At 48.0% G+C, this 476,171-nt stretch overlaps 2 protein-coding genes, 1 non-coding gene and 1 pseudogene across 22 annotated transcripts; 2 read left to right on the top strand and 2 right to left on the bottom strand.

Moving 5' to 3' along the window:
- Positions 1 to 40,469: 40,469 nt before the first annotated feature.
- Positions 40,470 to 372,889, top strand: Megf11 (multiple EGF like domains 11). Of its 20 annotated transcripts, XM_075965510.1 has the most exons (26): positions 40,470 to 40,670; positions 156,108 to 156,211; positions 161,398 to 161,499; positions 164,025 to 164,125; positions 209,392 to 209,484; positions 298,631 to 298,877; positions 300,435 to 300,555; positions 308,155 to 308,291; positions 314,339 to 314,551; positions 322,981 to 323,155; positions 343,515 to 343,635; positions 344,489 to 344,652; positions 345,581 to 345,683; positions 348,350 to 348,496; positions 348,953 to 349,087; positions 353,179 to 353,307; positions 354,407 to 354,535; positions 354,993 to 355,121; positions 355,599 to 355,727; positions 356,967 to 357,203; positions 358,470 to 358,588; positions 360,478 to 360,544; positions 360,982 to 361,083; positions 363,408 to 363,464; positions 369,378 to 369,584; positions 370,191 to 371,469. In XM_075965510.1, exons 2-26 carry the CDS (start codon positions 156,114 to 156,116, stop codon positions 370,346 to 370,348), a joined length of 3,420 nt encoding a protein of 1,139 aa, XP_075821625.1. In that variant the 5' UTR covers positions 40,470 to 40,670; positions 156,108 to 156,113; the 3' UTR covers positions 370,349 to 371,469. The 20 variants fall into 20 exon arrangements, 18 of the variants coding, with proteins under 18 accessions (XP_075821625.1, XP_075821630.1, XP_075821627.1 ...); XR_012909999.1 differs by lacking the exon at positions 370,191 to 371,469 and having other exon boundaries at positions 40,473 to 40,670; positions 360,996 to 361,083; positions 369,378 to 369,434; XR_012909998.1 differs by lacking the exons at positions 369,378 to 369,584; positions 370,191 to 371,469 and adding an exon at positions 363,796 to 364,247 and having other exon boundaries at positions 40,473 to 40,670; positions 360,996 to 361,083.
- Positions 309,148 to 309,692, bottom strand: LOC142845929 (large ribosomal subunit protein uL23m pseudogene; annotated as a pseudogene).
- Positions 372,890 to 378,657: 5,768 nt separating the features above from the next.
- Rab11a (RAB11A, member RAS oncogene family) lies at positions 378,658 to 401,050 on the bottom strand. Its single transcript, XM_075965530.1, has 5 exons — positions 400,880 to 401,050; positions 391,938 to 392,133; positions 390,572 to 390,765; positions 389,919 to 389,999; positions 378,658 to 380,363 (listed from the first exon to the last, which is right to left on the bottom strand). Exons 1-5 carry the CDS (start codon positions 400,917 to 400,919, stop codon positions 380,224 to 380,226), a joined length of 651 nt encoding a protein of 216 aa, XP_075821645.1. The 5' UTR covers positions 400,920 to 401,050; the 3' UTR covers positions 378,658 to 380,223.
- Positions 401,051 to 401,350: 300 nt separating this feature from the next.
- Trnaq-cug (transfer RNA glutamine (anticodon CUG)) lies at positions 401,351 to 401,422 on the top strand. The gene has a single exon. It is a non-coding gene; the product is annotated as a tRNA-Gln (tRNA).
- The last annotated feature ends 74,749 nt before the right edge of the window (positions 401,423 to 476,171 follow it).

Raw genomic sequence — 476,171 nt, 5'->3', positions numbered from 1 at the left:
ATTCCCTCCTCGTACCTCTGTGTCAGGTCACCCAGTGAAACGCAAGGTGGACTTGCACAAGTGGGAAAACACCATAGAACTGGTGCACGGTTAGGGTTCCTAGTGCTCTCCACAATGATTATATGAATATTCCTCTCAGCGTCAGTGCAGAGAGCCCTGCAGACAGTGAGAAGCCAAAATCGTCCTCTACAGTAAAAATGCTTTTGACAACTGTCCACGAGTCCCTCCCTAGTTCCCTTCCTATCTTTTTAAAACCTCTGCTTCTGCCGGGCGATGGTGGCGCACGCCTTTAATCCCAGCACTCGGGAGGCAGAGGTAGGCGGATCTCTGTGAGTTCGAGACCAGCCTGGTCTACAGAGCTAGTTCCAGGACAGGCTCCAAAGCCACAGAGAAACCCTGTCTCGAAAAACCAAAAAAAAAAAACAAAAAACCTCTGCTTCTGTGGGATTGGAGGAACAATTTTGATTAGGCCTTAATCTGCCCTTATCGAAAAAAAAAAAGAAGCCAGGCGATGGTGGCGCACGCCTTTAATCCCAGCACTTGGGAGGCAGAGGCAGGCGGATCTCTGTGAGTTCGAGACCAGCCTGGTCTACAGAGCTAATTCCAGGACAGGCTCCAAAGCCACAGAGAAACCCTGTCTCGAAAAAAAAAATCTGCCCTTAATATCTCTCTTCAGCACTTTGTGGCTTGAATTGTCTGCAAAGGAGCGACCCTTTAAGGAACAGAGCATATCTAGGGTCTATTGAGAGTTGATTTCTATCAGCATTTAGAATAAGAGTGGGCTGCAGCTTAGTTGGTAGAGTTCTTGCCTAGCATGCACTAAGTCCTGTCCTATGCACCAAAAATCTAGGTGGGAATGCGCACAAACCTATAATCCCATCACTTTGGAGGCACAAACAATATGATCAAATATTCAAGGCCCCGCTGGAGAGATGGTTCAGTGATGAAGAGCACTGGCTGCTCTTCCAGAGGACCCTGGTTCATTCCCAGCACCCACATGGCAGCTCACAACTGTAACTCCAGTTCCAGGGGTACCTGACATCCTCATGCAGGCAAAACACCAATGCACATAAATTAAAAAATAAAAATCAGGCTGGAGAGATGGCTCAGTGGTTAAGAGCATTGCCTGCCCTTCCAAAGGTCCTGAGTTCAATTCCCGGTAACCACATAGTGGCTCACAACCATCTGTAATGAGGTCTGGTGCCCTCTTCTGGCCTTCAGACATACACACAGACAGAATATTGTATACATAATAGATAAATAAATATTTAAAAAAAATAAAAATCAAGGTCATTCTTGGCTATACAGTAGTTGGAAGCATGAGATGCTATCTCAAAAAACAAGGTAATTATAATAAGTCAATGCCCATTGCACATCTCCTTTTCTTATATTGGGGCAAAGAGGTAAAATTTATGAGATAATCTCAGGTGTCCAGGTTAGCTTTAAATTTGCATGTAGCTGAGCCTCTGATCATCCTGCCTGTAGCTATTTTTAACTTTTGGTATTACAGGTACCTGGGGATGGAATTGAGGGCTTTGTGCATTCCAGGTAAGCTCTGAGCTTCCCCCCTCTTTTGGAGACAGAGTTGTGATGAACTTGCACTTACTCCTCTCTCTGTCTCTCAAGTGCTGGAATTCTCACGCATCCATGCCTGGCTTTACACATTATGTTGAGGAACAGGACTCCTTAGTTCCTAGGACTGAGGATTTATAGTAGATCTTTTGGTTGGTTGTTCGGGGCGGGCGGGGGGGGGGAGGGCGGTTATCTGGGCAATCCGAGACTTCTGGACTGAAAAAACTACCTGATGCCGCAGTGAGACGGCTCAGCAGGTGAAGGTGTCCGCTGCACAACACACATTAAATAAACTGTAATACGGTCATTTGACAAAGTCTCTGTGTCTCAGGACAAGAGGCTGCACAGGTGCGGAACATCACTAGTCTGTCTGTCTGCAGGACCCAGGCTAATGAAAAGGGATCTCTCTGGAAACTGTTGGTCATTGGAAAAGGGGAGAGAGTCCTCTAGGTAGCCTCACACCAACAACTCAGTCTAGAAGGAATGCTGTCCTTCTTGCCATTGGCCAGAACCAGTCACATGACTATAGAGCAGCAGGAAGTGTGTACTTCAAGGTCTGAAGGCAGGCATCAAGAACATTTAAAAACTACACAAGCAATTTACCAGAATGCCCCGCCCCAAATGCTTAGCCCTAAATGAGTCAACCCATCCCATCTGCTGCTCCACCCTCTTTATTTGGACCAGTTGTAGCCCAGCTCACTGTCTATCCTTGGCTTGGGCATTCTACCTTTTTTGGCATAAGCCCCTCCATAAGCCATTAAGCATCATTACACACTTGGAATCCTTACTTCACATGATTCATTATGTGGGATCCCTTATGGCAGATAGGATGAACTCTCTTTACCAACTTCTTGACCACATTTTCTTTAGGCACAACTGATGACCAATGTTGTCATGCCTACTTTACAGATAGACGGTGGTGGCCATGTGTCTGGGTTCTCTTTGGCAGAATATAATGGCACTATTTCCTGCAATGACTCATAATACCCCCCTCCCCACCTACATGATTTTTCTAATAGTGCACCAGCTGGATGCCAAAGCTCAGGGCGTCATTGGCAAGCCAGCTTTAAAGATGGTAGAGCCCATTTCTACTTTGATTCCTGAGAGACTAGAGCAGAGCTTGGCCTTTCCCTTCCCAGTGGACCTTGGTACAAGAGAAATAAATTGGGGATCTAGGCAATGAGAATACCTGCACTTGGCAGGCAAGGGAAGGAAAAGCAAGCTCAAGGGTTCAAGATAAACTATCATTACCAACATATACACCCATTTAACAAGAGAGACTAAGGTGGCTGGAGATGTGGCTTAGTTGGTAGGGCACACTAAGAAACTTGTCTAATAGTTGCAAGATGGTGTTTAAAATAGACCATAAGCAAATACCCCTCACCAGATGCTAAACACTATGAGGCAGTTTGGTGATTTCTACAGTTGCACAATCCTCTAGCTGGTGGGAACCAGCATGTTCTGCTGTGTTCTGGCTTTGTGGGGGCAGCAGAGCCACACTGGACAGGACGTCTGATGGCTTGCTTCTCTCTTTAGCTACTGCTTTCCTTGCCAACCTAAAGGCAGATGGTCAGCATGCTGCCCGGGTAGCAGAACACTGTGGCAGCTTCCAGCACTCTGGTCAATGGAGATCTCTCGCCACATCTCCATTTCCGTAGTACATGGCTTCCCTCTTCCTCTGTCTGAGCACCAGTGTGCTTACACTTTGAACCAGCTACAGCACCAACAACCCTTCCTACAGATGCACCCTGGGAATGCACTCTACCGAGGACTGAGAGACCTGGGATGGTAGATATACAAAAGAAATTTCAGAAGATAAGCTCTAAGAACTAGAGTGCATTGCAGAAGCAAGCTTTGAAATATTCTGTGTCTATTTACTTCTTATTGATTTATTTATTTTGACTATAGTACAACACATGCTTACTGCAACACAGTCAAACAATGCAGCAGGGTGCCAAGTAAGAATGCATAAATTCTGTTCTCATCTGCAGTCTACTCTCAAGCAATAGGCTACTGTTGATTGCCTCTCAGCCATTTGGCTTACATCAGGCATGTACTGTTGATATCTTGTCTGGATCCCAAGAGTTAAAGATAACTCAAAGTTGGCAATCCTGAAGGGCTAGGGAATCCATGTCATACCAGTTCATCACAGCGGATGCTTCTTGGCTTGTAACTGGAGGCCACGGGATGTTCTAAGCACTATCATCTCCTCTCTTCCTTTTTCTGTCTTCTTTCTTCCCTTTCTGTTGCTGTGATAAAATACTGAGGGGGCTGGTGACATAGCTTAGTGGCAAAGGAACCCACTGCCAAACCTGCGGACCTGAGTTTGATCCCCAGTACCCACAAGCAAAGAGCAGACCCTTGTAAGTTATGCTCTGACCTCACCTGCATGCTGTGCCATATACACCGTGGCATGTGCATGCACACAAAAGAATGAAAATGTAATAAAATACCCCAACAAAAGCATCTTAATAGAGAAAGGGGTTGTCTTGATCCACAGAGCCAGGAAGCAGTCCATCCTGGCAGGGCGGCAGGAGAGTGAGGCAGCTGGGCACCTTGTGCACAGTCAGGAATCCGAGAGGATGAATGCTCGTACTCTGTTCATGGTCTCCTTTTTATCCAGTCCAGGATCCCATCCTAGGTAGGGTGCTGCCCACAGCAAGGGAGTCTTCATCTTAGCCAGTCTAACCAAGGTAACCCCTCACAGATGTCCCCACAGGCCCCTTTCCCCAGGTGATTCTAGAGCTCCGCAAGGTGACAACTGGCATGACCACCGTAGTTCACCTTTGAGGCTTTTCCCTTCCTTCCTTCCTTCCTTCCTTCCTTCCTTCCTTCCTTCCTTCCTTCCTTCCTTCCTCCTTTCTCTTTCCTCCTTCCTCCTTCCTTCCTTTCTTTTTTTGAGAGAAAGGCTCTCTCTGTAGCCCAGGACCTCCATTGTTCAATTTCCCTGCCTCAGCTTCAAGGTGTGGACCCTTATGCCCAGTTTTTTCCTTGCTGTAGTTCTAAAAGCACAGCCTTGACTACACTACCTTTCACAAATATATTTTCCAGGGAAAGAAATGGGTTAGGAAGGACTGAATCAACTGCCCAGGCCACACGCCGAATGAGGCCTTGAACCTAAACAGGCTGACAGCAGAGTTCTCACGGCAATGGCCCTGCTGTACACCCTTCTACTTAAAAAACACGGAGAGCTGTAGGGTGGGGGCACATTCTATGGTGGGCCACAAGGAGCTTAGTAACAGATTTACAGAACTGGAGACAGTGACACTCAGATATTGATATAACTTCTGGAGCCTTAGCAATCTCAATTATAGAAATATGCCCAATTGCACAGATGGTACTGCGTCCTGATACTAATGAATCAATGGCTCTAATAGGTCATGTGGATGTCTGCAATTACCCCATTACCTAAAGAGTCAATGGCTTTCACTTGTACCCTATGGCAGTGGGGTGCAAATGGCTCCTATAACCATTTTACTTGTTTTTTGGGTTGTTCTTTCCTTTTTTGTTTTTTGCTTTTTGAGACAGGGTGTCTCTGTGCAACAGCCTGGTGAATTTTATTTGGGAAAATTTCATTTCCCATATGTTGAAGGTTAATATGATCTTTGCTTTAGCATTCAAAAAATTTAAGGAACCCCAATAACTTGATTTGCTCTGAGATGTTCTGCTAACTCACTCTAATTATTTTACACTTATTTACATTGTCTCAGCTCGATTTTTACTGTACTGTTAACCTACTGATAATTCTAGAGTTCTACCACTAGGAGGTGCCGTTTCATTGATTTTTTTACTTTTTTTTTCTTTTTCCAAATTAATGCCTCGCCTAGTCCCTTCCATGGGAATATCTGCTAGTGAAAACCCTGGCCTTTCACATACCACTGTTAACATGTATCCAATTACTGGAGACAAAAAGAAACACACCAAACAGGTTAGTATTCTAACAATACTTTTATTCAAGGAGCTTAAAGGTCCAGATACTTGAACATTAATTAGTAGCTAAGCTTCATTGATTAACACAGAAAAAGAAAATAAAATCTTGAGTCTTGAGGCAGAGTACAAGAAAATTCAGTCACCTGGCTTGCCAATTATAATTCAAAAATAGAAACATTGCTCTTGTAGTTTAATTTTTTTGATTGATTTTCTTTGATGAGATTAAGTTTTCACCCATTTTGTAGGAATGTTTCAGCAGATCACAATAAATAATTATTTCACTGGGTAAATTTATCACACAGAGTTTCCCTATTCTATTTTGTTCTGTTTTGTTACTGCATATGTCTGAGCTGGAGTGAACAAATTCGATTTTACATCTGTGTCAATAGCCTAAGAGTTCTGAAATCAATATAAATACAACAGAAGGTTTATAGAGAAATGGAAAAGAAGACAATGAGTGCTTGGCCATGATCCTGAACCTGAGCAAATTAAAGATAGAAACTTCTACTTATTTTCATTGTTTAGTAAGTAAACTAAAAGACACACTAAAGGATACTTGACAGGGTTTCTCTGTAGCTTTGGTGCCTGTCCCGGAACTCTGTAGATCAGGCTGGCCTTGAATTCACAGAGATCTGCCTGCCTGACTCCCAAGTGCCACCATTGCCCAGTTAAAGGATGCTTTTATATCTGGTTATAAAGCAAGAGAATACAGAGTGATTTTTTTGTTTTGTTTTTGTTTTTTCGAGACAGGGTTTCTCTGTGGTTTTGGAGCCTGTCCTGGAACTAGCTCTTGTAGACCAGGCTGGCCTCGAACTCACAAAGATCCGCCTGTCTCTGCCTCCCGAGTTCTGGGATTAAAGGTGTGCGCCACCACCGCCTGACACAGTTTTTCTTTGTTGGCTCTTTGCTCTTTTGGGGACCTGACACCCAGTTACTAAATACATGCAAGGAGTCTTGTTCTTTCTTATGAATGCCCAGCCTTTGCTTGGCTTATTTCTAGCCAGCTTTTCTTAAATTATCACATCTATCTTTGGCTTCTGGGCTTTTACCTTTCTCTATTTCTGTATACTTTTCTTTTCCTTCTTATTCCGTGTCTGGCTGAGTAGCTGGGAGTCTGAATGGCTGGGTGACTGGTCCCTAACATCCTCCTCTTCTTTTTTTTTTTTTTTTTGTTTTTTTGTTTTTTTGAGACAGGGTTTCTCTGTAGCTTTGGTGCCCGTCCCGGAACTAGCTCTTGTAGACCAGGCTGGCCTCGAACTCCCAGAGATCCGCCTGCCTCTGCCTGCCAGCGCTGGGATTAAAGGCGTGGCCACCACCGCCCGGCCCCTCCTCTTCTTGTTATCTTGTTTCTCCTTCTCTCTTTCTTCCCTTTTCTCCTTCTATTTATTCTCTCTGCCTGCCAGCATTGCCTGTCTGTCTTTTCTTCTGCCTTACTATTGACCTTTCAGCTCTTTATTAGACCAATCAGGTGTTTTAGGCAGGCAGAGTAACACAGCTTCACAAGGTTAAAAAATGTAACATAAAAGGATGCAACACATCTTTGCATCATTAAAGAAATGTTCCATAGCATAAACAAATGTAACACATCTTAAAGTAATATTCTACAACCCTTCTTAACTTTTTGTTTGCTTTTTTTTTTGAGACAAGATTTCTCTATATAGTCCAGGATGGCCTTAAACTCCCAGAGATCCACCTACATCAGCCTCCTGACCACTGGGATTAAGGTATATGCCACTATACACTTGGAATCTAAATTTTGTTTAAAAGGCCCTTCACACCAGCACCAGGATTCTCACTTGAACAAGTAACTGGCATAAAATGTGTCTACACCAAAGGGCCAGGAATCTTGGATTATCTTAGAATTCTGTCTATTAAAATGATTTAAACAAATCTCTTCCTAGTGAGATAACTCAGTGAACAAAGATCGCCCGTCTTCGGAGCTGAGTCACCTGGGCCCAGACTTCCCTCTGGAGCCTTGCACAGAATTACACCGCACCCCTCCCCCAACTTGGGGAGGGTAACAAGGCTACACTTAGGGTTTGCCCAACAGTTCCTCACAGAGCAGAGGGACCTGTGTGCCAGATTATGATCCTCTCTTAGAATCCCTGTCACAGGTGAAGGACACCTGGCCTCTCTTGAAGATCTGACTGGTAAATTTAAGATGGCAACATCCCCTGAGTCCTGCTTCATCTGGCTTTGGTGATGGAGCCCGACAGAGCCGGTACTGGGCAAGTCTGACCCACCTTCCACGTGGGGCTGCGCTGGACAAACACATAAAGGGCCCATCTCTGACTGCAGCGTTTGAGTGGAAGGAAGTAGGGTCGGTTCCTGTTCCTGTCCCGTCCGCGTCCCCCAGCCCCACACCTCAAGAGATATCATTTAAAACCTACTCTTTTGCCCATGAGAGAAATGTCTTAGATCTTAGACACCACAAGCATCTTGTCCAGTTTACCATTTAGCCTTCAAGGTCCTTCCAGTACTACACTAATAGTTCTTTAATTAGCTTGAGGCCCTACAGTTAGCACAGAACAGCACTTTCCCTTCTCTGAAGCTCCTACCAATCCCTGACCCAGAAGCCCGAGGAAAGGGGTAGTCTTCAGCTTTGGGAGCGCTGTTATTTCAATGTATATGAAACTGTAGACAATAACCCGATGCCAGCTTCTTCATTAGTGGATGCAGACTTAACAGCAACACACACCCTACTTATTAGCTCACACTGGCATGAGGTTTATGATCCTGAAAGCATGGAGTTTTCTGTCCATAGCCCATTATATCCACCATCTGGGCGAAATGTAAAAAGGAAAACCAACTAAGTAGGATATAGTTGATTAGCACCAAACAGGCCACAGCTAACCACTCACCATACTTAGGTTTCCTTCTCATAGTTTTTTTAATTTGTTAGCATTTTTATGGATATAACTCATGGACCACACTGTGTTCCCTTCAGAGGTGCAGTTCCAGGCTGGGGTGTAGCTCAGTGGTAGAGCACTTGATTAGTATGTCCAAGGTCCTGGGTTCAATCCCAAAACTAAAACGGAATGAAATAAAAATGCATATAACTATAAATATCTTCAACTAAATATAAATACAAATAGCTACATTTATTATATAAATTATATATATATAATTTATGAGTTATTTTATTAACAGGTGTGCTCAATTCTTCATAAATAAGTTTAGCTACAGGCAAATTTAACACATTTTAAAAATAAATTCATGCCGGTGGTGGTGGTGCACGTCTTTAATCCCAGCACTTTGGAGGCAGAGGCCAGAGGATCTCTGTGAGTTCAAGGCCAGCCTGGTTTACAGAGCTAGTTCCAGGACAGGCTCCAAAGCTTCACACAAAAAACCTAAATAAATAAGTAAAATAAAAATAAAATAAAAAAATCTCATTCTCTTAAAAATTATTTTATTTATGTGTATGTGTCTACTTATCTGTATGTGCACTGTGTATGTGCAGTGCTTGAGGAGGCGGGGCGTGGATGTCAGATGCCCTGTCAGTTTGTCACTAACTGCCCAGTGTGGGTGATGGCAGCTGGCCTGGTCCTCTGGTAGAGCAGCAAGTGCTTGGAACTGCTGAGCCATCCCTCCAGCCCGATTCTTTGAGCTGCCACCCCTCACTCCCCTTTCTACCCAAGCAACCCATAATCTTATTTTGTGTCTTTATAACTGGCATATTCTGGACATTTTAGAAAACCAGAAGTATACATTTCTGTGTGACTGCCCTTTTTCACTTAGTATAATATTTTCCTTCAGAGCTGGCTATTAACCGCCTTGTGAATTCTAGACAAGAGCTCTGAGACTAAGCCACACACTGAAATCCTAGCATAATGTTTTAAAGGTCTACCCATGTCATAGGGTGTCTCATCAATTTTATTTTTAAAAGTTGTTCAATAGCATTTCATTTTATTGATATACCATGCTTTGTTCATTTATCAGCTGATGGGTGTTTGGAAAAATCCCACATTTTCACTATTACTCATAATCCTAGTATAAGCATTTTTGTGACTATTTGGGGGTGGACCTACTTTGGATTGTATTTGATATAAAAATATTTTGTTTGTGAGAAAATCCTTTGCTGTATCACCCTGGCTGGCTGGCCTAGCACCTGCTACATAGCCCAAGCTGGCCTTGGACCCCGTCCCTGCCTCCAGAGTGCTGAGGTTATGGGCGTGTGTCCCCGTGCTGTTTGCTATTGGAAGTATGTATGAGTGGAACGGCTTTGGAAAATGGTAATTCTCCTATTTAAGAAAAAAGACCAGGTGTATGTGAAATGTGTATTACATGTTATAATTCATTATGGTCGTCCAGGATGGGCTACAGTAACAAAACTCCCTCAGATTATTGTGGATTCAACATCACACATCGATTCCTCAGTCAAATGATGTGTCCTTTAGCCGCCCGTCACACTCACCAGGAGAGCAGGCAGGTGGAAGTCCTTCTGTATTTCGGGGGGAAGGAGTGAAACTGTCCTGGAACTCACTTTGTAGACCAGGTTGGCCTCAAACTCACAGAGATTCACTTGTTTATGCCTCCTGAGAGCTGGGATTAAAGGTGTGTGCCACTGCTGCCCAGCTCAATATATATATATACATACACACACACACACACACACACACACACACATATATAATTAAAAGGGGCCATGCTTTGAGGGAATGGATCTATCTGTGATAGTTAATCTTGTCAACTTGCTAGGCTCTAGAATCACCTAGGAACAGGCCTTTGGTGTACCTGTGAGAGACTGTCGTGTAGATTGGGGTAACTGTGGTGAGATGGCCTACCTTACGTCTGGACACACTGTTTTGTGGAGTGGAGTCCTGGACTGAGCGTCATCATTATTGCCCTCTGCTTCCAGACTGCAAATGCAGTGCAGGAGCAGCCTCCTCCCGGCCCTGAGGGACCACACCCTCGAGCTGTGAGCACAAACCCTCTCTCTTGTAGGTTGCTTTTGTCTGCCTATTTGATCACAGCCACAGAAGAGTGAGTTCTCTTCCCAGTCTGTTTCCTCACTCCAGGCGGTGTTCTGCTTCACCTCAGAAACACGGAAACACGGGCTCAGCCAATCATGGACTGAAATCCTGAGCCCGAATCCCTCTTCACTACCTGAGTCATTTCTCTGGGATTTGGCAGAGATGAAAAGCTGACTGTCACAGATCTATGTGGGTACTCAGATTTGATTCTAGGATTGCTGTGCCAGATGACCATAAGCCTGGGAAACAGAGATTTGTTCTGTCATGGTCTGGAGGCCATGGTCCTTACCTCAGCACGGCAGGCACTTCTGACTGAACCTCTCCTCGAGGCCAACCATGGACTGCAGGGAAATTACACTGAAGCTTTCAAAGGACAGGCGTGGACAGTGTACTGAAAAGGTGGAGCTTTCCGTGGGGCTCAAAGGAAGACCAAGTGCTCCAAACACATCTCTTAACATAATCCAGAATTCTGCTGCTGAGGGCTGAGGAGACGGCTTAGTTGAGAAAGAGCTTGCCTTGCTAACACAAGGACTTGAGTTAGGTCCCTAGACCCTATGGGGGCTATGCAGTGTTCCCATTTTGCTGTCTGCCCCTCCCTGGGTATGCAGTGTTCCCTGCTGTGGGATGATTGTCTGTATTCTGTCAATCATGTTTTAAATAAATGCTGATTGGCCAGGCAGGAAGTATAGGTGGGAAAACCAGACAGGAAGTAGAAGTGGAGCAAAGAAAACAGGAGTATTCTCAGAAGCAGAAAGCTCCCTCTGCCAGTCCTTCCCAGATCACGGAAGAAGCAGGATATGACCTGCCCCGTGGAAAAATGTATCAAGCCTTGTGGCTAACAGATAAGAATAATGGGCTAATGTAAGTTATAAGAGCTAATATGAAGCCTGAGCTAATGGACCAATCAGTTTATAATCTTATGGAGACCTCTGTGTAATTTTCTTTGGGGCTAAACAGCTGCGGGAACTGGGCAGGATAGAAACCCCAACAGGCAGCAGGCCCCTCATATTATAGTTCCCATTTTACTGTTTCCCCCTCCCTGGATATGCAGTGTTCCCATTTTACTGTTCCCCCTCCTTGGATATGCAGTGTTCCCATTTTACTGTTCCCACTCCCTGGGTATGCAGTGTTCCCATTTTACTGTTCCCCCTCCCTGGATATGCAGTGTTCCCATTTTACTGTTTCCCCTCCTTGGATATGCAGTGTTCCCATTTTACTGTTCCCACTCCCTGGGTATGCAGTGTTCCCATTTTACTGTTCCCCCTCCCTGGATATGCAGTGTTCCCATTTTACTGTTTCCCCTCCCTGGGTATGCAGTGTTCCCATTTTGCTGTTCCCCCTCCTTGGGTATGCAGTGTTCCCATTTTGCTCTCTCCTCCTCCCTTAGTGCTAGGTTCACAGGCATTTGTCCATACTCAGCTTTTTTATGGGTGCTTGGAATCTGAACTTGGGTCTTCATGCTTGCGCTGCATGTGTTCCTTACTTACCGAGCCATCTTCCCAGCTCATATGTGTCCTCTGTAAAGACATTCCATTAGCAATTGAACCTGTTAGGAAAACCCAGCATAATCGCCTCATCTCGACATTGTTAAGTGTATCTGCCAAGACCTTTTCTTAAATTAGGACATGTCTACAGACTCCAGCGATAAGGACTGGGACACCTGTGCATGAGGGATCATTTAATCTACTGTGCTTGTAGAATGTAAAAAAAATAATAAATTAGTCTGATGGTGGTGACACATTCCTTTCATCCCAGCACTTGGGAGGCAGCGGCAAGTGGATCTCTGTGAGTTCAAGGCCAGCCTGGTCTACGGAGTGAATTCCAGGACAGCCAGGGCTACACAGAGAAACCTTGCCTTGGAAAAGCAAAACAGGAACAACAATTGAAAAAGAAGCCATTGCTGGGCAGTGGTGACACACACCTTTAATCCCAGCACTTGGGAGGCAGACGGATCTTTCTTTGTGAGTTCGAGGCCAGCCTGGTCTACAAGAGCTAGTAGTTCCAGGATAGGCTCCAAAGCTACAGAGAAACCCTGTCTCAAAAAAAGCCAAAAAAAAAAAAAAAAAAAAAGAAAGAGAAGTCATTAACAGTGATTACTTTTGGAGGAATTCTAAATTTGCTATAGTGAACCCACATCACACTTATAATCAGGTAAAACAGAGCTGGGCATGGTGGCACATGCCTGTGATTCTGGCATTCAGAAGGCAGAGGCAGGAAGATTAAGTTTAGGATAGCCTGGGCTGCATAGCAAGATCAGTGTCAGCTTTGGCAGCATAGTAGACCCCGTTTGAAAAAACCATTACCAATAACAAGTCAGAAACCACAGAACAACAACAGCAAAGCAAGAATAAAAACCAACACTAAACAAAAGCAAAATATAAGCTTCTACAAACCCTATAAACACCTGACTGTGACACATCAGAAAGTGGTGGAGGGGACTTCAGAGGTGCTCAACTGGTAAGGTGTCTGCCACACGAACATGAAGGTTTGAGTTCAGATCCCCAGCACACCTGAGATCTTACAGGAAAGGCAGAGGCAGAATCCCTGGGGATTGCCGGCCATCTGTTCTAGCAAAATTAGTGAGCTCCAGGTCCAGTGAGAGACCTTGTCTCGAAAGCTGAAGTGTAAGTGTGGCAGGGTGGGCCGGAGAGATGGCACAGCAGTTAAGAGCACTTGCTGCTCTTGCCAAGGACCTGGGTTTGGTTCCCAGTGCCCACCCGGTGGCCCACAATCACCTGTACCTCCAGTTCCAGGAAATCTGATGCTCTCTTCTGACCTCCTCAGGCACCAGGCTGCACATGGTGCACATGCAGGCAAGATACTCATACTCGTAAACACAAATACTATAAAGATCATTTCAAAAAATAAGACAGGAACTGGGTGGTGGTGGCGCACACCTTTAATCCCAGCACTCGGGAGGCAGAAGCAGGCAGAGCTCTGTGAGTTCGAGACCAGACTGGTCTACAAGAACTAGTTCCAGGACAGCTAGGGCTGTTACACAGAGAAACCTGTCTTGATAAAACAAAACAAGACAACACCCCTCCCCCGCAAAAAAAGATGGGAAGAGACAGAGGAAGACACTTAACTTTAACCTCTCACCTCCATATATTTGAGATTATATCCTCAGTGTTAGTTTTGGAGCCAGAAGGGGATAGCGTCAGAGTTGGGTGCCCTTTGTCGGTCTTGGACAATGCTGTAATTGTCAGCCACAGACACGTGAGACTTCTCTGTACAAAGAAGAAGAGCTTTGTCCTGGGATGGGTGCCCACGATGAGCCACCTACTTGCCCAGAAGTGAAGAAACACTTCTCTGGTGTTAACTTGTTGAAATAAAAATACTTTTCTTTCCCAACCAGGAACATCCTTGAGCATGGGTGATGTGTCTTGTTTCATGACCACTGTGTTGGAAAATTTTTGCAATTAGTCAGCGACTCTTTTCACTTACAGGTTTGGGTTTTGGTTTGCCCTGAGTGGTCCGGTAGGGCCTGTTGTCTCCTGTGGCAGTCATCTATTCGACGCTGCAGGGCGGCTGTCCTTAGGAAGGGATGTGTGCATGCTACACAGTGCCTGTTCGTCCCGGCCTTTGTGCAAAGCCCGACAACCCACATGAAGTAAATGAAGATTGCTTCTTTGCATTAACCTACGGCACTTTGTGAGTTAAGCAGACTCCTATTGGGAGACCTAAATACTCTTGGTTCCAGGGAAAAACACATTCAAAGTTTCAAATAGCTCACAAACGAACCTGAAACCTGCAACCTGTTCATAAATCGGTGGCTCCTCTAACAGTAATGTTTTATAGTCTGCCTAAACAAGTAATGGAAAACTCATATCCACGTATGCACTTAGAGCAGAAATTCAATTCCACGGGCTATTGGGGAGAGAAGTTTCAAAATCCCGCCAGGGCTTATTAAGTTGTTTCTGTCTGTGTGCAGGGATGTGTGTGTGTCCTTGTGGGGCTGTGGACATGCTTCTACTTCATTAGGGCTGGGAACTGTCATAGCCCCAGTGGCAGGGATTCGTGTCATGAGCCAGAGTTTCCCTCAACCTCATTGAGTTAGAAGCTGGCGACTTTGCAAAAATTTCTTTGCTCGGGTGACCTGTGGCAGGTGTTTCTGGTGAAGCTCTTGAATTTTTAATCTGAGTTGAGTGGTGGAGGTTAGAGGGCGCAGAACACTTGCTTGCCTTGGGTTTAGAGAGTGCTGTCTTAACTGGGTCTGGAGGCTTCTCAGAAGTCAGCAAAGGATGTTTTTAGCCTGGCCTAGTGATACCTTCTTCTAATCCCAGCTCTTGAGAGGTGAAGACAGGAGGACAGAAATTGGCTACATAGTCCCTTAAGACTTGGGGTTAAGAGACCCTGTCTTAAAAAAAAAAAACAAAATAAGTGTGAGCTAGAGATACGGTTTAGCAGGTAAAGACTGTCGTGACCAAGTTCAATTCACTGAGAACCACGTGGTGAGGAGAGAACAGACTCCTGCAAGTTGTCTTCTGACCTCTACGTATGTGCCATGGTGTAGTCTGTACCCCAAAAATAAATGTATAGAAAATTTAAAAAGTACATATTTTTTTCTTCAGACTCTCCCCTAACTGGAAAACTGTTGAGGACTCTAGGATAGGACACATTCAAAAATTATCAAGTGTGGATAGAGGAAAGGATCTATCAGCTAAGTGCTTGTCATGTGTAGCAGCTTGAATGTAATTGGCCCCCATAAGTTCATAGGGAGGGGCACTCCTAAGAGGTGTGGCTTTGTTGGAATGGGTATGGCTTTGCTGGAGGAAGTGTGTCATTGTGGGTGTGGGCTTTGAGGATTCCTATGCCCAAGATACCGTACAGCGTCTGCGACCTTTTCCTGTAGCTAGCACCATGTCTGTCTGCATGCTGCCGTGCTCCCCGTTATGATGATAATGAACTGAATCTCTGCATTGCAGTGAGCCACCCTAATTAAATGTTTTCCTTTGTAAGAGTTGTCATGGTCATGGTGTCTCTTCACAGCACTAGAAACTCTAAGACACCATGCAAATTTAAGAATCTGAGTTAGGGGAGCTGGGGAGATGGCTCAGAGGTTAAAAGCACTAACTGTTGTTCCAGAGGTCCTGAGTTAAATTCCCAGCAACCACATAGTGGCTCACAACCATCTGTAGTGAGATCTGGTGTCCCCTCTGACATGAAGTATACATAATAAATAAATAATTAAAAAAAAGAATCTGAGTTAGGATCCCAGGAACACAAATAAAAGTCAAGTGTAGTGGCACACACCTGTCACCCAGCACTGGTTGGGGGACATGGAGCCAAGTAAATCCTAAGGTTCTGCTGTCTGGGCAGTCTTTGAAACAGCAGGCTCAGGTGCAATGAGAGACCCTGTCTCAAAGAATAGGAAGGAGAGCAGTAAGAAGGAAGATTCTTGAACTCTGGTTTCTGAAAGCATACACACATGCCCACACTCATGCATTACTGCACATATGCCTGCGAATTAAAGAGCTTTCAGTGTAATGAACACTTGGATGCACAGAGAAAAGATGTTCAGCGGTGGCAGCTCGCTATGAAAGGTAGACAAGGGGGTCCATGTAGAGAAAGGTAACTGCCAGTTTATGGCAGGAACTCAGAGTCTATCTGTACACTTACGTGAGAAATAGACCGTTAGGTGCCTGATAAACAGCAGAGGTCGTGGCTGTCGTCAGTCTAGGCAGAGAAGAGAAGAAATGCTAGCAGTCACGTGGCAGTGGGAATTTGGAGCATGGCTTGGGCTGTGACAGAAAGCAGGTCAGGAAGTTCTAGCAGGACTGGGGATCTCTGTTGTCAGTACACCAAGGGAAGTGGAGAACCCTAGGAAGAATATTTCTCATTTATAACGGAGAAAAAGATTTATATTGGCTTATGGTTTGGGGAGTACCAGCTAGATCATGACAGCCAGGAAGCAAAGAAAAGGGAAATATGGGAAGGGGCCAAGGCAAGAAAAAACTCTTAAGACAGCCGGGTGTGGTGGTGCACACCTTTAATCCCAGCACTCGGGGAGGCAGAGGCAGGCAGATCTCTGAGTTCGAGGCCAGCCTGGTCTACAAGAGCTAGTTTCAGGAAAGATAGGACTGTTACACAGAGAAAACCTGTCTTGATAAACAACAACAACAAAACCAAACAAAACTCTAAGACACCAGGCAAACTCTCTGAGTCCTGTAAAATAAAAAAAAAAAAGCAATTTACAGGGCCTGGGGATGTAGCAATTGAACTCAGCACCTCTGCAAGAGCAGCCAGTGCTCTTAACCTCTGAGCCATCTCTCCAGCCCTAGAAGTCTTAACAGACTTCCAGTTCTCATATGACTCCTCCAACCTCTAGTCCTCTGCTCTCTCCAAGACCACCCACGTCACACTCTGGCCTAGTTGAGTAGGTGCTTTGTGTCCTGATGCTTTGAAAGATGCATAGAGACATCCCTTCATGATAAAGGTCTTGGAGAGAGCAGGGAATACAAGGAACATACCTAAACATAATAAAAGCAATATACAGCAAGCCAACAGCCAACATCAAACAAAATAGAGAGAAACTCCCAGAGATTCCACTGAAATCAGGAACAAGACAAAGTTGTCCACTCTCTCCTTATCTATTCAATATAGTTCTTGAGGTCCTAGCTAGAGCAATAAGACAATAAAAGGAGATCAAGGGATACAGATCGGAAAAGAAGAAGTCAAACTCTCACTGTTTGTGGATGATATGATACTTTACATAAGCAACCCCAAAAATTCTACCAAGGAACTTCTACAACTCATAGAGGCTATTCTAGCCCTTGTTTCCACCCTTGGGTGACTCGGCTTTCTGGGCTCAACCTAATATTTTATTTTGGGGTGTGGAACACATACATACAGGTGTAGCTATCGGGACCATTTTTTGAGAGTTGGATATCTCCTTCCACCATGTGGGTTCTGGTGATTGAACTCAGGACCTCAGGCTTGGCTGCAGGCACCCTTAGGTACTGAGTCAGCTCAGCGGATCCTCAACCTGTTCTGACCCCTGTGTTCACACCCTCCACTTCCTGAAGTCCCTCCTTAGTCTTGGTTTACGTTGCTCTGTGGACCTTTGACCTTCACAGTGGAGTTCCTTAGTGTGTCTCTTTTCTGTGGAGCATCTTAGCAAGTTGGAGCTCATGGGCATGTGATATGATTAACAGTCTTAAGGGAAGCACCGGCACTGAAACGATTTTGTTTCTGTTGAGAACAAATTAAATTATTGCAATTCGTTCACTAGGATGAAGGGAAAAGAAACTGGTGCCCCAGGCCTCCAGGGTTGTGGATGAGTCCATCCTATGAAACTCATCTTAAAAAAAGTTTGCTCTGTAGTCAAGGCTGGAAAACAATTAGATTTTTTTCTTCTATTTTATGTTACTGGTGCATATATGTTTGCATGAGGGTGTCAGAAGCCCTGCAACTAGAGTTACAGACAGGTATGGACTGCCATGTGGGTGCCGGGAATTGAAACTTGGTCCTCTGGAAGTATGATCAGTATTCTTAACTACTGAGTCATCTCTCCAGTCCCATGAATTTGAGTTGAATGCATAAACTCGCCCAGACAAAGGCAGACACCAATTGTGGCTTGAACCCACAACACCAGGATTGAGCTCTATGGATCGAGCTAGCGAGGCAGCTGAGCAACGCTTTTAGGTCCAATGAGGGACAGTCAGTTTGACAGCATTCCTGGGAAATGGTTCTGGCTCCATTTTATTCCTACTCTTTTGTCCTCTTCAATTTTCCCTCCTGGCGCTCAAAGCCCCTTTCCTCTGCCCTTTATCTGCCCTTCACTTCAATCCGCATCTCCTTTCTTTACCCTTCAACCAGACTGTATTTGATATTCATTGCAAAAGAATTAGCCAGCTCAATTTGCAGTATCCAGCTGAACCTGGTGACCAGTGCAAATGCTGGAATGTGTAACCCGGACTCTTTTCCAGGTAGCATCTAAGACGCAGTCTTAGCAGCCTCATTTAAAAAACTATTTATATTCACAAAAGTCCATAATAGCATTTTTATTGTGTCTGCCTCTGATTTGGGTGCATTGCCCCTCCCGTGTGCCAGTTTCTTATTATTGTTCAACACTGACTACAGCCTTAAATGATAATAAAAACAGAAGCGCTCTTTGGAAGCGAGGACTGTTTCTGTCCTTACTATATGCACGCTCTTCTGCCTGAAGGGGGTGGTTGAGTGTTTAAGTGGGGGCTCTCCCCGCTCCGAGAACACAAGTTCACATCCACGCAAGCATTACTTGGTTCTTGTATTCTTCAGCAGAGAATAAATTGAATACCAGGCTGTTTGGTGCGTGGGTGTCTTTCAGATGAGACCTTAAGACCCAAACGCTCTCCATAGCCAGTGGGATGCTAGAGTTGCATTACCGTCTACGCCCTGGATTCCAGAACCCCACCTGGACCCGGATGGCTTGGTGCCTGCTGTTTCTTTACTCCCATGGTGTGGTTGCTGCATTTAACCCTTTAGCTTTCTGGTGCATAATAAATAAATAAATCCAACAGCAAACCATTTTCCCTCTGAGTCTGCAAATATAAGTTTGTATCTACAGAACTTTCCTAGTCTGGTGCCACATGAATGATTGACTTGCAAAAGAAAGGGTTGTGTTTATAGCAGTTATCAATGACGTCCCTCCAGGCTCTTCCTAAACTCAGCTGGGATTTCTGGGTCTCACTAGAAAGGGTGGATTCTAATGGGCCCCATCCTGCTCTTATCGCTCCTCCCCTCGCCTAGATGCTGGGTCTGTAATTGCGGACACAATAATGATATCTTTCATCTGATATGCTATATGCCTTTTCAAGAATGTGTTTGCTTTTTTGGTGATCGAGTTGCACAAACATGTTTGGCACAGGCAGTCAACTTATTATGGGCTGCCTTCACAGAAAAAGTCACAGACATAGTGAGGGGAAATGACTTGGCTAAGCCATTTCAACCAGTTTCATACTGGGCGATGTCTGGACAGACATTTCAGGACTGCAAAGTGGGTGCTTCTCCCACAGCTGTGGGCGTGGGTAATGAGCTCCAGACAGCTGTTGCTACGTCACGGTTCTGCTTAGACCTTACAAGATGGAGCAAGCTGGTCTCATTGATCTCATTTTCTAGGTCAGGAAACAAGCCCAGAGGGGCTGAACTTAAAAAGAATGCAGATTGAAGACAGAGTTGGTCAACCAGGCTCCAAGTCTCCTGTTCCTGTTGGCACTTGGATGCCTGAGTTGTTCAGTGGCCTTGATCAAAACTTCAGAGTCATCCTTAACACCTTTCTTGTTCTCTTAGTCCACATCTGATCCTTCAGCAGGTATCACTGATCTTGCAGTCAAAATAGATTTCAGGTGGACCACACCCATTGCCCAAACTCCACTCTCCAGGTCCGAGAACTGTTATTTCTCCCTGGACTGCTGTAATGGTCTCTTGTATGGCTAGTGGTCAAAGGAGATCTGTAAAGGACCAGCCCTCTCTGGAGTCAGGTCTTTAAGCACTTACTTCACTGAATTCTATGGCCCATGGCTATTATAGGATGAAGTACTGAACTTTCTCACCACCTGTCAAGAAGATTTTGAAGTTCTGGCAGCTGGAGGTTATTCGGGTGAAGTCTGGATACTTTGCTAGAGAGTCTGGGTGAAAAAGTCACGTGACAGCACACACTTTTTAATCCAGCACTTGAGAAGCAGAGGTGCAGTGTTCTAGAATCTGCCTTGGTTTCCCTCCTCCTCCTTTTCTTACAGAGCTGCCCTAACGCGTAGCACACCTTCCTCCACTCCTGTGTGTACTCGGTGCGGAGAAATCACTCTGGAAACTGAGGCTGACTCACTGTTTAACCAACAGCTCCCTTTAGAAGTGGTCCCGAGGAGCTCCGGTCCATGAGCAGCTGGCAGCCGCAGCTCAACATCCGCCCCCTCCTGGTTCAGATATACTTTGGAGAATCTTTCTAGCTACCCCTTCTATCATCAAGATGCAGGTCGGATGGAAGAGGCCAGTGTCTATTGAAGAGTGGCGTCAAAGCGTCGAAAGCTACCCTGGTGGCCCTAAAGCCTTAATGCAGCCTTTTAAAATAGCTAATTTATACACGGGGCCGTTCTGGCTCCCCCTGGTACACTGGCTCGCATTATACAGAGCAGTGGATGGAGCACACGTATACGGGGTGCTGGCTGGGCTTGGTGGTGACCTTACACTCACTGATGGAGACTACATCTCATTATTCACGAGTGGCAATGCTAGTCTTTTATCTTCTCCTCAGGACTCAAGAGAATAAGAGTCACATCCACTGAGCCTGCTCTGTTACGACAGGGAAGCTCAGACAGCCAATCACCTCAAAGGTGATTCACTCATTTGCATCCAGACAGTCTGTTGGTTCAAAAGCAACAAAAGTGCCCCCTCCCCAAATCTCCCGTCTATAAAAAGTTACTTACTCTGGTGAAATCTACGCCTTTATTCATCTTGAAGAGCTGGAGTAGAAAATGCCTATTTGGTCGTGGGAAGTGGGCTTTGGCTGGAGAGCTGCAGTTTGTGTCTAATGCTTGTGCATGTCTTAGGTGTCTGTGGCCACCTGCCAGTGCTTTCGCCTTCCAGAGTCGGGCATGGATAAAGCTGACTGTGATGTGGCTCTCAGTTCCCTCTGTCCTTCCCTATCACTCTCCATCCTTCCTTTGACAAGAGTCATGTAGACCAATCTTGAACTCACACCGTCATCAAGGATGAATCTGAACTTGCCCTCCTGCCTCTACCTCCTGGATGTTGGCTTTTTGTGTGTGTGCTCAGAATTGAACCCAGGGCCTTGCGGATGATAGGCAAACACTTTCATAAAGTGAGCTACATCCTCAGCTCCCAGTGTGTGTGCGCATGCGCGTGCACACGTGGGTGGGTGGTGAGTGCGCATCCGAGGGCATGTGTACGAAAGCCAAAAGTAGGCAGCAGGTGTCTTCCTCAACCACTCTCCACTTTATTGATTTGTTGATTGACGCTGCCCTGGAATTTGCTCTGTAGACCATACCAGCCTTGAACCCACCGAGATCCGCCTGCCTCTGCTCCCTAAGTGCTGGGATTAAAGGCGTGTGTCTCTCATTGAGCCCGAGCTCGCCAATTTGACTAGACTGGCTAGGGAGCTCCAGGGACCCCCGTCTCCCCGTCTCCAGTGCTGGGATTATACTGTGCCCTTTGTGCATGTGTGGGCGCTGGGCTGGAGCTCAGGTCCTTCTGCATGCGTGACAAGCCCTTCACTGACTGATCACCTCCTCAGCATGGGAGGATTTGCAAAGTGCAGAATGGGGACATATGACAGACAAACGGCTCAGGGTAGCAGAGGGGTGAGGAGGAGGTGAAGTGGTTAAGATAACACCAGTCATGAAAAGCCATATGGAAACCCTTGGCTTGCTCTGCTGCCACCGTGGATAATGGCCATTCATGTCTGCTTTTATCTTCTTCAGCCTTTTTCCCTGAGTCCTGACTAGGGCCACAGAGGCGAGAACCCCAGGAAGAGAGTAGAGTTCAGAAGATCTGAAGTTGTCAGGAGAAAGGAGGATGCAGCATGAGCAGATTGGGGACAGGTATGGCCACCTGCTCCGGCATAAGTCACGAGGGGGGACCTGGTGTCTCTCTCCAGAACTGAGTCCAGCTGGCTCTGGATACTTGGTTTTTATTTATTTATTTATTAAGGATTTCTGCCTCCTCCCCGCCACCGCCTCCCATTTCCCTCCCCCTCCCCCGATCAAGTCACCCTCCCTCATCTGCTCAAAGAGCAATCAGGGTTTCCTGACCTGTGGGAAGCCCAAGGACCGCCCACCTCTATCCAGGTCTCATAAGGTGAGCATCCAAACTGCCTAGGCTCCCCCAAAGCCAGTACATGCAGTAGGATCAAAAACCCACTGCGATTGTTCTTGAGTTCCCATTCTTCCTCATTGTCCGCTATAGGCAACAATAATCATGGGGTGAGTACCCCTCCCTTTGGTGTGCCAAGGGGTTTAAAAGGTTTGAGGTGTCTTGTGACAAGTGTTAATGTACACTGGAGTGATTCCTTGTCCAGCAGACTGGACTGTGGCATTTTCTGTGTTCTCTCTTCTGCTTGGGAAAGCTGCAGGAAGGCAAACAGAGGGACCTGGAGGATCCTAGTGACTAGGGCTTCCCAAGCCTTCGTCTTCCACCCTGCACTCAGGTGAGTGAGCTGCCCTAAGGGCCTTAGTCACTAAGCAGACTCTTTCATTTAATAAGGACTTTAAAGAAGCGGTATTGACACCTCTGCTTTTTAAATTAAAAAAGATTGTGTGTATAGGTGTGCATACGTATGAAGGAGGATGAGGCATGTGTGTGTGTGTGTGTGTGTGTGTCTGTGTGTGTGTGCGCGTGCGTGCGTGCAGGTCAGAGGGCAGCTTTGTAGCATTGGTTCTCTCCTTCCACCTTTACATGGGATGGGTCTGGGGCTTTAACGCGGGTCTCCTGCTTGTGCAGTAAAGTATGCTTATCCGCTGAGTCAGCCATCTCACTGGGCCTACACCTTTGTTTTAATTAGCCTTCCTTCCCTCCTCCACTCCCTCCCTCCCTCCCTTCCTTTCTTCCTTCTTCCCTCCCTCTTTTCCCTTATCCCTTCCCCTCCTTACCCCACTTTAGAACTGTGGCTTGTCAATATCTCACACCAATTTTGTTTCTTTTTTTTTTAAATTCATCTTGCCCATAATTAAGTACAGTAGGGGGTACTCTTTGGTTTTATTTCTTCTTATTATTTTAATTACATTGATTTTGGCTTAAATAGGATACACTTAAGTACTAAGGAAATTTGGTTTCCTGGTCTGCTGGGGGTGGGGTTCCCCACCTTGGAAGAAGACATAGTAGAGATATAGCCCATCTCTGAGCACCTACTTCTGTGAGCTAGTCTTGACCTGGATGAAGGACATGGAGCCCCAGTGGAGACTCCAGATGCTGCAGGACAGAGCCCTGCATCCTCAGCAGGACTGGCTGTTTGCTCTAAGGAGTAGCCATCAAGCAGAAGTTAGACCTGGGATGTCAGCAGGGAAGTGTCCCTGTGAACCAGTGTGGTTCCTGCTGCTGCTTTACCATGACAGCTAATGGCACTACCCTTCCCCCCTCCTGCTTTGCCTTCTAGATCTGGGTCTGGTATGCCTTTCTTGGTACCTCCCCTGTCTGCTTCCAAGTCCACATGAGTCTGTGAGAATGCCAGGTTGGCCAATGATTTGAAGATAGCTGCTTGGATGACTGATTCATCCTTTGAGCTCTGGGGTCCTTTTCTGTGGGAGAGGCATTATATGCCTACTGGGCAGAGTGACTGAGGAGGGTGCTGTGGTAACGGATGCTGAATGCAGGGTTAGGTAGCCACCATAGCTGTCTAGTCTCTCTTTATAAAGGGGGTATCTGAGAAAAAGCAGGTAATTGGGAGGATGGATAATAAAGAAAGTAATTCCTCAGTGAGTGTGTTGGCTCACATCTATGATCCCAGCACTTGAGAAGCAGAGGCAAGAGGATTGTGTTAAATTCAAGTGGCCAGCCTGGGCTACAGGTGTGAGACCTTGTCAAAAAAAAAAAAAAAGAAAAGAAAAGAAAAGAAAGAAAAAGGAAAGGTGGCAGCTGGGGAGATGGTCCTTGCCTTGCAAGTGTGAGGACCTGAATTTGTTCCCCAGAACACATAAAGCAAAGTATCTTGGTGCATGCTTACAGCAGCAATACGGAGGAGGCAGGGACTAAAGGATCCCCGGGTTTGCCAGCCAGCAAGTGTCTGAGGAACAACAATCAAGGTTGTTTCTGGGCTACACACACACGCCACACCACACACCACACCCACACACCACACATATCACACACATCACACACCACAGACTCACATCATCCACACACCACACACACACCACATCACACACCACACACATACTACATACACTTCACACACCACACACACATGCACACGCTACACACACACACACCACACATACATACCACATACACACTTAGATCACACCCACCCACCACAAACACACCACATCACACACCACACACATACTACATACACTTCACACACCACACACACATGCACACGCTACACACACACACCACACATACATACCACATACACACTTAGATCACACACACCCACCACAAACACACCACACACACATTACACACACACACATGCACACGCATAGATAGCACCTCCTAGCACACATACACACACCCACATGCAGGCAGCTCAGCTTGGCCCCATCTGTCTCCACCCATTCTTTTCTCACAGTGCTTTTTATGGCTTACCACAATCACTTCCCACCTGCATTGATCCTTCCCAACCCTTTACACTTGCTGCTTCCGCCAGGCATCCTAACACTCACGTGACCCAGTCTGGTCAGTGTATCAAGATGTGGAATGAGGTAAGCTCCCGGGAAGGGACTGGGTGTGGTTCTCTTTCTGTGTTCTTTGCGTCATCGGGCACAGTGCCAGGCATGCAGTAAGTGTTCAATAATTGATTTAGAAGCACAGGGCCATCACTGGTCCTTCCTGAAGCCAAAGGCAGTATTGTTTAAGGTTTCTTTGTGTCCCCACGACAGTCCCCAGGTATGAAAATATCTGAAAACTGAGAGTGACCTGTGTTTCTCAGGGCTGGGCTCCAAGATGTGGTCAGATGAAAGGCCTTGAGACAGGATGAGTTGTACGGGCTTTGATATGTCTGGGTTCATAGAAGGCTCATTTCCTAGGAATCTGTGTGTGCGTTGCCTGGTTAGGAATCAGATGACCTCTCAGTTTCTGTTTTTTTTTTTTATTTAATTTTTTTTAGACAGGGTTTTTCTGTGTAGCTTTGGAGCCTGTTCTGGAACTCACTCTGTAGACCAGGTTGGCCTTGAACTCACAGAGATCCACTTGCTGGGATTAAAGGTGTGTGCCACCACCGCCCAGCTCAGCTTCTAGTTTTAAGAGGCCACTCTTAAAAGTCAAGAGGTTTCTTGACTCAGGAGCTTTTTTGAAATTTGTCACCTCTTGGTGATCCTGTTGACAGGCCCTTATTTTTCTAGGGGGTTGGTATTGGCTTATAGGCCTTAAATAGACAGACGTTTCAAGTGAACTGATCTCCATTGCATTGAAAGTCAATCAGCTGCAGCAGGAATATGAACGTGGACCTCAACGTTCAATGTTCAATGTTCAAGGTCGAGGCAGTGGGGACTGCTCCTCACTGTGGGAGTCACCTGAGATGCTGCCTCTGCATCAGGAAATCCAACTGGACAGCCCAGACTGCTTCTGTCCACTCCTTTGTCCCATCCTAAGGTTCTTGGTTCCCCTACAGAGCTCTTGGTTCTGGCCTCATGCCTTTCCGTGCTCTTTAGTGAGGAGCCCCATAACTGGGGGCCAGCATGCCTCTGTGCCTGCAAGTATCCCCTAAACTCAGCGAACGTAAAAATGGATTCTAGATCAGCAAAGGCCAGCTCCTAACGCTCTCCTGGCGGCAGCACGTTTAGACGGCCTTACACACACAGAGCCAACGGTCGAGAATTAGGTGAGTCCCGCTTCGCTGCTGTTGTTACATGCAGCCTTGTTTCTCTTGCACAAAGCCTGATTTCTTTCTTTTTCTTTCCTTTTCTTTTCTCCCTAGCTGCCTTGATCTCTGTTGAGGTAGGATCTCACGTAGTTCAGGCTATGCAGCTGAGGATAACCCTGACACCCCCCTTGCACGGGAGTACTGGGATAGGAGGTCTGTGCCACAATGCTTGGTTTATGCATTGCTGGGGATTGAACCCACAGCCCCAGCCTTATGCATGCTAGGCGGACACCGTCAACTGATCCAATCTCCAGCCCCAGAACCTGCTTTCTTTCTGCCTTCTGTTGCGCCATCTCAGCGGCACGAGGAAGAAATCCTTCCCCACCAAGCTTGATGCGAGTTCCAGGGACAGCAACGCCTGCTGTCCTAGAGGGGCTCCCTGTGTGTGCAGCCTGCAAGCTTTCATTAATTCAGCAAGTACTGTCTGCCAGTGAGCCAGACAAGCGGTGTTATTATGATCATCCATCACTGACTGAGAAGAAACTGAGGCAGCTGTGGGGAGGAGGCTGCAGAGGAGGCATAGATGGGGGCCTGGCTCCCCCTGCCAGCCCTGAGGACCCAGCCCTGAGGTGAAGAGGTGGAGCTATGACGTTGTTGCCAGCGCTGCGGGCAGACACCCCACTCTGCCACAGTCCTTTTCTTTTCAAGCCCCTAAACCGAATACATTCTGATTCAATTTGAATGCTCTGGATTAGTGGAAGGGAACGAGGTTTAAAAGAGGTCAGCTCCATTACTCAGGGTTATTAATGATGTTGTTGGCCTGTTAAAATCTCAAAAAACTAGGAAAATAATAAATTTTACATATTGAAAAATCACGGGTGGATCAGGCAAATGGATAAATTCTTAAAAGTATTTAATATCTGTTAAGAGGACAGAATGATAAATTCAATATTGAAAACCAATATCAGATTCACAATTACAGGCCATTTATCATAACCAGTCACACGGACAGCAGCCTATTGCGGGAGTCCGGCGTGATTCACAAGCAGAGACCCGGAACAGGTCCACGTGAAACGAGAAATAAATCTGCTTTACATATTGGAAACTTATTTCTACTTCCTATCTTTATTGCCAACAATAATGTTAGCTTTCAAGAACAAATTGTTACACATTAAACCCATGCATAATGAACCCAACTGAGTCAAAAAACTTCCCTAAAAAGAGCTTTAAATTATCCCAAATTGGGTTATTAGCTTAACTCTAATTCCTCGGAGAGGGCCCGGCCATCAGATAGTATGTTTCAGCTTTTAACCAGATAGCAGGTCTCCCAAGTTCTAGAATGGCCTTGTCTTCTCCTTCCCTTCCATTTCCCCTGAAGAATTAACCATGGTGGGTTAAAGAGCAACCCTGGCTGATGCTTAACAAATGTGCTCAGACATCTGGAGGCTGTGTGTGTTTGCGTGTGTATGAGGGGCAGAGATGAGAAGATGAGCTTGGAAGTCCCCTCCTGTCACTCCCTGCCTTAGTCCCTCCACACAGGCTTTCCCACTGAGCCTCAAGTTTGGCATTTCAGCAAGGCTAAGAGGCTGTGACTTCCTGGGATCCACTTGTCCTTGCTATACAACACTAGGGTTACAGACACCCATAGTTATACTTGGCTTACGAGAGACAGTTTCGATTTTAAGATTAATTAGTTACAACCACAATCCCAGAGAATTTAGACAACAATGCAGACACTAAGAGAGACTTATATAGATATAATCTACATGGGAAGTAGAAAGTAGAAAAAGACAAGATCTCCTGAGTAAATTGGGAGCATGGCGACCTTGGGGGAGGATTGAAGCGGGGGAGGGGAGAGGCAGGGAGGAGAGCAGAGAAAAATGTAGAGCTCAATAAATATCAATAAAAAATGTAAAAAAAAAGTCAAGCATTGTGAAAAAAAGAGATTAATTAGTTACCTTTGGTCTCAGCACTCGGGAGGAAGAGGCAGGTGAATCTCTGTGAATTTGAGGCCAACCTGGTCTACAGAGTGAGTTCCAAACCAGCTAGGGCTACACAGTGAGATGCTGTTGCAAAATCAAAACCAAAAAAAACCAAAAGAGATTAATTAGTAGTCTGCTTTATTTGGGTCTATGGGTGACGGTAACTAAACGGAATGATTTGAATACAGACCCTTGCGTCTTTGCCAGAGCGCCACGCTAGTTAACACATTGATCTTCAGGTATCCTAGGGACAAGTGGCTGGAAAGTGATTGCCTGATACACATGTCACTGCCCAGGCTGACCCAGCTGACACAACTGTAATCACTTCAAAGGATGGATTTAATTCATGTACTTTTTTTTTCTTTTTTGAGACAGGGTTTCTCTGTGTAACAGCTCTGGCTGTCCTGGAACTCACTTTGTAGACCAGGCTGGCCTCAGAAAAACAATCAGTGATCCGCTGGCTTTGGCCTCCCAAGTGCTGAGATTAAAGGTGTGCACTACCATGCCCAGGCATTCATATATTTAATTTTTGAATACTAATTTATTTAGTGGTGTATGTTCATGTGTGTATGTGGTGGTGTGTGTGCGCCACAGTGCATGTATGGAGGACAGCTTACCTCTGCTTCCACCATGCAGATGGTTCTGGGGATTGAACTCAGGTCGTCAAGTTTGGTGGCAAGCACTTCTGTCCACTGACTTCTCTGGACCATAAGATTTTTGTATTTTCATCAAGAAAGAGATGGTCAAATATAGAAAAATTAGAAGGTGTACAAAGGAAACAACATCTTTAATACCCTCATCACAGAGGGTATTACGATTGCCAATTACATTTTTATATATTTCTTTTTACTTTAGCTTTGTTTTTTGTCATATATTTTTGTTGAAGTTGGTATTATATAGACAGTTTTCTATTCTATACAATGATCATCTTTAAGTTTTTAAAAATTTTAATTTTATACAAATGGGTGTTTTGCCTGCATGTCTGTGCAGCCAGTGAATTCAGTGTCCTCAGAGGCCACATGAGGGTGCTGGATTTCTTGGAACTGGAGTTACAGACCGTTGTGAGCAGCCCTGCAGGTGCTGGGAATTGAACCTAAGCCCTCTGGAAGGGCAGCCAGTGAGTCATCTTAACCACTGAGCCATCTCTCCCTCCTATAATGATCATCTTAGCTTGCCTCTATCTCCTGAGTGCTAGGATTACAGGCAGTGCCACCATGTCTGGCTTAATGGTGCTGGGGATGAAACCCAGGGTTTTGTGCACGCTAGGCAAGCATGCTCCCAGCTGAACTGCACCCTAGGCCTACAATGCCATCTTAATGGCTACATTAAATGTCATTCCTTTATAAGGAATCTTCTCCTAATGGGGATTTTTTTTTTGGCTGCTTTTAACTTTCCTTTGTTCTAAATCACAAATAACCATGACCCTCTACATGCATCTCTGAGTAGATTGCTGACTTGATATTTGTTTTTAAAAATCTCATATTGTGTTAAAAAATATGAATCGTTTGCTATTTAAATCTATACTGTCTAAAAACTACTTTAAAATTTTTTTATTTTTAATTATGTGTATGCTTGTGGATTGGTGCAGGTGAGTGCAGGTACCCCAGGAGGCCAGGAGAGGGCGTCAGAGTCCCTGGAGCTGAAATTACAGGCTGTCGTGAGCCACCTACCATGGGTGCTGGAAGCTGAACCCAGGTTCTCTGCAGCACATTATGAGCTCTTAACTGCTGAGCCATCCTTCCACACCTTGGTGTGAGCTCTGACTCGTGAAGGTGCTCCTTGTGTGTAGAATCTGCAGCAATAGCATCGAGGTTAAGTTCATGGGCTCTGGGGTCAGGCTTGTCTACATTCAGGTCTGATGTAGACTCCCGGAGAGGCTTTAGCCGTGCTGGGCCTCTCATGGCTCATCTGCAAAATGGGCATCAGGATATCTCCCTCCGACAGTTGTGTGAAGATAAAATGCCCCATTGCCTGGGAGATGCCTGCACCCAGCCTGCCTAACTAGGGTAAACACTCCATAAAGGTAGGTAATATTAGCCTTTATCCACTTTGACAGGGTATTATAATGTATGTCCTTATGTATAATATATACATAAGGGCATCATAAATTTTAAAACCTTTAAGCTTTAATAACATTCTCCATTATCTCCAAGATAAAATCCTACCTTGTTATCATTCAATATCCTTCACTGTCAGTGCCCAGCTCACCTTTGCAGGCTTGCTGCTCTTTCCTTCGCAGTTACAGCCTGCTCCAGCTGCACCCCCTCCCTGTGCTACCTCCATTCACCGCGTGTGAGGTGCAGTCTGCTCCAGCTGCCTCCCCAATGCTACCTCCTTCCACCGCGTGTGAGGCGCAGTCTGCTCCAGCTGCCTCCCCAATGCTACCTCCTTCCACCACGTGTGAGGCACAGTCTGCTCCAGCTGCCCCCCCAATGCTACCTCCTTCCACCGCGTGTGAGGTGCAGTCTGCTCCAGCTGTACCCCCAATGCTACCTCCTTCCACCGCGAGTGAGGCGCAGTCTGCTCCAGCTGTACCCCCAATGCTACCTCCTTCCACCGCGTGTGAGGCAGTCTGCTCCAGCTGTACCCCCAATGCTACCTCCTTCCACCGCGAGTGAGGCGCAGTCTGCTCCAGCTGTACCCCCAATGCTACCTCCTTCCACCGCGTGTGAGGCGCTTGCCTCTCTCTTGTCCCAGCTTTGCACTGTTGGCCAAACTCACTGACTCAAGCTCTGCCCAGGTATTATCCCTTGCCAATCCTTTCTTAATACCTCTGCAGGCAAAATGAGTATGGCGGCCTTGGTGCTCCTGCAGTACCTGGTGTACGGGTACCTCGCTTGTAGGTGCGACAATAGGCCAGCTGTGTTGCGGTCTCTCATACTACCCTGGGAGCTCTTTGAAGGTCAAGATCACATCTTATTAATCTTTGTTTTCTGCGCCGACCGTTAAAGTGTGTTCAATGTAACGCTGGGGGTGGGGTAGGGGAGAGGGATGATCAGAGAAGTCCATAAATGGCATTTAAATGAAACTCAATTGAATTTCAACCGAATTGAAAGTTGATTGGACTTCAATTTTTTTTATTTATCTTGGGATCTTAAATACAAATGCATTTGGTGCAATTGTGAAGGATTTTTCTAAGCCCTGAAATACTTAATGCTGTTTGCAGAGCACTTCTAGGCAAATTATTGAGATTTTAAAATGCTCAGGGAATTTCAGACGACCCTGCATAAATATATCCGACATATCCCTCAGGAGACTACAGTACGTATCTATTATGTACTTGATGCAGAGAGACCAGTGAGCTGGGACCCTGCATTACCTGCCTAAATTTAAATAATAGTTATAGTTAAAATTGAGGTTTACTTTTGTGTATGTATGTACATGTGTGTATGTGTGTGTGTGCGCGTGCTTGTGAGGTCAAAGTATCTTTCCCAGTTGCTCCATTATCTTGTCTTTTGAGGCAGATCTCTCACCTTTATCCATACCTTGCCGTTGACCAGTGAGTCCCCGGGATCTGCCTGTGTCTGTTTTCCCAGTCTTGGGATCACAAGTGGCCCTGCTTTTTGTCTATTTTTTTTTTAATGTGGATGCTGGGGATTGAACTCTGGTCCTTGAGTTTGCATGGCAAACATTTTACTAACTGAGCCTACCCCAGCCCAAATCAGAGATTTAAATAATGTTCATATGGGTTCTTCCCACCATGTAACTAGCCTAGTGAAAGATCTGAGTTGTGAGGTGGGCAGTGGTGGTGCATGCCTTTAATCCCAGCAGTCAGGAGGCAGAGACAGGGAGGTCTCTGTGAGTTCAAGGCCAGCCTGGTGTACAAAGTGAGTTCCAGAACAGGCTCCAAAGCTACAGAGAAACCCTGTCTCCAAAAATCAAAAAAAAAAAAAAAAAAGGAAAAAAACCTGGGTTGTGTAACTGTCACATGCTCACTTCATCTTCGTTTATGCCTGCGTGGCTCAGCAGTGGATCCAGCACCCAGGACAGGGCTTGGCACCGCTTAGGTCCTCCATCAATGTTTGCCAAGTGACCAATGAATCAGCAATCAGGCTCCACGTGACCCAATCTGCATCTACTCTGGGTTTGTTTAGTTCAACTTGACAGATCTTTATAGAGAGCCTTTTCTGCTCCAGACTTCTTGCCAAGGAGCTGGGAGTATGAAGATGAATAGCGTAGTCTCTGTCTTCAAGATGCTCAAAGCGAGGGACAAGGAGCAGACACATACCAGAGAAATACAGAATGTGTGGCCACTGGGAACCCAGGTCTGTGCACGGGAGCCAGGAAGCTTAAAGGGAAAATGTTCAGTCTGACCCAGGGGCTTCAAGGCAGATCTCCCTGGCCAACATCTCTGAGCTCAGTCTGCTTGGATGAGTAAGTGCCAGGCCAAAGAAAGGTGGAAAGCATTCTGAACAGGAGGCATCACTCACTGGTAGAGACCAAGTGGGACCTGACACACAGCCAGTTCACCAACAGCATCCTCCTGTAGCCTCTTTTTCCCAGGAGCTTTGAAAACTGATAAATACTGGTGGACAGAGCACAGCCCCACCCTGTGGAGCTTCTGTCGAGGCACACGGGGTGCAGAGGAGGCTGAAGAAGAGGAGGGCAGATTGTCCCATGCAGGAGAACTGAGCTGATACCCCACGTACTTACCCTAAGGACTTGAGGCTTTGAGAAATCAAGCTGTCTGTGAATCTCCTGGATCTCTTCCTGAGGAGACTGCTTTCCTCAGAGGCTCCGGGTGGCTGCAGGGAGACTGCTGGCTGTTCTGGAGAAGCCACTGCTTCCAGAAGCCTCTGCGCTGACTCAGGTTTGGCTTCTGAGTCTCGGCAGTGAGCAGAGAAGCTAGAACACAGACGGAATTTCTTAAGCGTTTGTCAGATGGGAACGTGAAATGGGACAATCTGAGAAACAAAGGCATGGCAATTGTTCTGACATCGACTTGAGGCTGAGGATGTAACTCAGTCGGCAGAATGTTTGTTTAGCATGCACGAAGCCCTGTATATACCAGGCATGGTGGCACACACGTACAACCTCAGCACCCAGGAGGTGGAGGCAGGGATCAGAAGTTCAAGGAGAGTTTGAAGCCAGCGTGGGCTACATAAGAGCCTCTCTTAAAAACAAAAGCAAAAGCACCAAGAATGAAAGGCATTATAAGACTCTAAGAAAATAAAATGACCTTACCTCCAATATTTCTTTAACCCCTGCCAAAATATAAGAAGTCAGACATAAACCGGGCAGTGGTGTTGAATGCCTTTACCCAGATTTTGGGAGGCAGAGGCAGTACAAGGCCAGCCTGGTCTAAAGAGTGAGTTCCAGGAAGCCAGGAAGCAGAGAAACCCTACCTCAAAAACAAAAACAAAAAAAAACAAAAAAATCCAAAAAAACAAAACAAAAAAAAGCCCCAAACTGAAACAAAACAAAAACAACCAAGAAATTAGAAGTAAAACCCATGTGCCTTTACTCACACACATTCCATTTATACATCCATCTACGCATGCGTTCACCCTTCATGCACGCAGCCACTCACGTATCCACCCATCCGCTCATCCATTCACGTATTCATGCATGAATCCATCCATTTTAGGTGTGGCATTGTGCGAGGGACTGGAGATATCGAAATGACTTCATAGTGCAATGGGGTCAGTTAGACCCATAAGCGAACAAATGCCTGTGAGAAACTCTAGTCAAGGAAATCAACTGCGGGCTAGAGAGATGATCCAGCAGTTAAGAGCTCTTGCTGCTCAATCAGGCCTGGAATTCAGCTCAGAAATGCCTTTAACTCTGGCTCCAAGGGATCTGATACCCTCTTTTGGCCTCTTTAGACACCCCACCCCACTCATTGCACATATACTAATGCAGATACGTGCACATGTACACACAAATAATAAAATAAAATAAATTGGGAAGGTTATAAACTGGGGCTGGATAGGTGACTCAGTGGTTAAGAGCACTGGCTGTTGGTCTAGGGGACCTGGGTTTGATTTCCAACACCCACATGACAGCTCATAACCTTGTGTCTCCAGTTCCAGAGGATTTGGCACTCTCCTCTATGGGCATCAGGCACACATACAGCATGGCTGCAAGACACACCTGAAGGTATGGCAGCCATACTCACAAAATAAAATAGTTTTAAAAACAGACAAGTCAAGTGGTTGGTTAGGAGCCAAGGAAAACGTATTGATGATCAGAATTTTAAAGGACGAGACTGGCGTTTCCAAAGCGTGAAGGAGAATAGGAAATCCTCATGTCTCTGAGAAGAACACAGGTAAAAGCAGGGGACCCAGAACATGGGAGGACTGAGGCAGGCACACCTTGCTGCGGATATCTGGCACGATTTACTGACGACAGGTTACTGAAGATGGGGAGGATCCTAGGATCCTGGGAAAGTGTTCAGAGGTATAATGTTCCAGTTTTCTGTTGCAAAGAAGAGGAAAACAGTAGCCAGGAGCGGGAGTGCTCTGGCTTCAGTTAGAGGCCACTCTCTGCCCACTGTTTCTTGATCACCACTATTCTTTAGACAAGTGTTCATTTACATTGGCTCCAGACCTCAAATCAAAGCAAATCGGAGTGTGACAGAGGTGTGTCAGCGAGAAGAGTAATTTGATGGAGAGTGCATTTGCTCTCTTTTGTGAGTAAGCAGTTTGCATCCTGCTGGGTTGCAGCCTGCTGTGGCATAAGGACCATTTCCAGTGATTTCACTTGGCCTTTAACAAAGCATGTTGTATAATTACTTATTAGCCAAAGAGTTCCATTAATACAGCCCCCGGCACACCAGAGAACTGTGAAATCCCCACATTTGGGTCTGCTAAGTTCCTTTATCGATGTCCAGAATCCCACCTCCTCCCATCAACTTATGAGAATCCCTGAATTGCCTCTCAAATCTGCGTCCCACGTCTGATTCTCATTTCTATAAAAATGGCTCAAGGTTGAGCCAGGTGTGGCAGCACTGGAGAGACAGAGACAGGCGGATCTCTGTGAGTTTGAGACCAACCTGAGAGCTTCAGGCTGTCTCAACATACAAACAAAAAACCAAAAATCCCTCAGAAATCATGGTTGTGCTTTTGGGAAAACGGGTCTCAGCTCCATCAGCTGTTTCACCTGTGAGTTTGGGAAAACTGAGGTCTGAAAACTGTGTTTCACAGGGGAAGGGACGGCTCTTTTTCTGATAGACGTGGGGAAGGCAAGGTAGAGATTCAGTCCAAATTTGGCTGTAAACAAATTCATTATTTAGATTATTTCTCTTGTTCTCTCTCTCTCTCTCTCTCTCTCTCTCTCTCTCTCTCTCTCTCTCTCTCTCTCTTTTCCTCCATCCCTTCTACCTCTCTCTGTAGCCGTGGCTGTCCTGGAACTCCATATGTAGATCAGGGTGGCCTCAAACTCACGGAGATCCCCCTGCCTCTGCCTCCTGAGTGTTGGGATTACAGGCGTGCGCCCTTATGCTTGGGCACTTATTTATTTACATATAGATTTCGTTTTTCTTTGCTCGTTGGAGATGGGGTCTTGCTTTGTAGTCAGGGATGACCTGACCTCACTGTACAGACAGGTTGTCCGTCCTTAAACCTCAGCAAGGCTTCTCAATAACCTATAATTAGAGAAACTTAGGACAACGTGGAGCAGCGATAGCCACGGCTGGCTTCTGAGAGAGTCACAATTCAGAATGACTGGCACAAATACTCTCCACCAATCTGATTAGATATTCAATCCATATTCAAAGTTATTAAATATTGAACGTCATTTAATAAAAACAAGCAAGTTAATCAAGCCTTCGATTGGTGGTGGGTTCATAAAAGCTTATAGAGCAGTGGTTCTCAGCCTTCCTAATGCGGTGACTCTTTAATACATACAGTTCAGTTCCTCATGTGGTGATGACCCCCAACCATAAAATTAGTTGCATTGCTACTTCATAACGCATAACTGTCATTTTTATACTTTTATGAATCATAATGTAAACGTCTATGTTTTCTGATGGACTTAGGTGACCCCTACGAAAGGGTCTTTTGCTCCCCAAAGGGGTCAAGGCCCATAGGTTGAGAACCACGGTTATAGAGCCACTCCCTCTGGATTTCATCCTCATCTTTCACCTCTTTGTTTCCTTTTCTGAAGAGAAATACATACGTACATACATACATACATACATGTGTGTGTGTGCTCAGAGGGCATTGTCATCGTACCTGTGTGGAAGACAATTTGTAGATATTGGTTCTCTTCTTCCACCATGGGTCCCAGAGATTGAACTCAGGTTGTCGGTGATGGCCACAAACACCTTTAGCTATTGAGTTATTTCATTGCCCTCTCTTACTATTTCTTAGTGGGTATGCAAATCATGTGACATGTGTGAGCATTTTGGGTCATTGTGGGTTGTTAGGTGGTTACTGCTTGGTACATGTCTGCCATGCATGTGACCCTGTGTGTTGGTTTTTTTCTCTGTACCTCACAATTGGCTTGGACACTAGAGGTCCTGTGGTCCCCTGTAACTCAGGGTGGCTTCCACAGGTGACTGTTTCTCAGGGTTCTGTGCACGCAGTCAGTTCCCAGAGCCAAACACCTCCTTAGGTTCAACCTTTGTCTCTCTGTTCACCCTGGTCCCCTCTTGAAGTGCAAGAAGACACTGTAGCGTTAAGAGCTTGAGCTCCGTTTCAGGCCTGCTACTGGTTTTGTGACTTTGAGTAACTTATGTTCTTGTAGCCTCTGATTCCCTTAAAAAAAAGGGGGGGGGAGGGGGAATGATAATGCTTGCTCTATAGGATTGTCGTGATAGTCTGTGTGTATTTTATTAATGCTATAAGCATCTTAAACTTTAAAAAATTACATTTTTCTCTGTAGTGTATATACCACAGCACACATGGAGAGGCCAAAGTACAAATGTTAGGGCTTGGTTCCCTCCTTCCCCCTTGTGGAAACCAGAGATAGAACTTGGGTTGTCAGGCCTGACATCAAGCGTCTTTACCCACTGGGCCATTTCACTGGTTCAAGAAATTGTAAATATCTTATTCTTTTGCTGAGGCAAGACAGACCCTATGCTAGGCTTTGTGATAGATCTGAGGAGGGCAAGATGTGGATAGCAGACATCCTTCTCTCATGTCTTGTGGTATCACGCTCTGTCTGAAGAGTTCAAAAGACCCAAAAGTTCTGAAGTCTTTATTTTACCCAACCAGTCCCTCATATCTCTGAGTATAGTTTTTTTTTAAACTCTTTGGGGGCCCACAATCCAGCTCCCAAATAAATGCACAGAGATTTATTCTTACTTATGAGTGTCCAGCCAGCCTTAGCTTGGCTTGTTTCTAGCCAGCTTTTCTAACTTAAACTATTCTGTTTCTCTTCAACTACACTTTGCCTCTGGATTTTTTTTTTTACCTTTCTTTATTCTATATATCTTTCTTTCCTTCTTACTCCATGGTTGGCAGTGTGGCTGGGTGGCTGGATAGTTGGCCCTGGCATCTTCTTTTCTTGCTCCTCCTCTTCTTTCAAGCCTAGATTTCTCCTATTTATTCTCTCTGCCTGCCAGCCCTGCCTATCCCTCTCCTGCCTAGCGATTGACCATTCATCTCTTCATTAGACCAATCAGGTGTTTTAGACAGGCAAAGCAACGCAGATTTACAGTTAAACAAATGCATCATTAAGCAAATGTTCCACAGCATAAACAAAGGTAACACATCTTAAACGAATATTCTGCAACATCTGGAAGTCCTTGATGGGTTCCCCCTTGGGGTTTTTGAGAGCGTCTCTTTAGGAAAGGAGAGGAGACATGGAAGAGAGAAGGTGTGAGGGACAACCTCAGTTAGGAAAAAGAACAGGTACCTCTGAGCCCTGGGCACCTCTGCCTCCTGGAATTTATTTTCAAGAAGGAGGACTCATCCCAGTTTGACCATAACAGTTCTGGCCTCTCCTTGTGGTCCCATAGAGGACAAACGACAGCACCAAGACTTGAGTTGGGTGGCTGGCTCCTGATCTCTCAGTCAGCTCCAAGAACGCCTTTTCCTCCTTCCCCAGGTGGAATATAAACTTCTAAGTTGGTACTTAGCTACTGTGTGTATGCATCTACTAGGGGTGGTTGTCTACTAGCTCAGTTGGTAGAGTGCTTGCCTAACACGGATTGAGTTCTGGCTTTGATCCCCAGCACTGTGTAAAACCTGGCATGGCGTCATACACCTGTAATCCTAGTACTTGGGAGATGGAGGCAAAAGGATCAGAAGTTCAAGGTCATCCTCATTTACATGAGAGGTTCAAGGGCATCCTGAGAGTGTGAGCTTTTGGGTAGCGGGTGGAATTTTGTTCCAAACTTTACCCTTTGGTGAGTAGCATGGTTTTAAATACTACAACTTCCCTAATAAACTTACAGAAGTTGGAACAGGCCAAGCCCTGCAATGCTTCTAGCAGGGCCTCCTGCAAGCAGGCTCTCCTGGCAAGTGAATGATGGATTGTGGGTTCCGGCCGACCCCGAGCTGACTCCCAGAGATGTTTGCTAAAAGTGCTTCTGGCTCTGTTGTGACATGTGTTCTTGGAAGCTTGCCATCTGGGCAGGGAAGGCCCAGCTTTATAGATCCATGCAGCTTTTTAGAGTGTGGCAGAAAACCAGGCACTCCCTTCCCCTTAGCAATCCTTGGACACACAATTCCTGCCTGGCAGTGTGTGTGTCTGTGTGGGAGAGAGATGAGAGGGCAGGGAGACCTGCTTTGTGTAGCTTTTGAGTACAATGGTTATCCGGAAAGACCCATCGACGTCCATGAACCCATGAAGTCACTTAGAAATGGGGAGCTACCATACAGAAGGGGAGGTGAGAGGCAGGGGAGAGGTGGGGCTCAGAACCCAAGAGTGAATGTGAAGAGGAGCATATGCAAAGCCTAGGTTAAATTTAATTAAATTAATATTAACTGCTGACAGTGGCCAAATGCCACCACTCACAGTGCCAGGAACTGAGCTTTGGGCTATCTTCACAGGGTTCATGGTACTGCTAGTGTTCCCATTTTACAGGGAAACGGAGGCTAGAGGGATTAAGTGATTTTTTCCCCCAGTGTCATAGTGAGAGGTCATAGTGGCCTCCAAGTGTCAGACCCACACCCTGCAGGGCTCTGGTGTTGGGGACTCTTTCATTGTCTAATTCAGGTCCTTCATTGTCGATGGGGAACCGAATTTATCAGCCGGATAGTTGGCCCTGCATAGGAGGGCCAGCACTAGAGGCGGGGCAGGAAGTCCCCGGGGGGGGGGCAGGATTTAAGGAGGGACTCACTCTGGGGGGTGGTGCAAGTGCAGAGGCTAAGTGCCTCACCCCAGTCTCAGGCACCCCAGCAGCTCTGCTCCCACGTCCTGAATAGCAAGCCCAGGCATCAGCTGTCTATTTGATTGGATATTCCAAGGCATGGAACTGCTGGGGTGTTGATGGGGAGTTTTGTGGGGCCTGAAACCCAAGGTAGAAGGATCTCTTCTCATAACAGTGCCGGGATGGGGGTGGGCTCAGCAGTTATGGGTGAAATGAGGCTTGGAAGCCTGATCAGGTCCTGCCGGAGGAGGATTGTCTATTGTGGGCCAATGGGAAAGGGGTCTTCTGTCTCTTCTCTGAACCCCACTGGGCTGAAATGGCAGATATCAGCTGATACTCCCAGGGTAAGAGCTGGCTCCTCAGACTGCATAGGAGCTACAAGGAGAGGCTCGCCCAAAGCCACAGACATTATGCCTTCTTTATTGGCAAATTCTTTCTCCAGGTGCAGGCCACCGTTCCCCAAGTGTGGGACTCTCCACGTGGGTTTAAGTTCAAGGGAAGAAAGAGACAACTCATCACTCACTCCCTTTCTGGCAAGCCGGGAAGTAAGAATTAGCCCCTGACATCTTGGAGAGGGGTAGGGAGTAACACTCTCGATGGCAGGTGGGACATCGCCTGGCCAAGACCCACTAGGAGTGCTGTAGTTTCATCAGACTGAAGTCTTCCCGGTGGCTAGGCACTGTACCCTGTCATTAACACTCACCCCGCCTCCCCAACTCCGGTTTGAAGCCCTGTCCCAGGTCGCAGGAAGCAGAGCTGCTCTAAGCTCAGCCTCTGGAGTTGACCACAGCATGGCAAGTTCTTGCTCTGGGGCGTCAAAGTCTGCACTTCACCAGCGCGTGGCTCAGAGCAGCTGGTTCTTCTGCACACTGAGTTCTTCGCTTTTCTTGCCTTTTCTGGGTCTCTGTCCTCAGCAGTTTGGAGATATTCCTGGTTCCCTTCGATTCTGGCTGGCTCCCCGATCCGGAGCTTCTAGAAAGAATAGATGCGGAGGCCACCCTGATCCAGGAGGAAAAAAGGGGAGAAGGGAATCGATGCGAGTGATTACAAGGAAGGGAAATACAGAAAAGAGGGAGAGGGTAAAAAACCGGTAAAAGAGCGAGAAGGGTGGATACAAAATAGGAAAGTGAGAAAGAACTGAGTGAATAAAAGAAGGCAACCGGCAGAGAGAAAGCCAGAAAAAGGAGCGAGCAAACGCACGCGATCGCTGGGTCTGAAGGACCAAAGAGGGAAGAAGGAGGTGGGAGGAGGGAGAGCGCAGGGGGGGAGGGAAGAGGGAGGGGCCGAGGGACGCAGGAGGTGGGGGCTGCCGAGGCAGCAGTCGCAGCGGCTCCAGCCTCCAGCTCGCTCACTCGCTCTCAGTGCCCGGAGCCGGTTGCCCGGCTCAGGGCGGTTCGCAGCTCGCGCTCCTGCCGGGGAACCTGAAGCCTCTCCGGCTCCGGGGCACAGGACCGTGGGACTGGCTGGCCCGAGCCCTGGGCACGCCGCGGAAGCAGGTAGATGGCTGGGTGGGGTCCGCGGGGACCAGGAGCCTCGGAGCACTGTGGGTGCATTGGGCCGGGGTGTGGGTTCCAGTCCAGGAGAGGAGGCTTTGCAGCTTCAAGACTAACTTTCCACCAGCTCGGTGGATCTCCAGGCTGCTCTGGCCGGGTCCGGGCTCTGGGAGGCGGGTTTGGCGAGAGGCAGGTGATGGCTGGGCTTGCTGGAGCGCCCTGGGGTCCGTGCGAGATGAGGAGAGCTCCGGAGTGGGCCAGGCGCGCGTCCTCTGACCGCAGTCTGTACGCAGCGGCCGCCGCCTCCACGTGCGGGGAAAGACCCTAGAGTCACGGCGCGGGTGTCCGGGAGCAGGAACCTGCCAGCTCTGCATGTATCTGGGAACTCCCGACAGGGAGCCACCCCAGATGTGCGGAACTTGCGCCCAGCACCGCGTCTTTCCCACCCGGGAACCGACGCAGAGCTTCGGGGCGGCGCACAGGTCCCCGCGGAGCCCAAGCCTAGCTTGTGCCCTGCTCAACCTGGACTCACTCTACTTTTTCTTATCCCGACCCCACACTCTCTCTGAGGGAATCCGGATGCTTTGCAGTCCTGTGGGTTGCCCCCGGTGACATCCCTCCAACCCTCAGCGGCGGCCTCAACACCCAAAGTTAAAAGAGAAGCGAGTCACTCCTCTTGCACTCGTGGGTGACTGTCCCGAAGTTCCTAACTTCTCTCCCAATCGCGGACAGTAGTGTTGTAGGTGGGAACACGGGTGGTCCTCGTGGCTGCCCTGCGCGGCCACCTTCCTCATAGACTTGATTTATTCTTTTAATTTTTAGGGAAGAAAAAAAGACTTAAAAATAGGTAAGAATCGTTCCTTGCGAGGATCAAGGTCGCTAATGGGATGGAGCCACATCCGTTTGCAGTCCGGGAGCGCCGGATTTCGGCGTAGCGGGTCGCAGAGCCCCTGAGTCCCAGCTGCTTTTTCCTGGAACTGACTCCCACGCTCCATCCCACTGTTGCCGCATCTCGGGATCTGTCCCCGCGAGCCCCTGCCGTGAGGCCAGTCGGCCTCCTTTCAGACTTGTGATGCTCCAAGTGACTAGGATCAGGCTCTCCCACTCCTCGCCCCTCCGGAAGCCAATAGAGCAGGGCCTCCCGAGGGTTTGGAGGATGCTTATCTGGAGGTTAGGGCTCCCGGCCATCCCAGCTCTCTGTGGCTAGATTACTTGTGCTGGGCGCCTTCGCGCCCATCACTCAGCTGGGGAAACTGGGGTTAATGTCCTGACCAGGTGGTGGCGCGCGGCAGGCGGCCGGGACTGCCTGAGCCTGTCCCGGGTGGCAGTTTTGGATCTTGGAGTCCAGAGGCTGGATTCGCCGACCCTCACCGCTTCCCTGCCTTTCTCCCGTCTTTGTTGGACTGCAATCCGAAATGGTCTCTTGTGAGGCTTAGCGCAGATTTAGAGGTGGCAAAACAAGTTGAAGGTCTTTGCGTGGAGGATCGCCTACCAGCGGTTGCTCCCGATCAGTAGGTTGGGTTCAGTGCTCCAGGACATTGACATTAACCCCCAGCCTAGGTTGCGGCTCCTTCGGCGGATTTCCCTGCGGTGTATATCAAGCACCGGGCTCTCCATGTTGCTCATATACTGTTTAAACGGGTAGAAAATCGAAGCTTATAACCGCAGTCCTTCCCTTTTCCTCCCATTCTACAGATCAGCCGACTGAAGCCCAGAGAAGCAAAGGGACTCGCTTAGAGCTGGCTAAGGGGAAAGGGGGAAGTAATCCTGTCTTCCTGCCAAAGGGCTCGGAACCTTTTCTAGCTTTCCTTACTGACTTCATCACTTTCTTAGCGCGAGGCAGGTGTACCCTGTTAGGCCACTGCACTGCAGAATGAATAGGCTGGAGGGCCAAGAGGTTGGCAGGTTAGAGGCAGGACACCCGATATCCAGCATCTCCCAAGAGTAGCCATGTCTATGGTCTGCAGTTTGTGCCCGCACTGTGTCCGCTTTTAAGTGCCACCGACCTGGCTCTAGGGTGGTCTGTGAAGCAGCCGCAGGCAGGCATTCTGAGGGGAAACCATTCCTGCAGGATATCGAGTGAGCCTCCTGAACGTAGCCACTGGAGGAGAAGGGCTTTACTGCTAACCCCAGGCAGTAGAGTCTCACGGGCCAAGGACTTGAGAGCCAGGGCCAAGGAGAACTCAAGTTCAGCCTCTGGCCCACAGCTCCTCTACCTCTATGGAAGTGAAAGGTGAGCCTTCACTCTGAAGGCAGAACTCGGTGACCCTAGGGCCAGGGACACAGCTGAGGAAGCTGTGATTACCTCCTTTCCTCCTGCTCACTGCCCCCCTCCCAGGTTTCAGGCATTCCTCGGCTCCTTCCCAGCTTCACTTTTAGACTCTAGGAGCTGGCAGAGGAGATGGCTCAGCCAGGGAAGGGTGCTTGCCGCCAAGCCTGATAACCTGAGTTCGAGGCTGGAAAATCAAATGGTGGAAGGAGAGCTGATTTGTCCTCTGACCTTTCCAGTCTTGCCATGGCCTGCACCCTTGCTCCCAGAACATACATACACACATGTGATAGAATCTAGGTGCTTGGCTGTTCTGGGCTTTGTATGAGTTGGGCATTTCTCCTCATAAGAACATTTGGTCAGCAAGTTAGTTCTGCAGCTCAGCCTTGGGCCCAGGGACCCAGCCCTGATCAGACAGGGACCATCCCCAGCTCATTATGCTGATTGCCTTGGTCCTACCCTCCTATGCTTACAGTCTAGTTGCAAGGAGGAGGCATGTATATAGAGGACATCTGTAGAATGGTTGGCAGTATAACAAATGACCCCAACCTCCCCTCAAGTGGCTCAGGGCTCCGTGGTGACGAGGTTTGAAACAGTCGGTTATGTGGCTTGGAAAGTCTGCTGGTTGCCAGGGGTGACCCAGGAGGGCTGTATTGCTGACCTTAAACGTGGCCCTGGAGAGCTGCCCTGTAGAGTTTCTGCTGGTCAGAGCATGGTAGGAGGCAGTTGGTGACTATCGACAAGAGATCTTGCTAGGTCTCCATAGAGACCGCTGCCAGGTGACTACGTACTTCTGAAACTCCAGCACCCACAGCTGCGTGGCAAGCTCTGGAGCCCCACTGGACAGATGGGTAAGCAGACCTTGAGTCCGAAGACGGCTGTGTAGTCAGAGGGACTCAGTTGCTATAGAATCCAGCATGCCTATGTCCCATTCAGGTTAAAATGCTCTTCTGAGCTTGAGAGGTGGCTCGGTCAGGAAAGTGCCTACTATGGAAGCCTGAGGAGTGTGATTTCCAGAGCCCACATGAGAAGCTGAGTACGGCAGTATGTGCTTTGTAACCCCACTGCTGAGGAGGTAGAGACAGGAGGCTCCCTGGAACTCACTGGACAGCCAGTCTAGCCTCATGGGTGAGTCCCAGGTCCCAGAGAGAGACCCAGTCTCAACAACAAGGTGGCTAACTCCTGAGGATGACACCTAAGGTTGGCCCCCAGCCTCTGTGTGCACACTTCCACATGTGTGCACGTATCTCCATACACATGTGCACACGTATCTCCATACACATGTGCACACGTATCTCCATACACATGTGCACACGTATCTCCATACACATGTGCACACGTATCTCCATACACATGTGCACACGTATCTCCATACACATGTGCACACGTATCTCCATACACATGTGCACACGTATCTCCATACACATGTGCACACGTATCTCCATACACATGTGTACACATATCTCCATACACATGTGCACACGTATCTCCATACACATGTGCACACGTATCTCCATACACATGTGCACACGTATCTCCATACACATGTGCACACGTATCTCCATACACATGTGCACAAGTATCTCCATACACATGTGCACACGTATCTCCATACACATGTGCACACGTATCTCCATACACATGTGCACACGTATCTCCATACACATATGCACGCATGCACACACATAAGTAAACAAACATAAAAATGGAAACCTCGCTCAGAAAAAAAACAAAACAAAATAGGACGGTGGGGGTGCATGCCTTTAATGTTAGCACTCAGGAGGTGGAGACAGGCAGATCTCTGAGTTCCAAGCCAGCCTGGAGTACACAGAGAAACCCTGTCTTGAAAAATACCAAACAAAACAACCAAAACCAACCAAACAAAGAAACAAAGCAAATCTCACAAAAGACTGAAGCCCTTCTTTCTGTCTGGGATTCAGTAGGGGTCATGCTTCCATTGGGAAAGGTCTTATAGCAACACAGCTCCTAAGCCGCAGCCTTGGCTTCTGATTCAGTGGGCCTAGAGTGGCCTTGCTAATTGCCATTTCCATCCTGCTTCCAGCCATGCGGATGCTCTCACTGTGGGAACCACACTTCAGGTGTGGAGAACTGAGGAAAGAGACTGATTTTCCTGAAGACACTACTGGAGTGGGGGCTGGGACAAGGCTGTGATTTAGCACCAGGGACTCCCAGGACAAGCTTATATGCGGTCCCATCCCCCCTCACCCCCCAGGTGGCCGTAGAATTAAAGGAATATTTTATCTTCATCAGCACACACACAGAGAATATATTGTCATGTAATTAGGGAATAAATAGGTGTCGCACTGGCTGCAGACTTCTGTGCCCCATGGCTCTGTAGGGGTTTATTAGAGTGGCATTATAATTGAGAAGGTGTCATCCACTCTCTGAGCCCCTCATAAAACTTTCACGGCCAGGGTGGTCATTGTCCAGAAAGGTGTGTCTTCGTTAAAAAGAAAGGAAGCGGGTTGGGAGGTGGGCGGTTCAGCTAGTAGAGTGCTTGCACCTGGGTTTGAGACTCAGCATCCAACAAACCAGGTGTGGTGGCCCAGGCCTGTAATTTCAGCATTCAGGAGGTGGAGGCAGGGGGGTCAGAAGTTCAAGGTCATCCTCCACTAAGCTGCAAGTTCAAGGAGAGCTTGAACTACGTGAGACCCTGTTTTAACAGCAAGGAGGGGAGGGAGGAAGAAAGGAAGGGAGGGAGAAAAGAATAGAAGGAAAAAGGAAGGAAAGAAGAAAGGGAGGAAAAAAGAAGGGACAAGCAAGATGGTTCTCCTGATACTGGGTGAGCTGTGCTTCATCTTACAGTTTGCACAAAAGGTATTCTGAAGGAACAAAGGGGAAAAAAGAGAAAAAGGAAAACAAAAAATAGAGCTGGGCATGGTGGCACATGCCTTTAATCCCAGTACTCTGGAGGCAGAGGCAGGAGGACCTCTGTGAGTTTGAGGCCAGCCTGGTCTACAATAGTGAGTTTCAGGACAGCTAGAACTGTTTGTTACCCTGACTCAAAAAATAAAACAAAACAAACAACAACAAAAAAAAAAGAAAAGAAAAAAGAAACAGCGGTTGGAGCAGAGCAAGGCTTCCAGGAGTCTGCAGCACACATTCTGTTTGTTGACACCGTCTGTCTGTCTGTTTTGGATTTCTGTTTCAGACTTGGAGCCTCTTCCACTCTGTGCTGGGGTCCATCTACCATGTGTGTTAATTAGGCTCCGAAGAAAAGAATCATAACAGAGTTGTTCTCCCTAAATGCTGGTATTTTTCATCTGGATTCTATTTATTGATTATTTTACAGTAGAGAAGGAACAACAATCCATGTTTTTATTTCTTTCTTATTTTTTTTTTTATAACAAAGCTAGCTGCAGGAATTATGCAGACGCAACGTGTCTGTTCTGGAGCAGGAAGTTGGAATTCATTCAACCTGACTCAAACATTTGGGTGAGAACTAACTGAGAAAGACATTTCAAAGCACAAATATTTAGGAATTTGAACTTGTGTTGGTGTCCTCTTGGGCCAGTGTGAGTACCTTGCGTGTATCTTGATTCTTGGAAGGTGGAGGAAGAGGATAGAGGACCAGTAGTCAATATGTTAAGACCACTGTTAGAATGTGAGGTAGGAACTTAGCGGGGATCAGCCAGACTCAGAAAAGGGAAAAATGATATCTTCAGAGACAGCAAAAAAGGGGAGATTCAAAATCAAACATAGATGGAGTCTTTACTGAATGCCCAACCTTGGGGTAGGCTCAGTGATGTGGGGACTAGGACTTTTATATGTCATTTATCTTTCATAACAGCTATAGAGACAAGAGCCCTTGACTGGAGAGGGTGTCTCAGCTGCAAGCAACAGAAGACCTGAACCCTCCCAGCTGGAACAATAGGGACTCGGTATCTCCTATAACAAGAGGTCTAGGCTATTTCTGCTCCAAGGTTGTTTCTTTCAGTGGCTTTGCAGCTGCATCGAAGATCCAGATAGTTTTTCATCCTCTTTTTTCTCAAGGTCACAAAATGGCTGCAGTGGCTGCAAGTGTTGCATCCTCAAAATCTTCTACAGAGGCAGAAAAGGCAACGAGGGGAGTCTTTCCCAGCCTCGGATCAAACTTTGCCTCTTGTCTTCTTGGCTGAACTTGTGATCCAGTGCCATGCCTAAACTAAGCGGAGGCAAGGGGTAGAGATATTCACAATTGGTCTAGAGCAATCCTGGTTGGCTGCTGAATCTCAAAAAGGAAAAAAGTGGAAAGGAGAAAAAAGCATCAAACATCTATCAGCTATAGAGATCAAGACCTGGGTTTGAATCCTCTCTCTACTCTCTTTAAACCTCATGACTCTGGGCAAAGTATTTTAACCTTTTATGCCTCCGTTTACTCACCTATATAATGGGGTTGATTGGGAAGATATATCTGAGTTAACCCAATAACTATATTTGACCAGTGCAAGACAAGTAGAGGATTTGAAGGTTTGACCTGGACTATCAGGGAATGTATAACCCAGTTTGGGGAGATGTGTGTTGATTCTATCACACTCATCAACAGACAGAAGGCAGAGCTAGAGGAGGCTGTATGGCCAGAAAACAACCATGACAGGAGACCATGCCATTAGTGGGAGCCATAGCAGTCGTGGCAGGCTTCCTGGAGGGGCTAGTTTAGGACATAGCCCAAGACTCTAGCACTGAAGTCAAGAAAGTTTAAAGCTCTTGTCTGCCTGGTTTAATTTTCCTTTCCTTTCTCGGTGGTGGCATAGAACGAATCAGGCTAAAATACGGTCTTCCTGTGCAACTACAGGAGCTGCTTTGAGACAGGGTCTTACACATCCCAGATTCGCTAGGTAGCTGAGGATGACCTTGAACTTTGAGTCCTCCAGTCTCTACCTCCAAAGTGCTGGGATTACGAGCATGTATCACCATGTTGGTGTGATGTGGTTTGGAGGCTCAAACCCAGGTCTTCTGCTTGCATGTTGGGCAAGTGTTCTACCACAAACTCAGGCCGGTGGTTGATGGTGCTTGTAGGGGAGATACCACCACCGTGACTTAGAGGCAGCTCCCAGCTGCTCTCTTACAGTGCTGGACTCCTGCCTTACAGTCTTGACCTCTTAGACCATGTCTCAGCATTAACTGCATTATATCATTGTCATCATCATAGTCGTTGTCGTCGTCATCATCATGACCATCATTGTCATCATCATTGTCATCATCACCATCACCGTCATCATCATTGTCATCATTGTCATCATCACCATCACCGTCGTCGTCATCATCGTCGTCATCATCATCGTCGTCATCGTCATTATCATTGTCGTCATCATTGTCATCGTCATCATCATCATCATCATAATCATTGTTGTCATCACTGTGGGATTTTTGGTGTGTATTTTTGACATGGAGTCTCATGTAGCCCAGGTTGGCCTCAAACTCACTGTGCAGATGAGGATGACATTGAACTTCTGATCCTCTTGCCTCTACCTTCTAAGTCCTGGTATGACAGGTATGTATCACCTTGTCTGGCTTTATGAGATCTTTTTGAAATAAATCTTGCTATGTAGCTTGAGCTGGATTTGAACTGTCAATCCTCTTGTTTCTGTGTCCTAAGTGATGAGACACAGGTGTACACATGGCCCCAGTTTGGGTGATATTAGTAGTATTTGATGCCTGACTACCATCATGAAATCAAATGTTCTCCATTCTTTAGGCATCTTCCATTCTGGACTCTGTTTTTACCGGCAGAACCATATCCTCAGTGCTTGGGCTCAGCTTTAGCAACACCTTTTACTATCCCGTGACTCCTACACTCTCTTCCCAGTGTCTAAGCACAACCTCTGTCTTTACTGCTTTTCCAGGATCCATCTTTCTGGCCTGAGGGATCCTCTTTGGCATACTGGGTCATCCTGTGGCACAGGGCTAGATGAGGAGGACATGCTTTCTGGAACAGTCTGCGGGGCTCTATGAAGGAGACAGTGTAGATGCCAGTGCAGAGGTGGCTGTGAGTTCTGAACCTGTGCTGGGAGCCCATTGTGCAGCTCTGAGGCCAAAGTTTCTGTCTTTTCTTCCTTCACGATATCTCCCAAGCAGGTTTACAAGAACCTTTCACGTTACGTGTCCTCCTCCGAGAACTCATAGGATGAGGCCAAAGTTCCTCAAGTAAATGCTTGGGATCTTCACAGTCTGCCTAGGTCTTATCTTTTCTCTTTCCCCTCCTTACCTCTAGGCCTCTTCCCCCTCACCTCTACTCTTCTCTCCTCCACTGCTAGGCCTCTCCCTGCCTCACCTCAAGACCTCTCTCCACCTCCCCTGCTAGGCCCATCTCCCCACCTCGCCTCTACTAGGCCTCTTTGCCAAGGCAGCAAGTCTTGCCTTTCTCCTCTCCCTTTAAATCCTGCTTTGAGCTGTTTCCTCATTAGAGCTTTCGTAGCACTGGGGCCCACAGCGATCTTGAAGTATTGACTTCTCCTTCCCAGAACTTCTGTAGCAATTACTGCCCACACCACAAATTCCGTGTTTAATAGGATGTTGTGGTCTTGTTATTCGGCGTCATTTCAGGGCGTTCCTTATCTCTCCCAGTTGGATCCTAAACCCCTTGAGATCTGAGATGGGGTGGGCTGGGTCCTTCTCCATGGCCAATAATGTGGCCAGTAGGTGGGGTCGAACCAGGGCCTTGTGTGTATTTACTTGCTGATTTATTGAGACTGGGTCTCACACAGCACGGATTGGCCTTGAACTCAAGTATAGCCACAATGACCTTGAATTCTTGCTCCTCTGAGTGCTGGGATTACAGGCGTGCACCACCAGGCCTGGCTCTCAGCAGGCATTTATTGAATTCATAAACCACAGAAATAGATTGTTTTCCTGAACAAAAATCACTGTTTTTTTTTCACTCAACCTCAATTGAAGGGACTAATTTTAATAAGTGCTTCCCATATGTGGAACATTACTTTAGGCAGTTTATAGTCACCTTGTAACTATCTTGCAAGGGTTCTGGAGCAGAAGTGGCCAGCAGGGGGTGCCGAGGAGGAGAAGCAGCGCTGGCCCTTCATCTATTTCTGCTTTAACGTCTTGTGGACATTCTCGCCACCCCTGGTCTGGGTCTGTTGGTTTCTCTTCTCGTTCTGATCTGCTACTTTAGTGGGTCCCCAGAACTTTAAACTGCTTACTTCAGACTACCAGCTTTCTGGTGAACACTTTATATGAGGCAGTAAAGGGGGGCGGGGTGAGGCCAGTGGACCAGGAGGGGAAGACTGACTCCCTGATGGCTTCAGGCGACAGTGGGCAGATGGAAGCTTTCCTGAGGTGCCAGGAGTGGAGGGCATGTAGCCCAGGAGGGAAGGGTCTAGAGCCTCACTGGGGTGCTATGGTTTAGCGAGCACTTGACTGCAAGTGGGCTCTGACTTGTGCTTCCTCCTCAAACGGGTCTTGGAGTGGAGAGCGCACCTAACCAGCGCCTAACCTTCCGATGCATGCAAACACAAACGCATTTGAATAAAAGAAGCAGGGTCTTAAAAAGTTCAAGTGACAGGCTCAAACAGGATGCCTACCTCGAATGGCAACCTTTTAGGGTCTTTGGAGGGAGGGTCTTCTTGGGATGCCTTCCAAAGACTGCTTTGGAGTTGGTTTTGTGGGTCCTATCTCTAGGATCTACTTTTCTGCTCTGGGAAGCTGCCCTTCCTGAGCCTGACCTGCCTGCTTTATCACTCAAGCTTAAAATAAATACAATAAATATAAACACCCCCAAACTTTTTCTTTCCTGCAGAGGATGAGCAATAATCTACATATGCAAATAAATGGCATGCCAGCCCCATGAATATTAATTGGGAAAGGGAGTTTGAGGCTCCGAACTACACTCAGAGCCAGCGAGCTGGCATTTTGCAGCCCCTCGGGTGCATGCACGCTGCTGACAATGAGCCCTCATGTTTTAAGGCTGCCCCACTCCCCATTGACCCCCTTCTCACTCAGGCACTCACCAGGCAGATGGAAAGGGTGTTAGGTGGATGGACCTGGGGCTCGGGTGGGGGGTGAACTTAACTCTGGGTCTTTTTCTGAACTTGTCTTGGTCCCTTGACTTGGAGTCCGGGCCTCAGCTGCACCAAGGACAGGGCACAATTCTGGGGAACACTGTGAATGTCAAGATGGCTATAAGGTGTGAGAGGGACAAAGCCTCCAGAGCTGGCTTGTTCTGCCTCTTATAGGTAACTAGGGACACAGAGACCTGGAGGGGTGTGGACTTCCCAGAATGACTCCATGCGCTGTGGCAGGAAGCAAGAAGGCTTATTCATTCTCTGCTCTGAAAAGCGCATTTCTTTTTGTGTGTGGAGGAGCGAGTGGGCAGGGTGGCATTTCAAGTTTGTATACTTTTGGGGAAAGAGTCATTCTCTTCTGTGAACAGTCACCCAGGGACAGGTGGCTTCTGAAAACCCTGTCTTGTATCCCATTTGGAAATCATTTCTTTCCTCCCTCAGATTTCCAAATTAGATTACCCGCAGACCAGAATTAACGAGTACTCTCAGCCGGGATGACGGAGGGATGGGAAAAAGGACCGAGAGCCTTCAAGGACCAGGCTGGGGTGGAAACCCACTGGCCAGGCGGCCAGGTGGGAAGGCAGGAACCTGGCAGGCATTTCTCCATCCCACGGGGACTGGGAGGGCTCTGGGGCAAATGGACAGAGAGGAACGATTCGGGATGTGGCATCATCAGAGATAGGGATAAAGGTGGGGGCTTGAGCGGAGGGTGAGTGCTTGCCTAGCATGTATGAAGCCCTAAATTCAATAATTCAATCTCTAGACCTGCATAAGACCGGGGGTTAAGGGGCACATTTGTAATCTCGACACTTGGGAAGTGGAGGCAGAACAATTGGGAGTTTAAGATTATCCTGCCTTACAAGCGAGTTGGAAGCTGGCATGGGCTGCATGAGACCCTGCCTAAAAAACAGAAACAAAAATAAAACTACTTTGCCTTGGGTTGGATACAGTGGTACCTGTCTGTAATCACAACACTCAGGAGACTGAGGCAGGAGGATCTCAAGTATGAGGTCAGCCTTGGGGGAGACCCATCTCTCTCAAAAAAATATTAGTGTTTTGGGCTGTCATGAGCACTGAGTGGGGGGCTTCACTAGCACGTGCAAGGCCTGGACTCGCCACTGCTGCAAAAAAAAAGTTAATTCTTTCTCTTGTTCTTTGCTGTTGCTTTTGGTGATCAGATCATCATCTTTGGCTTTATTTATTTATTTATTTATTTACTTTTTTAATTTTTTTTTTTTTTTGGTTTTTCGAGACAGTGTTTCTCTGTGGTTTTGGAGCCTGTTTTTGAACTAGCTCTTGTAGACAAGGTTGGTCTCGAACTCACAGAGATCCGCCTGCCTCTGCCTCCCAAGTGCTGGGATTAAAGGCGTGCACCACCACCGCCCGGCACTTTTTTAAATTTTTGACCAGAGTCCTGTAGAGCCCAGGTGGGCTTCAGACTCGTATGGAGACTGGCTTTGATCCTCCTGCCTCCTCCTCTCAAGTTCTGGGATTAGACATACACCATTATGCCTGACTCAACTCACCTCTGGGGCTCCTCCTTCTCCTTATCCATGAATATTCAATAATCAGCCCTACTTCTTATGGCTGCTCTGTGGGTTCAAGTTCCCATGCCATATCCAGCCAAGCTGGTGTCTCAGTCATTTGGATCTTTCTTTTCCAGACAGCTCTGCTTGACTGCCTTGTATCTGTATACAAGGGTATTTGTGTCTCCTCATGGGTCTTTGTAGGTGCCCATGTGTCTTGGTGTGTTGTGTGTTTTCTGTGAATACATATCTATTGTCTGTTTCTAAGAGTAGTGTCACGGGAAGGGACAAGAGCCAGTCCCTGCGTGTCTTTGTGGTGTGACTTGGTGTGTTTTTGTCTTGCAAGTAGTTGTCTGAGTGTCAGCACCCTCATGCCTGAACGTGTCTTTGCACACACTGAAGATCCAGTATGGCCAGATCTTGCCAGGCTTGGAAAGCTTACTGGTGCACAGAACACCCTGGGTCCTGGGTCCTCGCTAAGGTCTTCAGATTGTCCCTTTCCTCTTCCCCTCACCCCTAGACAAGCCTCTCATAGTCCCCAGAACCCTTGCTGATTGCCCTCTGCCCCTTTTCTCTACCTCCCTCTAGAGTCTAGAGGTACCCCAGGCTTGGGAAAGCTGCGGCCACTGCAGCTAGGACAGCCCTAGGCCATTTGCATGTGTGTTTGCATCTCATTTGCATGGTCCATACAGACTCTCAGTTCTGCTGTTCTCAAGGTAAAACGTGGTTGGCTTTTCTTGAAGGTCATTATAGCAAGCCTTTTTGGCCTTTTATTTTATTCTTCCTGATTCAGACTTCTCTCTCAGAGCTGGGGGAAAGGGGCAGCAGAAAGAAGCCCCCCAAACCATTGCTTTTCTCTCAGCTCCTCCAGCTGCCAGGTAAAGGCCCTGGCTCTGTGTAGGGGATGGGGGAGGTCCTGGGCTTTGGGAGAACAGTGATAGGGGTGATGTCCTTATTCCTTGAGGCAGGTATGGGCAGGAATCAGCCCAGCTTGGGTCTGTCACCTTTTTCTCCAGTTCCTGGAGTTAGGTCAGCAGGGAAGTATCACTCCTCACCCTGTTCCTATCTAGATACCAGAGAGGCCATGAACCTGGGCTAGCCTTGGGAAACAAAGGATGAAGTGTGTCGTTTCCTTTCCTTTCAAACCCTTAACACCTAATCGGCCATCTAATGTCACCGAAGGTGTTCCAGGCTGCACCCAAGTAGCACTATTCCCACAGCCCAGCTCCAGGCACCATGTTCCCTCCATGGATGCGGATTGCAGTCCTGGTCTGCTTCTCAGCAGCTGTGTGTGTGTGGTCGATATCGAACACCATTCTTCATCCCTCTTTGCTGTATTCATTGATTTTTGAGACAGAGTTTCTCCCTGAACTTGGAGCTCACAGATTTGGCTAGGCTAGCTGGCCAGTGAGCTCTAGGGAACTGCCTGTCTTTGCCTGCCCTGCTGGCTTTTTGCATGGATGCTGGGGAGTCTCAACTCAGGGCCTCATGCGTGTGTAGCAGAGACTGAGCCAGTTATCAAAGATGGACAGGGGTTGAAGAATGACGCTTGAGGTTAACCTCTGGCCTACAGACTCACACATATACACATGAACATGTACACACATAACACCAAAAAAAAAAAAAGAAGTAGAAGAAGGTGTTCACTGGGGACAGGACTGCTGTCTGAGAGCAAAGAGGGGGGGAGCAAAAGGGGTACAAGACAAGGAAGCAAGAGCAACAAAGGCAAGCTAGGCCCAGCTCAGGAGCACCACGGGATGCCCCGATGAGTGAGTGACGCTTCCTGACTCCATAGCTCTTTGGTTCAAGTACCAGGATGGAATGTTGGCTTCTATTGCCTGGACCTCTGAGATTCTGGCTCCCTCCTTTGGGGGGTATTGCCTCTGGGTGTGAAGACCATTTGACTCTCTTTGGGTTCAGAGAAGGAGCTTGTGCTGGGGCACTGCTGCCCCTGAGTGTGATGGAGGCTGTACCAATGCTGGCTCACCAGGGGATTCTGGGATAGGAGCAGTGTTAGCCGAGACTATGACCCTCATGCAGATGGTGGCTGATGACCTGGGAGGTGGGTGGAGCTCAGTAAATTCAGGCACACAACTCCAGAGTCTCATCTGGCCCCTAGTAGGCTGTAGATGGGGCCGGGTGCTGGAGCTAGGTTTTGTGGGCAGGAGCCACCAGCAGCTCTTGACCAAGTGAGGTGTCTGGAAAGGACTCATTCTTAGGTCTGCATGACTTTGCTCGCAGAGTCAGATGGAAGCCATTTCCATAAGTACTGCCTTTATTCCTAGCTCGGCTGGGAGTAGGAGACTAGAAAGGCTCCCGGCTTGCTGTTGCCAAGGGAGTCTCACTCACTGTGGGGGGAGCTGGTACCCCACGGCGCTCACACATTTCAATCAGAGAGAAGGCTGTCTTTCTTGGTCAGCTCTGTTGTGGAGGATGCTGAGTCAGAGACCACGGTGTCTAGATTTGAATCCAGTTCTGCCTTCGAAAGCTGGGTCATCTTAGATGAGTGACTCAAGAGAGTCCCCCCACGGAGTCTTTCCTAAGGGCCTGTTGTGGGCTGTGGGGGTGAAATAGTGAGAACACCAGAGAGACAGACACCCCCCCCCACACACACACGCACACACTCCTTGTCCCTGTGGGTGTGCTAGGGTATAAATAAGTTAGCGGATGACAAGGTGACAAAGGATAGAGGGGACAGCAGAAGGAGGGGGCGTGGTAGGCTGAGGAGGGACGTAAATGAGGAGGTCAGGGAAGATTTCAGCCAAAGCATTCTAATGCCGATGTCTTGGGAATGTTGCTCTGTGCCTCAGTTTCCCCATCTGTACGTGGATTTATTTATTTATTAATGTGTATATGTCTGTACATTGTCCATATGTACATGAAGGCCAGACATGAGCACTGAGGGGCCTCCTCAATCACTCTTCACTCTATCTTTTGGGACAGGGTCTCTCACTGAACCTGGAGCTCACCGACTGTCCAACAGGCCCCAGGTCTCCACCTATCCAATGCTGGGATTACAGGCACACTTCCTACTTGGGTTTTTACTTGACCACTGGGGATTTGAACCCAGATCCTCGTGGCCATCATTTTATACATTGTGCTGTCCTCCCTACCCTTGCATAGGGCTTATGGTATCACTTGGCACACAGGATTGCTGGAGGGTAGGGCCAGTTAACCCATACATTGGGTGTGGACCTGGCCTGGCACACAGCAAAGACTGTCATTATTGTCACAGCTTCTCAGGTGGAAGCCTAGCCTTCCTGCCCCTGGGAGGCACAGCATGGGTTCCAGACTGCGGGATTTTGGCAGCCTTCATCTCCCCAGGAGTGGGAGCGGCCCTGCTCCAGGCCTCCCCAGGTTCTCATTAAAAGGGGACACACAGTTGCTTCAGTTGAAGAAGCAACATTCACATCTTTTTACTCAAGCCTCCGACTCCCAGAGGGAGTCATGACTGAGCTGATAGCAGATTTCAGGTTTAGGAAGTGGCCCCGTGTCTGTCTGTTGTGCTTCTGCAGATGCAGTGAGCTCAGGCCTGGTGGGGCTGGGGGCTGGGAGTTGGGGGCTGGGTTCCCAGTAGTGAGGCCCTGCTGGCTTCCAGCTCTTGGCCAGGTGACTATGGTCTCTCATTCGTAGGCACTGAGACTCCTTTCAGCAATTCAGATGCCACAATTTACCATGGCTGAGATTTTTGTGGCTGTTATTTACGGCCACTGCAGAGCTAGGGAACCCGAATCCCAGTAGCCCACAGTATAGATATTGCATCTAATCAATCCTCTATTACTATGCAAACACATCCTATAGGCTACTGATGTCTTTTCCTTCAAACACTTAATGTATAATTAATGCCACTTTGAATGCCAAAGAAGACACCAGCCCCAAAGCTCCCGCTATGATTTATACCTGCCCAGACAGGAGAGTGGCTTATCTGTCCCCGTATCATTCTGCAGTGGGTCTCGTCCCACCTTTCCAGTGGGTGAAGCCATGGAGGAGAAAGAGAGGGCAGGCAGCCTGCCCTCTAGAAAGCACAGAGCCCAAGTGAGATGGTGGTCATTTTTAACATTTTAAAAACTATTTTGAGCTGAGGTCTGATGTAGCCTCGGCTGGACTTGAATGCACTGTGAACTTCAGATCCTCTCACCCCTGCCTCCCAAGTACTGGGATTGCAGGTGTGCGCCACCATCCCTGGCTTATGAGATGCAGGGAATTACACCCAAGTCATTTGAGCATTGCCAGGCAAACACTACCAACTGAGATACCCAGCCCTTTGCTGTCAGCTTCTTTGATGCCTCACCACCACCACCTGCCCTCCAGCTCTCTCACACTGTCTGTGAGGAAGGCCTCTTTTAAGTTGCTCGTTCTGCAGCTGAAGACATAGGCTTTCATGAGTCCATGATCCTCTCTGAGGGCAGGAAGATCCGGAAGGAGTGCCTGGTGTTTCCTACCCGGTGGGAGAACAGCTTAGACCCTGTTCTGCAGAAGTGTGTGAGAATTCAAGATCGTACCCAGGTTAGGCCTGGAAACCATGCTTCCTTATGGCAGTGAGATGGGGAGGCAGTGGCTCAGTTGGAAGAGTGCTGGCCTAGCATGCACACAGCCATAGATTCTATCCCAGCCTGGATAAATGTGCGGTGATTCGTGCCCAAGCCCTGGGGAGGTAGAGACAGAATGATTAGAAGTTCAAGGCTGTTCTCAGTCGTTTAGGGAGCTAGACACCAGCTGGGGGCACATTGAGACCCTGCCTCAAGAGAACAGGAAAGAGGCCGGGCGGTGGTGGCGCACGCCTTTAATCCCAGCACTGGGGAGGCAGAGGCAGGCGGATTTCTGGGAGTTCGAGGCCAGCCTGGTCTACAAGAGCTAGTTCCGGGACGGGCACCAAAGCTACAGAGAAACCCTGTCTCGAAAAACCAAAAAAAAAAAAAAAAGAGAGAGAGAACAGGAAAGAGAAAGAAAGGAAGAGGAGTGTAGGAGATTCCTTTGGAGAGAAGTTATTTGGGAGGAGACTAGGTATTGGACCCCACTGGACCTTGCGTATTCTGGAAAGACTGGGTTCCATGAGAAGCCCCAACCCATAAGTTGATCTTGGAACTCTCTGTAGCTCCCGTGTTAGGAATGAAGACAATGAGGGCCTGTCCTAGAGGGACTGTTTGTGGGGATGAAGAGGCACTCTGTCCAGTGTGACTCAGCCTAGGAGGGCGGCACACAGGACCGTGGAGAAGGGAAGTGGTTATGTAAGTCCCATGGGGGCCCCTGAGAACGAGTGTGACAGAGATAGACAGCCATTGTCTCAGGTGGGCACACGCTCACAGGGACCTCTCTCGAGTTGGAGGGTTTGGGTTCAAGCTCCCTCTCTTCAGTGTGGCCTGTCCTATATAAGACCTACTTTCTGACTTGGTGTCATTCAGGCCTCCGCTGAGGTCTTGGTGGGTGAAGGGCAGCCTTGCCCCTTGCCCAGGAGGCTTCACAGGGACACAGTCCCTCTTCCCCACTCCCTCAGTCCGTCTTAGTCCATACTGTCTGAGGCTGGGCAAAGGATCTTTTTGATTGCAAAGTGGACCAGGCTACTGCACTGTTGGAAACCCTTTAATGCTTCCCCATTGCCCTCAGGATAAAGTCAGAACTCATTAGCCTGGCAGTCAAGGCCCAGTTAGCTGCCTCTCTTCATAATCCTCCTCCCCCTCACGAAGTTGTGTGGTCCCCAGGCTTCAGTATGTCTCCAGCTCCACTGGCCCATGGCCCACCTCTCTGCTGGCTCTGGTGTGGGCTCCTGTGATACCCTTCAGGTTCCCTTTGTCGGGCTGACCCTTTCTTCTTTTCCAGAGGTCAGCCAGACACTGCTTCCTCCAGGAAGCCTTTCCCCTGCCAGGGGACACAGCTTTCTGTTCCCTGCAATGCTTTATCCCTAAAACTGCAGAGAGTCTCGATGTGTCAGCAATCTAGACAAGCGTGGCCCCAATTGCCAGTGCTTCTCTGAAGATCAGCTGCTACACTAAACTGGGGTAGCCTGGTCTTGAAACTGGAAGGATCCAGCATCAGTTAGACTTTAAGAAGCATCAGGGTGCTGAATAGCTAGGAAGCTTGAGGTCCTGGGATGAGGTATTGTTCCCAGGTTGAGAAATGACAGTGGTCTCGGGCATCTGAGCCCCTTGATAGGCAATTATCTTTTAAAAAGCTTCAGTGTTCCCTCTGGTCCTGTCTCTGGATTTCATACATGGTTTTACTTTTACTTTTTTTTTTTTGTCAAGAGAACGGGTGGAGGCGATACCTTGTATATCTCAGCTGATCTCAAACTTGCTGCATAGCTGAAGATGACCGTGAACTTGGTATCCTCTGGCATCTACCTCCAGAGTGCTGGGATTACAGGTGTGCGACGCCATGCCTGCTAGATGCATTATTGGGGATGGAACCTAGGATCTTGTGAACACCAGGCAAGCACTCTACCAACTGAGCTACATCCTCAGTCCCCGTATTTTGACATTTGAATAGCCTAAATTTTTATCCTCCAACCTGAGTTTTCTACCCCTGTGTAGCAAAAGGGACTTAGAAAGAGAAGATCTTCAAAGAGTAGGTTTGGGGAAAACCCATTTGGGTGATGCCTCGTGTCCCGCTGTGCAGAATGGGACCTAGCCAGGAGTGTGGGTGGGAAGCAAGCAAGATTGCTTCAGAGTGGAGGTACAAAGACAGGGGGATGACATCACTGTTCCTGAGCTTCGAAGAAGGTAGGAAGGGCAGAGAGGACCTGGTTCCGGGCCAAGAGCTGCCAGGGGCTCCCCACTGGAGGCTTGCATCCTTCTGGGTAATTTCCATCTTTAATTTCTTGGTGTTTTATGAACAGGGAGTAAATCAGGATCCCACACCGACTGCTTCATGTAAAGGATTAATAAACTGGAGATTTATGGGGCAGTCGCAGAGGAAGGTGATGGAAATGAGAGGAGCCCGGTTTCCCATGGGGCAGGGGCTGAGCTCAGCACCTTCCTGGAGTGGCATCTGTAGGGAGAACTCTGCGGGGATGTTTGCCCTTTGGGGCTTGAAGGCAGGGGCGGGTGGTCAGGTTGGGTAAGGTGCCTGATCTTTATTGTTTTTTGTTTGTTTGTTTTTAATCTGTACAAGGTCAAGGGGGTTAAGCGTCCCCTAGTGTGTCTGGGTGGAGTAGCATAGAGATGCAAGCTCTGGGCTCGGTGGTGGCAGAGAATCCAATTTTGAGTTTAGGGCAGGAGAGACTAATCTTTCCTTTCTTTGTGGCTGTATTAGTTAAATTTCAGGTAATGGAAAATCAGAGGCTTAGGCAGTAAGAACCCAGGCCCTTGCCACCCCTCCGGATGCTTTCTGCAGTGTATTGGCACAGGGTCATGGCAGTAAGATCGTGATGGTAAGATGGCTACTGAGTCCCCATTAACATACCCAGACAGGACAGTGTCCTGTGGAATGGCTGTCTCCTATTGGGCATCTTTATAGGAGCAAGGAAAGTCTCCTAGAGGTTGTTCAGAGCACTTTCTCCCTGTCTTCCCAGCCAGAACAACCTCATGCTCCTTCCTAAGCCAAGGCTAGTCCGAGCGACGTTCCTGTTGCTGTGACCTGCAAAAGCAATTTATGCGAGAAAGGGTTTACTCTGGCTCACAGTTCAATGTCATCGTGGTGGGGAAATCAAGGCAGCAGGAGCTTGAATCAGCAGCTGGTCACATGGTACCCACACTCAGGAACAGAGAGTGGAATGCAGCTCCCTTTCCTCTTACACAATCTGTGATCCCAGCTAGAAAATGGCGCCTCCCATAGTGTGAGGGTCCTTCCCACCTCAGGTAGCTCAACCAAGACAATGCCCTACTTGTACCTCTAATCCCGGTCCTCAGGAGGCAGGGGCAGGTGGATCGCTGTGAGTTCCCTCCCTACTTATAAGTCCCGAAGCTCATCTCCTAGGTAATTCTAGGGTCTGTCAAATTGACAGCACTAACCATGGTATCTTATCTCAAAATATACAAATTAGTAACAACACACACACACACACACACACTATGCATGATGATAATGCATCTTTCTTCACTTGCATTCTTGAGTGTTTTTTTTTTCCTTTCATCTTTTTGAACTCTTTATGATGGTAATTCTCAAGTCGACTCCAAGCAGAGAGTTTAGCACTGTGCCTGTCTGTAGCTGTCAGCATTTTGCCTACTTGGTTTCAGGCCCCTCCCCCCTTTCATAGGAAGAATTTTTAAGATGATATGAGGTGAAGTCTGCCAAAGTGTCTGGCTGATTGGTTCTAAAGTGCAGAACCAATGTGAGGTGTCCCTTATTATGCAGATGGCATGTTATTGCTGTCCCTAGCTACATCACCAAGGATGCTCACTGTCTTAATTGTTTCCTGTTGTAGTCACAAAATACCCTGCCAGATGCAACATAAGAATCAAAAGGTTTATTTTCGCCCAGTTTGAGGTTATAGTCCATCATGGTGGGAAAGCCAGGCATCAGAAGCTTGAATCAGCTGCTTGCATTATATCCACAGGCTGAAGGAGAGAGCAATGGATGCAGGAGCTCTTCTCAGAAAGCAAGCTCAGCTCACTTACCATACTCTGAAATAGTACAGTCTTCTGCCTAGGGAATGGTGTCGCCCACAGTGGCAGAGTAATTCAAGCAAAATAATTCACTACAGATATGCCCAGAAGCCCATTGCCCAGGTGGTAGGTTCTGTCAAGTTGGTAACAGTAATCATCATATGCAGTTCTGGGGGTATCCATGGGCTTCCACTTGTACAAGGTGGGCCGAGGTCTGGGCTGTATAGCATTTGTAACCTAGCCCTGCTGCTAGTGGGGATGAGACCAAAGGTAATCCCAAAGGTGTGAGGCAATGTTTGTCTGGAATCTTCTCCATTGGAGAGACATGGGCTCTCTTCCTTAGCCACCTTTCCTGAGCAGTTTTCTGAAGATGGTCCTGCTGCATTCTGATTCCTGAAGGTTCCTCACCATAGGTTTGCCTGCCGTGGACATCAGCATTCCTTTCTTTTTCCACTTTAGAGAATATTCCTGCTCTAAGGCCCTGACAAACTCCCCTCTTGGCAGAGAGTTCACTGAGACCCACAGATAGAAAGTCACTGCCCCAAGGCCATGTGGTGACCTGGTATAGTTTCTGGAATCTACTGATAATGCTGGGATCTGAGCAGTGGTTGGCTGAGCCTGGGGTGTCACAGAAGACATGATTAGACATGTGAATGGATTGGCCGCCTACACAGGACAGGGTTGGCCCATCCCTAGGGTCCTTACACAGGAATGGGTGGAGATATGAGAACAGATATTTCAGGACCCATCCCCCACCCCAGCTTCCTGACACTGAGTCGCTCTGGCGAGGGAAGACACTGTCTGCTGCTTCTTTCCTTTCTCTCCTCTTTCCTGCTTTGAGGGCATGCCAAGTCACTTAAAGCAGAGCTTAGGGAGAAGGAGAGGTGAGGTAGGTGGTAGTCACTAAGGGCAGGAAGTCCTGGAGTTAAAAGGCAGGTCTGGCCAAATGCCTGTGTGATCTTGGGCACAAGTCATCTAGAACACGGGACTCTGTTTTATTTATATGAAACAGGAACAATTCTTCCCATAGTCACCACGGGGCTTACTGTTAGTACCCAGTATCAGATTCAGTGCCAAGGACCACATTGATCAGTTCCTCCAGGTTTGTAGGACTCAGATGCCAGGCTTGGCCATGTCCACATGGGCTGATCTTCAGTCCCACACAATTCTGGGAGGAAACTGAGGCCCGAAGTGACTACCAGAAAAACCAGAACAGCCGAGCTTCAGTGTCATGTAGGAAAATGGGTGCCAAAAACTGCAGAACCTCTCCGATTTTTTTCTTCTGCATGTGTCAGTGTACCTACATGTGCATGTATGCATGCATGCGTAGGTATATGCATGTGTGTGCGTGGGTATGTGTGTCTCTAGAGGTCAGCTTTGTGTGTCATTCCTCAGGATCCCTCCCCCCTTTTTAAAGACAAGGTTTCTCTGTGTAGCTATGCCTGCCATGGAACTCACTCCATAGACCAGGCTGGTCTTGAACTCACAGAGATATGCTTGCCTCTGCCTTCTGAGTGCTGGAGTAAATGTTGTGCACCACCATTGCCTGGCTCTCTTTGTTTTTTTGAGACAGGCTCTCTCCCTGGGTCTTGGGGCTCACTGAGTAGGCTAGGCTGACTGGCCAGAGTCTCAGGGATCTGCCTGTCTCAGTCTCTCTAGTGCTGGGATTACACATGCACACCACAGCCCAGCCTTTATGTTGTGCTACAGCTTGAACTCAGGTCTAATGTCTGTAGAGTGCGCGCTTTACAGATAGGGCCATTTCCCCTGATGGTGGTTGCTCTCTCTCTCTCCTCTCTCTCTCTCTCTCTCTCTCTCTCTCTCTCTCTCTCTCTCTCTCTCTCTCTCTCTCTCTCTCTCTGTCTATTCTGCTGGAGATTGAATTTAGGACCTTTTGCATACCAGGTAAGTACTCTAACTCAGCTACTTCCTTAGCATTTCTTCATCTTTAACTTTAACACAAGGACTTGCTAAGTTACCAAGGCTAGCCTTGGGCGTTGATCCTCTGCCTCGGCCTCCTGAGGACTTGGGACTGCAGATGTGTGCTACTATGCCTGGCCATGACCCATGTTTTCTGTTGGCTAATAAAACTTATCCCCACCACTAAAAACACGACTTCCCTGTCTTCTGTGGGCCCTGAGCTTCCAGGGCCACTTCCTCTAGGGCAGGAGTTATCAGCAGTCTGCACTCATGGGAAGTCTCCCCAACGACATGCCTTAGAGGCAAAGAGGCTGGAGGCTGGGCAAATTATGATCCCACCCACTTACTGGCCAGCTGTCTGTGTTTGTATGCTTTTGCTTGTGCTACCTGTGTTAGTGTGTGCTCAAAATTGTGTGTCTATATGTGAATTTGTATGTGAGTGTGCATGGGAATGTGTGTGTAAGTTGTTCACCCGTGCGTGTGACCTTTGTGTGCGTCTGCAAACATCTATATGAACGTCTGTCAGACCAGATGAGATAAGCCTGCTGGGTCCCTGCATTCTAAGGGTGTCATTGGGAAGCGTTTGAGTGATCCTGACCTCATCAAGGCACCTAATGGGCAGAGAGTGACCTCACTCACTGCAGCTCATAAAAGCCGCTAGCTCCCTGGCCATCAGCTTCCTGGAGAGAGACTGTTATTGTATCACCGTTGGTGGCTGGGGCTGCCAAGGAGCCTCTCTCTCAGGCAGAGTGGGATGCTCCTTTTCCAGACGGTAGGTAGGAACTGGCTCCTGCACTTGGCTTTGGCACCACCACCCAGGAAGCTCTTGGAAGGCAGGGGGCTCTGCCCATGTGTGAACCCACACCAGGAGACTCACCTTAGCCTACAGAGCAGATGGCAGGGCTGAGCCCTTCTGGTTGGTGGCTGTTCCTAAGCTCTCAGCCTTCTTGTCGCAGGGTCCTGAAGTTGGCCAGGCTACATGCCGTACCCTTCCTGGACACCTGCTACCTGGCACTCTAGACACAGGTTCTTATGCTTGTACAACCAGCACATCACAGAGAGACATCTCCCCAGACCTGCCTGCCGCAGCGAGGCTAAGTTTCTTCACATCCTCTTCGACGTGATTGACTGTCCAGTTGTGCCTTCCTAGTGCCACGGAAGCGCCATCTCAGAGTTGTTCTGTGTTTCCTTGGTGTTGAATGCTGGTGAGCACCTTCTCATGGTTATTAGCATGTCTTTTTTGGGGCGCGTCTATTCAGAGCTTTCCCTCTACCTTTTTGTCTCCCCCTCCCCCTCTGCCCCTCCCTTTCCTTTCTCTTCCAGTCCTTCCTTTCTTTTTTTTTTGAGGGGGGGAGGGGTGCAGTATTGAAGATTGAACCTGGGACCCCCATACTATCCAAGTGCTCACCACTGGTCCACGTCCCTCTATTCAGATCTTCGCCTGTTTTTCAAGATTAGGTCCCAACAAATTTGTCAAATGAACGCATGAGTGACTGAACACATGCCAAATACTGGCACTGCCACATTGAGTGAGACCCAGTCCCTGTCCTCAGGGAGCGCACAGACCAGTGCAGGAGACAGCTGTTGACAGGTGCGGTGGGCACTCAGACAGCATGAGTGAAGGACACTATGTCAGGTGTTTTGTTGCCTGACAAAGTGTAAGAAAAGTGAGTAACACAGAGGGCTTCCTGGAGGAGGAGGTGTTTGAGCTGGCCTTCAGAGGGGATATGGAGAGTAGGGAGGAGAGGCCGTTTGACAGAATAGGCTGTGGAAGGAGACACAGGCCTCCCGGAGGCAGCCTGGAAAGGACAAATGGGAGAGGGACGGGAGGAGTGGGAAAGGCCAGCCGTAGGGTTCAGTGCAGGCTTGTGAGGTCCAGGAGAAAGAGCCAAGGATGCTGCTCCTCAGAGTCAAGGGACTGCAACGGGAAGAAGCTGGGAGTGGCTTTAAATTTTCTGTCAGATCCCTGCTTGTCCTGGAGGGCTCCTAACGGACTTGCTGAGGCTGCGTGGGGTTCCGGGAGGATCCTTTTATGTTTTAGTAATTATCCTGTCACCCACCAAAAAATAATTTTATCCTGGGAAGAAGGAAGGTTTGGTGTGTTGGGAACTGCCACTGCGGAAGTGCAGGCGGCCTAATTGGGATCCATAAATCTGCTTTTTAACAAGCACAATTAGGAATACTTATTGCAGGCCAGCCTGAGGCACTCAGGCGAGGGCCGTTAGCAGGCAGCCCGTGTGTGGCTTTATTTAATGGTTCTGGAGCCTTGGTCTGATCCTGATATCACAATTAGCCACAAGGGGGGAAGCGGGGAGCAGGGAAAACTGGGGGGGCGGAGTTGGGAGGAAGCGGGGCTCCACTTAAAAGTGGAATCAGACCCTAAAGTTTCATTTTGAGGAGGTCGTTAGACAAGCGTATGGTTTACTCGATTGTTCTTTGGGGCAATGTGGCAGATTGGCAAAGTGGTGGACAGAGGGGCCGACTGTGGGGAGGACAGACTCTCTCTCAGTGCCCAGCTGCAGGGCACTCAGTTCTTGGGGAAGTGAGGAAGGAACAGCAGGTTAGGAAGACGGGGCTGAGGTTGGGGTTCCCGTGGGCTGGCAACTGAGATCCTGGAGGGATGATCCAGACGGGAGGGTCTGGGAATCTGTTTATGGAAGGAAAGAGCCATGTGGGCAGGAATCTAGAAAGCTTCTGGAAGTTGATCTGGGCTGCAAAGATGGGCAGAATTAGGTACATGAGGAGATAAAGGCGTCTGAGCTCTGCTTGCCCCTGACTCAGGCGGCACACTTCCAGGGAGAGCTGCCAGGAGGTGGCCCGTGAAGGGATCTGTTTATGTGGAGGGGCTGAGGGCTGGGCGCTGACAGGGAACCTGGGTGGTCTTGTCTTCAGGTGGAGCTTTCACCTGAAGATGGAGACTGGGACCTTGGCCCCATCTCACTGCCGCCTTGACATCGTGGGGTGTGGGCAGGAGTCCAGCTCTATATGGGGAACTGGAGGAGGACTGAAGGTTGGGAAACCACAGTGCCCTGTGCCTCATGTTGGCCCCAGGGAATAGCAACAGTGACAGAGCCAGGAAGGGTGAACCTGTTGGGGATGGAGGAGGTGAGCATGCAGCACCCCACATGGGCAGGGTCATTGCACTTGTGGGTCCTGCCACTTCAGGAAGACTCCATAGAGAGGGAAGGGATTCCAGCTGCTTCTTTAAAACATTAAAAAAATGATATTTAAGTCTTATTACATTTACTACTATTTTTGAATGTATATGTGAAGGTGTGTGTGTGTGTGTGTGTGTGTGTGTGTGTGTGTGTGTGTGTGTGTGTGTAACGCGAGGGCCAGCTGGTTGGGGTTTCCATCCCGCCCGGTGCCCCACAGCCAGCAAGCCCCAAAGAAAATCTCACAGAGAGTCTGCATTAATTATAAACTGATTGGCCCACTAGCTCAGTCTTCTTATTAGCTCTTGTTGCTTATATTAACCCATTATTCTTATCTATGCTAGCCACACAGCTCAGTACCTTTCACAGCCGGGTAGGTTTCATCTTGCTTCTCGGTGGTCTGGGCAGGAATGAGAGCAATGGGCTTCCTCCTTTCCAGCATTCTCCTGTTCTCATTGTCCCGCTTCTACTTCCTGTCTGGTTGGTCCCGCTTATACTTCCTACCTGGCCAATCAGTGTTTTATTAAAATACATGATTGTCAGTATACAGATAATTCTCCCACACCGTGTGTGTTTGTGTGTGTGTGTGTGTGTGTATGCCATGGGGTGTGTGTGTGTGTGTGTGTGTGTGTATGCCATGGGGTGTGTGTGTGTGTGTGTGTGTGTGTGTGTGTGTGTGTGTGTGTGTAGAGGTCAGAGGACAACTTGTAGGAGGGAGTTAGTTCTCTCCTTCTACCTTGTGGCTCCTAGAGATTGGACTCATGTGGTCCAGCTTAGTGGCAAGTACATATTTATCCACTGAGTCACCTCTGTCAGCCCCTCCAGCTGCCTCTTGATAAAATAAGTATCCCTGGATGAGGTAGCAAAGGCCTTTAATCCCAGCAAGGGCAGGTAGAACTCTGTGAGATCAAAATCAGCTTGGTCTGCCTTGCTGATTCCAGACCAGCCAGGGATGCATAGTGAGACCCAGAATAGAGTAGACTAGTTAGTGAGAAAATGAGAACATGAATGAACACATGAATAAGTGAATGAATGGATGTGTGGGTAAGGAAATGAATGAATGAGTGGATGAATGGACGAAGGAGTGAGTGGTTGAATAAATACGTGAATGAATGAATTAGTAAGTGGGTGGATAAATGCAAGAGAGCTAGGTTTGGGGGGCTGGAGATACCGTGTAGTGCTTAAGACCAGTTGCTGCTTTTGCAGACAACCTGAATTAGATTCTCATTACCCACATGGCAGCTCACAACGGTCCAGTTCCAGGGATCCAACTCCTCCTTCTACTCCTGGCAAGTGCCAGGCATGCACGTGGTGCACAGACACACACATAGACAAAACATTCATTCACAGAGAGTAGAGATAAATCTTTTTAAAAAGTGCTGGGCTTTGTGCCTGGCATAAAGGATAGAGCCTCTGGTACCAAGGAAGCTTGGGTTTCACTGAATGCTGTCATTGTGTCACACTACATGTCTTTGGTATTGTTTCTTGACCATTCTAATGTGAAAAACAGAAATTTAAGCTGGGAGGTTGTGGTGCATGTTTTTAATCCCAGCACTTGGGAGGTCTCTGTGAGAATCTCTGTGAGTTTGAGGCCAGCCTGGTCTACAGAGTAAATTCCGGCACAGTCAGAGCTGTTACACAGAGAAACCCTGCTATGGGACAATGGTCTGTACCCTGTCACTTGTATTTTAATAAAATGCTGATTGGCCAGTAGCCAGGCAGGGCGACCAGTCAGGAAGTAGAGGTGGGACAATGAAACAGGAGAATTCTGGGAAGAGGAAAGGTCAGTCTACAGTCGTCACCCAGCCAGAGAGGAAGCCAGACACAGAGCAAGCAAGATGTGACTGCCTTGCCAAAAAAGATACCAAGCCACATGGCTAACACAGACAAGAATTATGGGCTAATATAAGTTATAAGAGTTAATAAGAAGCCTGAGATACTAGGCCAATCAGTTTATAATTAATGTAGACCTCTGTGTGATTTCTTTGGGATTTAACGACTGCAGGACTTGGTGGGACAGAAACCTCTGTCAATAAACCCTGTCTTGAAAAACAAAAGCAAAACAAAACAAAACAAAACAAAAAACAAAAAGAAAATCCAGCCAAATAGAAACAAGGACAAAAAAGAAATTTAATGATATTTTTGTCACAGTCATTTTGTGAGGGTCAAGTGAAAGAAAGGGGGTCTGGTGCACAGTAGGTGCCAGATCCCCTTCAGTTCCTTCCTCCAATTTTTTCAGGGTGTATTCTTCCATTTTGAAAATGGGTTTCCACACACTTGGGAGTTGTTGAGACGCCAAGGTGTCATAGCACCTTGTGCGACAGGTACTTGGTGAGCGGAACTCTGCAAGGACGAAAGAGGAACTCTGTGTGTGTGAAGCCCCTTGATGTGACCGGGGCCATGCTGGAGGGTAGAAAGGAGGGGTGACAAGCAGGGAGGGTTATCACTGCCCCCCATGGTGCTGAGGACTCAACAGTATAAAGCTCACAGGGACTAGTGGAGAGAGGAGCCATCTGTGGTTCCTGGATTCTAGTTGGAACTTGGAATTTTCTAGATTGTTTGACTTTGAGGTGGAATGAGGTTCAGAGGCTCTGTCCAGTGAGTTACACGCTGAGGGTCTGTGCCCCTTCAGCAACTCGAAATGCTCAGGGAGCCAGGGTCTAGCCATTGCTTCAGGTTAAACCTGTGAAGGTCAGGTGCTTTATGTATGGTGGCTCATGTATAATTTCTGTATGTGGTCATTCCCCATGAGAATTGGCTGAGGCCCAAGGAAGAGAGAAGGGGAGTTCCCTCTCTACCCTGGGCCTCAGCCAGGGACACCAGCCATACTCATTCCTTACTCACCCCAGAACTCCCTGGGAGCCAGCTTCCAAGAGTAGAATTTCCCTAACACTTGAACCACCCCACCCTCCCTACACTTTTTTTATGTAAATGCCTAATTTAAGGTGCACTCAGCTCCCCTTGCTTGTGGGTTCTGAATCCACAGATCTAGCCAATTAGTTGGAAAATACTGGGAGAAAATGTATCTAGAATCTTTCCCTCCCGTGTTGTCATTCCCCAGACAATCTTGTGCAGCCATCGGGATTAGTGTGACTGACATGGAGGGGACTGGCAACAGGAGGGAGGATGGACACTGGGTATGTGCAAGAACCAGGCCATTTTATATTTGAGACCCTGCATCTTCTGGGATTCTGGAATCAGTCTCCTGTGGATACGTGATGGGGCAGGGGCAGCTGTAATTTCAGAATCTCTGCGATCTCTCAGAGGATTCTCAGGGACTGTCTGCCCCACTAGTATTTTGCATGCTAGCGTCATGCTGATGGAAGCATGAACTAAACTATTGACCATACGTGGACTTTGTGTACATATCTATAAGCATTGTAGTATATATATTTTTAATCAGAACCACTTGAGTTCACTCTTTATTTATTTTATTATTTTATATGTATTTTTGTCTGACTGTACATCTGTGTTTTGCATGACTGTCTTGTGCCCAAGAGGTCAAAAGAGACTGTCAGATGCCCTGGCACTGGGCTTATATATGTTAGCTGCCATGTGGATGCTGGGAATCAAAGCTGGTTCCTCTGCAAGAGCAACAAATGCTCTTACCCACTAAGTCAATTCCCAAGCCCCTTAAAAACATTTTTGTAGTCACACACTTTTCCTACACCTACCTCGGCACCTACTGATCCCTTGTTCTCCTTCACTTGTCTTTTTAACAGGTGTCACATAAATGGGACGGCCTGATGTATCTTTGAGACCGATCCTTCTCATTCTGTGTTGTTCTCTAGCAAACCAGCCAGGCTCTTGTGTGTCTAGCCCTGTATTCTTTTATATCGCTGAATATTCCATGGTTTCCTGGCGCTACCATACCAAGCACGACAATGAGGTAGCTTCAAGTCATACAAACTTATTTTTCCATGATTCCAGGGGCTGACTTGGAAGTCAAGGTTAAGAGTCTGGCTGGGCTCTGAGCAGGTCCTGGAAAGGACCCTTTCTTGGCTCTCCCTATCTTACAATTTCTGCCAACCACTCGTCCCTGTATGACCTTATCATGTCTGCAAAGAAGGCCACACCCTGAGGTTTCAGGTGAACTTGAATTTTGGGATGGCATTATCCAGTCCAGCAGACCAGTGTGGATGCATTAGAGTGTTTCCCATCCTCCCATGGGAGGAAGTCAGGGCTCTTTCCAGGTTTTAGCCATTACAAGAAAGGATGCTGTAAATATCCTAACAGAGATTTCACTGGGCAAAAGTTGTCTTTAGGAGGAATGCCCCAGAGTGCAGTTCCTGGGTCATAGCTCAAGCATGTTTAGGTTTTAAAGAAACTGCTAAGCTGTTTTTCACAGTGGCTGAGTCATTTCAAATGCCCATCAGCACTGTTCTCCACACCCTTGCCAGGGCTTGGTGGTGTCGCTGTGTTTGTTTTGTCCATCTGGTGTGAGAGTCTGTGTGTGTCCTTGGGTTCTAGGGTCACCATGAGCCCTGGGCTGACAATGCTGCATGTTTTCTCATGTGCTTGTGCTCCATCGGCAGGTCTGCTGGCAGAGGCACTTCAAGCATTTTCTCCACCTAAATTCTAAAAGTTGAATTTATTGATTTGTCATTATTAACACCACTGCTCCTGTTATTAACTTTTGTGTGTGTGAGAGAGTCATCATCAGAGGACAACTTGCGCTAATCTGTTCTTGTCTACCTGGGGGTCTGGGGGATCAAACTTGGGCCACCAGGATAGCCTTACTGGTTGAGCCTTCTTGCTGGCCCCTTTCTCCACTTTTAATTTTAATTGTTTTGTTTGAGTCAGGGTCTCACTATGTAACCCTATGTAGGCCTTGAACTCACAGAGATCCACTTGCCTCTGTTTCCTGAGAGCTGGAGTTAGAGGTGTGTGCCATTATGTCTCATTCCTCTCTCTCTCTTTCTCTTTCTCTCTCTCTCTCTCTCTCTCTCTCTCTCTCTCTCTCTCTGTCTCTCTGTTGTGGTAGTTTGAATATAATTGGCTCCCAAATCTCATAGGGAGGGGCAGTATTAGGAGGTGTGGCTTTGCTGGAGTGGATATGGCCTGGTTGGAGGAAGTGTTCCACTTTGGGGGCGGGCTTTGAGGTTTCCTATGCTCAAAATACTTCCCAGTGAGTCAGTCAACTTCCTGTTGGCTGCAAGATGTAGGAGTCTCAGTTATTCCTCCAGCACCACATCTGCCTGCATGCCACCATGCTTTCTGTCCTGATGATAATAGACCAAACCTCTGAGACTGTAAGGGAGTCACCCCATTTAAATATTTCCTTTATAAGAGTTGTTGTGGTTTTGGTGTCTCTTCACAGCAATAGAAAACCCTAACTAAGATATCTGTGTAACATCCCTGGCTGTCCTGGAACTTTCTTTGTAGACCAAGCTGGCCTCAAACTCACAGAGATCTACCTGCCTCAGCCTTCCTAGTTCTGGGATTAAAGGTGTGTACCACCACTGCCTGGTTTTTTCTCTACTTTTCAACTGATGATTTCTTTTTATTTATTTTTATTGAGCTAAACCTTTTTCTCCACTCCCCTTCCTTCCTGGGTTATGCTTAGGAAGTGGTCTCCTGTGCCCATGTGTTCAAAGTTACTTCTCACTTTCTCTTCTCTGAGGTTCTGACTGATTCTTTCTTACCATTGAACTCAGGAGCCTGCTGCACAGAGCTCTCAGTTGGATGTGTGATTCACAAATACTTTTCTTCCTCCCCTTCAGAGGGTCTATCACGGACACAGCTCTTCTTTTTCATGAAGTCTGATTTTTTTTTTTGACTCGTTCCTTAAGGGCTGGGCTCTCAGCGTCAAGTCTCTCTTTAGGGTTTCCTCTACCAACTGAGCTGTGTCCTCTTTGTATCTCTCTCTCCACAGTTCCTATCTCTTGTGTTCATAAACTTAGTTCCATTTCTTTTCTTTTGCCTGTGGATATAGGTGTTGAGAGATTCACTTTCTCTCCCCACACCATTCCAGGCCTTCATAGGCCAGTGGTGACCGGGCTTCTATGTTGGGAGCTGACCCCAGGGAAGCACAGGCGTGGGCTTGAATGTCACATTTCAAGTTATCTGCTAAACGGAATTAACATCCGGGCGCTCGTGGTCTGAGAGCACTCCAGTTAGAGATGAAGAAACCGAGGCCGAAGGGTTCATGCTTTCCCTGTCCAGGGCTACATTTCATGAAGCAGGCAGATGGGAAAACGATGAAAACACCAAGTCGCTTATTTGGGTGTTAGGACCCCTGACCACCTACCCTCCCACAAGCCCTACACAGAGGAAGGAGTGGCTGTCAAGTCTGGGTGTATGGTATCTGCTCTCAGCGGAAAACAGGGCTCATGTAGGCCTGGGTTGGCAGGCACAGCCTTCCTTGACTTCCAGAGTCTAATGGCCTGCCGTGTCTGTGCTGTGATGGCCACCTCTGTGACTGTCACCAGGGTGGAGCACAGCAGGCTCCTGGCTCAATTAAACTAAGCATCTGAGCATGGGACCGAGCCGGCTTTCATTTCTCTCCTTCCTTGTAAGGGATTTTTACTCTAGGGATTAACCACAGCACTGTAAATGCTGGCTAATCTCTCCCTGTTAAATCTTTTTACCTTTATCTTTCTTGTTTGTTTATTTATGTGTATGTGTTTATGTATGAGTACATGTGAATGTGTGTGTGCGTGTATGCGTGTGTGTGTGTATGCAAGTGACAGGGACACATGTAGCAGTCAGAGGACATTCTATAGGAATCTGTTTTCTCTTTCTACAGTGTGGCTCCCAGGAATAGAGCTCAGGTTGTCAGGTTTGGGTACCTTTACCCATTCAACTATCTGGCTGGCTCCCCCTCCATTTTTAGAGGATGGAGACTCAACCTAACTGAGACTCAACCTAGCGGAGAAGTCACACAGGCATCTCTTCCCATCCTTCCCGGAAAGAGGCCCCTGTAAGTCTATTTAGAGTTCAGTTCTCACCATGAGAAAGGTTCTGGTGACACTCGCTGAGAGCACAAGGACACTGGCTTTCCCACAAGGTAAAAAAATGAGAGCTGGGGTGAGTGGAGAGAAGGATGTGACCTTCTCAGTGCTACGCCTGGGGCTCATTGCCCTAGACAGTTTCTGGAGATCTTCAGGGGAAAGTGTGGTAGAGTCAAAGTCCTGAGTCCACGAGCCAGAGGCAAGTACTTCCCCTGTCTGAGTCTCCCTGGGGCTGACACAAAGGGCTGTACTGGGCATGGGGTCCTAGACTGCACTGAATTTTAACACTTGTCAGAATAAGCCTTGTCCCTCTGGTGGTATGCTGGCTTCCTCTACCACAAAAGTTCTAGGTTTGGGGTAGAGCATATAGTCCTCTAGCCCCTGGCCTCAGCTACAAAATAGATGCCGACCAATCCCTCCAGAGGCTGGGGGATGGCTCAGTGAGGAAGGTCACTTAAGCATGAGGACCTGAGGTAGGGTCTTAAGCACCCCATAAAAAATAAAGCCTGATACAGCAGTGTGTACCCATGATCCCAGTGCTGGGGCATGGAGACAGGAGGATCTCATCCTCAAAATTAGGGTGAAACATGATAGAGGAAGATACCTAACAGACCTCTGGTAGCTACATGCTTGCACATGTAGTGTACACACACACACACACACACACACACACACACACACACACACACACACCACAACTCCCCTCCTGCTCAGTCTTGTCTGTGAGAGGGACTTGGAGGCACCTCTATGTCTCTGCACACAGGCTGGGCTCCCCTGAGCTAAAGCATGCCTCCTCTCAGGGCCCTGGTCTCCAGTTCAGGGATCATCTGCAGTGAAGAGTTTCAGAGAGTCTGTCTGCGTCCCTACACATAGGCCCCTTGACTTAGCTCAGGGTTCCTGGAAGGAGACTGAGCAGGAAGCCCCACCGAGGGAAACTTCTGAAGGAATGCGTGTCACAGGAAGCCTGCAGTGATGCAGCTGCCGAAGGCAGAGGGGTCAGAAGTGTAGACCTAGCCAGAGCCTTAGCAGACAGAACTCAGGTGCTCTGCAGCACAGGGGAAGGAATGGGGGTTCTGAACAAGCTTGATGAGGGCCATGTTTTGAGAAGGATCCTTCCTTTCTTCATCTGTTCAGGTACTGGATGTGGTTGTCCCAGGTTTGGGTCATGACCTTGAGCTAAATGCTCTCTCTGACTGAAGACACTGGCAGAGAATGACTTGGGAAGGAGCTCCTTGGTTCTGAAGGGATATTTAGAAGGTCCTCTTTAGGCTTCAACACTCTTCCCTTTTTGCCTTCTTCTTCCAGTACCCTAGCCTGCGATACATCAGTTTCTGGGCTAGAACATACAGTCCAAGGGCAGGGATATAGTTCAGTTAGTTAGTAAAAGGCACAAAGTTCTGGATTCCATCTTCAGCACCCCACAAACCACAGGTCTGGTGGTCACATCTGTAGTCCCAGCACCGGGAGGTGGAGGCAGGTGTCTAAGTTAGGGTTTCTATCGCTGCGAAGAGACACCATGATTATGGCAGCTCCTATAAAGAAAATCATTTCATTTGTGTGGCTTACAGTTTCAGAGGTTTAGTCTGGTATTATCATGGTGAAAATCATGGCAGCATGCAGGCAGACATGGTGGAGAAGGAGCTGAGAGTTCTTGATCTGCAGGCAACAGGAGACAGTCACACTGGGCATGGCTTGAGCATATAAGAGACCTCACAGCTTGTCTCCATGGTGACATACTTCCTCTATCAAAGCCACACCTACTCCAACGAGGCTAGTGCCACCCACTAAAGGGCCAAGCACTCAAACACATGAGTCTATGGGTGGCATACTTAATTCACACCACACAAAGGGATCATAAATTCAATGTCATCTTCAGGTTTCATAGTGTGTTTGGGATCATCCTGGCTTACCTAAGACTCTATCTCAAACTAACCAACCAGCCATCCAACCAACCAAACAACCTAGCCCAGGTTTTTGTGCTTGATAATTGGTGGCCTCTGATTGGCACAAATGTGAATATAACTGGGGCTTTCCTTTGGTTTCTGCACAATCTGAGATGTGTCATTGACAAGGTGAGGTGCTCAGCAGGCCCTGTCTCCTTATCTACAAACACCACTGAACCAGCCATGTGTGGGTCCTGGACTTGAAGCTGCTGTGGGACCTGGTGGTTCTTCAGTTCTCTGTTGTCTTCTGGGAGTGATAGAGTGTCCTTTAGAGCAACGCTATCCTCCCAGATGTAGAGTCTGCATTCTGGGGATCCCAGTGCTGATCCCAGTTCCTCCCCGCTGCTTCAGTAATACATTGGGTTTTTTTTCATTTGTTTGTTTATTGTGTGTGTGCCTGAGTGTGTGTGTGCGCGTGTGCACATGCACATGTGTGCAGGTGGGAGCTAGAGGGAGGTGAGTGGCATTCGCGTCCTGGTGCTCATGTGAAGGTCAGAGGACAATTTGCGAGAATCTCTTCTTTCCTTCCATCACGTGGGTTCTAAGGATCAAACTCAGGTTGCTAGGCTTCGCAGCAAGTGCCTTTACTTACTGAGCTGTCTTGACAGCCAGTAGCATTGAACTTCTGCCTCCTCCTGCTTCTATTGCCTGACCCCTAGGATCAGCTGAGTCACCCAGTTTATATGGTGCTGGAGACTCGACCCAGGGCTTTGTGTAGGCTAGGCAAGGACTTCACCGACTGAGCTCCATCCCCAGTCCTGGGTTGTTCTACCTGGGGACCTAGAGTTCTTGCAGAGATTCCTCTGGGCCATGACTGCTATTGAGCTTCCACCCCTGACTTTAACATTGGGAGTTCCAATTACAGATGGTCGTTTCGGAGAGGCTTGGTGACAGAAGCCATCCATCTCTGCATTTCAAATTTATTTTATTTTATATTTTCAGCCTGAATGCCTGTTCAGCTGTGAGCTCATCTGTCTAATCAGCTTGCCGGCAGTTGAAGGAGAGTGGGTGTCCCCTTGATCTGTGCACTGTTCCTTTGATTCAGCTCAGGCAGGGATGGAGAGCCTGGGCTGAGAATGAGTTTCTGAGCTGCTTTCTGGAGTTCAGAGATGCATCTCTCCAGCTGGACCAGTAAACTGCATGAGCAATTTGCCAGGAATTTCCAGCACAGAACCCAGCTGTTCCCAGGTCCTTTTGGGGTGGCCGCCAGCCCTCCCTCAGCCCTCAGGTGGATGGTGTGACTCTGGCCTGCTATCTGGCCCTGAGCATCTTTTCTCCGTGCTGCTGGACCATTTCCACTCAGAGCTGCCGGCCTGAGCTGGCTCTGATCCATCTCACCTTGAACCTGTGCTCATGTCTCCTGTGTGGAGGACTTGGGTGGGGAGGTGCACCAAGTGCTGAGAAAACCTTGATCCCCAGCATGTCTTCATGCTTTATTTGCTTGTGTGATGAATGTGGTTTCTACCTTGAGACTATCCGTCATTTTCTGATGTGATCTACACATCTCTGTCTGAATTGAGTTAGCACCTGTATTGTTGTGGCAGTTTATTTGGTAAGAAAATGAAATACGATGTGCACATTAAGGAAGGGGTGTGTTCATGGAGGGTCCATGGGCTAAGGTATCCCTTGGTGGCATCCCCCCAACCCTGCCCCACCACATGCTAGTCTTCTAGCCCCATTGCTATTTCAGCTCAGGGGTGGGATCAGTGTGAAGACACAAAGTGATGGATGGTGGGAGGAAGGATCCTGGAAAGTAAGGTATGGGAGGGGAGAATACTGGGAATAAAATGATGTTAGGAGGAAGGATGCTAGGGGAAAGGATGTTGGGAGGAAGGATGCTAGGGGGAAGGATGTTGGGAGGAAGGATGCTAGGGGGAAGGATGTTAGGAGGAAGGATGCTAGGGGAAAGGATGTTAGAAAGAAGGATGCTAAGGGAAAGGAATGTTAGGAGGAAGGATGCTAGGGGGAAGGATGTTGGGAGGAAGGATGCTAGGGGAAAGGGTACTTGGAGGAAGGATGCTAGGAGAAAGGATGCTTGGAGGAAGGATGCTAGGGGAAAAGATGTTGGAAGGAAGGGTACAGTGGTAGTGTCAAGAGACAGGCAGATAAAAAGTCAGAAAGTGCTGGGGTTAGACGACAAGTTAAGCTTTTGGGTCTTAATGCCAAGTCCTGTAAGCGTGTGTATGTATGAGGAGGTGATAATAAAGAGGGCTTTAGTTACCTCTTCCTGTGAATTCTATGGTGTGTGTGTGTGTGTGTGTGTGTGTGTGTATGTGTGTGTGTGTGTGTGTGTGTACATGCATGTGCATCCCACAGGCATGGGGAAGCCAGAGTTCAACCTCAGGTGTTGCTTCTCAGGAGCTCTTTGGTTTTCTTTAAAGACGAATTTCTCATGAGGATCAGGGGCTTGCCAATTCAGCTAAGCTGATGACCGACAAGCCCCAGGCATCCTCCCCAGTGCATTACAAACATTTCTGGGATCAGAAGCATGATTCACTATGCTGACAATTTATGTGGGTGCTGGGGAATCAAACTCATGACTTTGTGGTATGTAGCAAGCATGTTTTTGACTGAGCCACCTTCCAGTACCTGGATTACATGTGTCTGCCTCTGCTCACTCCTGAGCCTTCTACAGGCGGGATCAAGCTGACTAAGGGGCAATCTTTTTTCCCCTTCTTCCCACCCCTTTCACACATTTCCCATCTTCTTTCCATATACAAGCTTTTCTCTGCCTCTGCCCTGAGCTGAGTTCTGAGCCTGGCTTTATTGCAGGAGGAAGGGAGCCTCTACAGGTGCCCAGTGTGGTGAGGAGGGCCTGTCACCTCAGGAGTGCTTTGAAGGGACAACAGCTCTTGAAGTTTGAACCTAGTGCCCTCCACAGGCTTGTATGTGGGAGTTCAGTCCCAGTTGATGGCTTTGGGATGTGATTGGATCCTGAGAGCTCTGACTTGATCAATAGATCTCTTCTGCAATGCATCATAACGGGGTGGATCAGAGGTGGTAAAAAGCAGAAGCGGAGGTCATGGGAAGAAGCAGGCCACTGGAAATGTGTTCTTGGGGGCTCGGCTCCTGCCCTTGCTGCTTCCTGTGTCTGCCTTGTCTCTGCTTCCCGTCCACCATGAGCTGGCAGCCTCTGTCATGCGCCATGATGTTCTGCCATCAGGCCCAGAATCAACAGTCCTGAAGTCCTTCTTAAGTTTATGACAGATACTTAGTAACTTCTATATCAGCTTGGGAGGAGGTGATAGATGAACCAGCACAGTGTAGCCATAGGAGGGTGAGTGGGAGATCATAGTGCCCAAGTGTGGTGATACATTGTTTGTGCTCTAATAAATAAAGCCTGCCTGAAGATCGGAGGGCAGAGCTAGGTACTAGCTAACCATAGAGGCCAGGCAGTGGTGGCACACACCTTTAATTTCAGTGCTTGGGAGGTGAAAGCAGGAAGATTTGGATTACATGAGATTTAACCAGTCTAAAAGAGAAACAGAGCTCATGCCTTTGATTCCAGCACTTGGGATCTCATGCCTTTAATCCCGGCACTAGGGAGGTGGAGACAGGAAGTGATGTGGCTGGGTGGAGAGAGGAATATAAGGCAAGAGGAGACAGGAGCTCACCCCCTTTAATCTGAGGATTCGGTAGAAGTAAGAAGTCTGTCTAGGGGCTGAATCCTTTCAGCTTTCACCCTTTAGTATCTGTCTCTGGGTTCTTCTTATTAAGATCAAAATTAGAATTTGTGCTACACCTGAGTGTCCTTGGCTGGAGCAGACTCCACTCGGCCCCTCTTCTGTATGAGATCTCAGTTGACCAGGTCCTGCTTCTCCCTTCCTGGGCCCCATTTCCTCCAGCTGTGCCCTTTTCAGCCTTGGTCATCTGGGGAAAAGGCCCAGCCCTGCCTCATCCCTGCCCGTGACCCCGTAGGAGGTGTCAGGCTGGGGTTGGAGGATGGTGCTCTTGAGTGAGGGCAGAGATGAAGCCTTGTTCCCTGGGAAACACAGAGACCATTTGGCTCCCAGTCTCCTCTGTTCCCTGGACATATGTTTCTAAGGTCTCAGGACAGAAGGGTGCTCAGGCCATTTCCTCCATCTTGGATAGTGAAGGAGTGAAAGTCCCATGGGGGCAGTGTTGTAGTTTAGATGTGTCCTCCAAAGGTCCGTGGTATCTTACATGGCACTACTGGGTGATGGTGGAGCCTGTAAGAGGCGGAGCCTTGTGGGAGGTCCTTGGGACATTTGGGGTGTGCCCTTGAGGAGGACTGTGGGACTCTTGCCTGTCTTCCAGCTATGAGAAATGCAATTTTTGCATAAAAATACAGACATGCTTAATAGTTAAGAGCACTAGCTGTCCTTGCAGAGGACCTGGGTTTGCTTCCCTGATGCCCCCTCTTCTGGCCTCCGTGGGCACCAGGCATATTGATGTGCATCCATCCATCTAGGCAAACACTCATACACATAAAATAAAAAGAAAATAAACGAATATAAAGAATGTAATTTCTGTTATGATGTATTTGGCTCTGCCTGACCAGAATCAGCCCGTGCTATGGTGGCAGTTTTTTTGGTAAGAGGGCAGTTTGTTCTGGCACAGGCTCCCTGCACACTATGGTGTGCTGTCCTCACCAATGGCCGAAAGCAGCGAAGCTGTAGAATTTGATTTGGGATCTCCATAATTGAGCTAAGCAACTTTTTCTTTTCTCTTTATAAGTACATTGCATCAGGGATGTTATTGTAGCGCTGGAAAGCTGACTAAGACGAACATTCCCTGGTAGTGCTTCCCAGAGAGGAAGAGCTGCCTGCTCAGCGCTTGGCAGCTGTGAAACACAGCTCGCCAACCCGATATCTTGTACCGACACTGTCCAACCTTACAGCTACCAGTCACTCACGGTTATATAGGTTAAAATTAATAAAAAAAGAAATAAAATGAAAATTTCAGGTCTGTGGCAGAAAAGGATTATTATGCAAACATTGCTTAGCAGCAGGAAGGAATAGATTGACTGCCACTAGTGGCAGGGGCAGGAGGCAGCTGGTCACACTGCACCTGCCGTCAGGAAGAAGAGAGAAAATGATGCTGGTGCTTCGCTCAATTTCTCATTCTATTTGTGTGTGTGTGTGTGTGTGTGTGTGTGTGTGTGTGTGTGTGTGTGTAGGTGTTTTGCATGTGTATCTATGCACCTGTGTGGAGTACCTGTGGAGGCCAGAAGAGGGTATTGGATCCTCTGGGATTAGATTACAGATGGTTGTGAGCTGCCTTGTGGGTGCTGGGAGTCTAACCTGGCTCCTCTGGAAGAACAGACAGTGCTCTTAACTGCTGAACCATCTCTCCAGCCTCTTGATTTCTCCTTTTAACTTGGCCCAGGACCCCAGTCTATGGAATGGTGATGGCTACATTTAGGGTGGGTCTTGCCACCTCTGTTAACCTAATCTAGATAACCCCTCACAAACACGCCCAGAGCTTTATCTCTACAGTGAATCTAGATTCCTCAAGTTGATGGTCCGTATGAACTACCATAGGCTTGATGCAGTAATTCAGTCACTTGGTCACACTGGCGGTATTTGGAATACTCAAAAGTCACACATGGTTCATGGCGACTGTAAGGGACAGCCACACATGGAGCATTTCCACCATTGCAGGAAGTCCTGGCTCTAGAACGCCAACTCAGTCAGTGCAGGAGCTCGTCAGTTTGTTCCCTCTGTGTCCTCACAATCGCCACACATAGTAGGTGGTGAGTATTCAGAGATCTGAGAAGTTAAATCATGGGTACAGCCTCTCTGTATGACCTTGGACGCTTTGCTTCCTCTCTCTCTTTACTCATAAATTAAAGGGTTGGCCTCCTCTCTGGGATACCTCTCAGCTTTAATGAGCCATGGTCTTAAGTATCTAGTTGGCTGCTTTCATTTATTTAATTTTAAAAGCATGTTTAAATTCTTTTTTGTATGCATGCATGTGTATGCCGTGGGGCCCTGAGAAGTCAAGAGGACAGCTATGGAAGCTGGCTGTCCACTCCCACCGGGTGGGTCCCAGGAGTCAAACTCAGGGTGTCAAGCTTGGGGGCAGATGTCACCTACTGAGCCCTCTCACTGGCCCAAGTTTGGAGAGCTTTATTTTGCTTAATCTACAAGGAGGAATCAGAGGAGTAGGGCGGGGTGTGATAGTAAGTTCGAGTTTTCATTTTGCTTCTGATCTGGCAGCAGCTCACAGGGCTCTCTCCACGCAGGTTTACAGGGTTGCTTCCCACAGCCTTCCTTCATTTGGCTGCAATTTCTCTAGAGCACTCAACCTCCCTAGTGGATCTGCAAGATCAGGAAAGTGGGCCAAAGCAAGAGGCTCCCTGGAGCATGTGCATTCCACCACTGCCCGGAGCCTGTAGCGCCTCTTCCTTTTGGGTCTCCTCTGTGTTCCTAGACTTGGGTCTGCTGTATCTGTGGCCTGAGGGAAGTCCCTGGCAGTGGGGAGTCTGCTGGCTACTGTGTTGGTACATCTGCCAGCAAGCCTCTGGAGACAGGCCCTGCCTGTTGGATCTGGGCTTGCAGCAAAGGCCAGACAGGGGCTAGTGGGAGTGAGGGATGGAAGTAAGTTTGTCCCTGTATTGTTGGGGGTTCTCTTCGAAGAAGAGGAAAGGAGATGGAATTGCCTTCAGTGCAGTACTCTTGGCAGAAGAAAGGGCTTCTAGCCTGGCCCAAGGCTCTGCAGGCTGAGGGCTTGGCAGTGCTGGTTTAGGGGCAGTTTCCTTATCTTCCCCCTTTCCAGAAAGCATAGAGAATACTGGCTTCCCTTTTGCAACCAGTCTTTGGGGGACACACCACGCCTGTGCTGGTGGCCCAGTTCCATGCAGGACACAGTGATGAATTATACACAGACACTGAGCCCTGCCTTGGTACTGGGTCTGTGGTGGCTGTGGTTGTGCATGACAGGTGTCCTCGGTCCTTTGATTCTTGGTGCACCATACCCATCCTTTCTTTACCCTTCTTCAACCTAGAGAAGTGTAGACTGAAGTTTCTGGCCTCTCAGTCCCACAGTCATGCAGTCCCAAAGAAACACACAGAGGCTTATATTAATTATAAAGTGTTTTCCCTCTTAGCTCAGGCTTATTATTAACTAGCTCTTACAACTGAAATTAACCCAAATTTCTCATCTATGTTTAACCACGTAGCTTGGTATCTTTCTTCAGTAAGGCTTCTTCTGTGTCCGGCTGAGCACTGCATCTCTGCCTTCATTTTCCCAGAATTCTCCTTGTCTGGTTGCCCTGCCTTTACTTCCTGCCTGGCTACTGGCCAATCAGCATTTTATTAAACCAATATGAGTGACAAATCTTTACAATGTACAAGAGCGTCATCCCACAGCAGAAAAGCTCAGTTTTGTGTGGGCCCCTGGTTTCTGTCTCTGGTTGGGTTCTGTCCCTGACCCCTTCCTGTAAGGTTCTACCTCCTGGAGTTTCCATAGCTTCCCAAAGTAGCACCACCTGCTACTTTGTGCCTATGGGGAGCATCTCACATTTCGTCACAAGTGTCAGCTGAGGATGTAGCTCACTTCCCTCCCATGCACAAAGTCCTGGGGTTGATTCCTAGAACTTCATAAACCAAGACTGATGACACACACCTGTAATCTTAGTACAGGGAGGTAGAGGCACGAGGATCAAAAGTTCAAAGTCATTCTTAGCTACATAGCACGTTTGAAGCTAGCCTTGGCTACTTTTGAGACCCTGTTTTAGAACAAATGAACAAGGGACTGGAGAGGTGGCTCAGTGGGTAAGAGCACTGGCTGCTCTTCCAGAGGACCCAGGTTTAATGCCCAGCACCCACATGGTGGTTCGCAACTGTCTGTAACTCCAGTTCCATGAAACCCAACAATCTCACACAGACACATGTGCAGGCAAAACACCAATGTACGTGAAATAGAAATAATAAATAAAAAACAACAAACAAATGAACAAACTCACTCCAATCACAAGTGTTTCACTCAGGGACATAGTCAAAATATTTGAGATTTGCATCGTAGCATGAGGCTCTGAGTGAACGGGGTTCTCACCGAGTCCACGTCAGACTCTGACCATAGCGCATGGAGGAGGCACCGCATACTGTTTGGATCTCAGTTCTGCTAAGTAACAGATACAACGCAGACACAGCTCCTGCAGTCGCTCACGTGTGAGAAGAAGTGGGAGGGTCATTCGAAGAGATATGGGCACAAGGATGATCACAAAAGTTGCCCACCAGCTCTACAGCCAGCCTGAGTTCTAGATCGTGGGGCTAGGCTGTGCAGAGAGAAAGCCTGAGATGTCTTGGGTCTCAGAGGACAGCAGGCAGGCTGATGGTTCTTGTCTTCTGTGATAGGGGATCTTTACTGTCAGCTTGGGGAAATTTAGACTCATCTAGGAGACCCACGTCTGGTCGTGTCTGTGAGGGTTTTTCCAGAGAGGGTTAACTGAGGAAAGATGATGCACCCTGGATGTGGGAGCCCATCCTACTGGTGAGGGAATTGGACTGGGACAGAGAGAGAGAGAGAGAGAGAGAGAGAGAGAGAGAGAGAGAGAGAGAGAGAGAGAGAGAGAGAGAGGCGCTAACATTCATTTCTCTGTCCCTGACTACAGACACTGTGTGACTGACCATCTGACACTCCAGCCACTATAACAGACTGTATCTCTGCTCAGTCCTCGAGCCAAACAAACCTTTCTCCCTTAGCTTGCCTTTGTCAGATGTTTTGCTACAGTGAAGAGAAAAAGTAAGTCTCCCCTGTGACCACTGCGCCTACCCAGCCAGGGCTCCTAACCAACCAGGGCTCCTAGCCTGGTCTTCTGGCATCCTGTCTTCTTCAAGTCGGATGCTCTTGGGGTCAGATAACCAAATGTGAGGCAGCTGTAGAAATCTGATAACAATAAGATGTGCTGAATGTGCAATGATCAAATTAGCTCAGAATCAAATATCTTATAACTGCGAAGTGTTCCTGGCATTGCTGACCTCCGTTACACTGTGACTTCACTGCAGTTGTGGTTCTGAGTGTGTAACACGTGCACTGTGCACATGCATGCTGTCATGCTACCCAGCACCAGTGAATGCTGCCTGAACCCCGGCCTCACATTCAAGGCTACTGTAGGCTATGGATTGCAGTGCCATTATTATATATGCCAATTTTTCTGCTCTTATGGAAACATAATGGTTTAATTATGGAAAACAATGGCTTTTTATTATTTTTCTACTATTATTCTTCAGCCTGTAAGTAACAAATTGGTCTATCTTTGGACTGCATTGTGTTGGAATGTTTGATTTGAAAAATTGCTGTTTGAATTGCTGACTTGACTTTCATTAAAAAAAAAATCGTTAAATGAATCTTGGCCTGAGATTAGGACAGAATCTCCAACAACTTCTAAAATGGCCCTAAACGTACTTCTGCCATTTTATACTATGTATTTATGTGAAGCAGCATTCTCAGCATTGACAATTATAATATCAAAATATCGATCAACTCTGGAAAAATTGAAGAAGCTGTTTCAGGAGCATCAAATAGCCAGCAAGACTTCATTCTTTATGCAAAAACAAACAAACACATCCATCTCGTTAGCATGCAGATTTGCTTTGCATTTGATAAATGGTAAAAGATGTGTACCAAAGAATTGTTTGAAGATTAAGCCATGATTTATTATCAGTGAAATTTGATTTTTATGTCTATTCTATATACCTGAGGTCATATGAAATTTTCTTGAGAGAAAAGGCATCTTGAGGGAATAATTTAAGAAGCCCTGCCCTGAGAACAGGATCTGAGGGGCTAGGAGTGTAGCTTAGTGGATAGAATGCTTGCTTAGCATGCATGAGGCCCTGGGTTTGATCCCCATACCTCATAAATGGGGCATGGTGGCCTATGCCTATAATTCTAGCTATCAGGAGGTGTAAGCAAGGGTATTAGAAATTCAAGTTTATCCTTGGTTTATATAACAAGTTCAAGGTCAGCCTGGATACATGGGAACTTTTTTATTTTTTATTTTATTTATTTATTTACAAAACAAATGAAGTGAAGGAAAAGTGTTTGAGATGTTATTGAGGAGTGCAGTGTAGTCCTGGGCAGCCGACTGAGGAGCAGGTAGACTCCGGAGGCAGAGAGGCTTGATCTGGGTGAGGTGTGTCTGCATCAGCCTGTTGCTCTGACGCTTAGGTGCAGCTCCTTCCAGATAGGCTGTCTGCGTGCTTGCATTTGGAGGAAGCAAAGAGAAGACTAACCACATTCCTGTCCTCTCTGTGTTTTTTTTTTGTTGTTGTTTGTTTATTTTTTTAGCTTCAAAGGATAGTTTTGATGGCTATAGAATGCTAGGTTAGTCGGGTGGTGGTAGTGCACACCTTTAATCCCAGCACTTGGGAGGCAGGGATAAGGGGATCTCTGTGAGTCTGAGGCCAGCCTCATCTACAGAGCGAATTCCAGGACAGGCTCCAAAGCCACACAGAAAAGCCTTGTCTCAAAACACAAAACCAAAATTAAAAAAAAAATGCTAAGTTGATAGTCTTTTTCTTTTAGATTTTGAATGTTATCCCCTGCCTTCTGGCTTTCATGGTTTCAGCTGTTAATTTTGGTGAGATTCCTTCCTGTGTGACAAGTCATTTTCTGCCTTCAGAAATGTCTCTTGGTAGTTGCCTTTCCACTATTCTGTCATGGTATGTCTAGGTGTGGGTCTGTTTGAGGTTATTATACTAGGTATTGGTTGAGCTTTTTAGTATATGGTATTTTTCATTAAATTTGAGAACTTCTCAGCTATTATTTCTCTCTCATTTGTTTCTTCTTTTCCTCAGCTCTTCTCCATGCTTACTGGCATGTTTCATGTTGTGGAAATTTTTCAACATTGTTTTTTGGTCACCCTTTCCATCAGAGCAGATAATCTGAACTGAACTTACACTATTTTTATATTTATTTTACTTCTAAAGACATTTTTGAATTGGTGTATATGTAATGTATCTGTGGGTGTGTACCACTGTAGGTTGTGTATATGTGATGTATCTGTGTGTGTGTACCACTGTAGGTTGTGTATGTGATGTATCTGTGGGTGTGTACCACTGTAGGTTGTGTATATGTGATGTATCTGTGTGTGTGTACCACTGTAGGTTGTGTATATGTGATGTATCTGTGTGTGTGTACCACTGTAGATTGTGTATGTGATGTATCTGTGGGTGTGTACCACTGTAGGTTGTGTATGTGATGTATCTGTGGGTGTGTACCACTGTAGGTTGTGTATATGTGATGTATCTGTGTGTGTGTACCACTGTAGGTTGTGTATGTGATGTATCTGTGTGTGTGTGCCACTATAGGTGTGTATATGTGATGTATCTGTGTGTGTGTGCCGCCATAGGTGTGTATATGTGATGTATCTGTGTGTGTGTGCCGCCATAGGTGTGTATATGTGATGTATCTGTGGGTGTGTACCACTGTAGGTTGTGTATATGTGATGTATCTGTGTGTGTGTGCCACTATAGGTGTGTATATGTGATGTATCTGTGGGTGTGTACCACTGTAGGTTGTGTATATGTGATGTATCTGTGTGTGTGTACCACTGTAGGTTGTGTATATGTGATGTATCTGTGTGTGTACCACTGTAGGTTGTGTATATGTGATGTATCTGTGGGTGTGTACCACTGTAGGTTGTGTATATGTGATGTATCTGTGTGTGTGTACCACTGTAGGTTGTGTATATGTGATGTATCTGTGTGTGTGTGCCACTATAGGTGTGTATATGTGATGTATCTGTGTGTGTGTGCCGCCATAGGTGTGTATATGTGATGTACCTGTGTGTGTGCCACTATAGGTGTGTATATGTGATGTGTCTCTCTGTGTGTGTGTACCACTGTAGGTTGTGTATATGTGATGTATCTGTGTGTGTGTACCACTATAGGTGTGTATATGTGATGTGTCTCTCTGTGTGTGCCGCCATAGGTTGTAGAGCTCAGAGGACAGCTTGTGGGAATGGGTTCTCTCTTTCTACTATGTTTTAGGGATGGAATCAGGTTCTTAGGGTTGATGCAAGTGCATTTACCTGCTGGGTCATCTTGCAGGACCACTGCCTCTTTTGTTGTCTGCTCAGTTTCTTGTTGATTAACTGTTGTAGTTTTTTTCTATTTATTGTACTGTTTTTGGGTGGGGTGTGGAGGCTGAACCTATAACTTAATGTAATCTACCACTAAGCTCCACTCTGAACCTTAATGTCCACATCTCTGTGTAGGTCTTAAAGATAGGATTCCTGGATGCATCTAAGACTTTCCTTCTGTCTTTAGTTTTAGATGTTTAATGTCTTAGAGTAGATTTTGAATGTATCTTATTTAATGGGCTCTTGAATCTGTAGGCAATATTGTTCATGATTTCCCCAAGTTCTTTATGAAAATAATTTTTTAAATTATGTACATTTGTGTTTTGCCTGATGTATGTCTGTGCACCATGTGTATGCCCTGGAACTGGAGTTACAGACAGTTGTGAGCCGCCATGTGGACTCTGGGAATTGAACTAAGATCCTCTGGAAGAGCAGCAAGTGCTCTTAACTACTGAGCCTTCTCTCAGCACCATTCTTTTCAACTCTCTGTCTCCTTTCCTCTTTCCCCAATTCTGGTGGCACAGATATTACATCTTTTGTTATTGCTCCACATGCCCAAATGTTCTGTTTATTGAACCCATTTCTCTCTGATGTTTAGGTTGAGAAACTTCTACTCCCCACTCTCCATTGCTTTAGTTTTTGGCAGTTTTATGTATTGTTTGATCTTTGAGTCTGCTCAGTTCTCTTCCACGCCTTCATTCTGTCATCAAACCTCTGGTGGAAACATTAAATAAGAACGTTTCTCAAAGGCTCATATATTTGGGGTCTCTAGTTTGTGGAACTGTTTGGAAAGGATTTGAAGGTGTGGCTTTGGAGGAGGTGTGTCCCCGGGGATGGCCTTTTTCCCCCATGCCATTTCTAGTTCTCTATTGCTCTTCATCTTGCTCGTGGATCCCAGCTACTGTGACAGTGCCCCACCTGCCTGCTGCCGTGCTGCCCACCATGATGGTCATGGGCACACCCTCTAGAATGGTCAACCCCAAATAAACTCTTTCTTCTATGGGTTTCATTGGCCATGGTGTCTTCACAGTGAAGGCAGCTAAGACAGAACTATGCACTGAACGTTATTGTACTTTCCAGTTATAGGCTTCCATTCATTCTTCATTCTCTTCATTTGCTGAGACTTTCTTCATTCTCTTCATTTGCTGAGACTTTCTGGTTTTTTTTTTCGCTTGTTAGAAACATGCTTATAATTTCTCAGAGAAGCATTTTATAATGGTGTCTTGGAAACCTTTGTCAGATAATTCTAAAGCCTCTGTCATTTTGGAGTTGGTATTTACTGATTACTCCTGTGCCCATTCAGTTTGGGATCTGTCTGTTTCCTGGCTTGGTGTTTTGGTCACTGTTTTATTGCTGTGACCATGGAAACTCTTATTAAAAAGCACTTAATTGGGGCTGGCTTACAGTTTCAGAGGTTTAGTCCATTATTGTCATGGTGGGGAGCATGGCGGCACTCAGGCAGAAGTAGTTAAGAGTTCTACATCTGGATCTGCAGGCAGCAGAAAGAGCAAGACACTGGGACTGGCTTGAGCATCTGAAACCCTAAAGCTTACTCCCACTGACACACCTTCTCTAAGGCCACACCCCCCAATCCCTCTCAAGTAATGCCACTCCCTGATGTCCAAGTATTCAAACAGGAGCCTGTGAAGGTCACTCTTATTCAGACCACCACACTTGGTAAATGATTTTCAGTCAAAACCTTGGGCATTTTCATGTAATGCTAAGAGATTATTGTTCCTAATTAAATGTCTTTGCTGCAGAAGAGAGAGGCTACCTTGTTACTAGTGTCTTCTATGGTCTTCCCCTAACTTCTCCTTCTTCTCCTTCTCCTCCTCCTCCTCCTCCTCCTCCTCCTCCTCCTCCTCCTCCTCCTCCTCCTTCTTGAGACAGGGTCTCTATATAGCTCTGGCTATGCTGGAACTCACTTTGTAGACCAGGTTGGCCTCGAACTCATAGAGATCTTCATGCCTCTCCCACCCAAGTGCTGGGATTAAAGGCATGTGCCACCACTGCCTGACTCCTCCCTTGTCTTTCTAGAGTAAGGGTGGTCACTATGTTTGCTGCACATTTGTGCTGGCTTATTTTATATCAACTTGATACAAGCTAGAGTCATTTGGGACGAGGGAACTGTAACTGGGGAAACTGGTTTGTGTGCAAACCTGTGGTGCATTTTATTGATTGATGATTGATTTGCTGGTGGGCAGGGCAGTTCAACGTGTAGTGCCACACTTGGGCTGGTGGTCCTGAGTGCTGTAAGAAGGCAGGTTGAGCAAGCCATGAGATGCAAGCTCGTAAACAGCACTCTCCCTGGTTTCTGCATCAGGTCCTCTTTGCAGATTCCTGACTGTTGTGAGTTCTGCCCGACAGCCCTCAGTGGCAGATCATGCTGTGGAACTGTACACTGAAACAAACCCTTTCCTTCTCAAGTTGCTTTCCGTCACAGTGTTGTGCTGGCTCCAGGGATGCTATGGAGGTGGTGTGCTAGTGGTTAGGGTCAAGGTCCCAACTCTTCTCTCTGATGCAGCCGTGTGGGAGCTGTGGAGGGGTGTTAGCGCACATTGTGAGCTGCAGGAGGACAGAAGTCTTGTCTTCTCACTGACTTCCACTGGTGGGGTGTGTTTGGTATTCACTGGCTACTTTCCAGCCTTTGGGTAGAGAGAATGAGCTTGTTCTGGGACCCTTTGGGTAGACACCCACTGGAACATCTGAGCTTTAAGATGATAGCTTTAAGTCTGAGACACACAAAACCAAAGGAAAAACCAAGAAACTTAACAGAGTTGCTCCTTAGGGTCCAAGGATCCCAGGGGCCTGCTCCCTTCCTTCTGCTCTTCCTCATATTTGATTTATGTAAACATCTGGGAGTGTGTTGTTGTTTGAAGCAGGATCAAACTGACTCCGTAGTTGATGATGACCTTGGACTTCTGATCTTCCTGCCTCTGCCTCAAATGCTAGGATTCCAGGCGTGTATTTACACACTGGGTTTATGTGGGATTGAGGATCAAACCCAAGGCTTTATGTATGCCAGGCTGGCACCCTACCAACTGAGTCACCCCGCCCCCAGTCCTGCTTACTTTACCTTTCTGGAAGGAGACATCCTTCCTTGATGCTTGAGATTCACCCTCTCTAGGGAAACCCTCCCCTTTCCCCGGTAGGGAAGACAAGGGAGGGACAGGAATGAGTGTTCTTCACAGGCTGCCTGGGTTCCACACCCTTCTCCATGTTAGAGTTCATTCAGTTCTTAAGACTAGGTGAGGGTGGTTTTTACCCCTCCTTTAGAGATAGGAATACTTGAGGCTCTGGCTGGGTGTTTGGCATATGTTTGGCATTAAGGAGGCTGCAGAAGGAGGGTGGAGAGTTCAAGGCCAGCCTGGGCTATAGAGTGAACCTTGCCTCAAAATAGAAATGAAAAGGGCTGTGGGGGTAGCTCAGTGGTAGAATGCTTGCCTAGTAAGTGACTCCCTGGGGTCCTACAAGGTGTATGTGTGTGGAGGGGCCAGGGAGACCTGTAACAATACTCATGGCTCTGAGGAAGTAAGCAGGCAGGACAGGCGGGGTTGGTTAGAAGTCACTCTGGCACCAGGAGGCCTGAAAACATTTTGTAATTTTCTTACCCCTTCTTATAGGCATTTGTGTTTTAGCTTTAATTTTAATAATAATTATTATTATGTATGTGTGGGTCCATGTGCCATGATGTGAGTGTAGAGAATGACTTGGTGAATAGAATCAGTTCTCTTTTTCCTCCTTTATGTGGGCTCTGGGCCTCAGACTCAGGTGGTTGGGGATGGTAAGGGCTTTTATCGGCTGAGCTATCTCACTGGTCTTGTTTCTGTTGAGACAGGGTCTCACTGTGTAGCCCTGGCTGTCCTGGAACTCACTGTGTAGACCAGGCAGGCATCGTGCCCACAGAAGTCCACTGCCCCTGCTTCCTGAGTCATGTGTACCACATCCAGCTTTTGTTTCAACTTTTTCTTACCAAATCTTCAAAGACTAGAACAGTGGAAGGGGTAGTCCAATACTAAGTTCTCACCTGTCTCCTGCTTTCTCCTGCGGCTGGGGCCTTGTCGCGTGCTTCCTCCACTTCTGCTATTGTCTTTGTAGAACCACTGGAAAGTAAACTAGCATGATATTCATGTGCACGTCTCTGAAAATTGAACACATAATCACAACTAGCAAAATTAATAATTTCCTAATGTCTTCCAATGTGTAGTCTATATTAAAGTTTTCTCTATGGTCCCCCAATGTCTCTTTAGCTGAGCTTATTCCCCAAATCACATTCCAATTAAGATCCACATATTTTATTTTCACTGTCTGTTTGATCTCTTTGTATTAGTTAATCTGGGCTTACGCCCTCCTTCCTTCCTTTCTCCTTCCTTTCTTCTTTTTTCCTTTTTTCCTTCCTTCCTTCCTTCCTTCCTCCCTTCCTCCCTCCTTCCCTCCCTCCCTCCTTCCCTTCCTTCCTCCCTTCTTTTCTCCTTCCCTCCCTCCCTCCTTCCCTTCCCCTTCCTTCCTTCCTTCCTTCCTTCCTTCCTTCCTTCCTTCCTTCCTTCCTTCTGTGGACAGATGCTAGCATGTGCCACAGTGCTCATGTAGAGATCAGAGGACAACTTGTAGAAGTTGGTTCTCCCCTACCTTGTGGGTTTAGGAGCTAGAACCCAGGTTGTTAGTGGCAAGCACCTTTACCTGCTGAGCCATTTTCCTGGCTCCTGGTCTGATTATTTTCCCTCCCTCCTTCCCTCCCTCCCTCCCTCCCTCCCTCCCTCCCTCCCTCCCTCCCTCCCTCCCTCCCTCCCTCCTTCCCTCTCTCTCTCCCTCCCTTCCTTCCTTTCTGGTTTTTGGAGACAGGGTTTCTCTGTGTAGCCCTGGCTATCTTGGAACTCTCTCTGTAGACCAGGCTGACTTCAGACTCACAGAGATCCACCTGCCTCTGCCTCCTAAGTGCTGGGACTAAAGGTGTGTGCCACCACACCCAGCAGGGGTGATTGTAACTGTTAAAAACTGTTTTATTTTTTTTTCCCTTAAGCAGGGCCTCGTGTTACTGCAGCTAACTTCAAACTTGCTGTGTAGCCGAGGATGGCCTTGAACTTCCAGAATTCTTGCCTCTGGCTCCTGGGTGCTAGGATTATGGGATGACACCCCCCCTGCCCCTGGTATTTTGTGGTGCTGGGGATTAAATGCAGGGCCTTGTGCATGTTAGGCAACTACTACTAAGTTGTATCCCCAGACCAGAATCTTGTTTTGGTTAATTTGCATAGGGTGAAAAAAGAAAGCACAGAGGTACTTGGGGTTAGAGCTAGGACTGTGACTCAGTTTCCCTCTTAGTGTTCAGGTCCTAGTTCTCATTTAGGTTGTATCCTTCTTCTAAACAGACAAGTTGTGGTGAGAGGCTGGGCATCACCCCTGGGGTGCTGACTTTTCTGGTCCAGGACATCCCTGACCTGCTGCAGGGCATAGTTCTTGGTCCCAGAGTCTATGGAAGTCTCTCAGCCAGAGTGCCAAATGAAAGAACCAAAGCTGGCTCATGCCCCGTATTGAGAAACCAGAGGGAATGGTAGGCCTGGGCAGCTCAGACTAGCTCCCCTCTCACTGTGGGGGATTTAGCATAGCCTGTTAGGACTGCATGAGAGGTAGCGTCCATGTCTGGGGACTAGTGTGCTCTGGTCTCCATAGAGGCTTCAGAGCTTCGTGGCTGACCCAGGAAGGTGAGACCACAGAGGGTGCCTTAGGTTTGCATTGCACAGAAGGAGAAAGTGAGCTGGGAACACAGCTCGGTCAGTGGAGCACTTGCCACACTGACATGAAAAATTTAACTTGGTCCCCAGGAGTCATATAAAAAAGCCATGCTTGGTGGTGCTGCGTCCCCAGCTCTGGGAGACAGACAAGCGGATCTTTGTGGCGTGGTGGTCATCTAGACTAGATAAATCTGTGAGTTCTAGACCATTGAGAGGCTATCTCCAAAAATATGGTGGATGGCTTCTGAGGACCAGTACTCAAGGTTGACTCCTGACCATTCAGACAGACAGACAAACAGACAGACAGACAGACAGACAGACAGACACACACACACACACACACACACACACACACACACACAGTAAGCTGGTATGGGGACTCAGGGCTGACATGGCAGTAAGCCTTTCAAAGTTCCCAGCTGAGGACAGCAGTCAGGCAGCCCCTCTGCTTTCTCTGATAGCAGCATTGTGTGGTCGGGAGTGGGGGAGACAGCAGCAGCTCTCGCACCAGGTACGGTCCCTTCAGGCCCTTGGGGGCGGAACTCTCAGGCTATCAAGGCTAAGAAGAAGTTGTGTCTTTCTCTGCCACCCTCCACACATGCTTACGTGTCCCCTTTGGTGCTTACTGGGCCCAGCCATCTCCCTGTGACAGGACACTCCTTGGAGTCAGAGCTCTAGGGGAGGGAGCATATCTATCTGGTCCTGAGTCTAAAGGAAAGCCAACCATAGGCATGAAGGAAGCTTCAGGAAGCAGAAAAGACTCCTTAACAAAACTCTTGGGAGAATGGTTGGGGCCTGGGGGTGTCACTGCCTAGAGACACTGAGGGGGAGAGAGGTGGGAAGCACAGGTTGCTGGGGAGGCAGAAGCAGGTGCCGGGCTAGCTATAGCTGCTCTCCTTCGGCTGTGGCCAGTGCACTCCATCACATTTGCTGAATAGCTACAGCTGAGGAGAATGGAACTTGACCTTGGCAAGGAGGGCTGGTGCAGTCACCACAGGTGTGATCGCTCTCCTGTCATTAAAATGCCACTGTAGGAACACAGGTGCCCAGAAGGGCTGCGCAGCAGGCCCTTGGTTCTGCTGATGTCTGGTGGGTAGGTACTGTGTGTGCCCATATGTGTTCTCTATAATGGGTAAAGGACATGTATGGCATCTGTGCATGGTTGTGTGGTAAGTTTAAATGTTCATTCTATGGTATGTGTGTATTTTGTATGCACACGCATGTACACATGTGATAAGCATGCATATGTGCAATATCTGTGTATGTACACTATATACATAAGTTGTAGTGTGTGCATGCACATGTGTCTCAAGGCACACACGTATGGTGCTCATGCTTACGTGTGTGTGTGTGAATGTTTGGGTATGTGTATGTGCATGTTTGGGTATGTGTGTTGTGTGTGTGTATGTGGTTTGTGATCAGGTCCTCCATTTGTCTTTTCAGATACTTACAAAAGCCCGCTCCCACTGGGGTATCAGTGAGGTCTGGGTGCAGGGTTTCCTTTTGGGTATTGGAAACAGGGTCTCACATAGTCCAGGGTGGCCTCAAGCTCTCTAAGTAGCCAAGGATGACCTTGAACTTCTGATCCTCCTGTCTTCCTCTCCCAAGTGCTGGGATTACAGATGTGTGCCATCACACCCCATTTTGGGTGCAGGTTTTCAGTCTTGTGGATTTTAGGGTGTTAGGGCGTTAACATAGAGGTCATTGATCCTTTGTGCTGCACAGAGGGACGGCATGGCCTTCCCTCATAGAGCCCTCTCAGTGGTGCCCTATGTCAATCCCCGCCCCCGCCAAAGCCTTCATGTTTGATCTCAGCCCCTGTGTGCCCTGCCATTTCACTTTCTGTGTCTGTTCTCCATTCCCTCTCCCTTTTGAGAGCAACCTGAGGTTGGGCTCCATCCCAAGTACAGGACCGAGGAAGAGGAGGGCTGTGAGGTTGGTGGAACCGGGGTTTGTAACTAGGCTGAGGCCTGAAGGATGAAGTACATGGGGCAGCGTGGTAGTTTGAATGTAGTTGGCCCCATAATCTCATAGGGATTGGCACCGTTAGGAGGTGTGGCCTTGTTGGAGTGGGTATGGCCTTATTGGAGAAAGTGTGTCATTGTGGGGGTGTGCTTTAAGGTTTCCTATGCTTAAAACACTGCCTAGTGTGTCAGTCAACTTCCTGTTGCCTGCAAGGCGTAGCGCGCTCAGCTCCAGCACCATGGCCTGCATGCCGCCATGCTCCTGTCATAATGATAATGAACCAAACTTCTGAAACTGGAAGCGAGCCAGCCAATGAAATACTTTCTTTATAAGCATTGCCATGGTCACAGTGTCTCTTCACAGCCATAGAAACCAAACTAAGACAGGATGTAACAGATGGACAGAGGATAGAGTCCCTGGGACTGTGGCTGTGAGGGGTGTGTTCTAGGCTATCCTTGTGCTTCCGAGGCTCGTCCCCTGTGACCCCAAGTGGCATGGAGGCTGCTTAGTCCTGACCTCACCCTTCCTGGATGAGGTGTATTGCCAGCTGGAGGGACCCAGACTTGCGTTTGAAACTTTCACTGGTATTCCAATAGCAGTTCCTGTCGAGGCACCGAATGTCATCTGAAGTTCCAGGGGTCTTTGAGTGGGAAGGAGCATCCCCTGCCCCCTAGGGAGTGTGCTTTTCTGCTCAGCTACTTCTGAGCACATGGAAGATGGGGTCTCTCCACTGTGGGCTTAACCACCATACTCAAAGCTCTCTCTTAAGTCTGATCCCACCCCTTCCTCTTGAAATTCTAACCCTTTCACACCTGGATGCAGTAGAGATGGGGCGAGCTGCCACTCCACAGACAGTTGCTGGCCAACCCAGAGCTTGTCACTCATATCTTCGGAGCCTAGGACCAAGTGTGGCTAGAGGTGACTCATGCTAAGAGTGAGATCCTTAGATTCCTAGGGAAAGTGAGGACCTAGGATGTGCCCCCTCCTTCTCTCAGTAAAAGAGTCCCTGATTACCCCCTGCAGACTTTGCAGGGAGGAAAGTCAGGCCAGGAGCCAGCAGGAGCCCATGCACACAATTCAGATTTCAGAATAGTCTTTGGGTTCACAGAATGGGCTTTATTAAAAAACAATGCTGACTTTATTGCATTTTTGTAAGTATAAAATGTGTTCTTCGTAGAAAGTAGAAAAATTCAGACATGTAAAACAAAATCAGTTGTGGTTCATTAAGTTGAATTTAGCTTAAGGCCAGCAAAGGACACCAGTGATTGCTGGCCGCACTCACATGCGGTGGAGGAGGCACAGATCTCAGGAATCAGCTTTCCTTCCAGGCTCATTTTTCATACATATTTACATATTCATAGTTGAGAGTACATTGAATATGGATTTTGTGGTCTGTGTTTACACTTGAGTCTATAGTTTGAAAATTTCCCTAATGTTCATAGAACTTTCTTGAGGATATAATTTTTAATAGCTGTATAATAGGCCATCTTGTATATATCTCTCCATCAATGTATCTGGGCTTTTTTTTTGTCCACCTCCCATTGGTAGATATTAAGTTTAGTTTAGACTCCCCTATAGAACACTTTACGACTCTTTCTTTAGGAGCTGTGTCTGGAGCTCAGTCAGTAGGGTGCCTCCCTGGCATTCAGAAGGCTCTGGGCTCAATTCCCATCATTATATTAACAGGATGTGTTGGTGCACACCCATAATCCTAGCACTTAGGAAGTGGAGGCAGGAGAATAAGGACTTCAAAATCATCCTTAGCCACATAGTGAGTTGAAGGCTAGCCTGGACTAAGTGAGACCCTATCTTAATAAGAGGGCATTTTAAAAAATGTGCTGCTACATCTTGAGTATTGGTTTTTGTGGAGGGGAAACAGTTTGAAGGAGGGAAGGTTTACCTGGCTCCCAGTCTCAGAGTCTGTCCAGGGTCTGCTGACTCTGCTCTTTTCGCTTGTGGGGTGAGGTAGGACCAGCATAGTGGAAGCTGGGGGTGGGCAGAGCTCCCCTCATGGCGGCTGGGAGACAGAGGGAGAGGTAGCTTGCGCTGGGCACTCCCTCCTTCTTCCTCTTTGGCTCCATTTGGGCACCCAGCCCGTTAGAGGGTGCCACTCCCAATCCTGAAGGTCTTTCTCCTTAGTTAAATCTTTTCTGGGAATGTCACAGACGCACTCAGAAATGTGCTTTCTAGTCCCCTAGACGGTTCTCATTTCAGTCGAGGTGACACCAAGCAAACACAAGGACCTGAGTTCAATCCCCTGAACCCATGTCAAAATTAGGTGGGCTGGTATGTGCTTGTAATCCCAGCCTTGGAGAGATGGAGACAGGAGGATGCCTGGGACTCACAGGCTAAGCGGCCTTACCAAATTAGTGAGCTCACACTCACAACTGAGGAGTGACACTTGAGGTTAACCTTTGACCTCCACAAGCACATGCACACTCGTACACCTACACATATGTGTACCCATGAAAACACGTGCTCTCCCCCACAAATAAAGATTACCCATAGTACTTACATATGCAGGGGCCTAGGGTTTCAGCCTTGGCAAAAACCAGATCCAGGCCTGGTGTTAGATCTTTGGGGCAGGGTTCAGCCCAGCTGAGGGTCATGCTGCATCCAAGGGGCCTCTGGAACCCGGGGGAGAATGATCCAAAGGCCTGAAGTGAGGTCCCCCAAGTGAGGCAGGGTCTGGAAACATAGTTAAGGTGAAGGGTGGGGGCCAGGGCAGAGAGGTCGGGGCTGGGGGACAGGGAGAATATTTTCAGTGTTGGCATCTACTTATTTTTCTCTCCTGTTCCTGAAAAAGTTCTGCAATTCACCCCAATGTATGTAAATTTATTAATAACGAATATCCATGCGCCACTTGTCAGTGCACACTAAATATTTAATAAAATGACTTTTCTCCTGTTAGATCAAATCGTACACTGAGGAGATTTAATTTTTCCCCACATGCTCTGGAGCCCTCTGCTAACGCCCTTCTGGAGAGCGTCTGCTATAGGGTGGGAGCTCAGTCCGGCCTTAGGAGGGATGCTGGGTCACAGCTACCAGAAGGACGTTCAGGTAGAGGGGAAGGGCCTTAGGAGGATTCAGAATGACTCCCTTGAATCCATCCATACATGATTATTTAGTATTTTAGTATATAGTTTGAAAGTCAGTATTCAGGGCCGGCACAAGGGCTCAGTGGGTAAAGGTGCTTGCTGCCAAGTCTGATGGCCTCGGGTGGGGTCCTCTAATTCCACACGTACCTGCACACCTACACACATAAAGTAAATGAACACATGTGGAAAAAGAAGTCAGTATTCGGTGACTTTCATGAACGAAGCTTGGGCTTGCTGATGACATTAGACCATGTGTGCAGTGAAAATTCCAAAGGAGAACCTATGGACAAACCACAGGTGAGACTCGCAGCCTATGAATTAAGTCCCTGCGTCTAAGGGGACCTGTGTACCGGGGATTCCAGCCTCAGCTCTCTTTACGATGCACACACCAAATCTCCCAAAGAAGCCCGCACCCCCACTGTTGAGCATTTTATCTGTTTTAAGAGACCATTTTTCTCTGCTTTTATCCAGAACGCTGTCAAGTTCAAATGGTGGGTAGTTTTCACGCCCGTCAGAAGTCGTGGTTGGGTTTGATTAATCTGCCGCTGGAAAAAGTATTTTCATTATTTCTTGGTAAATGTGACTTGTTCTCCAGGCGGGGTTTCTTGGAACCCAGAGGCTTTGTTGCAGTGGGGATCAGGGAGAATAAATCCAGAGGGGCCTTATTAGAGGTTATGTAGAGTCCCGCTAGGATGTGAGACCCTGGACTGCTTACCAGGGCACAGCCAAGGACAAAGAATATCTGTTGGAAGCTTAAAAAAAGTCAGCCTTATGAGAGGCAATGGCTCAAGAGATAGAGAAATTTACATTCAATGGTCCTGGTGGTGGCATCTCTTACTGAGATGTCACAAAGCCTGGGGTCCCCGACTCTCAGGAGTCAGAGCCCTCACCTACCCTGGCATTTACTGATATTGTCAAGAATCTAAGTACTCAACTGGGCCTGGTGTCACAAGCCTATGACCTCCCCCTATCTGGAAAGCTGAGGCAGCAGGGTCTCGAGTTCAAGGGTGGTCTTACAGTTATAGTCTGAAGCCCCATCTCAAGTTCAAAAGTCAGAGGGTGCCGGGGGTGCAGCTTAGGGCACTTGAGTGCTTGCCTAGCATGGTTGATGCTCTACCTCAGTACCACAAAACAACACACACACACAAACACACACCTCACAAAACACAAAATCTCCTTAAGCAATCAGGAAGTACAAGGGAAATGTGCAGAAGTCTGGGATAGCTAATTATTTTATTTATTTTTAACATACCAGGACACCTTCCCTCTGTGGGGTCTTTGAGAATCATCTATGGTCACACATCTTGTACACAAGGGGCAGGTTGGTTCCGAAATGGCTGTAGTTTTTACTTAGTTACATAGCTTATGTAACAAAGCAACAGATTCATATCCATAAATTAATAATTTCCATATTTATTTCCTACAAGCAAGCTTAGATACCTTGTGAATCAGAACATCTGCCAAAAGCCTCCCACGGGTGAGGACTGACCACACCTCACTGTAGCTCGTATGTCTCTTTCTGTCCCAAGGCTAAGAGCTAAAAGACCCTTGGGGATCCACCCACAAGTGTAGCAGGGGAATCAGTGCTAGTGAGGCTGTCCGTCACCGAGGTCAACAGTGATGGATAGACGCTCCCTTGTGTCATTTCTTGGGTAGACACTCAAAGGACCCCCTTAGGCTCTCAGAATAACCAAATCCAGTTGCCTGCACCCAACCCAACGATGTGTCCTTACATTGGTTGCCCCTCCTCTGGTTTGCCTCTTCTCATCCCATTTGGGTCTCCAGCCACCCAAGTAAACTGTGTGTGTGCACACCCAGCCCTTTGCCTCAGATGCTGCTCTGGACAGGTCCAGGGCTAAGACACACCCCACTATCCCTAACTTAGTGAAGCTTAATCTAAGATGTCCAGGCCCCATTATCTGCCCTTTCATTGTGGTTTCTTGGTGGAATATGACCACAGACCAGACTGGACTCCTACCATGTTCATACTTTGAAGTACTAAGTCCCCAAGCACGTCAGACTCAGGGCCTTAAAGAGGTGGGCGACGTGAGCTTCTGTGGGTGGTGTGCTGGATTTTGTCAACTTGACACAAACCTAGTCACACCTGGGAAGAGGGACTTTTAACTGAGAAAATGTTCCCACGTGACTGGTCTATAGGCAAGTCTGTAGGGCATTTTCTTGATTAATGATTGATGTGGAAGGGCTTCCTGTGGGCAGTGTCATCCCTGGGCAGGTGATCCTGAATGGTATAAGAAAGCAGGCTGAGGCCGGAGAGATGGCTCAGAGGTTAAGAGAACTGACTGCTGTTCCAGAGGTCCTGAGTTCAATTCCCAGCAACTACATGATGGCTCACACCCACCTATAATGAGATCTGGTGCCCAGAGAACACTATATATATAAAATAAATAAATTAAAAAAAAAAAAGCAGGCTGAGCGCGCCACGAGGAAGTCAGTAAGCAGCTCCCCTTTATCGCTCTCCGGGTTCCTGCCAGAGCTTCTGCCCTGACTTCCTTCAGTGATGGACTACGTAGTAGAAAAATGAGTGAAACAAACCCTTCCCTCCTCACATTGCTTTGGGGTGATGGTGTTTAGTCACAGCAATAGAAACTCTTACTAAGACAGGTAGCCCAGTGTGCCCGTAGCCAGTGTGACCAATGTGCTTCTACCAGATGAGGGCAGGTAGCCATCCGCAGGGCAAGGAGAGAGGCTTCGGAAGAAAGCACCTTAGTTTTTGATTCTCAGCCTCCAGATATGAGGGGAAATACATTTCTGAGATTTAAAACACTCAGTCTGTGAGTTTGTTCCAATAGCCCTGGGAGATGAATATAAAAGCGGTACCGCCAGTGCTCCCCCAGTTAAGTAATTATCCCAGCGATGTTGACTCTGCCTGGCCTGGGGCTCCAGGCGGTGGAGCTCTGCACCTGCCTGCGCCGCATTTCTTGTTCTTTCTGTTGCTGGCTTTGAGAGTGGCTGACCTCCGCCTCCACAGACAGCAGAAGATGACCTTGGACTTTTGCTTCTCCTGCCTTGACCTTGTGGGTGGTGGGTGGGGTTAGAGAATGAGCTGTCCTGGATCGTGTGAAGCCCTACTCACTGAGCTACATCCCTGTCTCTACTTGTTCTCAACAGTTTCTGCTGCTTCATGTAATTTTGTTGCAGGAATCAATGACTGAATGAAAGAAATGAAAGGGTTTTGTTGTTGTTGTTGTTTTATTTTTAAGTTTTGTTTTGTTTTTGAGACAGCGTCTCATTATGCAGCTCTTGCTGCCCTGGAACTTACTCTGTAGACCAGGCTGGCCTCAAACTCACAGAGATCCACCTGCCTCTGCCTCCTGAGCACTGGATCAAAGGTGCATACTAATCTGCTTGGCTAGTGTGGAAACTCTTGAGAGGACTGGTGTCATCTCTGGGCACAGAGTAGGGACAGCTGCATAACACAAATGAGTTGGTCCGGGCCTAGGAGTGACAGGTAAGGGACAGGAGCACACTGGAGGGCCGAGGTGGATCTAGGACTAAAGGACACACACCATGCCCTAACTGAAGCACCCAACATGGTCCTTGCATTTCCATCTCTGGCTCCCTAGAGTGTGTTAATGCATGGTCCTAGCAAATGGCGCCAATCTGAACAGGGCTTGAGAGGGCCAGGCATTGTTTCATCGATTCCGGCAGTTCTTCCTCAGTTTAGGGAAGATTAGGATGTTTGGGGATATCCTTGGTGTTGTCTCGGTGTTCATCCATGGGAGAGTCCCCCTGCTGGAGGGCAGTTCCTTGGCCCTTAGCAGGAGGGGTATGGTGGATGGGTTTCTGTGCCTTCCTTTCTGTAGTAATATGAGCGGCGGGGCTGTGTCCCCGGCACCCCGGCCGCCTGGCTAGCTTATGCCCGAAATAACAACACACAAATTGTATTCTTTTAAACACTGCTTGGCCCATTATATCTAGCCTCTTCTCGGCTAACTCTTGCACCTGGACTAGCCCATTTCTAATAATTTGTAGCACCAAGGTGAGCTTACCGGAAAGATTCTAGCCTATGTCCATCCTGGGTCGGAGCTTCATCACGTGTGTCTGCCCGGGAGCGGGGAGCATGGTGTCTCTGAGCTCACTTCCTCTTCCTCCCAGCATTCTGTTCTGTTTACTCCATCCACCTATGTTCTTGCCTAGGGCCAAGGCAGTTTATTTAACCAATGACCTTCCTCCATCACCTTTCCGCAGCTGATGCTATCCCTCTTGTGTTGGCGGCAGCACATTACAGGGCTTTCAGCAAGTAACATTTACTTTTTAAAAACTTTAAATTAAAAGATTAGCATACAAGGTATTAGATACCATCATAGTATATTTTGGAACAAAGTGTGTTCTTCTCTAAAACATACTTTTACCGTCATTATTTTTATTTGACTCTCTCATGTTGCACTGTGAGCATCTTTAAAGACAGGAAGCTGAGGCCTAGGGAGTTTGAGGGACCTGTCTTGTGTGACATAACCGGCACATTAGGAGGGTGGGGTTTGCACCCAAGTGTTCTGAATCCATGCTTTATTTCCTCACCCTCTAGCGAGGTCCTTCAAGGCTGAAACCAGGTGAGGGATCTGGTCAGATTCTTGGGCACACTCATGGGTCTCTGGCAGCCCTACAGTAGAGGAGTCTCAGAGGAAGACGAATGGGTGCCTCTGTCCTGAGCAGTCACTGGCTACACTGATCAGGCTGGAGTGAGCTTCTGGGACCTTCCCTAAAGTCAAAACCTGTCATAGAGGTTTGTCCTCAGAGCAGCATTGCAGGGATGGATACACTATAGGGGAAGAGAACCCAGGGCATCTGGGAAGGAGCACAGTGGGCAGGTGAGGTCCTCAGGGAGCACAGGTTTGATTTACAGGGGATGCTTGGAACGCTCTGCGTCCCTGCTGCAGGCACACCCGCTCAGCTGTGCACTTTGTCAAAGCATTTGCATGCTCGTCATCCATTGGGGGCCAGTGGCCAGGAAATGTCCCATGGTGGTGATGACAGCAATACCTGTCTTCTAATGCTTGGGAAGAGACAGGGCTGCTAGCAGAACACAGCTCCTTGTACCCAAGTCCTGCCCTCCATGCTCCCCCACTTTGCTACCTGCAGAACCATTCTGCCATGTGACAAAGGTGAGTGCCAGAGCTTGGAACCCCTAAGTGCTGAGGGAGGCAGGAGAGTGCAGTATAAGCGCCCCTACACAGGGACCTGAGGAGTTTATCTGCTGGCTGATGGTTTTAGGGGAGTCCCTCATCTCTGACTATTGCTCTTCCTGGCTTCAGGGCAGTTGAGAAGTTTACCCAGTATGGGGTACAGTATGAACTCCCAGAATAGAGGCAATCACAGCCCTGTTGCCGTCTAGCCTATGACTTTAGGCAAAGGGCACAAATCCTATCTGAACCTAGTTCATTTTGTCTGTGTATGGACATGATTGTATGTCTTGGGATCATGATGAAGAATTTCATACTTTGGTCAGATTAAGCCCCCAGCACCAGCTCAGCTGCCCCCAACAGGTCTTCCTGCTAAGGTAAAAAGGTATACAGCTCAGAGGACTTTTACCGGAGTAAAAGTGGATGTGGCATAGTTGATAGAGTTTTTGCCTGCTGTGTTTGAGACCCATGGTTTGATTCCCAGTGCCTCAAGAAACAGATGTTATAGTGTATCACCCGAGTTGGGCAGAAGGGCATAGAGAAAGCCATCTTGACACCTGGGACTCTTGGTCACTCCAGCTCCGCACTCCCAGATCTCATCCACATTGTTGTTCCCTGTGGCCTTGGGCGGGTGATGCCCCGTGGCTGCTCATCCTAAACACCACAGGTCCTCAGGGGCCAGGTCCCCTACGTGGTTCCCTAGGGCCTTTTCCTCTCTGCGTACAGTTCTCTTCCAGTGACCCTGTCTCCCTTCAGGGTGACATAAAGCTTGCATGGAGACCCTCAGTGAGAGCTTGGAGTTAGGGGCGACCTTCAGAGCCAGGGAGCCTTGAAAGTTTGTCTAGAATCAGCAATGTGCCCATTCTGAACAGTGGGCCGTCTTTAGGATGGTCTGAAGGGCAGCATTCTCCTTGGCTTCAGGGGGCACAGTGGACACAATAAACCTCCTGAGTCTCCTTCTGGGTACCCCGTATCTTTCCGTGCCTGGATTTTGGGGAGGAACCTGTTGTTCCTTGTCTATGAAAGTCAGCCAGGCAGAGGCCTCATCCCCAGCAGGTCCTCTGAGGCTAGAGCTAAAGCCCGGTGTTAGGGTGGAATCCAATTGCAGCAGCAGGGACAATAAAAAATGCCAATTTATTTTATCTCAGCTGCTTGGAGTTGAAGGTCTTTTTTCAATTGAAAATGCAAATGTATGCAAATGACATGAAAATCAGACTCTTTCCTGGATGAATAGAAAGGAGACCAAAGCTCTAGGTAGTGCCCAGGGCCTGGCACGGTGCTGGAGTTGGGTGTGCGGGATTTCCAGCATGGTGCCCTATGCACCAGAGTGGGCTGGGTTGTGGGGTCATCTGGAGTGCTCCTCTGGAGGTCTTGATGGGCAGAATCTGTGACAGGTCAGACATTCATAGGGGTGCTGACTAAGTTACGCAGAACCCCTCTTCCCCTACTATGTCCTTCCTACCTTCTAGGGACCTCTGTTGGTCTGGTTTCTGAAACACTGGGCAAGGGTTACTAGAATCCCCTGACCCTATGTCCTCTTTCTGGGTCACAGAGGGCTCAGTTCTGCTCTCCTCGGTCCTCGTAGACCATCTTTTCTTGAGCGCGTCCTTTAGAGCCCTTTACAAAAGCCACACACAGTGTGTACCCTAAATATTTCCTGTGCCAGAACAACGGGTATCGCTGTGTTGAATCCTCAGTGGACATGCGAGCAGGGGCCTGTGGCTGGGCTTACTGCCTAGTGTCTCCTAGAGAGCCTCAGACCTCTGGGGACCCGTTCTAGGAGCCTGTGGGGCTTCAACAGCTTCCAGAAGAGCACCGTGAGGAACTACTAACCTGGCAGGTCATGGGACTAAATGCCTTGTCCTTCTCCCGGGCTCTTTGGAGCTATAAAGCCCTGTTTGTTGAGCACCTGCTATTTGAGACACTTTCCCTCTGTTCCTCCATCCTCTCAACATCCCTGTGAGGAAGAGCCATCTCCTCCCTTCCCACAGGAAACCAAGGTCCGGAGACATGCTGTTTCTTGTTTGTGATCACTCAGCAGCTGAGGCAGGGTTTGAATAGCTGCTTGCCTGACACTGGAGACTTTGGCTCCTGCTGCCCCTCCCTGTGTTCCTCCTGTAGGCTGGTGCGATAAACCCTGGCGAGGGGAGCACTGCGGGCCTGGACCTACTTGCTTATTCTGTTTATCAGCTTTGGCTCCAGCCGTCCTGGACCTCAGCTTTGCACAGCGGGGCTAATGGTGGTGCAGTCCCTTCCAAAGTGAGTCAGGTGCTGTCCATGTCAGTGAAAGTGGCTGGCCATCTTCCTGTTCATATTGTGCCCGCCCTCTTTCTAGTCCCCAGCTCTTAGTCCCATCCCCCATTCCAGCACTCAGGTTTTTTTTTGAAATATGGGCGTTCCCGGTTCTTGTCTGAGTTGCTCCAGGATTCAGTTTAATACTCTGCACCCCACGGAATACAAGTGGGGTCTCCCTAGGAGAGCAAGGCAGCAATTAGGCTAAATAATTAAAATAACTTTTAATTTTTAAATAATTCTAATTTGCATTTGTGCAATTTACCTCTTTCCCCTCTTCCCGCTCCCCACTGCCTTCCTCCTCCCGTCCTTTGCTTATTTAGTTAAAACTCGAGTTTTCTTTCCCCTGCTGGATAACCCATTTGCTCTGAATGGCTGCAGGCCAGCTCCACCCACAATAGCCACAGATTGTAGGGCAGAATCTGCTGACTGGGGACGTGTGAAAGGCAGCCTCCTTGCAGAAGGCAGATAAAGGAAACATGTGATTCTGGTCTGATGGTCCATAAGGGGGTCCACCTGGGGCTGGTTGGAGCCCCGAGAAGTCCCAGGTGGAGCCTGCTGTCTGGGTACATGGAGACCTGCTGTGCTGTGCTGTGCAGTGCAAGGAGGGAAGAGCCTGCAACTGTGTCTGGCAGCCCATCCCTGCTCCCCGGGAGGGGCCTCCTTCATGGAGTTCTCTTCTGGCCCCAGATGCCTTTACTCTCACTTTACCAGCCTGGCCCTTTGGCTCTTACAGCACAGGGGTCAGCGAGGCTAGCATGAAGGTGACTCTGAGATGTCACTCTGTAGGCGTGGAGCCCAAGATGAAGAGGGACCAATCCTAGAACTCTGCCCGGGCCCAGCTACTGAGCTACCGAGAGCAGGGTGGTGTGTGTGTGTGTGTGTGTGTGTGTGTGTGTAGGTAACCCGGCCCTGGAGGGCTGGTCATGGAGATAAAGGGAAGAGAAATGGAACCAGGGCTGCTGAAGACAAGAGCTTGGCCAGCTGTGTCCCTAGATACCCAATTGCTCTCTAGAAATGTATCTTTTCCCACGGCAAAGTCCTTCGTAACCTCTGTGTTGGAATGGTCCCAAAGCAATATGTTTTAGGATTTGAAATTGGAAGGGGAAAAACCAAACATTTATTAACTGCTTTCTATGTACTATTGCTTTCATATAGTTCATCTTACTTCAGTCTCCGTTGTACCTCATCAGAGAGCTAGAAATTAATGCGTTTGTTTGGCAGGGAAATAGGCTCAGAGAGGTTAAGAGACTCAGCTCAGGGTTCACAGCTGATAGGTGCCAGAGCTGGGATTAAGATGTAGATAGAGTGGGGGTGGAGATGTAGCTCAGTCTGCAGAGTGCTCTCCCACCATGCACAGAAGTCTTGGGTTCCATCCCCAGCACTGCATAAACCAGGCACGATGGAGAAGGCCTGTAATCCTAGCACTCTGGAGGCTGAGGCAGGAAGATTACAAGTTCAAGGCTTTTGTGAGCTACAGAATGAGTTCAAGGCCAACACACACACACACACACACACACACACACACACCATGGCATTCATTACAAAGCAGGTGCTGTGTCCTATTTAAACCCTGATTCAGCTATTATTATAGGCTCTGTGACCTTGGTCAGGTTTCTTAGCCTCTCTGAGTTCCAGTTTTCTTTTCTGTATGAGGGTGACAGTCATGCCTAGCATAGTTGCCAACTGAGAGAGAGAAAGAGTTGTAAGCTGCGTGGGTTAGCATTGTAATCAGCACTGGAGACTGAGATTCCACAGGAAAGTGGGTGCAGTCTCAGCATGGGTCGAGGTCTAGCGTGGTGGGGATCACGGTGACTGGCTCAATGGGTGTTCTGGCAGGGAAGCAGGAATCTAACAATAGCTATGTTTATATTTATGTGTCATGGGCCAGGCCCTCACCTGGGGGCTGTTTTCCACAGCATATGTGGCTGGCCTAGCCCCTGCCTCTGACCCGCTTTCTGGGAACCACCATGGTGACTTCAAAACCCTTGGAGAAAAGGGCCAACCACTTCAGCGCGAGACTTCAGCGCGAGACCGGTGCTGAGGGCTGTGGCAGCAGACAGAGGACGCCCTCCTCCTCTCAGGGCAGGGCTGCTGTCGTCCAGCACAGAGGTGCAGAAGCAGGTGGGCTGCTCAGGTGCTGACTTTTCCTCTGCAAGTTCCAGGGTCCCTCTGTGTCCCTTCCAGAAGTCTGGAATTGCCCTGCCCTGTGACTTCAGGAGCCTTGGTGAAGACTGAGATGCATTGAGTCCCCAGGGCAGTCCTTGTCCCAGGCAGCTGCTGAGGAGTCCCTGCCATGCCAGCGGTTGTTATTGGTGGTGGTGGGGTCTAGGTCAAGAAACGATGACGTGCTAGGAAGGCATGCGTGGGGGGCACAGAGGAGATTGCATGGAGGCCACAGCCATCCAGTCTGCATGGGACTTTCTGGGCCCTCTGACCTGTTGGTCCCTTGCTGGATTGGATGCTCACACTTTTGGGCCTTGAAGCCCTGTTACTGTAATTCCTGAGACTCTTTGGCACTGGGACCTGACAAGGACAGAGACCTCTTGCCAGCTGCCAGCAGCTGCTGCTAATGGGGAATCCGACCCGTAGCTATCTGTGCTGCTTGACAGCCCACTGCTCTCATCCTTCTTCAGTGAGTGCTCCTCCTGCCTTCGTAAGCCTTGATGTGCTGGGAGTGGTCCCCAGGCTTGGCTGCTGAAGGGGTCCTGACACCTGTGGCGATCTCAGGCCGCATATGCCTCCCACGACAGGAGTTTGGGTTACATCAAACTGTCCTGTGGCATCTTTCCACTCTCACAGAGTTTGGGATGGAAGCCCAGAAAGGAAATGATTTGGTCCAAGCAAACACAGTGGTATCACTGTGGGAAGAAAAAGCCCTACCCCGTACTGTTTACTTTGTGTTGGCAATGCCTTGGAAGGAAGGTGGAAACTCAGCTTCGGGACACAAGCGAACTTCCCCAGCAGCCGAAAGTCCTGCTGGAGAGAGGTTCAGGCTTCTTTTCAGAGCTGTGGGTTGCAGGGGAAGGTTGGAAATGAGCCACTGTTCCCAAATCTTAGAGGCTGTAGGGGTGATCAAATCCCCCTTGGGAGGTTCTCTAAACCTCCTGTCGTATTCCTGGAGCAACTCCTGGGTCCTGGGAACTGTGGGAGGCAGGCTGCCACAGAGGACAAAGAGGCCTCTGGTCCCATGACGGAGTGCTTGGGCAGAAGTCTGCTGGTGAATGTATGGTGCCCGGCTGCAGGTTAGGTTGGGGGAAGGGGAGGGAACTTGAGTCCCAGAGAGTATGGGTGGTCTGGGGGTCTGTTAGGGGGACTCTCAGGAAGGGACACCAGGGCTGGAGGATGTGAAGGAGATTACTAGTCAAGAGTGGGGGCCACAGACAGATCCTCTGTATGTGTGTGTGTGTGTGTGTGTGTGTGTGTGTGAGAGAGAGAGAGAGAGAGAGAGAGAGAGAGAGAGAGAGAGAGAGAGAGAGAGATTACTTTGAAGTTCATGAGATCAGGAGGAGATGAGAGACTAAGGGGTTAGGATAAGGGGAGGCCCTAAGGTGTGTCTGATTTGTGCTCTCTGTACCCTTCTATGGAGGGTTTACAGGGCTATGAGAGAGGTCATTTGGAGCAGTGAGGAGAGTCAGGGTGGGAAGTGATAGGTACCTGTCCAGATCTAGTTTTATGAGATCACCTTGATTTGTGGGGTGGGTCAGGTGGGGAGTTCTGGTGGGAACCTAGGTCAGGCCTGGGCGAGGCTGTGGCGGAGAGGATATGGACCAGCTGAAGAGGAAATGGACATCCGTGGTGGGGACAGGTGGGGAGTTAGCCCACAGAGAATCTTTTCTGATGAGGAGTAATTGATGCACGATAGTGTACACACAGATGAGGTGTAAAGCTTGGTGAAGAACAATGTATGTAGACACCAGGACAACCATGCTGTAACCAAGGTACCACTGCCTCCTGACTTTCCCTCACCAACCCTCCTGTTGGCCACCTCCATGTCCAGACTGCCATTGTTCTGCTTTCTGTCAGTATAGATTAGGATGCCCGGCAGAAGGGGAAGCATATGTGATTAATGTATACTCTCTGCTCCCTGCCTGTCTTCTTTCATGCAGCACAATTATTTTGAGATCTGCCCATAGAGGACATGCAGATTCTTACTTGGATTTAGTTAAGTCTGTAAAGTCTGAGGAGGTCAAAGCTGGGTCCATAGACAGCAGCTTCTCCACCGTCTGCACAGAGGGAGCTTGTTACACATGCAGACTGGGAATGTAGCTTGGCGGGTAGAGTGCTTGCCTTACGGGCCTAAGTACTGGGTTTGATTCCCCAGCACCACACAATGGTCACGGCAGCACACACCTGTAATCTCAGTACTTGAGAGGCAGATGCAAAAGGATCAGAATTCCAGGTTTGTCTAAGCTACCAACAAGAGTTTCGGGTGATCTGTAAGCACTGGGAGAGTTAAACCACACAGGCTGGTGAGCTCTCTGAGACCACAGTTTGTAGGTTAGGTCTTCTCTTTCGTCACCAGTGAGAGTGAGGGGTGGGGACAGGTGCTGAGTGGATTCCATGCCACAGTTGATGCCATGACAGCTTCGCCTGCCTCTCACATTTCCCCGTGTGCGTTTCTCAGTCCCCCGTCTCGGTCTCACAGGTGCTCAGTTGCTCTGATGGGTTTGGAATCTATTGTAAAAATACATAATGTCATTCTCTGTGCTTCTGTCTTTTAAATGCACACACACTTTATTGTGCTTCAAATCTCCAACTCCCAACTTTTCCCAACACCATCTTGCTCTGCCCACATCTTCCTGAGGCCCAGTGGTCCACGGCAACTGAGTCCCACATCTTCCTGAGGCTGAGTGGCTCAAGGCGACTGAGTTCCACATCTTCCTGAGGCCCAGTGGTCCATGGTGACTGAGTCCCACATCTTCCTGAGACTGAGTGGTCCACAGCAACTGAGTCCCACATCTTCCCGAGGCCCAGTGGTCCACGGCAACTGAGTCCCACATCTTCCTGAGGCTGAGTGGTTCAAGGCGACTGAGTCCCACACCTTCCTGAGACTGAGTGGTCCACAGCAACTGAGTCCCACATCTTCCCGAGGCCCAGTGGTCCATAGCAACAGAGTCCTACCACTGGCTGTCCATCTCATTCTGACAGGCGAGGGCCACCAACAAGACCCCCAGCATGCCTCCACTACAAACAGCTTTCTCCCTGAAGACAAGCTTGAGTCTCCATTATGGTCCCAGACTAAATGACCCTAGCCCCCTTCAGCTGTGACAGCTTCTTTTGCAAATGAAAGCCCATGGTGAGCTGCGAAGCCCCTGTGCTGTCAGACAGGAGATCTGAACAGTTATGTTTTCCTCTGAGTTAAGTTTGTGGCTGACACCGCAAAGGGGCTTCGATCCTTTGATCGGCAGAGTCCCTGAGCCCTTGGTGCCCTCCCTGAGCGCTTGAAAGTTTCTACCTTGTGAATAATACAGCGAATGCTCCAAGGAGCTGAAGGTTGCGCTGGTCTGCAGGTCCGTTTTAAAATCCCAATTCTGCCAACTCCTCAGATGGGAGTGACGGTTCCTGCTCCCGTGTAATCATTTATAGATCAGGCAATGATTTCCCCGTTGGTGTAATGACAGCGCTATTCTTGGGGGAGCTGGTCAGCTTGTCAAATACTGCTGATGTTCCCTTTGGTGTGGGCTGGAGGATCAAGTGCTGGGGCTCTCTCTGCTGTCTCTCCTCACTTCTGGTGGCAAAAGTCACTTCTTTCCGAGGACTCTTGACTTGTGGTGGGGACATGAGGACTGGCAGATTCTATCTCTTATTGGTTCCGAGGTCACTGGAAAAGTAGCCTGCCTCCCTCCAGTTCCACATGCCGGAAGTCCTGAGAATAGCTGTCTTAACATGGAAGAGGCTGAGCAAACAGAGTTCCTCGGCCATCAGGAGGCTTCCCAGTGACCTTCTATGGAGCTCAATGGCTGTTAAGACTGCGTGTGTGTGTGTGTGTGTGTGTGTGTGTGTGTGTGTGTGTGTGGCTGGTTGCCTACAAGGGTATTGCTCTAGAACTTTCTCCAGTGGAACTCTTCCTTATTAGGGGCAAGCAGGTCAGTGCTGGTAGAACCAAAAAGACTCTATACAGAATTACCCAGCCCTTGAGATGGGCTCTGCTCTCTATCACCTGGGCTGGACCAGCAGAGATCTCACTTGTCTCTGGCAGCATCCTTAAGAAGCATGTGTCGTGGTACACACCTGCAGTCCCAGCACTTTGGGAGGTGGAGGCAGGAGGCTCAGGAATCAAAGGACATCCTCAGCTACATAGTAAGTTTGAGGCTAGCCTAGGATATGTGAGACCTTGTCTCAAAAGAACCAAAAAGAAAGTCAGGCCTGGTAGTGGCTTAGGGATGTAGTCAAACTTGAGAGATGGAAGTCGAGAGGAACACAAGTTCAAGGTCAGCCTGGAGTACATAGCAAGACCCTATCTTTTTTTTTATTTTTATTGAGTTCTACAGTTTTCTGTGCTCCCCTTCCTGCCTCTCTCCTTCCCTTCAACCCTCTCCCAAGGTCCCCAGTTTACTCCCATGCTCCCAGTTTACTCAGGAGATCTTGTCTTTTTCTACTTCCCATGTAGATTAGATCCATGTATGTCTCTCTTAGGGTCCTCATTGTTGTCTAGGTTCTCTGGGATTGTGATTTATGGGCTGGTTTTCTTTGCTTTATATTTAAAAACCACCTATGAGTGAGTACATGTGATAATTCTCTTTCTGGGTCTGGGTTACCTCACTCAAAATGATGTTTTCTAGCTCCATTCATTTGCCTGCAAAATTCAAGATGTCATTAATTTTTTTTGCTGTGTAGTACTCCATTGTGTAAATGTACCACATTTTCTTTATCCATTCTTCGGTCGAGGGGCAATTAGGTTGTTTCCAGGTTCTATGACAAACAAAGTTGCTATGAACATAGTTGAGCACATGTCCTTGTGGCACGATTGAGCATCCTTTGGTTATATACCCAAAAGTGGTATTACTGGGGCGAGACCCTACACAGGAAAATTGTGTATTTCTTTAAATGAGAGCTGAGTGGTAGGACCTGTAATCCTAGGCCTTGGAAAGTGGCAGTAGGAAGGTCAAGCATTCAAGGTCAAATTCAGCTACTTATTACTTAGTGAGATTGAGGCTGGTCTGGGCTGCATGAGATTGCCTTTAAAGAAAAAGAAAATCAGAGTTGGTGGATAGACAGTCTGTGCCTGTGGTTGCCAGTGTCTGTCTGTGGACCGTTACAAACTGTAGCCATCTTTTCATGGACAAGCTCATGGAAAGGAGAATGCTCTGGCTAGGGCTTCCTGGAGCTGCTCGTCCACGGCTAAGCACTGTTCTTTATTCTGAGGCCGTTATCCTACATCCTTGGGGATCATGAAGTTGGGCTGGTCATAGACGATAATGGAAGACGATGGGAAAGACCTTGCGTGTCTAAATAGAAAGTTGGCAGGTTTCTGCTGGGCCCCGTGTGTATGTGCATAGATTTTTTCCCTGCCCCCAGTAGCCGCGTTTTAGAAGGGCTCAATTCTTAGCTCCTCCCCCAGATGAGTATCTAACACACGGGATCCAATTTGTGCCTAAGTAATAGCTTACTTTGTTTCTAATAATGATTTTTGCTAAGATAAAAATCTTTCCTTTGGAAAGGGAACAAATTCACAAATTGGGTTAATTTAGCAAACATTTACATCTTAATGAATAGATTCTGTCAAAATCGCATAAGTTAACATGTAAATATGCAAGCAGCCCAGAGGAGTGAAGAGTGGTAGGCGGAGGGTGACTGCCAGGGTGCTTCTGCAGTAGCCCTGGGACCACAGCCAGGGCCACGCGATAGGAAGCATCTAAAGTGGCCCTCGGTTCATCTGCCGTGTTTAAGGACAGGCTCAGAGTGAGAACGTAATGCAATTGTGGCCGTCGAGCTCGACAACTTAACTAGTGCCCCTCATGCTCCACGCACCAGAATTTAATTTTCCAAATAAACTCCGTGCGGCTTTGCTGCCTGGGGAGGATCAATAGAATGGAAATTGCTTGCAGTTTCCCCTAAAGTGCTACAATGCATCGCTGATCTCCATTGCCCCTCCAAGCTCCCCTTCCCCGCCCCATTGCGGGGAGAGAGCCTGGTATTCATTCCAGGCACATGCGGTTGGAGGAAACAGCAAGGAGTAAATGGGTAGGAAAGGACCAGAGCCCCCAGAGAAGGGAGGACAGGAGAAAACAGCCCCATCCTCTCCCAGGTCTGTGGGGTGGTCACCACACAGGGCACAGAGCCACCTTCCCGGAGATACCACCTAGGAGAAGGTGAACCAAAGCTCAGGTTTCAAGGATGCTGTCGCCCAGAATATCACTCCTATTTATCTGTTTGGATGGGGAGTGTTCTAACTCCTTCAGATTCTGGCACACTATGGTGTCAGGGAAGGGTCCCTGCAAACACTGGCTGGTTTGTGTTTTTGGAGCTCAGCTTGCTGAAGGTGACTGTAAACCACAGATTATCTAGAGGGTTTTTGTTTTTTGTTTTCATTGCGCTGTGTATTTATCTGTAGGGAGGGCAGGTTTGGGAGGGTGTGTGGCAGAGACTCTGTGGAGGTCATAGCCAGTTTCCCTTTATCCTGTGGGCCCCAGGGATGGAACTCAGGTCCTCAGGCTTGGTGGGTCAGCTCCTTTACCCTGGAGCCATCTCACTGATCCTATCCTGACTTTTAATGTGAACTCTTCAATTGTGGGGCCAACTTTAAAGGGTCGACTCTCAGGTCCTTTCTTGTTTCTTGGGAAGATACCAAGGAACTCTACAGATGGCAGGGACATGGTACTCTTGGCAGGGAGTTTCCCTGCCATCAATGGGGGCTTAGAAAACCCTTCCAAGATCCCAGGGATGGCAGGTAGGCTGGGCCCAGGAGAGTAGGAGCACTGTGATCCCACATACTTCCAGCAGGAACAATTTGGGTGTGAAAAGATGTTAACACTATTTTCTGTGTGGCATAGGGATGAATAAGACTCAATCCTTATTCGCAGGGCAGTTATAGAACACACACACACACACAAACACACACAGGCAAAATTGATGCTCAGCAGGGTGACATGGGGTGTCAGGCATCTTGTGTTTGTCAGCCTTTGTCATCTGTCATATCTGGGACAAATATCGGAGGCAAACATCTCAAAGGAGGAAAGATCTTTTTGGCCCATGGGCTTGGAGGTTTCAGTTCACTATCATTGCTGTGGAGGCAATGGATCCAGGCCTGTGGGAGGCAGCACACCATGGCAGAAGTGGGTAGCAGAAAGCTGCTTCTTTACTGGTTGAGATGGAGGGAGGGTAAAGGAGGGAGGGGGACAGAGAGAGGAAGGGTATGTCCTTCTTTTTTCTGAAGAGAAACATACCCTTTAAACACCTACCCCATAACACACTTCCTCAACCCAAGTCCATCGCCTAACTGCCACCCTGTCCAAATAGTGCCATGATTCCATGGATGGATTAATTTGCTGATGACATCAGCTCCGGTGACTTCCTGGAGCCCCCGCCCCCCAGGCCTGGTGACTTCCTGGAGGCCCCCCCCCCAGGCCTGGTGACTTCCTGGAGGCCCCCCCGCCCCACAGGCCTGGTTGACAGCTGAGGCTTTAACACAGGAGTCTTTGACGTGGGGTCTGATTGCGGATTCAGAGCACATGAAATCTGAAATGAGTTAGAGCGGGGAGGGGCCTTTCGTCTGCAGCATGCAGAGTTCTGCCTTGGAGGGTGCCATTCCTCCTGGCAAGAGCTGTTGAAGCAGGGTAGAGATTCCAAATGGGTGCCCCTCGCTGATTCCCAGCTCCTCTGCTCCTGCTCTTCCTTGGAGAAGAAGCTCCACTTACAGCATCCCTACCACAGGGGCTGTGACACTTCCTGGGGCTGACAGATTGACCCTGTTTCCAGATATCCGGAGAAATTAATTAGTGGTGGTTACATGTTGACTGCCCAGAGGCTGCAGGAATTTATGGGGATTTTGTTTCCTTTTTGTCCTGGAATAAGTTAACAGCATGTGTGTTGATTGATTTCCTGCGAAATTCCTTTCTGTCTTGGAAAAAAAAAAAAAAGAAAGAAAAAGGAATATTCTCAGAGTTTGGAGTCTCTCCATGCATTTTAATGGCCTGCCCTCTGCAAGTCACTTGTTTTCAGTGTCCTCTGCCCTCTCCCCATTCCCTTCTGCTGCTGCCAACTCCAGATCCTGGGCTACCACCCTGGATGACCAGAGGTGAGCCAGGTGCTTCTAGCTGAGACATTCAAGCAGGCGTGGCTGTTGGGATTTACAAGAACAGGGTATACATTTGAAAGGGTGAAGATACCGTTCAACTATCGTGCCCCAGCCCCTGTTTGCCCCACCCAGGTCCTGAACATCTTCTTCTGGATGTGCTGTTCACATTCAGAGGTAGAGCCAAGGTCCAGCTGGAGATTCGGACAGAGCCTCATGGGTAGGAACAGTGTTGATGACAGTGTCTAAACAGCCCAGGAGCACATGACGTTAGGAAGCCCGACTCACCTGGAGGCCTCAGGTTCCACATTGGCTCCGATGCACCTTTGCCTGTTCCCTGACTCACGGCAGGCTGAGCACCTGCGTTGCTTTGGGGAGCTGGTGATATTTCCTAGGGCTTCAGTAGAGGTGAACCTGGGGGTTAGGGGGACTCAAATCACAGCTGTTACTAATTTGAAATATGACACTCCTCTCACCCCACCCCTTGGAAGCCCAGGAGAGGAATTATTGAGTATGTGACATAGGCAGAGAGAGATGACTGCACAGACGAAACGGAGAAGAGTGATTGCCCAATGCGTGATGTAAGAGGAGCCGGTCATCGCGAAATTAAACACGCACAAAAAAATTCAGCGCAAAATAATTGTCCATACATTATAGACATGACATATGGGAAGCTCCCAGCTCTTATGAGCCTCACGGGAGTTCTCAGCAACCCACTTCACTGCCTGGCCCCCACTGCCTTCTGCACCAGAGCTGAGCTGGGGTCATCACACAACTGCTTGTCTTTTAACCCCTTGTGGGCATCTTCTAGTCTCAAATCAGAAGGACCCCTGAGGTGACCTCTGGGTCCATGCAAGCGTGACTCCCTCTGGTGTCATTCCTCCTCGGGAGTCAGGAATCATACACTTTGTTTTACGAGGCAGGATCTGACTGGCTGGCCAGTGAGCTCTGGGAAGCTACCCATCTCTGCTTCTCCATCTTGTATGCCGTCATGCCCTGCTACCTATGTTAGTTCTGGGGATTGAACTCAGGTCCTCCTGCTTTTGTGGCAAGCACATTACCGACTGAGCTATCTCCATAGCCTGATTGTGCTCCAGGGTTTCCGAGCTCTCTTCGGTCATGTGAACAAAGGTCTTTCAAATCTGGGGACTGTGACATGTTTTCTGTCTCTTTCTGTTCCTCCTTACACTCCAGGTATAGCTTGACTGGCAGGCTGGTCATGGGTAGTCAGTTGGACAGGGAGGATTGGCTGGCTCAGGGATGCTTAGTGAGCCTCTCAGCACTTGTCCTTCTCCCAGTTCTGGATGAAGGTGAGCCTATTGTGTCCTTCCTACTAGGTTCTGGGGAACACTGGAGTGTTCAGAACCATTTCTTAGGGACGTTTAATCCATGGTCACTTGTGTCCAGATCACTTTGGTGTTCTCTGTGAACCTATTCTGATGCAGGAAGACATTGGGGAAGCCAGAGAAAGCACTTTCCAGCCACAAAGCCAGTTTCTAGGCCAGTACTGTTGGGAAGGGCTTTCTATGGTTGGAATTCTGAGCCCGTATCATCTAGGACAGCGCTGCTAGTCCCAAGCAGGAACCAATACCTCAGGATGTGGCTAGTGTGACCAAGGATCTTTAAATTCAATTTGCCTTAACCAGTTAGTTTTACAGAGCCATCTATGACTGCCTTGTGAAAAAGCATGGTAGTAACCTTTTTAGGATTCTGGCCTCACCCTTCCCTTTGGGAAGACATGTCAGGCAATTGCTAGCTCCATTGCAAGGTATCTACAGAAAAAAAAATAGTTCATGATTTCTGGACTCAGGTGCCATATGTCTGAATAACTGAGGCCAACCTGCACTAAGGGCCCAAGAACAGGCCACAAAACCCTGGGTAGATGACCCATGACCAGAGGCTACAAAGCCTGAGATAGGGTCCTGTGGCATGGAAAGATAGTGCCATAGGAATAGGTACCCAGGGCCTTGGAGGTGGGCATGGCTAGTCCCTCAGAGGTCTATGCTGAAGCAGAGGCCCTGGGCCTTCTGAGGGAGTGCAGAAATGGACAGCAACGGACTGTTGGCTTGTGAGAAAGTACCTCTGGGAGATCTCCGCAGGGAGCAGGGAGACAGGGTCCCCCAAGGAGAAGCCAGTATAGCACACACCTAACCTTACTCCCCTCGCCCTCTTCTCTCTGCTGGGAAGGCCTGCTGTTGACTGAAACAGACAGAAGCACAGGGCAAAGCCACCCTAGGTCATGGGGCAGAGAGACAGCGACCATAAAAGGCAGTGGGGGTTAACATATAGCTCACAAAACCGTGCATCAAGTGCCTTTGCGACTTTTGGGTGGACCATCTGAAGGGTGGGTTTCCTGGGCCTCTACTCTTGCAAGACAGCACCTCCCCTGCCTGCCTCATTGGAGGTGGCGGTCATTCTCTCATTGCGCCGTGCACACTTCCGGCTCCAGCCGGCCTCGGTGGAGGCAGAGGGCCATCTCTCTCACCGCACCATCCACTGCCGCCATCCGTCACTCTGCCAGCCCAGGGAAGTCATGATAGATTAGTACACATTAGGCCTCCAATCCTGCAGGCCTAAAAGCCAGGGCTTTGCCAATCAGTGTGGGACACAGCTGGGCGAAGGGAGTGGGGCTGTGTGCAGGGGAGCTGGAGGCGCCGGGAATTAATAAGGGCTGGGAGACAGCAGGGATATTGAGCTCAGTCCTTAAATCAATCAAGAACCTTAACCAAGAAGGATGAGGGAATGAAATTTTGGACAATTAGTGGGTAAAGACAACCTTGCAAAGGGAAATATCGATGGAGGGGTAACAGGGTCTGTGGAGGAAGTGGAAGGAACTCAAATGGGGTTGACTTCTCAGGGCTAGGCTTCTCAGAGAGAGATGGTTTCTCTCAGGATGGGGCTGGGAGACAGTGGGGCTAGGAGAGCTTCTAGGTGGTCTTTTTACCGGGTTAGGAAAGGAAATTGGGTCAAGAGAGTATCCAGAAACTGGGCCAGGGTGGCTCAGAACCCAGTGCTGTTGTTACCTTCCTTCCACCTCTCTGCAGCCTTCTCCAGAGACCCCACCCCCAGCCCCACCCCCAGCCCCACCCTCAGCCCCACCCCCAGCCCCAGTACTAGTTTGGGTAAGGGCCCTGCAGCCTCCTCCAACCTTGGAGTCTCAAAGTACGTGTGGCAAGGGCCTCATTGTCCCTCCCTAACTCAGCACGTTGTCTCAGAGGTGAGGGCCTCTACTACACAGAGAGAGCCAGCTCTCCCAGCCCTGCTCTGCCAGTTCCTGCCCTTCTGTAACTTCCTCTTGGGCCAAGTCTGAGCTAGGACCTGCTTGGCAGAGAGGGAAACCTTTCTCCAGCCTTTATCAGCAGCCTGCTTGGGTGCTGTGGTCATCTACCCTGTGGAGCCTCGGCAGCCACATAGTCCACGGGGCTGTAGGAACCATCGTCAGCACTGCCTCAAGAAGAGCTTGAAAAGGGGCTTTAAGACCTGTTCCTTATTCTCAGATGTGCTTCAGAAAGAAACTGGGAGTGGGGAGGGAGGAAGCAGGCCAGGAGAATGGGGGAGGAAGATGAGGGAGGGCTAGGTCTCATGTCTAGTACTGTCGTGTCCTGGTCCACAATAGAGAGTTAAAGCTAGAATGGACCTCAGAGGGATGCTTAGGTGAGGAATGGGCTATGACTTGAGTCAGTCAGTCAGTCAGTCAGTCAGTCAGTCAGTCAGTCAGTCAGTCAGTCAGTCAGTCAGTCAGTCAGACAGTCCAGTCAGTCAGCCAACCTGTAAGCCTGGTCGGTCAGTCAGCAGTTGGCTGCTAGTCAGGCAGCCATCCAGCCAACAAACTGTTAGAGGGGTAGGCTGCCTCTGCACAGGGGACTCTATCCAGCTGAAGGCAGTGCTGGAGAGGCAATCGCTGATGGGAGGCGTGATAGTCAACAGCCCACCTCTGGGAAGTGGGGAAGGGCTAACACATGTCCTCTGCCAAGGGACCTCGGACTCCATGTCCACTGCTCTCACAGGGGATGATTGTGAAGAGCCCATCCATGTAGAGTTTACCAGTTATGTGCTTCAGAACACGGACTTTTATCCTCACAACTGTGGCTTCTCACGCTCAGCTGGAGAACTGCAAGCCTTCTCTGTAGAACTGTTCTCTTAGCAGGAAATGGCCCCAGGCTGGGTGGCGGGCATTCCCACACATTTGCATGCACTTTGGCATGCTCACTGCTGGCTTAGCCAGTCTCCTGGAAAATGCTGGGTCTCCAGAGGCGGTTTCCTTACCGAACCAGCCCCTCACAGGCCTCCTCCCCAGGTGTTTCCTATGCCCCACCTGGTTCATCACCCACTGTAGTTCTTGACTTAGGCCTCATTTTGGCTGTTATTGTAACTATAGGGAACAACCCATCATATCCTTAATGAGGTCTTTGAATTTAATTTTGTATTGCATTTATTTATTTTGTGTTATGTGTGCATGGATGTGTGTAGTAGGCAGAGGATAACTTGAGGGAGTCGGTTTTCTTTTTCTACTATGTGGGTCCTGGGGATTGAACTCAGGTCATTTGTCATGGCACCAAGTGCTTTTACCTCTGAACCCCTTTTAGGTATAAATATGAATGATCAGAGCCCCACTTAATTTTAAAGGACATCTTCAATTTCTCTCTTAAAAAGTTCTATTTAATTAATTAATTTATTTATTTATCTTTGTGGTGTGTATGGGGGCTAGGGGCAGATGATCTCTCAGTAAATTATGCTTGACAGTCTAAGGGGAACCGCGCTGAAGACTTCTGCTTTCAGGAGGCTTTGGAGCCTAGATTCTGGGGTGGTGGGGGGAAGGGAGCCTTGAAGACAGGCGACAGCTACTGTGGCGATGGTCCTGCCCTGTCTGTGACAGGAAGACTCTGGCCAGTGCAGGCAGAGTTCTGTCTGAAGATTCAGGGTCAGGATAGTGCTGTTCTGGATAGGATGCTTCCGTAAGGATTAGCTACAAAAAGTAAAAGAAAACCTAGCCAGGGAGGGAAGTTTTGCTAAGGAACCAAGGACACGACATCTTTGAACATTTTCCCCGAGGGAGATGTCAGTGTTGGCTGAGGCAGCCAGAATTTTCGTTAGCTATTACTATGGATGAATAATTCTGGGCAAGCCAGCGAGAACTGTGGGTTCATGGCAGGTTAATTGGGAATAATGGGTTTCATTCCAAACTGTGAGAAATGATGCTTCAGAGAAGGAGAGACTGACTCTTCTGTCTGCCGGAACGCCAAGGCTGCCCTTCCTCATGTGCTTGCCTGGTGTCACTGGTGGGGGCCAGGCCTCTGTTAGGGTTTTGTCAAGCAAGCGGGGGCGGGGGGGGGGCGGGGGGGCGGGGGGGCGGGGTGCTGAAGCTGGAGAGAGCCTGGAGTCGCTTTCCCTGATCAGGATGGGTGCCGAGGTTAATCCTCAGGGAGGATTTCCTGACTGTCTATGCTGGACCATGATGGGTGGGAGCTGCACAGAGCCCGGAAATTGAGCACCCCCGAAAGGTGTAAGGTGACCAGCTTGGTTTTGTCCTTCAGAGAGTCGGTGTCAGGGATGGGGAGATGGCCCAGTCATAAAGTGCTTGCCTTGCAGGCTTGAGGACCTGAGTTGGGTCCCCAGCATCCATAGAAAACAAACAAAAAACTTACTGCATTCTTGTAATCCCAGAATTGGGGAGGTGGAGACGAAGGGATCCCTGGGGATTGCCTCTTGGCAAGTTCCAGACCAGAGAAGGAGACCCTAAAACAAGTGGGTGGCACCCGCAGACTAATGACCAACGCTGTCCTCTCACCTCCAAACACATGCACATACGAGTGAAGCTGCAGGTACTGGCACATACATGCACACATGTATGCATGTGCACACAAAGAGATGCAATGCCAGTCACATGTACAAGTCACTTAGGAGATTTAAATTTTTCTACTATTGGGGAATGGTAAGATGGCTCAGTGGGTAAAGGCATTTGATGCCTGGTGACCTGAGTTTGATCCCTAGGACGTGGTGGAAGGAGAGAACCCACTTCTACAAGTTGTGCTCTGACTTCATAGGCACACTGTGGCAAGTGCACCTCCCTCTAAGTAAATAAAAGTGATATCATTTCTTCTTGTGGTTACGTTAAGAAAGGTAGATGGGAAAATGACATTAATTTTGATATACTTAACTCAGTATCCAAAATATCATATTATCATGTCGTGAAATTGGTACAGAAGCTCCGTGGGAGATTGTTTCACGCTCCAGTCCATTCCAGTGCGGTTGGCCCCGTTTCAAGTGCTCGTTAGGCATGGTGGCCAGTGGCTTCTTTCTTGTTCTCAGGGAGCAGACTGCCACAGATTTCACATTCACACACCACATTTGGGGGGCACCTACCAGAAAGGCCTGGCTGGTAGAAGAAGCTGCCCCTGTCCACAGGCCCACAGGAGATGCAACAAACTGGTTTCCATTTTATGAGGAAAAAAATAAGGCTCAGCGAAGTCCTTATCCAGAGCCCCTAGCAATTCAGAGGTACAGCTCCTGTGCTCTCAGACTCTGGTTCAATGTTCTCCTCATTATCTGGTCTTCAAGAAGAAAGAGCTCTGATGCAGAACCAGCAGAGTCACCCTGAACAGCCATCCAGTCACATTCACATCTGCTGGTCATGTGACAGGTACCGCCAGAGATGTGTCCTGCAAACACTTTGAGTGCAGGGCAGTCTAGCCTGCCTCTGTCTGTCACAGGCCTCTATCAGGCACTATGATAGAAGGCACAGGAACGAATCCAGCTCACTGTGATGGTCCCATCCGCTTTAGCATCATTTGTGCTGCCCAGTTTTGCAGCCAGCTCTGAGATGGACAGTCTTTGCATATGTACTCATGCAATGGAACTGGAGGGCAGGGCTTGTGGGGTTGGTAAGGGGTACGTTGAGCTAGAAGACCACATTTCTAAGTGGCTCCTCCTTGTTCTTCTAAACCCTGCTGATATGCTGGAATTCAAATGGTGACCAGATCCCTTCCAGAAGGTACCATATCTGCACCTCCAGTGCAGATGGGAGAATTCATAGGTGAGCGTGGTCCCCAATCCTCATTCTGCCCCTGTGGTCTGATTGGACGCCTGCTCTGCTCAGCTGCAGGGTGCCCATAACTCGGAAGAGAGGCAGTAAATCCTGAGGGGGATATTAGGACAGCCACCTGGGCTCCTGGCAGGTTTCTCCTGGGCTCCATAGTTCACGGTCCAGGCAGCTGGGAGCAGAGGGGACCAACCCAGGACAGGGAGCCAGGAGGACTGGCTAGCTCAAAACTTCCAGCCTGGGAAGGCCACCTGATCTGACGAGCATGAAGCTTCTGCATCCCTCTGCCTGTGAGCTCAGCCCAGCTTTGGAGAGTTTCTCACCACTGGTTTCCAAACTCTCCCTTCTGCCAGTGTGGAACCTACCTTGCATTTTTGTCTTAGTTCCTTCCTTGGAGACAGACAGAGGAGCTTGAAGGTAGAGCAATGGCTTTGTTTGATTTCTCTGCTAGCTTCAGAACCCCACTCTTTTAATCCTCCACACAACAAGTAAATCAAGTGTACATATTAAAGCATGTTATAATGGCTCCCAAGGTGCAGGCCTTGAGCCCCCAGGCTCCTGTTTGCCCCTTGCACAGCACAGGTGAGGGGGTTGCTATGTGTCCCAGCCACTGAGCTGACATTGCTTTTTTCCAGTCTCTTGGTCTTAGACTTGAGTGCATACGAGCTTTTATGTACAGTTTACATCTACCCAGACGTTAGATGCTCTGCAGGTGACCTGGGACATTTGTGAGGCTCTTTTTGATTATACACAGTGTTTATTTGCCAGGCTATTTGATTTGGATGTAGCCTCTGCCTGAGAAGTCATTCAGTCATTTCCCTTCCTCCCTCTTCCTTCCTTCCTTCCTTCCTTCTTTTCTTTTCTAAGACAGGGTCTTACTATGTAGCCCTAACTGTCCTAGAACTCACTCTGTAGACCAGGTTGGCCTTGAACTCACAGAGATCCATCTGCCTCTGCCTCTGCCTCTTTAGTGTTGGGATTAAAGCCATGGTTCACTATGCCTGGCTCTGTTTCTTAAAATAAAGAAACAAGGGCTTGAGAATTTACCTCAGCAGTAGAGTGCTTGTCTAGTGAGCAGAAGGTCCTGGGTTTAATCTTTAGTTCTGAAAAGTGAAATAAAACAAGAGTTAACCAACTAACCAACCAACACAACCATCCAAACAAATAACCAAATAACCAACCCAATCAACCAAATCAACTAACCAACCAGCCAGCCAAACCAATAACCAAACAACCAAATAGCCAGCCAAATCAACCAACCAACCAACCAAACAAACTGCTGCTACCACCACCACCACCACCGACAGCAACCATAAAACCCAACGGCGCTGAACTGGCAAAATGATCCCACAAGTAAAGGCACTCACCACTGCTGAACCTGACAACCCCAGTTTGATCCTGGTTCTCACATGGTAGAAGGAGAGAACTGGCTCTTGCAGGTTGTTCTCTGAATTTCATGCACACAAGCACACACATAGGTACACACATGAGTAAATGCAATTAGCACATCATTGAAAACTCACTGTCCCCATAGAGGCGTGACATGACTTACTTCTCGAGGTGACTGCCTATGATCCCAGTGCTTGTCATTTCTGTTCCCCCGTGTCACAGCTTCAAGTTCTCCACATTGTCGATGGCAAGTCCTAAGTGCATCAGGGTGTTCATTCAGTGGCTTTCAACCCATCTTAGAGCAGCTGAGAGCAAGCAGGACAAGGGCTGGGAGATAGCTCAGTGGATAAGAGAGATAAGAGAGTTTGCTGCACAACCATTAGGATCTGAGTTCAAATCCCTAGCACCTACATGAACATGGGGGTATGCCTGTAACCTCAGAACTGTGGAAGGGGCAGAAATAGGAAGGTTCCTGGGGCTTCCTGGCCTCCAGCTCAGCTCTGGGTTCAGAGAGAGAAGAAGACCAAGAGAATAGAGGGGGATAGAGCAGGGCGCCTGGTTACCTCTTTTAGATTCTGTGCATGCGCACGTAGGAACACACACCCTCACATGCAGGAGCACATGCATGCACGCACACACACAGTGCTGCACACATGTAATCCAGTAGGCTGAAACGAGGTTCGATAGTTCAAAGCCAGACCTGGTAACATAATAGGATGATGTCCCTCAATAACAAAGCAGAAGAGTAGACACTATTAGGCCAGTAATTCAGTAATCCAGGTTAAAGTAGCTAAGGTTAGCAGGTAGAGCTGCTGCTCCTGCTGCAAGCCCCTGGAGGCCCGGGGAACCTGACTAATAATGTCTGTCTTCTGTGTGACCAGAACCATCTCAGGTGCTCACTGTGGGTCTGAGGGAAAGGGAATGAGGCTTAGCATTATTTCCTCAGAGAGGTCAACTCAGGATACCCTCAGAAAGAATATCCAGGTGGCCCGTGTCTCCAGTGAATGCCAGTTTGCCGGAATCCCTTTGACTTGGATTCTGGCATCCCCTGGTGGTCTGGTCTAGTACCCTGCTGCCTCCTGTGGAGAGCCGTCTTCTTCACTTTGCCTGGGGCTTCAGAGATCCTCATCCAGCCTGTCTTACTTCCTGTGATTAAGGACCCTGTGAGTTACTCTCTGAGTGTCCCATGAGCCTTTGAGAAGGAGACTGATGCCCCTTGGCTGAGGATGAGCTAGGGGTCTTAGGCCACAAGACTCATTTCCCACCTATTGTGGCTCTCCCAGCTCCTGCAGCTCCACCTGTCTCCTCTGCTCAGATCCCCTCCCTCATCCCAGTGAAGCTTCCAGAATCACTGCTTCATGCTGCAGACTTTTCCTCCTTCAGATCTTCACTCCCCCCTTATTGCCTTTCTTAAACATTTAAGCATATGTAATGATAAATCAATCAACATTTCCTCCCTCCCTCGCTCCCTCCTTCCCTCTCTCTCTCCCTCCCTTCTTTCTTCTCTACTTTCTTTCTTTCCCTACTTCATGCTTGAAGACAGGATCTCATGTAGTCCAGGCTTGCCCCCAACTCCCTATGTAGCTGAGGATGACCTTGAACTTCTGATCTTCCTGTTTCCACACACCCCAATGATGGGATTACATGCATACACCTCTATGCCTAGTTTCTCCTGAGCTGAGGGTGGAACCCTGAACTTCTTGCTAGGCAAGCACTCTACTGACGGAGTTACACCCTCAGGCCCTACCCACATATTTTCTTGATTGTCTCCTCCACCCCACTAGACTGTGTCTCTAGGGTACAAGTGTGTATGTGTGTATGTGGCCTTAGTGTCTAGCAGATGCCTCCCAAATGTTTACTAAATAAAGTCCGTTTCAAAATACCCACGTGCATGTTAGCGGAAAGCTAAGGGAAAGTATCCACTAGTTTAAACAAACAGGGTTCTTGCTTCTCCTGTGGGAAGCTTCCCAGAGACCAAGTGTCTGATGCTGGTACAGTGGTTCTGTAGCCGCACTGAAGACCTGGCCTTTTCTCCGCTGGTCCTGTTATTGTTACTTGCATGTTTATTTATTGCTACACAAACACTGTACCACGGAGCTGCTGACCAGCCCTGGGATGTTTGATGTTGCCGCATGGTTACCAAGTGGCTACTGCCACTTGTATGTCACGTCCATGTTTCCAGGGAGGAGGAGGTGGGAGGGGTTTCCTCAAATGGCTCTCCTAAATAAAGAGAGAATACCCTTCCTAATCAACATTTCCCTTCACTGCCAGAACAGGGACATGTCTACCCCATAGCAGTCACGATCCACAGGGGACAAGGACACCTGTCTTATCTCACCCTTTGGGCCTCCTCCTGTCATGTGATTAAGGAGGAGTTCTATTAGCATAAAGGCAGTGTAGAGAGGTAGTGACTTTGTCACAGGTGATGTCTCAGATGGCATCTGAGCTGCCCCGTGTGTGCTCATCTGGAAGAGTTGTGCTGTCTGAGCCACCCCTCTCCAAGGAGATCCTAGTCAGATCCAGGACCCACGGCACACACCATCTCTCAGGCCCTCCCCAGCTATTCTAACTGACTCTCTAGACTCCAGCCTCTCGGGGAGGTCCTGTAGTCCTTCTGGCCTCCATGTCCTAAGCAGATCCTAAGAGGTTCTAAGAGAGTTCCTTAGCATTTCCTAAGGGATCCCCAGAGCGTTCTATTGCACCCAGATCTTGTCCTAAGATGGATCCCAGTGTCTACACTGCAAACCACCTTGGCCCCTCTGATCTCCATGTCCTTCCATGAACCTCCAGGTCACCGAGTGCCTGGTGCTAGAGGCACAGTGACCATATATGCAGAGAACATTTGCGGTGCCCTGCCAGGTCCAGCCAGCCCTCAGGATCAGGGAGGGCCTTTCCTTATCAGGGATTTGGTTTCTCCCTGGACTCCAGGGCTTCTGAGGAAAACTGGAAAGACAATGGATCAGGATGGACACCTTGGCTAACTGCACCACTAGACGTGGTCCATGATGGGGAAGACAGGACTTTGAGGCTCACACCTTGCCAGAGTTTGTGAATTCTAGATTCCTAGATCCAGGCCCCTGGCCCTGTTCTGGAAGAGACTGTGCCCAGGGCTGGAGCACTATAAGGCAGCTTTGTGCACTGGGACATGGAGCCTTGTCATTGTAGGAGGAACATGGGGCCTGAGGTCTCCCAGCCCCAGATCTGTGTCTGTAGACGTAGAGCAGATCTCAGCCATGTGAGTCTCATCTTGCTCATCTAGACCATGGAGGTGGCAGCCACTTGCGAAGGCTCAGGGAACCTCAAATGAGATCACTTCCACCCCCTGACTTTATCACTGTTGCTCTGGCTTTGCCCAAACATGTAGGAGAGCGACTCAGCCTGAATTGGAATCCCGCTCAAGGCTGGGTGGTGGTGGTGGTTTCAGGTTGTCCTTGAAAGTCTTCTCAGAGAGCTCAAAGCAGACTTTTCCAAAAATCAGAGAGCAAAGCACCCAGAGACATTCAGAAACGGTTCAGTTGGTTGGGACTGGGAGCTAGTTGTTTGGTTTGTTTAAAGATGTGTGTTCACGTGGGAAGATGTGGGTGTGATGGAAACGGGCCCCTGTGTGTGGAATTCAGACACCAAAGGTGAAGTGAACAGTCGGGAGTTGATTTTTCTGAGGAGTTCCTGGTCAGAATGGAGGAGCCTGTGCTTCCCCCATACCTGGCCCCGAGTCTTGGCTTGCATCCCTATGAATTGCCATCAGTTGGGCGGGGTACATACAGGCCTGTCTCCCCATGAGGCTTTGGGTGATCAGAGGGCCATCCGGGCTTATCAGGAACAACTACTGTGGACTCCAGCTACCCCAGCTCCATTTCCAGCCTGGAAAGGCTCTGCACTGAGGTCAAATCTAGATTATTTCCATTTGATGAGGCAAGGGGGCTAGCTACCCTTTGGAAAAGAAAAATTTCTAAATGGCTGACTCTTGTTCTCTACCAAAATCATTTGTATTTTATATTTACTGTGTAGCTGGGGATGACCTTCAGCTTCTTTCTCTTACTTCTCAGTCCCTGGTGTCATAGATGCACTTGTATGTGTTGCTGGGGATCCAACCCAGCGGGTTGTATATGCTAGCTAGGCAAACACCCCAACTGAGCTGGAGCTCCTCCACCCACCAAACAGAGCTTCTGACCTGACCACTGACTGCATATTTGTGGTGGTACCCACTCAGGACAGCATAGGTCCCTGGTTCTTTTGCTTTGTTTTTGGTGTTCTGGTCTGGGGGATAAAGATAAAGTGGCTTCTTAAACATCTACTGCTTTCCTGAAAATGAATTTGTGGAAAGGGCATCTTTGGAATCTGCAGCCACAGGCATTTTCAGCCCCGTTGCAAGCCATCCTATGCAAGCCGGCATCTCAACAGACCCACAGCGAATGCTGACTTACCCTGGGAACAAAACACTACAAAGGGGGCATGGGAAGGTGCATCTGTTTGTTAATTGAAAATACAATCCCATTGTCACCTTGGTAGGTGGCATGTAGGTACAACTCCATAACCATCTTTCATTTCGAGTTAAAAAAATTCTTACTTTACATTAAAACTTTAACCTTCGCTTTAGAAATGGGCCCAAAAGGTCAGAGCTGTGCGCCTGTTAGATTTCCTGGGCTCAGCTGGGAACTGATTAGAGCTGCTGGCCCTGGCTTGTCAGCTTTGTCACGGAAAGCTCTATAAACTCTTTGTTATTCACTTTGCTGTGTATGATAAATATATTTATCTTCCCCCGTCAGGCATCTGCAGGACAGGTGCCAGGGGGCTGGGAGTCCTGCTTTGGTGCCTCCAACAATGTCTTTTCTTAGTGACAGTGAAGGAGATGGGGACAAAGGTGGCATACCGTTCGAGGCCCAGGACTGCTAGAGGTGGCAGATGGGGAAGCTAATGTTCTTCCCTTCTCCCCTGCCAGGGGCTGACTTCCTGTGTGCCCGGTGTTGGGGAGTGAGGGGGTCTTGAAAACCCTCTGATGGGTCTGTGGGTGATGTTGGTGGAGCAGGGCTTTGCAGTTGAAATCAAGCATAATTCTTCCTCCCCTTACAGGACGAATGACATCCTGAGGGTTGTGGTATTTGTGCTGTATTTGTCTGTGGAATGTGGCTGTATGTGACCCAAGTGCCATCAGCTCTGTGAGTGACAAGTGCCGTAAGTCAGGAGCCAGAAGCTGCTCACACACCACTAGGCTTATGTGCTCCCCAAGTAAACCTATGCACAAAGTATTACTGTCATTTGCATAGATGGGGTCATAAGATGGGGTTAGGGAGCCATCCGACTTCCCAGCAGTGAACTGGGAAGGAGAGTCACAAGCCACACAGGCCACAGGCCCCCAACTCCTGGCTTCTCAGGCCCTGTAGTCAGTAATGGGCTTGAACTGGGATTTTGGTTACTTGCTCTGCTGAGCTACGATGGCAAATCACGGATGCGGGGAGAAGGGTGACAACAGAGAATTCTAGGAGCTGGCAGTGCCAGTGGGCAGGGGATGGCTGGGAGCTGGGAGAGCAGTCGCTGCACAGAAAGAGCTGAGCTCTGGTACTTGTTTTCAATTCAGAGCCAGCAGAGATGGCTGAGAAGTGGGGTGGGCAACGAGGGAAAAAAATCAAGACCATTTCTCAGTCAATTTGGGGAGTGGGGAAGAGGGACCGGTGGGCAGAGAGGGAGTCAGGCTTGAGGTGCGTTAAACTGAGGTTTCGTTTAGGTGTGTCTCAGGGATAAAGAGCAAAGTGGATAGCTGACCCCGGTTTAGGGACACAGCCCAGGCTGAGTTACATCGGGGAGAGGGTTCGCTGGGGTAGCCTCCCTCCATCTGACCACTGCATAGCATGGTGATCCTTGGGCTGACCCTGCTGACATTAAGGCCCTGCTTGTAGGTTCCAATGTCCTAATCTGTCTTTTAAGAGTTGGCTGAGATCACTGAGTGAGCCTCCTCCCTGCCCCCAGCTTGCAGCATCCTGGCTCTGGGACTGTAATTGGGCCCTGGGTTTCCCCTGAAGGGAATCTTGCTGGCTGTCTACGCTCTATGGCTCCCTGAGGGAAAAGACCTTGGCAGGGAGTTCCTGTTGGAGTAGCCAGGAGGCTAGCGTAAGTGTGTGTGTGTGTGTGTGTGTGTGTGTGTGTGTGTGTGTGTGTGAGAGAGAGAGAGAGAGAGAGAGAGAGAGAGAGAGAGAGAGAGAGAGATGCTGTTAAACTAATGAAAAACTTCCATGCTGGTTGTCATTGCACTGCCTCTCTGGGACCCCAATCCATCTTGGGGGACCCCCCCAAGCCAACAGAGAAAGCATTAGCCTGGAGGCCACTTCCTGAACCAACAGGAGGGCAACTGGGCTATTCCCTGTCTGTCTCACCAACCCAGTTGTTAAAGACTGTCACCCCAGGTGGCATGCATTTCTCTGGCAGGGCTCCAACACTCATTTTGGAGGCGCCGCTCTGTGGAGAATGTTCCTCTAGTGCTTTGCTTCTCATTCTAGGCAAATAAACACGATCCCAGTAAATAAAAACTAATAACCACATCTAGATGACAGTTAAGTCAGAGGCACGTGGTGTTGGAACTGCTGGTAAATCCTTGGTTATTTATAACGAAGATGTTGACAGATGCAAGCAGAGCTTTGAAACATGTGGGTTTTTTCTTCCCTTTCTTCTCCAGAGAAGCATCTCTGTTGATGAGTTCTGAAAGTCCATGGCTCTTGGGGACAGGTTTTCAGTAATGCCAAGAGAGGTGGCCGGGAGGGGGAACTTGAGCGCTGCGGATGGAGAGAGAGGACAGGGCTCAGCTCAGGCGCTAAACTGCTGGGGTGGGAAACTCCTGTGACAGTTAGTGATGCTGTCACGGAGGGCGGCAAGGGTGGTGCTGTCATTTACTCCCACCATGCTGACAGGTGGCTGCTGACTGCCGGATGAAGTGACTGGGGCCCTAGGAGAAGCCACAGGGCACCCAGGGAGCACGTGGGCAAGCGGAACCAAAGTTGAACCTTGATTCGAAGACTCCAGACCCCACATCCTCACTCTCCCCTTGAGAAGGGGCCTCTCTGTTTCTAGGTGCATGGATGTCAGACGTGTCGGCTTAGAGGGGGCAGGTATTGGGTAAGCTGGGGTGAACTGGCCTCATTCTGTACATGGGCGCATCCTCTCACCAAGTTTTCCCAGCATGCTGTGAGTGCTGCAGGAATATGGGAGCCACAAATACCAGGGCTCTGGCTGGAAGTGTAGAGCCTTCCATACAAGCGAGATCAAGGGTGGGATTTTTGAAGTTAATGCCATTACAATTGGAGGGGCCCCCTTACAGGTTCTCAGGTTCCTCATAAAAAATATTAATTATTCTCCAGGGAAGTCTTGATCTGGAGTCATTCCCCTTCCCTGGTAATTAACATTACATGTCATTAACAGTCAGAGAACACTGTGTGATCAAAGACAGGGTAATTCCTAGCAAGATTCTAAGGAATGGCGCAATATTTGTTAATTATGTTATTGATTTTGATGGTCTGGAATGCCCTAATTATTCCTCATCCCAAATGGACCCACCATGCCCGCCAGGCTAGCTTTGAACTGCTGGCCTCCCACGGGTGGCCAGGGCCCCAGCTCAGGGACTGGAGGGACTGCATCTTGCCAAGGGATCGGAGGAGCTAGGTCTCACCAGAGCTACATGAAAGACTAGGGGCCCCTTTCCCAGGCCCAGACTCCCCACAGCTCCGCCCTGAGTCAAGGAGCAGTATAAAGGGGGCCCGGTAATTAGCCAGTGCTGTTAATTAGCTTCCTAGGGGCCACAGCAGGTCCTGCTTCCAGGCAGCAGGGGAGGGGCCTTGCATGCTCTGTGGTGGGTGGGTGATTAAACTCCTGGGGGTGATGGGGGCACCATGGTGTGGGGGGACAGCAAGCGTCCTGTGTGACCCTCCTCCCCAGCTCTAAACTGCTCTGGGGGACGGTGCGTTTCCTGGGATGGTATGTTTCCATTGGTGGCACCATTACAAACCATCGCTTATTTTATAATAGGGCTCTGGTTCTGAGTAGGTCCGTTCCTGCCCTCATTGTTGAATCCTTCAATTAACCTTTGTAATTTCTTGACAGCTTCCCACTTTGTAAGTTCCTTCTAGACCCCAGCAGGCTGGGTTTTGAATGATGCCAATAGAGATAGGCGGGATGGGGTCTGGCTGGCTCAGGAAGGCAGTTGGTGGTAGATCACACAGGAGTGGGAAGTCAGGCTGGGTCTGGAGATCCACAGGCACCTGCCATGGTGGCAGTTAGGCGACTCTCCCCAGCTGGCTCATTCTGCCTTCATGACAACTCTGAAGCAGCTGCTGTCTGTGTCCCCAATTTACAGACAGGGACAGTGGAGATGGTGGGGCTGATTGTCAAGGTCACCTGTCAAGGCACAATCAGAAATCAAGCTCATTTACATTGTGTGTCATGGAGGAATTTTCTTTAAAGTCACGTGTGTGTGTGTGTGTGTGTGTGTGTGTGTGTGTGTGTGTGTGCATGCACGCACAAATGCACACAGTCTACCAGAGGAGGACATCGGGCACCTTGCTCTATCGCCCTTGGCCTTGAGACAGTCTCCCTGACCATGGAGCTAGGCTGGCCCTTTGATCTTCTTCTTCTGCTTCCAGCGCCAGGGTCACAGGCACATATGCTGCCAAGCTAGGACTTTTGTGTTAGCTCAGGGATTTGAACTCAGGTCCTCGTGACATATTCACTGAGACATCTCCCCCTCTCCCATGAGGGTTCTTCCAAGTGGCTTTGGGGACATTTCTGGAGAGTTCACAATGCCACTGAGCAAAGGTGTCTTGCCAGGAAGTGCCTGCTCCTATGGCCCAGGGGCTGCTCCAGGTGGGTACAGACTCTGGACTCCACGCTGCCCGAGGCATCATCTTCTCTGGTCTGGTTGTCTCAACATCTGCCTACAGTGCTGGACACTGAGTCTGAACCCTCCACCTGAGGAGACATGACCATGATATTGCCACTCTTTGGTGGCAGAGTATGTCCAAGAATCAGGTGTTCTTGGAGTGTTGTAGGGAGCTAAAGGGGTTAAAGAGATGTCTCTGCCTTCAGCAGCCTTTGCGCGCTCTGCAGTGACTTAGGACTCCAGCATGGAGTCTAGACCTGGCACCAGATCTGCCTGCTCCTCCTTATCCTCAGCCCCACCCCATCAATCCTTAGAACCTGGTCTCTGTGGAGACTGCCCCGGGTGAGGTCAGGGGGACATGATGGTGGGATGCTTGCCAGACCCAGATGCTGCTCCACCTCTGGGGTGGATGTGGGGTCAGCTGCTGTGGTTTGAGAGAAGAGATCACTTGGCTCCCTTTTTCCTAATTTCTTTGGCTTTCTGCGGCCTGGCCAAAAAGTCTTAGAGGAGACTCTGCCCGGAAGGAGGATGGGTGAACCGAGGCTCCAGGTTCTCCCAATGAGGGATTGCACGTGTAGACATCATATCCTATTTGGCTTTCAGTTGTGCTTTTGAGATCTGTTTTCTTTTGGTTTGTTTCATAACCTCTTCTTGCTTTCCATGGTACCCCTAGCGCTGCCCTCTCGGAATCGCTGCCAGTACCTTCCAGATCATAGAGCTCTAGGCCTGTACAGTCACACATACATCCATGGCAATAGCGTCCTCTATAGAACGGGCATGCTCTATTGTGGTCTCTCAACATCCCATAGATACAGGAGCCTGTGAGTAATCCAGTCCCTCTATGTAATAGGTTTTTTTTAAAAATAGCATCCTTCTGCCTTCCCTCCCTCCCTCCCTCCCTCCCTCCCTCCCTCCCTCCCTCCCTCCCTCCCTTCCTCCCTCTGTCTCTTCCTTCCTTCCTCCTCCCTTCCTTCTTCCCTGCTTCTTCTTTTTCTTCCTTTTCCTTTTTTCCTCTTTTTCTTTCTTGCCTCCATTCCCCTTCCCCTCATTTCCTCCTCTTCCATCTTTCCCTCTAGTTTTGAGACAGACTATTACTCTATAAACATGGCCATCCTTCAACTCCTAACAATTCCCCTGCCTCAGCTGCCAGAGTGTTGGGATTACAGGCATGTGCCAGTGTACCTAGCTTTCCTATAAGCAATAAACCACCATTAGGTTACCTAAGATACCTAACACAATCCCAGGATATGTAAACAACCAACATACTATATTATTCCATAGTTATGACAAGAAGACAGCCTTCGCGTGCTTGGAGCTGATGCAGTGGTCTCCCACAATATTCTCAATTCACCAAATAGTTCATGAGTATCCATCATCAAAAAAAAATGACAAAAACGAACAAACAAGACCCTTCCTCTCTCAGGGTACCCTTGTACCTCAAGATCCCCACACTGTTTCAGAGCCTGTGTCTGCATACCTGGACAACACTTCTGTCTCCCTCTGGTCACATCCCTTGCCCTGGTTGGAATCTTTTTGGCTCCCTTTTGATGGCCTTGGAACCTAGGTCTCCTCCCTGATGTGGTCTTCTCTGCTGGGCTGTGACTTGCTCTGCTCTATACCCGCACCCTGTTCTATATCTGGTGGCATAGATGACTGGGTGGAGGGGAAGAGCCTGGCAGGGACCCTGGGCCGGGCCACTGTTAGTTACTTTTCTCATTACTGTGACCAAAATACCTGACAGAAAGCAGTTTAAGGAAGGAAGGGTTTGTTCGGGCTCACCGTCTGAGGGTACCATCCATCATGGTGGGAAGGCATGGTGGCAGGTGCTTGAGGCGGCTGGTCACGTCGCATCTGCACTCAGAAAGCAGAGGGAGATGGATGCTGGCGCTCAGCTGCCTTCTTGTTCTTTACTCAGTCCAAGACCTGAATGGGACTGCCCACATTCAGGATGACTCTCCCAGCTCAATTAACTAGTCACGCTCTCTCACAGGCAGGCCCAGAGGTATGTCCGAGGGGATCCTAGACCCTGTCACGTTGACAGTCATATTAACCATCACGATCACTGTGGAGATGCTGGTGGGGAGGAGTCATCAGTCAGGGTGGGGGGCACATACGGACTGGGTTTCTATGGAAGGCAGGTGTCTTAGTTAGGGTTTCTATTGCTGTGAAGAGACACCATGACCACGGCAACTCTTATAAAGGAAAAACATTTAACCGGGGCAGCTCGCTTACAGTTTTAGAGGTTTGGTCTATTATCATCATGTCAGGGAGCATGGCGACCTGCAGACAGATCTGGTTCTGGCTACATTTTGATCAGAAGGCAACAGGAAGTGGACTGTGACACTGGATGGTATCCTGAACATAGGAGACCTCAAAGCCTGCTCCCACAGTGACACACTTCCTCCAACAGGGCCACACCTACTTCGACAAGCCATACCTCCTAATAGTGCCACTCCCTATGAGATTATGGAGGCCAACTACAAGCAAACTACTATACCCGGTCTTTGGAGCATATGAGAGTGAGGGGTAGGATGTGTCAGTGAGCAGGTTCCCTCTTGTAAAGAGCACAGGGCTGAGGCCCACCTCCAGGCCCTTGTACCCTTTGCCAAGGGCTGAGAACCCACCTCCTCTACTCCACCTGCCTACCAGCTGCGGAGTGTACTCCCGAACCAGTGCCAGCCACAGACTGCTATATCTGCAGAAAATTAAATACAGAGGCGGAGAGGCAGCAATCCGAGAACAGTTGACACACTACAACGCTGAAACATGAGGCAATGGATTCCTCTCAGCGATGTTAGCTCCAACAGCAAGATGCACATGGCAGAGTCAGGGAAGTCATGCCCAGAAGGACCAAATACCAGCTAGGGCCTTCCTGGATGCGAAAAACTATCCCATCCAAATGGTGACCTCTGGCTTCCTTCCGAGGGGCAGAGCCAGAAGACAGCAGGAGGTACTCAAGTTAGACATCATCAGCGATGAGAGATTGCCATTTGTAGGCTCTGCCATCTGGAAGAACTGTGGACTCCTTCCTGGGAAGCTGAGACTATTCCATGTGGCCTGGGAAGGAAAGGGCACAAGTCAAAGCTTCCAGAACAGCCTGGCAAGGGGAGTGGAAGGAGGAGAGTTCTGTCAACACAGTTTCCTGTCTCTTTCAAAGTGCTTTCACTTACGTTTTCTTTTGATCTTTACAAGCACCCTGAAGGTAGGTCTGAGGAAATGACTGACTGCTCTTTGTAGAAAGCAGTTCTGAGTCGGAGGAGTGGGACTGGGATGCTGCTCAGTTGGTAGGTGCTTCCCTGGTAGGCACAGGCCTTGGGTTTGCTCTCCAGCATTGCCCCAACCGCTCATGGCAGCACACCCCTGCAGTCTTAGCATGCAGGAGATGGAGGCAGCACACCCCTGCAGTCTTAGCATGCAGGAGATGGAGGCAGCACACCCCTGCAGTCTTAGCATGCAGGAGATGGAGGCATCACACCCCTGTAGTCTTAGCATGCAGGAGATGGAGGCATCACACCCCTGCAGTCTTAGCATGCAGGAGATGGAGGCAGGAGGCTCAGAAACCCAAAGTCATCCTCAGCTATGAAGTGAGTTGGAGGCCAGCCTGGGCTACAAGAGTCTGTCTTTAAGAATAAAAACAAACAAATAATAATAATAAAAAGAATCTGAGAAGTTACATCAACTTCCCAAAATCCCAGCAAGTTGAAAACTGGGAAGAATATGAGAGAACACCCTGGGGTTTTTGTTGGTGGCTGGGATGAGGGTGTGAAGAAGCCTGGGGACAGAAGCATAAACTGGAACTGCTGCCCTGTGCTCAGTAAGTGGCAGCAACAGCATTTGATGAGTTCTTAATGTGTCATGATGTCATCAGTCCTCACAGCAGGCCTCATTGCCCTCTCTGTCTTCAGGTGAGGGCAGAGCCCCCATTCTGTGCCAAGCTCCCCAATCGGTCATCTGCAGAGCTGGTTCTCACTTCAGACCCGGAGCCACATGGCTCTGCCCAGGCCTCTTTCTGGCACCCAGGAAGGCACCGCCCTCTTCTTATTTTACACACAGACATTGGGGCCGATCACACCAGGGGACTTGTCCCCAGAGTGCATTCACAGAGGTGTATTCTGAAGCCCCTCAGAGACAAATCCACCCCTGGCTCCCCAGGCAGTCAAGGGGTGTGGATGGGGCGCTACCCCACAGGGGGCGGATGAGTCTGCACACACTTGGGATCTCCATGGAACAGGCTCTGAGAGGCAGCGCCTGACAGCCGCTAATCACTGATGTCCGAGCTGCTGGCAGCGCCTCGTTATAGCAAGTCCAGGGCAGGATTTATAGCCACTTTGAAACTTTGAAAGTGGCTTTGAAATGAGATAGAACTCAATATTGATTTTTTTTTTTTGCTTCCTTTCTGTTGGGATTTCAGAGCCTGTGAGATCTGCTTCCGCCTCATTAGCATATTCTAATGAGTGCTTATTAAGGTGAATTTCACTGTAGTGCTCTGAGGACTGGTTAGAAGGGAAAGCCAGAAGGAAGACCCTGTGTGGGAGCCCTGGGCACTCAGGCCTGGGGCTGCTTCTCGCTTTACCTCTGCAGCGAGCCACGCTCCTGCCCACATTGCTTCCTGTTGTGGAGCCTGAGGAACATACAACAGTGGGATCTGCCACAGACATTGCTCAGGACAGCCAGTGATGGAGCGGTGGGGCTTGACAAGCCCACTGGTCATCTCTGTGGGAGGGATGGTGACTAATCTGTGCGTGTCAGGGTCCCCAGTGCCTGTTTTATCACAGGAGCTCAGCTATAAGAGTGAGTGGTCAAATGGGTGGATGGAAGAATGTGCATGGATCATAGGATGCCTGCCGTGGGTGCTAGGGTGCCTGCCGCGGGCGCTGGAGTGCCTGCCGTGGGCTCTGGGGTGTCTGCTATGGATGCTGGGGTGCCTACTGTGGGTGCTGGGGCACCTGCCGGGGGCACCTGCCGGGGGCACCTGCCGGGGGCACCTGCCGTGGGTACTGAGGCACCTGCCGTGGGTGCTGAGGCACCTGCTGTGGGTGCTGGGGTGCCTGCCGTGGGCTCTGGGGTGCCTACTGTGGGTGCTGGGGCACCTGCCGGGGGCACCTGCCGTGGGTACTGAGGCACCTGCCGTGGGTGCTGAGGCACCTGCTGTGGGCGCTGGTGCACCTCCCATGGGTGCTGGGGTGCCTACTGTGGGTGCTAGGGCACCTGCCGGGGGCACCTGCTGTGGGTACTGAGGCACCTGCCGTGGGTGCTGGGGCACCTGCTGTGGTGCTGGGGTGCCTGCTGTGGGTGCTGGGGCACCTGCTATGGATGTGGGGGCACTTTCTGTGGGTGCTGAGGTATTTGTCGAGGGTGTTGGGGCACCTGCCATGGGTACTGAGGCACCCACCTGCCGTGGGTGCTGGGGTGCCTACTGTGGGTGCTGGGGCACCTGCCGTGGGTGCTGGGGTGCCTACTGTGGGTGCTGGGGCATTTGCCGTGGGTACTGGGGCACCTGTTGTGGGTACTGGTGAGGGTTGGCCTTATGGTGTCTATAGTTGTAGCTTAGATGACATTGGTGCCCGGGCACTTGTCCCAGCCCAGGGGTGAATGAAGCTATGAGCTTCTGGTCCCTGAGTCTGCTGCTGTCTAGAGGTACTTTGAGGAAGGGTCTATGAGAGTTCATCTTCATTGTTCACTTGGTTGGATTTGGAATCATCATGGAGACACGCCTTTGTGTGTCTTTAAGAGTGTCTCTAGAAAAGCTGAACAAAGCATGAGAGACCCATTCCCTGAGCACGGAAAACAGCACGAACTGAGCCCGGCTTTCACCTCCCTCTGCTTCCTGACTGTAGATGCATGGTGCCCAGGTGCCTCATGCCCCACTGCCATGTTTCTCCTCCACGACAGACTGTACCTTTGAACTGTGAGCCACAGAAACCATCCCCTCCAAAGTCTTTGATCAGGAATTGTGCCACGGCAACAGGAAAAGTAACCAGTTAGCCTTGGGAGATGCAGGCTTGCTGTTCCTGCTTCCTCCTCACTTGGCTCTGGCTGGCTTCTAAGAAGACAACAACCTCACTAATGTCTTTGATGGACCCCATCTCTGCCACAAGTTGTCACTTTGGCAGGGCAGAAGAACCTGCGACTCCAAAACAGAAGCAAAGAGTTGGCAGGCAAGGGGAGCCCATGGGTCCCTGTACTTGGTGGCAAGAAAGGAGGACAGAAAAAGGGCCAAATGACCCTGTTGGCTTTCCTCAGTGATCCTAGTGGGTGGCTCTCAGCCCTGGCTGCTCCACAGAATTCCCCTGTGGAGCTTTAGCTACCCATGCCTACATGCTATGCTATTCATATTCATTTGGTTCTTATTGATCTGGACCAAGGCTGTTAGCGCTAATAGCTTAAGGTAGGCCCCTGGCTTCAGATGACTCTGAAATTGGGCCAGGGTGAGTCCTGTGGATTGGTATGTGCACATGCTGGTGGGAGCAGGTACTCCATCCCATAAACAAGTATCCCTGTATCCCCACAGAGAGTCTATAGAAGAGCCCCCACGTTTGCTTGCACAGCTTCCTGGGGCCAGACAAGGTACTAGAAGAAAGACCAAGGGACCTTTAATGGCCTCTGTCCCTGAAACCTCTTGTCTTATGAGTTCACTTCAGCGTTCTTGCCTGTGACAGGTAGGCTCTTCTGGGGTCAAGGAGCGATGGATGAGTTACGGTCATCTGCAGAGGAAGATGGAGATAGGTTACAGACAAGAGACAGGAAAAGGGTGCCCGCGGGCTGGGCTATAGGGCAGGCTGCAATCTGAAGTGACTGCCCAGCTCTGGGAAATAGTTTCTTCTAAAAGCTTGAGATACAGGGCTCTGTTTCAGGAGTCACTTATGAGGAGAACGAGAATAAATTTTTGCTGGAAAGATGTGGGGAAGATGGAGGCAGAACTTGGCAACCACTGGATAGCCCTTCTCTCTGCCCTAGAAAGGAAGGACCCACTGGAGCAAGGCTGTGATGAGCTGGTGAGGCAGTCGCCTTGTGGGGCAGGGAGGGTTCTGGTAGCAGACTCCACAGTGTCTCTGAGGACCTCACTGTTCGGAGTCCTTGGGCTGCCCTGGCCTCATATAACCCAAGGAGGGACTGCTTGAGAGCCTCCCCTCCATTTTCCAGTTGCATGATGGGAGGGGGGGTCCAGAACTGGACTAGGGGATCCAAAGACCTCGGTTCAAGACCAGTTCCACCTGTTATCCACTGTTTGATCTCTGGCTGGCCTCTATTTCTCAGCTCCAGTTCTCTGATGCAAGCATAGGATCTTGTCCATGAGCTTGTGGACCAGCACTGGCTGGTAGTCAGTTGGGTCTAGGTAGCTGGTACAATGTCAGATTGATAATGAACCTGTCTGCCCCTGTCTGCTTCCGCTGATGTCACTCGTCAAGCATTTTGGAGAGCCACAAGGACCTTCACTGGGGTCTAGCGTGGCTCTCACATGTAGCACTATCAGACAACTTCCTCTGGAAAAACTTTAAGACGTTTATTTACCGGGGGAGGGATGGTGTGATAGGGTGTGTACAGAAGTCAGCTTGCAGGAGTCGGTGCTCCTCTTCAACTATGCATCCAGGGGATTGAACTCAGACCACTAGACTTGGCAGCAAGCACCTTTACCTCCCGAGCCATCTCACTGGCCCACAACTTCCTTTTATAAATGGGGAAACTGAGGCCCAGAGGATCTGTTAGGAATCTTCCCATGGTGCTGTGGCTGGTGGAAATCTTCTATCCAGGCCTTATGACCAGGCACTTGAGAAGGGATTCAAGTTTCTGCTACTCAAGAAGCAGCCAGAAAGGTACAGTAATTTGAGGCTCACACAGCTGGCGAGAGAGATCTGATTCTGGCATCTCTGCCTCTGGCTTGCTTCTCCCCGTCCCTGGCTGGGTGCTCAGCTCTGGACCTCCTTGGAGGCCATCGAACAACCCCGTCAGCAGATTCTGTCCCCTCACAGTCCCTCCCCCAGCAGCTGCACCAGGTTGGCAGTCGCCTGCGCTCCCTCCTCTCCTCTCTCCTCGTGTTGACACGCCACAACACATACGCACACAGCTCTACCATTTGGCGTTAGTGATTGCTCCACAGTGGGTGAAATTGGCTTGAAATAAATGTCTCCTCTGCCTTCCCCTTGGGGTGATTTTATCCTCATCTACACTTTGTGGAGAGATCCAAAGGCTGCCAGGAGCCTGTGCTGTCTAGATGTGTCCTTTCGGATGCAGAGATGCTTCCGGAAAGCCTGCAGAGGGGACTGCGGCGTTGCACACCCCAGCATCTTAGAGGCTCCATATGGCAGAGTTGAAAGTGATGAAGGGGACTGAGGAGGGCTCAGTACAGTAAAGTGCTTGCTGTCCAAGCATAAGGACAATTCCAGGACACATGTTAAAAAGTAGTGGTCTCCGTTTATAATGCTCATGCCGGGGAGGTGAAGACAGGAGGATCCTGGGGCTCACTGGTCAGTCGGGCTAGCTGAACTGGTCAGGTCTAGGTCTCAGTGAGAGACCCTGTCTCAAAAACAGGGCGGAGCACGTCTGAAGAATAACACAGTGGCACATATGTATAGACACATACACTCACATATACATGCTAAAATTAGGAAGGGCTGGGATCTAGGAAGGGACAAGATCCTACTTATTCCTGGGGCAGAAATGCAGGTTTTACCTTTGGGGGTGGGAACTGGCCCTTTCTACAATAAACCTCACATCCTCTGACAGCAGGGAAGATGATAAGGACTGCGGGCTTTGATATTGAACCCTATATTCACCTTTCATGGTCAGACCACTGGCCAGCAATTAGCTGCCAGCCCTAGGGCTGGGGGTCAGGTACCAGCTCACCCTCCTTGGAGACCTGCCATAGGACTACCCTGTATTTCCTTCTGTGGTTCCACAGAGCACCGCTGATACAGGGCTGGGCTGTCAAAGAAAGTCTTTAGGCCAGGGACGACACAAGCAAAGAATTCACACAGGACACTGTAAGCTTAGCCCTGCAGGGCCAGCACGTTGGGTGTCCTCATCTACTGAGGGTCGTTTGCCAGGCTCTCTTACTCTCACAGTCCTCCCTGTTTTCAAATCAGAGCTAAAGGGACTTTGAAATCTCAGCCGGGTTCAGAGTGTATCCATCCCTTGTACTCCAAGATGTGCACTATAACCGATAACACCCGTTCCCCTGTGTGTCAAACCTCACCATGAGATAGCAGCCAGCAGGAAGCTGTGGGCACTGTGATTCAAACGCGAGCCTGGCTGACAGGGGTCTCCTCTCAGCTAACGGGACAATGAAGCCCTGATGGGACCGTGTGGCTGGCCTGACCCTGTCCTCTGAGGTCTGACCTGGGATTTTTCTCACAGTCATGTAGTAGCTCCCCTTCTCTGTTCACATCTTGTGAGTGTGAAGGAGGCTTGAATCCACAGAGATGGTCCCATTCCTCTTCTCTCTCCCCGACCTTCCCTTCTCTCTCTCTCTCTCTCTCTCTCTCTCTCTCTCTCTCTCTCTCTCTCTCACACACACACACACACACACACACACACACACACACACGCTCAAGGCTAAAATATGAAGACCTAAGCTGAGCTGAGTATATATGAACTCTGGGTTCAGCTCCCAGCACCACATCAACCAGAAGTGGAGGTGCACACTTGTAGCCCAGCCCATGGGAGGCTCAGGGTCATTAACTGACCATGGTAAGTCTGAAGCCAGCCTAGGCTATGTGAGAATAGCTCAAAACCAAACCAAAACCAAAAGGTGGAGGCCTGTCTGGGAGCAGAATGATGGTCACGCAGGATGGGAGTCCCCAGCTCCTAACTCACCCACATCTCCCTGAAACCTTCATCCTGTCATCTGGAAGTAGAGATTATAATACCCTATAGCCTTTTCTCTTCATCCACTAAGCAGAGTTGTGGGGAAGACCATGTTCCAGCCCAGTGCCTTGCCTGGGGTGGGCTTTCGGGAGACATCCATCCCTCCTTAGTCCTGGTATTTGGTAGGGACACAGTGGCTGGGGTATATAGCTGGGATGTTTTTTGGCTCCATGGATATCTCGGAGCTGGGACTGACCAGTGTCCACTTGAATTTGAACTTCCAGCTCTAGTTTTCTAGCTGGCTAACAGGGTTCCCACCCTCCTGCTCCCCACCACTATCCCTGCCCTTGTCTTTTTCTTCCCCATCTCAGCGCAGCTGAGGGGACCTGTGTCAGAGGCCTACCAGGGTTTAGCAAGCCTACCTCCTATCCTTCCCACCCCTCTGAGTCCCCATATGCCTTATGGCAGATTTAGAAATTCGTGGACATACCTTGGAATTAGACCACAGGGGAAGCAAGGGTTAGTCTTGGCGTGCGCTCCCCGTTTTCTACCTACTGGTGACTCAGCATTTTAAGGTTAATCCACGGATGTCTGGGGAAGGAGCAGAAAGCAACAGAGCAAAGCTGACGTTGGGTAGGTCCCTGCATTAGCTTTGCCTTGAAGAGCTGCATGAATCTCTGCCTTTTTTGTGGAGCTGGAAGTTAAGCAGTTTTCTGTGGTTCTGGGACCAGCTTCCAAAAGTCTTTTTTGTATGTAATCCCTTCTTTCCAGCATGAGTAAAATCCCTCTGGACTTGGGACATTTTGTATGATTTCAGGGCGAGACCTCCAGAGTGGGTACGAGAAGAGGGAAGTGAAGTGGAGTAAATGGAGGATCAACACGTTCTGGAAACTGCTCCCCCCCCCCCCCCCTTGACCTCTTAGTGCAGTGAAAGATGGCTTTCGACTTTTGATCCTCCTCTTCCCAAGTGTTGAGACGCGGGCTTGCGCCAGTGCACGTGGTTTTATATGGCGCTGGGACTCAAACCCACAACCAACTACACCCCCAGCCCCTGGGCACTTCTTTTCAGAGAGGAAAAGAACTGTTCTGGACGATTCTGGGATGGTGCATTATCTGGTGGGTCCTTGTGGACATGGCCACCTTCCATTTAATGGAAGGTTCCAGTTAATTGGGGTAGGGTTTCAATTTTCTCTCCATCCTGATGCTCAGGGTGACCTGAGTCCTGCTCAGCCTGACTAGTGACCCAGCAGCTCAGCTCTCCCAACCTCCTGCTCATAACTCATCGTACCTCTTTGTGGGCCTAAACGCCTCCATTAGCATCATTCCATGGACCCCTCGGAAGGAACCACCTGACGTGTTGGGCTTTTTAATTTAGCACACAGCACACGTATATGCCCCTAGACAAAACACAATTGATTTATAATTCTCTTAATGGAAGCCAGGCTCTAGTCGCTCCAGAAATAGATCGTTACCTCTGCCACCTTCTGTAATTTTTTTCCTCCTATTTTTTTTTAACCCCGCCGTGGTCTGGAGATACATTTAATTTCAGCCTTTTCTCATCATCCGCTAAGCGTCAGATATTTCTTTTCAGACCTTTAATTTATAATATGTTTGGTGGCTTTCCCTTCATTAATTAATGTCCTTCCCGGGCCTTTGTATGATGCCCCTCTTACTGTAAGCAGGTGCTTTTAGCCTTAATGAACCATTTCCTGGAAAATACTGAAACAAACATGGAGTAATCAGGCCAGGAACACAATGACTCTGGGGCTTGTGTGCCATTCAGCAAATTAAACCTGGGGCAACAGGGACAGAGTGTGTGCCCCATGGAGCACTCAAGTTCTAGAAGATGAGAGAGCAGTTTACCCTCTAGGGAACTAGAGCTCAGGGCCATTGTTCAGTCACAAATACCTCCAACAAGAGAGTAGCCTGAACACAGGCCCACGTCAGACATAGCCAAGCTGGCCTCTGGTCTAGCCTTGGAATCATCTCTAGCTTCCACCGTGTGTCAGTGAGGCCTGTTGGACTTCTTCCTAGTCCTTTCTGTCCTTTCTAGAAGACCTGGTGCAGCCCAGGGAGGCAGCTCTTCACCGGGCCCAGAGTCTCAGCTAACGCCTAGGATTGTCGGTGCTGGGGTCCTGCCCCCACTCCCCGTCTGGAGAGCTGTGCCAGTGAGCAGCCCGAGCACGTGCTGGGGCCTGGAGCCACCTGTTTGCAGGCCCCACTTCTACTCTTGTTTCCTTGACTTCTTGTCCTATGAACCAGTTTTTTAAATTAATTAATTTGAAAGATTTGTATATAAATATACAAATATATTTGATATATTAAATATACCCCCTCTATAGTCTCGTTGCTCTCTTTTCTTGACCCTCCCCTCTGCTAATCCCTTTTGTCTCCCTAGACAATTTTACTTCTACTGTGTATGAGCATATGCATGCATGTGTATGTGTGTGTGCATGCATGAGTACGTGTGTGTGTGCATGTGTGTGTGTGTGTGTGTGTGTGTGCGTGTGTGCGTGTGTGTGTGTGTGTGTGTGTAGACCAGAAGGCACTCTTGGTTGCCACTCACCATGTTTATTGGCGTCCATGGCAGGAGGCCATCCCTGCCTTTCCAGTGCTGGGAGTAAAAGTCTATGCCAGCATAGTTTGTTGGGGTTATTTATTTATTTATTTTTAAACGTGCTTCTGGATATTGAACTCAGGACCCTGTGCTTGCAGTCAAGTACATCACCGACTGAGTTCTTTCCTGGCCCTGTGTTTTCTGTGCAGGGTGGGGGAGGTATGTGTATGTGTACAAGGGTGCATGGAGGCCTGAGAAGGTGCCCGTCGCCCCCTGCTCTCCACACTATTTCTTAGAGAAGGTCTTTCTCTGAGCCCTGAGTTAGGCTGGTAGCCAGCCAGCTTCTGTCTCTATGTCCCCTACTTGAAGGCGTATGAAAGAGTTCCACGATAGCCCAGAATGGAGTATAACAAAGGTTTATTTATTTGGGGATAAACTCACAGTAAGGGTAGAGATCTGCAGTCGTCTGTGTGCGCTGAAAGCTGGGAACCGAATCCAGCAGACATCTCTCCCCACCCACTCTTTTTGTGTATATACCTCACAATAAAAGACTATTGGCTGAAGGAGTTCCCACAACACCCACTCCTCATGGCAGTGGGTTACAAGTACATACAACCTTCCATCCCTGGCATTTTATATGGGCTCTGGGGATTTGAACTCAGGCCCTCGTGCTTATACAGCAAGCTTTCTTACTTGCTGAGCCATTTCTCCAGCCCTTCACTCTACTCTCCTGTTATACATACATATGATCTTATATACCTATTTAAAATCTCTCCTCAGGGAGCAACCAATGGATGAGACCTCATGAAATTAAAGCTTCCTTACCACAAAGGAAGTGGTTAATCAGTGAAGAGACAGCCGGTAGGATGGAGGAAAGTCTTCACAAGTTATATGTCCGACAGCAAAGAACTCAAGAAACAAACACACAGATACCAGGGCCAGTGAGATGGCTCATGGCTCACGGGTAGAAACATGGTTGCTGTGTAAGCATTATGTCCTGAGTTCAACCCCTGGAATCCACAGTACAAGGGAAGAACCAGCTCCCCAAAGTTGACCTCTGACCTTTCCATGTGTGCTGTGGCACATATGTGTCTACTCTGACTCTCGTCTCTGTCCCCCTATCTTTCTCTCTTACACTATTAATAATAGTAAATAAAATAAAAATGTAAACAAATTAAACAAGCAATCAATAAAAAGATTGACAAAGTGAGCTGTTTTGCTACCCCTCCCCAGATGAAGAAGTTTGGGTTCTAGGTGTTAGGAGACCCACCCAAGGCCACCCAGCTAGTGAGATGCAGAACTGGGATTGGGGACCCAGGAGCCACCTGAGATTCTGGGCCTTATGGAGCTGGCTGTTGCCTTGGTGATGGTGAAGTGCCCAGCAGGGCTGACCTGGCCAGGCTCTGAGCCAGAAATCCTCAGTATCGGGAACAAAGGGCTGCAATATATTTCTTTTAAAATCCGAATACCTGATCCACGGGTTATCCTGAATAGAGCCGACAAAAATCTACATTAACCATCCATTTTTCCATTCATCTGATCATTTGGGGTCTTTGAAATAGCATAATGTTCTTAATCATGGCCCAGATGTGCACACTGAGAAGACTTGGGCCATCCATTGGAGGTGGTGTGCTCCCCCAGCAAACGGCCTCAAGGCCTCCTGGGGAGCTCCATAAAGGGGCCAGTGTCCTCAGGGGCTGCAGTCCCTCAGGACTGCTGAGTGGGGTATCTCCTCCAGCCAGTTCACATGCCAGGGGCACTCTGCAGGAATGTGGTGCTGCCGTTTGTGCTCTTTTGTCCCCGTGTTCCCCACATCACAATCGTCAGGGTCATCTTCCAGCTGCGTCAGTCAGTGGACGGTGAGTTATTTTACATATTTTTTGCTACCCCAGTGCCTGTGATGATCATGCTAAATGTCGGACACCACCATAACAACAATGCTTAGGAAGCACAAGCCTCATCTTCCTGCTCCCTCCTCCATGTGACGACCCTACAAAGCACTGCCTGCTGCTTCTAGATCTTTCTGCTTCTCTCCACAGATGTGCAAGTTTTCTTCTTTTCTTTTTTGTTTTTGAGTACTATGCCTCCCAGATTGATCCCAGATCTCTGGGCTCATGTGATCCTCCTGCCTCAGCCACCCCTCCTACCAAATGCTAGAACCACAGGTGTGTACCATCACACACATTTTTCACCCTTGGGTCCAATACTCGTGCTGTGTGAGTGGGCATGCTGGAGGTAACTTACGGAGGCCCCTGTGGGTACCGCAATTTACGTTGCTCCAGGGCTACACCTCTTTAAGACTGGTTTTTGGCCTGCCTTTGGCCTTGATCAGTAGGGATGCCAGGCTATGGGACACTGATCAGAGCAAAGGGTCCAATTTCCCACTGTCCTTGCTCCAGGCTTCTTGCCGGGAAACACATTGGTGCTTTGAGCCAGCCTCTTCCAGAGGGCCCTGCCTTTGCCAGTGTTCCCATGTACCTGCAGCAGGTGTTTGGGCTCTGGAGCTGGGCCGGGCCAGAGTCACCCCAGGGTTCACTGTGTCTCAGTGGACGGATGAAGGATGGAGCTCACCTTGTAGCTGTTGTTAGGATCAACCGTAACCAGCCCCACCTTTGCCCAGCTGAGCACAGGTGCTCCAGCAAGAGATTTTCCCATCCACAATTTTTCTTCTTCTGGCTTCTTAGAAACCCTGGAAGCCAAAATTACAGAGCTGCAAGGGTCTCAGAGGTGGAGGCTATGTGTTGTGAGCAAATGAATATTTCATTGAACATCTCTGGGCAGAACCTGCTCTCACTGTGTGGCTTTCGGAGCAATGTGATGTTAGTCCATGGAAAACATGAACCCTGGCCTGGGATGTGGTTCAGTTGTTTGGATGCTTGCCCAGCATGCACAAAGAGCTGCGTTCCATCCCAAGAGCCACAGAAACCAGGTGTGGTGGCTCATACTCGTAATCACAGAACTGAAGGGAAAGGGAATGGAAATTGAAAGTTGTGAGGTCAGCCTGGGTTACCTGATGCCCTATCTAAAAAAAAGGAGGAGAGGATGGTAATGTTGGGGGGTTGCAGGCAGTGGTTTTCCCTGGGTTATGTAGTCCTATGACTGTTAGGTTTTGAACTCATCCCTGCTGACTCCTGTTCTTTACGTGAACCCTGCAGTCTCCCTGCCTCCCATCCTGAGGAAATCACCTCCCCTCCTGGGGCATAAAGTGTTGGGTAGCAGATGCTGCTTGGTGTCCTTGGGCCAGTTTTGACACCCTATGGCTGTCCAGATGATATAGTCACATCTTGGAGACACATGGATGACTCTCGAGGACCCAATGCCTCAGTCCATTGGTTACATCTTGTGATTTGAGAAGTTTTTCTGAGAAGTTTGAGAAGTGAACAGGAATGGAATCTGACCCACCAAGGTTGACCCCATTCCCTGGATGTTTATAGCATGGCTGGGAGGTTTTGAGGATGGAGCTACGATTTGGTACCTGGGCACGAGGGACTCCTATGGTTTTTAGAACCTGGCAGCTGGAAAGCAGCAGACACAGTGGGCAGGCGCGCAGGGAATGAGGGGAGTAGCTGGACTGGTTGAGTGTGCCCTGATTTGCAAAGAAATGGAAAGATGGAGATAATTGCTTTGTGAGAAATAGGATGGTCTGAGAACACAGATAAGTTTCTGCCTTCATCTTCGCAGGGCTGGAGGCCATGGGTAGATATGAGGCTGCCTGCTCGGGAGCGGGGAGCACGGAGTTGGGGGCGGGCGGAACCCAGAGCTGTTGGAATGGGGCAGGAGGCCAGCACTTGATTAGTTTGGAGATGTCTCCTCAGTCCCATGGGTGTGCTACGCTCTCTTTCTAGCCTGGCTGATGTCAGGGCTACTTGCATTCGGCAGGGCAGGGGATAAAGGGGACAGGGCAGTCTTCCGATCCTGATGAATGGTCCTTGGCAGCCTCCCTAGTGTCATTCTTGAGATTTGCAGTGTGAGGCTTCCTAGGCAAGGGGAAAACAGGATTTATCAGGGTGGTGGAGCCCAGCTTCGGAGGAAGACATTTAACATGTCTGGGGAGGGGACTGCAAGGCCCTCTGATTTATCCTGAGGGGCAGGCACCTATCAGGGCTGCCGCATTGGCAAGGGGACTCTGCACTCCTGTGGTCAAGGGGACACTCTCACTCTTTTGGAGATTAGGAGATGTGGATTTATTTTTAAAGGTTTGGTTTCATTGATTTGTTTTTGTATAGGGATATTAGAAAGCTGTCAACATAGTCGGCCCCTGGTGGGATTACTAGGGGCAGGAGGCTTCCTCGGGGCAAAGACAGAGCCTCTTAGTGTTGGACTGCGGAGGCTAACGGTGGCCCCTCCTTTCCTCTCTAGTCTCCTGCTGATCAGACCCCAGTGAGTCTGGAAAAGAGAGCAAGGTCTGGGGATGGTGAAGCAACTGAGAACAGGGCCAGGGAAAGGGAGAGGGGTGGCCAGACTGGACAGTCACCTCGGCGTTGGCCTCCTGTGTACAAACTTGGCTTTTCTGCTTTATTCAGAAGACAGCAGAAGTGTGTGTATGCCCTATAAATAGAAGCTAGAGTCTCTCCGCACCCACATGCTGCGAGGGATGTGAGGTGCGTGCACAATCAGCCCCAGCTTCTGCCGCCCTTGGTCCTGAAAGTGCCTTTTCATGGGGCGCCCAGGAGGTCCTCATTTGCAGTGGGAGCTATTGACCAGCCTTCAATGCATGCCTTGTGTCGCCTCCCCCGGCAGGCAAGTGCCGGTGCTGATGGGGAGGCCCAGACAGAGGGCTCTGAATCACACTCAGGATGTCACGGGTGCCCACGATAACCGATGCCAACAGACTGGTGTTCCTGTGTTGCTCCTCATAGAATGACATGGGATGAGTGGTATCTTCTGTCAGATGAGACAGGTGCATGTTTTTAAGGCTTGGGGTGAGTGAAGGAGGAGGCTGACTGTAGACTGAGTTAAGTTGTTGATGACCTGAGATGACCTGAGAATCCCTCTCAATGCAAGCAGTGCCCTGTGGCCTGGAAACACAGATGTGAAGGCAGCAGACGGAAACGCCTGCCCCGGATGTTCTGCTGGTATGGGGCAAGGGCAAGGGTTTGTGAAAAGATAAATAAGACTGGTTTTTAGGGCTAGAGATAATGAGGAGGCTTGTGTTGGAGGAGTGACTTCTGTAGGGAACCCAAATGCATGGGTCCGTGCTGTCCCTGTCCTATCCAGGACCCAGGACAAGCACTGTGAGCCTTCGTACACCATGTTCTAGTTAACATCAATTGTCAACTTGATAAAGCCTAGAATTACTTTCTAAAAAGGATTCTCAGTTGAGTAATTGTGTTTATCAGGTTCATCTCCTGGGGACTTTTTTGGCTATTAGTAGATAGGAGACTCAGTCCACTGTGGGAGGCGCCATTCCCTGAGTCTGTATAAGGAAGCTAGCTGAGCACGAACCTGAGTAAGTTAGCAAGCAACGTTCCTTCAGGAATATATCCTCCTTTTGTTTGTGCCCTCACTTCCCTCAATGAGATGTAAGTGAAATAAACCCTTTTCTCTAAGGTGCTTTTGGCCCAGAGTGATTTTTCAAGTAACAGAAAACGAACTAGGGCACATGCTTTTCCCAGTGTCTCTGCATGCATGCAGTCATTATACTCCAACCCCTTTGATGCAGTAGAAGAAGTCTTTCAAGGTCCATAAACTAGTGCTGGTGAGTAGCTCAGTTGGTAGGGTGTCTGCCTAGCATACCAGAGGCCCTGGGTTCAATCCCAGTCACTACCTAAACCAAGTAGTCCCAGTCACTGAGGAAGTAGAAGCAGGAGGATCATGAGTTTGGGGGGTCCATAAAATGGGGTCTGACTGCTGCCACCCCTGATGCCAATGCAAATTGGTTAAGAAAGCAGAACTCATTGGAAGGGACACAGAGAGGAGGAGGGTCTAGGGACATGGCTCTGGCTTCTGTGTATGAGATTTTAGCACCTTCAGAATAAGGCAGGTAGGAGAGATGAAGCAGGCTGTAGGAGTTTTGCACGGATGAATTTGTAGCAACAGGTCCCTGGGCCATCTGTCTATCTCCTCTCTGTCCCAGTTTCTGCACATTGGCTAAGAGAGCCCCTGGTGCCTGGCCAGGTGTGGGACAGTCTGGACTCCACAGGTGCTGGCCTGAGTCAAACTAAAGGTAGAACAGAGGCGTCCTGAGGATGCCAACATGGCCAAAATTGGCTCAATCTGCATGGGCAACCTAGGCCAGACCTCCTTGGGTAGGGATGAGGGGTTCCTTTGCTACATGGTCCATGTTTTGGTCCTGTTCTCTGTGTATTTCTATCTGTTTCTCTCTAAGAGCTTCATATATTTTTGGCTGACCTTGAACTTAATATGTTGTTGAAGATGACCTTGAACCTCTGATCCTCTGCCTTTACTTCCTGAATGATGGCATTAGCACCACCGTGTTCAATCTGTGTGGTGCTGGGGAGTGAGTCTAGTTCTTGAGACACGATAAGCAGACACTCCACAGACCGAGGCACATCCCTTGCCCAAGATCAGTGTCTCTTAAGATACCCAGTGCAACCTAGAAGGTCCTGAAGTGTCGGAGCAAACCATGAACTGGCATGATTCAGGCCTCCTGGTCAACTTGACCTTGAATAAGAGAAGCGAAGTCTCTCACACTGGGGTCATAAGGCGCTCTGCTCACCCAGCTGACTGCCACTAGGAAGGCCTCTCCCTCCTTAGGTCCTTTCAGAGCCTAATTTGTGCTGATCCACCCTGCACCGTGGCTCCTGCAGGTAAAGACTCAGCAGGTGGCTGAGATTATCCACTTACCTGAGACATTTCTGTCACGCTCTCACAGGACTCTACTATGCCCGTAAACTGTAAAACATTCCCCAACACTTCCATTCGCCCACTGTGCAAGCTCCTCCCTCCTGGCTCTTCCAATGCAACTTGCTGCATCTGCCTCCACACCCCAGTGTGTGCGCCTGCCTCCACTTTTCAGTGCTCTACCCGTTCCAAGTCTGGTTAACTCCACCCAGGCTTTCCCAGGTCCTCTACTTGCTGCTCTCCATCTTGTTCAATGGGCCTCAGCCAACTCGTGAGGTTTCTTTGGGTTTTCAGGCATAGGCAGGTGCTATAGGGGCCTTCTTTAATTTAAGCCATGGCAGGGACATGAACTGATTAGACCCCACTGGCAGGTGTGAGTCACACCACCTGGCTACCTCCCTGTCTTTCCATTCATCAGAGACAATGCTTCCCACACTCCGAAGCAGGAGGGGTTCCCTAACTCTGGAACCCAGCTCCTCTCTCTGCCTCTTAGCATGCAGGGAGAAGGGACAGAGGGAAGAAGCCAGCTGACTTATTTACAGACTCTCCCTCGGAAATGATCCTGGGGCATTTTCTTATTTAATTATTAATGTTCTCATGGTGCCTGATATGTTACCCTCTGTCACTCCAAATGGAGTCATCTAATAACCACGGTGGCAGGATTGATTATCCCTTGGTCATCTCATAAGCATATGTCTTTGGTTCAGGTGCTCCCCGAGAGCTCCTGGGAAGAAGTCCCACTAAAGTGACTGGGCAGGAGTTGTTCTCACACTGTGACAGGTTTTTTCCTGGCTGCTTTTCTGTCTTCTCAACTGAGGTGTCAGAGATAAGGTGATATTGTTTGAGAGTCAGTGCTTGAAGTGGAGGTAGGGCTCTCTCTCCCACCACTGATTGCTTACAACACATCAGAAAGATAAAGGACACTTGCTAGGATGATAGCAGGGAAGGCAGGTGACCACACTGGAGCGTGGGGCCTCTGCTGTCACTGTCCGGGGGCTAATAGGGACGTTATCAATGGTCCTGACCTTTGTCAAGCCCTGCTGGGTAGTAGATGGTGCTGAAGATGAAGAGCAGGCTGAGGGAGAGGAGGAACAGGAGTGAGGAAGCCTCGCCTGACAAAAAGAGAAGAGAGAGACAGTCTTTCTCTCCTGTGTACAGGATCGCATACCCATATGTTCAGAGAGGCCAGAAGAGGACATCAGACATCCTGTTCTGACTCTCCACCTTATCCCCTTGATTCAGAGTCTCTCGGCGAATCCAGAACTAGACTTGCAACCATCAAGCCTCAGTGATTCCCCCTGTCTCCACCCCTCCTGGTGCAGGGTCCTTAGTGCTCTAGTCGCACCTGGTGCTGGGATCCAAACGTAGGACCTCACACTTATGCAGCAAGCAGTCTCACTAAGCTATCTCTGTAGGGTCTTGATTGACTGACTGGCTGACTGGCTGGTCGGTTTTAGTGCCAGAAATGGAACGCAGGGTCTTGCACACACGACGCAATTGATGCACTATTGAGCCATACCCACCGCCCAAGATACATCTCAGGCTTGGCCAGGTTCCAGGAAGAGTCTGAGTGTTAGGGGGGTCTGAGATGCATCATCATTGTACTCCTAATGTCGGACATCCTTCTCTCTCTACTCCTACCAGAACTGGACATGGCCCTGGATAGAGACTTGACATTTCAGGCCTTAGACTTTCAGTCTGAGAACCATTTTCCCACACCATCCATCTCTTCTTCCAGTGTGCCCATCCAGACAACCATCACCTTCTCTGCCATGGTCAGTCTCCAGTGACTCCTGCCAGTTAAGAGTCCCCTACACTGAGCCATTCAGACCCAACAAGGCATGAAAAGCTCTAATGAAGACTTTGTTGTTACTGTGTTTTTCAAGACAGAGTTTCTCTGTGTAGCCCCAGCTGTCTAGAAATTAGCTCTGTAGACCAAGCTGGCCTAAAACTCAGAGATCCACCTGCCTCTGCCTCCCAAGTGCTGTGATTAAAGGTATGTGTCACCACTCCCAGCTTAGCGAAGACTTCTTAAGAACTTTCTTATGGTGGCTATGATCCAAGTAACCCTTCCATTCACTGTGGGTCCCCAGGAGCCAGAGGATCCATCTCCTCTTGTCTTGGGCCCACTCCTTTGATAGCCAAAGCCTTCTAAATTTAAAGGTGCCATCTCAGGTCCTTTGGAGGAGGATGCTGAAGCTAACAGGACCTGTCCAAGCATATAGTAGGGCCACATGAGATACAGGGACAAGATACTCTATAGTGGTCATTCAAGACTCACTCACCTTCCTGAGTTCTGTGTGTGTCATTCATTCCTCCCAGAGATGTCCAGCCCAGACCTTCATGGAAAAAGATGTTCCTGTCCCTCCTGACTCTCCAACTCTCCCCAGCCCTAGGTGTCCCATTCTGAATCTACTTGAATCTCCTAGTGGAGAACAGTGGTAGGATGTCTGGCTGACACTGGCCGTCACCCTCAAGCCATGCTGTGTGGACTCTAGGCTGTGTGTGGTGGTTGCTGAGTCTCGGCTGCTAAACCAGGGAGGGCAGAGGATGGGACTAGGAGAGTAGCTGCACTTCTTGGACTCTGCCAATTTAGAGGAAGCAGCAGGGTCACCCTTCCTGCCCCCAAGGGGTCTGCAGATGCCCTTGATCTCTGGCTAAATCTGCACTCAGCTGTGTGATTATCAGAATGTATGGAGACAGTACAACCTCATTAGTTATTAATTTAGAAACCATGGTTACACAGAATTTGTGATGATTTGCTTGTAGTTGGGGGGGGGGTTCCAAAGAAAGGATTTAACTAGGAATGCCTGAGGTGGGAGCAGAACAGTTAAGCGTCTTGGAGAAGAGGTCGCATGGAGTACCGTGTCTGGAGATGTGTGTAAATACAATACCATTCTTGTTTGTCTTCCAAGGAGGATAAATGGCCCTCATCTAAGAACGTAGGGCCTGTGGGCTAGCTACCCAACCATTTCAAATCTGGGGACTGATTTCCAATGTCAAAATGTTTTCCAGAACACCCTCAGCCCTGCTTAATGGAAATTGTATTTCTCTTAGTGTCAATGGTTGAAAAGAAAAGCTGCCCTGGATTCATTAAAACCTTTAAATAAATCATAATAGCACCTCTGCCATGAGTCACGGTGTTGGGTCAGCTCACAGCGGACACTGGGGCTCATGGGGTCCAGCCCCTTTGACGTGTCCTCACTGCCCTGTGTCTCCAAGGTCAGTGGCCTATCAGGTGGGAACATTTAGACTAGAAGGCATTCTCTAGATCTGTAGTGTAGGAGTATAAGGTCTTGGAGAGGAAGAAGCTGTAGTGTAAGGGGCATAAGGTCTTGGAGAGTAAGGACAGGGGCCACTCATCCCTGACCCCACCCCCACATGGCTCACCCAAGGAGCCTCCTTAAGCAGCTCTGTATTGGGGATCTCTCACTTAGGAGACAAGGGAGTTGGAACTGTGTAGCCGCATTAAGTACTTACCGTCCAGTGATACTTCAGGGGCCATGATACCTGGCCCATCACTTCCTTAAAGCCCTGTTATCCAACTGTCCCAGCCCCTTTTCCCACAGTGGGAGTGCTATTTGGTGACACCAAGGAACTAGTATCCTGGAGGAGGAAAGAGAAGCAGAGGCCTAGTGTTCCGGTGGCTGGTGCCCAGCATGCTCAGAAGTGCTGTCTCAGTCCAGTGCCCCCATGGGCCACGCAGTTATGTTACTTCTCTTTCTTAGCATAGGAGGAGCAGGAGGTAATGGGATTACCCAGCCTTACCAGATGAGGAGGAGGAGGGAGAGGGAAGAGCCTTGACTCTACAATGGCCAGATCTGCGTTTCTGTATCAAGGATAGACTTGGGGCTGGGGGACAGGGGGGTGCTCTGAACATGGAGAAACTTTAGCCTATGTATTGCATGTGGGCCTCTTCCTGGGGAGATCTTGGACCCGTGACTCAAGCCTTCTCCTCTTCAGTTACTCAGAGCTGTCTCCATGTTAGTCAATGATGTGAAATCCCACGCTCATTACCGTGTGGCCACTGTGGGAATCCCGGCCTGTTTAGTGTCTCTTCATCCGCTTTGAGGGAGGACGGGTCTTAGCACCAAACAGAGGCTGCAACACTAAGTCTGAGTAAGCCGCTTTCTTCTCTGTTCTCCCACACAGGGCCTGATGGCACCATCCACGGTGGGCCTCCTTGTCATTTCCCTTCTGCAAGCCGCCCTCTCTCTGAACCCTGAGGACCCCAATGTGTGTAGCCACTGGGAGAGGTAAGCTGGCGTTCCCTGGAGGGCTCCGTCTGGGTGTGGCACTATGGAGAAATATTAGAGGCAGGAGAGCAGCTGGCTGTGGAAGGCCTGACGTCCAACAAGGAGGTGAGACAGGTCAGGGCAGCTCAGACTAAAGGACAGGGTAAAGCAAGGTGTATTTCTGAAACCCATGGGAGGACAAGGTGGTGGCATGTGGACAGCAGGTGACCACACCCGGTTGGGCTGTCCTGCCCTTTCCTCCTTTGCATCCCCATCCTGTACTAGAGACTGTTCTCATGCTATGACGAAACATCTGACAAATACGGCTGAGAAAAGGCAGGGTTATCTTGACTCACAGTTTGAGGGTACAGAGCATCATGCAGGGAAAGCACAGTGGCAGGAGTGTGAGGTGGCTGTTCACACGCGGCAGCGGCTCACACGCGGCAGCGGCTCACACGCGGCAGCGGCTCACACGCGGCAGCGGCTCACACAGGAAGCAGAGAGATAAACACGTGTTCTCACTTCTCTCTCTCTCCTTTCTATTCAGCTCAGAACCCCAGCCCATGGAATGCAGTTGCCCCCCTTTAGGTAGAGTCTTCCAACCTCAGTTAACCCAGTCTAGAAACCCCCCACAGATGGAGGTTTTCCTTCTAGATGAGTAGTTTGCCTTCTAGGTTTGCCTCTAGTTCTGGCTAAGTTGGCAATCAATCAGTATCAGCTACCACACACCCATTTATAGATGAGAGAGTAGAGGCCTGGGGAGTCCTGTCTCTGTCTACCGCCAGAGTGGTGGCAAGAGGAGGTATGGATTGTGGTTCTACATGTCTTATCTTGGTCGTCTGTCATAGTCTCCCAGGACTGGCAGCAATGGCAGAATGGAGGAATAGCCAGGTTCTGCCAGGTGGTGATGGGGAGGCCTCTTCTGGTTTTGGTTTGATCGGGGCAGGAGTGGCAGGGCCAGATGAGGCTAGCTCAGGCAGGGTGACAGGACCACAGCGGGGGAGCCTGCTGCACATAGGCTGCAGCAGTGAGTACTAGTGTCTAGGCTGGGTCCCTGCAGATGGGTCTGACTTTGAAGCCCAAGGTTAAAGTATTGATTTTGGTGAGCAGAAAGACAGTGACCAGAGACCCAATCAGGAAAAACTGAATTAAACCCTGGAATTGATTGGCCATGCTGACCAGGATGACTCTGCCACTTAGACACTAATAAATCAAATGAGTAAAATTAAGATGGAGACCCGATGGGGGAAATGGATGGTGGAGGAGGGAAAGCAAGATAGGCCCATGAGGATGGATGGCCAGTCTCTGGGCAGAGAGAAACATCTCGTTGAGGCAAGACAGGGCACTGGGGTAGCCTAGATACCCATAGGCCAAGAAGACTCGGGGGGAAGAAGAGGGACAGCGCCTGCTCCCGTGTGTTGTCTGGTGGCTGGATGTCCTATGCAGAGTTGTGATGACATCAAGGCTAAAGCAAAGAGTATTTCTGTGGTGCCCTGAAAAGAATGTAAAAAATCTGTAAAGTCTTCAGGGTAGATTTTTCTACCTGCCAGCTGTGCTCCTTGGGGGAGCCTCTGAACAACTGTGATCCCACAACCAGGTCTATCTAGCAAGGCAAGTAAACATTCTCACCTCACAGGCTCATGTGAGGAGCAAGGGAGCCAGGTTCATGACAGTGCTTGGCAGTCATTGTCTTCACATTGACAACATTGGCTCAGGACGGGGTCGTTATCAACTCGGGCACAGAGACTTACTAGGGGTGCGTGAGCGCAGGCCAGGGACTCAGATTCAGTGTTCACAATCCATCTTTCTCACTTTCCCCTTTCCTCCTGGTTGGTGAATCTAAGCCTTTGCTTCCCAGTGTTCAGGGAGCCTCACTGATAGAAAGAACTCCTCCTCAGCCTATGGTTGGGGCCTTCTTTCCCAGAGAAGCTGTCTATCATCCAGCCAGGCAAGACTGATGCAGTAGCCAGGTTCTAGGATTCCTGCTGCCTCTTTGGTCATCTGTGTCTTCTTCCAAGACCAAGAAAGAGTCTTGATCTCTTTCTCTCTCTCTTACAGAGAGCCATCCCTTATAACAGGACCCATAATGAATCTATTCAAACTTGAAGTGAAACTCTACTTGTCTCTCTGCCCAGAGTGAACAAGGTTGGAACGTGAAAACATTGGGAGTGAGCTGACTCTTGGGTGGCTGCAGCTCTCAGCTCAGGCCATGGCCTACCTGAGAGAACAGGGAGCCAACCAGGAGTGAAACCCACGTTTCTCCCCTCTACCCCTGGAAAGGAGGCTTCTTAGATCTTCCAGCCAAGATCCCCTGATGCTGTGTTTAGATGGATGTAGCCTGTTCCATTCCATAAACACACCCCGGTCCTCAGAGTACCTGGGGATACTTTCTCAGCTGGATTAGCCCCTCTGGAAGACTCCTTGTTAATTATGTCCCTCTACCACACAACCCAGGTAGTGCACCGCCCTTCTCCCCTGCTCCCCCGTGTGCAGCTGGTAAATCCTGGTGCTATGTGATGGATTAGCCCCTCATTAGCATGTTGGCAAGTGAGCAGTGTTAAACTACCCGGCTGTGAAAGCAGGGCACACACTGCAGGTTGGAGACTTGGCACTGGTACAAGGCGCTCTTGCTGGACTTGCTCAGTCCTGGGGATCCTACAAAGCTAAGTCCACCCCCATGACATCAACAGGCCCCCCACCTGCCACCTTGGGGACTGGCTCCTTTGCCTCAGTCAGCACTGGAATAGCAAGCTGAACCCCCAAGTGAACAAAGGTGGGGTGCCCATTCTGTAGCAGGACTTGCTCCCTGCCCCCAACATGGTAAGAAGGAGTCATTCCATGCCTACCACAGGGGAAAAATCATTGTGTGTCACACTGATGAAGGCTAGCATCTATTAAGCACTTCCTATGTATCCAGGAAGCATTTTTACTGCTTTTTTCCATCAAGAGGTACAGATTACTGTCCCTGTCCTTTAATTCTCACTGTAATCCACCAAGTCCCTCGTATTTGTCACAGATTTTCAAATGAGGACATGGAGGCTTACGGGAGTTCAATGACATATTTAAGGACATGCTAGTGAGTGATAGGCCCCACACAGGCCTCCAGGCCCAGGCTCTGGCTCATTCATTTGCCTTCTAAGAGACAGCCTTGCAAAATGTAGCTCAGTGCAGTGGGATTTTAGAAAATCTATGCTGACCTGCCTGTTTCCTAAGGCCTAGCAGTGAGCAGGGGTGTGGGCCATGCCTGCCTAGACTTATATGTCTGGACCACATCCCCCAGGTACCCACCCCCAGAGACATCGTTACCATCCTGATTGTCGGATGTCGCCACTTGCCTGGGTCTGAGCACTGCTGACCATTCCTGGCCTGCTTGCAGAGCTCCAGACCTCTAGCCTCACAGGCATGAGGGAGCAGACTGTGGTCCCACTGCATCCAGCCCTCTTGTAAATGAAACAACAGTTTCCTCAGGCGAAGCAGATGGGCTTTTACAGCCTGAGCCTGGCCATCTGGCCCAGGTCAGTGAGCCTTCTGGGGAAAACATGGAATACCAGTCTACGTGACAATTAATTCCTGACACGCTCTCCAGCCTGCCCAGGAGGTGTGTGCCGCACATCGGCAGACATGCGTCAGTAGTACCACTTCATGTCACCTCGCCAGGGTGGCAGAGGAAAAGCCTGCTTCGGTGAAGCCCAGAACAGACTTCATGTGGCTTCCGCCTGCTGGTCCAGGTTTCAGCTAGAAGGCAGGATGACAATGACTGCTTCCCTCGGAAGATCTGGAGACACGCACTCTATGTAGCCCCAGCCATGCAAGAGATGCAGTAGACAAGAAGGTCGCTGGGAGAACTAGGGGAAGTTGCTTAGACTGTGATGCTGTGTCCTTATCTTTCAAAGTCAGATTAATTCTTCTACCTGCTTTATAAGAGAGTCAGGAAGAGGCTATTGGTTAAGTGTTGGCCTAGAAAGCACAGGGACCCAAGTTTGAGCTCCCAGAACCCACATTAAACAAACAAGCTAGACATGGTGATGAGTTCTTGGAATCCCAGTGCTGGGGAGACAGAGATAGGTGGACCCCTGGGTCTCACTGTGGCCACCTTAGTCTATTCTGCAAGTTCCCAGTCAGTAAGAGTCCCTGTCTCATAACGCAGAATGGCAGGCATCTGACAGACAACAGCCACGGTTGTTTGTTCTCAGGCCACCCCACACATACACACATACAAGCACGCCTGTACACTCATGTACTCCTCTACACAAACACATAGAAAAGAATGGAATTGAAGGGATTATCATGGGGACATTCAATACTGGTACAGCTGAGCAAGCTGCCTCTCCTAGCTTCAGTTTCTTCATGTATGCAGTGGGGCCATTTATACAATTGTTTTAAGAGCATCTCCCATACACACTCGTTAAAGACAATGAGAATGCGAACAAACACACCATCATTATTAATTTAGAGAGATGATCTTTGTATGTTGCCCAGGCTGTCTCCTGATTCAGCAAATTCTCTAGCTTCTATGTTTGAGACTGTATGGCGCATACCAACATACCTGGATATTTTTGATCTGTGGAATCTGCCTTCTGGAACCATACAGAATAAACCTAAACCTTCCTCTGCTTACTATCTGATAAGGGAAGCAGAATTTTAAAAAATTTGCTTGGGTCAAAAGTTAGTAAGGTTATGGTTTAGTTTCTTTTCCTAGTAAAGTAATAAAATATCCAGACAAAAGCAACTTATGAGAGAAAAGATTTGTGTTGGCTCACAGTCCGCATGGTGGCGAAGTCACAGTAGGAGTTGACCATATCCTATCCACAGTCAGGAAGCCAAGGGCAATGGCCACATGCTGCTAATCAACACACTCTTTCCTTTTTATACACTTAGTTCAGGATTCCAACCCAGGGAATGGTTCCCCCACAGTGGGCAGGCCTTCTCCCCCATTCACTGGGATACCGTGTGCCCTGCATGTGTGCTCAGAGGCACAGCCTCCTGCTAATTTCTAGCTTCTGTCGAGTTGACAGTTAAAGCTAGCCAGCACAGATATGACCTAGGGTCATGGCTGAGATCCAGGGCAGGAGTCCGGGAGCTGGGAGGGGAGGTCAGAGCTGGATCCTGGTCTTGGGACTGTGGGCTGGGCAAGTCTGAGAGGGGAGGTTGTCCTGGCATGGTCTTGGCCTTCACTGACTATGGCTTCCATCTTGTCTGGCCCTCAGCTATGCCGTGACTGTGCAGGAGTCTTACGCACACCCCTTTGATCAGATCTACTACACACGATGCGCAGATATACTCAACTGGTTCAAGTGCACCCGGCATCGGTAAGCTCTCCCCAGGGGACAGGATGGGGGGGGTAGATACCTGGCTCTCTAGCTTGTTACTGAGAGACCATGGGGCAGGCGTGTGCACAGTCCATACTGTGTTCCTGGAATTCTCTAATGCTGGTGGTCTGAGACGCTGTGAGCTGTGTTCTTTCTGACTAGAAGCGATGAGCTTCATAACCTGCGAGAAGGGAATCCTCAACCAGCAACAGGGAAAGTTGGTGGATGAACACCCCAACTTCCCCACCAAGAGGGGAGGGTAAACTGTGAGGCATTTCTGGTCTGTACCCCATCAATTCCAGGATAGAGCGCCTTGTGTACAGTAGTCACCCGCTTAGTAACACATCCTTAGCCTGCTGCTTGATGCTCCCTTCTGACCTCTCTGGGGAATCCCCTGCCTGTGACCCTTGCCAGAGGCAGGGGTGGAAGTTGGCACTGGTCTTGCCCTGAACCCTGGGATTCAATACCGAGTTTGTTCCAAAGTGTGGCTCCATTGTCTCAGGGGACTATACAGTTTTCCATTGCCCCGGGGCTGGGTGAGTGAGCGGCTGCTTATTAAAATAGGCTGTGTTCCTGGAACGTGAATGATTTTGCTAAATTATTAAGCCCTGTGGAGCTTTTCCGATGACCTGGAGTGGGCATGCTGACAGCGGCATCATCAGTCTGTGGGGTGTAGTAGCTTGGTTCAGCATCTTCCCCGGAGCAGCCTGGCTCCAGGCTGCACCTGCCCTGCTTCCTACACTGGGAGCATACAAGGCTGGGGGAGCCAGAAGCAGTGGTGGCCTTTCTCCTGGGAGGTGTCAGTGGTGCAGGGTTTAACTCCCAATGGGAGACTTGGGAATCATCTCATGTGGCAGGGAGACTGGCCAGTGACTTCTGTGTCAACCCAGAATTCTCTCTCTCTCTCTCTCTCTCTCTCTCTCTCTCTCTCTCTCTTCCTCCCTCCCTCTCTCCCTCCCTCTCTCTCTCCCTCCCTCCCCCCTCTTACACACACACACACACACACACCCCTTCCAGGCCAGGCCAGGAACTGCCTCCTGTGTGGGGGGGGAAGTAGCTTCCTGAGAGGCCAGCTTACCCATTATGGGTTTTTGACAAAGTAGAATGACCTTAGCTTAATGCATTCCCAAATATCACAGATTTCCCATGAGGCCCTCATTGTCGTTTGTCATGAGGTGAGAATTTTAAAGATTTGGGAGGGTTGTCCGGGCTGCGGCTGAAGGAATAGCCTTCCAACCTGGCCCAGAACGCTGTGTGAAGCAGGCTGAAGGGACCTCAGCACCGCTGTTCTTCACAGAGGAGGAAGTGAGGGCACCCCCTGGGTATGATGGGGAAGGGGAAAGAGCTGTGCCTTCAAGGCCCTGGGCATTTCCTCTCTGCCTTTAATAGGCATTTCAAATCTACCGCACTGAACGTGGCAGGGGCTTTCCTCGCCAGTGCCCCCTGTGACTCCTATGGTCTTACCGCAGCCGAAACACTCTGAAAGGCCAGAAAGCCACCAGAGAGAACTGGTACCAAGCATTATGCAGGGCCCTGTGGCTTGGCAGTTAGAGAGAACTGAGTTTGAATCCTGCTTCTAGCAGTTTTGTTCTCAGGATAATGTATTTTTTATTAGCCTATATGAATTGTAGAAAATAACAGATCTTATTATGACATTTTCGTATAGGAGTATAATATACCTTAATCATGGTCCCCCCACCTCTCATTTCCCTTTCTTGTCTGACCCTGACATTTATTAGCTGTGTGACCGCAAGCAAGTCATTAACCTCTCTGAGTATCAATTTCTCATCCGGAAAGCAATGGGTAGTGGGATGGGGGAAACATAAAGTAAGAACGAAAGCTCTAAAAGACAAATGAGAGAAATGGAATTAATGGGGCATGATGATGGGGTGTGGCAATCGTCCCTGACCCAGGAGGCTGCTGGGAGAACCTTGCCTATAAATCTCTGGGCCAGAACCAAGTTTCAAAAAAATTGTGTCTCTGTAAAGACTAGAATCCCATGCTAGCTTCTTCCTGGGCAGCCTGGGGGCAGGGTTAGAGCTTCCTGGGGAACAGCACGCCCTCTGCAGGAGGCCTGAGGAAGCTCATGTGGGATGCCACAATCAGACAGCCTCTCCTACTCGACTGACGGCAGTGGGCACCAAAGCTCTAGGATTCCATTCCCATCCAGGTCCCTAGGGTTTCTCTGAATCCAGAACCCAGTGTTTTTAAGGGCCCTAGGGGAAGCCCCATCCCCGTGACCCTCCACAATGTCACCCCAGCAGCCTTCTTGGCAGCCCTTGTATCTGGAAGAGATTGGGAAGTCAGCAGGTTCCTCCAGCACCACGTGGGTAATACATTCTGCACCACAGCAGCCCATATCCCACCATCGATTTTGCTTTATTGCGTTCTTTCATATTCGAAGCCGCCATGCATTTTAAAGTAATTATTGAATGGCATCCTCGATAGAGCTTAACACAAATATCATTCTAAACGGGATAGATTGATTTTCAATCCTTTCAAGTGGCTCTCTCCCTCGTGCCTAGGATCAGCTATAAGACGGCGTACAGGCGTGGCCTCCGGACCATGTACCGGCGAAGGTCCCAATGCTGCCCTGGCTATTATGAGAATGGAGACTTCTGCATTCGTAAGTAGGGGCCTTTGTGGAGGTGGGAGGGAGCCTCGGTAGACACCCTAGGGCTTTGTAAGTCCATGCATGATATCAGTGCTGAGAGGAGATTCTGGGCTTGATGCAAGTGGCGTTTGGCCTGAGATCAACCAACCTCCCACTGCCACCAGGGCAGGTGTAGGCAAACAGTTCTAGGTCCTGTTGGAGATCGAGGAGAAGTGGCTCCTTCTGGAATGGACCCTGTGAAGGAGCAAGAAGAAGGAATTCCAAGTGCCTGGCACAGGGCAAAGCTGTCTAGACGCTTGAGAGAACTTTGCTGGAGGGCTGGAGATGATGGGTGAGAAGGTGGAAGGCTGGACGGATGGGAGCAGAAGAGGGAGGAAGGCAAGGGGACTCCGTGGCTGGATGGCTGAATCCCAGCTCCTGTGCAGGGGATGGCCTGGGTAGGTCAGAACACAAGGAGCGCCTACCAAAGAGGAATTCATGAAAGATGAGCGTCGCTTTTTCCTTGTTTGATTATAGCTGCTCAGAGAATGGGTGGGATAATGCACACCAGGAGAACGAGTCGAGATGCCGTAGGCCATCGGTTCCTAGGTAGGGGACGCCCAGGAGGGAAGACTCTGGCCCCAGCTTGCTGGCCATGTGACTCGGGGCAAGCTTCTTCAGCTTTCTGTGCTGATGACTCTGGGGGTCTCTCAGGGTCAATCTGACCAGTGGGATGGTACACAAAGGATCTCCAGGAGGATGTTCGAATGTCCCCCTAACTGCAGGGTGTCACGAAAGCTTGGAAGTCCCCTTAACATGGCTAGTAGGGAACCCACTCATAAAGTTCCTGCCTCCACTCAGAGAGTGACGAACCTTGCTAGTATTCTCCTGGGCCGGAATGAACGCGGACAGGTGCGTGTGCTGGAGCTGGGAATGATGTGATGGTTCCTCTCCTGGGCTTACATTGCCTCTCGCACTAGAGAAACTCAATTCTAATCGCCCTCGAGGATGAGTGCAGGATGCTCCAGGTCAGCCCAGTAGTGATGGTACTTCAGGAAAAGTACAAAGAAAGGCACACTGGCCAGATCACTGAGGCTTTTCCAGTTGCTGGACTGAGTACCAAGCTAGGGTGAGCCCTGGGCCGGCACCTCTCTGTGGATGGAGGTTGTTCTGGGGTACGCTGGTAGAGTGAGATCATTACTGAAGACCACTGCTCTGACCACACAGAGGAGAGCCAGCCAGGCTTGACTAGGGATCAGCAAGCCCAGACAGGGCGACATATCAGCAGTGCTGTAGAGCAGGCCTGCCCCTGCTGGCCTCTTGGTTGACATGGAGTCAAGTAGTCAAAATGTGCTGGGCACAATTCTAACTGTGTCTCATTCATTGTCAAACAACAGTCCTGTGGGGACAGGTATCATTGTTTCATTTTGCAGATAGGGAAACTGAGTCACAGGTAACATAAGTAATTTGGTCAAGATCATATAACCAGGAAGTGGCAGCACTTGTGCCGGAGTCTAGGCTGTCTGGGCTCCAGGGACTGTGCTCTCCAACAGGTTAGACAGACCAGCTCCTGCTTCACGAGCCCACGTGAGATATTACTTCTCTTGACTTCAGTTTGCAAACCTGTAAAATGGGGCCAGCATCAGCTGCATTGCTAGACACAGAGGAGGGCCTTTGCAAATGTCGGTTCCCTTCTCTGTGGCCTTGGCTTTGACTTCAGCTGTTCAAGGGGTTCATAAATATTTCCCTGGGAACCCACACTGCACATAGTCAGGGTTCTCAAGACTGAGTTGCACAGTACAGACCTAGCAATCCGACAATGGCCATTGCCCACCAGAGAGATTGAGAACCCAGAAGTTGCTCAGCCCAGGAGGCTGGTTATCTTGGCAGTCCCAATCCGGGGCTGTAGGTCTGGAGGATTCCTGAAGGGCTGCTGCTCTCTAGCCCGTGTTAGAAGCCCAGGGAAGCCGGTTCTATCAGCAAAGGAATCAGCAGTAGCCATAACAGGGGAGGTGAACTCACCAGGAAGAGTGAGGGCTAGCCGTGTGTGTGTGTGTGTTCAGATTTCCTCTTTCTATAAGAACCTAAGTTATACTTCATTAGGCCCTCCCTAAATGACCTCATTGCCTCTATAAGACCCTGTCTCCTTAAAAGGTCATGTCTGAGGGAATGAGAGGGTCAAGACACCAATGTTGAAGGGACAGCACAAAGCTCATGGCACTGCCAGTAGCCCTGTCTTCCTGCTCATGGGGATGAATGACTGGGGTGGTGGCCAGCCCTGCACAGGCTTCATTCCATCTAAGAGGGAGTGCAGACTCCAGGCTGGGGGAAGCTGTGATGGGGACACCTGGCCATGGGAAGGTAGAGAACAGCATCCCAATCTGACGTGTGCTCCAGGCAGGGAAGGGAATATCACCCTCCCTCAGCAAACCTTCCTAAAGTCTTGATTCTCACAGGCAGAAGAATGGTGGTCCAGCAGAGAAAGATTTAGTGGATTCTGCCACTAACTTCGCTGTGCAATCTTGGTCGAATCCATTGGCCCCTCTGAGCCCTCCTGTGCATGGAATAAGGAGACATAGTGGCTGAGTGTGCAGGAGAGCAGAAAGCTCAACACAGATCTAGGGGGAACGCTTTCTCTGCCTTTATTCCCGCTCCTCTGCCCAGAGCAGCCATCCTTGTCTGGAGTATTGCACCAGAGCTACTCACAACGACTTTCCTAGGTAACACCATGTCCTTTCTCGTGGTTTGCAGACACAGCTGAGTGCCCCCTTGATTGCCAAGTATCAAAGATTTTCCAGAGATCACAGGACACAAGAGTCTTTCTTCCTCTACTTGAAACAGTCTTGGTGTCGCTGCCTGTGTGAAGCTGCTTTTTATGTCTCTTCAGAGCAGGCTGTTACCTACATGGGGGTTTGAGGCATTGAGGGGAGGCTCCGCTCTTTAAAAATACGAGCTGCGTGTCAGACTGGATGGACTGGGTTATGCTGCAGTAACATAAAGTCCCAGAGGCTTCCAACAGCAATGTTTGGTTTCTTGTTCATGGCTAATGTCTACCTGGGTTCTCTGAGGCTGGCTCCTTGCCAGCATCAAGCCAGAGCCTTGGCTGGTGGTCCCTCACTGGAATGCTTAGGGACTCCAGGGCACAGGGAAGTAGACTCTGGCTGGTCTTGAAGGTGGAGAGCCGCAGAAATTCAATGAGCATCGTTGAAGCTTCTCAGCGTCCCATAGGATGCCCCAGAACTCACAGTTCAGTTCATCTGACAGTATTGTTGCAGCACCTGCTAAGTTAAAACAGCCTCTGCGTGCGCTGCCTCCAAGGTGGGTGAGGTGGGCAGCTTGCTGGTAACTCGTCAGTGCTACCTGGAGACCTTGTTTCCTAGCTGACTGTATACCTGAACCTCTGACAAGTTCCTTGATGCGGCTGCTGCAGCTGCTCCTGGACCCCCCTCCCCATTGAGAATCCCTGGGCCTTATTCTGAGAAGGGGTGGGTTCTGCATGCTCCTGTCCCAGCACCTACACCTTCAGTGTGGGTTGCCAAGAGGCCCAGCAGGTGTCTCCCTGATTCCTCTCTTTGGCAGCAGGGCCTTTTCCCGAAAAGCAGGAGGGAAAAAGCTGGGGCCACAGGAGTGGCCCACTTGGTCACTGTTAGCCCATTCTCCTGGTTTTCTATTTCCTTGGTCTCAATTTTCTTTCAATTTTTTTCTAACTCCCTTAAACATCCAGGCAGTGTCTTCTGTCATTCCTGGAGGCCTCAAGGACTAGCAATCCACTTTCAGTTTTGTTGGGACCATTTGGAGTCCTGGCCTCCAGCTGCTCTTCCCTGCTAGAGATCTTTACTTTCCTTTTGATTTGAGTTACTGAAGGCTGTGTCAAAGTTGTTTACCAGCTCTGCTTCACGAGCACGTGTTGCCTTGGCCTTGAGGATCAGAGGATAAGGTTTTCACCTGACTGTTGGCCCGCCTGACTGTTGGGTATATAAGCCTCCACGGTGCTATTGAATAAAGGGCTTCTTACCAGTGACTAGAGGTCCATGTTTAGGTCTCTCTGTCTGTGTGTCTTTGCGTGTTTCAACCTCCAGCTCCTTGCCCGAAGCTCAGGAATTGTATGGTAGCGCATAGAGTGCAGATAGGCGTGGTGTGCTGCAGGTTTTGTGCTTTTTCGTGGCGATTCACCAGTGGAAGCAGAGCTTCAGGTGTATACAGCTGACAGTAGTCAGGGCTGAATAGAATTGGAGGTGGGCCCTTCAAGAGGGTCTCGCTGCTAAGGGGAAACAGCAGTAGGAGGCTTGGGAGACAGCATGCACAGAGGGACTGTGTATTAGGGAGACTCAGATTGTGATTCGGTGGACTTTTTGTCCTAGAATTGTGACCTGGGTACTGCTGTTTCATTACCATGCTGCTGGCTTTGTTTTTGGTGCTAAGGATTGAACTCAGGGCATGTCAGGCAAGGGCTCTACCACTGAGCCTGTTGTGGACATGTCATGCAACCAATTCTCACGTCCACGGAGCACATCATGTTCTCAAAGCATCCTGCCTGTCATCTGATGTCTCATCTTTCCTTCCAGGTAAGGATCTGGCTCCACCATGCTCATCCATGCGGTGCAGGAGGGAACCCAGGTCCAGTGTGGTACATTCTCAGACTTCTCCATGGATCTTCACTAGTTCTTTCTGGGGGTGGGAGATGTCTTAGTTTTTGTTTTTGTTTTAAATCTGGAAACCTGAGTCTGACCTCGCTTGGCTGTGACCCTTGAGTTTCAGTCCTTCCAAGGGAGTATGGTTCACTGCCTTCTGGGTTTGTTGTTGCAATGCTCTGAAATGAGGACGTGTCTGTGTTTGGGGCTATTTTTTAAAATAATTATATCATTTTGTCATTGTGAGTAAGTGCACGTGCCCTTGGGGGCCAGGAGAGGGCGTCAAATCACCTGGAACTAGAGAGACAGGTGGGGTGATCTACCCAGCAGGGTGACGGGAACGGAACCCATGTTCTTTGGAAAAGTGGCATGTTCTGAGCCATCTCTCCAGCCCTGGAGTTATTTTTGTTTGTATCCTTTACTTTGCAGAGGCACACATCTTCAAGGTAAAGCCTGCCCTTCAGCAGTCTGGGGTGTGCTCAGCCATGGCTCCTCAATCTCCTTCCTCTGCTCCCTCGTCCCCTCCCCTCGGAGTGCCAGTGTCAAGCCCTCTCACCCCATCCACTTGGTCTTGTAAATCTTCATTTTTCACCCCTTCTCTAGTGTCTTGTTTCGAGTGAGCTCCTCAGATCCATTGTTTAGATCCTGCAGCTCTGCTAATCAGCCTGTCTCCTGAGGGCTGGATTCAGTTGCTCCTGGCTCATTTCTAGGGGTTTATTGGAGCTATTTCAGAAACACGTGTTCGTTTTTCTTCAGTGTCTCATCTCATGACCCGTTCTGTTCCTGCTTTCATTATTTTAAACATAGTTCGTTTATAGCTTTTTCTAGATACTTCTTTCTTGAGCTTTTGGCTACATTAACTAAAATCTGTGGAATAACCATTCTCCTGTTTGTGATACCTGCAGAGTGGTCAAGATAGTAGAAAGTTTTCCCTTCCCCTTCCCCCTCCCCCTCCCTCTCCCCCTCCCCTCCCCCCTCTCCCTCTCCCCCTCCCCCTCCCTCTCCCCCTTCTTCTTCTTCTTCTTCTTCTTCTTCTTCTTCTTCTTCTTCTTCTTCTTCTTCTTCTTCTTCTTCTTCTTCTTCTTCTTCTTCTTCGTTTTTCAAGACGAGGTTTCTCAGTAGCTGTAGTAATAAGGGGAGCGGCAGCAGGGTTGCGTCCCCAAACACCCCAGCCGCCTGCCTGGCTCCGGCTAGCTTATGCCCCGAAATAATTACACAGACACTGTATTCTTTTAAACACTGCTTGACCCATCTCTATCTAGCCTCTTCTAGGCTAACTCCCGCACCTGGACTAGCCCATTTCTTATCATCTGTGTAGCACCGGTCTTACCGGGAAGATTCTAGCCTAAGTCCATCTTGGGTCGGAGCTTCAGAGCTTCATCGGGTGTGTCTGCCCAGGAGCCGGGAGCATGGCGGACGTCTGCTCCCGAGAAGAGCACTGTGGAGTCTGACCTCACTTCCTCTTCCTCCCAGCGTTCTATTCTGTTTACTCCACCCACCTAAGGGTGGGCCTATCCAATGGGCCTAGCAGTTTCTTTATTGCTTACAATGAAATCAACAGATTGATATATGACACTCCCACATCACTTCCCCTTTTTCTGTTTAAACAAAAAAAAGGAAGGCTTTAACCTTAACATAGCAAAATTACATATAACAAAACAGTTATCAAGTAAAAGTTACATCAGAAACATTTATACATATAACAAAATTGACCTTAAATCTCTATAAATAAAGCAAAATCTATACTAATGCAAATTATTCATACCTATATCATATCCCCCTTTAAATGTAAAAGAACGTTTATAAACCATATTTGGGAACATGGGCGCAGTTTTTTCTCTCCAAACTGCTTCCTGCTGAATGGGGGCGTCGTTAATTAGGTCTTTCATGGTATAACCTGTGTGCTAGTTTCATCTCAGTTGGCAGTTGAGCGAAGCAATTTTCTGAAGGTGTTCACAGCAACCCTTCAGGAGGACGTGGTCCATCATACCAAATCGGAATAGAAGAAATCCATAGAGTCTCATCCTCTGTGAAAACAAAAGAAGACTCTCTCCAAAGCATCATATCCTTAGACCCAAATTCTGAAATCGTAATACCCTTATATCCATTCTGGTTTAGCTTGGCAGCCCATGTAATGAAATGTCTCTCTGTACTTAGCTCCTTCACAGTCAAAAATTTTAAAGAAAACACAATGTACATAATCCAGACTCTCTGTGAATTTTCCATCTTTACGCGGCTTATTTTTATTTATATCTATAACTATCTGTACTCTGTCTCTTTAAAGACTTTACTTTTTTTTTAACCATTAACTTTATTCTCTATATTCCTTTTCTTCTCTCTCTCAAGCCTACGTACATTCATCCAACAGTGTGACTCGTTTAGTGGTCTGAATCTGTCCTATTGTGAATCTGCAATTTTTTACTATCCAGGAGCACTTTTGATTTGCGCCTTTAAATCACTAGGCGCTTAAGAATCTAAGCTGTGACATTCCTAGGTTAACTTTTTGCTTTTTGAGCGTATATCTGTAGACCAGGCTGTCTTTGAACTCTCGGAGATCCGCCTGTCTCTGCCTTCCAGGCATTGGGATTAAAGGCGTACACTACTATACCTTGAGCTCACAGAGATCTGTTTGTCTCTGCCTTCTAGGCACTGGGATTAAAGGCGTGTGCTACCACACCTTAAGTCACAGAGGTTTACTTTAAGAATTTTAACTTTTAGTCTGCATATATTTTTAACACACTTTAAACCATTCAGAAATTTTCTGTCTTTGAATCTCTCTTTACTGTATATCTCTCTTTTTCTGACCACAAGAGCCTTTAAATTACTGAGCAATATCAGTAGGACTAAAGGCGTGGCTTTGCCGGCTGGATCCAGCCCATTCCTTAGCTTTCCAGCCTCATGGCTGACGTACAGGCTGCAGCCATGTTTATAGCCACACCTGGCATTTCAAGGTCCCTGCCAGCCAGCAAGCTACAGCAGACAACACTCAAGTCCTCTCTCAGTAGCCGGCCCTCCTGCCTCCAACAGTCAGAAGTTTGCCCTGGCAGGATGGCCCAGAAAGCCGGCATTTTTAAACGGCACAGCTTTTTTCCTGCTACGGCTGAAAACCGAAAAGCATGCGTTCAGCTTTTCGTCACCACCGTTTAAGTGTTTCGTGGCAGGACCTCTTAATGAGCTGTAAGGATTTGCAGCTGAAGCTGAGTCAGGAAAATTTCAAAATGGAGGACGTACCATTTTGTGCTAGCTCTGGGGCCGCCAGGTAGGAGCGGCACTCAGCACTTTAATTCTGAGACTGAGCATGCAGCACAGAAATTCTTTTCATCCAAGTTACATCCAAATCTGACACTCAGAGCACTAAGCAGTCTGAAAACACATCTCTGTATGGCAGCAGGAATCCGCCATGCTCTTCCGCCTGCCTAAGCCTGATTCTGCCTTCTGCCCAGGAGCAGGCGGGGAGCTCAGAGACATTGTCACGGTCTCAGAGCACTCTCCTTCCGATCCCAAGCGGGAACACAAACATAAAGCCAGAGTTTGCACTGGCGGCAAAGCCTCAGGAAGCCACACTTTAAAATAACGCAGCTTTTTTTCTGCTGCTCTTGCCGAATCAGGAAATCTCTCTACAGCACGCCACCAACAAACAGCAAAAATCTGTGTTAAACTCTCTCTCCATTATTTTTAAGCCTTCTCAGGTTTTTTTAAGTGGGTTTAGTCCATCACGTGGGGCGCCATCTGTAGTAATAAGGGGAGCGGCAGCAGGGTTGCGTCCCCAAACACCCCAGCCGCCTGCCTGGCTCCGGCTAGCTTATGCCCCGAAATAATTACACAGACACTGTATTCTTTTAAACACTGCTTGACCCATCTCTATCTAGCCTCTTCTAGGCTAACTCCCGCACCTGGACTGAAAGACCCCCAAGGTGGGCTGCCTTTCAGTCTGGGGAGACCCTCCCAAGGAACAGCGAGGCCACTCATACGGCTGCAACAGCAAGAGGTTTATTGAGTTAACACAGGTACCTGCGGGCAACAAGTCTTTCGGAGGACTTGCGCACCTTCAGGTTGGAACAGTGGGTTTTTTATAGGGTAGGGAAGCAGAAGCGTGGGAACAGAAGCGAGATGCATAGTTACAGGGTTCTGATTGGGCAATTCAAATAAGGCTCGGGTTCAAACTGAGTACAATTTCGTGGTTTCCAAGAAATCAGATATACATGCTATTCTGGCCTATCTAGGGTGCCATTCTTCCTTTGGACCCCGAGTCCCCTGCTGACAGTCCGGATGGTTGACCAGAGATATCTTGCCTTGCTCAGCGCCCCTGCCCCTAAGCTGACCACAGCCCTTATCTCTAAGTTAAACTCCCCTGTCTTAGCTTTTAGTTATACTACTCAAACTTTAAGCCTTGTAAAATAGCGTTATTGCTGCTGTTAACTTAATGCTGCTAGGTAGGGGTCTTTCATCCCCCCATTTCTTTTTGTGAATTTGAATAAAATCATTTATTCAACTAGCGGGCATTCTTAACATGTTCTGGATCATATTGTTTAAGCTGATGATATTGCTGAGTGAGGACCAAGGTTTGGATAGCTGAAAGTCTGTCTTTTATAAATTGTACCAGGCGGTTTATAAACCATCCTTTAAACTATCCTTGTTGAGAAGATAGTAGAACACCTCTAGGGTGTGCAGAATAGCTCTTGGCAAAATTGTCTGAATGAGGCTTGAAAGTAACTATATGGTAGACATTGTGAACCACTGTAGACCCGAGAATAGCACCCAACACTGTGGCAATAATAGTCTATTGACTACAAAGAGCTTACCTCAGCCCTAAGAAACACATGCCTTTTCATAAGAGACAAGTTCAGTATTATGAAGACAAATCTCTTTTACTGTAGACACCGGGAGTGTTGATCCTCAACTCCAGAGAATGTGCCGGAGAGGTCAGTTTTGGTCCAGCTGGCACCACATGGCATTTACGGGTTTCCATTGTATCCTGTAGCATCAGCTTTATCCAAATGTACAGGGTTGTGTCCATTGTGAGAACTTTAACAAACAATGAGAGAAAATGCAATACAGGATGACAAATGTTTAAAACAAAACAAAAAGCCCTAAAGCCAGAGGACAGCCAATGAGGACATAAATACCCAGGCTTTAGAAAAACAAAACCTGTCAAGAGGTAAGGAGGCTTTAGGTGTGTTTGCTTATCTCTGCAGTTATCTGCACAAAACGGTCTGATCTGGAAAAGTCTTAAACAGTACAAAATAATTCCTGTCAATCTGTCCCAGACACACAGAGGAGGAAGAGAACAGAATTGCCTTTTGCTTCTGCTGTGTGATATTGTGCTTTAAAAGACATTAAAAAATGAGCAGAGCCCTGTGGGTTTCTGACTTTAGGAAAGAAGAGCCTTAAAGGTGATGTAAGCCCATCTTATAGCAGATGTGCCTGCCCTGTGCAAGCCTTGAGCTCAGGATTTCATCATCAAGGTCAGCCATTCTCAGCAAATACATGAGCGGCAGCTAACTAGCCAGGCAGCAGAACTAGTGGCAACGATGCCGGGGTGTTTTGAACCCAGAACAGGACAGGAGGGAGGGAGGTCTGTCCAGTCATTTTTGCTGGTCTCCAGGGCCAATTATGTCAATTTGTTTTTTTAGAATTTTATTTATCTTATCTATCTGACCTGAGCTTTGGGGTTGGTAAGCTTAATTTTCAATTGATCCCCAATATCTTGGCCACACCCTAACTTACCTGGGCAACAAAGGCAGGTCTATTATGGGACATGATTATCTTGGGCATCCCCAACCTCAGGATGATTTTTTTTTATGATCTTCTTAGCCATCATATTGGGTGTCTCAATCTTGGTCAATGTATGATGGCTATCTTCTTTGGCAAATGTGTGGCCTCCTGGAGGCTCAAAATTTCTGCAAATATATATTGCTTTGTGTATACAGGTGAGGGTAAAAGCATACCTGCTGTTAGTATAGACGTTTTCTCTGCCATCTGTAGAGCTTGTATCAAAGCCATAAGTTCAGCTTTCTGGTCGGGCCGCCATCTCTGAAGGGAGGCTACTGGCCTAGATCATTTGCTTCCTGTCCACCAATGCTGCCCCCGCCTTCCGCTTACCTTCAGTCTTGTGTACCTGCTTAGCTCGGACCGCCAGCCTTGTGCCCCTGGCAAGCTTCGCCCTCATTTTCGGCTCTGCCTGGCACAGCTTAGCCTGCCATTTTGCCATTCGCCTGTCCTTTATGCAGATGCTGGTAGGATCCTTAGTCCATCGACGTCAGCCCAGCACAGGAGCAGTAGTCTGGCACAGGAGGGCATCTGTGGTAGCATTGTGACTGCTGTATCGCTGTCTGACATGGGTGAGGGGAGCAAGACTGTAAAGTGAGCAGTTAGGGCTCATGCAGGCTTTAGAGCAAGCACAGCATCAAGGCAGTTGCTAGGAGGTGAGGATTTCTTCAGCGGTGACGGCAGGGAGAGGTGGTCATCCTGGTGAGGAGGGCGTGGTAGAGGCAGAGGCAGACAAGCAGCCTGTATCTCCTGCAGAACTGAAAACAGCATCGAAAGCAAAAGTCCCTCGTTTGGTCAACAAAAGGCGTTGGTCATACATTCAGAAGTGACCAGGGAGGAACGAGTCATTTATTTGTCTTTTTCCCAAATTTATAGTTCGTAAGGTGTCCAGTTCGTATTCTTTACTCAGTTCCAGTGTCCCTCTTCATTTGTCTTTGATCTTCTGTTGCCCAGGCTCGCTCCTTATCTGTCTGAGTCCTGTCTCTTTTTTTTTTTTTTCGCCTCTTTCTCTCTCTTGTTTAACATTTTTTTTTTCCAAATTTTTACTAAGTATAATCTTTTAACCCATCTATTTGCTGTATCTTTTTTATATCTGATGTTGCCTGTCCTATGTAGGCCATGACTACTGCTGTCTGCTGACCTTCAGAGGTTGGGTAAAAATGCTTGTAAACTTCTATTAATCATTTAAGGAACACAGATTTTAACTGGCCCCTGGAGAACCTCTCTTATCTTGGCCGAATTAGTGGGGTGCCTTGCAGCCCCCCCCCTGAGATTTGCCATGAGCCCAACATTTTGACTGTCAGTTTCTCCCTTTAAGAATTAATTAGACATTATCATGTAGAAGAATGAAAATAGATCCATATTTATCTCTATGCACAAAACTGAAATCCAAACAAATTAAAGACCTTAACATAAGGGCAACAATATAAATGAAATTTTGAACATAGCCTCAGTAGCGTAGACATTAAAGGAAACAATCAGTAATTGAAATCTCCAGAACTGAGAAGCTTTTTGTATAACAAAGGATATAATTAACAGAACATAATATCAGCCTGTAGAATAGGAAAGGTGTCTTTATCAATTATGTTAAAACCATATAAGGAATTTAGAAGCTTAATCCTCATAAAAATAAATATTTCAGTTCAATTACGTCATAGACCAAAACTGTAAATTCTCAAAAAATGAACTTGAAATGACTGAAAGATATTTAAAATTTGCTTAAATATAACATCCTTAATCATCAGGGAAATGCAAATTAAACAATTCTGAGATTTTATCTTATTCCTGTAAAACTGACCAGGATTAAAAATATCATTTGACAATTTATGCTTACAGCTGCTTTGAACATTAGCATGGTGGATTTTCAGAATTAGATAACATATTACCTTAAAAACTTAGCGACATCCTTTTTATTATTATAGACAGAATCTGAAAACAACCTAAAATGCACCTTTTTATATTAATAATGAATGAGAATCTTTGCCATGTTTTTTTTTAAATATCCATAAACATTATAAAGAGTCAAAAGGGCCATTTTATCTCTACCTCATCATTTAGTAACACTCCCTTGCAATTGTGGTGGGGTGAGAGGCTTTAGCAGATCTTTGCCATGTGGCCATGTGGCCGGGGTCCCCTCCTTATCACAAGCATTGTGAGCAGACAAGTGTTAAATTTAGATCTAAACATGGGCTGGCTTAGAAGCTCAGCTGGGCTGTTCATATGGCCCTGGCCCTGTGCCAGGCCTGAATTTATTTTCATCTGGACACACTGCATAGTAAGAAATATAAAAACCAACAATCTGTAGTTTTTTATAAGCATATTATTTTAAAGTGACTTAATTTAATTTTTCCAATTTTTAAACCAGAGGCTTTTACCTGGATGCAGCACATGATGACTGGTATAGAGTATCCCCAGAAGACAGATGTTATCAGGGCTGGTAGGCCCTTTTAATGTCAGCTTACTCCATTACCTGCCACTCCTGACATTCATCATTTACCAACAGCCACAGGGATATTTACTTGCAATCTCTTGCCCCACTGCCAAAACGGAGAGGTCCAGGCTCTTTAGGGGACCTTTTGCTTTTTAATAGGGTATCCAATCCCAGAGAAATAGCCTACTGCAGGTTCCCAGGCTTACTGGGTCCTGTGGGGAGGAATTAGCACCAGCTTGGACCCAACTGGCTGGCATGTGTCTCCACAGGAGGCCTTAGTTCCGTGACCCTGGCGTTAGCACCAGCTATTTCCCCTGGGCAAGGGCCATAGATCTTTGGCACAAGGTTTTACATGGCATTTGCAGATGGGGGCTGCCATTCAGTCTCTAGCATCTTATTTTCCAAGGAAAACAAGCCTTCTCCACAGGGAACCCCACTGGGGATCCTCCCAGGACCTGGCTTCAGCCTCAGCTCCGTCCACAGTGAGCTCCTAGTTGTATAGCACAAGCTTCCCATACCCCACCTCAGTACTCACAGCAATCTAACAGCTTTTCTCTGAATGGGATTCCAGAGGCCCCAGGAGGCATTCCCTCAGGTCAGGTTTGGTGGGCCACCTGGAAGCCTCAACTCAGTTCAAGTGTCTCTGCATTGGCGCCCTTGGTAACAGCTAAGGCGGCTGCTGCTGGGCCAGGGAGGGGACTCACCTGCAGATGTGGGGGCCACAGCTGCCCCCTTCCCTGACTCGGGCCAGGGTTGCTGCCATGCCCCGCCCTGCATCCTGCTGAGAAGTTTGCTCAGAGCTGGAGCTGGTTGCCCCGCCTAGGCCTGGCTCCAGGCTGTGCTGCAGGAGATAACAGACCTGCTCCCTCCCCCCTCGCAACAGCAAGCAGGGCAGTTCAGCAGCACAGCCTAGGGAAGTGAAGGAGGGGCAGGCTGTCAGCGTTCCTTTTGGATTTTCATAGAGTTAGGGTCAAAGAGATGGTTACTTACTGCCCCATGGTACCAGATTTAGACTCGAGTACAAACAGATATACAAAACAAAGAACATATTAAGCACAAAAATACACCGACAATACAGGTGCGCTGGCGCGGTTTTGGCGTGATGCCAAAAGCAAAATTTCAGATGGAGACAGCGAGAGTCCGGATCTCTCGTCTCCCAGAAGAATCACATACCCTTCAGACAGCGGGGGTGCCCCGAACAGTCCTATTTTGGTAGGATTCACAGAATACGGACGGGCCACAAATTTGGCCCCAGACACTCTGGGACGTCTCCCAGAGCTGCAGCCGGGAGTACAAGCTCGTCAGCTTCTCCGCAAATCTGCCAGATACTGATTCTAGCTAGCTAACTAGTACAGATACAGATTCAGATACGGTCGCATGCGCATACACAGAAACACAGAAGCACAGATATTCACAGAGAACAATCGCTGGCCAGCTTACCTCCCGATGTGGTGGGTCGGTGATCCCTGGGCAGGGGTCTCCACTTCCCGGCCAATGCACCAAAATGAAAGACCCCCAAGGTGGGCTGCCTTTCAGTCTGGGGAGACCCTCCCAAGGAACAGCGAGGCCACTCATACGGCTGCAACAGCAAGAGGTTTATTGAGTTAACACAGGTACCTGCGGGCAACAAGTCTTTCGGAGGACTTGCGCACCTTCAGGTTGGAACAGTGGGTTTTTTATAGGGTAGGGAAGCAGAAGCGTGGGAACAGAAGCGAGATGCATAGTTACAGGGTTCTGATTGGGCAATTCAAATAAGGCTCGGGTTCAAACTGAGTACAATTTCGTGGTTTCCAAGAAATCAGATATACATGCTATTCTGGCCTATCTAGGGTGCCATTCTTCCTTTGGACCCCGAGTCCCCTGCTGACAGTCCGGATGGTTGACCAGAGATATCTTGCCTTGCTCAGCGCCCCTGCCCCTAAGCTGACCACAGCCCTTATCTCTAAGTTAAACTCCCCTGTCTTAGCTTTTAGTTATACTACTCAAACTTTAAGCCTTGTAAAATAGCGTTATTGCTGCTGTTAACTTAATGCTGCTAGGTAGGGGTCTTTCAGGACTAGCCCATTTCTTATCATCTGTGTAGCACCGGTCTTACCGGGAAGATTCTAGCCTAAGTCCATCTTGGGTCGGAGCTTCAGAGCTTCATCGGGTGTGTCTGCCCAGGAGCCGGGAGCATGGCGGACGTCTGCTCCCGAGAAGAGCACTGTGGAGTCTGACCTCACTTCCTCTTCCTCCCAGCGTTCTATTCTGTTTACTCCACCCACCTAAGGGTGGGCCTATCCAATGGGCCTAGCAGTTTCTTTATTGCTTACAATGAAATCAACAGATTGATATATGACACTCCCACATCAAGTAGCTATGGGAGCCTGTCCTGGAACTTGCTTTGTAGACCAGGCTGACCTCGAACTCACAGAGATCTGCCTGCCTCTGCCTCCCGAGTGCTGGAATTAAAGGTGTGTGCCACCGCTGCCTGTCTAGAAAGTTTTCTCTTAATGGGTGTCTCCTTTTAATTATCAAATGTGTGTGCACACATGTGCGTACATAACATTTGTGGATGTGAGTGGAGGTCAGAGGTCAATGTTGGGTGTCTCTTTCAATTACCTTCCACCTTATTTTTGGAGACAGGGTCTCTCATTGAGCCTGGAGCTCATCCATTTGGCTAGATTGGCCATGGCCAGTGGGCTGCTCCTGTCCACCTCTCCAGGGGAAGACTGGGGGTGTGCCATGTGCCTTGACTTTTACATGGAGGATGCTGGAGACCTGAATTCAAGTCCTCATGCGTGTGCAGCAAGCACCTACCAACTGAGCATCTCCTCAGCCTTGGCTATCTGTTCTCCAGCATTCTTCTCCCCCATGTTCTGGGTCACGCAGGGATCCTACCCATTGCTTTTGTATCGCCTTAAAAACACACTAAACGGTTCTATTGCCCTAAGCTCACCAGCTGGTTCGTGGCTTGGCCTGGGATTCCTGTATGTAGTTGAAGGTGTAGTTGCTGGTTTTCTTTCCTTTTCTTTTTTTTTCTTTCTTTCATTTTTTTTTGTTCCTCCTCTATTTAATTGGTGTGAAATTCATGTAACAGGAAATCTATTATTTCAAAGCACACAGTTTGGTGGTGTTTAACACAGTATGGTACAGATGCCATCCCTGGCTAGTCCCAGTACATTGTTAGTTCCCTTGAAAGAGACTATACCCCAGGAAGCAGTCGCTCCCAGCCCCTCCCCTGGCTCTTTTGCATGGAAGATCCCACCCCCTTCAACCCTAGGCCAGATTGCCTTGTTTTAGCCCCAGGTTGGTAGGCAGTGTGTCCAAGTTTCCCTGAGTGGAGCTGGCAGCTCCTGATGCCAGTTCTGCCTCATGTGGGCGTTAAATCCTTGGCTCCCAGCATCAGCTGGAGACTAGGAGGTGGGCTGATGGCTGAGTCTGCCGGTCCCTGGACTGACTGACTTGGTGCCAGTTCCTGACCTTCCGTTTTCTCCATAAAGTCCTCCTTGCTCTCACACCTGGAATGTCCCTTTCTCTCAGAGCTCAGCCGCGTGTGAATATTGTTGTACTGTATGTTGGGGGGACTTTAGTCGCAGGATGGGCCTCTATCAGCGCTTGCTCCCTGCCACTTGGGACTGTGTCTGTTTTATTATGAGTGGTGAAATAGAGACCATCCGACACTTTATTCAGTCACTAATGTCCAGCAGTCATAATGACCAGTAAGGTCCCGTTTGCCTGCTATGCTCACTTGCAGTGTAGTGTGTGGTTTGCTTGACCAGACTGCGGAAACAAGGGATATCACTGTCCTACAGAAGATGAGCTGGACGTTCACAGAGACCACGTGGCATGCGTAAGAGGCCACATAGGAGATCAGGTAGCTGCAGAATTAAATTCTGTATTTTCCCACTTTGCTGAGTTTTCTCTGGTCAGAAAGGATGGATGGATGGATAGGCGAGAGAAGCGGGGTTCACTGTGGGCAGGGAAGGAGGTAACGAAAAGGGGTGATCTTTAAAAAATGTGTCTAAGTGAGGGCTGGGCAGATGGCTCAGGGTAAGAGGGGCTTGCTGTGCAATCATGAGGACCTGAGTTCAAATCCACAGCACCCACCTAAAAAGCCAGGGATTGTTGTACCTGGCTGTGCCCCCAGTGCTGGGGAGATGGGGAAGACAAAAGAGTTGTTGAGGTTTGCTGGCCTAGCTCCAGATTCTGAGAGACTGAATGTATTTAAGAAAATAAGGAACAAGGTGGAGAGCCATAGAGCTGGACCCTGATCGCCTCCTCTGGCCTCTGGATGCACACACCTGCACACATATACACCTGCACACATACACATCACATATATGCATCACTACACCTGCAAAATAAGTGCATATAAGTAAAACTTATTTTTTTTTTCAGGATGGGTCTCAGTAGATACCAGCGTAGGGTAGCAGAGCTGGAGGAGTCAGGTGTGTGCATAAGCAGAGCCCAAGGGGCCTGCATGAAACTCAGTCCTGCCACGCAGCTGCTGGGTGAAACACTCCCTGCTGGCTCTGGTTCCTGGTTCCCTGAGGAATCGTGCCGGCTGCTGGCACCAGGAGCACGCTGATATCACCCTCTTTGGTCACCAGCACGTGGTGCTGAGCTTTGCTGACGAGAGCCATATCCATCCATCTCCCTGTGTGCCCATCCATCTCGTCACATCCTTGCAGGCACTGCTGGGTCCTGGGGACATGGGATAGTGGGAGAGATGCCGTCACAGTGTGGACTGGCCAGGGTGTCACAAGGCTGACGGTGGGGAAGAAGGAGGCTTCCTGGCTGCCCCATTAGGTCTCTGCTGAGTGATCGGAGGTGGTGAACCAACCGTAAAGGTTCTCAGGCTGTGAGCTGTGTAAGTCGGAACAGACAGCTGAGTGGCCGAGTCCCCGTGGTGTTTCACATGGATCAGACTCCTAGGAACTAATGCGTAAACCTTGAAGTCAACTCATTCCAAAGCTGCGTCAAAACTACCAAAGGTGTATTCTTGAACCCTTGTTAGTGCTTGGCAGGTTTTAGTAAATTGTTGAGTAAACTCAGGTGCAGTGATCCCTCTCAGACTCTGTAAGGATGGGAGGCTTGATCTGGCACAGCTAATACTCCTACCCCTAACACGGGCCTGTCAGGAGGAGATGGCCAACACACTGTGAGTGAGTGAATGGCTGTAAGCTTTCTGTGGGCAGGCGTTGGCAGAGGCTGCTAGTTCATTTCCCAACTGCCTTGACTTGAAATAATCGCACAGAAACTATATTATCTGCAATACTGGGTGACCAATAGCTTACACATATTTTCAGCTAGTTCTTAATATCCTAAACTAACCCATCTCCATTAATATGTGTATGGCCTACTGGCAAAGTTTCAGCAGGCTCCATTGAAGGCATCTGTCTCCTGCAGGTGGCTACATGGCGCCTCCCTGACTCTGCCTACTCTATCTATCTATCTATCTATCTATCTATCTATCTATCTATCTATCTACCTACCTACCTACCTACCTACCTACCTACCTACCTATCTAATATTCCAGCCTGGCTATATTCTATTAAGCCATTGACCAAAAGCAGCTTCTTTATTAACCAATAAAAACAACACATATACACAAGGACTTCCCACACCAGACAGGGACATGCTTTCAAATATGGCCTTGGGGCTAGTGGTATAGTGTAGTTGGTGGAGTGCCTAGTCTGCATGAAGCCCTGAGTTTGAATCTAAGAAACAGATAATCTGGGTGTGGTGCCACAGGCCTGTGGTGCCAGCACTTCTGGAGGTAGAGGCAGGAGGAGGAGAAGCTTGGGGTCATCTTCAGCTACAACAGGTGTGAGGCTAGCCTGGGGTACATGAGAGCCTGTCACAGAAAGAAACAATGAAATCCCAAACTTAACATAAGTCTCGTAGTCTACAGAGGCTGGCACAGTGCCAGACACGAGCAGCTTCCAACAGCCTGAGTATCCAGGCACTGCCCACTCATTTTTGCCTGGCACCCTCCTTTGGTTTCCTACATCCCTCTACAAACCCCTAGGACTGCCCGCCAAATGCAGACGGAGTCCTCTACTCGGAAGCCTGTGCCTGCATCTCACTTCCTCAGGGTCCCACTGTCCACTACAGTCCCCTTATCCCACCCAGGTGTTCCCTGCTTCCCTGTGCTGGCTTGCCCAGTGCTTCCTGCCCTCTGGAGCTCAGGAGAGTGGCCATTACCAGAGTTTTAGAGTGGATGGACACATTGGTCCCTAAATCTCCTCTAATGCTTGCTCTTTGATTAAGGGAAACTGAGTGGCTTCAGGGAGGGTTGACAATGACAGCTCAGATCCTCCCTCTGCCTCCTGATGGCCACTTCAGTGTCTTTGAAGACCTGCCTTGATCAGCTGCCTGATGGGAATGTAAGGGGACTGGCTGGAGAAGCCAGACGCCCCTCCTCCCATGCTAGCCCTCTGACACCCGAAGAGAGCCTGAGAGGGAGATCCCTTGTTGTAGCACGCATGCCACTGTGCCCACCTTGTCTGCACTTGGGAGTAAGTGTCCGTGTATTTAACTTGGCAGTCTGACAAATAAGTCAGACTTATTAGAGGGAAGAGAGTCTAGCAAGTGCCCTGAAGTACAGGGTGGGTAACCCCATAATTGCTAGATTATGAGGAGAAGGCAAGGGAAGCAACTGCTTTTGACCAGACTGAAGATTTTATTTTACGTGTATGGGTGTTTGCCTGCATGTATGTCTATGCAGCATATGTGTGCCTGGTGCCTGTGGTACCAGGAGAAGAAATCAGGTCACCAGGGAATGAAGTTATAGGCTGTTGTGAGTTGCCATGTAGGTGCCGGGAACTGAACCAGGATCCTCTGAAAGTGCAGCAAATTCTCTTAACTGCTGACCAATCTCTCTAGCCTCCCACCCCCCAAAACAGGAGAGTTTTAATATTATAACAACAACACCTTTTTCTACATTGCAAGCCTCAGCCTGAACCTGAGCCTATGGGATGCTCTGATCTTTGGGGATGTCTGGACTTCTGAGGATAGACAGCCTCACTCCAGGTCTAGCTATGTGTGCCTATGTGTGTGGGTAGAAATGAGTCCACTTAGCTACAGGGGTGTCTGCAGGCAAGCTGAGCCAGGCTGCTTCCTACTGCCTGTGTGACTTTGGGCAAGTTAATTAGTGGGTCTCCACTTGTTCAGCTGTAAAACTGCATACCGTTGGTTCTTTCCTGGGGGTGGCGGTGTGCGAGGCTTGAAGAGGGCTCATGGAATGCGCTAAAGCTGGGGTATGTGGTAAGTGGTACCCAGAGTTAGTCTTCAATGTCACAGACACACGTATGTCCATGGGTGCTGGGCTTCGTAGGACACAGGTGTGGGCGTGTTCTGTGCATTGCTCGCTGTATGTGTGTGCTGTGTGTCAGCCCCTGGGGAAACCCACCATATCTCATGTTGACATGCTACCTGCACAGTTATGTGGTTTGAGCCCGTGTTTACTGCTCCCTCAATTGCTGAGAGTCACCTTCCCCATTGTCCTTTCCCACTCTGCTTCTTCCTTCCCTTTTGCAAGCAGTGACTGGCACTTCTGAATCACCACCGAGGGAGCTGGAATGACTCCTTTACTCCTGCTGGAGGGGGTGGAGAAGCAAAGACCCCATCCATCTCATTCTCCAGGATTGAGGTGGCCCTGGTACCAAGGGCAAAAGTCTCCTCCCTTAGACAGACCAAGAACTCTCCCTCTGGCCACCTGGACTCTCCAGTTGGACTCTCCCTATGTCCAGCTGGAAAGAGGGGGGGAGGCACCTAGATGTGGGAGCAATGTGGCCGCAATGTCTGGTCGGCTTTGGAGCTGACGACTCAGTTGGTAAAGTGATTTCCATGTAAGCTGTGAACCTGAGCTCAGACCCCCAGCACTCAAGTCTAAAACAAAAAAAAACCAGACTGTGGCCAAGAGCACCTGAAATTACAGCAATGAGAAGGATCCTGAGAGCTTGAGGCTAGTCCATCTAGATGAATCGGTAAGCTCCAAGTTCAACAAGAAGAGACCCTGTCTCAAAACATAAGGCAGAAGGGCGCTAAGATGCTCTGCAGATAAAGGTGTCCGTGGCCAAGCTTGATGACCTAAGTTCTATCCCTGGGACCTACCTAGCGGAGGGAGTGAGCTGGCAAGTTGTCCTCTGACCTCTACCCATGTACTGTGGCATTCTTCTCCATACCCCACAACACATACACACCAAAAAAATGTAATTAATAATAATAATAATAAGTGGAAAGCAATTGGGGAAGATGCCCAGTGTCAGCTTCTGGGCTCCACATGTTTATATACACAGATGCATGTGTGCAGGGACACTGACAGACAGACAGACAGACACACACCTCTCATTGGCATGGCCAGGTGGAGAGAGCTAGGCCTTGGTCTCTGTTTATCCACAAACTCCGATCCACCAAACAAACTGCGAGGCCTGATAGTAAATCAGGAGTCCCGTGATTTACAGGGTTCGGTTTGTTTGCTCAGCTAAGCTTTTGGCAAGGTAAATGCAGAAGCTGCAGAAATCTCTTTGAAGCAGCCGCAGGGCTCAAACGCCCTTCAGTCCTCCATAAAGGATTCACAAAATTATATGGACTTGATTAGTATCTCTTACATAAAACCACTTCAGTGCCTGCTCTGGGCATGAGAATAAAGTCACTGGTGAAGCCTTTTGTTGCTCCGGCCCACAGGCACCTGGTAATTGAAGATTTCCCTTTAAAAGTGTGTCAGACGGAAAGAGCTTCTAATTTACTAAGTGGAGAAGCCTTTGTTAGGGCGGCAAGTGCTTTGTTCTGCCCGTCCCTTTTAATCTTGTTTCTGCACAATGGACTTCCAGAGAGCACTTCGAGTGGATGGAGGATGGATGTGGATGGGATGGATGGATGCTGGGGAGCGAGCTCTAAGGCAGGGCCAGGGCTGGGCAGAGGAAGCAGTGGACCTTGATTTCTCTCCCATCTGCCTTTTCTTCATCTGTTGGCAGCTCCCTTTTCTGCCCCGGCACTCTTTTCTCTGGACTAAAAAACTGTGTGGCAGGTGTAAGCCCTGGGGCAAACTCCATTAATTTTGTGCAAGAGCCCCTCCACCTCCGATTTAGTTCTAATCAGAGCATCGCTCCTCCTTTAAAACCACATCGCATCTGTGCATGGAAGCCCAGAAGCCAGGCCTGGTCCAGGCTACATTCCCTACTGCTTCTCAGGTTCAAAATCTTCAGTTCTAACACAAATGCCATCTGATGCTTGGCCAAAGGGACACCCACTGACCTCAGCGAGTGGCATTTGTCACAGGGTTCTCCTCTTAGCTGACTTTAGACTCTTAAGAGGAGGGTGTTGTATTCTTCCAAGCTGTCCCTCTTGCATTGGAGGAAGCATCAACTGTGAGCCTGCCCTGACTGATGGGTCGAGCCCTCAATAAAGCCTCACCATCCTCCTGAGGAGCAGATTCAGGATTCTGTCTCTCTGAGGCTTCACCTTCTCATCTATAATATCAAAAAACCTGTTGATTCACAAGGTCTGTTACATGTGAGGCCAAAGCATGTTGGAACAGAGGGTTTTTTCATGTTGGAGTCAGTGGGCAAAGTTAACAGGGGAATCGAGGCCATTGGACAGTTCAGAATGGAAAGTGTGCTTGCTGTGCTTGAGGGGCTGAATCAGAGCAGGGCCTAAGGGACACCAAGTGGTGAAGAAAACTAGGAAATAGGTGTGGAAGAGCCATGGGCTTGTTTGCCTATGGACGGTGTGCATAGCCAGCGTCTGTGGCCACAGCATCAGGGGCCTCCCCAGGGCCAGTCACTGCGTCCTGCATCTGGAACATCTGCCACAGGCCTTCATGGACTCATAGAAGCCTGCTCCATTTCTGGAGGGGTAGGTGGAGAGGCTGGCGGTGATGTGGACCTGCTCAGCTGCATCCGAGGTGGGGAAGAAGTTCGGCTGTGTCACTAACTGGAGGGACAGGGCCCAGGTGATGACCCTGTGGGACGTTTATCTCCACAAACACTGGAGAAAGGAGGGACCTCCCAAGCTTGTTGCAGGCTTTCCACACATTCTGTTTATCCTGAATATTAGCACACATGGCTGGGAATGCAGCTAGGAGGACAGTGTCTACCTAGCATACTCAAGGCCCTGAGGTCAATCTCTAGCATTGCATAAACCAAACACGGTAACTCATGCCTGTAATCTTAACACTTAGGAGGCAGAGGCAAGAAGATCTGAAGTTCAAAGTCATCTCCACCTGCACAGTGAGTTTGGGGCTAGCCTGGGCTATGTGAGACCTTGTCCCAAACAATAACAAAAGGCATATAGCAACCTATTTACATCTACACACAAGATGTCTAAAACCTCCTCAGAGGAGCCAATGATTTGTCCGAGAGCTCACAGCTAGAAGTGCCAAGTGCGTTAGTGTCAATACCTGAAAGCCAGGGCTGGACTGTGAGTGTAAAGGGGTGTCCTGCTCCCCTTGCCTCTAGTCTTCTTGTCTGTAGTGCTCGTGTTCCCGGGGGCACGGTACCATGTCATCTCATGTCTCATTGCTGCTAGGTGGAAGCCTGGTCTTGGAACCCTGCTTTGTAGCTGCTCCGTGCCTCAGTTTCCTCATCTGTGAGGAGCTGGGAGTACTCCATCTATTCAGGCTTGCAAATAAGGTTAGGGAAAATGTTGGCAATGCTTTGGACAGGGCTGGGATTCTGTACTCTGTCACCCACAATGACTGTGTCCCTGTTAGGCAGTGGCAAATGGAATGACAGGCAGTTCAGATATGGGGAGACACAGGGTTGCAAGGTGGGGTCACGGGCCCCCTGCTTGATTTTCTAAAGGAATTGTTTAAAAGGGTTGCTCATTGTCTCAGAAGTATGTGAGCAGCCCAGGCTGCGAACAACAAAGCCTGCTCCCAACTTTGGGGTCTTGTCAGGGTCTTGGGGTTCATCTAGCAGGTATCGTGAAGAGAAATGATGATCCTACTCCCAGAGTGTGGATCCGAGGACCTCACCTACCTGGGAAAGGTCTCCTGACTCTCCTGAGGAGGAGTCTGAGAGCCTGGGGAGCAACTGGTCTTGACTGTTACCGTTTTGACTGAAATAATTTTTACAATTCAAAGAATGAAAAGGTGATAGTAAGGTTTTTGCATCTCATCTGGAAAGAAAGATGCCCATCATAAATGTCAAGTGATCTTAAGGGAATTCTGGGGTGTGTCTGAGCCTCTGAGACAGTGGAAGAAAGCTAAGCTGGGTCCCTCACCACTGTGGGGACATTGATGGGGATTTAAAGAGTAGTTTCTATGGTGTGGACAGCCGCGCAGGGCGCAGCAACTCCACTGGAGGTCTTAATTACCTGCTCAGAAGGAAAGATGGATCTGAGACATGCAGAGTTGCCTGCACAGAGTGTTTCATTTCCCGGGGTGGGCTGCGGAGCAAGGAGAGCCATATGGCCCAGTGGTTGAACAGCTGTCTCTGGAGAAGGAGTAATCGGGAGCTCCCACCATCTGGGCAAATTACCAGACTTGGCGATTTTTCCCTGTGTGTGTTGCAGGAACTTAGCATGCAGCAGTCAAAGGGAGCCATGATGGAGAGAGATGGAATTCCCCGCACGCTCTCACCTGGCCAGCTACAAAGCCACCCTGCCCTGGACACCCTGGGCCACCTCCTGGGCCTGTCAGAGCTGATCTCTGAGGTCACCTGCAGCAAATACCCTTCCAACTTCAGAAAACATAAATGTCATTCCTTTAACCCAGCCCCCTCTGCCTCTTTGGCAGGCTGCGGAGTCTACTTGAAGAGTGCTTAGTGGTTTGGGGCTGTTATATTTTCTCTGCTCTATGATCCGTGTTAGGTTAAAAGGGCCAGGGCGGCTTTTCCTTCCCATGGAAGATAACTCAAGCTGGACAGGCTCCCTCTGGGAGAATTAAAGGTGATGAGGGACTTCTGCTTGGCTGTGACTGTTAATATCTTGCTCCCCAAAGTGGCTCTCTCAGTCTCCACCTCCCCAGCTGGCTGCAGGGAGGAATTTATTCCAGTGTGTTCTCATTCCAGTACCTGTCTCTTTTCCGTGAGTCTTTGGTGGCTTTGCAGAGCAAGGGCTGCCCATCCACGGAAGCAGGAGGAAAGCCGCATAGAGGGGTGCCGCGTGCCGCTGCTGTTGGCTTTTCTCATTTCTTATAGAGGTGCTCGGGGCTACGGATGTAGCTCAGTTGGTAGCGTGCTCGCCTGCCATGCACTAAGTCTCCAGTAACACATAGACCCGGGCATGGTGGCACACACCGATAAGCTCAGCACTGAAGACGTGGGGGCAGGAGGATCAGAAGTTCAAGGTCATCCCTGGCTATGTAGTGAGTTCAAGGCCAGCTGGGCTAGACTCTGTTTCAGGAAAAGGAAACAAATATAGGAGGGCTGTTAACCATTTTAGCATCTGCCAGAGGGGGGCTTTAAGGAAACCTAGCTGCCTGCCGCTGTACAGCTTGTCCCTAAGTAGGTGGTGGGTGTATGGGGTTCATCTACTCAGTCATAGGAGCAGCAAGACCAATTCCACCTCTGGTGGGCCTGCAGGGTGGTTCAAGGTATAGGGCAGCCATTGTAGCCCCTGACCCTTTTGCGCTGATGACAAGGAGGCGTGGCCTCTGAGCAGTACCCCTACCCTCACTTTCCCTTCATAGACTTTGCTTTTCCTTCTATGGTGGCCGTTTGAAAGCTGTCCCTCCCTCATCATACCCACCAAAAGGGAGGATGGGAAAGGAAGCCAAATCCGTCGATGTTATTTCGAAGTTCAGGAAAGCTGGTTCTGTTTTCCAGGATGGCCACCTCCCTGTTCCCTAGTGTAAGTAGATGGAGCCGCACCATCAAGTTCCATGCCATTCTGTACCTTCGTCTTCTGTGCAAAGGCTCCTGCATGCCGGGAGAGGACACAGGAGAGATGGCTCTTGAGGAGGTGACAGTCTAGTACTCCAGGCTGAACTGTAGACTTGTTTGAAGCTGTGCTCAGCTGATGGAGGAAGGGCGAACCCAAGAGGACAGCAGGTAGCAGGGAAACCACCTTGGAGGTGAAGGTGTGGTCTTCTGACTTCTGGCAACATTGTATCAGCAGAACAAAGACCAAAGCTGGATGGAATAGCTGAGGCACAGAGCTGAGTTGAGGTCTCTGGTCCAGGTCTCCAGGTCCCTATGCTCATGCAGCAAATCAGACAGACAAGAACTGGGTCCTGGTCCTTCTGCACCCCAGTCAAGGAATCCCACGTCCTCAGGGTGAGGAAGAGCTCCGGGCATTTGTCTCTAGATGATACATTTCCCAGAGGCCTCTGGGCCATCAGTCACACTCCTGATAGGCAAACTTGGCCACACAGAGGGCTTCACGTCTAGTTTGATCCAGGTGGGAAATAGCAGCCTTGCTTTGGTTTCCATACTTGTGTTGATATCTAATATTTGACCAATACTGAGGAAATCACTTGGCATCCCTGGAAGTCCACAAGAGTGGGGAGGGGAATGGGGAGCTCACAGCTTCAGAGATGACTATCCAGGCCCAGCTTGATTCCACTGGTTGTTTGTAATGTATGTATGTGATGTGCACCTGTGTGTACATGTGTGTATGTGTGTGTGTAATATAAGTATTGTGATGTGCACCTGTGTATGTGTGTGTAATGTATGTATATGTGATGTGCACCTGTGTGTACATGTATGTGTGTGTTTGTAGGCCTGAGGTTGACTTCAGGTGTCGTCCTTGTTGACTCTCCACCTTATTTACTGAGTCAGAGTCTCTCACTGATTTTCTGAGTCTAGCTAGCCAGAGGGCCCCAGAGATCCCCAGAGGAGATCCCCGTCTGTGTCTCATGTGCTGGTATCACAGATGGGCCAGCTGCCTAGCTGCATGTGTGTTCTGGGGACCTGAACATTGGTCCTTGTGGTTGGATGGCAAGCATTGCCAAGCTCAACTCTTCAGATATTTAAAGAATTCCCTCTTTTTCCTGCCCCCCCAAATTCTTAAGACAAAAGTATGATTTATTGACTTAACAATTGGTTTTTCAAGGACTTCTTATGTACCAGGCTCTGGGCTGAGTGCTAGAAACACAGACATTCACAGAAGCAGACATATGCTTTTACCCAGGGAGTTTGTAATCCAGCGTGACATTAGTCTCAGGCCCTCCCCTTGAATAGAGGAAGGGCTGCAGGTCTCATTGATAATGGCAGAAAATGGCAGCTCTACTTTGATTTCTACACTTTTGCTGATGTCTGTGTGATGCTGTAAAAACCATTTAACCTCCTTGGATGTCCTCTTGGGGATGATTCTTTCCTAATCACTTCTCAGAGGTAACATATGATGTACAAGGAAGTTTCTGTCCTGCCTGGTCCTGCAGCCATTCAGTCCCAACAAAACACACAGAGGATTAAATTAATTGTAGACTGGTTGGCCTATCAGCTCGGACATATTTCTAGCTAGCTCTTACATCTAGAATTAATCCATTTCTATTAGTCTATGTATTACGAAGTGGCCATAACGTTATCTTGTTTTCTGCATGTCTTGTTTCCTCAGCGGCTGGCTGGCATCTGCCGCCTGAAACTTTCCTCTTCCCAGAATTCTCCTGGTCTGGTTACCCCACTTATACTTCCTGCCTGGCTACTGGCCAATCAGCCTTTTTTAAAACCAATACAAGTGACATATCTTTACAGGGTACAAGAGCATTCATTATCCCACAGCAATATGGGGTCCAGCCTGGTTTGAATTTTCCTATTTGTGAGCTGTTGTATTCAATTCTGTAAAAACAGAGGGCAGGAAAGAAAGATGTCTATTGACTGGTGTTTTGGCACGAATTATTATTACCTTTTCATCAACTCAGAAAATATACTTAAATGTCAGATAACTTTCTGTCTGTCTTGTCTGTCCTGACTGTGGAGGTACAGGAGAATCAAACCCAGGCAATCACTATCACAAAGTTGCACCCTACCCCTTACTTAGTTTTATTCTGATAGCCTATACTAAGTGACTGCCTGTGCCCTGGTTTGAGGTGGGCCATAGGTATTAGGAATGCACAGGGAGCTGGAATTTATACCCTATGGATCTGGCAGCTCATTGAGAAGCTTCCAGCAGTTGACTCCAAATAAATCACAAATAATGTTTTTAATCAGTTTCACAAAGGAAAAGAACCTGGGTTTTTTTTCATAGGATTCTCCCACAGATATAAAGATGAAGATGGGAGAAGATTCTGAGGTGGCCAGCGCTTCTGTCTACTAAGAAACTAGAAGGTGGGACCTGGGGAGCAGCTGGCCCCGCAAGCTGAGTTTGACCCTCAGAACCTGCATTGGTTTGAGTAAGAATGGCTCCCATAGGCTCATATGTTTGAATGCTGAGTCACCATGGAATGGAACTCTTTGATAGGGTTAGAAGGATTAGGGGGTGTGGCCTTGTTGTAGTAGTTGTGGCCCCGTTGGAGGAAATGTGTCACTGGGGGTGGGCTCTGAGTTTTCAAAAGCCCTTGCCAGGTCCAGTGTCTCTTTCTTGGCCTGCAGATCAGGATGTAGCTCTCAGCTACGATTGCAGTGCCTGCTGCCATGATGCTAATGGACTGACCCTCTTTTTAAAAGTGTGAGCAAGTCCCCAATTAAAATGCTTTCTTCTATGAGTTGTCACGGTCGTGCTGTCTCTTCATAGCAATAGAACAGTAACCAAGACCAAACCCACGAGCAAAGAATAAGAAAAAGCCCAGTGTGTTGGCACACACTTGTCATCTCAGTGCTGGGGAGAAAGAGACAGGTAGATGTCTGGGGCTCACTTATTAATCAACCTAGCTTGGTGAGCTTCAGGACAATGAAACCCTATCCCCCCTCCCCCCCATAAAAGGATTAAGCAATGGAGCAATACCTGGGGTTATCTTCTGAGTACACATGCACATTCGTACATACAAAACCCTGGGAGATCCTGGGGACCAGAGTGAGTGGGTTGGATAAGGTGAAGGGGGGCAGATCCCTAGGAGTTTCTGCTATAATATGACCATGTGTTCCTGACGCTCTCAGCTAAACCAGTCCAAGCACAGACAGAGCCTAGGAAGAGGTTAGGGTGTGGAAGTGGCACCGGCACAGGCAGTGGTGTTAGCCCCGAGATGCCAGGGGCAGGGACCCATCAGCACCTCGGATCTCCTCTTCCCTGTATGGGACTAGGACTCATAGTGTAGATAATACTGCTGACGTCAACTCCCTCTGCAGATAAGGGGTCTCCAAGGTGGACTGGCTTCCTGCTATGATACTGCCAGGATCTCCCCTTCCTCTGCTGAGATGGGATACCCACCTGACTACTTCTACAGGATCTTGTCTGTGAGCTGCAAGTCAAGAGGGGGCAAAGAAGAGATGGGAAACCAGGGACACTCATGGTTGAGAGGGGCCTTTGCAGACCTGTGTGTTAAGAAGGAGATACGCAGCTGGGCAGTGGTGGTGCACGCCTTTAATCCCAGCACTCAGGGGGCAGAGGCAGGTGATCTCTGTGAGTTCGAGGCCAGCCTGATCAACCAAGTAAATTCCAGGACAGGCTCCAAAGCTATAGAGAAACCCTGTCTTGGAAAAAAAAAAAAAGCTACAATGATGAGTGAGACCCGTGCTCTTTCCTCCTCCTCCCTCTGCACTCTTCCCTCCCCCCCTGTGATCAATGCAGTCTTTCTCTGCAAGGCATTGCCAGCTGCTAGTTCTTACGCACGTTGGGAAAAGCACCCACAGCAAATGAGTCATTCTAGGAATTAGCAAATTTCCAAGTTCCTAAGTGGTGAAAACAAAATTTGAGCACAGCCGCCCCACCCTCCCACAGTACTTATGATTTATTGTCGTGTGTGCGTGCCTGTTCACATGTGTTGGGTGCACATGCGTGGACTCCACATATACATGCAGAGGTCCAAAGTTGATGTTGCAGATCTTTCTTGATTACTCTCTACTTTATTTATTGAGGCAGGGGCTCTCACTGAACACAGAAGTGGTCAATTTCAGACAGCCTAGCTAGCTAGCTTGTTGTAGGGATCCCGTTTCTGCCTCCCAAGTGCTGAGATTATAGGAAGCTGACAAGCCTGCCTAGTTTTTATGTTGGTCCTGTGAATCCGAATTCCAGTCTTCATGCTATCACAGCAACTGACTTACCCGCTGGACCATCTCCCCAGCTCCTATGCATTACGGTTCCTACAGAAACACCCGCCTATCTGGTAGACTGTGTGTGTGCCAGTGGCAAGACATGAGTCACCACTCTCACCCTGGCTTCTGGGAAACCGGTGTATCCAAGGCCACTCAGGCGGATCCCTGCTCTGGTCCTGGAGAATCAGGGCGGGGCTCTGGGCACTGGATATCTCCTAAAGTGTGAAAGGACTTGGCTCAGGGCTGAGGCCCTGACTTCTGACTCCCAGGATGCTTGGGCTCCATGGTAACCCTGAGATGCACTCTGGGCATCAACCGGTTTCTGTTGCTCTGGTGACTTATCCTGTTGAGTGCTTATATGTGAGCCCTTGGGGGCACAGGGTGGCAGAGGCAACATTATTTATGTGTTTAAAGGGTTGCGTTACTCGTCACCTTTCCTTCGTTGTTTGTTCCCCCGGGGGGAAACACATGCTGCTCTCTTCAGGCTTCTGGCTCGTGGCAGCCGTGCTCCCCATTGCCAGAGGCACTCTCAGCGCACGCAGCCAGCAAGGCCAGGCTTCAGTCCTCATTCCATCACACGCCTGTCAAGGCCCGTGTCACCTTCCTCAGCAGCCAGCCACATCCACCTAGATTGACTCTGTCCCGCCTGTGGGTTAGAAGGGGCAGTAGATAGGGATCATTGTTCTCTGGTGGCAGAAGACTGTCCAGGTTGCTGGATGAGCCCCCTCCCCCATATACAAGGGGACAGCTGGCATTGCTGTGAATGATGCCTGCGAGGACACTGCAGGTGTTGTGTGCCACAGAGAGAAGTTGCCGACAGGGTCCCCTGTTGACTCTGAGTCCTTATCTGTAAAGTGGGGATACCATGTCTGTATTGCCTGTTTAAGGGAGCTGAGAAAACAAAAAAGGAGACAAACATGCACCTGAGAAATCAGGAAGTGGGCGGGGATGTAGCAGTACCTAAAATCCGGGAAGCTCTGGGTTCAGTGCCCATCATACATAAACAGAGCTCGGTGGCTCAGGCTTGCAATCCTGGCACTTGATGTAGAGGTGGAGGGTCGGAATTCAAGGTCATCCTCAACTATGTAGCAAATTCATGATAAACATCAGAGAGAGGTGACTCTCTCTCTCTCTCTCTCTCTCTCTCTCTCTCTCTCTCTCTCTCTCACACACACACACACACACAAAGAAGAAAAACAAAAGAAACAAAAACAAAACCTGCTCCAGATCAGTTTAGACTACAGAGTCACTTTAAGGCCTTAAGGCCAATCTGCACTACACTGTGCTCTGTCTCAGACAAGCAAACAAGCAAACAAACAAACCCAAAACTTAGATATTAGAAAGGGTTCCAGGTGACTAGTATCTAAATACTCCAAAAAAAAAAAAAAATAGAAACGGGAATCTCCTTGCTTTTTGTCTCAGTTAGGGTTTTATTGCTGTAAAGAGACACCATGACCATGGCAACTCTCATAAAAGAAAACATTTAATTGGGGCTGGCTTATAGCTCAGAGGTTTGGTCCATTATTGTCATAGCAGGAAGCACGGTGGTACACACACAGGCAGATGTGGTGCTGGAGAAGAAGCTGAGAGTCTACATCTGGATCTGCAGGCAGCAGGAAGAGATGAGGAGCCTCTAAGCCTGGCTTGAGCTTTGGAGACCTCAGAGCCCACCCCCAGTGACTCACTTCCTCCATCAAAGCCACACCTCCTAATCATACCACTCCCTTTGGGCTCATGGGGGCTGTTTTATTCAAACCACCATACATTTCTTCAGTCTCTCCCTCCTTTGCCCTTCCTTCTACCTTCTTTTTGTTCGTTTCTTTCTTTCTGCACACACCTTCAGGATTTCTCCCCTGGATAAATCCCATGGCCATTGCAGGTCAGAGACTGATGGAGGAACTAAAGAAAGGGAGGGAACAGAAGGAGGCGGGTGTCTCACAAGATCACTTTGAGAAAAGCTAGGATGAGTAAGAGCAAGGCTCGTATTTGAGTGAACCGATGTCGCCCTCAGTGTGACACAGTGGACAGTGGAAAGCTTGTCCAGAAACTCTGTGAAGTTCCGCTTATTGGGTGCTGGGCGAGACCAGTGAGCTATGGGCACTGCCAACCTTGGCTGCTCCTTACACTCCCTCAGGCACTGTGAAGCCCTGAGAACCCTGCTGTCTAGGGCTCTGTGTGATGGGAACCTGGTCACTGCTGGGAGGTGACTTCTGGGGTCTCGGCTTAGCAGCAGGCAGAGGTCACAATCCAGCTCCTGGACAGAGATAAACCTTTCTGCAAACTTTCTAGCTATACCACTCATTAGGTCACTGCGTGATCACGCATTGTCACTGGGTGCTGGCTGGTGTGTGGATGCCGGATAGATTCCTCTAGCAGGGGCTCCTGAGGTGGCTACAGAGGCTTTGTGGAGACTCTTCTGTTCTAGTCTCAGCTGTCTCTGTTTTCTGCACAGATAGTGCTCTCCTGGCTCGGAGTACATCCGCTGCAGAAGTAGGTGGTCCCTCATAAGCCCCCTTCCTGAAGGAGTTACTAGCTGCATGGTCCTGTAGAGAGATGTTCGATGTTCAGGGTATATTTAAGGGCATGCATATGCATATCCTTGCCCTGTAATTTCTCACAGAGGGTGCCACATGCTAATCTCTCTGATCTTTGCCACTCCGGTCCTGCTTCCTGGGTTTTTATTGTACCAATGCCCTTGAGTATGTTGCTGTGATTATATTTTCCTATTGTGGGGTGTGTGGGTGTGTGTGTGTGTGTGCGCGCGCTGATTTACTCTTATTCTTGTGGATGGACAGTTAGTGTGTGCTCCAGCTATGATCACCAGTGCTATGACACATGACCTTACATGTTTATCATGTGCCCCAGTTCAAGTATATTCAAGCTGAACTTCTCCCCCAAGAGACACAGATAGGCATCAGGGTCAATGAGTACATGAGACAGAGTCCCTGACCTTCCACCCTAGTTTCTCTGCCTAGCTCCCACCACCCCACGCTGGTACTTTATGGCATTCCATTGGGGTTGCCAGTGTTGCCCGTTTACCCATTGGTCTTGCAAGGTCATGTCTGTCAGAGAGGCCATGGTGGGAAGAGTCTCCTCACCTGAGCCCATACAGCCCTGAGTTTGATCCTGTCTTCATCACAAAGAAGCTTATAACCAGTGACAGTGGACCTTAAACATTATTTTAAATAAAGCGTTTCACATCCTCAGGTTTGAACTGTCAGGGGACATTGAACTTCAGCCAAGTCAGGGGTGGTTCAAGGTGGGGGGTGGAATCAACTTCTGGAAGCTCCGGGCAGTGCTGACTCTGGTTAGCAGGTCACAAAGGTTTCTGGAAGCTTGCATCTCCCACCCCAATGATGCTTAGGCCAAGCAACCACCCATTTGCCCACGGAGATCTTGGATTCGCAGGCCAGGGTGGCAGAGGGGGCTAAGGTAGAAAGGGATCTTTTCAGTGACATGTAAGTGGGAAGTGGAACAGTCCCAGCCATCCATGCCATGAAAAGGTTGCAATTTGATGAGGACTCATTCATGAAATCACTCCCAGAAAGGACAGGGAACTTAGGGCTCCTACAGCGAAGCAGAGGTTCAGGATGGGAAGGCAGGGGAGAGCTAGGATGCGACTCTTTCCCATCTGTTTATGTATGTTATTAGAGTTATTAATAAAGGTTGCTAAGCGGCTCCTGATTTAGCTTCTCATGGGAATGAGATTTTGAATCAGCAGGACCACGGGCTGTTTGCTGCTGGGGATGCAAGAGGTATCCAGCTCCTGAACCATGGGTGGCTTCCGCAGCACTTCAGGTGCCAACCTCAGAGTGGACCCAGAGACAAAGACTAATACCAAAGGGAGGGTGATCCCAAAGGATGGGCACCATGCTTGCTAGACGTACCTGCTGGGAGCTATCCTTCCTACTGGTTTGTCTTGGTCCTACTGCAGATCCTGACAGAGAGAAGCCTTCGGAAGGTTGGTGAGGTGGGATCAGAAGGGACCTGGAGCCAGAGCAGGGAGGGGCAGGGAGGGGCAAGCCTGGCAGTACCACACACAAGCTGTAAGAAAGCAGATTTCTGCTCAGTGAAGCTTAGAACTTTCTAGTAATCAGAGCTGTCCAGAGTATCGGGCACCATGTGGATTCATTCTGTCAGGCATCCAACAGCTGTTTACGAAGCTGCTCGGTGCTCGTACTGTGCGGGACCCCAGGATGTGTCAGTGGGAGAACATAGCATCCTTCTTCCAGTTGAGAGCCAAGCGGTGTCATGTGACCAGGATGGGGCAGGGAAGTACTAGAGTGCATCTCAGGATCACCTCACCTACTGAGGTTGTTCAGGGACCGTTTTCTAAGGTGGGTGCCATTTGAATTGAGATCGCCATTGGTTAGGTAAGAAAGGGAGGCCAGATAGTGCCTAGGGCTAGGAGCTGGGGAGAGCCATTTTCACTTGAAGCTACGCTATAGCAGATCGAGGCTGGACTGGAGCAGACGTTTGCTGCTGACAGAGCTGGTGGATGGAATTCGGTACAGGATACAGACAGGGAGTTACAGACACTAATGTATAGCTGAAGTGAAGACAGTATTACTACTTGGCCCTCTCTCCAAAGATGTCGTGGTTCTGAGGGTCAGTGGAAGTCTCCGAGCACAGCGTGCTTATATTTTTCCTTGTATGTACGTATGTGTTCATGCATATGTGTTCACATGTATTGTGTGGGGGTGCATGTGGAGGCCAGAGGTCAACCTCAGTTGACATCCTCAATCTGTCTCTATTTTTGAGATGGAGTCTCTTATTGACCTTGATGCTCACCAATGCAGCGAGGCTGGCTTGCCAGTGAGCCCCAGGAATCTCAGTCTCCTAGATGGATCCAGGACTCCAGATGCATGTTTCTCTACCTGACTTTTTACATGTTGCATAAGTGCTGAGAACTTAGATCTTCATGATCACACAGCAAGCACATGACTGGCTGAGCCATCTCCGAGGCCCAGAGATCAGCATGTCTGAGTGTCAAATTCATGCTGCTGCTTCTAAAACTGGTGGTAATGTCTTGAGCTGGAATTTCTGAGCCCTTGCTGGGGCCTACTCTGCCAACCCCTTTGTAGGTTTTATCTTGTTTTGCCCTCTAACCCAGATAGCCCCATAGGTTTTGTAGGACTTCATCATTTTAATTGGCTCAGGGCTACCCAGCTTGCCAGGAAGAGGCCCTGGGGCCCCACCCAGGTCTGCCCAGCTGACAGCCTCATGCTGACCCACTCTGATGTATCAAGGTCTGTCTGATGGAAAATAGGCACCGGGCACTGGTCCATCTGTCCATCCTCCATCGCCACCCCTTTGGGGGCCCTGTCACACAAACTACAAGACGAGGCCAGCTCCTTGGGGAAGACAAGCTGTAAGAGAGAGGCAGAATTTTTTTTTTTTAAATCAATGTTGAAAAAGAAAAGAAAAGAAAGAAAAAAAGAAAGAAAGAAAAAGAAAACACTTGACAAGCCTCATGTTTTGCTTGCCTTGTAGGTGGCAAGGATCAATTTCCTAAGGAAAAAAAAATCAATCAGTTGGAATGTGTCTTTCTGGAGAAAGTCTGGCATCTGTCAAACTGGGGAAAAAAGACCTAGAAAAAACTCTCCTTGGGTCGTGTGCCGGGGGTTGCTGACTCAGGCCGTATGTTCCAGCATCATTAACAAGTTGAAAGCTGTTGCTCCTCACAGGGACACGGGGTGGGGGTTGGAGCGGCTCAGCTGGGAAAATCCTCTACAAAGCAGGGAAGGCTGGGCTGCCGGGAGCAGACCCTGGGCCTTCTGTGCCCGTGGAGGTTGCTGACTGCCATGCCAAGGCTTTTATCAGGCCCTGTGGTTGGCAGGCTTGCTGTATGCAGGAACCTGATAGCAGCATTCTGACAGGTGGCAATTCTAATTGGTAAACCATTATTTGCAGTTAAGCCGTATTTGGAACAAGTCAGGCTGATATCTTAGGATGATTGGTAGCGACGTGAGGGAGGTCCCCTGATGCGGTTGGGGTGTGTGGGGTGTTATTATCTGACATTGGCGTTTGATGATAGATGGCTCCCCGGGGCTCTAGAATGGGATGGGAGGCTGCGGTCTTCCCCACTGGGTTTGGCTGTGACAGGACAGTGTATGTGAGCTACATTTTTTAAAAAAGCGTTTTGTCAGGGCTGGGATGCAGCTAAGTCGGCAGAGTGCTTGCCTAGCATTCTGGAAGCCCTGGATCTCATCCATCCTCAGCACTGCAAGGACGGGGTGTGGTGGCACAGGCTGTAATCACAGCACCCAGGAGTAGAGAGAGGACGATCAAAAGCTCAGCCATCTTCATTGACATAGTAAGTGGAGGCCAGCCCAGACAATGAGACTCTGTCTCAAAAACAAACAAATCAGCCAATCTCCTCCGCCAACCTCATGGAGTGTTGAGGCTTAGCATAGCCAGGCCTTTTAAACTGAGTTATACATTTACCCTCAAGCAGATTGGCATGGCCCACATGGGAGAGGGTGGGTCCTAAATGGGGAAGGTCTGGTTCCATGCTGGAACATTGAGATATTGAATAGAGACCTTTTTCTTGCCTTTGGGGAGTTGGTGGGAGCTCAGTGAGTAGTTGTGAAGTCAGTGCTGTGGCCTTTGGGGACAACCAGGCACCAGCCAGCAGGGAGGGGACCTGGCCTCGCTTGGGGCAGGGTTAGATTATGCAGTCATGAGGAGCTTCCTGGAGGAGGTGGTATTAAAGTGAACATGACAGGTAGACACATTTACACACACACTCCCTACACACAACTATAACACAGCTCTTGGGTCCATGAGAGAGAAGTCTCGGCAGCTGGGTTGTGGTCTTCTTCCATTCTTTCCTCTGAGAGCCAGAAGAGGAAGGAGCTGTACAGGATGTCGCCCTTGGTGGATGACTGTCCACCAGCGAACTGACTGGGGCTGTGGCTTCTTCCACTCCGTCCCCATACCCCTAACACTCGAAGTCAATGTTGTCACTCTCTCCCCGCCTCCACTAACAAGGAATTCTTCTCGGCTCTAACTCAGGCCTTCAGATCTGAAGCTGAGCTGAAAATGCCACATTGGGGCCATGATGTCCCAGGTCCTGTACCCTGCCCCAAGAAGAGGAATGTGGATAACAGTAGCAAGTGGGGGAAAGGAGTAGCTGGAAGCTCTGGTTGAAAGGGCTTTGCAGGTCTTAACTCCTTGGTGTTTGCAGTAATGCTCCTGGGTCGCAGGGGAGGCAGGGGAGGAAACTGAAGGTCAGAAGGCTGCCCAGAGACATGCAGCCAATGAGTGGCAGAGCAGGGACCCAGTGCATGACAACACACCCCAGCAGGTAGCCGTCAGGTGAGCACATAACATACCACGACAGGGGAGCAGCCAGCTAGGGTGCCAGGAACGGAAGATGAGGTGCTAGGGCCTGCTCAGAGAGAGGTCCGTGAGGTGGGGTGGAACTTGCAGGCCTGAGTCCCCAGATCAGGAAGCTCTTGTGTCCTTTATGTCCTCCCAGCACTGCAGGGGAAAGGCTGCTTTCCTAAATGTGACTGTTTACGACCTGGAGTCAAACATGGCCACTCAAAGTCAAGTCCAGATGTGCTGAGGAGTCAGTGGACTTGGCTCTTTATGGCTGAGGAGGGAACTCAGTGATTGTGTTTACTGGACTAGGTTTTAGAACTTCCTGGAAATTCCTAAGTCTCCTTCCTCAGACATAGACACATATACACGTCATATAGGGATGCATGACCTTGGCCACAGCAAAATCATTCATGCTAAGCGTGTCACCTCAGAATTGGCACTTGGGCCCACTTGAATGGAGGTTATTTTGTTTCTAAGCAGAATCCAGTGACAACCTGCTCCGTGGCTCCTGCCAGGAATGCTAATGTCTGGCTGATCAATGTGCCTTGGGGCACAGGGGAAATGGGACGGGGGGGGGGGGGGGGGGGCGCATGGGAAGCTCCAGAAGCCATATGCCATGGAATTCAGGAGGTTACACTGTGCCTGGACCCTAGGCCTTCTCTAGTCCCCACTAGGTATGGGGCCAGGGAGCATGTCTTTATTTGTCTTGACCTTTTCATGTGAAGGAATTTTATAGTTCCATTAACTAGTGAGACCATTTGCAGGCAGCCAGGCAAATATATTACCATGAGCACCTTGGGGACTCGTGGGTCGTCTCGGGTGGAATGCTAATAGAATGGAGAATTGATTCCAGGGGCTCTCCACCATGAGAGCCAGCCAGTAGTCAGGAAGGCCGATATTGTCTCCATAGTTTGTCTGCTGAGGAGCTGCCCATGCAAGCTGCTTCTGCCCAAAGCCTGCCAATCCAGCTGTCTGCTCCTCAGAATACATTCTCCAGGCACCAAACTCTGCATGTTATATGTGTGCACACATGTTTGTACATGTTCAGATCTCTCTCTTTCTCTCTCTCCCACCTGCCGTGTGTGTGTGTGTGTGTGTGTGTGTGTAGGGACATGCATGTGTGTGTGGAGGCCACAGGACAACTTTAAGTGTCGTTCCTCAGGCAGTGTTCACCTTTTCTTCTCTTTTACAGTCTCTCGCTGGCCTGGAACTCACCAAGCAGGCTAGGCTGGCTGGGCAGGAAGCCCCAGGATCTGCTTCTCTGCCTCCCTGTAGTTCTCCACATCACCACACCTGGCTTTTTTAACATGGGTTTTTGGGCTCAAACTCAGGTCCTCCCCCGACTAAGCTGTCTCTATATCAACACTCAAGCTCCGTTTGAGTTGATCCTCAAACTGAAATCTGCTGCACTATAAAGCCCTACGCACCCAGAGCTGGAGTGACAGTGGGTCATGCCACTAACCCCTTCATTTCAGATATGGAAATGGAGGTCTGTAGTATTAGGAGCGGCGGGGCTGCATCCCCAGCACCCCGGCCGCCTGCTAGCTTATGCCCCGAAATAACAACACACAAATTGTATTCATTTAAACACTGCTTGGCCCTTTAGCTCTAGCCCTTACTGATATCCCGATCAACCCATCTCTAATAATCTGTGAGCACCGGTCTTACCAGGAAGATTCTAGCCTACTTCCATCCTGGGTTGGAGCTTCATCGCATGTGTCTCCCCGGGAGCGGGGCATGGCGTCTCTCCTAAGGCATCTGCTCCCGAGAGGAGAGCTGTCGAGTCTGAGCTCACTTCCTCCTCCTCCCAGCATTCTGTTCTGTTTTCTCCACCCACCTGTGTTTTAACCTATGAGGGCCAGCCAAGCAGTTTCTTTTTTTAACCAATGACTTTCCTCCATCTGTACAGCGAGTCAGCACCTGGTCTGGTACTGTCACTTGCTTGTCTGCACCTGAGGTCCAGGTGACAATGACAAGGCAGCCATAAGAGCCATTCCTTAGCATCCTGCACGTGTGTGGGCTCAGACCTCAGCTTGGCTTTGGACCAGTTAGGCTTCCAGAAAGACATGGATGGGGTGTGATGGGAAGGGTCACCGGGGAGAGTTTAGTGATAGAGAGATGGTTTTTATAAAGTTGGGGAGAGGGCTGCAGAAGTAGCTCAGTGGGTGGGGTGCTTGCCTGCCATACACAGCATCCTGGATTGTATCCCCAGTATCACACAAACTGGGTGATGATGTGCACTGTAGCCCCAGCATTTGGGAAGTGGAAGCAGAAGGATAAGGTCAGTCTGGAGTACATAAGACCTCATCTCAGAACAATAAACAAACAGACAAAGGCAGGGAAAGTGCTTGTGAAAACCACTAAGAAATGGTATAGCATCTTATCTGAGAACCGCTACTATCCCTTGGGCCTGAGGACGGTGTCCCAGAACCCTAGGCACACATGGTACAACCTCCCTTCCTGTTACTTGCTGGTTGTTCCCCACTGGCTGGACCTGCCCAGAAGCCAGAGGATGAGGAGGCCTGGGATGCAGTCCATGGAGGTCAGCCCTGGGCACAGGGAAGGTGTGGGGGTCAGGAGAGGGGGTGAAGGCATTCTCAAGGGGTCAACACTGGCTTGTAGTCTGAGTTTCAGAAGGCCTGGTTTGCAGGCGAGGGGTTCCTGTCACCGACAGGCTGGGGTGTAGATGCAGGTGGAGGAGGAGTGATTGTGACAAGATGTCTAACAAGGCTGGACGAGGAGAAACTACTGAGGTCAAGCTCCCTACATGAACTACATGGGGGACCCACAACCACGGGGCACCTACTGTGTGGGGGCTTACCAACACAGAGCAGGAAGCAGCCAGTGCTCCCCAGGGACTGGAGGCCTCAGGGGGTATCTCCCTCAGGTTAATATTTAAGAAAGTTATGAGAGTGAACTCCCCAAAGCATGCTGGGAGGGCCTTTGGTTGAGACCTGTCTTAGTCAGGGTTACTATTGGTGTGAGGAAACACCATGAGCAAAAGCAGCTTGGGGAGGAAAGGGTTTGTTCTGCTTTACACTTCCGCAGCACAGTTTATTGAAGGAAGTCAAGGCAGGAACTGAAACAGGGCAGGAACCTGGAGGCAGGAGCTGATGCAGAGGCCATGGAGGATGCTACTCACTGGCTTGCTCCCCATGGCTTCTTTAGCCTGCTTTCTAGAAGAACCCAGGACCACCAGCCCAGAGATCACACCACTCACAATGGGCTGGGCCCTTCCAATCAATCACTAATTAAGAAAATGCCCTACTGGCTTGCTTACAGCCTGATTTTATAGCAGCATTTTCTTAATTGACATTCACTCCTCTCTGATGACTTGAGCTTGTGTCAAGTTGATATGAAACTATGGAGTACAAGGTTGAGATAACTCACGTGAAAATCTCCAAGCACAGCATGTAGTGGGTACTCAGAAAATGTACAAACAAACAAATAAAAGCATGGGAAGGGTTAGTGGAAACCCTCCCATAGGAAGTGGCAACAAATGGAAGCGGTTGTCACCTGTCTTTGACATCCAGCCCAGACCCCACAGTCTATACCCACAGGCATGTGTGATGATCCTGTGTGTGAGATGATCATGGGAATGAGAGGGGTTCAGATCTCATGGTGTACACGCACAGTCATATGTGATGATCCTGTGGTGTGTGTGTGTGTGAGAGAGAGAGAGAGACAGACAGAATATTGTGGGAGTGTGAAGAGATTTCAACAACTCTTGTTCTCTGGACACCTAACACTTGCTGGGTATTCACCTAAGTGTTTATTTGTGAATTACATTTATTTATTTATTTATTTAATAGAATGTGATGGGAAGGGGCATGCATGTGCCACGGTGCATTTGCGAGGTCAGAGCTCAATTTATGGGGGTTGGCTTTCTCCTTCCCTGTGGGGGTTCCAGGGATTGCACTTGAGCTGCCAGGCTTTATCCACTGAGTCATCTCGCCAGCACCCTAACATTTCCATCTTTGCAACAACTCTGAGGTGGATACCATTGTTCTCAAGACAGGGCAGGGGGTCATTTGCTTGTGGTACTGGTGGAGCAATAGTAGTTGGTAAATCTCAGATTTAAACTTAGGTTATGGTGTTCTTTCCCACCAGGGATCTGACAGCAGACCCCTGCAAGCCACCCACCATGAACCACAATAAAGGATGAGGGTAACTTTGTGTGGCATGTGTGTGTGTGAGAGAGTGTGTGTGGTATGTGTGAGTGTGTGTGTGGTGTGTGTATGAGTGTGTGTGTTGAAAAGGGCTCAAGTGTCACCGGATGATGCCACGAGGCCCAAGGAAACCCTGCCAGTAGTGAGAGCAAGGCTTCTCTGGCACTTGCTATGCCCTGAGCCTTTATCAATTCACTTGACTCCTGCAGCCTGTGAGATCTAGCCTGTCACCATCTCCGACTGAATGGGGGGGGGGCTGACCCAGGGACAGAGGTGGGCAGAGGTACCAATTAACACCTGTGGGCAAACCCCTGTGCTCTGGATACCTTGTGTCCTAGCTCCACCAACCTGCTTCTCAGCAGCAGTATTCCCAGCATGCCATGAAGCTGGAAGATGCTTAGGAGCAAGATTGGATGGGGGAGCAATGAGATGGGGCTGAGAAAGCAGAAGTTCAGGTTTTTCAGTTGGGCTGGAAAGCGAGAGTGCTGCCCCTTCCCTTGACGTGAAGCTGCTCCCGTCCAGTCTGCCTTGGGGTCCCTGCTCGTGGGCAAATGGACATGCCGTGGTAAGAAAGACTTGACCACAAACCTCCTGTAAAGCTGCGGGAGTCAGTGGTGGCAGGGTCCTAACCTGGTCCCTCCAGAGCTCAGCTATGTGGCATCTGGGGAAGGGGGACAGGAACCTGTTACTCTAGGGGCAGTTCCCGTGCGAGTCCTGGGCTTCTGTGGAGGGGCTGCTTACCGCTGGCTCACTTGGGACCCTGGGGTTGGAATTAGGCTGCCACGGTATCTTAACTTCACTAACCTTCGGGTGACTCTCCTCTCTCTCCAGGTGTTCAAACAGTGGCCCAAATGCCAGCTTTAGTAATCTCAGCTCTGAGTGTTTGTCATCAATATTTCAGGATTCAAACATCTGTCTAAACAACACCTATGAAATATGAACGGATTGAGGATTTAAAAAGTGGTCGACAGAGAAGGACGAGGGAGAGAGAGAGGATAGTGAGGTCTAGAGAGAACATAGGGACACCCCCCCCCCACATCCCTGGAAGCGGGTCTGGGGCTCGCGAGGGGCTGCTCGGCATGTGTGGGTTGGTGGCAGTGTTCTAAACCCAGGGCTAAGCTGGGGGTTATGGCCCAGCATTTGGGGTGGTGCTTGACAACCGGTACCCTGGGTCTCTAGGACCTGGAAAGGACCAGGTGAGAAGGCTGTGCAGTGTATAGCTTGCTCAGAATACCCAACAGCCATTCCTGCTGGCCTGGGGTTGCCAGGGGTTAGGCAAATGTCATGGGTGTCTGGAATCCAAGAGATGCAAAGGCAGTCAGGAAGCCAGTTGAGACTTTGTTCTTCTCTTTCCTCCTTCCAGGTGGTCAGAGCCCCTGTCCCCTCCCCCTGCAGGGTGCTCAGGACATGGAAACTGTAGCCCTGGCCTGTCCCCAGCTCTCACTGAGCCTCCCAGGGCCAGCTGGCAGCATTCCGTGCTCAACCTTACATTCTTGTGCCTTAGCCAGGATGGGGGAGATACTGTAAAACAGCCCCAGTTTCTCCCTGCACGTAATGAGGGGGCTGGATATGATTTTCTCTTTTCTCTGAGGTTTCTTCAATCCCCAACACACCACAGGTTTAGAATTCATGGAAGGCTCCCACCACCTTGGCAGAGACCCCAGGGTCAAAGTTTGTGCTTTCTGCACTCAGGAAGCAAACAGCTGGAGTTATCCTTGCTGGGCTGAGCTGAAAGTCTGGGACTTACACCGGCCCAGCTGTGCATCTCACAGAGTCCTTAGCCTATAAGTAGCAAGGCCCTCACTGGGAGCTGGCAGAGCCCAGTGGACTGTCATGAGATGGGGAACAAAAGACGGGCACCTGCTTTCCTGTGTGTTCCAGGACATAGGCCTATTTGAACCTGCTTAGAATGTCCTTGGCATAGCAGTGACTGGCTAGGGTTTTGGTAGTGCCCAGTGAGCAGGTCACTGTGGTTCTAAGTGGAGTTGGTTCCCAGATCCAGGCTCAGCCCAGTTCCCTAGTCAGGGAGCTGGGGAAGCCATCCCTAGGGATCTCCAGTACTGGGGCTCTGCAGGTCCCTAGCACAAGCCAGGCTGATTGGAGACCTCTAACTGGGGCCATCTGAAGTGGCTCTCCCAGGGTCTTCCCTATCTGGGGACCTAGACAGAGCTAGGATGGTAACTATAGGAGCAGTAGCTCCAAGGCCAGCATTGGGGGGGGGGCCTAGAAGACCCCACACCAACCATCCCATGATCACACCAGTTAGCATCTAGACCAGGCAGTGGGTCAGTGGCAGCCCCTCCAGACTCAGTCCAGGAGGCTACCTGCTCCTCAGCCCAGGCCAGAAGCAGACAGCAAGATGAATTCTCACTGCTTTCAGAGTGAAAGCCCTTTATCTCAAGCCCACCTGGGAGATTGACAGGGCTGATGATAGCTGCTGATTTTCTGAGCTGGCAAAATTAGTGGGGGTAGCATGTGGGGGTTTCTGTAATGCTTGGCTGATGGCTTAGGTGGTGGGGCAGGTCTCTTGGGGAGCAAAGGGTGACCTTGGAAATGTGGATTCTATCGAAAGGAGAGCAATAAGCTCTCTTCCTCACACTGGCTGTCAATAAGACTCCTCGGTGCCGGTGTGGTGGATGGAAACTGCTCATTGCCTAGCCTGGCGGCTCCGGGGCTGTAGCATTTGACTGCGTGATAAGAAATTGCCAGGCACTTTCTAATTACAATTATCATCATCGTGGATGTCTCTCTTAATTACTTTCTTATAATTAGCTGTTGCTTTTTCCCCTCAGCATTTGTATACTTTGCAGATTTGCTGACATTTGAGAACCCCAAAATAGGGATGTTTGAGGAGGGGGGCAGGAAGGTGGGGGCACAGTGCCTGCTCCTGCCAGGCAGCCTGCTTACATGAGGGACTTTCGTGAGGAGAACCTGGGACCAGCAAAAGATGGAGAGGGCAGGTTTGCTGAGCAAATGTGGCCAGAGTTTGGGGGAGTGGTAGAGGCCTCTGGTTTGTACATGAGCTCTACAAATCAAACTCTGGAGTTTTTATATTTATTTTACTTTTACTTATGTGGGCATGTGTCTGTCTATGTGAGCATATGCCCCACGTATGTGAGTGCCAGTGGAGATCAGAGGGCAGTGGATCCCCTGGAACTAGAGTTACAAAGTTAATTGTGAGTTGCCAGGTGTAGGTCCTGGAAAATGAACTCAAGTCCTCTGGAAGAGCAGCAAGTGCTCTTAACTACTGAGCCATCTTTCCAGTCACCACTCTCCACCATCCCACCCCGTTTTTCCTTTTTCTTTCTTCTCTGTAACTCTTTCTATCCCCCTGTCTCTGTCTCTGTCTCTGAGACAGGGTTTCTCTACACGTAACCTAGACTGGCCTCAAATTCATCTTGATCCTCTAACTTTATACTCCTGAGTCCAGGGCTCATAGGTGTGTATTACAACATCAGCCTGAAAAGATTGTCTTTTTTTAAGGTAGGGTCTAATGTAATCCAGGATAGCCTCCAATTTACATTGTAGCTGAGGATAACGCTAAGTTATTGTTCTTCCTTCCTCTACCTCTTGAGTGCCAGGATTAGGTATGTGGTACCACACATGGTTATAAGGTGTTGGGGATTCTCTGTCTACTGAGCTGCATCTCTAGTGTCTGAAGGAGCTATTACCAAAAAAAAAAAAAAAAAACCAAGGCTGCTCTGCCTCAGGCTGGGGTAGACCCCATGCCCTCTTGTCAGTCACATTTCATGTTGAACAACTCAAGTCCTATTAACTTTGATGTTTATCCCCCAAACCAAAGATACATTTGGAGCATCCTTGGCACTAGGGACCCATGACAAAGTGGCTTCTGCTTTGTGCCCAGATGGCTGGTCTCACTGTCTGCTCTTCTTCTCTCCCATGCCTTCAGCCCTGTGCACTGAGGAGTGTATGCACGGCCGTTGCGTCTCTCCAGATACCTGCCACTGTGAACCTGGATGGGGAGGCCCTGACTGCTCCAGCGGTAAGTCTGAAGTTTTGGGGATCAGTGGTCTACAGTTCTGACATCGGAAGGGGTGGTGGCATGTGCAAATTCATCCATGTGACCGGTGGAAATGACTTTGGATGTCAGGAAGATGCCAGATACAGTTAACGTGTGACAGCATTTTGGGGGTCAAGACTGTAGGGGGTGGGGGAGATGGTTCGTTGGGTCTTGAGGGTTATAAATGTGGAGAGCTGTATGGTCATTTGTACACTTTTCTTTTGATGACCCACATCTATATATGGTATTTGAGGGTTGGGATGAACTTGAGATGATGTGTATACTTGTTTACATATCAAGGTGGTTATTAGGCCTGGTCCTTGACTCCGTTGGTTCAGAAACTCAGTTTCATGAGTGCCCATGGGTGCACAAGGGGCTATTGTGTGAGGATGGTGGCTACCAGGACATCTCTCTGTCCCCAGTAGTTAAAGAAGGGGACACCCCTAGGGGCAAGACACTGTTCCTATATCTCCTTGATGGAGAATGCCCATTTCTCAGAGAAACATGACTGGTAAGGAGTTAGGTACACCTATGGATGACCCAGTGACCCATAGAAAAATGGGACATCATCTTTATTGTGGTACTAGTTCCCCAGAGGAGGACTGTATCAGGTAAAGCTGAAGAGATTCGCTGCTAAGAGCTGGAGATGAATCCTCCTCTCTCTCTGATAGTCTCAGATGACCCCTTCCACAGGTACATTCCATGCCAGTCAATAGCTGTTTAATACTGGGATCCTATTGGCTAGAGGCCTTGACTAGCATTAGAGCCCCGTTTTCTTCCTGCTTTAAGTTGGTGTAGGTGAAAACATACCTAGGCCAACCCAGTAGAGGTCTAAGTACCACTGTTTATGAGTCTTGGGGAGCTACCCCCGTGTCCTCTTCTATAGAGGTGATGCTGTAAATCCTTAGGCAGGGGAGTGCTGGGTTCATACACATTAGCCTGACCTGACAGTTTGTGTGCCCCCTCCTGCTCTCTGCTGGGCTGGGCAAATCTAATTGTGGTCTTTTGATATGCAGACTTGATACATGGTGCCTATGTCTTTGTCTAGAAGGGCATGAGAAAATGCCAGCCCAAAGGAAGGTATAGGATGTGTGGTTTTTATCCAAAGTCTTGGTGACTCTTCTGAATTCTTGGAGGGGTCCACATCTGCTTGGAGCTTCCAATAGCCCCTGTGTAGTGTGTGGGGAAACCCTAAATGTCTGTATAGCCTCCATTTCCACCCACTCCACTGCCTTAAAGACAGGCTGTGACTGAGAAGGAAGGCCAGACGACGAAGAATGAGCCTGAGGGATGAATTTACAAGTTATATTCAACTAGTTTTTCTGTGGACTTTAAGTTCAGGAAGCACACTGGGGAAATGTCCAAAGGCATGTACCCTGTCCATGTTTCCTTTGGTGTAATTCTTCTGACAGCGGATCTTTGGGGAGAAACATTTGACTGGAGTGGGTGACCTGGATGGCCTGGGCCTACTTGCGGCTGTTGCCACCTCTTCCCAAGAATAGGGCGGCCTGTGAAGGAGGGGATGAGGCCTCAGTCTCTCTCAGGCTGTGCACTTATAGCTGGTTCGGTGCTGTGCAGTCAGGTGGGTTTGGGGGGGGTGTTTCAGACAGGATCTTTGTCATTTCTGATTTACCATCTGGTGACCTTGGATGAATGGGATTTGACGGTGTTGAGCAGGTCTTGCAGCGGGGTGAGATTACCAAACACCAGGGTTACATCACAGAATAACATGAGGATAATTCAACCCCCTGCGTCATCACATTTGGGGGCTGGTCTAACCCACAGCTTGTCCCCTTTCCCCTAAATTCTCCTGCTCAGCTGGGAGCCACCGTCTTAGTTCTAAGGACTTTGCTCTCTGGGATCTATTCGAAGGCATGTATTACCAGAGCCAAAGAAAGTACTGAGAGACAGGTTCTGTTCAAGTTAGTTTATTATCGCTGTGACCCAATACCCGATAGTAACAACCTGCGAGGGGAGGGGTTTATTTCAGCTCACAGTTTCAGAGAGTTCAGTCCATGGTGACCAGGCTAACCATCATGGTGATAGAGTGTGGTGGAAGAGATTCTCAACCTCGTGACAGACAAACAGACAGGAAGGAAAGAGAGGGAGTTGGGAGGAAGAGGCCAAGGACAAGATACATGCCCTGGACTCACCCCAGTCCCCACTTCCTAAAGTTTTCTCTAACTCTCAAAATAATGCCAGCAGCTGGGAGAACAGTAGGCTATGGTCTTCCAGAGCCAGCCCCAGCTTCATTTTGAGGGAAAGCAGTGTTAGGTGAAGAGAATTCGTAGATTCTCGTGTCAGAGCTTCGGCAGTGCCTGGCGGAGAGCTTTCCCACCCTTAAGGCCTTCTAGACATAGGAAGCTCACTACTTCCTGTGGAAGTTCATTTTGGCTGCTGGGAAGTCTCCCTTCTCCCCAGTGGAAATATTACTCTGGTTCCTACTGGTTGCTTCTTGCTCACAGTGAGTACTGAGCAGGCTGATGGATTGCCATGATCTTTTTCTTGGCATGTCTGGAATCTCTCCCAAGGAGCTCATTGGACAAGGCCTCAGGCTGTGGATGTGGGGTGAACTGCCCCAGATCAGAGGATTATAGTCATGGAGCCTGCTTGGAAGAAATGGGGGCTCCTCCCCCAGCTCCCTCTTCGGGTAATACGCACAGCCACTGATCTCTTTTCTTCTCTGAGATGTATTGTGTCTTACGGGACGTGATTTGGGCTGCTTTGCCATCTGTCTTTTTCCTATCACCGGTGGCCTTTATTTCCCCTTAAATTATCATCCCTGTATCCAAGCCCATAATGGCAGGCCTGCTCTGACCAGTCCTGAGAGAGGACAGTTTTGTTACTATCCGTGCTGCCATCGATTGAACTTGACCATGCGTGGGACATGGTCTTGAACTTCGTGCTTCATCTTCACAGCATCCTGTGCTGGGGAATTACTAGGCTTGTTTTACAGATGGGAAAGTCAGCGCAGAGAGGCTGGCAAAGTGTCATAGACAGCTAACCAGTAAATGGTGAAACCAGTCAAAACTCTGGGTTCTAAATCTAACTCTGCAGGTGTGTTTACCCATATGGGCCCATGCAGAGGCCAGAGGTCAACAGAGTCTCTTCGTCTATCACTACCCCTTATTGTTTGAAGCTGGGTCTTTCACTGAGTAGGCTAGACTGGCTGACAAGTGAGCCCCAAGGAATCCTCCTTTCTCTGCCCCATCCCTGCCAGTGCTAGGCCCAATGTATGCTTGGCCACACCTATTTTTTTAAGATTTATTATTATTATTATTATGTATACAGTATTCTGTTTGCATGCCTGCCTTCAGGCCAGAACAGGGCATCAGATCTCATTATAGATGGTTGTGAGCCCCCATGTGGTTGCTGGGAATTGAATTTAGGGCCTCTCAAGAACAGCCAGTGCTCTTAACCTCTGAGCCATCTCTCCAGTCACCCCACTTTTAATGTGGGTGCTGGGACTTAAAACTCAGATTCTCATACTTGCAGAGCAAACTACTTCCCAGTCATAAACCTTAACTCTTAACGATTATAGCCTTCCTTTCAGGCATTCTATCCCTGTTAATATGGCCTTGGGTTGAAATAGGTTTTTCTTTTTTAGATTGTGTGTATGTGGGGGTGAGGAGTGTGTGCAGGTGACTGCGGGTCTTGATGGAGCCCAGGGGCACTGAGTCTTCTGGAACTGGAGTTACAGGCACTTGGGAGCTGCACAAGGTGGGTTCTGGGACCTGAGCTCAGGTCCTCTGGAAGAGCAGCAAATGTTCATAACCAATGAGCTCTTGCTCTAGTTCCTGAAATACATTTTCAGTGTGAGAACGTAGCCGCTCTCAGGAGACGGAAGAATGTGTTCATAAGCTTTGACTCACAGACACCATTGTAGGGAGAAAAATCAGTCAGGAAATGCAACTTATGATCAGATGTGATCTAACAGTCGAGCCTGCTTGTGTTGCTGGACATCCACCACCTGCTATGCAGGGCCTGGGGAGACGTATTCCTCCAGGTGCAGTGTGTATCCCTAGAGATCTTAGGTTGGGTCTATACATGGGATGGAAAAGAATCAGATTGGCTTCAATGGGAAACAGCAGGCTTCCTTGGTTTGGATTTTTCCCCATTGATTTTGAAGTTATACACCTTCACATTAAAGAGGAGAAGTTTAGCAAAAGCATAGACTCCAGGTCGCAGCCCAGGTTCGCCTCTCCCAGCCTTTGGATGGTAGGAGCCCTGGCATTTTCCTGACATTTGCATGCAGTGCTGGACCTGGATCCCACATGTGTGCTAGCCAGAAACTCACTCCTGTAATTCAACCCTAAGTTGTACGCTCATTTCCTTGTCAATAAGCATTAATCTCCTTTAAATTTTTAATGGCCGTCTAGACTTCCATTCTGTGGTTTACCGTGTGGCTTTCACCAGGCCTGGCTGGTGAACATTAGGTTGTTTCTGATCATTCCCTGCCATTGGATTCTTTGGGTCTGTTTGTCGTAGAACTTGGGGATTTTTCACAGTTTAGGAAGTACAAGATGGGTCTGGGCTGGGACTCAGTTCGCAGGGTGCTTTCCTGGCTCCTGCTACTGTGTGTTCCTCCCCAGCACTGTGTGACCTTGGCTGCTGTGACCCCAGCATGTCAGAGGTAGAGACAGGAGGATCTGGGGTTCAGTGTCATCCTTGGCTGCATCGTGGGTTTGAAGCCAGCCTGGGACACATGAGACTGTTTCAAAAAGAAAACAACAAAACCCCTTTTGATTTGCTATTGGTTGACACTTTAGCACCCATAGCTGCAGAGGACTGGATGTACCAAAGCCAACATATGCCTTCAGACCCCTTTGTTCTGGAGTTGATGAAAACTCCAGAATGCCAAGCATGGGCAGAGGAACCTGACCACCGTGTGGAGGAATGCTGCAGGGAGCCCAAACTCGACTCTCTGGCCTCCAGTGCCCAGTGTGCACTATGTACTCTTTGAAGCCTATACAAGACAGCTGACTTGCACACAGACACTTCTCTGTTTTACAAGTGTGCATGTGGAACCAATGGGATGGTTGAGTGTGTAAGGGTGTTCACTGCAAGCTTGATAAGCCGAGTATGACTGCCAGAATCCACACGGCGGGAGGAGAGAAGCGACTATTGCATGTTATCTTCTGATCACCATATGCATGCATGTGTGCATGTACACACACACACTGAATAAAATATAGTAAAAATTTAAGTGTGTATGTAAACTACATGAGGCAGAGCATAATACCTTTAATACTGACACTGGGATGGTGTAGGCAGAAGGATGAGGAATTCAAGGCCATCCTTGAATACCTGGTAAGTTCAAAAGTAGCCTGGGCTACATGAGACAGACAGAGGTGGGGAGGAAGAGAGAGAGAGAGAGAGAGAGAGAGAGAGAGAGAGAGAGAGAGAGAGAGAGAGAAGGGAGGAGAAGGAAGGAAGAAAGGAGGAAGGAAGAAGGAAGGAAGTATGAGCAGGCATTGGCAGCTCCGTCATGTGCAATGATTGCCCCCTGGTTCTGGGCAGCCCCCTAGGGGAAACAGCACCGTTTCTAAGGTGACCAATGATTGATCACATCCAGTGACATAAAGATTGTCACGACCAGGAGTCACATCCCTGCAGATTTGCCTCTCTGTGTGAATTTCAGCACAAACCTTCCAAGAATATTTTGGAGGTTTTTTCAAAATCTTGGGATTATATATGTGTGAAGAAGAGCCTGGGGTCCTGGATGAAAATGTCGGAACAATTCTTCTTGCACCTGTCTCTCCCTCTTCCCCTTAGCAGCCCAATTTCTTCTCGGGATAAATTCCTGGAAGTGGCAGGGAAGGATGTAAATATCCGTCATCTGGTACCTGCCCCTGCCCTGCCTTTTGCAGCTGCCAAGGGATTGAAGGATTAATCATTTTGACAGCCCTCCAGGAGACAAATTTGGCTCTAAGGTGGGGATGGGGGCTCTCCATGCTTTTACAGACTTAGACCTCCCCCACTGACTAATTTCTTTAAGGGCCGTCACTAATTTTTTTCTGCTCTGAAAAGGAAGGAGGTAGACAGCCTTGCTCTATGGATTGTCTGGGCTCTTCACCAGAGCAATACAGGGAAACGGAGTGGCCACGTGCTTGGCCGTAAACCTGCGTCCCGTATAAAACGAAGCATGAGAGGATGGGACGTCAGTTTATACTGCATAAGGACAACAGAGTGGCCCTTATTAAATTGCACGAGGCTCACAAGTGGAGATAAAAGGGGAAAGAAGTTTTTCTATATTGAATATCTAGCTTTTTAAAGTAATTAGGAATATTAAAGCGCTGACAATGATTGAGATAGAAACATTATTCATAACTTTTATTTCCGTGCTGGGCAATGATCCAGTATATTTCATTTATGAGGTTTGAGCTGTAAGGAGAAGGACGTGAGCCAATTCCTAAATTAAATATGCCCTGTTAACTTTTATAAATGATGCCCAAAAATTAACTTGGAAGTTTAAGCTTTCATTGTATTATTTAATTATTGTCTTTCCTAGGCTCCACTTCTCTGCTCCCATGGTGCTTTGCAGTTTGGGTTGTAGACGATAAAATGGGATTTGGGGTTTGGTCTTAGGGATCCCCAGAAGAGGTGGCTGGGGTCGGTGTGACAGAGGCTGCCATCCTGAAGTTGTCCCAGCATCTTAATTTGTCCCAAGCTTCCCTTCTGTTTGCATGTCTCCGGGGAAACCTTTGGTAATAACTGCTCAGCAGTGTCCCACTGACTGGCAAGCTCCTCCTCACTCTGGGATCTTGGGCTCTTGGTAGGACTACCCAGCAGCCCTGAGGAGTGACTGCAGCCAGGCCCAACTTCTGCCAAGTCCAGGGTGTTATTTTGAATGACGATGGGGGCCAACTTGACTCTCCGTTAGTTTTGCAAATGGAAATAAAGCCCTGACAAGGGGATGTAGTTCGGGTGATAGAATGCATTCCTAGCGTGGATGGGACACTGGGTTTATCCCCAGCACTACATTAAACCAGTCTGGTGGTGAGCATCTGCTATGCTAGCGCTCAGCTGGGGTCTGCGTGACCACACAGCTTCTCGAACATCCTTTAACAAATTGTGGTTAAAATATGCATGACATAAGATTTAGTGTGGTCACCATTGTTGTAGACATAGTTTTGAGACCTCAGTACAGTCATGTGGTTGTGCGGTCATCAATGCTACCCACACCTCCAGAACTTTTCCTCTTCCTCAACTGAAACTCTGAAGCCATCAAACCCAACTCCCAGCCTCCCTTCCCCAAGCCCTGGCTGCCACCACTCTCCATTTTCCTTGGTTTGAGGGGTGGGGTGGGGGAGGGGGTTGAGCCGGGGCCTCACTATGTAAACCAGGCTGATCTTGAGTTCTGCCTCCTGAGTGCTGGGATTAAAGGTTTGTGCCACCACACCCAGCTTCATTCTCTTCTTCTATCTGAGTACCCTGTACTTCATTTTAGTGGCGATACATAGTATTGAACGTTGTCATGCAGTTGGCATGTTTTAATGCACCATAAAAACACATGTGTTAAAGGTCACTGTAGACAGACTAAAGTGGAATCATTTGGATGGGGGACAATGCTTTCAAATCTAGTAAGCGACTCATATCAGAATACAGGAAGAATTCCTATGGAACAGAAAAATGCAATCAATCTGATTTGAAACTAGGCAAAGGCTGGGAGCAGAGCTCAGTGGTAGAGGACTTGCCTAGCATGAGACCCTAGGTTCGAATTCCAGCATGGCAAAAGAGAGGAGAAAAAGACAGTAGAAAGAGAAAGACAAGGGTCTTGAGTAGGCATCTAGGCATTGCTCCAAGAAGATATAGAAATGGCTAACAGGTACGTGCAGAGAAGAGCAGTACCACCCACCATCAAAAATGCACAGCAGAGCTTCATGTGATACTGTTTTACACTGGAACAATCAGTCATTCAAACACAAAACAAAAGCCACCCCCAGGAGGGCTGGGGCAGAGCTTAGCTGGTAGCGTGCTTGCCTAGCATGCAGGGTCCTGAGTTTGATCCTTAGCCCGCATACGCTGGGCACAGTGGAGTGGCACACACCTGTAATTCTATTCTGCGGGATGCAGAGGCAGGAAGATCAGGAGTTCAAGATCATCTTTTGATTGTGCAGTGAGTTTGAGGCTAGCCACCAGGCATCCAGAGGGTGGGATGGCTCTAAACGGTTAGCCAAGAGACTGGGGAAAGTGGAGAAAGATCAAGAGCTAACTTAGGCCTTCCAGGCTGCTGACTGTTAGCAAGGATGTTTCAGCAGTGAGTTAGGGCTCCATACCCTTTGGGACACTGAGTTCTGGGAGATTCAGGCTCTGCTTTCACTGTGTCACAGGCGAAAGAAAAGACGACAAGCATTGCTGGTCCTGGCAGAAGCCCTACGCTGCCATGAACAAGAGAACCCTTTTCTGGCTCCATCTCTGCCTTGGTGGCCCTGGCCAAGTCCTTCCCCCTCTGGATGCTGAGGCATGGGGCACCTCAGTGTTTCATCTGTAAAAAGACAGTTATCCTGGAGACTCTAGGGCCGTGCAATGCTGCTTCTGTGGTATCAAATCCCAGCACCAGTTTGATGGAGGTGGGGAAGAAGGGGCCTTCCTGCTGACCCAAGAAATAGCCCTCCTGTGCTTGCTTCTCTCTTCATTCTCAACTTAGACAGGAGTGGGGAGGTGTGGGGACCCTTGAGGGCCCCTCTTGACACTTTCTAGCCCCTCTTAGGCAAGGCTAAGCCTTTGATGGCCCAGGTATAGGCTGATTCTCCCCACAAATGCAAGCAGGGTGCAGAGGGTACAGGGCCATTGGGAGGCCAAGGCTTTCTCCTGGGCTATTTCTCGCTACATTGAGCTGCTGAGTTGTCAAGGTTGGAGCAACTCTAGATGAATGTGTTTCAAAGCAATCATCCCTGCTGTTGTTCACTTGGCTCTGCCTAGCTTATAGCCCCTTGCAGATCCAGCCTGGGTTGCCTTCTGCCAGCATCTGCTGGGCCTGGGGGCTTCCCCGGGATGGTGGGTCCTGTGTCAACCCCACACACTGATGCAGCCACTATGACAGGAACAGAAGGGGACTGTGGAGGGTAGCAAATGCTTTGTCAAGGTCTGTGAGCAGGAAGAGCTGAGGCCCCCAGAATTATAATATGGAACAGCAGTAACCAAACCCAGGGTTCAACAGCCTGGCCACAGCTCAGCAGTTCCATGAGCTCCCTCTCACAGCTTCATCCATGCAAAACATAATTGATGAGCTCCTGCCAGAGACCACGGGGCCAGAGGGTTCAGGGATGGGTATCACTGTTGAGGAGGAGTGGGAGCCTAAACTACCAGCATAGAGCCAAAGACAACTCAAGAGACAGGAGAAGGAGGATTCTGGATGTGTGTGTGTGTGTGTTCACTAGCATGTGTGTGTATGTGTTCACAAGCATGTATACACACATGTATGCACTTGCCTGTGTGAGCACGTACGTGGAGGCTAGAAGCATCTTTCTTGGTCTTTCTCTATCTTATATATAGATGCAGGGTCTTGCACTTGAACATAGACCTTACCTGTTCATCTAGTCTAGCTAGCCAGCTTGCCTAAGGATCCCACCCCTGACTCCTGAGCACTGAGATTACAGGTGGCCTGCCAACATGTGTGTGGGTGCTGGAGATCTGGCTCTGGTTTTCATGTTTTCTCAGTAAGAAGTTTACCCCACTGAGTGATCTCCCCAGCCCAGACTCTGGCTTTTATGGGAAGGGAACCCAGATATTTAAGAAAGCCATTATGAGAAGTAGTAGAAGGCAGAAGCCAGGTGTACACCCTGCTCCCCATTAGAAGCAGAAACTGATTTAGAAGCAGGTCCAGGGGAGATAAGCAGTGGCCTGGAGCCCCACAGCCAAAGGTTGTCAGAGCTCTGAATCTGGCTTTTTGGATTTTTGAAATAGGGTACCACTATGTAGCCCAGGCTGGCCTCAAACTAACAATCCTGTAGCATCAGCCTCCAGCTGTTATCACCGGGTGCCATGATTGCAAGGTCACCATCTTTCCGATGGTGAAAAAGATGGATAGGAGGCTAAACAAGGCCCCTAGGGGGCTGAGAGCTGATCTAGCTCCTGTGTGGAGTTCTCAGCAACAGGAGCTCCAGAGGAAGGGCAACAAAGAGGTAGGTCCTTTGTCCTCTCTGTCCTCCCCTCCTGGCCGAGCCCTCCTGCAGTCCCAGCTTTCCTCTTTTTGGGATATCTAGGCCCAGTAGCAATGCTCAGCAAGCCCTTAAAGACATGTACCGGTTCCTTCCACGGTCACCTTCTCCCATGGGTGGCTTTCTGGAGAAGTGAGAAGTGGGGGGAAGATGATGGGTGCCCTGTTTCATGGAGTCAGCCATGATGGGACAGGTGGAGACAGCTCATAAACCTCAGGATATAGGACTAAAGACTCCAAGCCCTCCCCATACCTTCTCTGTCTTGGGTTGTGGTACTGGGATGGTGCATACCAGGAAGGAAACCCTTCTCAGACCCCACCACTACCCACGCAGAACTACGAGGCTGAGCCTGTGCCTGCCCCACCAGGTCCTGAGAAGGCAGACTGTGGACAGAGGGTTGCACCAGGCCATCCTCGTTCCCCTCCCAGTAGGGGAAGCTCCTTAGCCATCACACCTGATGGCTGCTTCCTCTCAAATCAGGAAGATCTAGGATCGGTCAAGTCAGGGGTCATATACTGAAAGCTGGCGTTCCGTACCTGACCATTCCAGACACTGGGCAGCCCAAAGTTCATCCACGTGAGTTGCCTGTTGGAGGGAGAATTGGTGATGAGAAGAGGGGGTGTATTCCACCCGACTCAGCTCTGGCCATCTGCTCCCCGAGAAGGAAATTAATAAGTGACACACAGGGAGCCTTGAGAGCTGGAGAGCGAGGGGGGAGGGGAGTCTGCCTCAAACGTTTGACAGAAGCAGAGCAGAGTGGCAGGAGCCAAGCTGGCATAGTCACGAGAGGCTGGCAGCCGGTGCCCACGTCCCTCCTGGGCCCCATGGAGGTTGTAAAGGACACGGTTCTCCCCCATACACATGAGTACATAGCTGTGTTTCCAGAGCAGTGTGGGAAGCAAGGTATTCAGGGAAAGGAATCATGAAGCAGCTAGGCTGGGTGCTGGCCAGGTGGGTCCCCCGAGGGAGGCGGGGAGGGGGCAAGAGAAGTGCCATCTCTCAGCTGAGAGGGCTGGAGTAGAGGGTGGAGCTGTGATGCAGTGAACGTAGCCTCAGCAAGCCCTGAGTTTGCAGTATAACACTGGAGATAGATATGAACGCTCAGGCCACCTCCACACAGTGAGTGGTGACTAAGATTTGTGCTCTGTGGATAAGGATGCTAAGGTCCAGGGCACTCAGCTCCTCTGCAGTGCATTGGTGAGGTATGTTTCTGCCGTAGTGTCAACCTTTGCATGGGGCCACGATTGCACTGGGTTCCTCTCCTGTGTTGTTGGCCCTCCTAACTCATCCTCAAAACTACTCCCTGTACAGCCCCATAGCCATTCATTACTGCCCTCCCCATCACTCCAACAGGGAACGGAGACCTCTAGCTGCACAGCTAGCTAGTGGTGGAGCGGGGTTAGAGCTGGTCTCTGTAGACTCCACCCAAGATCCCAGCTGGCACTTCGTTCCCAGGCTGTGTCATCTCTCTCTAATCCTTCCTATACCTGGGAAATGAGGTAGCTGTGAAAATATGACAGGGACCGTGTCGCTTCCTGCTCCCTATGGCCTGTAACAGGTACACAGCTCTTCCATAGTCCTCCAGGCTCCCTCATGATTCCCACCTGGCTACCACCATGTTTTCCCTTATTCTCACCCATATTGGCTTCTTTGCTTATTACTGTGAGAAATAACCTGACAAAAACAACTTAAGAATGAAGGGTTTGGCCAAGCGTGGAAGTGCACTCCTTCAGTCCCAGCACTCGGGAGGCAGAGGCAGGCAGATCTCTGCATTCAAGACCAGCTTGGCTTATATAGTAAGTTCCAGGACAGCCAGGGCTGTGTCGAGAGAGCCGATCTCAAAACCAAACAAAAAGAATAATAAGAAAAAAGGAAGTGTTTATTCTGACTCACAGTTGGAGAGTATGGTCCATCGTGGCAGGGAAGGCAGGATGGGAGATGATGGAGATGATGATGATGATGGAGACTCACGCTGCATCCACAGTCAGGAAGCAGAGAGTGATAAGAGCTGGTGCTCGGCTTGCTTTCTCCTTTTCATGCATTCTGGGACTCTTGTCCATGGGGCAACTCCACCACAGTTAGGATAGGCCCCCCTCAATTAACCTACTCTAGAAACAGAACATTACTTCCCAAGCATCTTTATTAATAGATCCTGTCAATTTGATGATCAATATTTGCCATCTCATTACTACTCCCCTCTTTCTCATCTCCCCTTGATCCATCGACCTGCGGCCAGTTCTGAAGCCAGAGCAGCATCCACTGTGCCCATAGCCGATATGGTCCTCAGTACCCTTCTTCACTCTCCCTCATCCACTGCCTTGAGTCCTCCTTCACAGCAGGACTGGTATCTGTCTTGTCCCCATAACACCATGTTATTCATGCTGCCTGGCACATAGCAGATCCTCTGTTTAGTGAGACCCAGCGGGTTTGGTCTTCCATTTGATCCCACCCTCTGCCCCTCTCGGATAACACTGAGGTGGCAATGCTAGGGCTCAGGGAGAGGGTCGGACTCTGTAGGCTTCAATAAGAAAACAAGCAGGCAAACCCAACCTTTCAGAGTTTTCCTACTGAGCTCCTTGAGGACTATGCTTGAGGGCTGGACTCATGTGGGTCCTTCAGAGGAAGCCACTATAACTAGTAGGTAGAGAGAAAGGAGAGGCACCCAGAAGGAGAGAACCAGAGCCACAGGAAAGATATAATCTGAGCTTCAATGGTCAAGATGGATCAGAGCGCCAAGGCGCTAGGGAGGACTGGGAGCCAGGCCAATGTGGCATGCCAGTCTGGATGCCAGTGACTTGGTGGGCAGGGGCAGCTCCTGAAAGTGTGTTTCGCATCAGTTGAGTCTGCATTGCTTCCTGGTGGGACACCCCTAACTCTTTCTTCTTCCAAGGCACCTGTGATCGATTCTGGACCTGGCTATGAGGGAAAAAACTGAGGCTGCTGAATGCTGCAGCCCTGGCCAGGCCTTCCAGGCCAATTGGGCCTTGTCCTCTTCCCCCTGTGTCTGACTAGAGGTGACCAAGGAACATATGGTAGGTGTCTTGGCATTGGGTAGGTAGCATATTGGATGCAGGAGCCACCATGATCAGGTGTGGATGAGTGGATCCAAGGAGAGAATGTCCTGGAAAGGCCAAGTGGGCACATGTCAGCCTGATACCTCCTGCCTCCCTGCTGGGCCAGGGACGGAAACCTGGCAGTAATGACCAAAGGAAGCACCTGGGGACGGCCCTATTGCCCCCAGCATCTCTTGCCCCCAGCTGACCTCCTGTAGTCAGTGAGACCCCTAAGCAGACAGCCACTACCTAGCAGTGCTGTCGTCGTGGAGACTAGACAGAACTTAAGAGTCCGTCACCTCCTAATGAGGGAAGCCCATTCTCGCAGTCTGGGTAATAGGCCTCAAATTGAATAATTAATAAAGTTATAAAAATATGTCTATTTTATGGCCAGAATAACTCAGCTTCAATCAGAAGAAATTATTTCTTACAGTTAAACCACTTGGAATTTTTCACAAACGTCTTCATGAACAGCTATAGCAGCAAGGCAGGATTCCAGATTTGATTGCCGTCTTGAGAAGTCTGCTGAGACCAGCTCTAGGCAACTAGGGCTTCTGTCAGTTGAGAACTATCCATCTTTCTATCCATCCACCCATCGACTCATCTATCAGTTCAACTAAACAAACTCCTGTCCACAATGTATCAGCGTATCCATCCATCTGTCCATTGTCCTATTTATTCATCTGTCAATCCCTTCTTCCATTTTTTTTGTATGTGAACATCTTTCTGTCTACCTATCCATCTATCCATCAATCTATCCATCCACCCACCCACCCATCCTCCCACCCATTCATTCACCCACCTACCCATTCATCCACCTACTTACCCATCCATCCATCCATCCATCCATCCATCCATCCATCCATCCATCCATCCATCCACATTTAGTAGATAGACATCTCTCGAGTGCCTTCTATGTGTGAGACAGTGTGCTATGTTCTGAGTATAAGGACCCCACCCTGAACTGTCAGAGGTGTATATCTGGCTCCACTCTAAGCCCAGGTTTCAGGAGGACCTGAGAAGAGACAGTCTTTTAGGACCATCAGTAAAACATGAAAAGTCAGTGTGACACTGAGGACGATCAGTGTCAAAAGGCTCAGGGATACTTGCTGGAGACCCATGCTTGCTTTTTAGGACACTGGGACCTGAGTTTGCTTCTGAGTCAAATCTTCTCATACTTTCTAAAAGTCCTGCAAGGAATCCTTCCTTAACCTACTGTTCTTTCTGCAAGGAAAAGATCTCCTTCCTGATTTCCCTGCCTAAACGGGTGATCTTTTCCTCTTTAAGTTTTATTACATTTATTGTGCGTGTGTGTGAATATAAGTATGTGGGCACATGTGCCACAGTGTACCTGTGGAGTTAGAAGACAACTTGTGGGGGTTGGGTCTTTCCTTCTGCCATATGGGTCCCTAGGGAATCTTCCTTAATAAGGTAGGTACCAACTCCTGAAAGTTGTCTTCTGACTTCTACATGGATGCATACCTTGGCATGTTCTCTCTCTCTCTCTCTCTCTCTCTCTCTCTCTCTCTCTCTCTCTCTCTCACACACACACACACACACACACACACACACACACACACACACACACAAATAAAGGAAAAACTGAAGTTCTAGAAAGAATGAAGTGGCGAGGGTATGAATCTGGTAATATAATTTAGGAACCAATTGGTAATTTTAAGCAAAGATAGCAAAAATATCCACCTCACAGTACAAGTTATTGTAATACCACCACAGTCTAGATTAATAAACAACTCCAAAGTGTGTCCCAGCACACACACATACACCACTGATATTTTAGAATCTCTTCTAATTAATTTTTTAAAGTGATAGCTTTGACCTATTATATTGATTTCATGACTTTCCTCTAGGTTCCCACCCACAGTTTGCTCCAGGGACCGTGTCTGGCATGCACAGCCCTGAATCATCATTGGTAATGGGGAAAAGCCGTTCACAACATAGAGGTCCCTTAAGAGGGAAATGGATACATTGCAATATATTCCCACAAAGGAATCTCCACAGCAGTTAAAATGAATGAAGTTGCGCTCTGTCTGTCTGCCTGGATGAATCTCAGATATATCATACTGGGTACAGAAAAAGCCAGGTGCAGAGGGCTACATACATAACATACCGTATCACTTATGCAAGTTTAAAAGTGTACAGAATAATGGACATGTTGTTTATGGGCATATACTTATGTTGTGTGTAAAAAACAGACATGGAGATAATAAACAGTAAAGCCAGGCTTGGGATCCCTGCGGAGGGAGCGGATGGATAAGGAGGGGCCCAGAAAGCACATTCAGCCGTGGGATGTTTTACATCTGAAATAGCAGCAGGAGCAGAAGGGGAATGTTCAGATTTGTTGGGTGGGTATAGTGTTTCTGCTTTCTCTAAACTTCGTCAAAGCCTTCCTGTGCAGAAAGGAGGTCATTGCCACCTCTTTTGGGGGCACCCGGGCTCACATGGAGGAGTGGGGTGGGGAGACATGTGTTTGTTTGGTTTAGCTCAGCAAGAGTTTATGGAGCACCTATTATGGGCTGCTTGGCAGGAAGGTGGGGGCAGCACTACAACTTTGGAACTCCAAAAGGGCACAGCTGCCCACCCTTCAATGCCATCAGAAGCACACGGAAGGGCTGGGGAGACGGCTCTGTCAGTCAAGAGCTTGCCATGCATGCAGAGAACCTGAGTTCAGATTCGCAGTACCCACGTGGAAAACTGGACATGGTGGTGTGAAGTTCTAATCCCAGCCCTAGTGGGACAGAGACAGGAGGATCCCGGGGCTCACTGGCCAGCAGCCTAGCCTAATGGCAGGCCTTAGGTTCCAGTGAGAGACTCTGTCTACAAAACATGGTGGAGAACCTCTGATGGTGACTCCTCAGGCTCTTCCCTGGCCTCTACATGCACACCTGCACAGGTACATATGCCCCCACACACAAATACCCCCCCCCACGCATGTGTACACTCACACACAGGCCAACATTCAAGTTTCAAGGAAGAAGCCAGAATTCAGTATGTGTGACTCCCTAGAGAATAAGGGAAAACTCTCTGGAGGAGGTGAGCACAAGATGAGCCTTGAAGGATAGATAGACTTCACTGAAGGAGATAAAGCCATAGTTCCAGAGAGCTCTGATTGGAATGGAAGAGAACGAAGTAGACCTCCTACCTCTCTGACCTGAGCACTGCGGCCGGAAGAGTTCAAACCTCACCCAGGGCGAGATAATGAAGCGGAGAGGGGTTCTCATTAATCACGGGCCCTCAGAAGAGCTGGCTTCTCCAGGATGTAGGAAATTGGAGATAACTTGCCTGCTCAGGAAAGGCATAGCCTCTTGGGGCCAGCCCATTCCACTGCCCATCCTCAGGCAGGGAGTAAGGGGGGGTGGGGGCAAAGGCCTGCTCAAATCCCAGACTGCAAATTTATTTGACCAGCTCCCAATAAATTCCTCATGCCAGAGGCCTGGCCATCCATCTCAGGTGGCAGGGCAGAGACAGCAGTGGAGGTAGATAGCAGAGGAAGCGTCAGGCTTAGATTGCTCGGGGACACGGCCACATGTCTTGCTAGGAGGCAAGCTCCTAAATCCTCCTCTGACTTGCTCCCCCCCTAGTAAATCTGAATAGTTTAAAATAACTCCTTCCGACCTTGAGGCTGGTGCCAACTTTCTGCCATCCATCAGCCCTGGCCGGTTTCTTATTAAGGTTCTGCTGTTCCTTTGGAAAAGTCGCCACCTTAAATCAAGGGGCCGATAGGGCAAGGGAGAGACACAGGATCCGGAGACAGCGGGAGGTGACAGAAAGTCAGGAAGATGAGGTGCCAGTACGCTGTGGAGGTGAGCCAGTCCACCTCTTCGGCCTCAAGGCTGATGCTCCAGGATGGACTGCCTCCCAAGCAAGGTCTTCCGCGTGGCTGCAGGGAGAAGGTTGCGGTTGAACGGCCTGCATCCGTAAAAATGTTCCATCCCATCACTCACCTGTCATGCACTACTTGGGACCACAGGTGCTAGTTTGCACACTATGCCCCATGCCTTTTTGTCTGTGTGCCCACATGTGAGTACAGGTGAATTTACATGTGTGCACATACACATGCTGAGGCCAGGGTCCATATCAGAGTCATTTCTTAGGTTCCATCCACCTTGCTTATTTTTTAAGATTAAAACATGTTTGTGTGTGTGTGTGTGTGTGTGTGTGTGTGTATCTATATCTATCTATGTGTCTATGTGAGTGTATGCCAAGTTTGGGCAGGTATCCGGGGAGCCTGTCAGAGCTACAGCTCTATTGCTGTGATAAGACACCATGACCAAGGCAACTTAGAAAAGAAAGCATTGAATCTGGGGCTCATAGCTCTAGTGGGTAGTAGAGGCCATGATCATCTCGGTGGGCTGCATAGCAGCAGGCAGAGATGGTGCTGGAGAAGTAGCTGAGAGCTTCCATTTATGTGGTCCACAAACATGAAGCAGAGAGAGGAATCGGGGAATGGTGTGGGCTTCTGAAACCTCAGAGCCTACTCCAAGTAACACACCTCCCTCAACAAGGCCACACACACCTCCTAGTCCTTCCCAAACAGTTCACCAACTGGGAACCAAACATTCAAATCATCTCAAGGCCAAAAGTGGGCATCAGAGCACCTGAGGCTGGGGTTACAGGTAGTTGTAAGCTACCTGACATGGTGCTGGGAACTGAACCTGGGTCCTACGGAAGAGCAGCATGCACTCCTAACCACGGAGCTGCTCTCTGACTACTTTACCTTGTTTTTTTGAGACAGGATCTCTTATTTGCCTAAAGCTTATCCAGAAGGCTCATCTGATCGGCCAGTGAGTCTCAGGAACCCACCTGTCTCCACCTCCCCCAGTCCTGCGATTACAAGCATGAGCCACGTGCCCAGCTTTCTACGTGGACACTGGGAATTGAGCTTAGGTTCTCATCCCTGCATGGCAAATGCTTCACTCACTCGGCATCACAGCCCAGGACATGCTGTGTACTGTGTCCCACCCTGCGTGCCTATCCTTCGTTACACCAGTATACAGACAAAGGCTGTGTGTGGTTTTATGGATATTTCTAACAGTTAGGAAAACAGGTGACTCTCTGCATGTTTATCTACCAAAATTCGATAACTTTAGATGTGAGAGTTGAGGAGACACTAACAGAGTGCTGGGGTAGAGTGACTGAAGTGCGTGAAGGGTCTTCATGGGGAGGGGACACAAGTTGAGACTTGAAAGCCAAGAAGGAACCAACCATGCCAAATCCCGGGGTGACTGTATTTGATCCAATCTTAATTCTTGGCCACTTTTTGATTCAATAGAACAAAATTTATTTTACACACAGTACAGTTGCTAAGCCAGGCTCTGTGAGGACTCCTGCATAGACAAACAAGGAGCTTGCTCACCCAGGACACAGTAGATGTCATCGTGCCCTGTGTATTAGTGACTGAGGCATCTTGCTGAAAACTCAGACAAGACACAGGTTCCTGTCCCCACAACCCAGAGCCGGGAGAAGCAGGGGCTCAGGAGAACAGAGGACTAGATCTGATCTGAGCTCTGTGTTCTGAGACCAGCACCAGCCTGGGCCCTATGGAGCTCATTTACTCCGGCAGCTGCCAGTCCTGGGTGACTGCGTGTATTCCATTAATTACCAAGACAAACCACGTTGTTTCTTGGAGTGCAAGCACACAGATGACACACGCCGCCTCATCAGCAAAAGGAATCTGGGCCTGACGAAGTCAGTGGCACCAGCTCTCCACTAATAACCAACAACTGAGCATGTGGCGTGGGCTCCTTCCTCACAGCTGTCGCCGCTGCCAAGGAAATCGCCTCAGCGTCTCTTCTCCACATTGTGTGTGCTTCAGCCCTGGGTCACAGAACCTTGCAAAGCACAGATCTCAGGAGTGGCAGTTTCTCCAAAGCAGTGTCTCCCTGGGGAGGACACACCCGGGCAGATCTACAAGAGAACAACCCTCCCACTCCCCCCCCCCCCCCCCGCAACACGCACAAATGCAATTTGATTAACAAAGACTAACAGGGCAGACCACTCTGTCTGCATTCAGTTCCAAACTTCTTTTGACATCTATGACAGTCAATGGGACCAGGGGACAGTTCAGAAGTGGTTTGCAAGCAGATTACTGTCTTCCTAGGCTGGCTCTGTGTACTGCTGAAGGTAACTGGCCCCGGGGAGATAGGAACAATTCCTACCCTCAGAGAGCATAGGACCAGATAGAAAGGAACAGGCAAACAAGGCCTGAAGATGGGACAGGTGTGGTCTCATACCTTTGGGGCTAGGTGGCAGGGGACAGAAGGGACAATTCCCTTGGGTGGCCCTAGGATGGAGTTCCTAGCTCTTCTTGTACTTGTGCTTTGCTTGATGAGTAGAATGAAGTCTGTGGGGGCTAAATGGTCACTAAGGTTCATCAGCCAAGACTATGGATGATATGGGAGGAGGAGGGGTTGGGGAGGTTGAGCCAATGCATAGCTTCCCCTCAACTTGCTCATGGCTCCCATTTGGTTACTTTTGCTTGCGGGCCCCTCCTTGACTACACTGACCTAGGGAAGGGATAGGTGTTATCAAGCATTTATGCCACGGCAGGTTCTGGGCTGGGCACTTAACACACATTGATCTTGCTTAATCCTCCTGACAGCCTTACAAATCCCCCTCATTGAACAGATGAGGGCACCAAGAGGTGACGCTGGCGTCAGGATGTTACAGGAGCAGGGATTAGCTTGCAAGAACATTTGCCTAACCTAGAAGTGTTTATATTAAACTCTAGAGAAAGGTCATATTTGGCGGGGTAAGGGGGTGCACACTTGTGATCCTGGCACTGAGGGGGCTGAAACAGGAGGATTGCCATGAGTGTGAGAGCAACATAAGCAACATATTGTGACCCTGTTTTAACATAAAATAACAAAAACAAATAAAAAATTAAATGTTATTATATAAAGATACCCTCAGAACTAGCATCTTAAAGTAGCTGTGTTACAAATGCTGTGACATATGCCTCACGGGGCTCTGGTAAGTGCTCTCTCTCTCTCCCTCTCTTCTTCTCTCCCCCCCCCCCTCTCTCCTCTCCCCCATTTCTCTGTGCAGCACTGGCTGTCCTGGAACTCATTCTGTAGATCAAGCTGGGCTCAAACTCACAGAGATCTGCTTGCCTCTGCATCCTGAGTGCTGGATTAAAGGAATGTCCCACCGACACCTTACTCATCTCTTTATCTCTTATGGCACAGCTGTTGGTGCCTTTTGAGACCCTTGAGATCTGTTCTTGCTGTGACAGCTTCCTTGCTGGCTTCCTTCCAAACATGGGACCAAACAGACATGGGTGGTGAGGGACATGCGTTCATACTCAGGCTCCTTAAACAGTTGTCATTGTCCTTTGTGGTTTACAAGTTCAGGAGCCGAGACTGGGAGGTGCAGGACCTGAGAGAAGCAGGACCGGGCTCTTGACCCCAGCACACACTCACCAGGCAGACTCGCTTCCCGCTCCCACTGGCAGAACTCCTGGCTCAGCTCCTGCCCGTTCTTGAGTGTGGCATGAGCACACCTCATCAGCGAGCCAGACTGCTCTTACCCGGGGATGGCTTCGGAGGTGGTTATGACTGCATGGCCACCAGAGTAGGGACTTTCACAAACTGTTTCCTAGGGTCCCAAGTTCACTGACGGGCAGAGCAGCAACCGGCCTCCTTGGTGTGAATCTGTTAGCTGCAGCTTTAAGGAGGGGTCCTGACCGTGAGCCAGCCAACACAGGACTGATGAAGAAGGAGTGCTGGCCAGGAGACAGGACCCTGAGCTGCAGCCCCAGCTCTGCCACTAACTTGCTGTGCAGTTTCAGGCAAGCCACTTCTCTCTGGGCCTCAAATAAGCATATTAGAGTTCAGCAGATTTCATGATCTTTTTATGGAAAAGATACTCCTCCCTTCCCCAACCCCTGCCTTCTGGGGATCATTTAACAAGGTCTAAGGTATTACAGTCGTGGAGACAGCAGAATCCAGGAATGTTGCTCCTTAGAGTGGAGTGGTCCCTACCCCAGTGGCAAGAGGACCACTGCAGAGAGCCTTGCATCTCTGAAAACCTCTTCTTAATTTATTCATGGACACGTATGACAGGTGCCTGCCGTGTGCCAGGCACGGGGTAGGACAGAGTCCCTGCCCCCTTAAGGTTCATGACTTCTAAGGATAATGGGAACATGGAGTTGATGATGTTGGAGGTCTGTGGGGGTGACTCCATGGGTGGAGACAAACTGCGGCCAGGAGGTCTGAGTTCAATCCCTAGGACCCACAAGATAAAAGGGAAAAACTGACTCCAAAAGCTGTCCTTTAACCTGCACACTAAATTAAAAAATAAAGTCTTGATGTGGGCTGAGGCTCAGTTGGACAGGGTATTTATCCAGCACACATGAAGCCCTGGGTATGAGTCTCCTCATCACGTAAAACCAGCTCAGGGGCACATGCCTGTGACCCTAGAACTCAGAAACCAGAGAGAGACGTAAAAGGATTAGAAGTTCAAGGTCTCTTTTAGCTACATAGCAGATTAGACTATATCAGACCCTGTCTCAGAGGGCATAGGGGAGAAACAGAAACATTGACTAACTGCTAACCACATTCCATATTCTCTCTATGAACTGCCACACCCAGTTCTCAAAAACCCTTTAAACACTAGTAGAATTACTCTGGGTTTATAGGGTAGGGAATTGAGATCCAGCAAGACAGAGTGCCTCCCTTAGTCTCCAGTCCATGAGTCGTGAGTCATAAGCAGTGGTGTTGGTGTTTTGTTTTTTTTTATAGTGAAGTCCCTCCTCCCAACTGCTCCCCCCCACACACATCTTAAGGCTAGTCCCCAATAGCCCACTAGCTAGCTACACCTGAAGAGAGGCAGTTTAGGAGGTGATGCTCTTTGGTCTCTTTATCATGCAAACTGTTTAGCGAATTGGAAAGGGACCTCATGACTATAAACCAACGGTAATGACCTGACAGACAGAGGGGCCAGAGAAGTATTAGGGCCATGGAGACATTAATCTGCTTCCAGCTACGGCTGCTGGAAGGACATTTGTTAGAGCAGTTATGGGAGCCATAAAAGGCTATTTGATGGCAGCCCTCCCCACTTAGCCCTCGCTGGTCAGCAGGAAGGGACGGCCAGGCATGGGGGCAGCTACCAAGTGGAGGCCAAGGCTGTCAGGTAAGATGCTGCCGGTTGAGGGCTTGGGAGGGAACGGGCCACACAGGGGAGCTGGAGTCTAGTCCCTTCTATGATCCAAGGACAGCCTGCAGCCTCCAGCTAATTTTGTGAGTACCCTGAGTCTCAGTTTGCTCATCTGTGAAGTGGAGAAGGGATGTGTGCTTGAGGGGGCTCTTCTGTCAGTGGCCATGGTGGGAGAAATAGCCACAGTAGACATGGACAGGGATTTGGAGATTAGATCCAGGGGAAGCTTAATAAACCCACGTAGCCTGGCTCCCACGGCTTAAGGGCATCTGTTGTTCACGCGCTCCCATGTCCAATGCACTGTTCTGAGCACTCCATTTGTACAGACTCATTTAATCCGTATGGGTATCCTGAGAGTCAGAAGGGAACGGCCCCATCTCTTTGCAGATGACTCCAGGCCTTAGTTCTGACCTGGGAGATGCATTTGGGAGGCCTTGGGAGGTGACATCCCACACCACCAGGGCATGGCAAGAATGTGGGACCTTAGGTCTGGGTGCTTTCTTCCTTTGGCACTGAGTGTGATCTCAGTGTGAGCTCAGTGTGCCCTCAGTGTTCCAGGCTTGACTGGGATGCACAGGGGCAGAGTTGGTGTAGCTCAGAAAGGCAGCAAAGGACCCCCACCTCAGAGGGCTGGACACCAGGGCCATAGCTCTGAACATCAAATGCGTAGTTCATTCATAACACACTGATTTTTTTAAAAAATTATTTTTTATGTATTTTGTAGGCACATATGTCTGTGCACCATGTATGTGTCTGGTGCAGATGGAGGTCAGAGAGAGCTTCAGATCCTTTGGAACTGGAGTTACAGGCAGTTGTGAGCAGCTGTGTGGGTGCTGGGAATTGAGCCTGGATCCTCTAGACCTCTCTTAGTGCTCTTAACCACTGAGCCCTCTCTCCAGCCCTGATGTTTGCTTCTGGAAATTATCACTGGTTGGGGCATGGTGTTGGTGGTAGTCAATACCTTTAATCTCAGTGCTTGCATAGATAGAGGCTAGCCTGGTCTATATAGCAGTTTTATTCCAGCCAGGGCTAGCCTGAAACAAACAAAATTATCTCAGAATCTGAGCCTGTAGGCCCACACTCAGGAGGGGGAGGGGAGGGCTGGGAGATTTATGATTTTCCCTCATGACAAGGTGAACTGAGGTAAGATAGTTACTGAAATGGGATTCAAGGATAGCCTGAGACCCTACTTTAAAAAATATGTATCATTGAGATAGAAACATAACAATTTAAATCCTTGTGTTTTAGATTCTTCTTAGGACAAACCTCCGAGGATGGGTGATGAGTCATGGGGGAGGGGCAGGCAACGCTCAGCTACAGAGGCCATGATGCCATTGCTGGGGCCCTAAGATTCATGTCCCAGCTCAAGGCCTAGTTTACTGCCCTTCCCCCCACCCCCTTACTTTGCTCTTAGAGATCTGTCCTCGGACCCCTTCTCTCAGTTTTGATCCTGAGTGCAAGAGGCCTCACTGACAGGCTTCCCTTTCTAGCGTTTGACAAGTTCTTAGGCCGAGGGCAAACGAATCGCCCAGCGCCTTCCATGTCCGCTTAGATCCTTGTTCAGAACAGATGTGAAAAAGAAGATGCGTGAAGTGGCTCTTTCAGGTCGCAAATCCTGTCAACTTGGGGTGACTCTGCAGGATGCGACGATGCCCTGCTCATCCCTTCCCTAAGGCACAGGCCTGACCCCTAGGACCTGGCCCCTCAGAACAGGATACCTTGGAAGATGAGAGGAGAACCCCGCTCCCCAGCTCACCGTGCTCTCCCGGGTACCCTCCACAGTGGAAAGTCAGCGGAGATTTTGGTGTTTGTCTAGTGAGAGGGAAAGTCAATAGGAGGTGGGAGGTGGAATCTCATTTCCAAGCTCCTAAGCAGGTTCTGCGATCAATAATGCAAAGAGCAGCGTTGGAGGCAACTGAGCCGCATGCCAGTGTCCTCTGGGTCCCAGCCAGTGTTTGCAGATGGGCCTCAACACTCATCCCATCAGCCTAAGGACCCCCTGTGGGGACTGAACTTCTTAAGGGAGCCAGTCTGACTCTCTTCTTAGGGAAGACACTCATAGAAAGTGAGTTAACAAGTCCCCAACCCTAATACTGTCCCGAGCTCTGGAATCCAGAAACAAAGGCTGATGGCCAAAATCAGGACGGAGAGTTTGGTGTGGACCCTGACTTGCTGTCTCTTCTGGCATTTCACTTTCCAGTCCGAGACAAACACGACCCTGTCTCCCCAACCTCCACCCCGCCCGCCACATCATGGAATAAACAGACGCGTGGTTTGTGTTCTGCAGTTTCGTTGCTTATTTTGTACCCTGTGAAGTTTTGTTTTGCAATCCTACTGCTGACTATTGCCAAAGCCTGGTAGACTAGGTGGCGAGAAGGATGAAGGGACATTATGGCGGGGGATGGCGTCCTCACCCCCCTTTCCTGTGGCAGCATCCACTTCTGCTCCTACCTCTGTTTAGAGGCCTGGGACCCAGCCCTTAAAACCCTCGTTGGTGCTGGAGACCCAGGCTGAGTGACAGATCCTGCTCTGATGGAGAAGTATAGACCTGTTTAAAGACAACAGGATTACAACAATTAAACATACATAAGCAGGAAAATGCTCTATGAAGCAGAGGCTCCCGGGCACGAGAGAGAAGCTGTCAGTGGTGCTCAACTTTGCGGTGCTTTTGGCTGGAAGTGTTTGTAGTGGCAGACGAGTGTACTCCATGTCCTAACTTCCAGGTGGAGACTAGCCCTGAGTGGTTCTGGAAGGCAGGTGGAGGGCACCGAGCATCTCATCGGAAGGAATGTGTTCAACTCTGAAGGGACAATACCTGGTGGGAGGATGGAGGGGCTGTGGTGGCTGTGTCCTTAGTCCATGCTTGTCTTCTCATTTGCCAGCAATGACTGTACAGAAAGGCTCTTGAGAAGGTCTGGAAACAAATTGAGTCTATATAGTTGAAGTCTACTTTGTTATTGAATACCTTTAGCTATATTCCATGCTGTTACTCTGGATCTCACGACTAAATCACAGACAAGAGAAAGGACTGTGAACTAATTTGAACACTTGGGATTTTTTTGGAGCCTTGTGGCAGTAGCTCCCTTCCCTGGCTTCCTCTTTCAGATCATTCCCCAAGGGGCTGGAGAGATGACTCCACAGTTAGAGAGTACGTATTGCTCTTGCAGAGGACACTAGTTCCATTCTCATGGACTCCTGACTTGAGGGCCAATCAAGAAAGACACCCTAAAAACTTCAGTGTCTTCCACCAAGCCCCACACAGGCAGAAATGCCTGAAAGAGAGGAATCCTCGCCTGGGCCTGGCATGTCGTCAGTAGGTACCTAAGTGATGCTAAGGGCTTACACGCTAGCTTATTGCTGAAGCTGTGGCCTGGTGTCTCTGCTGCTTGCAGTTGAGGACCAGGCTGTGACACAGGCTGGCTGATGGGAAGGAACCTTTAACAAGGTGTCACGTGACCCACCAGAAGTCACACAGCTGGCCCTCAGCTGCTCCCTGCCAGCAGCTCTTGTTCCCCCAAAGCTCCTTCCACCCAGCAGCCAGCAGGAACGCTGACATGTGAGTCGGAGCAGGTCCCTTTCCTGCTTCTAGCCTCTAGAGGCCACTTAGAAATGACATTTAAAGCTTCAAGCAGGTCCTGGAGTACTTCCAAATAAAAATATCAATTTGTCTAGGAACAAAGCAATGGGCTTGAGATTATGCAACCGGTGAGTGTTTGTATCACAGCGGAATTCTGAGGCCATGGATGTGTGCCCCCTTTCCCACTTCAACCGGGGTTCAGGACACAGCTGCATTGTCTGGAATTCATTCATCTGACCTCGCTGTTCTTACAGCTTATAAATTCATATCTAAAAATACTATTTTCCATAATTAGAAATGGCTAATGTATTAGTACATTTCTTACTGTTGTGACACAATTCTTGGGAAGAAACAGTTGGGGATGAAGTGTTGATTCTGGCTGGAAGTTTGAGGGAGCTGTCCGTCGTGGAGGGGAGGCGTGGAGACAGGAGTATAAAGCAGCTGGTCGCACGGCACCCACAGTCAGGAAGGAGAGAGGGGAACGCAGGTGTTCAGCTCATTTTCTCCTGTGTATGCAGCCCAGGACCACAGCCCCTGAGATGGTGCCTCCTGCGCTCAGGGTGGGTCTTCCCAAGTCAGTTAAACTAATCCAGAAACCTCTTCTCAGGATGCCCAAAGTTTGTCTCCTGGTGAGATCCTGTCAGGCTGGCAGTCACTATTAACCATCACAGGTAGTTTTTTTTAAAATTGATTTTTGTTGAGCTCTACATTTTTCTCTGCTTCCCTCCCTGCCTCTCCCCTCCCCTTCAACCCTCTCCCAAGGTCCCCATGCTCCCAATTTACTCAGGAGATCTTGTCTTTTTCTCTTTCCCATGTAGATTAGATCCATGTATGTCTCTCTGAGGGTCCTCATTGTTGTCTAGGTTCTCTGGAATTGCCATCACAGGTAGTTTTACAAACTATCTCTCACTCTCAGAAACAAACAAAACCTCCTTGGCCTCATCCTTCAGCCTCATGTCCTATGGTTGCTTCTTGGTGCCTCTGCCCCCCCATTCTGGTTTCCTGAGGTTCCTTTTCCACCTCAGGACCTTTGCACTGGCTGTGCCTGTCATTCTTCCTTCAAAATAGCTGCCATAGCCCGTGTTTTCATGCTGTTAATTTTCTGTTATTGGATTACAAATTAGTGTAGTGGAATTCCATAAGATAGTATCAGGTTATTAAATCCTAGTGTCTAAGGGTGAGGAACTTGGGTTCCGTTTACCTGGGTCCTCTATTCAAGCTCCCACAAGGTTGTAATCAAGGTAGCTGTGGACCATAGTCTCGTGAGAGGATGACAAATGAAGACTCACCCTCCAGTCATTGTTAGAGTCCTACATCTTGGAGGCAACAGGAAGCTGACTGACTGTCACCTGAGGGAAGCTTGAAAAGAGACCACAAAGCCCAGTCCCCACGGTGACACACTTCCTCCAGTGAGACCACACCTCCTAATTGTGCCACTCCCTTTGGGGACCATTTTCTTTCAAACCACCACAGACCTGAAAAGAAGCAACTTAGGAGGTGGCTGTTTTGGCTCACAGTTTAAAGGGATACAGTCCATCATGGCGGCAGAGGCATGGTGCAGGGCAGCTGTGCTTTCATCTTAGCAGGCTATAGAATAGCTGCCTGTTCACACCTCAGTCGACCAGGAGCAAAAAGAGACCAGGAAGTGGTGCTGGCCTATGAAGCCTCTAGGTGACCCACTTCCTCCAGCTGAGCCTCACTTCCCAAAGTTTATACGGTACCGGCAGTACAAGTTGGAGACCAGGTGTTCAAACACATGAACCAATGGGTGACATTTTCCATTTCTACACCACTGGGATGTGGCTGTCTTTTCTTCACACCATGCAGTGCTCACCTCTTCTGCCTTTTTCTTGGCTAACATTTGTCCTGTGTCTCCGCCCTTCACTTGTCCAGCTTCTGTGCTCTCTTTGTCCCCATTTGCCTGACTCTTTGGTCCTCAGCCCTTGTCTGTATCTCTTGTTCTATTTCTCTGCCCCTTACACCAGCTTCCCTGCCTCCATCTCTGTGTTCCCAGCCCCCACCCTCCTCATCTCTCATCTCTGTCCTCCCTCCATCATCTCTTTGCCGTCTCGCCCTGTCGATGGTTCCTGATCCTTCTCTCAGTCTCTCCATCCCCTGCCTTCAGGCCAGGTCCCCCAATTCCAGGGCCCCTCACTTGTCTCTTCCCAGGTTCCCCTCAGCTCTGCCTCCTTCCTTCCCTGTCACCCAGCTTCCCTGAGAACTCTGGGCAGGGAGGAACAGCTGCCTTCTGAACACAAAAGCAGATTTGCCTCCTTCCCAGCTTGTTTGTTTTACTGTAATTAGATAAATAAATCAGCATATTAGCCCCTTGCCTGGGAGCTCAGCTTTGTCTAGAAGGAAGAGCTCTGAGGCAGAGGCAGAGAGTTCAGGGGGAAGTCCCTGTGGGCCTGGGACCTGCTGATCCTCCCCAGAGCCTGATGGATGGGCGTGGCTGACTGTGTCCCCTCCCCCATCTCCATGCTACACCTCTATGGAACAAGTGGTTTGTTGGGGACAGTCTGGAATGAGCAGGACAGAGGCAAGGTGTGTTCTGCTAAGTCAGCAGTAGGCTGGTAATGAGGACCAGGTGTTGGTCATTAAGCCAAGCTCTCTGCATCTCCTGATGGCCTCAGCAAGACTTTAGGGCAAAGATGGTGCCGGCCAATAAGCCCTTGTCCCCTCTGCCTAGGAGCATTAAAACCCAATTAACAAAATCAGGAGTGCTATGCACCCAGCCCTTCCTTCCCCAGGAATGCTGGGCCAGAGAAGGACGGCGGGGCTCTGACCAGGCTGGCAACACTGAGCCCAAGAAAGCAGAGCCTGGGGGCTGCAAAGACCTGGTTAAGAGATGAGTGAGAAGGGTGTCTTGGGGGAAGGGGCACAAGCCTGGGTTCATCGAGCTTGAGCTACCATGCCGTACCCTCCCATTGGCCTTCCATACAAAGTAAAGGTCCTGATATGGTCTCTCAACGAGCCAGGGAAGAAGCAGGCACCTCTAAAGTAGCCAGGGGTGACAGGTCCCATATTTCTCAATCATTGGTATAGAAGTAGGATAGTGCCACACCCATCCCAAGGCAGGAGTTAGCTCTGTGATTGATGGATGGCTTGGAGTCCTGCAGAGAGGTCTCAGAAAGGACTGAGAGAGCAGGATGGTACAACAAGAAAAAGACTCTAAAGGACTCGGGAATATGGCTCAGACCACATCTAGAACAGGCATACTTACAACCGCTCCCAGCACCCCAGTAGCCAGAGCGGGCTTTCCCAGAGGAGTGGGAAAGCAGTAGGACTACTTGCAGTGAGGGTGGAGTGACCTCCATCACTTCCTTCTTTCAAGAGAGGGTGTGTTTGGGCACCCGGACGTGCTTAGATCTCTTCCCTGGGCCCTCTTGGCCCAGCGGGAGGACTCTGAAGGACTTACCTAATGGCGTGAGTACCTTAGATGTGCCACCCACAGTCACTGCCCTGGGGAACGCAGGAGTCCCCACCCACATCCCTGGCCCCTTCAGAGGGATGATCCCCCAACTCCACCCCTGCAACCCCCAGCTCCTGAAACTGCTTCGTCAGCTCCCGGCTTGTCTTAGCCTAAGTAGGCCTTTCAGATTTATTAGTTCTGGGGTGGAAGGCAACCAGCTTCTCAGAGAAGTGTGTTTAGTGGCACATTTCAAACCTACAGCCTTGATTGAGGTGCTAGTTAAACCATTTTAAGGCTCTTAGGTAAAGTTGCATCTGCCTTCCGCAGAGCCTCGATTCTGATAGCATCCGTTTATGACAGGGGCCCTGCTATGGTGGGGAGAAATAATGCTTTATTGAGAGCCCGCTCATCTTGCAGGAATGTGGTCCCTGCCTCCATTTGGAAGGCCACAGCATCAGAGCCACCAAGAAGGAAGAAATGTGGTACGGGTTTTAAGAATGAACACGGGTTTTAATTAACCTCAGTGTGCACCAGATTGCGAAGATACACATATTAAAGAATTCTTTCCACTTTGCAGGAAGCCGGGAAATTTGTTCCCTGTGTCACTTTTATATTCCTTTTGTGTGGCAATTAATATTTAACTCTTGGGAAATAAAGCTGTCACCTGATATGCTGTTTATGGCCTGGAATTAAAATAACTTCCTGAAAAGCTATTATAATATAGTGTTGGGAAGACCCCGTTAGCAGAGCCTCATTTGGTTATTAATTAATTCTGCTCAAGAACCTGGCCCTGCACAAGTATATTTAAAAACCTGTAAATTAGCATATATTAATTATGCATAATGGATTTCATTATGACGTTTTCATATAAACCGATGACATGATATGGTTAAAGAGAAGGTTTTTATTGTAGGTATTAGAGGAGAGAGAGAGAATAGCCAGAGGCGTTGGGAAGAGTCCAGGGCAGAGAGAGAAAGAAGACTGAATATGTCCGCAGTCTGGACCTGGCCAGGAAAGGAGCGAGAGCAAACCTGAGAGAGAGGAACACAGAGGGAGGGCAGGAAACATAGAGACAGACAGAGGGGAAGAGAGTGGGGGAGCAGAGAGGAAGCCAGAGGACATACTGAAAATAGCAGGATTGTAAGAGTGAGTAGCTGCGGGTGGAGAGAGCCAGTGAGCTGGAGAAGGTTTAGGGAGAAAAGGGCTAGGATGCCTGTGGACTCGGAAATGTGTACCAGGCACTTGTGGTACAGAGGAAGCCTGGAAGCCAGCATATACTTGGATATGCTGATAGACACCACATCCCTTCTGTCTTTTGGAATTTGGGGAAATGGAGTTTCCTTTGGACCTGACAGATGCATACGTGTAAATAATGTCTTGTGAGCATGTTCACCCAGTTATTCCCGCTTGTCCCCCTCCCCCCCCCCCCCCCGCTGCAGATCCTCTTCCTCTCCCGTCTGGTCCCCGTTCTACCTGTGTTTGTGTGTACCTGTGAGCCAGGGAGTTAATTCTTACAGGAGAATGAGTAAGAGGTTTGTGACACTGGACGCCTTACCAGTGGCTACATCACTGGAGAAAGTGTCTCCCAGCAAGCACTAACTGCCTATGGGGTTCGGGGGAAGGGGTGGAGCCTCATGAGCCTCTCCTCTCCATGATGGGATGTAGATGGACCCCATCTTGCTATACATGTCTCTGTCCTCCTCCATCTTGTTTTCATGAAGGTGTGTCATTGAGCCTGAAGGTCATCGTCTGTCATCACTGAGAGAATGTATTTGAGATCAAGGGGAGGCTTTTCTGTTCCTACCATAAAGAGTGTCCAGTTACCAGGATTCCTCTGCCACTGTGGCCTTGGCCATGGCCTCCATCTGTCCCTCTAACCAGAGTGTGTCCTTGACAGAGAAGAAAGGGGCAGTGGACATATTTGCCGTTACCTACCTGTATCTGTGAGGTTTCACCTGGCCTCGTTTAAGTTTACGAGTGATTAGAAGCTGTCCTGCGGGACTCTGCCTACCGATGAATTCTCAAATAATTGCAAAACAGAGATGAATTGACCTGTTATGCTGTCAAAATCAATTACCGCCAAAGACAGCTTAACTTCCCTAGCCTTATTCTTGGGGTCTCAGAGCCAGCCAGGCTGTCCTCTGCCCCAGGAGAGCTGGCCAAGGGGACTTGCTAGCTCCAGCCACCTACCATCCTCACCCTCTCCTGCCTTGGATATGGGGACAGGGGCTCTCAGAAGCAGGAGACTGGGAACCAGAGGGAAGAGTCAGCCCCTGAAGTGATGGGAAGGCTGGGGAAGATGGATCCTTGAGATGGTTTTAAGTAAGATGAACATCTGGATCCCTAGAACCTTTATTTTGCAATACAAGGGGCAATTTATAAATGTTCCCTTAATATTCCTAAAGCAGATTGGCCAGTAATTTATCGACCGCCACACTGAAGACCAAATTGACTTCCCAGCAAGGAAAGTCTGCATGCGGCCTGCGGGAGTGCGGCTTCTGGCACCTCAGCGCAGTCAGAAATGACAGGGCCAAGAGAGAACATGGAGAGGATACATCTCACCCCCTCCATGTTACAAATAGGGAAACTGAGGCCCACAGTTACATGGCCAGCTCCCAATTGAGCCCAGCCTAGGGCTCCAGTCTCCTGCATCCCTTGCGCTCCTCTCTGTTGGCAGGTTGCCATGGGTTTGTCTGTGTAATTACAACACTACAACCTAGTGCCCCTTGGGACAGGCGGCGCCTTCCCTCTTAGGAGAATGAGGAGAACTCTTTGCTTGACCCAGGAGTTGGATGCTTATGGCTCAGGATGCAGGACTGAGTATGGTTCTTTGTTGCATGACTGCCCTTACGGGAATGTTTGATTCATGTGGGCAGGGGCTAGCATGTACTGAGTACCCGGGGTGGGTAAGGCACAGGGGAGGGCTTTGTGTTTACATTGCCTTTTTTATAATAGGTATAGTGTGCATTTTTATGCACTTGTGTGTGTTTATGAGTACGTGTGTGGGGGTGTGCATGAAAGTATGTGTGTGTAGGCTAGCAGATAACCTTGACTATTGTCCCCAAGAATATTGTCCACATTCTTTGCAATAGTGTCTTTCACTGCCTAGAGCTCATCAGTTTGGCTCAACTGGCTGACCAGCAAGTCCCAGGGATCCTCCTGTCTCCACATCCTCAACTCTTGGATCATAAGTGTACTCCCCCATACCTGGCATTGCTATGTGGGTTCTGGGGATCAAACTCAGGTCCTTAAGCAAGGCAAGCACTTTACCAAGTAAGCTGTCTCTCAGCCCTAGCATAGATGTATTTTCATGTCTCGTCTTAGAGATGGGAAAAATGAGGCTCTGAAGTTTCAACCTTGTCTCTTTTATCCACCCCTTTACTCTGAAGCCCTTCCCCATCTCACCAATCCAGAGCAGCAAGCAGTGAGAGGGAGCAGAGGTTTCCAGGGCCTGAAGTGTTAGATGGGCATTGATAGACCAATGGATTTCCTAGGATCACAGCCCCTGAACTACCTGGAGAGACCTTGCTAAAATGTTCCCTTCCTGCAGAAGGAGGATATCATTCCGTCAGAGCTGCCACCCTCTGATCCCCAAAGTTCTGCCCCTGTGTCCCAGTCACACAGCCCAGGGGCCACCACCACTCATTCCTCCACCTCTGGGATTCTGGACTGCTTTTGTACTTGAGCACCCCCAGGAGAGAGATGGGAATTTCCTACAGAACATTCCAGAGCAAATCAAGGCTGGTCTGTATCCTGGAAAGGCCACATCAGGTCTCACTATGGCCATTTAATAACGAGTCATCGAACAGCAAGGCAGTTGCTCCCACTTACTCGGTCCTTGAATCACGGCAAAGGCTTCAGGAGCCAGATCTTGACTGCGAAAATTGAATTGAGACTCGAATGTTACCAAACATTGTAAGTAGCTCTGAGTTTGTTTTCTGAGTGTTCTCTGCTTTGTAACAAGAAAGGGACTCACAGAGCATCAGGGCCAGAGGAGGCTGCCTGTCTCCCACACTCTCACACACCAGTGCAAATACACACTTCCAAATGAGGCACCTCAAGCCATTATGTTGTGGCTCACGTCTGAGTATCTCCTTGTACATGACATTTACGAAGAAAAACACTTGCAAATTAAATGTTTGATTAACATTACATCTTTTGCAGCTTAAAATGGGTGCGCATAATTGAAAGCTGCATTAGCTGAAGAATATGAACTTTAAATGAGCTTTATCCTGGGCCTATGAATTTCCATCGTTTTATTGAATCTTTAGTGCCAGTGGCCCGGGGTATTTATACATCATATTCGTGGAATACTCTGAAGATTCAGCAGTCTGCAGGCTTGTGGGGGGAAATTGGTACCGTTTGACTGTAAACTCTGTGTGAGGGCAGTGGGCAATTCCTTTTGGACTGAGTGAAATTTACTCTTCCTTGTGTGGTTAGAGCCTAGTGACCCAGCTACTCAGGTCTTAGGTCCATGGCTACCACTTTTCTAGATCCTGTGTCTACACTGGAAATATCCCCTGCTTTCCTTGCTTGCTTCTAGAAAACACTCACTTTTATAAAATCGAGAGTCTTTATTCCTTGGCTAGGGATGTAGTACAGAGTGTTTGCCTAACGTTCATGAAGGTCTGGGCTCCATCCCCAGTACTAGATAAACTCGGCATGGTGGCTCACACCTGTGATACCAGCACTCAAGAGAGGGAAGCATAAAGGTCAGAAGTTCAAGGTCATAAGGTCATTCTCAGCCACATAGCAAACTCAAGGCCAGCCTGGGCTACACAATACCCTAACTCAAAAATCTAAAAACAACAGACAAACCAACTCCAAACACCAGCCTATTCCCTTTTCCTTTTCTAGTCCTTTCTCTCTAGACTCTCCCTTGTCTCCTTTCCTTTCACCTGCCATCCAACATCCAGGCCACCCACTTTGCCTTGAGACGGTGGGGGAACTCTTCCTCCAGTTGGGACTGGATGATTCTTACGGAATGAATTGGACTTAGCTCTGAGAAGAGACTGGAGTGGGGAGGGGCGTTGAATAGGCTCCCATCCTTTTGAAAACGTTGGAAAACCTATAGGCAGGAGGTCTGGAGCAGGTAAGGATGGGAGCCAAATCTAAGTGTACCTATAAGGATCAGCCTCATAGAGACGCTCAAAGGAGCTGCAGAGAACTGTGAACCAAGAAGAACTTGACAAGCTATGAGGTTTTGAGACCACACAGGAGTCTGCAGCGAAGAATGAGGGCTGGCCTGATGGGGCTAATGTTGGTGCATCCATGGCTAGGGGCTGGCTACTGTATCAGCCAGCTCTCAAGTGAGCCAGGGGAGACAGAACACAGTCAAGCCTGCCGGGACAGCTGCTGAGAGATTTAGGATAGTAACTATGGCCAAGAAAAAAAGCTAGCATGCGAAAGGCCAAGGCCTCTGGAAGACCCAGGGGGCTGGGGGTGGTGGTGGTGGAGGCTGGGAATGGAGGGGGTACATGATAGGGTTCAAGGATATCCAGAGTGGGGAACTCAGGCACTGGGTAGCAACTACAACATCCCCAAAGCTAAGACGGCCAATGAGTAGCAGCGGTGCAAGGGCGGCTGGGGACACTGATGTTGACTGGAGGAAGTAACTGACAAGTGTAGACCACTCTCCCATTCTGCCACACTTAAAAACTTACCGGAGCCCCTTGATCCTGCTGTGCTGTTGATGCTACTAACACTGTAAGAAATCTAAGGCAGGTTGATTTGAAGATGCCGTATTTAGTGCCCCTTCCCCCGGTATCGTGATTTAACAAACAAGAGTATTGGTACACCCTTGAGCATTTTGTCTGGCTCCATTCTGAGCACTGCGAGACGCAAAAGGCACTTGAAACCTTGCCCCAAGGGAACTCGTGGTCTAGAGAAGAAGACAAGGTTAACCCAGTGGTTACAGGGAAGCATTAGGTTATGATCCACACACCCCCTGTGGTGGTTTGAATGAAAGTTTGCTATAGTCCAGGCATAGAATGCTTGGTCCCCAGCTAGTGGGGCTCTTTGAGGAGGCCTAGGAGGCATGGCCTTATTGGAGGAGGTTTGTCACTAGAGCTTTGAGAGTTTAAAAACTTGAGCCATTTCTAGTTTGCTTTCTCAGCTTTGTGCTTGCATTGTGATGTGAGCTCTCAGTCTCTGCTCCAGCCCCATGCCTGCTGCCTCCATCCACCATCATAGACTTGCAGTTGTGATGTGGGCTCTTAGTCTCTGCTCCAGCCACTATGCCCGCTGCCTCCATCCACCATCATAGACTCTGACCCTCTGGAGCCATATGCCCAATAAACATTTCCTCTCTAACAGTAGTTCTCAACCTGTGGGTCAGGGGCCCCTTAGGGGTCACATATCAGATATTTATACTACAATTTGTAACAATAGCAAAATTACAGTTATGAAATAGCAACAAAGTAATTTTATGCTTGGGGGCTCACACAGCATGAGGAACTGAAGGGTTGTAGCATTAGGAAGGTTGAGAATAAATGTTCTATAAATTGCCTGGGTCATGGTGTTTTATCACAGCAATAGAAAAGTAACTAATACATTCACCCCTACACTCACCAACTCACTCATGTACCCACCAATTTACTCATCCACCCACCCATCTACCCATCCCTTCCACCATCCGTCTATGCACCCGTCTACCTGTCCATGGGTCTACCCATCCCTTCCACCCATCCATCTACACACCCGTCTACCTGTCCATGGGTCTACCTATCCCTTCCGCCCATCTGTCTACACACCTGTCTACCTATCCATGCATCTACCCATCCCATCCATCCATCCATCCATCCATCCATCCATCCATCCATCCATGCACCCGTCTACCTGTCCACGGGTCTACCCATCCCTTCCACCCATCCGTCTATGCACCTGTCTACCTGTCCATACATCTATCTATGCAGCCACCCTTCCATTAAACAGATTCTGGTGCACTAGTTATGAATCAGGGCATGGAGATCCGAAGTTGCTCTTCCAACCCCTGGGCAGTAAACATTCCCAACACCGGGCCCCATCCCAGACATGCTACTTGAGTGGGTTAGGAGTGATATTATTTCAATACACTTCCTAGAGGATTCTCCTTTATAGCCAGAGCTGGGAAGACTCAGAAGTGGCTGCAGTGTGCAGAAGGGAAGCCTGCTGAGAACTGTGATGTTGAATGAATTTCAGAGCAGGGAGCTCTGGACACCATAGCCGGGTGACAGAGTCAGGACTTTCTGCGGTCATAGTGTCAGAAAAAGGCAGGATTTAAGCAGGGCTTGGATAACGGGACAGGCCTGGGACAGATGAAAGGGAGAAAAGGCATTCGAGTAGGGAAACCGGTACAGCCAGGATTGGAGATCAGGAACGAGGCTGGTACATTTGCAGCCGAGAGCCTTGGTGTGCTTTCAGTGCACAAATCTGTCAGACATGTTTGCAAACACCGAGACATCTGTTCTGCAGGGTGCCTGGGCTTCACCCCCACACCTGTCACTGGGTGCAGTTACAAGGACCAAAGGGCCACCCCGTGCCATCTCATGATCATAATCTGCCACTGATCTCATGGTTCTCCCAAAGTCTCCTGCGCAGCCCCACCTGGAGAGCAATGAGGAGTGATGAGCTGTCACAGGGAGGAAGTTTAAACAATTACTTTGCTCTGATTAAGAAGGGTAATGTCTCTCTTGGAGGAGCGGCCCTTAATGCAAAAGTGGGGGTGATGGATGCTGGCCCCCGCCCACATAAATCTCACCTGTGAGTCTTTGTCGCCTCCTCACGATACGTGTATGAGATAAATTCTCCAAATCTATTTCTGTGCCGATGCCAGCAGCCTGCTGATGGAGTAAACAAGAGTTATAGCTGCCATAATGGCATCACTTATGAGGAACAGAAAAAAAAAAAGCAAACATGTCCACACGGCCTTATAAATCTGTTATAAATGTGTAAAGTTCCACTAGACAGCCCAACTTGCTTGTCCCAGAGTCCAGATGAGTGAGTGAATGGTCAGGTGCCCAAGAGGGCCTCAGAGGGCCTGAAATGCCCTGGGATGGCCTCTTGGTTGCCTCTTCCCTCCCCCCGAGTCTTAAGTTCTGGTCAGTTATGAAAGTGCAAGCCATAAGGAGTCAGGGAGCCCGCTTCAAACTCCATCTCTGCTCACCCACTGCCTCCACATCTGCATAGCCTGACTCACCCTGCACATTTCCTCTCCGTTCTTCAGTGGTGCTGAAACCAAATCCTTTGATGTAAGAGGGAGAGTCCTGAGCCTCTGTCTAGAATGGCAGATTTTGGAGTCAACATCTGTAAATCTGAGGTCTTTGCTGCTTTCCTGCTTTCTATTCCAGCCTATGCCCATCTACCTGCTTGCCTGCCTATCTACCTACCTACATATCTCTATCTATCTATCTATCTATCTATCTATCTATCTATCTATCTATCTATCTAGCTATCTATCTAATCTAATCTATCTATGGCCTCATTATGTAGACCAGGTTGACCTCAAACTCACAGAGATCCACCTGCCTGTCTCCTGCAAACTGGGATTAAAGAGATTAAAGACACATGTCACCATGCCCAGCCCTATTTATATATTTTGTGTGTGTTTGTGGCACGTATGTATGCAGGCCTGTATGCCATGGCACATTTGTGGAGGTCAGAGAACATCTTGCCCAAGCTTAGTTGTCTCCTCCCCGAGTATGGGTCCTGGGAATCGAACTCAAATCGTCAGGTTTGTTGGTAAGTTCCTTGCCTGCTGAGCTGTGTTGCCAGTTCATAACTCTCTTGAGATGGCAGGGACTCCCCTGGCCAGAATTGAAAGCTCAGGGTCTTCCAAGGACCCAGCCCTCTCCTGGCCCTTCTCAGCTCCTGGTTGGCCTTCCCTGCATGCATGCTGCATGGTCTTGTCGTCTGCAAGTGGAGCTGCAATTTAATGCTAACTCAGCAGGTTGTCATATTCCCAGCAGAGAATGCAGGTGGCATCCTTCGTCAGGCTGAAAGTGCTGTGTAGTTCAGAACTCGGGATTATTGATCTGTGGGGCTTTTATCTGGAATCCTGAACCCAGAACTTGAGCCAGAGGCTCCATGGTTCTCTTGGCAAATGCAGTGTATGAGGCTAATCACCCTTCCTCTCGGGCATCTTCTAGAACCCTGCTTCAGCCTCCTGAGTGTTGTGATTGCAGTGGGCACCACCCCACCCAGCTGCATGTTCTTTCTGCCTGCAATGGCCATGAGTCTAGATCAGGAATAGTATGAAGGGGTGATCCGGCTGCCTCTGGGAACCCTGTGGGCAATAATTCCCAGCTCGGGCACTCAGTGGTCCAGAAAGTTCATAAACCTGTTCCAATGTAGCCAACTTCTCCTCTCTGAAGGGTGAAATCAGTTCAGCTGGAGAATGAATCCACAGTCCGGGTCCCTATTTTAAAAAAAAAAAAAGCGAAAAAACCTCCCTCATGGGGCACTCAGCTTGCAGATGTTAAATGTCAATAGTTTCCCCAGCGATGGAGGCAGAAAGCGGAAAGGTTGGCCCTTTCAAGAAGCTAATTGCCATCTGTAAATTAGAACTCTAACTGCACCAGCCTTCCTCTTTCCCCGCCTCTCCCCTCACCCTGATCCTTTGCCTGGCCCAGGTGCCCCAGAGCTGGAACCTGCAATAGCGGCTTCTCCACAATGAGAAGAGAATGGGGATTGTTTCCTACCTTCCTCCCACCTGCAGAGGTTTCCCGACCATGTGGGAACTGGTGCTAACCTGGAAATGGTCACCTGTGAATTCCAAAGGCAGCAGGTTCCTGCCCTCACACTGCCTGAGCTGAGGCAGGTTACCATTTGGGCATCTGTTTGAGGGGAAGCTTGATGAGCTTCCCCTGCTATGTCCCCTAGGATGAGAGGAGCCCCAGCCCAAGATCATGGACCATAGATCACTTAACCCCATCTCCCCCAGCTGTAGCATGGATATGCTAAGTGGGTGTCCCCCCAACAGAGCTATTTTGAAGCCTGCAAAGATAGATGACCCAGAACACTGACTGGGAGGTCAGTGAGAGACCCTTAGGTCCCTGAGGAGGGACCCCAGAGGTTGTCCTCTGGTCATCATATGTACACACACATAGACACACATGAACACATACACACAGATCATAATTACCATCCCTTATTGACCTCCCGGGCAGTGTTCTGGGCCACTTAGCATATCCAGATGGAGAAGATGTGAAAGGAACCAAATGAGGAGTCTGCTTTGGACACCATGGAACAGGTTATTAAAGGTCATAAGCTAGAGGTGGGCCGAGTTGGTGCTCTGATTTCTATGTGCCCAGACCTTTATATCCATCTCAGGAGGAGGACAGAGTCAGCCCCATCTTCTGGATGGGAAACTGAGGCTCAGAAAAGATAAATAGCAGAAGCAAAGGCTCAGAGATGCTCTTGAACTGGCTCAAGGTCTCAGACTAGTAAAAGAAGATTTGAACCCACTTCTTGCTCTTAGGAACTCATGCGTTTCCCCTCCACCTTGCTATAACCAACTGCCCAACAACTTCTAAATGCCTGATGTATGCCTTTGTACCCTGTAAACCACTCTGTCTACCCAGAGCGCCGCCATTGTTAAGAACAAGGAAGGCAGGGCTGGGAATGTAGCTCAGTTGGTAGAGCACTTGTCCGGCATGCATGAGGCCCTGGGTTCCACCCCCAATACCACATAAAATAGCCAGGGTGTACAGGCCTGTCAGCCCAGCACAGGAGGCTTAAGAGAAGGGGACCTTATCTTAAGATAAGGCTTAAGATAACGAGGTTCAGGGTCATCCTCAGTTATATTGTGAGTCGAGGCCAGCCTGGGCTACGTGAGAATGTTGCTAGAGTCAGGCCCCCTTTCTCACATTCCACTGGAGGTGACATATGGCAACTGCCTGCAGCCCACTGGCCAGGACATGAAACATGAAGGTACACAGATAGTTGGGTGGCCATAATCTCTGCTCAGATGGTCAATGAACATGAAGCTGAACAAAGAGCCTTGAGCTGGAGACTGCCATTGTCCAGGGTCGTTCAGGTCACAGAGAAGGAAAGTGCCTTAAGCGTGGCAGAAGGCCCCTGTCCCCTCTCTTGGTGATGTCCTGTTGTTGTCATCTAGAGCCTGTTATAGGCATGCACAGGAGAAGGGATTGGAGACCTAGGAGCCCAGAGATGGAGGGGCAAAGCCTCTGGACTCCAGTGCTGTGGGGATGAATGGATGGGAGGATAGAGTGGAGGGATGGGTGGAGGAATCACTGGCTCAGGGCCTCTTGGGTTACCCCTTCTCTGCCATTATCTTCCAGAATATCCATTGTGTTCTGTCAGGTGTGATCAGTCACCCTTGTCCTGGGCTAAGATTTGAGCTTAGGTCCCAGTGACTGTAGATCGAGGCTGCCTGTTCATTCCAGCTGCCCAGACCCGAAATAATCACACAGAAACTGTTCTAATTGCAATACTGTTCGGCCAATAGTTTAAGTGTATTTCTAGCAAACTCTTACATCTTAAATTAACCTATTCCTATTAATCTGTATATTGCCATGTGGTTGTGGCCTACTGGTAAGGTTCCACCTGGCATGGGGCATCTGTCTCCTGCAGCAGCTACATGGCTTTTCTCTGACTCCGCCTTCTTTCTCTCTATATATCTCTTCCAGTCTGATGATATTCTGCCCTGCTATAGGCTGAAGCAGCTTCCTTTATTAACCAATGCTAGTAAAACATATTTACAGCATACAGACGGGAATCCCACATCAAATGACCCTCTCCCTCCCACACCATCATGCTGCGAGGTGTCTGTTGATTGGTATGAGCTCCCAGCAGTAGAGGGTTCCTTTGCTTGCTCAGAGGAGCCCTGTATTGCAGCCTCCTCAGGAAGTACCCTGCAAAGCCTGCTGCCACCATGGAGTAGACCAGCTGAGACGGCATGACATCACTCGGCAGTATAGTCTCACGGGAACGTATACAATATTCTGTCACATATACAATTTGTCACTGACCAAAGCGCCTTTCTGTGGCTCATGGACTATACATATGTGCACACACAAACTCATGCACTGAATCATTGTGCAGCTTCAAACGTCAGCCCCTGGCTACTCCTGTCTCGTCTCCGTCCCCACCTTTGCCCCATCCCAGACTTCAGAGTGGTTTATCTATAAATGTCCCAGCATTTCTGTAAATCTTCCTTTACATCTGAGGCTAGTACTGGGGTCTTTGCCATCCTCGAATCCCTGGGACTCAGTTAACTAGAAGCTGGTAGGGTGTGTTTGCTGAGTGAATAAATGACCGAGCCGTATAGGATCATTAGAGGTTCCTGGTGCCTGCTCCTGGCCCCCAAAGCAGCTCCTGTGGTCTGGCTTATCAGCAGGACCAGCCTCACAGCCAGCCTTTCTGGACGGCTGCTCCCTGAGTCGCCTGTGTGAGACAACCTTTCTGGTACAGTAATCTGGAACTCTGAGTAGCTGATAAGGCCTTCAACATGGCTTCTTTTGTGTCAACATCCCGCGGGCATAATTATGTTAGCTGTGCAAACACACTGGCGGAGAGCCTCTGGACTGCATGTCCTCTGGCCCAGATGTCCCCCAGAAACCCTGCCAGGATAGCAGATGGGGCCAGTTTAGAGCTGTTCTGCCCTGGGACAACCTGGGCATCCCAACTGGGCTGGCAGTGTCCCGCTTGTCTACATCTGATTCAGCCACTGGGCAGTGACCCCCACAGCACCGAGGTTCAGTGGCCTCACTGCTTAAAGACATGAGGGGCGTGTCTTTGACGTGATCACTGGGTTGCCTGTCTATCTGATGAGGTCAGAGGGAAGGGGACCTAGGCCCAGCCTCAAAAATCTCCCAACCTGCAGAGACACACATAAATTTGCTTAAACAGTCCAAAGCTGAGACCTAGGAACTATGTGCTCTTTGCCTCTTTTCCTTGATTTTTTTTTCCTTTCTGAAAACTGCATTTGATGTGTCTAATGAAGCCATGCATCTTTTAAAAGCAGACATGTGTGCCAAGAAACATGTCATTAGGTGAGTTTGTCGTGTGAACACTGGTAGGGACTCACACAAACCGTAGCCCGTGTCTGAGGCCTCTTTTCTGGTTGTTCTCCTGTCAGGTCTCAGGGAAGAGTGGCTTTGTCCCTCAGTGACGGACAGTCCCTTCAAGGATGAGCTGTGTTCCCTCAGAAGAGATAGACTGGGGATATGAGGGTGTGACTCAGGATGAAGCGTGTCTGCCTTGCGTGTACAGCCCTGATACCATGAGTGGTTGCACGTGTCAGTTATCCCAGCGCCTGGAGAAACGGAATCAGGAGAACCTGAAGTTCAGGGTCCTCCTGGGTGATGGAACAAGGGAAGAAAGGAAGGAGAGAGGGAGGAAGTGTGGAGGGAAGTGTTGAAGTCCCAGCCCCACCCCTACCAATATGTCCTTATTTGAACATGGATTCTCTGTGTGCATTCAGAGGCCAGAGGTCACATTAGCTAGCCTCCTCAGTTGCTTTCTACCATGTTTGTTTTTTTATATTGCATTTTTTTTATTTTATGGGGTAGGGGGTACATGCACCTCATATCATGCCTTTGGAGGTCAGAGGACAGCTGGCAGTAGTCTATTCTCTCTCGCTGCCATGTGGGTCCTGGGGATTGAACTCGGGTCATAAGCCTTGACATCAAGGGCTTTGACCTACTGAATTGTCTCTCCTGTCCCTCCATGCTTGTTTATTGAGGTGGGGGTTTCTTGCTGAACCTGGCGCTCTGTCATTGGCTAGACTGTCTGCCCAGTGGAATTCATCTCTTCTGGGATTACAGTGTGTGCCCTTGCATGAAACTTTGCACACAAGTGCTGTGGATTTATAGGCCCCCATTCCTGCATGGTAAGCACTTTGTCCACTGAGCCACTTCCCCACCCCCAGAAGCAGGGCCTTTGCAGACACAATTAATTCCATTAAGATGAGGTCATCCTGAAGCAGTGAACACCTCATCCAACATGGCCGCTGCTTGCCCGAGAAGATGCCGTGGAAGGACAGCTATAGAAAGGGGCTGATGTTAGCAGGTACAGACCAGGAATGACAGGGGCCACCAGCAAAGTAACCAGGGAGACGGGAGGCAAAGAGGAGAGCTAACAGGTTGTAGAGGGAGCATGGAGTTGCTGGACCCTTACTGCAGAGCCTCTCGGCTCTTGCTCCACAAGAGAATGGCTTCCTGTTATTTTAGGATATCTGTTTTGCGAACAGCTATCCCAGCAACCTGAGAAGATTGGACCCCCGCTCCTCAGAAAACAACCTGCTTCCTGGCTTCATGTAACCTTTCTCTGTGTCGCTCCTCTTCCCGCCCACACCTCTGCCCAAGTGATGAAGTCTGTGCATCTGTCCCTAAGTAACTGCTGCCACCAGAAAAGCTCCAAAGCAAGGGGGACCGTTTGAGTTTTGAGAGCATGTACCCCTCCCACCCTGGTCTGGATCCCATCCCCGTTCCTGCTTGGGCAAAGAACTCAAGTGCTCTGCCCTCAGCTTTCGCCTGTGAACGGGTGGGGAAATACTAGTTCTCAACTCGTGGAGTGGTTAGAAGGCTCCAGAAAGTGAGTGGGTGGGATGTTGGCACATTTGTTTTCCAGTAAATGACCAGCTAGCCAGGATTTTAGGCTTCATGAGCCCTCCATGAGGTTTCCATGGAAATTACTGCACCCTCCCATTGTAGAGTATAAAGAAAGGGCATGGCTGAGAATCAAGAACATTTTATTTATGGAAACAAGGGGCAGCAGATATGGCCACAGGCTGAGATCTGCCACCCTCAGAATACCAGGGCCTCACTGAACTTGCCGTATCAAACAGCCTGTGTGGTACCTCCCGGAGCCAATGCGTTCCTTCCGTGTGAGCCCATCGCCCTCATGGAAACCCTGGGAGATGGGGGGTCCCCTCTACACAGACTAGAAAAGGGAGGCCTACAGGGGCTCCTTGCCTCACATTGGAGGGAGCCAGAGGCGAAGGTTGTATCAGTGCCTTCAGGGTCCTGCTTGTAGAGGGCTTGGCCCTCCTGGTCTCTGTGTGTGCCTGGGACATAAATCGGTGAGGACAGAGAAGGACGTGGACACACATGAAAAACTGGGTGTTCCAGGATTGTCCCGCATGGTCCTTCATGGAGTCTTGCTCGTTGGCATGGACTTCTGACACCAACACAAGACAGGAACAAAGGTACAATCTCAGGTAGGGCCACCGCTAACCTGAAGAACCCCATTATGAAGACTGTAGAAAGTGGCCCTTCCTCCACGTGGACAGGGCCCTGTGCTAGGTGTTCAGTGTGAGGCTGAGGGCCTGCTGGGTCTCCGTTCTGTGTTTCCCTTTGGCCAGGTACCTTGAGCCAAACACAACCGACTCAACCATCCATAGTGTTCCTGTGCCCTGGAACTTAAGTCTAGGAAAGATTTCAAGCATGGAAATGATAAGTGTTCTAAAAGAAAACCAAACAGATTGTTCTAGAATGCCCAACTCCTCCTCTATACCTGCCAGCAGACTTCCACTGGAGCTGCTGCCTCGCCCCACGTAATCAGCCCCTGACCTGGACCCTTATCCCCACTCCCACCGCAGAGCACCCCCCTGCTCATAGGGCTTGGAGGGGCCCCACCTGGAGCACTAGGGCACACTTCTCTGTGAAGCACACTTCCTGCTGAATTTGCATTAATGAGTGTCATTAAGAGATAATTAGCGTGCGTAGAGGGGAAAGGGCCTGAATGCATCAGAGAAACATCTGGAATGGATGAGAGTCCTGATGAAGAGCCACTTTGAAGTGGTTTGTTTTCTGCAGTCACCCGCATACACACCCTGATCTGAGCCCCAGTGACCCACCTGTAACCTGCCCCTCACGTAGGAAAGCCGCCCCAGCTGTCCCGGCCGCTCTCTGCATCACTGAGATTCATCCACCTCCTGCATGCTTTAGCCTTGCTGACTTGCAGCCATCTACCGGACACCCCCAGTCCCCTATTTTCATTATTCTTTGGAGGGGGCAGCTGACCTTGCCTCCACCTGGCCCAGCCCCGAGGACTTTGCAGCTGTCCCAGCCTGCCCCTGGGACAGTGCTGGCTCCCTGGGTGCTGTAGTTCCCCAGAGAACAAGGCTGGTAACTTCGAACATGGAGACTGTAGTTAAGCTTGGGAAGCCCACTTCCCTCTGTAGAAAGCTGATCTTTCTTCCTCAAGAAATAATCAAAATAATGACAGTGGGGTGTCATCACGGAGACTCAGGAGGCCCTTCCTCCTTCCTAGTTTGGTAGCGGCCACCACTGTGGTCCCTTCCTGGAGACACTTGTCCCTGTTAACATTCTCCCCATGGGACAAATGTCCCTCCTCCCCCGTTCTCATTTACTCAGAGAGACAAGTTTCAGTGGAATGCCGAATCTGAGTCTTTAAAATGACCCTGCAGGGTATCCTTACTTGTATAGATTAGACTCATCATATCAGTTTGTGCTTAGTAGGTCTGAGGTGCACTGAGCCATAGTCTGTGGACTTTGCCTCTCTGACAAGCTCCCAGGAGTGACCCACTCCTGGCAGTCCTGTGGATGGGACCCGTGCCCGAGTTGAGGGCCACTGCCTCTGCCTTGCCAGCAGGCGTATGCACCTTAGGTGGGTGCATTAATTCTTCTTAATGCCGAAGAATTAAACCTGGCCTGCCCAGTGCTCCCGCGTTTTCCGTCCTGCTCTGGATCCAGGTGCTTAGGGACATGAGCCAGAGAGACCCAGGTGATTGGATTAGCAAGCCTGGCTCTCTCTCCGTCATCTGTTCTGAAAAATGGCATCAGATGGTGGAGAGAGCTCGGGACTTGGAGGCAGACCAGGTCAGCTTGGCATCTGCCCCGCAGGAGGTGTGACTTTGAGCTGTTTGCAGGAGCTGTAACTGATGCAGAGGTGAGCTGGCTTGCCTGGGCCTCAGCTTCCCCATCTGCGAAATGGAGACGGCGATCACCCTGGTACATCTCCCACCCCTACACCTTGTATTTTGTGGTTCGGATCCTGTTCAGTCTCCCTGAGTGAAAGAAGAGGAAAGAGTGGGAGATTCGAGCAAATGGCACAAAGGTGGGCTGGCTGAGCCCCAGTGAGGATTGGGGAGGTCATTTGATTCCATTATGATTGTTTATTATCTACATGTTTTAGTACTGGGGGCAAACCCGAGCCCTGTGCCTGCCAGGCAAGTGCTCCACCACTGACTCTACCTGCTCCTGAACATCCCTCCGTTACACAGCGGGAGAACTAGGGCTCAGAGGCTGGAGAGCACCGTTGCTGTTCGCGTCTCTCCAGACGAGCTCAGGACTCTCTCCTCCCCCCGCCTCTCACTCACCCCACCATTAATAAAGAGCCAGGTGTGCACCCCAGCGTACCATCGCTGACCCCTCTCAGGAAGCTTCCGTTATGAATCTTGTTAATTGCTCCTCCCTCTGCTCCCTGCTTTTGAGCTTGTCTCCTTTCCTGCCTCTCCCAGCCAAGACTGAAATAATAAAAAAGTTTTATTAGGCCTAAAACTGCTTTGCTAAGTGCCACCATTAGCGGATAATAAAGCGGGTTCTCCAGGTGTTGCAACCTGCTTTTGTTTCCTGCTAGTGGAGCCTCTGGGTACCCTGTGGCCCTCAGGATGGCAGGCTGGAGCATTGAAGACAGGAGCCCTCTGTCCTTATCCCCAAACCTGTCCAGCCAGGGAGGAACTAGATCTGGGGATGGACCCTCAGGCTGGACCCTGGGGAGACCACCAGGGTGCTGGAGACCTCAGGATTCTACCTCAGAACACACCTTCCATCTGATGAGGAAACTGGCTCTGGGAAAATCTAGTCTAATGGGGAACAAGGTCTTCCCTTGGGAGGGCTCCCAAACTGACAGGAGAGGCCTTGAAAGAGAAATTTTCTAGGTTGTATGTTTATATGTGTACATGTGTATGCTCATGTATGGGTTTGTCTGCACGAATATGTGTGCACGTGTGTGCATGTGTATGCTCATGCATGTGTGTGTACATGTGTGTATGTGTGTGCGCATATGTGTGTGTGTGTGTGTGAGAGCGTGTGTGTGTGTGAGAGCGTGTGTGTGTGTGTGTGTGTGAGAGCGTGTGTGTGTGTGAGAGCGTGTGTGTGTGTGAGCGAGCAGGTGTACGTGTGACTGAATGTCTGTGGAGGACTGATATTGACATTGGGTGACTTCCAGACACTCTCCACCTGGAGCTCATGATTCAGTTAGCCTGACTGGTCAACGAGCACCAGGCATCCTCCTGTCTCAGCCCTCTAGTCCTGGCATTATAGGCACACACCACCATGCTTGGCTTTTTACTGTGGTTCCTGGGTAGTTGAACTAAGTCTGCATACTTGTGTGGCAACCTCTTGCCAACTGAACAAGTACTCAACCCATGTAATTGCTATGGAACACGGACTGGAGCCAATCCGTGTATCTGAGATACTTGCGTGTGACTGTCGTTTTACCCTCACATCAACCCGTCACCAAGTGGCTGTTCCTGTCCTCATGAAGCAGCTGAGGAAACCGAGGCATGAAAAGGTGATATTACCTCCTGAAGCCACCAGTAACGCTCTGATAGGAAAACTGATGGGCTACTTTTGCCAGATCATGGGAAAATTTATCCCCTGGCTACAGTAGGTGTTCAATAAACTGGTTTCACCACAGGACTGAGAAATCCTGACCTTCCTTGGACTCTGTGGCTGGAGGGAGAAGGAAGCCTTCCCAATTGAATTCAACTGGTCGGGTCTGTCTCCACCACCCTCTTTGCCCCACACTGGCCTGGCAAGAACCAGGCTGCCTTCCCAGGCCACCTGCACACAGCTTAATAGGCCATGAAATGCCATTACCCGGGTGGGGCTCAACAAAATAGCTTAGGATATTGCTGGCCATGGGGGCAGCCTGCCCTGGAGTAGGCCCAGGTAGTCTGTCCCTGTACTTTCCTCCTATAGGAGTTTCTGGGGCAGGGAAGGATGCCCAGAGACACAGGGGAGAGGAGAAGGCAGGAGCACAGAAGGCAAGGAGGAAATGGAGAGGAGACAGGGAAATTGTTAGAGGCCTATGGGTCCATCTATTGTGCCTGGTCTGGAAGCCAGCCCCTGTGAAAGGGTGAGCAAGCACATGGGAGGCAGCAGTAAGCATCAGGCTGCATCCAGCCTGGGTGGGAGGAGGGGACACTTCCCTGACTTCACTTACTGAGTCCACATCTCTCCCGGCTTCTTCCCTGGGGCTTGTCTTTAGTTAGGAGATGTGAGTTTGGACGATGAAGCAGCGATACACAAGCCCATGGGAAATTCTATGGCTGCCAGGAAATGTGGCCAAGAGTGCATTCTGGGGCCTGTGAGGGAGCTGCTCAATTTGTGTGTGTGGCAGGGGGTGGGGGGGAGAATTTGTCATTAAATGTGATGACCTGAGTTTGATCCCTGGAACCCACATAATGGAAGGAGAAAATCCACTCCCACAAGTTGTCCTCTGCATATCACAACAGATGTGTGTGCTAAGGTGCACATACATGAACACACAAAATAGAAAAAAAAATAATGTAAAAAATAAAATAGTGGGCCAGGTGTAGGGATATACATCTGTAATCCCAACTGAGGCAAACAGACTTTTGTGAGTTTGAGACCAGACTGAGCTATACAGTGAGACCCCATGTCAAAAACAAACAAACAAAAATAAACATGAACTGGCTATAACTCCTGGGAGCCGTGTGTCTACCCACTGGAAGGGACACGTTTTATCTATGGAACACTGTGACAGTAAAAATGAAGGAAGTGGAGACAGGGATGACTGCCCAGAGCCAAGTGGGAGAGAAGCAAGCCCACCTTTGAACACTTGCACATGGGAGTCATCTCAGGACAGAGAGGGGTCAGCAACTGAGACAGGGCAAGGGTAAGCCAGAGAAGGGGCTTTTGTGGGCAGGGCTGTGTCCTGAGTGGCTGGGGCTCAGGCCCACTGGGCTACTACTGAGAAGCCAGTAACATGAGATATGGCCTTTCCTGTCCCCTGCTGAGGGAACCTTGCCACCAAGGATACTAATTTCTGGCCATGAAAACTGTGCTTGGATAAGCTGAGCCCCCTGGGATACACACACAGAGATGTCCCAAACCAGGAAAGAAGAGATGCTGCTTGGGATGACCCCCAAGTGGTCCCCCAGGGCTGTCCTCCTGTAAGGTCAGTTGAGGGATGGGTTGAGGAGTACAAAAAGCATCTTGCACAGGTTCCATGCACACACGTGGGGCCTGCAAACACAAAGAACTACCATTCTGCCCCAACGGGTATGTGTGTGGTAGAACATAACCATTGTGTCAATGTCCAGGCTCACATTTGGACACTGAGTACCCGTGGGGAGAACCCCAAAGGAGGAGCAGCATCAATTTTGGAGGCACATGCTGTGTCTGTTTAACTGAAGGGTGTGCACACAGCACTGCAACCCTGCTTTCTGTATGTTAAAGATTCTTCATCAGGAGTGGAGAGATGGTTTGGTGACTAAGAGCACTTGTTGCTCTTGCAGAGGACCTGGAGAACAGGATTCAGCTGCCAGAGCCCACATGGCGGTTCACAAATGTCTGGAACTCCAGTTCCAGAGGATCTGTCGCCCTTCTCTGGCCTCTGTAGGCACTGCGTGCACATGGCACACATATATCCGTGCAGGCAAAACACCCATACACATAAAATAAATAAATCTTAAATTAAAAAAAAGACTTCATCATAGACATGCCTGTGGAAGGACCACTTGGAGGAGTCATATTTGGCTTCGCAAAGGAGAAGACAGAGACTTGTGGGTAAGGGAACCTTGAAGGCGAAGGCCCAGAGCTGAGACTGAGGTCAGCCGGGCACAGCTCAATGGATGTGTGGAGGAGATGAAGGTGTGATGGGCAGGGTAACACATGCCCGGTGCACACTGTGTTGTTAAACACGATGAGGTTATCAGAGCGGCAGCAGCAGGCTAGTGATACTGGATATGCTGATATCAGAAGAAAGTGTAATAACATGTTGGTTATCAGATAGCAATCACCTACGACCTATGTCATTCTATGCCGTGCCTACCATTTTGCCACGTGCTCCATGCCCATTTATACTGCACATAACCCTACAGAGTCTAAACTATTCTTGTCCCGTTTTACACATTTGGAGACTGAGGTGCAGGGAAGATGAGCCTTCGCCTGAGATCACACACTTAACTGGTGGCAGAACACCAGCTGGTATTGAAGACAGCTACAATCCCCGCTCACCCCCACCATTGCCCTGCCGCTTTGTGCTGAGTGGTCACTTGAGGAGGGGTCTTCAGCCCATTCCACCCCATGTCAGTTCCTAGGTAAGGGCAGCTCTTCCTAAGGGTGGCTGTAATTCCCACCCTGCACTCACCTCTGATGTAGTGCTGTGTACTGGGCAAAAGAACCTAGCCTGGTCTCAGTGGAGCCGAGGGTGCTGACCAGGAGCTGAGGCTGGCTCCTCTGCACCCAGGCCCTGCTAGAGCAGCAGACATGCTTGTTCAAGGCCATCTCTCACAGAGGGGAGCCGGACTGTGCACAAACAAACATCATCCCACGGGTCACATGTTAGTTCAAAGAATAAAGGTGAAGACAGCAAGGCTGACGGCACTGCTGTAACACTGGGGATCCGCCATGACACCGTGAGATGCCATCATGATGAGGATTTGGTCCCGATACTCCGGAAAGGCAGCTGACCAGGACACCCAGCCTCCCTCCAATCGGACAGGTTGACTGCTGTTCCTGAATCTAGCTGCTCAGCCCACTGTTTGGGTTTGGGGATAGGACTGGCTGGTACAAGCAGGCCATCAGCCCTACAAACCAGCCCACGAGTCTGTTAGCTTTCTATTGAATTTTCAGAACCAGAGCCTAGGTCAGTCCCTCAGGCCAAGCCTTGGAATTAGCCAGGCGTGTGGAGCTCATTAGCAGTAATGAATATCCCTCATGGAGGTCCTTGAGCAGCTTGGGGAGTGTGTGGCTTCTGTGTTAAGAACTGAACATTTGTCCTAAGCAGTGGGGCACTGAGGAAGCGTCTGCCTGGGGGGGGGGGTGGATAAGAAGCACATGCAGGGTATGGAGTGGACGTGTGGTCTGAGGCATGTATACAGTTCCTAAGATGTGTGTCGTGTGGCTTGTTTGCCTAGCATGAGTTTGTGAGGCGTGGGCATTCCGTGGATATTTCTGATGTATGTTAAGCCTGTGTGACGTGGCACTGTGGCATCTTCTGCAGGTCTGCCTATGGCATATCCCCAGGATGCGGATCCCAGGTACATAATGTACATGGGAAGGACTCCGTCCGCGAATGTGCTCAGCTGAGGGACTCTGTCAGTATCAGAGTAGCAGATCCTGGGCATCCCCATGACACCAGGGAGAATTATGGCCCCGCTTAGCACTACCATAACATTGGTTGCAGGGAGGACAGGTGAAAAATGTCCCTGGGAATAGAGAAAAGGAATTTGACTGGCTCAGCAGAGGCTGAGCTGAGCCTAGTGTGGTACGGAAGAGCACTTGATTAAAACAGAAACTCTCAGAGGTCCTGAGGAGGAAAAGGGCAGCTTGTCCTGGAAGACAAAGAGATGTTGTTCCCTGTAGTAGAAGTTAGTGGAGGCATGAATGAAGAAGCAGGCCCTCGAGGGGAAAGGGAGGCATGGGGCTCTCAGGACAGTCAGCCTGTGGGAGCTGGGTTGGGGTGCTGGTGGACCCGGGCTCCCAGGTGAATAATAACCCCTCCTCTTCTACTCCCTGCTCCTCAGCTTTTCCTATACAGTGACTGTGTCCCAACTGGGACACTTCTGAGACTGGAGAGGACTATTAATAATTATGCCAGGACAGCAGGTACAAATTGGGACTATGTCCAGTCTGGGCGTCTAGAATGTCCCAAGGCTCGCAGGCCAGGAGGCGTGTGGGCAGAAGGAACAGCCTTTCCGTGTCCAGGCTCGGCAGGGCAGAGGAAGCCTTGCCTGGCCCAGCTCCTAGGAGGTTCGGAGAAGTCCACCTCCACCTACCCCAAGCATACCCGAATAATTAAGAGAAACTCTACCTTAAAGCAGGGCAATCCTGTTGACACCCACCCATTTCCTCAGGCTCAGCTGTACCCACAATCCCACTGGGTGTTCTGACCACAGGGGCTCTTGCCAGAATTTTCTGGATAGAAACAGGACTGGATCCAAGTTCCCCAGATACAACCTCTTATATTATCTAACATGCATTTATTATTTGGCTTCCTAACTCCTGCACTGTGCAAGTGGCATTACACCAATATTGCAAGAAAAAGCTGAAAAGTCAAAACAAACCACCTCAAGTTCGACCACCCTAGCAAGATAATTAATTTCATTTTTTTGAAGTCCCTTCTGATTCTTGTCAGTTTGCCTATGTTTTCATTCCATTGTTACAGTGTGTACATAATTTTGCATTCCAGGTCTTTCATTTCACATTTTATCATAAGCATTTTTTCATGAAGCACAGTTTTCATCAATATTTTAAATGGCTGCATAATAGTTTGTTGAGTTCATATACCATGATTTACTTAAACAATTCCCCGACGGTTAAACATTTAGGTTGCTCCCCATTTGGGGCTATTACAGATAATGTTGCCGCAAACATCGCCGTGCATGTGGAATGCTGGCTACTCCTGCGAATGGCTCCGTTGGACAGGATGTCATGATGGGGATTACTGGGTCAAAGTAAACGAGCGTTTTTATAACCCTTGCCATACTGCTTTCCAAAACAATTGTTCCAATTTCCGCCATCATCTGTAATGGTGTACCGGCTTCTATGTAACGTTGTCAATGGGGCTTCGTATTGTTTTTTCCCCTCAATTGCTAATTTAGGAGGTTTGAAATGGAACTGCCATGATGAGTTAATTTACATTTATTGGTCTCCCAGCAAGGACAGATGTTTTCTGTGTTATGAAAGACTCTCTCTGTGTGCTAATGTGTTTATGTGCATGTGAGCCTGTGTTCACATGTGCTTGCAGACATCTGTGCACGTATGTGTGTGTACATGAGGAGCCCGAATGCAGCATTGGTTGTTTTACTCAGTCCCTCTCCACATTATATTTTGAGACAAGGTCTCCCAATGAACCAAAAGATCACCAACTGGGCCAGGCTGGCTGGGCTGTGAGCTCCTGGGAGCTGCCTGTCTTTACCTTCACCCCACCCAGTGCTGGGATTGCTGGCATGCACCTCCACACCTGGCTTTTTATAAGGACACTGAGGATCTGCATTCAGGTCCTGGGCTGGTGTAGCAGGCACCTTACCCACTGAGTGACTCCCAGCCCCACAAAAGACTTGGATAGATACTATTACTCTTTGGGCTACAGGGATGGTAAGACAAGGGCCCTGTCTTCAGGAAGCTCACAGTCCAGTGCCGTGGGCCTGGGGCTGCTGGGAGAGCAGACTGGATACACTAGGGGAAATACTCCTAGAGAAGGTGATGTTGAGGTATCCCTGGGAGGAGAGGCAAGCTGTGGACCCAAAGAGAGAAGAGCCTGATGTGTGGGGGTTTAAACCTCAACAAGAGAAGAGAGACTGGAATATATGGGATAGCCAGGGACCTGGGACAGAGGATAGAAAAGGAGCCAGCTGCAATGTGACACAGCTAATTGGGGGCAGGGCTATCTGCCACACAAGGGACTCCCAGATTTAACCCATCCTCTGAGTGATGGCAGGACAGGCTCGCATGACTTTGACCTTGCTGAGGGATTCTGGGAAGCTGCTGGTGGAAGCTCTGCCCACTCCAAACTCCTGAATCAGCTCTTGTGTTTATTGCACCCACCCAGGCAATTCTCACCTATACCAGAGTTCAAGGTGCCTCTCCCCACCAAGTGCGCAGCTAGCTACCTACGCAGCAGAGCCACCTGCGGACCTGGGGAGAAAAGTCCCCTGCTCAGGCCCCACCCCTAGAAGTCACCCCAAGATCTGAGGCTGGGATTTAGCACAGACATTTTCAGAGTCCTTGGGTGGCTCTCGGACACAACCACTGGTCTCGGATGTCCCACCCTAGACTGGCCAGGCCTAGTTCTCCTGACTCCCTACCCTCCTCCATGAAGCAGACAGTGGGATGCAACTGGAAGGCATTGTTAACGATCATTCTTCAAAGACTAAACAGTATGGATGGTGATGGTTGTCTGTAAGCCTAGCACTTAGGAGGTAGTGGGAAGAGGATTAGGAATTCAAGGCCAGCCTGTTTAGACGAGGAGGAGGAGAATGAGAAAGGCGTCAGTGACAATGACTAGCTAGGGACGTAGCTTGTTCGTAGAATGCTTGCTTAATGTGCTTCAGGCCCTGGGTTTGGTCCTCAGTGTTGCACCAAACAAGCATGGCAGCACGTGCCTGGAATCTCAGCATACAGAAAGATCTAAGTTCAAAGTCAGCCTCAGCTACATGCCAAGTTTGAAGTCTGCCTGGGTTCCTGAGACTCTTTCTGGGGGGAAAAAAATCCCATCATGGGTCCCAGAACCTGGGAAGCAGGTACCTACCTACGTATTACTGGAAATTCATAAAAGCTTAGGTCTGCAGGCCCAGCCTCCATATCTTAGAGCCTGAAGGAACTGTAGAAAGGGGCACTGAAGGAGAGACCACAGGGGCTCACACAGCACAGCAGCCTGGATCTTGGGTCAGCTTTCTCTCTCATCCTCCCCTTATAGATGAAGAGAGAGAGAGTTTTAGGTTTTAGCTGGAGGTCGTTTAGGCTGGTGAGAGCTGAGACTTGAAGTCAAGTCTGACTCCGCTGTGTTTCCCTTGTCCTCAGAGTAAGGAAGAAGACACCAAGCCCCTCCCACATGAGCTTTTCCCCATCCTAGGCTTCTGGTCTTTTCCTAGCTCTGCAGGGGCCATGGTCCAGCAAGTCTTTCAATGAGCCAAGCTAGAGTGGACCAGAAGAAGACCCCCACCCAAGTGTTGACACAGGACCAGCCCCTCCCCAGAATGGCTACAGGCATTGAAGGATGGGGGGGTTGGGGGGAGAAAGCATGCACACACACATACACACATGTTTGGGTGGGTACACACTCCCGTCTTGGGCAGCAGCCCAGCTTTTGCATCTCCTTGCTGGAAGAGAGAGCTCAATTTGGCTGCAGTACAAACTCCCCAGTCACTAAACTGCCATCTTCATTTAGTTAACGCTCTTTCTGGGCAGACCTGGCTGGGATTCATCTTCATTATCCAGTGAGGGGCTCACTCCAGGCCGGGCTTTGATCTCAGAGCAGCAGAAAATCGCCTCGTGCAGATGATTTCCCCTGAAGGCCATTAGCGGGACTGGTAGGAGGCTGAGCGCCAGGGAGGAGCTACGACCGTCCCCTACCAACACAGGCCCCTCTCCATCCATACCTGTGCCCAGGCTGCTCCTTCTAGCCCCATCTCGCCTCTGGCCCTTAGCTAAGCTAGCAGGACTGAAATCCTGGCATCTTTGTGCTGTCCCCACCGTGTCCCCTGACCCTCATAACTAGCGCTCTGCAAAGTCCTCTCACGTTTCAGTTTTGCAGACTCCAAAGCCTCGGCTGGGGTGGTTGCTCAGCTGCTACTGTCTGGCTAGCGTGCACAAAGCCATGGGCTTGAGCCCCAGCCCCGCTTAAACTGGGTATGGTGCCACACACCTGTGTTCTCAGAACTCGGGAGGTAGAAGCAGCAAGACCGGAAGTTCAAGGTCATCCTCAGCTATATAGCAAGTTTGGGGCCAACTAGGGCAGCACGAGACCCTGTTCTTAAAAAGAACTCTCTGAAACTAGACCCGCCAGAGTATAAATCCTGCCTCAAAATGCCCACACAATGACTTTGTTTTCCACATCTATAAAACGGGGAGATAACTCCACTCTTGAGATGGTTCTACATATGATATTACATCCAAGTCCTAACACAGAGGCTGATGCAGTCTGTGTCCGTCACCAGGCATCCTGCCTCCAGACAAGCACTGCCACACCAGTTATAAACAGGGACACTGGCTCATGGAGGTGTCTTGGTCAGTGACTTTGAGTCCCTTCCTTCCGAGCCTGGGTGTCCTCTGCAGTGAGGTGTCTCACTACCCTAGGCCTGCTACAGCGTCAGGTGGGCTCCTGTCTGGCAGGTTCAGGGCTGCAGGGCTGACTCAGAATTTTGGAGATGGCTGAGCGGGATGCGCTTCAGCTGCCTTGCTCCTCAAAGCACCTGGGCACCTCGCAGAGTGGGGGCTGCGAGCCATTGTGGTTGCTGGCACTCTCCCTGAGGTTGGCTTGTGCTCCGGACCACGCCCCTGGGCCAGCAGGATTTCCCAATCTGAGTCCTAACTCAGCTCAGAGCTCTTTTACATCCAGAACAGCTCCACCCTAAGCCCAAAGGTCTTCCTCTCTGACCCTCTCTACCCTGTATCCCAACCCTCAAATCTCGATGATTACAGCCCTGCACTCCCCGAGTCTGCAGATCACCCCCGCCCCCAGCCCAGCCTCATTCTTGGCTATCTGCCCAGCCTCAGGCCTTTCTCCACAAGCCATGCCCCCAGCTGGTTTTAATCCCTTGTGATTGGCACTCTCTCACCACTCAGGGCAAGGACATTTGGTCTGCGAAACTGGCGCTTCGCCGCTATTATCTGCCCGTGGCGACAGAGTCTGTAATCCAGTGCATTCATCTTTTCTTCCTCCGCACACGCTCCTGGGCAGGCAGACCCCTCTTGGATCTGTGCAAACCGTGCAGCCAGCGAAGACAGAGGAGCCTTTTCACAGCTGGGCCGCAGGTCTTTGAGAAGCTTATCCGTTCAGAGGCTAGCTCGGAAGGATGCAGAAACGGCTTCATGAGCCCAAACAAACGCCTTGTGTTCCCCCAGCGTGGCTTCTTGGCCGACTTCCTCGCACCTGACCACCCATTAATCTGCCTTTTAACTGTGTCTGCATGTGTCCCGGGCACATGGTTACTGTCTCCAGCCCCAGCTGGGCCACCTACAAACTGAGTTACCCTGCAGGGCCATGTTTAGTGGCTCGGAGATATAGACTTGCTTCTTTGGGGGAGGATCCAGCCTCAGGCCCTGAGTTGACAGGCAGTCTTCAAGAGCCTGAGATCCTGAGAAAATAGCTGCTGCTGGACATCCAGAGGATGGCCAAAGGATAGGGCCCCAGTCTAGGCTTTTCTGAGGGCCCAGGGGACCTAGAACTTCAAATGGAAGGTCTTAGCCTAGAGTCTGTACCCAGTAGGACATAAACGCCTCGCCTTTGTGGGCAGTTCTGTACATGCATGTGTGTGTGTGAGGTGTACGTGTGCTCATGAGTGTTTTGCTGGGACAGTCCACAGTCTTCTGGAGAATCATAAGGTCCAGGATTGATTGTGTGTTCATGCTTTCAACATTGCAGTATGATATTTTCTTTTTTTTTTTCTTTTTTTTTTTTTTTTGGCTCCCCGTCGGGGAATTGAACCCCGGTCTCCCGCGTGACAGGCGGGGGATATTTTCTACAAGTATGTTCAGCCACGTTGGTAGACATCCTGGAACATACGCAGGGCCTGTGAGCTACAGGTTAGACGTGCTGCTAGAGCATCAGTCAGGACCATTATTAGTTCTGCACGGGATCTCTGGGTCAAAGCCAGGCCTTGTGGTAACACCTTGCCTTAATATGGTGGTTTGAATGAGATTGGCCCCTGTAGGCTCATTGGTTTAAATATTTAGTCCCCGGTTGGTGTGGCCTTGTTGGAGGAGGTATGTCACTGGGGGCTGGCTTTGAGGTTTCAAAAGGCTTGAGCCATTCTTGCCATTCTCTGTGGAGTCTCTCTACCTCCTGCTTTGGGATCAGTATGTGAACTCTCGACTATTCCTGCCACCATGCCTTTGTGCCACCATTATGAACTCTAACCCCTGTAATCATAAACCCAATTAAAGTACTTTCCATAGAAGTTGTCTTGGTCATGGCATTTTGTCACAGAAACAGAAAAGTAACTAGGAATGCACATAGCTGACCTGTACCTCATACTAGCCACCAGCGTCCAGGCCAGTCTGGCTGCTGGCCCCATACAGCTAGGCCCTACCTAGGCAAAGAGCCTTAAACCCTGCCAGCCATGGTCCCGAGCCAGCATGATGATCTTCCATTGCAGGGATCTCCAGATCTGCCCCTGACTTGTCCCTGATCCCAGACCTTATCAGAGCCTCCAGACACCCTGCCCTGCCAGACTTAGCTTCCTCATTTGCCTTACACCCGTAATCCCTTGAGGGCTGAAACAGCCCAGGCTGTCTCTCCCAGGCCCAGCCATTTCTCCGTGCTGGCCCGTCCCCCACTCATGCTGCAAGGCATCTTCTAGCCCTGGAGAGACGTTTTTCTCTCTTGCCAGGAGCCACTTTAAAATGTGCAAACTCCTGCAAAAACTGGAAACAGCTAAGAAGGAACAGAAAGCAATGTCTCTCTTCTTCCCCCTCCCCAGCTGTCTAACCTGTGCTCAATCACCTGAGTCTTAGTCCACACTCTGCTCAGGGAGCACTGAAGGACAGAGGACTGGGGGGGGGGGGCACATTGGAGCCCTGGGATGGCTGGCTGCCTGGCTTCTTTTGTTCCCAGGGATACAGGTTCTGTCCTTCCCACAGAGTGTGAGGATGGAAAGGCACTGTGGCCCATCCTGCTGGGTTCTTCTACTTTAGACTTAGTCTTGAAGGCAGAACTATTGATATGAATATTTGTTTATGTACGGATGGGTCCTAGTCCCCAGTATCTTGTAGATTAAGGACTGAAATCCTATATGTCTAAAGGACAATGAAGACTCACATCAAAGGTGGTATATTAGGGTTTGAGTTTCTCATTCCAACACAGGAAACTGAGTCTCAGAGAAGCGTCCTCCCTGCCCAAGACTTTCTACTCCTAAGCACACCCTCTTGCTACCTCTATGGCTGATTGATGGGTAACACAGGGCAGCTGCTGTAGTAGGGATGGGGGACCCCAAGTGTTGTCTCTGTAGGGCCATATACCAGTTTCCTTGAGAGACAATGGACGTTTCTCAGGACACCAGTGTTCTGTCCACATGGCTGAGGAACCAATATGACTGCCCCTGTGGTGAAGTTTTGTTCTTTTCCAATGCCGGGGATTGAACCTAGGGCCTCCACTGAGCTGCATTCCTTGTCCCAGTCCAGTGATTTTTGAAAGGCACCTCCAGCTAAGTGGACTCCTACAACCCCATGAGAATCTCTTCTGTTTCTTCTGGCCCAGTGGCACAGATAGCTCCCTAAGGACAGAAGCCTTCGTGAGTGGAAAGATGTTCTTTCTGGGCAGCAAGCAGGATGTTAGCAAGTAAGGGACTGCAGTGGGTATCAGATCCTGTCTACACACTATGGTCGGATAATGGCTATGTGGGCCTCTACCTTGGCTCCATTTCCCTTTGATATTTTTTGTTTGTTTGCTTCCTTGTTTTGAAATAGGGTCTCGTGTAGCTCAGGCTGGCCTCAAACTCACTGCGTAGCTAGCTGAGGATGGACCTGAGCTTCGGATCTCCCAGTCTCTACCTCCCATGTGCTAAGATTACAGATAACATACCACCATGCCAGTGTTAGGATAGGATGGGGTGGAACCCTGAGCTTGACACATGTAAGGCAAACACTCTACCAAACGAGCTACATCCCCAGTCTCCATTGTCCTTAGTGTTGGCTTCATTCTCAAGCATTCTTTTCCTGAATGGAGCATCAGCTCACGACCCCTGCTCTCCAGCCTGGCAGTCCTCACGGGATGAGAGTGCCCTCTTACCCACTTGTTCTGTAGAAGTCTAGGGTGGGGCCATCCCTGAGTGAATCACTGTGAATCATGAATGTCCTGACTGGTCAGGCCTGGCTCAAGTACTACCATGGCAGTATCAGTTTCAGCAATTCCACCTCCAATAACCTGAACCTGGTGCCTTTGGGCTGAGAGAACCTTTATTTAAGTCCCCTCTCCAGTGTTGTCCAGGGCGTGGCCTGGTTTGGAACAGGGTGGGGCTATGTAGGATAAACGCATAGTGGGAGAAATGGTTAGTGAGCTGGGCCAGAGCGGAAGTATTTTGGATGGATCAGAGTTTCCATCCTCAAGAAAGATGGGAACTAATAATAGCCCTACAGTTTCTGAACCCATTGAGTCAGCAGTGATCCTTGTAAGAATGTCCTCAGCTCTGGGCTGGCGAGATAACCCAGTGGGGAAAGGTGTTTGCCACCAAACTTGATAATCTGAGTTCAATCCCTGGAATCTACATGGTAGAAGAAGAGAAAGGACACAAGTAATTTGAACTCTGACCTTTACACATATGCGTTGGAACTCACATGCCTTCCATCCCTATACACACAAGATAAATGGGGAAAAAAAGTTTAAAAGCCTAAGCTAAGGAGAAGATATTGTCGGGAGTCAATTTCTGTTCTCTGCCCTAAGCTTTCTGAGCTGCATCATCCTAAAACAGCGCCAGGCCCTGTGAGGAGTTGGCCGTGAGCTAGATCGGAGGGTCTCATCACACGCTGCCTCTTCTCAGAGCTGCCTGGGTCGCTGGAGTAAGGGCCTGTAGAGTCCCAAGGGAAAGGAGGGAGAAACTGGCTGGAGACCAGAGCCGGCCACAGGAGGGGGCAGTGTCTTGCCTATGAAATATTCATGATGGTTATTGAATCAAGCTTTATTGGAATAAAAACACACTTGCTGAATACATTTATTCCTCTGGTTCCTTTCAACCCCTTTCTCTCCCTGAGTGATTTGATTTGGGGCTGGAGAAAAAAAATTTTTTTCCCAGAGTAAATTGGACTTAGGTCAGCAAAAGAAAGATGTTGTGTCAGGATTGGAGCAAAGCAAGAGAACAGCCCTCTGGGGGCTGTGGGAGGTTCCCAGGACCACTGGGAAGAAATCAGATGGACCAGAGCCCTCCATAGGCCATATTCCCGTGCCTTTACACAGGCTGCACACAAAACCACTTACTGACATGCACTGTCTCCTTCACAACACCCCTCTCCCCTAGCACTTGTGAGGGGTCAAGTCCAACACGGGGTCATGGCAATGATCTCACAGTTAGGCTAAGCCTGCAGTTCCTCTGTAGAGGCCCCATTCTGGGGAGAAGTAGATACAAAATATCTGTCTGTCATGTGTGTGTGTGTGTGTGTGTGTGTGTGTATGTATGTATGTATGTGTATGTGTATATGTATATGTGTGTGTGTGTGTGTGTACACATGAGCATATGTAATTCAGAAGACCAGCTTTAGGTGTTGCTCACTTGTTTTTGTTTGTTTTAAACTATTTATCATCCACCCATCCTTTCATCTATATCTATATATCTGTGGTGCGCATATATGTGGAGGTCAGAAAAGAGCTTACAGAAGTTGGCTCATTCCTTCCACAATGTGGATCCCAAGGATCAAACCTAGATTGTCAGGTTTGGTAGCAAGTGCCTTTATTCATTGAGCTACTTGCCAGCCCTCACCCTGTTTTTTTGAGGCAGAGTCTCTCAGTGACCTGGAACTACTACCATGCCCAACATTTTATACAGGGCTCTAGGAGATGAACTTGGGGCCTCATGCTCTCTCGCTGACCCTTTAGTGGTTTTCTTCCTCCATTCAGCTCTCTGGGCCGTGCCTTCGGCCCCTACAGATCTCATTTCCTGTCATCACACAGCGTTCCCAGGTTCCCACTCTAGACTCTTCAGTTCTAAGTGACTTCCTGACTATCTGTGAGGGTCTCTTTTGCTCCCTAACCTTACATCCAGCACTGTTGCACACAAACCATTAGAACACACATGTGTGTGTATACACATATGCAGAGTCATGCCAGCATCCCCCACAGTCTCACACTCTTGTCCATTCTGATCCCCTTACACACACACACACACACACACACACACACGAGCATGGAATCCCCCCGCTCCAGCTCACACTCATCTCCCACTGTCCCGCTGCAAGGCAGCTCTGGGGACAACCCAGTCTCACCTGCCTGTGGGCCCCCTTGTTCTTCCACAGGGAGGAGACCCAGGTGAGAGCCGGGAGGAGGACCCCAGACCCTGTCTTGATCATGTCATGAGAGATGACCTGAGCTGTCCTGAAGCAGTCAGAAACCTGAGACAGACAGGCATACAACCTTACTGTGACCCTGACAGGCCTGGCCTGGTGTCTGGGTCCCTAAAGCCCATATGCTCCCCAAGTCTGGCCTAGTGTCTGGGTCCCTAAAACCCATATGCTCCCCAGGGGTCTTACAGCCTAGTAGAATAGGTGCCATACTGGAGGGCAGCTCCCAAAGTTGCTTCTATCTGATCCACCGGTCACACTTGCCAACCCCCAGTACCCTCATGCCTTTGCCCACTTGACTCTTCTGGCCTCACCCACCACCTCCTTGTCTGGGAAATTTAGAGTCAAACTCTTTGCCTAACAAACAAGCTACTCCTTCCCCAAGTCCTCTGCCATCTGGTTCCTCTCTTTGCTTTGTGGGCTTTGTCTGACTACCTCTGCCTCAGGGTCCAAGTTTCCCTAGGCTCTGTCTGCTCCCTGACCCATCAAATCCCTCCACCCTGTACCCATGTGCCTCACCACCAGTCCTGAAGGGCGGAAATTCAGATGAGCCATTTCTGTGTTAGGTAAAGATATCATCAAATACCCTCTGACCCCTGCTCCTCATATCCCTCTGATGTGTGAAACTTGTGGGTATGAAAAAGAAGGGTGTGACCCTCAGGCAGCAGGGAGCCAGCCAGAACCTCCTGTGGAGAAGAGAGGAAGAGGGGGAAGGACCGAATAGAAGGATTGGAGAAACCCTGGCTTTGACCATAAGAAAAACTACAGACAAACAAGATGGCTCAACAGGTCAAGGCGCTTGCCACCAAGCATAGCAACCTGAGTTTGAGTCCTGGGACCCGTGCATAGGAGAGAAAGTACACAAGCTGACCTCTGATTTCTACACATGCATATGTGTGTGCATGCACGCATGCACATACACCACACACACAAACACACATACACACACAGAAATAAAACGTAATTTAAAGGGGGGACAGAGAAAATGAATATGGTAGACAAACTAGCCTCAACCAGCATGTTCACTTACAAGGTGTGTGCCATTTACTGCCCCTACATCCTAAGTGTCTGTTCCCCTTCTGGAAAATGGTCACAGTAAGGCCTGTAGGTGCTAACGGGTGGAGGCTGCCCACAAAAGAGGCCCCGTGAATGGCAGACACTCTTGCCACCATCATCCCCAGTATCCCAAGGACCCATGGACATTCACGATGCCCCTCAGTCTGCCCGTGCCTGCCTGGCGGACATGCCAATCTGTCTGCATTTGACAGCTATCACAGTACTCAATGCCTGGCTGCTCAAGCCCCACCCTCCCCTGCTGCTAATGATAATTGATCTCCCTCTCTCCCATGGCTGTGCAGCCTTTCTTGGCTTAACTCAGGAATAAAAGACAAATAAATAAATAAATAGCCCCTGTCCAGCATCCTGTAATTAGGAGATTTGGCTCTGTCCTGAATCGGATGACCACCATGAGCCGAGGAAGCTGTGGGGTCTTCAGTGTCTGGGTATCAGGGGAGGAGCCTTAGTCTCTGCTTAAGCTGGGCCACCTTTGGGATAACTTCCTGTCTCCATTGGCAACCTTTTCCTACACACAGGGAGCAGATAATTAAACCAGACTAATGAAGACTCATTCAGTGCTAATTCCTGTAGTGTTGAAAGGAATTTACATTCCTGTGCAAAGAGAGAAAGGAATTAAAAATTTGAAAATAAATAAAGTCTTAAATATTGGACGAGAGCTTGCTAGGTGCTAGACAGCATTCAGAGCCCTTTACAAATAATAACTCATTTAAACTCGTCTCTTTGAAGGTGATATTTGGCTGTCAGCTTGGATTTGTAGCTGGAAGCTTTGTAAAAGAAGGCAGTTTGGATCAGACACAATTGTCAATGTTGCAGGTTGTCAAGGACGTTGCTATGAGGACTCACTGTGTTTACTGTTTAACTCCTTGCTGCCAGGAATAGGGGACACTGGATGGATAGAAAGATTTTTTAATTTTTATTTTATTATTATTTTTTAAGGATAAAAAGAGAATTGTCCTGCTTCAGTTGGGAAATTCAGGGCTGTCATTCTGCAATCAGATAAAAACCTTTGACCTGTAAATGAGACAGCCTTCTGTGATGAGTAAATAAGGCAGTTTTCTGCCCCTAGTGGCAGTATACCCACATTGCAGGAAAATACTCAAAAGGTTGAGATGTATTCTGCAAATGTGTACCAATAGGATAGCTGCAAATGACTGACCTAATTGATTATTAAAGGAAGAAAGGATATTTGGGTCAGTGGGTGGGAGTCATCACAATGTGATTGATACAAGATTGGCCCATACATGGACGGTTATGAAAGTTAAGTGAAAAGGTTTTGTTAATTAGAAAGAAGGAAATTTTTCTATACTAAGGAGATATTCTTTGCCCTGTTCTTTTCTGTGATTCAGTGCCTGGAAATATGGGAGAGGATCTGGAGAGATGGGTCATTAGGAAATGAGCTCATGCTCTTACAGAGGCCCAGAGTGTGGCTCTTGGCACCCATGTTGGGTGATTCACAACCCTCTGATGCCCTCTTCTGACCACCATGGGTACCCTCATACACATGCACATACACATACATGTGCACAAATAAAAATACGTCTTTTTTATTAAATATAGGACAGAATTCATATCTCCTGCCGGCTACTCCAAACAGGCATTTCTGAGGACTCTTCCAGTACTTCTCCTTCTAACTCACAAGAGCATGGGGGACAAATGTATGTAGGTGACAGACCTTCAGCGTAGCAGAAAGGTGAGCCTTCCCATCATCCTCTTGGGCTGCAGCCCTGGAGCCATGATGTAGTCCTCTCCAGGACAGATGAGCTGCAAGCATTTGCTGAACACGCCAATCCAAGTGCTTGCTACAGGTTTGCCATAGAGATTTATCACCCAGGCACTAAGCCTCCTCTGCTCTCCGTACTAGACTGGGGTTCTTGTCTTATGCTCCTCTTCTCCAATTCCATGTAATTTCCCTGATCCAAAGGCTAATTTTCATCATTGCCTCTCCACACTCTGTCACAGAAACTATTCAGTCATTGAACAAGAGCTTCTGCAATTGTCCCAGACGATACAGAAGAATCTGAACTCAGGTTTTGATGGTACCCCTTTTGTGACCACCCACTTTCCTCAGCTGGTGAAAGTTTCGATTAGCTGATGTGGTCATCAGAGGTGAGAAATCTGAAAGGGTTCTGGCTGACGAGGAGCTAGAGGACTATGGGTAGACTCTCTATATGCTCCTGAGTCCTCAGATGCTGTGTATGTGTGACATTCTGAGACTGTCTCAGCGTGTGGTCTCTCCCTGCCTCTATGTTCTGTCCCTTCACCCGACAACTTGAAATTGTCTACAGTAGCAACATTTATGCTGTAGAAACCAACCAATGCTACAAAACCAAAACAAGGACTTTTTTTCTATAAAGCTGGTTGTTGACCATAGACTAGACCACAAACTAGGGTCCAACGGTGAGAGGGTATCGGACTTCATCCCTCCACCCCAGCCACTTGCTGCAGATTGATTCAGGTGCTGTCAAGGTGACAGGAAGCCCATGAAGATGCAACAGGAGAATGAGAATAAGCCCCAGGAAGAACTCCACCCTGTGAGGGAGATAGTCTTGTTTCCCAGTGATTGGACAATGTCCCCCAAAATGCATGTCCACCTGGAGCCTATGTGAGCTGATTTAGAGGTTGTCTTTGCAGATGTAATTAGGGTAAAATGAGATCATACTGGATGGAACCAATCACACACACACACACACACACGCACACACACACACACACACGCACACACACACACACCACTCACCACAGGTCTAGGAATGCCCAGTCGGGGCGGGCCCCAACCAGCCACTCCAACCTTGAGCCCCCTTGTCCCTTCACTCTCGCTAAAGCCAGCCTGTGTCCTAACATACTCTCCCTTATGCCCTGGACTTACTGTGTCAGGTGAAGGTCTCTTGTGTTTGCTGGCTGCGCCTCTTCACAGCAATACAATGAAACTCCATACATCCCACACAGTCCCCACAATTGTCAGCCCCTCCCGAGCTCTTTCTTCTTTTCCTTCTGTCAAGGAAACCAGATTGGCATTGGCGTAGGCGGCTTAGGCCTCTTCTTCTTCCCCTGTCCTTGGGTGAGTTCTGGAAGTTGGGCTAGACTGTGATGCAAGGTCCCAACAGAGAGAAGGCCTGCGGGTGGCGGGGCTCTGGGTCCTGAGGACGTGGGCCTCCAGTCACCATGCTGCTGTCAAGTAGCTGTGGTGTCAGAGGTGTTGCTGAAGTCTCAAGGCCTCTGGAGACCAAAAGGGAGGCAAACACAGAGCTGGGGAGAGAAGGAGGCCAGGACCAGGCAGGGCCATACACAGCGCTGCTGTATGTCCCTACTTGGTGAGCAACCCCATGTTAGGTGACAGGTACCCGATGAGACTTAATCCCACCCTCCAGGCTTCTACTTAACCCCCTGTAGGTGGGAAAGATGGAGAGGTCAAAATTTGAGTTCTAGCTCCAGCTACGCTGTAACTCTATGGGCTATCTCAGGCAAGACCCTGTTTGTCTCCAACCCCTGACTTCTTTAAGACTGAAGAGGAGACTTTTGAAGCTCTTACTGCCACATGGGCAATGAGATGGAAGTGAATTACTCCCTGAGGATAGAGCTACAGAATTCTAAATTCATCTTAAATAAAGATCCTTGTGTTTTCTGCAGAGACTCTGTACCAGGACTAGGCTGTGGCCAGTCACCTTCCTGCTTCATTGGGGACACTAATGAGGCCTAGGAGGCCCTCCTCAGGGCTCCCGGGGGCAGCACTACATCTTGTGGCCTTAGTGGCTGTGGCTGCTGAGAGGAGGGTGAAGGGGTGAAGGGGTGGAGGGGTGAGGGCAGGTACTTATGGACCCAGTTTAGGACTCGTAGCACCAGCAAGATGACAGCTGCATCTGCCCTCCGTGTGTTTTCTTGTTTGTTCCCAGCAGGAAATCGATGGTGTCAGAAACCGTGGGATAACTCTACAGCCCCAATCGATAGACCCTGATTAATTCAGCCATGGCCGTTGGGTAAATTTGCTGCATCATAATTAGAATTATTAATTAAAAATAGGAAATCAATTGACACAAATTAGGCAGAGGAGGAGTCAGCTGGGCTTCTTTGACATTGCTCGGATAGATGCTTGAGGACATCCTATGTCTCCAATTTGGGGGTCTGGTGCTCATGTGATCCCTGGGCTCCCCTTTATTGAGACCCTCCAGGGTCAGCTGTTTACAGAGGATAACAGAGCACTGGAGAACATCTCAGGAGCATGCACACATGTGTGCACACGCGCGCGCGCACGCACACACACATACATGGGACCCAAGGCTTTGTGCAAGCAAGGCAAGCATTCTATCAGCTAATCCCCATGCCCAGCTTAATTATTTTTTTAACTGAAAAAAATCAGAACTTTAAGAAGAAAATATCTTCATTGCCACTTATGATTTTCATTCTCTATTCAAGCATGCCTCTTTTAGCATCATAAGATACACAGAAGGTATGTCATACTCTGTCCTTTTTCCCCAACAGCATGATATAGCATTATTTAATTTGATCCATAATTATCTTTTTAAGTGGCTGCATACTATTCTCTGGTACGCCATAGTCTGCCTTTCTGACTCCCAATTTGGGGATATTTTGGTTGATAAATAACAATAGTTGTCAGTCAGTGGTGGTGCACACCTTTAATCCCAGCACTAGGGAGGCAAAGGCAGGCGGAGCTCTGTGAATCTGAGGCCACACTGTGCACACATTGTGCCAATGAGAGCAAATGACACTCAGGGTCCCAGGGAGGCCAGCAGTCTGGCTGGGGAATACCCCCTGCTCCATTGTCTGCTGGCTCCATGACTTCACATAGAGCTGAGGCTACAGCTCAGTGGAAGAGAACTTGTCTAGCATGCGTGAGTCCCTGGGTTCAATCCTTGCTAGTACTGCCAGAGAGAGAAAGAAGCAAACCATTGATTTATGCTTTTCTATTGTCTCCCACCAGTCAGGGGTGGCCTACCTGAACTGCATCATTGAGGGTGGCTTTCTCCATCTTCAAGTCCTCAGGGCTTGTGCTGAGAATGAGTGCTGGGCCCTAATCACATTGGCTGCTGGTTGTGGTTAGTCCCAGTGTTTCGTGGTCATGGAAACTCCCTTCCCCGTTTATGAAAACGTTTAGGCATGTAAGCAAAACCAGGGAAATAGACATGTACTTACAACCTCAGCACTTCTACTGTTCAATACGAGCAATTAGTTATTGACCAGCTTGGCTCTGTGCTAGGAGCTAACCACTGGTACAGGGCTGGGGATATAGCCCAGTTAGTAGAGGGCTCCATCTCAGTAAACCAGGCACGGTAGTGCACACCTGTACCTCAGCACCCAGGAGATGTAAGAGGCAGGGGAATCTGAAGCTCAAGGTCATCCTTGGCTTACCTGTGTAGTGAGTTGCCGGCCAGCCTGAGCTATGTACATGGTACCCTTAGGAGATCACTTAGTCTGAAGAACACAGATTATTCTGCACTGGTACCAAAAGTTATTTTCTAAAATATTTACAACATTGGACAAAGTCGTTCAATGATTCACTTTATCCTCTTTTGTTTAGGAAATCAAATATAAGCCAGGCATAGTGTCAGAGGCCTTAAATTCCAGAACCTGAGAGGCAGAGGCAGCCAGATCTCTGTGAGTTCAAGGTCAGCCTGATCTACACAGGGATAGCCAAGGCTACAGAGAGAGACTGTCTCTAATGCTCATTCCTCCTGCAACAAAAGACTCCTCAGGTCTGGGGCCTGAGGTGGAGCCCCCCAGGACTTTGTCTCTTCAGAATGAGAAGTGTGTGCCGCCACCCCCACCCCTTCCCTTGTGACAGTCAAGGAATACCATTAAGGGACCAGTCTTCCTTCTATGGGTAATTTACAGCGCTTGTAAGCTGTTTAAAAAAAAAAAAGTTTGAAGTGTTCTCTAACCAACTTAATTACCACGAGCCTCCTCCTGAAGATCGTTCCAGCTAGTTGAATATTAATCTGTAATTCTCAGTCCCCAGGGGCAGATCGCAAGATTGTGCACACTGACTCATTAAGACCAGGAGCACACTGACTCTGGAGAACCGGGGACTTCCTCCTGGAACACAGAACGAGAATGTCGCGTGCTTGAGTTTGCTGGGCTTTCCTGCCTGACAGGTCACCCTGGAGCAGGAATTCTGGGGCGGGTGCTTTTATGAGTCCTGGGACAGAGGTGTTGTAAGAGGCAATGGACACAATGAAGGGGCGGTGGCCCAAGAATCTTTGACCTTGAATAAGCCATTGTCCCATCTTCATCTATAGCAGAAGGGGACTGAGGGCAGACAGTGACTTAGCAGGTAAAGACACGCGTCACTAAACGTGATGACCTGAGTTGAATCGCTAGGACTTGCTTGGTAGAGAAACCTAGCTTCCACCAACTTGTCCTCTGACCTTCCAATGCCAGTGTGCACACAGATACACGGACGTAAAGGATACAGGCAGGCAGGCAGGCACGCACGCACGCGCGCACACACACACACACAAATAAGTAAATGTTTTTTAAAAATTAAAAGAAGGGATCTGGACCATGTTGTCATGTTTTATGCATGCACATAGGTGTATAAGCATGTGTGTGTGCAGGTTTGTGTTTATCACTTTGACCCAGCACCAGGCACAGTGCTCTATGGATACAAAATTGGTTGTTTCTACTTGCACTCAGAGGAAGGCTGGAAGAAGACCAGCAGGCAGCCTCTGCTTCTGCTCAACCACCTCCGCTTCTGTCGGCCATGCAGTTAGGGTTCTGAGATAGGTTCCACAAGGTGAAAGGGGTCCCTTGATCTAAAAGGAAACATTAATAGAAGGCCAAACTTTGTGGGGATGTGTGGGTTCTTGTGACTTCTGTAGGTTCAGGGCTGCTGTCCTGTGTCACCTTGGACTCCTGCCTAGATACTTGTCTCTCCTTTGAATCCTCCTTGAAAGTGCCCAACGGGACTGAAATCTTAGTACTTGAGAGTTGGAGGGCAGTCATGGCTGTCATGGTAAAAAGCTGTCTCAAATTTAAAACATTGACTACATCATAACTCCCTGTAAGTAGGGGCTACATCAGATCCCAGGTGTGTGTGTGTGTGTGTGTGTGTGTGTGTGTGTGTGTGTGTGTGTGTGTGTGTGTGTGATCCTTGGGAACATGGTACTTTGAGACAGAGTCTCCTGTTGGCCTAGAGCTCACCAACTGGACTAGGGTGGCTGACCAGTGAGCTCCAGGAATCCTACTGTCTCTGCCTCCTCTGGGCTGGAATTACAGGCACACACTGCCACACCTGAAATTTCTGCATAGGTGCTGGGAAAGAAAACATGTCTAACCAAGCTCTGTCCAGCCCCGGATCCCAGTTTGTATTGCTGCTTCCTTTCTAACGGCCCCTCCTTGTTCACTCCTTCCCCCACCCCCACCCACAACAGTTCCAAAGCAAGGGCTAGGCCTTGTAATTGCTCAGTGAACAGTCGTGGGCTGAGTGAGTGGGTAACTAGGCTCTCTTGGTTCATTTATGATTCAGATGTCCCCCAAGATCTACACCAAAGGGCTGGGGATGTGACTCTTGCCTTGTGTGTACAAGGTCCTGGATTTGATCACCAGCATTCGGAAGGAAGGAAGGAAGGAAGGAAGGAAGGAAGGAAGGAAGGAAGGAAGGAAGGAAATTCACACCAGAGAATTAGCACATTAGGCTGAAGGAAGTCACCCCACTTGCCTTTAGAATGCCCTTGGTTGTCCTTGGTGGTATGTGTGTGGGTGGCTTTATTTTCCTATGATTGTCCTCAGAGTGTGGGCAGGGTTATCACTGGAGGCTGAACTATGCATAAGCCTCACGCTGGTAGTGACGCATGATAACTCTGCCATCACCATGAGGAGGTGGCCAGGGCTGGCAGCAGGGCTCACTGTTGGCTGACCCACAAGCCTCTGAAGATGGCCCATTCCCTCCACATTGGCACTGGGCCCCACCCATTCCCAAGCCCTAGGCAGGACAGTGGGGTGCAGCCACTGAATCAGAAGCTAAATAAGTCTTGCAACTGAGCCAGAAAGGGGAAGGATTCTGAGAAAGCTGCTCCAGAGCCTGTGGTGAGGTATGCCCTCGGGGAGGGTTGGGAGGGCCAGGAAGGGCTGGAGCAGCAAGCTCAGGGTCTCTACCTCCTGGGAACACACTCAAGCACACAGGCTCTACTCCCATCTGTCCAATCTCTCCGCGTGTGTGCTGCCTTTCTTGAAGACCACACAGGCTGTCAGAAGAGCTGTCCTTGGCTCTGTCTCAGGCCTGAGCCTCCTCTCTGTGCTCTAGGCTTTTGTGTACAGGTTACTTAGTGTCATTCAGAGATCTTATTCCAGGGATATAGACTGGAACAAGAAACAGAATGAAAACAGCAATTAATTTTCCTGTCAAGGATGCCAGCAGCCGTAGTAGCAGCAGAAGGGGGCGGAGGAGAGAGAGGGAGGGGGAAGAGGATAAGGGGAGAGAGAGGGAGAGTGAGGGAAAGAGAGAGAGGGAGGGCGGGAGAGAGAGCGAGCCACAAGGCTTAGAGCAGCTCAGTAGAACATACAGATCTCATATGCACAGCCCTCAATATAGAATCTTGGGTCTTCCACATGTATACCGTGCCCACTTCTGGGCTCAGCCATATGTAGAAGAGGGGGGAGAAAGCCTGGCTGCTCTCTGACCTCCTCAGGCCTGGTTCCTCTCATCAGAGAGGAATGGGAATGAGAAATGTTTGTTGGGCCTCTCCTCCATCCCACCAGGCCTTCATGGCTCCAGCTTTGTGGGTGCTAAGAAGAGCCTGGTGCTTGGGGATGCAGAGGACAGAGCTGGGAGGGATCAAGTCCATCCTCCTTTCTCTGCATGGTTAAATAGTGGGTGTATCTGGGACATTTGGAACAGGACCTAAAACCCCACTTTTCTACCTTTGAGACCAGTCTTCACAGCCCCACCCTGGCCCATCTCTACTTTCCAGAGTGTGGTAACAAGTGGGTTCATGTGTGTCTCTTCACATCCTTGTCCCTCTGACGTCCTGCTGAGGTCATGTGTGGCTTTACATCCCTGTCCCTCTGACGTCCTGCTGAGGTTGTGTGTGGTTCTTCACATCCTTGTCCCTCTGACGTCCTGCTGAGGTCGTGTGTGGTTCTTCACATCCTTGTCCCTCTGATGTCCTGTTGAGGTCATGTGTGGCTCTTACATCCCTGTCCCTCTGACCTTCCGCTGAGGTCAGGGTTTCCTGTAGCAGATGACGAATGCCACAAGCTGCCACTGTGTAGAGCCGCGGGCTAGCCAGGTCTTTGTCATTCAAGTTCTTTCATGTCTCAAAGCCATCCTGGTGGACAAGGTTTGTTTGCTTCTTTGTTTATTTTTGAGTCAGGGTCTTAGGTAGCCCAGGTTGGCCTCAAATTCTCTCTGTAGTTGGGGATGACCTTGAACTTCTGACTCCCTTGTCTTTACCTCCTAAACTCTGGGATTACGTGGATTCATGCCATAGCTGTTGCATGTGGTGCTGGGATTCAAACCCAGACCCTTGTGCACGCTTGGCAGGTGCTCTACCAACTGAGCTAGAGCCTCCGGTCTAAAAGTTTTAGTGTATCCATTGCCACTAGAGAAAACAGAGGGTAGGAGGAGTCCAATGACATTTTAAAGATCACACAGCTAATCAGTGTGTGAACTGGACTTGAGCCCAGCTATGAGCAGGTAAGTATCTAAGCCAGGAAAAAATGACAAGACAACCCTTTGAACTGTCCCGTGCAGGTCTCCTTTCCCCAGCTTGATGACACCGCTCCTACTCAGTGATGAAAACCTCACCCCACCTCCTTCCCACTCGGTGATGCCTTATGCCAGCATGCTCAGAAGGCCTGTGACGCCTGCAAATGTCACCAGGCTCCACCTGAAAAGGTTTCCATCTCCCCTGCGGAGAAGCCAACTGGATGGGTTTGCTGAAAATATCCTCAAGGGGTTTTTTCCATATCCACTTGACCCACTGCACTCAGAGCCGTCTTGGCTCCTCACCCCAGCAGATCAATTCATTCCATACTCACTGGAGCAGAAACCACAGTGGTATTAGCCATGAATAATTATTTGGCACTTAAGGTGTATGTATGTGTGTACACATGCACATGTGCATGCATAGGTACATGAGTGCATGTAGACTTCAGAAGCTGACATTGGTTGTCTTTCTCAATCACTTTCTGATTTGTTTGAGACAGAGTCTCTCACCGAACTGGATGTCACCAGTTTGGCTAGAATGGCTGGCCAGAGACAGGGTTCTTTGCCTCTGCCTCCCCAGGGTTGAGCTTACTGACTGCTGCACCTGGCTTTCACTACAGGTTCTGGGGATCTGAACTCAGGTCTTCATGATGAGCCACTTCCCCAGGCTCAGCACTGAAGTGTTTTTACAGGCCTGTTTGGAAGCGTCCACTCACCTGGTGAAATCACCTCCGTTTGTCAGGGCAAGGTATCTGCAGACTGTCAGAGTCAGTGAGTATCAGCCTCAAGCCTTCTGGTTCCCATTTCTGTGTAGCTCAGCACAAGAATGGGAAGGAACAAGCTAAGACTAGCAGAGGGCAGAGGGGGAGAAGTTTCAGGAAAGCAAATGGTAGAAGCCCCTCTAGGGCTTTTTATTGTCATTCTGATCACCAGATGTCCTGGAAATTGAAGCTTTCCTTTGTGTCATAGTGTTGAGGCTGGGTGGGTTTATTGTGCTGAATTCTGTGGTGTGGAAAGACCTTTGGAAAGCTTTGCTGGCGGAGCTGTGGAGATGGTTCAGCAAGTAAAGTGCTTACCACAAGTGTGAGGACTTGAAGTCAGTCCCCAGAACATATTTTTTAAAAAAATGCCAAGTATGATGTTGCACACCTGTAATCCCAGGAAGAGGGAGGTGGGGACAGATGAGTCACTGTGGCTCAATGGCCAGCCAGCATAGTCTACTTGGTGAGTGCCAGACCAATGGGAGATCCTGTCTCAAAAATAGAGGAGGTGGAGGTTTGGGAAAACAGTCATTGTTGCCTTCTGGACTTACACACACACACACACACACACACACACACACACACACACACACACACCACTCACTACACTACACCTACACATATTGAGTGTATGTGATAAAATTCAGCACCAAGGACAGTATCCATGGGTGGCCTGCAGAAAGATGAACGACAGCCAGACACAGATCTTGGACCTGGAAGCCTCCTCTAAGGTCACAGAGTTCAACCTTCCTCCCCTGTTTCTCCCACAGAATAAAGGACCTGTCTGACTTCTGCTTGCATACCTACAACAGGGATCTTACAATCCAAAATCCAACCCTTCCCATTGGGATGTAGTCGGTACTTGGACGTGGTCCCTTCTGTTTCAGGTGGGAAGTCAGAAAGATAGTTATTCACCATATTTACTTTAAAACTACTAAATATTTGTGCTTGGGGTGTAAATCAGTTGACAGAGTACTTGGCAGGAAGCCCTGTTTGATCCTCAGCATCCTATAAACTAGCATGGTGGCACACACCTGTAATCCCAGCATCAAGATGACCTCTAGGTCGTCTTTGGCTACATAGTGATCCTGTTGCCAGCCTGGGAGACACAAAACTCTGTCTCAAAAAGAAATTGCTAAATATTTGTGACATAAGTAGAGAAAATAATATGGAAACACATCCACCATCCAGATCAAACAAACAGGAGCAGTCACTGTATTTGCCTCAGAGCTGTTTGTGGGAAAAGCCGTTACAAAAGTGTGCTTCTTAAGCTGGCCTCAAATTCAAAGAAATCCATCTGCTTTCGCCTCCCTGGTGTTGGGATTACAGGTGCACACTACCACACCTGACTCACAAAATATTCTTCCTTCTGCTTCTCCTCCTCCTCCCCTCCCTCTCCCACCCAGAAGTTCATGAATGCCAGGCAAGCACCCCATCATTTGAGCCACATCCCTAGCTGATTCTCCTAGATATAAAGTCAGACATGAATTGGCAGGTTTATTTTACAGGTCTTTGGATTGTTTGTCTAGCTTCAAAGCTCTCCAGTTCAAGATATCATCACCCTGGGTCACATGTGGAAATGCCAGGGAGATAAGACCTGGGAGCGCTCTTTGGCTTGTCCACTGTCTGCGCGAGAAACCTGAGTCGTGGTCCAGATCCCTGAGCAGCTCACGCCTGAGGTGTTTGTTTTAATAAGAGTCTTTCTCCCGGGCCTGAGTGATGATGGGTGCCCATCTAGAACTGCAGTGGTGACTGCCTTGAAGTCCTCTGGAATGCACCAGCTCGACACAGCTTGATCCACGGGATCATTAGGCATCAGAAGCTCAACCCCCCACCAAGGCGATTCAGGCAAGGAAGCCCGTGATCAGCCACTTTTCATCGGCGACAGCTCTTTCAGGCCTCATTCCTCCTACCCACCCTAGTGCGCAGTAGATGCCAATTAGGCTCCCAGGCTTCTCTGTCCCCTGATTCTGGTCAGAGGACTGGGGAGCTCTCAGTTCAGGCTCAAAGACATCTTACTTTGTGTCTGAGTTTATCCTGGCTCCCTTCTCAGAGTCCTAGATCCCTTTGAAAGTGAAAGGCTTTAAGACTAAAAGAAAACCCCACATACTGGGGGAGGCCCACCAAGACACATTTGTCTCAAACATCCAATCCCAGTAGACTCAGGTCTCTCGGATGTACCAGTATGCCACTGTACATGTGAGGGGCAGCCTCACACTTTAGGTGGGGTAACCTATTCAGACTCCCCCCAGGCACAGCAGAGAGAATGAATGAGAAGTGTCAGGGGGTGGATTGAGGAGGATGCACAGCCACGATGACCAGCCTTTAGGATCTTTCTTGTATGAGCTCTTCGGATATAAATTTGTCTTCACACCCCAGCTCTAACCTTGAAGATGCTCCATTCAGACTTCCCTTACCACCAAGGATGACATGCCTGTCCCAGGCCTTCTTCTATGCTGTCTCCAGCACCCCTCCTTATCTAAGCCGCTCTTCCTATGCCCCTCCTTTCTGCCTACCAAACCCAGAGCCATGCCTCCTCTGATTGCTTCTGCCCCCACCCAGTTCTGTGTGACCTTTACCCCCTGATGCCTGGTATGACTTAGCCTTTGTCTTCTGTCATATGTCATTGTGCCACCCTATCCCCAGCCCGAGTCCCCAGGGCCCAAGGGCGGGAGCCACCTCGCCTTTTCTTAGCCTTGGCTCCTCTAACCATTTCTCGTGTAGAGTTTCCAGATGAATTATTCATTGTTTCAACACATATTAATATAAAGTCCCTAATCCATGCCAGACAACATGTCAGGGGCTGTGTGTACAGTGGAGAACAAGGCCACCCTGTTCCTTCAGCAGGTGCTCCTGGCTCACTAATCCACACAGCACTCAACTTGTACACACACCTGGAACTCCCCACAGGCCAAGACCAGGGCCCCAGAATGAGCACAGGAGGGAATGTCTGTCCCCAGCAGCCTCCAGCCAGTGCAGGCCCAGAGAGCACAGGCTGAAAGTCTGGATTCCGTGTCCCCAGAAGAGGCAGCTCTGGGCCAGTGTTCTTGATCCACCCTAACCCCAGAGATCAGCTCCAGTGGGTTCCCGACTCCCCACTTCCTCATCTCTTTCCCTTTCCCCTGCCTTGTCTCCTGGAATCAGTCTTAGGCTGTCTCTGACCATTCCAATTCTGGACCATCTTGAGCTGGGACTGGGAATCCAGACCTGTGTGCCTACTGGTCAAATCAAACAGCAATAGGCATGACGAATCAGAGCCGACTGGGAACAGACTTCTCTCAGCAGGTCTTTACTCTGAGCCTTAGTTATACCTGACTTTAGGAGCTAGGTGGAGTCTTCCGGAGATGCTGAGGTCTGGAAGGTGGCTGCAGAATGATCTGAAGTTCACGGGTATCCTCTTCTCTATAGTGAGTTTGATGCCAGTCTGGCTACATGAGACCTTATCTCAAAGCAAAACAATAGCAGCCAAAAACAAAGAGAGGGGAGGGGCTCCAGGCAAGCGCAATGACTCAGCTGGTAAAGGCACGTGGTACCAAGCTTAGTGACCTGAGTTTGCTTCCAGGACCCAATGGTATATGGAGAGAGATGATTTCTGAAAGTTACCCTCTGACCTCTGCACATACACGATGGCATGTGTGTGTCCCCCATAGACACACAGTACAGAAGATGGTTTTTAAGAGGAAGGGTACCCAAGAAAGTGGCGTGTGAGCAGAGACCTGGACAAAACCCACATGGAGCAGCTGTTGATGCTACCCCACTGGGGCCCTTGTGCCCACCACATTGGAGGTGTCTCTCAGCTCACCAGCCCTCTCAGTGCTGTGGCAGAGGTGTCTTCCTGGCCTTGTCCTTCGTGGGTCTCAGGAACCATCAGTCTTTTTGTCTAGTGACAGTAACTCTAGGTAGACAGATGGCCATTTGTCACTCATCCTCAGGCCTCCTCTCTGGCAGTGACAGAGCATCTTTGACTGTCAGGCCAAACTGGGAGCTGCTCTCCGAGTCTCTCTCTCACTTGGGGACAAATGAACAGGGCATAAATGACAAGATAGAGTTGAGTAGGCTCCAGCATCAAAAGGGAGTGGGTTTCCCACTGGAAGGTGGCCAGTGCCAAACACGGCACCTAGAAATGACACTGGGGAGTAGTGGAAGACTCTTGAGTCTGAGGACCTGGGTCTCTACTCTCTCTGGCTGCATCTGCAGTTCAGTGTATCCATCGAGCAATGGAAATACCTTTCTCTGCGTGGTGATCTGTAGAGCACAGGGGAAAGTCAGAGGTGCTTTCCAGATGGGCCAGGGAAGTAGCTCAGTGGATCAAATCACTTACAGCACAGACTTGACAACCTGAGCTTCATCCTTGAATCCCATGGTGGAAGGAGAGAGCAAACTCCTAGAGTGGTTCTCAGACCTGCATACACCCCATACCCCTCACACACAATCACACAGTCTCTCTCTCTCTCTCTCCCTCTCTCTCACTCATACACACACACACACACGTGCGCGCACACACACAGTTTTTAAAATGTAAGTACTCACTAAGCCTTGCTATTCCATAGAGAAGGTTCCTGCTGCAGTTAAAGCCAGCCATACACAGTTGGAAGGATTGCTGTATGAAGCAAGGCAAGCATCCGTTGGTTGTATGATACACGCAGTTCCATGGCACCTATGAGCGACATTCAGTACACATACGTCTGCTCTGAGAGTTGGCACCATGCTCCCATTGACTTGGCTTTGCTCTTTCTAGTCTGTTCTTTGTAGGGCTGGGTCTGCAGCAGCAGAAAAGCAGGTCCTTGAAGGCAGAGACCTTGATCGACCCTAACTGCCTCTCTGCCAGCACCCACTGCAGAGCTGGGCCCTGGGTGGCTGCTCAGAGACAGCAGGGAAGAACTTCCTCATACCACAGCAGGAAATCCCTCAGTCAGACCTGTGGAAGGACTCTCAGAAACTGGATAGACCTTTAAAGGCAGGAACTGGTTCACCACACAAGCTTCCTGCTTCATCCTTTGTTGTTGTCAGAAGGCCAACAGCACACAGCAGTTCTGGGACCAGGGAACTAGGCATACGGAAACCCTGCCATGTCTGGCCCACCCAGCCCCACACCTTTAGACTCTGTGGGCCCAACATGGCAAACGTTTACTTGGGTTGATCCTGTTATTTGCTATGAGGACTCCAGGCCTGGAAGGACCGGAGCCCATGACAGAACTTCAGGGCTGTCACTTCTCTGTGAGAAGATGGTAGAGGTGGTGGGAGTGTCCCAGGTTCAGTCCCTGTGGGATACTTGTTTGACTCTCATGGTGACAGTCCAGGTCCTTTCCCTGTTTCTTATGGATCCCACATCACAATAGGGGCTCACACTGGGGACTGTCACCAAGTTCTCGTTTGTGTGTGTGTGTGTCTATCTGTCTGTGTGTACCTGTGTGTATCTATGTGTGTGTCTGTCTGTGTCTGTCTCTGTCTGTGTGTCCCAGACTGAGTTTGCCTCTTGGAGCCATGAAAGTCAGTGTGGACGGGGCAGGGCAAGGGCTCCGCAGCTCCTTTGAAGGTTCTTCCAAAGAGGAAATCCCTTTGTGCACCGCATGATCTCTGAGGCTCTCCAGGCAAATTGGGAAGATGAATCAACTGCGGGGCCCCCATAGCTTCAAAGGCAGTGCAAGGTGGCAGATCAGGCAGGTAGAGCTGTTCTCATTAAAGCCGGGATGGTGGGCGCTCCCAGCAGAACTGAGGTTGAGACCGACACCCACAGCTTGGAGCCCTGAGGGATAGCTAGCCTGCAGACTTGGGCCCTGAGGGCTAGCCCACAGCCTTAGGTGCCAGGAGTGGGGGTGGGGTGGGGAACAGCCTACAGCCTGCCTCTCTTCCTTGTGGATCCCTGCTGCAGAGGGTGAGACAGAAATGGGTTAAAGCAGAATGCTGGAGTCACTGCATTACAGACTCCGCCCACAGGCAGGGGTCTATAGAATAGAAGAGGGCTGGTGGGGCCGCAGTCGGAGCCACAGCAGCTAGTTGAGCCTCTGGTCAGCACAGCCATTGCCCAGTGCTGGATAGTCATGTATTCCTCAGCCTCTAACCTGTCAGAGCCCTTCTCTGGAGAGAGAGAGAGAGAGAGAGAGAGAGAGAGAGAGAGAGAGAGAGAGAAGAAGAAGAAGAAGAAGAAGAAGGAGGAGGAGGAGGAGGAGGAGGAGGAGGAGGAGGAGGAGGAGGAGGAGGAGGAGGAGGAGGAGGAGGAAGAGGAGGAGGAAGGGAGGGAGGGAGAGAGAGAGAGAGAGAGAGAGAGAGAGAGAGAGAGAGAGAGAGAGAGACGGACAGATAAAGACAGAGACAGATTTAGGTCCTCCAGCATCCTGGCCCCATGCTTCCAGAGCCTGTAGCTCCTTGGGACATGAGGGCCTCTGAAGTGGCGTGTAGGTGTGAGCACTACCCACATGCAGCCCAGCGTCCTCTGTAGATGGACCTGCCCACTCGAGGGCTGTGGCTTCTGCCAGAGATTGTATCTGCAAGGACCTGAGCCCCGGTTTCTTTCCCATCCCTGCCCTGTGCCACGGTGCCACTCCTACATCCAGAAAAGTCCCTGATAAAAAAGCAAAGTCCCCGATGAAGTCAGTACAGTTGATAAGTTTGACTTTCGCCCCTCGCCCTGTCTCCTAACCAGGACTGTAAAGCGTCACACCCACACGTCAGTCAGCTCCTCACCTGCTGATGACCCCGAACTTTAACAGACAGTGGACGAATCATGGTGACTGAGGGTGTCTAGGATGTGGTCATCCCCCTCCACACAGACACACACAGTCACATACAGTCACACACAGTCACACACAGACACACACAGACACACAGTCACACACAGTCACACACAGACACACACAGACACACACAGTCACACACAGTCACACACAGTCACACACAGACACACACAGACACACACAGACACACACAGTCACACACAGACACAGACACACACAGACACACACAGTCACACACAGACACTTGGGACCGTGCGCATTCCAGTCTTTGGCTGTTTTGTGTGTGCAAGCGCATGTGGGCTTGCCTGGGAGGGCAGGTGTGGAGGCTAGAGGTCAGCATCGTGTGTCTTCCTCCATCTGCCTTCCACATGCCTGTTTATCTCTAACATTTATTGTAATGTGTGTGCGTGCGCACGCGCACCACAGCATATGCATGAAATCAGAGGACAGCTTGCCAGAGTTGGTTCTCTCCTTCCACCATGTGGGCCCCAGGGATTGAGCTCAGGCCATCAGACTTGACAGCAAGAGCCCTCACCGACCTTCCATCTTATTTTTTGAGCCAGGGTCTGTCACTGACCTTGGGGCTCTCTGTTTTGGCTAGGTTGGCTGTCCAGTGAGCCCCTGGGATCTGCTTGTCTCTGCCCCTCCAGCACTGCGTTTAAAGGCATGCACCATCATATCCAACCTTGTAAGTGGGTGCTCGGGATTTGAACCTGGATCCTCATACTCAAGCAACAAGCACTTTACTCACAGAGCCATCTCCCCAGCCTCTCAATCATTTTTTTTATTACTTTTTATTTTTATTTTGTAGTGCTGGAGATAGAGCCCAGGAACTTACTCACCAAAGTACATTCCAAAGCATCTACTTGCACTGTTAACAGTGAGTGCCCACCCCAACCTTGTGCACAGTGTCCTGTGCATTGCCACACAGTCACATTCGGAAGCCCAGGCCTCATCCTGGCTTAACTCACCCACCCAGAGCGATGCCAGCTCCAGTAAAGCTACATTTCCCACCACCACTGTCCCCCGACATGTTGGCAGTTGGATTGGACATGGCCGACTCTGCTCTGTCCTGCCCTGTCCCCCAGCTCCAGGACCTCTTAGTCCCTCTAACTGCACTGCAGGTATAGCTGTTACCCAAACTAGCCCAGAACCTTCTGTCTCTCTGCTCTTATGAGTCAGCACTGCCTTCCATTTACTTGCCTGTTTCTCAAGCTGACTGTCAACTTCTCAGCCCCCCAGTGCACAGTGCAGGCCCCATAATGGTTTGATGAGTGAATACATGAACGTCTCCGCTCCCAGAAGCTGGTGTACTAGAATGCAGAAAGCTGGATGGATGCAGCCCACTGGTCTCATTCTCAATCTCCAGTTCTTTACTGTGTAACCACTGGGGCATCCTGCCGTCTCAGGAGATGGAGGGGCGTGGAGGGCACAGTGTGCACTGGGGCATCCTGCCGTCTCAGGAGATGGAGGGGCGTGGAGGGCACAGTGTGCACTGGGGCATCCTGCCGTCTCAGGAGATGGAGGGGCGTGGAGGGCACAGTGTGCACTGGGCGTGGCTGTAGGGAGCACCAGTCTCTCTGGAGGTTAAGGGGGTCATAGATAGTGTATTTAAGTACCATAGAGAGAATAACTGGGGTAGCTAATGGTCCATCAGTGTAAGCCCATGCTCTGAGTGTCTGCCAAGACCAGGCACAGTGTCTGGAGATTTGAGTTTTAATCTACTGTACTTGGGTCTGTGACTATGTGATTTCCAACCATCTAAGTGGATAAAGGAGGAGAGTTGAGCAATGAGTCCGCTCAGAGCCAAGTAGCTACCCTGCCTGCTCTGGCCCATTTCTCAAGTGGGTATAATTAGCATCACAAGCTCGGGGCTGGAAGAGACCCAGCACTTGCCTCCTCCAGTTTCTGGATGAGGACCCCTTAGGCATTTGGAAGGCACCTCCATTTTCAGGTACCTTCTTGAGGAGTGCTGACTGCAGGTCGGAAGTACCAATCCAAGTCTGTCGTTTGGCAGGTGTGAAAACCAAACAGGCCCAGAGAGGGCTGGGGGCTGCGGTTTGCACGACATCAGCTGGGACGCATCCCTTCATCCTCCCTCCCTCTAACTGAGGCTTGGGGTTAGAAGGAGTCCAGTGATTCAGCCAGAGAGAGAGCCTGGCTGTGTAGACTAGGACAAGCCCAGTGACATGTGGCCTTGCTCCCTGGAAAGTCACTGTATTTGTCAACTGGGATGGTCCTCCCTCAGAGTCAGGAGCCCCTTAAACTCCACACAGTGGCCACTGCCCCTTATTGGATCTCAGAGCTCTGGCTGTGAAACGGGAGGGACATCTTTCTCCCCTCATCCCCTACCCTAACTCAGCATCCTCCTGCCTATTTCCTCGAGAGGGGCAAAGGGAAGCAGACTTCCATTGAGCCCTCTGCCTTTGGCCATGAGTTAAGTCAAATCAGTGGGAGAGAGGCCGGGGATGTGGCTCAGTTGGTACAGAGCTTTTGTAGGCTGTGAGGAAATGTACCTAGTCTATGAGGTACTAGGTGTGGAGGCACACCCCTGTAATTCCAGCACTCAGAAGATAGAAGCGCAAGGGTCAGAAGTTCAAGGTCATTCTCAGCTTCGTGGTGAGTTTGAGGCCAACTTGGGCTACAGGAGACCCTGTCTCAAGGAAATAAATGATCAGGGGAAGGCTTTGTGGGAGAGTTTCTTTGTGCCTTCCCTAGATGCCAGGGTGCAGCCAGTTTAAGGCCCACTGTCTAGGGAAAGGTCTCTAGGCCTCTAGGCAGCTCTTTTGTGCCTAGCGAGGTGGGACTTTGGAAGGGAAGGTGGGAAGTCGCTGCAGTTGGCTCTGGAGCGTCTCTGGAGGCAGTTGAACATTATAGTGTTAATGTTAGCACATTGATGGATACTATCAGGTTGTGTACATAAGTGATTAACATGGGGATTTTATGCCACATAACACAACAGAGGAATATTAATAAGTCCATGCCTTCACTGAAGAGAATGAAATGATCAGAAATAGGGTCAGCTGTGGGAAGCCTGGGACCACGATTTACACATAAGCCAAACTCTAAACAAGGCACTGGTGGGACTAGCCCTCTGCCCTTCATCATGTGGAGTTTTTTCTTTGTCGAAAGAGTGTCTCATGTATCCCAGGCTGGCTTCAGACTTCCTGTGTAGCTGATGATGGCCTTGACCTTCTGATCCCCCTGCTTCTACCTCCTGGGTGCTGTGACGACAGGTGTGTGCCACCATACTCTGTTTATGCCGTGTCCTCGTGCAGACCGGGAAGGCCCGCTGTAGCTGAGCTACGGTCTTAGTGGTTATCTCTGTGGGTTATCAGTGTTGGCTGGTCAAGCCCAGGCTAGCTGCCAGCACTCTACACCCCCTGCACTGACAGCAGCCCTTACCCAGCGGGTGTCAGCAGCCCAGACTCCCAGTCACTTCCTGGCTATATGACCTGAGATATGTTATTCATCCTCTCTGAGCCTCTCTTTCTTGTTTGAAGAATGGGAATAGTAATAGTATCTATGACCCTAAAGGAGAAAAATCGACTTTGCACCCCTGGTACACAGCCTGATCGTATGGCAAAAAAAACTCCATCATAGTAAAAGCTCCATCAACTGTGGCTACAAACTGAGATGCCTGTCCATAGTGAAGTCACTGGGAAAACTGTTCTTTATGGTGAGGAAGCAGGAGCCCACAGGCTGGATCCATGAATCTGAAGGGGCCAGCTGGGAGAAGCCTGAGCTCTGGGTGCCCCTTAAGCCCTGCATAGCTGCCCAGAGAAGCTGAACAATCAGCAAAAGCCAAATATAATTAGAGGGCAGAGTCTGGGACAGAGTGAAGGAAAAACAAACAAAAACAAAACAATCAACCTATGTGAGGGCTTGACATGGACCAGCCAAACTGAGCAGAGTGTGGCTCTGCGGAGGAACACAACCCCCGCCCCCACTGTAATTGCGGAGTGATTGCTCTCCTTGCCTTCTGCGGAGTAGATAATTGGCTCTTCTGGCTCCGCCTCATTTCCCTAGCATCGCTGGGGAATGAGGAGTTTTTAAGTGAATTTTAAATAACTAAAGTTGATCACTGTGGTCCCTAACATTTTTTTTCCCACTGAGTCACTTTGGGGAGACATTTCTCTGCTATAGTGACATACTTCCCTGTTTCCTTGGTCAGAACTGTGTGACTTAGCCCACCTTTTCCCTGCCGGGTTGGCTGCCAGAGGCCATGTGTCCATCCTCCGATGGCCGCACCTCCTTTGTCTCTGTATTTCCTGGTTATTTCCATGCTCTCCTGCTTGGACACGATGCAGCTGGGGTGTGTACGTGTGTGCTTTGCACATATGTGTAGTGGCTAGAAGAGGGCGTTCTGTCTCTTTTTGCCTGTGTGTGTGTGTGTGTGCACGTGTGTGTGTGTGTGTGTGCGTGTGTGTGTGTGTGCGTGTGTGTGTGCGTGTGTGTGCGTGTGCGTGTGTGTGCGTGTGTAAATGCCACAGTTTGTGTGTGGAAGTCAGAGGACACCTCTCTCTCCTCCCACCATTTAGGTCTGGGGACTGAACCCAGGTCTTCAGTCTTGCTGTCCAGCAACTTTACCTGATGAGCCGTCCCATTGGCTTCGCTCTCCTCCTTAGTTTTGAGACAGTTTCCTACTGAATCTGAAGCTAAGTTGGTTAACCAGTGAGCTCTATGGGGGTCTGTCTGTCTCTGCCCCACAAAAGTGGGATTGGTTGCACGCTTGGCTATTATGTGGGTGCTGGGGATTTGAACTCAGGTTCTCTTGCTTTCATAGCAAGTTCTCTCAACCACTGAGCCATCTCCTGATGTGGGAAGTCTTCTGCATATGTGTTGCTTTTATTGGTTAATGAATAAAGCTGCTTTCGGCCAATGGACTAACAGAATATAGCCAGGCTAGAAGAGAGATATAGAGAGAGTAGGCAGAGTCAGGGAGAAGCCAAGTAGCCACTGCAGGAGACAGGGAGACAGACACGTCCACCGGAGCTTCATGAAACTTTGCCGGTAGGCCACGACCTCATGGTGATTCACAGATTAATGGAGATGGGTTAGTTTAGGATATAAGAGCTAGCTAAAAATACACTTAAGCTATTGGACAAACAATATTGCAAATAACAGAGTTTCTGTGTGATTATTTAGAGTCAGGGCGGTCGAAAAAATGAACAAACAGCCTCCAGCAACAATCTCCCTAGCCTTGCCTTATGGTTTTAGGGGCTTCATGAACAGAGACACGATTATAGACATGTTCATATACACATTTATTTGTAGTACAAGCAGCCAGGGTTGTGTTCTCCTAACTTCAACAAAGTCCTAAGCCATTCTTATTCTAGCACCGTCATCGTGCTGAATTCTGAGATTCTGCCTCCACCCACTCCCTGACAAACCATCTCTCTCTAGAGAAGGCAGGTTACTGCCAAGCATGTATGAACTTTCCTGGCCAAACATGAGCAAATGTCTGCTTACCTGAGATAGGGCATCAAAGTAACAGATTCAACAAATGGACCAATGGAACAATTTCACCAAAGTCCAACTTCAAAACATGTTCTTACTCCAGAATGTTGATGAGGGGTCACGGACAGGAGTTAGGGGGCCAAAGCAGCCACATCACTGAAAGATCTCACTCTGTCTTGGATGGATGGCAACTTCCTCATAGCTGGGTAGATGGAGTCCCCCCCTCAGTTAGCCTCCTGTATACTCCAGCACCCCTCAAGACTCCAAGCATCTGGGCCAGAAGTACACACAGCTGGGAGGAGGTGTAGGAAAGAGAAACTGGAAGCTGCCCCTCCTCTGTGAGGGGACACCATCAGGCCTGGTTTCCATGGTCCCTTGCAAGTGGTCACAGCTGCTTGATGAAGATGGTAATGTCGGTTATGCTTGGAGCACAGCCTTCCACAACATGGCCCTCCTAGGTACTTGGGAAACATTCAGCTGACAAGAGAGGAATGGAAGTGACTGAGAGCAGCTACAAGACCCCGTGACAACGTTCTCCCTCCTTACCCAGGCCACAGATTCGTCACCTACTGGCTTTGGGCTATTCCCGAGAGAAGAGAGGCCACGGCCAAGCATGGCAGCTCACACCCACAGTCCTAGCACTCTGGGGGCCGAGCGAAGAATGTGAGTTTGAGGCCCACGTGAGCTGCATGGCGGCATCCTCTCTCAAAACAGAAAAGAAGACTATCGTGGAGTTATGGATAAGCACCTGAAAAGCAAAATGTCATGGGATGCCCAGCAAGACTTGAAGGGACGCTACTAACTTTAGTCTGACCCAGTTTCACATACAGCAACTGTACCCCCAAAAGTATTGGGGGCGTTGCTTGTCTAGGTCCTGAAAGCTGCTCACAGTAGTGACCAGAAAGGAAGCAGCCAATCTCTGTGGTATCGCCCACCTGGGCTTTGCAGCTGCTGTTATCAGTGCTACCCCCAAGCTTCCCCTCTTGGAATATCCCCAGCAAGTGTCTGTGTGCCTGAGCAATGACCTGGAATCAGGAGGCCTTGGCTGCCCTGTTAGAATCTGAATGATCACGTAACTGCCACGATCCTTTATCTTCCCGTTTATAAAAGTAGGGAAGAAAGTGAAGCCTATGAGGATTAAATACTGTTCATGCCTCTAAGACTTCCAGGAAGGGCCGGACACATGGGGAAAGTTAAATATGATTATCATTATGATAATAGAATCCTAGCACATACACATTGAATGCTAACTACATGTGCTTGGTGATAGAGGCAGAGGGGAAGTGGGGAACAGCTCACTGGTTAAGCACTTGTCTAAATCCTCAGAACTTATGTAAATGCCTGGTGGGTGTGGAGGCTGCTTGTACTTCCAGCTTCAGAAGACAGAGACAGGGAATCCCAGAACAAGCCGTCTGGCAAGACTAGCCATATCCACAGGCTCTGGGTTTGGCTGATAGACCGGCCCTCACTGAATAAGGGTTGGGAAAGGTTCCTGCCATAACCTTGGGCCTCCTTGAGCATATACATGCATAGCACGCACACATGCAAACAAGCCCATAGATTTGCAAACATGCATATGTACACATTCAAAAATGGGAAGGAGACACACACACACACACACACAGAGTGGATAGTTTTATCAGTCTTTACATTCCCTGGGAAGGTTTCCTGGACAGAATGGGGGCTGGGGGACACTCCACTGTTGCCACTGTGAGCCGCTGTCAGCGTGAGCGGAGCTGTCACTCTGGGTGGACTGGAAGACAGAGGGCGATGCCCATTGATAGTTTGGCAGCCCCAGTCTGTATTTATCAATATTCAGGGCACGGATGAAGGAGTGAGCCAAGATGAGGTGGTGGGATCAGAGACTCAGTGGGCCTATCTACTACAGGATGGCTGCGAGCTTCCGGATACTGACCCAATCAGCCATCGGGAGAGACTTGTGTAAAATGGGTGATGCTGGCGGAACCCCAGCGTACTCACAGGCTATGCCAAACCCTGCCTTCTTGGGCCTGCTCATCACCGGAGTGCCACTTTGTCCCAGATCACAGTGGCATACCCAAAGACACCCTTTCTATGCTGCTCACTTCCCCCTTTCCTCTGAGTATCAAAATCCTAGAAAGTTGGGGTACAAAGATCAGCTGGCCATCTGTGCCCACAGGCAGCAAAGTTGTCCTCTGTCCCTGCTTGCCCAGGACTGAGGTGCTCTTGGAAACAGGGGACTTCTGGTGCAGAAAGGAAGACAGATGGTCCTCTGGCAGGCAGACAATTGAGCCATCTCTCACTGCCCACTTGCAACGAGGAACCTTCACCTGACTGTCTTAACTGGAAGCAATCTTTCTTGCCTTCGATATTCTAAAACAGTATTTGTGCTTGTCAGTACCTAACCTCCACTCCCACTAAAAAAAATCCCATTGTTGGGGGGGCATCTTATTTTTGTTGTGTCCTGAATGCACCAAGAAAGAGGGTCAAAGTGGGAGGTGACAACAGTGGGTAGCTTTCCTGGGGTTCTGGGTCGCTCTATCCCTTCCATGGCTTAGAATGCAGGTTACCCGAAAGCCATCAGTCTTGAAAACATTTAATTACAGGGAAAGATCTCCAAGGCTGGCTGTTACTTCCCAGGGATACATTTGTTTTCTCCTTGCTCTTTCTGAAGGCGCTGAGGAACTGAGGAAATTGAACTGAAGAAGCAACTAGGGGCTGGAGGGATTCCTGGAAGGGAGGAAGAGGGAAAGGAGGGCTGAGAGGTGGAGCCAGGAGTGGGCACAGTGAGTGGAAGAAACCGTCCTGAGTAAATGAGTGAGAGAAAGATGGTTCAGACAGACATGCTGCTGGGCCCAGCTGGCACTGAGAGGAACAGGGTCCCAGAGAAGAGAGAGGTGGCAGGAGAACCGAGAAAAGGACCTGCTGAGAAGGCTAGAGACGGACCAACCAAGGAGAGCTTCCCAGAGTTTGTATTGGGGGACAGGCAGTGACAGCGATTGAAATTGGGTTGGGGGGTCCTTTGATGTTGTGCCGTATTCAACTGCGGAGAACATTTGGTGGATTGGTGGAGCCTAATGGAGATCCCCAAATGCCAAGGATTCTTTCCAGCCACCCCTTGCAGCCTCTTCTCCAGGGACCATAGAAATGGTAAGGTCGTGTAGACCCTCGTTCTAAGGAAGCCCTGACTCTGCACGTCCTTTCTTGCAGGTTGTGACAGCGAGCACTGGGGTCCCCACTGCAGCAATCGGTGTCAGTGTCAGAACGGCGCCCTGTGCAACCCTATCACTGGTGCCTGCGTGTGCGCCCCTGGCTTCCGAGGCTGGCGCTGTGAAGAACTCTGCGCACCCGGTACCCACGGCAAGGGCTGCCAGCTGCCTTGTCAGTGCCACCACGGCGCCAGCTGCGACCCGCGCACTGGCGAGTGCCTCTGCGCGCCGGGCTACACCGGTGTCTAGTGAGTAGGGAGGGCGTGACCTGGGGTGGGGCCAGGGAGAGGTCAGGACTGCAGGGGTGGGGGAAAGAGGGAATGGGGTGGAGCCAGGAGAGATGGGGCTGGGAGAGAAAGGCGTGGCCTGGATGACCCTGGTTTGGAGCAGGACAGTGCTGGGGCCTAGGGGCTGTCACGGGGCTTTTAAGGCTTTGGGGCAACTTATTAGCCTAGTGAGTAGGAAGATGAGAGCAGAAAGTTCTGGTTGTGAAATCTGCCCTCTGACCCCAAGTGCAGCAGTGTGTGAGTATCCAGGCCTCGTGTACACAAGTCTCATATCCATGCCATGAGTCCCACTAGAGTCACCTGTCAGAGGGCCCTTCCTAGTCAGGGAACACAGAAGTGAGCTTAGCCTACTCTTTTGACCTCTCCAGTATGCCTCTGCTTGCCACATCCGAATTAATACATCTGAGGCATAGGGCTGGTAAGAACCCAACTGATATATCATGTGCTGATTGGTCCCCTCACTTCTGTGCCCTGGGGAAGCCACACTGCTAGGGGCTCCCCAAGACAGCTTAGCTGACGCTCTCACAGCCAAGACTGGTGTTGTTCCAGCCCTGCTGAAGGCTCTAGAGTCTTCCTGGATCCTTAGGCATCAGCCAAGGATGCTGACTATAAGACATCTTGGATTGAGAGCCTTTCCTGCCCTGATGTCTGGGCTCCCAGGGCCTTCGAGCTTGAAGCCATGGCCTTTGGAATGAGACCCAGGGCAGTGATGCAGACCTTCCCCGTGCTCCCACAGTGCTGCCCCCCAACTCATGGCAACTGGGAGCTCTTCAGAGTCTGGAAAGGAAATGTCTCAGAATATCTGACTCCCTCCTTTGAAAATAGGCACATTTTCAGAGGCTGGAGATTTGTCTCCGCCGTTAGAAGTGCTAGCTGCTCTCCCAGAGGTCCTGAGTTCAATTCCCAGCAACTATAATGGGATCTGATTCCCTCATCGGGCATACAGGCATACATGCAGAGAGAGCTCTCATACACACAAAATACACAAAGAAATAAATCTTTAAAAAAGAAAGAGAGAGGGAGGAGGAAGAAGAGGAGGCAGCAGCTATGGCAGGTTTCTGAAGACAAAATCCAAGGCCACTTTTTAGCCCCTTGGTCTTGCTGTTTCATCCATCTGGGATGTCCTTCCACTCTCTCGGTGAAATTAGCCTCACCTTCAAGGCCTAAGTAAGACTGTCTTCTTAGGGAAGATCCCTTCAGCTTCCTGCCCAGAATTTTCAAGGGTTGGCCCAAGTACCCTACAGTTCAATATATTATGTCTGAGATCTGTCTCCCTCTACTGGCGGGGATCAGAACATCCATTCTTAAGGTGCAGGGTTTCAGGCCTTCAATTTGGCAGGTAGGCTGATTGCTGCCCTCACTCACCACCATGGCGGGGGAGGAGTTAGGTGTCAGGTGCAGGGGTTGACAAGGTTGTCCTTGTAGACAGGGCTCACTAGGGAACCCTAGGGCATTGGGTTCGAGCTCTAGGACGTTCTTGGGAATACTGTTTGTCTATGACTCTCCCTCTCCGTGCAGCTGCGAGGAGCTGTGCCCCCCTGGGAGCCATGGAGCTCACTGTGAACTACGCTGCCCCTGCCAAAATGGGGGCACCTGCCACCACATCACTGGAGAGTGTGCCTGCCCTCCAGGCTGGACGGTAGGTGGACCCTCAGGATGTAGGTGGGCGTCATAAGAAGACTTGGCATCCGTCACAAGACCGTGAAAAACTAAATTCATCTCTCTACCCACGTCTATAGTCATGAGCCATTATGGGGCACTCGCTAGCAGTGAAGAGCCCCAGGTCTAGGATCTGTGTGATCTAAGGCAAGTTACTTAGTCTCTCTGAGTCAGAGCTCTCTCACAGGCAACAGAGTTGAATTTTCCTCATATAATTGGCTCTGTCTAGGGCTGGACACGTATCTCGGTTGGTAAAATGCTTGCCTAATATGCATGGTCCTGGGTTCAATCCCTCACACCTCATAAAACCAGGGTTGGTAGCACAGACCTTTAATTCTTGCACTTGGAAGGTGGAGACAAAAGGACCAGAATCTCAAGGGCATCTTCAACTACATAACAAGTTCAAGGTCAGCCTGGGCCACGTGAGACCTTGCTGAAAAAAATATTTTTAATTAAAAACAAGAAAACCAGCTCTGAATTTGGGTCTGGGTACCCAAATGAGTTTCAGGTGTGGCAGGAGTTGGGCAAGAGAGCCACAGCAGGGTAGGGCTCAGCTGGATTTGTGAAACATTACCCTAGCTCACATATTCATGCTGACTCTGTGGCCCCCAGAATCTGTTATATTCCCAGGTGCTTCAGGTACTTCTGATACAGCCACTGCCAGCACAGGCCTCCAGTCTGGGAACCCCCACTGTGGGAAGCAGATGGAGATATAGTCTCACCCATGGAGGCCTTCCCTCGGGTGACATGTCCGAAGCTACCCCGACAAACCTCCCAGTCTCTAGTCTCAGCTTCCCCATGGACACAAATGATTTGCCTTCAGTGAACCTTGCTTGGGTTGCCTAGCATGGTAGGCACAATCCTTGGGTATGAATGCATATCCACGGTGCTTGGCAAATGTCAAAGCCTTTTGTACCAGCTTGCTTTATACCCCTGGATATCACAGGCTAGCCACAGCCTCCTATCAGCTGCCAGGCTCCCCTGGTCAGCACCTCCCAGGCTCATGGCTCCCAAGCCCCAGAAAGGCTGTCAGCCTCAGAGGCTGCCCTTCCACACTGTATCCCCCGTAACTGTCCCACTTCAGCCGAGGCTCAGTTGCCTCCCCAGGGACAGGGACAGGCCTGCTGAGTACAGCCAGGTATTTTAGGAGGCTTTCAACACCAAGCACCCAAGGGCAGCCAGGAAGGACATCTGTAGGCTCAAGGATGCTTCTCGACAGGGGGGGACCTTAGGAATCTAGTGTGGCCAAATATGGCTATGTAGTGGAGTCAGTGAGGGGCAGGGGTCACACTTGAGCCTCTGGGAATGACTTCTTTAATGAGCTCCCCAGGTGACTCTGAGGCAGGCAGCATGCAGACACAGCTGCCTTTGGATGTCATTGCTCAAGAGCAAAGAGCTTCCCTCTGTCTTTCATAGAATCCTGTAGCTCCTTGCGGTGGGTGGGGGAGAAAGCCTTACCATTGGGATTCAGGCTCCCACCACTCCGTCTGAGTCTACTTAGTATGGATGTTCTAGGAAACAGGCCACAAAAACAACACCACTCACAGCTTGAGGAGTCTTTCAACAGCATGGTCTGACCATAAATGCCCTTTCTTGGGGAAGAGAAAGAGCAGGGAAGGCTAGTGACGTGCCTTAAGACACATGTTGGTTAGGAGTGAGGTGGAGTTAGAACCTGGGTCTCAACTCCAGAACCACCCCACCCATGCGCGCTCTCTCCCTCTCCCCTCTCTCTGCCTCTCCATCTCTTTTTCTCCTTCCTCTTTATCTCTCTCCTCTCTGTCTTTCTGTGTGTCTCTCTTTCCTCTTTCTTTCCTTTCTCTTTTTCTCCCTTTGTCCTTCTTCTCTCCTCTCCTCTCCCGGCTCTTCTGAAAGGACACAGAGGATGAGATCTCCTCTCTCACCTGTCCCCTTCTCCCACCCTAGCCTGCTTTTTGAAAGGCCTCTATCACCACCAGACAGCTTCCAGGTATCCAGTGCCAGGCAGGGCTCAGGGAAGCCCATCAGCCAGGGAGGGAGCCCTGACCCTGGAGAGGCCTCTCCTGAATGCTGCAGGACTTTGGGGGATAGAAGGAGAAAGCCAACACATATTAGCGGCTCTTTTCCTAACACACCTTTTCGGGGTGCCGAGAAACCCTGTCTATAGAAAGCTTTGGTGCTGAGGACTTTGTTTTAAATTTTATGATAGACAATCACATTTCTATTTCTGACATAGCATTGAACTTGCAGATTTGCATGAATTATTAATATCCTGGTGCATGCAGAGTCACAAAAATGAAGCTTTGACTCAGGTCTGAGGCTCCTCCAAGGAGAGAGCTGGAGCTAAGGAAAGGCTGCTGGGGGAAGGGTCACCTGTCTTTATCTTTCATTGCCTGACTTGCCCTTGGCCCCCATGGAGTTTCAGCCATCCCTTTTCCCACTCTGAGACTGATGGAGCGGTTGCTCACTGCCACCATCTGCAGGGACACTGAGTACAGAGGAGCTTCTGGGATCTCTGGCCCACTGGCCCTCCAGGCCATCAACCCCCAAGAATGCCACAGGCCCCTTCACCTGCCTGGCTATAATGAATCCAGTGCAGAGAGGCCCATACAAAGAACCTGGGAGCTATTTCCCCGCTTTTGCTGACTCTGAGACCTTGCAGAGGAAAGAGGGTAACTACAGGTAGCTTGATGACAGTGGACACTGGGGACAGGCAGAAAGCAGGAAGGGCAGCAATCGGTTCCTTGGGAATTCCCAGTCTGACTTAGAAGCTGAACGGAATGGGTACATTCACATATGCTCATATACACACAGACACTCATGTGCAAAGGAAATGATGGGCAGGAGGAGGAATGAAGCCAGAAGCTGGGAAGCGGGGCCAGTGAGGGTGGGAGCCCAGAGAGGGCTGTGGTGGCTCAGGCTTTGGTGTCTCAGACACGAGGGGTTGGAAAGATGACTACAGAGGCCAGTGGCTGGTCCTGAGCTAGGGATCACCTCCATAGCACCTTCACCAGCCACGGCTCAGTGTCTCCACAGGTTGGTGCCACTCTGGGGGCAGCAGCCACTGATGTGAATGCCCAAAATGCTGGCAAGACTGAGGCGCCATCTTGGCCTCTTCCTTTTAATCTTCTGGTGCACACAGATCTCTTACGGTGGAGCTGCTCTCCAGAGTCTCACAGAAACATTAGGCCTGACCAGCTGAAGAGCAGGCCTTGCCCCATTTTACACCGACCTTCTAAATGTAGCCCAGGAGCCCACCACAGTGGAAACACACCCAGCCTTTGGCCTTCGCAGGATGCCAGACAAATGGCTCAGACAGTAGGGATTTGTTTTCTCTTGGGTTTGGAGGCTGAGAAAAAGTGTCTGAGTGTCTGAGGTCAAGGTGACTCCATCAGGCAGGGCTGTTGATTTCTGAGCCCCTCTCCGCAGCCTGGAGATAGCCATCTTCTTCCTTGGTCTTTGCATGGCCATTCTTCTGACCTTCTTGTAGAACCCAGGACCTCCAGCAGAAGAATGGTACCACCCATAATGTGCTGAACCCTCCCATGTCAATTGTCACTTAGGAAAATGGGCCTGTAGAGATGACTCAGCGGTTAAGAGCATTGGCTGTTCTTCCAGATCCTGAGTTCAATTCCTAGCTCCCACATGGCAGCTCCAGCTGTCTATGACGGCATCTGATGCCCTCTTCTGGTGTGCAAATATACATGTGAACAAAGCACCTATATACATAAAATACATATGTACACCCATACCTAAATACATAAAATACATGCGTATGCACATACACATACACATTTTTTAAAAAGAAAGAAAAAATGCACTACAGGCTTGCCAATCTTACGGAGGCATTTTCTCAATTGAGAGTCCCTTTCCTAAATGATTCTAGTTTCTGTCAAGTTGACATAAAACTAGCCAGCACACATCATCATGTCTGTCTTTTTTCATGGCTTCTGGGATCAAAGCTAAATCCTCATGTTTGCATAGTGAGCATGTTACTGATTGAGCTAACCGTCCAGCCTGCTACATCTGTCTTCAATCCCGAGTTAGGTCGGATGAGGGCCCACCTACACAAGTTTTTAACTTCACCTCTGCAAAGGCCGCATGTCCGCATACAGTCATATCCTGGCACACTGGAAGTGAGGATTGCAGCCAGTCTCCAGGAGATAAAGTCACAGCAGGAGAGGAACCCCCGTGCTTGCCAGCTTCCTCCAGAGGTCATTCTTCCAACCAGCAGTAGTTGATCATTTATGTAGTCATGTACCACCCCGTCAATGTCAACTTTGTTCAGCTGACATTCATTAAGTGTCGCTCAATCAGGCACGGTATCAGCGGGCTTCCTTTGTACCCCTAATCTCACCGCTTATCTTTACAACTTCCTAGAGACCAGGGGTCACCTGTCTCTGTCTCTCTCTGTCTCTCTCTCTCTCTCTCTGTCTTGTCTCTCTCTGTCTCTCTCTCTCTGTGTGTGTGTGTGTGTGTGTGTGTGTGTGTGTGTGTGGTATACATGAACAAGGGCTCCACCCGTTCAAGGGTGAAGAGACTGGTAGGCATAAGCATTTCCTGCCTGAGTTAGCTTGAAATGTTTTTCAGACATCCCCAGACAGTAAGGACAGAATTGCACAGAAGCCAGAGAATTCTCTTGTCACCCATGAATCCCTAAGCTCATGGGGAGAAAGACGGGCAGGCGCCTGTCACCCCCAGACTCCTCTCACCCCACTTTTGCACACTCACCTCACAGTCCTCACTTCTCTAGGCTCTGCCGTGCCTGCAGCAGGGAATCTGAGCTGAAAGCCTCCCACTTAATTCATTACAACTCAATAACACGACGCGGAAAGATGGCTCCGGTCTGGCAGGCTTTTCCTGACTGAACTAGCTTCTTGGGGGCTGGTGATTATTGGTGCTTAATAACTGTGTGTTGAACAAATTGATTAATTAATTGGAAGATCATCTTCATTCTCCATGAGAGAATGATTATCTCTGGCATGAGGGTGAAATGGTAGCAGGAGACGAGACTAGGCTCAGATGTCTGGTGAAGACTTGAGGTTTATACAAACTGTTTTACAGACCACAAGACTAAAACTGGAGGGTGGGGCAGAGAGAAAACAGTCCTCAGTGCACAATGCTTGCAGTCCGAGTCCAGTCCGAGTCCAGTCCGAGTCCAGTCCGAGTCCAGGTCTGTTTGGGTGTCTCCTTCTGTTTCCGACCTAACATGCCTTACTGCTACTTCTTAACTAATGACTTCAGCCCACAGACAGGATTCAGGGTGGTGAGATGGCTCAGTGGCATAGGCTGTTGTCCTCAAGCCTGACAACCCGAGTTCAACCCCTGGAACCCACACGCAAGAAAGAGACTGACTCAAGCAAGTTGTCCTATGACCCCAACATGCATGCCATAGCATACCCTCACGTACATGTATAAATAAGTAAACTTAAATTTTAATTTATTTAATTCTGGCCTCTCACTGTTTGAGTTGGCATGGAAGTCAGACACATGGAAGACAAGCCGCCACCTAGTAGGGAGGCAGGCCAGAGAAAGAGGGGAGATCCCAGAGTACAGGCCAGCTCCCTAAAGAAAGACGAAGAGAGGACTGCAAAGTTCATGATGCTTAGGATAGCATCTTTGTGTGTGTCTATGTTAGCATGGCTGTGTGTGGCTACTAATTTATCCAACAGCTCAGCCAGAGTCTCAAATTCCTCTCAATAAGGTCAGATACCTCAGAAGTCCCTCCCTCCCTCCCTGTTTCCCTCTCTGTTTCCCTCCCTGTTTCCCTCCCTGCCTCCCTCCCTGGTTGTTTTTGCCTTTGTGTTTTGAGGTGGCACCCAGAACACCTTGTGCTTCTGTTGCGAGCTCTTTGCATGGCATACTCACTACTCTCCTGGGTTCCTTTTGTTTCTCTTTTGATAGGTCCCTAGTTCTCAGAATCTATTTTTTCAAAATTTTTTTTCTTCTTTTTCTACATTTCTTCTCTTTCCTCTTTCTTTTCTTTCTTTCTTGGTTTAACAGGATCTGATATATCAGTCACACTTTCAAACTAGATTCGTGGTTGAGGATGACAGAGGATGACCTTGAACTTCTAATCTTCCTGCCTCCCACCCACACTGAGTCTATATGATGCTGAGAACGAACTAATGCTTCTCACATGCTGGGCAAGCACTCTACGAACTGATCTGTATCTCCAGCCCTGGAAAGTTTTTCTGATGAGGGGTGGGGCTTTAGTTACCTAAAGTACCGTGGATGTTACTGCTTTTTTGTTTAAATCTAAAACTGTCTTATCAAAACCCCTGCTTGAGTATTTGTTTTGAGAGGGATAATATTCTTGAAGTGCTAAAGATCCTGGCTTTTCCTATGAGGCACAGCCCTCCTGCTTCTTGGCAATCAGTTCTAGATTGAAAATTATTTTCTCTCAAAAATGTTAAGGAATTACTCCATTGTCATCTAATTTCTAGATAACTAATCTAATAACTTGATTCCTGGTTTTGTATATGACTTTTCTTCTTCTTAAAAACTTTGATTAAGTTTACATTTAGAAATAAAAACCATTATGCTGGAGAGATGGCTCATTGGTTAAGAGCACTGGATGCTCTTCCAGAGGACCTGGGTTCAATTCCCAGCAACCACATGACAGCTCACAACTGCCTGTAACTCCAGTTCCAGGATATCCAATGCCCTCATACAGATGTGCATGGAGGTAAAACATAAATGTGAATAAAACAGAAAATAAATCAATTTTTAAAAGAAGAAACTTAAAACTTTGGTGTCTGGAGAGATGGTTCAGTGGTTAAGAGCACTTGCTGCTCTTCCAGAGGACCCAAGTTCGGCTCTCTGAACCCATGTCAGAGAGCTCACAGCCACCTGTAACTCCAGCTCCAGGGGATCCAAAGTCGTCTTCTGGACTCCTTGGACATCCACATGCCCAAGGCATACATATACATTCATACACAGCAATAAAAATTGTTTTTTAAAAATCTTTTTAAATAAAATTTGCAATGCTATACCCTGATGGGAGTCATATAGCCTTTCATTTCCCCTCCTTCCAGTCCTTCACTCCTCCTGTCTCCTCCCCCTTCTTCACACCCCAGTTCCCCTCCCTCCCCACCTCCATTTGGGTCCTCTTCTCTCATAATAGCTGGCTTTAGCAAAGTCACAGACATGAGTAGGTCTCCGCAGCTGGATGTTCAATCAGGAGCGGGGGCTCTCCTGTATCTTCTCTCTCTGTCTCTCTCTCTGTCTCTCTCTCTCTGTCTCTCTCTCTCTCTGCCTCTCTCTCTCTCTCTCTCTCTCTTTCTTTCTCTGCTAGTACATATGAGAGGACTAGCATTATGTACTCTACTTTGCTTCCTTGCTGGTCTCCCCAGGACCCTGTGAGGACAGGTATTAATCACACGTGCTTTCTGCGTCCCAGGTATCTGACCCAGCACCTGATATACAACAGGTTTCACTAACTACGCTGAATAATTGGGAGAAAAATGACCTCAGTGGTCCTAACTGTAGCATAAATGCCAGTTCTCCTGATTACGCTGGGAAGTTGGGGTGGCCTTGGAGACTATAACCTCAGCATGATATCTCTGGAGCCCTATCAAGCCTGTCCTCAATTCTATTGCAGGGAGCAGTGTGTGCCCAGCCCTGCCCACCAGGGACATTTGGCCAGAACTGTAGTCAGGATTGTCCTTGCCACCATGGAGGCCAGTGTGATCATGTGACTGGACAATGCCACTGTACAGCTGGATACATGGGGGACAGGTAAGGATGGCATTAACTCTTGCCTTTGATGTTCAGCTGTTCCTACCCTCGGCAACCTTGCAGAGAATACCAGCCATGGCACCTTTGGCCAGCCTGAGGGGTCTTTCCTCAGAAGACATTCTGAGTCCTACCAGGGAAATCCATCAGCTCACCCTTTCTCACCCTGTGTGCCACCCCTCCCCGAGTCTGACAGCCTTAAACTTGCACTGGGGAAGGAGACGAGTGAGCCCCCTGCTCCATTTCCCCTGTCTACACTAACAGAAGGAAGCAGTGCCACAGAGATGCCAAAAGGGCTAAGAGAACAAAAAGCTGTGCCTACATTTTGAAGTTATTATAGAAGTAGATTTTTATTCCAAAATTGAGTTATCTCTGAAAGATAATGACATCAGTTTGTGCTGTATGAATGCCTGAGAGCAGGCAGAGCAGGGGTCCAGAGAGACAGTGATAGCCTGGAATGATGCCAGCCTGGTGGAGGGGACAGGCAACAGAACACATAACTGAGGAATTGCCTTCTGGGTACAACTGCGCCAGCTGGAAGAAAGCGATGGGGCCGGGGCCGTGAAGAGGGAAAAGGAAGAGCTGTGTAGCAAGTGGCGAACTGGAGGTGGAGGACCACATGTAACCACAGACCCCTGGCCAGGTCCCCTTCCTCCACCACCCAGCCAGCCAGCGAGTCCCTGCCTTTCGCCTGGCTCTGTGTGGGTGGATCCAAGTCTCATCTCTGGTCCCTGAATGTGGTTACTCTTTCTAGACAAAGTGAGAGGGGATCATGTAGAAAACACATTCTTCGGGTAAGCGTTGGAGAACCAGCACTGATGATCACACAGGCCTGTCTCCTTCAACTGAAGGAAATGAATTTTTTTTTCTTTCTCCACAAAGGATTTTTATTTGGGTTTGTCAGAACTACTGTGCTTACTAGGTCTGTGATCCAGTCCCTGTTATCACAGGTCATAGGCCAAACCAAGAAGGGATACCAGGACACCAGGGGTAGCTGCTCTGCCTCTGCTGCTGAGGCTCCTCTTCCAGAGGGTCTGCAGGACTGGGCTCTTTCTCTGGAAAAAGATCTAGGAAGGTGAAGGTCTGCCAATGGGCCAGCTGCACATAGGCCACTTTGTAGTCTGGCTTCTTGATTCTTACGTTCTTGTGGTCCCTCCTCCTGTTGGAGCCATGCTGCACCCGCCTGCGCACAGCAGCCACAGGAACATGGTAAATTTGCTCAAGGTAATTCCGGAGGTCCACCCTGGTCATCTCCATGGGGATCCGGAACTGCACAGTATCTTCAGGCTGGGCAGTACCAGGCCGCACCAGCTGGATAAAGAAGTTGGTTCGGAATACATGGAGCTGGGGGCCACCCAGCTGGTAGAGGGGGTACAACACATTCCGCGCCATGGCAGCCGCACCTCCCGGTGAAGGAAATGAATTTGCCTGATCACCTGGAAAGCTGGCGTGACATGGTCAAACAACCTGGTGACCCTTTGCTCTTCTATGAGTAGCCAGCCTCCACTTGGATCTCCCAATATCCTGAGCTTTGTCTCTCAGTGAAAAGAACACATCCCTTCGAAAGAGGCCCCGTGTGCTTTGTGCCCTCCACCAAGAGCACCCATCCTTGTGCTGATCACAGGTCCTTCTTTAGGCCCCAGCTATCACTGTGTTTATCAGCCAATAGAATTCATTCTTATTGTAAAGATCACATATGCTTTGCTGCTTTGCAAATGATGTAGCGAGTCCTGAAGCTTTGTTATGAGAATTGTCATGTGGAGAGTCCTCCTACCCCCAAAGTTCTACTACGTTTAAATGTGTAAGAAAAGTAAGTCTAACGGTGACTTCAGTCTCTGAAAGGCTATGACCCAGGGCTTGCAAATACAGTACTGGAATTTGTTTCCTGGTCTTTGTCTGGGTGACATAAGCAGGGATCCTGGCTAAGTCACCCAGTGAGTCCTTTCTGGTGTGTGTGTGTGTGTGTGTGTGTGTGTGTGTGTGTGTGTGTGTGTGTGTGTGTGTATAATATCTCTCATAGCCCAGGCTGGCCTCAGTTTCACAGTATAGCCAAGTTATTATCTGAATTTCTAAACCTCCTGCCTCTGTCTCCTGAGTGCTGAGGTACAGATGTGTGTCACCATGCCCATTAGTGTGGTGCTAGGGATCAAAGCCACAGCTTCCTGCATAGTAGGTAGGCACTCAACCAACGGACTTCCATATAGCTCCAGCACCTTTTAGATCTGACTAACAAAATCGGCATCCCCCCTGCTCTCCCTGAAGCTTTCCAAGTCTTTAGAGATATCTAGAAAGAGCCTATCTGCTAGCACTGGACTTATTTGCTTACACCCTAAAATCCTTAAGCCTTGTGCCAGCATTTGTCTCCACAGAGCACAGGTTGTAGCTCTGGGGATCAAAGGGCTAGGCCTACCTTTCCGTCACATCTTCAGCCCCAAAGTAAGGAAACGCTGGGAACAGAAAGGACCTTTTTGTTCCAGCCTCGTTCATGCTCTGGAAACTGGTGTTAGGGTTCTAGCAAGCTGTCAGGCACCAGTAGAACCATCTCATTTTCTCTCAGGGTTCACCAAGGGCAGACATAATCCCAAGTGTCTCTTCTTGGAGTCTCACCCCAGATCCCAGAGCAGAGAAAAATTTCAAAACCGCGGGCCTTCCAGCTTGCTTTCCAACCCGCCTCAGGAGAGTTCAAACAGAACGCCATGAGCATTTGGCTTTCCCGCCTCAACAGGATGCCTGGTGTTTAATATTTTGTAAAATTGCCTCCATTAATTTTGTAGGTGACAGCTGCATTAGCCCACCCCAAATTATCATGAGCATATTAAAACCAAGTGGGTATAATAATGCGGGTCTCCCCAGATAGGCAGGATCCAGCTCAAATTAAACACGAAACGTAACTTGTAATTTAATTGAGCAATGTATCTGGTTGTTAATGGCAATATTGGACACATTAGATTGATACACTGGGAAGGAAGGGTGTTTAAGTAGAGAGCTAATCCCTGCTGTGATTACCCTCCTGTTCCACGGGCCGGTTATTGGTGTGCTTTGTGTAAAATTCATTAGCAGTCTTTGCTTGATCTCTAAATAAATAAGTTGTTTAAATTGTGGATGGGAAGAAAAGTAAAAAGAGGTGGATGATGCAAATAGATTAGCTTGTCAATATTTCATTCCTAGATCTTTTGTTTTGGGCATATGGATGTAGTGCCCTCTCCCCTGGAATACAGCCAGGCAGGACACTCTCTTCAGACACATGGACAGGAATATTCTGATGCAAGGGATCAGGTGTCTCAGAGATTCCTGAGGCTTGCAGAGCTCAGGGGTCTGTGTGGAGAAATCTGGAGGCTGAGGTTGGCAGTTTAGATAGTGGGGTCTTTAGCTGTTCTTGCTCCTTGCCCTCCCCTCCCTTCTCAGCTCCTCCTTTCTTTCTCCTGCCTGCCCCCTTCCCTTCCTCTCCCTTTGTTCCTGCCCCAGCAGGCTGGGGCAGCCCAGGGCAGCCTGCATCTTTCTCACTGCCTCTCTTCAGCCAGGTTCCTCTGCTCACACCATGGCTCTGAGAGGGGACAGCAGTAGCCTCTCCCTTGAGGGAAACTCTAAGCTCTTTCTCAATCACTCTCCTGCTCCTTTGTAACTCCCCCCCCCCCCCGTATTCTGGCTGCCCTCAATCCCTCTTACACGATGCTGTCTGCCCAAGTCTACTACAGTGTAGCTATTTGTCCTCATTTTACGCCATGCTTCCCTTATATGTCAGAATTCTTTTATTTGAGCCTTTTCATGCCTGAATCTAAGGCAAGAAGGTCAAATCTGCTGTGGTTTTTTGTTTTGTTTTGGGTTTTGGTTTTTTGTTTTTGTTTTTTTGAGTCAGGGTTTCTATGTGTATCTTTAGTGCCTGTCCTGAAACTCCAGGCTGGCCTCAAACTCACAGAGATCTGCCTGTCTCTGCCTCCCGAGTGCTGGGATTAAAGGCATGCGCCACCACTGCCTGGCTAAAGATCTGCTGTGTTTTAAGGGCTGTAAAAACTTTTAATAAGAACTGGAGAGATGGATCAGCAGTTAAGAAATCTTTTTAAAAGTAACAACAGATAATGGTCTCCTGGCTGCCTTTCTGGATAATTCCACATGTTGTTGTTGTTGAGACAGGGTTTCTCTGTGTAGCTTTGTAGTCTGTCCTAGAACTTGCTCTGTAGACCAGGCTGGCCTCGAACTTACAGAGATTCTCCTGCCTCTGCCTCCTGAGTGCTGGGATTGCAGGCATGTGCCACCACCACCTGGCAGTTATACACATTTTTGTTTGTTTTTGTTTTTTTCAAGACAAGGTTTCTCTGTAGCTTTGGTGCCTGTCCTGGAACTAGCTCTTGTAGACCAGTCTGGCTCTGAGCTCATAGTGATCCACCTACCTCTGCCTCCCAAGTGCTGGGATTAAAGGCGGGCACCACTGCCACTCGGCCTAGTTGTACACACTTTAAAGAATGAATTGTGTATATGGGAGTGGGTTGTATGAGTGTGGTGCCAGGGGAGACTAAAGGAGGGCGTCAGATTCCCTGGACCTGGAGTTACAGGTGGTTGTAAGCTGCCCAATGCAGGTGCTGGGAACAGAACTCAAGTCCTGCAAGTCAAACTAGAGTTCTTGACTGCTAAGCCATCTCTCTAGCCCCTAGTATTATCTATTTAATCTTCAATCAACCCGATGAGGCTTACCAATTCATTTTATGATAAGAAAGTGTTCTGTCTGAAGTTTAGGTCAGTTCTTCATTATTTGTATCAGAGTTAAGAAATAGATAATCCCCAACCCCAGAAGCTATTTCCCTCTCATGCACAGGCTGCCTGCAGGGTAACCCCTTATTTTCACAAGGTCCAGTTGCTGTGACAATCAGCTTGTGTCACCTGGGAAATAAACCCTGGACTGCAGTAAGGATAGCAAGAATTGTTAAAGCTGTTAAAGCACATTCAAGAAGCCAGGAAGCCAGCAGGGCCACACAAGAGACCAACATCTCCTGGCCTGAAGGCTAGAGCATTCCCAGTTGCAGGACCTCCAAGCACCTACCTACATGAGCTCACATAGTACCAAAGGCACCCCTCCTCCAACTTGGGGGCTCACTGGCTGATAAGAGAGAGAGCTAGCCCCTGCCTTGCGTCCTCAGATCCCAGGAAGAGCAAATAGCCTGTCTTTGGGAGTATGTAACTTGATGAAGGAGGAAGACACTTGTACCTAAGGGAAATTCCACCCTGGCCGGAGGAACCACACAGAACGGGGAGAGAGGCTTCTGCTTGAGACTCGGGAGAGCACATACTAGTAATCCCAGCATTCGGGAGTTTGAGACAGGAGGATTGCTGTGAATTCAAAGCCAGACTTCAACCTCCCAAGTGTTCGGGTGGAAGCTTCACCCCAACCCCTGGCATCCATATATGAGTCTGGAATGTTTAGGTGGAAGCTTCAGCCCAGCCCTTGGCATCCATATATCCAAAGAATCTGGGATGCTCAGGTAGAAGCTCCATCCCAAGCTGCCTTTCCTATCTCTCTCTCTCCAAACCCTGCTGCATCTCAGAAAGCCCATCAAATGATGACCCCTCTCCCAGAGATGCTCAAGACCACTCCCACAGGGAATTTAAGCTGCCCCCCCCCCAGAAAACAGACACGTGGTTTTCCTTTCCTGTCTCCTCTCTGGGGGGCTGGAAAGCCATCTGGGAGCATGGTATCTATTAAACCTGGGTTTTTTTCTAATTCGGTCTGATGTGGTCTGATTTGGATTATCGCATCTGCGGAGAGGCTTATCAGGGTGCAGAAACTTTTCAACAAGGCATGCACCACCACCCTCAGCCTCATCACAGTGTTTCCAATGAAAAAGAAACAAAGTTTTGCATCATGACAATGATAATGCGCTCATCCTGGCTGCTAAGGAGACCAGAGTGAAGTTTCCATGGAAACGGGGGGGGGGGGGGGGGAATGGAAGGGAAGGAACACACTAGGCATTCCAAGTGAGGAGGGATCTGTACAAATGCATCGAGAAGGCCAGCAAGGGCTTTGGCCCACAGCTTCATCCTGCTCTGCTCTCCCACAGGTGCCAAGAGGAATGTCCCTTTGGAACTTTTGGTTTCCGGTGCTCTCAGCGCTGTGACTGCCACAACGGAGGTCAATGTTCACCGACCACAGGTGCCTGTGAGTGTGAGCCTGGCTACAAGGGCCCTAGCTGCCAGGAGCGGCTATGCCCCGAGGGCTTGCACGGCCCAGGCTGCACCTTGCCCTGTCCCTGTGACACTGAGAACACTATCAGGTATGATCTGTGGACAGGTAAGCCTGGGGCAGGGGTTGAATGGGCCCCAGGATGGAGAAAGGCTTCCTGGGCTGTGACCCCACCTCCAGAGTGGCCAGTCAGCCGCTAGAGTCAGGACAGACCTTAGGTCATCTGCCTCCTGTTCTCCACGGTCAACTGCCTGGGCTTTACAAAGAGTCAGTCTCAAGCCTCACATAGGAATAACTGACAGAAACGGGGGACTAGAATTGGATGGTTCTGGGGGCCAAGGTGGGTTGGGGTGATAGGAGCCATGGCACGGTGTCTGGTGAGCTATCTTGGAGAGTCCTCTTCTTCACCCTGAGCCTCTAACCATAGAAAGCCCCTCCCGGGACCTAGAGAAGCCCCGGCCAGGAGGGAGAACAGGAAGGACAGGTTGGCCTCTATGCCCAGAATGGCTTGGAAGTCTATAGACAGTAGCTAGTCTCTCCTACTTTCTGAGAGGACTGAGCCTAGGAAGCAGAAGAGCAAATGGTCCCAGCCTCCTGGCCCACCCCTTCCTGTTTGCTGCTCCTGCTGCCCAGCCTTCTGGTAGTGAGTGGGTCTGTCAGCCCCTGAGATGCCTCTCACTACCCTCTATCTGACTGCCTGCTATTGGGACAGTAAGGGGCAGACAGGCTGGCCTAGACAGTGGGTGCTCTGCAGATGGCCAGGCAGAGAAGGCCTCTGCTCTGAGGCCCCTCTTCACCTCCAGTGTCTGGTTTCTCACATGTCACCCTGGAACTTCCCGTCACAGCAAGCAGGGCGTCTTGGCACGTATCAGTTTAGATGAATGTGATTCCTTGGTGGCCTCTCAGAGAACTATATCGAGATAGAGCCTAGAGCCAAGCCAGCAGGTCTGTGCACGACTTGAACGTTTCTGTGCCTTGATATTCATTCAACAAACATGGAGTGCCCCCACAGGGCAGGCTAGGCTACAAAAGGGAAGCCCAGGTGCTCCCAGGACCTTAGATTCTGAGTATGCACTGATATCAGACACTTTCTAGAATATTCTTCCAATACCAGGCACATCAAGGAGTGTCTCATAGCCCTGTTTTGTGTCCTAATGGACCTAATTCATTCAGCCAAACCATGGCATACCATTAAGTGTATGTTGCACCCAACATCAGAGGTTGACAATTATTAGGTAGAAATGCATGCCCCTGGCTCTGCTGGGTCCAACAGGTGTCCAAGTCACTGTGACCTTGGATATGTGCATAAAAGATCACAAGAAAAGCCGGGCGGTGGTGGCGCACGCCTTTAATCCCAGCACTCGGGAGGCAGAGGCAGGCGGATCTTTGTGAGTTCGAGGCCAGCCTGGTCTACAAGAGCTAGTGCCAGGACAGGCTCCAAAGCTACAGAGAAACCCTGTCTCGAAAAACTAAAAAAAAAAAAAAAAAAAAAAAAAAAGATCACAAGAAGCCACCATGCTGGTCAGGAAAGGCGTCCTGGAAGAGGTGGCCTTTGGCTAAGAGTCCTAAGTATGGAGATGAGAACACAGCTCGTAGGTGGAAGACAGCACAGGCACACCCCATCCCTGCTGGGAAACCGAGAAGGCTGATGAGGTTTCCATTCAGGAAGAGTCCCCACCACAGAGATCCACTCAAGCCCCAAATTAAAAAGCTATTGTTTTCCTCCCACGCCCGGGCGACCGTGCCCTGCATAGTTAATCTTCCTTCTGAAGGAGTCCTCCATGTATTATTAATCTGGAAGGACTCCCTCTTCTCTGTCGCTAATCTCAGCCCATCCAATATTAATGATTGTTTGCTTTACTGTCTTTAACGTGTGTCATGTCTCAAGGAACCGGGAGGCAAGAGCCCTCCTTAGGCACGGGTCCTTGGGAGGGGCCTGCCGGCTCAGCTCCAGGCAGGCTGCTTCGACTTCAAAGCACTACCTCCGTGGGGAGAGCCTGGACCCCCAAGGACACCAGCACCCTGCCTTGTCCACCTCTGTCACCACTGCCTCAGTCTTCAGTGACAGGAATCACTGAATTCATTTTACACAGTGCATCCTTCTAGGTAGCTCTGCCCACTTGCTTCTTAAATATTCACCTTTCCCCAAGTTCTGACTCCCAAAGATGCTTCCAGTCAGTGCCAAATGTCCAGGTCGGATAGGGGAAGCAAGACGTTTGAGATGAGAACCTCTGGTTTGACTGAATCCTTGCTGCTCCTGGTTTTGTCCTAATGCACCCAAGGACAGGTCTCTCTCTTTGTGTGGACACAGCTCAGCCTTCTTCCTCCCATGAAGCTTTGGTTCACTATAGATAGAGCCTTCTCTTGGGATATAAAGAAAGCAAAGACCTGCAACTAGGGGTGTGCCTCAGTTGTTAGAGCCTTTGCCTGGCATGCATCCATCTCCAGTACAATATAAACTGGGCATGGTGGCACACACCTGTATTCCAGCACATAGAAGACAAAGGCAAGAGGATCAGAAGTTCAAGGTCATCCTTGGCTACTTAGAGGCCGAAATGGGCCCTATGAGATCTTATTTTAAAAAAAGAAAAATAGGAAGGGTAGAAGGAAGCAAGGAAGGGAAGGAGGAAGGGGAGAAAGGGATGGAGGGAAGGAGGGGGGACAGATGGAAAGGACCTACAATTCCAATCTTAAGGCAGTTAAGTTGCAGGTAGTGGGTGGGGGTTGGTCCCCTCGGTCCTAGCTTTAGATCTACTGTTAATCCCAAAGATGAGAGGAGAAAGGCCACCAACCCAAATCATCATGGGGAAATTAATTAAAGCAAGCAATTGATTAAAGCAAGCTTTTTTTTATTTGGGTATATGGGCTGCCTCCCCATAAGGCAGGCTTCAAGAGGTCAGCATTGGCTGTGAGGAAGACAAGGCTTTTATAGCTCAGGGATAGGGAGCTTCCAAATGAAGGATTTCTCAGGCAAAATAGACAGAGTTACAGGAGCTGAATATAAGCATAGCAATTATTCCTAACAACCTCCTGGCATGGTTGCAGGGTGGGCAGATCAAGGTTGCCATAGGGGGGGGTCATATAAACTTTAAAAACAAAGGTAGAGTTGCAGGATGGTTATAAATCTCCTTTTGAAACAAAGACATGATTGCCATTCCTCGAATGTGCAGTACAGACCACTTGTAGTTCAGATGACAGGGGGCGCATAGCCCAGTCCTTGGAAAACAGGTTTAATCATAACAGGAGTGAACCTAGTTCATCTTTACTATGAGATGGCCTTTTAAGTCTAAGATGGAGGCAGGCTGGTTCTTTACTACCTAAGAAAATAACCCTGTTATATACCCCCTCTCCTCTCTGTGTCCATCTCCAGTCTGTCTATCACTCTGGGTCATCACAGGGACAACTTCTTTTGAGGTCTTTAGAAGTAAAACAGAAGTGAAGTCACCAAAGGCCTCATTTCTTCCTTAACTTGTGCAGAACTGGGAATAAATGGTGGCTTCCAGTCTCCAGAATCCTTTTGAGAAGACACAGGACTCTAACCCCAGCCATATACAGCTTCTCCCTGCCCCTTCCCTCTGGCTAGCTTTCACAGAGAGCTTTTGGGTTGCCCTGGGAAGGAGCAGGGCTGGGGAGCTTTGTTTCCTCTATGGGCTCTGTGAAAACACAAAAGAGACCACCTTGCTCCATAGAGCATTCACCTTGAGGACAGTGTCTGGGTGTCAGGCCTCTTAAATGTTCTCTCCGAAATTGGATTGTCATAGATGAATTCCAGCAGCCATGATGGCAGATTACCTTTGAAAGATTTGATTTAGCCAGCAGATGCCACAGAGATAGAAATCTCATCAGAGCAAAAGAAAGGCAGAAAAGCCCACTCTGTGAAGCTGCTGCACGCATTGTGTGGCTTTCGGCTCCTGTTAGCTGGTGATTAATCTGTGTCTGGGGAAAAGGAAGAAAATCAGGGAAACCTGACAGAGGAGGCAGCCTGAGCATCAGTGATGTGGACTTGGGTCCAAGCCTCCCCTAGCACTGCCTGAACAGCCAGGTGACCCAGGGATAGGGAGGCCTTGGCAGGGGGACATGCAGGCAGAAGATTGTCATAAGTCCAAAGCCAGTCTGGGCTTCAGAGTCTCAAAAAAATAAAATAAAAATAAAAAGCCAAATCGTCCGCTGTCACTCCTCAGCATCTTCTCAGAGGGACTTTTAGAGAATTACAACAGATCATCCAATTAAGCAAATGTCCTGTTTCTAGAAATAGAACTGTAGGGCTGGGGATGTAGTGGAGCTGGTGGAGTGTTTGCCTGGAGTCTTCATTACTGCTCTGTTGCTGTAAAGAGACCCCAGGACCAAGGCAACTGTAACAGAAAGCATTTAATTGGAGTTTGCTTACAGTTTCAGAGGGTCAGTTCATGATCATCATAGCGGGAAGCATGGCAGCAGGCAGGCAGGCAGGCAGGCAGGCAGGCAGGCATGGTGCTGGAACAGTGGCTGAGAGCTTACATCCCAACTCACAGGCAGAGGTAGAGAGAGAGAAAGTGTGGGCCTGGCATGAGCTTTTGAAAGCTCACAGCCCACTCTCAGTGACACACGTTCTCCAACAAGACCACACCTCCTAATCCTTTCAGAACAGTTCCACAACTGGGGACCACGCATTCAGGTGTATGAGCCTATGGGGACCATTCTCATTCAAGCCACCACGCCTAGTGCACACCAAGCCCAGGATTCCATCCCTAGCACCCAATAAACTAGGTGTACCACCTGGAATCTCTGTCCTTCAGAGGTGGAGGCAGGAGGAATAAAAGACCAATTTCAGCTTCATAGCAAGTTAAAGGCTAGCCTTGGCTACAGAATCCTGTGTCCAAGTTAAAAAAAGAAGAAGAAAAGAAAAAGAATAGAGACAATGGGGTGTGAGGAGGAAAGAAATGGGGTTGGAGAGACAGGTCAGCAGTTAAAGCAAATACTGCCCTTGTAGAGGATCTGAGTTCAGATCCCAGTACAACTGTGGTTTTCATATTTCAGATCATGACTTTAGTATGGGGGGACTTTTTTGTTTTGTTTTAGCTTGAGGATTTGTTTGTGTGGCTCATGTTTTGTTTGTTATAGGTTTCATTTTAAGATCTATTTATTTATTTACTTTATGTGCATTGGTGTTTTGCCTGCATGTATGTGTCTGTGTGAAGGTGTCGGATTCCCTGGGACTAGAATTACAGACATTTGGATGCTGGGACTTGAACCTGGCTCCTCTGGAAGTGAAGCCAGTTCTCTTAATCACTAAGCCATCTCTCCTGCCCCTGTTGTGGAGTTTTGTTTTGGGGTTGTTTGCTTTGTTTTTTTGTGTGTGGTAGGGGGCAGTGGTACTGAATCGAACCTAAAGCCTCAGATATACTTGGCAGGCACTGAATTATACCCTTAGGCCTAAAATTATGACTTTGTATATAATTTGCATATTTTGATTAATCTTAAATCATTAGCTATTTGGAGAAACAATGAAAACCTAGATAACACTCCAACACTCCTCCTCCTTTGTTTTGTTTATTTGTTTGTTCTTTTGGAGAGGGTTTTGTGGGGGGGGGGTAGCCCTGGTTGGCCTGGAACTCACTATGTAGACTGGGCTGGGCTTGAACCCACAGAGATCTGCCTGTCTTTGCCTCCTAAGTGCTGAGATTAAAGGTGTGTGCCACCACGCCTGGCATCTAACATTCCTTCTTACAAACACTCTTAACGCATTTAACTAGCACCTTCTTGTCAGAGGAGACATGAAGCACAGGATAAACATGGCCAGACCTTGGTTCAAATCCCAGCTCCATCATTCACCCACTTGTCTGCGTGACCTTGGGCAGGTCCCGAACCTCTGGGTACCACCTGCAACATGGAGGCTCCCATTCCTACCTCACAGGTTTGTGGAAGATAAGAAGTATGTGTGTGAGGTGCCTGGTGCTTCCATAGCCTGGTCACATATTATTTATTATTATTCAAATTGCTTCCATTTTCTGCTGTTATAAATAATGCTTCAGGGAACATCTCTGTGCATAAATCTTCCTCCGCAACCATGATTGTTTCCTTAGGATAGATTCTTAGAAATGGAATTACAAGGCCGAGGCTTCTGCATATATTTAGGTCTCCTGATACATAACCTCAGATTGTTTGGAGACCTTTGCCAGCGTTTGAAAAGCTCGTCCGTGTTTTGATAGAGAGAAGGTAATATCCAATTGTTGTTTTGACTGGATGATTAATGAGACTAAACATTTTCTGAAGTGATTATTAGCGGCTGGTACTTATTATGCCAGAACCGTCTGCTCTGGTCCACCCCCTCATTTTCTACAAGAACACCAGGGCCCCCTAGAAGAGAGGCCGGCTGGCTGCTCACAGTTAGTCTCTTCATTAATTCGTTCATTTAAGCATGCCATGAGGTCAGCACTTCCCCTGGGCCAGGAACCCCACTGAGCCCTGAGAGGTGACAAGACTGACAAGGACTCTTCCCCAGGGAGCCGAAACCTAATGGATCAACAGAAAACAAACAAGTCAATAGACGCAGAAAATAATTCAACACAGGGCCAGGGCTGTCGCTCAGCTAACAGAGAGCTTTCCTAGCAGACATGAAGCCTTGGGTTGGAATTCCAGCACTGCATAAAACCAGGTGTGGTAATCATACCCAGTGTTACCCTAGCACTGGAGAGGGAGAAGTTCAGGGTCAGGAGCTGGTGAGCAAGGTTAACCAGGAAAGTTGCTTTGCCATCAAGCTTGGTGGCCTGAGTGTTAGGCCTGGGACCTACATCGTAGGAGAGAGTTGACTCCCACAAGTTGTTCCCCAACTTTTACACATGCGCCGTGGCATCTGTGTGCCCATACACTTACACACAAAATAAATAAATAATGCAAAAACTACATCTCAGGATCATCCTCAGCTATAGAGCAAGTGTAAGGCTATATGAGGACTTGGGCTTTAAAAAAAAGCTAAATATGGAGAAAGCAGTGTGCATTCCTAGGTGTGTAAACTGGACAATGACTAGGACCTGGATCTGGGAGTCAGCACCAACCCGGGGACTCCCAGCCCCTGTCCTTGTGGAACTTAAAGGAACCAAGCCTAGCACTGGCAGCCACTGCAGGCCTTCCCAGATCAGACCTGAGCTGGATTCCAGGGCAGAGAGGAGGCAACCCAGGAGCAGAGCAGCTTGTTTTTCCACTACCTTCGCTGTGCTAGTCCTGGCTGGCCCAGAAGCAAATGCCAAGTGTGAGAGATCCGGGCGCACATGTGGTAAAGGAGGCACTTGCCTAGGCTGCAGGGAGCAAGCCCTAGGCTGGTTTTTAGAACCATGCAAGAGAGACTTCAAAGAAGAAGCATTGGGGTCGGGGAGTGGGGAGGTAGATGTGAACTGGAGCGCTGGGAAGGGCTGCTAGGCCTGACGCACGTGAGAGCGCAAAGGAAGTGTGGGAGCAAAGGAGTCGTGAGGTCACAGGACCCCATCATCAGAGAGCCCAGGCCTCCCAGGAGTGTCTGCTGAGATCGTCCCAGGGAAAGGGTCCAGCCTGTGGACTCAGCGGATGGTGTCATGTGTCAGTACTCAGCAGGGCTCACTATTACTACATTTGGGGCTCTTGATCAGGAATGGATATTGGCTACCGACCAGACCCCTGTCAGTCAAAGTTACCCCACTCCAGGGTCATGCCCCTGTTGCCAGCCAATGGTTCTTTCTGTAGCCTTGACAGATAAAAGAGGGAGAAGGCTTGCTCTGTTACAGAACCTCAGGAGGTCCAAGTATGGTTCCCTCAGGGACAGACATTGTCAGGAAGGAGTCACCCTACCCTGAGGGCTTGTTTTAATTCTGTCGATGCCCACGCTATGGAGAGCAACTGATGTCGTGGGTGCCCTCTGATGTGATCCTACCTTAGGTATCTGCTGTGGGTGAGAGGTGAGTGATGAGAACTCTGAACTTCAGAGTCTCTAAGTCAATGGAGTATAACCCTGCCCTATGCTTTGGACTGGGTAGTTTTATAAAGAATATACATTGGGAGTGGGTAGCTCAGTTGGCAGAGTCCTTGCCTGGTGTGCAGGAGGCCTGGGTTTGATCCCAGCATTGCATAAACGGCATGGTGATCCATATGTGTCTTCTTAGCCCTTGGGAGGTGGAGGCAGGAGTACCAGATATTCAATGTCACCCTTGGTTACATAGGGAGTTCAAAGGTAGCCTGGGCTCCATGAGACCCTGTCTCGAGAAAAAAAAAAGAAAGTGCATCTTGGGAATCAGAAGGCCTGGGTTCTAATTCTGGTCATGTACCTCCTTGCTGAATGACTTAGGCAAGTTACTTAATTATGAGTCTTCATTTCTGGGAACTAACAAGACCATATATGGCCATGGCTTCTTCTCATAAACAGCAAGACATGACTAGCTTAACCACAGGGGTCCGTGGCTCTTACTACCATGGGAAGGTTAGCCTTGGGAAGGGCAGAGGAGGGGACAGAGCTGCCTGAATGCACACAACCCTGAACGTGATGCCCTCTTCTCCCTTCTTTCCCCTGTTCAGCTGTCATCCAGTCACTGGAGCTTGTACCTGCCAACCTGGCTGGTCAGGCCACTTCTGCAACGAGTCCTGCCCTGCCGGCTACTATGGCAACGGTTGCCAGCTGCCCTGCACCTGCCAGAATGGCGCTGACTGCCACAGCATCACTGGGGGCTGCACTTGTGCCCCAGGCTTCATGGTGAGTCAGAAGGGGCCTCTCATAGCCTCCCTGGTCCCCAGTGGGCCAGCTCCCATACTTTTAGCAATCTGGAATGTGACCCTCTACCTAGGAATAAGGGATAGACTGTGTCTGTGTCACCTTAACATAGCGTCTGTGTCCGAGAGCCCTTGGAGCTGCTCTCCAAGGCTTATAACTACAAGGGTAACAGGAGAAGGCATTTGTCTGTCCATGTTCTCGACTCTGCAACTGTCTTCCTCTGCCTTCAGCTCCACCCAGTCCTCCTGTGCAGACAATATTTTCACAGCACCATCACCCCCAGCTCACATAGCAGCTTTGTATTCTCCTTTCTACTTATTTATCGATTCTGAAACAAGGCCTTGCTATATAGCCCCAACTGGCCTAGAACTCACTATGTAGACTGAACTGTCCTCAAAAATCACAGAGATCTACCTACCTCTGCTTTCGGCATGCTGGGATAACAGGCATGCACTCTCAAGCTGGGTAAGGTTAATTCTGTGTATGGGTTGGGAGTGTTGTGTGTATAGGGGGGAGGGGATGTCCTGAGGATTGAACCTACAGCCCCCCCATGGGAGGCAAGTGCACTCACTGCCGCTAAGCTCCAGCTGCACCCCCATTCTTTCTTTTATTCACGTTTCTATATTACTGCTCAGACCTCTTAATTTTCATTTCAGATGGCTGCCTCAGAGCAGGAACTGATAGATGCCCGTTTTCCCCAGCCCTTCCTTTCCTGCAGAACATTAGGATTGTCCTATGTTCACAGCCAGTGTTGCAGTGAGCATCTTCTTACATTCAGCTCCCCACCCCGCTGTCCCGTTGAATTATTTCCTTCGGGTGAATTCCCAGGTCAGCGGGCACAATATATTCATGGCTCTTGATGGATGTTGCCAGATCACTTTCCCAAAGGGTTATATAAATCTATGCCGTCGCGGGTTGTATATGCATGCGCCTTGTTCAGAACAGTTTTTGCATGCTTTTTTTTTCCAGTCTTGCTAATTATATAGGTAGAGAATGGTTCCTAAATGTTGCTCTCATTTGCATGTCTGATTACTAGGTAGAGCGAACATTTCCCTACGTGTTTGTTCACTGTTTGTATTTCCTCATCAATCATGCTGGTCTTTACAAGGTTTGATTTGGAGGGAAGTTGACACTGGGAATGGGATATGCTCAGCTAGTCTGAAGACCCCTGTACTTAGGCGTCCCTAGGGACAATGACCCATTGTGCTTTGAGAAGTGTTTGTGGAGTTGGAGCCTGTGCCCAGGTCACATCCATCCTGGCTGTCCTACCTACCAATCATGTGACCTTGGACCCACTCTCTTGGGTTCTGTTTATCCTCTGTAAAGGGATTCTCACCTTACAAGGTTGCTCACAGGCATTAAGAAGGGATTCCTGGAGCCTTGGTAAATTACAGGTCAGATTCAGCATGTCTGTGGTGTGGCTGAGGCTTCTTTATATATCTGATGAGTTCCCACAGGCTGTGGGTGCTGCTGACCAGTGGTCCTCACAGTGGAGGGAGCAGGTGCATAGCAAGATTTTCTTCTTTCTTTCTTTCTTTCTTTCTTTCTTTCTTTCTTTCTTTCCTTCCTTCCTTCCTTCCTTCCTTCCTTTCTTTATTCCTAAAGTCATTTGTTTTTAAGATAGTCTTAAGATAGTCTGCAGGTTTTCTGGCTTGCTAGATAGTAGGGATAACCTTGAACTTTGCAGTAGGCTGCTGGAGAGACATTCTGTCCCTGTCCTAGCCCCTGACTGCTAAGGAAGGTCTGTGACTTTGGAATGACTTCTCTCAGGTTCCAGGTCCTTCCTATACAAATGTGAACAGACAGGGAGGAAGAACCCACTGATTTTGTTTTTAGATAGAACCTTATGTAGCCGAGGCTGGACTTAAACTATGTTGCTGAAACTGACCTTGAACTCCTGATCTTTCTATCTCCATCCACTTAGTGCCGGAACTACAGGTACACATCACCATTTTATGTAGTGCTGGGGGTTAAACTCAGGGTTTCACGTGTGCTAGGCAAGCACTCTGCCAGCTGAGCTGAGTCCCCAGTCCTGAGGGGCTGATTTCTGAGATGGTTTACTAGGCAAACTTCATGGATGCATTGGCACACCCAATTAGGGACTGGTTGAAAGTCATCATTGTCTGGTAATGAACATTGTCACGGACCTGTTCATACTCTTCCGCCTCTGTTTCCCCCGCTGCCCCCTGTTGTCTGCACTGCTGCTCAGAAAAGAAAATGGAGGTTCCAGGAGGGCTGAGGAAGGGAGCATTTGTCTGTCCTTGTGCTCGCTGCCCCCAGCCAGGGATCCACTGGAAGCTAGGCTGCTGCCTCCCATCTAGAACGGAAATGACTTCCTGTCTTTGAACTTTGCTGGGCTTGGTGATCAGATCATCAGCATCCTCTCAACACTGGGTCCTGACTACCTGGCGTTCTAAGCTGGCGCACAGGACAGACTGTGAGCAGACTGTCCTGGTGAGACCCCATGAATTCCCACTCCTGCTCAGCCTCATTATGTACCTGGAGAGGCTTTCCTGGGGCCTGTGGTGCTGGACAGGGGCTGCTGGAGGTGATTACAAAGCAGTCATTGTTCTCAATGGCCTGACTCATTCCGAGGAGCACCAGGCTCCAGGGGGGTGAAGCCATTACTCCTGCCTTGCCCCAGTTTCTGAATGATGTGACTTCCTGCAATTAGCCCGCTTGGTAATATGGGGGATGGGACCATCAATCAGCAGAGTAGTCTCCCCCAGAGCATCCCACAGTCAGTAATAATTAGCGGTGCCTTTGTGTTCGTTGATTTGTGACTACATACCTGCCTGTTTGCTGAAAGATTTCACGGCACAAAGAATTAATAAAGAGCTAATTTTAAAAGCTCATTTCTGGGTGTTGAAGATTTATCCTAAACTTGGCAACATTGGCCAGGCTACTTTACCTTGCTGGACCTCAGTTTCCCTACCCATATAGGATGGGAGGAGTCTATCAGCCTTACCTGCTGCTGTGATTGAGTAGCAGCAGGGTAGTGAGTGCATGCTAGACAAGCGCTCTACCTACTGAGCTACACCCCCAGATCCTTTCCAAGGGCCCTTGAGAAGGATGTGAGGGCAACTTTATGAACATTGACCCTGTGAGGGCTGGGAGGGTCTTGGGCTGCAGGTACACGTGAATGGCATTGATGAGTTAGGATAGAACTTCCCTTGGGAGCTCAGGGACTTGACAGCCTGGTTGTCTCCACTCCATGAGGCCACGGGGACACAGGGCAGGAATAGACATGGGCTGATGCTGATGACTCCTGATGATGGTCCCTTCAATCCTAAGACTCTGCTGTTTATGATGCCAAGGACTCGGGGTGTGGTGAGGCTCATCAGACACCCATCCAGCCATCAAGGACCTTGTCCCATCGTAATGATACTCAGTCTAGTGAGAGCACTCATTGTGTTCTTGCTGCATGCATCATCTGGTTTATGTCTCATGAGAGCCCTACAGACATATATTGCCACTTTCCTCGGCTTGCAAATGAGCTGAAATTTAGGCAGGGAAAGAAACTTGGCCAGGATTAGAAAGCCAGAAGTGGCAGGAGCCACTCCATGCTCGAATGGTAATGAGTGTTGATCGACGAGACACTCCACAACAACACAGACCAGAGTTCAAATCCCAGCTTTCTACTACTGCCTTTGCCTATGACAAGTCCTATATCCTGCTTAAGCCTGACTGTCCTCATCTGTGATAAGGGGCTTTGTGGTGAAAGTAGGGTGCTTCCCATATGTGAGTTTGCAGATCAGTGTCTAAAACACAATAGGTACCTGCTCAGACGCTAAGCAATGAGGGTGGAGAGTAGATGTGGTTTGTCAGGTCCAACACACGTGTGATGCCCAGAGAGTATCAGAGTGAGCTGCACCCAGGCATCCCAGGAGAGACAGATTTATGAGCATATACATTGCTAGCCTATGCCGGTCTATACCAGCACCTGTGGGCCATTCTGACTTGTCCCTCAGGAGGTCCTGTGAAATGTCACTGTCATCATGGGGAGAGACAGAGGTGAGACCATAGGTAGGAGAAAAGAGGGTCATTTTCGTGTTAGCTTAGCCTTGGTAAAAAGATCACCTAGGGCCTCCATTGGTGAGGGGCATGAGGCCTTCGTGATGCGGGAAAACAATTATTGGGCTAGAAGGCAAGAACTGAGTCATATTTTGGGTTTTGCTCATGTTTTAGGATCTGTTTCTCTTTTGGAAAAATAGGAATGAAATTCTCAGCCCAAAGGAAGCTCTGGGACATCAGGAGTGCTTCAGATGGGGGTCGAGCAGGATTTCAGCACCTTGGACAGTATCATTCACCTCTGCTGGCTACTATACCAGATTAAGACAGCTCCAGCCTGCAGGAGGGGCAGGGCAGTAGGGAGAATGCCATGTTAAAGTCCTGGGGTACCTGTAACCCTGTCCTGGCAGTGTCTCTGACAGGAAGGGGGCCCCTTTCTTTCCCAGTACTCTGGCTAGAGAAATAGCTGAATTGTACACGAGGGGGCAGGCCACGAGGAACCATTCACACTCCTGCAGGCTGGATACATTTTTTTTACCCTTCTTTGTGATTCCTCATTGCCACCAAAGGAAATGTTCATCTCTGCTTCTGTCACTCTCCAGTTCCAGTTCATTTGCTGTGTGACCACACGTGACCCTCTTTGCCCCAAACCTGTCTCTTTTCTTTCGTCCTTGCTGCACCCCCATCTTCGTTGCATCTGTGAGCATCCTGTCCAGCTTTCCAGACAACCTCTTCACAAAACTTTCCCTAGGGACTCCTCTCTGTGGGACTCACAGTCAACACCCCTTCTGTGTTCAAAGCCCATGGCTCCCTCTCAGTCTGCCTCCCTGAGAACAAGGGCCTTTCTCCCCTAGCCTCATACCTCCAAAACACCACCCACTCTGGCTGCCACATCAACAGCTTGCTTGGTGAAGTCCTTAATGAATGAAACCCTTGGGAATAGCAGTACCACTAACGTAGATGTTTCCAGACTGACATCTGTAGGAAGGGAGATTCGGGCCACTTGCTAATGAGGTTGGGACTTGAATCTTTCCCCACTTCCATGAGCCTATCTGAGGTTTGTTTATTTTTGTTACATTTATTTATTTTGTGGGTTGCATGCATAAGGAACTTGCATGAGTCCGTTCTGTCCTTCTACCATGTGGGTTCTAAGTACTGAGCTCTGATCATCAGATGTGGTGGCAATCATCCTTCTATCCTTACTGCTGAACCATCTAGCCGAAGCCCTCTCTCAGGGTTAAAGCAGTAACTGAAGAAGCTGCCCTTCAGCACCACCTCTGAGCTCCCGGAGCAAAGGTGTACCTTAGACAACTCACCTTACACAGTGTAGAGGTGACAGAGACTGGGAACCAGATACCGGCGTCACTGTTTTTTATAGCTATGTGACCTCAGACAGAATACCATCTCTCTGCCTGTTTTATGATATGTGAAAAGGAAGCGGTCATAAATCCCTAGGATTTGTATGCTGACCAAGCTAATCTGGTGCATGCAAAGCTTGTATTAGTCATCTTTCAACAAGTGTCAGCCATGATGGCCATGCTCAAAAGGTTGATGCCACTAATGCCAATTGATTCTGCTGATGCCCACTTGAAGAGGCCTGAGAGCCTGTCTGGAATGCAGATGCAGATGGGATGAGAAGAAGGGAACCCTCAACTGCAGCTTCCTCCAGGGTGGAAGCTGTAGGGCAGCTATGTCCCCAGAAAGGACAATAGGCTTTCTCAGCACAGAGGAAACGTCTAATTTCTCAGCCCTGAGCATGTCTCTGCTACCCACCACACCTCTCTTTTATTAAGTTACTGATGGAGCCTCCTGCACACTTGGGTCTAGAACTAATTGCTGTCTCGACAGTGCCTGCAGGGAGCAGGCTGGAAGGTCACAGCCAAGCTGCAATGACTTGATTTCCCAGTCCCTTCCTACATCCTCCTCCCTGCATGGAGCCTTCAGGGGCCAGGAGATAAGGGGTCTTTCTGGCTATTCCTCAGCCTGATGCCTTATTTTAGTTCTGGTTATAATGGGGACAGAGAGCTCAGCAGACAGGGCAGAAGGGCCCAGTGTCCCCTCCCGCAGGACTCAGGGCCCATATTTCTCCCTAGGATGACAGCATTTCTATTACCTTAAAGGGCTCATCTATTCACGCTGCAATTTTTTGAAGCCTTGTCTGCCATTATTGAGCCCTGCATGCCGGCGAGGGGAGCGGGCACTCCATCACCCAAATGAACCAACTCCTTCCCGCATTTTTCTCAGCGTTCTCCGCTCTGTCCATAGGTCATATGCAAAGCTCAGCTGCTAGGGCTAGTGAAGGCAAGAGGGGACGAGAGTTACAAACACCAGATCAGTGGGGAAGCAATTGAATTTTTCTCCACACAAGGTTTCTAAGCATCCTTTAGAGATGTTCCTCCCCGCAGCTTTCCTCAATGTGTGTGGCTCTGGTGTTGGAACTTCAGAGTGAGGGCAGGTGTGGCCAGCAGAGAGTGCAGGATGGAGGTGACAGCTGGGTGACACACAACGCACACCTGTGCATTTCCTGTTTAATTAATTGTTTTATTGCTCATCAGACTCCATCAACTCTAATCCTAAGAGCAGAAAAGCAGCGTCTCATTCCCTGCCCCGCCTCCATCACGACTACTGTCTCAGTTATTGTTGTAGAAGATTTTCATATGCAGTACTAGGCATGCATCACCCTCTAGCTGCTGTGGCTGTGTGAGCAAGACTGTATAAAGCTTTTAGTATTACCAAAAATATGAACACACACACACACACACACACACACACACACACACACACACTGCAATTCTCAAGTTCTAGGACTGTTGCCTTCTGCTATGTGGCCTTGGTAGAGTTACCTGAGTATCTCATGGCTTTGATTTTTCTATTTTTATTTATCATTATTCTTAGGGAGACATGTGTATGTCACCGTGTGTGTGGAGGATAACTTTCACAAGGTGGTTCTTTCCTTCCACTCCAGGCTCCAGGTCACAGGCTTTCATGGCAAGCATCTTTGTGCCATTTTCGGGCATTTTTTTAATTTAGTTTTTCATCTATGAGATGGGGCTGAGCACCTAGCTCAGTTGGTAGATACTTACCAACCATGCACAGAGCCATGGGTTCGATTTTTAGCACCACATAAGCCTGGACTGTTAATACATGCTTGTAATCCCCGCACTTAGAAGGTGAAGGCAGAAGGATCAGGCATCTCAGCCACATAGAAAGTTCAAAGTCAGGCTGGGCTATAAATAGTAACAATTCATCTGTAATGCAGGGGACATTGGTATTCTGTTCTAACGTGATTCTTAGGATTGAACAGAATAAATGTATGCAGTGCTTAGAAAAAAACTGACATGCAGTAGATGCTCAACGAATGCTTGATGAAATGCATCGTGGGACTATGTAGGGTTTAAGTCAAAGGGCCTGAACATGGGCAAGGACTTGTGATCAGATGGGTCTGGGCTGGGATCTGTCTTTCCTTCAGCATCTACAGCCTTGGAGCCCAGATTCCTCTCTGTACAATGGGTTGAGAATGACAGCCATGCATGCACAAGGACACAGATGGAGTGGCAGCCCAGAGCTTGTCGTGGGGAGCTGGAAATTCTCTCTCAAGAGCAGAGCCAGAAGGACACGCTGCACTTCTGTGGTTACCCCACCTCCATTCTGTGGGGGAAGAAACCCAGGTCAGAGAGTGACTTGCCTGTGGTCACATTGCAAAACATGGCAGCGCTGGGGTCGGGCAGAGGTGAGAACTCCGGCTAGCACTCCCCTCTCTTTCACCTGCCTGTCATGAGCTTGTTTTCCCCTGGGCAGAAGGGATAGTGGCGAAGACACGGGGCGGTGTGTACGAGGAAGTTAAATCATGTTGGCAATTAATCCACAGAGCAAAGGAGAGAGAATTGGCTTTGTGTCACCGAGGCTCAGGCTAGCTTCCCCCTCTGGGACTCTGTGGTTTGCGGCTTCATTAGGGAAAACTGCTGAGTCTTCTCTTATTCTTCCACACCACCCTTTTCCTGTGGAGCTCCCGCTGCCCTTCTTCATGCCCTCACTACTGGGGCGGCGGCCTGGTGCCGGCTCTGTGGGCAGCTAGAGGTGTCACGGTAGGTGCCAGGCACTCATGCTTCCATCATACCCAGATTCCTTTTTGCCCACGTCACTTGTATGGATGAAACTCTTGTTGGCCAGGATCCAAGACCTGGGTCTGAGTCTCTGATTCTCGAGGTTGTTCAGAACCTCGCTGGGCAGTCTGAGATGCATGGCTGGAGTGTGTGTATATGTGTGGTGTGTGTGTGTGCATGCACGCGCATTGTGAGTGCTGAGCCCAGCCCAGCCCAGCTGTGTTCCTCTCGCTCTACACAGTAACCTTCAGATGGGGGCTGTGAGGACCCCCTGCCTTGCAGAAGAGACTGATGTTCAGGGAAGCAAAGTGACCTTCCCCCGTACATGGTAGCTGAACTTGACACTGTTTGAAGCCAGAACCTGTTTTAACCTTGAGTCCACACTGCCTGAAGAAGAGAGGGCTGTGATGGAGAGTTCTCATTGGCTAGAAACCTTCCCAAGCCGTTAATAGAAAGGACAAGTGACAACGCGGTGTCTCAGTCAGAGCCATGTGGCTTCCTGGGGAGGTAAGTCGGGTGCCACTGCATCTCTCAGATGAGAAAACCGACTTGCAGGGTGCACCTGCCCAAGACCATGTGACCATGAGTACACGGAGGGTGAGCAGCTAGGACCCTGGGCTCAGGGCCCCTCACCCTGGCTCCCTCCAGTCAGTGCCGAGGACTGGACCAGCCAGGAGTCTAGCCGGGCTCCAGTCCTGCTTCTGCGCCTGCTCGCTATTAGACATGGCTCAAGTCACTTCATTCTTCTGCGTCTTACCTTTATCTTCTACAAACCTGACCCTGGTCCCCTGCGGCTGGCATACCTCTCAGAGGGACAGGGGATGCACCAGGGAATGAGGAGGGTACACAGGCTGCAACCTGAACCCCAGCAGGCCTGTGGCCTGTGACACAGAAGAACAGCAGAGACTGTGAACTCCATCTCCAGCCCTGACCCCACACTGCAGCCCCACCCCAGCCTTTTCTCCCTAGCGGTAACCTCTAGTAATCCTATTTGTAAGAGGAATCACATCCCAGGAGGGGATGGGGTTCCTGCCAGGGATTTGGTTATGCCTGGAAAACGAGAGATGCTGTAGAAAAAGGTGATGAATAAACAAGAAAACAGAGGGCAGAACAACCTTGTTGTGGGGGGGACCCTGTAATCCAAGTACTAGAAAGGCTGAGGCAGGAGGATTGCGGAAGGTTCAAGGCCAGCCTGGAATAGAAAGGCCCTGTTTTATAAAACAAAAGTTCTAAGGAGTAGGACGTAATTTCTTGAACCCAGCTCAGGGAAGGTATCCTAGGGGCTTTCAGACCATCATGCCCTGAGCAGGGGTGTGGGAAGACAGTGAGAGACAGTGTGAGCTCAAATGTCTGGGCCCTAAGACCTGGGTGGGACCCGAATTTAATACACCAGACAAAACGGAGCCACTGCAGCCTAGAGCAAGGGGGTGACAGCATGGAGCTGGCCTCGACCTCACCCCTGCATGTAAGTAGGTGATGGTAGTGTAGCCCCAGAATTTAGTTGGTGCTGGATAAGTGCCACATGCAATAGGCACAAAGTTGATGCTGGGCCCCTTGCCTACACTGTCTGTGACTGGACAGAGCAGAGTGTGCCCCTCTCTGCTGGGTGCTGAGGCAGGGTCCTCTTTGAGCCCCCTCTGCTCATGACTGTGGGGTGGTAGGTGAGGAGGCAGGTACTCTGCAAACTTGAGGCAGTGCGGGGAAACTTGGCCCTTTCCTTGCATCCACACGGGTGGTGGAAGAACATTCTAGGCCTGGTGTCATAGGGACCCAAGCAGGATGAATCTGGGAGCAGACACCAGACAATGGGCAAATGAGGCACACTGGGGCTGGGACTGAGGCACAGCTACTGCCAGGATGCACAGCTTCCTCAAGGCCTTCCATACTGAATGCCCCTGGCCCTTGTCCCTGGGGTGCCCATCACCCTCTGCAGTTAGATAGACAAACAGCTTGGATAGGTCCTGCTGGGCTCAGAAGTGTCTTCCTCCATCCCAGCCTCCCTGGGCTTGATGCCCAGACCTGTACCCCAGCTTCCTTACAGACCGGCACCTCTCTGTGCCTGTGGCTTTAAATCATAACCAGGTCCCTACAGGTCAAGCCTAGATACCTGACATGCATATAACAGCTTACTGCATGGTTCCAGCACCTGCAGAGCACACAGTTTATGGGCCACGGACCGGTTGTTTCCATTCTACCAAGTGAAACAGCAGGCTTAGATCGTATCCCTAGCTTTCTCCCCAGCTCCGGCAATATATATGTTTATCTGAGGCATGGAGTGTACACGGCACATGTGTATTAATCCTGTGACAGTTATTGGCAGTATAAATATTTTCACACACACACATGCACACACACTAACTAAAAACAGTCCTCAGAATATCTGCAGGGAGAGGTATAGCCAGGCATGCCCCTCCTCTGCTAGCCTCCTCCCATCCCTGCTTCCTCCACAATCCACACACACGCACTCTCAGAAAGATCTTCTAATATCCAACAGGGCCCTTCTCAGACATTTAGAGACAAGTCTTTTTGCTATTTAAAAATGCCAAAGGTCCTCTGTTGTTTTTTTGAGACAGGGACTCAAGTAATCCAGGCTGACCTTGAACTCACTAAGTAGCTAAGGATAACTGAAATCCTGATTCTCCCATCTCTACCAACCAAATGCTGGGATTAACGGTGTGTGTCACCACTACTTGGTCTGTAAGGCTGACCAGTGGGACTGTTTTACTCTCTGATCTGCAGGCAAGCTTTATTTATTAAAATATAAATTAAATATTACTACAATTCCCCTTTTTGTCTAAAATAGAAAAGAAGGCTATAACTAATATAAAAATTATACAATAAGTGCAAGGACTATATATAATATATACAGGCAATAAATATATCAACAAAGTCTAGTCCATTTGCATCTGACAAATTCAGAGAAAATGCTCCATATCTATCCTATCTTGTACCAAAGTCTTGTACCTTATTCTTTTTTTTTTTAAATATTTATTTATTTATTATGTATACAATATTCTGTCTGTGTATGTCTACAGGCCAGAAGAGGGCGCCAGATCTCATTACAGATGGTTGTGAGCCACCATGTGGTTGCCGGGAATTGAACTCAGGACCTTTGGAAGAGCAGGCAATGCTCTTAACCACTGAGCCATCTCTCCAGCCCCCCTTATTTTCTTTCTATCATAACTTACTTTCTGCATCAGGTAAACAAGGAAAACTATAACTATAACTATCTAGTCTTCAACTCCTCCAGAGACCCAAGAAGGAAATAATATTACCAGAGTAAGCAGGAAGTGTGAGCAAGTGACTTCCAAAAAATATGAGAAATGACAGAAACAGCTGGCTGCCTGGACAGTCACCCAAAGTTCCTCTACAACATTGGGGCATCCATCTTTAGCCTACAAGCCTAGCATACCCAACAGACTTTTCTGTGAAGCAGGACATTTTGAAGGGCTGTCCCTCTACAGTGTTTGACAGTCACTTTCTTTTGTGTCCTGCTTGCCCAATTAGAACAACATAACATCAGCAGTTGAGGTAATGGCATTTTCTTGCCCAGTGGCTTACATTTGCCACAAAGAAAGTAAACTCCATGTGGAGATTCTTTAATATCCATCATCTTCTCTGAAGTATATTGGTGCTGCCAGGAGCAGACATGTCTATTGTCAAAAAAAAAGTCCATGTTATTAAAAAATCTTAAATGCCATATTCTGTAGATCTTTGAAGTGTTTGAAGATGACCTGTCTATTAAAATATATCTTTTTTGACCTTGAAAACATACCTAATGTAACTACAAGTTTGATTATAAAATGTGACTAATTACTAATCTGCATTTCCTTATTATCCTAAGCAGTTGGTAATAATAACTTTCAAAGACTAGAAATTTGCCCTATGTTGTTAAATGAGCTGTATAGGCACCATACCTTGAGCAAGATTAGACATGTATGTACAGAATGTTTAAACACTATTAATCTCAAATTTGTATTAATATACAAAACTTGTATACAATATATGAAAGTCCAACCAAATGTAAAACATTTAAAACTAGTAGTTGCTTTCTAAAAGTAGATTCAACAATCTACCCTTTTATCCTATCACATCTATATCCCTCTTTTTTCTTTTCAAAACAAGAACCTTGAATCTAATTTCCTTTGTTTAGCTTTTTTCCTGATCAGTACCAATAATAACTTGTAACTGACCCCCCTAAACAATGACAAATATCCATAGTTCATTGAACATCCAAAAATCACCCACCCCACCTCTTGGGAATGTGGGCATCGTATTCTTAAATTTACTTCCTGCTGTCTGAGGGTGACAGCATCTTTAGGGGATCCTAAAAAGAAAATTTTGGATTAGTTGTCAAGTCCTGAGAGAGGTAGCTGTATCATTTTTTGTCCAATCTATACATAATGGGAAAGTGCAATTGCCTCAAATCCTGGTGAGAGTAGTCTGTTAGGCTGGATCATCTCAGCTAGCCATCTCAAAATTATCCTGAGCAGTCTGTAGTACAAAGCTGATCTTTAAGTGGTGCTATCAGCTGAATGGCATCATATGAACCATGTGGAATTGTTGTTGTGGGGCCCCATCTTCTTCCTGGAGACTTTAGAATTTACTGCAGGAAAATTTGTTGTTCACTGTGAAAAACTTAAACATTATTCATATTAAAATAGAAAGTTTGAATTTTGATAAGTATATATTCAAAGATATGTACCATGGAGAAAAATTAGGTATGGGGGGAAATAGAATTTTTGAAAGCAGAGTTTTGATAACCTTAGTCCCACCAGCTGGCTCTCCTGATTTGAGACAGAAACTCTAATTTTTTTTTTAACCATGTGCTCAGATTTAGAGGAGAGCCACAGTCCAACTCCAAAGCCTGCCATTTACTTTCTAAGTGAATCAGTACTACCATTATATTGAAAAGTTAAAGAGATATGTATGTTCAGATAGTGAAATTTTACCTTGAAGAGAATATTGGTATCATAAGTCAGATTTCTCTTTGCTTGGTGATTCTTTCTAGATAGCTATCTTTTCTTCTTTAGCAGTCTAGATGTCCAAGGTCTCCTGACTTCTCAAAAATGGGTATTTTCTATTTTCCTGCAAAGACAAGAATAGAAGCCTGCCACACCCTTGTGAGGTTTCTTATTATTTGTAGGATTGTCACCTCTGTGGATGAACTGTCATTTTTCTTTATCAAAAGGCTTCTCCTTTTCAAATTAATTTTGATTAATTTTGATGGTATACATAGCTTTCCTTCTCCTGTGGAAACAAGAATGAAACCCCATCCCTAACATAGCACATCTCCTGGTTTCCATTCTGAGCTCAACACATCCTTGAAGTACACCTGCTGGTTTAATTCAGAAATTTTTTCTGTTGCCCAATATCTCTCTGTAGCTATTGTTCCTTTCTCATGAGCATTAAGGAACTTCAAGGTTAATAAAGCATTATACAATCTATTTCTGAGGGTATTTATCATCCCTTTTTGTTTATTTAGCATAGTTTGATCTGATCTTTCTATAACTGCCTGACCTGTAGGATTGTTTGGTATACCTGTAATATGCTTTATATTATAATAAGCAAAATACTGTTTGACTTTTTAGAGACATATTCTGGAGCATTGTCTGTTTTTATTTATACAGGCATACCCATGAAGAGAGGGTTAGCTTCCTCTCCTGCCCAGCCCATCTGCCCATGGTTTCTCGTAGCACCCACAGCCTGCTGCCACCCTGCGTGGCACCCACACAGTTTCCCGCCCCACCTCCCACCCCCTCCGCAGCTTCCTATAGCTCCCTTGGTCCCTGTGGCTTGCCGCCAACTCTGCGTGTGGCTCCTACACGAGTACCACGGCTTCCCACGACTCCTGCAGTCCATGCACACCTGCTGCACGACTGCCTTGACTGGCACCTCTTTGACAAAAATGCGTTCCATTTGCTCTTGAGTTCTGCTTAGATATTAATCATGCTACACAGGGCCTTTCTTTCTGCAATTATCCCACCTCCTCCAGCAAAAGTCCATGTGGATAAATGCCAGGTGGGCATGACATTCCTCCTGTGATTCCATCCTCAGCGGAAGCCGGCCAGCAATAAAAACTAGCCATATCTGTGAGCTCTGGGTTTGGGAGGGACCCTGCCTCACTGAATAAGGAGATGATTCCTGACAACCTCTGGCTTCCACATGCATGTGCATATATGTGCATGCACCATACAGGTGCATGCAAAAGACATGCATGCATACATGCATGTGTGCACATATATGAAAAATGAAAGAAGAACAAAAAGTACATATGGGCCAGGACAGTTTCTCTGGTTGCTGTTTCCTGGGTCCCCTCTGCTGAGCTCTGATAGGCAAGTAGGTGTACAAGCCTCCTTCACCGGCATATAAAGAACCCAGTTCTACCCCATATACTGCCTCCCACCCACTGAGTGTGTTTAAAGGGACTCAGAGATGAATGTTCATAATTTCCTCCTTTGTATAAGGGAAGAGCAAACCCCTTCCGTCCTCTTTCTCCTTCCATGCCCAAAACCACTCACTAACCTCTTGACCGTTTTGAGGAGAAGGGATATTCAGCATAAGAGGCCCGGCTGTTGATTCATTTTCCCAAACAGAGCCAAACCACAAAGCAGCATATTGCAAGGGAGAAAAAGTCAATAAGCAGCATTTGAAACAAATTTCATAGAACATACAAGTCATTAGGCACCAGGGTCTGGGCCTGCTCGGCTAACTCGTACAGAGAGGCAGGCGGAAGGAGAAGCTTCGGTCTTTCAGGGGCAGCAATGAGGTTTCCATGACACCAGCAGCTCTCTTGGATCGAGTTCAGGATGTTAACAGCCCATTCTGCAACTATAATGAACAAGCCTTGGAGAGGAGGAAGTCCACAGCCTCCTCCCACAGCAGAATGAAGATGCCAGTGGAATACCAGTGAGCTGCCCGCTGTGGGAGCCAGGAACAAGATCCTGTAGGTGGGGGCTTCTTCCTGGAAGTGCTTATACACTAAAGAGATAGACTTCACACATGGGCACCAGTGCATCTGGGTCAAGCCATGGGCACATCCTTTGATGTCCTATGGTCCTTAGGTGATAGATGCCCTGTGTAAACAGACAGGGAGACTCGGTTGGCAGGGGCAGCTGTGTACTGTTACCCACAGCAACGTGAGGCATTCTCCCAGAGACCTCCACTTCAGGAGAGCTTGGGATTCTTGGCCCCAGCAGAGAATTTCAGGGCCAGTCAGTGTTAACTGGGGATGGAGTTTAGTTTTGAAAGGATTTAGTATAGATTAAGCCTGAGCATAAAAGGGAAGCGAGACAAAAGACCATTACTGAAGTTGTCAGGGTCAGTGTGTAGTCTCCGTCACCCATCCTCAGGGGGCCAACTAAATAGACGGGTGATGAGGTTTGTGTTAGAAGGCTAGCCACACACACAGCTAAGCAGTCACGGTCAAGGGGTGGGGTGCCCCCACCATCGTCTAGGCTCCTGCCTCCCTGCAGGCAGTCATGCTGTCAGAGCTGTGTAAGACTTCCTCCTGGGAGACATCTTCCCCCTCTGGGCCGCACCCAGCCTCAGTCTCTTCCTTCCCCCAGCCTGAGATTCCTGGGGAAGTCCCAATTTTCCATTCACAAAATTCCATCAATAAACAGTCTGATGGCCAAAGGGAGGCCACAGATGTTTCTTTAAAATACCACCATTCCTGCCAGGATAGCTACAGGGCCCTGCGAGAACAGTGCACACCCACGGGTGGGAAAGTGGTCTGCGATTCATTTTTATGCATCGTTGTTGTGTGTGCATGAGTGCAGGTGCACAAGTGCCACGGCGCATGTGTGGAGGGCAGAGGTCAACTTTGCGGAGTCTCGTCTCTCCTCGCACATTCATGCGAGTTCCAGGATCAAACTCAGATGGGCTCGCATGGCAAGTGATTCTACCTGCTGAGACTTCCCTGGGTATGTGTTTCTTAAGAGAAAGTCTCCCTTAAGCATCTTTGTGGTCATATATGTGGCTTGGGTGAGTTCTGAAGTTGCACTGTTCATAAGGTTTTAAGAAATTTGGGGTATTTGTTGTTGTTGGCGGTGATGGTAGTTAGTTGGGCTTTGTTCTTCAGTGGATGAGACCATAGCATTCTCCTGAAGAGCACTGGATAGGAATTCAGGCTGATAATATAAAAACACGGACCAAAGGACCGAAGGAATCGGTACTGTACTAGGTTAGATACAAAGATATTAAGACACATGCCTATATCATAAACGAGGTGGTCTCGCTTGTGAGAGTCTGAAAGTTTCAGTGTTTGTCAGTTTGCTTTGGAGAACTGCCTGATTATTTCCAACTCACTATTACAGAAAACAAATTTTGTATGGTCAGCAAAAAAGTAGAGGTGACAAAACCATGGGTCTCTTCTGGGCTTTCTTTCTCCTGCTCATTCAAGGGATAATTCATTAGTTCCTGATGGGATGCAGTCCATCATAGTGGGGAAGGCATGGCAGCAGGAGCGTGAGGCCGGCTTGGCAGACGGGAAGCAGAGTGACCACACTGCATCTGCAATGGGAGCATTGCAGGTTTCCAGCTGAGAGAGCAACTCTCAACCCAAAGGTCAGGCTGCAGCCCTCCAGTGTGGCTTCTTACTAATGGAACATTCTTATCTGAAACGTCCGTGTTAGTCAGGCAGTGGTGGCACACACACCTTAATCCCAGCACCCGGGAGGCAGAGGCAGGCAGATCTCTGTGAGTTCGAGGCCAGTCTGCTTGCGAGTTCCAGGGCTGTCTCCATAGCTAATGAGAAACCCTGTCTTGGAAAACCAAAACCAAACAAACAAAAAACTGTCCACGTAAAAAGAAGATTTTGCAAGCACATGTGAAGGAGACCGCAATGCCCATGTAAAGGGAACACTATGAAACGTCTATGTAAAAGGAACACTCTGTGTAGACAATCTTCACAGCAAGTTTTGTAACTTGTGATGGAATTCTTGACTCTCAGTGGGTGAGAAACTTCAAACAGACTCTAGAATGAGGCTCCCATCCTTCTTCATGTGCCCTTGATTTTCCCACATCCTCCCTCTTCCTTTAAGAGCTTGCTCTGTAGATCAGGCTGGCCTCAAATTTGCAGTATTCTTCAGTGAATGAGACCAGAGATGTTTCCTGAGGAGCACTGGACAGGATTAAAGGCTGACAATAGAAAAACATAGGCAGAGGCTGGGCCCCAGATCATCCTGTGCCCTGGAGCCTAGAACACGGCTCCATCCTGGCCCCAAAGCAAACATTTGTAGACTTGCTGACCTGAGCAAGAAGCACGGGGAAAGAGCTTTGGCTGTCTGGTTCTGCTCACAGTAGAAGCCAGTGTGTACACACAATCCACCTGGATCAATTGTACATTTATCCAGGGCCATGACTTGGCAGAGTTCCAAACACTGAAGGTCTAACCTTGAATACAATCAAATTGATTCTTCAAAGTAGATAAACAGTTCCACAGAAGTGAACAAATTTGCCTTGCACATGCTAGGCAAAATATTCAGTCACAGAGCCATATCCCCATTCCTCATTATTGTTATTATTATTTAATTAAAGGCTTTTAAAATTTATTTTTCTTGCCAGGCAGTGGTAGCACAAATCTTTAATCCTAGCACTTGGGAGGCAGATCTCTGAATTCAAGGCCAGCCTGATCTACAGGGTGAGTGCCAGCATAGTCAGGGTTACACAGAGAAACCATATCTTGAAAAAGAATTATTTTTATTTATGTGTATGTGCATCTGTGTGAGTATATGCCACATGTGTGCAGGTGCTGCAGAGGCCAGAGATGTCATCAGATGCCTTGAAGCTCAAGTTACAGGTGGTTTGAGATGTTCCATGTGGGTGGTGGGAACAGAACTCGGGTCCTTTGGAAGAGCTGCAAGCCACCTTTCCTGTCCCCTTCCACACATCTTGTTTGTTTTGTTTCATTTCTTGAAACATTGTGGGGTATCCACCAGAGAAGACTGCTCCGCCATGGGTTTAAGCCAACAGAAAGCCTTTATTAGCTGGCCGGTGATGACTACACTGGATGTTTGAGATCCCAGTGTAGCCCCAAGCCTTTCTCAGGGTGAGCTTTTAAGCACAAAAAAACATGATCAGGGTTGAATACTCCAGTTAACAAGAACAGTTAGCTAGAAGCGGAACCACAAAGCCAAAGAGCGAGGTTAATACATTTAGAGCCGTCCCCATAACTATGGACATTAATGGGTTTCCTTTGTTTTAGTTTTGGCAGGTGGTTCTGTCTTCATACTGAGTTTTACAGCCCAAATGGCACTTCCATCGTGGCATCAGTTGTGCTAAGGTCTGGGGTCTGTTACAGATGTAGAGACAGGTTCTCCTGTGACCCAGGCTGGCCTTGAACTCACTGTGTAGTTAAGGATGACCTTGATCTTCTGATCCTCCGGCCTCACAAGTGCTGGGATCCCAGGTGTGTACCACCATACCCACTTTATGGGGGGATCGAACCCCAGGCCTAATGAATGCAAGGTAAACACTCTCATCCCAGCCTGTGCTGCTACGTTGTCTTGCCCACATCACACTGCATCCTGGGCAGCCTTCATTGCCTCCCTCAAGACTCAGAGGTCCTCACTGCCAGCCTCTGCCCTGTACCTTGATCTCTTACCTCCCCCACCCCAGGAGCTACTGTCACAGCCAATACCCTGCATTGTGCCACCCGTGGGGCGGAGGCACTCATTTCAGCCTGTTGCTAGAAATCCGTGGCCCTCTGCTGAACCCTGCTTTAGAATCTGGCCTTAAAGACAGAAAGCTCTCCTAGGAGCCCTGCCATCCTTGGACTGCAAACGGTTTATGACTGACAGAGATGCAATGTCCACTCCTCCCAGGTAATTCTCTGGATCCTTTCATCCCCTGAGCTTACTGACAGCTGGGGGAGGCCATCCATCCATGCAGCGGTCTCTCTAGTTACCTTCTGTCTGCCTAGTCATCTTTCCTGACTCCTCCTAGGGTTGTCTTAGCTTGGTATCCCCGTGTCCCAAAACGGCCCCCAGAGAGGCTAATTCACACCAAGTGATGTGGTTAAGTAACGAGGCTGGGAACAAAGAGACCTCTGCTATTTTGAGCTCTGTGGTCTGGGCCATTACATGACTGTCTCAGGTAACTGCTTTTGTTGTCATGGGAAGAATAGGAAGTAATAGTTTGTGTATCTGAGGTGTGGTAAGAATTAAAGGAGACCATGCGTGATCCCCACTTGTCGGTGCCCTCTGACCTCTGAGGCACTGACAAGTGGGGATTGGCTGTCTCTTCCATGTACCTTGCTGGTGAGAACTAAGATTGAAATCTCATCTGGCACTGGCTGTAATCTCAGCAAACTGGAGGTGGAGGCAGAAGGATCCAAGTTCAAGGTCATCCTCAGCTACAAGGTGTTTGAGGCCAGTCTGTAATACAGAGACCCTGTCACATACCCCCACCCTTCTGATTCTCAACCCCCTCACTCCCTGACAGTTCCACTGATAGGTAGTACCAGGTTACAAGCTGTGCCGCTGAGACCTAACACAGACACCTAGGGTGATGTTCCCAGGGACTTTGCCCATCCTAGAGCTCTGGTGTCGAGCCTGGGACCTCCTCCACCTGGAGAGAATTGCTGCAGGAATCCCCACCTGTGTGCTGGCCTAAACCAGCACTGGCTTCTCTTCCAGTTCAAGCACCTGCCTCCACTTGAAATCCCAGAGCCAGCAGTGCCTCCTGGGGCTCTAGAGGAGGATCAGTTTCCTGCTTGTTCATTTCCAGTTGTCGGGCAATCTGGTCCTGCGACTGTCGGGTCAAGGTCTCCATTCTCTTGCTGGCTGTAGAAAGCTCAGCATCTTTATTGTTTGGGGGAGGATTTAGGGTATGTGCCTCTGACCTACCCTCTCTAACCGCTTGATTTAAAGACTCTGAGATAGGAGGCCCGCTTCCATGATCCAAGTACCTTAGTTTCCCTGTCTCGAGGTCCTCTGTCACATCTGCAAAGTTCCTTTTGCCATATAACAGAAGCAACCAGGTAAGGTGGTACACGCTTTTAACATCCCCCAACCCCATCCCACCCCCAATTACCCCCACCAATTTTCAAGCAGAAGCAAGCAGATCTCTGTGTTTGAGTGCAGCCCTGGCTACGCAGTGAGACCCTGTTGTAAAGAAGAGTAGGTGCTGGGAATGAGAGCATAGGCATTGGGAGGGGCACTACGCTGCCTCCGTAGCCACCCAGACTGGGAACCTCATCTCACACCCAGGCCCTCTTTGTGCAGGGAGAAGTGTGTGCCATTCCCTGCGCTGCTGGGACCTATGGTCCCAACTGCTCATCTGTATGCAGCTGTAGCAATGGCGGCACCTGTTCCCCCGTGGATGGCTCCTGCACCTGCCAAGAGGGTAAGTTTCCCTTCTGCTCTATCCCCAGGCTCAGGTGTGCCAACAGCTGAGGGTCACAGGCGGGGCACCACTCAGGGTCAAAGGGTCTGTGCAGGTCAGATGCCAGCCCAGGAGAGCCACAGCTGGAACCAGGAGAACAGGAGTGTAGGAGAGTCTCCTGGGTTTGGAGTTGCTGAGAGCACGGAGAGAGAAAGCGAGCCACATGGGCTGCCGGGACAGAATGGGGAGACCGAGTTCCCTGAGCCTGGACAAGAGACTTGCCCGGTGGGAACTGAAAGGGCTTTGTGGAGATGCTGGAGGTCCACAGAGACACGGCCACTGTCAAAAGCCTGCCCACGTGGGGAATGCTGGTCACACCTGTCATACCAGCACATGGGATGCAGAAGTGGGAGAAACTGTAGTTCTGGATTAGCCTGGGCTACAGAAAAAAGTGCTCTCTGAAAAGGCTTAGGAAGGTCCAGCCCGAGGCAAGGAGAAAGGTGCACCTGGCTCCTTCCCCACTCTGGTCTTGGGGGCAGGTCTCCCTCAGGAAGCCTGCCTGGAGGCAGCGCTGGGAAGCAGGGTTCTGCATTCCCTGAGGGGTAGCCTCCTGCTTGAGGGAACAGAGGAGGGAGGGGTTCAGTCCTGGAGGCAGAAGCAGTGAAAGACTTCAGAATGGAGAAATGTTGCTGAACCCCACCCATGGCCGGGGAGGGGGACACCCCAAAGGCCAGTGCCCTGGCCCAGTGGGCCCATTCCAGGCAGCAGAAATGGCGTGAACCCTGTGTCAGGGAGGGCGATCTAGGCAGCCGTGACGACAGGACTCCTGCCTGTGCTGGGCATGACGAGGTGATACCTTTTGCCCTCTCCCCAGGGTGGCAGGGCCCGGACTGCTCTCTGCCATGTCCCAGTGGGACATGGGGCCTGAACTGCAATGAGACTTGTGTCTGTGCCAATGGGGCAGCCTGCAGCCCTTCTGACGGCTCCTGCGCCTGTACCCCAGGCTGGCTGGGGGACTCCTGTGAACAGCCCTGCCCAGTGAGTACCCACCTTGGTCCCTTGGGCCTTCTCCAGAGGGGGGGGGCTACATGGTCCATAGAGAAGAGCTCTGAGTCAGGAAGTGTTAACCTGTGTGGCCTCTTCCTACCCTGGGCCTCAACCTTCCCATCTATAAAATGGCCACTTAGACAGAAATGCGGTTTCCCGTTGCTGCTCTTGCAAGCTGAACAGATTGACTGGCAGCTACAGAATCGACCCCACCAGGGCACTCCCAGTCCCCCCCCTCCCAAACAGCAGAATGGCTCTTTCCAGGTAGCATTTGAGTTGCAATCTGGTCACTGTAACTACTAGGGATGGGGCATGGAACCAAGCCATTCAGCGGCAACCCCAACTCAATCACTGAGCCTGAGGCTGCTAGACCAACTGACGAGACTGAGTGTGGGTTTCCCCTGCCTCCTTGAGTGTGCTTCTCCAGCTGCTTCCCATTTTTCAAGTGAGACTGAGTGGAGCCATCCTAGAATACTGATGTGAGAATTAAGAGAACAGGACGGGGGGTGGGGGGCGGCACTTGAGACCTCATGGGCATGCGTTTCTTTCCCCAGTGACAAGATAGGCAATCCTCGGTCTGCGTGTGGGACAGGCATGTCACAATTAATAAAATATGCTTTGTTTTGTGAGAGAGGATCTCTTGAACTCATGGCAATCCTTCTGCCTCCACCTCCCGATTGCTGGAGTTACAGGCAGTCTTTTCCCCACCACGCCTGTCAACAACCAAGTGCATTTTAATCTATAATTTGAATGATCCCCTGAAGGCGATCATCGCTTCCGTCTCTCCTATTCCTATAATTTAACCAGGTGGTCATTTGCGGAGACGTTTTCACAGCCCCCTTGACACCCACTCACAAAGCCTCACTGGACCTCTAGGGGCCGAGGTATGATTGTATTTTTCTCTCCCTCTTCCCCACAGGCTGGCACGTTCGGGCTGAACTGTAGCGAGCGTTGTGATTGCAGCCATGCCGATGGCTGTGACCCTGTCACAGGCCACTGCTGCTGCTTATCAGGATGGACAGGTAACCTCTGCCCTGCCACTGCCCAGGTTCTTGGTTTTCCTTCCCTCCTCGTGATGACTCATCTACCAGTTTCTTTCTGCCCTCACTTGCTCCCTTTCAGCCCAGCACAGAGATGTTTATTTAAAACATATGATACTGAGACTTTGTTCTCAGGACATGTGTTCATTTCAGGGCCAACAGGTACTCAGCCTGTGTATAGAGAGCATGGCACTTCAGAACCTCAGTTCTGCTGGGCAGAGGTGGTGCACACCTTTAATCCCAGCACTTGGGAGGCAGAGGCAGGCGGATCTCAGTGAGTTCAAGGCCAGCCTGGTCTATAAGAGCTAGTTCCAGGACAGGCTCCAAAGCCACAGAGAAACCCTGTCTTGAAGAAGAAAAAAATAAACAACAACAACAACAACAAAATAGAATCTCAGGAGGCACACTAGTAGGGAAATATATAGTTTTTTGTTGTGTTCGGGCTCTTTTTTGATATGATTTTGGCTGGCCAGGAGTATTAGTGGAAGTAGTCAGGTTGTTAGGACTAGAAGTGGGGCAGATAAGGGGTCTGCGGAGAATATGGTAGAGAAGCTCAGGCTGTTTTCGTTGTTTTGTCACAAAAGGTTAATAGAGATAAGGTTAATTAGGCCTCCTGGTCGGTCTCAGGCCTTCCATCTTGCCCAGGTGAACCCACTCTGCACATAGTGAACAGAGGGAACCTCCAAACCAGTCTTTCTCTTCGTGATTTGATGGAACTGATGTAAAAGATCCTGGCCAGGCACAGTGGTCCACACTTATAAACCCAGCACTCAGGAGAGAGAGGCGGGGGAGCAGAAGTTCAAGATCATCCTTGGCCACATAGCAAGTTTAAGGCTAGCCTGGGCTACATGAAAATTCTTGTCATAAGGCTCCACCCCCTGTGATGTGGGCCTACCCAGCTCCTCTTTTCTGCCCTATTTCTATCACTTGGTCATTCCAAACACCTGGGTCAAAGTAAACTTTATGCATTTTATTAAAGATAGATCTCATTGTGTAGCGATGTCCAGTCCGGAACTTACTATTTAGCCCAGTCTGGCGTCTTTGTAATGCTGAAGTTTCAGACAATCAAAGTCATCCTTGGCTACTTAGCAAGTTTGAGCCATCTCATGAACAACGTGAACATGTACAGGAGGCTGCATAGATTATATGATCATCCTTGGATATTGGTTTCTTTCATGAATACAGAGGGTCAACCACAGCTATAAAGGGGAGACTGGAAGAGGTACCCAAAATCTTTAAACTGCTTTAAACCTTTCCCAAGCTTCAATTATAATCACCCCACATTCCCCGGTCTGCCTCTCAACCCCCCGAAACTCCACGGGAGAAACTATCAGCAAGGGAGTGGGGGAAATGATGCACCTGCCACATGCTCCCTGGTGAGAAGCCACTACCCATTTTTCAGGAAGTGATACCTGAAACCCTCCATACCCCGCAGCAGGTCAAAATGCAAGGCAAGGCACAAGAAGGGAGGTTATTCCCAGCAGTGGGGGAGGAGGCCAGCAGCACCCCTCCCTGTCTCGCCACCCTGACTGACTCACCCATGTTCCCTCCCTCTCCTTCAGGTAGGCCGGGAGAGCCTCAAAGGCTTGACTGTTTGCTGGATCTTCTTCCCTCCTGTTGCTCTTTCTTAGTCCCTGTCCTTCTAACAAGGCAGACTTGACTTTTAGACTAACCCTGCGCTGCCTGGAGCCTCTGAAGCTCACTTTCCAAAGACTGGCTGGTCCCCTGGGCCTGCTCCAATCACCTATCACACATGTGTCAGGATGCCACTCTGCCTGGAAGGAATCCCCACCCTGGCTTTTTAAAATTCCTCCTTAGCCTCCAGGTTGAAATCAGCCCAGCTCAAATATTTTTTGAGCTCAGAGGGACTGTAGATCTTGCTCCCTTTTTTTACTGGGCTATTCCATCCGTTTCCCCTTAGGTTGCTGTTTTTCAAATCAAGGGTCAGTTATCAGCATGTTTGAGGTACAGCAAGCAGTTTTGGTTGCTTTTATATATGAGATTATGTGTTATAAAGTGTGTATATGCATACACATATTTTCTATTTCTCTCATACAGCCCTGGCTGGCCTTGAACTTTCTACACAGCTGAGGATGACCTTGTATGACCTTGTATTTCTTTTTAAATTAAAAGTAAATTTGATAGAGATCATGAATGACTGCATCAGTATGATAGAGTGGGGTTGCTTGTGCCACAGTGGAGGTCAGAGGCCAGCTTTAGAATCAGTTCTCTCCTTACCTTTTTATATGGATTTCAGAAATGGAACTCAGGCCACCAGGCTTTCGCACCAAGAACTGTGACCTGAGATGAGCCATCTCACTGGCCCGATATGCCCTTGATGCCAGCTTAGCTGTGAAGGTGGAGGCAGCCTTCTTTATCTGGTGCCACCAGCTCCTCTCTTGTTGGGCTCATCGAGCCTGCCAGGGGTCTGCCATTGTGCCGTGTTCAAGTCCAAGCTATCCAGCCTTCTGTTGTCGCTCAGAGTGACTGCCTGTGCCTGGCCAGTTCCTTTCATTTCTGAGGACTCTGGAAGGGCATCGTCTCCTCTCAGAAGCCCTCCCCGTCATCCCCACTTCCACTGGGTTTCCCTCCATCTCCCTCCTGCCCTCATCCCCTACTGCTGATCTGCCTCTGTGTTTGGTTCACAGGCATCCGCTGTGACAGCACGTGCCCCCCAGGTCGCTGGGGCCCCAACTGCTCAGTGCCCTGCAGCTGTGAGAATGGAGGCTCCTGTTCTCCAGAGGACGGGAGCTGCGAGTGTGCCCCTGGCTTCCGAGGACCCTTATGTCAGAGAAGTAAGGCTAGGCCCCCACCCCAAGGATTTCTGATTTCCCATCCACTTAGCGCCTCCTAGTCAGAAGCAGTGCTAGACTGTAGAAGGCTGGCCTCTGGGAGCCAGGCCGCTCCCCATTTTGTGCCTTCCTCCCCTATACTGGCTGTTCTGTCCCCAAGTTCAGGGCTCAGCCTCTAGGTAGAATCAGGAGTAGCCACCAGTTCCTCTCTTCAAAAGATATGGACCTCCAGGTGTGGGGATCCCAGACTCCCTATTTTTTTTTTACATCAAACATTTTTATTTTATTTGCTGTGTATGTGTCCACACCATGTGTAGAAGCCACAGACTGATGTTGATGTCTTCCTCAGACTCCCTATTTTTAAGGAGTCTCGCTTCACTGGGATGGGGGACCAAAGAGGTGACTAGGCCAGTTGTTCCCTACAAGCTTTAACCACCATCTCCCCTCCAACACCCTCAGTCTGCCCACCAGGGTTCTACGGCTATGGCTGCACCCAGTCTTGTCCTCTCTGCGTGCACAGCAACAGCCCCTGCCACCATGTCAGTGGCATCTGTGAGTGCCTGCCAGGATTCTCTGGAGCCTTGTGCAACCAAGGTACCCTCAAGTGGTGGGAAGGCCAGGGCAGGGAACCAAGGGGCAGAAAGAAGGGAGGGTCCAGGGGTTCTCTTCCTACACTGTTGGGAACTGAGCAGCACATATGTGAAATGAGAAGAAGTAACTGTGCTGCTAAAGGCACGGGCTCGAAGACGCTAAATGCCATGTCTATGGTCTCGCAGCTAGCGAGTGGCAGAAACAAATGCAGACTCCAGTATTCTTCTAAAAAGAAAGGCGGAAGACAAGCCAGGCATGGTAGTATATACCCATGTGATCCCAGAACCTGGGAGGCTGAGACAGAGGATTACGTATGTAGGGATAGCCTGGGCTACTTAACCTGCCTCAGAAAACCAAAACCAGGCCTAAGCACAGTTGGAAGAATGCTTGTCTAGAGTGCATGTGATCCATCTCAAGCACTACATAAGCTGGGTGTGGTGTCATCTATCCATAAGCCCAGCATTCAGGAAGTAGAGGCAGAAGAATGGAGAAGTCCAAGGTAATCCTTAGCTACATAGAGAGCATGGGGATAACCTGGGCTACATGAGACCCTGTCTCCAAATACATAACAAGCAAACAAAAGGTAGGAGCATGAAATGAGCATTGGTACAACCAGAGTGGCCCTGAGCTAGGGCTGTGTGGAATGCCAAGTAGTAAAGGCAGAGATTTTGTGAGGGCACAGAAGAGCCCAGTCTGTCATTGGCTCCTATCCCCCTCAGGTCAACAGCACTAATCCCTGGCCCCACACACTTCCCAGCTCAACCCCAGAATCTTCCCCAATGTCAACTCCAGGCCTCCAGCATACTGTATAGGCAGTGCTAAAGGGGCAAGGAAGTTTATTGTAGCATACTCCCCCAACGAGCTAGTTTTCTGAGGGCACCTCACTTGCAGCATTTACAGGGTTCCATGACATAAACATTTCTGCTATGGCAAATTCCAACACTATTGTCAAAAATCCCTCCACATTAGCCAGCATGGGAAGATAAGAGCTGGCCCCCAGCATCTACCATCCACAGCTCCCTGGGAGGTGTCTGAAGCCTAGGGCACTGTGACAGTTGGAGAGGGCCCAGGGATTCTGCAGGACTTTGGGATAACAGAACCTGGGCCTGTTAGTCTACAGCAGCAGGGAATGGGTGGAAGATGCAGCAACTAGAGATGGGGAGTGGGCTAGGAAGGCAGGCCGGGATTACTTAGAATGGCTTAGGACATGGCTTTGCTTAAACACTAGCTTGCAGAATTTACACTATAGTCAGTGAGAGTGAAGACATTTGAGAATAATGTGAACTTAGAGCTAAAGGCAACTTCAAAGTCACCTAGGCAAGAACCTCACCTGGCCTGTGCTTAAACACTTCTTTCTCTTGATGAAGAGCTCACCACCTCCAGGGGAAACCATTCTTTTGATACATCATCACCGCTGAGCTGGGCTATTTTTAATATGCGCGAATAGAAGTTTGACTCCATGATGTGTTGAGGTCATAAGAAGTTTGGACCCCAGGGAAACATATGTGACAGTTTCATTTGCTTGTAACCCTCCTAGGATGGTTTAATCACCACCTGACAGGCTGAGGTTTATTTATTAAACATAGGAGACCCAGCCGTCAATAGAACCAGGCCCCGTCTAAATTAGGAGCTCTGAAGCCCGAGAAGGAACCCTCGCAGCCCATGCCGTCTGATTTATTACCCGCTGGCCTAATGAGTCTTTTCCACATATAGATCTAATGGAGTTGGCTATTAATGGCAACTGCTCTGGTTACGTCTCAAACCTTGTAAAAAATTGAACTGACACTTTCTAATGACTGGCTTTCCAGTGAGTTACAAATTATGGACAGTGCTTCCCCAGAATCATTAAACATAGATTAAATATAACCCAATGTTTTCTTTTCACTGGCCCCCTCCTTCCCTTCCCATGCCTGACTCTTGATTCAGCTAAGAAGTCTTGCAATTAATGCGTTAGACTGATCACATTAGCGGCTCTGCGGGTGAATTTGTCCGCCTTGTGTAGGGGGAAGACTTCAAAGGGAAGATTGCCTTGTTAGAGCAGTTCAGTTGTAGGGTGAAAACTGGTGGATCAGCTCCAGCACCTACTCCCCACCAAGCTGGTAGATAGTCCTTTGCCTCAGCCAACACATGGGGGTACAAGGAATGATGAGGCTCAAACTGGATCCCCAGAATAAAGCATTTCCCAGAGAACAGGCAGTTTCGGAAGCAGAGGGTGGAGCCTGAGCAGCAAACAGGGCAGACTCGCCTGGGAAGGGTAGCACAGAGCCTCCCATCAACCGATCAACCAACCGCCTACCTGCAGCTACAGAAGCCTGAGTGGGGACTCCTGTCCCTGTTTTGATGAGGAAACAGATCTAGGGGGTGGGGTGAGACATGAAGGACTTTGTTAAACTGTCCTCAGCGAAGAAATAGTAGAATTTCTTTGCTGTGTAACCTCAGACAGACAGCTTAAACCTCTCCCTATGTGTCAGGGGGATTCAGTGATAGGGAGCAATGATGAAGACATTGTCAAGATTAAGTGAAAGTAATATTAGTCTTGGTGAGACATTTTGATCAGTTTCTGGTGTAAATGCAAATGTCAGGTGTTTGCTGAAGGCATAACAAATCGAGGACCCAAATCCAAAGCCTCAGGCAGAGTCGGGTCCACCTGCCTTTATCATCTGCCCCAACCACGAGCCATGTTCACAGAGGTAGAGACTATATGCACATTCTGGCTACCTGGTGCCCACAGTCAGGCTAGGGAAGAGCTGGCAACGGGAGGCAGAGTGGAGGAAGGGAAGTGATGGCTTCCCTGGTTTGAGACCTAAGTCAAAGGAAGCCACTTTCCTCCAAGAAATCAATACCTATTCCATGGGAGCCGAAAAGATGGCTCAATGGGTAAGAAGGCTAGCTGCTCTTGCAGAGGATCTGAGTTCACTTTCTAGGACGCATGTCAGGCAGCTTACAATTGCCTCTAACTTTACCTCCAAGGTTTCTGATGTCCTCTTCTGGCCGCCACAGACACCTGTTCTCATGTGCACATGCCTGCACACAGATACATATAAATAAATATTTACAAAATCTATTCCTGGTCCTCTGATGATCAAAGTAGTAGAACCTTCTAGAATGCTGAGACTCCCAAGGCCTATTTCCTCAGTGTTCACTGGACAGTCAGATACAATAGAAAATGAGACCACATTGTCTGCCCTTGCAAAGTTTAGGCCAGGGGACCAGGGAGAGAGGTGGGAGAAGGGTGATGTTTGGTCCTGGTGGCCTGAATGTCTGCTGTCTCTCCAAGCATTGTAGGGGACACCAGGAAGGGAAGGACTCGGGCTTGGCCTGAAACAGCTGTTAAGTCTCAGTAATAAGAATGTTCAAGGAAGAAGCTACCTGCAGCCTCAAATAGGGACACAGCCACCCAGAAGGGAGAAGATAGGTGAACCAGCTAGGGAGGAAGATCAAACACAATAAAAACCCCAAGTGACTTGGAAAGGATATACATTGTTGTGCTTAAGAAAACCGGAAAGATCCAAAAGTAGGCTGCTGGGGAACACCAAGGTAGCTGACAAGGATGTCAGTATTTTAAGGCTTGCTCCATCTTTTTGTTCCAGGTAGGTGAGTCCTATAGGCAGAACATCCATAGTGGGACTTGAGGGTCAGAGGAATTTAGAAGGCACTAGTCATAGGAAAAGCACAGCAAAAAGGCCTGGATACCCTTAGAAGGAGGTGTGTGGTCCAGTAACCCATGTGTCTAGGAGGGCAGTCAAGGATAAGCCAGGGAGGTAGTGTAGGAGCACTGGACTAAGAGTCCAGAGATGCCACCCCATCTTACCACTTTCTATCTGTGAGACCCAGGACAAGTGATGTCTCCCCTGTGTGCCTCAACCTGTCCCTGTCAAAGGAATCAGAACAGAGCCTCTTGGAGTGCTGCTGTAGGACAAGGGACACTCACTCTATGTGATGGAGGACCATCTGCCACTGTAGCTATTGGTTCTCCTCCAGATCATACCCAGGTCATGGCTGTGGCCTAGGAACCACTTGGGGTACAGCTGTGTGGGTGGTGGCTCTTAGAGCCTGGGAAAGAAGGCAGATGCCAGGCTTCCCTGTGCCCACAGTGTGTGCTGGAGGGCACTTTGGGCAGGATTGTGCCCAGCTCTGTTCCTGTGCCAACAACGGGACCTGCAGCCCCATCGATGGCTCCTGTCAGTGCTTCCCTGGGTGGATCGGCAAGGACTGCTCACAGGGTAAGCTGTGACCCCACAACTGTTCCTCTCTCTGTCATGGTGTCTCCACCCACAGGGCTGAACTCTCCTGGAGACAAGAACATCTACCCAAGACCCATTTATTTATTTGCATTATTTCTGTGTGTATGGTGTGTGTCCAAGTGCCACAGCATGTATGTGGAGGTGAGAGGCCAGCTCTATAGCATCACTTCTCTTCTTCCACTTTTATATGGGTCCCAGGGATCAAACTCAGGCTCACCAGGTTTGGGTAGTAAGTGCTTTTACCCATTGAGCCAAGTCACTGTTCCCCGACCCTGAAAGTCCCATTTAGCGAAACAGTGAACTTGTTGAGTTACTGGTACTGACCATGGATATTGTTACTGCAGATATTAAAGGCATCGGTATTGTTAGTGCCATCAATGCCAGGAATCCTAAGAATTCACACTCCATTAGCATCTGTGTGTAGAAGGAGCATAGAGATGGGGAGGAGGGAACAAGGCTGGCATGTTGGAGTTTGTGAGTGACTAGGCTAGGGCAGCCACCCCTAGAAAAATGGGAGCACCTTGCGGGATGGATCCCCCTATGAATAATGTCCTAAGCATCCTAAGCCTGAAAAGATGTAACAGCCTGATACAAAGGGGTCCCAGCCCTTGGCCTATGGAGCTCCCTGTCTGATGTGTAAGACAAAACCAGTATCTGTAAGGAGGTCCCAGTTAAATGGTTAGACTTAGCGCAGTTCCATTCTGGTGGGAGACACAGGCTCCATCCTTAAACATCACAAGAACCCAAAGAGAAGACAGTCCCTGCCACTTGTGGAGAAGTCAGTATCCCCAGTGGTACTTCACCTCTATCGCTGTCAGTCCCCCTAAAAATGGAGGTGCAAGGCTGCTTTAATCACCCAAGATTGAGTAGACAAGAATCTGGGCCTCATAGCAATCCTAGTGGATGAGGCCAAGAGGTGACCTGAGGGATTCTGAGAATAGCGCAGCAAATCCCGAAGGCCAAGAAAGATGCCCCTCTGGGTCCATCAGGTGTCCTGGCTCTGACATGTACTCGCCTCCCCCCTTCCCTCCTGCTCCTCTCTGCCCTCCCCCTCTGCATCCCATCCACCCCCCCACAGCCTGCCCATCTGGGTTCTGGGGCTCTGCCTGCTTCCATACATGCAGCTGCCACAACGGGGCGAGCTGCAGCGCCGAGGATGGGGCCTGCCACTGCACCCCTGGCTGGACTGGACTCTTCTGCACGCAGCGTAAGCCCTGCCTCCCAGCCTACTGCCACTCCCAGTCATATGCTGCGGCCTACTGGTCACTTTGTGAATAGTCTTGGCTTGTAAAGAGGGGAGGGGGGAAGAGGCTGGTCCCAGGACCAATCATACCTCAGGATCATCCAAAGTCTTGAAAGGTCAAGGCTATAGGGTACCCCAACAATCAACAAGATCAGGCCCTTGGACCATGGGGAAGAAATCTCAGGGTTGTACAACCAAGAGACCAGAGCGTGTCCTCTGCTGCTGAGGCCCTAGCTGCATGGATTACCTTGCCCCTATCCTCCACCCCTTTAGACCAAGATTCAGTGGGTACCGATGGCTCTGAGGGGCTCACTAGCCTTTATCCTGTGCTGCGGAGGAAGCAGCAGACAAGTCTGGTCCCAGCAACATCTCTGCAGTTTCCCTGAGTCCATGGCCACTGTGATCTGTGGTCTTGTTGCAGGTTGCCCTGCAGCATTTTTTGGGAAGGATTGTGGGCACATATGCCAGTGTCAGAATGGAGCCAGCTGTGACCACATCACTGGGAAATGCACCTGTCGAACAGGCTTCACCGGGCGCCACTGTGAACAGAGTAAGCAGCCCCAACCCTGTTCCTGGTATTTGGGCTGGGCTTCTGCCTATTGCAGGGGAAGCTGCTTCCTTCAACCCCCACTCCCATCCAGGATACCTCAGCTCCTGAACTTTAGACTTTGAGGACAACTTCTGAGAAAGACTTAAGGTTAACCCTACACACTCATGGTCACAGTATCTCTCGCCCCTACACACTCATGGTCACAGTATCTCTCGCCACTTCAGACAGGGCAAGGGTGTGGTAGGCAGGATTTTCTGGTTCTTTAAATGAGTTCAGGAGGGAGAGGCAGGTGAGGCTGCCTGCTCCTGTGCCCACATGCCCTGACTCAGGGTGATACACAACAGGCACTCCAGTTCAAAAGGCTTCATTGAGGGTGGGATACAATTGTCCTGTTGCCACGGGCTTCCCCACCTGGAGTGGGAGGGGTGTGAGTGTGGCTGTGTCTCACTGTTTACTTGCACTCTGCATACCATATAGGATGTGCCCCCGGAACCTTTGGATATGGGTGTCAGCAGCTATGTGAGTGCATGAACAATGCCACTTGTGACCATGTCACTGGTACCTGTTACTGCAGCCCCGGATTCAAAGGAATCAGGTGTGACCAAGGTAACATACAGGTGGCAGAATGTCTGGACAGAGGTGGAAAGGGCCCAAAAATCATTGGTGGCTTCGGAGTTCTAACCAAACCAGTTGAGGTTTATGACGCTACCTTTTATTCATAGTTGGGAGCCTCACCTCACAGCTTCTCCATGCATATCCTCTGGGAGTTCCCCGTGGGCTAGTGCTGGGAAGGCCAATCAGGCTAAACTGGAACGTGCCAGGTTTGACTTCTGCCACTCCCTGCTAGGTGTCTCTGGGCAGGTCATTTCCTTTGCTGGGCCTTTTACTCCACATTCAATTGAGGAGATGTTAACCTTTGTCCAAAGGGCTCAACTGAACTCTAGGTCTACACCTTGGCAACATCTACGGTACATCTGAGGGGATCAAGGAAGGCCTTGGCGCACACACACCTGGCACATATGAGCACTCTGTAACTGGTGGCTTTGTGCATGTAAAAATCTCTTTGTAAAGTTTTGTAGGCTTGGGAGGTTATTGTAGGTTCTAGAAGATGGGAGCAGAAAACAGGCTCAATTACCCATGTCAGACAAACTTACTTGGCAGTCTGAAGCCATGCAGTTGAGGCAAAAATGCAGCATTTTCCTCCCTAGAGTGATAGTCAGCTCTCTCCAGGCAGCGGCAGAGAGCCAGGGAGAGGTCCAGATGCTGCCCAGCTGGAGAAGAAACCCTCACCAAAGCAGTCTCAGGGACCCAACCACACATGTATAATCAAGAGTTGTGTCTTGGGGCAGTAACAGGCAGTCACAGAGCTCCCAGCTGTCAAGGCCAGTCTATCATTTGGTGCTTATGACTCCCTGGGGACATTGGGGTTACTGTTCCCATGGACATTTTAATCACATAGCTGGGAAGCAGGAAGAATAGTTGAAGCCAGTTTTTCCTGACTAAGTTACTGGTTGAGCGAACTTAGACAAGTTACCTAACCTTGGTGACTCAGTTTATTTTTTTCAACTGTGTGGAAAAGGTAAATAATTCCTTTTTTTTGTAGACTTGACACAATGATAAAATAACTTTAATTCATGTGTGTACCTGAGTAAATATTCAGTAAGCATTTATTTTGCTTCACACTTAAATTACGTTTTCTTCTTGTGACCCTGGGACGTGATCTTTCTGCCACTAGACGAAATGTGGGCACTGTGAGGGTTGAGCTTAGGCGGGGGTGAAGGGGCAAAGCCAGGGAGTAAACTGGAATCAGGCCCGTCTCTGGCTCAGGCCTTCCTCTGCCCACAGCTGCCCTCATGATGGATGAACTGAATCCCTACACCAAGATCAGTCCAGCTTTGGGAGCAGAGCGGCACTCAGTGGGTGCTGTCACAGGCATCATCCTCCTGTTGTTCCTGGTTGTGGTGTTGCTGGGCCTGTTTGCCTGGCGACGGAGGCGGCAGAAAGAAAAAGGCCGTGACTTGGCTCCTCGTGTCTCCTACACCCCAGCCATGAGGATGACCAGCACAGACTACTCTCTCTCAGGTCAGGCTATGCCCCGTTATTTATCCTCCCCCTATACAACTCAGCAGGAGGCCTGCAGTCTTCTCAGGAACATCTATATTCTTGGTTCATCGTGGGTGGTTCCTTATGGTAACCCCATAGAGAAAATGGGGTTGGAGAAGTCTGCAGTTCCAGGAGGGTGTTGCTTCCTGGAGTCTAAGCTGGGTGCCAACACCCCACATCCCCACCCTTCTCATTCGGCTGTGTCTATAAGAGATGTATAGTAAGTAGCAACTTTTCTAAGAAACAGAGGGGATAGTTCCCTGTGTGAAGCCCGAGCACCTACTGACTTTTGCTTTCTCTGGGAGGACCTCAGGCGATCCCTGAGGAGCACTCCAGAACTGAAGTAACAGGGGAAGGGGTGCCTCACTTAGGAGAGGTCTGCAAGTTTGGGAAGAGCCCTGTGTGCTTAGATATGGCATCCTGTGGTAGTCTGAGAGAGGATGTACGGAACTGACCAGATCCTTTCTCTCCCCTGAACTGATACCTTGAAGAGAATGCTTTCTGCTTCATATTTAGCTAACCAGTAAGGTTCCCAAACACCCTGGTGTTGGTTAGGCCTGCACTGTTGAGGAGAGGGTGGTGACCTTCCAATAGCTTGTAGCTGATCTGTAGTCTCCTGTACCTTGTGTTTAATTTAAGAGCACCTAGACCACATCTGCCATTCCTGCTAAGTGCCACCTGCTGTGTGCCAGCTCTATACCAGGAACAGGACAGACAGCTGGCCCCAGTAGAGACGTTGCTTTCAGAGACCTCTGGGGTCCAGCCAAAGCCAACATCCTTTGATGAAAGCCGAGGCCCATTGAGATTTGGCAGTTTTCTTCTATAATGACAATGAGCAGGAATGGCTGATTTTCCCCAGTCCTGAAGAAACTTCAGAAGAGCTAGGGTCAACAAGAACGGAGTTCTCTATGTACTTATTACTAGTGTCTGACCATAGGGGGAAGCAAGGGAAAGTAAATCTACCTAAAATAGAAACTCAAAGACATAAAGCCAGCGTCAGCAGTGAATAGCTTCCAGCTGACCATGATACCCCTATATTGGCAATCCTGGTCTGTGAGCTACACAGGAGGCTGGCTCTCCTGCTTGCTTTAGGGCTACTAGATGCCAGGTAGCTTGGAGGATGTGGAGGGATTTGGCTGTCTTTGCAGGGGACACTCAAAAATGCCCAGCCCCAGTGTTAGTTTTGGGGGCATCTCAACCAAGGACAGGTGTATGATGGAATATGGCTCCTTGTTCTCTTCCCAGATTTGTCTCAAAGTAGCAGCCATGCCCAGTGCTTTTCCAATGCCAGCTACCACACACTGGCGTGCGGGGTGCCTGCCACCAGCCAGGCCAGCACTCTGGACAGGAACAGCCCCACCAAGGTACTGGCCCCTTGGCTCCCCAGCCCTCACCCACAATCCTCTCCATTTAACACTCCCCTCTGCCCAGGAAGGAACTGCATCCCCACATGGAGGCTGTGTGGAACTTCTACATTAAGAACGATCCTAAGACTCGTGGTACATAAAACACTCTGAATCATGAAACTGGGAAAGAGTATGTTTTATGGAGACAGCAGGCTCTATCCCACGCAACTACATCATGCTGCCCACTCATTGGAACTTACCTGGACCTTGTGTATAGATAACTAGTACCTACCAGAACATAGTAACATCACATGCAACCACCTTATCCCACACCCATGTATACCATGTAACCACTTTGGTCATGTGCCAATACATATACTCAAAATGTATATATGTTTACCACAAATTACTAGTGTGTTAGCAATATACTCTGAAGTAACTCACTATTCAATTAACTACTTGATGCCTCTTAAACTTGGGCATGCATGTCATCTATACACACATCAGATGGGAACCCAAATGCTAGCTAGTGTTCTTGCTGAAAAGGTGTGCTCTCCCTGACAGCTCCAAGCACAGGACTAAGTCACAGAATGGATAGGTGTTTTTAGTCACAAATATTCCAAACCTTAGATTTCTCATAAAATATGTATGTATATGTAGACAGATAGACAAGACAGCATGTAGTACATCCCTTGATGATGGACCAGTAAGAGGCAGTGTGAGAGGCTGAGACATGAACAGCCCCAAGGATAAGGTTTGTGAGGGGCTCTTGCTATACACACCTGACACCTACCTAAACACGTGCCACACACATACACTCAGAATGGCAGGACCATTTGGGGGGGTGACAATCCTAGAATACCTGGCTTCCTGTACCATCATCTATCCCATGCCAGGGGCACAACTTTCATATTTTAGGCCTCTTCCCTGGAGCTCTCAGAATTCCTTCCTCCCCATCTGCCCGCTGAAGAATGACCACCAGCCCACAGACCTGGGGGTTGCTTTTCTATGAAAAAGGCAAGTTGTATGCAGGTTACTCAGAAGCCCAATAGCTTTGGCGACTCTGCCTGTCATCTTCCAACAAGGCTCTTGTATGCAGGCTCAGTTCAGCTTTTAGCTTGAGGAGCTGAGAGAAGAGAATTTGGTTACCCATCAGGCAGCCCTTGATTAACTCCAGCCATGTTATCAAAGCTGCAGCAGGCTAGAGGCACAAGCCAGGGATGGGTAGAGGTTCCAGGCCACATTATTTGTGCAAGAGCCAGCTACTCTTTCAGTAGAGGACTGATTTGGCTCCCATCACAGGCTGAGACTGGCCTTGTGTAGACAAGAACCCCTCCTGGGAGATAGAACATCTGGAGCAAAGGTAGGCACAGTGTCATGGAGGGGATAGGCAACTGAGACCTGAATTCTACAGCCAGCTTTGCCTTTGGCTTCTGTATATCTGAGTATGGTCCCACGTCTGATAACATCCTGTCCTCACATAAAGGGCTGCTAAGAGAATGCAGGGAGAGGACTGCATCAGTCTCATGACTGGAACTTCCCCTTGGTCACATCAGACTCTCATATATGGCCCAGGAGCAAGAACTGCAGGCAGCTCCTACCTCTGCTGGGGATGCCCTGTGACAAACTGTTTCCTACCCCTCCCCCCCCCGACCTGCCCCTGCAGCATAACTCCATATGCTACAGGGGCCTAAGAACTTGGTTTGGGCATATGCTGTTTTCATTGGCCTCAACTACAGCATGATAGCTTGTCATATAACATTTGTCTGTTCCTCCTTTACTCAGTCATCCAGGGTCTGGGAGCTCAGGAGCATCTTAGGGATGGGTACAGTGAGGCTGGGCCAAGTGCCAACTTGGGGAAGGGCAGCTGAGATGTGAGGTATTAACTGGCTCTCCTCTTCAAACAGCTCAGTAACAAGTCCCTTGACAGAGACACAACAGGCTGGACCCCCTACAGCTATGTGAACGTGTTAGGTCAGTAGTGGTTTGAGTCATCTTCCCCATCGGTCCCACCCTGATCTCTGTACTGAGGGGAGCTGCCCCACCTCAAAGCAAGAGAGTTGGGTCCTGAGCATGGCTTTCCCTGTGGTGTACAGGGAGTGCATGGTTGTAGCCCACTGACTACCAGGGATGGAATGTGAGATTTCCAGGTGGAAGCAGAAAGAGTATTTGCCACAGGCAGAAAAGGATCCTCTGCCTGCTACTTTTCAAGGCTTCTTCCCTCTGCCCCCGTGGAGGGCGGAATGGAATGGGAGGGGAAGAGAGGACAGAAAACCCCAGTCCCTTTGGATGCTACATGGAGATCTTGATTCCTTCTGGCCTGCCCTTGCCCTACCTTGTGCTTCTCACCCCCTTTCCCTGCCATCCAGGCCCTGGGAATAATGGCTCCTCCCTGTCATTCCTCTCACTAGACTCCCATTTCCAGATCAGTGCCCTGGAGGCCAGGTACCCGCCCGAGGACTTCTACATTGAACTTAGACACCTCAGCCGCCACAATGAGCCACACTCACCAGGTCAGACCCCCCCAGCCTTTCCTTCCACCCCATAGCAGATTGTGCTACACCCTCTCCCTGATTCCATGGAGCCTTCCCGTGATCAGTCTATAGCTCCTAAGCCCCACCCAAAGGCGGCAGTTTGTCCCAGTCCTTCCTACTACCCTGTTCACCCTCGTCATGCTAGCTGATGTGGACAAACTGGGATTGCTTATGGAGGCGACACAGCCTGGCTATACTCTCTGTTCTGCAACATGCAACCCAATATGGTGTAGATAACAGAATGTTGGCTCTCTGGAAAAAGTTCAATGATCCCCAGAGAGGCCCCAGACCTAACAGTGGCTCAAACTGTATCTTCTTAGAAAATGACATAGGGTTGTTGAGAAGAGACTGGGAGAAGGTAGGCAGATCTACCACTAAGTATCCTCTGGACTCAAACACTGAGCTCAAAGGTGGTGGCCTAAGAGGGGTGTGAAAAAGACACTTGGCAAGTGAGTCCTGAAAGGAGGAACACACGCATCAGTTACAGAAATGAATGTCAAGAGTACAAAGGATGGACACGGGATGTGGCCTCCCTACAAAGAAGCTCTTCTAGGACACCTTAGGGCAGGGCCCCAGAATGCTAGCCAACTCTAGGTTTGAATTTGGGCTCTAGGTGACTCTTAAAGCTCCACTGAAACTAAGTCAACTTCCTCGGGTCTGTATTCCAGGAAGCAAGAAGATTTGGAATTCATTTTGTTGAGTAAGCATGGTTGCAAGGACCCTGCTGGCTGTAAGTCAACTATGGCTAAGCTGCCCTCACTTCATCTTGAGGTCATTGTGATTCAAATAGCTTGGGAGCACCTGGGCCTCTTCAGGACTCAGCCTAGTTCCTCCCTGTTCCACAGACCTTCAATCACTGTCGCTAGAGCACCTCACACTAGTCTTTGTTAGCTCACAGCCAGCTAACTGTGGCTACTGGGAGAGAACACCTGATGCTCTACCACAACTCAACCTTGTATTTGCTTGTATATTCTTGAACATCTCTGATATTCTTTGGACAGCTGTTCCTTAAAGAGGGGGCTAACATTGTAGCCACCCTCCTTTCTTCAAGGAGAGCAAAGGAAATCCTTGACTATTAAGTGTTAAACTAGGTCAACACGGCCTGCTATAGGTTTTTAAGGGTATGAGTTTCTTTGGCACTTTTAGAATGGCTTGCTTCTGCCATACCATTCAGGAACGTATAAAAGGTGGGCACATAGGCATGATCTGTAAATTCAACTTGGGAACTTAATGTGGAGGAAGGATCCTAGTATCAGTGGTTTTGTCTTTGGTGTCACAAATGTGGGCAGGTTAGGTGAAATCAGACTATATTTTAGTAAGTATTTGCCAACTACCTTACCTGGTACTGTTTTCAATTAAAGACCAAGTATATCTGGTTTAAGAACACATATCAGACAGTTCACAACCACCTTGAAACCCCAGCTCCAGGTGATTCAATACCTCTGGCATCTGCGGGCACCTGTACTCATGTGTACTCAGACTATATATGTGTATGTCTATAAAAGTAGAAATCAATCTAAAACAAAGGATAAAACGCAGAAAACAAAATTCCCAAAGACAAAAAAAACACCAAGGTCGGTGGGGTAACTGTAAGTTAGTCATTCCTGTCCCAGTTTGGAAAGGCCACTTTCCAATAGCAATCCACTCACGTTTATGTCCTGCCTGTGGCTAGGGCTCAGAACCATGCATTCTGGGAACCTAAAAAAAAAAAAGCTAACAGCAAAATTAAGAAAGAAGTCCTCAGGGCTGAAAAACACTGGCAACATTTTCAGGAACAAAGCTCTACTTCCCCACGCCCTTCAAATGAGTGACTGAGTAACCTGGCTGAGGCTGGGAATGACTGTTCTTCCCGGAAAGTAAACTAATTAAGTAACCCAGCTACTTGTCTTTTTCTCCCTGGCCCCCATCAGAGCAAAGAGGTGAGAAACCCTATCTCCAACTCCATTCTAAAACCAAGGGAAAGGGAAATCAGAATTCTCTGCATCTGGAACCCTCCAGCTAAGGACTGGTCTAGTTTCATTCCTTACCCTGTGCCTCTAGAGCCTGGCACTTCACCTACGGAGATCAAAGGTGGCATCCTGAAAGACAGGTGCAGACTAAAAGGAAAGAAAAAAAAAAGGTGTTGCAGTCCATCTGATGTGATGAGCCCGTTCAAAACTATGTAGAATAGATTAAATCCAGAATAATTTGTTAGGAGTAAACTATTTTCTGGGTAAAGGAAGAAAAAGGCAGGGGGAGGAGGAAGCCACCAGCTGTCTAAGGAAACCTTACCCTGAATTTTCTTTCCTTCTGTTTCTATGCAGGCACTTGTGGAATGGATAGACGTCAGAACACATACATTATGGACAAAGGCTTCAAAGGTAGAGTATCTAATCCTGATGTCCTGTTACCGATCTGAAACGGCAAGAAATACTGCCTGGGAGAAAACTGTAGACTTATGCCCCTTAAAAAAACAAAAAAAGCTAAAAAGATCACAGGACCAGAGTCACTGAGTGGCTCTGCCCAGGAGGAGTAATCCTAATAATAACGAATTCATCTTTCCAGTGCAGTTGCACCTGCTCAGCAAACACTTGTGGGTTTGTTATAGATGCCAACTAAATGTCTGCGGAAATGTAGACTGTCATTATCCAACCAATTAGTACGAGCTAAATTGATTATAAATCTGAAATAAAGTCAATCTACCTGCCCCAGAGGCCTTCTGTTGTACTGGCAAGGACCACCATCCTGCACCTGCTGCCTTTCTGGGGCACAAGGAATACAAATGATGCCCAGTGTTAACAGCCCCTACCCTCGGGAGATCTCTGCGCACAAGAGCAGGGAAGCCAAGACAGACCCCTACGCCACAAGAACTACATACAAGGTGGACCCATCCCTCTAGGAAGTCTACAGGTGAAGCCAAAAATCAAAGACCAAGTCCAGCCCCTCCACCCCATTAGGTCCTAGGTTTAAATGCTGAAACATGTGAGCTAGGCAGAGTGCCTCGGAATTCTGTCACTTATTAACCATGTGTTTCCTAAGGTTGTTTCTTCATCTGCAAGGTTGGGATATTTATGCCTGTCCTGTTGACTCATGCCTGTCTTATTATCTAACAAGGTTATCTTGGGTGTCCAATAAAATCGGATGGGAAGTGCTTTTGTATATTATAAAAGTGGTACCAACGTGATGTCTCTGGGAATGTCTCAGTCAAACTGAAAGAGCAGTAACAGAAGTCAGAGAGGATCCCACTGATATTCTACATCTACCCCTGCACCAGAATCACCCCACAAATGTTCAAATTGCAGGTTTATACCCACATCAGATGCAGTAGATGGAGAGCGGGGTCCCTGCAACTGAGAGGAGTATCTCAGGCTATCCTTAATGTAATTTATTATCCAACTATATTTGTCTAAACTGCCCCAGATTTCCGATCTTTCAAATCTAGCATGGCCATCTCCTAATCAAGGAGAAAGGAGAGCAACTTGTGTACAACTCTAGGAAAGCTGGCTATCAGAAGTAAATGAGCAAAACTCGAGAGGTGGTGTGTTCTACAAGAAAGAGAACAGCAGGGCTAACCATTTAGGTGCAAAGCCCAGGAGACCTGTTTGAGGAGGGAGAGGACAAGTTCCAATCCAGCCTATAGGCAGCATTATCCTTGGAGTTTGATTATGGCAAGTTTCTGAGGATTCTGGCTTAAATAATCGCCATTTCGGGATGTATGGATGCCAACAGAAGAGTCATAATGCCACTTGTTCACTATGACCCAAAATCTGTTTCTCAATGTGGAATGGGGACTGGAGGGCTCTCCCAGGGCCTCTGAGGCTCTGAGAAGCTGCATGACTCAATGGAGAACAGCTCATCCAGGCCCTGAGACTAGCACACCTTCACTATACACCTTGTCATCCTGTGCATGGTGATTAGGGTAACTACTTTTAAACTCAAAACCATAAATGTAAAACAAAGCCAATGAAAGCCAGTCTCTACCTGGGCATCATTGCATTCCTGTCTCCTGGAGTCATCTGAGTGCATGGGAGGCTCTCTCAGGCAAGCAGCCAGACTGTTTCACAACTGGCTCTAATCAGCCTTCAGAGAGAGAAAGAGCTGTGTAGGCAAATGTATATGTTGGGGGCCAACATGGCACAACAGAGTTCAAAAGGAGGCCAGTGAAATATCTGTGTAGAGCTTAAATATTAGTGTAAGAAATGCTACAAAACTCATGGAACAAATCCTACCTACTAGCTAAATTTCCCGAACATCTGTGACCAGCTACTTCTTATCACTTATTTAACTATTTCCTAAAGCAATAAGCGGCAAGCCAAACCCACAGGACTAATTAAGAGTCTAGAGGTTCTCTAAACTTGATGTGTTTGTGTGGCGGGGGGGGGGGGGGGGAATGAAACATTTGGCTTCCAGTTTTGTCGTATGGTGCTCACTAGACACAGCAGTCCATGTGGGTCTTGGCCTCTTTAAAAGGACAGCTGTAACAGCACCATTGCTAAGGCCTCCCAACTCTGACATTCTAACAGTCCTAATTCAGGTAACATCTACCTTTTTCTCTAACTGGGAACTCCACTCACCGTCACCCTGGGAGACTGAAGGAGACTGCTTACACAGCTAAGCACCTGTCTTACCTTTTTCTGCAGCATAATGACTGTACAATAAACTGTCACATGTCCAATTCTTTGTCTGTCATGCATTCAGAGTCTGACAGAAAAAAATCCACTTCTACCTTCTGTCTGGGAATTCTTGACCTGTACTGCCATTCCCACAACCTGTGCTCCCTTGCCACCCACTCCTTCAAGTAACTTTGGGTTTTCAGACATTCAGAAGCCCACTGAACTCCTGACAACTCTTGTGGTTGGCCAGTTTTCTGGATCTTAGACACCACTCTGTCCCCACCCCCACTTCACCCCTTCCCATATCCTATCTCTCACTGAAGTGAAGAACTTAACCCCAGGAACAGAAGCAGCAGTGTGACCTCCTATTGATAGCAGTGGCTCAGAGGTGACCAACAGATACTTAGTGCCTGAGTTTCTACATACATTTGAGTAACTTGGGCTTTAAATTAATATCAGGTCTTAATAGATTCAGAACATATTCACAGAGCAACTTTGAGAAGTTGTTTCCTCTTTATACTTGTGCTTCCTCAAAAAATGAAGATGTTCATTCCAGAAACCCATCTTGACTGTGATAATATGCATGACTGCACATGGTCCAGGAGGAAACAAGGAGAGTAAATGTCAGGGCACTTGGAAGACTGCATGCTTCCCCTTTCTTTGCACAGTGCCCTGACAAGTAGGCAGTGGGGTGGGAGTAGGGCTGAAGGGATGAGGAAGTATCCTAGCCCAGCTGGTTACTCTTCCCCACACCCTGCCATCAGAGCAGGCAGGTGGATGACTCAACAAGAGAAAGGCTTGGCTTCCTGAGTTTTCTAGCTTGCCTTACCCTATCTCCTCCAGTTCCCAGCAGAGACGGGTTAGCTCAGCACCCTCCCCAACCATCACTCTTCATGGAATTCTCCAGCCTGTCTTGGCCTGCAAACCTTGTATAGAAGAGCCTAACCCCCTTCTCCCCTCCCCCAGCTCCAATTTAGCTCATGAGAAGGAATATACTGAAATGGATAAAAGCTAGCATTTTCTTCATCAAACACTGAGAGCAACCCACTGTTTCACTTTCTGTGAACATACAGCTGAGTGAGGCTCTAAGGCCCCTGCACTACTCTATCTTAGCCACTCAGTCACTAAGCTTCAAGCTTAGCCTTTCCTCTCAGCAGGCCTTGGTATGTCCAGGAAGGATAAACTGAAGCAGCTGTGAAGACCTTGCACTCCAGGTAAACTAGATATGCTGATGGAAAAAACATCTTGTCAGATAAAACAGTGGGAGTCCTAAGCACTAAGTATTAGACTAACAAACTTTGAGCTTTGGTTTCCTCATTTCTAAATAGTAATAACAGTCTCTTCCTGCCCCGCCTCTCACCAAGTTTCTTTCTTTCTGTTTGATTTGAGACAAGGTCTCACTATAAAGCCCTGGGTGGCCTGGAACTTGATGCGTGAACCAGGCTAGGCTTAAACTCAGATCTGCTAGCTTTTTCCTCCCAAATGTTGGGATTACAGGTGTGCCAAATCACACTCAGTTTCAAAACCTAACTGGAATGAAGGTCACTCTTCAACTGCTACATAAAATAAGCTATCCCTCAATTCCACATAATACACAACCAAGACAGTGGTGATAGGTAATGAACAGCTTTCAACAAGAAGCCCTGAACCTCTCTCCCTGCTTGGTGAGTTCAGACCAACCATACTGGACTGATTCAGGTTCTCAGGCTTACACCACTCCCCTGTACTGAGAAAGTACTGAGAGGCAAACTAAGATGATAGCTTGAGGCAAGTCACAGTCTAGAACCCAGGCCGTGGTTCTCCACGTGGGTAGGCTTCCACCAGCAGAAGTACCTATTTACCTACCCTTCAGTCCTAGCTAGAACTGCCTGACTGCCCATTATCTAGCAAGAATTATCTAGCTCATTATCAACCAAGGTCAGTCTTAGACCAACCGGACTAAAGCCAACTTCCCTCCCAACTTGTGAGCGGAGCTGCAAGGAAAAGTGCTTTGAATTTCCACTGTACTGAGTGGGACCCTGAGGAGTTTACTTCCTCACTCAGTCTCATCTTCTTCACAAGCCCTGAGGCAGGAGCAGGGACTTAGTTACCGGCTCTACTGCGTCCCAGCATTGTGAATACACTTCTACACAAAACCAAGAAAATGCTACCTGCTAAAACAAGAGCTGCCAACATTCAGAGTAAACCCTTCGGCATCAGACCTGCTGTATACCAGACCATTCATGGTGGTGCCCACCTGCACATCCAGTTCCCCTTGGGACACAGCTTTCGCTTTTTAACAGTTTCAGTAAAATCACAGCTGGGGACAGGGAGCTTAAATAAGAGCTCCAAATGGAAACGGTGGTGGTTCTAGTGAGAAGACTCCCAGAAATTTCACCAGCTGACTGCCACAGACAGAGGTGAGAAGCCTCTTAGGTTACTCTTTTTTTTTTAAAACTTTTTTTTAATATTTATTTATTTATTATGTATACAATATTCTGTCTGTATGCCTGAAGGCCAGAAGAGGGCGCCAGACCCCATTACAGATGGTTGTGAGCCACCATGTGGTTGCTGGGAATTGAACTCAGGACCTCTGGAAGAGCAGGCAATGCTCTTAACCACTGAGCCATCTCTCCAGCCCCTCTTAGGTTACTCTTGACTGTCAAGCTCTGGCCACTCAGGGTTATTTCTAGACACCTTACATGCCAGTGCCTCATGGAAAAGGGTGACAACCGTCAGACTAGTTTACTGAGCAGACAGAGCATCACCCCAAAGGGAAGGAGAGTAGGGGTGGAAGTAAGCTTTTCTCTGTGACTCTCAGTCACTAAGGGGTCTTCTTCCTCCAGGGGAGCTGTCACCTCATCCCATTTTTATTAGACGTCATTCTGCACCTCGTGCAGCTGAGTTCTAATGATAGAGCAGGATATGACTGAAACAGGCGCCAGTCAACATTCTCAAGGACCAGGAAGTTGGGCCTAGACTATACTTTGAGTTTGCTAAGACACGGGGACCCTCTCAAAGGCCAGCTTGAAACTGAGGGCTTTTTATACCTGTCACACTTCAGTTATCCCACTCTAAGGATGAGCTCCTCAAAGACCAGGATGCCACTATTTGCTGAAGGCACATAAATGCTGCTACTGCTGTGCTGCTTCTGAATCCAAGTTTCTAGTCATTATCACAGGAAACATGGGGCCAAGAAATCTTAGAGCACAGATTAAGGTCTTGGCTCTGCAGTGCTATTTACTAGGCTCATGACCCTGGCCAAGTTAACTGTCTCTCTCTGGGCTTCCATCCTGTAATATACCAGCTAGCATTTGTATAAACTAAATGATACATGTAAACAAATACTGTGAATAACATGTTTCTGTGGGAAAAGAATGCCTGAGAAAGCATACCTTAAGACACTGAATAAGATTTAATCTTCCACTGGGCGGTGGTGGCACATGCCTTTAATCCCAGTGCTGGAGAGGCACGAGTGGGGGGTGGATCTCTGAGTTCAAGGCCAGCCTGGTCTAACAGAGCTAGTTCAGGAAAGCCAGGCTGTTACAAAGAGAAACTGTCTTGAGAAAAAAATAATAATAATCTTCCAATATCATAGTCTGTCCCAGCCTCAGGCACACAAACTTGATTGTAGTCTGTTTCTGGTATTTAAATGAATCCTTATGTCCTTGTTTCTCCTAAGAAATCTCTCTTGCCTTGCAGATTACATGAAAGAATCTGCGTGCAGTTCTAGTACTTGTTCCTTGAACAGCAGTGAAAACCCTTATGCTACAATTAAGGATCCACCCATCCTCACCTGCAAGCTTCCAGAAAGCAGCTATGTAGAAATGAAGTCACCTGTGCACATGGGGTCTCCGTACACAGATGTGCCATCCTTGTCGACATCTAATAAAAATATATATGAAGTTGGTAGGTGTCTCACATAAGTAACTTAGCAAAACCAGGGCAACAGTGCAGCATCCCAAGTGAAAACTAACTCTCCTCCACTCACTCTCTCCACAACACACCCTTCTGTTTGGCTGCATTTGAAGGAACCCAAGGAGAAACTCCATCCCAGAACTTCCCTCTCCTTTAATGCAGGAAAACAAAATCTTTTGCCACTCTGCTTACAAATTACAACTGATAAGCAGTAGAAACAGCAAGGTTGGGGAACCAGTATACAACACTTCCACTGATTGTTGGTGCAAATCCAAGTTTGAAAAAGAAAACCATTAGAACTGCTGTTTACAAGTTTCCAAATCACTCCCTTACACCTCCCCTATTCAACTGTGATCCTAGAGGTACTCATAAGACCCACACCTCTAGGATGTCCTAAATCTCTTGTTGAACAGAGGCAGGGATTCTGACCCTTGGGTTTTCTATCTCTAGAGAAAGCCGGTCGTAATCACCACGCATTTATCAGATTTATACATCCATAGTTCCTCTCCCCAACAAGTTAAATAGAACTTTCAAATCTCCCACCAAGGCAACAAAGCTAATCTGTTCTCTGAACTCATTTTTCACTATATTCCTTAGAGCCCACAATCAGTGTGGTCCAAGAAGGCCGAGGTCATAACTCCAGCTATATACAGAATCCATACGACCTACCTAGGAACAGCCATATTCCTGGTCACTATGACCTCCTCCCAGTAAGACAGAGCCCTGCCAATGGGCCCTCCCAGGACAAGCAGTAAGAGGGATAAACTTCTCTCTTAAGTGTGCTCTGCTGACTATTCTCTGACTCTGAAAGAAGAAATTCCGTGACTTGAAATATCAGTACAGATTGATCCTGGATTGAAAGAAGCACTTCCAAATGGGATTGGGGTAACTGTTCAAGGAGTCTGTTCACAAAGGCAAATCATATCACCTTCAGCCCTAAGTGCCCTGGATATGATTTTTAAAACATTTAAGATATCGCTACTCATCAACATCAGCTAAATTCAGATAAAAGATATGTATTTAATATTCTGAAACAACGCTTACAATGCATGTGGCTTAGGTTTTGCAAACTTTCCTAGGAGAAGAAGGGGACTGGGGAATGGAGAGGGGCACTTTAGAGCACCTGAAACGTGTATGTGCTGTTGATTATTGTTACCATCTGCTTCAGTATCGAAGGGAACTGGTGCGTGGATATGAACTGTTCTAATATTAATAGTAAAATCTGTGTACATACAGGTATGGTCCATCAAAGTATAACAGCCATAATCAGAGTTTAAAATATAGCATACTTCTGACAACTTGCATTTTCAAAAATAAGAATTTAATAAAGACAGAGTCACTTTCTTCTGTCCCATCAGTGATAGGAGGCAAAACAGAAAGGGGAGAAAAGAGTAATTATTTCAAAAGTGCAGCAGTTTCATTCAGTCTAGAATGGTTTCTATGCCTGCTTTACCAAGTCTTGTCAAGAATAATGAAGGCCAGTCCTGGCCTGGCTGCACTGCATTAATACGCCTAACACTGAGTCATTCTGTGTGTACCAGAGAACTAAGCTGCTACTTTAAGATAGTAGTCACAGGGCTGGGAATGTAGCCCTGAGGAAGAACGCTTGGTGGTGAGTGGGGCCCTGGGGTAGATCACCAGCATCATAGAAAAGGTGTAGGCTGATAAGAATTGTTTCCCTAGAAACCATCCAAATGGCCCATTCAATTTACTTAGTTGGAGTCCCTTGACTTGTTTTCAAGCAGTTCTTCATAGATAACACTTGATGTAGGATGGACCCTAAAAGTGTACAAGAAATTATACAAATGTGGGCATGGCAAGCTTAAGTAGCTTAACATACATTATGCTTTTTGATGGAACTAAATGAAATATATGTAAAAAAAAAAAAGATTTTAAAAGCCCATCACCTACTGAAATGGGCAAACACGTATTCCATTAGTTGGTGCTTTAAACCTTTATTCAGATAAGTCATAACTTCCTCTGCACGGTGTGATAGCAGGTAAACCGAAGCATGGACAATTCTGGATGTGGCTAATTCCTATAGGAAAAGGGCAAACTGGAAGTTAATGGCCACCCTTGTGCCGCCCAAGCTCTTCATAAGGAATAAGGGTCTAGCCAGTGAAAATTACCTAAACAGGGTTCACAGAAAGAAAACTGCAAAGCTGGATACTGCTACAGAAAGTGGGGTTGATACTAACTAGAAGTCAGCTTAGCTTGGAACCCCTTAGTTTGGGTAAGAATCAGCAAAAGCAAGAAAATATAAGCAAATCTCCCTCCTCACTTCACTCAAGGAATAAGCCAATCTTAGCAATAGAGGAACATAAACATGAATGCTGCATGTGTGCATGGAAGCGAGAGATCAGCAATAGTAAACTTCCCAAAAAGCCTTATTAAAATAGGAACACTAGAAAATTACTTTGTAGACCTAAGTTAATATTTCTCATATATATGTATAAAGAAATAGAGTTAAGAGACTCACCTCAGTATTTCAGGGCCACAAGTGCTCAATTATCTTTGTGAAGCAAGGATGAAGAAGCATGGCAAAATCCAATCAGCAAGGAGAAATGGCATCTCAATCCCAGGCTTTATCTTCTTCCCTTATCCTGCATGTACAATAACTGCTACCTGGCAAACTGCAATCATGCAAATTCCAAGTCTCACTTCTTTCTTACCAACTACCCTCTGCACAAAAGTATTCAGCAAGAGGTGAGATGACTGGAGCACCAAGTCAAGAGATGCTGGCACCACTCTTTTTAAGTCACTTGCCCTCTTTGGGCTCTTTTATTTCCCACACATGAAAGAAGAGACACGTTAGTGGGAGGAGAGCTCTAACAACTCTCCAACTGTAGTACTCTACAACATTTCAAGCAACATCACTCAAAACAGGCAATACAGAGGAGGAGGGAAAGGGCAGAGATGTGATTGACTATGGCGACAAGAGCAGCTTTCACATAGCTAAGAGTTAGCACTAGGACATTTCGATCATACAGAGCTACTGTTAGGAATTTCTGTCTAACAATCACAAGTAAGTCTGCAGTCAGCCTAAACACGTGCACTGCACATTCTATCAATGACTGGAAAGAGCTGCTCAATTATATTTCAAAATGAAAACTTCAATCCAGTAAATTAATATGTATACAAGTCAGAAAAATAAAGAACAAAGTTACTGTACAATAGTGTGAGAGACTATGAAATGGCAATACTTTTTTAAACCACAGATTTGTAATATATTTGTTCACTGTGCAGAGGGACTGTACCTCAAACAAAATAAAATGGACTTCTCAAACTAACAAGAATGCCTATTGTTTTACACACTGAAAATCTATAATCTACATTTTATGTTTAAGACAGAATTAACCTACATTTGGTATAGTTACTTTAAACAGATGGAAGAATGAAAATTATCACAATAGATGCTTGAAAAATTAAGCGAAAGGTTATTTTTTTAAGTAACAAATGGGACTACTTAACTCATGTTAAGTATTTTAAAATCCTACTCACACCAGTATTGGATTTCTGTTTTCCCAAGGACATGTACCCAAAGGCAACTGTTACAGCTTATGTTATGCTCCAGTGGCAAAAGGGCAAGTGCCAGGCCTACCTAATTTATGTAAATCCAATGGATAGCTTTTGATTATTAGAATTTAGCGTGTGCACCTGCTTTAGGACATTTTAAACAAAAATCTTCTGATATAGCTGGGTTTAAATATATATTAAAAGTGTTTAAAGATATATGAAATATATACTTAAAGAAAAGCTGTAGGACAGTCATGATGATTCATGACTATAATCCCAGCACTTAGGAGGCTGAAGCAGGAGGACTGTCAAGAAGATTAACAGGCCAGCCTCTCAAAATATGCAAATAAAGGCCAGGCATGGTGCTGTACTGTTGTAATCCCAGTATTCAGAAGGCTAAGGCAGTAAAGTTTCAAGTTGAAGCAGCTTGGGCTACACAGTGAGTTCAAGAGTAGCCTAGGCTAGAAGATTCTATCTCAAAAACAAACAGCAGCAGGATTTTTTTTAAAAAATAACACATTATTTAAATGAGCAAAGAGATCAGTGATGGAGCATTTGCCTAGCATGCATGAAGGTCTAGGTTCCAGTCCCATCATCACAAAAGCTTAAAAGAAAATACAGATGCCAAAAAATAGCTTACTGGGCTGGCAATATGATGACCTGACTTCAATGCCTAGGGCCCCTAAGGTACAAGTTGTCCTCTGACCTCCACATGCTACTGTGGATGTGTGAATACACACACACTTACGCACATGCATACACACCAAACAAACAAATAGACACAAATTTAAAAAATAAATTCTGGAATGAGTTCATTAAGTTTAAATTTGCTCCTCAAGCTAAGTCAATTCAAAATATTACAACTTGTTAGTTCACAAGGCTTATGTGGTACTTAAAAGTTATTTTAGGCTAGGTATGGTAACACACTCCCACAATCCTAGCCCTTCAGGCGGCTGAGCTAGAAGGGCTGGAATTCAAAGCCAGTCTAATCAAGTTAGTGAAACTTGTAAAAGTAAAGCAAATGTGTCAAAGTAAAGCTAATAGCTGGGGATGTTAACTCTGCCGAAGAACGCTTGCCTAAAATGTGTGAAATCCCAAGTTTAGTCACCAATACCACCACCACACCACACACAAAGTTATTTCAATTCAGTATAATGTTTAACCAAAAATAATATATCTGCCACTCAGAAATAAGGGACCATTAACAGGTAATTCTCCAGGGCTAACTTGATACATTTAGTGAACAAAGGGTAAAGTTATACTCTGAGAGTCTTCGGATAGAGGATAACTAAGGACCAACAGCTACAGGCGGTGCCCTGAGCACTCATACAGTCTATTAGTCACTCACCTACTTAGAGGGAAGACACAGTGCATCTGATCAGTGCGGCAACAGGGGATGGAAAAGCTCTGTAAGGAAGGGTGGATCAATGGATGGCTACATGGAGCTCATTATATTTGTACCTTGTAAATTTTAAAAATTGTAAGTATTTATAGAATTATACAACAATCCTGTGCTATTTTAAACAGAATAGTTAACTGTCAGATTATAGCTGCCCAACCTATACCAAAAGGACCCCTACACTCCTCCCTTCTTGCCATCCCACATTGTTCTGAAGAAACAGATATTTGAAATAAAAACATGAACAAAACCAATTTCCTGCCTGTGGATCTTACAATGTGATTACAAAAGGGTAGAGATAAAGGGAGGCCCTGGGGTGCCAATTAGTTTCTTCCTTGACTTACAGAGCACCGAACAGGGGTCCAAATCAACCCCACACAGGTGGAGGCTCTGTTCTTTGACTTCAGTTGTCAGATTCCCTCTTCATTCTAGCATCTGCTGCCAAAACAACTGTCTACCCTAGAGCCTTGGGTAAGAAGAAGTGGGAAACCAGAGATCTTACGTAGCACTGTTATTTATGCATCCACTTTAAGGCAAAAAATAAAACTCATTATATAGGAAACAAGTTTCTGGGGCTGGCAAGGTGACTCAGTAGTAAAGGAGCTTTCTGCTGAGGATGACAGCCTGATCCCTAGGATCCACATGGTGGAAGGAGAAAATCAGCTCACTCAGATTGTTCTCTGACCTCCAAACATGTACTGCAGCATGCCCCATCCCACCCTAATAAGTGTAATAAAAAACCTTAAATGAAATAGTGTTGTTTCTTAAACTGTTCCATGTAGGGCAGGTGTAGGTGTGCGCATGTGTGTGTTTTTAACATTCTTGGACCTCAGTGATGAAAAATTTTGGCATAGAGACCAGTACAATGGGGGGCAATCCCTTAAAGACATGAAAAACCACACCACTTACTTGGAGACATATGAAAATAATCTGCAGAGATACTAGAGGTTGTCTCAGTAGGGAATGAAAGCTAAAAGCAGGATTATCTCCTTGGTGGGATGGGGGTGAAAGGATCTGAGAGTTTATGGTTGGAGAAAAGGTTAAGTTCTGCTAACTCAAAAATACAAAGGGTATGTCGCTGGCTACTAATACTGACTGAAACACAATATTTTGTGTTCACATCTGTTAGCTACCAATCCCATGTTCAATAAATGGTAAGACAATGAATTACAATAAAATAAACTTAACAATTAGATCATATCAAGAGCCCTAGAATATCATTTAATCATGCATGCATTACCCATACACCGAAGGGCTTTTTTTATTTGTTTTATTGAGGTGCACACAGGATCTTGAGCTCCTAATCCTCCTGCTCGCAAGTGCTATGTGTCATCATGCCCAGCTTAGTCACTAGTACTCTGTAGAGCTATGAAAGATATGAGATTTTTTTTGGGGGGGAGGGGTGAGAAAGGGTTTCTCTGTACCTTTGGAGCCTGTCCTGGAACTAGCTCTTGTAGACCAAGCTGGCCTCGAACTCACAAAGATCCTCCCGCCTCTGCCTGCCGAGTGCTGGGATTAAAGCCATGCGCCACCACTGATTGGCTAAGATATGAGTTCTTAAAAAGTATGCAAGATGTTTTGAAAAGTTCTCTCCCAGAATGCAAGCTAGGTACAGTGGCACAAACCTGTAATCCCAAAACTGCAGAGGTGGAGACAGGAGTATCAGGAATTCAAGACTAACCTCAGCTACGTCAGATCTTGCTTGTCTCAATGAAACAAAAAGCCAGTTGATTTTTTTTTTTTAAAGAATAAAAACCACTCCAAAGCCACAGAGAAACCCTGTCTCGAAAAAGCAAAAAAAAAAAAAAATCTAAAGAATAAAAACCATAAAACAAAGAGTTCTCAACTTATAATTGACTCAGCAGCTGATCAAATGCTTCTCCCTTCCTTCACACATAGTATCTTGACACACATTGATAAAACTGACATTTTTCAGATATCCTAAAAACTTTTACTTAATGAGAATTAACATGATGATAGATGATTTTGGTCAAGATATTAAGACCAAAACCATTTTTTCAAAGTATTTACCTGATATTTTGCTTATCTTTTAAATTTAAGATTTCAGTTTGATTTTAATACCTACACACAACCCATTTCTACTTCAGTCACATCATTACTTCAAAGAATCTGAACTAACAACAGATGAAATAGACTATAATCTGTCTTTTCCAAGCAGCTGACTGCCGTGCTAGACCCATTAGTTCAATCTTCTAACTTATGTATAATGCAGCAAATTTTTTAATACTTGCCTGGAATACAACATCCTTGCAAACATTCTATTCTCCAATTTCTAGGGAAATAGATACTGTTGGTAAAGTGATCTCTGAGCTAAGAGTCTGTCAATGTGAAAAGTATACTGTGTCATTTTATCAGCCTCCTACAATATGGAAGAACACAACCACTCTTTAAAATGTCAGGCTGGCAACTTTGTTTTATTGGGAATATATTCAATCCTTAAAAGGACTACAGCCCCAGTACTGCTCCAACCAGGAGAAAGCTCGGGTTGCTTTCTCTCTCTGGCATAGCATCAGAGCACCCTATCTGACAGGTCGATAGCCCAACGAGCCATGTGGAGGTGGCTCCTGTCATAGCCTGTGTCCTCTTCTGTAGCACAGCAAATGGAGGTCATGTACACTCTAAACAAAAGCCACATTTTATTCTCTTTTGTTTTTGTTTTAAGATAGTGTTCCCTTGTGTGACTCTGGATGTCTGCAACTTAGGTATATAGACCAGGTGGACCTCCTGCTTTACCTGAGTGCTGCCATAAAAAGTACGACTAGCAGTTTTTAATTTTCTTCAGGGTATAATCCATTTCTCTTTAGTTAATAACATTTTACAAAACTCTATAAACTTAAAACTAACAGTAATAAATTCTTAATTATTCGCCTACCTTTTCTGCTTCTCATGTTGACCCAAACCATCTAAATGGTGTATCTTTTTCTTTATAATAGATTAAAGAGATTAATCACCACAACAGCTCTCACCACTGAGAGTATTGGGATTTTTATAAACACAAGTCAGAAATGACAAAAAACAAAATAATCATTTTTCAAAACCAAAAAGTAAGACTAGTCCAGATGCATGACTCAAACTTTTATGGGTTAAACTTTTCTGCAGAACTCTTCAAAATTTAAAAAGCCAATGGCAAAGAACACTGATTGCAACCTCTGCTTACAATTCCAATTTAACATGCTCAGTGGAATGGCTAAAGATAACTTACACTGACATAGTGACAACTATAATACAGAATTTTCAAAATAACAGACAAAGACAAGGTCTAATAAGTAACTGGCTTTTCAGGAGAATTTAACAGGTTAAGAAAAACATCTAAAGTTAAACTAATGAAAAGCGCCGGGAGGTGGTGGTGCATGCCTTTAATCCCAGCACTTGGGAGGCAGAGGCAGACGGATCTCTGTGAGTTTAAGGCCAGCCTGGTCTACAAGAGCTAGTTCCAGGACATGCTCCAAAGATACAGAGAAACCCTGTCTCAAAAAACAAAAAACAAACAAACAAACAAAAAAACCCAAAACCAAACCAAAACAAAACAAAAACAAACAAAAAAAAAAGCTAATGAGAAACAAGGTGAAGCACCAAAGTACTTAGGAACTACCTTGAGCTTAGAGTTATCCTAATAAATAAGACTGTAATGCTTCCTACTCAGGACAGTTTGTCTCCTGAGGTCCAACTCAACATGAAGTTCTTGTTGACATGCAAATCTTCTAATACCTAATGTTGTTTGGAACTCTCCCCAAACCCAACCATATCCAAGTGCATTTAAATCTATTCTTAGTTTAAAGAAATGTAAAAGCTATCCTTAGTCATTTTTGATTCACTACATAATTTTTCTTAGTTTTATTTCATAAATCTTCTGCAAATTTTTAATAAACAGAGATGGAACCTCTTCCTGTGTCTAGTGGCACTGTTAGACAGAAAAGTACAGAAACTGTGTCACCACTGCTCCTAGTAACCCTTCCCAAGAAGAGGACAATTGAACTGCAGATCTAAAGTCTCACCTGAATTGACACTGTTACCCCCAATTCCAGTTTACTCAGCACTGCAAGGATCTCTGTTCTCACTCATCGGAAGCAGTATTCCATGGCTACATCCAAAGCATTCAGAAGAAAAATATAATCTGACAACACTGGGAATAGTCCCCCTATAACTGTTTATTAGGATGAGAATATACTCCAAATCAATAACTAAAAAAAGAAAAAAAAATCAAATTACAGAGCATGCATAAAATACAAAGTAGCAATTTATAAATAGACAGCATCTTTATAATCAATACACTAAAATAACAAACAGCTACAAAAGAAAAACAAAATGACTGACTACAGCAATGCCTTCTGTGCTCCCCACACATCATGAGCACTGCAAAAACCAGATTAACCATGAAACATAGTCATCTATGCAAGCCCATACATTTTTTTTTGCAGGTATCCCACCATCCTGAACAATATCTTTGCAGTTAACTTTCAGAAAACTGCAGAATAAGTGCTTAATATTATCCACAAGGAAGTAAAACTAAGTATTAGTGTGTACATTTCTGAATGAGAAACTAGCTGCTCCATTAATTTCAATTATGTAGTGGAAAAACCTATTTCAGGACTCTACCTACAATGCCTAAGTGCATTCTACTTAAATTCAAGGTACTATTTCATTTTCATACTAAAAGAACACATGCCTTTAAGTGGTACCACTTGAGCATAAATTAACCTCTCACTGTATTCTTTAGACATACTAAAACCAAAGGTTTAACTGAACTATATTCTATAATACACTGTAGAACTCAAAAGCATTGTTAAAATAATTGCCCATGCTTGTTAGTGAATACGGTGATAAAATTAGGCTGCATTTCTCTTACTAGAAGGGTTTAAACACAAAATTCACACTTCAAAATATGGTATTACTAGCATTGAGCTAGTTACTGCATGAGCAATAAAAACGCCAGACATTCTACTTCTGGGAGATGAGACTGGTTAAGCTACTCAGGCTGCCAATCACTGCAACAAAGACATCTCAGACAGAAGTCCACTAGCCTGCCAGGCAGCAGGTTAACTTGCGACCCCATAACCATGATGCCCTACACAAAATAAAATAGTCCTCTGTGTTTATTAAGATAATTCTTTTCCAGAAAAAAAGAATCCCCATCATCTTGGATGCTTACAAAAACTAAAAAAAAAATTTACAACATAGACCTAATTAAGGCATTTTAGAAATTGACTTTCACGATGGAAAATCTTCAAGCTCTCAAAATGCTGTTATGCTTATAGGGCAATGCTTAGGTCTGTCAAAATACGTACTGCATTGAGAAGAGTGTCTTACAAGCTGCTCTGTGGCAAAATAATAGCTTATTTCTAAGGTTGTCTTAGATTCAATCAGGACCAATAGGTCTGAGCTTCAAGTGATCAAGTTCTATTATGTTCTACAGTGACAGGCTTCCATGATGAAGAGTAAACAATAATGAGGAATTCAAACATTCAGTTTATTAAACTAAGGCTACAGAAGCCATAGCATGAAAAAGAACTGCAGTCATTCAGGACAAAGTTGATGATTTTATAAAGCCAAAATTATAAGACTTAAGACATGAGAAGATTCTTAAGTGTGAGGAAGTAATAAAACACAGAAAGTGACCACAAGAATTACAAATATATTTAAATCTCAGACCTGGGAAATGGACTATACACAGCCTTCTAGGGGAAGAGAGACGCCTTAGATGTTCTGACAGCACTGCACCTTTGGCTTGTTTTCAGTGGTAGGTGGAACATGAATAGGAACCACATTGTTGCTTGGAGACATGTCATTTTCACGTCTGTCTGACATTTGCTTCTGAGAAACAATACGGTATATCTCTGAATGACAAAAGAAACAGAAACAGTGTGTGTAAAAACAAGAAGAGTTTGTGTGAAAGAGACGGAAGATATGCAGAACAGAAAACATACACATTTACATTTTCATTTTTAGGCCAGGCATGGTAGTGCACATCTGTGATCCCAACACTTGGGAGGTGGAGTATAGGACCAAACTCGGCTACATAGTAAGTTCAAGGACAGGCTGGCTACAGAAAACCTTATCTCAAAAAGTAAGATTTTACTTTCAAATAGCCACTAACTAGATTCAAAGCATTTAAAAAAAAACAATTTCTGTTACAGTAAGAGGAGTAACAAGGTTTCTCCACTTTAGAGGAGAAAGTTCACCCATTAAACAGTGCCATATTTATGGGCATAAATCTGAATTAAATCATAAAAATATATACTAGCCCTCCAAAAAAAGTTCACACAAACTGACAATGTGTAAAATAAATCTGTATTATCACATAGACCTAACTGTTTTCTAGGCTCTGCAGAAAAGAACACAATTTCTCAACCATACTAAAATCTCAAGAGCCTCAAAAGAGAAAAGGACCTCTATTTACACTGTCCTCCTCTGGGGCTAAGGCTAAATTATTTCAAGGAGATAATCTAACATACACGTACTATTTTACTTTCATGGCATATATCAAGATTAACCTTGTAGTCCTCACTAAACATTAATCTTTTAAAGACTAAAATATTTGCTTCATTTGTTGCTTTAGTTCCACAGAGTAGAGGCTTAAGGAACTACTCAGTATCAGTGAATGCCCCCAGTATCTGTACTGAACTCATTGAAAGTGGCCTTGCACTACACTACCTAATCAAACAACAATATTCTTCTCAAGAACAACAAACACAGACCTCCATCTTGCCTCTCCAATGGCCTTTTTAAAGAAACACCATCACAAAGTAGGGAAACTCTAGAAATAGGCAATCCAATATGATGTACTAGGAAGGACACAATGTACTCCTACATGGGCTCCACGTGTCGCTGGCAAAACTGCTCTTGGTGAATTTGTTTATGCAGAAATAGGACAGATACAGAATCAGATGAGTTTAAGTTTTCTATTTCTGCTACCAATACAGTAGCTATTAAAATAAAAATTAAAATTCATGGTTAAGCATAAGGGCACAAGCCTTTAATCCCAACACTCAGAAGACAGAGACAGGCAGATTTCTGTGAATTCAAAGCCAGCCTGGTCAACAAAGTAACCAGGTCAGTCAGGGCGACGTAGTAAGACCTTGTCATTAAAAACAACAAAAGGCAATATAAAGGATAGTATTTAAAAACTTGGGAAAATCTGAATAAGAACTGCACACTAGAAATATTATAGACATATTAAATTTTTTAGACCTACAGTCTGTGACTATTTAGAATCATGCCTTGTTCATATGAAATAAAATGTTTACACTTTAAAAGTATAAAGTTACACAGTAAAAAATAGAAAGAGATATATATTCAAAGCCAGATAGTGGTGGCACACGCCTTTAATCCCAGCACTTAGGAGGCAGAGGCAGGTGGATCTCCGAGTTTGAGGCCAGCCTGGTCTACAGAGCTAGTTCCAGGACAGCCAGAGTTTTTACTCAGAGAAACCCTTCCTGGGGAAAACAGAGATAGAGAGATGATCAAAATGGTCCAAAAAGGTTGGGTGTGGTGGCACATGCCTTTAATCTCAGCACTTGGGGGACAGAGGCAGGTGAATGTCTGTCTGTGAGTTACAAGGCCAGTTTGGTCAACATAGTGAGTTCCAAGACAGCCAGGGCTATGTAGAGAGAGATCCTTCTCAAAACAAGTTCCAAAAACACATCAACCAGCTATAATGTATAAACATTATCTGGATTCCTAATTTAAATTGTAATTTTTAAAAATGGTTAAGTATGTTTGATATTGTTTAAATAGCCGGTGGTAATAAGAAATTACTACAAATTTCTAGGGGTTGTATTATAAATTTAAATTCCTTTTTTTAAAGATTTATTTATTTATTTTTGTATACAGTGTTCTGTCTGCATGTATACCTGCAGGCCAGAAGAGGGCACCAGACCTCATTACAGATGATTGTGAGCCACCATGTGGTTGCTGGGAATTGAACTCAGGACCTCTGGAAGAATAATCAGTGTTCTTAACCTCTGAGCCATCTCTCCAGCCCCTAAATTCCATTTTTGAAACATATTCTAAAATATTTGGAAAATAAAATGACTTATTATCTGGGATTTATTTAAAAGTAATAAAAAAGGTCATAGGTCAGGAACCAACACTGGTGGTTACTAAAATAATAGTATAATCTATTCTGCTTTAGGTAAGCTAGAAGTCACACAACAAGAGATGAATCATTTTTTTGGTGCTAAAAAGATGGCACAGCAGTTAAAGCGTACTTACTGCTCTTGTAGAACCTGAGTTTAGTTCTCAGCACCCACATAGTGGCTAACAACCATCTGTAACTGCAGTTCCACAGGATTCAAAGCCCCTTTCTAGCCTCCATGAACACGAGGCACACATGTGGTGCACACACATCCATAAAGGAAAGCACTCATACACATAAATTAAAAGTAAGTAAATTTAGAAAAAAAATTCCCCTAAGGTTGAGCAACAGTAACTTAATAAATGAGGCTGGAGTCATGGCTCAGTGGTTAAGAGAACCCACTGCTCTTCCAGAGGACCTGAGTTCAATTACCAGCACCCATGTCAAGTAGCTCACAACTGGTTCTAATCCCAGCTATGGGAGCACCTGACTTCCTCTTCTGGCCTCTTTCATCACCCCCATACATGGGGCATACACTCAACACACACACACAGACAGACAGGTAACAAAAACACCAAAAATGTAATTTTTTGTATAATTTTTTAGGGAAGTAGCTAAAATTTGTCTGAGAAGGTTGGGAGTGGAAGTATCGGTAAAGAAAGAAGGCAATAGAGACAAGCTATTGATTAAAGTGATGTTGCCAGATCTTTCACTGAGAGGAGATAGGGATGGGCAGTGAGATAGCCCAGTGGATAAAGACACTTGTCTCTAATCCTGATAACTTCAGTACAATCCCCAGAAGCTGTATATTAAAAGGAGAAAGCCTAACTCCTGAAGGTTGTCTTCTGACCTTCACTCTCGCACTGTGGGATTCAATGAGCCTCACCATGACACAAAATAAACAAATACTTTTAAAATTGCTTTAAAAGAAAAAAGCCAGATGTGGTGCCATACACATCTTTAATCTCAGTGTCTGAGAGGCAGAGGCAAAGAGGCAAAAAGTAGGTGAATCCCTGTGAGTCTGAGACCAACCCAATCTACAGAGTGAGTTCTAGGTCAACCAGAGCTACACAATGATACGCTATCTCAAAGAAGGGGTTTGGGTTGTGGTAGGAAGAGAGAGGCAGGGAGGGAGGAGGGAGGGAGAAAAAGAGGGAGGGAAGAAGAGAAAAAAAGAATGGAATGGGAATGTGTCCAGGGAAAAGAGAAATCCCTTCAGGCTAGTGACTAAGGAATAATGATAATCATCAACTTGTGGTTAAACTATACCATTCGTTCTTTATGTTGTCCACTAATAATACCTAACTGGATAGATCATCTTTTTTGAAGAGAAAATCATTAAATATGTGACCCCTGTTAAAATTTAACTTCTTTACAAGCTGTTCTGAAGATTAAGTTAGGGGAACAAAACCAAAACATCAGAAACTCCTCCATAAAATACAAATGCATACACCAGAAGAGAGACAAAGGGAGACTTCTTAGAGGACAGAGGTAAATAATTAAAGAGAGCTCATCACAAAGCAAGAAACTTGATCAGTGTTGTGCAACAGTCTCCAAGTGCTCCATTCTTCCAGAAACGGTAGGTACTGCTGCTGTGTTTACTCCTGTCACTAAAAACATATCCTTTTTTGAAAAATACCAACAAGACAATAAATAAAAGGAATTAGGGGAAAAAATTCAGGTCTAAAGACTTCTAAAGAGCTCCACAAGTAATTTACTTTAAGTCTCTTGTGTTGGGTGTGCCTACAGAGAAACCCTGTCTTAAAAAATAAAGAGGAAAAAAGAAAAGAAAGAAGGAAGAGAGGGAGGGAGAGAGGGAGGGGGAAGAGAGGGGAGGGGGAATAGGGGAGAAGAGAGGAGAAGAGAGGAGAGGAGAAGAGAGGAGAAAAGAAGAGAGGAGAAAAGAAGAGAGGAAATAGTAACCAGTAACTGTCCAGCAGAGATCTGATTTATAAAGGCTTAGTTCATGGTGGGGGAGGGGTCAGTAACATGCTAAGACAGAAGCAGGTTCTACACTTTCCTCAAAGGTCTGTTCTCCTTTAGAACAAAATGAATGTGATTACTTATTCCCATGCAGTTCCTTTTCAAGATGTCCAAAGGGCCAGGCAGTGGTGGCACATGCCTTTAATCCCAGCAATCAGGAGGCAGAGGCAGGTGGATCTCTGTAAATTCAAGGCTAGCCTGGTCTTATAAAAGCAAGGTTCCAGGACAGGCTCCAAAGCTACAGAGAAACCCTGTCTCAAAAAACAAAAAACAAACAAACAAAATGTCCAAAGGTTAGGAACAACTAGAAAAAAGCAATCCTGTTTCATCTTCCATCAGAATTTCTTATAGGACATCTAAACATAAAATGAAATAAATAATATATTATAGCTTTAAATAAGGCAAAAAAAAAAACCCATAGTCTTTTTTTTTTTAATCTATGGGACCTGTGGAACAGCTGGCAAAATAATTCTAGAGAAATTACACACAATTGTTCCAAATTAAGGAACAAGAGGCTTAAAATTTGTTAGTTTCATAGGTGCTGAAGAGATGGCTCAGAAGTTAAGAGCACTGATGCTTCTTGCAGAGGACTCTGTTGTTTCAAGCACTCACAAGGCAGCTCACAACCACCTGCAGTTCCAGAGGATCTGACACCCTCTTCTGATCTCCTTAGCCATGTGGTACACATACATACACTTAGGTGTACCTACACATAAAATAAAATAATTAAAAAAATTCTTTAGTTCCTCCAAAGTTTTTTAAAGCTCAGGAGCCACAGTAATTTCATGACAGCCTCTTCAAAAGCTTCTAATTTATTAAGCTCTTCAAACCCCTGCTCATCACATACGGTTCTTGAAGGTCAAAAAACATTCCAATTTGATAGTCCAACATTTTCTGCACCAAGTGAGAACAAAGTTACCATTAGCTCTAATGAAAAGAGAACCAGTATTTGGCTGGCAAGATGAGTAAAGAGATCCACATTTCATTCCTGGGAACCATATGGTAGAAGGAAAGAACTGAACTGACTCCTACACTTGTCCTCGGACCTCAACTCTCATGCCCAGATACATATTCACATATATGCACACAAAAGTAAAGTAGAATTTAGAAACTCTTTAACAATTCTTAATATTCTGATAAAGTTAACACCTGGCGACTTTAGCCCCTTCATTTTTATTTTATATGTTATACAGCCCAGGATGACCTCACACACATATGGCTCCACCCACGGGCTGAGATTATAGGTATGCACCACCAAACTGGCTTTAGCTGTGTTTTAAAGAGCCAGTATGTTACATGTATTAAAGCTATTTCAGCTACAGAATTAAGAGTTTAGTCTTCAAATTAGAAATTTACTTTGAACTTACTAATTATATGGAGAAACCTAAGAGCACCTGAACTAAAGGTCAAAATTAAAGCTACAAATAACGAGTAAAACAAACCTATTGTCAGGAGCTACCTAAATGATGACCTGAAACCACCTGTGTGGTGTTCCTGCCGCAAGCTGTACACTTCAGTTTAATCATAAAGAAACACTGAGTAAACTCAAACTGAGAAAATGACAATGGCCTGTACCTTTCAAACATACTAAGGTTGGTAAATAAAGGGAAACTGAAGGAACGATTGCCATGCAGTGACAGATCAGCTGAATGGAACATATGATCTGATCCCAGACTTTTTTTTAACTAACAAAGTCTTTATTGGAACGACTGGCAGAATGAGTAAGGTCTGTACCTAAATACTGATGTGATTAAGTCACAGTGTTGTGGTTATAAAAGAGAAAGTGCTTGTGTTTAGTAAATATTTTTTAAAAAAAGACTTACGAAAAGGTATATGCAGCACTTACTTTCACATGGTGCTGTATACATATGTGTGTGTCAGTGTCATGTGTGTCTGTGTATGTGTGTTTCTGTGTGTGTTTGTGTCTCTGTGTGTCTGTGTCTCTATGTGTCTCTGTGTGTCTGTGTCTTTGTGTGAATGTGTGTGTGTGTCTGTATCTGTAGGGGAAAGAGAAGGGAACAGGTGAATGGAAAGAAAAGACTACACTTAAGGAAAAAGGATACAGGTACTCACAAATTCTTTATAACATTATTGCAAGTTTTAATCACCTCTGAAATTATTAAAATGAAAAGAGGGTATGAAAAACAGTGGTTAAAAACCTCTCTTAGGGATGAAGCTCAGTTGGTATAGTGCTTACATGGCATGCTAAAGACAGAGTTGGAGCCAGGCGGTGGTGGCGCACGCCTTTAATCCCAGCACTCGGGAGGCAGAAGCAGGCGGATCTCTGTGAGTTCGAGACCAGCCTGGTCTACAAGAGCTAGTTCCAGGACAGGCTCCAAAACCACAGAGAAACCCTGTCTCGAAAAACCAAAAAAATAAAAAAAATAAAATAAAAAATAAAGACAGAGTTGGATCCCTAGCAGCATGCCCCTCTCCAACCCAATCTCCTAGTAAACTTGAGGTTTACTAATCTAAAAAGCAGGAGTGGAGCAATCCACCAGCCCACCTTGGCACTAGTCAACTACTAAAAGCACCACCAGAAAACTCTTGGAACCACTGAGGACTAAAGGATGTAAATAAAGTGAAGATCTATTGCAAAACATTACCAATACTATGCAATTTTACATTTGGCTCAGTGGATAAAGGCTCCTGTCATCAACCCTGATGACCCAAATGCTGTAAGGAGCTGTCCTCTGATCACCACATGAACACTATGACCCCACCCCTGATATTTCGAATGAATAGATAAGATTTAATTTTTAAAACGTTAAAAATTAAGCCAGGCATAGTATCGCATGCCTTTAATCTCAGCACTTCCAAGGCAGAGACAGGTTGATCTCTGAAAGTTCAAGGCTAGCCTGGCCTACATGGTGGAAAAACAAAGACAAAGCAAGTAGGATTTGGAGGCATACTGTGTATTCATTAAAATACTGCAAGCTTAAAAAAAATCTGCAGTGAGATCACTCAGAACAGATTTTTAAAAAAATATGAAAAGAGCTGCTATGTGCCACAAACTGTCTATTCCCCTCCAGCTCCCTATTGATTTTTCTTCAGAAAACAAAAACCAATTTTATGATATGATGCGACACGCCTTTAATCCAGCACTCCAGGCAGAGGCAGGTGATCTGAGTTTGAGGCCAGCTTGGTCTACAAAATAAGTTCCAGGACAGCCAGAGCTACATAGCGAAATCCTGCTGCGATAGATAGATAGAGATAGAGAGAGAGAGAGATATACAGACAGAAAGAATAGATGGAAAACCTCCAATATTTATATTATTTTAACAAGTTTTTTTTTTCAATGCTTTAATTGCCACTTCGGTACTGATTTATCAAATTTCACTATTTACCAGGAATAGCTAAGCCCTTGACAGACATTAACTCATTTTTGCAAACTATAGCAGAAGTATCAGTGACAAATCATTCTTTTCTGTGGAGCAAAAACAAACAACAAATCCATTAGGCAGCCATATTAAATGATACTGTAGAAATTTAAAAGTACAAGCTCTCTCATGAAGAAAATAACTAACCAAAATGTATTTGAAACTTTTTTTAGTTTATTTTAAAATATGTGTATGTCTACATTTGTGTTCATGCTCATGAATATGCAGGCACTCTCAGAGAACAGAAGAGGGTGTAAGATTCCCTGAAGCTGGAGTTACCGGTGGTTATAAGCAGCCTGGTATGAGTGCTGGGAACCAAAATCTGGGCCTCTGGAAGAACAGTGTAATTTCAAAACTACTGAGCCATTTCTCCAGCCCAACACATCTGAATTTTACAAATGAGAAAATTAAAGCCTTGGAATTAGTAAGTAATTGGCCTAATAAGATTATAGCTCCAAAAATAAGTGGAGGAATCAGGCTTTCCAGTCCATGATCTAAATTCCTAAGTTTATTACATACATTTTTTTTAACAATAAGAGAATATTTTGAAGTTAAAATTCTGCTCTCCTCTAACACAAGTATGACATCAGCATTAAAATTTGTCCATTATGATAGAAAACTAAACAATTCTACCTATCAATTTATCAGAATAGCACATAAGACTCAACTATGTGTTGAATAAATTTGGATTCATAAGATCTTAAAAGTAACACACAATATAGGTGTCTTGAAAAACCTATGAAAATACTTCCTAGTAAAGTAAATGCACTGATAACTTGGTTATTCTAATAAAGTCAAAGAAAATATTAGTCAGAACAAATAAAATGTCTTTTTTTCCCCGAGAAGCTGACTGGTTATACACATTCAAAATAGCATGAACTTTGCCCCTTTCCCATTTAAGCCTTTCTATATGCAGGTTTGGCTGATTTTATTTATAAGGGACACACTCCTACATCATGGAAAAAGCATCAGTGCTTTCTTTAATTCCACTTACATTTTTTTGATGTACTTTCCCTAGTTTTTTTTTTCTAAATTCTTCTTCTTTTTTTTTAATGTGTGTGTGTGTATGTCTGTCTGTCTGTCATCGGATCCCCTAAAGCTAGAGTTAAAGGCAGTTGTGAGTTAGTGTAAGAGGTTCTTCTGTCTATGTGTTGCTTTCATTGGTTGAATAAAGAAACTGCCTTGGCCTCTTGGTAGGGCACCACATAGGTAGGCGGAGCAGACAGAACTGAATTCTTGGAGGACGAAAGCAGAAACAGGCAGACGCCATGGAGCTCCTGCCTGAGACGGACACTGGTTAGAATCTTGCCTAAGCCACAATCATGTGGCAATACACAGATTTAATAGAAATGGGTTAAATCAAGACGTAAGAATTAGCCAATAAGAAGTTAGAGCTAATGGGCCAGGCAGTGTTTAAATGAATACAGTTTCTGTGTGATTATTTCGGGGTTAAGCTAGCCGGGTGGCAGGGACAACAAGCAGCCCACTTCTCCTGTAACAATGAGTTACCCCATATGGGTGCTGGAAACACAACTCAGGTGCTCTGAAAATCACTAAGTACCCTTAAATGTTGAGTCATCTGTCCAGCCAGATTTTTATTTAACTTCAAAAGGCATTTATTTATATCACTCTGTAGTCAGTACCTCAGTATTTACCTTATTAAAGTGCATTTCGAGAAAGAACCCACAACTCTGTCCCTTTGACCATGAAATATAGAATACATGGCCTGAACACAAGTGACCAAATTATTTTCAAAGAATATTTTCCCACATGAACCTAGTGACTGAAGCGCAACATGAAAGAATTGTAACTGTGCTCCCAAGGAACTTGGCTACAGTGGTTCTTAAATGATAGTCATTTTCAGATGGCATAACAGTTTCCTAATTAATTTGTTTAAATCACTTCCTAAAACTCCAGTTTTCTCTGGTGTAACCTGAAAACACGTGTCTTACCTGTTAGAATTGTCTGAAAAGCAGCTTCGACGTTTGTAGAATCTAGAGCAGATGTCTCAATGAACGACAAACCATTCTTCTCTGTGGAGAAAAACAAAATTTTCAATCTTGTGAAATTTGATTGCTTTATAATAGTGCTGATGACCAAATCAAGGGCCTCATCAATGCTAGGTGAGTCCTCTACCACTGAGTTACCGCCCCCTCTCAAGGTTTGAAGCAGCAGATGTGATAAGCTCATAATCACAAGGGGAAGATAAAAGACTGACTGGCCATGGTGATGCATACCTACCAACCAGCACTTGAGAGGTAGAAGCAGGACCAGGAATTCAAAACCAGCCTGCACTACATGAGAAAGTATCCTAAAACATCAAACAAACAAAACCTTAGACCATACCAACTCCTGGGGTAGTAAGAACACTGTTCTACTTATACTTCAATAAATTATCAGAAAGGAAGCAAGAAACAAGCAGATCCTATATGAAGCCCAAAGTGTTCAGCTTCTAAGTAGATGGGTGCATCCTTGTTGGTCCCTGATACTCCTTGGCATACTACTATTCAGACTCACATAAAAAGGCCTTGCTAAAGAATAGAGGTGCAATGTTCAAACAGAGAAATGCAGAAGCATGTATTGTTGTGGAGCTCACATTACTAACCTGCAAAAGCTCTTGCTTCATCTGTAGGAACTGCCCTGAGATGGCGTAAATCACTCTTATTGCCCACAAGCATGATAACAATGTTGCTATCAGCATGATCTCTCAGTTCTTTCAGCCATCGCTCTACATTTTCATATGTGAGATGCTTAGCAATGTCATAAACCAATAAGGCACCTACTGCTCCACGATAGTATCTGCAAACAGAAACATTTGTAACTATCAGAAGACAATCACAAAGTAGAAGGGAACACCAGAAAAAACTCAAAACAGGGATGGTATAGGGCAGGGAGACAGCTCTGGTAAAGCACTTGCTATCTAAGCAGAGGATCCAGAACCCATGTAAAAGCTAAGGACAGCAAACCTGATCCTCCTACAGTGAGAAGGGGGCTGAAACAGGATAATCTCCAGAAGTTCACATGCCACATAGCCTGGCATAAACAGCAGTGAACAACAAATACTGCATGTCTCAAACAAGGTAGAAGGTGAGGACCAGCACCTTTAACCTCTATATACATAATAATACACATACATGCACATTTACATACACTCACACACACATGCATGGACACATGGAGACACAAACACACATACTATCTATAGATGTGGTAGACAGTAGTTGTTCCTTTGAGGCTTTTTTATACCTAGTCAGCCATAAACCAAAAATATTAAATGGAAAATTCCAAAAATAAATAATTCATAAGCTTTAAACTGCCACCATTTTAAGTACTGTGATGAAACTTCTCAGTGTTCCTCTTCATCCAGGCCAGCACATGACTCAACCCTTTGTCCAATGTACCCACACTGTGTAAACTACCTGCCTGTTAAAGTCTCTTTCTAGCCCTTCCACTATCTATCGTCTTCCCTATGTTCAAGTGACCCTTGGTTTATTGGATAATGGCCCCCAAAAGCAACTAGAGCATGCCAAAGAAAAGCTACAAAGGATCTATTAAGAGGAAAGATACAGAGGGTTGGAGAGATGGCCTAGCAGTTAAGAGCACTGGCTGCTCTTGCAAAGAACCTAGGTTTGTTTTCCAGCACGCGCATGGTGGTTCACAACCATCTGTAACAGCTTTCAGGGGATCTTCTTACCATCTTCTTACCTCCACAGGCACCAAGCATGCATGCAGTACACATACACATATGTAGGCAAAACATGAATAAAAATAAAATGAATTAAAAAAAAACAAAGAACAAAGCACAATTGGAAGCATTCAGAGCTCAGTACTATTTATGATTGCAGGCATCTATGGAGGGTCTGGGAACACACCTTCCAAGGTTAAGGGAGGACTACTGTACCTTCACAATACTTAAAGCTAACAAGTCACTGATACCAACGTATGCCAGAACTGAGAAACCATGAACTTACGCAGATGTTATAGCCCTGTACCGCTCCTGCCCTGCCGTGTCCCATATCTGTGCCTTTATTGTTTTCCCATCAACCTGGATGCTTCTTGTTGCAAACTCTACTCCAATGGTACTCTTGCTTTCCAGATTGAACTCATTCCGAGTAAATCGAGACAGGAGATTACTCTTTCCAACACCAGAATCTCCAATAAGGACAACTGAAAAGACAAAAAAAATATAAACTGGATGAAGGCAAGCACATTCAGATAACCAACATGCTTTTAATAAAAGGATGTTTGAGTTCAAAATAAATACAACCAAAGATTTTAAAGAGGTATAGTACTGAATATCTTATGTCTATGATCAATCAATTGAAATCTATTTCATCTATTTCTAGATTAAAATGACTTACACACATCATCTACTCAGCACAGATCAGATATAACACCCTATCTAAAAAGAAATATCCCTCTCTTTTTGTCCTATTTGAGAATTTAAACCCAAGGCCTTACACATGTAAGGTAAACACCAGACCACTAATATATATCCCCAGCTCTTAAAAATGCAATTTTAATCATACAGTATCCTAGCCACTGATGCAAACATTAATTACCTTTAATTTATACCAACCTCATTACCTTAGAAAGTATTCTGGAAAGTAAACAACAACTTGTGTTATTCACACGGTTTAAACATCAAACAAAAGATGTCAGTGCATAGAATGGGAAATGTGTACATTCTACCAGTTTTGTTGAAGACTATGCGTAATGTGAGAGCGGAAACACATTTAAAACATGAGGCATGAGGCTTACAAGCTTTGCTGCTTTGGTCATAGAAACTATAATCATCTTTAATAGTTACACTTCACAGACTGGCATGGCAGAAAGCCACAGGGACACCTCACCTTGCTATGGACAAACAGGAGCCTTAGGAAGCAACAATTCTGACATACTGAGTCAAAGTCAAAGCAAGAAGGGCAAACACTTTCACTTAGGACTCTAGAAAAAGTTTTGATTATACTTGTTTTCTATGAATAAAATAGAAAGCAGGGGTTTTTTGTTTTGTTTTGTTGGTTTTTTGAGACAGGGTTTCTCTGTAGCTTTGGAGCCTGTCCTGGAACCTAGCTCTTGTGGACCAGGATGGTGTCGAACTCACAGAGATCCACCTGCCTCTGCCTCCCAAGTGCTGGGATTAAAGAAATGCATGCGCCCCTACCACCACCACCAGGCTAGAAAGCAGTTTATTTACTAAGTATCTTCTCCCCAAAGTGTTACTATCCTTTTTAAATTTTCAAATAGGGCTAGTGAGATGACTTAGCAAGTAAAGACGCTTGCTGCCAAGCCTGGGGACTAGAGTTCCAGTCCTAGGACCTACATGGTGGAAGAGAGACTACTCCTAAAGTTGTCTGTCCTCTATTCTCCACACATGTGCAGAGCATGCATTTGAATGACGAATTAATATAATTTGTAGGTATGTGTATGGGGGTGAGGTGGGATCCAGAGGCCAGAAAAGAGAACTGTAGTGATAAACAGACAAATACAGGTGCTTAGAACTGAACTGGGTCCTCTATAATTGCAGCCAGTTAGCCAGTCCTTAACAGCTAAATCACCTCTCTAGTAACAATAAATTTAAGTTTAAAAATTGGGGGAGGAGTTAGAGAAATGACTCAAAGGTTAAGAGTACTGGTTGTTCTTCCTGAGGACCCAGGTTTGATTCCTAGCACCCACGTGGTAGCTTACAACCCTCTAACTCCAGACAACAGTTTATAATTTTAGTTCAAGGATCCGATACCCTCATCTGGCCTCTGTTGATACTGCACACAAGTTCACAGACATACATGCATACCAAACAACCCACACACATAAAATAATAAAATATTTCAAAGTTAGGCAAGGTTACTCCTTTAATCCCAGCATTCAGAAGGCAGAGAATGACAAATCTCGTGAGTTGGAGGCAATCTGGTCAACAAAGAGTTCCAGGCCTGTCAGGGTTACATAGTGAGGCCCCATATCAAAACAATTAAACAAACAAAAAAGGTAAACAAAGTTGAGAAACAAGTTGAATGGTTTGTTTATTTTAAGAGAGGGTTTTGGCAGAGGCCAGCCTGGTCCATATAGACTTCCAGGTGTTTAAAAAAAAAAAACTGGCTGGAGAGACAGCTTAGTGGTTAAAAGCACTGAAAGCTCTTCCAAAGGACCCAGGTTCAATACCCAGCACCCAAAAGGCAGCTCACAACTGTCTGTAACTCCTGTTTAGGGGATCTATCACCCTCACATGTGGGCAAAACACCAAGGCACATAAAATAAAAATAAATAATTTTAAAAAGGAGAGGGAGAAGGTCTCATTCCGGAACCAAGGTTGGTCTAGAACTCAAAATCTTTTGTTGAGATTATAGGTGTGTGCCATCATGCCCAACTTCAGATAAATTGTATTAAAGCATGAGTCTAAAAATCAAAGTTGGGAGGGAGATTGCACACATCTTTAATCTCAACACTCAGGAGGCAGAGGCAGGTAGATCTCTGAGAAGGCCAGCCTGGTTTTACAGGACAACCAGGGCTACACAGAGAAACTCTGTCTTGGCAGGGAGGGGGGATATCAAAATGGGTTTGTAGGTTTACAGACTCTGAGCTGGATATTTTTTTGTTCTGTTTTTTGTTTTTGTGAGCTGAACACCTTTTTCCTGCATAAAAATTTTTGTTGGTATTTTAGTGAACACTGTATTTATTTTTACTGCTGACTTCTAAACCAGTTGATTGATTTAGACATCAGACTAGAAAAAAAAAATCAACACAAAAAGTTAAGGCCAGGAAATAATAAGCCATGCTTTACTCAAAAGACTGGGATGTGATGGTACATGCAGAAAGAAGGCTGACTGCAGACCAGCTAAAGGAGTAAGAGAGCTCGCTATGCACACTTTTCCTGTCACAGAAACAGACACAAGCTGGCCCTAGAACAACCATGCATTATCAAATGTGTATCTTTCTGGCTTCCTCTATCAGCTGATTCAGCAAGAAATCCCAGCAGCAGTGACTCCATGCAGCAAAGAGAAGTTATTTCTATCTTTGTAATCAATTAGAGGGTACCCTAGCAAACAGACATAATGGTTTTACTGGATAGCAGTAAATAATGTCAAGGTCATGAAAACAGAAAAAAACGCACTTTCAGTTTTACAGAATGGTTAGTTAGTTAGCAGGTTTCCAAACTCCACCACTGTAGATATGAAGTTGAATATTAGCTACGTTAATAGAGCCTCCCTATTAATAAGATACAGTCACTGTTGTTTCTTAGTATAAGAGGCTAGATGGTCAGAGCACAACTCCTGGGGGGTGTCAGAGTAGGGACTGGGGTCTCAGCCAAGAATCTAGTCTGGGTTTTAGCCAAAACTCCCTACACCTTTCCTAGCAATCCTTCAGTCAACTCTAAGAGTACAGAAACTTAAGCCTGGAAGATGATTCAGCAGGTAAAGGCAAACAGTGTTGTAATTAATATAGTTTTTGTGTGATTATTCGGGTCTGGGTCTCTGCTTACAGCTACCAAACCGAAAGGCCTAAATACAATCCCATGAACCTACTTAGTAGAAAGGAAAGAATCAACTCCTTCAACTGTCTTAGACTTAGACTTCTATACTCACATGCCATGGTGTGAGCCCATACACCACCAAAACAAACATACATACATACATAAAATAAACACATGAACTTTAAAAAAAAAAAAAGGAGGCCAGATCACCTGCTAAAGAAATTTTCTTTGAATCACTTCTGGTCCCACATTAGCATCAACACTAACTAGAGGTATATAAAGTGAAGAAAGAAAAACCAAAGTTTAGAACACATCTAATTAATTCACAGACACTCATATTTCAACCAGCACCTCAGGAGCCCATCAAAATTTAAAGTCAAAGAGCACATGTGAGCATGGCATCTGGCAGGCATCACCTTCTAGTGGGGGAATACCTTCAAAGAACAATGTATGCCTCCCACATAAGATCCAGCAGTAGTTCATGTTTTGTTTTGTTTTAAAATATTAGCCATTCTTGCATTTTTTGGTTTTCAGGTTTTTTTTTAATTTTACTTTATGTATATGGATGCTTTGCCTGCATTCAAGTATGTAAACGACATGCATGCCTGTCATGTCCCCTAGACCTGGAATTATGAATGATTGTGAGCCACCATGTGGGTGTTGGGACTTGAACCCAGATTCTCTGTAAGAGTAACAAGTGCTCTTAATTGCTGAACCATGCAGCCCCTGGTTCATGTTTTGACCTCTGCTTTTAACTAATGACTAAATTGACCATCTCACCAACATCGAATCTTTATACCATATTAAGTGAAGAATCCACTCCCCCATGTAACCAATTAATTTTATTATTTAAGAAGTAGCAATAGTTTGCAAACAACTCAACATTCACAATGCTCTAACACTATAAAATAGTTTTACCAACTAGCTACCCTCAACCATGGCTCACAACCCCAACATACACACAATCACAACAAACAAACACAACAAAATTTTTAGTAATTTTTATATATCCATTACTAACATCTTAGGTTAAATAAACATATATTTAAGTATTCCACAATTTTGGCCATCTATGGAGTACATACTAAACAACATGACTATAAGATAAATAATAATATCTATATATCAAATATCAATATAATTCCTAAAATATAATGCCTCCCTAGAATCTAGATAGCCTCATCTGCTGAAGCTCAACCTAATGCCTAATATTAATCTGCTTACATATATGCTTTCTGTATTATACACACCACAAATATCAGACTGATAAATACTGTAAAAACAGAGTATGTATATTAATTATCCATTATTTAATTTTTTGTTTTGTTTTGTTTTTCGAGACAGGGTTTCTCTGTAGCTTTGTAGCCTGTCCTGGAACTCCCTTGGTAGACCAGGCTGGCCTCGAACTCACAGAGATCCGCCTGTCTCTGCCTCCCAAGTGCTGGGATTATAGGAGTGCGCCACCACCGCCCGGCTTCCATTATTTAATTTTAAGTTTCTATCTCTAACCACAATTAGGTATTTTTGCTATTTTTTTTTTCTGAGATATGATCTCATTCTGTAGCCCAGGCTGACCTCAAAAACATGGATATCCACCTGCCTCAGCCTCCCAAGTACTGGCATCACAGGCATGAGCCTCCACGCTCAGTCCACATTTAGTTTTACTTCTGTGGTAAGTTCATTTACTGCTAACTCCTCACCTCACACACAGAATACTGGCTTTCAAACTTAGCAGCTAAAATCACTAACCACTTTCACACTGCTTTTCAAAAGAATTTCTACATTCAACCACATTCACAGTCCAACCTCACCAAGTCTTTAAAATAAAACGCATCAATGATGCTGAAGTCTAGACAAGTTTTTCCAGGTGCATCAGAATTTGAGTTGCTCAACCAAAAGCTGTGATAGAAAAGCTACCAAGGCTGGGCGATGGTGGCACACGCCTTTAATCCCAGCACTCTCTGTGAGTTCAAGACCAGCCTGGTCTACAGAGCTAGTTCCAGGACAGGCTCCAAAGCCACAGAGAAACCCTGTCTTGAAAAACCAAAAAAAAAAAATTAAGAAAGAAAGAAAGAAAGAAAGAAAAGCTACCAAGATTCAAGACAGGATGGTCCCTAATGACCAGCTGATGATTCATCATCACACCTGGACTTCAATGCAACTCAAGAGAGAAAGCCGAAAGAGGTAGACTGCTCCCAGCTGCTTCCACAAAGTGCCACTTTGACTGTCCTGGTATCCAGCTTCTTCACTGTGTTCCACAGCACCTTAACCACACTGGTATATTTACAAGATTAACATTTGAGGGGAAGGGGGGGTTGAGACAGGGTTTCTCTTTTTGAGCCTGTACTGGAACTAGCCCTTGTAGACCAGGCTGGCCTCAAACTCACAGAGATCTGCCTGCCTCTGTCCTTCATGTTAAATGTTATAAACTCCAATTTCCTTAACTATCAAGTGTGCTAGGTTAGCCTTCTCCAAAGTAGAAATGCTACGATTCATCTTAGTGAAAAAAAAAAATCTCTATAAGCCGGGCGGTGGTGGCGCACGCCTTTAATCCCAGCACTTGGGAGGCAGAGGCAGGCGGATCTCTGTGAGTTCAAGGCCAGCCTGGTCTACAAGAGCTAGTTCCAGGACAGGCTCCAAAACCACAGAGAAACTCTGTCTCGAAAAAAGCAAAAAAAAAAAAAAAATTCTATGGAATAATTTTAAAATAATTGTATAAGTAAAAAAATTGGCTAAGTAATCAGTGTTGAAATAAAAAATAAAATGACTCACATCCTGTAGCAGTTTCTAAAAAGTGGAAACTCTTCTCAGCAGAATTTTTTAAACACCCAGTCTTAAACAGCAAAATGTACAAAAAATAAAACCAGAACCCACAAAGATACAAAATAATTCATAAGTTTCTTAGTTCTGTGCTTCTTTATTAAAACTTGTAAGCTGGCTCAGTGGGTGAAGGTGCTTCCTGCCAAGCCTGACGACCTGAGCTCGACCCCGAGACTCACAGGGTGAAAGGAAATAACTGACTCCCAAAAGTTGTTCTCTTGCCTCCTCATGTGCTGTGTGCATATTAGCACACACATATTTAAAAATACAATTTTAAACCGGACGGTGGTGGCGCACGCCTTTGATCCCAGCACTCGGGAGGCAGAGGCAGGTGGATCTCTGTGAGTTAGAGGTCTACAGAGAAACCCTGTCTTGAAAAACCAAAAAAAAAAAAAGCAATTTTAAAATTTCAAAATAGATTAATAGCTCAAAAATCTGACAAGAACTATAACAATTTCATTTGAGTCCTCACAAGAGCAAATTTTATAATCTCACGTATTCCTCAAAAAGGTATCACAGTACTTCCTTTACTGAGGAAACAAAAAGTTGCGCAGGGAGAAATGGTATAATTATATTATAATCTCAAAAAATAAAAAAAAATACTTTTGAAAAGTTAACTTTTACAAGGTCACAATGCAAATATAAAACCCCAGTGTTTTCTCGTGGTTCAAAGAATGGTCTAAATTCCTTCAGCCAATTTAGGGCAAATAAACATTCTTAGGAAAAATAAACAGCTTTCTATAACCAACCTTCACATTCCAAATCAAATGGAAGAAATGACTTATAGAGACCAGGTACTCACAACCACCACACAGTACTTAAAGATAAACCTCCCTTGACTGACTAAACCCCAAAGTCTCCTGTGATTTAAGTAATTTCACATCATCTCAGATGCTTTCAACAAACATTCTAGAACTCCTATTTGTTTTAGGTTTGGTTTTAATTTTTTTTTTTTTTTGAGACAGGCTCTCACTATGTGTGTCACTCACTATGTAGACTAGGCTGGCCGGGAACTCACATGATCAGCCTCTCTCTGCCTCCTGAATGCCGGGGTTTTAAGGCGGGACCACCACACCAGGCTTTCCTATTAGTATTTTTAAAGTTTGGTACCTTCTTACTGTAAATTATTTTCCAATACGGTAGTAAGGATAGACACGTAAGGTCCTTACCCTATAAATAGAATATTCGGAGGAGTAAATAATGGTAAGGATGTACCGGCAGCGGGTACGCAAGACTTGTGAAGTATTTGGTAAGGAAAAGAAATGTTTCCTGCTTCATCATTTAGTCAGTCACTCTTAGCACCCAATGGCAAAGTCAGAAACACCATGCTTAACACTCCTGAAACTCCACCCTCCACAGAGAAGCTTTCAGAGCAATGGCCTCTTCCTCTGGTAGTGATCTTTGTTCGGCACACTACTGATGGCTGCCCTTCTAATTCAGGAACAGGGCAAGACTATGAAAGTGAGAGCGCATTCATGAACATAAAAAAAAGCGTTCACTGTACTCTCTTTTCGCTGAGAACTGTATCCTTTCACTTTGGCTTCTTTCCGAACTCAACCAATAAGCAATTCTCTATCTACTCCCCATCCTCCCACGTTCTGTTCACCCGCTCGCTTCAACGACCCCCCCCCCCCCGCCCCACCTTGCAAGAAATTCTTCATTTCACTAAAAGCACGCTACCACTAGAACCCTCTCCCACCGCTTGGGAAAGGTACAGGACCAACCAGGGCCCTTCCCTTCCTGCTGGATCCTCCCAGTATTGCAGCAGGAAGCAAGCAGTCCGCGGTGATAAGCTAGCTAGTATTTGTGCAGCGCGCAACCTTTCCTGTTCGGGAACTGGGCCTTCAGGTCTGGCAGGGATAACAGCCACCACCCATCCGCAGCCCCTTCCCGAAAGTAAGGGAGCCATCCCCCGTCTGGCTGGAGCCGGGCAGCGACGAGAGTGGGAAGGGGGTTAAAGAGGCCAGGTGGGAAGTCGCCTGCGCTTGGACACTGCGACAAGTGCACGCACGCCGGGGGTGATGGACGGCCCCCTCTTGCCCTCCCCAGCTCTCCCTCCCACCAGCCAGGTCGCAGCAGAGCGCTAAACGTTGAGTGAAAAGGAAAAGCACGGAGTTTCCCGGCTGTGGGGAGGGAGAGGGCAGTCCGCGGGTGCTGACCTCGAGGTCTGCGGGGATGGGGGTGGGGGCCCTGGGACGGGCGAAGCTGGCCGAAGCCCAGGAAGGGCTCACCCGGAGGGAGGGGAAAGGAAGCGAAAAGAAAAGGGGGGGGGAAACCGTGGAGAGGAGTCGGCGCCCCACTATGGGTGCTGAGCCGAGGCAGGGGCCTGTCAGAGGGGATGTGAGGCCGGCAGCGAGCATCCGAGAGGAGGGGCCCGAGATGCCCAGGGAAGAAACTGCCCGGGCCGTGAGGAACGCAGCCGTCAGGGAGGATACACAGCGAGGGGCGACAAGGCCCGGCAGCCCTCCCCGGGGCGCAGGAACCGCGACGAGTGGCGGGACACCCGTCGGGGCGGCAGGGAGGAAGCGCTGAGGCGGGCTCCGTCCCGGGCAGGGCTAGCCCTCGCGCGGGTCCCCCGGGAGTGTCTCGGGCCCCCGAATGGGCACTCGGCAGCCCACGGCTCACCTTTAAAGAGGTAGTCGTACTCGTCGTCGCGGGTGCCCATGGCGCGGCCGAGGAGCGGAGGGGCGGGAGCGGCGGTGGCGACGGCGGCGGGACCAGGGGGCGTCGCTGCAGGGGTAACCCGAGAGCCGAGCTTCAGCTGCCGGACCCGGTGAAGAGCCCCGCCCTGGCTCTGCGTCACTTCCGTCAGGCCCCAGCCCCTCACAGGAAGTACTTCCGGAGAAATGGCGCCCCGCCCCTTAGCTGGATAGGGTGGGACGCCCAGGCATGAACTTCGCACTCTCACCCGGCTTGGGAAGGCGAACAGGGAAAACAGTCTTAAAATGCCCAGCTGGCCACAGTCCTCCGGGTCTTTGGCTTGTTCTTTCTTCAACTATGTAGGAAAGCCTGCCACAGGTTCTTAGTATTTGGTTTCCGGTTAGGGGCGGGGTTTTGTCAGTATTAGATACCCAAAGACACCACTGTCATTGCACCGGTTCCATGGTGTAATGGTTAGCACTCTGGACTCTGAATCCAGCGATCCGAGTTCAAATCTCGGTGGAACCTTTTGTTGGCTATTATATTTATTTTTAATTCATATTGAATAATAGAATAACTTTGTTATATTTGCTCTGGAAATGAATCACATATAGTATTTACCTATGAAGACTTCACTAATTAGTCTCTTCAGTTCAGTAGTGTCTGCTACATGGAAACCCGGTAATTAAAACCCTTAGTCATTTTTTAGACTTGGAGAAAGCTTGGTACTTGATTCCTTTTGCTGGAATTTTCTACACTAAGCTTCTGTTGAGGATAGGCACTTCTCACCCACTCAGTCTCTTCAGAAATCTCTCGCACTATCTTCAGATGTCATTAAGAGAACTTCGTCCACCCTCCTCATAAAAAGATTCATCAAGATCTTGAGTCCTATCAGCTGGCCTACAAGCTAAACCAGGTTAAATAAATTTGACACAAGAGAACGGCAATTTTCCATTCTAGCGAATGTCAACGTTAAGAGAGTTGCCATAGCGTCTCCTCGTAGTTGCGTTGTTCTTATTGTCGTCGGAGTCAGTCTGACTCCTCTCTGTAACCCAGAATGGCTTTGAAATCACTGTGTAGCCCAGGCTGGCCCTGCTGTCCTCCTCTGTCCCCCATCACCCCATCCTTCGTACACACAGAGGGATATTCACCTAATAAGTCCTGGGAAACATATGTTAGGTCATGGAAAAGAGAATTCAGCCTACAGATGGAATTCAAGTTGCTAGTCAACTGACCTTAAGCAAGGACTCTATCTTGGATAATCTCAGTAGGCTCAGGGTTGTCCTTAGCGTCTTTCCAAAGTGGAAAAGAGGGTTGTCAGCAGGGATGAGCTGCTCCTCAGGCTGCCACCAGCTGTCTGAGTAGAGGGACCTGGATTCAGGAAAAACCTGATTGTTGACTTGCTGGGGGAAAAAAAATCTTTCAAAATGATAAAATACTAAACAGAATCGGAATTTATTAAAAGAGATCTTAATATAGATTCTTTTTTCCTAAACAGGGTTTCTCTTGAGTTGCTTTGGAGCCTGTTCTGGAACTAGCTCTTGTAGACCAGACTGGCCTTAACCTCCCAAGTGCTGGGATTAAAAGATTGTGCCACCACCACCCAGCCTTAATGTACATTCTAAATTCTATGGTTAAGAGGAAGGGGGGGGGGGGCGCTGGAGAGATGGCTCAGTGGTTAAGAACATTGCCTGCTCTTCCAAAGGTCCTGAGTTCAATTCCCAGCAACCACATGTTGGCTCACAACCATCTGTAATGAGGTCTGGTGCCCTCTTCTGGCCTGCAGACATACACACAGACAGAATATTGTATACATAATAAATAAATATTTAAAAAAAAAAAAGAGGAAGAGAGGGTTTCAGAAAGAAAGACGTGGCAAGAGCTTGAGCTTTTCAGAGTCCTGGCTTGTTTTTCTAGGCGCCTTACGCACCAAGGGTTTCAGATCTATCATCAAGGAGTTGCTGAGGAATCTGAGATCACAGGGTAGCTCCTACTTGGTGAATAGGGATGTAACTGACAGGGTAAAATTCTAGGTCACAAGGGGGTTGCAGGGGAACTTGAGATGTTTCTACTGTAAACAAAGGTTTAGTCTTGTTTGTGAGACTCAAGGGAAATATCTGGGAGAAGAGTTAGGCCATACCTGAAGATCAGAAAAGCTTAGTCCTTAATAACTCATTGCTATTTTAACATTATATAAATATAATGTTTTAAAGGTTATCACTAATATAATGTTTTAAAGGTGTGGTTGCACGTGTTTTTAATCCCATTTGGGGAAAAAAGGTGAGTGTGAGTTCAAGGTCAGCCTAGTCTCCACTGTGAATCCAGACCAGCCAGGGTTACAAAACAGGAAAAAACAAAATGAAGCCATTGTTACAGCTAGGGATGGCAGCACACTTGTGATCCCAGCACTCATGAGGTGGAGGCAGGAGGATTGCAAGTTCTAGGCCATTCTGGGCTATATGTGGAAAGTCTGTCTCAAAGGTGTTTGTTGGTGGTGGGGGTGGGGGTGGGTGATGGTGTGTATGTGTGGTGTGTGTGTGGTGATGGGGTGTGTGTGGTGGTGATGGTGTGTATATGTATGTGTGGTGTGTGTGTGGTGATGGGGTGTGTGTGGTGGTGATGTGTGTGTGTGTGTGTTGGTGGCGATGGTGTGTATATGTATGTGTGGTGTGTGTGTGGTGATGGGGTGTGTGTGGTGGTGATGTGTGTGTATGTGTGTGTGTGGTGGCGATGGTGTGTGTGTGTGTGTGATGGTGTGTGTGTGGTGTGTTTGTGTGGTGGTGATGGTGTATGTGTGTGGTGGTGATGGTGTGTATATGTATGTGTGGTGGAAGTAAGAGGACAACTTTTAGGGGTCGTCAGTTCTCTCCTTTCAAGTAGGATTTAAGACTCAGATCTTCAGGAATGGTGGCAAGTGCTTTTACCTGCTGAGTTATCTTGCTATTGTTCCTTGCTTTGCACATGCACACACACACACACCACACCACACACACATACCTTAAATTAAAATGTAGTTTTGAAAAGATTTTAAGGATACAGTATTCTTTCTTTCTCTTTCACTTTTTCTCTTACTAAATCTACAGTCTCTCTCAAATAACAATAAAAACAAATGTTGTCTCCAGCATTGACAGCCTTCACAGCAAATGTTAACTGTGTTGGAACTGTTCACTACTGACTGGGGAGAAAGACTTCAATCTGACTCTAGAGTGGCAACTCTTCTTCCTCCTCAGGAATCACAGGTAGGGTCACCTGTTGATAATTCCAGCACTTGTGATAAGAGAATCAAGGCCACCTGGGCTTGGAGGTCCCAGTCAGGACGGGGAGGGGGGAGGGGGAAGAGAGGAAGGGAGAGGTTCAGACTGAGGCGATGAGAAAGAATTCTCAACTGGTCCCTGCCAGCTTTGAACCAGGAGCCTCAAAACCCAGAGGCTTCTAGAAACTGGGAAAGGAACCAAAAGAGATGCTTCCCAAAGAAGAAACACAGCCCATTCTCCACCTTGATTGTAGCCCAGCCCTGAGTTGATTTAAATCGCCGAGCTCATGATAATTAGTTTCAGCAGGCATAGGATGAACACAATAGCATTTTCAGTACTTTCTCTGCCCGTACCGAGGGCTGGATTGCTGGGCATGGTAGTGTTGGACCTGCAACACCAGCACCTGGGAGATGGAGACAAGGGATCTGGAGTTCAAATTCAGCCTAAGCTATATGAAACCCCAGCATTGTACAGGTGACAGCCATCCAAACTGGGAGAAGAGATACATACTATCACTTAAATAGCCACAAGTTTTTAAGGAAAATTATCAGACTGCTGCTTATTGGAGGAGAAAACCAGGGCTACAACTGGGAAGCTCAGTAACTGGGAACTGAGATGGAAAAAGCAAGGAAAGAAGATTGTTTCGGGAAGTCGTGACTGTGAGGGCGTGCTGAGTAAGGCCACGGACGCCACCAGAAACGCTAAGCATTTTCCCCGTGTCATTATTTCTCAACTGAGTTCTGAGCAGGACCATAGCATTTCTCAACAGAAACTTGCATGATCAGCTACATTGAGAACTACACACTGCCTCCTCCCATCTTAGAGATTCCCTCAGCTTGTGGGCATTTAAAAAATAAACACACACACACATTTATGCAACGCAGTCCTCATATTCACCAGACCACAGGAAAAAAATTCTCATGGACTAGTTAGCAGCCTTTTAAGTACTCCGCAAAGTTCAAAACAAATCACTGGACAGAGGAGAAATTAAAGTCTACTTAGGTCCTCTGAAAGAGCAGCGTGTGTTCTCAACCACTGAGCTATCTACCTCTGGAACTTTATTTGGTTTTATTGCTGTTCTTGTTGTTGTGTGCACGCACGTGTGTGTGTGTGTGCATGTGTGTGTGTGTACTTGTTTGAGACAAGATCTCTCTGTGTAGCCCTGGCTATGAAACTTTATTCTTAAAGTGAACCATACAGAAGTATAGACTAAAGTCTTAACGCCTTCCTCCACTGTTTCAGTTCTTCACCAGACCCCAGAGATAACTAATTATTTCTATTCTTTTCCTCACCTTGAAAGTCTTTCCTTATAAATCCAAACAGGTTTAACTAATTATCTGAATCCCTTAACGAAGATGTAAAATAGCTTGTCTAAGCATTCTTACTCACTCACTTGTAGGCAGGACGAGCGAGATGCTGAAGGCTTATCAAACTAAAGCTTGTTTATTTTCTTACACAAGCTCTCACACAGCCCAGACTAGTCTTGAACTCACAATATAGTGAGTCAAGATGACCGCAAACTCCTGATCCTCCAGTAGGTTGCTGTATGTGGCACTGGGAATCAAACCAGGGGCTTTGTGCATATAGAGAAGCACGCTACAGATTGAGCTACATCCCCAGACCCTAAAACCTGTTTCTAGTCCATTTCCCCCCTTTTTAATCTCCCTAAAGAACCTGGGAAAAAAGGCAATTATTTGTTTTCCCAACTACTCTGTTAATAGAGGCCACGTGGAACAGTTTTAATTCCTTGAAGGCTGAAGCCTAAGGCATCTGGGAAGGGATTGTTGATAAGAGAGGTGGGGGCTGCTTGCCCCTTGACCCTGTCTCTACAGATATAGCAGCTCCCTTCCCCCAAGAGGACTAAATCAAACATAATGCCATCATGGGACTATAAAGTAGCTACTTGCTGAATCCTAGCAATATTTTTCATCTGTGTCCCGCTAACAGTTTGCCCACAAACTGCCACTTCGATGATAACAAATATAAACACTTTTCCTATAGTCCTTAGCTATTAATGAGTTCTTCTGTAAATTGCCTATTGATATCATTTGTCCATTTTCAAAGTGGACTGTCTTTTCTTATTGATATGAAGGTTTCTTTAATATATTCTAGCTATTTTCCATTTTTTTCCTCTTAGATTTATGTTTAAGGGCTGGAGGGATGGTTCAAAGGTTAAGAGCACTTGCTGCTTTTTAACCATTGAGCCATCTGGGTTCAGTTCCCAGCACCAACATGGTTGCTCACAATTCTCTATAAGTCGAGACAACCCTCTGTAACTGTAGTTCCAGGCGATCTAATGCCTTCTTCTGGCCTTTGTGGTGCACAGATATGCCGGTTGGTAAAATGTTTATGCACATAAAATTAAAGTTAATAATAGTAATAATAACTCTTTCTAAATATTTGCTTTTAAGTGTGTGTGTGTGTGTGTGTGTGTGTGTGTGTGTGTGTGTGTGTGTGGTGGGTTGGTGCATGGACTTGCAGGAGTCCAAGGGGCTGAGAATAGGGCACGGGATCTTCTGGAGCTGGAGTTAGTAGTATTGAGTCACCCAAATTGATGGTCGGAATCAAAACCCAGGTCCTCTGCAAGAGCAGGAAGTGCTCTCAGCCACTCCTCTGTCTCTCTAGTCCTCCATGACACATTTTTTTTTTTGTCCCATTGTTCCTTTTAGTTTTTTGAAACAAGGTTTCCTTCCTGTTGCTTAGGCTGGCTTGGAACTCCTGCTTCTGTTTTTCTTCCACAATGTTGAGAAAACATGTGTGTGCTACCATACCAAGAAAAAAAATTGAGAGGGAGAGAAGTTAGCAGAACTTATGATAGGGTGAAACTGTTTTATTACATTTTCATTTTGCCTGTGTATATATGTGTGTGCTCACTAGTATGTGTGTATGAGGGGGGGTGCATGCCACCTAGTATGTGTGAAGTCAGCACTTCCTTAGGATTTGGTTCTCGGGTCCCAGAGACCCACTCAGGTCTGGTGCAGGCACCTTTGCCTGATGAGCTTTCTCACCAGTTCCTGAAGGGGTAAGATCTGTCTTCCATTTCTTACATTTTCTGGTGTTTGTATTATGAAGAAACAGATTGAATGCAAAACCAGAAAAATCCTCAAGTGGTTCATCTGATCATAATCGCACAAGTCCTAGCTACCCTTAGAGAAAGAAGGAATAATATATTTATTGGTAAGAGATATGTAAAGTATCGAGTAGTAGTGGTGGTGATGGTGGTGGCAGAGGCAGGTGGATCTCTGTGAGTTCAAGGCCAGCCTTGTCTACAAGAGCTAGTTCCAGAACAGGGTCCAAAGCTACAGAGAAACCCTGTATCTGAAAAACAAATTGAGGTTACAGATGGTTGTGAGCCACCATGAGGGTGCTGGGAACCCAACCTGGGGTCTGGAAGAGCAACAAGTACTCTTAACCATGGAGTCAGATATCTCTCCAGCCCCTGATAAGACATTCTTTTCTTTCTTTCTTTTCTTTTTTTTTTTTAAATAAGACATTCTTACCAAAAGCAACTTGGGGGAGGAAAGCATTTATTTCAGCTTACAGTTCCAGATCATAGTCTGTTAGTGAGCAGGAACTCAGGAAGGGAACTTGAAGTCAAGCTTGTTTGTTATTCCATACTGTGTTACTTCTGACCAAGAAACTCATTCCACTTCCAAGAAGAACAGCAGAAGAATGATGCTCTCTAGCTTGCTTGCTAGCTGGCTTTCTCTTTGACCCTGCTAGCTTATCCAGTTAAGGATTACTTGCCAATAGATAGTGCTGCCCACTGTGGACTGTCCCCTGCTACATCAATTAACAACCAAGACAATCCCCTACAGGCATGCCCAAAGGTCAGTCTGGTCTAGGTATTCCCTCATTTGAGATTCTTCTCTTAGAGGACTCTAGATTCTGTCAAACAGACTATTAAAGCTAGCCACAGCCCAGGATCACTAAGATTGGTCTGTAGGTAACGACGCTTGCTGGCCAAGGCTGATAGGCTGAGCTGGATTCTGGGACCCACATGGTAGAAGGAGAGAACCAACTCCACAAAATTGTTCTCTAACCTCCAGACCCACACTATGACTGATGCGTATGTGCATGTATGTACACACATGGACATACACACACACACACGTATAAAGAAATTAATGAATGTAATAAAAAAAAAACCCAGAATCACTGAGACGGTTTAGCAGGTAAAGGCATCAGCCACATTGATGATCTGAGTTCAGTCCTAGAACCCACATAAAGGTTGAGGGAATAAATGTGTCCACAGAGTTATCCTTTCAGCTCTATCTACACATCATAGCATATGTACCCACACACATCATGCACTGATGTGGGAGTGTCATATCAATCTGTTGATTTCATTGGCTAAGCAATAAAGAAACTGCTAGGCCCATTGGATAGGCCCACCCTTAGGTGGGTGGAGTAAACAGAACAGAACGCTGGGAGGAAGAGGAAGTGAGGTCAGACTCGACAGCTCTCCTCTCCGGAGCAGACGCCTTCAGAGAGACACCATGCTGCCCGCTCCAGGGAAGATGCACGCTATGAAGCTCTGACCCAGGATGGACATAGGCTAGAATCTTCCCGGTAAGCGCACCTAGGGGCGCTACACAGATGATTAGAAATGGGCTAAATTAATATGTGAGAATTAGCCTAGAAGAGGCTAGATAGGAATGGGCCAAAGCAGTGTTTAAATGAATACAGTGTCTGTGTAATTATTTCGGGTAAAGCTAGCCGGGCAGGCAGCCAGGCGGCTGGGGGTTGAGGATGCAGCCCCGCCACCGCTCCTTATTACAACAATGCACACACATCTATCATAAATATTTTCTAAAAATTAATAAACAAGATCTAAGCATGGTGGTTCATGCTTTTGATCCCAGCACTCAAGAGGCAGAGGCAGGCAAATGTCTGTGTGTTCATGGTTAGCCTTGTCGACACATAAAGTTCCATGCCAGTCAAAAATACATGGCAAAACTCTGTCTACAAACAAACAAACAAAAAAATAGAACCAAACAAAAATCAAAAGAAGGAACACAGGAGAGTGTAAACCCCTGGGATGGAGGAGCTTGTAACTCAAGCTACCTCGCCCATGGGCAAAGACAGAGTGACAAACAACCCAACTCAAAAGGAGGTAAAGGAGTTGATGCCATTTAAAGAAATCTAAAATGGCTGAAAGACACTTAGGGAAATGCTCAACATCCTTAGTCATCAGAGAAATGCAAATCAAAACAACTCTGAGATTCCATCTTACACCTGTAAGAATGGCCAAGTTCAAAAACACTGATGACAACTTATGCTGGAGAGGTTGTGGCATAAAGGGAACACTTCTGCATTGCATTGCTGGTGGGAATGCAAGCTGGTACAGCCCCTTTGGATATCTGTATGGTGATTTCTCAGAAAATTGCGAAACAACCTTCCTCAAGACCCAGCAATACCACTTTTATTAGATACCCAAAGGATGCTCAACCATGCCACAAGGACATATACTCAACTATGTTCATAGCAGCATTGTTTGTCATAGCCAGAACCTGGAAACAACCTAAATGCCCCTCAACCAAAGAATGGATAAGGAAAATGTGGTACATTTACACAATGAAGTGCTACACAGCAGAAAAAAAATAATGACATCTTGAAATTTGCAGGCAAATGGATGGAACTAGAAAACATTATTTTGACTGAAGTAATCCAGACACAGAAAGACAATTATTGCAATTATGGTGGCACAGGACTTTAATCTCAGCACTTGGGAGGCAGAGGCAAGCAGATCTCTGTGAGTTCAAGGCCAGCCTGGTCTACAAGAGCTAGTTCCAGGACAGAAACCTTGTCTCAAAAAACAAAAACACAAAACAAAACAAAAAGACAATTATCACATGTACTCACTCATAAGTGGTTTTAAAACATAAAGCAAAGAAAAACCAGACTACAATTCACAATCCCAGAGGACCCAGACAAAAATGAGGACCCTAAGAGAGACAAACATGGATCTAATCTACATGGGAAGTAGAAAAAGACAAGATCTCCTGAGTAAATTGGGAGCATGGGGACCTTGGGAGAGAGGATTGGAAAGGTAGGGGAGAGGCAGGGAGGAGAGCAGAGAAAAATGTAGAGTTCAATAAAAATCAATTAAAAAAAGATCTATAAATGTTTTCGAATGCAAATCAGAGACAAACGAGCTACTTCACACCCATCAGGACGGCTTTAATGTTTTAAAAGCAAGAATCACAGGAGTGGGGGAAAGGATGGAGAGAGGCTGTGACCCTGAAAGCCTCTTGCATTGCTGGTGAGGAAGAAAAAACGGTGTAGCAGACAGTATGTGCAATGGTTTCCTTTCTTAAGAAGTTAAACACTTAGGGGCCTGGGGGTGGGGTGGGGGGATGGCGCCATGGCTACAGGCCTTGCCACACAGACGTGAGGACTTGAGTCTGTCTCTGAAGAACCTGATGCTAAAGCTATGTGCCTGTAATCCCAGCTCTGGGAGGCAGAAACAGGAGAGTCCCTGGGGCTCACCAGCCAGCAGGCTAGCTTAGCTGGTGAGCTCCAGGTTTACTCAGAATGCTGTCTCACAGAATGAAGGGAAAAAGCAGATGAGGAAGATACCCACTGTTGGCCTACGGCCAGTGTGCATACATGCACCTACACAGATACAAGCACCAAAACACAAATTTAAATAATTATTGTCAAGTTGGGAGTGTAGGCCCCAGATAACAATTTTTTTCCTAGACACCTGCCTTCTCATCTCCCCCAAGGAACAGATGCCTTCCTTCTCTGGGATGACAGATCATGGGATGCCTTTCCAGCCACACCTCTTGCTCAACGTGGACACCTGGCTCTCCCCTTCCCCACGCCGCCCTGTGCCCACAGGAAGTAGCCAGATTTGAGTCTATGCCCTTTTTTCCCAAAGAGAGCCTAAGTGTTTGTCATAATTACCATTCCAATTTTCTGTCACCCCTATATTCAAAGAGTCTGGAATATCAAGTTGGGAGCGTAGGCCCCAGTCCCTTGCATCTATCCTAGCCCCCAGGCTTGGTCTGGACTCCAAATCCCAGCAGGCCAGATCCTGATCCCTCCCTGGGGATGGGGTCAGGACCACTCTCTAGGGAACTTAAATGATCTCCCAAGAGGAACACATGTTCTCCCTTTCTTCCTCCTTGGGGTCGTGTTCCTGCTGCTTCCCAGTTCCCCCTCGGCGCCACCGGAGAGCGCAGATCTCCCATTAAATCTGGATATTTCTTAATTTGGCTTGTTTTGATTTGGCTTGATTGGGAATTTTTGCATCGGCGGGGAGCTTGTGTAAAGAAATATTCCTAACAATTATAATGTGATTCAACCATCCCACTCTTAGGTGTATACCCAAAAGAACTGAAGCGAGGATTCCAACTGTCGGACTTGCCCTCAGTGAAATACCAGACACAAAGAACCAAATAGCTAGGTTCCATTCATGGGAGGTACCTAGAATAGGTAAGGCATGGAGATGGAAAGTTGCCAGGAGCTAGAACATGAAGAATGGGGAGCCCCTGATTAGTGAACATAGCTTCTCTTTGAAATGATGAAAAGAAAAATCTGGAAATAAAGACCAGAAAGATGGCTCAACAAGTAAAGGCATTTCTTGCCAAGCCTGACATCCTGAGATTGATATAGGGACTCACATAGTAGAAAGAGAAAATCAGTTTCTAAAAGTTGTCTCCTCCACCCATGCATACCCTTATACACCTCTCTTTCACAGAGAGACAGAGAGAGAGAGAGAGAGAGAGAGAGAGAGAGAGAGAGAGAGAGAGAGATATTAAAAAAAAGATTGAAGAAAGCTGGGTAGTGGTGGTGCACACCTTTAATCTCAACACTCCTGGGAGGCCAGCCTGGTCTATAAGAGCTAGTTCAAGGACAGGCTTGATAGCTACAGCAAACCCGTCTCTAAAAACCAAAAAAAAAAAAAAAAAAAAGACAAAACAAAAAAAAAATTGAAGAACTCTTTTGGTACTGGTGGTAGTTGCATAACACTGGGAATGTTCTTAAGGTCACTGAGTCATATATTTAAAGTGGTTAAAATAGTAAACTTTATGGATTTATTTATTTGCTTTTGAGATGAAGTTTCCCAATTTAGCCCTGACTGGCATGGGACTCCATAGCACGAATTCTAGTTGGTCTTAATAATAAAAACCCAAAATCAGATATAGGGGGTTGATGCTGAAGATCAGCAAAGCAGAGAGGCCAGCCACTACAGAGGTCTTTTATCTCTACCAAGGCTCAGCTCAAAGGGGCAATCCTGTCCTCAGACTGCATCTCCAGACTCCATCTGTCTCCACCAAACCTCAGACTCCCTTGAGTTCCTGTCTCCTTCAGCCTATGTTCCTCTCTCCGTCCAGCCATATCACTCCTGTCTCCACCTCCCTAGTGCTGGGATTAGAGGCATGGAATCCGAAGTGCTGGGATTCTGGGATCACCTTTGTACCAACTCTGTTTTTCTTTTAGACAGGTTCAATCTCCCATATCCCAGGGTGGCCTTGAACTAAAAGAGATCCCTCGCCTCTGTCAGGCTGTCTGTGCTGCCACTCCCTGGCCTCTAGTGGCTTAGTTCTGCACTCTGATCTTCAGGCAAGCTTTGTTAAGACACAAACAAAATATCTCTACAGGACTTAGTATGGAGATCAGGTTCCTGGGTACAATTCCCAGATAATCGGTCACCTGCTTCTTCTTCTCAGGACTGGGATTAAAGCCACCATGACTGGCCTTTGTTTTACTTTTTTAATGGATAAAGATCAGGATAAAGGGAGTGGTAGGGACAGGACTGGACTAGGTGCCCTGAGAGTCTCTTCCCGGGACCTTCCGGGACCCCTGTGTCTCTGATGCTCCTTACCAGCTAGCCTTCCAGAATTCCTGTGTGCTAGCAGCCTCTCTGGATCACAGTCAGCTGGTTCACCCTCATGCAGGTCAGTGAGTCCAAATACAGCCTCAGAGTTTCCCAGGCTGTGTACCCACTCCCATCCCTTCCAGTGCCCTCCACACACTCTGCCGGGTGCCTTGTGTACTGTTTACCACTGCCTGCCAGTGAATTGGCCTTGGCACTGCAGGGCCTCCGTAGGTTTTCAGTCTTTCCTGTGTAGAAGAGCTATGCACAATCTAAAAGGAGAAGATCAAAGTCTCATCTTTGTTTCTCAACCATTTATTGGGAAAAATACTAGGTCTTTTATTATCTATAAATAATGGTAAAGGTATCACAATGCTGAGCTGCTTTGTGAGCACAAAGCAGGTGAGGGGACAGGTATAGAGGTGGAGCTAAAGCATGGAAGAGAAGATTATTGCCACACAGCTCAGTCAACCCACCTCTGGACACGCCCCCCGCCCCCAAATGAAAGCACCATATTCTTTTGGGTTTTGTTTTGTTGTTTTTGAGGTGAGGTATCATGTACTGAGGATGGCCTTGAACTTCTGTTCACTTAAATTCAGAGTGCCAGGGTTATAAGTGTGCCATGCCCAATTTATGCAGTGCTGGGTGCAGGATCTCACGCATGATAGGCATTTACTCTACTCATGATCTATATCCCCAGCCTAAAGGTACTATATATTTGCACGCACACACACACACTCTATGCAAGCTAAGTGTTATGGCACATGTCTTTTAACCCCAGCACTCTGGAGGCAATGGCAGGCAGAGATCTCTGACTTCCAGACTAGCCCAGTCTATATAAATTCTAGTCAGAGCTACAAAGTGAGGCCCTGTCTCCAAACAATAACAATAACAACAAAACCCTACAGTTGGACACAGTGGTTCATGCCAATAATCCCAGTAACAGGCTGGGGCAGGAGGATCTCATTTTGGTCATAGCAAGAGAGATCCTGTCTCAAAAGAAATAGGAAGAGTCTACAGAATGCAAAAAGACCTACAGTGATAGAGAATGACAGCTATCTGGGGACAGGGCAAAGGAAGAGCAGAGGGATTAAAGGTATGGGGATGTTTCAGAGGTAACCTCTGGATGTTTAGTGTCTTGATTGTGTTAATAATAATTTCTCACCAAGTGATGGTGGCACATGCCTTAAATCCCAGCACTTGGAAGGAAAAGGAAGGTAAATTTCTGTGAGTTTGAGGCCAGCCTTTTCTACAAAGAGAGTTCCAGGACAGTTAGGACAATTACACAGAGAAACTGTCTCAAAAAATCAAATAATAATAATAAATAGTAAAAATAATTTCTCAGGCATAAGAATGTCTCAAAACTCATTAAATTTCTAGCAGTAAAATATGCATTACATTGGGAGGTAATTAGTGCTTTGTGGGGGAGTGGAACAGGCAAGGAAGGGGAACACATTCAGAGTAGGAGGGAAGCAGCGGGTTGCTGTTTAAAGTAGCTTGTTCAAACTGGCTGTAATCTAAACACACCTGTAATCCCAGCACTCTAGAGGCAGGGGCAGAAGGACTGTGAATTCAAGACCAGCATGGGCTATATAGTAATGCCCCATTCCACACACACCTGGCCACACATACATATCCAGATGAGTGGTCAAACAGGGCTCACTGAAAGCATATTTGAGCAAAGACTGAAGGAGGAGAGGTAACGATTCATGTAAATCATCCAGAGGGAAAGTATCCAGGCAACGGCCAGTGCAAAGACTCTAAGACAAAAGGGCCAATGAGATGGCTTAGTTGGTAAAGGCCCTAGCTATGAAAGCCTGACCACTTGAAAGTTGTCCTGAGAAGGAGGAAATAAGGGAGGGGAAAAGGGGAGTGAGGGAGGAAGGGAGGGAAGATGGGCGGGAGGGAGAAAGGGAAGGAGGGAGGGAGGAACTAAAGAGACAGCCTCAAACAGAGCAGTACTTAGCACTGTATTTCATAGAATTTAAGATATCATTGATTGGAGGATATGTCCTGATTTCAGAGACATTAAAATATGCAGTGTGAATTGTATTATGCAGTGTGAATTGCAATATGCAAGGCCAAATCTATAACTCAAACACCACAAGTATCTGTTGCTGAAGATTTGGTTTTCTGCAGCAGCCTACAGAATGGGAAAAGATCTTCACCAACCCCACATAGGACAGAAGGCTGATCTCCAAAACTCAAAAAATTGGTCATCAAAAGAACAGATATTCCAATAAAAAATGGAGTACAACAGATGATAAAAGGGATGGGGAAGAAATCAGAGAATCAACACACTCCACAATAGCCACAAATAACATAAAATATCTCGGAGTAACTCTAACCAAACAAGTGGAAGGCTTGTATGACAAGAACTTTAAATCTTTGAAGAAAGAAATTGAAGAAGACACCAGAAAGTGGAAAGACCTCCGATGCTCTTGGGTAGGCAGAATTAATATAGTAAAAATGGCAATCTTACTGAAAGCGATCTATAGATTCAACGCAATGCCCATCAAAATCCCAGAAAAATTCTTCAAAGACCTCTAAAGAACAGTACTCAACTTCATTCAGAAAAGCAAAAAACCCAGGATAGCCAAAACAATCCTGTGCAATAAAAGAACTTCTGGAGGCATCACAATTCCTGATTTCAAACTCTACTACAGAGCTACAGTACTGAAAACAGCCTGGAACTGGCATAAGAACAGACAGAAGGACCAATGAAACTGAATAGAAGACTCGGCTATCAATCCACACATCTTCGAACACCTGATATTTGATAAAGAAGCAAAAAAAAATCAAATGGAAAAAAGAAAGCATATTTAACAAGTGGTGCTGGCATAACTGGATATCAACATGTAGAAGAATGAAAATCTATCACCATGCACAAAACTCAAGTCCAAATGGATCAAAGACCTCAACATAAAGCCAGCCACACTGAACCTTATAGAAGAGAAAGTAGGAAGTACACTTGAATGCATTGGCACAGGGAACCATTCCTAAATATAACCCCAGCATCACAGACACTGAGAGAAATAATTAATAAATGGGACCTCCTGAAACTGAAAAGCTTCTGTAAAGCAAAGGACACGGTCAACAAGACAAAATGACAGCCTACATAATGGGAAAAGATCTTCACTAACCCCACATCAGACAGAGGTCTGATCTCCAAAATATACAAAGAACTCAAGAAATTGGACACCAAAAGATCACATAATCCAATAAAAAAAATGGAGTACATACCTAAACAGAGAACTCTCAACAGAGGAATCTAAAGTGACTGAAAGACACTTAAGAAAATGCTCAACATCCTTAGTCATCAGAGAAATGCAAATCAAAACAACTCTGAGATTCCATTCTTACACCTGTAAGAATGGCCAAGTTCAAAAACACTGATGACAACTTATGCTGGAGAGGATGTAGAGTAAAGGGAACACTCCTGCATTGCTGGTGGGAGTGCAAACTGGTACAGCCCCTTTGGATATTAGTATTTCAATGATGTGGGAGTGTCATATATCAATCTGTTGATTTCATTGGCTAAGCAATAAAGAAACTGCTAGGCCCATTGGATAGGCCCACCCTTAGGTGGGTGGAGTAAACAGAACAGAATGCCGGGAGGAAGAGGAAGTGAGGTCAGACTCCACAGCTCTGCTCTCTGGAGCAGACGCAGGAGAGACGCCATGCTACCCGCTCCCAGGCAGACACACGCCATGCCCCAGCTCCGACCCAGGATGGACTTAGGCTAGAATCTTCCCGGTAAGACCGGTGCTCACAGATTGTTAGAGATGGGTTGATTGGGATATCAGAATTAGCCAGTAAGGGCTAGAGCTAAGGGCCAAGCAGTGTTTAAAAGAATACAGTATCTGTGTAATTATTTTGGGGCATAAGCTAGCCGAGCCAGGCGGCTGGGGATTTGGGGACGCAGCCCTGCCGCCGCTCATATTACTACATTTCAATTTCTCAGAAAACTAGGAAGCAACCTTCCCAGCAATACCACTTTTGGATATATACCCAAAGGATGGTCAATAGTACTACAAGGACATGTGCTCAACTATGTTCATGGCAGCATTGTTTGTCATAGCCAGAACCTGAAAACAACCTAAATGCCCCTCGACTGAAGAATGGATAAGGAAAATGTGGTACATGTACACAATGGATTACTACAAAGCAGAAAAAAAATACATCTTGAAATTTACGGGCAAATGGATGAAGCTAGAAAATATCATATTGAGTGAGGTAACCCAGACCCAGAAAGACAAATATCATATATACTCATTCATAAGCGGCTTTTAGACATAAAGCAAACAAAAAACAGCCTATAATTCACAATCCCAGAAAACCTAGACAACAAAGAGGACCCTCAGAGAGACATACATGGATCTAATCTACATGGGAAGTAGAAAAAGACAAGATCTCCTGTGTAAATTGGGAGCGTGGGAACCTTGGGAGAGGGTAGAAAGGGAAGGGAGAGGAAGGGAGGGGAATGGAGAAAAATATAGCTCAATAAAAACAATTTTTAAAAAAAGGACGTCACTTTTTACATCATAAATATATGTAATTTTTATTTGTCAAAAACCCCTCAATAAAAGTTGGAAAAAATTGGTTTTCTGAAGAGTGCTTTACTCTTTAGAAACACTCCAAAACTAATCAAGTACCATTTTCTCTCAGCTTACCCACAGTTCCATATCTAGAAGTTTAGTTTATATTAAAGCCGCACAAATCAGTTCATACTTATATAAAATAGGATTAGAGCCAAGTTTCAAAATTATTGTATATGTTTCTTCAATCTACATTAATACGAGGATGAAAAGAAGACTTAGTCACTAAGAGAATGTATTGCAGAAGCCAGTAGTGTGGCCCATGCCTTTAAGCCCAGCTTTCAGGAGGCAGAAGCAGGCAGAGTTCAAGGTCAGCCTGATCTACAAAGCTAGTACCAAAACATCCAGAGCTGTTACACAGAGAAACCCTATATCAGGAAGAAAAAGAGAATGCACTGTTCTTTCAGAGGACCAGAGTTCAGTTCCCAGCACCTACATTTGGTGACTCACAATCACCTATAACTCCAGCCTCTGTAGGCATTTGAATACAACTCTCTCTCTCTCTCTCTCTCTCTCTCTCTCTCTCTCTCTCTCTCTCTCTCTCTCTCTCTCTGTCACTCTCTTTCTGTCTCTCTCTCTTTTTCTCTCTCTCACACACACTTAAAAATCATAAAAATAACTATTTAAATAAAATAAAAATCTACATTGATGCACACTAAAAGTGTAAGACCAGAGGGAAAGTCTGCAGTGTCTTTGTCCCTTACGTTATCAGAAACCCAGTACTCCCAACCTACATTCTCTAAACGCTTAATTATTGTGACAAAAAAATTTCTTCAACAGGACATGCATAGCTATCCTATCATGGTCTGTTCAGAGAGAAGCCAGGGACTGCTGACTGATAGGTGAAGGACAATATGCTACCTGAAGAAGCCCGGAGCTAGGGCCTCAGCTGGAACAGGCTACCACTAAGTGGAGTCAGCCTTGGCAGTCATTGGGCTATCACACATATTAGTGATTTTGTTGTTGTTGTTGCTGTTATGAAACACTGTGACCAAAAACAATTTATGAAAGAAAGAGTTGGGCTGGAGAGATGGCTCAGTGGTTAAGAGCATTGCCTGCTCTTCCAAAAGTCCTGAGTTCAATTCTCAGCAACCACATGGTGGCTCACAACCATCTGTAATAAGGTCTGGTGCCCTCTTCTGGCCTGTAGGCATACACAGACAGAATATTGTATACATAATAAATAAATACATATAAAAGAAAAAGAAAGAGTTCATTTTAGTTTACAGTTCCAGAATAGTCCATAATATCTGGGATAGCAAGGCAACAGGCAACTGGATCAAGAAGCCATTACAACTCCAACCACACACAGGAAGCAGAAAAAGCAAACTGGAAATGGGGTGAGGCTATAAACTCTCAGAGTCCATTCCCAGTGACATACTTCCTCCAGCAGGTCCAGCCTTCCAAAGGCTCCAAATACTCCCCAGACAGCACTGCCACCAGGGATCAACTGGTCAAATACATGAGCTTATGAGGACATTTTTCTTTCCAGCCACCACTTTAGGCTTAGCAGCAAGGGCCTTTATTTGCTAGGCATCTTGTCAGCTCACATTTTAAAAATTATGGTAAAATATACAAAAATGTTTATCTTGGCCAGGTGGTGATGTTGCACACCTTTAATCCCAGCATTCTTGAGGTAAAGGCAGGCAGATTTCCATGAGTTCAAGGCCAGCCTGATCTACAGAGCTAGTTCCAGGACAGCAAGGACTACACGGAGAAATCCCATCTTGAAAAAACATAAACAATATAAAACAAAAGACCATCTTAACTTTTTTCAGATAGAACCCAGGGGTTCATACATGCTAAGCATGCACTCTACCAGCTGTGTCCCCAGTAATTCTCCAATCATTCCTGGTTGGCTTCCACCTTCCTAGGTAGCCCAGGATGACCTTAAACTTGTCATGCTTCTGCCTCAGACTTCTTAGTGTGCAACATGACAGCCAGTTTCTTAACTAATTGTCCAAACTGTGCATTCTATTCTCCACAGTCCTTTCCCATCTGATAAAATAAACTTTATACATATTGCCAAACTCCTTGTTCTTCCCTCCTGTCGGCTGCTGGCAACTACCATTTTCCTGCTTATCTCTGTGCCCTTGACTAGTCCAGGCGGTGCACACCAAGTAGACCAGGCGATATTTCCACTTTTAGGTCTGCCTTATGTCACTTCACATAATGTCCTTGTGAGAATCCTTCTCCGGAGAGACATAAATTATGTCTACCCTCTCCTTATAAGGTCCCAATGTCAAACCAAAGTACATATCCACCCAAGTTTACCCTGGGAACTTCACTGAGCCTTGCTCGCAGTGCATGGGGGAGGGGGTGACAGGAGTTTGGGTAACCCCCAAAGCAGCCACGCTGTAAGTAAAATCTTTTCCCAGCATGAATGATGGCTGCCCCATTGCTACATAGTTGCCTCCCGAGTGCTGGGATTAAAGGCACATGCCACCACCAGCCAGCCAGTACTCTTAACCTCTGAGCCATCTCTCTGCATCTGGTTCCATCAGTTACTGGATGAAGGCTCTATGATGATAGTTGGGGTATTCACCAATCTGATTACAGGGGAAGGCCAGTTAGGACACCTCCACTATTGCTAGGAGTCTTAGCTGGGGTCATCCTTGTGAACTCTTGGGAGTTTTCACCCTAATCCAATAGTGACTCTCTCTATCAAGATCTCTGTTTCATTGCTCTTCCACTCTGTCCCTCTCCCCACTAGATCACCCCGTTCTCTCAAGCTCTCATCCCCCATCCCTTCCCCTTTACCACTTCCCTCCCACCCCCAGTTTGGCTATGATCAAAAATACTGAAGGCTGCTTATATTGGAGATGATGTGGAGTCAGGGGAACAATTAGTCTTGAATTCAGAGAGATCTGCCTGCCTCTGTCTCCCTAATGCTGAGATTAAAATCCATCACGGGGAAAATTTAAATATAACATCGTAGGCTGAATAAAATAATGAGCCCATGCAGCAGCCAGTCCTTTGAAACATAAATATGTGGCCAAGCCCATGGCACCCACACCTTCCGCTACTTGTCTTACCTATTGCTTTTTGAAATGAATCCCAGGCATAATCTCTTTCCGCCTATAAATATTTCAGTAGTAACCATTAAATTTTTCATTCTTTTTTTCACTTATAGTCTAAGGAAGACAAAGACATACATAATTCAACTCAAAATCTTAAGTACTCAGAAGTTAGCAGTGAAGTCTGATTAGGGGAAAATGAGAAGAATCTAAGAGCTGTGGTGTTTACAGACTTTTATTACTAAGTTTTATTTTACAGTTAAAATTGTTTCAGATTTATTTATTTTATATGTATGAGTGTTCTGCCTACACTTTTGTTTGTGTACCATGTGCATGCCTGGTGCCCATGGAGACCAGAAGAGAGCATCGGATCTGCTGGAGCTGGAGTTAGGGATGGTTGTGAGACTCCAGGTGCACTGGGCACCAAACTCAGGTCCTCTGTCAGAACATTAAGTGCTCGTGACCACTGAGCCATCTCTCCAGCTCTGTCTCTTAGTTATCGTACTGAATTCTCTAGTCAGTTTTTTTTCTCAACAGACAATAAAATTTTCTCTAAGTAACGATTTTTTTTAAGAAAAGTCTTTCAAAAGTTGCATGTCTTTTTTTTTCTTATTCTATCAAATTAGCTAGAGAACATTTAACGATGAAACTAGTAGTTGGCATCTTTGTCTTTTTTTTCTTTCTTTTTTTGATAGCCTTGTTGAGAGGATGGGGAGGCAGATCTATGAGTAAAGGGTTGGTTGTGCAAGTGGGCCTGAATTTGGAGCCCAGCATCTGTGTTTCTTTTTAAGACAGATGTGGGTACCCCTTCCTCCACAGCCTCTCCAGCAAAGGCTATCCTTGGTGTTTTTGACTTTAGCCATTCTGACAGGTGTAAGATGATATCTCAAAGTTGTTTTGATTTGCATTTCCCTGATTGCTAAGGAAATTGAGCACGACCTTAAGTATCTTTTGGCCATTTGAACTTCTTCTGTTGAGAATTCTCTGTTCAGTTCAGTGCCCCATTTTTTAATTGGGTTAATTAGCATTTTAAAGTCTAGTTTCTTGAGTTCTCTATATATTTTGGAGATCAGACCTTTGTCTGTTGCGGGGTTGGTGAAGATCTTCTCCCAGTCAGTAGGTTGCCTTTGTGTCTTAGTGACAGTGTCCTTTGCTTTACAGAAGCTTCTCAGTTTTAGTAGGTCCCATTTATTCAATGTTGCCCTTAATGCCTGTGCTTCTGGGGTTATACCCAAGAAGCGATCACCTGTGCCCATCTGTTGTAGGGTATTTCCCACTTTCTCTTCTATCAGGTTCAGTGTTTTCGGGCTGATATTGAGGTCTTTAATCCATTTGGACTTGAGTTTTGTGCACGGTGATAGATATGGGTCTATTTTCATTCTTCTACAGGTTGACATCCAGTTGTGCCAGCACCATTTGTTGAAGATGCTTTCTTTCTTCCATTGTATACTTTTAGCTCCTTTATCGAAAATGAGGTGTTCATAGGTTTGTGGGATAAAATCCGGGTCTTCTATACGATTCCATTGGTCGACTTCTCTGTTTTTATGCCAGTACCACCCTGTTTTCATTACTGTAGCTCTGTAATAGAGTTTGAAGTCAGGGATGGTAATGCCTCCAGAAGATCCTTTATTGTATAGGATTGTTTTGGCTATCCTGGGTTTTTTGTTTTTCCATATAAAGTTGATTATTGTCCTTTCCAGATCTGTGAAGAATTTTGATGGGATCTTGATGGGGATTGCATTGAATCTATAAATTGCCTTTGGTAGAATTGCCATTTTAACTATGTTGATCCTCCCAATCCAAGAGCAAGGGATGTCCATCCATTTTTTGGTATCCTCTTCAATTTCTTTCTTCAATGCCTTAAAGTTCTTGTCAAATAGATCTTTCACTTCCTTGGTTAGATTTACCCCAAGATATTTTATGCTGTTTGTGGCTATCGTGAATGGAGAAGCTTCTCTGATTTCCCTCTCTGCTTCCATATCCTTTGTGTATAAGAGGGCGACTGATTTTTTGGAGTTGATCTTGCATCAGGTGCCTATTACTCTAGTACTGGTGGGTGGAGACAGGTGGGTCCTGGGTGTGTTCTGGTAAGTCCATCTAGCTAAAACGAGGAGACAGTTCAGTGAATGAAAATGAATGAAAATGTCCTTTAAAATAATCGGAGAAGCAATTGGAGAAGACATCCAATATCAGCCTCTGGCCTCCACGTATACCTGCAGGGAAAGTGCAGCTGCACACACATGTGCATACGTGCATACACTACACACATACCAATAGCTTTATCAAGTCATAAGCCACTTAACATAAGTTTTATTCCTTTGAATTGTACTATTCAGGGTCTTTTTAGAATGTTAAGGTGTATCCTACAGTCCTGAGGCTGACAACAACTACATTCCCTACAGCCAAAGAGAAAGAGCTTTTAAAAGTAGATTCGAGCATTACACCGAATAGTTGGTATATATACATACGTGTAGATATACACACACACACATACATACACACACACACACACATACATAGTCACCTTTTATGTGTATGTTTTCTCACAAGGCTTAGGGTAACTTCCTCGTTTAAAATGTTTGTTTTTATTCTGTGTATATATGTGAGTGCCTGCCTGCATTGTACATGCCCAATGCCTACGGAAGCCAGAAAAGGACATTGGATCAGATCATTACAGGTGGTTGTAAGCTACTGCATGGGTGCTGGGAACTGAACTTAGGCCCTCTGCAAAAGCAGCAAGTGCTCTTACCTGAGCCATCTCTCCAGCCTCATTTTTTCTCATGCTTCCATTTGTGGTGAAATGAGATGCTACCAACGTACATATGAGTTTAAATGGTAGAAATCAGTTAAGATCCCACAGCTTATTAGAGACATACCAATCTAACATGGCCCGAATCACAGTGTCTCCCTAAGCGATATGGTGGTTTGAGTGAAAAAATGTCCCTCATACAGTCATGTATTTAAATACTTGGTCCACATTTGGTGGCACTGTTTAGGAATGCTATGAAACTGCAGGGACCTGGGATCTTGCTGGAGGAAGCACAAATCACTGAAGGAAGGCTCTGAGACTTGATAGCCTTGACCTACTGCTAGTTCATTCTCTCTGCTTCATCTGTGAGGCTAAAGACAGGATCTCAGCTTCCTGCTCCTGCAGCCATGCCACGTCTTCCCTGCCACTGCGACTGCCACGCCTTCCCTGCCATTGTGACTGCCACGCCTTCCCTGACACTGTGACTGCCATGCCTTCCCTGCCACTGTGACTGCCATGCCACACCTTCCCTGCCACTGTGACTGCCACGCCTTTCCTGCCACTGTGTCTGCCACGCCTTCCCTGCCACTGTGTCTGCCACGCCTTCCCTGCCACTGTGACTGCCATGCCTTCCCTGCCACTGTGACTGCCACGCCTTCCCTGCCACTGTGACTGCCATGCCACGCCTTCCCTGCCACTGTGACTGCCATGCCACGCCTTCCCTGCCACAGTGACTGCCATGCCACGCCTTCCCTGCCACTGTGACTGCCACGCCTTCCCTGCCACTGTGACTGCCATGCCTTCCCTGCCACTGTGACTGCCATGCCACGCCTTCCCTGCCACTATGACTGCCACGCCTTTCCTGCCACTGTGACTGCCATGCCACGCCTTCCCTGCCACTGTGACTGCCATGCCTTCCCTGCCACTGTGACTGCCATGCCTTCCCTGCCACTGTGACTGCCATGCCACACCTTCCCTGCCACTGTGACTGCCACGCCTTTCCTGCCACTGTGACTGCCATGCCACGCCTTCCCTGCCACTGTGACTGCCATGCCTTCCCTGCCACTGTGACTGCCATGCCTTCCCTGCCACTGTGACTGCCATGCCTTCCCTGCCACTGTGACTGCCATGCCACGCCTTCCCTGCCACTGTGACTGCCATGCCTTCCCTGCCACTGTGACTGCCATGCCACGCCTTCCCTGCCACTGTGACTGCCATGCCTTCCCTGCCACTGTGACTGCCATGCCATGCCTTCCCTGCCACTGTGACTGCCATGCCTTCCCTGCCACTGTGACTGCCATGCCACACCTTCCCTGCCACTGTGACTGCCATGCCTTCCCTGCCACTGTGACTGCCATGCCACACCTTCCCTGCCACTGTGACTGCCATGCCTTCCCTGCCACTGTGACTGCCATGCCACACCTTCCCTGCCACTGTGACTGCCATGCCACGCCTTCCCTGCCACTGTGACTGCCATGCCTTCCCTGCCACTGTGACTGCCATGCCTTCCCTGCCACTGTGACTGCCATGCCACGCCTTCCCTGCCACTGTGACTGCCATGCCACGCCTTCCCTGCCACTGTGACTGCCACGCCTTCCCTGCCACTGTGACTGCCACACCTTCCCTGCCACTGTGACTGCCATGCCTTCCCTGCCACTGTGACTGCCATGCCACGCCTTCCCTGCCACTGTGACTGCCACGCCTTCCCTGCCACTGTGACTGCCATGCCATGCCTTCCCTGCCACTGTGACTGCCATGCCATGCCTTCCCTGCCACTGTGACTGCCACGCCTTCCCTGCCACTGTGACTGCCATGCCACGCCTTCCCTGCCACTGTGACTGCCATGCCATGCCTTCCTGCCACTGTGACTGCCACGCCTTCCCTGCCACTGTGACTGCCATGCCACGCCTTCCCTGCCACTGTGACTGCCACGCCTTCCCTGCCACTGTGACTGCCATGCCACGCCTTCCCTGCCACTGTGACTGCCATGCCATGCCTTCCCTGCCACTGTGACTGCCATGCCTTCCCTGCCACTGTGACTGCCACGCCTTCCCTGCCACTGTGACTGCCACGCCTTCCCTGCCACTGTGACTGCCATGCCACGCCTTCCCTGCCACTGTGACTGCCATGCCATGCCTTCCCTGCCACTGTGACTGCCATGCCTTCCCTGCCACTGTGACTGCCACGCCTTCACTGCCACTGTGACTGCCACGCCTTCCCTGCCACTGTGACTGCCATGCCACGCCTTCCCTGCCATTGCGACTGCCATGCCACGCCTTCCCTGCCACTGTGACTGCCATGCCTTCCCTGCCACTGTGACTGCCATGCCTTCCCTGCCACTGTGACTGCCATGCCACGCCTTCCCTGCCACTGTGACTGCCATGCCCCGCCTTCCCTGCCACTGTGACTGCCACGCCTTCCCTGCCACTGTGACTGCCATGCCTTCCCTGCCACTGTGACTGCCATGCCACACCTTCCCTGCCACTGTGACTGCCACGCCTTTCCTGCCACTGTGTCTGCCACGCCTTCCCTGCCACTGTGTCTGCCACGCCTTCCCTGCCACTGTGACTGCCATGCCTTCCCTGCCACTGTGACTGCCACGCCTTCCCTGCCACTGTGACTGCCATGCCACGCCTTCCCTGCCACTGTGACTGCCATGCCACGCCTTCCCTGCCACTGTGACTGCCATGCCACGCCTTCCCTGCCACTGTGACTGCCACGCCTTCCCTGCCACTGTGACTGCCATGCCTTCCCTGCCACTGTGACTGCCATGCCACACCTTCCCTGCCACTGTGACTGCCACGCCTTTCCTGCCACTGTGACTGCCATGCCACGCCTTCCCTGCCACTGTGACTGCCATGCCTTCCCTGCCACTGTGACTGCCATGCCTTCCCTGCCACTGTGACTGCCATGCCACACCTTCCCTGCCACTGTGACTGCCACGCCTTTCCTGCCACTGTGACTGCCATGCCACGCCTTCCCTGCCACTGTGACTGCCATGCCTTCCCTGCCACTGTGACTGCCATGCCTTCCCTGCCACTGTGACTGCCATGCCTTCCCTGCCACTGTGACTGCCATGCCACGCCTTCCCTGCCACTGTGACTGCCATGCCTTCCCTGCCACTGTGACTGCCATGCCATGCCTTCCCTGCCACTGTGACTGCCATGCCTTCCCTGCCACTGTGACTGCCATGCCATGCCTTCCCTGCCACTGTGACTGCCATGCCTTCCCTGCCACTGTGACTGCCATGCCACACCTTCCCTGCCACTGTGACTGCCATGCCTTCCCTGCCACTGTGACTGCCATGCCACACCTTCCCTGCCACTGTGACTGCCATGCCTTCCCTGCCACTGTGACTGCCATGCCACATCTTCCCTGCCACTGTGACTGCCATGCCACGCCTTCCCTGCCACTGTGACTGCCATGCCTTCCCTGCCACTGTGACTGCCATGCCTTCCCTGCCACTGTGACTGCCATGCCATGCCTTCCCTGCCACTGTGACTGCCATGCCACGCCTTCCCTGCCACTGTGACTGCCACGCCTTCCCTGCCACTGTGACTGCCACACCTTCCCTGCCACTGTGACTGCCATGCCTTCCCTGCCACTGTGACTGCCATGCCACGCCTTCCCTGCCACTGTGACTGCCACGCCTTCCCTGCCACTGTGACTGCCATGCCATGCCTTCCCTGCCACTGTGACTGCCATGCCATGCCTTCCCTGCCACTGTGACTGCCACGCCTTCCCTGCCACTGTGACTGCCATGCCACGCCTTCCCTGCCACTGTGACTGCCATGCCATGCCTTCCTGCCACTGTGACTGCCACGCCTTCCCTGCCACTGTGACTGCCATGCCACGCCTTCCCTGCCACTGTGACTGCCACGCCTTCCCTGCCACTGTGACTGCCATGCCACGCCTTCCCTGCCACTGTGACTGCCATGCCATGCCTTCCCTGCCACTGTGACTGCCATGCCTTCCCTGCCACTGTGACTGCCACGCCTTCCCTGCCACTGTGACTGCCACGCCTTCCCTGCCACTGTGACTGCCATGCCACGCCTTCCCTGCCACTGTGACTGCCATGCCATGCCTTCCCTGCCACTGTGACTGCCATGCCTTCCCTGCCACTGTGACTGCCACGCCTTCCCTGCCACTGTGACTGCCACGCCTTCCCTGCCACTGTGACTGCCACACCTTCCCTGCCACTGTGACTGCCACGCCTTCCCTGCCACTGTGACTGCCATGCCACGCCTTCCCTGCCATTGCGACTGCCATGCCACGCCTTCCCTGCCACTGTGACTGCCATGCCATGCCTTCCCTGCCACTGTGACTGCCATGCCTTCCCTGCCACTGTGACTGCCATGCCACGCCTTCCCTGCCACTGTGACTGCCATGCCCCGCCTTCCCTGCCACTGTGACTGCCACGCCTTCCCTGCCACTGTGACTGCCATGCCTTCCCTGCCACTGTGACTGCCATGCCACACCTTCCCTGCCACTGTGACTGCCACGCCTTTCCTGCCACTGTGTCTGCCACGCCTTCCCTGCCACTGTGTCTGCCACGCCTTCCCTGCCACTGTGACTGCCATGCCCTCCCTGCCACTGTGACTGCCACGCCTTCCCTGCCACTGTGACTGCCATGCCACGCCTTCCCTGCCACTGTGACTGCCATGCCACGCCTTCCCTGCCACTGTGACTGCCATGCCACGCCTTCCCTGCCACTGTGACTGCCACGCCTTCCCTGCCACTGTGACTGCCATGCCTTCCCTGCCACTGTGACTGCCATGCCACACCTTCCCTGCCACTGTGACTGCCACGCCTTTCCTGCCACTGTGACTGCCATGCCACGCCTTCCCTGCCACTGTGACTGCCATGCCTTCCCTGCCACTGTGACTGCCATGCCTTCCCTGCCACTGTGACTGCCATGCCACACCTTCCCTGCCACTGTGACTGCCACGCCTTTCCTGCCACTGTGACTGCCATGCCACGCCTTCCCTGCCACTGTGACTGCCATGCCTTCCCTGCCACTGTGACTGCCATGCCTTCCCTGCCACTGTGACTGCCATGCCTTCCCTGCCACTGTGACTGCCATGCCACGCCTTCCCTGCCACTGTGACTGCCATGCCTTCCCTGCCACTGTGACTGCCATGCCACGCCTTCCCTGCCACAGTGACTGCCATGCCTTCCCTGCCACTGTGACTGCCATGCCATGCCTTCCCTGCCACTGTGACTGCCATGCCTTCCCTGCCACTGTGACTGCCATGCCACACCTTCCCTGCCACTGTGACTGCCATGCCTTCCCTGCCACTGTGACTGCCATGCCACACCTTCCCTGCCACTGTGACTGCCATGCCTTCCCTGCCACTGTGACTGCCATGCCACACCTTCCCTGCCACTGTGACTGCCATGCCACGCCTTCCCTGCCACTGTGACTGCCATGCCTTCCCTGCCACTGTGACTGCCATGCCTTCCCTGCCACTGTGACTGCCATGCCACGCCTTCCCTGCCACTGTGACTGCCATGCCACGCCTTCCCTGCCACTGTGACTGCCACGCCTTCCCTGCCACTGTGACTGCCACACCTTCCCTGCCACTGTGACTGCCATGCCTTCCCTGCCACTGTGACTGCCATGCCACGCCTTCCCTGCCACTGTGACTGCCACGCCTTCCCTGCCACTGTGACTGCCATGCCATGCCTTCCCTGCCACTGTGACTGCCATGCCATGCCTTCCCTGCCACTGTGACTGCCACGCCTTCCCTGCCACTGTGACTGCCATGCCACGCCTTCCCTGCCACTGTGACTGCCATGCCATGCCTTCCTGCCACTGTGACTGCCACGCCTTCCCTGCCACTGTGACTGCCATGCCACGCCTTCCCTGCCACTGTGACTGCCACGCCTTCCCTGCCACTGTAACTGCCATGCCACGCCTTCCCTGCCACTGTGACTGCCATGCCATGCCTTCCCTGCCACTGTGACTGCCATGCCTTCCCTGCCACTGTGACTGCCACGCCTTCCCTGCCACTGTGACTGCCACGCCTTCCCTGCCACTGTGACTGCCATGCCACGCCTTCCCTGCCACTGTGACTGCCATGCCATGCCTTCCCTGCCACTGTGACTGCCACGCCTTCCCTGCCACTGTGACTGCCACGCCTTCCCTGCCACTGTGACTGCCACGCCTTCCCTGCCACTGTGACTGCCATGCCACGCCTTCCCTGCCATTGCGACTGCCATGCCACGCCTTCCCTGCCACTGTGACTGCCATGCCTTCCCTGCCACTGTGACTGCCATGCCTTCCCTGCCACTGTGACTGCCATGCCACGCCTTCCCTGCCACTGTGACTGCCATGCCCCGCCTTCCCTGCCACTGTGACTGCCACGCCTTCCCTGCCACTGTGACTGCCATGCCTTCCCTGCCACTGTGACTGCCATGCCACACCTTCCCTGCCACTGTGACTGCCACGCCTTTCCTGCCACTGTGTCTGCCACGCCTTCCCTGCCACTGTGTCTGCCACGCCTTCCCTGCCACTGTGACTGCCATGCCTTCCCTGCCACTGTGACTGCCACGCCTTCCCTGCCACTGTGACTGCCATGCCACGCCTTCCCTGCCACTGTGACTGCCATGCCACGCCTTCCCTGCCACTGTGACTGCCATGCCACGCCTTCCCTGCCACTGTGACTGCCACGCCTTCCCTGCCACTGTGACTGCCATGCCTTCCCTGCCACTGTGACTGCCATGCCACACCTTCCCTGCCACTGTGACTGCCACGCCTTTCCTGCCACTGTGACTGCCATGCCACGCCTTCCCTGCCACTGTGACTGCCATGCCTTCCCTGCCACTGTGACTGCCATGCCTTCCCTGCCACTGTGACTGCCATGCCACACCTTCCCTGCCACTGTGACTGCCACGCCTTTCCTGCCACTGTGACTGCCATGCCACGCCTTCCCTGCCACTGTGACTGCCATGCCTTCCCTGCCACTGTGACTGCCATGCCATGCCTTCCCTGCCACTGTGACTGCCATGCCTTCCCTGCCACTGTGACTGCCATGCCACGCCTTCCCTGCCACTGTGACTGCCATGCCTTCCCTGCCACTGTGACTGCCATGCCACACCTTCCCTGCCACTGTGACTGCCATGCCTTCCCTGCCACTGTGACTGCCATGCCACACCTTCCCTGCCACTGTGACTGCCATGCCACGCCTTCCCTGCCACTGTGACTGCCATGCCTTCCCTGCCACTGTGACTGCCATGCCTTCCCTGCCACTGTGACTGCCATGCCACGCCTTCCCTGCCACTGTGACTGCCATGCCACGCCTTCCCTGCCACTGTGACTGCCACGCCTTCCCTGCCACTGTGACTGCCATGCCTTCCCTGCCACTGTGACTGCCATGCCACACCTTCCCTGCCACTGTGACTGCCATGCCACGCCTTCCCTGCCACTGTGACTGCCACGCCTTCCCTGCCACTGTGACTGCCATGCCATGCCTTCCCTGCCACTGTGACTGCCATGCCATGCCTTCCCTGCCACTGTGACTGCCACGCCTTCCCTGCCACTGTGACTGCCATGCCACGCCTTCCCTGCCACTGTGACTGCCATGCCATGCCTTCCTGCCACTGTGACTGCCACGCCTTCCCTGCCACTGTGACTGCCATGCCACGCCTTCCCTGCCACTGTGACTGCCACGCCTTCCCTGCCACTGTGACTGCCATGCCACGCCTTCCCTGCCACTGTGACTGCCATGCCTTGCCTTCCCTGCCACTGTGACTGCCATGCCTTCCCTGCCACTGTGACTGCCACGCCTTCCCTGCCACTGTGACTGCCACGCCTTCCCTGCCACTGTGACTGCCATGCCACGCCTTCCCTGCCACTGTGACTGCCATGCCATGCCTTCCCTGCCACTGTGACTGCCATGCCTTCCCTGCCACTGTGACTGCCACGCCTTCCCTGCCACTGTGACTGCCACGCCTTCCCTGCCACTGTGACTGCCACACCTTCCCTGCCACTGTGACTGCCACGCCTTCCCTGCCACTGTGACTGCCATGCCACGCCTTCCCTGCCATTGCGACTGCCATGCCACGCCTTCCCTGCCACTGTGACTGCCATGCCATGCCTTCCCTGCCACTGTGACTGCCATGCCTTCCCTGCCACTGTGACTGCCACGCCTTCCCTGCCACTGTGACTGCCACGCCTTCCCTGCCACTGTGACTGCCACGCCTTCCCTGCCACTGTGACTGCCACGCCTTCCCTGCCACTGTGACTGCCATGCCACGCCTTCCCTGCCATTGCGACTGCCATGCCACGCCTTCCCTGCCACTGTGACTGCCATGCCATGCCTTCCCTGCCACTGTGACTGCCACGCCTTCCCTGCCACTGTGACTGCCATGCCTTCCCTGCCACTGTGACTGCCATGCCACGCCTTCCCTGCCACTGTGACTGTCTGTCTGGAATTGTAAGCCAAAAATCTCTTCCTTTTATATGTTGTTTTTGGTCATGGTGTTTCATCACAAGAACGGATAATACATATGACAAATACCTATAAAATTTATGTCTTATTTAACAGATCTAAGTCTCAAGGCAATTGTCAGCATTTTCTCCAGTGTTAACAATTTTAGTGAGTTTCACTCTAACCCCCACCCTGACCCCAGTTTGGATGTATTTTATTTTTAAATTTTACAACTGATGACACATTCGTTAGTGGTTTCTAGGGAAGTGAATTACCTTCTCATTTTCTGTTCCACTCCTTTGACTGTGCCGTCTTCAGTCCCACCCCACAGTCTCTTAGGGAAGCTCAGAAGAGAGAAGGCAACATTGGCACTCAGCTGCAGCAGAAACTTGGCAACAGGAAGTCATTATTATTACCATATTATGCTACAGTGGTGTCACAGGCATTCTTAGGTCAAGCCTGAGACCTGGTGGCCCAAACTATTAAAGAGAAGAGAAGACAGTGGATTGGGAAAGGAGCTGATTCTTCAAATATACCTGTTGGAAAGTGAGCTTTATTAGGGGAGAAAAAGGGTGTTGGGGGGAGCATGCAGCTACAAGGACCAGGACCCAGCCATGAGGCAGAGGAACATGGCAGACATACAAACACCGAGAAGACTGATCAAGGTGAGAAACAGAGGAAGAGATGGCCACCGTGGAGTCTAAATGAATCTTTACTCTCAACTTTTCTCAGGTAGTTTGGTCACGGGTTTGCACAAGGAGTTCTAGGACAGGACTGTTGCTTGTGGCTCTGGATGTCTGCACTCTTTCTTGCTGAGATTTCACTCGCTATAAAACACTGAAACGGGGAAGAGCCAGGATTTGGGCCCCTGCACATCATCTGTGGCTGTTATGAAACTGACTCAGTTTGGCTCAGAAGGGGGGGGGGCAGTCTTAATTAAAGGGATATGAGACAATCCAAAGGACGAATGAGAAACTGGAGCTAACTCGCTACAATCAGAGCTTCAGAAATCTAGCTGATACTCTGGAAAGTATGGGCACAAAACCTGGGGGCCACCTTGTCTCGCTATTATTTATTTATTTATTTTATGTGTATGAGTGTTTTGTGTATACGCATCACTTCCATGCCTGCTGTCCAGGGTTTTTAGACAAGGCCATCAGATTCCTCAGGAAAGGAGTTACAGGCAGTGTGGAGAGTGGAATCCAGGCCCTCTAAAAGAGAAGTCAATGTTCAACCTCTGAACCATCTCTCCAGCCCCTGTTGCCACATTGTTTTAATAAAGTGAAAAGATGGCCAGGTGTGGAGATGCATAGCTGTTATCCAAACACTCGGGATGAAGGCTAGAGGATGAGGAGCTTAAAGCCATATTCAGCTATACAGTCATTGGAAGCCATTTGGGCTTTATAAAACCGTGCCCAAAAAACTATATCCAAAAAGTTAAAAAGAAAGCCAGGCATAGTGGCAGCACTAGGGAGGCAGGAGATTCTGAGTTCAAGGTCAGCCTGGTCTATAGAACCAAAGTCCAGGACAGCCAGGGCTACATGGAGAAACCTTGTGTACTGGCTGGTTTTGTGTGTGTCATCAGAGAGGAAGGAACCTCAGTTGAGGAAAGGCCTTTATGTAAGGCTTTTTCTCATTTAGTGATCAATGGAGGAGGAACCAGGCCACAGTGGGTGGTGCCATCCCTGGGCTGGTGGTCCTGGTTCTATAAGAGAACAGATGGGTAACCCAGGAGAAGCAAGCCAGTAAGCAGCACCCCTCCATGGCCTCTGCACCAGCTCCTGCCTCCAGTACTCTGCCCTGTTAAATTCCTGTTCTGACTTCCTTCAGAGACGGAACAGCAATGCTGGAGTGTAAGTCACATAAGCCCTCTCCTCCCCAACTTGCTGTTTGATTTTGTCATAGCAATAGAAACCCTGACTAACACATCTTGTCTTGGAAAAAAAATTAGTGCCAGGAGGTGATGGTACACACCCTTAATCCTGGCACTCAGGAGGCAGAGCCAGGCAGAACTCTGTGAGTTCAAGGCCAGTCTGGTCTACAGAGTAAGTTCCAGGACAACCAAGGCTTCACTGAGAAACCCTGTCTCAAAAACCAAAAAAAAAAAAAAAGAAAAGAAAAATAAATTAGAAAAGGTAATACTATGACTCATTAAATTCAACATTTATCTATAATATTATCATCTTAATATGTAACTGACATAATAATCATTAACATTTATTAATACTTTCTTTATTCTTTTTATGGGTCTGGAGAGACGTCTCAGTGGTTAAGAGCACACTGGCTGTTCTTCCAAAGGACCCGGATTCACTTCCCAACACCGACCTGGTGGCTCTCAATTGTCTACAACTCTAGCTGCAGGAATCCAACACCTTCTTCTGGCTTCCTCGGGCACTGGGCATGTTTGTGGTGCACAGACACACATGCGGACAAAACACTCTTACACATAAAATAAAAATAGTAAATATTTTAAAAATTGCACATGCGTGTGTGTGCGCATGTGTGTGTGTGTGGTGTTATATAGCCACTAGTGAGGTGCTCACGATCTTGTAAATAGCCTCTTACATGTAATCTAAACAATTCTCATAAAATTCATTGGGTCATTAAAAAAAGAAAAACAATTGAAGGGGGCATAGTTGGGAAGAAGAGAATCAACATGAGTGGCAGCAAGATAAAAGACAATAATGGAGCGAATATGATCTAAATACACTATAGACACACATAAAAACATCATAATGGGTTTTTTTTGTTGTTTTTTGTTTGGTTTTTGTTTGTTTGTTTGTTTGTTTTTCGAGACAGGGTTTCTCTGTAGCTTTGGTGCCCGTCCCGGAACTAGCTCTTGTAGACCAGGCTGGCCTCGAACTCCCAGATATCCACCTGCCTCTGCCTCCCGAGTGCTGGGATTAAAAGTGTGCGCCACCATCGCCCGGCTTCCTCATAATGTTTTTATATAAAATTATCATTATACAAAATTGGCATACACTAATAAAGAATTTTAAAGCAGTATTTCCCAGCTCTCCTCTAACAGCGAATCGTGTGGTTTCTGAGGATGATTCACAGTGCGTTCCAATAAGGCCTTACAACTAGACAAGAAGTCTATTCTTCAAGCCTCTTTGCCTCCGTCCCCACGGAGGAGACAGCAACAGCTAGCAGAGGGGTGGACACAGCACCCGAGCCCTGGACAGCCAATATCTCTGAAAACAGCCACTCATTTCTACAACACAAAGACGTGGAAACTGGAGCTGAACATTTGCTGCTTTAAAAGGAAACTGAAATTCGAGACTGAAGCGATGAGAAAACAAGACAGATTTTAAAATCACGACTCTGATCTTCTAATTGTCTGTATGCGATGCCATGAAATGAAGGGGTAGGGTTGGTGATGGCTCAGTGGTAACGGTGGGTAATGGAGCTCGCTGCCAAGCAACCGAAGTTTCATCCCCAGGGCCCATGTAAAGTAGGAGAAAATCAACTCCAACTCCATAAAGTTGTCCTCCGACCTCCACTTGTTTTAAATGAAGGAGGAATTTGCTCATACATTCTTAAGCAGGCTGCGACATGTATACACACAACACACACACACATTTTTGTATCATGTTCAGAATCTTGCACTAAAAATTCAAAATCAAAACTCGTCATGGCCAGTGTGATGGCTTCGTAGACAAATATGTCTGCTGCCCAACAACTTGTATTCACCCACAGACCCACAACATGGAAGTAAAGAGCTGACTCTTGAATGTTGTTTCCATCTTCCACAAATCCTCAGGGGCACATGTGCACGTGCACGCACACACACGCACACACACACACACACACACACACACACACACCAGGCAAAAACCTCTTCCTATTCTGCAATGGTGGAGCACACATGTAGCACCAACATCCAGGAAGCTGTGCCTGAAGAATCAAGTTTCAGGCTAACTAGGCTTCATCACAAAAACCTTAAATTCTTCTTCCATTATTAGGAAAAGCTGTGATTGTTTGAAGTTGGTCTTTTAAGATATACCTTCAAAGTCCACAGCTCATGGCTTCAGATAAGCTCAAAGTAAAAAATCAGAAAGGACACAAGGAAATCAGTAATAGATTATAAGATAAAGGAGCAGAAACAACAGAAAAACACATTCCCCAAACACAAGATAATAGAAGAATGCAAAGATATCTTTAAATAAATTACTCCAGAATGTTCAAGGGAGAGTCACCTTGGGGCAACTATTCGAAGCACGCTAAGGAAGCAAGACCAGAAATGAATTCAAGGTCATCCTCAGCCTAGCTCAGGTTGCAGCCGGCTTAGTCACAGAGACCCTGTCTCAGTGAAGCACAACCAGATAAAGAAATAGAAAAGTTTTGTTGTTTTCTGTTTCATTTTTTTAACATGAGTAAAAAAACAAACAAAAAGCAGAAGGCCAGTTTTCAGCATAGTATGCATGGACAGTCCCAGGTCCTCAGGAGGCTGAAAAAGGTTGGGTTGAGCCCAGCAGGTTGAAAGCTGCCTGGGCAGCATATTGAGGTCTCGTATTAAGCAAAGTAAAGCAAAATAAAGCAAAACAGAGTGACAAAGGAAGCTAGGAAGAGGAGGTATTTGCAGAAGTAGTGAGTGAATTTTTCATTGTGTAGTCCTGTGTTATTTTTAGCTGTGCTGTTTTTATCAATAAAGTCTCAGGAGCCAGATGCTAAGGTGAAAACCGGCCAACTAAGAGCGGCCTAGAGAGCACCCAGCTACTTCCTCCTCCATCAACATTGTCCCAGAAAGAGCTTTTTCCTACACTGGCTCAGTCAAAAACTCTTCCAACCTAATGTCCCTCCTTTCTACTTCCTGTGACTCTCTCTCTCTCTTCTTCCTCCTGACAGCTACTCTCTATGGCTTTTCAACTGTTTGCTTGCTCTGCCTCTCCACCTATGGCTGATTTTATTTAATCCTGTTTACATTATTTAAGCAGAAAACTCTTGGATTAAAGGTATGTGCTAGGCCGGGCAGTGGTGTCTTTAATCCTAGTCTGGTCTACAGAGCAAGTTCCAGAACAGGATCCAAAGCTACAGAGAAACCCTGTAGCTTTCTCGTATCTCCCCCCCCCCCCCCAAAAAAAAAGGTGTATGCTGGGACTGAGCCACACCACAGTTAGAAGCAAGTTCCTCCAGTAAACAATGCAATCTTGGGGTTCACATTGTGATCAAATATCCTGAAACAGTCCTGGCTGTCCTGGAACTCACTCTGTAGACCAGGCTGACCTCAAACTCAGAGATCCCACTGCCTCTGCCTCCTGAATACTGGGATTAAGGCATGTGCCACCACTACTTGGCAAGCAATTGTTTTGAAGTTTTCATTAATGTGTGTGTATGTGTGGGGGAGGATGTGCCATAGTGCTTATATGCAGACGTCAGAGAACAACACGGGCAAGAAGCTTCTCTCCTTTCACCACTTGGATACTGGGAATTGAACTCAGATTGCCAGGATCAGAGAGAGCAGCAAGTCCATCTATCCAATAAACCATCTCGCCACTACAGCTGCCCCCAACAAAATAGTATAAAACCTGGTTTTTCTACTTGAAAAAAGCCTACCCACCCAAGCAGACGAAGTAACACACTCTCATTTTAAAGTCAAAGAGAAAAATTTCAAAACCACCAGAAAGATGACAAAGCTTATCCCCCAAAGGATACAGGACCACTATTTGATTGACAGTGAACTTCTCATGGATAAATAGGTCCACAGGCAACTAAGGACTGTCAGCTCCAAGAGGAGACAGTAGCCGAATGCTGGACTCATCTATACTCTCACCTAGACATTTCCAGACACACAAAGGTGGGTTTGTTCACTTTTATAAGGTCTCACTAAAAGAACTGTTAAACGATACACTCAGGAAGAAAGAATGGAACTCCAAAGGAAAACATGGGGTCAAAACAAACCAGGAAATACTGGTAGGTCACAAAGAACAGAAAGAGGGCTTAGTCAACCAAGTGGTAATGTGTTAGGAATTAAAATGAAGGGGGGTGGTGGTAGAACTTCAACAGGCAGCTGTAAAATTGCCCCATGATGCCAAGTTATAAGTATTTAATGAGGAAATTATGGTTTTCAGTAATTATTCATTTTCACAAAATTATGTTCTACCAATTTTTAAAAATATGTCTTTGGGCAAATCACTCTGTCTCTACCTCCATCTCAAAGGACTGTTGACTGCTGTAATAAAAAAAAAAAAACTACTGCATGAGAGAAAGACGCCATGTAACAGAGCTCACGTTGAGGGGTTTTTTTGTTTCGTTTTTTTTTTAACCGGGGGAAAGAGAATGGGAAAAGAGGGGAGGAGAGGGAGGTCTCTGGGGACAGGAATGGCAGAATAAAAAGTGGGGGCAAGGTCCACCTTTTAAAAGGGAAAGTAGCAAATGGGCACAGGAGGTGTTCTTAGTGACTATAGATGAGGATGTATCCTGTCAGGACCCCAGGGCAGGCCAGTGCAGATGCCTGAATACAAACATTCCCCCCTTTTGTTTATTATAAAAAGGTGAGGTGGGGGGCTGGAGAGATGGCTCAGTGGTTAAGAGCATTGCCTGCTCTTCCAAAGGTCATGAGTTCAATTCCCGGCAACCACATGGTGGCTCACAACCATCTGTAATGAGGTCTGGTGCCCTCTTCTAGCCTGCGGACACACACACAGACAGAATATTGTATACATAATAAATAAATATTTTAAAAAAAAAGGTGAGGTGGGGATGAGGATGCCATGTTCTTGAGACTGCTTCCTTCTGACCTGAGGGGCATTGTTCATCTTGGCGGTGGGGTGAGAAAGTTGGGGTACTGGCCATGTCTTGGAGTATCTGGCTGTTTCACTTCATTGTCCAGGCTCTATGGAACCATCAGGCACAGCTTGGATATAGCAAAACGCTCTCCGAGGTTGCTCCAAGTCAGTTCCCTAGGGCTTAAGGCACCTGATCCTTTCCCATTCACAGCATCACCTGGACATGTTTAGTGGTCTTGTGCCTCCAGTTCTGTGACCAACAGCTGGTAGTTCTGCAACAACAGCTGATTAGGAATGGTCAGTGGAGCTCCAAAAACATCCCAATGGGAGCAAGTCACACCATGTAACAAGGCTCATATAGGAGGTTTGTTGGAAGAGAAGAGAGAAAGGGCAGAGAGAGAGGCAGAGACTGGTCCCTGGGGACAAGAGTGGTGGGAGAGAGAGAGAGAGAGAGAGAGAGAGAGAGAGAGAGAGAGAGAGAGAGAGAGAGACAGAGAGAGACAGAGAGAAAGTGGGAGAGAGAGAGGGAGAGACAAAGAGAAGGGAAAGAGAGAGCAAGAGAAAAAGAGAGGGAAAGAGAGAAAGGGGGGGGAGGTGGGCAAGGCCCACCTTTTAAAGGGGAAGGTAGCAAATGCGCGTAGGAGGAGCTCTTAGGGACTACAGCTGAGGATGTGTCCTCTCAGGACCCCAAGGGCAGGCCAGTGCAGATGCCTGAATACTAACATTGGCTATAAAGGAGTAAAAAGAGTTATCACTGGTTTGTGATGCATCTTAAAACCCTTAGTGGTAGGGTTTATGGTGTTTATAATTCACCCAAAGTGCAAACAGGAAAAGAAGAAGAAGGGAGAAAAGAAGAGGAAGAAGAAGAAAGGAAGGAAAGAAGGAAGGAAGGAAGGAAGGAGGGAGGGAGGGAGGGAGGGAAGGAAGGAAGGAGGGAAGGAAGGAAGGAAGGAAGGAAGGAAGGAAGGAAGGAATCAGCAGTCTCTGTTTATAAGCCTTTTGTGGGGCAGGGGTTTAAGATACGGTCTTACTTTATAGACCAGGCTGTCCCGCAACACCCCACCCTACCCACTAGTGATCCTCCTCACTCAGCTTCCCAAGTACTGGGACTACAGGCACACATCAAATGCCCAGTTTATTGCAGTGCTGGGGATAGAGTCCAAGGCTTTATATGTGCCAGCACTCTGTCAATTGAGTCATGGTCCCATTCCTTCAATAGGATTTTTATGGGTTTTGTTCTCAATTTTGAAAACAAACAAATAGAATGCTTTAAATTAAACCCTTTATAGTTATCTAATCTGAATGTGCTTTCTTTCATAATTAGTTGGGGGTGAGTATGAAAAACATTTTAAGTCTTTCTTTTTCTTTTCTTTTTCATTCTCTTTCTTTCTCTCTTTTTTTCTTTTCTTTTTTTTTTTTTTTGAGAGAGAGAGAGTTTCTCTGTGAAATAGTCCTGGCTGTCCTGGAACTCGTTTTGTAAACCAGGCTGTGTTGTGGGATTTCAATCCCTTTAGCCATTGACTTTTGAGGATTACCAACCCTAGGGCACGGTCTTGACTGGGGGCATGACAACTTTTAAATTGAGAGAGAGGGTCTCTTGCTTTTTCTCTCACACTTCCTTGGGTGGTAAAGACTGGGTCAGGTGGCATGAAGTGGCATGCAGTCAGTCCCCAGCTCCTTTGGCCCCAGCTCCATGAGTCTGTTTTCCCCATAGCACCCCTCAATAACTTGATAAATATAAATAAATAAATAAATATATATATCTTTATGGTTCACACTTCAGGCTGGCCTTTAGCTCACAGAGATCCGCCTGCCTCTGCCTCCTGAGTGCTGGGATGAGTGCTGGGATTAAAAGCATGCACCACCACTGCCTGGCTTTGTTTTCTAAACTGAGTTCTATAGAACATCAGGATCCTTTTAGTAAGTTAAACTGTCATATATAATTTCTTTTTGCAGATTTATAATGTATTAACCTACTGTTATGGGGTTCCTATTGCTGTAAAGAGACTCCATGATCACAGCAACTCTTATATAGAAAAAACATTTAGGGGCTGGAGAGACAGCTCAGTGGTTAAGAGCATTGCCTGCTCTTCCAAAGGTCCTGAGTTCAATTCCCGGCAACCACATGGTGGCTCACAACCATCTGTAATGATGTCTGGCGCCCTCTTCTGGCCTGCAGACATACACACAGACAGAATATTGTATACATCATAAATAAATAAATATAAAAAAAACATTTAGTTGGGGTAGCTTACATTTTCAGAGGTTAATCCATTATCATCATGGTACGACATGGTGATGTGCAAGCAGACCTGGTGCCGGAGAAGGATCTGCCTGTATCTTGACCCACAGACAACAGGAAGTGATCTGACACACTGGGCATCTCTTGAGCATAGGAGACCTCAAAGTCCACCCCCAGAGTGGCAGACACACTTTCTCCAACAAGACCACACCTACTCCATTAAAGCCATACCTCCTAATAGTGCCACTCCCCAGTGAGTTTATTGGGGCCAATTACATTCAAACCACCACATCTACCAAAGACAACTCTTTCAGCAATCAATCTCTCCCGGTCCCTCTCTGTCTGTCTCTGTACCTGCCTCTCTCAGACAGGATCTCATGTAACCCATGTTGAACTCTATCTAACTCCTAGACAACAGAGAATGATCTTAAACTCTTGATCCTCCTGGCTTCACCTCCCCAGTGCTGGAATGACAGACATTAACTACTATCCCTGGCTTTATGAAAAGCTCGGGATTAAGTCCAGGGCTTTGTGCATGCCGGGCAAGCGTTTACCAAGTGAGTTACATCATAGGCTCTCTTCCAGAAATTTCTTTTTTTATATAAAGACATTATTATTATTATTATGTGTTCTGAGGTGGGAGCATGTGTGTGCCACAGAGTGCATGTGGGGGTCAGAAGACAACCTTGTGAAATACATTTACTTCTTTCTTTCTTTGTGTGGTTCTGGGAGTAAATCCAAGTAGTCAGGATTGCTGGGCAAGCACCTTCACCTTTTACCTCCGAGGCCACCTCAACCTCCCTTTCCAGAAATTTCTATGAGTAATTCAGTGTTTTCCATTATTAGTTGACCACACTTGGTTTTTTTTTTAAAGTAACACCTATTAACATCATTTACCACATCCATGCAACATCCTTTAGAAAATGCTTGATTGGAGAGACAGAATTTATCTACTTCAGATGGACTTTCCATAAATATTACTACTCTCAACCAAAAGAAAGGGGCTTCATTGTATCCTGTTAAAAGTATAAGCTACTAAGACAGTGGTGGTGCACACCTTTAATCCCAGTACTCAAGAGACAGAAGCAGGTGGATCTCTGTGAGTTTGAGGCCAGCCTGGTCTACAAGAGCTAGTTCCAAGACAGGCTCCAAAGCTACAGAGAAATCCTGTCTCGAACCTCCAACCCCCCAAAAAAGTATATACTTAGTCAAATGCCTAAAGAATTTCATTTGGTGTTTGAGATTATCTCAGTTTCGATGGTTTTATTCTTTTTCTTTGAATGTGGTTATCAGCCAAATGACAGTAACCTACGGACTTGACAAAAACAAACCACACCACCTTTTAAATCTCCATTTTTTTTCAATGTAGGGGATAAGAGGCAGTTTGGACCTCCTGTGAGAACTGAAGGACAGTGCCCACGGAAGCACTGACTACGCTGGAGAACACTGGCCTGGTGACAATGCCATTCCTCTAGGGTAATGCTGTCCACAGGGTGCTAAACAGAAGTGATCACAGCGCTCAGCCAGGTCATGCAAGCAGTGCTACTTGAGCTCAGACCCAACCAGAGCTAATGCTTATTTCCAGAACTTAAAATTATTTTAACAATTTTAAGGGCACTCAAGGAGCACTCAGGTGACATGACCCAGGCTTGGAGAAAAGGGCAGGTGGGAGGATCAAAAGAAAACACAAACTATCACCTACCTCAGAAGGTTGACAGAAAACCAATAGTCACCTAGGAAATGATAGCCAGTGTTGCTGTCTAGAGAGGGATGAGCCCTGCACTGTTAGAGAAATGTAATCTTCCCTCCCCAACATTTACTTCTCTGGTGTGTGTGTGTGTGTGTGTGTGTGTGTGTGTGTGTGTGTATGTGTGTGTCTTTATGTTCACTTGCGGTGTGCACATATGAGGTCAGAGAACAAATTTTGATAGTTGATTCTGTCCTTCCATCATATAAGTTCCAGGGATGGAACTCAGGTCATCAAACTTGGCAGCAAGCACTTACCCCCCTGAACCATCTCCCTGGCTTGAGAGAGACATCTAAACACATGATGGTAAAAGTCACAAAAACTCACTCACAGAATGAAGAGCAGGTAAATACCCTCAAAATGACCAGAATTAAAAATAGACAAAGCCAAAGAAAGCACAGAATTGAATGAAAGACAGAAGATTCATTATAGGCCAAGAAACCATAAAAAGAACAAAATAAGATAACCAATCTAAGTTGCACATAACAGGATGATAAGCCTGAATGGAATCAGCTGTGTCCGCCGAAAAGCACTTCGATTGCTTACAAGGCTGAATTAGACAACAGGAGCTGTTTCTGAACTCAGAAATAGATTTCGAAAAACAAAAAAACCCAAAGAGTTCCCTCTGCCAGTGCTCAGCCATATGCAGTGGTGGAACATTTCCAGAAGACAGGTAATTCTCTCAAAGTGCAGGGTGTACAGACCACTGTATTAAAACTAGTTCCCTTTGTCTCAAAGTGCAGGGTATACAGACCACTGTATTAAACTAGTTCCCTTTGTCTCAAAGTCAGGGTGAACAGACCACTGTATTAAACTAGTTCCCTTTGTCTCAAAGTGCAGGGTTTACAGACCACTGTATTAAACTAGTTCCCTTTGTCTCAAAGTGCAGGGTTTACAGACCACTGTATTAAACTAGTTCCCTTTGTCTCAAAATGCAGGGTTTACAGACCACTGTATTAAACTAGTTCCCTTTGAAAAATCATCCTGAGAAGAAAACTGTACAAGAGCAAAAAGCTGAGCACAGGACGTCTGTGGCTGTGTCATAATGACATGGGGTGGGGGGGTACCAGGACTGGAGGGGTTGCTCAGCAGAGGACCCAGGCTGAATTCTCAGAACCCACACAGTGGCTCACAGCCATCTGTTGTTCCTTCCCAGGGGACCTGACACCTTCTTCTGGCTTCTGCAGGCACTGCATGCATACGGTACATATACATGTTTAAACAAAACACTCAGATATTCATACATGTAAAATAAAAATCAATAAATTCTCAAAACTGAGCAAGAAGAAAGTACTCAAGAATAGGAGACGGGCTTACAAAATATATCAGTGGGTAAAGGCACACTCTGCAAAGCCGATGACCTGAGTTCAATCCCCAGGGCCCATGCAGGAAAGGAGAGAACCGACTTCTTCACGTTGTCCTCTGACCTCCACATGCATGTTCCTTTCCTTCTCAAAATAAGTGAATGTGATACAAATGTTCTAAAAGGGACAGGAGACAGGTAGACTAAATCATGGTTTCTAAACAACACAAATAACAAGTATGACAAGGTGTGCTCAGTGACAGGACCCGCGTGGACCTGTGTCCTCTTCCATTTACCCTGGGGCTCACGATGGCTCTCAGGCCTCTCCTGTTGACCTCCTTACTATGAAGCCTTTCCCCAGGCCTACTGTGGAGAACACTCCAGGAGGGAGATTCTTTGCTAAAAGCAGGAGGACCCGACTAAGAAAGAGCTCCGGTGCACCTCCCTCCTCACCCTGCCCGAGCTTGGCTTAATCACTTCCCTCTCCTACTGCACAGAAAAAGAAGTTGGCCAAGAAAGAGGCCCCAGGATGATTCCGGAAAATCAGAAACTTAAGTGCTTTCCACGGTCCCCTGGGAACCCACTTGTTTCTAGAAGTTGTCTTCCCCATCTCAACTTCCAGAGCACTTGTGTTGTTTCTGTTTTTCAAGATAGGGGTCTCTATAGCTTTGGAGTCTCTCCTGGAACTAGCTCTTGTAGCCCAGGTTGGCCTCGAACTCACAGGGATCCACCTGCTTCTGCTTCCCGAGCGCTGGGATTAAACACGTGCGCCACCATTGCCCCGCGATTTTTTTTCAAAATTATTTATTTATTATGTATACAATATTCTGTCTACATGTATGCCTGCAGGCCAGAAGAGGGTGCTAGACCTCATTACAGATGGTTGTGAGCCACCATGTGGTTTCTGGGAATTGAACTCAGGACCTTTGGAAGAGCAGGCAATGCTCTTAACCGCTGAGCCATTTCTCCAGCTCTGCTTTGGTTTTATTCAGAGTTCCCTGAGCAAGATTTGTACCATGGGTCACTTCCTCTGTAACCTTTGAAAGGTACCGGATGACTGATTGTCCTCCGCTGAAAGAATAAATTCGTGGGGCTTGCATGGAACTTGTCTTTCTGTGTTTCTTCAAACCACTGATGAGACTTAATGATCCAGCAGATGCTGGGGACATTGCCCAGTGGTAGAATGCCAGCATGTGAAAGTCACCGGGTTTAGTCTCCAGCTTTGCTGTCTTTGTGTGTTCCCCTTCTATTCCAAGAAAGAAGTTTGTGAAAAAATTGCCACTTTTTCTCAGGTCTGTTCCATACCACCTCTGTCATGTGGGATCGAGAAAACAAAGCTCTTGAGTATAAAAATAAATAAATAAATAACGCAAATAATTGTCATTCTTTAACAATCATGGTGTAAGCCTGGGGGTGGGGTATTCAACAATAGAATGCTTGTGTAGAACATGTAAGGCCCCGAGTTCAGTTCTGAGCACTGATGAATGAAGAGAAGGAGGAGGAAGAAACAACCTTAGTGTTAAACTACAGCTATTGACCCAGAAATCTGTCCATCACATATTCTGAATGAAAATAGCAGCTACAGGGCCAAAGAGATAATTCAGTAGTTAAGAGCATGTGCTGTTCTTCCAAAAGATCCCAGTTCAGTTTCTAGCACATTCAACAGACTGCTCACAACTGCCCATAACTCCAGCTCCAGGGTATCTGATGCCCTCTTCTGGCCTCCTTAGGTACCTGCACTCACATGCATATGCCCCAGTCCCCTACACTACAACACACACACACACACACACACACACACACACACACACACAATAAATAAATAAATAAATAAATAAATAAATAAATAAAATAACTTTTGGGCAGGGTATGGTGGCACATGTGTTTAGTAGCACTGGAGAGGCGGGGCAGGACAATCTCTGTGAGTTTAAGGCCACGGGGAGACCTTATCTTTAAACAACTACAAAAAAAAATCTCAAAATACAGCAATTACAGAAATACTTGTAAATTGTAATCCTATGGATGGAAAGCTATGGCCATACTGTGTGCATACACTCTATGGAGATTATTCTGGGGGATGGGACTTCAGGGGAATTTGCATTTCCTTCCTATACTTTATCTTGAGTAAAAACATTAGTCATGAGAGATATAAAGACCCTAAGCCTTAGTGGGGTAGTGTTGGCGCAAACCTTTAATTCCAGCACTCTGGAGGCAGAGGAAGATGGATCTCTGTGAGTTCGAGGCCAGCCTGGTCTGTAAGAGCTAGTTCCAGGACAGGCTCCAAAGCTACAGAGAAACCCTGTCTCAACAAACAAACAAAAGAGACCCTAAGGCCTAAAGCTGCCATATCAGTCCACAAGCTCCCAGACACCTGTCTGCTCCATTCCTGCCATTTGCCTAGCAATAAGCTTAAGGGATGGAACCATCTGTAAACCAATGCCCAGACAGGTTTTTCCATGTAGCAGCCCTAGCTGTCCTGAAACTCACTCTGTAGACCAGGCTGACCTTAAACTCACAGAGATCCAGCTGCCTCTGCCTCTCAAGTTTTCAGGTTAAAGGTGTATGCCACCAACACCTGGTCCCTAAATGTTTTTATCTTACTTTTTTTTATTAGCTCCCTAATGTCTGCAATAGACTTCCCACACCAGAAGACTGTGATGGGGGCTCCTTGAGGCAGCCCATACAGTGAGCAGTGCACAAAGTGGCTGGCTGGCAGCTGAGAGTCCTTGCTGTCGCAGTTCTGCCTATGACAGTGATAGAGGAGGAGGCCGCTAATGATTTCTAGCTATTGTTTTTGTTTATTTATGATTTGTTGTTTGAGACAGGGTCTCATGTAGCCCAGGCTGGCCTCAAACTCACTATGTAGCCAAGGATGACCTTAACTTCTAATCCTTCTGCATCCATCTTCCCAGTGCTGGGATTATAAATATGGGCCAACACACCCACATTTATGGGGTTCTGGGGATCCAACTCAGGGCCTTGTGTGTGCTAGGCAAGCACACTACATCCTTAGGAATCCCCCCTCCCCCTTTGGTTTTTCAAGACAGGGTTTCTCTGTGTAACAACTCTGGCTGTCCTAGAACTCGCTTTGTAGACGAGGCTAGCCTTGAACTCACAGAGGTCCACCTGCCAGCCGTGTGCTTCTATACCCAGCAGCAACGCCCTTCTTAAAGAGGTTTATTGTCTTTATAACGGGCATTGCTTTTATTAGCACAACAAAGCTCTTTTTATTTATTAAATTTTTCATTGGCTGAAGGTAGTAGCTTCAGAGTTGCTAGTCATGGACAGCTTTGAACCTCGGCTCCTCCGAACTCCATCTCTCCAGTGTGTGGACTTTAGGCGTGTGCCACCCCTCCCACCTAGTTCATGCAGTGGCAGGGATGGACCCCAGGACTTTGTGCATGCTAGGCAAGCACTCTACCAGCTGAGCCAGTGTCAACTCATTTTGTCATTACTTTTTTTTTCTTTTTTGGTTTTTGAGACAGGGTTTCTCTGTGTATCTCTGGCTGTCCTGGAACTCACTCTGTAGACCAGGCTGGCCTCAAACTCACTGAGATTTGCCTGTCTATGCCTCCCTGAGGGCTGGGATTAAAGGCATGTGTCACCACCACCTGGCTTGTCATTACTTTTGATAGAAGTATTGACTTCTATCATAGTTTTGAACAATGTGTATTAGTCAAATACTGAAACAGAACAGCTCTTTGTGAAAGAAAGTTGTATTATCCTGATTGTGATGGTTTAAAGAGCATTGGAGGCTTGGGAGATGATGGGTCAGTGAATAAAAGCATTTGATGCAAGCCTGAAGACATGAGTTCAAATCCCTAGCACTCATGCAAGAAAGTAAGTAAGGCTGCTTATACATTTGTAACCACAGTGCTAGGGATGGGGCAGAAAATGGAGGATCCAGGATGCTGGCTGCCAGCCTAGCTCCAAGTTTACTAACAGACTCCATCTGATAGGAATAAAGCCGAAAGTGACAAAGAAGACAAGACTTCTTCTGGCATCTGCGCACTCTGGAATGCATGCACACGCGTGCGCACACACACACACACAATTGCACTGTTAATGGTGCAATTTATTATTGTCCATCAATTACATCTCAACCATTTAACAATGCAATTGTTGAGTTTGGGTCCTTTAAAAACTGGAATGCCTTGGTCGAAAGGGGGAGCTGTTGTGCCCCACAAGCTAGTAATGCGATTTTCCTACTTGGGTTTTCATTGTATGCCTGGACTGTTGCTCCTAAACTGCTCTCAGATGACAGACTTCGTGTTTACAGGAACTCAAGAAGGCAATTAAATAATTATAGGCATGAAAAGGGAGGCAAATGGACATGCCACGTTCTAGATTAGCACCAGGGGCTTGGAGATAATTCCAGGCTCTCGTAAACAAGCAGCAGGGATCAGGCCACAGACAGGAAGAGGCAGCAGGACAGAACAGTTCTCAGTGCCAAGAGGAAGGGGCTCTTTGGTAGGAAGGCAGAGTAATGTTGCTGGTTTTGTGAACTGGTTGGTGTCAGTGCAAGGGCAAACACCACCTGATAAACTGACTGCGGAGCCAAAGGGAGCAGGATTGAAGTCCGAAGATGTTCCTCCAGGCTTTGACAGAGTGAGGCTTGGCCTTCACCCGCAGAGGGGAAACTGTCCCCTGTTAGCTCATCAGGACAATTTGGGCCAATTGGGTTTTTTGTTTGTTTGATTTTTCCTTTGGGTCTGTTTCCTTGCTTGCAAAATTAAATCCATAAGTCTGACTTGCCAGCTTTTTTTTTTTTAAGAATAAAAGCAAAATATTGAATAAAAACAGAAAAGGTAACAGGATTCTTTCATTTGTGGTTCCCAGATTTTGTATAAATGCCTAAAACCAAGCATGGATACTTGATATCAAAGCAGAAGCCAAACTGTCTAGGCCAGCAGTTCTCAACCTGTGGGTCTCAACCCCTTTGGAGGTTGCATACCATATATCCTGCATATAAAATATTTACATTATTATTCATAACATTAGCAAAATTACAGTTAAAAGTAGCTGACTGCGGAACCAAAGGGAGCAGGATTGAAGTCCGAAGATGTTCCTCCAGGCTTTGACAGAGTGAGGCTTGGCCTTCACCCGCAGAGGGGAACAACAAAATAATTTTTTGGTTGGGGATCACCACAACGTGAGGAACTGTATTGAAGGGTCGCAGCATTAGGAAGGTTGAGAACCACTGGTCTAGGGGAACAAGGGATTGACAGGAGTTTGGAGAGGGGAGGAGGACATATGGGAGGTGCCTTGGGGTTGCTTTTGCTGTGAAGAGACACCATGACCTCCGCAACTCTTATAAAGGAAAGCATTTAATTGGATCTGGCTTACAGTTTATTTTTATTTTTTTTTAAATATTTATTTATTATGTATACATTATTCTGTCTGTGTGTATGCCTGCAGGCCAGAAGAGGGCACCAGACCCCAATACATGGTTGTGAGCCACCATGTGGTTGCTAGGAATTGAACTCAGGACCTTTGGAAGAGCAAGCAAAGCTCTTAACCTCTGAGCCATCTCTCCAGCCCCTGGCTTACAGTTTAGAAGTTAAGTCCATTATCATCATTGCGGCAAGCACAGCGCCATGCAGGCAGATATGGTACTGGAGAGGCAGCTGAGAGTTCTCCATCTTGATCCACAGGCAACAGGAAGTGAACTGTCATACTGGGTGTGGCCTAAGCATAAAAGATCTTAAAGCCCACCTTCACAGTGACACGCTTCCTCCAAGAGTTGTGGACTATTATTTTAACTGGGCAAAGATGTGTTAAATTTGTTTATGCAGCAGACTATTACCTTAACTCTCTAAAGGTGTGTCACTTTTGTTTATGCAGCAGAATATTACCTTAACTCCCTAAAGGTGTGTTTCTTTTGTTTATGCAGCAGAATATTACCTTAACTCTCTAAAGGTGTGTTTCTTTTGTTTATGTGCATTTGTTTAATGATGTAAGGATGTGAGTTTAATTCTGCAAAATTGTGTTGCATTTGTTTCAACTTGCCTGCCTAAGGCACCCAATTGGTCTAATAAAGAGCTGATTTGTCAATAGCTAGGCAGAGAAAGGATAGGCAGGGCTGGTAGGCAGAGAGAATAAATAGAAGGAGGAGAGGAATCTAAGAAGAGAGAAGAAGAAGGAAAGAAGAGAGAAGAGAGAAGAAAGAGAAAGAGAGGGAGATGCCCAGGGCCAGAAACCAGTCAACTGCTAGTCAGCCGGACCTGAGAGGCAATGAAAGAAAGATATACAGAAAGAAAGGAAAGTAAAAAGCACCAGGTGATGGTGGCGCACACCTTTAATCCCAGCACTTGGGAGGCAGAGGCCAGCTACAGAGAAACCCTGTCTCCAAAAAACAAAACCAAAAAAAAAAAAAAAAAAGGAAGAAAAAAAGAGAAAAGGTAAAGAAAAAAAGTTATTTTTTTTTCTTTTTTGGTTTTTCAAGACCGTGTTTCTCTGTAGCTTTGGAGCCTGTCCTGGAACTCCCTCTGTAGACCAGGCTGGCTTCAAACTCCCAGAGTTCTGGGATTAAAGGCATGTGCCACCACCACCCAGCTGAAACAGGTTAATTTAAGTTAAAAGAGCTAATCAGAAATGAGCCAAAACGAGGCTGAGCATTCATAACTAATAAGAATTCTCTGTGTCATGATTTGGGAGCTGGTTGGTGGCCCAAATGAAAAAGCCTGATACAACAAGGCCACACCTACTCCAACAGGTCACACCTCCTAATAGTACCACTTATGGGCCAAACATAGTCTATGGGCTTACACCTGTTCAAACAACCACAGGGGGTATGTTCAGCATACAACATACACCTGAATAAAAATGTCACCGTGGGACTGGAGAGACAGTTCAACAATTAAGAGCACTAGATGTTCTTGCAGAGGACCTGAGTTCAGTTCCCAGCACCAATGTTGAATGACTCACAGTTGTCTATAACTCCAGTTTATAGAGAGCTGGTGTCCACTTCTGGCCTCCAACAGCACCCATGTGCACACATGCATATATGCACATATAGATAAAATAAATCTAATTTTTAAAATGTTCTTATGCAATAACACAATGGACATTTAAAATTATAGTAAATCAAATATTTAAAGTAAGTGGATTTGTGAATGTGAGAATTTTAAGGCAAATGCAATAACGTAACAAAGCAGGTGGTCATCCAGGTTCTCTGGTGGGTGAAGAGGTGCCCATCCCCAGGCCGCTACCTTTCCCAGACCTCTGTGGCTAGTTTTGACAGTTGAGTCCACTAGTAAATGACTCCCTGCCCCAACACACCACTACCACACAAGATCTTAGCCCCATCTTGGAGCTGTGTAAGAAGTTCACAGAAGTTAAGTTAATGACTCCCTGCCCCAACACACCACTACCACACAAAATCTTAGCCCCATCTTGGAGCTGTGTAAGAAGAAGTTCACAGAAGTTAAGCACCTTTTTATGGGGGGGGGGGGGAGTTGAGACAGGGTTTCTCTCTGTGGCTTTGGAGCCTGTCATGGAACTCGCTCTATAGACCAGGCTAGCCTTGAACTTACAGAGATTCGCCTGCCTCTGCCTCTCCACGTTGCCAGAAAAATAACACAAGAGATTTGAGATTGAACCCAGAGCTCCAACATCAATGCCTTATTGGCCTGTTTGTCTAGCCTAGCTGGCCAAATTGAGCCCCACCCAGCCACCCGTCTCTGCCTCCCCAGTGCTGAGATTACTTGCACGCACCGCTGTGCCTGGATCTTTTCTCCTGGGTTCTGGAACGGAATCCAGATTCTCATGCTCTTTGAACTGTGCCACTTCACCCCACAGCAATCTCTACGATCTTTTCATGTGTCTAATACAGTAAGCACGACTCACATATATCTATTTCAATTTGAATTAATTAAGATTCAAGAGACTAAAAATGTCCTTGCTAGCTACATTTCAAGTGCTCAGGACCCAGGTGTGGCTGCTGTATCAGCGTAATTGTCCTAAGACATTTCCATCATCGCCAAAGGTCCTAGTGGGCAGTGCTGCTGGCTCACGGCAGAGTGCTGGTGTCAGCAAGACCGAGTCAGACTGAAAAAGCCTTTGCTTGCTCTCCTCTATGCCCTTCCTTTATCTCTACCATCTTATTCTGAACGTTCTTTCCAGAGCCTTCCACCAAGTGCATGCCTGGGGCTGGCCTGCTGCCTCAGTAACGCACTCAGAACACTGGGCAGCCCTGGGATTTTGATGACAAAGACGGATGCTGGCGCTCTGCCCAAACCCAGAAACAGCAGCTCGGAAGCGATGCGCAGCGACGGCACCAGAGTGGGCAGCAGACACCCCTGCGAAGCGGCTGTTTGTCTGCCAGATGTGCCAGAGGCATGGAGGAGAGAGGAAGTCAGAAGGGAAGTGAGGGGATGGGATCAGCAGGGCTAAGGATACCCAAAACCTGCTGACTCCATTCTCTTCCTCTAGCTATTCCAGGCACACACGGACCCTCCACAACCAGGAAGGACAGACACTTCTTTTGCCATTGAACTTAGTAATCACTCAAGGCACCCACTGAACGTGAACCGATGTCATCCTGGACTGAGTTATATGTAGAAGCAATCTCCCTGACGACAACAATTCAAGTGTAAACTAGATGTATTGGTACGTGCCTGCAATTCCAGCACTCAGGAGTTAGAGACAGCTGACCTCAAGTTCAAGGTTACTCTGGTCTCTATAACAAGACCCTGTCTCAAATAAAATATCCTAGAACAAATGCTGGACTCAGATATTGCTTTTTTTTTAAAAAAAAAGAAAGAAAGAAAGAATCGATGTAGACATCCTTCCTCATCTGCCCCTGGCAATGTTTGCTTTGTTGTTGTCTCTTACTGTTCTGGATTATTTAGAAGCTCCCATGGATGTTCACAGTTATGCTTTCAGGATGCTTTGTCCTCATTAAAACTCAGGTTGTAAACATCCTGCCTGGAGTGAAGAGATCCTAAAATCATTTAAAAATGTTTAAATTTATTGTGTGTGTGTGTGTGTGTGTGTGTGCATGCACATACACACCATGTTTTTCCTTTTGGGTCACCAACCAGTTCCCAAATCATGACATTGAGACTTATTAGTTTTGAATGCCTAGCTGCTTATCATCATCATCATCATCATTATCATCATCATCATCATCATCATCATCATCATCATTATTATTATTGAATGTTGGGCTAGTTTCTGGCTAGCTCTTTTAACTTAAATTAATCTGCTTCTCTTTATCTACCCTTTGCCTCGGGGCCTTTTACTTTTCTTTCTTTCTGTATCTTACTTTCACTGCTTCTCCTGTCGGCTGACTGGCAGCTGCCTAGCTTCTGGCTCCGAGCGTCTCCCTCAGTCTCTGCTCCTTCTCCTCGTGTTCCTCATTCCTGCATGCTGGAGAGATGTGCCATGGCACTCTTGCGGAGGTCAGAACACAGTTTAATGCCATCCATTCTCTCCTTCCACCTTTACATGGCTTCCAGGGATTGAACTCAGGTCACCAGGCTTGTGTGGCAAGCTCCCTTTACCCAATGATCCACCTTGGCAGTTCACAGAAGAGTTCTGAAGATACGCCCTGTACCTGTTCCCCCCAACTTTGGTCACCAAACTATTGACCAGTGGATCCCAGGAAGTTAAACTTCCTGGGTACAGTGACTTGTCTCCAGGGAGAGAGTTCACACCGCTCTGACAGTTTACGGAAGGGACTGGAGCTGAGACAGGGACAGCTCGATGCTAGGCAGGACCGCTCCTTAATCAGGACTGCTTAGTTATGCAACCCTCTTACCTTCTGTTTTAAACTCATGTCAGGATCCCACAAACAGACTTGGGGGTTAATAGATGCTTTATTTGTTCTTCTACCTAACACAGTCCCTTTAAATAAATATCCTTTATCTGATTTTCACCATTGTCTTATGAATTGGAGGATTGTTGCCAGGCGGTGGTGGCACACACCTTTAATCCCAGCACTTGGGAGACAGAGGCAGGTGGATCTCTGTGTGTTCTAGGTCAGCCTATTGTACAGAGCTAGTGCCAGGACAGGTTCCACAGCTATAGAGAGACCCCATCTCTAAAAAAAAACACAAATAAATAAACAAACATACACACAGACAAAAAACAAACAAATAAAATGAACTGGAGGATTGTGGATGAGCGGCCCAGCACAGCTTGTGAGGGCGTCCGAAGCCCAGCAGTGACAATGCTGAGGCCTAGTCACCAACGTGACAGTGTTGATAGGTGATGGGCCATTCTGAGGTGATGGACGAAAGTCTTCCTTCCAGAAGTGAACTCTTAGTCTTGTAGGACTGGGTCAGTGATGGCGAGAACACTATGAAGCGTCTAGCTGCCTTTACCCCTGCCTCTATTTCCCATGTGTACCCTGGATATTCTGACACACTTCTGTTACCCAATGCTCCTGCCACCTGATCTACTGGGTTATGACCAGGAGGAGACCCTTACCAGATGCAGCAACTCAATTTCTCCAAAACTACAAGCTAAACCAATCCATTTGCTCCGCAAATGGCACAGCCTCTGGTATTCTGATTAGCAATGGAAAATGAACTAACACACTCATTCTTCCCAGAAGTGCTTTGTTTTCATGCGAAGTGTTATTTGGGGACCTATGGAGCTTCGGCTATGGTTTCTGATATCTAGGGAGCAAACTTTCCACCTCACTTAATGGTTGTACCTGCATTACTTTTCTGACTGAAACTCCCCGACTCTGTATAGTTTAGGCAGAATATATTCAGAACCTCACAAGAGATTCTTTAAGTAAGTTGGGGGTGCTTACTTGCAAGCCCCAACTTTGGTCATGTGAGTTTGATTTTAAAATATTGCCTTTGGATTCCCCGTCTTTGGTTTAGATTGTTTGGCGTTCCTTTAACTTGTCCTTCCCAGGGAGAGACTGTGGCCTTGCTCCAAACTACACTCTGCAGCTATCTCTAAATTTCCTGCTTTGTTTTGGTTCCTATAACTGGAGCTGTCACTCTCCAGACTGCTGTGTGTGCAGCCTGCTGGAAAGAAAACAGAACCAGACTCCCGCGGCTCTGGCCACAGGGCTGAGGAGGTCAGAAGTCCTTTGGCGGAGCAGCTGGATGAAAAATGACAGGCCACCCTGGGACTCCCAGTTCCACCCTAGAGGGACACAAAGGGCACTGGAAAACCATGCTTGCAGTTTCTCAGGGGCCTGACATTTTGCTCTGTTGTCCCAGTGACTCACATGATTTTCCAGGCCTTCGAACTGGGTCAACAGCTTTGTATGTCCCCATGAGTCCCCTGGGAGGTCACTCTGGGAAATGTGGTTGAATGGGGAGGTTTGACCAGTTGGTTCTTTTGACTGGCTTTTAGCCTCAGGAATTATTACTGGTATTCAGGCCAGGAGTAGGGAGAATTAAACACTGCATCTGTTTAAATCAAACATGTGCTCCTAACCAAGGGTTAGCCATTCTGCTACATGGTGGCTCTGATACACAGAACTAATAGAGAACTAGAGAACTTGGGAAAGCCCTAAAATAAGATGGCCACTCTTTGCAGATAAGAAAGACAGCAAGGTGGATGGGGATGTCTGTAAAGGGTTTGCTGCTCGAGCATCAGGACTTAAGTTCAGACCCCAAATCCACATTTCAAAGCTGGGCATGGCAGCACCCCACTGCAGGCCCAGTGCTGGGGGAGGTAGATGTGAGGACACTGAGGTTTGATAGACAGCTAGTCTAGACGAGTCAGGGAGCTCGAGGTTCAGTGAGAGTTAAGATGGAGAGAACTAGAGAGAGGCACCCAGTGTTGACCCTGTCCTCCGTTTCCAGTGTCACTCAGTCTAGCAGACATGAGCTCCAGGTTCTGACTTCTGCAACTGCAGAAAAAAAAAACAAACAGCAAGTTTGTGCTACCCACCTAGTCAGTCACTCCCACCAGTTCGTGAGTGGGATCTGGCAACTTCTTCGTTTATTATGTTGAAGGGTGAGCCTGGGTCAGTATTCCCCAAATTTGAGAAGTCGGGGCTACCCACAAACATACTTGAAGACTGGAGGAGCTTGATTTTTACATGTTGGAGTAGCAGTGTTATTTCTAGTGGCCAGAAAGAAGAAACTAATCAGACTGCCCCTCAGCTGACGAGGGGGACAGTAATGAGATACAATGGGGGGATTACTCAGCCGTTTGAAAAAATAAACGGGGCAAGAAGTTGGACAGATGGCTCAGCAGTCAAGAGTGTATAATGCTCTAGCAGAGGACCCAAGTTTGCTTCCCAGCACCCCTATCAGGTAGGTCACAACTGCCTATAACTCTAGCTTTTGGTGATCTGACACCCTCTTCTTGTCTCCGCAGGCACCTGAATTCACATGGTACACACACATCAAAATAAATTTAAAAAAATTAAAAGCTAGTGTTATAATGTTGATGGACCTTAAAACTGCTCTAAATGAAGGAAGCCATACATTGCATAGCGTGTGATTCCATTTGTATGGAATGCCCAGGGTAGTCTAACCCAAAGACATGGAAAGCAGATTAGTGATATCCAGGGTCTGGAGAGGAAAATACACAAGGATTGATAAAGGGTATGGGGAGGGTTTGGATGGTAGAGGTGGGAATGGAGGTGAAAATGTTCTGGTTATAATTGTATAATGGTGATAACTGCACAAGCCCACAGCAACACTCAAAACCCCTGAATAGTACACTTTCAAAGAGTACATTTTATAGAGACTGAGTTATAGCTCAGTGGAAAACATCACTTAGAATTTTAGTTGCTCTCTGTTTTGAGAATTCCTCCCCCCACCCCGTGAGTAAACAAACAATATCTGCCTGCCCCTCATAAAGTGCCAAGAGCAAATCAAAGTTCAGTTCCTGGGGAATCAGCGAGTTTGGGGGGTTTGTTTACAGAGCCTGGGTGAGGGACAACCGACAGGAATGTGGGTGACCCCAAAGCCGCTGCACTGGAAAGTCTTTACCCAGCATGGATGATGGCTTCATCAGAACTGGGCAGGTGGAGGCTCTTCCATCAAAATTCCCCAGCCGTATAATCAGGTACTGTCCGAGACTCCAGTCATGTGCAATCAGAACAGAAGTCTGTACAAATGGCTGGAAGGTGTGGTTGATATCTCAGGTGAGACTAGAATGTTCTTCCCCATCCCCTCCTCATGTGAGGAAGTGTGAACAGTCTGAAGGTGACAGACACCTGCGAGTAGGTGCAGCTGATCTGATTAAGATGGCGGTGGTTCTGCTCAGAGGCCTGAGCTCTACATCAGTCTGAGTACTTCCACATGCTTTCTGTTTTGTTTTGATTTGATTTTAAGACAGAGTCTCATGCATTCCAGGCTGGCTTCAAATCCTGCTTCCACCTTTCCAGTAGGGGATTCTAGGCTTGCACCACCCAGCTCAGTTTACCTAGCACTGGCAACAAGAGAAGAACTTGGTGTATGCTGACCAGGCAAGCGCTCCATCAACTGAACTCCATCGCCAGCCCCTAGGATGTCTTAGTTGCTTTGAAGTAGTGCAATCTTGTCTCAAGATCCATTTATGAGTGGGCTGATGGTGTGTGTACATCATTGTAGCCTGTGTGCATGATAACATACCCATGGTCCTGTGCTCAAGTCCTCAATACTACACATATGCATGCTTGTGAGTTGGCTAGCCAGGTCATCCAGAAGATGTTTGTGTTCACTGTAGATGGTCAAAGAGGAAATCTGAAACCACAAATACCTGTAGATAACTTCTATACCCAAGAACGCATCCATGGGGTGCTCAAGAGTCTGAGAAACACTGGCTCGGGGTTTGTTGGCTTTTCTCCATGTTGAGTGATAATGGAAAGACTTTTCCTTAAGTGCTTTCCAAAGACAAAGTCTCACCAAAGACAACTTAGGACATATGAGTCCCCTGTCTGAGCCTGGGGAATGCAAGCTTAATGTTCCATCTGCATTCTAGGTACCGAATAGAGCATGTGATCTGTAAGGCTAGAAATACATGAGTTTACCATGAGATAAACATGAAGGATTGGCCTGCATCAACATGGAAGCTCCTCTGAGGAGGTCTTCTTCCAGGACCTCACTTAGATCAAGGATTAACCACTCTGACTAAGCATGGCCTTCTCAAGGGTCTCTGGTCACAGAATTAAGACAGTGGCTGCCAACTTAAAACCTAAGAAGGGTCCAGAGCAGTGGTTCCCAAAATATGGGTCAACCCTTGGCAACCCTGTAGTTCCATAAATACTTATATTACAATTCATAACAGTAACAAAATTAGTTATGAGGTAGCAACAAAAATCATTTTATAGTTGGGAACACCAGAAGATGAGGACTGTATTAAAGGGTTGCAGCGTTAGAAAGGTCGAGAACCACTGGTCTAGAGAGGTGGTTCATCAGATAAGAGCGCTTGCTGCTCTTTGAGGGGACCAGTGTTCAATCCCAATACCCCTATCAGGCAGTTTACAACTTCTGTAATTCCAGCTTTGGGGGTTCTGATGCCCTCCTCTGGCCCCTGAGGGCACTACACACAACATGACAACATGCACCCCCCTCCTCCCATAAAGATAGAAAATAAATCTTAATAGGCAAAACAAAATAGATGAAGGCCGACGGGAATTTATGTGGGTAGATGGCTTTTCTACATTGTTTATTTGGACGTGGCAAACGCCAAGCCATACAGGGTATGGGTCATATCGCGTTATTATTTAACTAAAAGCCAATTCTCTCTATTCTTTGATCTTTTCCTCATTTAGAAGAAGGGTTAAAAAAAACTATTGGGGTAACTGCTCAGTCATTTCAACTTATCAAACTTTTTAAAAGGAATAATATTTACCTTTATGTATGTAGCTGTCTTATCTGCATGTCTATCTGTGCACTGCATCTGTGCACCACAGAGGCCAGAAGTACATGTCGGTTACCCTGGAACTGAAATTACAGATGGTTGTGAGCTGCCACATAGGTGCTAGGAATAGAACCCAGGTCCTCTGGAAGAGCAGCCAGTGCTCTTAACTGCTGAGCCATCTCTCCAGGTCTCCAATCATCAAACTTTTACCAAGCACCTAGTCTTTACGTGTTGGACACAGAGCCAGTTTTAGGGGAGACTACTGTGGGCTCTTCCCTTGGGGAGCTTCAACCTAAAGGGAAACACTATTGTATTTATCTATTTTGAGGTTTTATTTTTTTATGTGTATGCATTTGTGCGTGTACATGCCCCATGTGTGCGGGGGCAGGTAATTAGATCTCTAGGGCTGAATACAGGCAGTCACGAGTCACCCGACGTGGGTGCTAGGAACTGAGCTCTGGTCTTATGCAAGAGTAACAAATACTCTTGACTGTTGAGTCATTTCTCCAGCTTTGTTGTTGTATTTATTGTGCAGGAAAAAAAAGGGCATGATACTGAAACGTCTTTGAAAACCGTGGAGTCTTGTGAAATATGATAAGCAATGTATCTATCTGCTAGGACTCAGTGGTTGGTCTGATTCCTGGCTCTGGCTATTTCTCTAATATCCAGAGAATGTATCACAGTCGGCAGAGTGAGCATGAAGCCTTGAGTTTGATCCCTAACACCCCATAAACTGAGCATGCTGGCACATGTTTGTAATCCTAGCACTCAGTGGGTAGAAGCAAGAAGATCAAAAGTTCAAAGACACATTCGGCTAGTTTGAGGCTAACCTGGGATATATAAGATCCTGATGCAGCAAGAAGTGTGTGGCTACTCTTGTCGAATTGAACACTGGGGTGGTTATTGTATGTCTTTTACCCATGTATTAACTGATCTCTATTTCCCAGAAATGCATTTTCAAGATGTGACCACTAGGTGTCTCATTATTTTACAAGAAAATAGAAACGCTTGGTGTTTCCGCCCGGGTCACCAGCCACCTGCTAGGAGCACATTGAATGCAGATAAAATCTAAAATCGTAGTCTCATTCTAGCAACCATGGAGGCTAGTGGTTGCTTCTCATTTGAGACGTAGAAAGTCTCTGTGGATCATTTCTCCTTTTCATATCCCACACACCTACAAACTACTCTCCTAATAAACAGGACAAGAAAGATGGTATCTGAGTTTTTCCAAAATTCAAGTGCTAAGACCTCGATGGAAACAGTGGCATATCACTCTTGGTTTCCTGAGCTCAAGTTTACTTATCTGTGGTCTGTATATGGGCTGGCATCCCTAAGCCATGCCATGCTGTCTCTCTGAACCTGGGCACGGATGAGGGAGGAAAAGAGGGAGAGAATGAGGGGGGGGAGGGAGGGAGAGACAGGAGGAGGGTGGGAGAACTGACTTGAAAAGAGCTGTTTGCAAATGGGTAGACTGGCTGGGCTAAGAGAATGAGCAAGAGCTGTCATGCACCTTGAGAACAGTGGGAGGCACTTACCACCACTGAAGCTAAGCGACCAAGGAATAATTCTATGAAATCCAGGCAGAGCTGGAACCAAGAGAGGAGGCTGCACCAGGATGCCATGGGCGTGCAGCTATGGCTTCAAAGGAGTGTGCTGAAGGTGTAGGTGGCTCCCTCTTCTAACCCTCTAATCTTCTCACCATCCCATGGACAAGAAGCCAGAGCACAAGAAATCCTGGGATACAGTCCTTCGTGGAATGGGAATGGGTGGAAGACAAACACCTTAATTCAGCAATCCTGCTTACAGGTATATGTATGTTCTGGAGACACAATTGAAGGTGGATGCTCTTTGCAGATTTAATAGTGGAAAAAATGAGTATTCCTAGAATAAATTACTTACAGATAAATTATGATGCATTCACACTTCAAAACATATTTTCCCTTAACATTTTAAGTAGAATATCTTTAATATATTCTTTGACAATTTCACATATGTAAACAATGTATCCTGATCATATCCACTTCCAGACCCTCCTTCTGCTCCCTGAGGCACCTCAAACATATCCCCCTCCCAGCTTTGTGCCCTCTCCTTAAAAAACAAAACAAAACAAAAACCCAACTTACTGAGTTTAGTTAGTGCTGCCTGCTGGAAGGTTGACCGATCTTGTGTGGGTGCCCAGAGCTACAGTGAGTTCACAGGAGTGCTGGCCATGTCGTGTCCAGGAGACAACATTTCACAGCATCCTCCGGATCCTCCAGCTCCTACATTCTTTCTGGCCCTCTTCCTCATTGTTTCCCGAGCTTTGCATGTGTGTGCTTGAGTGGGTTGACATACACATTCTATTTATGGCTGAACACTCAAAACTTGCTTATTCTCTGTACTTTAATCGGTTATGAGTCTCTGCATAATGGCTGACCACTGCAGAGACGTTTCTCTGGTCCAGACTAAGGCAGCACTAATCTATGGGTTTAGAGATAAGTATTGAAAGGCAAGCTTGACAACATGTCCACTTAGCAATGCAGCAACAGCAGACTCCCCCGTCGGAAGCATTTTAAAGGAATCTCTGGTGAGATGCTGGGGAAATGGCTTAGTGGGGAAAGCACGTTTTGTGCACACATGAGGACTTGAGTTTGGATCCTCAGCATGCAGCAAGATCCAGGTGGGATGATGGACATCTGTAACACAAGCATGGAGCAGGAAGAAGAAAGGCAGGCCCTGGGAGGCTCAGAGGCTAGCTAGTCCAAGTAAAACAGCGAGTTTCAGGTTCAGTGAGAGACCTTGTCACAAAAAGAAATGTTGTGGGAAAGTGATGGAATAAGATCCCAGTCGTCAGCCTTTGGCTTCCACATTGTTTTCATGGACAAGGGTACCCCACACACGTGCACACTTGCATACACCATGTACACACACATACACAAACAGATCTTTGATAATATACAAAAGTGCTTGTAATAAAACAAACTGAAAAAGGCACAAAATTGTGCAGTATTAACCCCCAACTTGATGAGCACCCCACATGTAGAATGGGAGATACCTACAAATTCAGATTCTTGATGGGATTGCATTGTTCCTTTATAACTTGCAGTGTTTTCCATATTTCCACTTTAAACATGATGGTTTTGTTTGTTTGTTTGTTTGTTTGTTTGTTTGTTTTTGATTTTCGAGACAGGGTTTCTCTGTAGTTTTTGGTGCCTGTCCTGGAACTAGCTCTTGTCAACCAGGTTGGCCTGGAACTCACAAAGATTCTCCTGCCTCTGCCTCCCGAGTGCTGGGATTAAAGGCGTGCGCCACCACCGCTAAACATGATGTTTTGTGATAAGGGGATAAAAACCATTATCCAGGAAGGACAGTCCACAATGTAAAGTGTGTGTGTGTATGTGTGTGTGTGTGTGTGTGGGTGTGTGCTTGCAGGATGTATGTGTGTGGGCACTGTGCCACGGCCTGAGTTTGGAGATCACATCTTTCTTTCTGCCTCCCTTTTATGTGGATTCTGGAACTGAACTTGGGTCTTCAAGCTTGTACGACAAGCACCTTCACAATGATCCATCTTGCCAGCCCTGGTAGTGTAAAATATTGATAGAGGACACATCAATTATTTAAGTAACTGAAAACCAGCCACGTAAAAGATGAGCCTTAACCTCTGTGCATTTTATATCCTGACAAAAATAGGGAAATAAAAGTCGCTCAATTTCCACCTAATATAAATATGCACATATTTTAGGTGACTATTATTTTTGACTACATTTTTCACTACTAAATGACAGGTTATATTATCAATTCAGCATTAGCTGGATGCCTTTTATTATTTTTTTTTGGACATGGCCTTATTACATAGCCTTGACTAGCTTGGAACTCATTATATAGTCCAGTATGTGAACTTACCTACTTCACCTCAGCCTCGCCGGTGCTGGGATTATAGCTGTGTGCCACCATGCTTGGCAGTTGGACTCACTCTTACTTTGTAATCTTAGAAAATTGAAAGCATTTCTATGGTGTATAAGTTGTTTCTTGAATAGAAATAATATCCCCTGTTTTAGAATTTTTGTGTAAAGTTTTTTATGTATATGGGTGTTTGCTTGCATAATGTTTGTGCACCACATGTGTGCCTGGTGCCCACAGAGGCCAGAAGATTTTTATGTGGACGACAGCCACTACTCAGCTGCCAACATGCATGCACGCAGAGTGCTTTGATCAGTTGTTATTGCTTTGTTATCACTAATTCCTTAGCTCACTGAGTGTATTTGCCTTTCTCCACTTTTAAAAAATTAATTTTACTGTGTGTTCACACCTTTAATCCCAATATTCAGGAAGCAGAAGCAGGCAGACCTCTGTGAGTTCGAGGCCAGCCTGGCCTACAGAGTAAGTTCTAGGACAGCTAGGGCTACACAGAGAAACCCTATCTCCAAAACACAAGTATATAAATATATACTCACACATAAACACATATTTGAATTTATTATTATTGTTGTGTGTATGTGTGTATATGCAGGAACAAGCATGCCGCAGTGTGTGTGGAGGGTGGAGGACTTCTTTCAGGGAGCCAGTTCTCCACTTCTACCTTTTGAGGCAGGATATTTCTAGCTTCTACTGCTGCGCTGTATAGCCCAGACGAGCTGGCTGGAAGCTTTTGAGTGACTCTACTTCCCCTCTCACTACAGGAATGCTGAGATTATAGATGCACACTACTGCATCCAGCTTTTTTACGTGGGCTCTAGGGATCAAACTCAGGTTGTCAGGTTTCCATGGCTAGAGCTTTTACCCATCTTGCTGCCCCTCCATTTTCTTTTACTTTTTGTTTGTTTGTTTTTGTTTTTTGAGACAGGGTTTCTCTGTAGCTTTGGAGCCTGTCCTGGAACTCTCTCTATAGACCAGGCTGCCCTCCAAAAGGCCTGTGCCACTACCGCCTAAGCTTATTTGTACTTATTTTCTATGTGTGTGGTATGCGTGTGTGCAGATGCCCATGCCCCATGTGTACACATGTAAAGGTCAGAGGTTAACATTGGGTGTCCTCCTCAATCATTTCTCCATCCTCTCTCTCTCTCTCTCTCTCTCTCTCTCTCTCTCTTTCTCCTTCCCCCACCCCACTTACCCCCCTCCCACCCCTACCCCACCCTCATCCGGAAGTTACTGGCCTGCACCACGTCGCTTGGCCCTTAGTTCCACTATTTTAAATAACACATCATGTTCTCACAGTTCTTTCAATTGATCTGTGCTTCAAGAGACAGAGGGAGGTGCTATTTCAGTTGAGGAAACTGAGGCTCAGAGAAGTTAAATGATCTTCCAAGATCATACAGCCACTTAGAAGTGTGACTCCGGTTTCCATTAGCTTTCTACGTCTGTAATTGCTTTTAAAACAAAAGGCCAGGGAAGGTCCTTCCTGCCTCTCCCACAGACCTCAGGCTATTCCACGAGGAACCATCAGGGGCAGCATGGTACAGTGAGGATAAGTGATGGAAGGCGAGACTGGCTTTTGAACTCTACTCTCTCTTCCCAGTCCCGTGACATTAGAAAAAAATGGAAAAAATGGAAACAATTCTCCCTGATTGTTGAAGAAAGCAGGGATGATTCTGGCTAGTTGAACTTCTACCTTGATTTGAACTAAACTAGAGCTCCTTCACTGCTCACCTAATGTACAAAAATCTCTCTCTCTTTTCTTTTTAGTTTTTCTTTGGTTTTTTTTTTTTTTTTTTTTTTTTTTTGGTTTTTCGAGACAGGGTTTCTCTGTGGTTTTGGAGCCTGTCCTGGAACTAGCTCTTGTAGACCAGGCTAGTTTTTCTTTGTTTTTAATTGTTTTTATTGAGCTATATATATTTTCTCTGCGCCCCTTCCTTCCTTCCCCTCCCCCTTCTTTACCCCATGCTCCCAATTTCCTCTTTTTCTACTTCCCATGTAGATTAGATCCATGCGTGACTCTCTTAGGGTCCTCTTTGTTGTCTGGGTTCTCTAGGATTGTGAATTAATTGTAGGCTGGTTTTCCTTTGCTTTATGAGTGAGTACATGTTATATTTGTCTTTCTGGGTCTGGGTTACCTCACTCAATATGATGTTTTCTAGATCCATCCTTTTGCCTTTTTTGTTTGTTTGTTTTTTGTTTGTTTGTTTTTCAAGACAGGGTTTCTCTGTAACTTGTGGAGCCTGTCCTGGAACTCGCCCTGTAGACCAGGCTGGCCTCAAACTCACAGGGATCTGCCTGTCTCTGCCTCCCAAATTCTGGGATTGAGGGTGTGGGCCACCACTGCCTGGCCTCTTTTCCTTCTTGCCATGGACTTATTCTCCATAAATGTGAACACCTGAAGATGAAAACTGGTCCCTTATTTTTTCCTCCCCTCATTTTGCCTTTGTACTTTATGTTAATTAATTGATTAGATGCATGTATATGCATGTACGTGTATACATGCATGCATTTTGTGTGTATGTGGGTGTATGAGTGTTCATGCTACAGAGCATGTGTGGAGATCAGAGGACATCTCCCAGGAATCAGTTCTCTCCTACCATGGTGGCCCCCGGTCCTCAGCCTTGGCGGTTTGCCCCCTAAGCAATCTCACCAACCTTCTCTCCGCTTTAAAAAAAAATGTTTATTATTTTTAATTATGTGCATGTGTGTGTGGGAGGAAACATGTTCATGTGAATAGAAGTGCCCAAAGAGGTCAATGGTGTCAGATATCCTAGAGCTGGAGTTCCAGGCAGCCATGAGCCACCTGATGTGGGTGCTGGGAATTTTCCTCAGGTTTCTGGAAGAGCAGCACATACTCTCAACTGCTGAACTATCTCTTCCGCTCCTTTCTTCTCTCTGCTTTTTGAAACAGGATATTCTGTACTCCAGGCTGGCCTCAAACTCACTATGCAGCCAAAGGTGGCCTTGAACTCCTGATTTTCCTGCCTTTACCTCCTGAGTGCTGGGATAATAGGCATGTACTAAATATCTAGGTTTATGGGGTGCTAGGTTAGAACCCAGGGCTTTTTGCATGCTAGGCAAGCATTCTCCCAACCAAACTACATCCTAACCCTCCATTCTTTCTTTCTCTTCCGTCCTTCCCTCCTCTCCCTCCCTCCCTCCCTTCCTATGCTTAGCTAGGTGAAGTTCTTGTTGGGAGCTAGGGAAATCCCCAGGGAACAGCAGCAAATGGCTTCCCCAAACTGAGCATATCTGAAGGACGTTTTCTGCCTGAACATTTTGCTCTTTGGCATTCCCACCTACATTGCTTGTTGGCTTTTATTACAGGTTGTAAGAGTGGCTTATTTCCCCACCCAACTCCAATAATATGAGCTCTTTAACCACAATTGTTCTTCGTAGCTTCAGTTCCCATAAGCCAGAACATTTAAGAGCTGGAAACAGTTTTAGATCACTTAATCCTGCTCCGTAGCTTCGACCAGATAAAATATTTTTCCGTCTAACCAAGGGAGCATCAAATGTCCAGAATGACTGAGAGTTATTCGAGGTTCTGTAGCCTCTGAGCCTCCTCGTGTGTGCTGACAGCATTCTTACTGCGTGGCCATTTCAAGTGGGTGATACAGGCTCTTCCAAAAAATAGCAATGAAAGTCAGAAAGAGTCAACTGTGTGATCATTGGTTGTTTTCTTTTTGTCACATATCATAAATTCTCCTAGTCCTCACCATATTTTGATGCATTATTTATGAGAGCCATCTGGTCACAGGTTTCCAGAGAGAGCTCTGGAATTCTAAAATGTGTGTTTGATTTTTCACAGGAAACATGCTGCGTGGATTTGATCCTCTCGTTACCTGCCTGTCAACTGGTGATGGCGCAGTGAGATTTTGTTTATTTTATTTTATTTTTTGAGACAGTATCTTTCTATATAGTCCTGGCCATCCTGAAACTTGCTACGTAGACCAGGCTGACCTCAAATCCGCAGAGATCTGCCTGCCTCTACCTCCCAAGGGCTGGGATTAAAGTCATGCGCCAACCTCTCACTCTAGTCCAGGCTGTATATCAAAGGCAAGTCTCAAAGCCATGATTCTGTCTCCACTTCTCAAATCATAGGATTACAGGTGTGTGCCACCATGCCAGCTGCTTCTGCTTCCTCCTCTTCTTCCTTTTCCTCCTCTACTCTGTGTGTGTGTGTGTGTGTGCGCGCGCGCGCGCGGTGATTGTGTGTGTGCGCGCGCGCGGTGATTGTGTGTGTGCACGCGCGCGGTGATTGTGTGTGTGCATGTAGATGGACACAGGAGTAGATTTTTTTGTCTCTTTTACACAGAGCTACTCACACCTGTCCTGAAACTCACCAAGTAGTTCGATAGCAAGCCAGCCCCAGAAACCCACCCATCCCAGCCTCTCCAATGCTGGGATTATAAGCACACACCACTATGCTAGGTTGGGAGCTCAAACTCAAATCCTCTTGTTGGTAAGGCAAACACTTTACCAACTGAGCAATCCCCCCACCACTGCCATTTTTACTTTTTAAAAAAACAATTGAGATATAACTTTTGTATGCTGAAAGTACACAAATCTCCAGTCTATAGCAGGTAACCACCATTCAGACCTAAATACTGAATATTACCCAGGCCGCTGGAGATCCTTTGTCCCCGTTGTGAATCAGCACCTTCCAGGGGTAGCTCCATTTTAACTTCTATCACCACAGATTAGTTTTCCTTGGTTTTGAACTTCGTGTCATCAGCACCGGGCAGTATGCAGTGGCCGGCATCTGTCTTCTTTTACTCAACATTGTGTCCTGGGAGATGATTAACTGTGTTCTAAAATGGCAGCTCACCTTCTGGCTCATGTTCTCAGGGAATCTCTTGAAACCAGGTTCAAAATCTGCCGGCTGTACTCAGTGAGGTGTGGCCTTTTATAAAAGGTGGTTACGAAAAGAGCCCGCTCCCCATCACTAGACTCAACAACATGTCTGCTCTGGCCGGCCCTTTCTGCTCTTGCATCATCGGTCTCCCTCTTTGTCTATGCTTCTAAATGGGCTCTGACCTCTCCAGGTATTATTTTTTTCTCTCGTTAATGGATAAATAGCTTGAGTCATTTCCCCTACGTACTTATACCCAGCATTCCCTACCAGTGCTCCACAATTGTTGGTGTAAAAGCTGGAAATGGCCCCAAGCTATCATCTAAGAAGCCTTCTGTCATCTGCAAGAAAAGCATTGCTAGGCCCTATTTTCAGATTCAGCAGACGTTTGCCGAGCACAAATAGGCTTTCGTGTGTTTTGCCAGGTATTATGGAGGACTACAAAAATAAAGCGGGCACGCATGGCTTCTTTGTGCTTGCACTTCCAGTCCAGCAAAGAAACGAGGTCACACAGATATCTACACGAAAGAGCATAATAGAACACGAAAACAGGAGGGGGGTTGAGGAAGGCAGGTTGATGGGATGAGAGGGGCGCAAGAGAAGCGAGAGGGTGAGTGTCATCAGTACACGTTACATATATATATATATGAGATTATCAAGGAATTAATTTAATTTACAAAAGAATTAAGGATCCTGGAAGATGACTCAACAGCTAAGAGTGTTTGTTTGCTGCTTTTGTGGAGGGCTTGAGTTTGGATCTCAGCACCTATGTCAGTTCACAACTGCCTATAAATTCAGCTATAGGTGATTCAATATTTTCTTCTGGCTTACATGGATATCCAAACACATGAGCGTGCGCGCACGCACACACACACAATACATCAATTAATCAATAAAAGTCTTATCTTTTTTTTTAATGGAGCTGGAGAGATGGCTCAATGGTTAAGAGCGTTTGCTGTTCTCGAAGAGGACTTGGGTTCTCAATTCTTAGCCACCACATGGCTGTTCCCAAATTCCTACACCTTCACAGCTCCAGGGGACCCAATACCTTCTGGCCTCTGCAGGCTGCTCGATGCATGCGTTCGTTGCACATGAACTCAAACAAGCACACACATACACATAAAAATAAATAAATTCTAACGGACTAACTGCTGAGCTGTCTCTCCAGTCCCTAGAATTTTTTTTTAATTTAGTCTTCTTGATTGTTGCCAGTGGGAGGTACAGTGTGAATTCCCAGCCTGCCATATGCCAGGAACAGAATTCTCAAATCTCAACTTGATATACATGACAATATATAGAAACATAAGTTTATAAATAAATACATGTAAATTGTAAATCTGATTATAAATCCTATCCCGTTCAAATGATAATTATCTTTTTTCTTTCTGCTACCAAAGCTTTAAATAGGACCAATGTGATCAAATCAGCAAGAGCCTGTGGTACTGACGCTGAATTAGCCCCTCACGAATGCTACACAATGGGTTGTACCGAAATACCAATAGATTCATGCAGAAATACGAAAGTAACCCAATGATCTGCTAGCGACCACAGTGTTTAAAATGTTTCTCAGAAGATGACTACGTGGAAACAGAATACTGCACGTCATTAGGATAGAAAGAACTCCGTTTCCATAGTTACGCTAAAACATAACAAGCACCAAGGGGAAATGTCTTTTGGTGGTTGATAAGCAGAAGGGAAGTGAGGCTTGTGCTACAGAGTTAGAAATGTTTTTTAGAAAAGTTTATGGCATTTATGTATTTTGTGCATTTATGATGGGTATGACTGTGTGTATGTGTGTGTCTGTGTGTGTGTAGAGGTCAGAGGTCAGCTTTCAGGAGCCAGTTATCTCTTTCTACCATGTGGGTCTCAGGATGCAGCCCAGGACCTCAGGCTTGGCAGCAATGCCTTACTCACTGAGCTATCTCACTGGCCCAAAGCGTGTTTTTAAACATTAGTTCAAGAATGAAAGTTTGAGATCCCCTGTCATTCTTCCATCTTTACTCAAATACAGAGTGTTTGTGGGAAAACCACACGTACAATGACTGCTCAGGCCTGTTGTTTCCATCATGCAGAAAAGCAATGCTCAGACCCTCTATTTATGGCTTAATTCTGTTACTTATAGTGTGTATACTGAAACAAAATTCAGGAAAAATCCAAACAAGGGAAGGAGAATCTGTCTTAGTCCCATAGTATTTTATACCTGTTCCTAACTTGAAAAAAAAAATACGTAAATCAAACCAGGCATCCAGGAAGAGTTTGTTGAATCAATTACTTAATGGACAATATACAATAGATTACTTTAAAGAAAGCATAGCAGTGGTTAAACTATTGTCTTGGTTGTAGTAAGTGAAGGACATGAAGTAAGGAGGCCGCCTGGAGCTCGGCGTCCATTCTTGAACTCTTTCGTGCTGCGGGCTTGGGTAATCTGTAACTACTCTGGGCCCCAGTTTCCTCATCTCTTGCTCTATTTTTGGGCCACTGACGCTGCCTGGGCATGCTGCATGATTTCCCAATTCAGTATCCTTGTCTTTATAGCTACCTGTCTAATGTGATCTTCCGGCCTGAGGTGTAGCTCAGCTGGTAGATGCTTGTCTGGCTACCACAGAGTCCTGGCCTGTCTCAAAAGAAAAGAAAAGGGCAACATTTTTTTTTATTATTTTCAAATTTCTAATATATATCAGCAAATAAGAAACCTCATCACTCACGCACATCCATCACACGGCTTCATTTTAACGTGCCATACAATGTGTGTATTATATCTACCAAACAGATGAAGAACAGCAATCAGAGAAGTGGCTGAACTTGCATGAGTGCCTGAGATTTCTTTTTTCTTTTTTTTCTACTTTTCATCTAGCCATTTTGCCATCCTAGAGCTAATTTTAGCAAGGGTTATTGTATAAAATGCAGTGTAATTAAGAAAAGCCAGTTTGGGGCTTTGGTTGTTGTTGCCTTCTGAGACTTCTCATCTAGAGTTGTACAGGGTGCCTGCTTTTGGGAACCAAGCCAGAACCCTGAGAATAATCTGAGTCAAAAACGTAAGGCCAAGATGCATTTACAAAAGCTGAATTCCAGGTCTTTTCCATTGATGGTCTTTAAAATGAAGATAAAGTCTAAGTAATATTTTCCCTCACTTATGTGAAACAAAATTAAAATCTGAGTCTCGTCTCCGGGGACTCGAAGGAGCACATTCGCTTCAACACTGGAAGACAGGTTGCTTGCTTACCCTTGTGAAAACCACACTAAATACTTTATTCCTTTCTTTCCTTTTTTCCCTTTTTCCCTCCCTCCCTTTCTGTTCCTTAGCCACATCTTCAGCCCCCTGTCACTTTTTTTTCCTTGATGGAAATCATCAGTCAGATGGAACACATTGCCACATTTTTTAGCGGCGGTATTGAAAGAATGTAGGGAATGGGTCCAAAGAGCCTAGCCCAGACCAAATAATGTGGACCACAAAGCCAGAATGGTTTTCCCTATTTCTCAAAATAACAGGGACAGACTGCACACTAAATCTCTGCTTCTTTTTGTGCTATGTAACCATTGTCACAAATGTAGGAAATTCTTCACTTTTCAGGTCAAATCCACATACCATCCTCTCATCCTTTTATGTAGGGAATTAGTTATTTGCATTATATAGTTACAGGACAATAATAGTGCATGCGACTTCTCTGTCCCAGTGCTACAAGGGGAAAATGTGTTGATGACAGTGGATGTATTGAGTGAATTTCCATTAAACTGTTTAATATTAAATCTCTCTCACGGTGCACACGCGCGCGCTCTCTCTCACTGGGCAGTGGTGGTGTACTCCTTTAATCCCAGCACACTCAGGAGGCAGAAGCAGGCAGCTCTCTGTGAGTTCAAGGCCAGCCTGGTCTACAGAGTGAGTTTCAGGATAAGCTCCCTGTCTCGGAAAATCAAAGGAAATCTCTCTCTCTCCATTCTCGACATATTTTTATGTAGCACAGTTTGGCCTCAGACTATGTAGCTGAGGATGACCCTGAACTTCTGATTCTTTAGCCTCCACCTCCTAAGTGTTGAGATTACAGATGTGTACCAAGATTGACATTATGCAGTGTTGAGCATCTAACCTAAGGCTTCAGCATGCTTGGCAAGAGTTCTATCAACCAAGCTAGCCACCCTTTCACCCAATTTTAATCTTAATCTACAGAAACACTCAAAATATGTCAAGTCATCTAAAGTAAGTCATTCCAACTGGCCAAGCACCAGAAAGTCCAGCATGATGCCTCAGGGAGTGTAATCTCAGCATGCAGGAGGATTGAAAGTTCAAGACCAATCTCAACTGTTTAGAAAAATGGCATCTCCAACACAGAGACAAGTAAGAAAGAACCCAAAGAAATTTGTATAGGGAAAGGGATTTTTGTTAGTTTTTTGTTTTGCTTTGTTTTTTAAATTCTAGAATCTAAAACTGGGGTCATTCTGAGGCCTCAGTTTTACCTAACTATCCTAAAATAGAGCCCCCAGTTACATGATGAAACCCACTTAACGGATCATGAGACAGTGGTTGGCTGAGCTGGCTTTGGGGGATGATCAGGAAAACCATATTACTGAACTGTTAGCCACTGGCTTGTGACATTTACAAGAAGACTCACAATTTACCCTTAAGTACTGCAGACAGGATTTTGCTTTAGAATTTAAAAAAAAAAAACTCCTCCTCTAAGTTTCCACAGTGAAAAACAAAAAAATGATCACATGTGTGTAGGAATGGAGGGGACTGTGGAACAGGATACACGGTGTTTACAAATGTTCCAGAAGGCCAGACAAGCCTTTCTAATGGGAGCACATTACGGTTATCATCACCCACGTGTGCGCCTCGGGGATAACTTTCAGTATATCAGCGTGGCCCACATGGTGCCCGTTATCATTCCAATTTCATGTCAGAATCAAAACTGTGAGAATACACACACACACACACTCACATTGAAATTTAGTAAGTCATCTGTGGCCTAAGAAATGAGGTTCCTTTAGGAAAGCAAAACAAACCCGACAGTGGTTAACACATTTAGAAGACCTAAACTTTCTGAACACGATTGCCACTGCTTAATTCATTTGCTGATGTGGGTCAAGGATGTAGGGATTTACAGTAAATTGGTACAATATAATATTTTTACTTATTCTTTGGAAATTTCACAAATTACAATAAAATTTTAAAAAGAGTTTCTGCATCCTTAATGATTTTTATCTTCGTTAATGAAAATGAAAAGCACTAGGTCATTTCTACAATGCAGCACACACCTGTTTTCTGGAGGAGGGTTTTAGAGGTTGAAGGGTTTTGCTGGCAGGGGTATGACTGAATGTTCCAGCAAGAGAGACCTCCATGAAGTAAAGGGACCTGGTCATTTCTGGGAGATAAATAATATTTGAAAATGTTTAAAATTTCATGTGTGTGTGTGTGTGTGTGTGTGTGTGAGAGAGAGAGAGAGAGAGAGAGAGAGAGAGAGAGAGAGAGAGAGAGAGAGAACTGAACCGAGGTTGTCAGGCCTAGCGGCAGTCCCTTTACCCACTGAGTCTTCTTGTAACCACTACAATAGAATTCTGAGGAGGCCATAACTTTATTTCTTTTCCCTTTCCAGCCAGAGTGGTAGGACCTTACTGTGCAGTTCAGGCTGGCCTCAAACTCCTGTTTCCACTTCTTAAATGCTGGGAGTACAGGCATATGCTACCACTTCCACCTTGCCTGTCTTCCCTCCTTCCTTTTTTCCTTCTTTATATCTTTTTATTATTCTCTGACAATTTCATATGTGTATACAATGTATCTTGATCTTATCTATCCCAACTCCTCCTTCTCACACCTTGTGAATTAGAAGCAACACATACTGGGTATGGTGGCACACGGCTGTAATCCCAGTGCTAAAGAGGTGGGAACAGAAAAAATAAAAATAAAAAAAAAGAGGTGGGAACAGGAGAATCAGCTATTCAAAGCCAGTCTTACCTACATCATGGGTTCAAGGCCAACTTGGGATACGTGAGACCCTTTCTCAAAAATCGGAATGAAAAGGCAGGGTGCTTGGGATGGGAGAAAGTATTATGGAATATTAGTTTAAGATGTGTTGTGTTCATTTATGATGAGGACTATTGGTTTAATGATGCAAAGATATGTTGCATTTGTTTAACTCTGTAAAGCTGTGTTACTTTGCCTGCCTAAAACACCTGATTGGTCTAATAAAGAGCTGAACAGTCAATAGCTAGGCAAGAGAGAGAAATAGGCAGAGCTGGCATGCAGAGAGAATAAATAGGAGAAGAAATCTAGGGATGAGAGGAAGAGCAAGAAAAGGAGAAAGAGTGGAGGACGCCAGGAGCCAGCCACCCAGTTACCCAGCCACTCAGTCACCCAGCCACACAGTCACCCAGCCACACAGGTAGCCATGGAGTAAGAAAAAAGAAAGATATATAGAATAAAGAAAGGTAAAAAAGCTCAGAGGCAAAGCGTAAAGAGAAATGGGATAATTTAAATTAGAAAAGTTGGCTAGAAACAAGCCAAGCTAAGGCTAGCATTCATAAGTAAGAATAAGTCTCTGTGTGTTTATCTGGGAGCTGGGTGGTGGGCCCCAAAAGAATTTAAAAAAAAAACACCATCTACAAGGAAGTTTATGGAAGAATTGGTAACAGCCACTCTATCCTCAGACTGAGAAACTGGACCAGAAGCTGACACGGGTAAACAAGGATGTGGTGGGGACTGGAGAGATCTGTATGCGCTATGGTTTGTGGGAGGATGCCTTGTAGAAGACGTGGCTTTTGTCACAGCTGCCACTTTGACTTGTGAAATAAAGATTCTTGGCTTAAGCGAGTGTGATGTCTCGGCATCACGGATTTGTTTCAGATGTTACACAGCTGGAGACAGATCTGGGAAGAGCAGGAGAGATGCTGGTGATGTACGCTTTGAGGAAGGACTGCGCCTGTGCCGTCACGTCTAGCTGTCGTTCCCAGGAATGTTTTGTGCGGGGGCGTAGAAGAACCTTCCTAGTTCCACTCTTTGAGATGAGAGCTACAGAGCCTCATTTCCCCCCTAAGAACCATGCAGCTGCCTATAGCAATCTTCTCACAAGGGTCTTTAAAAGAAAGGTTCCATGGTGAGGGAAGGTGATGGCTCTGCTGTTCTAGAAAACCTGGGGTTCGAGTCTCAGCACCCACTTGGTGGCTCACAATTACCACGCTACTCCAGTTCCAGGGGATCCGACATCCTCTTCTTGGCCCCTTTGGGCACCACACATGCAAGTGATGCACAAACACACAGGCAGGCAAAACACTCGTGCAAATGATGTTTTAAAAATTAAAAAGTCTATTACTTAGAGGGAACAGATAATGGATTTTATTTTATTTTTTGCCTTGGGTTTGGACTTGATCAGAAGGCCTGGCAAGAAAGTAGCTCACAACCTCACCTGAGGGTGCACGCCTTTAATCCCAGAATTTGAAAGGCAGAGGCAGGCAGATCTCTGTGAGTTCAAGGCCAGTCTGATCTACACAGCAAGTTTCAGAAAAACCAGGGCTGCACAGAGAAACCTGTCTCAAAATATCAAAAATAAATAAAGGAAGGAAGGGAGAACAAAGAAAGAGAGAGAAGGAAGGAAGGAAGGAAGGAAGAAAGAAAGAAAAGAAGCTCATGAAAATGACTAATCTTTGATTTTCTGTTAGCATCCTGCCTTGCAGTTCAAACGCAACTCCAACTACATCTCAGCCTGTGTCCTCCTTTAAGACTATAATCAGGCTACACAGGTCTGAGGTCCGATGGACTTCTACGCTGCCTTGCTTGTATTCATCCTGTGAATAGCTGTCCCAGTTCTTAAGTACATGGCTTATAACAATCCACGGATTTAGATAGAGTGACTGCTAATTATCATCACTACCAGAGCATTCAAATGCCTAAATATATCCACACAAATAGGCATGTGCAAAGGAAATTCCATGGATGTTCCTTTTCCTCAATCAACCCGCAACAACCTTGACATAAGACAATTGGCTTACTGGATAGCTTTCCTGCCTCCCATTCTTTCTCCTCATCCCTCTCAAACCCAGAAACCCCAAGAGATTGCACAGAGCTGCATACCTTAGCAATGCTATGGAAATGATGCTCAGATGTCATTTGCTTAGTCTTCACAACTTTCAGAGTACAAAGATGAAAGCCGGGTGGTGGTGGTGCATGCCTTTAATCCCAGCACTTGGGAGGCAGAGGCAGAGGCAGAGGCAGAGAGGCAGAGGCAGAGAGGCAGAGGCAGAGAGGCAGAGGCAGAGAGGCAGAGGCAGAGAGGCAGAGGCAGAGGCAGAGGCAGAGGCAGAGGCAGAGGCAGAGGCAGAGGCAGAGGCAGAGGCAGGCAGATCTTTGTGAGTTTGAGGCCAGCCTGGTCCACAAGAGCTAGCTACAGAGAGACTCTGTCTCGAAATCCTCCCTAAAAAAAAGATGAAATTATTTATTTGGACAGTTACTCGCCCTTCTCCCAGTTTTATTTGAAACTGTAGAGTCTGAAGGAGTTTCAGTAAAAGCAAGGCTCGTCCAACATAAAGCTCAGACTGCTTCGATTTTTGTTCATCTTAAAAAAAATCAGTTTTCTGCTGAAGGCCTTCAAATTAGACAGTGTGTTTTTGCTCCAATCCCTCCCCCTCTCTTTTATTTCCCCTTCACTGGCCTTTCTGGCCACAACAGAAACAACTGTTACAACCACACAGTAAGGTTTTGCAACAAAATGCCCTTGAAACAGAATTCTGCTCAGCTGAAAAGTTGGGCAATCAAATGGAATAAATGAAAACTTCCCTCCTATTCTTTATGTGTTGCTGGTTTTTTTGTTTGTTTTGTTTTGTTTCTGTTTTTGACAGGATTTCATCCAACCCAGGCTGGCCTGTATAGGCTGG

Source organism: Microtus pennsylvanicus, chromosome 3 (assembly GCF_037038515.1).
Source record: "Microtus pennsylvanicus isolate mMicPen1 chromosome 3, mMicPen1.hap1, whole genome shotgun sequence".
Taxonomy (NCBI): domain Eukaryota; kingdom Metazoa; phylum Chordata; class Mammalia; order Rodentia; family Cricetidae; genus Microtus; species Microtus pennsylvanicus.
This window is presented reverse-complemented; position numbering and strand designations above follow the sequence as displayed.

What these genes read in the sequence shown, in the direction of transcription:
- Megf11 (XM_075965510.1), top strand. Translation starts at nt 156,114, where the DNA reads ATGGCACCATCCACGGTGGGCCTCCTTGTCATTTCCCTTCTGCAAGCC. An exon ending in CGGGCGCCACTGTGAACAGA is followed by an intron (nt 355,122 to 355,598) that starts GTAAGCAGCCCC and finishes CATACCATATAG; the next exon opens with GATGTGCCCCCGGAACCTTT. An exon ending in CAGCTATGTGAACGTGTTAG is followed by an intron (nt 360,545 to 360,981) that starts GTCAGTAGTGGT and finishes TCCTCTCACTAG; the next exon opens with ACTCCCATTTCCAGATCAGT.
- Rab11a (XM_075965530.1), bottom strand. Translation starts at nt 400,919, where the DNA reads ATGGGCACCCGCGACGACGAGTACGACTACCTCTTTAAAG. An exon ending in GTACGACTACCTCTTTAAAG is followed by an intron (nt 392,134 to 400,879) that starts GTGAGCCGTGGG and finishes TTGTCTTTTCAG; the next exon opens with TTGTCCTTATTGGAGATTCT. An exon ending in TGAAGCAAGAGCTTTTGCAG is followed by an intron (nt 390,000 to 390,571) that starts GTTAGTAATGTG and finishes TTTTCTCCACAG; the next exon opens with AGAAGAATGGTTTGTCGTTC.